Genomic DNA, 476,850 nt, shown 5'->3' on the forward strand with positions numbered 1-476,850 from the left:
AATAAGTAATCATAAACTTTCTATTTAGACAAAAATTAAACTGAACCCCCGATGCCAGACTCTGCATACAATGCAACACCACAGAAACAGAAAATGTCCTCTAGTACTGTGCAAAATATAAAGACAGCAGATGTAAATTTGAAAAAACTAACAAATACCAATCACCACTTTACAAATTAACAAATAGAAATAAAACAAATAATATCATTTTATTGGACTAATACATTTAGCTTTCAGAGGCCAAAACCTCCTTCCTCAGGTCAATTCAGTATAGTACTGTTAGTGTCCTATCCTGACCTGAGGAAGGCGGTTTTGTTCTCTGAAAGTAAAATGTATTACAATTAGTCCAATAAAAAGATTACCTTATTTACATGTTCTATTATAAACATTTATTAACACAGCTACAATACTACTTTATCCTAAAGCAAAAAAATAAAAATATATATTTACAGTTCGTTGTCTCTGGTTTCTGCTTTCCTCATCTTTTCACTGTCTTCCTTCTATCCAGCATCTGTCTTCGCTCTCTCTCTGCCATCCAGTGTCTGCCCTCTCTCTCTGCCCCTTCCATCCACTGTCTGCCCTCTCTCCCTTCCATCCACTTTGCCCCTTCCATGCACCATCTGCCCCAGTCTGCCATCTCTCTCCTCCTTCCATCAACATCTGCCCTCTATCTCTGCCCCTTCCATCCACCATTTGCCCCAGTCTGCCCTCTTTCTCTCTCCCCTTCCACCCACCATCTGCCCTTTCTCTCTGCCCCTTCAATCCGTCTGCCCTCCCTCTCCCATCTGTCCAGGGTCTGCCCTCCCTCACGTGCCCCCCTTCCATCCAGGATCTGTCCCCTCTCTCTCTGCCTCCTCTTTTCAGCCCCCAGTTCCAGTCCCCTTCATCCACCACATGCCTTGCATCCCCCCCTTTCAGCCCCAGACCCATTCCCCCACCTGCCCCAGGCATGGACCCATTTTCCCTCCTGCCCCCTTGTCAGACCCCAGTTCCAGCTTCAGACCCCTTCTCCCATCTGAGCACTCCTCCCCCCCAATCCCCTTCTCCCCTCCCCCCCAATCCCCTTTTCCCCTCCCTGAGCACCCATATGAGCTCCCCCACCCTCCCTAATCCCCTTTAAGCACCCCTCTGAGCTCCCCCACCCTTCCCCAATCCTCTTCTCCCCTCTCTGAGCTCCCCCACCCTCCCTAACCCCCTTTAAGCACCCCTCTGAGCTCCCCCACCCTTCCCCAATCCCCTTCTCCCCTCTCTGAGCTCCCCACCCTCCCTAACCCCCTTTAAGCACCCCTCTGAGCTCCCCCACCCTTCCCCAATCCCCTTCTCCCCTCTCTGAGCTCCCCACCCTCCCTAATCCCCTTTAAGCACCCCTCTGAGCTCCCCCACCCTTCCCCAATCCTCTTCTCCCCTCTCTGAGCTCCCCCACCCTTCCCCAATCCCCTTCTCCCCTCTGAGCTCCCCACCCTCCCTAATCCCCTTTAAGCACCCCTCTGAGCTCCCCCGCCCTTCCCCATTCCTCTTCTCCCCTCTCTGAGATCTCCCACCCTCCCTAACCCCCTTTAAGCACCCCTCTGAGGTCCCCTGCCCCTCCCCAATCCCCTTCTCCCCTCTCTGAGCTCCCCACCCTCCCTAATCCCCTTTAAGCACCCCTCTGAGGTCCCCCACCCTTCCCCAATCCCCTTCTCCCCTCTCTGAGCTCCCCACCCTCCCTAATCCCCTTTAAGCACCCCTCTGAGGTCCCCCACCCTTCCCCAATCCCCTTCTCCCCTCTCTGAGCTCCCCACCCTCCCTAATCCCCTTTAAGCACCCCTCTGAGCTCCCCCACCCCTCCCCAATCCCCTTATCCCCTCCTTGATGCTCTCCCACCCTCCCTAATCCCCTTTAAGCACCCCTCTGAGCGCCCCCACCCCTCCCCAATCCCCTTCTCCCCTCTGAATCCCCCCGACCCGCCCCGAGATCCGTTCTCCTACCCTGTCCTGCTTTAAAAAAAAATTTTTTTCGAAGCGCCGGAAAGTGGCAGGCAGCGCGCCTCGCATCTGCCCTGCTAGTAAAGAAGATCTCGCTGACATAGTCGTCCTTCCCACATTGAGTCCCACCCTCCTCTGAGGCAACTTCCTATTACCGCGAGGGCGGGCGGGACTCAGTGTGGGAAGGACAACGACGTCAGCGAGATCTTCTTTACTAGCAGGGCAGACGCGAGGCGCGCTGCCTGCCACTCTCCGGCGCTTCGAAAAAAAAAACATTTTAAAGGCGGAGCAGTGGGAGCAGAGCACCCCCTCACCCGATGACACCCGGGGCGGACCGCCCCCACCGCCCCGCCACTGGTCAGGAGGCCTGAAGATCCGCCAGACCTCCAGTCCCCGTGTCGCTGCCGGGGAGGGGTGTCGAGTCAGGGTTCCTGCTCCTGTGGGTGTGGCATGGGCTGCTGCATTGGGGGAGGGGGGAATGGGGGGGCCTTCTAGCATGCACTAGTAAGTGGGATGCTTTAGAAATATCCTTTGTGGATAAAGCCATGCGTGTCACCAGTGCTTCAATGTTTCGTGTTAGTGTTCCCTGAGGAAGAATTGCGAAACGGGACCATCGGAATCTACACGTAGGAACAGACTGTGACCCAGGCCATAAAGTCGAAGATAAGTAACTTTGTGGCTTTGGCACTATATATGAGTGATTTACACGCAATCTGGAATGGATAGTTCATGTATAAAGTGAAGACATTGGATTAATGACTTTTGGACACATTTTTGGATGGGATTAATTTTGGTTCTCAATGGGGGTTTTTTCAGTTTATGATGACTTGTTGTGCGTGCAACACAGTTGAAGCCTAATGTTGCCGTACTAGCTGAGACTTTTTCCCCCTTTGATTTTTTGAAGTTTTGATATAGATAGTATCACTCTGCTATTTAGGTTTTGGTAATTAATCACTGCCAACATTGCAATCCTTTGGTCAGTGCCTTTTTTTCTTCCAGTCTCAAACCTATACCCAGCAATCTCTTGGGAGCATCATAATGTTCCCAGTATGCCAGGGAAGGCAGAATATCTTATTCTTTGTATTTTCAATGAGAGAAGACCACCCCCCCCCCCCCTCTTCTCTCCACATACTAGTAGAATTTACTTAATTGCCTATTGTTTCTCTCTTCACAACATTAAAGTTTTTTTCAGTTACAGAAGAGAATTTTACTTTATTAAAAAGAATTGACATTTCTTAAAAAGAGATCTGTAGACTATAATCCTATTCTTAATTCTTTATTTGATCATATTAGATTTTACACTTTTGATGATATGTCAGCCAAAATAATCAATTTGGAATAAATGTTTTAAACAGTTACCACACAAATGGCATAAAATGAGTAGATGAGGTTGGCTCTCTCACAAAGGTTATCCAATACATTTAACAAAATAGATTAGAACATTAAACATTGGAAAGATAAGGATAAAATATTTGTTCAAGGAGCCATTATCAAACTTTCACAAAAAACTGCTGTTAATCTCCGATGTTTGTATTTGGTATTCTAATTTTATCTAGACAAGTTCTCTGGGTACCAGTTGGAATATCAGCCAGCACTCAGATAACTTCTGGCAGGCAGGCAAAATCCAGATAGCCAGGACTGGTGCCAGGATTAGGCCTGGCATTGATTATCCAGGACAAGTTCTGCCTGTGGTGGTCAGCGCTGTAAAACTCACTGGCCACCACAGGCCCATTGTTTCTAAATTTTTGATAACAGTGATAAAGAAATGTCAACCTATCTATAAGTGCTGAAAATGGGAATCGCTGAACTGATATTTACAGTTGCAATAGGGCAAAAGTGACATGAAGAGCATTATTTTCGTAACTGAAAACAGGAGCAGTTGAACATCTTTTTGGTTGGAGGGACCTATGCCTCTCCCGTTGCTAATGCAGCATTGGGCAAAATATTAGTCTGGAGAAACGAACTGTGTCTAAGCCACACAAAACTAAACAAACTACAAAGTTCTAGATAAACTGCCTCAGTTTTACTGAATTGAAAAATAGTGGAGAAAAAAATACCTCAGAACTATGTCACTTTCTCTATCCCTTTATGCACAATGTGCCCTGGGTAAGAGCTCTCCCAATCATAGGTCAGGAAAAACAAAACAAAAAAAACTCCACTAGCAAAAAATCCAAAATTAATAATATACCAGTTGTCCACCCCATTCCTCTGCCTATGACTGGTTGTGATTTTGGTAGTAGTTACACAGGAGACACTGACAGTGGATGCTGTCTAAAGATAGTGATTATGCAATCAGATATACGATTTTTCATGACTTTGCGACATTGCGATAGTGTCAAATGAGAAAAATAGCTTAAGAAACTTGCTTTAAGTCTACTGGCAGTAAAGGAGGTGCGTTCTTCGCAGAGTTGTTGGTAAACTGTTGCACAGTAGAAGTTGTTAAAGGAGGTACAGTAAGCAAAGAAGTAGCCAACAGCAGTTGTAGTAGAGCAGGTAACGGCAGAGGAGGAGAAGTAGCTTATGAAGCAGATAGTAGAGATTGAGAATCAGCAGATGGTGGTAAGGAAGGAGAATTAGTTTGTGAATCAGATGGCAGTAGGCAAGGAACAGGAGTTGACAGCAAAGAAGACAAAACAGATGGTAACGTTGATGGCAGCAGTTCACCATCACCAGCTGATACAAGGGAAGGCACAGTAGCTGGTAAAGTAGATGATAATTTAGAAGGCAAGGCAACTGGTAGGACAGATGGTGGCAAATGAGAAAGAGCAGCTGATTGGCTAAATGAAGGAGTAGATGTCACCGGATGAGGCATCGCAGATGGTGCTGAAAGAGAAAATATTTTTTGTGGAGAAGATGGTCTCTCTTTGTGTCTTCCATTTGCTGGCATCACTCCACTGGTGAAAGGCAATAGAGGTTCTGGTAATACCGTATCCGTAGTCAGACTTACTCCATTTAAAGCCTTCAAAATGTCATTCATGGCAAGCTGGTGACTTGAATGGTTGAAAACTGGTAATGCTGAATTCTTTCTGGCATTGGCTACGGAAGGACAGCAGAAGGTAGCAAACGCTGAGGGAGGCTCACTGCTTTGTCTTCTGGAGGATGATTGCTAACAGAAAAATTAAAAATCTCTTTAGGACAAAGTAAAATTCAGATGGCCAAACAAACAAGTATGTCTCTCAGTCAGTCAGTATCATTCCAAATCCAAGCAATATAACCAGTAGCAATCCATCTACCTAAATTCATAGCATTAGAATCACTGGAAGAATGTTGTGTACCAGATTCAGCAAGTAAAAATATGACCCAAAGGTCATTAGACAAAACATAAAACTCATTAACAGCTTTTACACTTACTCTTATTCTTTCCAACGCACCAGAAGTTGGTAAGAATTATAGAAAAACGGTCGAGAACATCTGTCTGTCCATTTGTCTGGGTGCAAAATAACATTTAATAGAATGGGATGAAACTTGGCATGTGGGAAAAATGAATACAGAGACACATGGGCCAAACTGGACTAGGGGTCTTAGAGAAGTAAAGATTACCCAATTCACATCTATGGGAGAAGGGGTTGTATAGTAGCTTCTGTAACATAGAAATTTATATACAGTGAAACATAGTAAACAGGAAATTCCTCCTTTCAAACTGCCTCTTTTCATTCTCTACTCACCCAGCACCACCCTCAAAACTACCCACTCCCAAGAACTATGCCCCAACAAACTATCCCACCACCCCACAACTGTACAGCACCCAAAAGTTACTCCCCAACAAAGTATGCCAGCACCTAAAAATTACCCCCAAACTGCTCCATTACCCTGCTGCCACCATCCCCCAAAATTGTCCCCAAGCAACTGCCCTCTCACCCCTAAAAAAAAACTATGCCCATATCCAGCAAACAGCTAAGACCTGTCGCTTCTTCCTCTATAATATTAGCAAAATTCGCTCATTCCTCTCTGAACAGACCACCCGAACCCTCGTCCACTCACTCGTTACCTCTCGTCTTGACTATTGCAACCTTCTCCTCGCTGGTCTCCCACTTAGCCACCTATCCCCCCTCCAATCTGTCCAAAATTCCGCCGCACATCTTATCTACCGCGTGAACCGATACTCTCATATCACCCCTCTCCTCAAGTCGCTTCACTGGCTCCCGATCCGCTACCGTATACAGTTCAAGCTTCTCCTATTGACCTTCAAGTGCACTCAATCTGCAGCCCCCCATTATCTCTATACCCTCCTCTCCCCGTATGTCCCGTAACCTCCGCTCTCAGGACAAATCACTCCTATCTGTACCCTTCTCCACCACCGCTAACTCCAGACTCTGCCCCTTCTGCCTCGCATCACCTTATGCCTGGAACAGACTTCCCGAGCCCATACGCCATGCGCCCTCCCTGCCCATTTTCAAGCCCTTACTCAAAGCCCATCTCTTCTCCCTTGCTTTTGGTGCCTAACCACCTTCCCCATTCATGATACCTACACTGACTACATAGTTTATTACCTTTAGATTGTAAGCTCTCTTGAGCAGGGACTGTCCTTCCCCTTGTTTAAAATTGTACAGCGCTGCGTAACCCTAGCAGCGCTATAGAAATGCTAAGTAGTAGTAGTAAACTGTCCTACCCCTGAAAATATCCCAACCCCTAGAAACTACCCCCACAACTGCCCCACCACTCCGCAAACTGTTCCACCTGCCAAAACTATTCTAACCGCGCATATTAAAAAAATACTCCACTACTCTGAACACTGCCCCACTCCCACAACTGTACCACCACCCTATAAACTGTGTCCTCCCCACAGTAGCAACCCCACCAGCAAACTGCCCCACAAATCCCAGCTACCCTACATAGACAACACCTGCAGGTTACACACTGAAAACAAACACATACACACACTAGCCCCACTTAGATGTATAATAATTACAAATAATTCCCTAGCTGTGATGTACTGCATTTTAAGTTATTCAAATATGTATTTATTTCCTTTGTTATTTCTACTGTGAAACTTTGACTAAATTGTCTTTCTTTCTTTTTCTTATTATGTGTACTGCCAAATATACTGTATAATTACTACTTATTTCTATAACACAGTTCTGTACACAAACATTAACATCCGTTTCCATGGGCAGGGCTAGTTTAAGATATTGAACATAACTAGGGTCTAAAAAGTAGGGAAGCCTTGCTCGATGTGCTTAGGGCTGAGGAAGTTAGGATTGGCAACTGTCTAGCTTCTTTCACGATTCTACTTATTGTTTAGAAACTATAAGGATGCCTAATTTCCTGGGTTATATCTGCAAGATCTCCGATGCTTACAATTTCCAAGTTATGTCATTTCTCTGTGGATGGTGTTACTAAGCATGGTAGCATTTGAAACAAAGTTTAATGCCTTGGAGCCCCAGGTCCACATAGTGCAAGCTGCAGGGGTGTCTGGCACCAGGGACAGTTTGGTGTCGTACCATGAATCTTCGTTTTCTGTTTACTAGTTTACTGTCCAGAAGTCACCTTGGTTTAATCAATCTTACCCTTCTTTTGAAAAAGAAATGTAGAAAACTGGAAAGAAAATGCTTCATGTACAATTTCTCATTCATAATAGATTTTGTAAATGTTAACATCCATTAGCTATCCCAGCATGTTTATGATACTGTACTATAAAATTGGATTCTTACAACAAATTACTTTCTTTACCCAAATTGCAAAGGACTTAAATGCAAAACAACTTACGCATCCAGCTTCTCCTACATAAGCGCACAACTATGGAATGGACTCCCAAAAGCTGTGAAAATAATCCATGACCATCTAAACTTCAGGAAATCACTAAAAACCACCCTCTTCAAAAAGGCTTACCCCACCGATCCAACGTAAATCCCCACACCCAGCAACACAACATAACCAATGATCGTACTGGACAATATACAATCTTCATTCCCTTCGACCCTCATGGTGCCTGATACAGACCTACCTCATTCCACCACAATATAACCTTGTATTTGTTATCAACCGACTGGCGAACGCCTTTACGGTACTATGTAAGCCACATTGAGCCTGCAAATAGGTGGGAAAATGTGGGGTACAAATGTAACAAATAAATAAAAATAACTAAATATGTATCCTATACTGTTTATTGTAAGCCACCCTGAACTCAAACTTGTTTGGGTTAATGTGGGTTATAAATGTCACAAATAAGTAAATAATTGGTTACATATTTTAAGGACGTTTTGAAGGTGCCTAATGCTGGGTCTATTTCAATTCCCAATGCTTACTGTTTTCTGGGTAACATATCCTTGGTGAACAGAGTTCAGGGCGACCCTGATAATGCTTTCTCTGCATGCAGTTTGGTGGATTTGACCTGCTTTCTGGAAACATCTCTAGCTAAATTTTCTGAAGGAGAAATCCTGTTGGTCTCGTTCACTTCAGAGAGGTTTAAGGTATTGGTTTTAAAGTCCTACTTTAGATGTAAAAATTCCTTATTTTATGGTTTCACTGTACAAATTTTTCCAGATGTTACAAGAACCACTCAGGTGCACAAAATCGTTTTAGGGATTGAAAGTCCAGACATTTGAAAGGAAATCTGAAAAAAAAGGAGGCACCAATTGCAAGAGTCTTATTACCTTTCAAGATAATTTTTACGTGTTGTTTTTGCTCTGAACAATTTAGTAAAATTTCTTTTGGAAAAAGAACAGAAGTTCAGAGCAGTGGAGAAGTATAGGGATAATATGTTTTTGAACCAGCCAAACTTGTGGATATTTTTGTCTTGTTAATTATAGTTAATGCTTCCCTCTATAACATGATCTTAGATTTATTTAGTATAGTTCTATAGGATTATATTTTTGACTGACTATTTTTTCATTCAAGTTTCTTGAAGTATTACTTGTAATGATACTGTAATAAATGACAAATAAAAAGATCTCCAATTCTGTCTCTTATAAAGGAACCTGCCCTGCCTATTTCCAAAGGTGACTATCAGTGGAAAGCAGCCAATAGGCAGGGCACTGGAAAGCAGCTCTAGCTACAAAAAGGGATGTAGTGAGTCCTAGGCTGAGGAAATCGCCATGGGCCAAACGTTGACCTGGTTGTCAGCAGTTTTAAAGCTGCTCACAGCTATGAGTTCAGTTAGATCCAGATATTCAATATCATGCCCTCTGAGCACTGGCATTGAATATTCGTGGTCTTCTGCTGACCAAGAAGTTATGTGGGTACCAATTGATATTTACTGCCAGCTTCCAAATACATAAATCAAGCAAAGATAGGACTGCTTTTTATGTGGTCCTATCTTTGCCCAGTTATGTTTGCAAGTACCGGTACTGAATATGGCCACAGCCTACATATCTTTCAGCTCCTTCCCAAATGTACCCCTAGATCGCCCTGGCATTGCCCAGACTACATCAGAGTGGTCAGAGCTGATACTCAGCACCACTACCAGTTAAGTGCTGTTGAATATGGCAGAAGACTAGCTAACTATGATTTAACCAGTGAGGGGCCTCTCCTACCCAGTTAAATCAATCAATCATGCTCAATATCATCCCCAAAGTTCCTGAATGTGGTAAGAGATGGAAGAGAAATGAAACAAGCCCCTAATAGGAAAAACAGGTCTAACGGCTGCACCATACAAGTATAAATTCACAGTAACACAGCAATTAAGGAATCATACCTTTCAAACAGTCTTCCCTTCTCCCATTCACAACCACACAGATATAAATGCACACACACACACCATATGTACTTGTCTGTAAGTCAATCTCGTGTATAAGTCGAGGGCAGTTTTAGGACTAAAAATGGCTAAAAATGCTGTGACCTGTGTATAAGTCGAGGCTGGGTCTCACAATGCTCCCTTTCTCTCCCTCCCTTCCAACTCTGGGTTCAACACTGCCTTCCATAGGCGCCCCATATAAGAGGCTTGGGGAGGGAGCCCAACCGTGACCTTCCCCTGGCTTCTGCCCCCACAAACGCAGGGCTGCCTGGCACAGCAGCGCTGCAGCCAGGCAGCTCTCGGACGGTCCTTCCGCTCTACCATCTGTAGTCCTGTCCCTATCCTTCCTCTCCCCCTGCCCTCCCCTCCTCTCCATGTCCAGCGATCTCTTCTCTCCCCTGCCTTCCCCTCCATGTCCAGCGATTCTCCCTGCCCTCCCTCAGCTCCCCAATCGACAGCCCTCCTCTCCGTTCTTCCTACACCCCCCCCCCACACGTGTTTAAACCCTTTTACTTTCAGGCGCAGTAACGGCAGTGAAGAGGACAACACAGCAGGCTCGCCTCCAGCTTCTCCCTTCCTTCACACAGTGTCCCACCTTTTGCGATGATGCATTTCCTGTTTCCACAAGGGCGGGACACTGTGTGAGGGAAGGGAGAAGCTGTGTTGTCCTCTTCACTGCCGTCGCTGCGCCTGAAAGTAAAAGGGTTAAACGCGCGTGAGGGGGAGGAGGAACGGAGAGGAGGGCTGTCGGGGAGCTGAGGGAGGGCAGGGAGAATCGCTGGACATGGAGGGGAGGGCATGGGAGAGAAGAGATTGCTGGACATGGAGAGGAGAGGAGGGGAGGGCAGGGCAGGGGGAGAGGAAGGATAGGGACAGGGCTACAGATGGTAGACAGGACGCATAAGGACACAGGAGGATGGTGGACATGGTGAGAGAAATAAATATCAAACTGAAAGACGACACTGCATAAAACAGAAGACACTGGGACCAAAGCGAATAGAAAAACTAAATGATCAAACAACAAAGGTAGAAAACAGTATTTTATTCAGAATTAATTGGAATATGTCAGCTTTTGGAAATGTGCATCTGTGATATTTTGCATGTAAGTTTCAATTTTTCTAGTATTGCTGCATGCTGAGTCTGACTTCTTGAGGTAACTTTCCAGTTCAGTATTTTGCCTTCATATCTGTTGTGTCATGTGTTTTTCATGTGTGATCAAGGTGAACTATTCTGCTAGCTTGTAGTATTTGCAGCCCATTTTGGTTTTTTCACTAGGTTGTGTACTGGTGTTTTAGAGCCCAGTGTAATTACAGTGCTGCCTTTCCACGAATAAGGTTGTAGCTCGTCCTGTCCTTGGAATTAGTGCTATTATGGTTTGGTATTATGAGTGTGTTTTTGGCACAAATTTGTGTATAGTGTTTTGCAGTGGAAAGGGAAAGGGGACTTGATATACCGCCTTTCTGTGGTTTTTGCAACTGCATTCAAAGTGGTTTACATAGTATATTCAGGTACTTAGGTAGCACCAAAACATCAGAAAGGGTGTAGAGCCTAAATCATGACACACTATCTCTTGAAGGATCTACATATGGTCGTTAATAAAAGGAGCTCATTGTGAACACTATCCAGCCTAAAAGGGTGTTTTGTGGCTCTACATGAGAATTGTGATATTATGATCCCTTGTTTCATATTGCTGACGGTCTGCATTTTCCATATGGATGGTATATTGGTGTATCCATCCAGTTCCATTTCACCAATGCTTAGTGCCTATTAGTTTTACCATATCTATCCTTATGCATATCTCAGAGGCATTCCCCACAGAAAGATATATCTTAAATTATAGGTGAGATTATTGAGGTTCCAGCATTCCTATAGGTGAGATTACTGAGGTTCCAGCATTCCTGGCAAATTTGAGATACATCTAAACAGCTAGTACCTGAAAACTATGAAATGTATCTCCTTTGTGTTTCACTTTAAGCATATGCTCCTCTCACTTGTTTAGCACTTGTGTCATCACTAGCATCAAGGTTTGGGCATAAAAAAATGCAATGAGCATGCAAAGATCACAACAGCAGCTTTTAAAATTAAAGAAGCTAAAAACCACTTGCCCATTTCTGTTTACAGCTGAATGTTCCATAGGATTCAGTATGAAAAATGGATCAATAATGCAAAAGCTCAGTAAAACAAAAAAGTATACATATATAGTGTTTGATTGAAAAAAAAAAGAACTATTTATAATGAATTACCAAGAAATCCACACTGGAATTAGAGAAGGTTCACCTGTATGGAGAAGCCCAGGAGTAAAAATGTTTCATTTCTGTTGTATATTTTGCCTTGCCCTCACTCACTTATCAGATGAGTGAGAAAGGAAAGGAGATGTAAGAGGAAATGGAATGAAGGAGATGAAAAAGAGGATAAACTGGGGTTGTCAAAGAAGATCAGTTTTAGTGAATAGGGGCCAACATGCAATAAGTGCAGACTGTAAGAAATGTGTATTAAAATGTGTGTCCAAACAATAAGAATCCAAATAGTAATTCATGTATATGACCAAGAAGTAATGAGGAAAAAGAAAACAGGACAAGCAAACATACCTGCACTGGAAGAGAAGGAGTCTTCTGATGAGGTAAGCAGCTTTCTGCGCATGGACTTCTAAAACCAGCTGCTCAAATAAGAATAAAATAATAAGGACAGTTTTATTTCCATATGAGGTTCAACCAAATAAAGCACAAGAAGCTCTCTTACTATGGATAAAACTTTGCAGGATTTACTTAACTATGATACCCAAGGACCACAATTTAATTAAACCACCAAGAATTTTAATTGCGTTGTCATGACTGGGAACGGTGTCTACTCTCAGCTGAACCAATTCACAATGGCTGACTCCCTATCTCAGGGCCACCCTGTTAAAGGAGCCTCAAGCCATGCAAAAAGTGATGCCAGAGCCAAGGCTGCCAACTGGATCCAAATTCACAGGACAGGGTTGATCCAGTCCTTAATTTACCCCATTGCATGCAGGGACTTGTAGTTCTGATCTCCCTATCGCATTCTGTAAGAAAAGCAAGACTACAAGTCTCAGCATGCACTGGGGTAAACCCAGCCCTGCAAATCTGGATCCAGTTGGCAACCTTAATCACGACCCATGCCCAAAATCTATGGTCTTCCCTATGACAGTACAGGGTTCAACCTCCACCTCCCCTCCCCCGATCAGCTTATAGTATTAAAATCCTGCCCCAGAAATTCCAACCCCTCACAGACCTTGCCCTCCCCCCCCCCCCCCCCCCCCAACCATACTACATTCCTTTGGAGCTATTTAGGGGCGGAGGCAGTCCTCACATGCTACTGCCATGATTACAACCTTGAAAATGGTGCTTGCTGGCTTGCAACTCTTCTCTACCCTTTGCATGAATAAAAGCATATGTGATCGTCTCTGGGAAAAGGTGACTAAAGTAGTGGATCCAAAATATTGAGAAAGGCCAATCTTTCATGTCACAGGTCTATATGTCTGCAAAAGTTATATAATTGAACTTCTGTAACTGTTATTATTTTCATATAAAAGGATGGTGTTTGGACTGCTGTATTACAAATTGTTTGCTCTAGCAGAATTCATTTCTGGCACCGGTATCACTCCCAAATCTTCCTCAGTGAAGACCGAAGCAAAGAATTCATTTAATCTCTCCACTATGGGTTTGTCTTCCCTGATCACCCCTTTTACCCCTCGGTCATCTAGTGGTCCAACCGATTCTTTTGCCGGCTTCCTGCTTTTAATATACCTAAAAACATTTTTACTATGTGTTTTTATCTCCAACGCAATCTTTTTTCGAAGTCCCTCTTAGCCTTCCTTATCAGCGCTTTGCATTTCACTTGACCTTCCTTATGCTATTTCTTATTATTTTCAGTCGGTTCCTTCTTCCATTTTCTGAAGGATTTTCTTTTAGCTCTAATTGCTTCCTTCACCTCACTTTTTAACCATGCCGGCTGTCATTTGGTCTTCCGTCCTTTTTTTTTTTTTTTTTTAAATATGTGGAATATATTTGGCCTGGGCTTCCAGGATGGTGTTTTTGAACAGCATCCATGCCTGATGTAAATTTTTGACCCTCGCAGCCGCTGCTCTAAGTTTTTTTTCACTGTTCTTCTCATTTTATCATAGTCTCCTTTTTTAAAGTTAAACGCTAACGTATTTGATTTCCTATGTATACTTACTTCAAAGCTAATATCAAATCCGATCATATTATGATCACTGTTATCAAGCAGCACCAACACCATTACCTCCTGCGCCAGATCATGTGCTCCACTAAGGACTAGGTCTAGAATTTTCCCTTCTCTCGTCGGCTCCTGTTCCAGCTGCTCCATAAAGCTGTCCTTGATTTCATCAAGGAATTTTACCTCCCTAGCATGCCCCGGTGTTACATTTACCCAGTCAATATCGGGGTAATTGAAATCACCCATTATTATTGTGTTGCCCAGTTTGTTTGCATCCCTAATTTCCTTCAACATTTCTGCATCCGTCTGTTCATACTGGCCAGGCAGATGGTAGTACATTCCTATCACTATCCTTTTCCCCTTTACACACACAATTTCAATCCATAGTGATTCCAAGAAGTGTTTTGTTTCCTGCAGAATTTTCAATCTATTTGATTCAAGGCTCTCCTTAATATACAATGCTACCCTTCCACCAATTCGATCCACCCTATCACTACGATATAATTTGTACCCCGGTATGACAGTGTCCCACTGGTTATCCTCCTTCCACCAGGTCTCAGAGATGCTTATTATATCTAATTTTTCATTTAGTGCAATATATTCTAACTCTCCCATCTTATTTCTTAGGCTCCTGGCATTCGCATATAGACATTTCAAACTATATTTGTTGTTCCTATTTACATCATGCTCAGTATTTGACAGTATTAATTTGCAATCTTTTGTCTGATTTTTATTTTAGGACACCTGGAGGCATATTTTCAAAGCACTTTGGGAGGCTAAGTGCTTTGAAAATATGCCTCCTGATCTACTACGGTCTCTTTTGCAACCTCATTATCAGGATACCCTATCTTCTCTGTTTTGGTGATATCTTTGAAAGATACCTTATCCTGAACCATGCGCGTTTGAGCGACTGTTAGCCTTCCCCCAGGGTTCAACTCTCTTTCCTTTCCTTTTTAATATTTTTATTAGCCCGTGGGCTACACTTATTCAATCATATCATATTCAAGTTTTCTTTTATGCAGATGATATTGTTCTTGATCCATTTCAACTCTTCCTCAAATTGCTCTCTCAATGGCTGGCTAATTATAAGCTTTTACTGACTCCAGATAAAATGGTAGCCTACTGGATAACAGGTTCATTGCCACAACCATCCTTGGTCCCAGTCTTGTTTGATCTTCCGATCATAGTAACATAGTAACATAGTAGATGACGGCAGAAAAAGACCTGCATGGTCCATCCAGTCTGCCCAACAAGATAAACTCATATGTGCTACTTTTTGTGTATACCTTACCTTGATTTGTATCTGTCATTTTCAGGGCACAGACCGTATAAGTCTGCCCAGCACTATCCTCGCCTCCCAACCACCAGCCCCGCCTCCCACCACCGGCTCTGCCACCTAATCTCAGCTAAGCTTCTGAGGATCCATTCCCTCGGAACAGGATTCCTTTATGTTTATCCCACGCATGTTTGAATTCCGTTACCGTTTTCCTCTCCACCACCTCCCGCGGGAGAGCATTCCAAGCATCCACCACTCTCTCCGTGAAAAAATACTTCCTGACATTTTTCTTGAGTCTGCCCCCCTTCAATCTCGTATCGTGCCCTCTAGTTCTACCGCCTTCCCATGTACAGATAAGGTTCGTTTGCGGGTTAATACCTTTCAGATATTTGAACGTCTGTATCATATCACCCCTATTTCTCCTTTCCTCCAGGGTATACATGTTCAGGTCAGCAAGTCTCTCCTCATATGTCTTGTAACGCAAATCCCGTACCATTCTCATAGCTTTTCTTTGCACCACTTCAATTCTTTTTACATCCTTAGCAAGATACGGCCTCCAGAACTGAACACAATACTCCAGGTGGGGCCTCACCAACGACTTATACAGGGGCATTAAAACCTCTTTTCTTCTGCTGGTCACTCCACTTTCTATACAGCCTAGCAACCTTCTACTTATGGCCACCGCCTTGTCACACTGTTTCGTCGCCTTCAGATCCTCAGATACTATCACCCCAAGATCCCTCTCCCCGTCGGTACCTATCAGACTCTCCCCGCCTAACACATACGTCTCCCGTGGATTTCTACTCCCTAAAGGCATCACTTTGCATTTTTTTGCATTGAATTTTAATTGCCAAACCTTAGACCATTCTTCTAGCTTCCGCAGATCTTTTTCATGTTTTCCACTCCCTCCCGGGTGTCCACTCTGTTTCAAATCTTAGTTATCATCCGCAAAAAGGCAAACTTTATCTTCTAACCCTTCAGCAATGTCACTCACAAATATATTGAACAGAGTCGGTCCTAGCACCGATCCCTGAGGCACTCCACTACTCACCTTTCTCTCCTCCGAGCGAATTCCATTTACCACCACCCTCTGGCATCTGTCCGTCAACCAGTTCCTAATCCAGTTCACCACTTCGGGTCCTATCTTCAGCCCATCCAGTTTGTTCAAGAGCCTCCTGTGGGGAACCGTGTCAAAAGCCTTGCTGAAATCTGGGTAGATTACGTCTATATCACATCCCTGATTTAATTCTCCAGTCACCCAGTCAAAGAATTCAATGAGATTCATTTGGCACAATTTCCCTTTGGTAAAACCATGTTGTCTCGGATCTTGCAACTTATTGCCTTCCAGGAAATTCACTATCCTTTCCTTCAGCATCGATTCCATTACTTTTCCAATAATCGAAGTGAGGCTTACCGGCCTGTAGTTTCCAGCTTCTTCCCTATCACCATTTTTCTGATGAGGGACCACATCCGCTGTTCTCCAATCCCACGGAACCTCTCCCGTTTCCAATGATTTATTAAACAAATCTTTAAGAGGACCCGCCAGAACCTCTCTGAGCTCCTTTAATATCCTGTACCTTCTTTATCATCTTGGATTCTAATATTAATTTTCAGGCACAATTCTCATCACTAGTCAGACTAGGTTTCTCTACTCTGCGTAAGTTTCAACCTCTTTGGGGTGTAATAGATTTTTCCCTTTTCATACTTTGGTTCAGGCATTTTTAATATCACACCTTGACTATTGTAGTGTTGCTGATGCTGCCATTCCTCTATGAAAAAAAATGACTTCAGACTCTTCATAACACAGCAGCGAGATTGCTGTGTTGTGCTAAAACAATTCAATCATCAAACCCCTTTGATTGTCAAAAGACATTAGTTGCCTATTCATTATCATGTGCTTTTTAAAATTCTTTGTCCGACTCAGAGCATACTATACTGGTCAGCCCTTATACCTTTTTACATTAACCATACCATATACCTCCAAGTAGAGCCTTATGATCCTTGGATACCCACTAGTTGGTCCTGCCAGGTCCAAAGCTTGCACATTATGAGACCAGAAGACGTTCAGCTTTTTATTATCTAACCCCCAAATTATGGAATGATCTGTCCCTGAATATTTGTGTAGAGCGATCACTCCCAGGTTTTAAAAAGGCCCTGAAAATTCATCTCTTCAATTTGGCCTTTGGTGGTGACTGAGTCAGGGGAACCAGCCGTGTCTGCCTGTGTGCGCATGGTACTATCCATTTCTTAGGATGAGAGATGTCCTCTTTCCTATATATTTACTGGCGTTCTTTTCTTGTGTGTTTCTTTTAGTTATTTGTAAACCGCCTTGACCCGCTTTTCGGATAGGTAGTATAACAAGTTCATAATAAACAAAATATCGCCATTAGATCCCTGTCCTATTAGTTGGATTTAAGCTGCTAGAGATGAGGTCACCTTCTTCCTGACTAAATTACTGCATCTTTCTTTATCAACAAGGCTCCTACTTGATCCTTTGAAGATCTCCAGTGTATGCCTTGTTTTGAAAGGCTCTAAGCATAATCCTTCTTTGTCCAGTTCTTGTCTAGTTCTTATCCCTTATTTATAGTCTACCATTTCTGGCCAAATTTACAGAAAAAATTGTTCTTTGGCAGTTGCAGGCCTCTTGTGATTCATACCATGTTGTAGATGATCAGCAGCACGGTTTCCAGGCCCTGGATATAACCTCACTGCAAACCACAGCCTGCAGGCCCATGGTGACTACCTGGAAGGTCTGCTTCAATAAGCTTTGATCCTATAGGTCATTTAGCGCAGCACCTCCCTCTACCAGGACAGGCATCTTTTTAGTCACCGCCATAGCTAAGAATCCACCTTAAGGACCCACAAATTTTTCAGCTCTGCAGGGGCCAGAGTTTACAGCTTAGCCATGACCCTGCCATCCTAAGACCAGACTCCAGAATGTCTCATTTATCAAAGATCAGAGTCTGCTATGAGGGCTTTTACAGCCTTTCCAGAATCAGATCCCCTGAGGATGACTCCTCTGGTACTGGGGCCTTTGAAATGCTTGGAGACTCTAATGCGTGAAGAGTCTCCAATGGGAAGCTCCCTATCCTTTTAAGCCCCAACCTAGGAGATGCACTAGGATCCGAAAAACTGATGGCCAATGCATGCTTGGAGCCCACCACCTTCTGGGCCTCCCAGTCCCCTGGCTGCTCCCTCAGTCCCTTTCCAGGTCTTGAGTCCCCAGAAGGCGGGGCAGATCCTTGAGGTCTGCAGCAAGTGTCAACGTGTAAGAAAAAAGCCTGATACATAAGGTGCATAAGCTCTGGGGGAAAAGAAGAACCCTAGGAGGAGGGGCAGATGCCCTGGCTCTTACTGTTATGCTCCATTGACTTCCTCCCTCTGCTCCCTCTAGAGCCAGCACAAGAGGGATGGATTATTGAGGGACCAGACTGACTTCTGGAAAACTGTGGGTGTTCCTGCTCTGCCAGGTGTAGGTGGGGTTCCCTAGTGAGTCAATGTAGAACCACTCACCTCCAACAAGGTACCCCTCCTTCCAGAGTCAACCTGAGCTCCCACCAAAAGCTCCTAATTTGTGGAGTGGCCTGCTGCTCCACTGCAGCAAGAACTTCACTGCCCGAATCTCCCCTGGTGGTCACTGCCACTAGAGCAGTGCTCAACACTTCCATAGGCCTCTCTCTCATGCAACTGCTGCCATGAATAAGGGTTCCCTAAGCTGCTACTGGAACTGAATAGAATCTGTTGCAGAAGAAGCTGTGATGCTCTCAGCACAGTTCTGGCACCGCTTTAAGGGCCAATACCTCCCATACCAATCCAGGGGCTGGACCAGCCTCTCTCTTTCTGCACTCCAATTTCAGAGCAGGTTTCCTACCTTCCTCCAGTCTGCTGCTGCCTCCCTACTGTTCAGCAGCCCTTACCTCTGATGTGACCTCTGAAGGAGCACCTTGCTCCTATTTTTTTTTTAAACAGAGCGCCAATGGAAGAGCAAGGGAGGCTGGACTGTGCAAGGAGATAAGATGGCATGGAAAAAAAAGGAGGGAGGGAAAGAGAGAAAAACAAGAAGGACTCAACTCTTTCAAAATTCCCTGAAGGGTCAAACAAATCCCCACATGCCTAGACTCAAACTGGATTATCAGTTCTCCAACAGGGCCCTGGAATCACATAGCTCAAAATCAGAAGTATGCTGCACAACTGTGCTTGTCTACCACCTGCAGCAGGAGACAGATAATACCAAGGTAATTGGGGCTACACGGTGCCTTATATAGGGCCAGAGCTCACAAGCTGTTGTTTTCTGTCTCTGTCTGCTGGTAGAGGGGCATAACCTATTCCTTGTGGACTAGTCTGGTAGAGAAAACAGAAATAGAAAATACTACCATATATTCTGAGACTGTGGGCTGAATTAAGCATTTTACCCAACATGTTCTACTACTACTACTACTTAACATTTCAGTACTTCCCTCCTTGCTTAAGGAATATTGGTTGGACAGCGTGAGATTAGTTGCTCTTGGGCTTCTATGTATCACAGGCCATTTTCTATTCACCACAACAGCCAACAAGAGACAAACCTACATTTCAAAGAATATGATAAGGTCACAGCATGAAACCGTTTCTTTAAATAATCCCATGAAAAAGCTTCAGCTACCTCAAGTACTACCCCTGTACTTGCTTACCATTTGGAGCTAGTGATGCTAAAGTGGAATTTGCTGTTGGCATTAGGAATGAAAATGAAAGCTGGGATTTTATCAGCAGTAGGTGTTCCTTCTCCCTGGTCAAGTTCCTGACCTGCTCTTCCAGCCTCTGGCTCTCCACTTGTAGCTGATGCAATGCCTTCAGTGCCCCTAAGACTAGAAAGAGAGATGTCTAATATTAATATTACTATTCTCAGACCTTGGAGCTGTCCCCATTTTATTACGTGTTTTCAAAAGAACTAAGGTTACTATGAGTACCAGTTGATAAAAACACATATATGTTATGTTCACAGAGTATTTCCTAAGAGTAAATGTTACCCAAGAATTGTGTGTGGTAAAAATTGGTTAAATTTAAGTCCAAAATTAATAAAATGCACTATTTTACTGCAAAAAACACTTACTGGGAGAATAGGGATGGGGGTGGAAGAAGAGATCAGGAAGGGTTATTGAAGTTGGGGGGGGAAGAGCAGGGCTTAATGTCTTTGATGTCAGAGAGTATGTGGAAGGAAGGCGGAGGGGAGTGCACTGCTGTGTCAGTTCTGTTTGCAGTGGGACTGCACCATGTTACATGAGGTGCAGTAACTGTCTGCCCTGTGTAGGAAATGCAGGGCAGATTCTGGGCATGCCCCCTGAATTTACCATACAGGCTTTGCACTTACTGTGACTGGGGGAATCGTTCCTGCTAATGTCGGCTTCAATCTCACAATGGCTGCTGAGACATCTAGCAGCAGTCTTGCTGCTGGAGGTCACAGTAATCATTTTGATAGCAGAGATACTACTACTTAACATTTCTAGAGCGCTACTAGGGTTACGCAGCGCTGTACAGTTTAACAAAGAAGGACAGTCCCTGCTCGAAGGAGCTTACAATCTAAAGGACGAAATGTCAAGTTGGGGCAGTCAAGATTTCCTGAATAGAGATGTAGTGGTTAGGTGCCGAAGGCGACACTGAAGAGGTGGGCTTTGAGCAAGGATTTGAAGATGGGCAGGAAGGGGGCCTGGTGTATGGGCTCAGGGAGTTTATTCCAAGCATTGGGTGAGGCGAGGCAGAAAGGGCGGAGCCTGGAGTTGGCGGTGGTGGAGAAGGGTACTGAGAGGAGGGATTTGTCTTGAGAGCGAAGATAGCATGGGGCAGGAGCAACTGGGGCTCACTCATGCCCAACTACAACACTAGGTCAGCAGAACTTGTAAGGTAGGTGAGGTTGGAAAGGCCAAGCTGGGTCATAGCAGGCAGAATTGGAAAAAAGCGGTTTTGCTTGCCCTTTATTCATGACCCTGAGAGAATTATAAAGAATGAAGAGGTTATGCTCACATAGGACAGACTCCATTCTGACTAATTAAAAGCTGGATGTCAGAAATTTAGATATAGTGGTAAAAACAGAAAAAAAAAACACTAGAAGGGCACTGTTCCCAAATAATTACTCTGAATCATGTAAAGGGAGAAAAGATTTTCAAGTACCAAGAAATATAGTCCAAGACCAAGAAAGTGTGGCAGAAAGATACAGAAATTTCCCATCATTTTTGTTATCACAGGATTGGTTAAACAGAATTTGGAAGCACACTTGGTTAGGCTGCCTATACATGTTGCATCGTATGAACTCCAGAAAGAAGCAAGTATTAGAGCAAGCATTAGCGCATATTTGAGAGACCAAGATCATACTCCACATACCATGACTTAGGAGTGAGGTTTATTCTGTCATCATATGCACAAAATAACTTATATGGAGAAATTGTCCCTAAGAGAAATTAGGTCTCAGCTGCTAGTTTTCTCTCCAAGTCCCTCCAGACCAGTCCAGACACTTAGGTTTGCCTTTTCCTGCCAGTGAATGGAGACCAAGAACCACTGAACCAGCTACATCATCCTTTAATTATCCTGCGGTTACTTACTAGCCAGGATTTCGATAACCAAGCAGAAAAGACATTAAATCTCCACAAATCCCAGCATTGTTATTCCATGAAGAAAAACACCAATATACTTAGGTGCTCAGTTTCAAGGCACATTGACTTACAAAGTTACACAGATGGGCATTTTCGAAAGAAACATCTAAGTTGGGATTTGGACGTCTTTGTAAAACGTCCAAATCCCGAGGCGGGGAGCTCATTTTCAAAAAACGATGGATGTCCATCTTTCGTTTCGAAAATACCAAGGACATCCTTGGATTTGGACATCTTTGACTTTCGGCGATTTTCGAAACCAAAGACGTCCAAGTCAAAAATGTCCAAATGCAAGCCATTTGGATGTGGAAGGAGCCAGCATTTGTAGTGCACTGGTCCCCCTGACATGCCAGGACACCAGTCGGGCACCCCAGGGGGCACTGCAGTGGACTTCATAAAATGCTCCAAGGTAGACCCTAGGTTCAGGGAAAGGATGCTTACATGTTGGGACATATAAGACCACGAATGTAGAGCATGAGAGGAATTCCGTATTGTATTGGGATGCAGCTAAAGCGGTTTTGCGGGGAGAAATAATAAGCTATACCCATTATACAAGGATAGAGAAATTTTAAGACTGGGGGTATTGCCGATGGGGGGGACTAGGAGAAGGTTGCTGGAATATCAAGTAGCGCTGAACATGCTTCTCCATCAGAGAGCCCACAAGTCTATAAGTATATGCTCCACCGACATGGTAGTAAAGGGGCAGGTTGATGGCAAGGCTGATCAAAACTGCAGGCGGACCACGTAGAATTCTTACTGTACAGGAAACTGTAGGGCAGAGGGTGCACTCAGATGAAGAGATATGCGAGATCTTTCAAGAATATTATCAAGGCTTACACGCGGCTCCCCAAGAGACAGGCCTCCCGGGAGAATTATATCTGAACAATGTGGTGCATCCGCGAATGGGGCAGGCAAAGAAGAACCAATTGAACGCTATAACTGAGGAGGAAGTGGCGACTGGTAATCGAGCGTAGCCCTCTTTTAAAGGCTCCAGGGGTAGATGGGTTTAGAGCTCAGTCCTATAAAATTATGGGAGAGGTGGTAGTGCCGCCGTTAACTAGAATGTTTAACAAAATAGTGGAGGAGGAGGTATTGCCTCAATCTCTAGACCTAGCTCAGATTATAGTGATACCTAAACCAGGAAGAGACCCTACGAATGTGGCTTCATATAGGCCTATTTCTCTCTTAAATTTTGAAGTTAAACTACTGGCAAAGATAATAGCGGATCGTCTATCTAGAGTGTTACCGGATCTTCTTCACGAGGCTCAAGTGGGATTTGTGGGGGGCCGTTCGGTGGTAAAGAACATGCGTAAGATATTGACAACGTTGGAATATAGGGAGCGAAGGGGGATTCAATCTATACTTACTAGTTTTGACGCCGAAAAGGCCTTCGATCGAGTAAAATGGGATTTTCTTTATGCCACCCTAAAGGCCTATGGGTTCGAAGGACATTTTATATCGGTAGTTAGGGCGCTATACTCGTCACCCAGTGCCAAGGTATTGGTCAATGGAAGAGATTCGAATACATTCCCAATACTACGAGGGACTAGGCAGGGATGCCCTCTGTTGCCGCTCCTATTCGTGTTAACACTGGACCCACTGATAAGGGAGATAATGGACAACCCAGATATTCGAAGTATCCAGTTGAGGAACCACTGTTTTAAGGTGGCGGCTTTTGCGGATGATCTGTTAGTTCATCTGGAGAAGCTGAGAGAGTCAGTGGAGGCTCTTCAGGAGTATGGGGACTACGCAGGATTTTGTATCACCTTGGAAAAATCGGAGGCGCTGCCCTCCTCCCAGCAGGTCAGGGGATTGTGGAATACTGACTTTCCATTAATATGGGCGGTTAACTCATTTAAATATCTGGGGATCAGGTTGACAATGAATGTCAGTACCTTGCATCGCAGTAATATTACGCGTCTCGTGGAGGATACTCGAGGACAGCTGGAAGGCTCTGCCACTCTCGCTGACAGGGAGGATAAATCTGATGCAGATGGTTCAGTTTCCCCGCTGGTTATATGTCCTTCAGAGCCTTTTGGTGTGTATGTTAAAAAAAAGACCTTCACATAGTAAATAGAATGTGGAGTAGATTCTGTTGGGCAGGGAAAAAGCCCAAAATTTGTTTGGTGGATATGTTGGGATCCTGGAAACAGGGGGGATTAGGGTTACCAGATTTAAAAACCTACAATCAAGCGTGCTTATTGAGACACTTGAGCGACTGGTTTGTTAATGAACAATATTACACGCCGGTGGAACTGGAAAAAACATTTTATGAGACATTTAATTTCTTCTATTTGTTGCACTGTACGAAGAGGCACTTACCTACTCATTTGAAGGGGAGTGTTGTGCTGGGCCCTCTGAGGGAAGTGTGGAAGGGGTTAGTGACTAAATTGGGCGGAAATGCATTGGTTTCAGATCAATTACCAATCAGGGGTAATGGGGACTTTGAACCAGGCCTGGACAGCCCCGTATTCAGGATTTGGGAACAGAAGGGAATAATTTTGTTGGATGATTTGTTAACAGGTGAAGGAAAGCTGCTGCCATTTGAAGCGGTACAAGAGAAAGTAGGTCCCACATGGGGTAATCGGTTTGCATACACACAAATTAAACATTATTTGTCTAATCTGGATGGAGCCTCAATGGGGCTGCGTTTGGGATCCAAGATACGAGAGTTTTTTCAACAGATGTGGGATATGGGGGTCTCGGTGTCGGGGCTTCAAAAGGCTCTTAATAGTAAAGCCCCGATTAGAGAATTCGTAGGAATCAAGAGAAGGTGGGAGGAAGATTTGGGGGAACCATTGGGAGACTGGGATGTAGTGGCTTCTATTAAGAATATCGCCTTATTGATGAAAGATGGAATATTACGGGAGTGCGGAGTAAGGGTGATGCTTAGAGAACTGGCTCATATGAAGCCGCAAGAGGGGGTACATTGTAATAAATGCAAACAATACAGACATACGTTTTTCCATGTGCTATGGGATTGTCCCCGGATTCAGCAGTTTTGGGAACAGGCCCGGGGGTTTCTGGCTGGAATATTAAAAGAGGGGATTAGGGGCTCAGTGGAACAATTTGTGTTGGATAAGCCTAAGGCATATCACCCGATGAAAAAAGGGGCAACCCTTCTGAGTGGCAAGTTGACTTTAGTAGCAAGAAAAACCATATTACAATATTGGATGGGGGAAGAACCTCCGGCATATTGGCATTGGAGGAACCAAGTGCACTTGCTGGCGACTTGGGAAGCAGGTGATGCGAGGGGATCCCCCAGGCGGAGGAAGGATTATCTAGCAATATGGAACCCGTACCTGTCCAGTCTCAGCTCCAGGGGTAGAAGTCTTATTGTCAACACCTTGTGATTTGCGAATGAGATACCTAATAGGGAAGGGGGGGTTACAGGGATAGGTGGTGGGGTGGGGGAGTGGGAAGAGACAAATGTGGAACTACAATGTGGAATCAGGAATGAAGAGGTGGATATGAGGGTAGACTGGAGGTAGGGAAGGAAGGCCAGATATTTGGATGATGTGTTTATCTACTCTCAGAGGGGTTGCTTATATATATTGGAGATGGAACCAGTTGAATGGGGACTATGATGGAATGTTACAACACTTGCTGAAATATATCTGAATTGCTATATTTTCATATTATTTGGAAGGGTTCCTCTGAATTGTCATCAATAAAAATGTTGAAATATAAAATTGTTGGAAACCAAAGGGGGTAGAAGGGGAAGGTAGGAGATAGGGGAGAAAATGTTTAAAAGTTTTTGATGATGTTCAGTAATGTGTTGGACTTATACAACATGAATCGCTAGTGAAATTTGTTCAGTGAAAGGTACTGTTATGGCTTAACATGCTGAAATATCAATAAAAAATTGTTTAAACATAAAAATGCTACAAGGTACATAGCTCCCTTACCTTGTGTGCCGAGTCCCCCAAAACCCACTACCCCCAACTGTACACCACTACCATAGCCCTTATGGGTGAAGGGGGGCACCTAGATGTGGGTACAGAGAGTTTCTGGTGGGTTTTGGAGGGCTCGCTGTTTCCTCCACGAATGTAACAGGTAGGGGGAAGGGGTTAGTGACCACTGGGGAAGTAAGGGGAGGTCATCCCCGATTCCCTCCAGTGATCATCAGGTCATTCCGGGCACCTTTTTGTGCCTTATTCGTAATAAAAACAGGTCCGGGTGAAAACGGCCAATGGACGTCTCTGCTTCTTTTGATTATGGGTCAAAGACGTCCAAGTCTTAGGAACGTCCAAGTCTTAGGAACGTCCAAGTCTTAGGAACGCCCAAGTCCCGCCTTCACCACACCTCCGATACGCCCTCTTGAAATTTGGACATCCTTGCGATGGACTTCAGTTACAGATGTCCAAAATCGAGTTTCGATTATACCGATTTGGACGTCACTGAGAGATGGACGTCCAAAAGTGCCGATTTATGTCACTGTTTGGACGTCCATCTCTTTCGAAAATGAGCCTGATAATAACCTATGTTACTTTGTAAGTCTATGTGCTTTTGAAAATCAGTATCTTACTATACATACCATGATCAAAATTGCCTTGTTGCAGTAGTAGCTCATGCCCTTCATTCCACTGTCTCTCCAAAAGTTGCTCCATACTAGACGGTTCTCCAAGTAGAGTCGTCGATGGGTGCTTCCCCGGCAGCCCAAGACACATTGGTGCATTGCCATCATTGGACCTCTGGGATTGAGGATGATCTGCTCCAATGGCCAAGTCATTTCTGTACACAAGTTGTAAGTGATACATTTTACTGGACTAGCTTTATATATTTATGACTTGCTTTTGAGAGCTACACTCCCTTCATCAGGCCAGTGCAAAATAAGTAATGGATAATGCTATCCGAACAATTAAAATGTAATCTGCACATCGGTAAAGTGGTCAAGTCTTGTTTCTTTCAGTTATGGATGATTCGGCAATTAAAACATCTTTTAGTAAATCCAATTTAGTAAAGATCGTACATACTCTTATTACTAACAGATTAGATTACTGGAACAGAACAAAATGGGCCTAGGAGGGTTGGAGTTGGATTCTAAACCCCAAATAAGTTCTGCAGCCCCGACTGCCCAAACCGACTGTCGCGTCGGCTATCCTGCTGAAGGCAGTAGTGAGATGTGAATGTGTGGACTGATGACCACGCCGCAGCCTTGCAGATCTCTTCAACAGTGACTGATCTTAGATGAGCCACCGACTCAGCCATGGCTCTAATTTTGTGAGCCGTGACATGGCCCTCTAGAGTCAGTCCAGCTTGGACAAAAACGAAGGAAATGCAATCTGCTAGCCAAGAAGAAATGGTGCGGTTTCCGACAGCAACTCCTCTCTATTGGCATTAAAAGAAATAAACAACTGGGCAGACTGTCTGAGGGGGCTCGTCCGCTCCACGTAAAAGGTGCGCAGCTTGCTTTCGTCAGGGCTTGTAAGATGAGGGAGAAAGAATGTTGGCAAGACAATTGACTGGATCAGATGGTACTCCGATACCACCGCCAGTAAGAACTTTGGCTGCATGCGGAGAACTACTCTGTTAAGATGAAAAGTAAGGTAAGGCGCTTGAGCTACCAGAGTCTGAAGCTCACCGACCTTACGAGTTGAAGGAACAGCCACCAAGGAAAACGACCTTCCAGGTCCAATACTTCAGATGGCAGGAATCCAGTGGCCCGAACTGAGCTTTCAGCAGCTGGATGAAAATGACATTGAGACCCCAAGATACTGGAGAAGGATTGATAGGGGCTTTGACCGAAGCATAAGAGCCAACTTTCAAAATTATTGGGGGTGCTAAGCCCAACAGAAATAACCCCTCCCCCCCCCCCGGACACATACAAGGAATTCTCTCAATATTGGGGGAGAAGTGAACCTCTCATGAAGTGGACAGCTAAAGGCTGACCTTCTACACGTTGATGATAAGCACTTATTGCATGAAGATGAACACTTACAGAGTTGGTCTTGAGACCAGACTCAGACAGGTGTAGAAAGAACTCAAGCAAGGTCTGTATAAGACAAGAGGCAGGATCTAGGGCCTTGCTGTCACACCAGACGGCAAACCTCTTCCATGAAAAAGAATAACACCTCTTCGTGGAATCTTTTCTGGAAGCAAGCAAGACTCGGGAGACACTCTCTGGAAGACCCAAAGTGGCGAAATCCACACTCTCAACATCCAGACCGTGTAAGCCAGAGATTGGAGGTTGGGATGTAGAAGTGCCCCCTCGTTCTGCGTAATGAGAGCTGGAAAACATTCCAACTCCAGAAGAAGAGGGAACCATATCTGACGCGGCTAGAAAGGAGCGATCAGAATCATGGCTCCACAATCTTGCTTGAGAATCAGCAAAGTCTTTTCCACCAGAGGTATGGGAGGATACGCATACAGAAAGCCTGTCCCCCAATGAAGGAGAAAGACATCCGATGCTAGCCTGCCGTGAACCTGCAGCCTGGAACAGAACTGCGGGACTTTGTGATTGGACTAAGTGGCAAAAAGATCCACTGAGGGGGTGTCTCACTCCCGGAAGATCTTTCGAGCTACAGCCATGCTCAACAACCATGACTGTAGCATTATCCTGCTCAGCCTGTCGGCCAGACTGCTGTTTACGCCAACTAGATAAGTGGCTTGGAGAAAACATGCCGCGTTGGCGGGCCCAACTCTACATCTGCATGGCATCCTGACTCAGAGGGCAAGATCCAGTACCCCTTTGTTATCGAGTACATCGCAACCCGATTGTTTGGTTGAATTAGAATAATTTGGTTGGATAGCCGACCCCAGGAGGGATGCAACCTTCGTCAGCAGCTTTTGTGGCTGAGGAAGTTGGACGGGACGCCCCAGAATCAAATTGGAGAGAATTGACCACCTCTGAAGGGAATTCCGAAAATTGGTGAACAGTTGGGTCACATCCTCTAGATACCCTGAACTTGATAGCACTGGGAAGCTAGGATCCACTGAGCGGATGTCATGTGTAAATGTGCTATGGGAGTTACGTGAACTGTGGAAGCCATGTGCCTAGAAGTCTCAATATTTACTGAGCTGTAATCTGTTGAGACGGGCAATCATCGGGATAAGGGAACACATGCACTCCCAGTCCATGAAGAGATGCTGCAACCACAGCCAGGCACTAGGAAAACATACTCTGGACGCAAACTGGGTATAAGTATCCTGTAAGTCCAGAGAGCATAGCCAATCGTTTTCCTGAAGTATGGGAAGAAGGATGCCCAGGGAAAGCATCCTGAACCAAATATCTGTTTAGGCCCCTTATGTCTATGATGGGACGCAACCCACAAGGAAGCACCTGGAATAGAATCTCAACCCTTCTTGCCCTGGTGGAACAGGCTCGACTGCATTGGCGCTGAGAAAGGCGGAGAGTTGCTCTGCAAGTACCCACTTGTGATGGAAGCTAAAGGATTAAGCTCCCAGTGAGCAATGTGGAGGGTTTGATTCCAGATTGAGAGTGTATCCTAACCGGACTATTTGAAGAACCCACTGATTGGAGGTTACAAGAAGCCACCTTTGGTGGAGAAAATTTAAACCTCCCCCCGACAGGCAGATTGGCAGGTACGGACATTTTTTCGGCGCGTTTGGAAGTAAGAGGCTGTTCATTTGACCTCAGGTTTATAACCAATTGTTTCTGCATTTCCAGACGAGCTGTTTTTTTCAGAATATAGACAATATACCTGTTTCTCCAGCAATATCTCTGGTTTGATGGTGGAATACCACTATATAGCCCCTGAAGCAGCCCAGTTGGGCGAAACACGGCCTGTGTCGGGCTATAATATGTATATGTATATGAGTTTCTGTATACATATTTTAATTTTGTTACATTAATAAAATACATTTCAGTTTATCAACGATCTGCTTTGTACAGTTTCCACTTTGGAGTTTGCAGATCGTCTGCCCCTTTGTTTTCTTGAACCTATGCTGAATTGGAGCCAGTCAAAAACCCGTCCCTGGTTTTTGCGGAGTAGCTGCAGGGGCCTGATTAGGTGCACGCCATTGACTAGAACGAGCGTGCTGTAGCATAGCCTGAACCGGCTGTCGAGAAGCAGGAGTATACGTACGACCCCTTAAGGCACAAGGAAAACTTCTCTTCCCTTTAAAGAACTTCCGAGATGAGGAAGTGTATGCACAGAATATCTACAATTTTCTGCTGAGTCCCCTCCTCCAGGTGAGAGGCACGCAGTCATGAGAGTCTGCGCATCACTATACCCAGAGCAGAAATCTAGATGTTACATTACAAGTGTCGAAAATGCCCCTGGACAGGAACCTGCGACACACCGTGTGCTACCTGACCACCTGGTGAAAAGGTTTAGCCTGCTCCGGTGGGAATGCTCGTAAAGATCAGGCAGGACTCGATTTTGGACGCGATCATGCCAGCCTGGTACGCCATTCTCCCAAAAGAGGCTAAGGATGTATGCTCTGGCCCCGGGGGCGCCGAAGCAAGTTTTTAGAACTCCTATCTGTTCTGAGAGCAGAATCCACCACCGCAGAATCATGAGGTAACTGAGGCCTAATGAGACTGGGTTCCCCGTGGATCCGATACTGGGATTCAGTCTTCTTGTATCATGTGGTAGAAGACTTAGGTGAAGATGGATAGTCCAGGACCTTGAGCATCTGGGGCCTTGGGCTAATTCACAATCTCCACTGTAATGTGTCGAGACAGATAGAAGATCTAGAGAATTCTCACCAGAGAAAACCCCATGACCTTCATGTTCATCAGATGAGCCATCACTGAATTGAGCTAACAACTCAGACAAAGCAGCTCAGATCCAAACCCGTCCGACATGGAGGCGCGGTAACCTCTACGACGGGGTCGAGAAGTTGACTCTCCAGACGACTCCAGTGAAGGAGAATCGACCCAGTAGGCTGCGAACACCAATACCGGAGGCAGCATCGGTGAAGGAGATCTAATCCCAGGTGAAAAGCTAGATGCCGCAGGAGGCGCTAACACCAATGGCACCCGATGATACCCATGGTACCGAAGCCGAGGGCAGAATCTGGAAATGCTGGGGAATCAATACCAGACTGCCAGATGACTTGCATGTCCATAACAGAGATGGGACCGATGGTACCGATAGTACCCATGGCACCGACGGTACCGATGGTACACATGGTACTGATGGTACCCATGATACCCGGTACCAATGGTACCCATGGTACTGTTGGTACCTGGTACCGATGATAGTCATGATATCTGGTATCGATGGTACCGATTATACCTGGTACCAATGATACCTGGTACCCATGGTACCGATGATACCTGGTACCGATGGTACCCATGATACCTGGTACCGATGGTACCCATGATACTGATGGTACCTGGTATCGATGATACTCATGATATCTGGTACCGATGGTACCCATGGTACCGATTATACCTGGTACCGATGATACCCATGATACCTGGTACCGATGGTACCCATGATACCTGGTACCGATGGTACCGACGTCCGATGCCAGGATACCTCCATAACAGAGGGAGCAACGCTCTCGGCACCGACCGACGTCTGATGCCAGGATACCTCCATAACAGAGGGAGCAAAGCTCTGGGCACCAATGGTACCGACGTCTGCCGATGCGCCCGAATGACCTGCAAAGCAGGAGGCGCCGAGGCAGGTGGAGACCCACTCGATGCATCACTGTACCCAGCGTGCATCGGTCTCCATCAGACTCAAAAATTGATCTCCTTTGGGCATCCCTGGCAAGTAGCATACGTCTCGTCATTTTGAGACACTACTTGCACTTCTCAGGGAGATGATCTGGCCCAAGACACGTCCGCCGATGCGCCCGAATGACCTGCAAAGCAGGAGGCGCCGAGGCGGGTGGAGACCCACTCGATGCATCACTGTACCCAGTGTGCATCGGTCTTCATCGGACTCAAAAATTGATCTCCTTTGGGCATCCCTGGCAAGTAGCGTACGTCTCGTCATTTTGAGACACTACTTGCATTTCTGAGGGAGATGATCCGGCCCAAGACACTGAATGCACCAGCTGTGCGTGTAGGTGACAGAGATCGTCCGGTTGCAGCGGGTACAAGGCTTAAAGTCAGTGGTGTGCTGGAGCAGGCTCTCACAGCTCTTGAGAGCCTTGTTAAGTTTTTAAGAATTTTGGGACTTTAAACAAATGGATCCTAAAATGTGGGCTTGGCCTCCTGAATTCTCTTTTACTTTGCTGGCGAGAGAGAGCCCACAGATAACAATTTACCAGCACACTCCTCTTTAATAAGAAAAAAGAAAAAAAGAAACATAAAAAAATACCTATAAGTTTTGATTCTCATTTCAGGCACAGCCCCTTGTGACTCTGGCAATTACTTAACCTTTCCTTGCCCCAGGTACAAAAAGTACCTGTATATGTAAGCCACAATGAGCCTGCCATGAGGAAGTACAAATGAAAAAATAAAGAACACCCAAAAGGGTAAAATAAAAAAGAGATTTAACTCCGAGGACCTGAAGAAAACACGAAGCACTAACGAACTCCGTGTCTCCTCAGACGCGGAAAAAGAAGAACTGAGGGGCGTGTCCGCATGGCGAGCGGGAAGATGTGTGCGCACATGCGCGGTGCGATCGCTCGCACGACGGAACGCCGTTAAAGAGATTTTTAGATTTTGCTTGAAAATCCTCCGGGGCCGACATGACGTCACCCACTTGTGAGAATATCAGCCTGCTTGTCTTCGGAGACCAGTAAGTAACAAAGGAGTCAAGCTTGGCTGAGAAGAGGCGGTGGTCTAGCAGGAGAATAGACTACTAGTAACAGACTTTATATAAACAAGCAGGTGTGACTGCATTATATGCGAGACTACATTACACACAATGCATTGCTCATATATCTTTGCAGTGAGGACAGCAACAGTAAAAATCCTTAGAAGTGAGTATAACAGTAAAGGTATTAAACACATTTTAGGACCCCACTAAAACCTGTGTAAGGCTGTCAGGGGACAGAACAAATCATACTCAGCCGAATACTGATTTAAATTTGAATATGAATAATCCGGGCTTCTACTGTACTAAATCTTACTGAAATAAACACTTGATCTCTGATTTCACAGTGCTTTTTTTAAAATTATTTGTTACTAGGAAAAAAGGCCCATTTCTGAGCGCAATGAAACGGGCGCTAGCAAGGTTCTGTAATGGTAATTTTGTCCCCCCCCCCCCCAGGGCCGTCGCTCACTGCCCCCCCCAGAGGCCGCCACTCACACCCCGAGGTCAATGGAGGCACCACTTTAAAGTAATGCCAGCTGAGAGGAAGCACAGTACAGCAGGCTTGTGTTCAGCTTTCCCCCTCTCTCTCTGCGAAACAGGAAATAAGGGTGGGATGCAGAGAGAGAAGGGGAAAGGTGAACACGAGGCTGCTGTACTGTGCTTCTCTTCCTCTCAGCTGGCATTACTTTAAAGCGGTGCCTCCGTCGACCTCGGGGGGGTGAGTGGTGGCCTCCGGGGGGGGGGGGCAAGTGAGCGACGGCCCTGGGGGGGGTGCGGGAGCGACTGCGCGTTGACCATGTGTTTGGATGGGTGGGAGGGGTTGCAGTTGCCGCGAGGCAGTTGTACTGTGCTTCTCTTCCTCTCAGCTGGCATTACTTTAAAGCACTGCCTCCGTCGACCTCGGGGGGGGGGGGGGGTGAGTGGCAGCCTCCGGGGGGGGGCAAGTGAGCGAGGGCCCTGGAGGGGGGTGCGGAAGCGACTGCGCGTTGACCCTGTGTTTGGGTGGGTGGGAGGGGTTGCAGTTGCCGGAGTTCTGTGAACTGTGAGGGAGTGTGGGATGCAGGTTTCGTATGTGAAATGGGCAGAGAGGGGCAGGGGGAGATCGCGTGTCCTGGAGTGTCAGTGCTCCGCCCTCGTCATCACGTAGTGACGTGAGGGCGGGGCACACAGTCATGGGCAAAAAGGATATCTCGACGCCTCACACTTCCGGTTGAGGCTTCATTTAGAACGTTGGGGTTGCGAATTATGTGCGGAAGGGGCGTGGCTGAAGGCGGGTCTATGAGTGACAGTGAGTGGTGCTGACAGCCTAGCCTACCAACAGTGCAGGACTTCAGTGTTTCCCTGCCACAGAGTGAGCTTCAGAATGCTGGAGGTGAGAATTATTTATATAGATGTTAAAGCTCAATGCCTATTATACGTATTTGGTCAAATAGTAAAATATGCTATTCGGTACAGCTCTAGATAAGAAATGCTGCAGGGGTTACACAGTCCATTAATGGCCACAGTGAAATTCTGGTATATTTCAGCTCTTCTAAACAGTTATTTGAATGGTCTAATGATAGATAACTTTTACTTGGGGTGAGAAACCTCTTTATGCTACTTATGCTGTCTACTTATGCTGTGCTAGAAACAATCTTTTCTCTACGAGGACTATATTCCTTCCTGGGCTGATGTTTCCAGCCTCAGTTCCTTCCTATCACTGAGTGAAATTTGTAGTTTGCTTCTAGTTAATGATGGGAATTTTTCCTTTGCACATGGGGGCTCCAGCTCTGGACCCAGAGCAGTTTTTATCTGCAAGGCAGGCTAAAACCTTTCCACTCCTTTCAGCATTTTGCTGAGGAAATCCTTCTGCTTGCTCCTGAATACCAGCTTCCCCACCTCTAATCTCTGACTTGGTTGGTTCCCTCACATCCCCTAAATGACTTTCTTCAGTTGCATCAGCCACATCCCAGCATTCAATCTGGCCAACTCCTCCAGTGTGCGCCATTTCCAGCACTGCAAAAATATTTCAATTTTTGTAGCACTGGAGTGTACCCAGCAGTAATTGTGGGTACCCTCAATGGATGGCGATAAGTTCTCCCTCCCGAAATGGCCATGCGGCTTCACTTGCCACTTGGTCATTTCTTGAAAAATAGACAGACCTGCCTTTTACCCGCTGTGGTAAAAGGGGGCCTCAGCGCGCGTTAAAAAAAACACGTGCCGACACCAGCGCAGGCCCCCTTTTGCCTCAGCTTCGTAAAAGGACTCCCTGAGTCTATTTTCTGTGAGTTCCACTGGCAAGATCCAAGTTTTTGCCTTTAGCTGCCTGTTGGTAGTGCTTGAAGTCCCACAGAAAGCAGCATTATCTCTTTCTGGTTTCACTACAATCAGGGAAGAAAAACTCCAGAACTCGGTAAGATTAACAATTTTTATAAGCCCAAGTTGCATGAGAACCTTCTTTTAGTGAATCTCTCATATGTACATTACTGTATTTCAGACACATAATTGTTTTGATTTGTTCCCTTTTTATTGCATAAGAAAAAAAGACTGGTTTCATGGTAAAACTTGGAATTTTTATGACAATGCTTGAGGATTACAAACTTTTTCTCAGTACTAGCAATCTAAACAAATTAATGTACATGTCTAAAATTAGGATTCTTATCTTTTAAACCCCTAAATTTAGGTACATAGTCAAAATTTAGGAACCTACATTTGGACTGACAATTCTCAGATTTAGGAAATAAATTTAAGATACTTGGATTAAGCATTGAGCTTTTTTTAAATTTTTAACCTGACCCTGTACTACTATGCAAATAGTCACTTAACTTATATAGCATATATTTACAAGGGGGCATACACAGGGGTGGAGCATGGGAAGGACGTAGGTGGGGCTCGGACATATATAACTTACAGAATATTGTAAGTTATGCACATCCCTGCTGCATTTAGCTGCTCACACTTACGTCAGCTCTATGGCTGGCACGTGTGGGTGTGTCAATACCAGATTATGCTAGTATTCTATAACAAAATCTACGCATCTACCATGTGCCCTTTGGGTGCCTAAATGGAGACCCCTTTTGTGACTAGCTTTGGGAGGTTAAAGCCTCCTCCCTTTAAAGAGGACAAACACAAAAACCATATTACTCCATACAAAAGACAGAAGGCTATGGCAGACATACGAGACACAAAAGTGATGTGCAGTGGCTAAAACAGATAATGCACAGGACTGAACTAAATTAGCACACAGATGCTTGAGTATCCCCCCCCTCCCCTCCAATATTAAGCCTCTGCTATGTCCAAGAAGGTGTTATTTGTATGGGTTTAGCACCTCCAATCATTTTGAAAATTTGGCTGCTACGAATTAGTTCTCAGGCCCACAATACTTACTCTGATGCAGGACTTGATTGCAGTTCACTTCCCTGAACCATACTACAGCCACCATCTCTGTTAGCATTCTCTGCTGTGGAAATACCAATAAAAGCTCCTAGTCTCATTATGTTTATATTAATTGATGATTTGTTTATTAAAGAATATTTTTAGTTGCCTATTTTCTGATATTCTTCTGGCTGTCTGATTGTGCACTGTGATACTAATGTCCAGATTTAGGACTCCTGATTGCAGGTTTCCAGAAGGTGCCCGAATACTTGGCCCCCTATTGAAGACTGTTACTACAATGAATGGAGGGTTGTTTTTTTAAAAAAAATCTTATAGCACCAGATCCCAGCTCTGATACCAACTGACTTTGAAGCCCAAAAGAGAAAGGAAAAAAAAAAACCTTCTGGGTCAAAAAAAAAAGAGAGAAAAAAAGAATATTAGACAAGTACAAATTGTTTCTTATCTTGTGGCTGCTGATTTCAGAAGGCCTCAATACAGAAAATCAGAGCAAGGTAGCAAAATAACATTCATGAAAATTGTGTACACACCACAATAAAACACAGTGGGAACTTTTTACAAATTTGCACACTAAAAATACAGACACGCTAAACGCTAGAGACACCCATAGGAATATATGGGTGTCACTAGAGTTTAGCACATGCTAAAACTTAGCATGTGCTAAAAACGCTAGTACGTCTTTGTAAAAGACCCCCAATATGAGGAATACAGGGATCGTGCACCAGACAAAACTGAAAGACAGTTTGTGATCATATAGGACATTTCTATAACAGAAAAAAAAAGCTTTAGGTCAGAAAAGTAGATAAAATGCTAAGGGAAGAAAATATAAGAACGGCTTTTGTCTACAGTAGTCTCAATGCCACATGATTATACTGTGCCTGTACATGGACAACAGATGATCAAAGATGCAGAAAGTAGAAGACATGGCAGAAGGCCTCGGGTGTTTTAGTTGCCAGTGGCATTATTGAAAAGTTTCCAAAAAAAGGTTCTTTAAGCATACTGGGGTCGGTATTCAGCTGGCAGCACTCAGCATTTTGCTGACCGTCGCCAGCTTTATACCTGGAAATTCAATGCCAGGCCATGTCTAGGCTCTGGCATTGAATTTCTGGGTTTATAAAGCCGGCAAAACCATAGCTGATTCAGCACTTAATTGGCTATGGCAATTGCATAAAGATAGGACTGACTTATGTGGTCCTACTTATATGGTTACCTTAGCTGGTTAAAGTTGTGGATATATCGGCACTTAGCCAAAATCCGACTCTGCCCCCAAAATAGCCAGTTTTGAGTTGGGCGCTAACTAGATATTTTCAGTGGCACTAATTGGTTAACTGCCGCAGAATACGACTGGTTAGCCTCAAACAAGCGATGTAACTGCCCAGGAGCTATTTTAGTTAAATCGACCCCACTGATTTTAGTTCCTACTGGTTTGCAGAATTCTTAAAATAGAGAAATTAGCTTTTTTTTACTGTTACTCATAGTATACTGCAGTTTGACATATTAGAGTTACTAAAAAGAAGGAAAGAGGGACCGTTTCCTCCTACTTATGGAGAAAATATATTGATTAAACTATTACATGTACTGGCCTCAATATTTTCAATCAGGTCACTTCAAACCAACAATCTTCAACTGATCAAGACCTGAGATAATATCAATTTTAGCCCACAAATACTTGTAGAACATCATACATTGACCTCTACTGTTTTACAGGACCTCAGTTGCTCACGCAGTGGCATATATATTCAACCCACCATGCTTCACATGCTTACTTTATCACGGGTCCTTACTAAGAAATTCTTTAGAAAATGCTTATAATTGGTACTCATCTATGATTTTTTTCCAATGTTGACAGCTTGGGGGATCTTGAACTTGAGACGATTCACTATATGCTTTTTCCAAGGATAACCCCTTATAAAACAAACATCAAGAGCTCCTTTTCTGTATAAATAACCTCAAAACACAATGTAGATTTAAGAAGGGTGATGTGAAATTGATAAAGGAAAACAAAATATGAGAAATGAATGAAAAAAATATATATATATATATATATAAAGAGAGAGAGAGAGAGAGAGAGAATATGAATGAATATGAGGTACAACTTAAAAATAAGGGACTTTGTCTGGAACTGAGGAAATAGCGAGCTGTTCTGATGTCGTTTGAAATTGTAACTGGCAACCGTGTTTGCTATGTGATGATTTTACTATCTTTAAGTATTCTAGCATCTTTGGCATAATTTTGTGTTATTTTAAGTATTTTATCCCTTAGTGAAAATGAATATATTTGGTACCACAACCCTGTATGCTGAAATACAGAAGATACAACTTTTCAGTGTTGATGATATTACAGTGATATTAGGGAATATGGAAGAGTGCTATACACACTGAAAAACCGCCTAACAATCACCAAGGCCTTGGTTTCTGAGGGTATTCCTGTTATCTTGTAATTTAAACATCACCTGTGTGATTGTGTTAGACTGTTTTTCAGTGTGTATAGTATTTGATTACCTACCTTTGGAATTACAGCCTGTACTGAATTTTGTATAAGAAAATATGGAAGAGTGCCTCATTATTAAGAGACATTCAAGTCTTCCCATGAAGTTCTTATACACCACTGTTAGCGTCTGATCGCGCATAAGGGTACATAAAGGCAAAACATTATTATGAGAAGTTCCTATTCAATCACAGGACTCATCACACTCAGGTAAAATACATGCAGGTTGTACATATTTTAAGTATAGAAAACTGATGCTCAGAACCTGTAGTATGCCAACAGTGCTTTACTATAAAAGACGATGGACTGAGGCAGGGTGCTGGTAATATAAAAATGCACTGTGTTGCTGCTCCCAGAAGAGTGCACTAATCATAGCATGCTGATGATATTACCAAGCACTGTTGCCCATCAAAATCAGAAGGTATTACCATACAGAGAACTACATATAGCAGGGCTTTAACACTTGCTTACCTGAACCAAGTGAAGACAGAACCATGCTTTGTACACTGCCGTCTCTGTCCACTGATGGACATTTCTGCAGTCCTGCATTCTCTGTTATGTTGGGCAGGGCAGGCATAAGCATTGGTGGATAATTCTGAAGGCTGGTACAGTCCAGGCTTCCATTCCCAGATTTTTTTTCTTCCATAGCTGCTGAAGGAAGCACCTTCAGGCTTCCTTTGTGCTTGTTTTTAGAAGATTTGGATGCAGGCACTCTTACAGACGACTTCTGCACCTTGAGCTTCTTTTTACCCACATTCTGTGAACTCCCTGGTTTCTGAACTGCTGGGCATTTTTGCAGACTGGCACCCTTTGCACTTGTGGGAGTGGTTGAAACAGAAGAAACTAGGTGTCCGCAAGTAGGCTTCTTCTTATTTTTGGTTGGCTTGGGTCTTTCTTGATTGAGGTTCTTTGGTTTACTTGTTTTGGGTTTCTTTCTTATTACTGTATCTTCCTCTGAATTAGAAGGCAGCACTCGCTTGGATTCTGGAAGTGTTAGGAACAATATTGATAAGTGCTGTTTACTCTGATTATAAACATGCATGCTGTCTAGCACACCTATCCAATTAAAACAAGGATATCTATACTCATAATTTTATGTAACACAACCCAGTTAACAAGTCATGAGCAATTTTGTTATATAAGTAACATCTTTGACATACACTCTGCCTGCACTAGAATCTCATGGAAAATCCAAGTTGCTTATCAACAGTGGGGGTTCTCTACTGAGACTAGGGTAAATCAGAAACATCCCTTAGTCCAAAGCTTAAAAAGGCAGGTATGGTTGTATCTGATTTTTTTTCTGCTTTTCAGGAGAATTTCCATTACAGGTATGCAAGGTTTGCTTTCTGCATCAACAAGCAGCATAAATCGGCCACACAAGCATGGAACCCTATAGCTGAGGGCTGTCATTTTTTTCATCTGGATTCTCCGCGCAGCCCAGACAGGGGTAAGCAGCCAGCCAGAGAGTCAGGTACTTGAAATCTCCATAACCCCACTCCAGCAGTCACTACCACTACATCTTTCATCTATCTATGCTGCCACAGGGATCACTGCTGCCACCAGTTTGGACTAGAAATTCTGCATTCTGTACTCTCTCTTGCAGTTCTGATAACTGTTGTCTGGCCCAGTAATGTGGGGTCCTGCTTGCTCCTCTGTGGCTCTGATCATTGCCATTTCTGTTACCTACATAGCTTCTGAACCTTGTGGTTTCAGTTTCTGAGCACCCTAAGGTTTTGTATTACTTCACAAACTATCTGGCAGCGGAGGGATTTTGTGTTGCTGTGACTAAGGTGACATCAGAATTTGAATATACATATTTTATACACCAAGTTGAGAAGGGGAGACATCCTAGTTTTCTTGATGTTGATAGTTTAGTGTGAACCTTGTTACCATTCATTCCCATATAGGAAAACTGGATGTAGCATATTAATTCCTGATTTCCCACTGATGAAACAAATTAAGTTAAAAAAATAAATCTTAACTACTGAATTTTTATCACTAATTTCAGTACATTTATAAAAAAAAATAAAGAAATTTATGTTAAGAATTATATTTCTTTCAAAACATTTTTAGGAAAAATAAAATACTTAGGATTTTTTGTTGTTCAGGGGTAAATTCTAGGGTTCAATGTGTCACGCACATGAATTGTCTGCAAAGTGCATCACAACGGAAAAAAGGTTAAGTTCTGCTCTAACCTTTATGTGACTTTACTATCATTCAGCTACAATCCAGCTAGGCTGTAGCAGTGGGATATACAGTCTGTTAGCGAGTCAGAAAGTTCTTTCAGCTATTACAGTTCCTAATCTATTAGGATCAAAGGAAATAAAAAGTCAGCTGGACTGGTGGTGTGAAAATTAATGTGGTTCTAGCTCAGCTCATGAAGACACCATTTGAATCTGTGAAATTAACAGAGTTGTGTTCTTTTCATATAGGGGCCCTTTTACAAAAGGACAGTAGGGGTAGAACCGGATTGACGCCTGGCAATTCGGCCCTACCGCCAGGCTCAAGGGGGGAGCCCAGTGTTAGTTCCAACTTCCTCTGCGTGCCAATTCCGACACTAGAAAATATTTTAAAATTTTCTGGCACCGGGGGGGGGGGGGGGGGGGGGGGGGGGGGGGTGTTCCCAGCAGTAATCGGGCAACGTTTCACGCTATCCAGTTACCACCAGAGCCCCTACCGCCTCCTAAATAGAACTACCAGGCCCCTGTGCTGCTTAATCCACTGAATTACTCTGCCCAACAGAGGCCATGGAGGAAATGGGACCCAGAGAGGGCCAAACCTGTACCAGCGCACCCAGACTTTCCATGCAACTGTCCCTCTTTATGCGGAAAAACTGAAGGCCCTGGGCGTAGCTTGAGGTTGACATCAAGTTCTGCGCACAAGAAGGGCAAAGGCCGCCAGACTCAAGCTCCAGATTTCTGCTGTGATAGTCTGCTTGCACGTTTTCCACACCTGTCATGTGCGCTGCAGACAGGTCTGCCAGATGACACTCCACCCAAGACATGAGGAGGGCCGCTTCCTGGGCCACCAACTGGCTCTTTATGCCCCTGGTGATTCACGTTGGCCACCACTGTAGCACTGTCCGACAACACCCGCACTGCCTTGCCATGGAGAAGATCTTGAAACAAGAGCAACGCCAACCAAAACACTCTGGTCTCCAAGATGTTGATTGGCCAGCAAGCCTCCTCAACTGACCACCAACCCCAAGCCTGCTGGTATCCAAAATGGGCCCCCCAGCCCGAGAAACTGGCATCCGTCACCGCCAAGGTCTACAGAGGGGGTCCCAGACTCTCTCCCCCCCCCCCCAACAGATGGCGCTCCACCGGCCACCACCGCAGACTGCACCTCACCAGGCTCCAAAGCAGAAGCCTAGCCTCTAAGCCCTGCAACTGAGGGGACCATCCAGAAAGAAGAGCAGACTGAAGTGTTCTCATGTAGGCCCTGGCCCATTGTACCACCTCCAGAGTCACCGCCATGGACCAAAGTACCTGAAAATACCTGAAAATGCAGATCAAACTTGAATCTGCATTTTCTGAATTGAAAACCCTACCCACTCTGGTGTCAAAGTGTACCCCCAAAATTCCAAGTTTTGAGATGGAACCAGATGACTTTGGCCAGGTTGACCACCCATCCCAATAACAGCATAACCTGCATGACTCTGGCTATGACCTTGATGCTCTCTTGAAAGGACTTCGTCTGAATGAGCCAGTCGTCCAGAAAAGGGTGAACCATGGCGCCCTCCTTGCGAATGGCCAGAGCCACCACCACCACCTTGGAAAACGTGCAGGGAGCAGTCTCCAGACCAAAAGGGAGTGCATAAAATTGATAATGTCAACTCAAAACAGCAAAGCAAAGGAACCACAGATGAGCCTGACGAATAGGGATATGCAGGTAAGCCTCCGTCAGATCCAGTGATGTGAGAATTTCTATGGGTTGCACCACCACGATAAGTGATCTCAAGATTTCCATGCAAAAAGAGGGCACACAAAGAGCACTATTCACTCCTTTCAAGTCCAGAATGGGTCGGAAGGAGCCCTCCTTTTTTTGGGATCACAAAGTAGATGGAATAATGACCCATTTGCCTCTCCTTGACCAGGTCTGGAACCACAGCCCACAGGTCGACCACCCTCTGAAAATTCTCCTGGACAGCTCTTACTTTACACCGAGCCCAACAGGAAGACTCCAGAGAGGTGTCCAACAAGAGGCAGACGAACTCCAAAGCGTACTTTTCTCAAACAACCCTGAGCACCCACAGTCTGAGGTAATCTGGGTCCACCTCTGATAGAAGCCCCACAACCTTGCATGTACCGGAATTGGAGGCTGGACCCCAATACCTTCATTGAGAAGCCTATCCCATGTCAGAAGCCAAGTAACCAGAATCCCGGCATCCCCAGTGGTTCCCCGAAAGGACTGGACTCTCTGAAAGAAACAAATATGATGACAGCCACCACCTCTTCCAACCTATACTGGCAAGCTTCACAAAACCTGTCTTTCCCGGAGGCACCATTGCCAGTTAACTTAGGAATGTCCTACAAAACAACCTTGATCTCATCCAGACTCTTAACCAGCTTATCTAGATCCTCTCCAAACAAAAAGAGAACATCTAAAAGAAAAACTTGCTAAGTTTTGATTTAGAGGCCACATCCACCAACCAGCCTCCTAGCCACAATGAGAGTCTCGCTCTTACAATGAGCATCATCGACTTAGAAGTGCAGAGAAGATTGTAAATAGCATCTGACAAGGAAGAACACATCTCAATCTTGGCAGCTTCCCAATCAACCAAACTCTAATTATCTGACTCCCTATCCAAAATACATCCCAATGAAAATAGGCCCTGGACACTAAGCCTCCTCAAATAGCCGCCTATGCAGTCAGATAAAAAAAACTCTTCTTCAGCTAAACCTCATTCCGGCAGTCCTGGGAGTCCTTCAGGGCCATGTTACTGTCCACTGGGATGGTATTCTTGTTGGTTACCGTGGAGACAGAGGCCTCAAAGGTTCCCTGGCCTGGTCCAGAATAGGATAAAGACGGATCATGGAATAGGCAATCCGGAAAGGAGCATTATTCAAATTCCACTGCACCTGTATCACGTCACTAATGTCCTGGTGCATAGGGAAGGACCAAAAGGACTTCCAAATGTCTTTTAAGTGGATTCACCATTCACAGAACCTCCTTGGGCCCTTTCTCAAACTTCAAAACAGAAGAAACCTGAGAGATAAGTTTCTTGCAGCTCTTCTCGATGAAAAATGCATTCCACTGAAGAATCCTCTCCCAGGGGCCACTCCTCCACCACTCCTTCATCCAAGCATCTTCCCCCAAAGGAAGATCCTGGTCCAGAGCCGCCTCTTTGGCCCAATCCTGATCCTGAGGGGAACCGCATTCCAGGTGGTCTTTCTCCTCTCAGTCCATCTGCCATCATTTAGGAGGAGGAGGAGAGCAGGCCTCCCCTCGTAGCATTCCCTGCTGCTGCTGCCCAGCTGTGCCATCGGCCTTTCACAGACAGAAGGTAAAATTATGTATCATACCTGATAATTTTCATTCCATTAATCATAGCTGATCAATCCATAGACTGGTGGTGGGTTGTGTCCATCTACCAGCAGGTGGAGATAGAGAGCAATCCTTTTGCCTCCCTATATGTGGTCATGTGCTGCCGGAAACTCCTCACTATGTCGATATCAAAGCTCCATCCGCAGGACTCAGCACTTAGAGAATTACACCCACAAAGGGACACTCTGCCCAGCTCACCACCGCCGAAACGGGGGAGGGGAATCCGTCCAGCTCATCCCCGCGGAGCGGGGGAGGGACACCACCCCGCCAATGTGGGGGGATCTAGCTTATCCTGCAACCGCAACCGCGGGAGGAGCTGACTGACCCTAACACCGCCGAAGCGGGAGGGGTACAAAGCTGCCCTACAGCCGCACGAAGCGGTAGGGAGCGCCGGCAGAATTTAGGTCTCAATCCAGCCCCGAAAAACGGAGGGGAGAGGAATGCAGCAGCTCACTGTAACACAAAATTGTCTCAACTCCTGAAGAATCCAATTGAAAAAACTTGAACACGAAGTCCTCCTGAACAGGAACTGAAGACTAAACTTGAACCTGAAATGCAACCAGAATAAAAACAGTACAGATATCTGGGAGGGGCTGTGGATTGATCAGCTATGATTAATGGAAAGAAAATTATCAGGTATGATACATAATTTTACCTTCCATATCATCATGCTAATCAATCCATAAACTGGTGGGATGTACCGAAGCAGTACTCACCCAGGGCGGAACATAGAAATCCATGACCGCAACACTGAAGCTCCAAACCTGGCCTCCGCCCGAGCAGCCACAGTCAAGCGGTAAAGTCTGGAGAAGGTATGAGCCGATGCCCAAGTTGCCGCCTTACAAATGTCTTCCAAGGAGACGGACCCGGCCTCTGCCATCGAGGCCGCCTGAGCTCTAGTGGAGTGAGCCTTCAGCCGGATAGGCGGCACCTTCCCCGCGGCCACATACGCCGCTGCAATGGCTTCCTTGACCCATCTTGCCACTGTAGGCTTAGCAGCCTGCAGACCCTTACGAGGACCTGCAAACAGGACAAACAGATGATCCGACTTCCGGAAATCATTGGTCACTTCCAAGTATCTGATGATGACTCGTCTCACATCTAGATATTTGAGAGCAGAGTACTCCTCTGGGTAGTCCTCCCTACGAAAGGATGGGAGACAGAGCTGCTGATTCACATGGAAGCGAGAAACAATCTTGGGCAGGAAGGAAGGCACTGTGCGAATAGACACTCCTGCCTCAGTGAACTGCAGAAAGGGCTCTCGACATGATAGCGCCTGGAGCTCGGAAACTCTTCTGGCTGAAGTGATAGCCACCAAAAAGACTGCTTTCAACGTCAGGTCTTTCAGAGATGCCCTCGACAAGGGTTCAAAAGGCGGCTTCTGCAAGGCTCTTAGCACCAGATTGAGATTCCACGCAGGTACCACTGAGTGCAGAGGAGGGCGCAGATGATTAACTCCCTTGAGAAAGCGCACCATATCTGGCTGCGAAGCCAGGGAAGCACCCTTCAGGCGGCCCCTGAAGCAAGCCAGAGCCGCTACCTGGTCTTTAAGGGAACTGAGCGACAGGTCTTTCTCCAGACCTTCTTGTAGGAACGCCAACACTGAAGAAATTGGAGCAGTGAAGGGAGAAAGTGAGCCTGCCTCACACCACGATGCAAAGGTACGCCAAACCCTGGCGTAAGCAGTAGAAATAGAGCGCTTCCTCGCTCTCAGCATAGTGGCGATGACCTTGTCTGAGAAGCCATTCTTCCTCAGACGCTGCCGCTCAATAGCCAGGCCGTAAGACCAAATGGGGAGGGATCCTCCATCACCACGGGACCCTGATGTAACAGGCCCTGCTCCACTGGCAGCCGCAGAGGATCGTCGACTGATAGCCTGATCAAGTCCGCATACCAGGGACGTCTGGGCCAGTCCGGACCCACCAGGATTACCCGGCCCGGATGCTTTGCCACCCGGTCTAACACCCTGCCCAACATGGGCCAGGGCGGGAACACATAGAGAAGCTCCTGTGTCGGCCACTGTTGGAGAAGAGCATCTACTCCCAGAGATCAAGGGTCCCGTCCTCTGCTGAAAAAACGCGGCACTTGGCAATTGGCCGATGACGCCATCAGATCTAGGCTCAGCTGGCCCCAGCGCTTCGTGATGTCCAAGAACGCCTGAGCCGATAACTGCCACTCTCCGGGATCCAAGGTATGGCGACTGAGAAAGTCCGCCTTGACATTCATGACTCCGGCAATGTGGGCCGCCGACAGCTGTTCCAGGTTCGCTTCCGCCCACTGGCATAGATTCATGGCCTCCTTGGCTAGAGGGGCGCTCTTGGTACCTCCTTGGCGATTGACATAGGCCACAGCCGTGGCATTGTCCGACAGGACCCGTACTGGCTTCAACGCCAGTACCGGGAGAAACTCCAAAAGCGCCAACCGAATGGCTCTAAGTTCCAGGAGGTTGATAGACCACTTTGCCTCTGCAGGAGACCAGAGCCCCTGCGCTGTCCTTCCCAAGCAGTGGGCTCCCCAGCCCATCAAAGAGGCGTCCGTTGTGACGACAACCCACTCTGGGGGCCAAAAGAGGCATCCCTGCGGACAACTTGTCTGTCCTCAGCCACCAGCTCAGCGCCTTGCGCACCGCTAGGTCCAAGGGAAGGCGCACAGCGTAATCCTCCGACACTGGAGTCCAGCGCTGCAGCAGAGAGAGTTGTAGTGGTCTCATATGAACCCTGGCCCAGGGCACTACTTCCATCGTGGCCATCATAGAGCCCAACAGCTGCACATAGTCCCAAGCCCGAAGAGGAGAGGCTACTAGGAACTGGCCCACCTGAGCCTGAAGCTTGACAATCCGATTGTCCGGAAGGAACAATCTGCCCACTTGGGTGTCGAAACAAACTCCCAGATATTCCAGGGACTGAGTCGGGCGCAGCTGGCTTTTCTCCCAGTTGATGATCCACCCCAGGGAGCTCAGAAGAGCAATCACCCGGTCTACAGCTCTTCCGCACTCTGCATAAGAGGGGGCTCGGATCAACCAGTCGTCCAGATAAGGATGGACTTTTACTCCTTCCTTTCGTAGGAAGGCCGCGATGACCACCATTACTTTGGAGAAGGTCCGCGGAGCAGTAGCCAACCCGAACGGGAGGGCTCTGAACTGGAAGTGTCGGCCCAGGACTGCAAAACGCAGAAAGCGTTGATGAGGAGGCCAGATGGGAATATGCAAGTAAGCTTCCTTGATGTCCAAGGATGCCAGGAACTCCCCTGCCTTCACTGCCGCTATAACAGAGCGGAGAGTCTCCATTCGGAAGTGCCGAACTTTCAAGGCCCGATTGACCCCTTTGAGGTCGAGGATAGGCCGTACAGAACCTCCTTTCTTTGGTACCACAAAGTAAATGGAGTAACGTCCCTTGCCAAGCTGAACAACCGCACCCAGGCGGATCAGATTGTCCAAAGTCTGCTGCACTGCCACAGCTTTGACCGGAGACTTGCAGGGAGAGTGCACAAACCCGTCTCTTAAGGGTCGGCAGAAATCTAGCTTGTAGCAGTCTCTGATGACTTCCAGCACCCAAGCGTCTGAAGTTACCCTGGTCCACTCGCCCAGAAACGAGGACAGGCGTCCTCCAATCTGCACTGGGCCATGGACCAGGGCCCCGTCATTGGGTATGAGACCCTGGGGAAGGACCGGAGGACGCACCTCCGGGATGGCGGTCTCTGCGAAAGGAATGCTGCTTGGGGGAGAAGTTCCTCTTGAAAGAAGAGGGGGCAGAGGAGCCCGACTTGCCCGGGCGATACCGACGGGCTTCCTGAAACCGTCCTTTGGAGGAACCAGGGCGAGCACCACTGGCCCGAGCCCTGATCTCTGGTAACCTCTTGCCCTTAGACGTGCCGAGATCGGTCACAATTTTGTCCAGCTCGACCCCAAAGAGCAGCTTGCCTTTAAAAGGCAACTTAGCCAGGCGAGACTTAGAGGCGTGGTCCGCAGACCAATGCTTCAGCCAAAGCCAACGCCGCGCAGAGACTGTCTGAGCCATACCTTTAGCTGAGGCTCTCAAGACATCATACAGCAAGTCTGCCAAATAAGCCAAGCCCGATTCCAGGGCCGGCCAATCAGCCCTCAAGGAAGGATCCGAGGGGGAAGCCTGCTGCACAATCGTCAGGCACGCCCTGGCCACATAGGAGCCGCAAACTGAGGCCTGCAAACTTAAAGCAGCCGCCTCGAAGGACGACCTTAAGGCCGCCTCCAATCTTCTGTCTTGGGCGTCCTTTAGGGCCGTGCCACCTTCCACCGGCAACGCCGTTTTCTTAGTCACCGCAGTGATTAAAGAATCCACGGTAGGCCAAAGAAAGGCCTCCCGTTCACCTTCAAGCAGAGGATAGAGGCGGGACATAGACCTAGCCACTTTGAGGCTCGCTTCTGGGACATCCCATTGAGCCGAAATCAAGGTGTGCATGGCCTCATGCACATGGAAGGTTCTAGGCGGGCGCTTCGTCCCCAGCATAATGGCGGAGCCAACAGAGGCTGAGGGAGAGACGTCCTCCGGAGAGGAAATCTTCAAAATGCTCATGGCCTGCACTAACAGGTTGGGCAAATCCTCTGAGCGAAAGATCCACGCTGCAGAGGGGTCATCCGCTCCATCCGAGCAGGAATCCGTCTCCTCCAAGGAATCCCCAAAGGACCGTTGGGAGAACTCAGATACGCTGCCCTCATCTACATCAGAGGAGACAGAGTCCTCTAGGGCCTGGAAATCCACCAGAGGGCGTTTGCTTCCGGAGGCCTCAACCCCTTTATCAGACAGGGGGGCAGGGGCAGCGTTTTGCAAAAGAAAAGCCTGATGCAGCAGCAAAATGAACTCAGGGGAGAATCCCCCTGAACTGTGTACTTCTGCAGCTTGGGCCACGGCCCTAGCCGCACCCTCAACCGGCGCTCGCAAGAGCGGGGGAGAAACGTGCTGCGCATCCAAAATGGTGTCCGGCACGAAACTCTGAGGAGCCGCGCGGGAAGAACGGCGCTTAACTTTGGCCGCTTTCTTACCGTCGCCCGAATCAAGGGCGACCATAGTATTAACGTCTCCCAGCTCGAGGGCAGCCCAAGAAGAAGCCGTCCGAGCAGAGTGGCCGGCCAACATGGAGTGGGCGAGCAGCGGGGGATGGGCGCTTATGGTGGGAAAAACCGCCGCACCGGAGGAAGAACCGGGACACTGACCAGACTCCATACTGATGCTCAACAAAGGCGATTCAGGCTTTGAAACCCCTGCATCCCTGCTAGACGCACACACGCGGTCCGGCGAGCGAATCTTCGCGCCCTCGCCCTCCGACGCCATAAGCCACTTGGAGACCGAACAGGAAACCCCCTGCCTGCTATAAAAAGGTAAAATTACCTGCTTCTCGCTCCGAGCTGTAACGAACTGGTGTCCCAGTGAGCAGCTGCAATAAACGTTGATATAAACGTTGAAATAAACGCCCTTAAAGGACGTCCAAATTTTTTTTTTTAAACGGAGCCAGCGGGAGGGGGGAGAAAAGGAGGGACCTGGCACCACCAGGTTTGCACTTGCTCAAGAAGAGCCCTCAACCCCAGGTACTCAACAAAACCTAAAGATTAGGCTTGGAGACCTAGCCAGAGCTGCTGCTGTGTGTGACCACCACCTGCTGAGATAGAGAACATACTGAGGAGTTTCCGGCAGCACATGACCACATATAGGGAGGCAAAAGGATTGCTCTCTATCTCCACCTGCTGGTAGATGGACACAACCCACCACCAGTCTATGGATTGATCAGCATGATGATATGGAAAGACTTGTACATGGCCAGCACAAAATCCAGTGGAAAATCCACCCCAGAAGGCCCAGGCAACAAATCAAACTACTTTGCTGGGACACAGGGGCAGGTATTGGTTCCAACCACAGAGGCAGATCAGGCCCAGACATGGCACTCAAAATGGCAGTGGCTCTTGCTGAAATAGGAATCGCCACCACTAACTGCAGCCCCTCAGAACTTGCTCCCACTGAGTCCCCATAAGAAGAGCGTGGCGTAGGCACAGCCACTGTGCCTGAACTCGCCACTTCAGCATTCCCTCGGTTGGCACAAAAAGAGCACTGCCATGTCAAATTGAGGCTCCATCACTAACTAACAATGCAGCGCTTCAGGCGAGAACTCATCTCCCCTTCACCACCCGCAGGAACCCCAAGGAACCCTGCCGCAAAAACAGCATGAGTCCTGATCTGTAAATAAGGGTAGCAGGAGGAAAAGCCCAGCAGATCTGCGAGAAGCAGGATGTAAGTAGGACTCAACACTTTTTTTTTTTTTTTTTTTTTTAAGGCAGACCTCTCAGGCTCTCAAGGCAGTCTAGCTGCCGTGAAGCAAAGTAGGTCAGCCAAGGCACACAGCTCCAAGGTACCCCAAGAAGGGATCTGGTAGGGGAAAGGTGGGGGGGGGGGGGGAGGAGACCCAGTCATCCAGGTGTGACACTCCCGGAGCGAAAGAGACCCCCCGTGGGCCTCAACCCTAATCCGGCAGCAAGAAATAGTGAACACAGAGTTCGTTTTTTTGTTTTTAGCACCTACACTCCAAGGAAAAAGAAAAAAAACGCCCCATACAAGGAACGGTGAACACAGAGTGGCTTCTCTTTTTTTTCTTTGTTTTTAGCGCCTATGCCTCAAGGAAAGAAAAAAAAAAAAACACCCCTACAAATCCAACTGAAGCCTAACAAACCTAAACTAATTCCCCTAGGGCCCACTCCAACCAGGACTGCACAGGTTTACTTGCTACCATCTGCTGAGACTGAGAATAGCATGATTTTCAGGGGACTGCACAGCCCACTTATAGGCTTACTTGAAACTCAGTAGTTCTCAGTCTTCATCTGCTGGTGGGAGTACATAACCCGTTTGTACCAGTCCAGAGGAACGCTATGGGAATTATAGTTATTCAACCTAGCAGGTCAAAGGGCTCCATGGAGGTGGAAACCTCAGCTAGTATGGACCACCTCTTATAATTTCAAAGTGGAATATGATAGGTCTAGCACCAAAACTGATGGTGTCCAAATCATGTAAAAGAAAAAGAAAGTTTTAGTGTCCAAGTATATTCAACATGCCCACTTAAATTGGGCTGCAATTCTAACACCATAAAAAAGCCTGATGCCTTGTTGAAAGATGCACAAGTGCTTTGGAATTCCCATGCCTGCTTAAGGGGTTGACAAATATTAGCACCGGAGTGGCACTAAAAAGATTATTATATTCACGAGCTTCCAAAAACAGTGCTACTTGGAGACCCCACCCTGGGATCCTAAAGAGTAGAGGAAGGGGAATGCAACATAAGAGTGATTAAAAAAACAACCTGCTCAGAATGTAGGACTTGGGCTGATTTGTAAAAATCAGTAAGATCTTTTTTTGTAACCTTATTATATTTCTTATTTATATTTAGTTTAAGGATACACCAAATAAAGGTGCTTTTATATTTTAAAAAATACTCTTTTGTGCAGACTTGTTTTGAGAATTTTAGTGTTTCACTTGTCATTCTAGTAAAGGCCTTGGGGTATTTCACCTCCTTGTTAACCAAGACTCCTTAAATTTTTACTTTTTCCCAATAATGTTTATGTACCTGTGGTTACCCTCACCCCGTGGTGAGAGGTCAGAGATGTTATATTACAGTAACAAGAACACAATTATAAGTTTGTTCTTTTCCCTGCTAATGAAAAGTTCAAAAGCTCAGTTTGTACCGAAAGTAATCAAATTCACGGGGAATGTAGACACCCTGTTATAAAAATTACCCCGTTAGCCCTCTCCTCAAGTCACTTCACTGGCTTCCTATCCATTTCCGCATACAGTTCAAACTCCTCTTATTGACTTACTAGTAAAAAAGGCCCGTTTCTGACACAAATGAAACGGGCGCTAGCAAGGTTTTCCTCGGAGTGTGTATGTTTGGGAGAGTGTATGTGAGAGTGACTGTGTGTGAGAGAGAGAGTGAAAGTGTGAGTGTGTGAGAGAGAGTGAGTCTGGGTGTGAGTGTGTCTGTCAGAGTGTGTGTGTGAGAATGAGAGTGTGTGCAAGTGCGTATCTGAGACACAGTGTGAGAGAGAGTGTGTGTGTGTGTGCGAGAGAGTGTGTGTGAGACACAGATTCTCTGTGAGAGTGAGTGTATGAGACCAAGCGAGTGTGTGAGTGACTGTGTGACACAGAGAGTGAGTGTGATACAGTGTGAGACAGAGTGTGTGAGAGTGAGAGTCAGAAAGACATTGTATGTCAGAGAAAGAGTGTGTGTGTGACACAGATACCTCCCTTCCTCTCTCTCTGGTGTCAGGCCCCCCCCTCTCTCTCTCTGTTGTCTGAGATTCCCGCCACTGCACCCAAGCAATTGGTGTGCTAGAGAAGGGGGAGAGAGAGAGAGTGTGTGTGTTGGGGGGGGGGTGGGGGGACGTGTTGGGGGGGTTCAGCTTGGAAGAAGAGGGGTGCGGGGGGGTTCATGAAGCGCTACCAGATGTGAGTGAGTGTGTGTGTGTGGGGGGGGGGGGGGTTCAGGAAGCGATGCCAGATGAAAGAGAAAGAGAGAGAGAGAGTGAGTGTGTGTGTGTGTGTGTGTGTGTATGGGGTTTCAGGAAGCGCTGCCAGATGAGAGAGAGTGAGTGTGTGTGTGTGTGTGTGGGGGGGGGGGGGGGGGGGGTCCAGGAAGTGCTGCTAGTTGAGAGAGAGAGTGAGTGAGTGTGTGTGTGTATGGGGTTTCAGGAAGTGCTGCCAGATGAGAGAGAGGGTGTGTGTGTTGTGTGGGTATGTTGGGGGGGTTCAGCTTGGAAGAAGAGGGGTGTGGGGGTTCTGGAAGTGCTGCCAGATGAGTGAGAGAGTGAGTGTGTATTTGGGGGGGGCGGTTTATTAAGCATTGCCAGATGAGAGTGTGTGTGTTTGGGGCGTGGGTTCAGGAAGCACTGGCAGAAGAGTGAGAGTGTGTGTGCGTGGGGGGGGGGGGGGGGGGGGGAGGGTTCAGGAAGCAGGGCCAAATGAGAGTAAGTGTGTGTGGGGGGGGGGGGTTCAGGAACGGCTGCCAGATTAGTGAGTGAGTGAGTGTGTGTGTGTGGGGGGGGGGGGGCAGGGGTTTCAGGAAGCGCTGCCAGATGAGAGAGAGTGAGTGTCTGTGTGTGTGTGTGTACGGGGTTTCAGGAAGCGCTGGCAGATGAGAAAGAGAGAGTGTGTGTGGGGGGGAGGGGGGTTCAGGAAGCGCTGCCAGATGAGAGTGAGAGAGTGTGTGTGTGTGTGTGTGTGTGTGTGTGTGTTGGAGGGGTGTGTGGGGGTGTGTGTGTGTTGGGGGTTTCAGCTTGGAAGAAGAGGGGTGTGTGGTGCTGCCAGATGAGTGAGTGTGTTTGGTGGGGGGGGGGCGTTTTATCAAGCGTTTCCGCATGAGAGTGTGTGTGTGTGGGGGGGGGGGGGTTCAGGAAGGGCTGCCAGATGAGAGAGAGTGTGTGTGTGTGGGGGGGGGGGGGGGTTCAGGAAGCGCTGCCATATGAGAGACTGAGTGTGTGTGTGTGTGTGGTGGGTGTTGCCAGATGAGTGAGTGAGTGTGTGTGTGGGGGGCAGGGATTTCAGGAAGCGCTGCCAGATGAGAGAGTGTGTATGTTGGGGGGGGGGGGGTGTTGAGGAAGTGTGGCCAAATGAGAGAGTGTGTGTGTGTGTGTGTTGGGGGGGGGGGGTTCAGTAACCACTGCCAGATGAGTGAGTGTGGGGGGGCAGGGGTTTCAGGAAGCACTGGCAGATGTGAGAGTGTGTGTGTGTTGGGGGGGGCGTTAAGGAAGTGTGGCCAAATGAGAGTGAGTAAGTGTGTTTGGGGGGGTTTAGGAAGCGCTGCCAGATGAGAGAGTGTGTATGTTGGGGGGGGGGGGGTGTTGAGGAAGTGTGGCCAAATGAGAGAGTGTGTGTGTGTGTGTGGGGGGGGGGGGTTCAGTAACCACTGCCAGATGAGTGAGTGTGGGGGGGCAGGGGTTTCAGGAAGCACTGGCAGATGTGAGAGTGTGTGTGTGTTGGGGGGGGCGTTGAGGAAGTGTGGCCAAATGAGAGTGAGTAAGTGTGTTTGGGGGGGGTTCAGGAAGCGCTGTCAGATGAGAGTGTGTGTGTGTTGTATAGTTCAGTTTTGTGGGGGGGGAATCCTGCTTTAAAGAAGAAGGAAGCGCCTCCTCAGCGCGATGCCCCCCCCCCCCGCCGCCATCCCACCCACCGCGATGCACTCGCCCACTGCCATCCCACCCACCGTCGCCATCGCACCCACTGTCGCGTAGTTTTGCTGGCGAGTGACCCAAAATCCCGCCAGCAGAAGTCCTGTGTTGTCTGCTGAGTCTCACTCCAGCGATCTTCGGCGTTGCTAGCACAGAACCCCGCCTTGCACAGGCTAGCAAGCAACGCCAAAGATCGCTGGAGTGAGACTCAGCAGACAACACAGGACTTCTGCTGGCGGGGTTTCGGGTCCCCCGCCGGCAAAGCAACGCGACGGTGGGTGGCTTGGGGGGGGGGGGTGTTGCGGGTGGATTTTGCACCTCCTACATTCTGTGGGCGGGGCTTCTTTCGAACTGCAGCTTTGGTGGGTGGCTTGGGGGGGGGGGGGGGGGGGTTGGACTTGGAACACTGGTGTCCGGAGTCATTTGTACTCCGGAGCTTTGGACGTGGTTTCCCTCCAGATTTTTTCCGCGGGTGGATCTGGAGGTTGGTGGGCTGGTTTCCTAGGCAGGGGGAGGAGTAGGTACTCCTCCACCTGCTTGGTTGCGATCCCTTCCTTTAGTTTACTGTTCTGAAGACAACGTTCTGACGTTTGACGCGTGGGTGGGGCACGGGTCAGTGGAGTGGCTTCACCACCATGAATCCACGAACCCTTCAGGGAGTGATTGAGTGACTTCAGAACGTTGTCTTCAGAACGTTGAGGGTGAGTTTTATTATAGTAACATAGTAGATGACGGCAGAAAAAGACCTGCATGGTCCATCCAGTCTGCCCAACAAGATAAACTCATATGTATTACTTTCTGTGTATACCCTACCTTGATTTGTACCTGTGCTCTTCAGGGCACAGACTGTATAAGTCTGCCCAGCACTATCCCCGCCTCCCAACCCCAGCCCCTACTCCCAACCACCGGCTCTGGCACAGACCGTATAAGTCTGCCCAGCACTATCCCCGCCTCCCAACCACCAGTCCCGCTACCCACCACCGGCTCTGGCACAGACCGTATAAGTCTGCCCAGCACTATCCCCGCCTCCCAACCACCAGCCCCTCCTCCCAACCACCGGCTCTGGCACAGACCGTATAAGTCTGCCCAGCACTATCCTCACCTCCCAACCACCAGTCCCGCTGCCCACCACCGGCTCTGGCACAGACCGTATAAGTCTGCCCAGCACTATCCCCGCCTCCCAACTCCAGCCCCTCCTCCCAACCACCGGCTCTGGCACAGACCGTATAAGTCTGCCCAGCACTATCCCCACCTCCCAACCACCAGTCCTGCTGCCCACCACCGGCTCTGGCACAGACCGTATAAGTCTGCCCAGCACTATCCCCGCCTCCCAACCACCAGCCCCTCCTCCCAACCACCGGCTCTGGCACAGACCGTATAAGTCTGCCCAGCACTATCCTCACCTCCCAACCACCAGTCCCGCTGCCCACCACCGGCTCTGGCACAGAACACTGCAGCAAAATTGATATATAGACGTAAGATCTACTATCTTCTCTACTGAGAGAATTTCATTGGTTACCGGTGAGAGCTCGGGTGGATGTTAAGGTAAAATTATGTATCATACCTGATAATTTTCTTTCCATTAATCATAGCTGATCAATCCATAGACTGGTGGGTTGTGTCCATCTACCAGCAGGTGGAGATAGAGAGCAAACTTTTGCCTCCCTATATGTGGTCATGTGCTGCCGGAAACTCCTCAGTATGTCGATATCAAAGCTCCATCCGCAGGACTCAGCACTTAGAGAATTACACCCACAAAGGGACACTCTGCCCAGCTCACCACCGCCGAAACGGGGGAGGGGAATTAACCCAGCTCATCCCCACACAAGTGGGGGAGGGGAATCCGTCCAGCTCATCCCCGCGGAGCGGGGGAGGGACACCACACCCGCCGATGCGGGGGGATCTGGCTTATCCTGCAACCGCAACCACGGGAGGAGCTGACTGACCCTAACACCGCCGAAGCGGGAGGGATACAAAGCTGCCCTACTGCCGCACGAAGCGGGAGGGAGCACTGGCAGAATTTAAGTCTCAATCCAGCCCCGTAAAACGGAGGGGAGAGGAATGCAGCAGCTCACTGTAACACAAATTCGTCTCAACTCTTGAAGAATCCATTGAAAAACTTGAACACGAAGTCCTCCTGAACAGGAACTGAAGACTAAACTTGAACCTGAAATGCAACCAGAATATAACCAATACAGATATCTGGGAGGGACTATGGATTGATCAGCTATGATTAATGGAAAGAAAATTATCAGGTATGATACATAATTTTACCTTCCATATCATCATGCTGATCAATCCATAGACTGGTGGGATGTACCGAAGCAGTACTCACCCAGGGCGGGACATTGAAATCCCTGACTGCAACACTGAAGCTCCAAACCGGGCCTCCGCCCGAGCAGCCACAGTCAAGCGGTAATGCCTGGAGAAGGTATGGGCCGAAGCCCAAGTTGCCGCCTTGCAAATCTCTTCCAAGGAGACGGACCCGGCCTCTGCCATCGAGGCCGCCTGAGCTCTAGTGGAGTGAGCCTTCAGCTGGATAGGCGGCACCTTCCCCGCGGCCACATAAGCCGCTGCAATGGCTTCCTTGACCCATCTTGCCACTGTAGGCTTAGCAGCCTGCAGACCCTTACGAGGACCTGCAAACAGGACAAACAGATGATCCGATTTCCGGAAATCATTGGTCACTTCCAAGTATCTGATGATGACACGTCTCACATCCAGATATTTGAGAGCAGAGTATTCCTCTGGGTAGTCCTCCCTACAAAAGGAAGGGAGACAGAGCTGCTGATTCACATGGAAGCGAGAAACAATCTTGGGCAGGAAGGAAGGCACTGTGCGAATAGTCACTCCTGCCTCAGTGAACTGCAGAAAAGGCTCTCGACATGAGAGTGCCTGGAGCTCGGAAACTCTTCTGGCTGAAGTGATAGCCACCAAAAAGACTGCTTTCAACGTCAGGTCTTTCAGAGATGCCCTCGACAAGGGTTCAAAAGGCGGCTTCTGCAATGCTCTTAGCACCAGGTTGAGATTCCACGCAGGCACCACTGAGTGCAGAGGAGGGCGCAGGTGATTAACTCCCTTGAGAAAGCGCACCACATCTGGCTGCGAAGCCAGGGAAACACCCTTCAGGCGGCCCCTGAAGCAAGCCAGAGCCGCTACCTGGACTTTAAGGGAACTGAGCGACAGGCCTTTCTCCAGACCTTCTTGCAGGAACGTCAACACTGAAGAAATTGGAGCAGTGAAGGGAGAAAGTGAGCCTGCTTCACACCACGCTGCAAAGATACGCCAAACCCTGGCGTAAGCAGTAGAAGTAGAGCTTCCTCGCTCTCAGCATAGTGGCGATGACCTTGTCTGAGAAGCCCTTCTTTCTCAGACGCTGCCGCTCAATAGCCAGGCCGTAAGACCAAATGGGGAGGGATCCTCCATCACCACGGGACCCTGATGTAACAGGCCCTGCTCCACTGGCAGCCGCAGAGGATCGTCGACTGATAGCCTGATCAAGTCCGCATACCAGGGACGTCTGGGCCAATCCGGACCCACCAGGATTATCCGGCCCGGATGCTTTGCCACCCAGTCTAGCACCCTGCCCAACATGGGCCAGGGCAGGAACACATAGAGAAGCTCTTGTGTCGGCCACTGTTGGAGAAGAGCATCTACTCCCAGGGATCGAGGGTCCCGTCCTCTGCTGAAAAAGCGCGGCACTTGGCAATTGGCCGATGACGCCATCAGATCTAGGCTCGGCTGGCCCCAGCGCTTCGTGATGTCCAAGAACGCCTGAGCAGATAGCTGCCACTCTCCGGGATCCAAGGTATGGCGACTGAGAAAGTCCGCCTTGACATTCATGACTCCGGCAATGTGGGCCGCTGACAGCTGTTCCAGGTTCGCTTCCGCCCACTGGCATAGATTCATGGCCTCCTTGGCTAGAGGGGCGCTCTTGGTACCTCCCTGGCGGTTGACATAGGCCACAGCTGTGGCATTGTCCGACAGGACCCGTACTGGCTTCAACACCAGTACCGGGATGAACTCCAAAAGCGCCAACCGAATGGCTCTGAGTTCCAGGAGGTTGATAGACCACTTTGCCTCTGCAGGAGACCAGAGCCCCTGCACTGTCCTTCCCAAGCAGTGGGCTCCCCAGCCCGACAAAGAGGCGTCCGTCGTGACGACAATCCATTCCGGGGTCACCAGAGGCATTCCCGCAGACAACTTGTCTGTCTGCATCCACCAGCTCAGCGCTTTGCGCACTGCTGGGTCGAAGGGAAGGCGCACAGCATAATCCTCCGACATCGGAGTCCAGCGCTGCAGCAGAGAGTGTTGTAGTGGTCTCATATGAGCCCTGGCCCAGGGCACTACTTCCATCGTGGCCGTCATAGAGCCCAACAGCTGCACATAGTCCCAAGCCCGAAGAGGAGAGGCTACTAGGAACTGGTCCACCTGAGCCTGAAGTTTGACAATCCGATTGTCTGGCAGGAACACTCTGCCCACTTGGGTGTCGAATCGAACTCCCAGATACTCCAGGGACTGAGTCGGGCGCAGCTGGCTCTCCTCCCAGTTGATGATCCACCCCAGGGAGCTCAACAGAGCAACTACCCGGTCCACAGCTTTGCCGCACTCTGCATAAGAGGGGGCTCGGATCAACCAGTCGTCCAGATAAGGATGGACTTGTACTCCTTCCCTTCGCAGGAAGGCCGCGATGACCACCATTACTTTGGAGAAGGTCCGCGGAGCAGTAGCCAACCCGAAAGGGAGGGCTCTGAACTGGAAGTGTCGTCCCAGGACTGCAAAACGCAGAAAGCGTTGATGAGGAGGCCAGATGGGAATATGCAGGTACGCTTCCTTGATGTCCAAGGAAGCCAAGAACTCTCCTGCCTTCACTGCCGCTATAACAGAGCGGAGAGTCTCCATGCGAAAGTGCCGCACTTTCAAGGCCCAATTGACCCCTTTGAGGTCGAGGATAGGCCGTACAGAACCTCCTTTCTTTGGTACCACAAAGTAAATGGAGTAACGTCCCTTGCCAAGCTGATTTTCTGGCACCGGAACGACCGCACCCAGGCGGATCAGGTTGTCCAAGGTCTGCTGCACTGCCACAGCTTTGACCGGAGACTTGCAGGGAGAGAGAACAAACCCATCTCTTAAGGGTCGGCAGAACTCTAGCTTGTAGCCGTCTCTGATGACTTCCAGCACCCAAGCGTCTGAAGTTATTGTGGTCCACTCGCCCAGAAACGAGGACAGCCGTCCACCAATCTGCACTGGGGCGTGGACCAAGGCCCCGTCATTGGGTACGAGACCCTGGGGGAGGACCGGAGGGAGCACCTCCGGGACGGCGGTCTCTGCGAAAGGAATGCTGCTTGGGGGAGAAGTTCCTCTTGAAGGAAGAGGGGGCAGAGGAGCCCGACCTGCCCGGGCGGTACCGACGGGCTTCCTGAAACCGTCCTCTGGAGGTACCGGGGCGAGTACTAGCCCGAGCCCTGACCTCTGGTAACTTCTTGCCCTTAGACGTGCCGAGATCGGTCACGATTTTGTACAGCTTGACCCCAAAGAGCAGCTTGCCTTTAAAAGGCAATCTAGCCAGGCGGGATTTAGAGGCGTGGTCAGCAGACCAATGCTTCAGCCAAAGCCACCGCCGCGCAGAGATTGTCTGAGCCATGCCCTTAGCTGAGGCCCTCAAGACATCATACAGCAAGTCTGCCAAATAGGCTAAGCCCGATTCCAGGGCCGGCCAATCAGCCCTCAAGGAATGATCCGAGGGGGAAGCCCGCTGCACCATAGTCAGGCACGCCCTGGCCACATAGGAGCCGCAAACTGAGGCCTGCAAACTTAAAGCAGCCGCCTCAAAGGACGACCTTAAGGCCGCCTCCAATCTTCTGTCTTGGGCGTCCTTTAGGGCCGTGCCACCTTCCACCGGCAATGCCGTTTTCTTAGTCACCGCAGTGATTAAAGAATCCACGGTAGGCCACAGATAGGCCTCACGTTCACTTTCAGGCAAAGGGTAGAGGCGGGACATAGCCCTAGCCACTTTAAGGCTCGCTTCCGGGACATCCCATTGAGCCGAAATTAAGGTGTGCATGGCATCATGCACGTGGAAGGTTCTAGGCGGGGGCTTCGTCCCCAGCATAATGGCAGAGCCAACAGGGGCTGAGGGAGAGACGTCCTCCGGAGAGGAAATCTTCAAAATGCCCATGGCCTGCACTAACAGGTTGGGCAAATCCTCTGAGCTAAAGAGCCGCGCTGCAGAGGGGTCATCCGCTCCATCCGAGCGGGGATCCGTCTCCTCCAAGGAATCCGCAAAGGACCGTTGGGAGAACTCAGATACGCTGCCCTCATCTACATCGGAGGAGACAAAGTCCTCCAAGGCCTGGGAATCAACCCGAGGGCGTTTACCTCCGGGGGCCTCAACCTCTTTACCAGACGAGGGAGCAGGGGCAGCGTTTTGCATAAGGAAGGCCTGATGCAGCAGCAAAACAAACTCGGGGGAGAAACCCCCCAGACTGTGCACTTCCGCAGCCTGGGCTACAGCCCTAGACGCACCCTCAACCGGCGCTCGCAAGAGCGGGGGAGAGACATGCTGCGCATCCAAGATGGCGTCCGGCGCGACACTCCGCGAAGGAGCCGCGCGGGAAGGACGGCGCTTAACTTTAGCCGCTTTTGTGCCGTCGCCCAAATTAAGGGCGTTCATGGCATTAATGTCTCCCAACCTCAAGGGCGGCCCAAGAAGAAGCCGTCCGAGCCGCGTGGCCGGCCAAGATGGCGGAGGCGAGCAGCGGGGGATGGGCGTTTATGGCGGGAAAAACCGCCACACCGGAGGAAGGACCGGGACACTCATCGGTCACGAAACTGTCACCCAACAAGGGCGAATCAGACTTCAAGACCCCCGCATCCCCTCTAGAAGCGCCCAAGCGATCCGGGGAGCGACTCTTTGCGCCCTCGCCCTCCGACGCCATAGGCCACGTGGAGATCAATCGGGGAACCCCCTGCCCGCTATAAAAAGGTAAAAATTACCTGCTTTCCGCTCCGAGCTGTAACGACCTGGTGTCCCAGTGAGTAGCTGCAATAAACGTTTAAATAAACGTCGAAATAAACGCCTTTAAGGACGTTCAAAATTTTTTTTTTTTTTAACGGAGCCAGCGGGAGGGGGGAGAAAAGGAGGGACCTGGCGCCACCAGGTTTGCACTTGCTCAAGAAGAGCCCTAAACCCCAGGCACTCAACAAAACCTAAAAATTAGGCTTGGAGGCCTAGCCAGAGCTGCTGCTGTGTGTGACCACCACCTGCTGAGATAGAGAACATACTGAGGAGTTTCCGGCAGCACATGACCACATATAGGGAGGCAAAAGTTTGCTCTCTATCTCCACCTGCTGGTAGATGGACACAACCCACCAGTCTATGGATTGATCAGCATGATGATATGGAAACTGGCCTGTTCCGTTCATAAGATCTTTGCAGGCTGCAGGGTTGCCAGGTGGAAAATATTTTTCCAGCCTAAAGGAGCCCAAAATCCAGCCCAAAACCCGCCCAAACTCAAACCCCGCCCCTGACACCCCCGCCCCCGCGTCATCACCCCCGCCCCCGCCGTCATCAACCCGCCCCCGCCGTCATCGGCCCCGCCTTCCCCGTCACTAACCCCGCCTTCCCCGTCACTAACCCCGCCTCCCACGTCACTAACCCCGCCTTCCCCGTCACTAACCCCGCCTCCCACGTCACTAACCCCGCCCAAAAATGTCACTAACCCCGCCCACCGCGGCCGAAAAAGCCACCTAAAAAAACCGCCCGAAGCACAAAAACCAGCCCAAAAAACCGCAACCCGCCGCGGGCAAAAATTTCCCGCGGCGGGTCGCGGAAAACCGCCCAATTGGGCGGTAAAACCGCCCACCTGGCAACACTGGCAGGCTGTTGCTCAGTTTCTCATGTTCAAGTGTCAACTTTTCCTTACAGAAGGATAATGACCTGTTCTAGCACTTTGTTGAGACTTGGTTTCCCTCTTTGACAAATATTTAGGTTCTGCTTAAATTGATGTAATCTTTTTTTTTTTATGTAACCCACTTTGATTCCTTGATTTAAGTAGGATATAAGCATTGGAATGGAATGGAACTCTATTCCTACGGGTATCTTATCATTTACCACCCACGCTAAATCTGTTAGCATACCTTAGTAAAAGGACCCCTATGTGACTACCCTTTGAAAATTGCACCCCCTTGGGAAAAGGGTTGTTATGGGCGGCAGGCTTAGGGTGGGTTCATGGAAGCATGCAAGGGAATTTAAGTCTAAAATTCTCTGCACGTTCTTTGCTCCTCTGTATCTACAGAGTACTCAGGGTAAAGAATTCCTGTGGCTCTGGCCCAGGGCCGCAGAGAGACTAGGCCGGGTCTGGGGCAAGGCCATCCCCCCCTGCTGCTGCTGCATTCACTTTGCAGCTCCTCAGTACCTCTCCACTCTCATCTCTCCCTACATTCCTCCCCGGGAGCTCCGTTCACTGGGTAAATCTCTCTTATCTGCACCCTTCTCCTCCACTGCTAACTCCAGACTCCGTTCCTTTTATCTTGCTGCACCATATGCCTGGAATAGACTTCCTGAGACGGTACGTCAAGCTCCATCTCTGACCTTCTTCAAATCTAAGCTAAAAGCCCACCTTTTTGATGCTGCTTTTAACTCCTAACCCTTATTCACTTGTTCAGAACCCTTATTTTATCATCCTCATTTTAATATTCCTTATTTATTATTTATAGCATTTATATCCCACAATTCCCCACCCATGGGTAGGCCAAATGTGGCTTACGACAATCTATATAAACATACATCAAGTCAGCAAACAATGAATGGCTTAGAAGCGTAAGAGAGAGAGGGTAAAAGAGAAAGAGTAGTGGTGATCAACATGACACCATGACAGAGACAGTCAGAAGTAAGAAATGCTAGGCGGGTTTTGAGCGTAAGCTTGGCCAAATAAAAAGGTCTTGAGGTGCTTTTTGAAGGTTGGGTGATCAGGAGTAAGTTTCACCAATTTAGGCAGACCATTCCACAAATGAGCACTAGTATAGGAGAAGGAGGATGCATAGGTGGTCTTGTACTTGAGGCCACTATATACTGGGTAATGAAGATTTAGGTACGACCGAGCTGATCTGTGAGAGTTCCTAGGTGGCAAGTTGATTAGGGTGTCCATGTATGCTGGGGCTTCACCGTAGATGATTTTTCTTGTTTGTCCTGTTTGCCTGTCCTAATTAGACTGTAAGCTCTGTCGAGCAGGGACTGTCTCTTCATGTTCAAGTGTACAGCGCTGCGTATGTCTAGAAATGATAAGTAGTAGTAGTATGTTAAGAGTGCATAAGCGTGGACTTTCATGAAATAGGTTCCCTGACCCTGCCCCAGCAGCATGCAAATTCAAGCACACTAATTTGTTCCTGCTCTAAAGGTGATGAAATTATAGGCACATACTCTATACATATTTTATAAATTACACACATAAGTACATAGTACGTAAGTACATAAGTATTGCCATACTGGGACAGACCAAAGGTCCATCAAGCCCAGCATCCTATTTCCAACAGTGGCCAATTCAGGTCACAAATACCCGGCAAGATCCCAAAAAAAGTACAAAACATTTTATGCTGCTTATCCCAGAAATAGTGGATTTTCCCCAAGTCCAATTTAATAATGGTCTATGGACTTTTCCTTTAGGAAGCCATCCAAACCTTTTTTAAACTCTGCTAAGCTAACCGCCTTTACCACATTCTCTGGCAACGAATTCCAGAGTTTAATTACACATTGAGTGAAGAAACATTTTCTCCGATTCGTTTTAAATTTACTACTTTGTAGCTTCATCGCACGCCCCCTAGTCCTAGCATTTTTGGAAAGTGTAAACAGACGCTTCACGTCTATCCGTTCCACTCCACTCATTATTTTATATACCTCTATCATATCTCCCCTCAGCCGTCTTTTCTCCAAGCTGAAGAGCCCCAGCCGCTTTAGCCTTTCCTCATAGGGAAGTCGTCCCACATAAATCTCAGGTCTGCCTCTGTTCCATCCACCCACAATGTTAGAACAACTACAGCACATGTGGTCCATGTAAAAGTCTATGCACATTTTTTTGGCATGCAAACTTTATGCATATATATGGCTGCACAAATTTTTAAAAAGGCCATTTCTATCTGTGGGTAACCTTTCCAAAATCGTGTGACAGTATACATGCCAATAATTATGCACAGTAACAAAACAATGCATACGTATGTGTGCGCAATATGTAGGTATTCAAGTCATGCTGTACATTCATATTTCATAACATACATATGTACATGCATAGAATACATGCACACAGGTGCACCAGTTTCAGAACAGGTGTACATTTGTACACTGGCATTTGTGCACTAGGGGCCAGAATCTATATATGGTGCTTAGAAAATCTACAAGGAAAACATTTCCATCCAAGCGTATTCTATAAGGGGTGCCTATATTTAGGCACAGTATACAGAATATGCTTAATTGATATCCCTGTGCTTAAAACTACAGGCCCTTACACCAATGAAAATGTGGTGTAAATCGTGGCAAATAGATTTAGGCGCATTGGGCCATATTCTATAACTACATGCATAAATTTTTAGAGCGACCACAAAACACCCATTTCCTCACCCAAAACCACGCCCCTTTTGCCTGTACACATTAGAATTTAGGCGCAGTGAATTACAGAATCCGTTTAGCAAGTTACGCGTGTAAATTCTAATTATTGCCAATTAGTGCTCATTATTGCTTGTTAAATGCTGTTAATGCAGACTGGCTTAAGCCAATTTAGTTATGCGCATTGTTAGATAATATGCTTGGATTTCAGAACGGAACGCTAGGTGCACCATATAGAATCCAGGGGTATGGGGGCAATTCAGTATACTGTAATGTGCCAAAAGATAGGCACCAGAATGCATGCAAAATGCTGGGCACTAAGCACTACTCTGTAATGACATCTGGGTGCCCAGTAGCGCTGTCCAATTCACTCAAAACGATCTCGATTTGATTCAATTCGATTCACTCATATGAATTGGTTTTTTGATTCGATTCAGCTTTACTGAACTACAGAGGCCCATAGCCTCAGACCTATGCTAACATTAAAACAGACAGAGTAGCACAAACAGGCAGAAGCAACTGAACATTTTAAACATTCATGAAACCATTTGCGATGACAGGTTAAACTGCACCAGCCTCTATGTCTCTAAAATGTCTACATTATCTCCACAATTATTGTTCAGTATTAAAATTAAGTTCAAATAAAACATACCCTTAGGAAAGGGCCCTTAAAAGTTTTTTAAAAGTAGTCCTGCCATGAAGCTGCTTCTTCACCCAAAAAGCAGACAAACAAGAAGAGTTCAAGGACATTTTTTCTTTTTTAATCATTAACACAGAACAAACAAAAGTGTAAGGGCTGGATAAAAGAATTAAAACAAAGTTTAAAGCAAATGCCCTCAGTATGTAATACTTGGTAGCAGCCTGAGCCAACAGATTTATTTTCCACTGAACATAATTAACTTTGTATGAGCTTGGCAGCTAATAGGAGCAAGAGCACACATGCCATCTTTTTCTTTTGATGTAGGCACAAGAAAAAAAAAAGATGTTAAATGCTCCCAGGTTTCAACCTAATTAATGGTTTGTTTGTTTGTTTGTTTGTTTTTAATTGTACTTATAAATAGTAAGTCTGATTGTTAAGCACCTGATTCTCATGTCATCTGTTTTGGTGGCCTTTTAGTAGGTTAAAATATCTCTGCACAAATACAGGGGGTCAATATAACTAGCCCCTCCAATGACTCTTACTGATGAAACCAATACTTCCTCTGTGTACATCCATATCCTGCACAAGCCAGCATGTTTAAAAATATAAATGAGATCAATTAAAACTGCTACCAACAATAAAGAACGACAACGTGGATAGAGCAGCTCATAGGTTTGCTTGCTTTGTTTTGGGTTAACGGGGATGCAACTGCGCAGAGGAGAGGGAAAGGGAGTTGTCAATCAAACCTCCTTGCATTGGTGGCTTGGAGCAGCTGCCGGTCCTGCCCACCTGATGTCCGTTCCTGTTCCGGGGCAGAGACGGCAGCCTGTGCCAATAGAGAGACCAGTGGCACGTAAGTTTATCTTCTTGTTGCTGTTGTTGCTGCTGCTGCTGAGGGAAGTAGCAGCAGCGGCTTGTGTGACAGCGGGAGAGCAGCAAGGAAGCAACAGTGGCAGCGGCAGTGGCTTGTTTGACAGCGGGAGGGAAGCAGCAGCAGCAGCTTGGGTGATAGTGGGCGCGTGAGCGGGCAGGAGGTGAGGAAATCCCGAATCGGGACTCACGATTTATTTCTGAAACGAATTGTGAATTGGACAGCACTAGTGCCTAGATGCTGTTACAGAACAGAGCATAAATTGGCATATATGCGCCAACATTCCGGCACGCACACTTACATCTGGTCTTAGTCAGGTAGAAATGCACACACCTAAATGTTACACTTTAGCGCAAAACTTATAGCATTCTATACGTTACACATGTAAATGTAAGACTCACCCATGTATATGCCCCCTTGCCAGGGGCAGACTAGCAGTGATCTGGGCCCCCGGACAATAACTAACAAAACTACTAACTACCTAACAAAAATGATTAAACTAGGTGGACCTATGGGGAAAGGGAACCCTCTATTGTTGTGGGTGCTCTGGCGCCGCCCTATTGTCCCAATGGTCAGTCCACCCCTGCCCCTTGCAAAAACAAATACACTCTACGAACATTGTGCATGCAATTTACAGAATAGTGCTCAGCGTGCACAGGAATGTTACATTCACAAATGTAAATGCTAGTATTCTGTAATCTTAGCATGCAAACAGTGTAAGATTAGTAAATAAAAAAGTGGAGTGGAGGAGTGGCCTAGTGGTTAGGGTGGTGGACTTTGGTCCTGAGGAACTGAGTTCGATTCCCGGCACAGGCAGCTCCTTGTGAACTCTGGGCAAGTCACTTAACCCTCCATTGCCTGGCGCATAGAGCCTGCCATGAGTGGGAAAGCGCGGGGTACAAATTTAACAAAAATAAAATGAGGAAGTATTAGGGCTGGTTCTGGGAACCAACTTTATAAAAGCACATAGGCACCTACGTTACCTTTAAAAAGCATACCTTTTTCAACTTCTCACATAAGTGTCATTATAAAGTCAGGCCCTTAATATCAGCAATCCTTTGGTGAATTATGCTAATAATGCATACTTGTTCCTGCTTTGAAGCTTTTTCCCTCGCAGTCTTGACCTCTCTGGCCTGCATGGAGTTCTGCATCCTTCTTTTTGCCTTTGCTCCCAGCGCTTTTACCCTTGGAAATCTCCTTTTTATTTGCTGTTTGCATGGTCTTTTTCAGAGAACCAGGGCTCACAAACTGCTTGATGGAGTTTTCAGAACCCTTCGTAGAGCTGGAGCAGCTGGAACATCCAAGAGCCTAAAGGTGTGAGGATATCAGGGATTTAAAAAAAAACAAACAAAAAAAAAAAACAGAAAACAACCGAAAAGAAAATCTGCTCCCAGTAGCCTTATACTAGTTTTTATTAAGTAGCCTTAAAATGTGTTTAATGCTTTTAATGTTATTCTCAGCTCTAATGATTTTTACTGCTGTAGTTACTTTCTGCAATGATATATGAGCAATAGTCTCACTTGTGCTGCAGCCACCCCTGCTTATTTGTGTAAAGTTTGTTTGGTTTATTCTCCTGCAAGGGCAATCTCCCTTTTTCAGCCAAGCTTGATTCCTTTGTTTACCTATTGTCACTTCCTGATTATTTCTACTATCTTTGTCCTGATGGGTCAGCTAGGGTATGACCTGTCTCTCCAATCGAGGACTGCTCTCTAGGACCTCTCCTACCTGGTCTCAAGTTCTGTACCTACTGGTCCTTCTCTCTCTCTCCCCTGGGCTTGTGGGCACTGTTCTCAACTCTCTGCCCCTTGAGCTCAGACATTCTCCATGTTATCGGATGCACAGGTTCCCCTGCAGAGATCTTGTCTTTTTACTTTGTTCATTCTCTCTCTCAAGACACTGCATGAATTGAAATCCCATCTCTGAACTACCTTCATTCACCTATCAGCTCTCCCACCTCTGCCATAAAGCTTCCTTCTCTTCAAATCTCCATCTCCACCCTTCGATACAGCTCTCAGAACTTCGAAGTCTCTTGCCTCAGGGTAGTAACTTCTGAGAATCTACTAACTCTGAAATTGGCTACATTTATTCAATAAAAGTAAATTTCAGAAAAAGAAGAGAGACTTCTGGTGTTTGCTGTTGTGCGGAGGTTATACTATCTGATTATTTTAGAACATGTCTGCTTTAAGAAGATATTACGCTTTAAGAGATCAGAAACATCTGCACTTCTTAGAAAGCGATTATTCCTGTATTTGTAGTATCGTTGACTAGGGGGAGCCAAACATTATCTATGGTCAATCTAATCTGTACAATCTATATACCTATATGTCACCTCTATCCTCATCTTTGGAGAGCCTAAATTCATTCAAACCATCTTTTAGCAGAGCCTATGATATCTGTCTAGCTGCAGAAATCTATCCACCACTCTGTTCATCCATCTGCAGGGTCTATTTCAGAAATTCTTTAAGCTGGGACAATGACCACCCAGAGCATTCATGCTGCTGCCTGAGGAGGAGTGGAAATGTAGTGAAGTCTTTTTTCAGCTATGGATGATTCAGTAGTTAAAACCATTTCTTAGCAAATCCAACTTAAGAACATAAGAATAGCCATATTGGGTCAGACCAATGGTCCATGTAGTCCAGTATCCTGCTTCTAACAGTGGCCAATCCAGGTCACAAGTACCTGGCTGAAACCCAGGGCTCCTTTTACTAACCAGTGGTAAGCCCAACACGGGCTTACCGCTCGCTATAACAAAAGTACCGCCAGGCTACCACAGCAGCCTGGTGATACTTCCCACCCTACTGCGCTGTATTTCCAGCGCTACAAAAATTTATTTTTGTAGCGCTGGACTGTACCCAGCAGTAATCACTGCCCGGTTACAGTGGGGTTAGCACAGGAGCCCTTACCACCACCTTTTCTAAAATATCTAGGGAATTGTGAATGTCTAAAAGGTAAGATAAGCCTTTAAGCTTTCAGCTGAAAATTTACCTACATTTTGGAGTTTAAAATTATGAGTCTAGGTTTAGGCCTGTCATTCATATGCCTAGATTTAAGCACTTTCAATTAAAATTGTAGTGCTAAGCTCCTTTTTCCCTGCCATAAATTTGCCCCTGTTGCCACCCATTTTTAGGCTCCTAAATTTAGGAGTTTAGTGAAATAGAGTATCAATATAAGAACTATATATTTGGGGGGATGACAACATCATCTTGCTGTCCCCCAAATATGTGTGGAAGCAGATTTTTAAAATCAATGCTCTCAAACACCACAGATCCCTGATCCCCTCACATGCCAGTCCAGACCTCCCCTAACTCATACCCAAAGCATGTAAGCCTCCTCCTAGTCTCACACCAAAATCCATAAGTAATCACTACTCCAAACCTACAATACAAATCAATAAGATACCCTACTCCAGTACTGAAGACCTCTTAAATGTTAGTACAGCGACATTGTAGACGATTCATTGATGAATTGGTGACCAATTAAATTGTTTTAGGAAAGGGGAGGTGTGGTCATAATGGTGTGCATGACAGATTAGGCAGATAGCAGTGTTTTGAAGATATTGTACTATTTTGAGTGATGACTGAGGTAAACAAGCATAAATGATATTGCCATAATCCAGACAAGAGCTAAAAGGGATAGAACAAGGGTATGGAACTGCTTTATATTAAAATAATAATGTATCACCCTTAATTTTCAAAAATTAAGAAAGCTAACCTTGGATAATTGAGAGATTTGTGGGATGAATGATAATGCAGAGTCAAAGATAATACCAAATAACGGAAAAGTAGAGACTGGAGTAATAGAAATACTGAACAATTAGATAGGAGAAGACGGGGGGAGTTAATGCGCCAGAGAAATAACAGGCGACTGCTTTTTCTTTATTAAGTATTATGTGATGATCTTTTAACCATGATGCAACTGTGTCGACACACACTAGTACAGAGACGAGTGAAGGTGATAGAGGGGAGGTGGGAAACAACAGTAGAATATAATCGGCATATACACATACTGCGATATCAAACGATTGGATCAGAGTGACAAAAGGACTAAGAAAGAGATTAAAAAGTAGAGGAGAAAGAATTGATCCTTGGGGAATACCACAGTAACTTTGTACCCTGTCTTTGTGAGAGGATATCTGAGACATGGACCTGAAAGGATCTATGTGACAGAAACAAAGAAAACCAGGGTAACACAAAACCGGAAAGACCCACTGAAGCCAGATACGACAGTAGTGGTCAATAAGGTCAAAAGCTGTCGATAGATCAAGAGAAATTACAGAAACAATTTTGTGTCGCTCGAAGTGTTAATGCAGCTCACTTAGGAGGGAAGTTATAATGGTTTTAGTACTGTGATGTTTTCTAAAACCTGATTGTCTAGGGTGAAGGGCCAGTGATTTCTCAACGAAAGAACTAAGATGATCAAAAATTATTTTTTAAAGAATTTTTGAAAAATAACAAAGATTTGAGACTGGGCAATAATGACTACAAACTGAAGGGAAGGGTCCAAAGTTGATTTTTTAAGGACAGGGCAAACTATTGCAAGTTTCCAGGATTCCGGAAACTTACCCGAAGACAGCCTCAAATTGATAATGGACAGCCAGCAGCTTCTGGCTTATCCTCTGGGAACTGCTGTGGCTTAGTTCCCTCCAGTTCTCTCACCAACTTACTGAGATCTCTCAATAGTAGAATGGAGGAGAGGCCTAATTGTTAGTGCAGTGGGTTGCAGCCCTGGAGAACCGGGTTCGATTCCTGCTGCTGCCTGTCGGCAGTGGGTTGAGATCCTGGGGAATCAGGTTCAGTTCCCTCTGCAGCGCCATGTGACCCTGGGCAAGTCACTTAGCCTTCCATTGCCCCAAGTATAATATATAAAACTTAGAATGTAAGCCCAATGCAAAGTACCTGTAATAGAAATTGTAAACCATGTGGAGGGGCATAATCAAATGGGGCACCCAAGTTTTCATGAGGACGGCCCTGTAAAGGGGCGGGGCAACCCATATTATCGAAACAAGATGGGCATCCATCTTTCGTTTCGATAATATGGTTGGGGACGCCCAAATCATGAAATTTAGGTCAACCTTAGAGATGGTTGTCCCTGATTTTCGGCGATAATGGAAACCGAGGATGCCCATCTCAAAAACTACCAAATCCAAGCCATTTGGTCGTGGGAGGAGCCAGCATTCATAGTGCATTGGTCTCCCTGACATGCCAGAACACCAACCAGGCACCCTAGGGGGCACTGTAGTGGACTTCACAAAAAGGTCCCAGGTACATAGCTCCCTTACCTTGGGTGCTGAGCCCCCCAACCCCCCCCCACCCACCCACCAAAACCTAAAACCCACAACTGTACACCACTACCATAGCCCTTAGGGATGAAGAGGGGCACTACATGTGGGTACAGTGGGCTTCTGTTACCACAAGTGTAACAGGTAGGGGGAGATAGGCCTGGGTCCACCTGCCTGAAGTGCACCGCACCCACTACAACTGCTCCAGGTACCTGCATACTGCTGCGATGAACCTGAGTATGGCATTTGAGGCTGGCATAGAGGCTGGCAAAAAAGTATTTTTAAAGGTTTTTTTTTTTTGAGGGTGGGAGGGGGTTAGTGACCACTTGGGGAGTAAGGGGAGGTCATCCCCGATTCCCTCCGGTGCTCATCTGGTCAGTTCGGGCACCTTTTTAATGCTTGGTTGTGAAAAAAAAATGGACCAAGTAAAGTCGGCCAAGTGTTCATCAGGGACGCCCTTCTTTTTTCCATTATCGGCTGAGGACGCCCATCTCCTAAGCACGCCCCAGTCCCGCCTTCGCTACACTGCCGACACGCCCCCGTGAACTTTGGTCGTCCCCGTGACAAAAAGCAGTTGAGGGCGCCCAAAATTGGCTTTTGATTATGCCGATTTGGGCAACCTTGCGAGAAGGACACTCATCTCCCGATTTGTGTCGGAAGACGGGTGCCCTTCTCTTTCGAAAATTCACCTGCTAGTCATCTCAGGGATCACTTATGGTATATCAAGTGCTGAAAATAACATTTAAAAAAAATAGCCACTTGAGTTTAACTATATGTGACTGATGCTGCAACCAGAGTTGCTGACATGCCGTGACAGCTGAAGACATACTGCGGGCTGTAATCTATAACATGTCATAAATAGCATCCGCCAAGTAGGCCAATCTCACTTACAGCTGGGTATTATGGCACCCGTCTTGTGTTGCCAACTGTTGATGCCACTTCAGGCATGCTCTTGCCATGAATGAGCTGCACACTCTCGCTTGAAGGGCCAAAGAGGCCATTTCAAAGACTTATTTCAGTGAGCCACCTAGCTTCATATCCTGTAGCTCTTTTAGGGCAATGCCCCCTTTCAATGGCAAGGTGGTCTTCTTAGTCACCACTCTAACCAGGGAGCCCACTCTGGGAAGCTGCAATTTATCTTTCTCCTCCAGAACTGGTAGAGGCAGAGCCATGAATCTTCCCACTCTCAGTGCCACATCTGGTAAGACCCATTCTGCTTTAATCAGGTCTTGAATGTCTGGATGCATCAGGAAGGGCTTAGAACGACCTCCTAAGCCTCCTCATGACTGATGACGATGGAACTCCTGACGCTAAAGCAGAAGGCTCCTCAATGGAAAGCACCGCCCAGTGCTTCAGAAATAAGATTACTGAGCTCCTCTTTATGAAACAACCTCAGCACTTTTGGATCATCCTCCTCCTCAGGATGGCTCCTTCAATAATGGCTCCTCTGAATAGACTGACGACACATCAGATAAAAGAGGGAGAAGCAGAGATAACCTCATCTGCCCACACCTGTAGGTCTAAACAAGATCTCTTAGGAGCCGGAGGGGCAGTGGGGCGAGAAACGGAAGCACCTTGCAGCAACTCTGACTGTGCCTGATTCAGTAAATAGGACTGGCGTAAGAGCAATATAAACTCCAGAGAAAGCAAAGTTCCCAAAGCAGCTGAATGCTTTTTCAGGCCCTGAGGCTGTAAAATGGTAGCTGTGCTCTACGCATGATCAGCCAGAGGATGCTCCTCATTGCCAGTCAGCCCCGACAAAATGGCATCTGTTCCCGTGCTCTCCTGTATCAAACTGCGCACCGGCCCTGCCAGACAGCCCGAAGACCCTAGCATATGTCAGATGTGCTGCACTGAATCCTAAGATGTGCTGCCACCTACTGTTTCCTCCACATTTCATGAGATTCCTGGCTTGCACACACTGCAGTGCCCCAATGCTGGCCAGCAGGTCCCACAGCAGGAACACCGTTTACGTGCCTCCGCCAGTCATCATTCACCCCAACTATCACCAGCGTAGCACAACATGTCACAAGCGGTAATTCAGGATCCCTTCCCTGTACCAAGTAGAACTTAAGTTCTCCAAGCAGTTCTAAGTCAAACTTTAGTCGGACCTACCACTGCCAGCTGTTCCCCCTCCCCCCCCCCCCCCACTAAATTCACAGTCTCCACAAGTCTCACCAGAGATGATACTCCGTCCCACGCTCTCCAGCAAACCTCTTTCCTTCTCCTTTCTTTTTTTAAGGTTACCTAAGTACATAAGTATTGCCATACTGGGAAAGACCAAAGGTCCATCAAGCCCAGCATCCTGTTTCCAACAGTGGCCAATCCAGGTCACAAATACCTGGCAAGATCCCAAAACGTACAAAACATTTTATAATGCTTATCCCAGAAATAGTGGATTTCCCCCAAGTTTTCCATTAAGAAGCCGTCCAAACCTTTTTTAAACTCCACTAAGCTAACCGCCTTTACCACATTCTCTGGCAACGAATTCCAAAGTTTAATTACACGTTGAGTGAAGAAACATTTTCTCTGATTCGTTTTAAATTTACTACATTGTAGTTTCATCGCATGCCCTCTAGTCCTACTATTTTTGGAAAGCGTAAACAGACGCTTCACATGTACCCGTTCAACTCCACTCGTTATTTTATAGATCTCTATCATATCTCCCCTCAGCCGCCTTTTCTCCAAGCTGAAGAGCCCTAGACGCTTTAGCATTTCCTCATAGGGAAGTCGTCCCATCCCCTTTATCATTTTCGTCGCCCTTCTCTGCACCTTTTCTAATTCCACAATATCTTTTTTGAGATGCAGCGGTCGCACCATGGAGCGATACAAAGGCATTATAACATCCTCATTTTTGTTTTCCATTCCTTTCCTAATAATACCTAACATTCTATTTGCTCTCTTAGCCGCAGCAGCACACTGAGCAGAAGGTTTCAACATATCATCAACGACGACACCTAGATCCTTTTCTTGGTCTGTGTCTCCTAACGTGGAACCTTGCATGACGTAGCTCTAATTCGGGTTCCTCTTTCCCACATGCATCACTTTGCACTTGCTCACATTAAACGTCATCTGCCATTTAGACGACCGAGTTTCCCAGTCTCGTAAGGTCCCGCGATTTAACGACTTTGAATAACTTTGTGTCATCAGCAAATTTAATTATCTCACTAGTTACTCCCATCTCTAGGTCATTTATAAATAGGTTGTTGTTGGAAAAGGAGGGCACCACAGAAAACAGGGGATAGGTGAAAGGAAGGAAGAAGTTGAGTGATCTGAAAACCTCCAGATATGACACCACAAACTCAAGCCACCCGCACAACTCAATTGGGGATCAGCTGACTAACTGGACCAGGAGCAAATCACTCAGAACCAGAAGCTGAAAAGTGTGCCCATCCACCTGCAGGAGATAGAAAATACTGAGCAGTTGGACTGGATGCCAGAGAAATGTCTCAGCTCAGTTTTCAGTTCTCTACCTCTACCTGCTGGTTGATGGACACAACTATCCCACAGGTTCTAGAATAGTAGGAAGCTACATAATGGAAACATTCTTTATAAATCTTATTGGGTCAACAGTCTGTATAATATAATGTTTTCCAGCAGGCCATTTCAGAGGAGATTTGGACTTCTCACACTAACCAATTTTGTGAAAATATCTGCTGTGCCTCGTCCTGTAACAGAGCAGTCCATGCAAAATGTCTCCCCCTTCCTAGATGCGTTGCAGATTTCGTTCTTACCGGACACTTGTCTTTACTCCTCTGTTGTCGGTCAGCAGCTTTTTTTCTGTTCTTGTCTCTATTAACTACAGCACTTGTATTTTTTTTCCCATCATCAGTTGAAAGTTCCTAAGAAAAAAAGAAGCTGTTGTTGCTGAACAGGCATTTGTAGTGTACCATATATCCTTATCAGTCAAATAAATTAAACAAGCTGGTACCATACTGAAAAGAAAGATACCCTGCAATCCCACCCCCAAACCCAATGTAACCCTTTCCCACCCAGCAACTTACTTTATTTATTTATTTACTTGCATACATATGCTTGATATACCGCATACGCCAATTTGGCTTCTACGCGGTTTACACAAAATATGAAATTAGCTGCTCAAGAGAAAGAAAACAAAAATCAGCGGGTAACAGGGTATGCAAGGCTAAAAAGGTGCATTTTTTTAGAACCACCTTAAACTTAACATAGGAAGGTTTAGAAGGAGGTGCACAGGAAGAGAATTACAGAGTTTGGGTCCAGCGTAACTCATAGCAGTGGCACGAGTGATATCAAGGCAGATGTTATAAGGAGCGGCAACCAAAGTAAACCAGCAGTGGAAGAGCGGCGTGACCTGGGAGGGGTGTAGGGCAGTGGTTCTCACACTGGTCCTGGAGACACCCCAGCCAGTCAAGTTTTCAGGATATCCACAATGAATATTCATGAGATAGATCTGCATGCAGTGGAGGCAGTGCATGCAAATCTCTCTCATGAATATTCATTGTGGATATCCTGAAAATTTGACTGGCTGGGGTGCCTTCAGGAACAGGTTTGAGAACCACTGCCCTTCACCCCTCCCAGGTCACACCACTATTTATGGATACACTAACCAGTTAGCGTAGCGGCAAAGTCAGCATGCTAGTTGATTAGCGCAACTTCATCCATTCTCCGCCCTGACATATCCCCTCAATGACCACACGATTAGGGCTCCTTTTACATAGCTGCGCTAGTGATTCCAGAGTGGCAAATGCAACTAAGCCCATTCAAGTCCTATGGGCTTTGTCACATTTGCTGTGCCATAACTGCTAGCGTGGCATTGTAAAAGGAACCCCTAAGCGTGCACAAATGTCAAAGTTAATGCAGAACACATTTTTGCTGCATTAAGCATGTTAGCACTGAACACAACTTTTTATAATCAAGTGTGGGCTCTACAGTACCAAGTTCCCAGACTACTCATGTACATGACCATCAGTTAGATAATAACTTGTGTTTTAAGCTCAGATCAAACAAAGGAAAGAACGGAAGGAGCCAAACCCACAAGTCAGAATGTATTCAATGGCTCAGTTTATTGACAAAATCAGTCTTAGCAAAACATGGAAAAGTCTTCTAGCAGAAAATCAAAAGAAGAGTACAGAAGGTACTTCAGATTGGAAACAACCCAAACACTGCAATGTTTCGGCAGTGAATGTGCCTTCAGTGGTCCTATTGTAAGATATACCAAATGTATGTACCCCACAATACAGTACTATGCGACTGTCACTAGAAAATGAAGAATAGTAGAAAGACTCTCAGCATATATAGCGTCAATTGCAGAAATGGCGCAAAAACTAGAGTGACAGGAAACCACTGTGTTTTATGGAAGGATTTTGTTTTCCTTTTTTCTATTAAACTCAGATCGGTTACTTTTTCAGATGTTTCTTGGACCCTAATTTGTGGTCGGATCATTATACTCTGTATTTTAATATTAATTGGTACCAACTAAATTAAAAAAAAAACTGACAACTTTTATACCAGTTATGAAGCTAAAAACAGAATTAATCTAGGGTGCTTTTGGGAAAAAGCCCTATCAGAAGATTGTTTGGATGATCCAGTGACTTTTATTGATAATTGGAATAAACATGGAGAGGCTATTTTAGATGAGCTTGTGCCAAAATTTAGGAGAACTAAAAAGGAGAGTGAGTAATGGATGGTTTAGTTCTGATCTTATTGTATTAAAACACTATTGAAAGATTTGGATTATACGGATTTTGTGGTGAGAGGAGGAGGATGTCAACGGCATAAACACATGATGTAATGGAAGTATCTTGACTAAAGACTGGTAAGGGGCCTTAAGAAAATAATAGAAAAGACAGGTGAGAGAACTAAGCCCTGGGGAACACAACACGAGAGTGGAAAGGGAGTTGACTCAAAACGAAGCCAAAGAAACACTGAAAGTGTGATCAAAGAGAAAGAAAGGACCTAAACCAGAGAAGAATTAAATCTGAGCTACCTATTTCAAACAAGTCTAGCAAGAAGCAAGGAGAGATCAATAAGGTCAAAGGTGGCACTCAAGTAAAAAGATACCACCAGGACCACGTCACCACAATCGAAAGCAAAGTGAGTGTCATTCAACACAGAAGCCAAAATGTTTTTTGTGTTGTGGCCCAGCCTAAAGCCAGACTGCTACGGGTGCAACACGTTGGAAGATTCAACATAATACAAAAGTTGAGAGTAAACAATTTTATCTTAATTTAGAAAGTGGAGATTAGAGATAGGGTGGTAGCAGGCACCAATGGAATGGAATGAACTTCCTACATTTCTGCAATTAGAATTAAGACATTTGCTTATTTCCGATCTGACAAAGAAGGGCAACCTTCGAAAGCTAATCAAGAAATGTATTAAGTTATGTCCAATAAAAAAGGTATCATCTTATTTCCTTTTCCATGTTTTATTTTGTTTGATTTCTATTGATAACCTTAAGAGTGGACTAACACGGCTACCACACTCCTCTGCAATTAGAATAAAATCACAAAATGTTTAAGGAAAAAAAAAAGTTTAAAAACATGGTTATTCAAATCAATGGAGCAGTTAACGGAGGCCTGTTTTGGTGATTAGATTGAAGGATAAAGTGTTTTATTTAGGGGTATGTTGCTGTACTAATATTTTAACTGAAAAGTTTTGACAATTTGTTTTAAAAATAAATTTGTATTTGGCTTATGACTAACATGCCTCAAACCCAAAAGTTGGATTGAAGTAGATTATAAATGCCTTTTTAAAATGTAATTAGCGTCACATTCACATAATTAAGAATACCGTGCTCACTAGAGGCACTTAAGCACAAAGACCATATTGCCAGGTTTCTCAGCTCTAGGCTAATCCGCTACCTACTTCTGATTCCAGTACAACCTTGCAGTTTGTTTGCTTCTGGTTCCTATTCCAGCCCTGTGACTTGCTCCAGGCCTACTGTCCTGGTTCACCTCCAGTACAGGCCCCAGCATTAATGCAAGGTCCAGTTCCAGTTTCCACTCCAGCGCCAGGCCTCTGCATACTCTAGACTTCCAGGCGCTGCCCAGCTTATTTATTTTATTTACTGCTTTTCCATTCCAGGTGCATATTTATGTCCATGGGTAAATATATAAAGATATCAGCCTTTTCTGTGCAGAATCCATATTTGTATGAACAGAAATAGGTGCCGATAACCAAATTGTGTGTGAAATGCGAGCATCACAATTCATACCTGTTCACTTTTTTTTAAGATTCTTTTTAGCTTGTACCATTAGAAACAAAATATTCAATATTTTGTTTTTGTGTTTTCTCACTTAAAACGTTTCCACACAGATCACATAAGAACATTTTCAAACTAGTTTTATTGCTCCTCCTCACTTTTTCAGCTTACGACAAGACCCAAATATTATTTAACTTGTTGTCAGAAGTCTTGTTTGATCTTTGTTAAAAATTAATATTTTAAGGGAAGTTATGGCTATTTTACAAAACACGTGTGTACTCTACATCTGGAGCTGAGGCCCCATAAGTAAATCAGAGTAGCAACCTGATACCAATTCACAGGAGAAATCAATATTTTTTGCACTACAATTATAAACAGTCCTTTCTTCCCCCAACATCTCAGTGCTCCTTTATTTTTACAGTCCTCACCCGCTTTTTGAAATGATTCATGCAGTAGCCGTGGTACTGAAGTTCCTGCTTCCCACTGCCCACCATTTCGCACAGAAGTCCTGCCACCTGAGCACTGTGAGAAAAACAATGCAGAGATATCAACATAACCTCACAGAAGTCCTACTTCACAACTCACTTCCAACACTGGGGATAAAATAATGACTTCAGAGAAGCCATTTTGAAAGGACTCAAATTCAAGGTTCTTCATTAAAGTAGTCCTAGTTTTTATAAATTTTCCTTCCCATCCCGTCCTCTCACAATTCCTGAGAAATCAAAACAACATTCCTTCATAAATGTAACAGTAAAGAGGGCCTCCAGGAATATTCAATCCAGGTTCATCTTCTCCCCCATTCTCATACTAAATCCACTTTGAAAAACAACATGATTGTTATAATCCAAGCATGCCTCACTGATTTTGCTCTGACTTTATACAAGGGAGTACAAAGCTGAAAGCTGTTCAGAAATGTATTAGATATGTAATTGTCCTGGGGGCCTCCAGTCAGTCAGATTTTCAGGATATCCACAATGAATATGCATGAGAGAAATCTGCATGCAATGCATGCAGTGTGTGCAAACCTCTATTCACTGCAGATACCTTGCAAATCTGACTGGCCAGGACTTGTCTGGGACAAGCTTGGGAAAAACTGCTTTACATAAGTCTATTTAAAAGTGATATCAGCAACACCTTTCCTCATTTTTACTTCCATAGGCCCAATATTCAAAAGGATTTATGCTCCTAACTTTGGAGTTATGCTCATAAATTAGCCTCTTTACAGATGTACTAGGATTGAGGACATAACTTCATACTTAAAATTTCACTAAACTTTTAAATTTAGAAGCATAAAAGTGGCTAGTAAAACAGGCAGATTTAGGGTGGGGAAAAGAAGTTCAGAGTTTAGCACCGCTTTTCAGCACTTAAATCAGCCTTGCCATTCATAAATCTACGTAAATGAATGGCATGTTTGTTTTTGTTTTGCTATTTTTAAAGGCTGACCACCACAGGCAGAATTAGCCCCAGATAGCCAGGAGGGAAGAGCAAGGAATGTGCTGTTTGCCTGTTGCCATCTGGTTGTTGCTGTTAAGCCCACAGATCATCTAAGCAGGACCTCTCTGGAGTTGGAACATCAGCAGAGACCTGCCCCAGGACTGTGCTGGCCCCACCCCTAGAGTAAAGCAAGCAAACAACAGTGGAAGAGACCAAACAACAACTCACACAAATGGTGTCCAGAAAAGTACTTTCGTCACAAAGACTCGACACAACTCATGTTTCAGCCAAAAATGATTAAATGGCTGGAAGATTTTGATGGTGATCTTGAGGATGTTATTTTGGTCACCTTAGATATAAATGCCCTTAACACAAATGTACCTCAATTAGAAGCAATTGTAGTTATTGAAAACACCTTGAGAAAAAGGATTCCTGTAAGACATATTCCTAACCATTTTATATTGACATTAGCCACAATATCACTCACACAGAATTATTTTTGTTTTTGTGATAAGTATTTTCAACAGATCAAAAGCACTGCGATGGGAGCCCCGGATATTGTTAATTTATATGTTGCAGACTTTGAAAAACAATTTTTGAAAGAGCATCCTTTTTCAGAAGAGATTAAGTTTTATAAGCGGTATATTGACGATATTTTCTTGCTATGGCAAGAGGACATTGCAAGACTTTTTGAATTCTTTAACTGGCTCAACAACTATGATCCTAATTTACATTTTAAAATGCATTATCATGATAGAGAGATTCCTTTTTTGGATATTCTTATTAGTAAACCTACATATTGTTTCAAAACAGTTTACAGGAAATTTACTGATAAAAATAATTACCTACATTTTACTAGTTTCCACAATAGAGATTTAAAAGTAATTTTACCTTAGTAACAGTTTCTAGGACTCTGTAGACTTGTACAAGTTTTGAGGAATTTCAGAATCAGGCGGTTCAAACGTCAGATTGATTCATTCATAGGGGTTATCCCCAAAGACAAACAAGGACAGAGAAGCTCTTCTCTGTGGAACCGTTGGGAGAACTAAGCCAGATTTAGTGTGCACACTGCGATTTTCACAATTTGAAGGGCGTATTCGGAGAATCACTAGGAGACACTGGTTTAACCTAGAAACTTAGGACTGTTTTAAAAGGTAAATTACCACCCCTCTATGGATAGATCAAGAGGGGGCAAAGGGGCCTCGGATAAAGGGATCCCATTGCTATGCTCAGGGTTGGAGCTTTTGGACATTTGGCGGGCTACAACCCTTCAGATCGAGATTATACACATCTTTCAAGGGCTCATGGCTCGCAATCCAGAATAGACTATTGGCTTATTTCCACTGGGTTTTTTTCACGGGTGCGGGGATAGGTCCTTACGGGGTATCGGATCATGCTTTTGTGTGGTGTGATTTGGAATATGGAGATTCGGGAGACAAACCATTTTTTTGGCGTTTCCCCCAGCAGTTATAAAGAGATCCCCTGTTTAAAGAACATTTGCTGAAGAAATGGGCGGAACATCAATTTCACAATGAGGAATTTAGGCAGCAGCCGATTTTGTATTGGGAGGCTGCTAAAGCTGTACTGCGTGGAGAGATATTGGCGTATTCTTCCTTTAAAAAGAAATCTCGAGATAGGGAGATATTAAGATTAGAGGAGCAGCTAGTTAAAGTTAGAGTCCAATATGGAAGGAATCCATCAGCCCAGGTCCGGGGTTCTTTGATAGCGCTTCAGACAACTTTGAATGAACTTTTACATGAAAGGGCTATGAAGTCAGCAAAGTATTATAAATATCAGCTCTTCTTGCATGGGAACAAATCTGGGAAGCTTATGTCTAATCTGATTAAGCAATCAGGGGGTTCGTGTATTATTGCACAAATAGAAGGGGAAGATGGTTTCTTAGTGTGCACCAACTCGGAGATAGCTGCAGTTTTCCATCAATATTACCAAAAGTTGTACGGACGCTCGCGGGAGTTGCCTATGGATGGAGATTTATATTTGGAGAATTTGGATCTGCCAAAACTGAATGTGAGGGAAAATAATAAACTTAATAGGCCCATAGCAGAAGAGGAAGTGGCTCTAGTGATTCAACAGAATGCTTTGTTTAAAGCTCCGGGACCAGATGGATTTAGAGCCGAATTTTAAAAGCTGTTATCCCCTTCAATTCTTTCAATTTTGCAGTCTTATTGTACACAATTTGTGGAGAGTGGAACTCTTCCACAGTCGCTCCAACTGGCTCAAATAGTGCTACTGCTGAAGCCTGGGAGAGACCTAGAAAAACCTTTTTCATATAGGCCTATCTCCCTTTTGAACATGGAGACTAAACTATTCGCGAAAATCTTGGCTAATCGGTTGTCTAAAATACTCCCGAAGCTGATTTCGGAGCAGCAAGTTGGGTTTGTGGCAGAGCGCACTATAACTCATAATATACGGCAGCTCTTGCTTTCCTTGGAACAAGTAGAGAAAGTAGCTACACCTTGTTAGTTAGCTTTGATGCTGAAAAAGCACTCGATCGGGTGTACTGGGAATTTCTTTTTGTGGTGTTGAGACGATATGGGTTTTCTGGTTTTTTTTGAAGGCGATCTACGCGCTTTATAACTCACCGCGGGCAAGGATCCAGGTTAATGGAGCACTATCCTTGGAAATGGAAATACACAGAGGCACTAGGCAGGGTTGCCCCTTGTCACCCATGCTTTTTGTGTTATCTACGGTCCCCTTGATTAGGGATATTATGGGGAACCCTCTTATTAAAGGTGTTAGAATCAGCCCCCAGGTATTTAAGATATCAGCATTCACAGATGACTTATTGGTACATGTGGTGGATCCTCAGGTTTCCTTGGAAACACTAATGGAGTGTTTTGTAGAACATGGGGATTTTTCGGGGTTTTGTTGAAATTTGGACAAATCAATAGCAATGCCCACTGAGTTGGCAGTGCGAGATAACTGGGTAGGTTCTTTTCCATTAAAATGGGAAACAACCTCATTTCGGTACCTGGGTATTCAGTTACCTCATCACACAGGGATGCTTCATAAGGTAAATATAACAGTTTTGCTAGATCATTGTAAATCCGTGCTCTTTAAATGGCAGCAATTCCCTCTTTCAATTCATGGTAGAATTCAGTTATTTAACATGGTGCTGTTCCCAAAATGACTGTATACACTTCAAATACTACCGCTCAGGCTATTAAAACAGGATCTTAAGGCCCTGCATAGGATGCTGTCCTTTTTTTGTTGGGGAGGTCGCAAACCAAGGATGCCTTTTAAGCAGTTACTTGGTTCTTGGAAATATGGGGGATTGGGAGTCCCCGATTTGTCCTTGTATAATTATGTATGTTTGCTCCGTCATTTAGGGGATTGGATTTTGGAGGAACAGGGTTATACCCAAGAAAATATGAGGCGGCGTTTTATTCACCTTGGCATGTTAATGCCCTCCTGCACTGCACACAAGACTCCCTCCCGAAGGGGTTGAGGAAAAGTGTGATACTGAGGTCGCTGCGTGTGACGTGGCGCTTTATGGTGTCACAATTAGGAGGCAGGGTCAATCTTTCGGACCAACTTCCGATTGGAGGAAATATGCAGTTCCCTCCTGGGAGGGAGAATGCTAGTTTCAATCGTTGGGCAACCCGGAGAGTTCTCTTGTTACAGCATGTTTTGGACTCTTGAGGGGTGGCTGATTTCCTAGGAAACCATATTAGCGAAAGGAAAAGCAGAGACGCGGGACCTGTTGGCTTATCTTCAATTACGTCATTATGTTTCCTCATTGGATCAGGAGCCTCTTGTGCCGTCTTTGGGTGACAGGTTACAGGCTTTTTTTGATAAATTCCGAGAGGGGGGCCTTTCGGTCTCTGGATTGCACAAGGCTTTGCAGATAAATTCCCCAGGAAGAATTTATGATGATATCAAAGCAAGGTGGGATCAGGATCTAGGGAAGTTCGGAATTGTAATAGAGCCTCTAAAACTGATCAAGCAGATTCCGGAGATTTCGGTAAGTGCTGAGTTGAGGGAGTGTCAATTTCGAACTTTACATAGGGCATACTTTACTCAAGACCGCTTGTTTAAGATAGGGACAGTAGAGACTCCGGTGTGCCAGAAATGTAAGCAAGGATCTAACTCTTTTTTTCATTCCTTTTGGGAATGTAGGTGCAGGTGTTTTGGAGAGCTGTCTTCAATTATCTGAGGGAAACTATTTGGTTGTGATATATCGCTCTCTCTGGCAGCTGCATTACTAGATTCCTATGGAAAAATTTCCAATATTCACAGTGGGTCACACATTTTGTTTCTTAGGAAGGCAGGGGTTTTGGCTAAGAAAGTAACATTGGGGTTTGGGTTGGGGGGGGAAGCACCATCATTCTGGACATGGAGAAATCAATTACATGCCCTGATGCTCTTAGAACGTCAGTATGCTAAGACTTACCCCTAGAAGATTAAAAAAATTTCATACAGTGTGGGATGTATATGTAGAGTCCCTTCCGCATAGGGCCAGGAGTCTGCTTTTGAATTCTCTTTAATCTGCAGTAGAAGTGAATAAGATGCTCCATTGTCGTGGGTTCTGCCAGAGGGTATGAGGAGACAGTCGTGGGGGTCCTGCCCTAGTTGGGGTCCCTCTTCTCGAGAAGTGAGGTTTTTTTTTTCTTTTTCTTCTTTTCTCTTGTTTGGTTTGTGTTGGGGAGAAATAGGAGGGTAGGGGGGATTGGGAGGGATTGGGAGGAGGGAATGTTATTGTTAAAATTAATTGATGACGGTTATAGGTGGGCATTATCCGCAGTTCTTTGATGTACGGACTGTAAGTAATCAAATGTAAAGCCTTGATATGTGCTTTTCATATAAACTGGTATTCTGTCATCAATAAAAATTGTTGAATCATAAAAAACATTCTCTCTGACCTTATTATGGTGGGGTTGGGGTTTTGTTTACGGTGAGATGCAGCAGTAATCTTACTGGGTTGGGGAGATAGCTGGGAGTGGTTTCTATGGGATGCTCCCCCTTTTTGTACAGTATTACTCTTTTTGAGGATGCTTCCCATTTAGTATTTTGTTATCAGTTTTCTGTATTTCAACATTGTGCACATGGCTTTAGCGCGCTATAGAAATGATTTATAGTAGTACCATCTACCACTGGAAACGATGTTGTATAACTTAGGAGGGGTGGTGCAGGATTCACAATGGGTAAATTTCTCTTCATTTGATGTCGGAGTATCACCTCTGGTTTTGCCTTTGTTTGTTGTCTGCTTTGATTTTTGGACCGTGCAGATTATTGGCATTATGTACCCCACTAATCACTAAAAATTGTTGAATTATATAATAGAGGGTAGGGTGTGTTTTCAGTAGGAGTTGGGGGATATAACATTGTTAAAAGTTTGATGACATTATATCATTCTGTCTTTACTATATGCATTCTGATATTTGATTTTTTGTGTATACTTAAAATGTTGATTGTGTTTACTTTGAATTGTCATCAATAAAAAATGTTGAAACATAAAAGGTAAATTACCTATTATAGCTTATTCACGCAATCGTAACCTTAGAGAACACCTTCTTCCATATGTCCTTCCAGAGATTAGGATATACCAAGAGAAATTGGCCACACAGCATGCGGAAGATGGTATGTATGTTATTAGTTTCAACAGTGGATGAGCTAAGTTGTGGGATAGATGGTAAGCATACCTACTATTTTGGACACTGGATATTTCATCAGCTTTTGACACAGTTAGCATAGAGATTCTGTTGATAAGGTTATATGATTTCTGTGTGTACATTTGGTTTACATCGTATTTGACTAGGAGGTCTATGCAGATGAAGATTGGTGAACCGGTGTATTCTATGGGATTACCACAAGGGTCTGCACTCTTTTTTTTTTTTTTTTACACATCTATATATCGCTGTTGGGGAAAGTTTTTCAGAAATTGGGAGAGGTTTTACAGGTTTTATGTGGATGATATTAAGTTTTTTTCAGCTATCAGAGTAGGGAGCGCATATCAAATAACACCTATGCAAAGGCAACCAAGTAATTCTTCTCCAACTCGATATATCAGCAGCGTTTGATGCAGTTAACCACACATTGCTACTCGAACGCCTGGATCAGACAGGAATAACAGGGACTGTGACCAAATATTTCAGTGAATTCCTTTCAAATCAAAGCTATTCTGTCAAGCAAAACAACCAACTTTCCAACTACTGGTCTCCTAACTGCAGGGTCCCATGTGGATCTCCCCTCTCACCTATCCTGTTCAATCTCTTTATGTCATCCCTTGCCTCAATACACCTTGGTCTTAATGAACTACTATTAGCCTACACAGATGACATCCTATTTCTCTTACCAGTGACAGCATCAAACAAAGGTGCAACTCAGTCTGTAGCGAATGGCATGACTGCTGTTAGCACCTGGGATCTGACCAATAAACTGAAATTGAATGCGCAAAAACCCAAGGTCCTGTGGTTTCGAAATCAGGGAGTTAAAGTCCCAAAATCAGTATCTTTGCCCAATGGTCAAAGCTTTACAGTCAAGTCTGAAACCAAAGTACTAGAGGTCTTGTTTGATTCTTCACTCACCTTCTCTTCCCATATTAACCAGCTATGGAAGAAAACACTATTCAATATGAGACAACTACGTCTAGCTAGATCATTCTTCAACCAAAATGCCTTTGCACTACTAGTCCAAATGTTAGTCCTACCTCACTTGATTACTGTGACCTTCTATTTCTTGGTATTAAATGTCAATATCAGCAAAAACTGCATATCATACAAAGTGCACTGGCTTCCCACAGCAGAAAGACCCAGGTTCAAAGCTGCTTGTTTAGTTTTTCAAATCTTACAGGGTTTCACCTCTGAACTACTAAGACCGCTTTGCTACGTTTGGTCCAGTCTAACAGACTGAAAGAACAATTGATGTTAGTGTCACCATTTTGAAAAGAGAATTCAAAATCAGAAGATTTTCAGCTCTCTATTCCCTATACTTGGAGTTAAAATATGGAACTCTCTACCTATTGCCATCTGAACAGAAAACAGCTACCTTAGCTTCAGGAAGAGGCTAAAAACCTCTCTCTTCCCAAAGACTGCTTCATAACAATCCATTGATTTCTACCGCCTAGTATCATCCATTATCCTTTCCTATAATGTTTTTGCTCTCATGCATTACACCAATGGGCTCTAATTATTCTCATACCTCACACTAACATTATCAGCTTTTGTCTCACCTAGAACTGAACCCTGTAAAGGGGATATTAGCAGTATACAAGAATTGATTTGATTTGATGTGACGAGAGGTTACAAGTCTGTTTTGATAGAATAGGTGAATGGATGGGGGATAAGAAGCTTGCATTAAATCTTGATAAAACAAAGATTCCGTTGTGCATGCAAGATCAAATAGGACAGGTGATCCATTCATCTTTTATCAACTTCATACACTTACTAAGTTGAAACCTATGCCATCAGGTTATGATTTCTGGACAGTGAATCAAGGTTTGGTGTTAAACAAGATAAATTAGATTATTGTAATGTATTGTAACTGGGGATTTCAGAAACATGTCATCAGGTCTTACAGATTATCCAGAATTCAATGCCGAGGCTGATTGCTGAGCTTCCCAAATATGCACATGACTCCAATTTTGAAACAGCTACACTGGTTGCTGATGGTAAGCAGGATTCAGTTTAAGGTGCTGACAATTGTACATCAGATTATCTGTGCTACCGTACCATACCATCTGTCACAGATACAGAAGGTGTATCAACAAGTGTGCTGCTCGAGATTGGTAGATACAAAAATGTTTGGATATTTCAAAGTTATGTCAGATGCATTATGCAGACACAAAGACTGAAGCATTTTCAGTGGCAGGCCCATTATTGTGGAATTATTTACCTGGATACTTGCACTGAAATATTTAAAAACAGTAGTTGCCAGCATGACCTCTAGTGGTAATCTTTTGGTACTACCACTGGTACTCAGGCTACAGCTAAAGGTTGCAATGGCCATTTTCAAGACGCAGGCACTAGGGGCAGGAGCAAGTGGGCTTTGCTCCTGCCTCCATCTTCCTGCTGGACTTCCAGTGAGGTCAAAGTAGGGTGTAGGGGGAGCGTGGGGGCCTATTCTGACCTGGAGGTGTAAGAGGGAGGAAAGGTTGCTGGAAACATGCCAACCACTACCGAAAGTTATGCAGGTGCCAGCCAATATTAAACGACAGCACCCTCATAGCTAAGCAGAAAAATGGAGGACTCCTTTTCATGCAGTCCTATTTGCCCAGTTAGCTATGGAGATGCCAGCACCGAATACTACTGGCACCCACATAACTCCAGGCTCCTCCCTATCTCCGCACCTGTAATGACATTGTGTGGCCCAACTCCAAAATGGCCAGTTGGTGCCAATATTCAACAGCACTATCTGGTTAAGTACCACTGAATATTGGTGTTTAGTAAGCTCCCAGCAATTTAAGCAGGCAGGAGCCTCTATTGCCCATTTAAATCACTTTCAATATTGATCCCATAAGCATAAACTTTTATATTCCTACACTAAGGTGACTTTTCAGCTGAAAATGTATGTTCCTAAGTTTGGCTGAAAATAAGACATAAATTTATGAGCTCAACTGTTTTTGAACATGGGGCCCTATACATTACTTTACAACCAAGTGCAAAAAATATCAGGACATTTCAAGGTATCCCAAATCCTGCTGCTCCTTCCCATTTGCCCCTTTCTGTAGGCACATTAGAAAGGAAACAAGACACCTCACCAAGTGGCGTGGAACGTTTTGGAACATCTAGAAGTATTACAAGTCATGCAGGCACCTTTTCCATTTCTGCCTTCTTCAACACAAATGTAGCAAACCTTATGGCATGAAAACAAAGAACAACATATTTACATAACCAAAAAAACTAAGAATGAATTGAAGGTTTATTTACAACTGTTTATATCCCACTCTCACGTCACACCCCAATTGTGGCAAATCCATTGTTTCCCCCGGGGGTGGCGGTGAGCCTCTTTACTCGTTAGGCCCAGAAGGGGTTAACTTCATGGGGCCAAGTCTATGATGAGGGGGAATTTCTTTCTTTTGAGACTCTTTTAGAGGATTATCAGCTTCGACCTTTGGACTGTTTTGCCTATGCTCAGTTACAGGATGTCTTAAAGACCCCCTTATATCAGGCCTATATTACGCGAGAGGATTCCTACTTAGAGGATTTGAATGAGGATTCTATAAGTACTCGAGGGCTTATTACTTGTCTTTATGGGTTTCTAGCTAGATGCATTAAAATATATACATTGCACAGGATTAATTGGGAGAAGGAATTGGAGGTTACAATCTCGGCTAATGATTGGTTGGTTCTGGAGAGAGCCTTATTGAAGTCCTCTTTGGCAGTTCCTTTTAAAGAATATGCGATAAAGGTTTTCTATCATTGGTACCTCACCCTGGTGAGATTACATCATATGTTTTCTAGTGTATCCTCAAATTGTTGAAGGGGTTGTCTAACGTTGGGGACTGTGGGTCATATTTGGTGGTCATGTCCTAAGGCTCAAGCTTAGAGATGGTCGACCTAAATGTTGAGATGGTCGACCTTAGAGATGGTCGCCCCCGGTTTTCGGCCATAATGGAAACCAAGGACGCCCATCTCAAAAACGACCAAATCCAAACCCTTTGGTCGTGGGAGGAGCCAGAATTCGTAGTGCACTGGTCCCCCTGACATACCAGGACATCAACCGGGCACCCTAGGGGGCACTGCCATGGATTTCACAAATTGCTCCCAGGTGCATAGCTCCCTTACCTTGGGTGCTGAGCCCCCCAAAACCCACTCCCCACAACTGCACACCACTACCATAGCCCTAAGGGGTGAAGGGGGGCACCTACATTTGGGTATAGTGGGTTTTGGAGGGCTCACATTTACCACCACAAGTGTAACAGGTAAGAGGGGGGGATGGGCCTGGGTCCGCCTGCCTGAAGTGCACTGCACCCACTAAAACTGCTCCAGGGACCTGCATACTGCTGTCATGGAGCTGACATTTCAGGCTGGCAAAAAAAACATTTTAAGTTTCTTTTTTAGGGTGGGAGGAGGTTGGTGACCACTGGGGGAGCAAGGGGAGGTCATCACCAATTCCCTCCAGTGGTCATCTGGTCAGTTCGGGCACCTTTTCACGGCTTGGTCGCAAGAAAAAATGGACCAAGTAAAGTCGGCCAAGTACTTATCAGGGCCGTCCTTCTTTTTTCCGTTATCGGCCAAGGACACCCATCCACGCCCCAGTCCTGCCTTCGCTATGGCGCTGACACGCCCCCATGAACTTTGGTTGTCCCCGCGATGGGAAGCAGTTGAGGACGCCCAAAATCGGCTTTTGATTATGCCGATTTGGGCGACCCCGAGAGAAGGACGCCCATACCTTTAAAATATTTGAACGTCTGTATCATATCACCCCTGTTCCTCCTTTTCATGTATACCCTGGAGGAAAGGAGGAACAGGGGTGATATGATACAGACGTTCAAATATTTGAAAGGTATTAATCCGCAAACGAACCTTTTCCGGAGATGGGAAGGCGGTAGAACGAGAGGGCATGAAATGAGATTGAAGGGGGACAGACTCAAGAAGAATGTCAGGAAGTATTTTTTCACGGAGAGGGTGGTGGATGCTTGGAATGCCCTCCCGCGGGAGGTGGTGGAGATGAAAACGGTAACGGAATTCAAACATGCGTGGGATAAACATAAAGGAGCTTAGCCTAGAATGGGTGGCAGAGCTGGTGGTTGGGAGGCGGGGCTAGTGCTGGGCAGACTTATACGGTCTGTGCCAGAGCTGGTGGTGGGAGGCAGGGTTGGTGGTTGGGAGGCGGGGATAGGGCTGGACAGACTTATACTGTCTGTGCCCTGAAGAGGACAGTACAAATAAAAAAGTAGCACATATGAATTTATCTTCTTGGGCAGACTGGATGGACCATGCAGGTCTTTTTCTGCCGTCATCTACTATGTTACTATCTCCCGATTTGTGTCGGAAGATGGGCACCTTTCTCTTTCAGAAATAAGCCTGATAGTAGATCACACCTTTCCAGAGATAGCTAAAAGGTTAGGCCCATTGCCCACAGGAGATAATGGCACATCTCAGCAGAGGCCACGCTCTCTTGCGTTCTGGATTGCTGCATAGCTGAAATTGCATTGTATTGTATTATACAACTTATATTCCGTCTAGCTTCACATGAGAAGGAATATACAATAAACATTACTCTTTCACACAACTTACACAGATATAATATTTAAAAAAAGATAGATATTGATCCCCCACAAACTAAATCATTTAATTTACATTTGTTGTCTTGAAAACAAGTATGTTTTGAGTGCCTTGCAAAAAAGAATTCCACATTTTAGCACTCTGATAAATGAACGTTCCCAAATGGAGTCATAACTAACATTTTTCATTAAGAGAAAAATCGAGAATTAATCTTTGAGCACTTCTCAAAGTGGAAATACTAAAAACAGGAAATCCTAAAAGGTGAATGGGCTGTGTCAGCATTAGCACACTGGCAGCAGCTAGCATGGTGTAGTAAACAGGGGGGTAAGTAAGGAATCAAAACTGCCTGAGCTATAGTCCTGAAACTTGCAGGGCCCAAAGATGATCTTATAGCTCTTAAATGTTGAAGATTAAAGAAAAATTCCTTCACGAGTTCATTAATCTGAAATTTGAAGGTCAATATGAATCCAAAATTACTCCTAAAACTCTAGATTTACTTTCAAATTCAAGAGATTCTCCTGAGGACAAGGTAATATTAAATTGAAGAAGCCTTTGACAGATCACCAGACCATAAAAGAAAGGTACCTTATTGTAGCGCTCCCTGGGAACTGCTCCCAGCAGAATGGGTTCCATGGTGATGGCGCTAGCAAAACACACTTCCGGGATATAGAGAGCACATACCACATGAGCCCACCCTGAGCAAAGAAAAGTATTAAAGTAAGAGCACTATCGTAGAACTAATTACTTCCTTGTACAACTCTGTAGGGGCAGTTCTATATAACCTACACGTGTAAATATTTAGAATACTAGCATTTATATGCATGTGCACACCTATGTGTGTACATGCTAGCATGGTGCCTAAGCACTATTCTGCAAATGTTTGCTTCACTTGAATAGTGTGTATTTCGAAGGGGGCATACACAAAGGCAGGACAGCCATAACTTACAGAATATTGTAAGTTATGCATGTTCCTGCTACACTAGGCACTTGCACCAGTTCTATGGGGTGTTGATACCAGGCTATACTAGTTTTCTATAATAGAAAGTAGGCACTTATTTTTCTTTATTTAAAAAAAAAAAGTGATCATCTTTGGAAAAGGTGACTAAAGTAGCAGATCCAAAATGTTGACAACGGCCAGTTTTTCATGTCAATGGGTCCATAAGCTATCTAAAAAAGCTACATGTTTGAACTTCTGTAACCTTTTATTTTTTCCACATAAAAGGCTGGCATTTAGTTTTACAAATAGTTTGTCTAACAGACTTCATTAGAACCTCATTTGTTTGTTCTGGAGACTTTAGTCACCTTTTCCCCAGAGATAGTCCTAACACGTGTCCAGTTATAGAACTGCCTTTCACAGGCCCATTATTTTTTTCTTTAGCATCTCATTTTTCTTTCCCCTTTGCCTTTAAAAAAAATTTGAAGAGACCATTAAAGCCCATCTAGGGCATTAAAAAAAAGGGATGTCCAAATCAGGATGTTCACAAGTTACAGCCTATTTTACAACAGGCTCGTGGACAGAGCCTTTTGTAAGAAACACAAGCACTCCTATAAGTCTTTACGCGAATTTGCCAGTATATACAGCAGAGCAGCCATTTTACAAAAAAAGAACACTTGAAAATGAAGAGAGACTTCACACACAGTATTATACATGGAAATTGACATTACTTACACATGTAGGGGCTGATTTTTAAAATTTGTACATCTAAGTGCCAGTCAGCAAACACACATCAATGGCAGATTTTTGTATAAACTACACATTGAGGAGCCAATTAAGGAGCAGAGTTCTAAATATCAAAATTTTTTATTTTTTATGAAGTGGTTTTTAAGGCCAGAGTTAAAAAGTACCCCCTCATTTACCACACTCCTTGAAACTCCAAGTCCAAACGAGCAGTTAGCTCACATTTATGCATAATTTGGACAAAGTGTAAATGTGGACAGGGAAATTTTTTGAAATGTATATTCCCTTTATAAAATGGAAAATATACCTGTGTATTTTAAAACCTGACCCACACTTTGCCCCCCACAAAATCTATAAGTGCTGCAGATATAAACACGTAAGTAGCAGCTTTTTTTGAAATCGCTTACACATGTCCATTCATGTAAGTCTTCTACATATATATAAAAGCAGGCAAACCATTCTAAAATGGCATCCTTAAAAATGATCTTTGTACAGTGCATTTCTAAAAAATGTTCTTTTTAAGAGACCATGGCGACTCCCTGCTCCTGCAGCCATTTCTTTGCAGTATCCATTAGACTAGTGGTTCTCAAACCTGATCTTGGAGGCACCCCAGCCAGTCAGGTTTTCAGGATACCCGCAATGCTTCCACTGCATACAAATCTCTCTCATGAATATTCATTGTAGGTATCCTGAAAACCTGACTGGCTAGGGTGCCTCCAGGACCAGGTTTGGGAACCATTGCATTAGACCTTTTCCTAGTAGAGACCCTCTGTAACATCCTAAATGCCCTTAAATATTAACATAACTAGAGGCTTAGAATTCAGAAAAGTGGACTCTTGGTCTTGGGAGGAGGGGAGGGAGATCACAGGAAGTTTCTTTATTTCTATGTTTCTTTACAAGGAAGCACAACTATAATAGGTAACTACTCTACACACAGAGTAGACTATATTGTCACACGACAACTGCAGTTGTAAACAATGCTTAGCCATATTCAAATGAAATGCTGCTCAGGATCCCAGTCAGGTTTTCCAGTGAGACCACAGTGGCCCGACAAGCAGAGGAAACCATACCATGTTTAGGAGAAGACCAGAAAAGGAGCAGGTAAGAGGTGGGGGAAGGGGAGCTATCACACTTTATGGTCTCTATGTTCTCTTACAAGATTCTTAGTAGTCCTGTATGTTCCTGCCCCAGAAGCATAACAAGTTAGAAACAAGAGAAGATGCAGGTGCATACCATCTGGTTATAGCATCCTCCGTCAATGGATGGTTGCATCCATTGCATAAGTCAGACAGCCTGAGGGACGGGTGTGATGTTGGTGATACAGTGATCTGAGCTGTGAGGAGTCTGATTCCTAAAGTCTGAGAGTGTGTAATGGCCCAGCACTTGGGCCTGAGTTTTGCTTTGTTATGCTTTGTATAAAGCCTCCCTTGACTCTTTTAGTTTGATTTCCAGTATGAAGCGAATGTGACAGGGCAGAGGTTTTTACCCACCCCTCTCTCCCTGCTCACAATGGAGCTATATAGTGACCCTCAATCTGACTGGACTAAGACTGAGAAGCTCAGCACTGCAGCTAGACTACAAAGGAGGTACAGTGATTCAGACTGTTCCTGACTGGAAGCATCTGTGTGCAGAAGTGAATCCCAATAAGGATACACTATGTGTGAATAAAGAATGGAATAGGCTAACGTCAGTCTCTCGGAGACCTTTCATTCTGCAAAACTATAATTTTGCATAGAGCAGAAATAGCCCAGCACCTGGACAGCCAATCATCAGACAGAATGACTGCAATTGAGGGATCACAGACATATATATAGAAGAAGTGTGGAGATTACAGTGTTACCCAATGCTGTGTAACTGCTTAAACCTTGAGTTTAGTAAAAAGAGTTGGAGCATCCCCTTCAGTCTCTGAGTTATCCTTTTCAGAAGGTCTGTGCAAGGGACTTGAAAGGCATTCCCTTCCCCTTTTGAAGAAGCTGCTCCCTTGGAGAAGAGTTTACATGCTGATAACGATTAAGGAAGAGTACCAGGAAGAAATAAATGCTCTGTGGGGCCCTGGGATGTGAATCCAGTGATGGGTCATTCTGAGACCACAACATCCCCATTTATAACATGGTTTCCTAAAACTTAGCAAGCAAGAATAATAATATATGCTTGGAATTGAAAGAAGACTGCTGCCTATGTGCAAAATCTGTGTAGCACACTCTCAAAAACAGGGAGACAACAGAGAAGCATCGCTAACAGGAAATGATACACTACAAATGATCCACAGCATACAACATTCAGATATTTTTTATTTTTATTACTTTTGTACCCCGCACTTTCCCACTCATGGCAGGCTCAATGCGGCTTACATATTATATACAGGTACTTATTTGTACCTGGGGCACTGGAGGGTTAAGTGACTTGCCCAGGGTCACAAGGAGCTGCCTGTGCCTGCAGTGGGAATCAAACCCAGTTCCCCAGGACCAAAGTCCACCACTCTAACCACTAGGCCACTCCTCCACACAAAACACAACTTGAGCTGCTAGCAGAGATTCACTGTGTAAGCCTGACATGTACAAGACACACTAGAGCAGAGTTTCCCAATCTCTGGGTCATGTGACCCCAAACAGGGTCACAATACCCGCATTTGGGATCACAACCTCAGCAGGCCCTCTATAGAGGCAATGGCCCAAACCTCTAGGAGTCACAAATTCTCTATGATCACAATAACGGGGTCCCGGTCATAAAGTGTTTGATAAGTGCTACACTAGAGCCCTTTCTGTGATTCCAGGCCTCTCCCCTGCCAGAAGTCCAAGTACAGGGTTCCAGAATAGCCTAATGCCAATACCCATTAAGATGCTAGAACTACCTCCTGCCCTATGCATTGAAACAGGAGCCCAACAGATGAACCTTGGCTGTCCTCCTGCACTTTCCCCTGAACATCCAGCTTTTCAACCTGCTTCTTATATGCTGCCAAGCAAAGAGAATAAAAGAGCCATTCTGTACTTACTGGAATTTGTAGAGAAATCCCTGGAAAATATAAAGGACTCCTACTTGCTAGGCCCATCTGTTTAGGGCACTAATGGGATCCAAGCTGTCTATCCAGGCCTGAATACAGTGTATCAGCTGAATCCATTACATCTGGATATCCTATTGTAGCAAGAATGCAGAAGAATAAACCTCTGTAGAAACACCCATGTGAAAACAAAAGCAGGGTGTTTTCTTGGTTCCTCCATCCTGCCCATCCTCACTTTTGTTTTATCCTACTGTAGCCCTGGATCAACACAACATGCATAAATGGCATGAGAATCTGCTGGAAACCCTACCTGTATATTTAAACACGCAATAGCAAGCGGCCCTATTTCCCAAGAGAGACTGTAGGTCAGTTCTGACTTTTCTGGTACATTTTGGCACCCCAATGCTGATCTCTGAGCATTGGTGAAGCTATAGCTCATGTATCACAGGTGACAATTTAAAATATTTAAAACTCTACTCCAGTGCTTCTGTCAGGGCTGGTGCTACCTCTTTTACTGCCCTATGCAAACGTCTACTATGCAGCCTCCCCCCCCCCCTCCATGCTCCACGCTAAGCAACTTTGGCATGCAAGTTATAGAACAGCACCTAGCACTTACGCAATAACTGCCAATTACTGGCGCCTCTTGGTGTGTATGCTAATTATTCTATAATACACTCATGCACTTGATGGGGCTAAATTCAGTAACGCTCAAAAATCGGCACCCAACACTATTATAAAATGAGCACCCAAAAATGAGCACCAATTATAGAACAGAATCAAATGCCCAAATTTAGGCACCAAAACATAGAAACATGACGGCAGATAAAGGCCATATGACCCATCCAGTCTGCCCATCCTCTGTAACCCCTATTTCTTCCTGTTCCTAAGCGATCCCACATGCTTATCCCATGCCTTTTTAAATTCTGGAACAGTCCTCGACTCCACCATCTCCACCGGGAGGCCATTCTACGCCTCCACCACCTTTTCTGTGAAATACTACTTCCTTAGGTTACTCCTAAGCCTATTCCCTCTTATCTTTGTCATATGCCCCCTCATTCCAGAGCTCTCCTTCATTTGAAAAAGGCTCTCTTCCTGTACATAAATGCCCTTGAGATATTTAAATGTTTCTATCATGCCTCCTCTCTCCCTCCTCTCTTCCAGCGTATACATGTTGAGGTTCATAAGGTTGGTCTAGATTACAAAATTAAAAGGTGATACTAACCTCCATTATCAGTTCTCTTGAATGCTCCATCGGTCAATGGGCATAGTTCACAACTCTAGGAATAAGAGGATAGAGGTGTAACAGGGAAAGAGGCATTCCTGTGTCAAATTTCCTCATGCAATCTATACACAACTCACCACTATGGCTGACTTCTCCAGAGTCTCACACTTCCTGCAGTACCAGGGGCCTTTGGGCACTTTAATGATGCCATAGCAGCCTGTCATTAGAACCAAAAAAAAAAAAAAAAAAAAAGACTACTATCAGCTCACTGCATAAACTAGCCATCAGCCTGCAACTTAAAGGGGTACACACATGGCATATCATAAGGCTCTCAATGTAGAGAAATCACCACCATTCCAGGTTTTACTGGGAGCTGAATGGTTGGTTACATGAAATAGATAAGAAAAACAATCCTTTGCTGTTGTATTTCCATGGAAAAAATACCTGGTGTATACACCTAAGATCAAAATCAAATCAGCTTGGCAGTCCTGTAAATTACAGAGGGTTTATTAGTCCATGTTACAATTCCTTCCTTGCCTCTGGAAGCCTGGTATAGAATCTCTGAAGGGGGGGGGGGGGGGAAGAAGAGATTAAGGGGCCCTTTTACTAAGCTACTTAAGCGTCTACGCATGCCCAATGCGTGCCAAATGGAGTTACTGCCCGGCTACCGCATGGCTCTTGAGGTAATTTCATTTTTGGCACACGTCCAAAAAATAATTTTTATTTTCGGATGTACGCCAAGTGGCATCACCCGGTTACCTCATGAGACTTTACCGCTGGGTGTTAGAGCCACAACTTTAAGTGGGCTCTCTTGTACCACATGCACTGCTTGGATGGAATTTCCACCCCTGAAGTATGCTGATTTTTTTTCCTTACTGCTTTGTACATATTCTTTTAGCAGCTACTGTTTTCCTGTTTATTATACTGGGGCTACCATCCATAATGTATGAAGGATATTTTTAAAAATGTTATACTGCTTCCCCAGACCAAAAGTAAAAAAAAAAAAAACAGACAGTACAAAGTAAATAAATCAACATATCAAAACAGCTTGGAGAAAAGAGGCTGAGAGGAGATATGATAGAGGTCTATAAAATAATGAGTGGAGTGGAACGGGTGCATCGCTTATTTACTCTTTCCAAAAATACTAGGACTAGGGGGCATGCAATTAAGTTACAAAATAGTGAATTTAAAATGAATCGGAGAAAATATTTCTACACTCAACGTGTAATTAAACTCTCGAATTTGTTGCCTGAGAATATAGTAAAAAGCAGTTAACTTAGCAGGGTTTAAAAAAGGTTTGAACAGCTTCCTAAAAGAAAAGTCCATAAGCCATTATTAAAATGGACTTGAGGAAAATCCACTGTTTATTTCTAGGCTAAGCAGCATAAAATGTATTGTACTATTTCAGGATCTTGCCAGGTACTTGTGACCTGGTCTGTTGGAAACAGGATACTGGGCTTGATGGACCTTCAGTCTGTCCCAGTATGGCAATACTTATGTAACAGAAATTATGGTGTACAGCGCTGCATATGCCTTGTAGCGCTATAGAAATAAGTAGTAGTAGTAGATCACCTTACAGGACTTTATCTGCCGTCATCTACTATGTATGTTACTATTCCCCCTGTTTACAAAGCTGCACTAGCAGCTGCCATGCGGCATTGCCGACACAGCCCATTCAAAGTGAATGGGCTGTGTTGACAGTACCGCTCAGCTTTGGAAACAGGAGCCTATGTATGTTACCTTAAAGCAGCAGAGGATGCAGAAGGTTCACATGCTCAGTTTACATTACATTAAGGGTTCTGTGCACTAAGCATTTCCCCCACAGATACAAAATCAGTACATCAGTTCCTGGTGTCCAGGGGAAAATGCTTAGTCATGGGCCCCAAAATAGCAGAAAACTGTTAATTCTTGGATCCTTTAATTAGCAGTGGCATGGGAATATATCAGACACACTGTACTACATAACAAAGCAACTTACAGTCTCACACTATCAGGACTGCCAAGCAGGGGCTTAGCCACGGGTGGGCCTGGGCCCACCCACTTTGGGCTCAGGCCCACCCAGCAACGGTGCAGAGAGACACCAAAGAATTGGGATTTGGGAAGATCTGCTGCCGGCCTTCTTTCTTTCCCTCCCTCCCCTTCGGGCAGCGCAGTCTAACACTACAGCAAAGCTGCACGGCACCGGGTCCGTCCTGCTGCTACGCTGCTGCCCTCCAGCTCCGTTGTCATCTTTGTCTGTCCTTCTTCTGCTGCTTATCTGCAGCGGATCCGCGCGCTGCCAGGGCTGTCTGTATGCTGCCTGCGACTGCTTCCTCTGCGCTGGCCCTGCCTCATCCGAAAGAATATCGTAGAAGGTGAGGCCGGCCGGAAGGAAGCAGTCGCAGCAGCATACAGACAGCCCTGACAGCGAGTGGATCCGCTGCAGATAAGCAGCAGAAGAACAGACAAAGATGACAACGGAGCCAGAGGGCAGCAGCAGCGTAGCGGCAGGATGGACCCGGTGCCATGCAGCTTTGCTCAGCTTTAGAGTTAGTCTGCGGCGCTGCCCGAAGGGGAGGGAGGGGAAAGAAGGCCTGCAGCCAGCGTGCCAGACTGTGGCTGGGGAAAGGGAGGGAAAAAACCTGCAGCACATGCTGGCGGATGGTTTGTGTGTGTGTGTGGTGGTGGGGGGTCAGGGAGAGACAGGAGCACTGTTGGGATGAGGGAGTGAGACAGGGTAGAGCTAGGTGGGGGGAGGGACGGAGAGATGCTGCAAGGGGAAAGAGAGGGAGAATTGTTGGATATGGGTGGGATGGGCAGAGGGAGGGAAAGGGCATGAGAGAAAAAACATGTTGGACATGGAAGTGGAAGGGAGAGATAAGAGGGGAAATGTTGAACATGGCAGTGAGGGAAAGGAAGGATGGAAAGATGATGGTGGTGGTGGTGGGTGTGGGGGGGGGGGGGGGGTAGAGAGAGATGTCAAACCAGGAGCTCTAGGCAGGGAGAGGGAGAAAAGTTGGACATGAAGGTGGAGAAGAGGAGAGGAAAGGAGAAATGCACAAGCGGGGGAGGGGAGAAAGAGGGAAGATAGACAATGGATGGTAGGGAAGAGAAAGGGAAAAATGCTGGACAATGGGGGAGGGGAGATGGGACAGGAAGGAGGTAAAATGGATAGGGAAATATCAGGCTTTGAGGGTGAGGAGGGTAGAAAGAGGGAACAGATGCTGGGCTGGAAGGATGGAGGGAGGGAGACACTGGGAATGGTGGAAAGCATGGGGGAGAGGCCCAGGGAGTGGAGATGGCAAGGAAAAAATGAGAGAATAGTGATCACAAGGGGTAGAAATACGGTAATGGTGTGTAGATCGAAGATGGAAGGGAATGGAAGGCTGAGAAGGAGAGAGATGGGGAATGGGAGAGCTAGTGGGTGAAAGGAGATGGAAATGTGACAGATATCTGAAAAGTAAAAAGAAGGAAAAGATTTAGAAAGAGGATGAAGTTTGAGTGTACAGAGACAGAACAGAAAAAAAAGAAAGGAAAGAGCTAAAATGGAAGTATCAATATTTCAGAGGTAGGTGTAGTGAGGAAATGAAACGACAGGAGAAAAAAAGACAAATGGACAACTGCTTGAAGAATTAGCAGAAGACAGACAGGAAAGTGGGAAAGAGAAATTGGAACCAACATGATGGAAAAATAAAATGTCCAGACAATAAAGGTTGGAAAATCATTTTACTTTGAATATTTTAAATGGAATATGTTAACTTTGGGAAATGTGCATAGCAGATGTCTTTTTACTGTGTTAAGTAGAAAAGGAAATGTGCTTTTGTTTTGTTTTGGGGTTTTGTTCTCCAGTGTTGCAGTACATGCTGAGGTTCCCTGTTCAATTTTGTCTATATATTTTTATTTCTAATTTGTGATCCCTTGTTCTGTAATTTGTGAGGGTCTGTCAGTGTGACTTTAACGGTAGATGAGGAGATTGGAGAGGATAGGGAATTGGGGGTGGGGCTTTATTTTCTGCCCTGGTCACCAGCATGGCTAACGGCAGCCCTGACCCTTGCTGTAGCTAGTGGGGATTCCCAAGCCCTACTAGCTGGGGTCTCTTCTGAAGCTGGCCAGAGATGATGCTACTACTACTACTACTACTATTTAGCATTTATATAGCGCTACAAAGCGTACGCAGCGCTGCACAAACATAGAAGAAAGATAGTCCCTGCTCAAAGAGCTTACAATCTAATAGACAAAAAATAAAGCAAGCAAATCAATTGATGTGTAGAGGAAAGAGGAGTGGAGGGTAGGTGGAAGCGAGAGGTTACAAGTGGTTACAAGTCAAAAGCAATGTTAAAGAGGTGGGCTTTCAATCTAGATTTAAAGATGGTCAAGGATGGGGCAAGACATAGGGGCTCAGGAAGTTTATTCCAGGCTTAGGGTGCAGCGAGACAGAAGGAGCGAAGTCTGGAGTTGGCAGTAGTAGAGGAGGGAACAGATAAGAAGGATTTATCCAACTATGCTGGTCACTTTTGCATTGGAGCCTGACCGCAATGCTGTTTTAAGACTTTCCTTAAGACACTTAGAAAACTTGTTTTTGGGCTCAAAGGTTCAAATTTTTCCAGACCTCTCGAGGCCTACACAAATAAGGCGCAGGGCTTTTTTGGAGCAGCGCCCTAGAGCGTTGGCATTGGGAGTAAACTTTGTATTACGTTTTCCTTGTATCTGTAATATACTGCTTGAGGGTAAACAGTTTCAGTTTGTAGACCCAAAACAGTTTAAAGAATTTCTTGATGCTAGAGCCGATGTGAATGTAGTATGCCCACCCTAACAAGCAGGCTAGGGTCGATAACCCGAGGCGGCAACCGCTAAAATATTCTTTAATTTCCTTTAGAATTTTTGAAATCTTGGAACCCAATTTCTTTGTTTGTGGACAAATAGGCAGTTAAGAACTTTTCTTTCAATTATTTAATTGTATTTTGAATTTCATTTGTAAAATAATGCCGATTGCATACTTACACTTTGTTGTGAAAATTGAATTTATTAATAAAGATTTAAAAAAAAAAAAAAAAAGAAGGATTTATCCATGGATCAGAGTGCACGGGAAGGGGAGTAGGGAAGGACGGGTGTGGCAAGACACTGGGGAGCAGCAGAGTGAATACATTTATAGGTTAGTAGAAGAAGTTTAAACAGGATGCGAAAACGGATAGGGAGCCAGTGAAGCGACCTGAGGAGAGGGGTAGTACGAGTAAAGCGACCCTGGCGGAAGACGAGACGGGCAGCAGAGTTTTGAACAGACTGGAGAGGGGAGAGGTGACTAAGTGGGAGGCCAGCAAGATGAGCTTGGCAGATGGGGGCAGCATCCTGGAGCCACTGAAAACTAAGCATGTATGGGGTGCTGGCATCAGTGGCTCGAGGAGTTGCTGCTGCTACTGGGCTTGGTGGAGAGGAGTTCTGGCCATCTTTACTTGAGGCCTTCAGTTGACAGAGATTGGGGATCCTCATCTGCTAAAGTATTTATATTTTGAATTGGGAAGTGCTGGGGGAGAGAGAAAATTTTGTGCCCACCCACTTTGTGCTCAGGCCCACCCAAAATTAGCTGTCTGGCTACCCCACTGCTGCCAAGTTACCTTGTGCAGGAAGGAGACATTTGGCTAGTCTTGGTTTTTTAATTTACATCCTAAAGCAGTGTGGTATTTGCAGTCCCTGATTCTACCCCTTGAAATCAATGCTGCCCGTCCTATGATACAACATAACGGGAATGTTAGAAATCCAGGTGTGGTCTAAAATCTATCCCCTAGAACTGGGTAATCTGGTAAATCTGCAGTATATATAACACAGAGAGTTACCTTAAAATTGAGCATTTACAGACTCAATACAGAAAAAATAATAAGGTAGAAGGGAAGGAGAAAAGGGTAACAAATGATTATACATTTCAGCAACAACCTGAAGTTGCATTGGTAGAAATAAAATTAAAGTAACTACAGATGATTGCACTCTCACTATTTTTGGAAAAGAAAGTGAAACATGTGTCCTTACCTTGATGTACTGCTATATCACACCCAGGCCCCCCATCACAGAACACTAACAGGTTCTCTACCCAGCTCCTTTCATCAGAGCAGATGCAACAGCGGCCAGATGGGACTACAAGTTCAACCCCAGTCTCCTCCATCTCCCCAGGCCCAAAGCTTGGAGCATGTGGGCTGCACCTGCAACTGTTAGTGGACCATAGAGAAGTCCTCCAGGAGGGAAGAAAGAGCTCAAAGCCAGAGATATAAAAGGGAGAGAGGTTACAACTATTAAGCTTAACAGAGTTGTCAAATTATCTAGATCTACAAAGGAGACCTTCTGGTCAGCTCTGCTTTTGAACTTACATCCAGTGTGGTGTAGTCCCTGATTCTATGCATTGAAATCAGTGCTGCAGGTCCCATAATGCACTTCTGATAGGGTTGTTACAAATCCAGCACTGACTCATAATCCCTCTTGGAACTGGGTAACCTGAAAGCTTTGGGTTTGCCTCTCTGGACTTAAGAATGCCACCTCACTCAGATCAACCCAGCCTTCATTGTTCTATGTTTGTATATGTCCCTCAAACTAGCAGTGTTACAGGAGCACATTTTCTTCCCACATTTGTATCTATATTAGCGCTGAATCAGTATCTTCGGGGATTCGGAGGGGTACTTCTATATCAGTTCAGGCATGCTTGAGGTAATTTTACACTGGGTTATTTCCCCATGTAAAACCTCTCTTACATGCATGTAAAAAGTACATGCACAGAGAGCATGGGGCTGGTTTTATATGATCTGTATATAGGCATTCCCAGGAGTCATAATTTGGGCAGATCAGAGGGACCATTGCTGTATACACAAACATTTTATAAATTATATGTGCACACAGGTAGAATGCATTCACAAATTTGCACCTTTTGAAGAAGGTATGGCATTTATATCTTTTTGAAGGTGCAAACCCCAGAATTGTACACAGTACTCTAAATGTGGTCTCACTAAAGACTTATAAATAGGCATCATTACCTCCTTTTTTCTGCTGGTCATTCCTCTATGCACACAAGCATCTTCTTGCTTTTGCCGTTGGATTGTCAGCCTGTTTTGCCACATTAAGATCACCAGAAACGGTCACCCCCAAATCCCGCTTTTTTTGTGCACAGAAGTACTTTATCCCCATTCTGTACTGCTCCCTCAAGTTTTTGCAGCCCGCAAGCATAACCCTGCATTTTCTAGCATTAAATCTTAGCTGCCAAATTCTAGACCATTCTTCAGGCTTCACTAGATCCTTCTTCATGTTATTCACATGATCAGGTGTGTCTACCCTGTTGCAGGTCTTGATATTATCTGCAAAGAGGCAAAGCTTACCAGCAGTGGCGTTCCTAGGGGGGGCAGTGGGTGCGGTCCGCCCCAGGTACACGCCGCTGGGGGGGTGCTGCGCACCTGTCTGCTCCGCTCGTTCCGTGCTCCCTCTGCCCCGGAACAGGTTACTTCCTGTTCCGGGGCAGAGGGAGCATGGAACAAGCAAAGCAGACAGGCGCGCGGCACCCCCCCCCCCCCCCCCCAGCAGGTAAAAATGCACCCCGGGGGGGGTGTCCTTTCGCCGGGGGGGAGGGCGCTGACCCCGGGGGAGGGGCGCATCGGCGATCTGCCCCAGGTGTCAGCCACCCTAGGAACGCCACTGCTTACCATTACAAAAATGTTAAAAAGAACCACTACAAGCAAAATAATAGAGACTATTATAAAGAACAAAATTACAGAGCATATACATTAGCATGGATTAATGAGACAAAGCCAAGATGGATTTAGTCAAGGGAAACCTTGCCTCACCAATCTACTTCATTTCATTGAAAGGGTGAATAAGCATGTGAATAAAGGTGAGCCGGTCGATATTGTGTATCTGGATTTTCAAAAAACCATTTGATAAATTATCTCTTGGACTCCTGAAGAAATTAGAAAGTCATGGAATAGGAGGTAATGTCTTATTGTGGATCAAAAAGTGGTTAAAAGATAGGAAACAGAGAGTAGGGTTAAATGGTCATTGTTCTCAATGGAGAAGGGTAGATAGTGGGGTTCCCCAGGGGTCTGTGCTAGTGAGGTAATTAAAATTGCTGATGACACAATGCTATTCAAATTTGTTAAATCACAAGAGGATTGTGAAAAATTGCAAGAGGACCTTACAAGACTGGGAATCCAAATGGCAGATGATGTTTAATGTGTGCAAATGCAAAGTAATACATGTGGGAAAGAGGAACCCAACCTATAGTTATATGATGCAAGGTTCCACATTAGGAGCAACCTGTCAGGAAAAGAATCTAGGTGTCATCAGGGCCGCCGAGAGACAAATCTGGGCCTGGGACAAACAATCTTCAGAGCCCTGCTGCTGACCCCCTACCACCACTACCCTCCCACAGCAACAAATGAGAGAGAGTGCTCTGCTTTCTATAGGTCCTTCTTCCTGCAGTATCCTACCTCCTGTGAAGTAACTTCCTGTTTCCGCATAGGCAGGACACGGTAGAAAGATGAACCTGTGGCCGGCACAGCAGTCTCTTTTGATCACCCCCCTCGGCGGCCCTCTGTGTCATTGTTGATGATACATTGAAATCCTCTGCTCAGTGTGCAGTGGCATCCAAGAAAGCAAATACAATATTAGGAATTATTAGGAAAGGAATGGAAAACAAAAATGAGAATGTTATAATGCCTTTGTATTGTTCCATGCTACCACACCTCAAATATTGTGTGCAATTCTGGTCATTGCATCTCAAAAAAAAAAAAAAGATTGGAATTAGAAAAGGTACAGAGAAGCAGCTAGGACTCCAGCTTGGAGAAGAGATGGCTGACAGGAGATATGATAGAGGTCTATAAAATACTGAGTGAAGGGGAACGGGTAGAAGTGAATTACTTATTTACTCTTTCCAAAAATACTAGGACTAGGGAGCACATAATGAAGCTACTAAGTAGTAAATTTATAACAAATCAGAGAAAACATTTATTCACTCAATGTGTAATTAAACTCCTGAATTTGTTGCCAGAGAATGTGGTAAAAGCAGCTAGCTTAGCAGGGTTTTAAAAAGGTTTGTATAATTTCCTAAAAGAAAAGTCCATAAGCCATTATTAAGGTGGACTTGGGAAAATCCACTGCTTAGTTCTAGGATAAGCAGCATAAAATCTATTTTACTGTTCTGAGATCTTGCCAGGCAGAGGCATAGCTAGGTGGGACACCAGGGGAGTGACCATTCCCCCAAATGGACTTCGGATGGTGCCTATCTTTCAGGCGGTCTGTTACAGCACTGTAGTACACACATGCCTACCCAGTGTGTGCCGCTCCACTTCCCCTGGCGTCACAACCTGGCTACGCTTCTGTGGCCAGGTATTTGCGACCTGAATTGGCCACTGTTGAAAATAGGATACTGGGCTTGATAGATCTTCAGTCTGTCCTAGTACAGCAACGCTTATGTTATGTTCAGATCAAGAACTGATCCTTGTGGCACACCACTGGCAATTGTCTCTTTCCTCAGAATGAACGCCATTTACTACTACCCTTGATAATCCACCTATGTGGAACTATGTCAAAAGTTTTGCTACAATCAAGTACACAAAATCTAGTGCTCTCCCTTGATCCAACTCTCTGATCACTAGCAAAACCATGCCTGCAATCCATTGGATTCCAGAAACTTCAATATCCTCTGTTTTAGAAGCATTTCCATTAATTTGCTAACCCCAGAGGTCAGACTAACCATCCTGTAGTTCCCAACTTCCTCTTCACTTCCACTTTTGTGGAGAGGGCCAACATCCACCCTTATCCAGTACTCCCAACCATGAATGCTGAAATTGCCAGCATAACTTTAAATGTTGCCAGCTACATTAGTTCTTTTCAGTACTGAACCCTATGTTTGTCTTTCTTTTAAGAAGGAGCCCCATTCAGTTCAGAAATATATTTTTTCCAGTTATCAAATGGTTGAGTGGAAGGCGACATAGGACAGTGGTAATTGGAGCTCATTATGAGGAAAAGGGTGTTACCAGTGGTGTGCCGCAGTCTTACTGAAGGGCTGTCTGGTAAGGTTTGCCTCTTTGCGGATGATACTAAAATCTGCAATAGGATAAACACCCCTGATGGTGTGGACAACATGAGGAAGGACTTGGCAAAGCTAGAGGAATGGTTTGGAATTTGGCAGCTTAAATTGAATGCTAAAAAAAATGCAGGGTCATGCATTTGGGCTGCAAACCCGAGGGAACAATAGTTTATGGGGTGAAGAACCTTTGTGCACAAAAGAGGCGCAGGACTTGTATGTGATGATCTTAAGTTGCCCAAACAAGTAGAAAAGGCGATGGCGAAAGCTAGAAGGATGCTTGGGTGCATAGGGAGATGAATGGCCAACAGGAAAAAGGAGGTGATGATGCCCTTGTATAAGACTCAGGTGCGATTTCATGTAGAATATTGTGTACAATTCTGGACACTGCACCTTCAAAAAGATATAAACAGGATGGAATCAGTCCAGAGGGTGGCTACTAAAATGGTCAGTGGTCTTCAATATAAAGCGTATAAGGCAGATTTAAAGATCTCAATATGTATTCTTTGGAAGAAAGGCAGGAGATAGGAGATATGACAGAGACATTTACATAATTGAACGGCATACATGCAGAGGAGGCAAGTCTCTTTCACTTGAAAGGAAGCTCTGTAACAAGGGTCAGAGATTGAAGGTGAAAGGGGTTAGACTCAGAAGTAACCTGAGGAAATACTTCTTCACAGAAATGGTAATGAATTCATGGAACGGCCTCCCGGTGGAAGTGGAGATGAAAACAGTATCATTCTGAATTCAAGAGAGCTTGGGACAAGTACACATGATCTCTAAGAGAGTGACAGGGAAAGTAGATGGCAAGGATGGGCAGACTGGATAGGCTGTATGATCTTTATCTGCCTACATTTTTCTGTGTTTCTTTGTAACACAAATTTTTCATCTTACATGTGGAAGGGTGCAGTCTTACAAGGGGAACCAATTAAGCAGCTGACTTCTAAACCTACTGAGGTGATTTTAAAGCCAGAATGAAAAGTATAATTGCCCGCTTACTAATTCGTTCACTCCAGGGAAAAATGCTCTTATTTGGCAGCTATGTTGATTTATTATCTTATGCTATGTATATTCCGATCTCCACTATGTTAATTTCTACTGCTGAACTGCAAACTACCCTATCTTTCTTTGATGTATATTCTATTAGAAAGTTTTAAGGTCTCCACTTCAATCATAACAATACATTATTTAGATGTGCGATAAAGACTGCAGTCTCTTTATTGAATTCTAAATATAATAATTTATAAGTCCAAGAAAATATCTAAATGAAAGTCCTGAAAACTGTTGAAGAACAAGTACTAAAATTCTATAGAAACAGGTTAGCATCTTTCAGTTTACACCATACATAAGAAGAACTTAATGGCAAATAAATTATTATCTTCTATCTTTTACTATACATACTGAATTGTGTAGCTGAAATTCCTTCGGGATTTACTGATTTTTATGCAGATAGATTGTACATTGAAATTGTTTACATTGTTTTATACAGGCATCTCATGATGATATACTGTATTTTTTTAAACCTAGCTATATTAACATAGAAGGAAAATTATATATAGAAACATGGTATATCAAATGCATTAGGCTTACCTTCCCATCCCTTTCTAATTAAGAGTTTCTATATATACATATCATAACAACTGAACTAACATATTTAGGGGAATGTTTACCAAGCAATATTAAGCAGCTAGAGCAGGTTTTATCAAGCATTAAATGCTAGCGCAAACCTGCGATAACGGCTAAAGCACATTAAAACAGCCAGAATGGTAAAAAAACCCATTCTAGATACTCAATGCTGAAAGGGGAGAATTGGCACAGTGTAGGCATGGCTGTTGATAGAGCTAGCGCACAGGTCATGACCAGGTGCTGTTATGATGCCCATACCACTGCTGCAAATACCAGAATCTCCAGAGGAGGTGGTAGGTGCAGCAGAGCTATCAGCAATCTAATAGCTGCCTCAAGCCCTTCCTCCATTTGGCCTCTCCAAACATTCCCTGCCCCCCTCCACCATCAATTTATTTATTTATTTAGATTTTGCTCACACCTTTTTCAGTAGTAGCTCAAGGTGAGTTACATTCATTTACACTGGATATTTCTCTGTCCCCGGAGGGCTCACAATCTAAGTTTTTACCTGAGGCAATGGAGGGTTAAGTGACTTACCCAAGATCACAAGGAGTAGCAGTGGGATTTGAACTGGCCACCTCTGGATTGCAAGACTGGTGCTCCAACCACTAGGCCACTCATCCACTTGATCCCCTCCTGACATTCAAAACCCCTTCCAATCACCTCCCAAAATGTAAACTCCCCTCCTGCTCCCATCTTGACCCCCTTTTGATAGTCAACCCCCCACCCTATCCCCCTGCAAAGATAGATGATCCCCCTGATTCCCTTTCAAATAAAGATGCCCCTCTCAATCTTCTTCTGACATTCAACCCCCCCCCCCCCCACACCTGATCCCCCTGCAAAGAAAGATGATCCTCCTATCCAAACAGCAAGACCCCCAACCCAGGCAGGCCCCAATGCAATCCCATCATCCATTCTCTAACCAATCCTGCCCCCACTGCCTAACCCCCCCCCCCCCCCACAGAGAACCCCCTGAACCTACCCAGAGGCCATCCACAGTGGGCTAGTAGGCCCAGGTGGGAGCAGTCCTCTTCTGCTCCTGCCAGATCTGGTTCAGGCTTCAAAATGGTGGCTGCTAATGTTGTTTCAAGATTTGAATAAAGATTCTATTGTAAGTAAACTCTTTTGGTTCACACCCCCAGTTTTGGCCTGGACTGAGTTACTGTGTGCCAATGGAGTGAACAGAGTGTGGATTATTTTTACCAACAGCCCCCCAGTACATACTGGTCCCAATTTGGACCCGTCAACCAAGCACATTTTTTGTAATTACCTCACCTAATACTGATCTGGACATAAAGAGGATACATTTTATACATCCAATATCTGGCGATCCTTACCATTTAAAACACTTTATTCATTTTAGTTTCTCATTTGTGAGCTACTTGACTGTATGTTGCCACACATAGCCCCACTTGTCAGCCATGCTTTTCAGCCCCCACTGAATTATGCAAATGAGACCCCACTATGGGTTTCTGCTCATGGCCCCACATTTGTCCACATCCTCAGTAGGCTGCTGCAAGGTCAAATACGAAAAGAACATCAGATATCTATGACTGAGCATTACTGCTGAGTAAAAAAAACAACAACTGATATGTCTTTAGTTGAATATTGTCAACAGTTTCAACACACTTTTGGTCATTTTGAACATTTTGTAATAGACCATATTCATTTGTGACTTGAGGCAAGGGAAGAAATTAGAATTTGGCCTCTCTGAAGAAGCACTGAATTTTTTGCTTAAACACTAAGTTGCAATTATTATTATTATTATTATTACAGGACTTATCATATTGAGCTAGGTTTTATATATGGCTCCTGAAAAATCAGCGCTGATCATGACCTGGCTAGGTGTGTCCCAAGGACTGGGTTGAGAACCCTGGCTCTAGTGTATACATATTCACGTCCTCCATTCTCTTCTCATACATCTTATGACAGAAACCCTATACCATTTTTGTTGCCTTCCTTTGATCTGCCTCATCATCGTCCCTATCACTGACCATCTTCATTTCTTCTCTGCCAAGTATGGTAATCTGTATGCCAGCTCATCAATTGACACAATTCAATACACAAACATGTCTCTGTTGTCCATGTTCCACCAAACCCATTACCTCTTGGATCTGGAGCACACATTATGATCCCTGCTTTGGGAAAGGGAAGCATGAAAATCTCCAAGGAACTGCATTGAGAGAATCATAATGGGCTAGAGTCAGTAAATGGCACTCAAAAATAGGCACAAAAAAAAATCAACACTCAATGCTGTTCTATAATGGGCATCCAAAGATGGGCGTCCATTATAGAATAGCATTGAGAGCCAATTTCAGGTGTAATTTCTGGCACTCAATTTGGGCGCATTCCCAGATATTCTATAACTCTATCTGCAAATTTTAGGAATACCTCTGACCTGCCCATCCATGTCCCTTGACCACGTTCCCTTCTGGGTTGTAGGGATTTCGGTGCACATTGTTATAGAATAGCGCATAGCAAGATGTACGCGGAAATTCAAATTGGGGACAATTAGCACCCGATTATTGGTACTAATTGGCTCATTAGCTAATTTAGTTGGGCACTCATCTTGGATCGGTGCCCAATTTTGGGCACCATATATAGAATATGGCAGAATACGAGTATGTTCCTAATACACTTTCATTAAGTGGAGGAGTGGCCTAGTGGTTAGAGCACTGGTCTTGCAATCCAGAGGTGGCCAGTTCAAATCACACTGCTGCTCCTTATGATCTTGGGCAAATCACTTAACCCTCATAGTATCATAGTAGATGACGGCAGAAAAAGACCTGCATGGTCCATCCAGTCTGCCCAACAAGATAAACTCATATGTGCTACTTTTTGTGTATACCTTACCTTGATTTGTACCTGTCCTTTTCAGGGCACAGACCATGTAAGTCTGCCCAGCACTATCCCCACCTCCCAACCACCAGCCCCGCCTCCCACCACCGGCTCTGGCACTGACCATATAAATCTGCCCAGCACTGTCCCCGCCTCCCGCCACCGGCTGTGCCACCCAATCTTGGCTAAGCTCCTTAGGATCTATTCCTTCTGAACAGGATTCCTTTATGTTTATCCCACGCGTGCTTGAATTCTGTTACCGTTTTATCTCCACCATCTCCCACGGGAAGGCATTCCAAGGCAGTTGCTGTTGAAGCTTGGAAGGAGGAGGAAGTGTTGCCAGAGGCTCTGCAGGCTTCCAGGGGGAAGGGAGTGAGGCCTAGCCCCTTCCCCAGAAATGAGGAAGGTCCCTGGGGAGCGGTCCTCAGGCAAGGCCCAGGATATGGGGCCTCCTGGGGCCCAGGACCAGAAGGCCTGGAAGAACGGTTCCCTCTCTGTTAAAGCCGCAGAGAGGAGGGAGAGGAGCCCGGTAGACCGGAGAGAACAGCAGCCCGAGGGCAGAAGCCAGTCCGGTACCCCCCTCACTGGCCTACAACATCCAGAAGGTGAGAGGGGGGGAGAGCTGGTGAAGGCCCAAGAAGGGAGTTTGCCGGGCAGAGAGAAGGTGGAGGAGATGGATACCTGTCAGGAGAGTCAGCCTGAATCTGAGGAGACAGGCAGTGAGGACAGCGTGTCCTCGGAAGAGGAAGATTTTTGGGAGAGAATCCAGGACCCAGAGGACCCGGCTAGTGGTTTGATTAAAGTGGTTAGGAGAATCAAGGCCGTGGAGAAAGAGGTGGTGGATCTGGGTAAACGTATCAAGATGGCTAAAACCATGATTAAAGTAGCTCCAGCAACACACAAGAACCTATATGAAAAGGAAGAAACACGTCTAAAAAAAATGCTTGGGAAGAAAGAACAGCTGCTTGGGGTTTTAAAAAAAGGCCCTGGGAACCCTTTGCGCGAGATTTATGTGAACAAGGAAAGAATGGCTTCTGGTTCTCTCGCTGGAGGCCAGGGAAGTAAACGATCAGACCCCACAGCAGAACGGAGAGGGAAGAAGACAGAGGGTTCAGTTCCTGGGTCCCTGCATTCTTCAGTGCCAGAACTGACCGGGAGCGGTACACAAGCCACATTAAAGTATATGCAGTACCTGGCAAGCCAGCCCGGTCCTCTTCCAGAGACAGCAGAGCTCAGGGACGTCAGGGCTGGTCTGGATCAGACTTCTCAGACACAGAGAAGGAGGAAAATACAGAAGCGAGAGAGTTTCAGAGACAATCATTCCAGATACTAGACACAGGGTCAGGCGCTACAGGGGAGAGCCTGTTGTCTAATGCAGTTCTGGTTGAGCCGATGCAGAAGAAAGAGGGCGGTGTACCCGGAATGGAGCAGTGGGCTGCAAGCAAGGACAAGCGGTTGCAGCCACAGGTGGTTCTTTTTCCACTGGAGGCATCGGTTTCGGGAGGTCAGCAACCTACAAGCGCAGTGCCATTACTAGTGCAGCAGGTCCGCCCACGAGGATCGAAGGGGCAGGACGTCATACCTGATCGAGAGACGGCTGATTTGCAGTGTGCAGAGGGCAGTTCGCAGCTGCAAGGGACATCACAGACAGCCGGTGGAACATCGGAGGCGAGCCAGAAGGCTGTAGCGCTAAGGGGGACAGAGGCTAATTTTCAGCAAGGAGCGGAGAGACGATACGCGGAGCTTCCGGGTTCGAGGAAGCTCTGCCCACTCACAGCAGATGAGAGGGCAGGTTTGCCCAATCGGGGCGCAGGAGGAGGGAGTTTGCACGGGTTCGACAACGGGACCGGAGCAGAGCCATCAGAGAGAAAGGAGTCAAGGCACCCAGAAGGCTGTGAGAAAGAAGGGGCAGACAGGGAGATTCTTGCAGCGCCAGCCCCGCAGCAAGTAATGGCCGCAAGGACTGCCGGTAATGCGGTACCAGACTTGGTTCAGCCGGAGGGAGGGCAGGCTGAAGGGGGTTTGTTGCGGGATTCTGGGGCTGCTGAAGGTTTGCAGTGGGAAGGTTCTTTTGGTGTAGATTTGCCTGATGCAGGGGACTCAGGTGTCTGGGCAGCAGGGGATGGAGGTATGTCGGTGGGCCAGCATCAGGGAAGAGGGGGTATGGTTCCTGAGGGGCAGGGAGGCCCCAGAGTAAAAGGAAGGGGGGGAGGCAGGGGGGAGGGGCAGCGGGAGGGGGGAGATGACATCATTACGGGTACGGGGGGGCAGGAGGTGGGGGGGAGTAGGGAAGACAGTAAGGCTGAGGGGCAGCAAGGGAGGGGGGCGGAGTTGGAGGGTAGGGCTGGCACCAGCTCAGGGGTAGGGGGGCGATGGGGGCAAGGGTCTGTGTCCTTTGCTGCAGTGGTCCAGGGAGGGGGGAGGAGGGAGGGGGGAGGACTTGCGGGGTATGAAGGGACAGGCAGGGGTTTTGGGGGAATGGGGAAAGGGGGTGGGCAGTTACCAAAAAGACGCAATGTGGTTCAGCTTAAATGGATAGGGGACGGAGCAATGCCGTCCCGGGAAAAGGTCTTGAAACAGGTGATGGGGATGGGGTTCATACCTGAGGACTTTTATGCTTGTATACACCCCGTCAACATCCCCGAATATGATGTAAGCTTTATGACCCAGAGGGGGATGGAAATTTTTTGGGAACGGTATGAGGGAGTAAGGGGGAAGGGGGAGTGGCGGGACTTCAGGGTGATTCCGATCAGCAAGCCGGACCTGGTGCAGGTTACCCTACTTGTGCGGAATGAGTCTATCTCAGGGGCAGATCTGGCTTATTGGCTCCAGCGGTATGCGGAGCTGAAGTCACCACTTACTAAGCTACCGGATCCGAGTAGGGTTTGGGCAGGAGGTTGGGGAGCCCAGGTAAAATTAAAACAGGACGGCTATGTCGTTCAGCACATCCCCTCGGCAGCTTTCATCGGCCGTGACAGGATACTGTGTTTTTACAAAGGACAGCCACGACAGTGCTTTAGGTGTGGTTCATTTTGACATTTTAGCATGTCCTGCCCTGTGGTAAAGTGTGGGAGATGTGGGGACACCCAGCACTCCACGGAGGATTGTACCTCGATTCGGTGCAATCTCTGTGGAGGGCTGGGGCATGCATTCCGGAATTGCCCTCGGGCGTCCCATAATGAGTGGGACATGTGGAGGAAGGGGTATGGCGGGGTGGTAGGGGAAGAGGAGGGGGCAGGGCACGGGGTGCTGGGCAGGGAGGAGCTGGTAGGAGAAGGGGAGGGGAGGCAGGAAGGAGCGTCAGGGGAGGAGCAGGAGGGGGATTGGGTGCGAGTTCCACAGAGGAGGAGGAAGTCTAGAAAGGGGGGGACACGGGCGGTAGGCGGGGAGGTGCCGCAGCAGGGGGCGAGGGGGGGGAATAGATATCAGGTGTTAGGAGAGGAGGATGGGGGGGCTGAGGGTGAGGAGGGCGAACAGATGGAGGGGACGAGGGTGGAGTTGATGGAGGAGGGAGCAGAGGCAGGGGGGACAGCAGAAGGCAAAAGGAAATATGAAGAGGTTCAGGTGGGAAGTACAGGGAGTCGGAAGAAGGGAGGGGAGGTTCAGGGCAGTAGGGAAGAGGGAGGGGGGAGAGAGGAGGCAGGGGGAGGGGAGGGTGGAAGGGATGGGAGAGGGAAGGGGAGTAAGAGGAAGGCCGAGGGGGTTGTGCAGGGGGCGTCGGCCCAAGTGTATGAGTGGGGGGACAGAGTGGAATTGGAGGAGGTTTTGGAGGACAGGGAGAACCTAGAGGAGGAGTTAGGGGGTGAGGTTGGGGGAAGGGGGAAAGGGAGGGTGAGGGGTAATGAAGTGGGATTGGATAGCACAAAGAAGAAGAAAGGAAGGAAGAAAGGGGGAGGGGAGGTACAGGTGGGACTGGTGGGGGGGGAAGGGGATCGGGTGGGGGAGGACGATGGCCGCACGGAAGAGGACCTGTCTCAGGGTGCGAAGGGGGAACATCAGGAGGTTCGGGTACAGAGTATAGGAGGTGTTGAGCAGCTCGGTTACTCTCCATGAGAATGGCGGGACTTGTATTAACATTTGCTACCCTTAATGTGGCCAGTATCTCCTCCCCAAAGGCGCAATGCTTGGCGTATGACAGGTTTGCGCGGGTCCGGGCGGATTGTTTCCTGATACAGGAAACCCGGCTGACGTCTCTGGAAAAGATCAGGCGGGCGAGACGGGCCTGGAGGTGGGGACCCTCGGTGTGGGGGTTGGCGGGGGACAGGTATGGGGGAGTGGGAATTTTATTTAAGACGCACCGGGTGAATATCCAGAGGGTGGTGGAGTTGGGGGTGGGGAGATGTCTAGTGGTAGATGTGATTTGGGAGGGAAGAGCGTTGAGGGTGGTCAACGTGTACGGGCCCCAGAGTAAGAGGGAAAGGGTACTCCTTTTTGGGAAAATTCGGCCCTACCTGTACACCTCACGCCAGGTAGTCTGGGGTGGGGATTTCAACACTATATTGAGGAAAATGGATAGTGGGGGACGGTTAATGCAGGTGAGCTATGATGGGGTGAGACTGGCGAGGATTATGCGGGAGGCGGGGTTGGTTGTCGCACATGTGGAGTTTTGTGAGGGGCAGGAGGGGTTCACATTCTTTAGAGGACAGTGCAAGAGCAGAATAGATCGCTTCTTGGTGAGGAAAGGGGTTGGTCTGGGGGGCCCAAAGATTGTGGATGTGGACTTTTCGGACCACCATATGGTTCTCCTTCAGGTGGGGGGAGCGGGAGCACAGAGGCCAGGGAGAGGGTTGTGGAGGCTGAACTTAAAGTGGTTAGGTAACAGGCAGGTGCGGGAGGAATTTCTTGGGTTTTTGGACGACCAGGTTACAGTACAAGGAGCATTTTCATCGATTGGTGGGTGGTGGGACACGGTGAAAAGACGCACACGGGGGTTTTTTTTGAGGCAGGCGAGAAGGGAGGGTAGGGAAAGGACGAAGCTGGGTCTGGCAGTGAAACAGAAGAGGGATAGATTAATTTCTCAGGGGGGGAGTGAGGTGGAAATAAGGGAACTCCAAGAGCTCCTGGAAAAGGTGCAGTACAATCGTTACACCTCATTGGTGTATGAACGAGATTTCGGAAAGATGGTTAGCCCGGATCCCTTCGCCTGTTGTAGGGAGAGGAGGGACCATAGGGTGGTTGAGGGAGTGCGCGACACACGAGGGATCCTTCAGGATTCCAAGGAGGGGATTTTAGGTGTAGTAGGGGATTACTTTGAAGCATTCCTCTCGGCCCAGCAGATAGATAAAGAGCAGATGGAGAGCTATGTGGAAGGGACCCCAGGGATAGGGGATTGGGGACCCCAGCTCCAGGGCCTTTTGCAACCATGGACTGTGCAGGAGGTGGAAGAAGCCATTGAGGCACTCCACAAGAAGACCTCGCCGGGGCCGGACGGGCTGCCGACCGAGTTTTATCAGGCCTTTAAGGCGCAACTGGGGCCGATCTTGTTGAAGGTATGGGAGGCAGCTCGTTCGGAGGGTTCCCTCCCCAGGTCCCTGACAGAAGCAGCTCTGATTTTGTTGAGCAAAGGGAAGGACTCATCGCTGCTGGCCAATTGGCGGCCGATAGCGCTGCTCAACACCGATCGGAAGATTTTCGCAAGAATGCTTTTTCAAAGGATGAGGCAGGTGTCTGCGGGATTGTTAGCGGCCTCCCAAGCATGCGGGGTTAAGGGCAGAGGGGTCCTGGAAGCAGCAGCATGGGTACGAGAGGGAGTTGAACACAGTAAGGAAGGTGTGAATGGTCGGTTGGTGGTGACACTTGACCAGGATAAAGCATTTGACAGAGTGCAATGGGATGTCCTGTGGAGAATTCTAGAACACTATGGGTTCCCGAAGGGGTGGGTAGAGCAGCTGCAGCTGCTGTATAGGCAGGCTGGGTGTTTCCCCTTGGTAAATGGGTGGAGGGGGAAGGGGTTTACGGTGGGGGCAGGGGTGCGGCAGGGGTGTCCGCTGAGCCCGCTGTTGTATGCATATGCCATCGACCCTTTTATAAGACGGGTGGAGAAGGGAGGGGCGCAGGGACTGCAAGGTGTGGAGGTAGGGGAAGGTAGTCAGCTGAGGGTCGTGGCATATGCAGACGACGTCACAGTGTGGGTGGCGGACCAAAGGGAGGGAGGAAGACTGCAGGAGCTGATCCAGGATTACTCGCAGGTCACAGCATCGAGGGTCAATTTTCAAAAATCGAATAGCCTGTGGGTTGGGGAAGATCAAGGGCACCAATTTGAGTTGGGTGGTCAGTTTCCAGCGCCAGGGGAGCGGCTCAGGGTTCTGGGGATTTATTTTGACCAGGGGGATTATAGGTTATACAACTGGGATAAGTGTCTCCAAGAAGCCAGGGCACGGGTAGACAGATGGAAGGGGTGGAGAATGTCGATGAGGGAGCGGGTCCAGTTGATAAAGGCTCATCTAATTCCCTTGTTTTTATTTGTTAGCTACATCTGCTTGTTGCCGGAAAGCCGCTATACAGCCCTATATAGCGTGTTTTTCCAGTTGCTCTGGGGAAACAGGATGAACCCAGTGAAGCGTAATGTTACATATCTGCCCAGGAAGGAGGGGGGGGTGGGAATGGTAAACCCGGTCCTGTTCTTCAGTGCGCTGTTCCTGCAGTTTAATTTGGGCAGGGCGGTTGGGCAGGAGCCCCCGGGGTGGGCACGGAGTGTTCTGCAATGGTGGAGCAGGTACTGGGACCTATGGCAGCAAGGGGGAAGGGTAGTAGCTCTGCGGAAGGGGGCCCCGGGGAGGGTAGGCTATTGCAAGACCCTGGTGAAGCTGGTGAGGGTGTGGGGGGTGTCAGTGGCAGAGGTGAAAGAAGGACAGCGGGGGGTTTGGATGGAGAGGGTTCGATCACAGATGTTTTCAGCGCCCCTAGCGCTGCGGGATGCGCCAGACCCAGTGTTAAAGCAGGGGTTGCGGTTGATTACATCTGACCGGATCCCTGTGAAATACACAGACATTGCGTGGCTGTCCTTTCACGGTAAACTGTATGTGAGAGCCAACTTGAAAGATCGGAAAGTGCAGGACAGGGGATGTCCAAGGGGGGAATGTGCTGGGGTCGAGGAAACAATGGAGCATTTCCTGCAGAAATGCCCATTTTCGGTCCATGTTTCTGACCGGGTTTCCTCTCTGTTGCAGATCCCCAGTTTCCGTCGGTACACCTATGCGGACTGGGTGTACGGTCCATCTGTAAAAGTAGGGCGCTTGGATCCGGAGACACGCTTTCTGATATCAGTGATACTCCGATACTGCCTCTGGATAGCGCGGTGTGGGGTCTCCCTGCACCAGGATGTCCGGTCGGCGGAAAACGTCAGCTGGGATGTGGTGAGGGCGGTGCAGGAAGCGGCAAAGTGGGAAAGGGTGGAGAAGGGGGTGGAGAAATCCGCAAGGTGGTGGAAGCATGTCAGGCTAAAACCACCATGAGGGGCTTTCAGTTGGCTGTTTGCAGGGATTTTGGGGACTCTGGGGTATTTGGTAGATAAATTTAATGTATTATCATGTGGGGGGAGGGGGGTTTGTATATAGGTAGGTTGCTTGTGTATAGGTAGGATGTTGATGGGGGATGTGAGGGGAGGGTTGGTTGTTTTTTCATGTGTGTAATTTGTTTTTAGTTTTTTTCAATAAAAAGAGTTCTCCAAGCATCCACTACTCTCTCTGTGAAAAAATACTTCCTGACATTTTTCTTGAGTCTGCCCCCCTTCAATCTCATTTCATGTCCTCTCATTCTACCTCCTTCGCATCTCCGGAAAAGGTTCGTTTGCAGATTAATACTTTTCAAATATTTGAACGTCTGTATCATATCACTCCTGTTTCTCCTTTCTTCCAGAGTATACATGTTCAGGTCATCAAGTCTCTCCTCATACGTCTTGTAACGCAAATCCCTTACCATTCTCGTAGCTTTTCTTTGCACCGCTTCAATTCTTTTTACATCCTTCGCAAGGTATGGCCTCCAAAACTGAACACAATACTCCAGGTGGGGCCTCACCAACGACTTATACAGGGGCATCAACACCCCCTTTATTCTGCTTGTCACACCTCTCTCTATACAGCCTAACAACCTTCTAGCTACGGCCACCGCCTTGTCACACTGTTTCGTCGCCTTCAGATCCTCAGATACTATCACCCCAAGATCCCTCTCCCCGTCCGTTCCTATCAGACTCTCCCCGCCTAACACGTACATCTCCCGAGGATTTCTATTCCCTAAGTGCATCACTTTGCATTTCTTCGCGTTGAATTTTAATTGCCAAACCTTAGACCATTCTTCTAGCTTCCTCAGATCCTTTTTCATGTTTTCCACTCCCTCCCGGGTGTCCACTCTGTTACAGATCTTAGTATCATCCGCAAATAGGCAAACTTTACCTTCTAACCCTTCGGCAATGTCACTCACAAATATATTGAACAGAATTGGTCCCAGCACCAATCCTTGAGGCACACCACTACTCACCTTTCCCTCCTCCGAGCGAATTCCATTCACCTCCACCCTCTGGCTTCTGTCCGTCAACCAGTTCCTAATCCAGTTCACCACTTCGGGTCCTATCTTCAGCCCATCCAGTTTATTTAAGAGCCTCCTGTGGAGAACCGTGTCAAAAGCTTTGCTGAAATCTAAGTAGATTATGTCCATAGCTCGTCCCTGATTCAATTCTCCTGTTACCCAATCAAAGAATTCAATGAGATTCGTTTGGCACGATTTCCCTTTGGTAAACCCACGTTGTCTCAGATCTTGCAACTTATTGGCTTCCAGGAAATTCACTATCCTTTCCTTCAGCATCGCTTCCATTACTTTTCCAATAACTAAAGTGAGGCTTACCGGCCTGTAGTTTCCAGCTTCTTCCCTATCACCACTTTTGTGAAGAGGGACCACCTTCGCCGTTCTCCAATCCCTCGGAACCTCTCCCGTCTGCAATGATATATTAAACAAATCTTTAAGAGGACTTGCCAGAACCTCTCTGAGCTCCCTCAATATCCTGGGGTGGATCCCATCCGGTCCCATGGCTTTGTCCACCTTTAGCTTTTCAAGTTGTTCATATACACTCTGTTCCGTGAACGGTGCTCTATCCACTTCAATCTCATTTGTACTTTTTGCACTCCACCGCGGTCCTTCTCCAGGATTTTCTTCTGTGAAAACAGAACAAAAGTATATATTTAGCAAATTAACCCTCCATTGCTTCAGGTACAAACTTAGATTGTGAGCCCTCCTAGGACATAGAAACATCGTGTACCTGAATGTAACTCACCTTGAGCTACTACTGAAAAAGGTGTGAGCAAAATCCAAATAAATAATAATAACAGAAATATGGCTGTCATTTTGTGGAGCAAAAGCACCATTTTGTGAACCCAGAATGCATTTCAGGTCAAAATTTCCCTGTGAGTTCCCATTTAAACACCCAGCAAAATCCAATTATGTTTTACCTAACTCAGATTAACCTCTCTTTATAAGCATATGTCCACATTAACAGACTTACCTTTTTTGGAATATTTAGAATTTGTGAACAATTACTAACTCGCAAACAGAAAGAAGGAAACAAACAAACACTTCCACACAGCAAGTAAACAATCAAACAAAAAGAGTGGAAGACACCAAGACAAAGTTCCAGGTTGTCCAAAAGGTTCAATTTATTCTCAAAGTCCAAAGAATATGTCCATAATACATTCTTCAAATTCAGTGTACGGGATGTACTTGACAACACCAATACTAACTTCTAGTCCAATATACAGGATGCAGTTGACAACAACACCAAACATAGGCCGTGTTTCGGCACTTCTGCCTTCATCAGAGGTCCTGTCAATGACTCAATGGACTTATAAGCCAGTAAACCATAGATATCTGTCAATTACGCAACAGTTCACTGGTTTTTAAGTCCACTGCTTTATTGACAGATTGACAGGACCCCTGATGAAGGCTGAAATGCCGAAACATGGCCTATGTTGGGTGCTGTCTAGTGCATCCTGAATATTGGACTAGAAGTTTGCATTGGGTGTTGCTGTCAAGTACATCCCTTGCATTGGATTTGAAGCGTGTATTATGGACATATTCTTTGGACTTTGTGAATAAATTGAGCCTTTTGGATAACCTGGAACTTTGTCTTGGTGCCTTCCACTCTTTTTGTTTGAACAATTACTAACTGCCATTGAGCACAGTGCTTGTTTGGGAGGCTGTGCATCTGGCAAGACTTGCTACTTACCTCATATGAACTGCTTTGTCATTTTTCTTCTCTCAGAAACACAGAGTTCCTGCACTCATGCCTATTCTCAATCCAAGATATAATGCCAGATTTCATGGCAGTATACCCTGTTCAAGTGAAAAATATTTAATACCTTGTTAAAAGTCAATACAGACACCATTTGCTTGTATAAAATGGGTGTTCTCAATCCCAATCTTTGAAGGCCCCAAAGAAATGTATTTTCCAGGGTATCCACAATGAATGTGAAAGCCAGTGGTGTAGCTATGGATGGCTGGGGTGGGCAGGGGAGAATAAAATCCTTCTCCCATAGGGCACATTGCAAACACAGCCATACTTGCAGCAGACATTACCAAATCTTGTAACTAAAAAGGCCAATCGAGGCTTCTAAATGGACAGTTATTATTTCAGAATAAAGAAACTGGGCACTAGGAGAAGAAAGCTATGAGGGTCAAATAATGTAGACGCCATAAACTGTCTGTGCACAAAGAAGTATCAGTTCCACTTCTGTAGGAGGAAGCTGGACTGTTTCCCATACACTGCCAAATAGTTTCAAATTAGTAGCCTTCCTCATGTAAATATATGCACCCTGTTTAGTCGTAGGGGGACTATAAGCATAGAAAGTAAATAAATAAATATTTGGTTAGTGTTTTTTTTCAGTGAGCAGAATTGTGTTCTCATCTTCTCTAAATGTTTCTTATACATTTAATAATAAAGTCTAGCACTGGAAATAAATTCAGACTAATATTCAAAGGGATTTATATTCTTAGCATCAGCCAGTTAAAACGTAATTTTATACAGTCAATTTTGCCTGTATGTGGCCACATACAATCAGAAAACCTAATATTTATCAAATTCTGAACGGCATAAAAATACGAGCATTGATAATGATGGCCCATATCTTGACAGTAGGAGTGTAAAGGGACAAAGTGCAGGCAAAGTTTGAAAATATATATGAGGAGTGTGGTAGCCGTGTTAGTCCACTCTTAAGTGGGTGTTTTGAGGGAGGAGGCAATATTCCAGGGAGAATCTGCTACAGTACAAGGAGAAAAAATCCACAGACAGAATCCCTCTTGTAGTGACATACAATCCAGAGCTGGAAAAACTGAGGAAAATCATAAGAGATCTACAACCTATACTCCAGGAGGATGAATTACTGAAAGAGATATTCCCATCCCCACCAGTACTAGCCTTCCGACAGCCACCCAACTTAAAACACAAGCTAATCAGAAGTAAACTTCCATCACAGACTGAAAAGGAACAGAAGGGCACACTTCCCTGTAATTTATCCAGTTGCAAACTATGCCAAAATATTTCACAGGACCCCAAAGTCATCCAGGACCAGGACACTGTACCAGGGACTTCACAGTGAGAATCCTGAAAGATAACTTTAAAACCATACAAGAACTAAGACCTTTGAAGTCAGAATGATTGAATATTTTAACACCCAACAGAAAGGACTTAACAAGGATCTGGGGTTCCTAGCCCATTATAAACCATAAAGCTGTATTTCTCTGTTGATCACCCCACCCCTCACCTATCCACACCCATCCTGTTAGAATATCAATGATATGCTTTGACGTCCCCATGCATACCTCGTACCCACCCCCATCCTCCCACCCTGTCAGACTGTCATAGTAATGCTTGAATGTTTTCACTTATATACACTGTCAGCTAGCACATTTGCTTATTTCCGATCTGACGAAGGGCAACCTTCGAAAGCTAATCAAGAAATGTATTAAGTTATGTCCAATAAAAAAGTTATCATCTTATTTTGTTTTCCATGTTTTATTTTGTTTGATTTCTACTGATAAAATATATATGTAAATTATAAAGTATGCTTATTTACACATGAACTCAATCTAAGCACGGACACAGTGACACTTCTACATGTGCATGAACTGCTGTAAACCAGGATTACTGGTAAATTCATGTGATAAGTTTTCTGGCTGTAAAGAGAGACGTAGAAGCTTGGTCACTGCTCCACAGAGATTTCCTTTTCAGGAAGTAAGAGGCATGGCTGCAGGTACAAGTGGGGAAAGCATGGAATTCCTTTACACCTCTCTGTGTGCATGTGCATTTTTGTTCTCTCTGCATGTGTGTATGGTTTTGTGTTTGAGTAATGGCTTTGTGGGTGCCTGTGACTGATGGGCCAAAGATCAGAAGCAAACACGGGTGCTAGAAGCCAATAGCACCACACTAGCACCTGTATTTGCGCCCGCCTGATGGTCAGAGCCAATGAGTGCATATAATAACGTGCTTGCCAGCTCTGAACGCTAATTGCATGCAAACGCATGCAAACAAGGGTCTCCCGCATTCATCCCTCATGATCAGCAGGAAGTGTGTCAATTAAGGGCGCTGCTACCACTGCAAACCTTATGCCAGCTAGGAGCTGGCGTTAGGGTTTGCTAGCGAGGGAGGAATGAGAGAGACCCATTGATGAGGTTTGACAAGTCCGGGATTTTCTCCCGGACCTGTCAAACCTAAGTCCCCCTCCCCCAAGACTTGGAGCTCCGGTGGACCTCCAGGCTCCCCACCCCCAAAGCACAAAAACCCTGGTGGTCCAGTGGGACCGCTAGCTTCCCCCCCACCAAACAAAAATGCCATGGTGGTCCAGTGAGACCACTATCTCCCCACCCCCTCCCTCCCGGCAGCCTACCAAGTTAAGTCCCACCCAGTGTATCCCAGGATGCACCGGGCAGGGCAGAATGCCACCATTTTGGGAAGGCGCCTGAAGAGGAGGGAGGGAGTGATAGTCCCTCCCTCTTCCCACTACCACAACCACGAGGTAGGCTGCTGGGGGGGGGGGGTGGATAGTGGTCCCACTGGACCACCAGGGCGTTTTTGTTCAGTGGGGTGTGGGTGGGAGGAGGGAAACTAGCGGTCCCACTGGATCAGCAGGGGTTTTGTGCTTTGGGGGTGGGGCGTCTGGGGGGTCCACCGGACCTCCAAATCTTGTGTTTTTTTTTGGGGGGGGGGGCTTAGGTTTAACAGGTCCGGAGGAAAACCCCGGGCCTGTCAAACAACTTCTGCAGGAGGACTGTGCCTTGGGCGCATGCCCAGGCACAATCCTCCCGCAGAAGTACCCCTATGATCAGAGCTAATAGCGCACATAAATTTGCATGCTATTAGCCTTAATCATAGGGGTGTTACAGTCCCGCTCTGTTCCGGTGCTATTTTTAGAGCGCTGTTTGGAACAGTGCGGGGGCTTCTGATCATCGGCCCATCAGTAAGTACAGAAGAGGGGAGAGACAGTCTGAAAGAAATAATTCTCTGTGGAATTCCCTTCCTGTAGCTCTCCAAGCTGAAGCATTCTATATGTGATAGGACCACCCTTATTCACATCTTTTCACATTAGCCTTTGGTAGTGACGGTCGGTAGTGGGGTTTGTAGCCTTACCTTTAGCATTCTACTACTACTACTTATCATTTCTATAGCGCTACTAGATGTACGCAGCGCTGTACACTTGAACATGAAGAGACAGCCCCTGCTCGACAGAGCTTTTCTTAATAGCTTTCTTATCACATTATTGTACTTCCTTTCTATTTGTAAACCACCTTGATTCTGTGAAGGGGCATTTTCAATAGGACATCCAGCTTATAACATCCAAAACGGACGTCCATCTCACATGCATTTTCCAATAGGAAGTACTTCAGGATTTCCTGTTCGAAAATACATGAGATGGGCATCCATGTGCCGAGGACATCCAGCATGAGCAGCCATTTTACAAACTGGAACATCTAACACATGAATGGGAAAAAAGCAGGGACAAAGAATCTGTCTGGCAGTATTCTTAGAAGAATGACCACACAGATATCCTGCAGAGCAGAGGGGCAGGACTGCCAAGAGAGAGCTGGGCCTGGGGCAGGGCAGTCGCAGGCACCGTGCCCCCACCCCACTTGGGCCTTCCCCACCCCCTTACCTTCCTGCGTCTGCTCCTCCCTTGGTCTGATGTTCTCCTGCTCCTGTGTGCTGGGACCCGGGTTATCAACCTTCTGATGCCAGACCCCCTTAGGAGGTTGGGCCCGGGGAATCCCCCCCCCCCCCAGTGGCCCTGCAGAGGGGCAGCCTACTGGTTAATGCAGTGAACTTTAAACTAAGGGATCCAGGTTTAACTCTTTTATTTTCTGATTGTGAGCCCTTCAGGAACAGAAAAATACACTGTACCTGAATGTATACCACTTCAATAGCATTCTTGCAGGTGGCTTATATAGTTAGGTACAGTAGGCATTTTTCTGTTTCTGGAGGGCTCACAATAAAAAATACAAGAATGAAAGCAGGATTTGATTCTGGGTTCCTTAGTTTCAAGTCCACTGCATTATCCACTAGGTTACTCCTCAAATTTTCTTCTTGCTTGGCCAAGAATGCTCATAATACTTGAAGCTGTCATACAGCCTGGTTTTGAGAGCAAAGGAGACAGCAACTACTGTGGGATTAAGGAGGTGTCATGCCTTAATCCCTCTGGTGGTAAACTGATCAATTTGAGCATCTTTTTGTACCCTGGATGTGACTGAAACAGGTTTAAATAAGGGCATTGTTCTTTTTAGACTTGGACATTTCTTTTCATTCAGTAATCGCCTTTGGACATCCTGATTTTGGGTCCTCCCTAGTCCCACCCAAAACATACCCCCTTGCTATTTGGTCATACTGCAGTGCTGGACATCATGTTTCTGCCTTTGCAAAATCAGGATGTGGGTGTTTCAAGCACCTGGACATCCATTTGGGCATTCTGAGACATCCATATGCTTCAAAAATAAGCTCCACGGTATGCAAAGGTGGTATAAAAAGACTGAATAAATATAAACATAACTGCCATCTATCAAAATGTCTATGCTACAGAAGTTTCACCCACATAAATGCATTGGGCCATTTCATGGGGATCTTATTTCTGTTGAACCAATCTAACCCACTTTTGAATTAGATATGTCTTTTCACTGTTTTTTTCCCCATGCAAATTTTGGTCTTGTTGTAACTTTTCAAAATGTTATTTTGCACCTAGAGAAATACTCGGCCCCTTATATTTAGTTATTTGCTTTTCCAGACCAGAGCTTGAAGCCAGCAAAATCTTTTGATTCTTTTTGAACTGAACAGATATTTGAAAGAAATTATACATAAGGGGTAAAGAGTATTTCTTTCAAATATTCGTTCAGTTCAAAAAGAATAAAAAGTTTTTACTGGCCTCAAGCTCAGGTCTGGAAATGCAAAAATCCAAGATCCACATCCAATCATGCTATGCTATAGAAACTAAAGGAATGTTTCTCTGTTTTCACTCCTTATCATACCCTCTCCTGAGAGCTTTTGGGTAACTTGGTGAAAATATAATTTCATTTGTTTCGAAGATATTTGTTTTTAGCATATACCTTCAGAGTAGAAAGGTTGTGGTAACTAACCTATGCTCTGACCTGGCCATTGCTGTCACACCTAGAAGTCCCAGCTTGCTTTGTACAAAGATGGGTTTAGTATCAATCTGCGCCTTTGAAGGCAATTATCATACAGAATACGCAGTTTATATCTTGGGTGGAAAATGGTATCACAAAACAGTATACTTAGCTTGGATCCTGGATCTTGGATAAAGGATGATTATCACAGCAGGATTTTGAGCCAGGATCTTAAATAGAGAATGGTTATTATACCGCAGTATACAGTGTCTGGATCTTGGATGGAGCATCATTATCACATAGCAGTATGCTAAACCTGGATCCTAGATTGAGAGCATGCACTGGATGTGGTCTACTTAGATTTCAGCAAAGCTTTTGATTGTGTGCAATTATCTTTGTGAGTGATATTGCCAAAGGGTTAGAAGGAAAAAAATGCCCTTTTGTGGATAACATGAAGATTTGCAACAGATTGAACACTCTAAAGGAAGCAAACAATGTGAGAAGTAATCTACGAAAATTAGAAGTGTGGGTTAATGCTTGGTTGTTAAACTTTAATGTAAAGAATTTTAGAGTGATGCAGAAATCCAATGGTGCTGTAAGTGCAAAAGATGCTAGGTTGCATAGAGGGGCATAAGCAGCAGAAAGAGCTGATAATGCCCCTGACAAGTCGTTGGTGAAGCCTCAGTTGAAGTACAGTGTTTGGTTTTGGAGGCTGAATCTTATTTTCAAAAATTGATATCCTGCTTTAAAAAAAAAAAAAAAGAAGAGTTAAAGTAGTTTAAAGGAATGTGACCGAAATGGTTATGGTATCTGTGCTAGAAAACCTATGAGATGAGACTTAAAAACAGGAGGGAAAGAGGAGACACATTACAAGTGGTTAAATACTTGAAGGATATTATTGAATAAAAATGAACCATTTCCAAAGATCAGGAAGCTATAGAACTATATAGGCCATGGAAGCAGATTATCATACAGCAGTATCCTGAACCTAAATGCTGGTTGGAAGATTATTTAAAAGAAAAAAAAATCATTTTAGATTTCATGATTATCACACAGCAGTATACTGAGCTCTTTGGCGCGAACAATAATGGGGACGGTGTAAAAACCGGATACAGCGGGATCCTCGGGATCTTCCCGGATTCGATCACAAACCTTTTCATAGTTAATTTTTTTTTCGCCAGTCGTTTACATACGGACATTTTACATGTATTACACGAATCCCGCAGATCTGGCTTTTACACCGTCCCAACAATAATGTACAGCTTAGGTCCTGGGTCAAGGATGATCTAAGATACAGCAGCATATTCAGGCTGGGCAACCACAGCGTTGTGCAAGTGAAGAGAGTATCTGAGAGTAAAAGCCCAAAAAAGGCCACCGAACCAGCCGCTCTCCTGTCAGCCGGCCTGATTCTCAACAGGAGGAGGCGCAGGCTCCTCCTTAACCACTAGCTTGGGGGCGCTCGTCTTTAGACAGCATTTAATAACGATAGGAACAGTTCCTCTTGCAGGCGTTTTCGACGGGTTCATCCAATCACAAAATACGAGTACGTCACCGCGCTGCGGAAAGACAAGATAAAGCTGCTTCATCCAACCAATCGAGGTTTGATTGAAAGAACGAGACGGCATGATGTCAAACAGTTGAAGCCACTTAGGTTAATCAAAGTTTCTCCTTGCCCGCACAGTCGTTTTGCGTACATTCAAAACAAAGTAAGCAAACATATGAGCTGTTGAATCCACGTTGTTCTTATGTTGGTTGCATTTTATCTCACTTATATTTTCAAACATGACCATAAAAATTAGCACATAAGCACTTACATCTATTTTGTAGGCAGTAAGGGCCATTTCGGAGTATGGGAGCACTTACCCACCACCCACTGAAGTGGTGGTAAGGGCTTCCGCAGTAACCGGGCAGCAATTACCACCAGGTAAGCACCGGTGCTACAAAAATAGAAATATTTTATAGCGCTGGAAATGGTGTGCACTGGGAACAACTGCTGGGCTCCTGCTCCAATCGAGTAGCGCACGGTAATGTGCCCACACTACCCGATTACTGCAGGCAGACCTACTCTCCACCCCAGACACACCTCCCATGCAAAAAAAAAATATATATATATATTTTTTTTTGTATATATTTTTATTAGCAGTGGAAGGAATACAATCAAACGAAACGAGAGAAACAATTAACAGGCAACATCACATGCTATTTCAAAAACTAATGTGGGATGCCTCAGCGCATCCCACCGTAATGCCCTTTTAGCATGTGGTAGGCCCACATTAGAGCTTCCAGGTCTTCTACCTAAGAGCCAAATTTAGGTACAAAGCTCAAATACAGAACTTCTAGGGTAGAATTTTCTGAAGTGCTCCCTGTTGCACACAGCTTTTAAAGTAGAACCTGGGGAAGGCCGACAGTCATTCAAAAACACATGGTCTGGAACAAGGTATCTTTCAAAGATATCACCAAAACAGGGAAGGTAGGGTATCCTGATAGTCTACTATGGTCTCTATTAAACCTCGCTAAGTGTCTTTAAATAAAAAGCAGACAAAAGATTGCAAATTAACACTGCCAACTGCCGAGCAAGGTATAAATAAGAACAGCATACATAGTTTGAAATGTCTAAATGTGAATGCCAGAAGCCTAAGAAATAAGATGGGAGAGTTAGAATATATTGCACTAAATTAAAAATTAGATATAATAGGCATCTCTGAAACCTGGCAGAAGGAGGATAATCATTGGGACAGTATCATACCAGGGTACAAATTATATCATAGTGATAGGGTGGATCGAATTGGTGGAGGTGTAGTATAGTATGTTAAGGAAGGCCTTGAATCAAATAGATTGAACATTTTGCAGAAAATAAAACTCATCTTGGAATCCCTATGGATTGAAATTCCACGTGTAAAGGGGAAAAGGATAGTGATAGGAGTGTACTACCGTCCACCTGGCCAGGATGAACAGACAGATGTAGAAATGTTATCAGAAATTACAGAGGCTAACAAACTGAGCAACACAATAAAAATGGGTGATTTCAATTAACCCAATATTGACTGGGTAAATGTAACATCAGGGAGGTAAAATTCCTTGATGAAATCAATGACTGCTTTATGTAGCAGCTGGTAAAGGAGCCAACAAGAGGAGGAAAAATTCTAGACCTAGTCCTTAGTGGAGCTCATGATCTGGTGCAAGAGGTAATGGTTCTGGGGCCGCTTGATAACGTGATCAGTGGTGTAGCTACGGGGGGCCTGGGCCCCCGGTTTTGCTGGTGGGGGTCTCCAACCTCTGCCAGGTGAAGCCTTGTACAGAGCCGGTCTCTGGCGCTGCCGCATTGCCTGCCCTGCTCTCTTCCCATTCACGTCCTGCACACTCCTTTTAGTGAAATTGAACATGCTCAGTTTCACTTAAAGGAGCATACATGATGTGAGGACCCCCTCCAGCCAAGATATTTGCTGCAGCAGTGGGTGGGGAGCGGCAAGGCGGCGGGAGGGGGCGGCGGCAGGGCGGCAGACTAAAGTGTGCCCCCCCCCCCCACCTTGGGCTCTGACCCCCTCCCACCCTGAGGTCTGGATACACCCCTGACAGTGATCATAATATGATCAGATTTGATATCTGCTTTGGAGTAAGTACACACAGGAAATCCAATACATTAGCATTTAGCTTTCAAAAAGGAGACCATGATAAAATGAGAACAGTGAAAAAAAAACTTAGAGGAGTGGCTGCAAAGGTCAAAATTTACATCGGGTGTGGATGCTGTTCAAAAATGCCATCCTGGAAGTCCAGGCCAAATATATTCCGTGTATTAAAAAAGGAGACAGGAAGACCAAACAACAGCCGGCAAAGTTAAAAAGTGAGGTGAAGGAAGCTATTAGAGCTAAAAGAAAATCCTTCTTAACATGGAAGAAGGAACCGACTGAAAATAATAAGAAACAGTATAAGGAATGGCAAGTCAAATGCAAAGTGCTGATAAGGAAGGCAAGGAGGGACGTCGAAAAAAAAGATTGATTTGGAGCCAAAACACATATTAAAATCTTTTTTAGGTATATTAAAAGCAAGAAGCCAGCAAAAGAATCAGTTGGACCGCTAGATGACTGAGGGGTAAAAGGGTCACCCATAGAAGACAAAGCCATAGCAGAGAGATTAAATTAATTCTTTGCTTCGGTCTTCACTAAGAAAGATTTGGGAGAGATACCGGTGTCAGAAATGGTATTCAAAGCTGACGAGTCAGATAAACTGAATGAAATCTCTATAAACCCAGAGGATGTAATGGTGCAATTTGACAAACTGATGAGTAGCAAATCGCCTAGACTGGATGGTATTCATCCAAGAGTCCTGAATGAACTTGTAATATGTAAATTATCTTTAAAATCAAGCATGGTACTGGAAGATTGGAGGGTGGCCAATGTAATGCCAATTTTTTTAAAAGGTTACAGAGGTGATCCAGGAAATTATAGATTGGTGAGCCTGACTTTGGTGCTGGGCAAAATGGTAAAAGCTATTATAAAGAACAAAATTACAGCGCATATTCAAAAGCATGGATTAATGAGACAAAGCCAACATGGATTTAGTGAAGGGAAATTTTGCTTCACCAATTACATTTCTTTGAAGGGGTGAACAAACCTGTGGATAAAGGTGAGCCGGTCGATACTATGATTCTGGATTTTCAAAAGGCATTTGACAAAGTACCTCATGAAAGACTCCAGAGGAAATTGGAGAGTCATGGGATAAGAGGCAGTGTTCTATTGTGGATTAAAAACTGATTAAAAGATAGAAAACAGGGAGTAGGGTTAAATGGTCAGTATTCTCAATGGAGAAGGGTAGTTAGTGGGGTTCTCCAGGTGTCTGTGTCTGAATCATTGCTTTTTAACATATTTATAAATGATCTAGAGATGGAAGTAACTAGTAAGGTAATTAAAGTTGCTGATGAAACAAGGTTACTCAAAAGTGTTAAATCGCAAGAGGATTGTGAAAAATTACAAGAGGACCTTGTAAGACTGTGAGACTGGGCATCCAAATGGCAGATAACATTTAATGTGAGGAAGTGCAAGGTGATGCATGTGGGAAAGAGGAGCCCAAACTATTGCTACATAATGCAAGGTTCCACATTAGGAGCTATCGACCAGGAAAGGGATCTAGGTGTCATCATTGATGATACGTTGAAACCCTCTGCTCAGTGTGCGGTGGCGGCGGCTAAGAAAGCAAATAGAATGTTAGGTATAATTAGGAAAAGAATGGAAAACAAAAATGAGGACATTATAATGCCTTTGTGTCACTCCATGGTGCGACCACATCTCAAATATTGTGTGCAATTCTGGTCACCGCATCTCAAAAAAGATATAGTGGAATTAGAAAAGGTACAGAGAAGGGTGACAAAAATGATAAAGGGGATGGGACGACTTCCCTATGAGGAAAGGCTAAAAAGTGGCTAGGGCTCTTCAGCTTGGAGAAAAGGTGGCTGATGGGAGATATGATAAGCGGTCTATAAAATAATGAGTGGGGTGGAACGGGTATTTGTGAATCGCTTATTTACTCTTTCCAAAAATATTAGGACTAGGGGGCAGGTGATGAAGCTACATAGTAGTAAATTTAAAATGAATCAGAGAAAATATTTCTTCACTCAACTTGTAATTAAAATCTGGAATTTGTTGCCAGAGAATGTAGTAAAAGCATTTAGCTTAGCAGGGTTTAAAAAAAGGTTTGGCTAGCTTCCTAAAAGAAAAGTCCATATGCCATTATTAAAATGGACTTGGGGTAAATCCACTGCTTATTTCTAGTTGTTTGGCAGTATTTCTAGGATAAGCAGCATAAAATGTATTGTACTGTTTTGGGATCTTGTCAGGTACGTGTAACCTGGATTGGCCACTGTTGGAATCAGGATGCTGGGCTTGATGAACCTTCGGTCTTTCCTAGTATGGCAATACTTATGTACTTAGTAAAAGATCCCCTAAGTCTAAAATTAACATGGCACATTTTGAAGGTTTTTTTCTTTTTATTTTCAGTTTGTGCACAGTACCTGAAAAAAATGAACGTGGGAGCACTTAGCTCCTCCTAAGTCCTCCTGCGATAACTCTACAATATCCAGTTAGTGCACACTAATCATAACACAGTAGCTGGATAACCCGGGAATGCCCACTCTCTGCCTATGAAATGCCTCCTCCTCCACAGGTTAGCACACGCAAACCTGCAAAATACCACAAAACACTTTTAACATGTTTCTGTGGTAGCCTGTTTGCGTGTGATAACTGTACATAAAGGGCTTAATACCCTTTAATAAAAGAGACCCATAATGAAGAATATTAAGGATTTTAAATGAAAATCCTATGGTAAATGTCACAGAGATACAGCGTCATGGGAGTCTAATAATAAATCTAATTGGGAAAGGGAAAGGGGAAAAGGGACTTGATATACCGCTTTTCTGAGGTTTTTGCAACTACATTCAAGGCGGTTGACATATATTCAGGTACTTATTTTGTACCAGGGGCAATGGAGAAGAAGGCTTGTTTATAAGCCTGTTGTACACTTCCAAGAGGGAGAGAGATCTTTTGGCCAGTCCTAGTTTTGGATTGATGCCCCAAAACAGCATGGTCTTTGTAATCCCTGGTTCTACCAATTGAAATCAGTGCTGCATGAGAACAAAACTGCCTAAAACCTCCCTCGTGGAACTGGATAGCTTGTCCTCGTGGGAAGAAAGTGAGATAGGTGGGGAGTTCAGATGCACACAGTGTACAAACTCATATTATGCAGTGCTGATCTTTTTAAATCTATTTGTGATTCATTCTCATGCAACAGCTGCAGAACTTGCTAACCTTACTGGAAATATCTGAGGTTGGACACACATGGTCTCAGGTTTTCATCAGCTCGTGGAAGTTGTATAGAACAGCCCTGAATTTATAAGCTGGAAACAGTCTTCAAGAGGAGAACCTCAGGCTACTTTCAGTTCCAGTAATTGTAAGGACACACTGCTTCATTATATAGAGGTGCCCTTGCTTCCTATAAAGAAATAAAAGGACCAACATTCAGACCAAAATCGGCAGCAAACCCTGAAATTCAGTGATGGGCCATATCCGGCGAATGGCATTGAATTTCTGTTTTTTTGTTCGCTATGAACATAGCCAGTTAAGACAATATTCATCAGCTGATCGGCTAAGTTATAGTAGCCAAAGATAGGCCTGCTATTCATGTGGCCCAAACTTAGCCGGCCAGCTGCTGAATATCAGCACTGACTGACTATCCTGCTTATTTTCGAACGAAAAGGCCGGCTATCTTCCGACACAAATCGGGAGATGGCCGGCCATCTCCTAAACCCGGCCAAATCGGTATAATCGAAAGCCGATTTTGGCCGGCTTCAACTGCTTTCAAAAGTTTAAGGGGGCGTGTCGGCAGGGTATGGAAGGCGGGACGGGGGCGTGGTTAAAACATGGCCGGCTTCAGCCGATAATGGAAAAAAGAAGGCCGGCTCTAATGAGCACTTGGTTGGCTTCACTTGGTCCATTTATTTTTAGGACCAAGCCTCAAAAAAGTTCCCCAATTGACCAGATGACCACCGGAGGGAATCGGGGATCACCTCCCCTTACTCCCCCAGTGGTCACCAACCCCCTCCCACGCCAAAAAAAAATTAAAAATCATTTTTTTACCAGCCTCAAATGTCATACCCAGCTCCATGACAGCAGTATGCAGGTCCCTGGAGCAGGTTTTAGTGGGTGCAGTGCACTTCAGGCAGGTGGACCCAGGCCCATCCCCCCCCACCTGTTACACTTGTGGTGATAAACGGGAGCCCTCCAAACCCCCCCACAAAACCCACTGTACCCACATGTAGGTGCCACCCTTCATCCCTAAGGGCTATGGTAGTAGTGTACAGTTGTGGGGAGTTGGTTTTGGAGGGGATTTGGGGGGCTCAGCACACAAGGTAAGGGAGGTATGCACCTGGGAGCTATTTTTGAAGTTCACTGCAGTACCCCCTAGGGTGCCCGGTTGGTGTCCTGGCATGTGAGGGGGACCAGTGCACTACAAATGCTGGCTCCTCACATGACCAAATGCCTTGGATTTGGCCGGGTTTGAGATCGCCGCCATTAGTTTCCATTATCGCTGAAAACCAATGTCGGCCATCTGTAAAGTCAGCCCAAATGTTGAGATTTGGCCGGCTCCGAACGTATTATCGAAACGAAAGATAGCCGGCTATTTTGTTTCAATAATACGGTTAGGACGCCGCTTTCCAGGGCCGGCCTTGAAGATGGCCGGCCCCATTCAATTATGCCCCTCTATCTCACATGACATAGCCTGTCATCTGGCTAGCCACTAAGCGCTGAAATTCAGCTGAGATATCTGGCTATCTCGCGTTGAATATTAGCGTTCCTGGTTGGTTAAAAGGCAGTGAATATCGGGGGAAAGTGTTTTGGTCTCTTTCAAAGAGCAGAGCTGAGGGTTGCAGTACCTCCCATATCATCTTAAATAAATATATTTAATCTATAGAATTGAGCGATAATAGCAAAGTATAACACCACACATTTTATGGTTTTATTTTAGATACTAATGATTCAGCTTTCGTAATATACATTTTTAAACATGCAGCAGATCAAACAATTCCCAGGTAACTGCCAAGCATGCCTGTTCTCTCTCTTTCTCTCTCAGTTGTGTGAATGTAAAAATAACAGACACTTCATTTTATGTCCTATTTATCCCTTTTTTTGTTGTTGTTGCTGCATCTTGTCCTGTCATTTTAGGGGGTAATATTCCACCTGTGGCAGACAGCTGTTTTTAAGCTGATGACCACCGTGGGCTGAACTGAGCCTGGATATTCAATGCCAGCTCATGTCCATGTTACAGCAGCCACCCATAAGCTAACCTTATACCGGGCAATTTTTAGACCAATGTGCGATTAGCTTGGTGGATAAAGTTAGGACAGTCTTTTTGCTGTCCTAACTTTGTGCACGTTAGCAGATTGAATATTGCTGCAACATGGTTAAGTATTGGTTCCACCCAAGCTCCATCCACAGACCACCCTGGCACACTGCCACAGCAGTCAGAGCCGATATTCTGCAGCACTGCCCGATTAAGTGCTGCTCAAGATTTGTGGCCAGGGTGCTGAGCGCCATTTAACCAGGCAAGAATCTCTCCTGCCTGGTTAAATGGCTTTGAATATTGGGCCCTTAATGTACACCGAAAGCATTTAGGTGGCAATTCTATAAAGGGACACCTCGCCCTTTGCAGCGCAGGAGCCCCTATTCCAGTGGTTCCCAAACCTGGTCCTGGAGGCACCCAGGCCAGTCAGGCTTTCAGGATATCCACAATAAATATTCATGAGAGAGATTTGCATGCAGTGGAGGCAGTGCATGCAAATCTCTCTCATGAATATTCATTGTGGGTATGCTGAAAACCTGACTGGCTAGGGTGCCTCCAGGACCAGGTTTGGGAACTACTGCCACTAGTGCAAACCTGCATCAGCACAGCTAAATGTAGGTGCATCCAAGTATGACAGGGATAACCAGACATGCCTAACTGCAGCAAGCAATGTGTGCAACTGACTCTATCCTATCATTGAGTACGCACGTGGGAGATATACCTGTGTTCCACATGTACATCCCTCCTTACACATATGCACTATGGGCTGGATTGAGTAAATTGAGACGAAAAATAGGTGCCGGGAAAAATCTATGCTCAGCGCTATTTTTTATAGAATAGCGCATAGTGTTGATTCCCGCACCCAACTTTGGGTGTGAGGACTTACACTAACTGAAACCTGATGTAAATCCTGGTGCGCAAGTTGGGCGCGCATCACCCGAATTCTATAATACTGTGCCCCTGATCCGCTGTTTCCATGGCCATGCCTCCTTTTGGGTTATGCACTATGGGGGTCTTTTACACAGGCGCAGTACCATTTTTAGCACGTACTAATGATTACTGCGTGCTAAACGCTAGATATGCCCATAGGAATATATGGGTGTCTTTAGCATTTAGCACACGCTTATTTTTAGTGCACGCTAAAAATGCTAACACACCTTTATAAAAGGACCCCTATGAAAGTTGAGCGCTGACATGTGTGCAAACCTTAATTGGTGCCAATTAACATCAGTAATTGGTTGTTAGCGCCCATTATTGAGTGCTGATGGTTTGTTAACCAATTAAGTTGCATGCAGCTCTCTGGATCATACCCACATTTCGGCAACCATTGCAGAATCTGGGGGTATAACACGTAAACCTTTATAGAATACCACCTAGGTTGTTTACATGAATAAGTGCCAATTAACTCTGCATTAACACATGCAAAGCGTGCATAAGTGCCAAGGCACAGTTTTAGAATTGACCTTTATATACATTTTTAAACTAATTAGCATGTTAACAGAAACAAAATGAAAGACAAAACAACAAATGTTGTTGCTGTTTCCCTTATTTTCCTGCCCTCTCATGCATGCCTTGACATATTTCTGCACAGTTTCTACTGCTATGCCTCTGATTTCCAGAGGGACAGTGGAAAGAATAATAAGGTGGATTTACATAGTTGTCTTGTTCAGATGTATTTTATAAACTTTCTGCTTCAGAACCATATATCCAACTTCAAGTGGATATTAACACTGAGCCACTGTGTTAAGTAAGTGCTTCTCAAAAAGAGAGATGGACCAAATGTTAATATTGTACCATTTGTTTTATAGATGACCAAATTTTGGCATGGTCAATAAAATAATTTCAGGCATACAAAATTCTGACATTTTCTTTGCACTTTATCGGAAGACTTTTTTGTATGCCTGTATTTGTTGTGGTCTCCAATCTTCCTGTTTTTGCTGGTACAGTAAAATAATTTGCCACAGGATCAGAGAGAGCCAGTGGTAGACAAATGATTCCAGAGCAGTAGCTCTCATGTCCTAGTGACTGGTTCTATTCACAAGACCCCCATTTCCCCCACTGGAATAACAACCAAGACACTGAGGACTGCCTCGGAAATCTGAACTCTATCCGGGCTGTGATACTTTTATTTGAACCAGAATCAAAGTAATCAGAAAATGTTATATTGCCACAAGACTGCTCAAGTCCCTTTTCTGTAGATGTGATCTGGGTCTTGATGGGTCTGTGCACTTCTATTTTGGGGTAATTCTTATAATTGCTCAATGAATGGTATCATTACCTGCAAATAATTCATAGTAACATATTTATTTATTTATTTATTAGATTTTGCTCACACCTTTTTCAGTGGTAGCTCAAGGTGAGTTCAGGTACACTGGATATTTCTCTGTCCCAGAGGGCTCACAATCTAAGTTTGTACCTGAGGCAATGGAGGGTTAAGTGACTTGCCCAAGATCACAAGGAGCAGCACTGGGATTTGAACCAGCCACCTCTGGATTTCAAGACCAGTGCTCTAACCACTAGGCCACTCCTCCACTCCATATAGCAAATGATGGCAGACAAAGACCAGCATGGCCCACCCAAGGAGGTTTGACAGGAGACAGTGTCACGTGACAAGGCTGAAGCCGTCTACATCCAAGGAGGTTTAATTGCTTCTCTACGCAGCCGCTATCTTGATACACTCAAAATACATTGCTTTGTATGGCGGCAAGCTCCGCCTATTGGCTTCAGTAAGTAGTATACTATGCCATACTTTGTATTGTTATTTGAATATTTTTACTGCTGTAATTGCCTATTGCTCATGTTTGATTTATTCTTACTGTTCATCTTACTGTACACTACCTTCAGTGAATTCCTTCAAAAAGGAGGTAAATAAATCCTAATAAATAAATAAAATAATGGGCCAAGCATGCTTCTGCCATCTCCTGTCAATTAAACCTCCGTTGGCCCACCCAATTTGCCCAGAAAGGCTAGAGTTGTACCTTTGATTCCATGTAGGTTACTCTCCCCCCTTGTTCTTTAGTGTTGTAACTGACATCCATTGCAGTCTACCACTCTTTACCTTTTTGTTTTTCACTCTTTAGAGTGTGAAAGTTATTTAAGTTTTACTGTGAGTGGAAATGCTCAATAATTTTATTCCATCTTCACGTCATATAGGGAACCTCTGTGTTTATTCCACACCTTTTTGTCTTCCATCACTGTTTTTGACACCACCACAAGTCTCCTTCAGGATCAATATGACTGCTAGAACTTTACACTACAAAATTGGTTAAAACATTCTTTTCTGTATTTTATAAAATTACGACATCTGATATATCAATCTGAACAATTTTATCAGAAAGATGTGGTAAGGCCTTAAGTGTTCATGATACTTTGCCTCTTTCTGGGCTTGAGTCAAGGGGCTCCCAGTCACTGTTCCCTCGGGAGTCCTCCAAATGCATTGCTGCCAGTGGGGGGGGGGGGGGGGGGGGGTGCTTTTATATTGTGTTTTCTATCACTAAGGACAGGCAGTTTCCCTGGAGTCCTGCAGAATTTGCCTGTCCCTCACTATTGAAAATGTGATATTCAAACAGCATCTCCCAGTGGCAGGAATGTAGGTGGAGAACTCCTGCTCAACATAGAGGGAACAGTGCCCCCAGTGTTCACCTGGCACAGTGCTAGCACTGCCTCAAGTGACTGATCCCCACCTCCAGATCCTACATATTCTCTTCGGTGGGTTCTCTGGTGTGTGGTAAGACCTGAGCTCTGGCCAAAGCATTTATCACACTCACTACACTTGTAGGGCTTTTCACCTGTGTGAATTCTGTGGTGTTTAATGACACTTGAGAGGTCACCGAAGCATTTTTCACAGTACGCACACTTATAAGGTCTCTCCCCAGTGTGTGTTCTTTTGTGTCGCATATAACTCGAGCTGTCACTGAATCTTTTCTTACACTCTGTGCATTTGTATGGTTTTTCCCCTGTGTGTGTCCTCTTATGCACAATGAGATGTGCACTTTTAATGAAGCCTTTTCCGCATTCAGTACATATGTACGGTCTCTCTCCTGTGTGGATTCTCTTGTGTTTAATGAACGTTGAGCTGTCAGTGAAGCTTTTCTCACACTCAAAACATTTATATGGTTTTTCTCCTGTGTGGATTCTCCTGTGCTGAACAAGGTGTGAGCTGTCGGTAAAGCTTTTCTCACAATCTGGACATTTATATGGCCTCTCTCCTGTGTGGATCCTGTGATGCAAGATAAGATGTGAACTGTCAGTGAAGCATTTCTCACATTCAGTGCATTTATATGGCTTCTCCCCGGTATGAAGTCTTCTATGTACAATTAAACTTGAGCTGTTAATAAACCTTTTCTGACATTCATTACATTGATATGGTCTTTCTCCAGTGTGTGTTCTCTTGTGTACAGTGAGAGTAGAGTGGTCACCATAGCATTTATTACAGTAATTACATTTATATGGCCTCTCCCCTGTGTGGGTTCTCTTATGCTTGCTCAACGATGAGCTGTCCCGGAAGCATTTATTACAATCAGTACATTGATATGGTCTCTCTCCTGTATGTGTTCTCCGGTGTGCTTTGAGTGCTGATCTATAATAGAAGCCTTTATCACAGTCTTCACATTCATATCGTCTCTTTGCTGTCCTTTTATCATTTGCCGTAGTCATTTTCCTTCGTCTGTATTGTCGCCTTCTTGTGTGGATTCCCAGGTGGCTAATGAGAGCTGAGGTATGCTGCAGGCTCATCTCACATTCTTGGAATTTACATTGCTCCATGTCTCTGTGGTTTGTCTGGATGTACATACTTTCAGTCCAGCTGCGTGGCTTTCGTCCCCTACGGGCTCTTGGCTCTAAACTGAGGTGTGGTAGTTGGGGGCCTCTGTGCCATCCTGTAGTTGTGTTCAGTCCTTGCTCCAAAGGGCTCTCAAGACATTCTCCCTCTATCCTGTGCCTCCATCTATGGGTTTGCCATTGAAGAGCATCCTCTTTAACTCTTCCCACCAGTGTTTCCTGTAGTTTCAGGCTCTTTGCAAATCGCTTGTGATAATTGCCCTTACTTGTGTTCCAGGATCCAGGCTCTGAGGGATTAAAGTGGGGAAATAGTAATAACAATTTATATTTTCTGTGTAAGCTAAGAAACAATCCTTCCTTAACTCCAGAGTATGAGGGGATATGTGCCTCATTCTTTTACAAACACTGAAATAAACATAGAGCGAGAAAAGGGCAATTCTAGAGTGCCTGATAGGAGCCTACACTACAAAGGAAAATAGATTTCTTATTTCTTTTATAGAATACTAGCCTAACAGTTGAAATATGAGTGTAGGATTTAGGCATGAGCAATTATGCCAGCCATAAAGCTGATGTAAATGCTCACATCTAAGTATGGGAGATACATGTGTAACTTACTGCATTCTATAAGTTATTCTTGTAAGTGTTGAGTCCCATCCAGGTTCCGCCCATCTGTATAACTTGCACTGTGTAAGTTAAGCAGATATGTACAGAATGATGCTTAGGTTAAATTTTGGCATTTATGCATATATGAGCACATATATGTGCATAAATCCCATTATTCTACCATTCAGCATGTGATAGGTGTATAACAGCATCTACTTTATAAAATTGCTCCCAAAGTGCTTAATAGCAAGCTCAGCTTAAAATAGTCAGGGACTTCTTACTACTAAGGCAGACAATAATCATTCAAATAAGAAAGAGAAGTTTCAACAACGGAGAACATTCAGGGAGTAGTTATCAAGGTGGGCTACCATTGAGACACATTATTTTACCACTACTTCATGCTATTTTAGCACAGGTTCCATTTTATTCAATAAGACCTAATTGCTAATAACTAGATTTAACAGAAAAATAACACATCTTAACGGTACGGTAGCACATGTTGATAACTCCCTCCTTAATTAAAGAAAAAAGTAATGCCACTAGACTTTGAAATCACTGCTATATGTAATGAAAGTGAGCCAAGTATAGGACAATCAAGCCATTGTGACATCAATGATGAGGTTGATTCTTAGGCACTGGTGGAATGAGGCATTATGACATCACAATTTCAGTTCTGGTTACCAGCTGGAACTGTTCACACTAAGAGGGGAGGTTATCAACACAGACTGCTGTTAAGACATGTTATTTTAGCACTAACTTGTACTATTGTAGCAAAAGTCTCATTTTATGCAATGAGACCTAATTACTTATAACTAGGGTTAACAGAAAAATAACACTTCTTAATGGTAGCCCATGTTGACAACTTTCCCCCCTCACAGAAGCACCTGTAATATCCATGACAATTATCTGAAGAGGAACTTATTCACTGACTCTCTTTCATTCAAAAGAGAGGACTAATATTCAGAAAGGAGTTGTTGGGCCGCACTCCTTAGCTCAGGCTAAAGCAATGTTTTCTGTAATTTGAGGGGTACTCAGATCAGTGGCGATCCTTAGTCGGTTGCCACCCGGGGCGGATCGCCGCTGTGCACACCCCCCCCATCGGATGCCAGCGGCATCCCCCCCCCCCCCCCCCCCCGGCTCATCAACACCCCCCTCCCGAGTGCATTCTTACCTGCTGGGAGCAGCCGTGCGGCTGTTGGTTCCACTGGTTCCCTGCTCCCTCTGCCCCCGAACAGGAAGTAACCTGTTTCGGGGCAGAGGGAGTAGGGAACCAGCGGAGCCAACAGCCACGGCTGCTTTCTGCACCCCTCCAGCGGTGTGCACCTGTGGTGGACTGCCCCCACCGCCCCGCCCTCGGTACGCCACTGGCTCAGATCCCAAGTGAAGAGAAGGGAGGTGTTTGCTGCTCCACTGGCAAAACACAGTTCATATTTTCAAATCCGGTGGTCAGCTCATAGGTTTAGAAGTCAGAAATAGTAACATTCATTTTCAACAGCCCTCACCACCGAAGGTTTCAGTCAAAATGCAGTCAAGTCAGGGGTCGACACGATAGACTTTCTGCGCTCATCTGGTCAGTGTTCCTATTGGGTTTCTTACCTGGCTGTGATTTAATTCAACCAGGCAGTAGGACTGCACAAAAAGAGACCCTAACTTTTCCCAGTTAGTTGGTATGTCATAATAAAATAGACCTGAAATAGATACCCACCAGGCCTTCGAATGTAGGCAATCTATTAATAATATTACCCTCCACATGACTATTACCGTTCAGTGAATCCAGACTGCCCCAATTTGATTGCCCCTATCGGACCGACCATTCACTTGTCTATTAGATTGTAAGCTCTTTGAGCAGGGACTGTCTCTCTTTGTTGAATTGTGCAGCGCTGCGTAACCCTAGTAGCGCTCTAGAAATGTTAAGTAGTAGTAGTAGTAGTAAATGCACACTGGAATCCCTCAATACACAGTAGGAGGCTAAGAAATGGTAATCAGTGTGTGTCTAATTCAACAAATGGGGAAAGCATATGGAGAATGGCTTAAGGAATTCTTTCCAACCCCTCTGCATGTGTGTATGTTGTTTCTGTCTGTGTTTCTATCCTGAAAGGGTGAGGGGAGAAGCAGTGTGAATGGAGCAGTACCTAAACATTGTATTGGTTTGTAAAGTGTGGTAACATGATGTCACTGTCAATAGATTTCAAAGGATGGATTTTACAGTTGACCCATGGAGTACGGCTGTGCTTCTCCACCACTAGTTGACAACTGACATATCAACCAGTAGCAAATTATAAGGTACAGTCATAAGGGGGCAATTCTACAACTGGACACTTCCATTTAGGTGTCTTAAGGCTGTGTGGTAGGAGAATATAAATGTGACCAGTAAATTCAGGGAAGATGGATGGGTTTCTTTGATTACTAGGTCTGTAGGAGTTAAAACAGATTTCAGGTGGTTCCTTATTACAAAGGAGATTTCCTCATGTTGGCTTTGGATGCCATCCCCTCTTTGTTCAACAACTGGCTGAAGTCTTCTGATCAGCTTGGGATACTGAGGAGGCTGTGTTTACAGCCCCTTGGCAAGATATAATGGAGGATGTCATGGTCATCACACAATGGCAAAAGCCCTAGTGGTGGTGAGATTTAGGGCACATGGCTAGAATACTTTTGGAGTGAGAACTTGTTATCTGAGGGATTGTGAGTAGATTGCTCTTCTCCCCCCCCCCCCCCCCCCCCCCCAAGGCTGCAGGGACTTAGTGGTGGCCAACTGTGGCCTTTTCCTCTACAAAAGGATGACCCTGACAACAGGGATTAGAGTAGCTTTTCCTGACCTCTGCTATGGCATATAATAGCCTTCCTCTTCTCTGCGTCACCAAGATCACTGGTACATGGGGCTTCCCCATCTTCAATCTTTGATACAATGACTGGCTTGATGCTGGTATGCCCTAAGAAGGGGAAATAAAGAAATTACCACATTAAACGCAAAGGGCTATGTGCTGCTATTGAAGCTAGTCCTGCTATTCAGAGACAGGGTGGCTTCATAACTGGTAAAATAGAGACAGCTTGTTGTGACTTTACCCAGTGACTCTAAAGTGACATAATTCTCCATCATCACATTCCTGTACAGCTCCTTCTGCCGTTCCTCTAATAGCTGCCACTCCTCCTCAGAGAAATACACAGCGACATCACTGAATGAGACCGATGCCTGAAACAGCAAGCGATACATGCTTAGAGCCTTCCCAATACAATGTCATTCTGGCAATCAGCTGCATTACTAATAAACTTAAACTTAAATGGCTAACCTTTCAGGGCAAGTACTGTAAATCTGAAAATTATACCAGACTGTGCTTATGGGGAAACGGAAGGGTTCAGTTAATAAGTTGGCCACTTCTACTCCTAAGGTGAGAAGGTTTATGGATAGACATCTTACTGCAGTAGCACCAACAGCGAGTACTTTCCTCCATTGCCTCAGGTACAAAAACGTAGATTGTGAGCCCACTAGGGACAGAGAAAGTACCTGCATATAATATATGTAAACTGTTTTGGTTCTACCACAGAAAAGTGGTATATTAAATCCATGATCCTTTACCATTTCAAATAATAGCCAGTCCAGGTCATACATACCTGGCAGGGACCCAAAAAGTACATACATTCCATGATGCTTATCCCCAAGTCCACCTTAAAAACAGTCTATAGACTTTTCCTCTAAAACTTGTCCAAGCCTTTTTTAAACCCAGCTATGCTAGCTGCTTTTACCACATTCTCTAACAACAAGTTCCAAAGCTTAATTATGCATTGAGTGAAAAATTATTTTCTCCAATTTGAAAGATGTTCTTTTGGCTAAAATTGCCTCTTTCACCTCACTTTTAAGCCATGCTGGTAGTGATTTAGCCTTATCACCAACTTTTTTAATGTATGGAATATATTTGGTCTGATGCAAACTGTTAACCTTTGCAGCGGCTCCTTTTAGTTTTTCTTACTATTTTCCTTCTCTTATCATAACCTTCCTTTTTGAAAGTTAAATGTCAGCCCAGTAGATTTCCTTGGTGTCCTTCCTTCAGTTATTAAATCAAATTTGATCACGTTGTGATTGCTGTAGCCAAGTGGTCCTAGCACAGATACCTCTTACACCAAATCCTGTGTTCCACTAAGAACTCGGGGGCCCTTTTACTAAGACGCGTAGATGCCTACACATGCCCAATGCATGCCAAATTGGAACCACCGCCTGGCTACCGCGTGCCCCGGGCTGTAATTCCATTTTTGACACATGTCTAAAACACACGGTAATCGGCAGTTTAAACGCACTGGGCGCTTACCGCCCAGTTAGAGCGTGAGACCTTACAGCTAAGTCAATAGGTGGCGGTAAGGTCTCAGCCTGAAAATGGACGTACGCTGGTTTTAATTTTGCTGTGCGTCCATTTTCAACCACACACAAAAAAATGCCTTTTTTCAGGCACGCTGAAAAATTGACTTCCAGTGTACCTGAATGTAACTCACCTTGAGCTACTACTGAAAAAGGTGTGAGCAAAATCTAAATAAATAAATAAACTTACATGCCTATCTCTGGAGTTTACACCAGTTCTGTGGCTTGTGTCCAATTGCATATAATCCCAGTTCTGCTAGATTCTATACAGGAAAGTGGGGGTGGGAGTCCATCTGGGGATATTCAGTGGCACCTAACTGAATACTATCGCTGACTATCTCCTCTAACCGTGCGTTCAAAACATGCGCCTACACCAGTGCAGGCCACTTTTCGGCCCGCCTTAGTAAAAGGGCCCCTCAGTGTAAAATAGATTCCCCTCTTCTTGGTTCCTGAACCAGCTGCTCCATTAAGCGGTCCTTTTTTTCATCTTTAAACATCATCTCCCTAGCATGCCTTGGTGTGACGTTTACCCAATCAACATAAGGGTAATTGAAATGATCCATTATTATCATGTTGACAAATTTGGTAGCTTCCCTAATTTCTGCTAGCATTTCACTGTTTGTCCATTCTGGCCAAGTGGATGGTAATACATCCATACTGCTATTCTCTTCCCCTTCTCACTTGGAACTTCTATCCATAAAAATTCTATGGTGCATTTTGTTTCTTGCAGAACTTTTAACTGTTTGATTCAATGCCCTCTTTCACATATAGCTCCACCCCTCCACCAATTTGATCTACACTGTCATTGTGGTATAATTTGTACCCTGGTATCACAATGTCCCATTGATTATCTTCCTTCCACCAAGTCTGTCAAATGCCAATTAAACCTACCTTTTCATTCAGTGCTATATAATTCTAAATCTCCCATCTTATTATTTAGACCTCTATCATTTGTTACAGACATTACAAAGCATGTTTTTTGTTTGCCTTTACAGCCTGCTTAGCAGTTGACAGGGATAATTTGTCATCTTTCCTCTCTTTGTGCTCTTTATTTAGAGGCACCTGAGCTACTTAAAACCCACCTCAGATCTCGATTATATTTTGATGCCATAACTAGGAAAATACTCTACTAGAACATTTCTGTCCTCAGAGTCCGTAAAGATGACATAGTGGAGGGGGCGGGGGGGGGGGGGTGAGTGCAGAAACAGGAGAGCATCTGGATACAATGAGAGAATGTTATGACCTCAAATAACTTTCATAAAAGTTAATGAAGAACCAATTCTTGACTTTGGGGACCTTTTGGTTAGGGTGGTGGACTTTGGTCCTGGGGAACTTAGGAACTGAGTTCAATTCCCACTTCAGGCACAGGCAGCTCCTTGTGACTCTGGGCAAGTCACTTAGCCCTCCATTGCCCCATGTAAGCCGCATTGAGCCTGCCATGAGTGGGAAAGTGCGAGGTACAAATGTAAAAAAAAAAAAAAAATGAGCTGAGTATGTGGAGAGTAATTCCATAACAGGATGCCTGCCATAGGTGCTTGTTATTTCACCTATAAAAAAAACAAAAACATGTAGATACAATTTTTTAAATACAGAGAATACGCGTATATCTAGCTGTGCCTACTTACACCAGTCCCATAGCAGGTATGATCATATGTGATGATCTTAAGGTGGCCAAAAAGGTAGAAAAGGCGACGGCGAAAGCTAGAAAGATGCTTGGGAGAGGAATGACCAGTAGGAAAAAAGGAGGTGATGATGCCCCTGTATAAAACTCTGGTGATACCTCATTTAGGGCCCTGTTTACTAAGGTGTGCTCGCATTTTTAGTGCGTTCTAAAAATTAGCACACACAAACTATGTAGACAACCATAGGAATATTATGGGCATCTACACAGTTAGCGCACGCTAAAAAACGCTAACACACCTCTAGCGCGGCTTAGTAAACAGGGCCCATACAATATTGTGTACAATTCTGGAGGCTGCACCTTCAAAAAGATATAAACAGGATGGAGTAGGCCCAGAGGGCGGCTACTAAAATAGTTAGTGGTCTTCGTCATAAGGCTTATGGGGACAGACTTAAAGATCTCAATATGTATACTTGGGAAGAAAGGCAGGACAGAGGAGATATGATAGAGACATTTAAATACCTATGCAGCATAAATGCACAGGAGGCGAGTTTCTTTCAATTGAAAGGAAGCTCTGGAACAAGGGGGCATAAGATGAAGGTGAAAGGGGATAGATTCAGAAGTAACCTGAGGAAATACTACTTCATGGAAAGGGTAGTGAATTCATGGAACGGCCTCCCGGTGGAAGTAGAGGAGATGAAAACGGTATCTGAATTTGCAAGATATTGGGACAAACATATAGGATCTCTAAGGGAGAGTAGATGGCATGGATGGACAGACTGGATAGGCCATATGGTCTTTATCTGCCTACATTTTTCTCTGTTTCAATAAATGTCTGCACCTAGATGTATGCAAAAATTCATGTACATTAAAATATTCTATTATTTATGCACATACCTGTATGCTCCACCCACCTTCTGCCCAAACTCTGCCCATTTATATGCCCATCAGCAAAGGATGCACCACTGAAGCAACGCACATACTTTTCTCCTTGTCATTATTCTATAAAAGGTCAGATTGGTTGCTTGTTATTTTGTGTTTGATTTAAGCTTATGACAACTGTTTTTAAAAATTATATGAGGCATAGCACTATCTTACATTTTGGATACTATAAGGATCTATATTCCACGACATTCCTTATGATCTGGACATTACTAAAATTCCAACAGTGAAACAGTACAAAAACTAGGGGACACTCAAGGAAGTTACATGGAAATACTTTTAAAACAAATAAGAGGAAATATTGTTTTCACTCAACGAATAGTTAAGCTCTGGAACTCTTTGCCAGAGGATGTGGTAAAAGCGGTTAGCATATCTGGGTTTAAAAAAGATTTGGACAAGTTCCTGGAGGAAAAGTCCATAGTCTGCTATTGAAAGACAGACATGGAGAAGCAACTGCTTGTCCTGGGATTTGTAGCATGGAATGTTCCCACAATTTGGGTTTCTGCCAGGTACTTGTGACCTGGATTGGCCACCGTTGGAAACAGGATAGTGGGCTAGATGGACCATTGGTCTGACCCAGTTTGGCTATTCTTATGTTCTTATGCTCTAACAAAAAAAAAGTAGAGGACCTGAAACAAGCCATAAATTTGAGTTCATGTAAGCCAGCAGATGAATTATATTCTTTTTGTTTTTTTAACAACAAGTATTTATTGAATTTTAACAACAAGTATTTATTGAATTTTGAAATATGAAAAACAGCACATTATGCATAGTTACAACTGTATATCATAAAGCCCACAGAGAACCTCTAAACTCCTCCCCCCTAACCCTACCTCTACCCCAGTTACACTAAACCCTGAACCCCAAGCTCCATTAACCCCTCTCTTATCTAACTTCCCCCCCAGTCCCCTGCCCCCCACCCCCCTACCTGCAGTATCTTGAACTATATTCTTATGTAAACTATTTTTTACTAGAAAAAATACACTGAGATGTTTAGTTTCACAGTGTTGCAACAAACTCAAATCCCAAGAGTGCTTAGGTTAAAAAGGGATTCTATGAAATTTTGTAACTGGTTAAAACTTGGTTATTTGAACAACATTAGGATGCTCTAATCTGATTTGCTCAATCAAATTGTCGATATGTTTACTTGGGAGGTTGAGCATTGGGTGGGATACTCTAGTCCAGCTGATCTGTTTTTGGTTAGTAAAGAAATTTTATGTATTAAACAGATGCAAGGTTCCACGTTAGGAGTCACAGACCAAGAAAGGGATCTAGGTGTCGTCGTTGATGATACGTTGAAATCTTCTATTCAGTGTGCTGCTGCGGCTAAGAAACCAAACAGAATGTTAGGTATTATTAGGAAAGAAATGGAAAACAAAAATGAGGACGTTATAATGCCTTTGTATCGCTCCATGGTGCGACTGCACCTCGAATATTGTGTTCAGTTCTGGTCGCCACATCTCAAAAAAGATATAGTGGAATTAGAAAAGATACAGAGAAGGGCGACGAAAATGATAAAGGGGATGGGACGACTTCTCTATGAGGAAAGGCTAAAGCGGCTCTTGGAGAAAAGGCGGCTGAGAGGAGATATGATAGGGGTCTATAAAATAATGAGTGGAGTGGAACGGGTAGATGTGAAGCATCTGTTTACGCTTTCCAAAAATACTAGGACTAGGGGGCATGCGATGAAGCTACAATGTAGTAAATTTAAAATGAATTGGAGAAAATGTTTCTTCACTCAATGTGTAATTAAACTCTGGAATTTGTTGCCAGAGAATATGGTAAAGGCGGTTAGCTTAGCAGAGTTTAAAAAAGGTTTGGATGGCTTCCTAAAGGAAAAGTCCACAGACCATTATTAATTGGACTTGGGGAAAATCCACTCTTTCTGGGATAAGCAGTATAAAATGTTTTGTACTTTTGGGGGATCTTGCCAGGTATTTGTGACCTGGATTGGTCACTGTTGGAAACAGGATGCTGGGCTTGATGGACCTTTGGTCTGTCCCAGTATGCCAATACTTATGTACTTATGATGTTCATGGAGAGTACACACTAGGAATGGGCACCCCAAAATTTTTCATTTTGTGTTTGTTTGTTTTTCATGTGGAAACTAATGTTGTTAAGAGCGCACTCTGTGTACAAATAGGACTCAATACTGTAATGGCATCCAAATTTGGGCACCCAAAAAAATGCGCACTAAGCGCTTTTCTATAAACACTGCTCCAAGTTGGGCACCGTTTATGGAATAACACTTAGCGCCAGGATCTGCACCCGATTTTGGGCGTGAGGATTTACACCAACTGAAGTCTGGTGTAAATCCCTGCACCTAAATTAGACACAGATCTCCCAAATTCTATAACCCTGTGCACAAATCCTAGAAACGCCCATGACCCATCTATGGCCATGTCCCCTTTCTGGATCCATGCAAACATTTACATGCACATCTTTATAGCATAGTGACGATAAAGATGAGCACATAAATTACAATTATTGGCAATTAGCGCCAAGAATTGATAGTGCCCAATTATCGGCCCTAATTGAATCATTATGTGATGAAATTGCGCTCACAATTTTGAGTGATATATATAGAATTAGGGGGATGGGGAAGATTCTATTTATGGCACCTATAAAAATTGGTGCTGAAATTGGTGCCGACTAAGCATATTCTATAATCGGATTATAGAATATGCTTAGTTGATATCTTAGTGCCTAAAACTTCATTACAGAATGCGCTTAGCGAGTTGTATGCATAAATTCTAATCAGCACTCATTAGTTTGTTAAGTCACACTCATTGTTACAGAATTTGCTTGGATTTCGGCGCGGATCTGTAGGCGTGCTATATAGAATCTGGGGGATAGTGCAACTAGAGAAGGGAAGTTAAGTTGTATTAATGTTGGAAAATCTTAAAAAATATGAGGTCAATGTTTAAGCTACTGTTAGCAGTGGACTCTGTTTGGTTCTTGCTCTGTTTTTCGGAATTGTATAGGCTGAAAATTCCTTAATTACTTTATTGTAGTTGTTGATGTACAGGGATCTTCCACAAATCAATAAAGACTTCTTACAAATTAAAAAAAAAAAATCTGAGGGATAGTGTGTGTTCTCCTTAAAGAGTGCCTGCTATTTGCACATAGTACATGCTCTTTCCCCATGGATGTGTGTGTGAACCGTTGCACGTGACGTGCAAACAACATGCACTCTAAGGAGAGTATACACTATCCCCCAGATTCTATAAAGGTCATCCAAATTTGAGTGTGATCCTGAGATGAATGTGCAACTAAATTAGCTAATGAGCCATTAACACTCAACTGTCTGCTAACAATCAATTCTTGGTATTAATTGGCACTAATTTGGAGTTGCAGAAGCACCTGGAAAGTGCAATTTTATAAAGAACTGCACTGAAATCTTCTCCAAAATGGGGCGTGGCCATGGGAGGGGCATGGGCAGGTCAGGGGCATTCCAAAAAGTTACAAGCAGTGTTACTTGAATTTGGGTGATGGGCGCCAGGGATGTTCACCAGGTTTTAGCTGGTGTAAGTCGAATTTGGGTGATGGGTGCCAGGGATGTTCACCAGGTTTTAGCTGGTGTAAGTCCTTGCACTCAGAGCTGGAAGGGGGAACCCATGCTCAGCCTGGATGGCTCTTTACAGAACAGCGCTGAGCGTGGATTATTTCTAGTGCCTGTTTTTCAGCACCAGTTACTGAATCCGGCCCTATGTACGAAGTGTATGCTCTTATCTGTGGACAACATTTGTTTCAAAAGACAGCCCATCCCTAATTCATACCTTCTTTTGACTAGATAGAAAGCTTGTTGTATTATGAGATATAATTTTGTGATTCTATTGTTCACATTGTATGCCGCTCGAACCCATTTTGGAGATAGAAGCAAGTTAGAAATTAAAAACAGCTAAATTGCAAAAGCCCAATTTTCCAGGATGGTCGGGGAATATAGACTGTGTCAGTTATGTGAGAGATTTTCACTAAAGTATTTTTTCTAGGGCTGTTTCTTCCTCTTCCCCATGTTCTCTTTGCTCCACCTTCTCTACTTCTCCCCAATAATCTCTCTCTAACTCATGCTGTCTTTCCCCCCATTCTCCATCTCCCATATTCTACCTTACCAAATTATTTTCTTCTTTTGCTATTGTTTCGTCCTTCTAGGCCAGGGCTGGGCAACCTCAGTCCTTGAGGGCCGCAACCCAGTCAGGTTTTCAGGATTTCCCCAATGAATATGCATGAGATCTATATTTGTATACAATGGGGGCAGTGCATGCAAATAGATCTCATGCATATTTATTGGGGAAATCCTGAAAACCTAATTGGGTTGCGGCCCTCGAGGACTGAGGTTGCCCACTCCTGTTCAAGGCAGTAGTTTCTGCGATCTTCCTTCACACAGACTCAATGTGGAACTACAAGGCCTTAGGGGCATGTGTGCATACCCACTACCTCCCTTGCTGAAGTCACCCCATGCATGGGAAAATTAGGTTCTTACCTTGGTAATTTTCTTTCCTTTAGTCATAGCAGATGAAGCCATTACGTATGGGTTATGTCCATCAACCAGCAGGGGAGATAGAGAGCACTCAAACTTTCACAGTGCCCTCTTGGCCAGCTAGCTCCACTGCAGTGTTGCCAGGTGGGCGGTTTTACCGCCCAATTGGGTGGTTTTCCGCGACCCGCCGCGGGAAAGTTTTGCCCGCGGCGGGTTGCGGTTTTTTGGGCTTCTTTTTGGGCTTCAGGGCGGTTTTTTGGGCGGCTTTTTGACTTTTTTTCGGCCGCGGGGGGCGGGGTTAGTGACGTTTTTGGGTGGGGTTAGTGACGTTTTGGGTGGGGCCGATGACGTCGGAGGCGGGGCCGATGACGGGGAGGCGGGGCCGATGATGTGGGAGGCGGGGCCGATGACGGGGAGGCGGGGCCGGTGACGGGGGAGGCGGGGCCGGTGACGGCGGGGGCGGGGTTGATGACGGCGGGGGCGGGGGTGATGACGCGGGGGTGGGGGTGTCAGGGGCGGGGTTTGTGTTTGGGCGGGTTTTGGGCTGTTTTTTGGGCTGGATTGGGCGAGAAAAAAATTTTCCACCTGGCAACCCTGCTCCACTGCCTCTTCAGTATTTGAAGCTTCCAAAGCAGTATGGCAAACCGCAATGGGAATCACAAGAGCTTTCCTCACAGCGAACGATGGCCCATCACAAGGGCATGAACTCATAAAGGAGGGAATGCACATCCTCCTGGAGGGAATAAACTCATCCTCCTTATTGTATAAGTGGAGGGGAACACACGCGCCTCCTGGAGGGAATCACACATCCTCCCAACACACTGGAGGGAATGAACTCATCCTCCTATTCATAGAACTGGAGGGGAACACACGCGCCTCCTGGAGGGAATGAACACATCCTCCTAAATTTAAACTGAACATGAATCCTGAAGATTGTTTTCCAACTTTCTCCCAAGGAAGGAACTTCAGGAAATTAGAACAGAACCTGAAAAACAGATTCACAGCATACAGACAATCATACAGGGAGGGCTCATGGCTTCATCTGCTATGACTAAAGGAAAGAAAATTACCAAGGTAAGAACCTAATTTTCCCTTCCTTGTCATCAAGCAGATGAAGCCATTACGTATGGGATGTAACAAAGCAATCCCTAGATAGGGTGGGAACAAGCCACACCACGCGCTAGCACTTGTGCACCAAAACGCGCATCCCTCCTGGCAGCCACATCCAGCCTGTAATGTCGAGCAAAGGAGAGCTTAGAAGCCCATGTTGCTGCACTGCATATCTCTTGAAGAGAGAGTGCTCCAGTTTCAGCCCAAGAGGAAGAAATCGCTCTAGTAGAATGTGCCTTAAAGGCTACAGGCGGAACCCTGCCGGCCAGCAGATAAGCTGAAAAGATAGTTTCTTTGAGCCAGCGGGCAATAGTGGCTTTAGACGCTGGAGACCCTCTGCGAGAACCGGATAGCAAAACAAACAGATGATCAGAAGTCCTGAAAGAGTTAGTAACTCGCAGATACTGCAGCAGAGTCCTGCACACATCCAAAAGGTGCAGCTCCCCAAAAGATTCTGGAAACTCTTCCTCTGAAAAAGAGGGCAAGAAAATAGGCTGATTTAAGTGAAAGGCTGAAACCACCTTAGGCATAAAGGAAGGCACGGTCCGAACCGTGAGTCCGGACTCTGAAAATTGCAGAAATGGGTCTCTACAGGACAGCGCCTGGAGCTCTGACACCCGTCTCGCCGAGGTAATGGCCACCAGAAAAACGGCCTTCAGTGTCAAGTCTTTCTCCGATGCTCGCCGAAGCGGCTCAAAAGGAGATGCCTGCAGGGTTTTCAAAACTAGCCCCAGGTTCCAAGCTGGACAGGGTGCTCGCACTGGAGGTCGGAGCCGAAGCACCCCTCTAAGAAACCGTGCCACATCTGGGTGAGCAGCCAAAGACACGCCTTCCACCTTACCACGAAGGGAGGCCAACGCTGCCACCTGCACCCGCAGGGAATTATAGGCCAAGCCTTTTTGTACACCTTCCTGCAAAAAGTCCAGAATCGGCGAGACAGGAGCCCGCATTGGAACAATGGCTCTGGAAGCACACCAAGACTCAAACAGGCACCAAATCCTGGCATAAGCCACGGAAGTGGACCGCTTGCGGGCTTGCAGGAGAGTGGAAATAACTTTATTGGAATAACCTTTATCCCTCAATTGCGCCCTCTCAATAGCCATGCCGTAAGACCAAAGCGGCCGGCGTCCTCCATGGCTACCGGTCCCTGAGTCAACAGGTTCGGTACCAGAGGTAACGGCAGAGGAACCTCCAGGAGCATCTGTCGGAGGTCTGCATACCAAGGTCTCCTTGGCCAATCCGGGGCGATGAGGACCACTTCTCCTGGGTGCAGCCGAATCCGCAAGAGCAGGCGCCCTATCAAGGGCCATGGGGGAAACACATAAAGTAGACCCGGAGGCCAGGGTTGAGCCAAGGCATCCAACCCCGCAGAGCGAGGATCTCTCCGTCTGCTGAAGAAGCACGGGACTTTGGTATTGGCACTTGTCGCCATTAGATCCATCACGGGCTTGCCCCATTTGGCACAGATCTGCAGGAATACTTCGTCTGCCAGATTCCATTCTGCTGGATCGATCTGATGCCTGCTCAGATAATCGGCCTGCACATTGCTCTGACCTGCAATATGAGCTGCCGACAGACACTGAAGATGCAGCTCGGCCCAGTGGCAAATCAGTTCGGCCTGCGCGGCTAGTGCTCTGCACCTTGTTCCGCCTTGTCGATTTATATAGGCCACCGTTGTCGTGTTGTCTGACATCACTCTGACAGCCAATCCTTCCAGGGTCACTTGAAAGGCCAGAAGCGCCTGAAACACCGCTTTCAACTCTAGGCGGTTGATGGACCACTCCGACTCCTCGGGTGTCCATAGACCCTGGGCATGCTTCCCCTTGCAGTGTGCGCCCCAGCCCTTCAGGCTGGCATCTGTTACCACTAGGCACCAAACGGGGAGCGTCAGCGGCATTCCTCGCCGCAGCATGCTGTCCGAGAGCCACCACTCCATGTTGAGACGGGCCGCAGGGAGCCAAGTAAGTCTGCATTGGTAATCCTGAGAAATAGGAGACCATCTCCGGAGTAGGGAATACTGTAGAGGTCTCAGGTGCGCTCTCGCCCAGGGTACCACTTCCATCGTGGCTGTCATCGATCCCAGCAGCTGGACAATGTCCCAAACTTGCGGGCGGGGCATCCTCAGGAGCAGACGGACCTGATTCTGAAGCTTGCACCGCCTTAGCTCGGGTAGGAACACATAGCCCGAGACTGTGTCGAACCTGGCCCCCAAAAACTCTAGAGATTGTGAAGGGGACAGGTGACTTTTGGCCATATTGACGACCCAGCCTAGAGATTGCAGTACTGAGACCACCCTGGCTGTAGCTTGTAAGCTCTCTGTTGCAGAGTCTGCTCTGATGAGCCAGTCGTCTAGGTACGGGTGAACCCTGATACCTTCTCGCCTGAGAAAAGCAGCTACTACCACCATTACCTTCGAAAACGTTCGGGGAGCTGTGGCGAGGCCAAAAGGCAAGGCCCTGAACTGGAAATGTTTTCCCAACACCGCAAACCTCGGAAACTTCTGGTGCGGGGGCCAAATTGGTATGTGCAAGTAAGCTTCTTTCAGGTCTAGAGACGTGAGAAACTCTCCTGGCTGAACCACCGCAATGACGGAGCGCAGGGATTCCATGTGGAAATGCCGCACTCTCAGGGACTTGATCACTTCTTTTAAGTCCAGAATAGGGCGAAAGGACCCACCTTTTCGCGGCACCACAAAGTAGATGGAGTATCGGCCGCAGCCTTGCTCGGCGGGAGGCACCGGGGTCACTGCCCCTAACTGAATCAGACCTTGTAAAGTCTCCTCCATCGCCGCCCGTTTGACGGCAGAACCGCATCGGGACTCCACAAACACGTCTCTTACTGGGGCGTTGAATTCTATTCTGTATCCATCTCTGATCAGGTCCAGAACCCACTGATCTGAGGAAATCTTGGCCCACTCCTCGACAAAGAGGGAAAGCCGTCCTCCGATGACAGGCATCGAGGAGAGGGCCGGCGCACCATCATTGAGAGGGTCGCCCCTGAACTCCTGGTCTTGAGCCACCGGCTGCAGAACGCTTGTCCAAGCGAAAGGAGTTCCTCTGCTGACCACGGGCACGTGAAGTGAACCCAGCAGAACGCCCCGGGCGGTACCTTCTAGCTTCACAGAAGCGAGGTCTGTACGAGGAGTGGACCGCCTGGCCCTTAGAGGAAGGCCTCTGCCTATCTTCGGGCAAGCGCTGGGGTTTTGGATCACCCAGGCCTTTCACAATTTAACTCCTCACCAAATAGGAGAAGTCCTTGAAAAGGCAACTTCACCAACCTTTGCTTAGAGGCCATGTCCGCTGCCCAGTGTCGTAGCCACAGACGACGGCGAGCCGCCACTGCTACTGCCATTTGTTTAGCCGAAGCTCTGACAAGGTCATAAAGGGCATCAGCCAGAAAGGACAAGGCCACCTCCATCCGCGGAGCCACATCCAAGAAGGGCTCCGCTCCATCTCCGGGCTGAGCCACTGCCTGTTGCAGCCAAGCTAGGCAGGCTCTCACAGCATAACAGCTGCATGCAGACGCCCGAACAGTGAGACCTGCAATTTCAAAGGACCGTTTCAACGCTGTTTCCAGCCTACGGTCTTGAACATCCTTCAGGGCAACACCTCCTTCAACAGGGAGGGTAGTTCTCTTTGTCACCGCAGTGACTAGGGCATCCACTGTAGGCATTTGAAAACGAGCCATATGTCCCTCACGCAGAGGGTAGAACTGCCCCATAGCCCTGGAAACTCTCAAAGGTCCCTCGGGGTCAGCCCACTGAGCCGAAACAAGCTCTAGGATGGAGTCATGCAAAGGGAAGGCCCGAGCAGCTTTCTTGGTACTAGCCATCCTGGGATTACCAGAGGAGGCCATGCCACTGTCAGGATCTTCAATCGAGAGGGCCTGCAGGGTATCTGAAATAAGCGCTGGCAGCTCATCACGGTGGAAAATCCTCACCGCGGAGGGATCATCCAGATCCTGTGGTAAATCCGCACCTGACTCTGGTTCCTCAGACCAAGAACGTCTGTCAGAGTTCTCCGAATCCTCACACCCCGACCACGGGGGGGGGGGGGGGGGGAAAGGTGCACCACAATCTGAAGGGGAATTAACCCTTCTGCGCTTATCTTTAGGCCAAGCATCCAGGAAAAAAGCCTCACTGGGCAGTCCCAGGCCAGAATCCATCGGGGGGGGGGCAATCAGAGGAGCCTCAGGCGACCCTTGAGGAAGGGCTCTTTTCATCATGTATGCTTTATGCAGCAAAAGCACAAAATCCGGGGAGAAAATCTCACCCTGGGCACCCAAATCCTGTCCGGTGCTAGCCACTCCTGAAATAACCTCATCTCGAGGTGCCCCACCCGGCTCAGGTCTCTCCATGTCCATGGAGGCCGCGCCATGCGGTGTAAGCAAAATGGCGCCCGCTGCCAGCTCAGAGCGAGAAGAAACATCGCTCGCCATGCTCGGGCCGGCTCCTACGCCAATACAGCTCGATTTACAGAGCCCTGCTGCTGATTTGCGCTTGCCACAAGTGGAACAGCGCTTTACATTGTCCGCAGCCATCGCCGAAAAACAGCGGTAAAATCCAAAATGGCGGTTTCGCGCCAAAATCGCCCCAATCACGGGCCCACCCCGGAGGAGTTGGAAAACACTCTTACCTCAAAGGATCTAGTATACAACTACGATCCTGCTGAAAATCAGGTCAAAAACCTCTGTTCCAGCGTCTCTGCGTTTAAAAACGCGACGCGACTTTTTTTTTTTTTTTTTTTTTTTAGCTGTGAGGAAAGCAGAGGTATTGAAGACTCCGGAGGCTCAGATGAGTGGGAAAGGCAGGGAAAGGGCGAACCTATATGCCTGCATCCACTGTTGGTGGGTAAGGACAGGGAAAGCAAGGCAATATGTCCACATCCACAGAGGTATGGGTAAGGCAGGGAAAGGGCTAACCTATGTGCCTTTAAAGTGAAGCTGCTATAGCCTCCAACACCCCGGTTAACAACTGGCAAGCCAGGAACCACCTCCCGGCAGATTTTTCTGGAGCTCGAACAAGCTGCAGCCACCCTGCTAAGGGAGATAGAGAATACTGAAGCAGGGTTGCCAGGTGGAAAATTTTTTTCCAGCCTAAAGGAGCCCAAAATCCAGCCCAAAACCCGCCCAAACTCAAACCCCGCCCCTGACACCCCCGCCCCCGCGTCATCACCCCCGCCCCCGCCGTCATCACCCCCGCCCCCGCCGTCATCGGCCCCGCCTCCCCGTCATCGGCCCCGCCTCCCCGTCACTAACCCCGCCTCCCCCGTCACTAACCCCGCCTCCCCCGTCACTAACCCCGCCCAGAAACGTCATTAACCCCGCCCACCGCGGCCGAAAAAGCCGGCGAAAAAACCGCAAAAGCCGGCGAAAAAACCGCCCCGAAGCCAAAAAGGAGCCCAAAAAACCGCACCCCGCCGCGGGCAAAAATTTCCCGCGGCGGGTCGCGGAAAACCGCCCAATTGGGCGGTAAAACCGCCCACCTGGCAACACTGTACTGAAGAGGCAGTGGAGCTAGCTGCCCAAGAGGGCACTGTGAAAGTTTGAGTGCTTATCTCCCCTGCTGGTTGATGGACATAACCCATACGTAATGGCTTCATCTGCTTGATGACAAGGAAACAGGCATTCATATAAAAATATCTGTGCTCTCAGATGCCACCTAGTTTTGCATTCTAGTTGGTAGAGTACCAGAAGAGGTTTTTTTTTTTTGCCATAATACCATAAGCTTCTGTATAGATTTAAATTAACAGTGGAGGAGTGGCCTAGTGGTTAGGGTGGTGGACTTTGGTCCTGAGGAACTGAGTTCAATTCCCACTTCAGGCACAGGCAGCTCCTTGTGACTCTGGGCAAGTCACTTAACCCTCCATTGCCTCATGTAAGCTGCATTGAGCCTGCCATGAGTGGGAAAGTGCAGGGTACAAACGCAACAAAAAAAAAACCCCAGCAAACTTCCAATCTCATCAACGCTACTACTACTACTATTTAGCATTTCTATAGCGCTACAAAGCATACGCAGCGCTGCTACAAAGCATACGCAGCATATCTTAAGATATCTAACCAGAAGTGAAACATGCCTGCAAATAAAGTAACCATACTGGATTCAAGGTGGCCTTAGCTATTTAAAATATGGCTGGTACAGAATGAGAAGCTTCATTTTGTTGTTAAGGACAGAGCTTAGTTTAGTTAAGAGGATTATCTGCACTGATGCATATAAGAACCATTTCAAAGTTTCAAAAATGTCTGTTTTTCTAAAATGGATAATGAAGTCCAGTACAGGCAGAGCAAAGAGCAAAGGGTCAATATTCAACCAGCAGCACTCAGCGTTTTGCTGACTGCAGCCAGCGTTTTACCCAGAAATTCAATGCTGGGGCCATGTTGGGCTCTAGCATTGAATTTCTGGGTTTATGGAGCTGGCGAAACCATAGCCGGTTAAATGCGACATTTCGCACTTAATCAGCTATGGTAAACTGCATAAAGATAGGACTGACTTTTATTCGGTCTCATTTATGCGGTTACCTTGGCCGGTTAAGTGCTGTCTCCACCCCTGGAAGATCCCTAAAATAGCTGGTTTTGAGTTGGGTGTTAACTGGACATTTTCAGTGGCACAAACCAGTTAAATGCCACTAATAGAACTGATTAGCCTCAAACACGCGATTTAACTGGCCTAGGGCCATTTCTGGCTGGTTAAATAGCTTTGAATATCTATCCCTAAGTGTTTATGATCTGAGATTTTTCTCCCTTTGTTTTATGCTTATGAGCACGGGTTAAGTTGGACAGGTTCTGTTTTATGATTGTTTGTTTAGTCTTATTATATTTGTTTGTTTTGTTTGGGGAGGAGGATTGTAGTTAGCTATCCTGTGGCCTTCTTTTGGGAGATGTGACTTATAAATCCAGAACTAAATAAATAAGAAAAGAGCCTTCATCTGAACAAAATAAGAGAAGGGGACATGACTCGATATCAGTTCCTTTCATGATCTGAATCAGTGATGGTTTCCAGGGATTTCTTTTACTCATGTAGGGCTTCATTTACTAACATGCATTAATGTGAGTTTTGCGCTTAGGGGGTCATTTATTACTATTGGTGTACGCTATCTGCCACAGGGCCTATTTTCCTATGGACCCTGTTGGATATTAGCGTGTGTTCACAATTAGTGAATGACTTTCTCTTATTTAGTAAAAAGTAACAATTGAGAATAACAGGCATTGCATTAGATACATGTGTTAATGTTAAAACACATTAGTAAATTACGCCAATGTATTACATTTTTGAGACCTGCTCTTACATAAATAACTTACCTGTGCTTCATGTCAGAGTACATCCATTAGCATTGTCAGTAAAAAGGACAAACAGTATAGCCATGACATTAAAAGTTAAAAGGGTTAGCTTTAAGTTTATACTGACTGGAATAGGCAGGGTGAGAGACATCAACAGGAAACAAATGTAAAAATTAAAAATATAATGCCTATCCAAGGGGCCAGTGAATGCTTTATCCATATATTTTTTTAAATATTGTACAGATAATGGGTCATTTAAATCACTAAGGGGTCCTTTTACTAAGTTGTGTAAGCGCCTACATGCGCCAATTCCAAGTTACCATGTGACCTGGGCGGTAATTTCATTTTTTTACGTGAGTCAGAAAATATTTTTATTCTCTGGTGCATGGGTGGTAATCGGCATTTGGGCGCACATTGATCATTCCCCTCCGGTTAATGTGTGAGACTTTATCGCTGTCAATGGCTGGCAGTAAGGTCTCAGACACAAAATGGACGTGCGCCAATTTTCATTTTGCCACACGTACATTTTCAGTTCCCCAAAAAAGGCATTTTTTACAGGTGCGCTGAAAAATGATCCTTCATGCAGCCAAAACACGCGAATACACCATCGCAGGCCATTTTTCAGCATACCTTAGTAAAAGGACCCCTAAGTGGGTCAGCTATTTCTGTATAAATATGGGCCAGACGTGGTGCTACAAATTACCCATTTAAGGGGAAATTCTACATATGGTGCCTAGAAAATCCACGCAGAAAACATTTCCGCCTAAGTGTATTCTATAAGGAACGCCTATATTTAGGTGCGGTACATAGAATATGCTTAATTGATATCCTAGCGTCTAAAAACTACGCGCCTCCATTTACACCAATGAACACATGGCATAAATCACGGCGTGTAGACAAGCGTATTGGACTATATTCTATAACAATGTGCATCAATTTTGGAGCTCCCACAAAAGGATCATTTCGCTGCCTGTAACCATGCCCCTTTTTGCCTGTGTGCATTAGAAATTAGGTGCAGTGCGATACAGAATATGCTTAGCAAGTTATGCAAGTAAATTCTATTACCAATTAGTGCTCATTATTGCTTGTTATGTGCTCTTAACACTGATTGGCTTGTTAAGCCAAGTAAGACATGCTTGGATTTCGATGCAGAACTGTAGGCATACTATACAGAATCCGGAGGTTAGGAAATAATTCTGTAATAAGCAGTGCCGTAGCGAGTGTTAATGGCACCCGGGGCGGGTCACCGCTGCGCACCCCCCCCCCCCCCGGGTGCAGCACAGCACGCCCCCCCTCTGCGGCGCAACCCCCCCCCCCCCGGACCGCATTCTTACCTGCGGGAGGGCCGATCCGCCCCGAGTGCACGTCACTCGGAGCTGCGTCGGCCCCGCTGGAGAGAGAGCAGGGAACCAGCGGGGCCGGCACCCCCCGAGCGCGTGCACCCGGGGCGGACCGCCCCTCCCGCTCCCCCTTCCTACGCCACTGGTAATAAGGTGATTAGGATATGAGGGTAGCAGGCACATATTTCAAGACTATTCTATAAAGAAAAGTAAGTACAAATGGCAGAAAATGTACTTACATTTATGGTGCAATCACTTACACCAGCCCCGTGCCTTGATGTTAGCCAGTATTCTATAATTTACACATTTGCACACTCCCCCATGCTCCACCCAAACTCTACCGATGCACCATCAAAATATGACATGTACTTTTCTGCCAGTTGGTATTCCACATGAACAGTGGTGTAGGAAGGGGGGGGGGGGCGATGGGGCGGTCTGCCCCGGGTGCACGCCGCTGGGGGGGGTGTCGGCTCCGCTGGTTCCCTGCTCCCTTTGCCCCGGAACAGGTTACTTCCTGTTCCGGGGCAGAGAGAGCAGGGAACCAGCGGAGCTGACGCAGCTCCCAGTGACATGCACTCGGGGCGGTTCGGCACTCCCGCCCGTCCCTCGCCGCTTTCCCATGTAAGTACGCGCTCCGAGGGGGGGGTGCGCTCCGGAGGGGGGAGGGTGCGCCGTGCTGAACCCGGGGGGGGGGGTGCACAGCAGCGACCCGCCCCGGGTGTCAGCTGCCCTCGCTACGGCACTGCACATGAAGCTACGTATGCATGTAAATAACTAGAATATCACCATTGACACGTGTTTCTATTGCTCAAAACTAGATGGCTTCTTATGGAATAACCCACTTAGTGGCAATAATTAGCTGCTAAAAGATAAGTTAAGTTTATGTTTATGACAACATACTAATAGACTATCAGACTGGTTTGCAGTATCAAAACACAGGAAGCAAAGAATAAGAATAACAAAGACGTACAGTCAATGTTTAAGACTGAGATAAAAGAGCCAGTTCCCTGACACCCCCCCTGTCAATTCAATTCAATTCATAAGCATAGAAAAATAGTAACCAGACGATATTCAGCCCATGGAAGGCAGGCCGGCTAAGTGCTGCGATCGGCGCACCTGGATATTTAATGCCAGGCAATTTCTGGTGACTGGCATTGAATATCCGAGTTTTTTTGGCCTTAAACAACCGGTCAAGTTAATGTTCAGCACTGGCCGGTTAAGTTAATAGCGGCCAAAGATAGAACTGCTGTTTAGGCGGTTCGTTTTGGCCGCTAAAGTTAGCCGACGAACTGAACTGCTGAATATTCGTGGCTAGCTGGTGATATCACGTGATGTGGAGGGGAATTTTTGATATGACGTCTAAGTCCAACTGTATTTTTGTCCATTTTTGAAAAAAAAAAAAAAAACATCCATGTGCAAAACGCACAAAATCAAGCCATTGGGATGTAGGAGGAGCCATCATTTTTAGTAGACTGGTCCCCCAGACATCCCAGGAAAGCAATAGGGCACCCTAGGGGGCACTGCAGTGGACTTCATAAATGCTCCCAGGTATACATCTCACCATTGCTCCCTTATCTTGTCTGCTGAGCCCCCCAAAACCCACTACCCCCAACTTTACACCACTACCATTGCCCTTATAGATGAAAGGAGCACCTATATGTGGGTACAGTGGGTTTCTGGTGAGTTTTGGAGGGCTCACAGTTTCCTCCACAAGTGTAACATGTAGGGGGAGGTATGGGCCTGGGTCCACCTGTCTGCCATGCATTGCACCCACCTCTAGACTACTCCAGGGAACCTGCATGCTATTCTAATGGACCTGAGTAAAACATCTGAGGCTGGCAAGTAATGTTTTTAATCACATTTTTTGGGGGGGGGGGGGTGAGAGGGAGTTAGTGACCACTGGGGGAGTAAGAGGAGGTCATCCCTGATTCCCTCCAGTGGTCATCTGGTCATTTAGGGCACCTTTTTGTGCCTTATTCATTATAAAAGATGCTACGAAGTCAATCCCTGAAATACTGGTGAAACGTAGGGGAGGAAACTGGATGTTCGCAGGGAACTTCTACAACATCACTTCAACCTGAAAATTGATTTAAAGGGTAGAACCGAAGGACTCAGTATAGGCTGCACCTGCAGCCCGAGCTATTATTCAGTGAGTCATACCGCTAAATGCGGCTCACCTGTACAGCTCTATACATCATAGCTTGTCCTTCAAAGGTTCACACTCCTTTTTTTTTTTTGAATTTTTTTTATAATCTCCTTACATAATGTGCAACCCCTTTAAACAATATCAAAACATAAGTTCTCCTCGAGCATCCCACTCCCCTAAGTTCACCTGGAGGAAGACCAAAATACTGAAAATAATATGAGCAGAGTCCAATAATAAGAGAAACTCTTAAAACTGCCAACAGTGGACATAAAGAAACCCGCAGGAGCAAACTTATCTGGGCTACTTGTAGTATTCACTGAGGGGTACATCCGCGTCCAACAGAAATTTCTGTTTCAAAACAAGCTCTTCCTCAGGGCCACCAGTGTGCTTCTGTATTGCTCCTCCATTTTGTGTTTCCCAAAATGGAGGAGCAATACAGGGCTGGCCTAGAGAAAACACTTTCAAGGCAAGACTCAATCCTCCTGATAGTGTTTTCCCCTGTTGGCCTATGGATATTTGACAGAAGTTTCTGTTCAGTGGCCTCTTGTAAAATAGACTGGATATTGTGAACATCCTGACTAGGATATTCTCCCCCGGACTCTATATATGGTGCTAAAAATTGTGCATGCAATTTAATTGAGTCAATTAGCATCAATGATTGGCTGCTAATAATCAATTACTGGTATTAATTGGCAACAATTTGGATTTGCATCTGCATCTTGCTATGTGTTATTCTATAAAGATGTGTGCGCAAATCTTTTAGCATGTAACTGAAAAGGAGGCATTGCCATGGAAGGGGCATGGGTGGGTCTGGGGTGTTCACTAAAGACGCAAGCAATATTATAGAATTCGGGTGATCCACGCCTAATTTACGTATGAGGATTTACTCCAGGTTTCACTTGGTGTAAATCCTCACGCGCAAGAGTTGGGCACAGATCCCAGCACCGAGCACTATTCTATAAATGGCGCCAAACTCGGCGTGGCCTGTATAGACTAGCGCTCAGCGCGTGCTTTTTCGACACAGAATCTAGTCCTCTATTTCCAACCTAGATGCTTTATGCAAAATCTGGCTTCAAAAGTCAGTAAAAGAAATGGGTTATAGGGACCCCCACCATTTCTGTTTTACATTCCATTACTCATAGGTAAAAGATATAGAACAGCTGTATTCCACCAGTAGAGAATGAACACATTATAAATCTCTTGCATCCATGAATTTGCAATCCATATGCTCAGCTCCAGCAGCACCCCTTCCCCCACTAGTAATCATCCCACTGGTAGAGACAGAGATTCACTGCACTTTCCTTACAAGAACGGAGCAGGCACTGCCTAAACCAGCACACCAGACAGCTTGGAAATCACTGCAAAATTAATGTACCTTTTGCATTCATTTAATTTTAAAATGTTCTACCCAGAGGTTTACAGTAGCAATCCAGTTCTAGGTAAGTAAGAATCCAACTAGGTAACATTTCAGAGGGTCTGAATTGAATCCATCTGAATCAGCCTGTATGTGTGGGACCTTCCTCTTTAAAGATGTTATCCATATGAATGCACATTCCTGTTTTCGTTCTTCCCCTGCTTGGGAAGGAAACCAGACAACTAGTCCAATTTAAAGCGGTTTTCCTCTTGGCCCTCTATTTTTTAAAAAGTTCCTTTCATCTAAATATGAGCTACAACTGCTTCATTTGCTATCCAAACCTCAGGATGATTCTCACCTGATCAGAATCTCGCTCAGACATTTTGCTTTCTGTTAGGCTGAGAATCCTCCAGTTTTCAGTCACAGCCGCAGCTTCCCGGGCACAGGGGGATTAATACAGACAAAGAGCTTTCTCCTCCTCTTCAGATGGCAAGAATATAAAGCTCCAGGCTGTGTACTTAGCAGATTTGTGAGGTCTGATTCAGCATCTGCTTTCTCTGAAAACAAGGGAGTCCCTCTCGCCCCACCTACCGACCAATACAATCACTAACACAGAATTCACAAAAGGGGCTTCCTGCAGCCCCATCCACTGACGGAACCCATCACATTTTAGTTTTCTGATTTTTTTTCTTGTCCTGAGGGCCAGATGCACTAAACCTAACGAGTCAATAACGAGCCATAAACGAGGAAGTAGTAAACCCTGGCATGCACTAAAAGCCATTTTATGAGGGCGGTAACAGCTAACGAAAACGGAATGCTGATGAGCAAATTGTGTAGCAACCCTATTGTAATGAGATGCACTAAGCTTTTCTGATTGCCTTAACGCAGGAAACTGTAATGAGAGGTCTGTACCTCTCGTTGGGGCTGAGCGGGATTGAAAACTGATAAAAAAAACGCTATAAAAGTCATTCTGTTCCCCCCCCCCCCCCCACCGCAATAATAAAAACAAAAGTGCAGTTGAGGCTGGCCATCGAAAAAGCCATCCGTTTTCGCCGTCATTCACCTCCTCAATAATAAAAAAACGTCTTTTTTGGCCGTGCTTCACTCAGCTGAGAGACCTGGAAGTCTCTGAGCCAAACACAGCGCGGCGTCTTCGGGCGGCACAGGGAGGCGTATTTGGCATGCGCAGAGCAGCCAGCATAACGATTTGCTGCTCTGTACATGCTTGACTGGCCGGCCGATTCCCTTTCCTTGATGCATAGCCGTTCCCTACCGATTCGCTATGGAATTCGGTACGGAATGGCTCTAACGATGACTTTAGTGCATCTTGGCCTGAGTCCTATAATGCAGAAAGGCTCAAGGTGCAATAAGGTTGTTAGATTTTTGGTGAATGAATCTGGAACACTTGTCCCTGTGGTTTGGCACTAGTACTGATGAGTGAGGAGCTCGTTTCCAGGAGAGGGGGCAGGGAAGGTAATGATCCAGGTATTGGCCACCAGAAAAGTCATAGAAATATACTCTCAAAATAGGTTATTTCTTGATACTTTACATGGGTTAATTTTTGTGGCTGCAAAATATATAGGATTCAAAGAACAAAAATTATTGTGTGTTTAGGGGATGGGACTTGATATATGGCCTTTCTGTGGTTACAATCAAAGCGATTTACATATTATATACAGGTACTTAAACTTAACGAGCCATTAACGAGCAAGTAGTAAACCTTGGCATGCACTAAAGACTTTTTGGAATGCAGATGAGCAAATTGTGTAGAAACCCTATTGTAATGAGATGCACTAACCTTTTCTGATTGCCTTAAGGCTGGAAAATCTAATGAAGAGGTCTGTACTCTCCTCGGGGCTGCGCGGGATTGAAAAACTGCTACAAAAGTAAAAAAAAACAAAAAAACGGGGAAAAAAAGTCAGTGCAATAATAAAAACATCTATTTTGGGCGTCATTCCCCCCCCCCCCCCCCCCCCCCCCCCCCCCCCAAGACACGTGCCTGCTCACCCTCTCCGATGCACCTCGATCCAGAGAAACAGTGCAGTTGAGGGCGGCCCATCCAAAAAACGCCCATTTTGGCCGCCTTTCCCCCCAAGCAATAATAAAACGTCTCTTTTTTGGCAGTGCTTCACTCAGCTGAGAGATCTGGAAGTCTCTGAGCCAATCAACAGCGCGTTTAGCTCAGCTAAACGCATTGTGATTGGCTCAGGGACTTCCAGGCTCAGCTGAGTGAAGCACTGCCAAAAAAGACGTTTTATATTAAGGGGGCCAAATAGGACTTTTTTTTTGGATGGGCACCCATTTTGGCGCTTCTCCCCCCTTGCAATAATAAAACAGTCTTTTTTGGCAGTGCTTCACTCAGCTGAGATCTGGAAGTCCCTGAGCCAATCACAACGGTGAGCAGCGCGGCGTCTTCGGGCGGCACAGGAGGCGTATTTGGCATGCGCAGAGCAGCCATCATAACGCTTTGCTGCCTCGACCGGCCAACTAGCCGACTGTTTAACGACGGTAATAGAGAATGCAAGTGAGCTACAACGAGCAGCTCATTTGCATTCCTATTCCTTGATGCATGCCCGTTCCTTACCGATTCAGGCAGGAGATATTTTAGCCTGGGCCAGAACAATCATTAGGCAGACTAGGAGGTCGCCTAGGGCATAATTTATTGGGGGCAGCAAAGAGAGCTGCAGTCAAAGCAGAACAATCGATCTTGACACTACATAAACTCAAAGAATCATCAGCACATACTTGAAACCTGTATTTGTTATAGGACGTTTGTGTGATGATCATGATTGTTGAGTTTAATTATAAAAATCATGGATGGGGCTGCAACCTAGGGGCCTGAAAGCTAATCAAGGGGGTGCAAGACTGAAAGTTCACCTAGGGCACCCACTACTTTTGGCACTGGCTCTAGTTTTTAACACTTTATTTTTTTCCTTCCTTCTATGTCTCCTTGGTTCTTTTATTTTTCTTGTCTGTTTCCTTTCCAGTTTCCTCCTGGTTGTTGTCTTCTCTTCTCCTGTGATCTCCTTCTATTCTCCTCCTCTTCGTCCACATGATTTAACCATGTTCTCACCATAAGTTATGGGCACCAGCTAGTCTTTGGGTCAGGCACCCAAAACCAGGGCTACAAACAATAGTTCTGGTTTTCTGAACCGGGCACAGGCCAGGGTTGATACCCAATAGGCCATAGGTTTGTAAGCCACATATTTTATTTCATTTGATTGTACTGAGGCAATGGAGGGTTAAGTAACTTGCCCAAGATCACAAGGAGCAGCACTGGGATTTGAATTGGGCACCTCTGATGTCAAGGCCTAGTGCTCTAACCCCTAGGCTTCTCCTTTTATTTATTCTCTTACTAGTCTCTGAGTAAATTGATGTCATTCACACTCCAATAAAACTATCCACTCCAGGTATTATATTGAACACAAAACACAACTTTACTGGAACACTACAACAGGCAGATATCCAAACTTCATACTTTCTCATAACAAACAGTTCACTTTGCTGAAGAGGTTTTTGTGCCAGTCCAAGACTTTTGGTGTAAATTCCAACTACTAAATTAATATCTCTTAAAAAATCCTAAGGTATTTACATATTTACAGTATCCACGAGTCCTCTAATACCCATCCATTTTTGGCAGAACAATCCAAGGCTGTGGCTTCCTGTTCCTTCCTTGGCAAGCTGTCCTGCTGAGCTTTACCCAGCCGCCAGACCCACTCAGGATCGGATCTCCCTGTCCGTCCTACTCCTCCAGAGGTACACTTCTTTGAGCTGCTGCCTCTGGCACCAAACAGGCTCTTCCTGCTCTGTTCCTGGGCAGTGTTGCCAGGTGGGCGGTTTTACCGCCCAATTGGGCGGTTTTCTGCGACCCGCCGCGGGAAATTTTTGCCCGCGGCGGGTTGCGGTTTTTTGGGCTGTTTTTTGGGCTTCAGGGCGGTTTTTTGTGCGGCTTTTTCGGCCCGCGGGGGGCGGGGTTAGTGAGTTTTTGGGACGGGGTAGTGACGTAGAGGTGGGCCGATGACGTAGGAGGCGGGGCCGATGACGGGGGAGGAGGGGGACGGTGACGGGGGAGGCGGGGCCGTGACGGCGGGGGGCAGGGTTGATGACGGCGGGGCGGGGTTGATGACGGCGGGGGTGATGACGCGGGGGGTGGGGTGTGTCAGGGGCGGGTTTGAGTTTGGGCGGGTTTTTGGGCGGTTTTTGTGCTGGATTGGGGTGGGAAAAAAAATTTTTCCACCTGGCAACACTGTTCCTGGTGAAGGGGGGTTAACCCTTTCTACCAATCCAGAGCTTCCTCACAGTTACCTGCTAAACCCTCTCCTTAGTTCAGGATACCCTCTCTCCATTCCTCACCAGTCCTGGTGGGGGTGAAGGCAACCAAAGACCATAGCTCTGTAATCCAAAATTTTATAACATTCAAACTCCACCCCAGCTATGACATCCCTTGTCATTATTCTCCCAATACCTCCCTCTGGGTCTGGATTCTTCACCCTCCCCTGATAATGTTATCCCCCCCACCCCTCAGTGAATCTACAGAGTTCTACACGCCATTCTAGTCATCCCTGGGCAAATTCACAAACCCAGTTTACCAGGGGATTACCACATTTTTCTTTTTAAAAATGAAAAAAAAAAAGTCAAGCCCTCCACCCTCACTCACCTTCTCACGTCTCCCCCAGATGTCTTCTGTATTTTTGGAAGGAAATATAAAAGGCCCTGCATAGGTTGGGTCTTGGGAAGTTCCCAAAAGAGAAGGGAGCTGCTCTCTCAATGGTGTAGGTCATTCAAGACAAGTTAGCTGTTTCCTCTAGGCTGGCTAGACCTAACCAAGGAAAGAAAGTGATGGAGGCTGGAACACCCAGGGAGGGACTGAGGAGCCAACTGGTATCTATATTTATATCAGCTGCGCTCTGTTCATCGTTATCTTGATCCATAATCGTTTCACTCTCTCATACTGTCACGTCTAATCACAAGACTTGTTAGTGTAACATTATTTACTCTAGGCTATACGAGCTATCACTTAAAAAGCTACAATCCCTGCAAACACAGCCATTTACCTTCTTTGCTATGCTCATCAATTTGAGCACTCCTCTCCCCTGTTAAAACAACATCATTGACTTTCTGTTGCGCAAAAAGTCCTGTTTAATCTCCTCACTCTCACTTTTAGTGCTTTTAGAATAGGCCTTCCAAGTAATCTTTCAAGTCTCAATATTCCCTATTCCCCTGCCCGCATCTTACATTCACTTAATGATCACCACTTGGTTCTTCCTGGGCCGAAAAAGGGCAGCTTGGAGTCCACATGCCGCAGTGCCTTTTTTTTTTCGCCACCCCCTTTTACTGGAACTCCCTTCCAAAAGAAATTGGATGTGAGCTATCGTATGAAAACTTTAAAGTTGCCCTGAAGACTTGGCTTTTTACGCTGGCTTTTCGGTACCACTTGATCGTTTTTTTTTTTCCTTTTTCTTTCGTCTTGACTATTTTCTTTTTTGTCCATTTCTAGGAGTACCTTACCCTATCCCTCTTTTTCTCCCCCCCCCCCCCCCCCCACTCCTCTTCCCCCTGTGTTCTGGTCCAGTCTTTCCCTATGATTTTGGCCTTTATGGATGGTTTTTATCTTTCCTATCTGAATATTGTAGTTCCTTTTCATTCTTCCGAATTTTTGATATTATGTAAACTGCTTTGATTGCTAAGTTTGTAAGCTCTTTGAGCAGGGACTGTCTCTCTTTGTTAAATTGTACAGCGCTGCGTAACCCTAGTAGCACTCTAGAAATGTTAAGTAGTAGTAAGTTGGCAAAGGCAGTATAGCAAGCGCAAAGAAACTAAACTAAACTAACTGTCAGCATTTCCACAGTACTACTTTCCTCCACCCTCTCATTCGTAAATCCGGTTATGCCCATAACTTACAGGATACAGAGTACAAGTTAGGGTCAAACAAGAATTATTCAACCCCCACCAAGAGTATTTCAGCTGAGAATGCAGACATATACAATAGCTTATTAAGCACATACATCAGTACATCAAAAAATAACTAGCAACTGCAGACTTTTATTCTGCACGTCAGAATCTCTCCCTCACTCCTTCAGTCTGTGGAATCAGTGGGAGCCTCTTTCTCTGGGAGCAGGCCAAGCCGCCACAGTTGTCTGTAAATGAGATCTCTTAAATCTCAGAGGAGGGGAGAGTAGAGATGTGAAAGGTTTGCTGAATGGATGAGGGTGCAGGAAGCCTCCACAGGAGAGACTGTGTCAGAGACTTTTATTGGTCGGTAGGTGGAACAAAGACTTGCCCTCTTGGAGCTGAATAGGAAATACTATACATCTCTGAGCTATTAAATGCAAAGGCAGCTGCTGTCTGTACATGGCTGCTTCAGTAGCAGAGGAAAAGGGCAAAACTGTGTTGCACCTTCCTTCTTCATGTGCAGCTGGGACTCAAAATCCTCATCTAAGGAAGGCAGAAAGGAAAATGTCTGAACAGGTAAGATGCTGTATCTGAGTTGTTTAATCCATTGAGAAATGCTGTATGTATTTTGCATGCGAATAGCCAATAGAACAGACTGGGTGATGCTGTATAGGGTGAATATTGAAGCTCTTAAAGTCCCGGTCCATTGAACTTCAGGGTCTTTCTTATTTGATAAAAATAACTAGGTCAGTTTTCAAAGAGACATATGTGGATTTTCAGCAGCACTATACAATAGCTATATGCATAATCCAACCGATGTTCAGTGCTATATAATTGTCCACGAAGAGCTCCTGGCCGGTTAAATAGCACTTAGCTTGCTAAGCTGTAATATTCAGTGCAAGATAGCTGGTTATCTCTGCTGAATATTAGCGCTTACCTTATAGCAGCTAACCAGCTATATCACGCGATATAACCAGCTAGCCGCGAATATTCAGTGCTTCGCCGGCTAAGTTTAGTGGCTAAATCGGACCGCTTAAATAGCAGTCCTATCTTTGGATGCTATAAACTTAACCAACCAGCACTGAATATTAAGGTGGCTGGTTAAGTTTAAGCTGACCAAAAAAAAAACCCCGGATATTCAATGCTGGTCAGCGGAAACAGCCTGGCATTGAATATCGGGGCTCAGCTTTGATCGCAGCACTTAACCGGCCTGCCTCTCACGGGCTAAATATCAGCCAGAATGGCAATATTCAGAGGCCATCTGTATAGCTAAGCCTGGGAAAATGCAGCCCTAAATATATGATGGTGAGAGCATTTTACATATCTTTCTGTAAACTGCTTAGACACCTCTTTTGTACAGATTTGTGGTATATTAAGTAATAAATGGAAATGTAAATAAATTCGGCATTGCTCCCTATCAAGATAGTGACGCTGAATATGTGTGTGTGTGTGGGGGGGGGGGGGGGGGGTTGTAATATTGTGACAGGCATTTAAAAAAAAATCTTTATTGCCCAGTCTGAATCTTGGCCCAAGTATATCCATAGCACATATCCACAGAGCATTTGATTCAGACAGTCCTGGAGATGTGAGGATAATCTCTTAGAGGGAGATCTGTAGAGACCATAAACAAAACAAAAATCTGCATTTCAAATTAAAAATTAAGTGTAAAATCCAGATCAGCAGCTTTGTGTTAATAGAGTTTATAAATTCTTGGTTTGATAGTCAAACACACTTATTTGGATAGTAGCACCCTGCTATCTGGGCAAGTAGAGAAGTGCCGCTGACTGGGGCTACTTGAATAGCGCCAATAAAAATCATTACAGAGTGCCATAGAACAGAAAAAAATTGCTGTCCTACCTTTATCCAAATTGTGAGCCAGATAGGGGTTTAAGTATTGCCTCTATCCAGGTAAGTGCTGTCTCTGGATATTCATCTCTACTCGCTTTCCAGAGAGCGGTGATTAATATCCAGATTTTATTTAAATGCCAGGGCCGGGATTTTAAAGCATCGTTGGCCATGGAGTTTAAATATTGACCTGTATGTGGTGCCCTCACTTCTGCTTACTGTCTCCTCTCTACCTCATTTTGGATGCGCATCTCTTTCAATGACTGCATATAATATACACGAAGGGCAATTTTATTACTGGGAACATGCACTTAAAGTGCCACTTGAGTGCATAAATGAACTGAGTACTAGCACTTTCATGGGTAAGTGTACACTTATGCATGTGAGTGCCAGCAGGCAACTAAGTGCTATTCTATAAGGGCATGCATAAGTGGTATATTGTGTACATGGAAGGGTATATTCATATGGGAGGGGTTTGGGTGATCCTGCCAGTTAGGTGCATTCCTGCCACTTTATGTGACCACAGTTACACCAGGTCTGTGGTGGTGTAATTACAGCTGTTTACATGTAGGCGTGCCAATGCTGGGTTATATTAGTATTCTGTAATGCAGGGGCGTTCAACCTCAGCCTTCACCAGGTCGGGTTTTCAGGATTTCCCCAATGAAATATGCATGAGATCTATTTACATACAATGGAGGCAGTGCATGCAAATAGATCTCATGCATATTAATTAAAGAAATCCTGAAAACCTGACTAGAGTGCGTCCCTCGAGCACCGAGTTTGGACAACCCTGCTATAATGGAATATAGGTGTCCACATGTTAAAATAGGTTCTCACTGCACAGCATCAGGGCACCTAAAAGGAGATGCCCACTTACAGAATTACCAGGGGCGTAACCAGACACCCAATATTGGGCAGACTTGAGCCACAAGTGGGTGTAAGTTTTATCTAGAGGAACAAGGTGATCGTGAGAAGATGTAGGGTATGAGGAGTCGAAATAAATCAGTGGCGTTTCTGAGGAACGAACCTTATGAACAAGCATCAGTAATTTAAAGGGAATCCTTGCTGATACTGGTAACCAGTGTTCTTAATGCAGCAAAGGGATGACATGATCCTTGTGACCTTTGGCTCTGATCTGGAAAAAAGTTGGAATTTTGAAATAGTATATATATATATATATTTTTTTTTTTTTAGTGTAAATCTTTTTAATGAAAACAATGCAGAACATAAGACAATGAACCATGAAAGAACAAATAAGCATGATAAGGATAAACATATTGTTCAAGATTCTTACAGTTTTTAACCAATTTATCCCCCCCATCCCCTTTGTTATTCTGAATGTTGTTATGCATTATGCTTACGTGGTGAAATCCTATCACAAATATACAACTGTCCTGTGACAAACTGAAATAAAATCGCATTGAAAATATAAAACTGAGTCTGCGAGTTTGTCTGAACCATATCATATCCCACTTTCCACCTTAAACTGTTTATAACCAGGATAAAATAGTCATTAGCTCTATATTGGGGAAAGTATTTTGGTAAGCTTAAAATTGTATTTTTCTCAAAAAAGAGTCTGTGGTCAAAAAGTTACAGTTTTCCCAGATGTCACAAGAGATACTCAGGTTCGCAGGCATGCATTTCTCCTTTTGGAACCTAGTTTTCTTGCGATTGAGGCATCTTTTTTTCCTGTAATACCCTTGTAAATGTTGTATTTCCTATCAAAATCAGAAGTATGTTTGTGCACATCTTGAGGTTTTCTTGTTAGATAATCTGCCCAATTAGTTTTTTTTTCTTTCTTTAATTGAATTAATGGAAGGGGATGTTGTGTCCTTTTGAAGTTTATTTTTTTGCCAGGTATTGAATGACTGTGGTTCTTCCCGTGATGTGGTTAAATTTTCATTTAAATTGTCTTTTGGTTATTCTTGATATTTATTTCTGCATACTTTCTCAATCTGATAAAAATAAAGTGAAAAAAAAGAAAAAGAAAGTCATTACAGGAGCATTGAACCAATGTTTTCTTTGGTGTTAAAATGGGAAATTGTGATGTGGAGAAGTCCAAGTTAGGAGTCATATTGTTGGCTTCATGGTGTTGACTGTCCCACTAATTGATTTGTCAATACTGTAGCTCAAGCCCAGCAGATAAGTGTATAAGAAAACCAGAGGTAAAGAAAAGCAGCGAGGATATGAGGAGAAGAAGTGAAGATGGAGGGATGAAAAAGGGAATAGAGAGAGATATGGAAGTCAGAGACAACGGGGGAAATGAATTCTTAGGGTTGAAGAATGGAAGAGAAGCCTAGTGGTTAGAGAAGCAGATGGAGAACCAGGGAAGCCAGGGTTGAAATACTGGATGCAGTCTTTTCATTAGCAGTAGTAGGTGGTAAATGACAGATAATTTCTGCATGCAAATGAAGTGTACAGAAAGTAGGAAGCACACACACCAAGTTTCTATTTAATGGTTAGCTTGGGTTTTGGTGGCTTGAAACTATGAGTGACAAACTATAATACAAGTAGTTAAATTGTTATTTATATGAACCAAAGTGGCAGCAGCGTTTCAATTTGCCTGTTCAGTCAAATACTCGTACACCAGCAGTGTGGATGCTATTACTGCCTGAGACTGTTTGAACAGCTTCATACACTGTGTGCGTTGATTGCACTTAACGTACTTTTGAGGCAGCATCCTTCAAGCGTTAAGAGTTGGCACCATATATACAGTGTTTATGCTTTAAAGTGTTGTTTTGTGACCCCTGAGGCAGGAGGATCTGTCCGCCGAAACACAACCCCATGTCAGGTCCCATTTTTGGTGCTTTACTCAATAAAGACTACCTTGGCATTTATCCTCTGGCTGGAAGTCATTGTGTCATCTCCTTCTTCATTTTTTGGTTTGGATACTTCATAGGGGCTGCTCCTGCTTTTGTTTTTCATGTTCTAAAAGTGAATAGACAGTTTTCTAAAAGGTTGAGGGGCCCTTTTACTAAACCGCGTAAGCATCTACGTGCGCCCAATGTGTGTCAAAATGGAGTTACCGCTTGGCTACTGCATGGGTCTTGTGGTAATTTCATTTTTGATGTGCGTCTGATATGCATGTTCGACAAATTTTCGGATGCGCTTATTGGGCACGCGCCAAGTGGCATTTGATGCACGTAGGTCATTACCGCCCGGTTACCGCGAGAGACTTTACCGCTAGATCAGTGATGGCCGGTGGTAAGGTCCTAGACCCAAAATGGACGCCCGGCAATTTTCATTTTGCCGCACGTCCATTTTTGGGAAAAAAAATTTTAAAGGCGTTTTTTACAGGTGCGCTGAAAAAGGATTCTGCGTGTGCCCAAAACATGCATCTCCACTACTGCAGGCCGTTTTTCAGGGTGCCTTTGTAAAAGGGCCCCTGAGTTTGTCTTGATATTGCTGAAGAGGAAACTGGATTAATGCACAATATGTTGGCAAAGAAGATATCTAGGGACAGCTATTTTTTGTTAAGTGGGAAGCCTTACCAGGGTGTAAAAATAGATTATATGTATTTAAGGTCCTGATACAGAGAAAATGTAGTCTTCATTGTTTGTATTGATTTCTCTTGTTTCTTTTCTTGTTTGGTTTGTAAAGACTGCCTCGCATACAATGAATAAAGATAAAGGTACAAATGCTGCTTTTTCACTAGCAGTCCTTGTGACTTTGGGCTACTCACATCACCCTGTATTGCAGGGGCATATCTGCGTGGGGCCACAGGGGTCTGGGCCCCCGCAGATTTCGCCCTGGCCCCCCTCCCGCCGCCAGCCCTCCCCCGCTGCCGTTTCTTACTTTTGCGTCCGCTTCCTCCTGCGCCTTTAAAAATATTTCTTCAGCTGGTGGGGGACCCCAACCCCCGCCAGCCAACCCGAGATGACAACTTGCAGGTTCTTCCTCCGCCGTGGAGGCGTTTTTTACAGGTGCGCTGAAAAAGGATTCTGCGTGTGCCCAAAACATGCATCTCCACTACTGCAGGCCGTTTTTCAGGGTGCCTTTGTAAAAGGGCCCCTGAGTTTGTCTTGATATTGCTGAAGAGGAAACTGGATTAATGCACGATATGTTGGCAAAGAAGATATCTAGGGACAGCTATTTTTTGTTAAGTGGGAAGCCTTACCAGGGTGTAAAAAATAGATTATATGTATTTAAGGTCCTGATACAGAGAAAATGTAGTCTTCATTGTTTGTATTTGATTTCTCTTGTTTCTTTTCTTGTTTGGTTTGTAAAGACTGCCTCGCATACAATGAATAAAGATAAAGGTACAAATGCTGCTTTTTCACTAGCAGTCCTTGTGACTTTGGGCTACTCACATCACCCTGTATTGCAGGGGCATATCTGCGTGGGGCCACAGGGGTCTGGGCCCCCGCAGATTTTCGCCCTGGCCCCCCTCCCGCCGCCAGCCCTCCCCCGCTGCCGTTTCTTACTTTTGCGTCCGCTTCCTCCTGCGCCTTTAAAATATTTCTTCAGCTGGTGGGGGACCCCAACCCCCGCCAGCCAACCCGAGATGACAACTTGCAGGTTCTTCCTCCGCCGTGGAGGCGTTTTTTACAGGTGCGCTGAAAAAGGATTCTGCGTGTGCCCAAAACATGCATCTCCACTACTGCAGGCCGTTTTTCAGGGTGCCTTTGTAAAAGGGCCCCTGAGTTTGTCTTGATATTGCTGAAGAGGAAACTGGATTAATGCACGATATGTTGGCAAAGAAGATATCTAGGGACAGCTATTTTTTGTTAAGTGGGAAGCCTTACCAGGGTGTAAAAAATAGATTATATGTATTTAAGGTCCTGATACAGAGAAAATGTAGTCTTCATTGTTTGTATTTGATTTCTCTTGTTTCTTTTCTTGTTTGGTTTGTAAAGACTGCCTCGCATACAATGAATAAAGATAAAGGTACAAATGCTGCTTTTTCACTAGCAGTCCTTGTGACTTTGGGCTACTCACATCACCCTGTATTGCAGGGGCATATCTGCGTGGGGCCACAGGGGTCTGGGCCCCCGCAGATTTCGCCCTGGCCCCCCTCCCGCCGCCAGCCCTCCCCCGCTGCCGTTTCTTACTTTTGCGTCCGCTTCCTCCTGCGCCTTTAAAAATATTTCTTCAGCTGGTGGGGGACCCCAACCCCCGCCAGCCAACCCGAGATGACAACTTGCAGGTTCTTCCTCCGCCGTGGATTCAGACGCTCAACTCCAGCATGTTGGCCACGGCGGAGGAAGAACCTGCAAGTTGTCATCTCGGGTTGGCTGGCGGGGGTTGGGGTCCCCCACCAGCTGAAGAAATATTTTTAAAGGCGCAGGAGGAAGCGGACGCAAAAGTAAGAAACGGCAGCGGGGGAGGGCTGGCGGCGGGAGGGGGGTGAAGAGAGTCGTTGGTGGCGGTGGGGGGTCGGGTAATAGCGGAGGGGGGGTCGGTGGCGGCGGGGGGGTAAAATGTGCCCCTTCCCTCTGGCTCTGGCCCCCTACCGCCGGAGGCCAGATACGCCCCTGCTGTATTGTGTCACGTACAAACTTAGGGTTCATTTTGTTAAGCTATGGTAAGCACTATTATGTGCTTACCGCAGTTTAAAAGTGCTTACTGTGGGACGCGCTGAGGCATCCCAGAGTAAGTTCTGAATGTATGTGCGCAAACCACATGCTAAAAATTAGTTTGTAATTTTTCTGGGAGGCGGCATGTCTGAGGATGGAGAGTGGGCATTTCTGCACTAATCAGTTAGTACATCTACATTGCCACATGCTAAATGATTAGCACAGGATTAGCACATGAGCCATTACTGCCTATAAGTGGAGTGGAGGAGTGGCCTAGTGGTTAGAGCACTGGGCTTGCAATCCAGAGGTGGTTGGTTCAAATCCCACTACTGCTCCTTGTGATCTTGGGCAAGTCACTTCCCTCCATTTTCTCAGGTACAAATTTAGATTGTGAGTCCTCCTGGGACAGAAAAATATCCAGAGTACCTGAATGTAACTCCCCTTGAGCTACTACTGAAAAAGGTGTGAGCAAGATCTAAATAAATAAATAAAGTAAGGGGTTATACACTAATTTTTGGTAAAGGCCGTGCGCTAATGGCAATCTTAGCCCATGACCATTAATTCAGAAAATGGAAAAACTGGCCATTTTCCAACTGCGGTAAAAACGGGCTTAGTGCGTGGGAAAAACCTGTGTAAGGGAACGCTAAGGTCACTCTCTACTGCAGCTTTGTACAAGGACCCCTTAGATTGTATGCCTTCTGAACTACTGTACCTCTAAAAGGTATGAATTAAAAAAAACACCTAGAGTAGAGAAAGATTATGACAGTTTATGAAGAAAAGTGTGACAATATAAATTTTGCAGGTTGCATTTAGGGCCTAACATTCTAAATATTTTCTCCATACACACTACTACTAATCATTTCTATAGTGCTACCAGACATATGCAGCACTGCACTGCACACATTATGGGCCAGATTCTAGATAAGGTGCGTAAAAAATCCACATGGAAAACATTTTCGCTTAAGTGTATTCTACAAGCAGCGCCTAAATTTAGGCGTGGTATATAGAAAACGCTTCATTGATATCCCAGCGCCTAAAACTACATGCCTCCATTTACACCAACGAAAATGTGGCGTAAATTCTTGCGTGTAAATTTACACGCACTGTTCCATGTTGTACAACTACACATGTAAATTTTGGAACACCTATTTCCCACCCATAGCCATGCCTCTTTTGAACTGCATGCATTAGAATTTAGGCACAGTTCATTACAGAATACGCTTGGCAAGTTTTGCGTGTAAATTCTAATTATTGCCAATTAGTGCTTTTTAAGTGCTATTATCAACACTGACTAGCTTGCTAAACCAATTAAGTTATGCAAGTTATTGTATAATACACCTGGATTTCAGCACAGATCTCTAGGCACCCTATACAGAATCCAGCAGCATATGCAGGTACTTTCTCTGTCCCTAGAGGGCTCACAATCTATTTTTGTACCTTTGGAAATGGAGGGTTAAGTGACTTGGCCAAGGTCGCATGAAACTGCCCTGGGAATCAAACCCAAGTCACCAGAATCAAAACCGCTACACTAACCATTAGGCTACTCCTCCACTTGAAAAGCCTGTAGTACATCTGGCATTAATGGGGTAATTCTATAAAGTAGGTGCTAACATTTACATGCCTGATACACACGTAAATGATACCGGCATATCTCTCTATATAAAAGGCAAAACCAACGTTCTATGAAGCCTCCAGCCAGAAGTGTGAAGGGGGCGAGATATCCGGTTTCCCTATGAGTGTCTGCCCCGCCCTCTCTGTAACACAGTCAGTGAAGGAAAACAGCAGAGCACGAAATCAAATCGCTGGCTCTGTAACAGTGAAGGACTCAGAGGGGGGAGGGGAGAGAGGCCAGAGGGCAGGGACACACACACTCCCACATGCACACAGAAGAAAACATTGGTAGCCCCCGTTTCATTTGCATCAGAAACGGGGCTTTTTTACTAGTATATGCATAAGTGCACACATACACACGGAAATGCTGAATACACACCTATGCGATATTCTATAAATATGGGCATCTTACATAGCATGTATTTGTTGTAAGATGGGCATACACGGGCAGAGCCTGGGTGGGACTCAAACTATGGTGCGTACAAGTTGCACACACATCTTTGGTAACTAGTTACACACACACCAGTTCTATGACTGACGTACATGCTTGCACCTAAGCTCATGCACGTTGATATGCCCAATTACGCTCCTATTTTATAGAAGAAAGTAGGCATCTACTTTCCTATATAGAATATAAGCTAATCAGGCTCCTTCTGACTGCCTAATTATAGGTATCCACTTATACAATTACCCCCCCCCCCCCCCCCCGATATTCAGCTGGTAGCGGTCAGTGTTTTTTTAAACACTGATTGTCGCTGGCTAAGTTATCCCCTGATATTCAGTGCCAGGCCATGTCCAGACATTGGCACCAGTACTGAATATTGGGGGCTAATTTCAGGTGGGAGGGGCTCCGGAGCTTATGCGGGCTCGGCTGAATATCAGGGCTGGGCCCACATAAGAGTTATGGAGTGCCATCTGAATATCGGGCTGGGGCCCACATAACTTTTTTTTTTTTTAATGAGACCCTGATCCCTCTTCCACCCCCGACAATATCCTCTCTTTCCCTCTCCCCACCCCCAGCCTGTGGAAAGAACTTCCCTGCTGCCCTCCAGCTGTCTAGGTAGGCCCTCCTCATGAACCTGTCTGTATCTTTGATGGTCCAGCAGGGTCGTTGGGGGCAGGAGTGCAGCCCCCTCACTCCTTCCTCTTGCGGTGCCTGTCCAAAGCTTATTGTACTTTGTGTAGTACCAAAAGCTGCTGCGAGAGATCACAACAGCCATTTTTGGATGAGCACCGCAAGGGGCAGGAGGGAGGGTGCTGCCTCACTCCTGCCCCCAACAACCCCGTTGGACCAGCAGGGATACAGTTAGGCCTGTGACGGGGGTGGGGAGGATACTCATATCACCCCTCTCCTCAGGTCACTTCACTGGCTTCCGATCAGATACCGCATTCAATTCAAGCTTCTCCTTCTTACCTACAAATGCACTCAGTCTGCTGCCCCTCACTACCTCTCTACCCTCATCTCCCCTTACGTTCCCGCCCGTAACCTCCGTTCACAGGATAAATCCCTCCTCTCAGTACCCTTCTCCACCACCGCCAACTCCAGGCTCCGCTCATTCTGCCTCGCCTCACCCTATGCTTGGAACAACCTTCCTGAACCCTTACGCCAAGCCCCCTCCCTGCCCATCTTCAAGTCTTTGCTTAAAGCCCACCTCTTCAATGCTGCGTTCGGCACCTAACCCTTACCGTTCAGTGAATCCAGACTGCCCCAATTTGACTGCCCCGATCGGACCGACCGTTCACTTGTCTATTAGATTGTAAGCTCTTTGAGCAGGGACTGTCTCTCTTTGTTAAATTGTACAGCGCTGCGTAACCCTAGTAGCGCTCTAGAAATGTTAAGTAGTAGTAGTAGTAGTACCTGGATGGGAGGTGGGTCTTCTGGGGGGGGGGGGTTCTTGCTGCAGGCTAGAGGGAGGGAGAGGGAAAGAGGGGGCTAGGGGGCTCTTTTGGAAAAACAAAAGTTACGCGGCCTGATATTTAGTGCTGGCACCTGCATAGCTAGGTGGGCTTCTCCCACCCCGACCTGCCCATTTTTATTTCGGTGGTCTTTGGGGATATTCAGTGGCACTCTCCGGTTAAGAGCCACTGAATATCCCCACATAGGTGGCGGGAAGCGATTTAAGCAAAATTGCTTTGAATATCTGGCCCATTAATGTTTAGAATGCTATCAGATACACATATATGTATGAACAAAGAAGGGAGATGGTGCCGATAGAGGGGGGGGGGAGGGAGAGATGTTGGACCCCGGGGGGGGGGGGGGGGGAGGGAGAGAGTAAATATGGATATTTGCAAGGCATGTTCACAGGGGCAGAGATCCCACTTACATGTGTAACATAGGTTCTTCAAGGACAAGCAGGCTTCTGTATTCTCAAAAATGTGTGACACTGATCCATGTTTCCACAAACATACTGGCCAATATTCAGTGCTATTTAATCGGCCAGGAATGGCTCCTAGCTGGTTAAATAGCACTTAGCTAAGTGCTAATATTCATCGTGAGATAGCCAGATATCTCTACTGAATATTAGTGCTTAGCGGCTAACTGGCTATATTGCGAGATATAACCAGCTAGCTGCAAATATTCAGCACATCGCCAGCTAAGTTTAGCAGCCAAATAGGACCACCTAAATGGCAGTCCTATCTTTGGGCACTATAAACTTAACCGGCCAGCACTGAATATTGACTTGGCCAGTTACATTTAAACTGCCCCCCCCCCCCCCCCCCCCCCGAGTATTCAGTACTGGTCACCAGAAACAGCTCAGCATTGAATATCCAGGCTCAGCACCATTCGCGGACTTAGCCGGCCTGCCTCCTGCAGGCTGAATATTGACTGGATATATAAACCCAGTTAAACTAGTTTTCTATAAAGGAAAGTAGGTACCTATTTTCTTTTAGAGAATAATCTCCTACCAGGTAGCCTGTTCATAAATAAATGCGACCTCTAAGTCCTGTTTTGGTTCCGTTATGTTTGTTGGCTACCAAGAGTTCAAAGACTATCACACACAGCCATATTTTTGTTTCTGCTTTCAGGTTTCATTTGCATTTCATGATGTCGCCGTCTATTTTTCTGAGGAGGAGTGGCAGCTGTTAGAAGAATGGCAGAAGGAACTGTACAAGAGTGTCATGAAGGAAAACTACACAACTCTAATATCTCTGGGTAAAGTCAAGATCAGTATTTGCTTTCAGTAGTTATGGTACATTTGTAGAATGATGTGAGGGCCTCATAACTTTTTTTTTAAATATTATAGGAGGGTCTTTTTGGCCTTATGGAATGTCTATCATTGAAACTGAATGCGAAAGTCCTTTCAAAGCAGAATATTGCATAATGACTAGTACACTCACCAAGGGTTTAGGATGGGAACAGTGCCTGAAACTATGGATAAATTATAGGGCTGCAGGAAGATGATAAATTTTACTCGTAATTAATCATGCAATTAAAATTTTTAATCGTGGTTAAGCATGCAATTAAAAGATGCCTTCCACCATCTTATTTCTGCCTCTCCCTCCCTCTTCTCTCTCTCCCCCCCATCAGTTCAACATCTCTCCCTCTCTCCTGCCCCCCTCTGTGGGCACCATCTCCCTTCTTTGTTCTATCCCCTGTTAAAACAAATATGTTACCTATAAAACCAATATGCAACAGCGTCTGCCCTCTCTTTTTCTGCCCTTTTTCTGCTCTCCCACCTGTCTACCCTCTCCTTTTCTGCACTCTCTCCCCCCCTTCCAATTCCATCCAATGTCTACCCTCTCCTTCTCTCCACTCTCTCCCCCACTTCCATCTATGTCTACCCTCTCTCTTCCCCTGAAGTTAACCCCTCCCCCCCCAAAAAAAATAAAGGAGGGCTCACCTGTTGGAAAGGAGCAGACAGACAGCTGCAGCAGTCTGAGGCTTCCCTGGGGTGAGTTCTCCATGCTGGGAGACCCAGGGGTGAAGAAAGGTTGCAGGAGCTGGCATCAAGGCAGCCACGGGGCTGCCTTGATGCCAGCTGCATCTTCCTGTTTTGGAAAGGACAGAAGCCAGCTGCAGGGAAAGCAGAAAAAGCTGAAGAAAACCAAACCGCACTAGATGCAGTGAGGGAGCCATGAACATAAGAACATAAGAATAGCTAAACGGGGTCAGACCAGTGATCCATCTAGCCCAGTGTCCAGCTTCCAGCAGTGGCCAATCCAGGCCACAAGTACCTGGCAGGAACCCAATTAATAGCAACCTTCTATGCTACTAATCCCAGGACAAGCAGTGGCTTCCCCCATGTTAATCTCAATAACAGACTATGGACTTTTCCTCTAGGAACTTATCCAAACCTTTTTTAAACCCAGATATGTTAAGCGTCATTACCACATTCTCCGGCAACAAGTTCCAGAGCTTAACTATTCTTTGAGTGAAAAAATATTTCCTCCTGTTTGTCTTAAAATATTCCCATGCAGTTTCATTCAGTGTCTCCTGGTCATTGTACTTTTTGAATGAGTGAAAAATCGATTCACCTCCACCTGCTTCACACCACTCAGAATATTGTAGACCTCAATCATAATCCCCTCCCCCCCCAGCAGCAGCTGTCTCTTTTCCAAGCTGAAGAGCCCTAACCTCTTCCTCAACCTCATATGGGAGGAGTTCCATCCCCTTTGTCATTTTGGTCGCTCTTATTTGAACCTTTTCTAATTCAGATATATCTTTATGACATACGGCGTCTTGAACTGAACACAATACTCAAGGTGAGATCGCACTGTAGAGCGATACAGAGGCATTATAATATTTTGGGCCTTATTTTGAATCCCTCTCCTAATAATTCCTAGCATCCTGTTTGCTTTTTTGGCCACCACCACCGTACGCTGGGCAGAAGATTTCAACGTATTGTCTACAATGACACCTAGGGCTTTTTCTTGAGTGCTGACTCCTAAAGTGGACCCTAGCATTAAATAACTATAATTCGGATTATTCTTCCCAATGTGCATCACTTTGCATTTGTCTATATTAAACTTCATCTGCCATTTGGATGCCCAGTCTTCCAGTTTCCTAAGGTCTTCCTGCAATTTGTTTCCTCACGGCGATAGAAAAAGACTGATAGTCCTGCGCTCTTGCAGCAGGCAGGAATGCACTTGCGCACGTGCAATGGGGATGCTGACATGTTTTGAAAGCTGTAGTATGCTTTTTAAGCGTTCCGTGTTGGGCAATGTGGATGACGTCACCCACACGTGAGAATGAATGGCCTGCTGTCCTCGGAGAATACCTGCTACCGGTAAGTATCCTTGCTATACCCATTTATCCCCTCATTCTATATAGTGTGCCACAACTTAGGCACAAATTCACTGACTACTGCCGGTTGAATATTAACCCCTAAGACAATATGAAACTGAGCAACCTAAGCTTGGGACTCACCCACTTGTGCGCCTGACTGAATCCTGCTTGTTCACAGAAAAAACAGTGTTGCTTACCTGTAACAGATGTTTTCTGTAGACAGCAGGATTAATAAGACACAAATTCCACCCATCTTCTGTTTTTCTTTCCATAGTTTAGAACTAACTGAGGGAGTCTTTTACTAAGCGGCGGTAAGCCCAAGCTCACTAATCCAGAACTGCCACCACATGTCATTTCCAGTGCTACAAAAATATTTTTTTTAAATTGTTGTAGTACTGGTGTTTACCTGGTGGTAATCAGGCAGTGCCATGCACTGCTTGGGAGCCCTTACCGCCACCTCAATGGATGGCGGTAAGTGCTCCCCCCCCAAAGAAAATGGCCACTTCAAGTAGTTCACTTATTGCATGGACATTTATTAGAAAAAAAAAGACAGCCTTTTACCCACTGTGGTAAAAGGAGGCCTGAAAAACACATACTGATGCCAGCGCAGGCCCCCTTTTACTGCAGCTGTGCATTGGAAAAGCCACACATGCGTTATACTAACGTTCCAAACTCTGGGAGAGCAAGTCTGACATCACGAACTTCTGTGCCTTATCAATCCTACTCTCTACAAAAGACATCTATTACAGGTGAGTAACATTGCTTTTCTGTCTATTAAAAAGTCCTGGACTATTTTAGATTTTATCATAACCTCTCTGTCAGGATATTCCAATGTTTCCAAAAGTCGGTCCTGGAGTACGCCCTTGCCAGTCAGGTTTTTAGGATATCTGCAGTGAATATGCATGAGATTGATTTGCATATACTGACTCCATTGTATGCGAAACTCATTCATGTGTATTCATTGCGGATATCCTGAAAACCTGAATGGAAAGGGGGCACTCCAGGATCGACTTGGGAAACACTGGGATATTCTAACCTGCATTTAATCAGTATTTCTTAAAGAGGCCTTACCCCAAACCACTCCTGAGCGACTGTTGGCTTCCCCCCCCCCCCCCCCCCCTAAGTTCTAGTTTAAAAGCTGCTCTGTTTTCTTTTCAGAGGTTAGCACCAGCAACCTAACCTGGCAGGCCTTTTTCAGTAGGAAGGAGGATCTAAAATGAAAATCATGGGAGAAAGATGAGGAGTAATCTGAGGAAAAACTGCTTTGCAGAAAAAGTGGTGGAGACAAGGACAATATCAGAAATCAAGAAAGTCTTACAGAGGACAAAGGATCTCTGAAGGAAAGAAAGGCTTTCTAAAGCTGGACAGGAGATGCAGATAGGCAAACTGCATGTGCTGTACAGTCTTGATCTGCTTGCATGCTCTCTGTTTCTGTGTTCCTAAGAAGAGGATGGTACTGTATAGAAGGGAAGGTCTTTTTCTTCTTTAGCAAAAGTACTTTCCTTCAAAAAGGGCTGTACATCACATCCTCCAAATTCAAGAAAGCATGATATAAGTGCACAAGATCCCTAGTTGCAAAGAAATGAGGAGAAAGCTAGTGATTGACTGGAGTCTATTGCACGCAGCAGGGGGTAACTAGAATGGGCAGACTAGATGGATCTAATGGTACTTATCCCTCTAATATTCTGTGTAGTGCAAGAACTGATGAAGCAAAGAGGAGCTTGGCTGGTAAAATATCTGGAAAATAACTGATGTGTTGATCTGATCACCTGTATATGTCCCCTTATGCACAGGATATGCAGCCATCAAACCTGACATTATATCTTGGATTGAACAAGAAGAACCACCAGGGCTCAGCGATCCTTGGGACTTGAATAGAAGCAATGTTATTAAACATTCCATCCGAGGTGAGGAACAGTTACTGACGTGAGTGCAGATCCAGTGCAGCCTCAACAGAAGAAAGTTTAGTAATAATCTTTAGGTAGGTTCACAGCAAAAAATGTTTAATCCATACTTTTATAAAAGTATGTGGTATCTTCTTGATGAGGACTGAAATTTAACATATGGCGGGGTGTATACAGTAAAACTTGCACAAACCAATTTTTGTTTGCACTTGCAAACAAATTGAACAGGATTTTTGAAAAGCCAAGATGATTTAGCATGATAGCATGCTTGTTTAATTTTAATGGATGGAAACTCCAATATGTATTGATTAAATAACAAACATGTTCTTTAGTAGGTCACATTAAGTAATGTGAGCACACCAAGAGGGGCATTTTCAATATGACGTCTAAATCCGATTTTGGATGTTTTCTGAAAACATCCAAATACCAAGTGGCAAACAGAAATTGCTGAACCTGAAAAATGTCTGGCCTTTTACTAGATGTTGTGTGCTCAGCGCATCTATCTTTTTATATCATTAAAAAAAAAAAAAAAGGGAAAAATGCACAAAAAAAAAGCCATGGAGATGTATGGAGGGCAAGTGTTCTTAGTAGACTGGCCACACAGACATCCCAACAGAGCAATGGGGCACTGCAGTGGACTTCACATAAAAGGTCCAAGGTACACATCTCACTGTTACCCCTTTATATTGTATGGTGAGCCCTCCAAAACCTACCAGAAACCTACTGTACACCACTACAGTAGCCCTTATACCTGCAGGTGTCACCTATATATGGGTACAGTAGATTATTTTGTGGGTTTTGGAGGGCTCATACTTTCCACCACAAATGTAACAGTTAGAGTGGGATATGAACCTGGGTCCCTTTCTCTACAGTGCACTGCACCGACTACTAGACTACTCTAGGGACCTGCTTACTGCTCTAATAGGACTGGCTACCTCCAACACACCCCAACATGCCACCTTGTTGGACACAGTTCAGACCAACTGTCTAGAAAAACGTCTTAAAAATGGGTTTTGAAAATAGCGATTTGGACGTTTTGGCAAAAAAAAAAAAAAGTCCTCCTGCTGCTTTGTGCTGCTTTTTGGATGTTTCTGTGTTTCGAAAATGAGCCCCATAATTTAATATCCAGATGTTCTAAATGGCTTGCAGTGCTACATACATAATAAGAAACAAAATATACATTTCTGTTTAACCTCCTTAAAAAACAATACCGATAATTATTAAAATCTTATCAGAGATCTGCTTCAAATTTCATAGGTAAAACTATTTACCTCAGTGCTGCAAATGCTTGAGTAAGCAAAATACTTTTCCATTGCTTTCTAAATTGCAAATAATTCTGCTCCATTCATGAAGAGACTTGTAGAGAATTCCAGAAGATAGGTCTCTGTACATTAAAAGTAACAGATTGCATTTTACTGGACCTCACTTCTGCAACTGAAGGAGCTGCACATCTTTATTTCCATTTGATCAAAGGTTTATCACGGGAGACGGAGGGGACGGCAGGGCAGAGGAGAATCACTGCACATGGAGGGGAGGTCAGAATTGCGGGACACGGAGGGGATGGGAGGGGAGGGAAGAATCGCTGGACATGGAGGGGAGGGCAGGGGAGAGAGGAGAAATCGCTTCGACGAGAGCCTTAAAAACATAATCATCATTACAAGGTAGCCTTGCTAGCACCCGTTTCATTTGTTTGAGAAACGGGCCTTTTTTACTAGTATTCTATAAAGTAGTCCGCGTAAATTCTACTGCGCAGATCTCAAAAGGAGGCGTGGCCATGGGAGGAGCATGTGGGTGTTCCTAAAATTTACGCTCAGTGTTATAGAATAACCTATTTCGCGCCTAGAGTTAGGCAAGGGCATTTACACCAGGTTTTCATTGATGTAAATGACTGCACCTAAATTTTAGTTGCATAGACGGTGTTTCATGTATTCTATAAACTGCACCTAAAGTTAGGCGCAGTTTATAGAATACACGTAGTTGCGTTTTCTATCCATCCCTTGCTTTTGCTGGGGAGCCGCGGGGGCCTTAGTTGCACGCTGTTGACGGGAACGAGCATGCTGGGACTGAGCCTGGACAGGCTGCCGAGAAGCAGGAGTGCACCCACGCCTATTATAGGAATAGAGAGCACTCCTCTTCCCTCCAAAAAACCTCCTAGATGAGGAGGCAGTAGCAGAAGACACCCGACGGGAGAGAGAATCCATAGCATCATGGTGCTTCTTGATCTGATCGACCATGTCCTCTACTTTTTTGCCAAAAAGATTATCCCCCCAGCAAGGAACATCCGCCATTCACTGCTGGGTCTTATGATCCAGGTCACAGACACGCAGCCATGAGAGTCTGCGCATCACAATACCTTGAGCAGCTACTCGGGATGTCACATCAAAAGTGTTGTACGTACCCCTGGCCAGGAATTTGCGACATGCCTTCTGCTGCCTGACCACCTGATAAAAAGGTTCGGCGAGCTCCAGAGGAAGTGCTTCGACCAAACTGGACAGTTGCCTCACCAAGTTCCGCAAGTGGAAGCTCGTGTAGAGCTGATATGTTTGGATCTTGGCTGTGAGCATAGCAGCCTGATACGTCTTTCTCCCAAAAGAATCCAAGGCCCTAGACTCTCTGCCTGGGGGCGCCAAGGCATAGTCTCTATTTTATTTATTTATTTATCGCATTTGTATCCCACATTTTCCCACCTTTTTGCGGGCTCAGTGTGGCTTACAATATGAAATGAGTGATGGAAATACAATTTGTTACAAATTGGTTATGGATTACATTGTGCAGAGTTATGCGAGACAATCGAAGTGTCGTTAAGGAATGTAACAATGGAACACAAACATTGAGACATTGGAAGGAGACAATGGGAGCTTAGAGGGCAATATTAAGGCATAAAAACATATGGTATAAATATTTCTGTGAGTAAAGGTATGGGTGATGTGAGTACTCTAGTACTCTTGGCTCTTCTGAGAGCAGAGTCCACCACCATGGAATCCTGAGGTAGTTGGGCCTTCACCATTACTGGCTGTCCATGGACTCTGTACTGGGACTCAGCTTTTTTGGGGACCACTGGATTAGATAGAGGGAATGACCAGTTTCGGATAAGAACTTCCCTGAGTGTATTATGCAAGGGGGCCGTTGCAACCTCTGTGGGTGGAGAAGGATAGACCAAGACCTCGAGCATCTCAGCCCTGGGCTCATCCACAACCTCCATAGGGAAGGGAATATCCTTAGACATTTCCCAAACAAAGGAGGAAAAAGAAAGACTCTCAAGGGGAGACATCCTTCTTTCGATTGGCGGAGTAGGATCAGAGGGGACCCCATAGGACTCTTCTTCAGAAAAGTATCTGGGATCTTCCTCTTCCTCCCACGAGCACTCATCATCGGTATCGGACAAAAGCTCTCTAAGAGCAGCCTGAACCCGAGCCTGTCTCGACATCGAGGAACGACAACCTCAAGGGGGATGTTGAGAAGTCGACCCCTGTCTGGACTGTGGCGAAGCTTTCTCTGCCGACGTCGAGGGAGAATTGACCCGGGTGGCGGCCGACGCTGATGCTGCAAGTGGAACCGAGGACGGGGACCTCACCACAGGCGAAGGCCCAGATGCCGCTTCCACAGTCGATGCAGAAGGCACAAGCACCCCTGGCACAGAAGCAGACTAGTGCAGCAATCTCTCCAGAAGCTCTGGAAGAAGGGCCCTGATGCGCTTGTTGAGAGCCTCCATCGGAAAAGGCTGCGGGGCCGGTGCAGGAGCCGGTGGCAGAATCTGAAGGGGCTCGAGAGCCAGTACCAAGCTGCCAGAAGACCGACGCATCGGCACCTCCTATATAGAGGGTGAGCGGTCCTCCAGGCGCCGACGCTACTCGGGTACCGAATCCCTCGGCTCCCCTCCCAGGGGGCCTGCATAGCAGTAGGCCTCAAGACAGATGGAGACCCACTCGATGCCTCGCTGCTCCCGGTGCGATGTGGTTGTTCGGCAGCCATTACCTGCGCTCTTGAAGTCGATGCTTCCCTTGACGTCGCCGACCTCGGTACTGATGTCGATGCCAACGTCAAAGGACCGGACCGATCAGCAAAATGTTTTTCACGTTGAGCCTCCCGAGACACTTGGGTCCGCTTTTTCATTAAAGAGTACAGCTTACAAGCAGCTGGCAAATGGTCGGGCCCAAGGCACTGGAGACACCACGCATGGGAGTCAGTACCCGAGATGGTCCGGTTGCAGCAAGTACAACGCCAATGGGAGTCCTCGATGACATGGACGGAAAAACGGCAGCTGCGAAATTAAAGGACTCGATCGTGCCAATTAAAAAGTCACAAAAAAGGATAAGAAAACCCGGCCGAGCAGCCTAAAAGCTGGCTGCGACGAAAAAAGAAGGAAACTTAAACAAGTATATTAAAAACTAAGAAAATAAGGGAAAAACTAACTTTTAAAAAAAATATTTGTAATAAAATAGAAAAACAAAGAAGAAAAAAGGGGAGCGGTAAACACCGAGCACAGCGAAAAAACATGTCACTCAAGACGTGGATAAAAAAAACTGAGGAGGGCATGCTCGCGCCGCGGGCAGGAAGCCGTTCACGCATGCGCGGTTTGCTCTGCCTGCGTGCCAGTGCGTTCTAGAAGTTTTTTGTTTTCTTAGGGATTTGCCGGTCTCCTGGGCCGTCGTGGACGACGACCCAATCGTGAGAACAAGCAGCCTGCTTGTCCTCAGAGAATAAACAATTACAGCAGTACAAATATTCAGATAACAATGAAAGGTATGGCATAGTTTACTACATTCCAATGTCAACCTGTATACAATAAAACATTTTAATAGGCAGCACAGGGTTTAAGCAAAGATGGAACATTAAGGGCCCCTTTTACTATGTGCGCCCAAAGCGCACCAAATTGGAGTTACCACTCGGTTACCGCATGGCCCTTGTGGTAATTTCAATTTTGGCGCGCGTCCGTTACACACGTCTGAAATTTTTTTTTTCTGGCATGTGTAGCAGACGCACACCAAGTGGCATCTGACGCGTGTAGGTCATTACCGCCCAAATTCTTTACCACTAGGTCTATGGCTGGCGGTAAGGTTTCAGACCCAAAATGGACGCGCGGCAATTTTGATTTTGCCACATGTCCATTTTTGGGAAAAAAGAGGCCTTTTTTACAGGTGCACTGAAAAATGATTCTGCGCCTGCCCAAAACCTGCGTCTACACTACCGCAAGCCATTTTTCAGTGCGCCTTTGTAAAAGAATTCCATAGATAGGTAAGATATCGTTAACAGGGTTAGAAAATAAGTGGACTAATTTAAAGAAAGTTGCATGTGAAGTCACAAAGTTGCATGAATATTAGGTAGCATAGGAATACATAAACGTGTCTTGCTACAGTATATACAGCCTGTGTCACTCCTTGTGTGTTTATGACTTAAATATGCAACCTCTTAGACAAAAGAAATCTGATTTTCTATCATCCATTTTGGATGTGATGCATTAAAAGTGTGTGTGTGTGTGTCTTGGAAAGGTGGTAGAGAAAGTCCACAATAAACAAACAATAATAATAATAATAACATCATTATAATATTTTTGCCTTTGCTGCTTATTACCTACTGTAGGTACCACTGGCTCACTTACAGTCAACTACAATGCTCTGTTAACATATTCCTATAGAGAAAGATAAAATATTAAGACCTCTGGAGGCCAGGAAAGCAATTCCAGATGGTCTAAGAATCATGTAAAGAGTGGCTGATCAAGTGGTTTCGTGGACTGAGGTGAAAACCTTCAAAGAAAAGGCTGATCAGATCCTCTCTGTGGCAGCAATGATAGCTGGAGCCAGAACAAATAGTGGACAACTCCCAAGTTGTTCTTTCAGCTTGTCTGACTTATATTTCCATAAAATAATCAATGTTGTATCAAAGGTACAGTCTCAGTATATGCAGTTCTAGGATTTTCTGTACTGAACCAGTGGGTTATACTAAGTTCCAGTACAGAGATCAAAAGATTTACATCACTAAACATGTTGCTTCTCACAGCCTTCCCGAGATGGTAAATTTTAAAATTCACTACAGGCTTCTTCCTACTAATGGTTTATATCCTACTCTAACTACAGATATGCTACTCAGAGCAAACTCTAGGGCCCTTTTACTAAGCCGCAGTAGGCTCTACACGCGTGCAGCATGCGCCAAAATGAAACTACCGCCAGGCCAGCATGCCCTCCTGGCAGTAATTTTAGATCTGATGCACACTCATAATGCCTGGATGAATTATTTATTTATTTCCTCCTACGCGCGCTGGTTCTGGCTGTAATTGGCACTTGGCGTGTGCCAACCGGTCACCACGCATAAGCCTTTACCGCTAGATCAATGGGTGGTGTTAAGGGCTCAGGTCAGTTTTGGACACGCTCTGATTTCTTTTTTACTGCAGACCCTTTTCCCATCCCATTACAAAAAAACCCATTTTTTGTAGATGCCTTAAAAACTGGCCTGGCGCGCACCCAATACACATGCCTACACTACTGCAGGCCACTTTTGCCGCGACTTAGTAAAAGGACCCCTCTGTGATTTTAAAACGTGGATTCTTTCTAACTTACTCAAGAAAAGGATCTTCTGACTCATATTGACACAGTAACAAAGTAAATGATGGCACTCGGCCCTAGTAAAATTTCAAAGAGGCCAATTTAGGAGCATAACTCTCAAAGTTTGAATATCAGGCCCAGGGTTTTTTTTAACACCTTTTTATGATATATCATGTGGCACAGGTGCTATACATGGATGTACATGATGAGGGATACTACTATAGGTTAGCAAAAATGTACAACATCTGTTCACCCCTTATCAGCAGGAGCAATATTCTTTTCCTATATAAGGGCTTCTTTTACAAAGCTGCGCTAGTGAATAAGAGGAAGCCCATAGGAATTGAATGGGCTTCCTCTCATTTGCTGCACTGGGACTCGCTAGCGTGGTTTAGTAAAAGAGGCCCTAAGAGTTTTATTGAGGAATATGAGGAAAATGCATTGTAGATATATCCTATATAATAATTTGCACCTCCAACGTTCCATGTCTGGCTGCCTGGGTTCATAACATCTCCTGACATCAGCCAGCCTCCAGCATTCCATTCCCCCTCACTGTCCCGCCCTCGCGTCAAGATGTAATGACGTCAGAGGGCGGAACACTGAGAGGGAAGGAAACGCTGGAGGTGAGCTGACGTCAGGAGGGATGTTACGAACGGAACGGAAGCCAGCGCCAGCCAGCCAGAGAACGTTCAGGTACAAATTGAGGGGAGGAGAGAATCGCGGGACATCGAGGGGAGGGAGGGAGGAAGGGAAAAGGAGGGGAGGGCAGGGCAGAGGAGAATTGATGGACATGGAGGGGAAGGGAGGACAGTAGAGGAGAGAATCGCAGGACACAGATGGGAGGGCAGGGAAGAGGAGTATCACTGGACATGGAGGGGAGGGGAGGGAAGAATCGCTGGACATGGAGGGGAGGGCAGGTGAGAGAGAAAAAAAAGCTTACTTGACAGCCTTCCTAGGGCCCATTTCATTGTTGAATTGGCATGCGGCAGGAGCCTGGCAGTAGGACCAGATCGCTGCACATCAAGCCAGCACTACACCTACCACCCTTTTGTAAAAGGGCACCTTAATAACTTATGGCTGGAATTTAATCTTAACAAACAAGAACTGTACAAATTCATACAATTCAGACTATGAACCTGTCTTATTCCAATGAAAAAAACAAATCTAAGACAATTTTTAGATACATTTCTCAGAGACTTGAGGGTCTAAAACTAAAGCTATCTTGAGGGGACATGAAATGTTACTAAAGAGAAAAATTATAGAGCATGTTTCCCTATAATAATATTTTTAAATTTTGGTGGACCATTAGAAAGTGGGTGTATTCCAAGTGAGCGTGGATGAGAACACTCGCACACCAACACTTAGGGCTCTGTTTACTAAGGTGTGCTAGCGTTTTTAGTGCTTGCTAACGCTAGAGACACGCATAGGAATATATGGGTGTCTCTAGAGTTAGTGTGTGCTAAAACTGCTAGCGCGTCTACAGTGTGGCTTAGTAAACAGGCCAGGCCCATATATTCCTCACCGTTCCTTTTTTAAAAGAAATTTTGTTAAATATTATGAAGAAATTCTTTTCACAATATCACACTGTTTATCAAAAAGTGCTTGAAACTGCAAATTCTCTTAATCCAATTGCCCTGCTTGGCACCCCCTAGCGTTGGCCCTGGATTCTATATATGGCGCTCAAAAATTGGTGTCCAAATAAATTGAATAATGAGCACCAGAACATCAATAATTGAAATATGGATTAAAATCCATTCTTTGAAACTTAATAAGGACAAAACTAAGTTCTTTTTTCTAGGTCAATTAAATGATATATACAATGACAAAATCTTTTGAAATTGAGTGGCCAGCATTTTTCTTTTGAGGAAAATATTAAGGATCTAGGAGTCACAATATCTGGCTGTCTAACGTTGGAATCACAAGTGAATTCACTTATTAAGAAATCTTTCCTTCTGAAGAAAAAACTCAGAAATCGTAATTTGTTTGAGAACCACACATTTCAACTGGTTGTCCAAAGTTTACTTTTGTCAGTTCTGGACTTTAGTAACAGCATATGTGCAGGCTGTCAAAAGAATCTTTTGAAGAAAATTCAAGCCATTCAAAATACGGCAGCATGCTTAATTTTTTCAGCCCATAAAAATGATGAGTTTGCTGTTGGGCCTTTATTAGTTACCGGTGGAGGCATGTGTTCAATTTAAGATTTGTACAATGGTCCATATGATTCTCTTCAGATTAGCTCCAGCCTTTTTGTCAAATTGGGTCCAGACTACTAGTAAAAATAGAAGTCTTTGTGATAATCTACAGTTCCATTATCCTAACCCCAGCAGGTTGAAACATAAGACTATTTTTTCCACTAGTCTCATATATCAAGCACCAGCAATATGGATTTCAATTCTATGACATTTGAGAAAAACCCCAAGCTATCTTGAATTTAGAAAATCATTACAAAATTTTCTTTTAAAAATATTTTTTATGTTAATGATGAGTTTGGCTAGTTTTTATGCTGATATTGATTTAAATTTGGATTATGCATTGTTTGCTTGTTGTTAGTTCATAGAGTTTGCCTGTTTGCTCTTTCTTGTGATCCGCAGTGAACTCTATGGGTAGTGGCGGAATTTAAGAAGTAGTGTAATGTAATGTAATGTTAAGCGTGGCATGAAGACACATGGAACCAAAAGAGAGGCAGCGGGCCCTAAGAGTGGCATCGACTCCTGAGAGTGGCATCAACTCCTGAGAGGAACAAAGTGGTACAGAGTGGAGGGAAGACCCCAGTGCAGAGAACCAGAGCTAAAGCAGCAACAGTATAGGCCGGAAGACCCCAAAATATTTGAACAGAGTGAAACAACAGCAAGATTTCCAAAACACCAGGAAAGAGGTAAAGTGGCCCTGACATTGGAATGAAGATCCCAAATTCTGTGGGTATGGAGAATAGAAGCACCAAGAGGATCCAGTCAGGGTCCTAGTGTTCTGGGGAAATGAGCCCCTTTGAGGAATACAAGAAGGAATAACCAAGTGTCTCCACTGACAGGTTTACCAGGGAGATTTTGACAGAAAGACTACTTTCTTTCAGACTTCCATAAAGATCAAATGAAAGGACTTAAGGCCCCTGTTTGAAAGGAAGATTGGAATGCAGTCTAAATATTCATCTACCTTAAAAGAGCTACTATTGACTGCTCCCCAACATAACTTCTGGAACAAATACAAGAAAGTGTCAGGAAGACTCCAAGGCGTAGGTGAAATGTTATGTAGCACCAACATTGGCATAAAACCTCAAGCTATTGAGAGAGGGGCAAAGCAACCACATTGGCACTGAGACCTCAAGGCATAATCATTGTGAGTATCCTGAAAAACTGACTAGCCAGGTATGTCCCGAGGCAAGGTTGAGAATCCCTGCTATAGAGGGAGAAACCCCAAGGCATTAGAACAATGCTAAAGCAGTAAACCTAAAGAAGGAAAAGGTTTTGGGGGGTTTCAATCTTTTTTTAAAACATTTTTGGGAGACAAAATGCTCTGGTAGAGTGCATATTTTCTAGTGGAAAAGGTGCCAGTACTCAAATGCCAGGCCACCCTTCAGGGGGTGGGGTGATCACTAAGGAACCCACCCCACAATAGCCAGGCCCCCTGCAACCAGTCACAGAATCTATGACAAGGCAGAATTGGTGTATAGAGCTTGAGCTCTTTCATTAAAACTTGGGGACCATGGGTCAATTTTAACAGACAATGGAAAAGGTGCCAGTACTCAGTACCCCCTCAAAAAAAGCCCTGGAAGAGTGTCAGGGCAGGTGATTGCGCTGGCCAACAGGAGCACTAGCAGCAATAAACAGAGCAGGCTGGGCACTGACACAGGTGGCAGCAGTAATACAAGCAGTGCTGCATCTAAGAGCAGTGGAAATGGAGATTTTTCTTTTTTTTTATTTTGAATGGGGAGATAAAGGTGTCCATTGGGAAAAAAATACAAACACTATCCTGCCTTATGGACGAACCATCTAAGGGTCTTGCAGTTTAATAAAAAGAATGGGTTAGGAGTGCAGATCTAACACAAGACAGATAGTGTGGGAAAGGGGGGGCAGAACTCCAATAAAGATAGGAAATATGGGGAGGGAGCAAACAAAAGGTAAGCAGGCCAGACAGTGGGAGGGCAGGGCAGGCAATGATATAGGTGGAAACAGCCAGGGCCATACCATGGGGGCACCAAAATTTCTTCTTGGCTGTGGCATAGGGTTTGCGCCAGGGACACCAGGCGGCAAGCTGCACAGAGTGTGGTTATTGCTTGGCATGGTCCTGGAAGCAGTAACACAGGGCAGCAGCTAAAGTGACACTAACAACAATACAGCAGAGCAATGGAGCAAGGTGGACAGCAATAGGGCAGGCATTGGAAAGAGTTAGAGGAGGAGGAGGAGGTCTTAGCAGGCAGTATCGACTGCACTGGAAACTGGCAAAAACAGCAGGATACTGAGGGCATAGAGTGTGGGCAACTAGGCATGCAAATTGAAGGGGAGCCAAGCAAAGAAAAGTCTGTCTTTAGAAACACCCCAGCCGATATTCAGCTGGCGGCAGACAGCAGTTTTTTGTCCGCTGCCAGCGCTAAAACCGAAAATTCAATGCCAGGCCCTGTGCAGGCTTCAGCATTGAATTTCCGTTTTTTTTTTTAAACCTGGCTAGTGCATGCCTGGTTAATCCAATATTCAGACTTAACTGGCCATGAGCTGGCACATAAAGATAGACCGCTGTTTATGCCCTAAATATGGCCAGTTAGCTCTGAATATTGAGAGCTAACCAGATTCCGCCCCTGAAATGCTCCCAACATAGCTGGCTTCCACTTTGGCACTAACTAGTCATTTTCAGTGGCACTAACTAATCAAGTGTCACTGAAAATGACTGGATAACTACATACAAGCAAGTTAATGGTCAGCATCCGTTCCTAGCCAGTTAACTCTCTTTGAATATTGGCCTGACCAGCTTTTCCACCAAGTCAGGTACTAGCCATGAACAATGTAGACTCACTATATTCACTGCCATAGAAAAAATAGATTCACTGGGCATGCTGGTTGGTGGGTAGCACAGGAAATGCTGAGTGACCTTGGCCAGGTCTAGCCAGACGTGTGGACTTGTGTACCCAGTATAATAAGGAGTCTGTAGCCATGGCCTCAATGGGCTTTGCAGGGTAGTGTGTCACAAAATTTCATGCAGGGATCTTGCAGCAGAGGCTGATACCGATCTCTGCTGCTTATCAATATAGTTAGGAATTCTATCACCAAAGATTTTTCTGTGCCGGGGCTCATAGGGAACTGATGCATAAAAATAGGAAGGGTGGCAGTTGGAAGCAATAGCTGTCAGTAAAGATTTTCAAAAGAACTAGCAACAGGAAAATACCTTCCAAGCCAGAACTGCTGTAGTGGCTCAAGCCTCTGAGTGCCTGTAGGGTTCAGTGGACAGACTAACCACTGCAGTGACCAGGGGCGTAGATACTATGGGGTCACAGGGGCCTGGGCCCCCATAGATTTGGCCCTGGACCCCCTGCTGACGACCCTCTCAACCCCCCCTTCCGCCGCCAATCCGCCATCACCATCTGCTACCTTTGCTGGAGGGGGACCCCAACCCCCGCCAGCCAAAGTCTTCTTCCTTCGTTAGGTTTCCGAGTCTGACGTCCTGCACGTACAACGTGCAGGACGTCAGACTCGGAAACCAAACGAAGGAAGAAGGAAGAAGATTTCGGCTAGTGGGGGTTGGGGTCCCCCGCCAGCAAAGGTAGGCGATGGCAGGGGCGGGCAAGGGGGGGGTTCAAAGTTGTTCATGGCGGTGCTGGCGGCGGCGGGGGGTGTCGGCAATGGCAGTGGGGGGGGGTCGGCAGTGCCGGGGGGGGCTAAAATGTGCCCCCTCACCTCGGTCTCTGGACCCCCCTCCCACCGAAGTCTGGTTATGCCCCTGGCAGTGACAGACTTCAGCCCCTCCCCTGATATTCAGCTGGCAGCACTGTGACTGCCCACTGCCCGCATTCAACCCAGATATTCAATGCCGGGCTGTTTCCGGCGACCAGCATTGAATATCTGGTTTTATTTTCAACTGCGGCAACTTAACCGGTTAAGCTGATATTCAGCACTAACCGGTTAAGTGCTAAGGCGCCCTTTTACTAAGGCATGTAGGCACCTATGCGCATGCAACACGCATCAAATTAGAACTACCACCCGGCTACCGCGTGCCCCGGGTAGTAATTCTAATTTTTACATGCGGCCGATATGCGCGCTGGAAAATATTTTTTAATTTTCTGGCACATGGCGCTAACTGGGCAGTAATCAGCAGTGTATGCACGCTGACGATTACCGCACATTTAACGCATGAGACCTTGCCGCTAAGTCAATGTGTGGCGGTAAGGTCTCAGACCCACAATGGACACACACCAATTTTTATTTTGCCGCACGTCCATTTTCGGCAAAAAAGGCCTTTTTTGCAGGCTTGCTGAAAAATGGACCTGCGCGTGTCCAAAAAACGTGCCTACACTAGCACAGGCCATTTTTCAGTGCACCTTAGTAAAAGGACCCTTTAGTGATTAAAGATAGGCCTGCTATTTATGCAGTCTATTTTAACTGCTAAACATTGCTAGTTTGACACTGAATATCCGCACCTAACTGGCTATGGTGCGTGATATTTTAACCCGCTATGTCCCACTGAATATTCTCAGTTAAGTGCTAAAATGCTATTTAACTGGCCAGCAGCCATTCTTGGCTGGTTAAATAGTTTTGAACATCGGCATTTGAACATTGAGATTCCTGGTTGTTGACTGCCAAAAAAGGGTGTGCGGCAAAATGGAAATTCTTGTGCGTCCATTTTGGGTCTGAGACCATTGACCTAGCGGTAAGGTCTCATGTGGTAACCAGGCGGTAATGGTCTATGTGCGTCAAATGCCACTTGACGCGTGCAGCTGCCGCATGCCACAAAATTAAAAAAACATTTCAGATGCACGTAGCGGATGCACGCCACAATTGAAATTACCACAAGGGCCACGTGGTAACTGGGCGGTAACTGGACAGTAACTCCAATTTGGCGTGCGTAGGCGCCTATGTGGCTTAGTAAAGGGGCCCCTTAGTTTGGTTTCAACCAGGGAAGGGTCTCCTTGTCGATCTGTTAGGCTTGCATGACTATGCTGGATGAAATATGTTGTGGTATGGTTGGAAACTATAAAAAAAGTGTGTGGATTAGGTATGCATAAGGTAAAGGAATACTTACCTAGAAGCCATCCTATGATGTAATGGTCCTTCTTAGACTGCTCAAAGAAGGCTGTGTAGCACAGAACAATGAACTGCCCACCACATTAGGAATTTTTACTGTCTCTGCTCTTAAAGCACCCTTTCCTTTTCATGAGGTGGTGTACGCAGGCTTAGTGCATAGGCTAAGCTTTAGTTCAGAGACCCCTTAATCCTGGAGTAGATCTACAGTCTGAAAAGAACAAGTGGTGAAACTGGACTAAGCCACGGCTGAATATTGTAGTTAATAATGCAGGAATAGAAGGGTCTGTGTCTGAAAAACTGCATACTAGAAGATCTGTCCCAATACATTGAGCTTTCCTAACATTTATTTATTTATTTGATTTATATTCGGCCTAAAAAATCTAAGCAGAGTGCAATAAAGCATACATAAAAATCCATAAATCAAAAACAAACATCAAAACAGCACATATCAAAAAAATAATAAATGAGTGCGCTATACATATCTCATGGCCATACTCTGCTTCAACCCCCAGGATATGCCAGCAAAATCAAGTGGGTCTTTAAAAGTTTTGTAAATTGCCCTAAATCCTTACACAGATGAAGGTATCCAGGCAAATGGTTCCATAGATGCGGCTCTGCAGTCGAAAAGGCACTTGCCCTTCAGTCTGCATTTCGTATCCTTCCCAAAGGAATCTCCTCTAGACATTTTGTATTTGCGGACCACAATGAGTGCAGTAGTTTCTACACTTTCAAAATCTGCCCAAAGTACCAAGGTGTTGTACCATAGACAGCTTGATGAGTTAGTACCCTAAAATACTAAGCAATCAGCTACACACCTATCTCTAATCACTAATGTATCTGAGGTTGTTTTATCTATGCTTACTCTGGACAATCCCGGCAGCTAAACATGTTTTGTTGTTTCTGGATGATTCTAATAATATGTTTATCGAAAATTAGCACTTGACATGAATACTAACTGTTATCCTTTAATTCAACAGAGGATAGCGCCATGAACACCAACAAGGTAAAAAATCACAAACAATGTTCAAAAAATCTGAAATTTAAGAGAAAATGTAAAAGGAACGTTGCACTCTGTTCAGAGCAGGGAAAGACCTGCAAACAGCTATACAACTCAAGGAGGCATCAAGAGCAACCTGCAGAATGCAAGCTGAAGAAAGCCAGTGACTACCAAAGGGAAGCCATAAAACAATCCATGCCCACTGTGCAACTGGGAATCTGCAGAGATGAAACTCCAGACACAGATATAGAAAGATTCACCTTTCAGAGGCACCTGAATAAAAGTGGAAAATATGACTGTGCCGAGTGTGAGAGAACCTTTTGTCACAGCTCCACATTTCTCAATCATCAGAGAGCTCATGCCCAGAAACGACAACAGGAGCGTGAGAATGCTAAAAACAGCTCCATTAAAAGCCCACATTGGATTTTTGACAGGAGAAAACATACTGGAGAGAGACCATTTCATTGTAAAGACTGTGATAAGAGCTTCTGTCACAAATCAAGCTTGATTACCCATTACAGGATCCATACAGGAGAGAGACCATACCAGTGTACAGAATGTGAAAAAACCTTTGGCCACAAATCATGTCTTATTACACACCAAAGAACACACACGGGGGAAAGACCATATAAATGTACAGAGTGTATGAAAAGCTTCAGTGACAGTTCACATTTCATCTTGCATAAGAGAACACACACTGGGGAGAGACCATACAAGTGCCCAGACTGTGAAAAATGCTTCCGTAGAAGCTCACATCTTAATGAACACAAGAGAACCCACACGGGTGAAAGGCCATACAAATGTGCATATTGTGAAAAGAGCTTTGGCGACAGCTCAACTCTCATTAAGCACAAGAGAACCCACACAGGGGAGAGACCATATAAATGCACTTACTGTGAAAAGGGCTTCATTAAAAGTTCGCACCTTACTGTACACATGAGAACACACACAGAAGAGAAACCATATAAGTGTTCTGATTGTGAGAAATGTTTCAGTGACAGCTCAAGCTTCATCAGACACAAAAGAACACACACTGGGGAGAGACCATACAGATGTGTGTACTGTGAGAAAAGCTTCAGGGATCTATCCAGTGTTATTAAGCACCAGCGAATCCATACGGGAGAGAAACCATACAAGTGTCAAGACTGTGAGAAATGCTTCAATCAGAGCTCTGCACTTATTAAACACCAAAGGATCCACAGGCGATAATGATCAAGAGAAGGCAGCAAGACTTAGCCGTTGCAAAATGAAATCCAGTACTAACTGTCCTGTTTCCACAGTCATTTTGCTTTGTGCATTAAATGAGATCTAAGTTTGAAATCTGATCTAGTGCTAATGCCCACACAATGAGAAAAGGAATATTTCTGGGCCAAGAGGAATGGAGCTATCCAGATACCACAGTAACGTTTGAAAACTGAAAATAAAAATTTAAGTACCAACTCAGAAAATAAAAAACAAAGAAGATAAAAGGGGAAGGAAGAGAAATTAGAGCCATAGTGAGATATTAGCTTATTGGTGTTAATTATTTAAAATGTAATTGAATAAGGTTTCATCTGCTATTCAGTATTTTACCTTATCCAGCTTAGCATTCAGGCTTAACAAGTTCAAGGCAACACATCTTTGGATCTAATGCATTGTTAATTCGAATGTGTGTGATGAAATACAAGTGAAATTGGACCAGAAATGAGCAAAATTTGCTTTGTGTCAATTTTGAATTAACAATTTATATTCATATACTCCAGAAACAGGCATACTAAATTGAAAAGTCTGGCTATCAACTTTGATGCCTGTCCTCTACAACTGCCTCAAAGTCCTCTATAACTACTTAATAAAGTGAGGCGTGGTGCGCTACAGGGATAGGGTGACATCCCTTAATTTCTGCAGTTCTATTCCTGTCCAAACCACAGGAGCCCAAAGTAAAACGATAACAGATCAGATTCACTGGCTTGCTGGCTGTCTCATCATGTACCTACCCTGATACATTGGGGTGCAGTAGAGGTCTCCGGAGAAAGTTGGAGCGAAACGGGTCTGTCGGGACCTCGCTGTTTTGACATTGACCCTGTCAGCACTGAGCGACTGAAAGTGGACTAGCACGATTGAAGATAATTGTCTTTTCTTGTTTTTTGTCAAATGTACATCGAAGTTTTGTGACAAAAGAACACTGAACTTTAAATCAGATTTTAAAGGGAGGATTTTTCAACCGATGATTACTTTTTTACTGTGTGCTCTAGAATTTGCTGATTTTTGCAGATCGGTTTCACAGACTGTGGTTGGCCACAGTAGTATGAGGTTTTTTTCCTCCCCGCTTTTTCATTTTAATTTGTGTAGCAGTGCCAGCTTTTTGATTCACGGTGTGTTGTGGGTGCAAACCACAGGACCACTCAAAAGCACACAAGACCTGGATATCACTAATGTAGGCCACAATCCAGAGAACATTACAAGGGATACAAATGTGGTGTTTCCATGTGGCATCCCTATACATTATGTTATCAAGGATTTATCTCTCGCTAATTCTCAATATTAGATTCAAGGTGAGTTACAATCAGTAATGAACAAAGAGACTGACACAAAATGTTAGGAATTTACAAATCCAAAAAAAAAACATATTCCAACTTTGAAATTAAAAAAAAACATTTAAAAAAAAATGAAAACTCCTTCAATCTAATAAGTTTTTAAAGCTTTACAAAATAACAAATAACGCTCCATCAGACGTAATTCAAGCAGAAGATCATTCCAATAATGAACCCCTAAGAAGAAAAATGATACTTGATACTCTATACTGTATAGTAAGACCATGATTTTAAAAAACACATTAAGACTTTGGTAATAGAAGTATCAATGCTAAATTTATTTATTTATTTGTTGCATTTGTATCCCACATTTTCCCACCTATTTGCAGGCTCAATGTGGCTTACACAGAACCGTGATGGTGATCGCCAGTTCCGGTGTGAGAAATACAGAGTGGTATTGCATTAGAGTTCATGAGTGACGTGAGTAAATTAGGAAAACAGGGAGGGAGAGTTAAGTTTTGTCCAGTTCTGGTATAGGCTTCTTTGTGTTGCAGGGTTCAGGATGTTTAAGTTGGATCGTTAAGGTATGCCTTTTTGAACAAGTTGGTTTTTATGATTTCCAGAAGTTTGTTAGGTCGTGCATTGTTTTCATGATGTTTGGTATTACATTCCATAGTTGCGTGCTTATGTAGGAGAAGCTGGATGCATAGGTTGATTCATATTTTAGTCCTTTGCAGCTTGGGTAGTGGAGATTTAGGTATGTGCGTGATGAACTTTTTGTGTTTCTGGTTGGTAAGTCTATGAGATCTGTCGTGTACACCAGGGCCTCACCGTGAATGATTTTATGAACCAGGGTGCAGATTTTGAATGCAATTCGTTCTTTGATTGGGAGCCAATGCAGTTTTTCTCATAAGGGTTTGGCGCTTTCGAATCTCGTTTTTCCAAATATGAGTCTGGCTGCGGTGTTTTGGGCAGTTTGGAGTTTCTTAATGATTTGTTCTTTGCATCCGGCATAGATTGCATTGCAGTAGTCTAGGTGACTTAGTACCATTGGTTGTATCAGGCTGCGGAATATTTCCCTCGGGAAGAAAGGTTTTACTCGTTTGAGTTTCCACATTGAGTGAAACATTTTCTTTGTTGTAGTTTTCGCTTGACTTTCTAGCATGAGATTTCGGTCAATTGTTACTCCGAGAATTTTCAAGCTATCTGAAACTGGAAGGGTGTAATCTGGGATGTTTATATTGGTGGGTTTGTTCGTGTTGTATTGGGATAAGAGGATGAGACAGTGTGTTTTTTCTGCGTTGAGTTCTAGTTGAAATGCGTCCGCCCATGAGTTCATGATTTGGAAGCTGAGTTTGATTTCTTTTGTGATTTCTGTTAGGTCGTGTTTGAATGGGATGTATATCGTGACATCATCTTCGTAGATGTATGGGTTAAGGCCTTGATTGGATAGGGATTTGGCTAGTGGGGTCATCATTAGGTTGAAAAGGGTCGGTGATAATGGTGATCCTTGGGGTACTCCACTTTCTGGTTTCCATGGTGATGATATGTTCGAGTTTGATATCGCTTGGTATGTTCTTGTAGTTAGGAAGCCCTTGATCCAACTAAGTACACTACCACCGATCCCGAAGTATTCTAGGATATTTAGTAGTATTTTATGGTTTACCATGTCGAACGCACTAGACATGTCGAATTGTAGGAGAAGTATGCTTTTGCCAATTGCAATTTCTTGTTTGAATTTGGTTAGGAGAGTAATGAGTACTGTTTCAGTGCTGTGGTTGGCGTGAAATCCTGATTGTAATTCATGTAGTATTGAGAATTTGTTTAAGTAGTCAGTAAGTTGCTTGGTTACCATGCTTTCCAGCAGTATGACTGCCAGGGGGATAGATGCTACCAGGTGGTAGTTGGTGATTTAATTTGCTTTTTTCGTTGTGTCTTTAGGTATTGGGGTGAGTAGTATGTTGCCTTTGTCCTTAGGAAAGAAGCCATGTTGCAGCATGTAGTTTAGGTGTGATGTGAGGTCTGCTATGAAGCGTTGAGGGGCAGATTTTATTAGGTGGTTGGGGCATGTGTCCAGTTTACAGTGGGTCTTGGTGAACTTGTTAATCACTTGGGTGACGATTTCATCGGTAAGGAGGGCGAAGTTTGTCCAGATTTGGTCTGCTGGGTATTCACCTGGGATTGGGTCCAGTCAGTCAATGAATGTATCGATGTCAGTGGTGTTCTGTGATAACGTGCTGCGTAGGTTTAATATTTTCTCATTGAAGTATTTAGCAAGTTTGTCTGCAGATGGGGTGTCTGTGTTGGTTGTGGTAACCAGTGTGGCATCTAGTAATTTGTTCACAAGTTGATATAGTTTGTTCATGTCGTTGTAGTCTGGACCTATTTTGGTTTTGTAATAAGACCTTTTGGTTTGTCTTATTGCATATTTGTATTTTCTTTGCATTTGTTTCCATTCATTGAGTGTGTGTACATCTTTTTTTTTTTTCCATGTTCGTTCAAGCCTCCTAGCTTGCGTTTTTAGTTTTTTCAGTTCTTCATTATACCATAGTATCGAGTTGTGTCTTCGTGAGGTTCTTGTTTGTAGTGGTGCTATAGCTGAACAAATATCAGAAGATACAATTGACAGAACTACAACAATAATAATTTATGAATTAGAACTGGTGCTCTTGTACCAGAATCTGAGAATTCTAGGATTATATAAATGATAAAGATATTAGCAGACTTATTCTACCAGTTTAAAGCTTCCTTATTGCTCTGACTTACGGCAATGAGCCAGAAGGTAAATGAAGACAGAGAGTGAAGCATTGTCCACATAGGTACAACATCGAAAAGGTCTTCCAGTACTGCAGCACCTCAGAAGGAATCTACCTCTTCCCCTCTCCCCACCAATTTTCCTGTCTTGAATACTTCTAGTTTGTGATGTCCGGAAGACCATGACATATGAACATTCATAAGAACTATCATATAAGTGTTCTTTTGACATATTTTGAGATGTATTTTTGTTTTCAAATATGCAGAGAGGGGCTATGATGAAGTGAAGCTGCTTCAGTGTGTTGAAGAAGCTGTGAGAGGTGGCTCACTGGCAGGCCATTGTATATGAACCCCACTTTGTATCGTCTTCTAATAAATGATATGGTATTGGGATGCTACTTAAAAGAGAAGATCACGGGCTCAACAAAGATAAGAATGAAATGAGTTAACAAATGATAGGATAAAGTATGTATAAATGCAAAATTGAATCAAGCCCTATTGAGACATGGTTTAAATATACAAAAATTATTTAACATAGTTATTGTTTGGAACTTTTTGATGTGTGCATTCTTTAGTTTCTTTAATGCTTCTACCTCATTTGGAATGCATGGTTGGCACTGAGAACCCTTGCTAGTACCAAGGGCTGAAAGAAAACTTCCTTTAAGATGATTTTTCAGAGAAGAACCCTAAGTTTACTACTAAGAAGCTATAATGCAGTGACTTAAGCTGTGAGACTGGCTCTAAGGAACCTTTTTTTATCATAATATTAGATCAAATTTGTCCTTTTCAGACTCCTTCATGAACATGCATCTCTATAGGATCCACACTCTAAACTCTGTCTTAACAATTTCCTGGCTCAAGCCATCAGCCCATTATTTTTTTTCTCAGTCTGTTTTCTTGGGTTTTCCAACCCACTTATTACTTTCTGCCTTTGTGGCCTAACCCTTATCCTCTCTATTTATTTATTTATTTTATTTATTTATGAACATTTATACCCCACTTTTTTCCACGTTAAGCAGACCCAAAGTGGCTTACAATGTGCAATCATGGTCTTTATTCACTCTTCTAAGTAATGTCTTTTCACAAACAGCCCACCATTAGTCGAAGGCACTTCCTTTTCTTACTGATGCCTTCTGTGTCTGGAATGAGCTAACTGGGTCACCTTACCTCCCCAGCTCTCTCACTAACCTTTATCTCAACACTCTCTTCTCTGGAACTTGTTGCTGAAGGATGTGGTAAAAGCAGTTAGCATAGCTGGGTTTAAAAAAAAAGGACACATTCCTGGTAGAAAAGTTCATAAACCATTATTAAGGTAGACCTGATGAAAGCCACTGCTTATATCTGGAGGTATGCAGATGGAATCTTGCTACATTTTGGGATCTTTCCAGATACATTTGGTGTGAGCCAGTATAGCAGGTCTTAAGTTTTTCTTTGCATCTGCTAATTCTTGACTGATGTGTACAAGTGTGTTGATGTATTTTATCATTTTTTGTATGTAGCCTGTATGTGATTGTGAAACCATCTGTATGACATGTATAAATGACACCTTAATGAAGTGGAACACTGTTATGATTATCTTGTAACCTTGAATCCCATTTGTGTTTAGGTCTATCTACAATTCCTATTTATTAGTCAGCAAGTGCTATCTTTGTATATGGTATTGCACAAGATAATCCCCAGGTATATAGTTTCTTTCATGCAGTGAGTGGTAGAGAGGGACTGGAAGTGGGGTTTCCAGACTCATAGCCCTGTGTTCTAAGTACATAATTTTTTTTGTGTGTTGTTGGTTTTCTTGAATGCAAATGTGTGCTGTATTATACTACAATGAATGTTTGGCTATACAGTGTATATATCTGTGATGTAAACAATAAAATATAAATTATTACATGACCCAATCAGAATATCATAGTTAAAATCATGAAAAGTCAGCACAATGGGGATTATTCTATAAAGATGGTATTGGGATGGCAGGGGAGCATTTAAATGGTAGTATTCTATGCACGTAAGTGGCCTCTTATAGATTACTGACTAACAGAAGACTATGCTCCATCCCCCATGATTCTATAATGGTTGTAAAAATTTGCATATGCAAATGTAGGCACGGTCCCTATTAGGTAATGAGCCAATTAGTGCCAATAGTTGGCTTTTTAACAAGCAGTTATTGGCACTAATTAGATTTATTTGGGTGTTAGTAAAGTTAGGTGCAGGATCCACATCTAAAATTTACACACGGCCCAAAAAAAGTGGGTGAGAAAATGGAATAGTCATGGGCATTTTGGGCTGAAAGGCAGCATGGTTTTGAGCTACATGTGTAATTACAGAATAAGGGTATCCCACATGTAAATTTAGGTGCAGGTATTTGCACCACATTTTCGTTGGTGCAAATGGTCATGCCTAAATTTAGGCACAAACATAACCAGGGCTACCGAGAGACACAGCCGGGCCCGGGGGAAAGGACTGGACCACTGTGCGAGCCCCGCTGCACTACGCCACCACTCCTCCACACTTGGGTCACTGCCCCGCTCCTTTCTGTCTGCTCCCTTGCTCTGTCCTCTCCTGCACTGCTCCTGTACGTGCCGAGAGTTGGAACCTGGACGATTGCATTAACGTGATATCGCGTTAATGTAATCATCTGGGTCCTGGGCGGCACGCAGGAGCAGGGGAGGACAGACCTGGAAGCAGGCAGGAAAAAGCTTGCTGGCACTAGGCCTGAGCCCAGGCTCCCCCTCGGAGGCTGGGCCTCAGAAATTTTACCCCCCCCCCCCTCTCGGCAGCCCTGACCATAACACTTGAGCGCTATTCTATAAACCATGCTGAACTTTAGGCGCAGCTTATAGAATACCTCTTGTGGGGGGTTTTCAGCGCCAATTTTTTAGGCGCCATTTACTGAATCTAACCGCATGTTTTGATGCCGCATAGATTGCTGGTGGGCATTGCATGAGTGGAATTTGGGTGGAGTATGGGCACATCACATGTTTACATGCCTAAATAACAGTATTAGGGGCCTTTTTACTAAACAGCAGTAAAAAGTGGCCTTAGTGTACCCTTACACGGGTCTTTACCCTGCGCTAAGACAATTTTTACTACCAAAGTAAAATGGCCAAATTTTCTATTTTTCTTTATTAATGGCCATGTGCTAATTTTGCTATTAGGCAGTAAGGGCTCATGTGCTAAGCAAGTGCTAATCAGTTAGCATGCGGAAATGTGTCTGCGCTAACCAATTAGTGCAGAACATGCCCACTCTCTGCCCCCAGACCCAAATCCAGTGCTAAAAAAATTAAATAAATTTTATTTTTTAGCATGTGGGTAGTCTACACACGTCCCAAAATTACTGTAGAATGCCTCAGTGCACCCTATGGTAAGTCATTTTTTGCTGCAGTAAACACGCGTTAGTAAAAAGGGCCCTTTAGCCTGGAATAGCCTCCCAGGGGAGGCAGTAGAGACAAAAGTAGTGACGGAATTTGAAAATGTATGGGACAGGGCCTACCGAGAGGGGAGACAGGGGTGGGAGCAAAATTCCCCAGACCCGGCCTTGGGCCTGATGCCAGCAAACTTCTTCCTACCTGCTTCTGGGTCTGTCCTCACCTGCTCCTGCTTGGCACATGTGCCGTTCAGGACCCAGATTATTACATCAATGCAATATCACGTTAATGCAATCATCTGGGTCCCGACTCCTGGAACACAGGAGCACTGGAGCAGGAGAGGACAGAACGAGGGAGCAGCACAGAAGTGATTCAAAGACAGAAAGGAGTATGCAGTGGTGTCCTGGCTGTGTCTCTCGGCGGCCCTGGTATGGGATAGACATAAAGGATCTCTATATGGAAACAGGATGTTATCAAAATAAAACAGTGGTGCCTAGACAGGAACAGTAATTGGAAAGTAAGGCCAGTGCTGGGCTACCAGTACAATACAGAACCAAATTTAAAACTATGTTTGACCTTCAAGGCCCTTAAAGGAAATGGCCCAGATTACTTGAAGAACAGGATCTCTCTCTACACATCTTCAAGGTCACTAAGGTCCTCCCAAGGAGTTTCCCTAACCTTACTCTCTCCAAAGGACATCACAAGATGTGATACCTGCAAGCGAGCCTTCTCCGGAGTAGCCCCCACGCTCTGGAATGCACTCCCTGAAAGGCTTCGCTTAAGACAAGATTATCTTTACTTCAGGAAGCAGGTGAAAGCTTGGCTCTTCAACCAGGCCTTTAATGGAAGAAGTAAATGACACCGGCTGCACTTACTATAGCAGGATATATCTACCCAGTCCTACCCTAGCCAAGATAATGTTCAAGCAACTATCTTTGAACTAGTCCCTTATTTTTTTACTCCTGTTAATCTAACTTAGCTATCTATATGTTCCCTCTTTGCTTACACCCTATGCTATCTATTATCTTAAAGAATGGCAGCAATTTCAATTTGCAGGAGAACGTCCTGCGAATTGAAATTGCTGCCATTCTTTAAGATAAGTGTGGAGCCACTATGCACATTTATGATATCTATTTTACTGCACCAGAAAGTATCTTTGCTAAAGAGAAAAACACTTATATTTACATTTTAAAAAAATGTGAAGGGTGATCCGATAAAGATTTGCACCACAACCATTTTTTCTTTCTCAACTGAAAAAGGAACAGAAAGTTCCCTATGGTGTGAGTTGCTATAACATCTGATGGTCCCCATAAAAAAATGTTAAGTACTTGGTTACAGTGAGTATTATAACAACTAATGAAGAATAATCAATTATCAGCACTAATTAGCCTTAATTGAAATTTATGTGCGCATTTGTAGTCACATGGATCCATGCATAAATTTTGTGCGCAACTGTTAAAAAGGGAAATGGCCATGGGAGGATCATGGGCGGATCGGGGCATTCCTAGAATTTATGCACAATGTGATAGAATAAGGGGGAATATGTGCCTAATTTAGAAGCGAAGATTTACATCAGGGTTTACTTGGAATAAATCCTCGCATGTAAAGTTAGGCACTAAGGACTAGAGTTTATATATCATGCCTAAAAATTCAGCGCCAAAATGAAATTCACTTAGGCATATTCTATAAAGTATACTTTAATATAGGCATATTTATAGAATAAGCCTAAATTTCTGCGTGGTTTATAAGCCAAGCGCTGGTCCACCTGACTAAATTTAGTTGCGGTCAATTACGCCAAGTAAAAGCTAGTGTAAATCCTGATGCCTAAATTAGGTGCAGAGCGGGTGTATTCTATAACAATACACATAGATTTTAGAAACACCCATGACCTGACCCACCCCTTCCACACCCATAACCATGCTCACATTTCAACTATGCGACATATTTACACGCACCACGTTACAGGATACATTTAGCAAGTAATGTGCGTAAATTCTAATTAATGCCAATTTGGGCTGATAATTGGCTGTTAACATCCAATTGTCAGCACTGATTAGCTTGTTAATAGTTATGCACATTGTCACATTGTTATGGAATACACTTTGTTTTCCGTACAGAAATTTCAGTGCAATATATAGAATCCCAGGGTAAGTGTATTCTATAAATGGTGCCTAACTTTCAGCGTTGTTTATAGAATAGTGGTTTAGCATGTAATTTTTTTGGCACTGATTTTTTTGGTGCTATTTATAGAATTTGGTTCCATATGTTGTCTTAGCCTTCCGAGGCTGGAGTCATGATCATTGCGGCTTTCCAGGTTGTGCTGCATCCAGGTAAGTGAAAATGATGCTGTGGCTTTCTTCATGTTGGTGTGAAGCAGTGGCATAGCTACGTGGGGCCAGGGGGGCCTGGGCCCCCGTAGATTTGGCCCTGGACCCCCCGGCCGCCAACCCTCCCCCGCCGTTGCCATGGGCTACCTTTGCTGGCGGGGGACCCCAATCCCCGCCAGCCGAGGAGGTCCTCGTCTTCCCGCGAAGACTTTGTTCTGTTTCTGACGTCCTGCACGAGGGGGTCGAGAGGGTCGTCAAAGTTGGCGATGGGGAGGTCGGCAATGGCGGAGGGGCCGGCGTCAGCGGTGGGGGAGGGGTCGATAATGGTACAGGGGGGGTCGACGGCGCCAGGGGGGCTAAAATGTACCCCTTCACCTCGGGCTCTGGACCCCCCTCCTGCCGAAGTTTGGCTATGCCCCTAGTGTGAAGTCTGCAAGGTTGTCTTTATATAGTGGGTCCTCAAACTTGACTGGCTGGGGCTTAAGATGGGCAGTTTCATTGGAGAGTGAAGATTCATTGTTACAGTTTAAACTCTAAAGGGTGTGAAATTTTCTGCAGGAAACTGAGGTGGGAAAGTTCATTGGACACAAATTCAAATTTTGGCAGGAACCTTTTATTAAAGGGTTGGCTTGTAGCAATAGGCTTGCTGCGTGCCAATCCGGAACTACCACTGGGCTATCACAGCAGCCCAGAACGCACCATTTCCGGTGCTACAGAAATGTATTTCCATATGTTTACCACAGGATTAGTACAGGAGCCCTTACCGCCATTTCAATGGGTGGAGGTAAGTGTTCCCCCCTGAAATAGCCACATGGCAAGTGCAAACTTACCACACGGCCATTTCTTTTTTCAGGGGCCCTTTTACTAAGCCACATAAGCGTCTACACATGCCCAATGCGCAGCAAAATGGGGTTACCGCCCGACTACTGTGTGACTCTTGTGGTAATTTCATTTTTGGCTTGTGGCCAAAAAATAATTTTTATTTTTGGGACATGCATATCGGCCGTGTGCCAAGTGGCATTTGACGTGCGTAGGTCATTACTGCCCGGTTACTGTGTGAGACTTTACCGCTAGGTCAATGGCTGGCAGTAAGGTCGCAGACCCAAAATGGATGCGTGGCAATTTTGATTTTGCCACACATTTTTGGCAAAATTTTTAAAAAAGGCCTTTTTTTACAGGCGCGCTGAAAAATAGATCGGCGCATGCCCAAAACTGGTGCCTACACTACCGCAAGCCATTTTTCAGCGCACCTTAGTAAAAGGACCCCTCAGCCTTTTACCTTCTGTGGTAAAACGGGCCTCGGAGTGTGGCAAGAATACACGCTGCTGCTGGCACAGGGCCTCTTTTATCTCAGCTTGGTAAAAGGGCCCCTTAATTTGTTTTATATTCTTAAGTTTGTAAAATATCTTCTGTATCAATGCACTAACATATTTTTCCATACTGAAGGCAGAATCAATAGCTACCTCAAAAATCTTAATTATTATTTTCAGTAGTAGCACAAGAGAGTCTTTTTACTAAGCTACATTAAGCACTAATGCCTAATGTGAGATGCGCTCAGGGCCATGCCAACAAGGTAAGCGGGGTAAGCACCGCAGGGGGGCGCCGACCTCTGGAGGGCGCCGCCACGCCATGCTTACCCTCGCCGCTTACCGCAGCTCCCGGACCCCGACAGCAGCCCTTTTATTTAAATTTACCTCCGACGTCGTAGCAGCTGAGCAGCGTCAGTGAAAGCGCTGCCGACGTCTCCAGCCTTCCCTTCGCGCTCGTTCATTCCCTCAGTGTCCCGCCCTCGCAAGGAAATGACGTCAGAAGAAGGCGGGACACTGAGGGAACGAACGAGCGCGAAGGGAAGGCTGGAGATGTCGGCAGCGCTTTCACTGATGCTGCGCAGCTGCTGCCATGATGGAGGTAAATTTAAATTAAATACAAGAAACCAGACTCAGAGGGCGGGCAGGTGGACATGGGAGGGCAGGGGAGAGAGGAAAATTGCTGGATAAGGAGGCATGGAGGAGGGAAGGGCAGAGAGGGACAAGGATGGACATGGATGGGAGGACAGGGCCCAGGGAGAGAGGAGAAATTGCTGGAAATGGAGGGGAGGGGAGAGAGGAGAATTGCTGGATATGGATGGAGGAGGGAAGGGCAGAGAGGGACATGGATGGACATGGATGGGAGGGCAGAGCCCAGGGAGAGAGGAGAAATTGCTGGAAATGGAGGGGAGGGGAGAGAGGAGAATTGCTGGATATGGATGGAGGAGGAAAGGGCAGAGAGGGACAAGGATGGACATGGATAGGAGGCCAGGCCCAGGGAGAGAGGAGAAATTGCTGGATATGGAGGGGAGGAGAGAGAGGAGAATTGCTGGATATGGATGGAGGAGGAAAGGGCAGAGAGGGACAAGGATGGACATGGATGGAGGGAAAGGGAGAAATGCTGGGCATGGATGGAGGGGAGGGAAGAGAGAGGAAGGAGATGAGATGAGGGAAAAGGGAGAAAACCTGCATATGGATGGAGAAAATAGGCAGAAGCTGGATCCACTGGACAGTCTGCAGAGGACCCAGCTTTTACTTATGGATGTAAGGCAAGAAATGAAGAAGAAGAAAGGAGGAAAGTAAAGAAATAAATGGAAAGGAAGCTCTGGAAATGGAGTTAAGAGGACAAATAGCAGCAGAATCAGGTGCTGGGCCAGCATGATCAAGTCACCAGACAACAAAGGTAGAAAAAAATCATTTTATTTTCTTTTTAGTGTTTGGAATATGTCCACTTTGAGAATTTACATCTGCTATCTTATTTTGCAATGTATAGCAATTTGTTTCTAAGAATATTGCTGACAATTCCTGTCAGTGTAGCAAGTGGTGAGCAATCATTTTCATGGTTAAAAATCATAAAAAATTATTTGCGATCAAGTATTTCACAAGAAAGGCTTGTAAGCCTTGCCATGATTGCTATTGAGAATGATATATGTGCCCAGTTAGATATCAAAGATTTAATTACTAATTTCGTGAACATGAAAGCACGAAAAGCTAAGTGGTTGTAAACCCTCTATTTGTTCAGCAATCCCACAAAGATGCACTCCATCTTTTAGCTCCTATTTCCTTAGCATCTTGTGCCACACCGGGGGGGGGGGGGGGGGGTGCCAACTGATAGTCTGCAGGGGGGCACCAGAGACCCTAGGCACGGCCCTGGATGCGCTAAAGCATTTCGTGTTAGTTTTGGCATACGTGTCCATACACTAACTGTGCAGTAATTTTTTTTTGAGAGGGCATATCAAGGGCAGAGAGTGGCATTCCTGTGTTAACCTGTTAGCACATCTTCATTACCGTATGTTAACTGATTAGTGCATAGTTAATGTGGAAGTCCTTACCACTACTACTACAAATCATTTCTATAGCGCTACCAGTCTGACTCCTAAATAGGTGGCAGTAAGTGCTCCCATAGCAATTTTTTAATATGGCCACATGCTAATGGCAACATTAGCACATGCTAACAAGGGAAAAAGAATCCAAAAAATGTCTAACCATATAAATAAAAAAAGATTCTTAAATATACGTAAGCAGTGAGATTGATTATAGAAAGGAAGGAAAAAGCCTCAAGACGCTTCCAGCTAATAGCTGAAAGAGCAGGGCTTCATCATTGGCCAAAAACCTCCCTTGTAAATCTAGTTGCAAATTGTGAAATCATGAAATTCAAACAGACAAAAGCTTATTTAAAAAAAAAAAAAAGCTCTAAATACTTAGCTATTGAATCTCACAGTCACGGTCTGATTTATGGTAGTGTGGACGTGTAAAATTGGTGCGCACTGGGCTATTTTTTTACCGTGGCTGGGAAAAGGGGCTTTTTAAAAATAGGGGCAGTAAATGGATGTACGGTAAAATTAAAAGTAGTGCGTGGCTATTTACTGCCTGAGCCCTTATCATCACCCATTGACCTAGCAGTAAGGGCTCACACGCTACTCGTGCGGTAATCAGGCAGTGTGTGCCACTCTGGCCAAGCTGCCTATTACCACCAGGAACGCCTCTGTGGTAGAAAATTATTTTCTACCACGGGAAACAGCGTATACCAACTTTTGAATTACTGCTGGGTGCCCATGCTACCCCAGCGGTAGTGCCGATTTGGCGCACGCTACCCATGCTTAGTAAGAGGGCTCCTGTGTGCCTAGCTTGCAGCCTTGTCTTTGAACTCCCTATACTTCCCCCAGAAAATGTGCTCTGCGGCTAAGAGTGCCCATCTTTTCAAAATATGCACACTAAAAATGTATTTAGGGGGAAAGGGGATGGGATTTGATATATCGCCTTTCTATGGTTATAATCAAAGCAATTTACATATTATATATAGGGAAATATTTTGTACCTGGGGCAACAGAGGGTTCAGTGACTTGCCCAGAGTCACAAGGAGATGCAGTGGAATTCAGGTATAGCTATTTTAAGTGTGTTAGTTCTTTTGGTACAGGGACCTAAACTTTGGTAAGTGGGGAAGAAGAGGCAGTGGGCTCAAGCCCTCTAAGGATTTCTCAGAGAGGCTAGTGCCCCCCTCAACGTTGCTAGTAGGATCAGCAAACCTGCAAACTGCCTTAATCAGTCAGTTGTTTGGCCATAGGAAACAAACATCTAGGCAGTCAGAGTTAACTGACAGGTGGCTGTGTCTATTTTTGTTATAGCTATATCCAGTGCCTAGATTTTGATTAAAATTAGCTGTAAAAATTTCCCCCTCTTGTTTTAGGGGATTGGGGTGGCTGCCATTTAATTGTTACTGTCAGTAGCCTCTTTCCTCATCTCCGCTTCTTCAAATCGGCCATGTACAGTCACCTCTCCTCTCTTACATCTGCCATTCCCACATTCCCAGGGCTCTGTCTGGATAAAGCATTGTCTCTCATTTTAATGAGCACAGTAAATCTCAGAGCAGGAGGGGCAAGAGACAAGGCTCTTTGGTTGGAGGAGGCTGCAGGAAGCTCCCACAGGAGGGACCATGTCCAGGACTTTTATTGGCGGGCGGGTCACTGAAGGGAGATCAGGGGGCTGGCCCATCTCTGTCTTGTCTGCTGTGGGTCGGGGCGGGTGCTACGACGCTGCATAGGAGCAGAACGCAGAGGGAGAGGGACATTCTTTCTCGCTGTCTTTGTTTCCTGATTGCTGCCAGAGATCCTACACTGAGAGTATTGTAAAAGAAGCCAGAAAGGAAGATGTCTGATAGGGTGAGCAGTGCCCTGTGTCTGTATGTGTGGAATGTGCAGGGTTAGTGCAGCAGACAGAGACTAAACAATAGTGTGCTGGGCAAACGGGGGAAGGAAAGAACAGCCATGTCGCGCCAGATCAGTCTTTAAGTAGCATTTAATCTGCCTTTACTATATACGAACAGCATATTTTAGATCAGAAAGCATGGAAGCAGCTGAGTCTGAGACAATGAGGTATAATCCCAGTGGTATTCCTCGCTGGGGTGGAAATGAGACTGCCGCAGTCAGCCTCTCTAGATAAAGCACTTTGAATTAAGACGGGACATCATTTGTGATGAATGAATGTAAGCACAATGGATCTTTGGATCGGCATATTCAGAAGAAGCTGAAGTCAGATGATAAATATTTTGCAGTTCAGTCTGAATAATATTCTATAATGCTACGGATATGAATTCTGCTGCTTTAACAGATCAGCAAAGGTGTTGCAGTCTTTCAAGCCTCTAGCCAGCACATTTAGTAATGAACTCTATTCTAAGACTTCAGCAAAATGTACCAATCTGAGTTCCTGAGATTGTCCAGCAGATTGCTGATAGATGGCAAGTAGCTTTGAGAATGGGCCTAATATATCCACTCCAGTGGGTGTTATATTTAAGAGTGGGCCAAATATATCCATATTAAAATGGAAGGTAATTTGACCAGCAGGACCATACTGCGCTATAGTTACCCCCTGTGAGATTATACTGATTCCCTCACACCCTCGTGACTCAATCACCACCACCAATGAGAGGAAATGGTGGACTGGGTGGGAGCAGTTTTTGCCCCCCTCTATATTTCTGTCCTGTGCAGTTGTACTGCTTACTTAGCCCTTGGTACAGGCTGTTGAGCAGTGATGTTTTCTGTTGTATTCAAATTTAAGGTTTACTTGAAATAATCTGGTGCTTCTGTGAAAATCTGTTATATATTAATATAAAGTGGGGCTCTAAGGAGGTCATTGTAGAAGCATCTACACATGTAAACAGTGGCATTTATATGTGTTAAGTTGGCTACGCATGTAATTGGAGGTTTCACAAAACCAGTACCCCCTAATAGCACTCAAAACTGTGCATGAAAATTTGGGCATGCACCTCAGTTTGTGTATGCAATTTAATTTCTAATGGGTCCTTTCACAAAGGTGAGGGAGGACTAATGCGTGGGTAGCGCGCGCCCAATTGGTAATTTTCTCCAATTTAAAACGAATCGGAGAAATTCTTTCTTCACAGAATGTGTAATTAAACTCTGGAATTCGTTGCCAGAGAATGTGGTAAAGGCGGTTAGCTTAGCGGAGTTTAAAAAAGGTTTGGATGGCTTCTTAAAGGAAAAGTCCATAGACCATTATTAAATGGACTTGAGGAAAATCCACTATTTCTGGGATAAGCAGTATAAAATGTTTTGTACTTTTTTGGGATCTTGCCAGGTATTTGTGACCTGGATTGGCCACAGTTGGAAAGAGGATGCTGGGCTTGATGGACCTTTGGTCTTTCCCAGTATTGCAATACTTATGTACTTACTAGTAAAAAAAAAAGCCCGTTTCTCGTTGAAATGAAATGGGCGCTAGCAAGGTAATCACCTTCTGCCATTAATGTTTTTAAGGGAAGTCCAGCGTCCCCCCCTCCCTCCCAATTCCAGGGTCCCTCTCTCCCTTCCTCCCTCCCTCCCTCCCAGTTCCAGGGTCCCCCCTCCCTTCTTCCCACTTCCAGGGTCGTTGTCCCTCCCTCCCTCTCTTCCAGTTCCAGGCCCCCTCCCTCCAAATTTTAAAAGTCATCCTGACTTACCTCGTCGGGGTTACGGCGGCCGGCAGCAGTGGTAAAAAGCGTGCAGGCTCGGCACTTACTTCAGTTTTCCCTTCTCTGTCTCTCAGCTCTGGTCCCACCCTCATTTCCTGTTTCCGCAAGGTCAGGACCAGAGCCGAGAGACAGAGAAGGGAAAACTGAAGTAAGTGCCGAGCCTGCATGCTTTTTCCCGCGTGAGGTAAGTCAGGATGACTTTTAAAATTCGGAGGGAGGGGGCCTGGAACTGGAAGGGAGAGAGGGAGGGAGGGACGATGACCCTGGAACTGGGAGGGAGGGGGACCCTGGAATTGGGAGGGAGGGGGGATGGACGACAACCCTGGAACTCGGAGGGAGGGAGCGAACTTCCAGTGAGTGAATATTATATGCAGCTTTCCCTTCCCTCCGAGGGCGGGGCACTGAGAGCGAGTGCGAGGCCTGTGGTTGGTCCCTTCTCTTTCTGACGTCGCGTTTCTTTCCCTGGCAACTATACAGAGTTCCCTCGAGGGCGGGGCGATTACGAACCCTATGAACACTACACGGCTTCACTGCCACGGAGTCAGCTTCAGAACGTTGGAGGTGCGACTAGTAAAAAAGGTCCGTTTCTGACACAAATGAAACGGGCGCTAGCAAGGTTTTCCTCAGAGTGTGTATGTTTGAGAGAGTGTGTGTGTGTGAGAGTGACTGTGTGAGAGAGAGTGAATGTGCAAGTGTGTATGTGTGACAGAGAGAGTGAGACTGCGTGCAAGTGTGTCTGTAAGAGAGAGAGTGTGTGTGATTCTCCTCTCTCCCCTGCCCCCCCTTCAGCCACCCAGCGATTCTCCTCTCTCCCCTGCCCCCCTCCAGCCACCCAGCGAGTCTCCTCTCTCCCCTGCCCCCCCTCCAGCCACCCAGCGATTGTCCTCGCTCCCTTGATTACCTCCGTCAAAGCGGCTGCGTTATTGAAAGCCCTGCCCACCTCTAGCCTTCCCTTCGAGTTCGTTCCCTCAGAGTCCCGCCCTCATGGAAAGAGGAAATGACGTCGGAAGGCGGGACTCTGAGGGAACAAACTCAAAGGGAAGGCTGGAGACGGGCAGGGCTTTCAATGACGCGGCCGCTTCGATGGAGGTAATCAGGGGAGCGAGGAGAATCACTGGGTGGCAGGGGAGAGAGGAGAATCGCTGGGTGGCTGGAGGGGGGGGGGCAGAGCAGGGAGGAGAATCGCTGGGAGGCTTGGGAGAGACCTGTGAAATGACGCATGCGCAGAACAGTCTCTGATACATCCCTCATGCTGGTGATGTCGCGTTCCTTTGCCTAGCAACTCTGCAGCGTTCCCTTCCCTCTCACTGTATCGCCCTCGACGTCATCATGTTTTGACACGAGGGCGGGACAGAGAGAGATGGTTACAGAGTTACGAACCCTTCACTGCAGTCTGCCACGGAGTCAGCTTCAGAACGTTGGAGGTGCAAATTGTTATAGTAGATCTGTACTTATGTAACGGCTCTGGCCATAAATAGGTGCATGCTTTAAAAAAAATAGCCTTTTTCCCAGCTGCGGTAAAAAATGGCCCAGCGTGTGCCTAAAAGATGTGCCCAAACTGCCGCAGGCCACTTTTTACTGCCACTTTGTAAAAGGACCCCTTAATGAGCCAGTTAGCACTGATAATTGGGCTCTAACAATTATTGGAGCTAATTGGCAATAATTGGAAATTTAGGTGCAGATCTTTATAATCGCTATTCTATAAAGATGTGCACATTAATGTTTCCATGTGGATCTGAAAAGAGGGCATGGCCATGGGAGGGGCATGGGAAGGTCAGGGACATTTCTAGGATTTGCATACAGTGTTATAGAATTCGGGGGATCCGCCTAATTTAGGCATGAGGATATACACCAGGGTTTAGTTGGATCCCAGTACTAAGCGCTATTCTATAAACGGCACCCAACCTGGAGCATCATTTATAGAATAACACTTAGTGCACATATTTTTCAGTATCCAAATTTGGGCGCCATTTACATAATTGAATCCTACATGTGTAGGTGGTTAGGATGCAGAGATTCCAAAGGAGCCTGGTTTGGGAGTGACAACAATTTATACTTTTATTTTTCATTTTACAATGGGAAATACACGTGTTTTTTAAAAAGATGCCCCCTCAGCCTTTGCACCAGCTCAGAGGCATGCATAGATTTTACACAGGGGTTAAGGGGGGAAGTTATCAGGGTGTGGTAAAAGACAGACTTTTACCTCACCACGATTTACCATGGGGGTCACCAACCTGTGGTATCGTGTCTCAGCAATGCAGATTGCTGACTCCCATGGTAGAAAAATAATGATGCTTGCAAGCCACCTCTCAAGCAGTGTTATTGTTACTCTTCAGAGCATCAGGCTGCTAAACCATAGCTGGATGCTCTCGGGCTGTCTCTTAAAGGGTCCAGCACCCATCCCCAATAGAGGTGGCTAGAGCAACCCCCACACAGGCTGAAAGCTCTTCTTAGGTTCCACAAAGAGAAGGGCCCCCCCCTTGTTCTGCTGCAAGCAGACCCCTCCCAACCCAAAGAGCCACCCAGCAGCCAACTCCCCTACCTGCAAGTTTCACCTCCCCCCAACTGAATTCTCCCAACCCAGGCAGTGATACCTCTCCCAGGCTTCCCTGGGCCTACCTTACTTGCTTTTAAACCACTATTGGGGATGGATTCTGGCTCCTTTAAGAGACAGCCCAGGAGCGATGGGCCATGGCTTGGTTAAATTACTAGCTATATTGCAGCCTGCAAGGGCCCCCCCCCCCACTGAAGCCCCCTAACGCAGGCAGTGATCCCTCCCCCAAGGCTTCTCCACCCTCCCCAAGGCCCCCCCTGGGCCTACCTTACTTGATATCTCTGGTGTCTAGTGGTGTGGGCAGAAGTGATCCCCAGTTCCTTACCAGTGCCTTTTTCCAAAATGGTGCCAGCGACCCCTGGCAGTAACCTCATGGTACAACTGCTGGGGGGGGGTCATGTTTCCATATTGCCCTTCACTTGGGGGAGGCAAAATTTGCAGGTAAGGGGGTCAGCCACTAGGCTGTGCCCTTTGGGATGGGGGGTTCTGGATTGGATGGCACAAGGAGGGGTCGTTTGGGAGGAAGCCTGAGAGTAGCTTTCAGCCGAGAGTGGGGGTAGGGGAGTCTTGCTTTTGGGAATGGATGCCGGCTCCTTTAAGAGATAGTCCAGGAGCGTAAGAGGCCATGGCTTGGTTAATTTACCAACTATATCGCAGTCTGCAATGTCAAGCTGAAGTATAGCATTTACACGATAAACAGCTGCTTTACATGCATTTGCATGTTTTGCATCTCCTTACTATGTAATGCAGGGTGACCTAATTATCACTGCTTTAGGTCACTGCGAACAGCATTAGTACCCTTTAGCAGACATTATGGAGCAAATAACACGAGTTAGCGCCCTAACACGGCCGATAACTATTCCCCTAAGGGAATAATTCTTCTTAATCCCCCATATTTTAATTTATATGTAAGTATTACAAATAAAACCTTTGACATCTTTGCAATCATTTGCTGTCACCTATATGTGCACTTTTTTGAGATTGGGTAAATATCAGGCTTATTTTCGAAAGGGATCGCTGGCAATCTTCCGATACAAATCGGGAGATCGCTGGCGATATCTCAATCCCGGCCAAATTGGTATTATCAAAAGCCGATTTTGGCCGGCTTCAACTGCTGTTTCGTCGTGGCGCCGGCCAACCTTCAAGGGGGCATGTTGGTAGGGTAGCGAAGGCGGGAAGGGGGGCGGGGTTATGAGATGGCCGGCTTCACCTTATTATGAAAAAAAAAAAGGCCGGCTCGAATGAGCATTTCGCTGGCTGGACTTGGTCCATGTATTTTTAGGACCAAGTCCCAAAAAAGAGCCCCAACTGACCACATGACCACCAGAGGGAAGCAGGGATCACCTCCCCTTACTCCCCCAGTGGTCACCAACCCCCTCCCACACAAAAAAACCCCCAAAACATTTTTTGCCAGCCTCAAATGTCATACCCAGCTCCCTGACAGTAGTATGCAGGTCCCTGGAGAAGTTTTTAGTGGGTGCACTGCACTTCAGGCAGGTGGACCCAGGCCCACCCCCCCTACCTGTTCCACTTGTGGTGGTTAATGTTGAGCCCTCCAAAAAAACCCCAAAACCCACTGTACCCACATGTAGATGCCCCCTTTCACCCCTTAGGGCTATGGTAATGGTGTAGACTTGTGGGCAGTGGGTTTTGCATTTCGCCGGGTTTGAGATGGCTGGGTCCGGTTTCCATTATGGCTGAAAATCGGAGCCGGCCATCTCATCTAAACCCGGTGATCCTATTCTAAACCCGGCGAGCGATTTGGCCGGTGCCAAGCGTATTTTGAAAATACACTTGGCTCCACCCGCTTACGGTGCTGGCCCCGAAGATGGCCGGCCATCGATTTCGCCAGCGCTGTTCCATTATGCCCCTCTGTGTGCAACAGCTAGCACCTACACATGAAGGGGCCCTTTTACCAAACTGTGGTAAAAAGTGGCCTTAGCAAGTCCTTATGCAGGTCATTACCACATGCTAAGGTCAACGTTTTTGGGTGTAATATTGGATTCAAGATTATCTTTTGATAAACATATTACAGTTCTTGTAAAAAAAAATTATTTTCCTTTACGCCAACTGACAGCAATTCGGTCTAGCCTGAGTGTGGAAAGCTTTAGGGGTTTGGCCCAGGCTATCCTCCTACCGTATTTAGATTGCTGTAACTCCCTGTATGGGGGGATTACATTGAAGCTTTTGAGAAGATTACAACTCCTTCAGAATACAGCTGCTCAACTGATTTTTAGAGTTAGTAGATTTGAGAGAGTGTCTCCTCTTATTAAAAGACTGCATTGGCTACCGGTTCATTCATGTATCAAATTTTAAAAGCTTGTATGGTTTTTAAAACCTTAGTATGTCAAAATTCGGCTTGTTTATCTAAATATTTAATTATGTTATTTAGAGGGTGGTATTTCCACTCTATACGTTCCTATACCTTACTGTTTCCAAGTTTTTGGGGAGTTAGGTTAAAATGTTGAGTAAATCATTTTGGTATCTAGCTGACAGACCTGCTATTTACGTGGGTCTATCTGGCTGCTAAACTTAGCCAGTCAGTCAATGAATATTGGCGCTAACTGGCTGTGTCAAACGACAAAGACGGTGACGAGGCTAACCGCTAAGCATTAATATTCAGCCGAGATAGCCGGCTATCTCGCACTGAATATTAGCACTAAGCCGGCTTAAGGCTATTTAACTGCTCAGGAGCTGTTCCTGGCCAGTTAAATAGATTTAAACGTCGGCTGGATTGTATCGTCAGCTGATTTAATGAGATTATACAGGACTTAATGATTATGAAACCCTGTGCTTTCCAGGTGAAATTTACATTCAGTGATGTCGCTGTCTATTTCTCTGAAGAGGAGTGGCAATTGTTAGAGGAACAGCAGAAGGAGCTGTACAGGAATGTGATGAAGGAGAATTACACAACTCTAACGTCTCTGGGTAAAGTCACAACGTTTTCTATTTCACTAGTGGTTTCACCATTTCTGACAAGTCTGAATGAATTTCAGTAGAGTAGCTTAATAGTTAATGGCAGATAGGACCATCTGAACCATTCAGTCTGCTGCTGTACAGAATGGATGTATCTCAGCTAGGAGCTAAGGAGGCTTGACCGCTTACAAGATATCACTCCTAATTCAAGTTACTTTTTGTAATCCCTTGATTATTCTGTTTTTCTCAATCCTTTTTTCATTTTTGTCACCCAGTAGCAGCACACCTATGACAGGGCGGAGTACTTCTGCCCACCTATCTTGGGCCTAGGCCCATCCAAAATTGGGTGTCTGGCTACACCCCCTGCTTCCAGTTCAAATAAAATTGGGGCTAGCATCCAACTACACAGGGATGCTTAGTTAACACAGCAATAGTCCTCAACCTAGGAGCCAAACACCAGAAATCCTTTCAGGGTTGTACAGTCATAGAACTAAGTATGACCACTAGGAGGTGTATTTTCAAAGCACTTAGGCTTGCAATATTAGGTGTAACCTGTGGAACTTTGTAAGTCTAAGTGCTTTGAAAATGAGCCCCTAGGTGTCAGTATTGCACAATGACTGGGTCTCCCTCCTCTCGGAGGCTGTGAATACCACCACCACTGCAGATCTTTAGCTAGCACTGGCCCAGGAAAAGGAGAAGCTGACTCCAGAATCAAACCCATTTCTTCCATGTGGCAGTGCACAGGGTTGTCACTAACACCAAGGAATTCCACAACTTTGCATTCCATTGCTCAACCATTTGCTATCCCAGTTTATAACTTTCTGGCCTACTCCCATACTAGTCAGTTTAGTTACCAATCTACTGTACAAAACAGTGTCAGAAGTAGAGCTCTGCATGGGAAAGGGGATCACAGGAATCGTATAGAACCTGCAACATTACCGCGGGGATGGAAGAATTGCCAAGGCATTCTGCGGGGGATGGAAGAAGTTGCTATAGGAGTCCCGTGGGAGTGTAGTCAAAATCTCTGGTGAAGCCAGAATGAGGCTTGGAATACCCAGAAAGACGACCAGAACACCAGACAGAGGCTTGAAACACTCATTGGCTGAATAGTTAATACCGTCCAAAAAACCATAGAAGGATGGTGGGGTTGGGAGGAAATGGAGGACAGTAAGTAATACTGTCAACTCCTGTGGGTATGGTGGAGATGGATGAGATTAATTGCAGTGATAGGTGGGGATGGAATGGATTAAAGCAGGTACAAGTGGATATGGGATAGATTCCATTGCAGGTGGAGATAGGCAGGTATGGGTCAAATTTCTGTCCCAGTGCAACTTTAGTCAGAAGCTTTACTAAAGTACAGCTAGGCAATAGCTATTGCAACCTCCCAATTTGCTATGTTTGTTTGCTCTTTGAAGAACTAATTACATTTTGTCTGACAAGATCCTTCCTTTGTGAAACCACAAGGTCTGGTGTTTGTAATCTACTTGTTTCAAGGTGATACACTAGCTTTAGAATTATTTCCATTGTTTTACTCACTAGCTCAGGTGCCATTGATCAAAAGTAAACGCAGGCGCTGGAGGCCATTAACGCCAGACTAGCACCTGCATTTACTGGCACACAATGCTCAGAGCCGACAAACATGTGAAACAACAAGCTTGCTGGTTTTGAGTGCAAGTAGCATGCAAATGCAAGCTAAACAGGGGAATTAATATTCCTCCCCAATGCTCAGTGGGCAGGGTGCCAAACAAGGGTGTTGCTCCCACGGCAAACCCTATACCAGCTCGAAGCTGGCATTAAAGTTTGCCAGGGCATTGGAGAGGAATGGGGACACCCTGTCCAGCATGCATTTGCATGCTTCCAGGCTCCCCCCCCCCTCCAAAACACAAGGGTCTGGAGGTCCAGCAGACCTCCAGAACCCCTATCCCACCAAGAACAGGGACCTGGAGGTCCGGTGGACCTTCAGACCCCCCATACCCCTCCCAAGCACAGTGGCATGGAGGACCTCCAGACCACCTACCCCCAAAACCATATTTCCAAAACACCTGGTGGTTCAGTGGTACCCTTAACAGACCCCCCCCCCCACCTCTACCCCCTCGCCTAGCCATGGGCTAGCCAAACCCTCCATACAGGGAGGGTGGAGGAACAGACTAGTGCTTCCTTCCTCCTCTTGCGTGCACCTCTTCAAAATGGTGGCACCCTGCCCTGCTCAGTGTATCCTGGGATACACTGGGTGGGTCTTAACTTCCATATAAGGGAGTTTTGGAAATGTGGTAGAGAAGGGCTTATTGTTTTGGGGGGCTTGGGGGTCTGAAGGTCCACCGGACCACCAGCCTTCAGATTTGACAGGTCCAGGCTTTCTTTTTTTGATAGACCGGACCTGTCAAAGCAGTTCTGTGGGAGGATTGTGCCTGAGCATATGCCCGGGCACAGTCCTCCCGCAGAAGTCCCCCTATGATCAGTGCTAATAGTGCACATAAATTTGCATGCTATTAGTGCTGATCACTGGGAAGTTAATTTCCTGCGCTGTTCCAGTGGTATTTTTCCCTAAGCTATTCGGAACGTGCGGGGAACTGATCATCAGCACCTAAGTTAGACTAACAAGTGTTTACTTCTCTGCCTTCTCTTTGCTCCTGCTTATGGGTAGTGGGATTACTTCAGCTCTCGTTCACTCTCTGGGAAGTTGAACAGAGGTGCGAGGGATGCAATCAGCACATTCTTGAGCTATTTAGTATCCTGGAGTGTCCACTATCAGGTCCCATTTTTATTAGAATTTCAAGTACCCACCAGAAAAGTTTGGGGTGCCTCTCTCCCAACTATTGCTGAATTGGTCCCTATCCCCACACTCCCTATAAGTGTACATAAGTACATAAGTAATGCCACACTGGGAAAAGACCAAGGGTCCATCGAACCCAGCATCCTGTCCACTTAGCCTTCCAAAGTTCCATAGGTTTCCAATATGCCTTATTGTGGCCTGTCTCCATGATTATGGAATAAAATAAAGAATTTAAGCAGCAGTGAGGAAACTGGGTCCTATTTCATGGAAGAACACTGAAATTGAAGTACATAAGTAATGCCACACTGAGAAAAGACCAAGGGTCCATCGAGCCCAGCATCCTGTCCACGACAGCGGCCAATCCAGGTCAAGGGCACCTGGCAAGCTTCCCAAACATACAAACACTCTACACATGTTATTCCTGGAATTGTGGATTCTTCCCAAGTCCATTTAGTAGCGGTTTATGGACTTGTCCTTTAGGAAACCGTCTAACCCCTTTTTAAACTCCGCCAAGCTAACCGCCTTCACCATGTTCTCCGGCAATGAATTCCAGAGCTTAATTACGGGTTGGGTGAAGAAAACTTTTCTCCGATTTGTTTTAAATTTACTACACTGTAGTTTCATCGCATGCCCCCTAGTCCTAGTATTTTTGGAAAGCGTGAACAGATGCTTCACATCCACCTGTTCCACTCCACTCATTATTTTATATACCACTATCATGTCTCCCCTCAGCCGTCTCTTCTCCAAGCTGAAAAGCCCTAGCCTCCTTAGTCTTTCTTCATAGGGAAGTCGTCCCAACCCCGCTATCATTTTAGTCGCCCTTCGCTGCACCATTTCCAATTCCACTATATCTTTCTTGAGATGCGGCGACCAGAATTGAACACAATACTCAAGGTGCGGTCACACCATGGAGCGATATAACGGCATTATAACATCCTCACACCTGTTTTCCATACCTTTCCTAATAATACCCAACATTCTATTCGCTTTCCGAGCCGCAGCAGCACACTGAGCAGATGGTTTATTATCAACGACGACACCCAGATCCCTGTCTTGGTCCGTAACTCCTAACGTGGAACCTTGCATGACGTAGCTATAATTCTGGTTCTTTTTTCCCACATGCATCACCTTGCACTTGCTCACATTAAACATCATCTGCCATTTAGCCACCCAGTCTCACCATCTCGTAAGGTCCTTCTGTAATTTTTCACAATCCTGTCGCGAGTTAACGACTTTGAATAACTTTGTGTCATCAGCAAATTTAATTACCTCGCTAGTTACTCCCATCTCGAAATCATTTATAAATATATTAAAAAGCAGCAGTCCTAGCACAGACCCCTGAGGAACCCCACTAACTACCCTTCTCCATTGTGAATACTGCCCATTTAACCCCACTCTCTGTTTCCTATCCTTCAACCAGTTTTTAATCCACAACAGGACTTTTCCTCCTATCCCATGACCCTCCAATTTCCTCTGTAGCCTTTCATGAGGTACCTTGTCAAACGCCTTTTGAAAATCCAGATACACAATATCAACCGGCTCCCCTTTGTCCACATGTTTGTTTACTCCTTCAAAGAATTGAAGTAAATTGGTCAGGCAAGATTTCCCCACACAAAAGCCATGCTGACTTGGTCTCAGTAATCCATGTCCTCGGATGTGCTCTGTAATTTTGTTTTTATTTATTTTTTATTACATTTGTACCCCGCGCTTTCCCACTCATGGCAGGCTCAATGCGGCTCACATATTATATACAGGTGCTTATTTGTATCTGGGGCAATGGAGGGTTAAGTGACTTGCCCAGAGTCACAAGGAGCTGCCTGTGCCTGCAGTGGGAATCAAACCCAGTTCCCCAGGACCAAAGTCCACCACTCTAACCACTAGGCCACTCCTCCACTTTTTAATAATAGCCTCTACTATTTTCCCCAGCACCAACGTCAGACTCACCAGTCTATAATTTCCCGGATCTCCCCTGGAACCTTTTTTAAAAATGGGCGTTACATTGGTCACCCTCCAATCTTCCGGTACCATGCTCGATTTTAAAGATAAATTGCATATCACTATCAGTAGCTCCGCAAGCTCATTTTTCAGTTCTATCAGTACTCTAGGATGAATACCATCCGTTCCAGGAGATTTGCTACTCTTCAGTTTGCTGAACTGCCCCATTATGTCCTCCACGTTTACCGTGAAGTCAGTAAGTTTCTCCGACCCGTCCGCTTGAAATATCATTTCTGACACCGGTATCCCACCCAAATCTTCCTCGGTGAAGACCGAAGCACAGAATTCATTCAATCTCTCCGCTAAGTCTTTGTTTTCCTTGATCGCCCCTTTTACCCCTCGGTCATCCAGCAGCCCAACCGATTCTTTTGCCAGCTTCCTGCTTTTAATATAACGAAAATGTTTTTTACTATGTCTTCCTTACTGTTTGCTCCTCCTCTCAAATATAAAAAGGCAAACTAATCTTTTGCAAGTAACCTTCTGTAAATGGATTTGTAATATTTTCCCCTTTATTAATGGCATTTCCTGTATTAGATCCATTGCCTTTCCCTTTTTAAAACAGTGAACAAAAGGACTTATGTAAGGCTTTTGCTTTACACAGTGCTGATAAAAAGTTTGGGAATCTTCTAGGATGGTCTTCCATTTTAACACAACTGATACTCAAAACACAATTAGATAATCTAAACCCTGCTAAAAGATAAAGATAACTCCACTGACAGTATGATCCATGGATATTGATATTTGGCATCTTTCCTTACATTAATTTTTCATTGAATGCAGGATATACCACTGTAAAACCTGATGTTATATCAAAGATTGAGCAAGGGAAACAGCCTTCGGTCAGCAGTCCCTCTGGCTCAAAAGGAAGAAGAGCTGTTGGACGCCCCACCAAAGGTAAGTCACTGAGGGCCAATTAAAACCTGGTATAAATGCTCACACCTAACTTAGGCGCAGATCGGGCATCTTCTGTAATAGTGCACATAATTTTTACGAACACTCACAGCCTGCCCATGCCCCTCTCGTGGCTATGCCCCCTTTCGAGATCCGCGGATTAGAATGTACGCGTTCCATTTTACAGAATAGTTGCTAATGTAAATTCTAATTGGTGCCAATTAGTGCCAATAGTTGTTTGTTATTGGCCAATTATCGGCGCCAATTGACTTGTTCATCAATGAAGTTGCCATATATAGCATTTGGGGGTGATAAGAGTAGAAACTAATAGATAATTCTATAACACGGGTGCTAACATTTAGGTGACGATTACCTGTGTAAATGTTTAGAATAATAAAATACACCGTCCACCTTAAGAAATTCAATAAGGGAGCTAGTTCAAAAATGTACCTTATCAGGAGCATAATCGAAAGAGAAGGGCGCCCATCTTTCGACATAAATCGGGAGATGGGCGTCCTTCTCTCAGGGTCGCCCAAATCAGCATAACCGAAAGCCGATTTTGGGCGTCCTCAACTGCTTTCCATTGCGGGGATGACCAAAGTTCACGGGGGCGTGCCGGCAGCGTACCGAAGGTGGGACGGGGGTGTGGTTAAGAGATGGGCGTCCTCGGCCGATAATGGAAAAAAGAAGGGCGTCCCTGACGAGCATTTGGCCGACTTTACTTTGTCCCTTTTTGTTTCACGACCAAGCCTCGAAAAGGTACCCAAACTGACCAGATGACCACCGGAGGGAATCGGGGATGACCTCCCCTTACTCCCCCAGTGGTCACCAACCCCCTCCCACCCAAAAAAAAAAAATTAAAAACATTTTTTGCCAGTCTCTATGCCAGCCTCAAATGTCATACCCAGCTCCATCACAGCAGGATGCAGGTCCCTGGAGCAGTTTTTAGTGGGTGCAGTGCACTTCAGACAGGCGGACTCAGGCCCATCCCCCCCACCTGTTACACTTGTGGTGGTAAATGTGAGCCCTCCGAAACCCACTGTAGACACATTTAGGTGCCCCCCTTTATCCCTAAGGGTTATGGTAGTGGTGTACAGTTGTGGGGAGTGGGTTTTGGGGGGCTCAGCACCGAAGGTAAGGGAGCTATGCACCTGGCAGCTGCACCTGGGAGCAATTTGTGAAGTCCACTGCAGTGCCCCCTAGGGTGCCCAGTTGGTGTCCTGGCATGTGAGGGGGACCAGTGCACTACGAATGCTGGCTCCTCTCACGACCAAATGCCTTGGATTTGGTAGTTTTTGAGATGGGCGTCCTCGGTTTCCATTATCGGCGAAAACCGAGGACGCCCATTTCTAAGGACGACCATCTCAACATTTAGGTCGACCATCTCTAAGGTCGACCTAAATGTTGAGATTTGGGCGTCCCCGACCGTATTATCGAAACGAAAGAAGTACGCCTATCTTGTTTCGATAAAACAGGATGCCCTGTCCATTCGCCAGGTCATCCTTAGAGATGGGCGCCCTTAGAGATGGTCATCCCCGTTCGATTATGCCCCTCCACATCACCCAACACTAGAAACTCAATTTCTCACAACAACATACCATGAAACAATCTTGTGGACATCAGTAGCAACGTTTTTCATATGGCAGTTAGGCACTAATACTTACACCAGCAATATGGCTGGCATTAAGACCTGTTGTCTAACTTTTACTCACATATTTAAGTGTTAAAGCTAGTAACGTGGAGGGGCATTTTTCGAAAACACGTATAAATGTGAATTTGGACGTTTTACAAAGACGTCCAAATTCCGAACCGGGAGGAAGGTCATTTTTGAAAAAGATGGATGTCCATCTTTTGTGTTCGAAAATACCATGGTTGTCCTGCGATTTGGACGTTTTGCGATTTGGTCATCTTTGATTTTCGGCCATTTTCGAAAACAAAAACGTCCAAGACTAAAACATCCAAACTGAAGCCATTGGGACGTGAGAGGAGCCAGCATTTGTAGTAGACTGGTCCCCATGACATCCCAGGATAGCAATCGGGCACCCTAGGGGGGCACTGCAATGGACTTCATAAAAAGCTCCCAGGTACACATCTGACCATTGCTCCCTTACCTTGTGTGCTGAGCCCCCCAACCCCCCCCCCCCAAAAAAAAAAAACCCACTACCCCCAACTGTACACCATAGCCAAGGGTGAAGGGGGCACCTATATGTAGGTACAGTGGGTTTCTGGTGGGTTTTGGAGGGCTCGCAGTTTCGTCCACAAGTGTAACAGGTAGTGGGGGTATGGGCCTGGGTCCACCTGTCTGAAGTGCACTGCACCTACTACTAAACTACTCCAGGGACCTGCATGCTGCTGTAATGGACCTGAGTATGACATCTGAGGCTGGCAAGCAATTTTATGGGTTGGGAGGGGGTTAGTGACCACTGGGGGAGTAAGGGGAGGTCATCCCTGATTCCCTCCAGTGGTCATCTGGTCATTTGGGGCACATTTTTGTGCCTTAGTTATTCATAAAAAAACAGGTCTAGCTGAAAACGTCTAAGTTTTAGTGCTGGACGTATTTGCTTTGTTCCATCATGGCTCAAAGACGTCCAAGTCTTAGGAACACCCAAGTCCCACCTCAAACACGCCCCTGGCACGCCCCCTCGAGATTTGGACATCTTTCTGACGGATTTCAGAGAAAGACGTCCAAAATCGGGTTTTGATTATACCGATTTGGACGTTTCTGTGAGATGGACGTCCAAATGCCGATTTATGTCACTTTTTGGACAGCCATCTCTTTCAAAAATGAGCCTGATAGTAACATAGCAGATGACGGCAGATAAAGACCTATACAGTCCATCCATTCTGCCCAGTAAAATGTATTCTAGTATTCATAGTATTCTATGAAGGAAAGTAGGCGCCTACTTTCCTTTATAGAATGGGTTTCCAACAGGTTCCTAATTATAGGCACCCTTTATAGAATTGACCTCCACATCTTGGAGAATCTTAGGGGTTTATTATGGTTCAGTAGAGATCATTTTGAGGGCACAGTACATTGAATTTGCTTATTTTTTTGGTTTGTTTTATTCTCCTTGCCATTTTGAGTACAATTTTGGAACAAAAAATGAGACAGGCTTTTTTTTATTGCAACTTTACCAAATAAGCTGATAGCACCCAGATACACCAATAACCTGCGCCTGACCTGAAGTTGGCACTATGAGATATGTAATAAAAATCCCAGGGCCCATTTTATTTGCATACAAGTGTGGTGCTTCTTTGAAGCAGCCCAAGCACATGACCCTAAAGTGGGTGGGACTAAGCTCTAGGCAGTTGTTTATGTTGCCTATTAATCCAGGCCTGAGTAGTGGATGATTCCATGTCATAATTAAATAACATAGATACTGACCTTGCTCTCATTTGAATCCAGCAGAACTTAGATCGAGGACCATAAACAAGGTCAAGCTTCACCAAAGGCAAAAAGTGAAACCCAAAAGGCAGGAGATGTTCTCAGAGAAACTCAAAATGAAAGTCCATCGTTGTTTACTCCAGGCCAATATCAATGGAAACAAGCAAAAGCAGAAAAAGCATCAAGGAAATTCTATGGGAGAAAGTCTGGATAGATCCATAAAGCATGAAAGAAATTCCTGGAAAGGAAAAAAAGCTACTGTTCTGCAGGAAACAATCTACAACAGAGCCCAAAATAGGATGCCTCACCCAAGCCGCAGAGGAGTGAAACCCTATGAATGTGCTCAATGTAAGAAAAGCTTCAAAAAGAATTCAACTCTCATGAAGCACCAAAGAACCCATGAAAGGGAGAAACCATTTAAATGTACTGTTTGTAATAAAAGCTTTTGCTACAAACTGAGGCTTATTAAACACCAGAAAACACACCCAAAGATACAACATAAATGTAAAGACTGTGTGAAAAGTTTCAATACTAAAGCAAGACTTACTGCACACCAGAAAAAGCACAAATTAAAGAAATGGCATACGTGTAAAGACTGTAAGAAAAGCTTCAGTCAAAAATCCGGACTCACATCACACCTGATAACCCATACAAAAGAGAGACCATACACTTGTAAGGAATGTAAAAAACCTTTGGTCATAAATCAAGCCTTACAACACACCAGAGAACTCACACGGGAGAAAGACCATATAAATGTGACTGCTGTGAGAAAAGCTATGGTGATGGTTCAAGTCTCATAGTACACAAAAGAACACACACGGGGGAGAGACCATATAAATGCACTTATTGTGAGAAAAGCTTCAGTAACAGCTCAAGTTTCATTGTGCACAAAAGAACCCACACAGGAGAGAGACCATATAAGTGTAATGACTGTGAGAAAAGCTTCAGTGACAGCTCCCACCTTATTCTGCACAAGAGAATACACACTGGAGAGAGACCTTATAAGTGTACTGATTGTGCTAAATGCTTTAGTAGAAGCTCACATCTCATTGAACATAAGAGAATTCACACAGGGGATAGACCATATAAATGTACACACTGTGAGAAAAGTTTTAGTGACAGCTCAACCCTCAGTAAGCATAAAAGAACACATACAGGTGAGAGGCCATACAAATGCATGGAGTGTGAGAAAGCCTTCAGTGAAAGCTCTCATCTCATTGTGCATAAGAGAATTCACACTGAAGAAAAGCCATATAATTGTGCTGTGTGTGATAAAAGGTTTAGTGATGGCTCGAGTCTCATTAGGCACAAGAGAATCCACACAGGTGAAAGGCCATATAAATGTGCCTATTGTAGAAAATGTTTCAGTGACCTTTCAACAGTCATCAAGCACCAGAGAACCCATACTGGAGAAAGACCATATCACTGCCAGGACTGTGGTAAAAGCTTCAGTCAGAGCTCTGGTCTTAATAAACACAAAAAGATTCATGAACCAAAGTACCAAGACTTCCACTGGAAGCTCATGAAACACTAAAGCATCCCCATGCCAGAACAGCACCAGGAATCTTATTTTCAACTGAGATGTAGTTCATAGCCGACTTTTAAAATAAAAATGCACCCCTTTTTTGGGGGAATGTAGTACAAATAGTGAGAATTCTGGTATTGGTTTAAGCAAATATCTTCCACATTTGCTAGATATGTAAAATAAAATTGTGCAAGGAAAGAAAATTCAAAGTGAAATACCTCATTTTGAACTATGGCATATCCAAGTGGAGGGATATTCCAGGGATATTTCATCATTGCTCCTATTTAAACCTGGCACTAATCCCTCAGAGCTGTTTCACTACCTTTTTACTGCTGAGTTTAGTCTTGGTTGCAGAAACACAGAAGCATCACAGGTAACATCTCATTTGCTGGCTTTGGATGATATTTAAAGTGCTCCAGCTGCTATCATCAATGGAAACTGTCTTTGACATCAAGACACCTTTTGATCTAGACAAACTTAACCAAGCACCTGGTAACAAAGGAAAATTAACCCATAATCAGAACATCTGGCTGCTTCAGAATTGCAACATGACGTATAAACATGGGTGTACAATGCTGCATTAATCTAATATTAAAACAATGAAAGAAAAGTTTAGCAAAGAGCACTATAGAAGACTGAAACCAATATATGCTTGTGCTTTTTTTAAACAGAAGAAGCCAGTTCCCACAACTTTGGAATGACAGACATCAGAATTGACTTAGACTGAGTACATGATTATCAATTGATGTGTAACAGCCAGTTCATGATTGTATATTGGCTTAGGTACAGCTCTTGTAGAAATAGAATAGGCATACATGGTTACATCTTCAGAAAATCTAAATGTTCAAAACATTTTACAGTTTGAATGAAAAAAAAGGCCTCAAGCAACATCCATCATCATGCTTGGACAAGCTTTCAAAAAACAAAATCATAGACGAATGATAACTTGCTAGCACACGTGTTTAAAAAAAACCCTGAATTTGCAAAGCATCGAAAGATATGAAATAGATCAATAAAAATTGCAAATACAAAAGTAAGTGCAAAACTCTACTGCTTCAGTCAAATATAGACTAAGACCTGACTCCAAACAGCTAAAGAAAGAGTGCAGTGCAAGAAGTCATAACATGAAAAATACAACCCCACAGAGTAGAACTAATGAAGTTTCCTGAGTCACAGCACCTCACTTTTTTCCTTCCTATATTAAAAAAGCCTTTATTCAGACATGGAGAAAGCAGCCAGTTGGTGGTGAAACCATTACCAAGCCATGCAGAACAGCTAGGGATTTACTGAACTTAAACACAGAAGACAAGGGTTACCAGAGCAGAGAACAACTTTTAACCTGGTTCTATCTGAACTTTGTTATTTAGAAAGCCCAGGACAAGGCCTGTGTTCTTACTGTGTTTTCATTTTTGTTCTGGCCATTATTGGGAAAAGTCAGTTCAGAGCAAGTCAAGGTTTCTCACTGTCCTGTGTGACTTTAGAATTTGGTATTCTACCATTCCCTGGTCAATACCACTGCTGGAGATGCCTCCTCCCCATAATCCCTGTTGATGGTGTCCAGTGTACCTACCTCCACCTGTTCCCTGGCTGATAATTCCTTCCAGACCTCTCACTACTAACAAATCTGCTTATCTCCTCAAATGTGCATCGGACAGTCACCACAGCCTAAATGTGGGGACTGTGAATTGCCTTGTTCTCCCAGTTCCTGTGGCCATGTAGTCCTGCCTAGTCCTATTTATTGGAAGCATACACAGCAGGGGGAGAAAGCATCACAGAGATTGTGAGCATAACACAGCCCTCAGCTTGTTCTATGACCACCCAAGATGGCAATGTGGAGCTAGGGAGTGCCATAGAAAGGGGCGAGAAAGAGAGGGAAGGGGGCATAATAATTTCATTTTTCCACCCCTTCCAGCCTGCCACATCAGACAGCATAGGTTTGGACTGTGGATTTCAGGAAGATGGGTGAGGGGTACAGAAGAGAGAAGAAAGTTAAAGTGTGCAGAACAACAGACCTCCTACCTAAAATTACAGGACATAGAGGTAACAAGAATAGAACACCACCATTGTCAGATATTACAATTAGAATTTATTTAATTAGTTTGATTAGTCACTTCACTGGACACTGCCGAAGGTGAGTAACAATAATTTTAAAATAAATACACTAATAATCCCTCTCAATCCATCCTCTAAGAAAAACAAACCTAAGGGTATCTTTTACTAAAGCGTGCTAAGCAGTTATCACATGAATTATTGCACGGTAACTGTTATCATGCTGGCCTTAGAGCACACACTAATTGCCATGCCATGCGGATTCTGTAACTGCGCACAAGGTAGGAGCTTGTCCTGTGAAGGAACATAGCACCTACTATCCTTTACAGATTACCAGTGTAACAGTGAAAATATACACCTAGAATTTAGGAGTGAGCACTTATGCCAGCCACAGAACTAACTTTAATCTGTGTGCCTAAGTGCCAGAGACACATGAGTAACTTATAGAATTCTTTAAAATATGCATGTGTGAGTCCCACCCCTGATGCACCCAGACTCTACTTAGGTGTATGCCTACCTGTAAAATACACGCTATCCCCCTAATTCTATAAAAGTTGTCAAAAATTGTGCATGCAAATTTGGGCACTTGCCGAATTTGCGCATGTAATTTAATAGAATAATGAACTAGTTAGCATCAATAATTAGCTTGTTAACGAGAAATTATTGACACTAATTACATTTAATTGGAATATACATGCGTAAATTTAGACACGAGTAAAAGATAGGCACATAAATGTGAGGGTGATGGGCAGAATGGGGGCATTGCTAGCATTTATTTGCATTTTTTATAGAATAATGGGGATACACACCTAATTTAGGTGTATAGATTTGCACTACATTTAAGTTGGTGCAAATGGCTTTAGGCACAATTCCTGGGTATAAGTGTTATACCCAGGAATCGTGCCTAAAGCCAGTCTCTCCCCTTTTCTTTTCTTTTCTCTTCTCCCTCCCCATATGTCCAGCACTGCTCCCTTACCTTTCTCACTCCCCCGCAGTCCTGTAAAGTTTATGTTGGTCACTGGGTCTTCCCTCTGACATGTCTAGTCTCCTCTGATGCAATTTCCAGTGGGTAGGACATGGCAGAGGGAAAACCCAGGGACTGGCCAAAGGCAGCCTGTCATGCTGTTGTTGCTGCTGCTGCTGCTTTCACCAGTGACCCAGGGAATGAGAAAGGTAAGGGGGCAGTGCTGGACCTATGGGGAGGGAGAACAGAAAAGGGGAGAGACCAGACCGGGAGGAGGGGGATGAAAAAACTTAACCTGTAGACCAGGTGAGATCAGAGGCTGGGTGTGCTGGCACCCTTAGTTGTCGGTGCCCTGGGACAGAGCCTCACCTGGTTCAGTGGTTAAGCCGGCCCTGCATATACGTACACATACCAAATTTCTGTCTAAGTGCTATTTCGTAAATATGTGTGTATCTCATATAGGACTAGATTCAATATATATCACCCTTGCCCCCCCCCCCATCACATCGCTCCTGGCTGTCTTTCTATCCCCCCCCCCATGGGTTTGGCATCTCTCCCTCTCTTTGACTGGCATCTCTCCCCCCCTCCTGTCTCTCTTTCCCCTTCCTCTGTCCTTCCCGCCGGGAGTGGGGAAGATGCCAGCTCAAGGGAGGGAGAGATATCAAAAACCCATGGGGGAGGGAGGGAAAGGAAGCTGGAAGTGATGTAATGATGGAGGCACCACCAAACCAAATTGGCCAAGGGCACCACTATCCCTTGAGCGAGCCCTGCCTGTATGTGTACATAGAAACATGTATATCCCGTTATTCTAATGACATATCTGCATAATTGATACTGTTTATGTACATGTTATAGAATTGCCCTGCATAGCAGTAATTCTATACCGTAGACGCTAACATTTTCGCACCAATTATACATGTAAACATTTAGGGGTCAATATTTAACATTATTTAACCAGCCAGAAATGACTCCTGCCTGGTTAAATTACCTGTTTAGGCCTAACCAGTCATTTTCAGTGTCACTTAACTAGTTAGCACCAAACTGAAAATCAGCTATTTTGGGGGCGTTCCGGGGGTGGAGTCAGCAATTGGCCAGTTAAGTACCGATATTCAGCACAACTGGTCAGGTTAACTGCATAAATAGGATCGAATAAAATTCAGTCTTATCTTTACGCAGTAACCCATAGCTGGTTAAGTTCTGAATATCGCTATGTGTTAGCCAGCTGTGCAAACCTGGACATTCAGTGCCGGTGCCCGGACATGGCCTAGCACTGAATCTCCAGGTTTAGCTGCCAGCTGAATTTCGAGCCCTTAGAATATGTGCACATACACACATAAATGCCAAAAATGTGCCTAAAAGTTATTATGTAAATATATGCATATCTTACAGAGTGTGCATTTTACAGGTAGGCGTACACGAGTGAAGTCTGGGCAGAGCATCGGCAGGACTCTGACTTAAGCACATTGGTTATAGAATACTTGAGGCATCCTCTTTTATTGGAAGCACGCACAGCAGGGGGAGGAAGCATCGCAGAGATTGTGAGCATGACACAGCCCTTAGCTTGTTCCATGACTGCCCAAGGTGGCAGAGTGGAGCAAGGGGGGGTGCAGCTAGATGTGGACACACCTGCTCTATGCCTAAACACATACACACATATATACCCAGTTAAGCTAGGTATTGCTCCATAGCAAATAAATGCCTGGGTATACAATAATAAAACTTGGCTCACAAATAGGCCTATGATGGAGCAACAAATATGTTGTGTGATATTTATTCTTTGCAAACTTCATATAATAAAGGTACTTTGAAACATCATGGGCCAGATTCTATATATGGTGCCGAAAAAAACCCTGCACATAGCGTTATTCTATAAACCTCGCCTAAAGTTAGGCATGGTTTATAGAATATATGTAGCACCTGTCCCTGTGACTAAAATTTAGGTGCGACCGCCAATTAAATCTGGTGTAAAAGCCCTTGCCTAACTTAAGCGTAGATTGGGCTTATTCTATAACAGTGCACACCATATTTAGGAATGCCCATGCCCCTCCCATGGCCATGCCCTCTTTTAAGATCTGCAAATTAGAATTTACAAGCACCACTTTACAGAATAAATTGCCAATTAGTGCAGATAATTGCTTGTTATTGGTGAATTATTGGTGCCAGTTGGCTTGTTAACTAATCTGCACTGCCAAATTTCTACATGCAATTTTAGATACCATGTATAGAATCCAGGCCCACGTGGACCAATGAAAGCAATAAATGCGAACACTAAGGACATTCCCCTGGATTCTATAAATGGTGCCGGAATATTGGCGATGAAATTTCAGCGCAGATCCAAAATGTGCATGCAACTAAATTAATTAATGAGATGTGGTTAGTGCAGCGGACTTTGATCCTAGGGAACTGGGTTTGATTCCTACTGTGGCTCCTTGTGACTCTGGGCAAGTCACTTAACCCTTCATAGCCCCAAGTACAAATAAATACCATGTAAACTGCTTTGAATGTGGTTGCAAAAAACACAGAAAGGTGATATAGCAAGTTCCAATTCCCTTAATTAATTAATTAATTTATTTAGATTTTGCTCACACCTTTTTCAATAGTAGCTCAAGGTGAGTTACATTCAGGTACTCTGGATATTTCTCTGTCCCAGGAGGGCTCACAATCTAAGTTTGTACCTGAGGTAATGGAGGGTTAAGTGACTTGCCCAAGATCACAAGGAGCAGCAGTGGGATTTAAACCGGCCACCTCTGGATTGCAAGACCAGTTCTCTAACCACTAGGCCACTCCTCCACTCCAATTAGCACCAATAATAGGGTCTTAATCAATTATTGGTGTTAGTTTGCATCAATTAAAATTTATGTATGGCTCCAAAAAAGGGGTGCAGCCATGGAAGGGTCATCGGCAAATTGGGGCATTCCCACTGTTATAGAATTGTCCTTTGCATGAGTCAAGTACATTAAAGTTGAAATGCCTAAATCAGAAAAAAATAAATAAAAGCCATAGTGAAAAGCACGAATTACTACAGATAGATGCTACAAACTGCCTCCTTTGTATGCAAATTTATATCATGCATATTTATTGTATCATGAAAATGTAACTGGCTGGGTGTGCCCCCAGAATTGGGTTGAGAACCACCAATTTAAAGCACTTTGACAGCTCCTTGAGTTTATATGACTCTCAGGGCTAGTTGCTTTGCTGTGAGCTGCTGCTCTTTGCCATCCCTCAGATATATATGCAGAGACATAAGAATATCATACATTGATAGATGCAATTGCATAAAAAGTGAATGTCACAGAAAGACAAAGAGATAAGCCCTGCAGTTTTGGGTGCCACTTGTATCCATAACTCCTGATCAGCTTCAGGAGAAACAGTGCTAGCACTCAAGAATCGGTCATGGTGCTGCACATTGCTATATAACTGATCTGGGTTTGATTTCTGAGTCTGGTTCATGGAGTGGAGGAGTAGCCTAGTGGTTAGTGCAGTGGACTTTGATCCTGGGGAACTGAGTTCAATTCCCACTGCAGCTCCTTGTGACTCTGGGCAAGTCACTTAACCCTCCATTGCCCCTGGTACAAAATAAGTACCTGAATATATGTAAACCACTTTTAATGTAGTTGCAAAAACCTCAGAAAGGTGGTGTATCAAGTCCCATTTCCCTTTCCCTAAAGACAACATTCACAGTACAGTAGGAAAATGATTCCCAAGCATTGTACAAACATGAAACTTGCTGGTTGGAATTAGGGTGTGTGAAAACTGGACTCCAGAAGGTATGTGGCACATAGTTGAGGATTTTCACTGCAGTAACTGGGCTATATGGGACAGGTTAAAAATAAGAAGGAAACCAAAGGAGAAGAGGACTGACCTCGACAAGACAAGGAAGTGCAGAGGGGCAGCCCTTCGGTCTTTGCAGCATTCAACACTCTTTTGACATTACCAGGGTGCAGGCCCTAATGTAATCTAATATTGACATTGCTAGACCACCTTTAATCAACAAAATTGAACCCAAAGCAGTTTACAATGGTGAAACAGATGGATTAAAAGATAAACATTTTCAAGTGCTAAGTCAAGATTTAGTTAAGAACTGTTCTATAAAATCATGAGCTTGCCTTGGAACGCCTGAAGGAGAAGAGTACTGACCTGGTTCTAGGTCAGTTGTGCATTTACATGATTAAAAAAACAAACAAACAAGAAAACCCCAGAAAGACAGTCCTTGGGGTCTTTCCAGCATGTGATGCTTTTCTGATGTCAGCAGAATAACAGCCCTGTTCTACAATTTTGAGCTTGTCATGGAATGCCTGAAGAAGGAGAAGTCTTATCTGGATGAGCCAAAAGAGTGCAGAGGGACAGCCCTCGGTGTCTTCTTGGCATATGATGCTCTTCTGATGTCACCGGTGCACCAGCCTCGTTCTATAAAATCTGAGCTTGCTGCAGAAGGCCTGAAGAAGGGGAAGACTGACCTGAACAAGTGCAGAGGAGCAACCCTTGGGGTCTTTGTGGTGTGCAGCACTTTCCTGACATCACCAGAGCGCCAGCTCTGCTCTATGAAATCTTGAGCTTGCTACAGAATGTGGGCTGTGTTTGCATGCCCGTGGGTGCATGACCCAAGAAGCATGACCAAACAGGCATGCCTGCTCACTTTGCAGCCAACAGAGGAGCCACCTGAGTAGTTATTTGGTGACTGAAGTACTGTGGTTGAGATTTCAAGTAAATTTCTGCTTTTTCCTGCTTTTTATTTCTGTTGATAGGGAAATGGAAGATTAAGTCCACAGTTCTTCCCTCAATTTCATTTGAGGGTAAGATTGGCCCCATAGACTCTTTAATTGTTTTTAAGAGCCCTATGGAAGAGGGATTGAGTGGCTTTGATGATCTTAATATAAATTCCACCACTGAGGATGGTTTCTCCTTCAGCCCTAACCCCTGCTCACCGGCTTTGCAGCCAGCTAGTATATTTGATACTGTAATTCAGTAGTTTCCTCAGGACCTGTGTTGGATTCTGGAGGGAATGATCAGAATGTGATGACATCATCATTGGACTCGGGGACTAATGGTGGTACTGGCCCCGAGTTCCATCGGTCACTGTGATTTGTAAGGGTAATGAGGAAACACCTTCCACTGATTTGAGTAATACTGGTACTGTCTCTGTACAATCAAGTCTAAAGCCTCTAACCTTTCTTAGTAGCATGAGTCATGGAGGTTTGATACTGCTGTCTCCCGCTAAAGAAATTACTTGAATTATGGAGATTGATTGCTAACATGATAAGAGGAACATGAGGAAATCTGCAAACTTTATATGAATCTAAAAGTACGGACTTGCAGATCAAAGATCTAGAAAACTGTTTGAGAAGACACAACATTTGAATAACAGGAATCCCAAAAGCAGCTCAATATACAGACTGTATTGCTGTGGTGAAGGATATTGCCGAAATCGTACTAGGATCGTGGGGCCCCAGAGATGGCAGTTTGGATGGAGTGAAAATGGACAGGGTTTATAGGGCCTTTGGCCCCAGACAAGAAAACTGCAACAGAGACATTGTGGCCTGTCTCCATGATTATGGAATGAAATAAAGAATTTAAGCAACAGTGAGGAAACTGGGTCCTATTCCATGGAAGAACACTGAAATTGAAACTTTTCAAGATGTCTCTCCTATTACTCTACAGAGGGGAAGTTGGATTTTGGGGAGTAACACTATTTCTCCATTCTGAGAATATTAGATACAAGAGGAGCTTTCCATCTGGACTAATTTTCACAACAAATGGTGTGACAAAAAGAATGCAGTCATCAGAGGATACATGAAGGGCTTTACTATAACTCAAAGTGAATAATATACCTGAAGAAGTGAAGCGCTCCCTAGCCAAATGCTGTCCACCACAAGTGACTCTGAGATGGAGTCGGGTAGTAAAAGATAAAAGGCTCATGCAGATTTCAGACTGCTGTACTAATACAGCAGATACCGAGCAGTCAACTTCAGCAACCTAACTCCATAACACAAATCCTACAACATTATTTTCAGTTTTGCTTAGTAAGATAGATTTTCTAGTAGCTGTTTAAAATGTTTGAATGCTAGAAACAAGAGTTGTATTGAAATGCTATATATGTTGATAAGTCTGTGTAATAGAGGGGGAGAACACAGGAAAGGTGGTGGAGGACGCTCCTTTTATGTTAGGCGTTCTCTGGGGTTTACCTCCATAAGCGACTTGGGAGTTGGCATACTTACTAAGAGTTAGGACCAAGTAGGATACTTACAAAATGACTACAGAAATATAATCTCACCAACCTCTGGAGAGTGCAGTATCCTCAAGGGCAGGAATATAGCCTCTCTTCCTCTGTTCATGATAGTTACTCTTGTATTGATGTGACATTTGGGGATGGTTTTTGGTTCCCTAATCTACAAGATATCAACATACAATCTCCTACTTAGTCAGACCATGCTCTGGTATGAGGAACCTTCATCTGGGGTCAACAGAAAAAGAGGTGTTCCTTTGGGTACCCGAATGAGGGGCTTTTAAATGATGAGAATGTGTGAGAAGAGGTTCAATGAGAAACTTTTAATTATTTAGGGCCCTGTTAACTATGCTGTGCTAGCGTTTTTAGCACACGCTAAACGCTAGAGTCACCCATATGTTTCTATGGATGACTTAGTGTTGAGCACGTGCTAATCATTAGCATGCGCTAAAAACACTAGTGCGCCCTTAGCGAGGCTTAGTAAACAGGGCCCTTAAAATGAAATGGGACAAGGGAAGTGCCAAAACAAGCATTATGAGAAGGGCTAAATGTAGTCGTATGTGGTGTTTTAATTAAGTGAACAGAATGAAAGGAAATGAGTAATTTGCAAAAGAAACTATGCTATACCACAAGATTAAACTTTTAGATGGGGAATGCCAATGCAGAAAAACTAAGGCATTATGAAGGGAGTTAGCTAAATCTAAGAAAGAACTACATAACTTACAACATGATATAGTCGGGGGATAAACCCAGCATTATTGGCCAAAAAACTGAAGAAAAACAACTAAGAACTAACATTTTGAAAATACGGCATGAAACAGGGAACTTACTTATAAGGGAAGAGCAAATTCAACAAAGATTTCTTTTTTATATATTTATTTATTTAAATTTTTGTGCAAAATACAAATTACAAATTGTCTTACTTCAATATACAATGATCTCCCCTCCCTCCCTCCCATCTCCCATCCCCCTATTCTGTGAATACATTGAAGGCTAATCATGTTTAAACAACCAGTCCATGAATAGTCTGTAATAGTGTAGCTTAGGTATCTAACTAATCGATTAACAATCTTTATCCATCATCCTGGTTCTTCCAACCTTGGTAGATATCCTACATCTTGTGGAATTTGACTAGGTGGCCTTGTCTCAAAGTAGTGAGTTGAGTCATGTGGTATACATGAATTTCTGCAATACTTTGCCTATTGGAAGTACAGAACAATCTTGACTATACAACCTTTGCTAATCCGACCATCCGGCATATCCGACAGACACCCTAGTGATGACATTATGTTTTAGAACAATTTTTGAAAATTTGGAACTCTATGCCTTTGGTTATATGGAGGCATATTTTCAAAGCACTTAGCCTTCCAAAGTTCCATAGGTTTCTATGGAACTTTGGAAGGCTAAGTGCTTTGAAAATATGCCTCATATTGTTTGAGGAGTTTATAAAGTGTTTTCCATATTTTCTGACTTTTCACTTATCTGGCAACAGGCTGGTCCCATTTACGTTGGATAATTGAGACTGTACTGTAGTGTTGACTGCTTCCAGGCTGAAACCATAGTCAGCTTGCTAGATGTAAATAAGCAGAAGGCCAGTTTATGAATATCTGGCTTTAAGACAATAGGCCTAAAATGCAGCAAGCAATGATCAGCCCATTTGGGATATATTACTTTTGTTATATATTGCACAATCCAGAGTATGGCCTCCCAAAAGGACTGAGCATTTGGGCATGCCCACCAAATATGATACATATCACCCAAGGACCCAAACTCCCTCCAACAGACAACTATACCACTGTTAAACATTTTTAACAATCTCATTGATGTATAGTACCATCTATATTTATTTATTTATTTATTTATTATTACATTTGTACCCCGCATTTTCCCACTCAAAGCAGGTTCAATGCGGCTTACATAATAATATGGATTACAGAGTATTGATAGAGAAATTATAAGTTAATTATAGCAGAGTAATAAAAGCGATAGGTAGGTAGAGATGGGGAAGGGTGAAGGGAGTATGAGAGGTATGAGTAAGGGGTAGATGAGTATTGGGGGAGGGGTAGATAAGATTTTATAATCATATTCTATCAAATTACTAGCAATAGATACTTTTAGTAAGTACTGAAAAGCTTTCTCCCAGATCTGCACTTCCCACAAAGTGCCGAGGTCAGCTTCCCATCTAGCAATGTATTTCTGTATTGGGGTCTTTTGTACCAGGAGTGCATTGTATATGCAGGCAATGCATCCCCTCCCACTCCCTCCCCACAATGCCTACTCTAATAGTATTTCCTTCAATCACAGTTCCCCATTTGCCCTACATAGAACATGGAGGGGCATAATCGCAAGGGGTGCCCAAGTTTTCCTGAGGATGTCCTCGCAGGATGTCCCGGCGAAGGGGCGTGGAAACCCGTATTATCAAAACGAGGGACGTCCATCTTTCGTTTCGATAATATGGATGGGGATGGCCAAATCTTGACATTTAGGTCATCTCTAGAAATGGTCGTCCTTAGACTTCGTCGTTTCTGATTTTTGGCAATAATGGAAACTAAGGACGCCCATCTCAGAAACGACCAAATGCAAGGCCTTTAGTCGTGGGAGGAGCCAGCATTTGTAGTGCACTGGTCCCCCTGACATGCCAGGACACCAGCCGGGCATCCTAGGGGGCACAGCAATGGACTTCAGAAAAAGCTTCCAGGTACATAGCTCCCTTACCTTGTGTGCTAAGCCCCCCAAAACCTCCCCAAAGCCCACTACCCACAACTGTACACCACTACCATAGCCCTAAGGGGTGAAGGGGAGGACCCACATGTGGATACAGTGGGTTTGTGGTGGGTTTTGGAGGGCTCATATTTACCACCACAAGTGTAACAGGTGGGGTGGGGGGGATGGGCCTGCCTGCCTGCCTGAAGTGCACTGCACCCACTAAAACTGCTCAAGGGGCCTGCATACTGCTGCGATGGACCTGAGTATGACATTTGAGGCTGGCACAAAAGATTTTTAAACAATTTTTTTGAGGGTGGGAGGGGGTTAGGGACCACTGGGGGCACCTTTTCGTGGCTCGGTCGTAACATAAAATAGACCAAGTAAAGTTGTCCAAGTGCTCGTCAGAGTTGCCCTTTTTTTTGATTATGGGTCGAGGACGCCCATGTGTTAGGCACGCCCAAGTCCCGCCTTCGCTATGCCTCCGACGCCCCCAGGAACTTTGGTCATCCCCCGCGATGGAAAGAAGTTAGGGAAGTCCAAAATCGGCTTTCGATTATGCTGATTTGTGCAGCCCTGGGAGAAGGACGTCCATCTTCCGATTTGTGTCAAAGATGGGCGTCCTTCTCTTTCGAAAATAAGCCTGATAGTCTCTTATTTACCTATATTGAAATTTGTCTTGATGGTGGATCCCATAAGTACATAAGTAATGCCATACTGGGAAAAGACCAAGGGTCCATCAAGCCCAGCATCTTGTCCACGACAGCGGCCAATCCAGGCCAAGGGCACCTGGCAAGCTTCCCAAACGTACAAACATTCTATACATGTTATTCCTGGGATTTTGGATTTTTCCAAGTCCGTTTAGTAGTGGTTTATGGACTTGTCCTTTAGGAAACCGTCCAACCCCTTTTTAAACTCTGCTAAGCTAACCGCCTTCACCACATTTTCCGGCAATGAATTCCAGAGTTTAATTACACGTTGGGTGAAGAAATATTTTCTCCGATTTGTTTTAAATTTACTACACTGTTGTTTAATCGCATGCCCCCTAGTCCTAGTAATTTTGGAAAGCATGAACAGACACTTCACATCGACCTGTTTCACTCCACTCATTATTTTATATGCCTCTATCATGTCTTCCCTCAGCCGTCTCTTCTCCAAGCTGAATAGCCCTAGACTCCTTAGTCTTTCTTCATAGGGAAGTCGTCCCATCCCCGCTATCATTTTAGTCGCCCTTCGCTGCACCTTTTCCAATTCTACTATATCTTTCTTGAGATGCGGCGACCAGAATTGAACACAATACTCAAGGTGCGGTCGCACCATGGAGCGATACAACGGCATTATAACATCCTCACACCTGTTTTCCATACCTTTCCTAATAATACCCAACATTCTATTCGCTTTCCTAGCCGCAGCAGCACACTGAGCAGAAGGTTTCAGTGTGTTATCGACGACGACACCCAGATCCCTTTCTTGGTCCGTAACTCCTAACGTGGAACCTTGCATGACGTAGCTATAATTCTGGTTCTTTTTTCCCACATGCATCACCTTACACTTGCTCACATTAAACGTCATCTGCCATTTAGCCGCCATATTCCTTCTCTAATTCTGTAAAGGGTAGGATCTCTCCATCCTTCCAAATTTAGCCCAGGACACAAAGCCCCTGGGCTCTAACTGGCAAAAGGTTGGGTACACTCTCCCTGGCTGAAAGCCAGGAACCCAGTGGAGAGCTGTTTGTGTGAAGTTTTGTCTGTCCAGATAAACTTTGTGATGGATTGTATACAAAGTCAATAAAGGAAACCTCATTCTTCTTGAGACCTTTTCTTGCTATCCAAATGAAACAATGATTTCTTGACTTCTATAGTAAATTGTATGCCATAGACCGTATTATTCAAAAACTGTCCATGGGGGTAAATTGTCCAAATTAACCAAAGAATTGGTGCAATGATTAGATGCTGACAGTACTCCCTTGGAAATACAATCAGTGATCAAAATTTTACCATCTGGAAAATCTCCCAGTCTAGATGGCTACCCTAAACGCTTTTTTTCCCTTTTACCAATTTTGGCCAAGGTTTTTAATGCCTTCTGAGATACCCAGATGATCCCAGTTAATATGAACACAGTGGGAATTACTATACTATGAAAGCCAGGTATAGATAATGCATGCCGTGGTTCATACCATCCTATGCCACATATCAATGTAGCTTAAAAGATTCTGGTGAAAATCCTGGCCACTAGGCTAGCTCTATTTCTTTCTAGCCTAATTCATCTTGATAAAGTGAGATATAACCCAGGATGACACATTTTGATAACATAAAAAGAGTGTTAAACCTGATATAGGTACAGTGGTGGAAATAAGTATTTGATCCCTTGCTGATTTTGTAAGTTTGCCCACTGACAAAGACATGAGCAGCCCATAATTGAAGGGTAGGTTATTGGTAACAGTGAGAGATAGCACATCACAAATTAAATCCGGAAAATCACATTGTGGAAAGTATATGAATTTATTTGCATTCTGCAGAGGGAAATAAGTATTTGATCCCCCACCAACCAGTAAGAGATCTGGCCCCTACAGACCAGGTAGATGCTCCAAATCAACTCGTTACCTGCATGACAGACAGCTGTCGGCAATGGTCACCTGTATGAAAGACACCTGTCCACAGACTCAGTGAATCAGTCAGACTCTAACCTCTACAAAATGGCCAAGAGCAAGGAGCTGTCTAAGGATGTCAGGGACAAGATCATACACCTGCACAAGGCTGGAATGGGCTACAAAACCATCAGTAAGACGCTGGGCGAGAAGGAGACAACTGTTGGTGCCATAGTAAGAAAATGGAAGAAGTATAAAATGACTGTCAATTGACAAAGATCTGGGGCTCCACGCAAAATCTCACCTCGTGGGGTATCCTTGATCATGAGGAAGGTTAGAAATCAGCCTACAACTACAAGGGGGGAACTTGTCAATGATCTCAAGGCAGCTGGGACCACTGTCACCACGAAAACCATTGGTAACACATTACGACATAACGGATTGCAATCCTGCAGTGCCCGCAAGGTCCCCCTGCTCCGGAAGGCACATGTGACGGCCCGTCTGAAGTTTGCCAGTGAACACCTGGATGATGCCGAGAGTGATTGGGAGAAGGTGCTGTGGTCAGATGAGACAAAAATTGAGCTCTTTGGCATGAACTCAACTCGCCGTGTTTGGAGGAAGAGAAATGCTGCCTATGACCCAAAGAACACCGTCCCCACTGTCAAGCATGGAGGTGGAAATGTTATGTTTTGGGGGTGTTTCTCTGCTAAGGGCACAGGACTACTTCACCGCATCAATGGGAGAATGGATGGGGCCATGTACCGTACAATTCTGAGTGACAACCTCCTTCCCTCCGCCAGGGCCTTAAAAATGGGTCGTGGCTGGGTCTTCCAGCACGACAATGACCCAAAACATACAGCCAAGGCAACAAAGGAGTGGCTCAGGAAGAAGCACATTAGGGTCATGGAGTGGCCTAGCCAGTCACCAGACCTTAATCCCATTGAAAACTTATGGAGGGAGCTGAAGCTGCGAGTTGCCAAGCGACAGCCCAGAACTCTTAATGATTTAGAGATGATCTGCAAAGAGGAGTGGACCAAAATTCCTCCTGACATGTGTGCAAACCTCATCATCAACTACAGAAGACGTCTGACCGCTGTGCTTGCCAACAAGGGTTTTGCCACCAAGTATTAGGTCTTGTTTGCCAGAGGGATTAAATACTTATTTCCCTCTGCAGAATGCAAATAAATTCATATACTTTCCACAATGTGATTTTCCGGATTTAATTTGTGATGTGCTATCTCTCACTGTTACCAATAACCTACCCTTCAATTATGGGCTGCTCATGTCTTTGTCAGTGGGCAAACTTACAAAATCAGCAAGAGATCAAATACTTATTTCCACCACTGTAGCTTGTCATGAGAAAATACTGACTATGCTTCTGGCAGTTGATGCCAAAAAGACATTCGACAGAGTACATTGGAACTTTATGTTTGCAGTCCTAGGGAATATTGGAATGGGACAGAATTTCTGCAGGTGGATCTCAGTGCTTTATGCAAACCGAGTAGCCTGTATAAAAATAAACAGCATGTATACAAATAGCTTTCAGCTTGCTAGAGGTACCAGACAAGCATGCCTGCTCTCACCACTTCTTTTTGTCCTGGTTATGAAATCATTTGCCCAGAAAATAAGAAACACTGCAGATATTAGAGGGGTGTCCATAGGAGATCATGCACATAAAATATCCTTATTTGTGGATGATGTTTTCCTCAATAATACAGCCTCATGTATCTCACTACCTGTTGCTTTCCAAGAGATGAAGGCATATGGAGAAGTGTCTGGGTTTAAAATCAATCTAGACAAAACAGAAGCTCTCAATATCAGTTTAGAGGGAGATGAGTAGAATAGAACTAAAGCTAACTTTCATTTTAAATGGATCCTCGCTCAATTAAAATACTTAGGAATTAAAGTGACCAAAGATACAGATTCATTATTTTAGGCCGTTATCCAGCTCATTTTCGAAAGTGATCGTCGGCCATCTTCCGACACAAATCGGGAGATGGCCGGCGATCTCCTGAACCTGGCCAAATCGGTATTGTCGAAAGCCGATTTTGGCCAGGTTCAACTGCTTTCCGTTGCGGAGCCGGCGAAACATCAAGGGGGTGTATCAGTAGGGTGGTGAAGGCGGGAAGGGGGCGTGCTCATGAGATGGCCGGCTTCGCCCGATAACGGGAAAAAAAAAGCCAGGCTTGACGAGCATTTCGCCGGCTTTACTTGGTCCCTTTTTTCTCACGACCAAGCTTCAAAAAAGTGCGCCAACTGACCAGATGACCACCGGAGGGAATCGGGGATGACCTCCCCTTACTCCCCCAGTGGTCACCAACCCCCTCCCACCCAAAAATAAAACAAAAAAAAACTTTTTTCCCAGCCTCTATACCAGCCTCAAATGTCATACCCAGCTCCCTGATAGCAGTATGCAAGTCCCTGGAGCAGTTTTTAGTGGGTGCAGTGCACTTCAGACAGGTGGACCCAGGCCCATCCCCCACCCCACACCTGTTACACTTGTGGTGGTAAATGTTGAGCCCTCCAAAAAACCCCAAAACCCACTGTACCCACATCTAGGTGCCCCCCTTCACCCCTTAGGGCTATGGTAATGGTGTAGAGTTGTGGGGAGTGGGTTTTGGGGGGTTCAGCATACAAGGTAAGGGAGCTATGCACCTGGGAGCTATTTTTTTTTTATTTTTAGAAGTGCCCCCTAGGGTGCCCAGTTGGTGTCCTGGCATGTCAGGGGGGGGGCCAGTGCACTACAAATGCTGGCTCCTCCTATGACCAAATGCCTTGCATTTTGCCGGGTTTGAGATCGCCGGCATTTTTTTCCATTATGGCTGAAAAACAATGTTGGCCATCTCAAACCCGGTGAACTCTGACATTTGACCGGGCCCAACCGTATTAGCGAAGAAAAAGATGGTTGGCCATCTTTTTCGAAAATATGGTTGGCTCTGCCTGCTTGCGGTGCCGGAGATGGCCACCCATAGAGATGGGCGGCGCCTTTCGATTATGCCCCTCCACGCTCCCTTGCTTAAAAATATACAAGGTGAGCTAAGGGATGGGGAAAAGGCGAGTTTTCTTGGTTAGATAGAATTGCCATAGTGAAAAGGAATATACTACTTCACTTACTTTAGCTATTTCAAACTCAGCCAATGCATATAAAGTCAGGAATATTGAATAGTTGGCAAATAAATTCATCTGGGAGAGGGGAGGCAAAAACCCTCAAATAGTCAACTCCACTTTGATGATGCACAGAGAGTTAGGGGCCTAAGGGTCTCAGACTTAAAAGGGTATTATGTGGTGACACAAATTAGACATGTGTGGAACTGGACAGCCACCTTACAATGTAAGCCTTACACTCAAATTGAGCAATATTATACCCCATTGATCAAGTTACCATTCCTTCCATGGGAAGGCACATGCAATAAGCCAACCTGTACAACTCACCCATTTGTATACCACATCATGAGCTTCTGGCAACAAAAGTCTCATCACAGTGAGAATCAAGTGGTTTATTCATGGCTGGTGCCTATAGCTAATACAGCAGGGGAGGGTTATAAACTCTATCAAAGATGGGACAAAAAGGAACTATATGTCCAACTGTATCAAGTGGGACATCTCAAAACATTTGGGGACTTAACACAGGAGTACTACCTTGAAACCTCAGATTTGTATTTCTACTTACAAGTCAGGCATGGCCTGACAAGGGATAACTTTAGAGAATTATGAAGAGGAACCTGCAATGGTATTTGATGCCCATACAAGTTAAGAAAATCATCTTAAAGTGTTTCTGCGATGGTATTTGACGCCCATACAAGTTAAGAAAATCAACTCAAGCTACTCTTCTAGGTTTTGGAGAGGATGTGGAGAACAGGGATCTTGTTTTCATATGTGGTGGTCATGTGTCATAGTACAGTCCTTTTGGGATCAGCGCTCTAGAAATGTTAAGTAGTAGTAGTAGTAGTAGCATCTGCTATAGGTACTATCATAGGACAGCCAGTACAGTTGACATCAGGTCTATATATATTCAGTGTGGCTAGAGCTATGCTGACTATGGTCTTTTGCAAAAAAAAAAGAAACCCCACAGCTCAAAATGTTTTGGCAAGTTCTTTCATTGTGGTGAGGTGTGCAATAGCCTGTGACTGGAAAATTTAAATCCACCTCCCTTGGAACAATGGCACCAAAGGTTAAGATACATACTACTTATGGAGAAACTTTCATTGCTAAGAGCTGGGCATTTGTATAAATATGAGAAATGTTAGGGCCTTATTCAGAACTATTTTTGTCTTATTGACAAAGTTTGAATAGATAGGTAGTGGTTACTTAGTCTTGAGAAGAAGCCATTACTAATGTAGTATCCTTGCAAGTGCTGTCAATCTAGGTGTTACGAGAGATCTATAAATTTACATGTACTGTGTATAAACCTTGGATTGGTTGCTCATTTCACTGTTATAGTATCGTACGAAAAACTAATAAAAATGTAAGTTACAAAAAAAATGTTGTAGCAGCCTGTTATGGAATGAGTGGGATTATGTCCCGGTTATATTAAGAACTTGGGTGGTGATGCCTCTGAACAATCTATGGAGAGTAATCTGACTGAAATTGTAGAGACTTCTGCTGGGATTATTGTGGTTACTTTTCAGAATCTCAAGGAGTGGGACTTCTTTTTTTTGTTTTTTAAAGAAAGTATGTGGTTCCATTTTATGGGCATAAGATCTTTGTTTACCCTGATTTAGCTCCTAGGACACAAGAGCTATGGAGGGAATTTTTGTAATTACTCCTCCATGCTCTGGCCTTGGCAGTGACTTTTTATCTTTGTTTTCTCAGGAAATGTTTGATTAGATTTGCTGGAAAAGGTAATGTCTTTTGTTTTTACCCTACATTTTGATTCAATATCAAGAAGAATTAGCAGTTAAGTCAGTTACCCCTGAATTCCACAGAGAAGTGGCCATCTGGCCAGTAATTAGGCAGTTACTATAAATGATTAGGTCTAATGAGATTATGATGGGCTATAATGTGTACTAATCTTTGTTTGGATATAGTTCTGTCCTGGACTCCTCTCCTTTTAAATATGTTTGATGCTAGGGATTCTTAATGATCATTTCCTCTGTATTATTCATTATGATTATGTAATATTCCTTGTGATCTCTATTGCTGACAGATTAAAGTCTTTTTCTTATGTGGTTTTTCTTTGATAAATCAATAAAAATTAATTAAAAAAATTAAGGGAAAACTCAGAATGAAGTTTCATGGTACTGTAGTTGCATTTTATTGGTTCTGGATGTATCTTCTACATTTACAAATAAAATTATGCTCAAACAGAACAAAGCATGGCTTGATCCTAGAGTGGGATGCATGAGAACAGATCCCTTTAGAGACGCCAGTCCCAAAAGAACCAGTCTTTGGTAGACATCTAACATTAAAAGACTGACGTTCAGTCCATTCATGGTAGTTACAAAACCTGACCAAAGCAGAGGCAACATCTTTCAGCAGGAAATGCACTTTCTTCATGTGCTTCAGTAATCTGTCATGGAAACGCTTGCATTCAATATTTTTGTAAGTGATGTGGCAGAAAGGTTAGTTGGAAGAGTTTGTTGTCCTGTACCTCAGTATGCATCTTGTTCAAATTGTTTCTGATCTCCTTGTGGCCTTCACTTCCTTCCATTACCTTGATCTGATTCCAGGTATGATGTGGACATGGCCTGCTCTTCCTACCTTTACTCTCTTTCCCCAGCCCAGGGTTGGCAGCAAAGATAGCACAACAGCACTTAATAGTTTATCATCCACATTGCTGTGCAGGGCTAATCTCACAGATTAAGCTATGAGTATAAATCTCTCTGCCAGTTAATTCATTTTTAGAAAATACCTTTATTATTTATTTGCTTACAAAACCTAATACCTTAACATATCATTCCTTCATACACACTCATGCACACTCACTTACAAATGTACTCTCATACACATTTCACAATAAAACCTTAATGGAGCAAACCCACTAATACATGTTATATCCTAACTGTTCAAAATGCCCAGTAACCTCAGCAGGATATTTGTTCAAAAAGTTCCTCTGATGCTAGTACTGCGCTGCCCCCACGGGGTGTGCCTGTTGCTTTAATCTTCCATAATGGTCACAGCACTGCAAGTTCAAAAAGTTCATCTAATTTTAGTGCAGCACTACCCCCTAGGGTGTGCTTGTTGCTTTAAACTCCCATCATAGTCACAGCACTACACAAAACCCAATCCTTTTCATGTGTGCTGGGTCCCAGGAATTCCAAACGAAAATGCAAACATTTGCTTAGAGTTCTCCACTCCTGTGGTCAATCCACTTCCACTCATGCGATGTGCTTGAAACTCTTACAGTCATCCGATATACCCCAGACTCTACACAGCCTGTGTTTCGCTACATCCGCGTCATCAGGAGTCGGGTCTGTGTAAACTTGTAAATCCCTTATGGCTGCAAGACGGTGGGGATTCTACTTCCACCTCACATCTGCCTACCAAATAGATTAAGCTATGAGATTTGGCTTATACCACGAGAATGGCTATGCTTAGCACTGGGAGGATGATGTGCTACTATTCACTGCAGTCTTCTCAGACATGATTTGCAGGTCTGTCATTGTGCTGGGGAGATGTGGAGAAGGATGAAAGTGACAGAGGCAGAGACAATGGGAGCAGCTGTGAGGAACTGTAATGAGAGATACATACATAAATTCCTGCAGCTGTAACACTGATATTTTTTATAGAGGGACTGACACCCACTGGGGTTGTGGGGAGGGGGGCAACACATTTATGGGGTGACACTTGCTGCCCTATAGTGACATCTGTGTTCAGTGTTGTCTCTAGTTAGAAGTATATGGAGTGGCAACAAGGGGGCATGCCAGGTATTCAGGGGGGAAGTCAAACTCACATGCCCACACATCGCTTCCCCCGCCCTCCCACCTACATTTTACACTAGTTATAAAGACATTACAAGAAAAAAATCCCAAGGGCCTTCTATACAATAAAGAAACCTCTGAGCAGTCTGAGAGGCATATTTTCAAAGCACTTTGGGAGGCTAAGTTCCATATGTTTCTATGGAACTTTGGGAGGCTAAGTGCTTTGAAAATAAGCCTCTGAGTCAACCAATAAAACTATTATTACAATTATTCAGCAGCATAAATTAACTAATTCTTCCGTATGGGAGTGGTATGGAGTTTATACAGGATGGAATAGAACCTCTAGTGCTGTAATATGGCCAACTTAACCTGCTATCTGGCATTATTCAGTGGGAGTTAGACAGCTATCTCCCGCTGAATATTACTGGTTAGCGTTTAGTGGATAGCCGGTTATATTATGTAATATAACCGGCTATCCGCCGATATTCAGTGCATTGCTGACTAAGTTTGGCGACCAAATTAGGCCGATGAAATAGCAGGTCTATCTTTGGCCAGTTTCAACTTAACTGGCCAGTGCTGAATATTGGCTTGGCCGGTTAAGTTGAAACTGGACAAAAAACACCCGGATATTCAATGCTGGTCACTGGAAACAGCCTGGCATTGAATATTTGGGCTCAGCACCAACTTGGGAGGCAGCCTGGCTACCTCCCATGGTCTAAATATCAGCACCACTATGTAAAGCACAAAAGCGCTGCCATACTGGAACAGACTTAAAGTCCACTAAGCCCAGTATCCTGTTTCTAACAGTGGCCAATCCAGGTCACAAGTACCTGGCAACATCCCAGAACAGTAAAACAAATTTTATGCTGCTTATCCTAGAAATAAGTGGTGGATTTTCCCAAGTCCATCTTAATAATGGCTTATGGACTTTTAGGAAATTATACAAACCTTTTTTAAACCTTGCTGAGCTAACTGCTTTTACCACATTCTCTGGCAACAAATTCCAGAGTTTAATTACTCGTTGAGTGAAGAAATATTTTCTCTAATTTGTTTTAAATTACTACTTAGTAGCTTTATTGCTTGCCCCCTAGACCTAGTATTTTTGAAAAGAGTAAACAAGCAATTATTGTCTACCCGTTCCACTCCATTCAGTATTTTATAGACCTCTATTGAATCTCCCTTCAGCCATCTCTTCTCCAAGCAGAACAGCCCTAGCCATCTTAGCCTTTCCTCATAGGGAAGTTGTCCCATTCCCTTTATCATTTCTGTTGCCCTTCTCTGTACTTTTTCTAATTTCCCTATCTTTTTTGAGATGCACAGTATTCTAAGTGCGGAATGATACAAAGGCGTTATAACATTCTCATTTTTGCTTTCCATTCCTTTCATAATAATTTGAACATACTATTTGCTTTTCTTAACTGCTGCTGCACAATGAGCAGAGGGTTTCAACCAGAGGCATTGGGTTTACCGCCGCTTTGTAAAAGACCTCCAAAGTTAGGTGTAGGATGATGCGTGCTAAACGTGAATTCTATAATGGCAGTTGTGTGCACAACTGCCATTATAGAATAATAGCGTAAGTCTGCATTTATGCTCCTAACTATAAGCATGAGCAATTAGACACATTAACGGTAGTATTCTATAACCTCACACATAATTTCCTGACATGCCCATGACCCGTCCATGCCACTCGCAGATCCACACCCCCCTTGGAGTTTGCACCCTGGAATTTGAACACATAACTTGAAGAATACTGACTAAGGGCAGTTGCATGAGTAAGTGCCAATTAGCACCAGTTAACACCAATTATAGCCAATAATTGGTTGTTAAGGCCAATTAGAATCTAATTAATCTATTAAGTTACGCACACAACTGACCTTATACTATAAGTTGTACATGTAAAGTTGCAAACTAGACAGAAATTTGGGCAAGCAACTTTCTAGAATTGAATGGTAAGTGTATGCTTACCTATAATAGCCAACCTTTTAAAATGATTGGGGGTGCTAAACCCAATGGAAATTATACCATTCCTGGGCATAGTCAAGGAGGTTGCTCAATAATGGGGGTACTTGAGCACCCACATAGCTGTCTCCTATGTGCTTACCTGTGAAAGTGCCAGCGGGGTACCTAAATGCTATTCTGTAATGGCGTGCCTAATTTATATAGCATGTAAATGCAAGACGGCGTACAAGAGCGAGGCTCCTAGTTATGTATGTAATTTATGCATGTTCCTTTCCATATCATAAAAACATCATCAGCATAGCGCTTCCCCAGAAAATGTGTTTCTCAAATTCATGTTTACTCAAAAGCTGTCTTTCAACCTTTGCAATGTAAAGGTTAGCTATGGAAGGAACCATGGTTGCTCCCATGGCTGTACCCTTAATCTGTTCATAAAATACATTTTGAAAACAGAAAATGTTTTGTGTCGAGGCAATTGTGGCCAGCTCTACCATGAACTGAGTTGGAACTGTTACTGAAAAGTCTCTGTGATATTGTCTCTGCAATGATTTCCAATGCTTTTTTTTTTTAAACAGAAAAAGGATCCAAATGAAAAAAAAAACAACCCAAAAACCTAGAAACAACAAAAAGTGCTGGCAACTTAGAAGTAAAGCACTGATAAGGAAGGCAAAGAGAAAATTTAAAAGAAGCTTACTAAAAAAATTATAATACAGACTATGAAGAAAGTGTGGAGACTATGAAACTGTGGGCCTGCAAGCACATATTCAAACGGAAATAGCCATCCCTTTGAAAACTTGAGGCTGGTTGGCACTCTGGATGCAGCAAGTGGACAGTCCCATTATTTTACTGCTAGTGCTGCTACTACTACTATTATTTCTATATTGTTACTAGATGTATATAGTGCTATACAGGTACACATAAGAGATGGTCCCTGTTCCATGAAGCTTTCAATCTATTCAAGGCACACAAACAGGCAACTAAGACAATCCTGGAGTTTAATTTATTATGAAAATGGGTAAAAACATAGATATGAACAGCATAAGGAGTTAAGATGGAAAAGCAGCTTCAAAAAGATGGGCTTTTAGGTTGCATTTAAATAGGGCCATAGAAGGGGCATGATGCACTGATTCAGGAAGTTTATTCCAGGTATACAGTGCAGGAAGGTGGAAGGAATGACTCTGGCGTGAACAGTGGAGGACGGCACAGATATGGGTGACATCAATATATGATGTTCCCCCAGGAAGGTTGTAGGGAGAGATAAGGGAAGAGGCAATGAAGAGCTGCAAATATTATCCCATTGCTCTGTAATTTTCTTAGTCACTTAATTCACCCCATATTTTCAAATTGTTTTTCAGTCTGCCTTATGGTTTTATACTTGTCAGTTTACTGTCCTTTCCATTTTACTCATTTGGGGATCCTTAAGCTAAAGCTTAGTGCACATACTATTAGGCATGCCAGAATTTTATAACAGACCATTTTTACATGACAATAGCTTATAAGATTACTCTCATTATGGCCTAACAATTTCTTTCCTGTGCCCTGGGCTTCCATTGTCATCAGAAGTGGCTTCTGTTGGCAAGAACCTTAATTTGTAAATTCCTATTTTATACCCCCCCCCCCCCCTTCTAATCAACTTGTTGGATTAACAGTTTCAAGAACCTGGGCCCTAAATTCAGCCACTACCTATTGCCATTCACTGATGACCAAGATGAAAAAGTCTGTTTCCACAACATCCCAATCTCTGGCCAACTGAGTCCAGGAAATTAACATAGGTCTTCTGGATGGCAGTATATGGCATTAGCCACCCAGACAAGCCAGTCTTTGTGTCTTGTTTTCAAAATGATGCCATTTGTTCTCTAATAGCTTCCTTCTTTTTTTTAAACTTTGGTATTTATTACTTTGGACTACTTCCTGTGTTTTTTTTTTTATTTTGGTGGTATAAATTTAAATTATTTCCTCTTCTTATGTAGTTCCCCTTTTTAAAGTTATGTATTTTTGTGGATGAATTTTTTTCTCGTATATTTTGTTGTGGTCTGACAACATCTTGGTAACCTATCTCAGCGTCTCAGTTATCTCCAAAATCAGACCCTGGGCTTCTCAGAAGCAAATTGTTTTACTTACTACTGCCTTCTTGATAAAAAAAAAAAAAAAAAAAAAGAGCAGTCGTTTATACTGTGCACAAATATTATCTTTTTCTCATACTCTGAAAATATGTTTACATTCCACATTTAATATACCACTTTTCTTCCAGGAAGGATAGACAACCGAGTCTGCGTCAGAATAACTGGTCATCCATTGTTTGTTGTTACTTCTTTTTCTTGATCTCCCCCAACCTTAATCCGATCAGATGGCCAATAATATAGCTCTGATACTATATTCTTTCCTTGATTCTATGACATCATGTACTTATTCTCAGTCCTTTGTCATAATATTTTGAGCTGGAGACCACTATTAGTTAGGACTTAGGCAGAAGCAAGGTGTTGGTGTAGAGTCCCCGGGTGTTAATTAACTAGGGTACCCGTACCCTAGCAGTGGACGGGAACCGAACCTTCATAATACTCGAAGAAAACGGTCCTCCCTTTGTATAGCGTCTGGTAACAAGCAAATTTAATATTTTGCAAAACCCCCTACCTTCGCTCACTCACTCTCAGCCCACCACCAGACCAGAACCCAGTCGGTCTATTAAGAGAAATACAATGTTAGCGCCGCTCTGATTGGACAAGACTGCAGGAAGCGTCCCCGCCAGACATTGTCTCGAATAGTTTTATTCGTCGATGGGTGAAGGGGCGGGTTTTCTAGCTGGAAGAATGTAGTTACAGTATAGGGTGACTGACTGACTGACTGTGGACAGCTCCGAGTCCTTCCTAGCCCGCTGTGCCGTGGAAGCTGAAAGGGGGAAGGGAAGGACGGGGGTTGGTGCTAAACAGGTTTGCTTCTTGGTTGGTGGCATCTCTTTGCTAAGGTCAAGTCAAGAGGCATCGCTTGGTGAGGACAGAAGCGAAGGTGTAGCCGCTTTCTTGCTTTGCCGCACAAAGCATTGTGGGGCAAGAGGGAGATAGCTGCCCTCCTCCTGCACTGTGTGAGCCTTGGGGAAAGGTGCCTGCCTTCTCTTGTTACACTGAGCACTGCATAGGGACAGCTTCTTCCCTGCTACACTGTGCATTGCAGCAGAAGAAGCTGATCGTTTTCTTATTACACTGCCTCTTGCAGGGGGACACGACAGCTCTGCGCCTCAATGTTCTTGTGGCCGATGCTAAGTGACCGGATGTCTGAATCGGATTCCGATCAGGTAAAAAAAAAAAAAATGTTCGCTATGTTTCGCCCGCAAGTAAACACTGTACAGTCGGTATCCTAGTTGAGCCCTGCGTAGTAACATGATTGTGTGTGTCGTTTACCAAAGCACATCTCTGAATTTCAGGGGAGATTGTGGCAATATGGCATAGATCGCTTTTCAAAATGATTGTTTTACCTTTAGGAGGACATAGTCCCCCTTCAGTCCCACTCTGTTGCCAATATTTAATACAGCCTTGTTATTGGCAGCGGCTACAAGGCATACCGGAGAGCCCCAAAATCTCCTTGTCTCGTCATTCAGAAACACCGCAGAACGGTCATCATTGAATCATATTTCCATTATCTTCCATTTTGAAATCAAAATATTTCCGTCAGCCAATCAGCTTGTAAGCTCCAGTATGTCTTGCCTCCCAGTAGAAGCCCACTGGTATTTGCAGCTGCTTAAGAAAATGTCCGTTTTCAGAAATGATTTGTCTAAAATTGGCCGCAGGGACTCGGCACGAAACCTGCTGCTAAGAACGTCGCCTATAGCTCAGACTGTTTAACAATGACATCTTGCCATAAAGCCTGTTTTAAGGGGTGAGACTATTACTTAAACATCAATGAATATTGCTAGAGCTTGAGTTGCTGGATTTGATGCGCTTGCGTAGACGTTTGTTTTGTCTGGCTTTCTTAAAGGCATACATTAATAAGGCCTTTCTCCCATTCTATAACTGGGGAAAACAAAGCTTAGTAAAGCAGGCCCATGGACTTGAAGTTTGAATAGTGCCTTTACGACCTCATTCAGAAAGCCTTACAGGTTGATACTCAGCAGGGTGGCCTCTTTTTAACTTTTAAACGTATAAATTGGTCTTTAAAAGTTATGTGGCTAGTTAGACTTAAAGGAATAATACCAACTGTTTACCTGTTGCCATTTTGACAGATAAATGATATGTTTAGTGGAAATGATTTGGATTTAGTCACATCTTTTTGCAGTAGTAGTTCAAGGTGAGTGATATTCAAGTACTGTAGGTGGCTGAATTTTTCATCTTACTGCAAATCGTGCCTTTTCTGGACAGGTAAACCTAACCATTCTATGAAAAAATTGGCCAAATTTATCTGTAGAAGTGCTGCAAATTAAAATAAAAAAATATGTACTGTCAGATCCACCACCATATGTATAAATGCTTTTAAATATCCTAAGTGCCTAATGTAGGGGCTTTATACTAAAGCTTAGCACTTGCTAGCAAAAATAGCATGTGTGAAATGCTAAGAAGCTCATAGGTATACACTAAGCTTTAGTCAGGGCAGCCGAGGGACATGGCCGGGCCCAGGGCAGAACTGGACCACTGCAAGACCCCCCCCCCCCCCACTTGCACCGCCACTCCTGTCCGTCTCCTTACCCTTCTGTCTTTGCCTTCAGGGGGGGGGGGGCTGGGGCCAGGTGTTGGAAAGCTGCTTCCTGTGTGCCTGCTCCCACGGTCTGTCCTCTCCTGCTCCTGTCTGTATCGAGAGTCAGGATCTGGATGATTGCATTAATGCGATATTGTGCTAATGCAATCATCTGGGTCCTGGGCGGCATGCAGGAGCAGGGGACAGACCTGGAAGTAGGCAGCAAGAAGAAGCTTGCTGGACCTGGGTCCCCCCTTGGAGGCCAGGCCTGGGGAATTTTGCCCCCCCCCCCCCCTCGGCGGCCTTGGCTTTGGTAAAAGGGCCCCTTAAGGACTTAAATCTGACAAATTGAAATCAAGTTCCTAAATTTAGATGCCTAGTCTTACTGGGAACCTAATTTAGGGGCCTTTTCATTAAGGACATTATGCCCTTAACATACAGTTAGTGCACGCTAACAGGCTACTTCAGAACACATTAAAGTGTTTTACAGTATTTTGCTTGTTTCCTCACAGTAATCTGCGCGTTATCTATTTTAAAAAAAATATTTCTAGGAAGAGTAGGAGAGTGGGGATTCCCACATGATCAAACTAGTGTGTTCTGGATAACGGAGGGTTAATGCAGGAGCACTTAGCGCCTCCTAAATAGAAGGCAGTAAATGCATCTGCATTAATGTTTTCCAGGTACCCGTGCACTCATGGGAACATTAGCGCACAACCTGCAAAAACAAAACAAAAAAAATTTGAAGCCTTACACAAATGCCCCAATAAATCTAGGCTTTGTACATGTGAAAGTTCTGCGTTAGAACATGCTAAGCCCAGATTTTACTGCATTTTAATAAAAGGGCCCTTTACAGATGTTTAAAAAGTAGGCAGGGGAAGGGCCAGGTTAGGAGACACATTAAGTACTCAGTGCTAGGCATTCAAAGTTGAGCAAGTGAAGAGCAGGCCTACATTTAAGTGCCTACTTAAAGGGAACCTTTAGATTGATTTTCAGAGTGTTTACGAACCCTATCTTTTGGAGTTTAGAACCTAAATTGGCCCCTTTGAAAACTGACTAGGCTTCAATAGCTGAATGTATGACCCTAGTTTCACTAGGCTTCTGAAAAAAAAAAGGGGGGGTTGGACCAATTTTGTGCATGGGAAATAGAAGTTTAACTTGTATTTTCAGCAAAGGGTAGGCACCATATACTCATACAAGAAGCTGTATGTGATTTTAGACAAGCTGCTACTTACATAGTAACGTATTATAGTAACCTATGGAACTTTGTAAGTCTAAGGGGGGGATGCACTAAAGTCGTCGTTACAGCCGTTCCATACCGAATTCCATAGCGAATCGGTAGGGAACGGCAATGCATGAAGGAAAGGGAATGCAAATGAGCTGCTCATTGCAGCTCACTTGCATTCTCTAATCCTTCGTAAAACCGTCGGATAATCGGCCGGTAGAGAATGCGCAGAGCAGCCAAGCGTTATGCTGGCTGCTCTGCGCATGCGAAGGATGTAAAAAAAAAAACACGTCCTTTATGGACAGCCTTGCCCCCCCCCCCACCCGAGGTTGCCGCCGCTCCCCCTCCCCCCTGCATTGAAATCAGAACTTTACGCAGCCCCGGCCCCCCTCCCTCCCTTCCTTCCTTGAAATGACAGCTTCCTCGCCATCCTCTGCCCCCCCCCCCCGTGGCCCTGCCCATGCGGCCCCCCTCGTCTGACGTAAGGGCGGGCCAGGGAGGAAAGGAGGGAAGTCCGGAGAGGTGATCAGCTGTTGTTGCCGGTGCAGTGCCTTCACACGGAGGTGAGAGGCGCTGTGAGGGCCCGGTGGCAGACGGAGGGGGCGGGTGGAGGGATGGGGGGCGGAGGATGGCGGGGAAGCTGTCATTTCAAGGAAGGGAGGGGGGCCGGGGCTGCGTAACGTTCTGATTTCAATCAGAACGTTACGCAGCCCCGGCCCCCCTCCCTTCCTTGAAATGACAGCTTCCCCGCCATCCTCTGCCCCCCATCCCAGGAAGCATTTCAATGCAGTGGGGAGCGGCGGCGACCTCGGGGGGGGGGGGGCAAGGACGTCCATAAAGGACGCTCTGACGTGCACTTGGTCGTTTTTGCCCCATTCCGATTTTTTTTACATTTTATAAGTTTTCCAAGCCCCCGCAGCCCCAATGAGAGGTACAGACTTCTCGTTAGATTTCCCAGCGTTTTCCAGCATTAGGGCAAGCGGAAAAGCTTAGTGCATCTCATTTCAGCTGAAAAGCCTCCTAAATTTAGGATCTTAAAATTTAGGTTTCTAAAAGGCATATTTTCAAAGACTTACAAAGTTCCATAGTAACCTATGGAACTTTGTATGCCTAAGTGCTTTTAAAATGATCCCCTAAGTTTTGGAGTGCTGTTGATTTACTTAGATCAGTGATTCCCAAACTAGGTTCCTTGAATTCAAGAAATTTAAATTATAGAATCTGTGTGAACATATAATACATAAATTGAGGGTTCCTCAGGGTATGAAGAAAAATATTTTAGGGGTTCCACCATAATAAAAAATTTGAAAATCACTGGCCTATTTGTAAAAGCTGATTTTGCAGTAGGATTTGGGATGTCCAAGTGGGGATGTGCACAGTTCCTAAGTATTTTACAACAGATTTCCTGAGTTCAGAGCCTTTTCTAAGATTAATATAAGAATGCTGGGAAATACATGTTCTTGGTAGCACATCTATGAACAGCCATTTTAGTACGCAACACTTGGCATTTTGAATGTGTATATACCAGCACTTACACATTTAGGTGCCGATTTTGCAACCTACACATGTAAATCCAGGAAGAGCTAATTTTTTTTTTTTTTTGGGGGGGGGGGGGTTATTAAAGTTAGCTTGAGTTATCTGCAGCAGGCCCCATAGGAATAAAATGGGCCCTGCTGCAGATAACTCGAGCTAAGCTTTAGTAAAAGACCTCCTGAATTTATGAGCTGGTTTAAAACTGCAGAGAGGTAATTACAATTGCCTGCTCAATTAATGGTGGAAACCCAAGGTCCAAATGAATAGTTTGCTGATTCTTATGCCAGCCTTGGAGCAGGTATATATGGAAATGTCTAAGTGTGAATCTATTGCCATTGCAAAAGTGGAAATACACACATACATTGCTGGCCTGCCCAGGCCATGCTCATAACACAGCCCCTTCCAAGCTGTTCATCTGTGGCATCCCTTTAGTCTCCAGCTCCTGGGGTCCAAAGCTTGCCTTTGTGGCACTCCATATACAAACACTGCCTTTGCCCTCTTGCCCTCCCACCAGGTTGTCCAGTCCCAGCTGATATCAGGAGAGCACAGCTGGGGGTACATTGGGCTAGTGTTTCTCTAATCTGCTCTTTTGCCAGTGCCTTTTCTGTCTATGTGGTTCACAGCTCAGATTTCTGTTGTATACCAGGAGAGACAAATCTTTCCTTTCTTTCTTCTACCCCCCCCCCTCCCAATTGGTCGAACATCACCCCTTTTTTCATCTGCCCTCATCCATTATCTCCCCTTTCTTTCATCTCTCCACCCCCTTCCTCACCCTGAGCCAGCATCTTCCTTTCATTTATCTCTGCTCTCCTTCCCCCCCCCCCCCCCTTCAATTCAGTCTCACCAGTACACCATTTCCGTGGAGGTCGACGTGTTTGCTAAAAATGCTTCTCCAACCACTGCTTCAATAATGAGACATAACTTTTGAGTAGGATGAAGAATAATATATGTGTCCTATCATCAAATTGGCGAAGGGCCTCTCTACGATAAATCTGCTAACAGCAGTTAGCGTAACTGGATTTAAAAAAGGTTTGTACAAGTTCCTGGAGGAAAAGTTCATAGTTTGTTATTGAGATAAACATGGGGGAAGCCAACCGTGGGATTAGAAGCATGGCATATTGCTACTGTTTGGGTTTCTGCCAGATACTTGTGACCTGGATTGGCCACTGCTGGAAACATGGTACTGGGCTAGATGGACCATCAGTATGGCTATTCTTATGTTCTTATGAACTGGTTGTATCATAGTGGCCCCACCCTTGTCCGCTTTAAGGATTAGCAAATCATGATTGTCACACAATTCCAGTAGAGCTTGGTACTGTGCCTGATCCATATTCCTGGCTCTATTATGGGAGTACAGTGTATTTTCTAAGTTTGCCAGAGCTCAAAGGATCAATTTCTGATAAACCTGTAGTGAGTTGTCCTTCGGAACTGTAGGTATCTAAATCGATTTCACACGAATAATAGACAGATCCATATAAGTGCTACTGTGTTCAAAGAACTTCCTTATCTGTAATTTGTGAAAAAATTTGTATAATGCAATGTGCATCGTAAATGGGTCATAATATATTGTGGGAACAAAACCCAGTCCCAGCTCCAAAACGTCCAACTGGGATTAGGTAAACTGACAATTAACAACAGTTATCACAGTCGATCCTGGGAGAACCAGGCTCTGGTCCTGGGTCCCCAGTACACCCCACTTTGTTGTTGCTGATCCAGTAATCTGGCCTCATGGCTCCAACCTCTGGGACGTCTGCTGGATGGAAAACCCTGATCCGCTTTCGGAGGATGTTGTTCATATCCTTCCCCATTCGAATCAGAGTCACTTGATGTATCATAGAAAGCTGTTTCACGGTAGGTTTCTGTTCTATTTGAAGACTGTAGCTCCCGCGGGACTTAATTTAGAATGTGATTGGCCATCACTGATGTGAAACACTTTTTGGGATTGGCTCAGGGGGCCATATGCACATTATATATAAGAGGGTTCCTGCGCGGGTTGCCATTTTATGGAACTAGAAGACAGACATTATCAACACGCAGTTGGTGAATTGATGCAGTGCTTTTAGCATTTATATGTGGATTTATAGTGTTGTATACTTGTATATTTTGACAGTCAATAGGAAAATAAAGGGCCCCATATTCAAAGCAATTTAAATAGCTAGTAGACGCTCTTGGCCATTTAAATCACTTGTGCGGAGCTATCCGGGGAAATTCAGCAGCACTTAACCAGACAGTACCTCTGAATATCCTCTCTAAACGGCCTTTCCCTAACCGTCAAGGTTGGGGGGGGGGGGGGCTGGAGCAGAGTTAGGGCGGAGTGGTGACCTAGCCTCTTAGCAGTGATATTCAGTCCGCTAACCGGCAATGTAACTGCATAAAGTTAGGACAGCAAAAAGGCTGTCCTAACTTTAAGTGGCGAGGTTAACTGGGTACCAGTCTGAATCTGGCACCCAGCACCTAAACAATTAGACCTGAATATTCAATGACCAGTATCCGGACATGGTCTGAAATTGAATATCTGCAGTTAATTCTACTTTTGGCAGTCAGTGTGTAAAAAACAAAATGTTGACTGCTGTGGCCTGAATCTGGAGTGTATTTGTTTTCATTAAAGAGATTTCTAAGATTACAAAGAAGTATGGGTTCTGCATGCTGGGAGGATACACAGTACCTGCAGTGTTTGGAAACGGTATGTGTGCAGCAGTGCAGAGAACATATGGAGAGCTGTGCGTTACATTTCTCTATTCTTTTTTCGGTGCTAAGTCTACTATCTTTCCTGCCCTGTTTTCTCTTCTTTCTTCTCTTAATAAGGATGTCTTCAGGATTTGTTTTTTTTTTGTGTGTATGTGTTATTCACACACTGTACTATGTTCTAACATTATATATGGATCAGCAGACCTCTTGTGAACAGGCTGTAAATCAGTTTTGGATCTGAAGGTACTTAACAGGGACTTCATTCAGTCAGTTTTGACTTTAATTTTGTTCCTTTTCTAAAATCTGATTTTTTTTCAAGATTGTTTGTTTCAAATGTATGCAGATGTTCACAGATTCACATTATTTGAAGTAGAGTTTATCAAAATTTCTATAGCTGTGACCCCATTGTCACCGCCACAGAAAACCTACCTTCCATCCATGCTTCTGGTTTTGGCCTTGCTACAGCATTGCAGTCGATGCTGTCTTCATTTCCATGGACCCTACACTGGCCTAATTATAATGTGGGCTTGTTGGGAAACACAGGCCAAAAAGGTTGTTTTGGCCTTCCCAGGCCATTTGGACCTACAGTTTGGGAATCCTGATTTGAAGCATTCAAACATAGCACAGATCTTCAAATGTTTTTTCTTTTTTTTTTTTTAACTATAATGTTATTGAGAGTTTGTCAAATTAAATACAGTCCGTGATTCATACTTGGCATTTTCTGTACAAATATTCAGTAATGAAAATGATGCTCTACTTGGTCACTGGAGTTAGAACAGGAATACCTTACCTGCCATAGGGGCCCTTTTACAAAGGTACGGCAAGCAAACCGCAAACCAATCTGGCACTATTGTTGGGCTACTGCAGGAGCTTGTGGTAGTTCTTGCTCCCCCACCCTCCCACCCACTGTGCACCATTTCCAGTGCTTAAAACATATTTTTCTTTTTTTAGTGCCAGGTTAGCATGGGAGCCCTTACTGCCTCCTAAATAGGTGGTGGTAAGGGTTCTCTCAGGAAATGGCCGTATGCTGTGTAGAGAGTTTCATAGGGACAGAAATTTCACCCCTGCCCTGCCCATCCCCACTAGACTCCAACCCATCCCCGCTAAGATCCATTCCATCCACCTATCCCCGCCAGTAATCTCCTCCATCCCCACAACCTTCAAATGCAGTTACTTTTTTTTTTCACTTTGTATTTTTATTAAAACTCGGTAAAAACTAAACAGAGAAACATTAAATGCCATTCAGGGTCCATATGTGTCCAGGGCTTTATCAATTTATAATTTATGTATTTAAAATTTGGATTTTTGATTCAAATCTATGAACAACATACCAGACCAAAAACTCAATAACCAACCAAAAGAAAAAATCTACGCATACGAACACCACCAACAAAAAGAGAAAAACAACAACAATAACAAATCCAATCACCGAAAAAACAGACAACTAATAAAACTAAACACATCAAACCCTCCCACAGAACCACACCGCTTAATCCAACTAGGATACATCAACGCAAGATCAGCAGTAAGCAACTCAGTAGACATACTAGACTGGATTACCACAGATAATTTAGACCTTCTTTTCATCACAGAAACCTGGTTCCACAGCTCTACAGACCCCGCCATATTAGAGACATGCCCACCAGAATACAAAATCACCCACTGGACAAGAAATGGAAAAAGAGGGGGCGGAATAGCCATAATTTACAAACCCGAATTCACCATCACAACCACGGGTGAATCCACCTCTCCACATCTTGAAATTGCCTCGACAAGAATCACTCACCCAAACCTAGTAGGACACCTCAACACAATCCTATTTTACAGGCCACCAGGAAAATGGCAAGACTCCCAAATGCAACTCATGGACTTCATCTCGAACACATGTGTCTCTGCCTCAAACATCCTAATAATAGGAGACATCAACCTACACCTCAAAGACGACACCTCTACAGGCACACGAGAATGCAAAGAATTCTTAAAACTTTGGGATCTGCACGTACCTAACACGCAACCAACACACACAAAAGGACATACTCTAGACATCATTACACACAAATTTGACCCAGACTCAAATATCCTACTTACTGACACAAGATGGACACCTACACTATGGTCAGACCACCATAAAGCACATGTCTCTCTCAACTGGCGAAAAACACACATAAACGCAATCAACAAACATGAACGAACAACATACACCACGAGAGGAAAAATAGACCCCACAACATTCTGGCAACAGATCTACCAGAACGAATGGTCAACAAATGCTGACACCTTCCAATTCCTCCAAGAATGGGACGATATATGCACAACAACATTAGACAGAATCGCTCCAATCCAAACCAGAACATCACATAGGAAAAAATCAAATCCATGGTTCACCGAAGAGCTGAAAAAACTTAAAACACAAGTCAGGAAATTAGAACGCGCATGGAACAAAAAGAAAGATGAACAAACACTAAATGCCTGGAAACTACTTCGGAGGAAATACAAATATACCATCAAGCAGACTAAAAGACTACACTACAAAACAATGATAGGACCCAACTACAAAGACACACACAAACTCTTCTACCTTGTGAATAAATTGCTAGACACCACACCAGTTACAAACAACAGCAAAGATATACCAGATGTCGACAACCTTGCGAAATACTTTAAGGAGAAAATTATACAACTACGACTCAAAATACCCGCCAGCACTACTGAATACGCCACACTTCTAGACTGTCTAGACCCAGAAGACGGAATATACCCAGCAGACAGAACTTGGACAGAATTCGAATTACTATCAGATGACCTCATCGCTGAATCACTCAAAAGATTCGCTAAATCCTACTGCAAACTAGACATATGCCCAAACAATCTCATGAAATCAGCTCCTCAACAATTTGTAATAGACCTAACGAACCACGTAAACTTCATGCTACAAAACGGACTCTTCCCAAAGGAAAAAGGAAAAATCTTACTCACCCCAATACCCAAAGATACAAAGAAAAGCGCAAGCGTAATAACCAATTACAGACCAGTAGCATCCATACCACTAATAACCAAAATAACCGAAGGGATGGTAACAAAACAACTCACAAATTATCTAAACAAGTTCTCAATACTGCATGATGCCCAATCAGGATTCCGATCGAACCACAGCACAGAAACAGTACTAATTACCCTAATGACTAAATTCAAACAAATGATCGCAACCGGCAACAATATACTCCTCCTACAATTCGACATGTCAAGTGCCTTTGATATGGTTGACCACGGAATCCTATTGCACATACTTGAATATTTTAGCATTGGAGGAAATGTCCTAAACTGGTTCAAGGGGTTCCTAACCCTGCGCTCATATCAAGTCACATCAAACTCAACTACATCAGCTTCATGGACATCTGAATGTGGAGTACCACAAGGGTCACCCCTCTCACCAACCATCTTCAACATAATGATGATCCCATTGGCAAAACTCCTATCAAATCATAACCTCAACCCATATATATACGCCGACGATGTAACAATATACATCCCTTTCAAACAAGACATCAAAGAAATATCCAATGAAATTAACCAAAGTCTACACATCATGAACACCTGGGCAGATGCATTTCGATTGAAACTAAACGCGGAAAAAACTCAATGCCTAATACCTCCCAATACAACATGAATGAATTTACCGCCTTAAACACACCAAAACTAAACCTTCCAATCTCAGAAAATTTAAAAATCCTTGGAGTCACTATCGACCGCCATCTAACACTCGAAACCCATGCAAACAACACAACCAAGAAGATGTTCTACTGCATGTGGAAACTGAAAAGAATAAGACCATTCTTCCCAAGATCCATCTTCCGCAACCTAGTGCAATCCCTCGTACTTAGCCATCTGGATTACTACAATTCACTATACGCAGGTTGTAAAGAGCAAATACTGAGGAAACTTCAAACAGCCCAGAACACAGCAGCCAGACTCATCTTTGGAAAACCAAAATACGAAAGTGCAAAACCCTTACGAGAGAAGCTACACTGGCTTCCACTTAAGGAATGCATTACTTTTAAAGTATGCACATTAGTCCACAAAATTATCCACGTGTCTGACTTAATAGACCTACCACCCAGAAACGCTAAAAGATCATCTCGAACTTTCCTTAGCCTCCACTTCCCTAATTGCAAAGGCATAAAATACAAAGCAATGCACGCATCAACCTTTTCTTACATAAGCACGCAATTCTGGAATATACTACCACGCAACTTGAAAATGATCCACGAACTAATCAACTTCCGCAAACTACTGAAGACTCATCTGTTTGATAAAATCTATTAAGGATCAATACACATGAAACCCACACTCACTGTTTCAGAAATACACCAATACATTCTCTCCTGAACACCCATCCCCCGTAATCTTATCACATTTATACCTTCACTCACAGAAAATGTTATACCGAATGTTCTTTTGCTAATGTTCTATTACCCTATCAATTTCCCGTTGTGTCTTTCCACTGTTCCATTGTTCTTTTCCTTGTCCTATTCCCCAACGATACTTTGACTTTGTCTTCGCTTAACTTATCACAATGTAATCCATAACTGATTTGTAACAAATTGTATTTCCATTATTCACAATGTATCGTAAGCCACACTGAGCCCGCAAATAGGTGGGAAAATGTGGGATACAAATGCAATAAAATAAGTAAATGGTAGAAATCTTCCAGTGTAACTTGTGAATTTAAATTCCAGTGCCACAGTAGATTCAAAAACCACACAGTCAGAATATATAAACCGGGATAAGAAGCTACTTGAGCAGAGAAGAGGTTGCTGTAGGCTCTTCCTATGTGTGCAGGCGAGTGAGCACTTTCATTGCAGCACTAACCTCCTACAGTCAGTGCATGTGGAACTTCTGGAAGATTCATCAAGGTTGAATCTTGGCCTGGATTGGCCGCTGTTGTGGCCTGGGTGCTGGGCTCAATGGACCCTTGGTCTTTTCCCAGTATGGCATTACTTATGTACTTATGTTGCTTCACCACATGCACATGCCAGTAAATCAGATGACCTGCTGCTGGCCCATGCATCTGTTAGACAGTGCGGCTGTGCTGATTCAAGCAAAGGAAGCGGTGGCACTCAAAGTGGACCCTTAGTTCCTGGATGGATAGTAGGTGAGGCTGGTGCTGCGTTCACTTCCATGGGAATCCCTGTAGGAACTGCTTCCGTCTCCATGGAGTCCCACGGACCTGGCGGGGGGGGGGGGGGGGGATTCCCACAAACCCCGTTCTCATGCAACTCTCTAATCCTGTGACCAGATGTCTTCTTGTTTGCAGAACAAAATGAATTCTGATTTGGTTAATCAGTTGGATGTTGATAAGGGGGTGCTGGAGATGCAGCAACCATTATGGGATGCTTTTCAGCTTGTTACTTCCCATTATCTTTTGTCATTGTATCTCAAGTACTACTAGTGTTTTTGACCTTTGTCTGGTTGGGGTCCCTAAAGATCTGAAAGATCACATTGAATATTTCACCAAGAAAGTTAATTTGTCTTTTACACAGATATAGTGGGCCATTTTCGATATGACATCTTAAGTCCGATTTTGGACATTTTGTGAAAAACTCCAGAAATCCAGTAGTGAATGTGGCCATTTTTAAACCAGGAAAACATCCAACTTTTTGTTTTGAAAATGGCCATTTGCTAAATGTTTTTGTTCTCAGTATGTCTATCTTTTTGGACCATTAAAAAAAACAAACCTGTTCTAGGGAAAGTTGCAGAAAAACAAGCCTTTGGGATGTATGGGGGACCAGCATTACTACTATTACTACTTATAATTTCTAAAGCGCTACTAGACGTACGCAGCGCTGTACACTTGAACATGAAGAGACAGTCCCTGCTCGACAGAGCTTACAATCTAATTAGGACAGACAAGCAGGACAAACGAGATAAGTGAAGATGATAAAATAAGGGTTCTGAACAAGTGAATAAGGGTTAGGAGTTAAAAGCAGCATCAAAAAGGTGGGCTTTTAGCTTAGATTTGAAGACGGCCAGAGATGGAGCTTGACGTACCGGCTCAGGAAGTCTATTCCAGGCATATGGTGCAGCAAGATAAAAGGAACGGAGTCTGGAGTTAGCGGTGGAGGAGAAGGGTGCAGATACTACTACTTAACATTTCTAGAGTGCTACTAGGGTTACGCAGCGCTGTACAGTTTAACAAAGAAGGACAGTCCCTGCTCAAAGGAGCTTACAATCTAAAGGACGAAATGTCAAGTTGGGGCAGTCTAGATTTCCTGAATAGAGGTATGGTGGTTAGGTGCTGAAGGCGACATTGAAGAGATGGGCTTTGAGCAAGGATTTGAAGATGGGCAGGGAGGGGGCCTGGCGAGAGAGATAAGAGAGATTTACCCAGTGAGCGGAGTTCCCGGGGAGGAATGTAGGGAGAGATGAGAGTGGAGAGGTACTGAGGAGCTGCAGAGTGAATGCACTTATAAGTCAATAAGAGGAGTTTGAACTGTATGCGGAAATGGATAGGAGGCCAGTGAAGTGACTTGAGGAGAGGGCTAACATGGGGTAATTTTTATAACAGGGTGTCTACATTCCCCGTGAATTTGATTACTTTCAGGACAAACTGAGCTTTTTAATAGACTGGCCACACAGACATCCCAGCAGAGCAGTGGGGCACCCTAGGGGGGCACTGTAGTGGACTTCACTTGAAAATTCCCAGGTATGCATCTCACCGTTACCCCCTTATATTGTATGATGAGCACCCCAAAACGCAACAGAAACCTACTGTACCCAACTGTACACCACTACAATAACCCTTAAGGCTGCAGGTGTCACCTATATGTAGGTACAGTAGATTTTAGGTGGGTTTTGGAGGGCTCATACTTTCCACCATAAATCTACAGTTAGAGTGGGATATGGACCTGGGTCCCCTTCTCTACAGTTTACTGCACCGACCACTAGGCTACTCCAGGGACCAGCTTGCTGCATAGCATCTGAATACAGGTTGGTGTTTACTGGTTTTTTTCATATCCTTGGGGAGCTGGGAGGTGGAATCATTGACCACTGGAGGAGTAGCCTAATAGTTAGTGCAGTGGGCTGAGACCCTGGGGAACTGGGTTCAATTCCCACTGCAGCTCCCTGTAACCCTGGGCAAGTCACTTAACCCTCCATTGTTCTGGGTACAAAACTTAGATTGTGAGCCCACTAGTGAAAGGGGGTGGGACTTGATATTATATACAGGTCAGTGGCGTTCCTAGGGTGGCTGACACCAGGGGCAGATCGCCGATGCGCCTCCCCCCCCCGGGTGCAGCGCGACCCCCCCCCCCCCGGCGAAAGGACACCCCCTCCCAGGTGCATTTTTACCTGGGGGGGGGGGGGTGCCGCGCGCCTGTCGGCGTCACTCGTTCCATGCTCCCTCTGCTCCAGAACAGGAAGCAACCTGTTCCGGGGCAGAGGGAGCACGGAACGAGTGGAGGCGACAGGCGCGCAGCACCCCCCCAGCGGCGTGCACCTGGGGCGGACTGCACCCACCGCCCCCCCCCTTGGTACGTCACTGATACAGGTACTTATTACAGATAAATTACCTGCATATAATATATGTAAACTGCTTTGGTTGTACCCACAGAGGGGTGGCATATGAAATCCATGAACCTTTTATTGGGGGGGGGGGGGGGGGGAGGGTGTCGATCATGCCTTAATCCCTCCAGTGGTCATCTTGTCATTTAGAGAACCTTTTTGTGACTTAGGCATAATTGAAACAGGTCTAGACCAAAATGTCTAACTTTTAGCCTAGGGCATTTTTAAATTTTCTCCCATTGTGACAGAAAAACATCCAAGTTTTGGGAATGCACAGATCCCACCTCCAACACGCCCCCTTGTGATGTGGACGCACTGCAGAGAAAAACATCTCAAATCTCAGTTTTGAAAATCACGATTTGGACTTTTTTTTTTAGAAAAACATCTAAATACCACTTTATGTTATTTTTGAGATGTTTTTCTCTTTTGAAAATGAGCCTCACAATGTCTGTTTTTTGAAAAGATAAGCTGCAAGGCCTGTTTTGACTTCTAACCCTAGAAATTGTTCCAGCCTTTCTTTTCTTGCCAAAGTAAATAAGAGGGTGGTATTGAACCAACTTCAAAACTTTGTTGATAAAAGTAATTTGCTTGATGATTATCAGTTTGGGTTTGGGAGGAATTACAGTACCAAGTTGCTATTAGCCACTACAATTGATAGCTGGTTGATTCATCTGGAGGCAGTAAGTCCAGTGGTAGTTGCCTTTCTGGACATCTCTTCAGCATTTAATTCAGTGAGTCATTCGCGGCTGATTAAGCAACTGGAATATTTGGATTTAGATTTGGTTCTGTTAGCATGGTTTACCTCTTATTTGAATAATCAAGTAAAGTACATCTGTGTTAACAGTGAAACGTCAGCTCTGCTCATGTTGCCGGGGGGTGGGGGGGTTCCACAGGGGTCCACCCTGTCTGCATTGCAGTTTAATTTATACTTATCCATTGTGTGACTTCATATGTTGGGTTTGGATTATCAGATATATGCAGATGATGTCATGTTATTCCTTCCTTCGAAGGGTGATGTTACTTTATAGTTATGTAGGTTATTAACTGTGGCATATTTGAGGGATCTCATTGGCAAGCTGAGTCTCAAACCTAAGCTTTTGATTCTGAATATTCACTCTGTAATGGGTGAAGATTAAGGCTCTTATACTTGTAGTATATGAAGAAGTACGATAGCTGGGAGTTGAGATTGATTCCTCTGTGACACACCAAGCATGGTTAGCTGGATGGTCAGGGGAAAATATCCAGCAGCACGCAGGGCAGAAACTCAGGTAAAACAGGAAGAAGTTCAGCAGGTAGTTTAACACTGCAGTGTCCCAGAAAAATCACTTTAAACATTCAGATCATTGGAGAACAATAAAGCTTCAGTTCACAATGTTAGCCCTCACTCAAAGGACAGCAGGCTTCACAAACCCAAGCAGACCAAAATAAGCATATATTCCAGTTTAAAACAGTCCCCAAAACCATGCTCACATTCTTAACCACCAAAAGGAAAACAGCCCCTAATATAAACCTCTTGTCCCTCTTGGGGCAAAACAAAAATTAGGGACAAGAGGAAGGAGGTCTCCGCCTAATCCTTTACTTGCAGGACCCTCCCCAAGACCGCCTGGCAGCAACAAACAAAAGCAAAACTCAGCAGGTCCAAATCGTGCCTCCTTAAAAAGAAAAAAAAACCCACAGCCCACAATACAGCACAGGCTGTCCTCGCTGCTACCTCCAAAAGAAATAAACTCAGACCAGTGTCCGAACTCAGGCTGTTCTCAGTTCTTGTTCTCTGTACAAATAATGTCCCTACTAGTTCAAAACTAAAGCAGTCAGAGCTATTGCCTTTCTGGTGCGAGAGTTCAAAATCAGGCAAACAGAGCAATCCAGGGCTTTGCCCTGTCCTATGGAGTTTGGGAAAGGGGCCAGGTGGGAATACTTGCATCCGGCCTCGCCCAGCTATGGATCTCCTTCCCTCGGACCCAAACAGCCACCAAGGAGTCCAACCCAGTGGGCTACCTCCCCAGTCCAACAGCAATGGTAGCAGAAAAAAAATATCTTCTCAAGAGGGGCACATCACCCCAATGTGGTTGCCTGAAACAGCAGCTGGCTGGGCCTCCTCCTTCCCGTCTCCCTTCTCTGTTAAAGCTCTGCTGGCTAGCGCCCGGAAGCAGACAGAAGCTCTGCAGCCAGAGTGTACCCTAGTTGAGCTCCCAGGGAAACTGACTGGGACTTCCCTCCCCTGCGGATCCTGGAAATCCAGCCCAGACGTTTGGTTTAGCCCGTCCAGGACCTGAATTTCCTCTCTGGCTTCTGCCAGGGTCAGAACAGCTCCTGCTGCCTTGCTTACAAAAATAAGAGTGGACTGTTTTGAAAGGGGTTTTCCACTGTAAATAAGGCAAGTATCAGGGAAGGCTAACTGTTTCACAGGGTCCCCCTTTCCTGCCACATCCTCATTATCTTTCTTTTTTTCTATATATATTTTTTATTGGTTTTAAAGTGAACAAGCATGAGTTATAAAGTAACAACAACATATTTCAAACAGATGTAAAGAAAAGTACAGTTGAGCTACTAAGAAGATATTGATGAAGGCAAGTAAGAGTCCAAAGTTTTCACTTTCAAAGTCTAGCTGGAGTGAGTGGCAAGTTAAAATCTACCACATGTATATGGATAGATGAGAATTATCCTTCCACACTTAAAATTAATAATAAAAACTACTTTCTTTAAATTGACGATGCTTAAAGAGTTGAAATTCTACCTTTGATGATGGTTTTTGTACTGTTTTGCAACAGCTTATATTGTTTTCTTTTGACTACTGTAACATATTTATCTAGGTCTGCCAAGAACTCTTAAGGTGTTGCAGTTGGTCCAGATGTGGCTGATTTGCCTAGTTTCCTGGTTGAGGTGTGGAGATTACATTTTGCCTATACTACACCAGTTGCTTTGGCTACCTATTGAGTTTGCTTTAAGATTCTTTGGATGGTTTGTGTGCATTTGCATTTGAAAGTGCCTTTGTTGTCATCTATCTATATGTTTCTATCAACCAGTGAGGTATTTATGATCTCAAGACTATCATTTAATTAGGTCCCTGTCTCTTGTCTATTGCTAAATTGACCAGAACAAGGAACATGGCTTTATCCTATGCTGGTTCTAGTTTTTACAACTCACTTTTGGTTGAACTTAGGGTTTGACCGATATGTGGGATTTTAGATGGCATATTAAAGCATCCCTTTTTACATTAGCTTTTATGTGATCAGCTTCTTAGTTTTATATGGTTTATTTATGTACTGTATATTCTTCAATTGTGGGATGGTGTTTTTGTTAGTCCTTGTTTTATGTATGTTTTGATTGTAAACTGCTGAAAATTTGGGATCAGCAGGCAGTTTTAAATAAATAATGGAAACTGGAATGACTTCTTTCTAGAATACCAAGCTCTTTGATTTGATTTGCATTTTTGAAAACTTGCATCTGAATGAGGTGATATAGATCAGATCAGATCACAAATAGAAATTTAAATCCAGCCATATAAAAATCTTATTTATCAGATCGATTTGTGGTATGTTCATGTTTGACTTTGACTTTATCTGTCATTCACGCCTAACATTAGGTTGTTGTACTGCATGTTTTATATCCTGTGTAATGAATCGTCTTTCACTGTGTTTTGTAGCAGGTTAGAAAGAAACTGGAGCCAGATAACCGAACCGAGACCGAGGACAGTAAAGTGGAGCCAAAATTACTGCTGAAAAGCCAAACTAAGACCAAAAGACAAGAGACAAAGCCAAGATTAGAGTTGCAAGGAAGAAATAAGATCAAAGGGAAGAGGATAAAACAAGAATTAGAGGAAGGACACAGCGATGAGCCCAAAAGACAAAGAAAAAAACCAAGATTAAAAGCAGGAAAGAATGAGGCGGATGAAGAGCAAGGATATAAGAAAGGATTAGAACCAGGAAGCAAATTGGAGACAAGAAAGGAAGAAAAAAGTGAAGACTTAGAGGCTCAAAGCAGAAATGACATAAGAGGGCAAGTATGGAGAATGCCATCAAGAGAAGAAGCTTGGACAGATGGAGGAGGAAATCAACAACAGCTAGAATCCGGAACCAGATCTACAGTCAGAGAACAAGGGATGGAATGGAAATTAGAGGCAGAAAACAAAGTCAGAGTGAGGGGCCGAAGAAGGAGTCCAAGATTAAAGCTGGTAAGTAATGCTGAGGAGCAGGAATGAAATAATAACTGTGTATTCTTAGAAGCAGTCTTGAGGAAAAGACTAGAGAGTATCCGATTATCTGAACTCCAATTATCCGGATTGCTTCTGTTCCTTATTTTTTCCATTTTTTAAATCATAATCTCTGTAGCACAGTTATCACATTATACCTGATATACAGTAAAAAAAAATGTTATAACATCACAAATAGCTTTATATTTTTTACCATTTATAATTGAAAACAAAAATAATGCTCAACATGTAACTCTCAAAGTATATTCTCTTTTCAAAAAGGAATGTCCAATTATCTGGATTTATGATTATCCGGACCACCCCCTGCAGAGGATAGTCCGGATAATTGGCATTTTACTGTAGATCATAATGAAAATATAGCTATGTAACCAATACCATAAAAAAAGAATAATATCTTACAATGATGCTGAAAGTGAAGAATTGATATTATTCTGCTATTATTTATTTATGTTATCTACCCCGCCTATAAACCTGAGCACCTCCCAATAAAAAACAACTTCACAATTAAAATGCCACAGTCCTGAATACATCATTATCAGTGATTTTTCCCTGCTTGGAAAGCCTGCACAAAAAAAGATGTGTTTTTAAATTGTGAAAGAGAAGAACAAAATTGTAGAGGCCCCGGAAGAGCATTCCATAGCAGCGGACCTGCAGTAGAAAAGGCACTTTTCACAGCCACCTTCCTAGACAAATCAGATCTCAATGGTCTATTAGCTTGATAAAGCTGTACAACATTATGCAAATAAACGGGAGAGGTACAAAGCAGACTCTGATACATCAGTAGCAAAACTTTATATTGAATCTAATACCTTACAGGCAACAGTGCAAGTGCTTCAGTGCTGGCAAAACATGCTCAAACTTTACACACAGCAACATTGTGGATAGCCTGGAAGACATGGACTCTAGACTGCGGCAATCCCAAATAAAGGGCATTGCAAAAATCCAACATATTAAAACCAAATACTGAACTACAATCCAGAAATCATATGCTGTGTAAGCATTGGTTTCAGCCTCATAACCAATTGCAAATAGTAAAAGCATGTTTGAACCACTTTGCACACTTGAGGCCCTGTTTACTAAGCAGTGCTTAGGGCGCGTTAGTGTTTTTAGTGTGCGCTAATAATTAGGACACACTAAACGCTAAGTTGCCCATAGGAACATATGGGTGACTCTAGCATTTAGCGCACGCTAAAAATGCTGGCACAACTTAGTAAACAGGTGCCCTTGCTCTTTAAAACACAAAGAAAACTTCAACAATACACCTAAATTTATCCTAGATGATGTGGAGGGGCATTTTCGAAAGAGACGTCCAAGTTGCGATTTGGATGTCCTTGCAAAACGGCGAAATCCAGGGGCGGGGAAACCCGTATTTTCAAAACAAGATGGACGTCCATCTTTCGCTTCGAAAATACAGTCAGAGACGTCCAAATCCTTACATTTGGATGTCCCTAGACATGGACATTGCTGACTTTTGGCGATTTTCGAAACTAAAGACGTCCATATAAAAAACGGCCAAATGCAAGCCATTTGGTTGTGGGAGGAGCCAGCATTTGTAGTGCACTGGTCCTCCTGACATGCCAGGACAGCAACTGGGCACCCTAGGGGGCACTGCAGTGGACTTCATAAATTGCTCCCAGGAACATAGCTCCCTTACCTTGTGTGCTGAGCCCCCCAAAAACCCACTACCCACAACTGTACAACATTACCACAGCCTTTATGGGTGAATGGGGGCACCTATATATGGGTACAATGGGTTTGTGGTGGGTTTTGGAGAGCTTGCTGTTCCCTCCACAAATGTAACGGGGGGGGGGGGGGGGGGGTATGGACCTGGGTCTGCCTGTCTGAAATGCACTGCAGTACCCACTAAAACTGCTCCAGGGACCTGCATGTGCTGTCATGGACCTGAGTATGACATCTGAGGCTGGCACGACATTTTTAAATATGTTTTTTGAGGATGGGAGGGGGTTAGTGACCACTGGGGGAGTAACGGGAGTGTCAGGATTGCTGACAATGATTGCTGACAGGGAGGTCATCACCGAATCTCTCCGGTGGTCATCTGGTCATTTGGGGCACCTTTTTGTTCCTTAGTCGTAAGAAAAACAGGTCCGGGTGAAAACGTCCAAGTGTTCGTCAGAGGCGTCCTTGTGTTTTTCGATTATGGGTCAAAGATGTCCAAGTGTTAGGCACGCCTAAGTCCCGCCTTTGCTATGCCTCCGACATGCCCCCTTGAACTTTGGCCGTCTTTGCGAAGGAGTGCAGTTGGAGACTTCCTAAATCGGGTTTCGATTATACCGATTTGGATGTCACTGGAAGAAGGATGTCCACCTTCCGATTTATGTTGAAAGATGGACGTCCTTCTCTTTCGAAAATGAGCTCGTTAACTTCCATTAGAACATCCTGTAACATCAACCTGGAGATAGGGACAAAATCTGTGTTGATGCTAATCTTTAAGACATCGGTATTCACTAGAGCTGCAATCAAAGGAAAAGCCAGACTGAACACTTGAAGGAAAGCTAGAGGCACTGAGAGGTAGGAAAAGTGATGTTTGAAAGTATTTACAGTATTTAGTTGTATATTTGATTCATGGCTGCAACAAAATTCTGCCCTGATGAATGACTATATACAATAGATATTAGAGAGATGCATGTGTTAGTATGTGTTCACTTAAACAATTTTAGTGAGTGCAAAGTAAATTTAATATGCACTAACGTATGAGTTAATTCACATACAATTGACTTATGCACATTAAAAAGTTCTGTTTGAAAAGCTATTAAAAGAAAAATGTGAAATAAACTGGGTAAAAAGGCTAAACAAGCCAAAAAGTTTGGACTTGTGCATATCCTATTTAGACATAGCTAAGATACTCAGCTGGAATCAGGGGAGTACACAGAGCTTGGAGACTCGATGGGCATGTGAGCCCAGTCATCTGCATCAACTCATACAAACCTCCTTCAGTTAACAGGATATATCCTGAAGGGCCTAGAAGAAATAGAAAAGGACTGCACAAATTGGTTGTGTGACCTGACCATGGTAGATCAATGTCTTTACCTCCATAGGTTTTAGAAAATCGTGAAAACCAGGCACCAGTATGAAGGCACATTGCCAGGGCTTGTTTTGAGGGGTTACTGAGTACCGGCACCTTTACCATTGTCTGCTAAAATTGACCCATGGACCCCAAGTTTTAATGAAAGAGCTCAGGTTCTACGCACCAATTCTGCCTTGTCATAGATTCTGTGACAGGTTGCAGGGGGCCTGGCTATTGTGGGGTGGGTCCTTCAGTGATCACCCCACCCTTGTGAAGGGTGGCCTAGCATTTGAGTACCGGCACCTTTTTTTGCTAGAAAAAAACACACTGTACATTGCATTCAGTTAAAAATGGTATGAAAATTTTCAACTTTTTAAAATACAAAAAGTAGAAGTGTTTCTGCAAATAAGCCTGTTAATTTATGTAAAGCATCTCCATACTTAAACCAGTATCAAGTACACATATTAAAACAATAATAGGGGTTAATTTCATATTCCTTAGCGTCCCTCCGGACTGGCCCAGAATGTGACTGATGGGTTGTGCACGCCTTTCAGCAGGTGGAGACTGAAACCTCTGACTCTAGAGAGAGCCAATAAGAGCCCTGGCTAACTGGAACTAGACTCGGTATTCTCAGTCTCCAGCAGGTGGAAGGTGGTGAGTCTCTCTGTCTCTACTCCTTTCTTTTCTTCTTTTTATTTTTTTTACTAAATATATAATAGTTTGTTTGGGGTAGGGAGTATTTTGGCCTTTATTTGTAGTTTTATTTATTCTGTTCCCTGGTGCCTCTTGCAGTTTCTGGAGGCTGAGGCCCGTGGGGGTCTTCCTAAGCCTCGGGGATGTCAAACTCTGGTGGCTGGGTCCTTCCCCCACTCCTACCTTGGTCTCCCTGCACAGCTCTGCGCTGCTGCGGGTTAGTAGCTGGCCTCTACCTCTTCAAGAGAAGAGAGTTTTCAGGCTTCAGGAGAGGCAGCTGCTATTTAAAAAAAAAAAAAAAAAAAGTCTCCTTACATTTACAGTCAGGTGTGAGCGAGCAGGGCAGCTCTGTGTCCGCCTGTGTCTGTGGCGATTTGCTTGGTTTCTTTGATAGTTTCGGTTGGCAAAGTTTGGAAAAAAAAAAAAAGGCCTCGCCAGTGCCTTACAGCAGCGCCATGGCAGAGAAACTCCGCAGGTGTTCGGTTTGTCTGTGGCGGGGACTCATGGCTAGCGGGGTGTGCAAGTACTGCACCACCATAGATAACGAGCCTTTGCTTGTAGCCTAGAAGCTTATGTGAGATTTCACTTGTTTTAGCGCACGGAGCGCTTTATGTGTTGTTCATTTTTTCCATACTGATCATAGACATCATTCCAAGTGGACATTTCAGTGCAGTTTAAGAGGCTCCTGATGCAGGCCTTGTTGGCCAAAACACAGCTGGGTTAGTCTCATTTGCTTCATAATAAACATTTAGACCATCTGAAGCATCGTCTGCCTTTTTTTGAGTCATCTTCAGTGTTACAAAATATGCTTCCAGAACTAGGCTCAGTAGTTCATAAATTCTCTTGCATAAATTTACACTTGCTCTGCGGCATGTGCAAATAGGTGCATGTATGCTATACATGTATGTGCGTGTTTTTAAAAAAAAAAAATTATTTTTATTCATTTCAAATTCTTACAATCAAGCAAAGCTTGTACAGAAAAGTAAGTTATTGCTATTACTTACATAAAATAATAATGAAAGAAATTAAACTTGCTAATAACTATCCTCAAGTCCACCATTTAAGATTCAAGATTGCAGAAGTGGAATTATTATATATCAACATAATTGTAGGAAATATAACCCGAGCAGTCCTAAAGAGCCTTATTACATTCATAGAGTTGCGTTAACATAAACATATAATGATAAACATTGATATTAACTTATCCCTCCAGATCTCCTGGTTACAAGAAATTCAGGAAGTTGTAAGAGCTCAAAAAACATGTATTTAATTGACTGATACTGGACTACACATTTGCATGGGTAGCGTAGGAAAAAAGTAGCACCAGTTTGGAGAACCCCTGGTTTAAGCATTAAGAACTGACGTCGTCTTTTTTGAGTCTCTTTTGATACATCTGGGAATATCCATATTTTAAGTCCTATAAAATCTTTATCCTTATTCTTGAGGAACATTTTCATCAACCATATTTTGTCCGGCGCTAACGCCTGTGCGTGTTTTATAAAGTACATGTGTACATCACACCTTTACCTCTGCCCAAACTATGCCCACATTTCATACAAGTAGATGTGTTTCTCTGTACCTACTTTTTAGGATTTAGCTAATGGCTTCTCAAAAGTAGTTCCAAGAAAGTTATATTCAAGTACAGAAGATATTCTTCTGTCTTCAGAGGACTGTCTGCTCCAGACTATTCCCAGCGAGTGGGTATATGCCCTCCTACCATCAGATGGGGAGACTAAGAACTTACTGAAAGATTACTGTATATAGTCCTGTGCAGCCCTGAGCACCCCTCAGTTTCTCAGTCACCTCAGCAGATGGTAAGTAGGTGCCTGTGCAGCCTGGGTCTCTCTTTCTGCCTAGATACTTCAGATTCTTGGGAAAAAAATGCATAACTATATATAAAAGTACTCATAAAGACTTGGATCTAAATGGAGGGGTTTTCCCTTCTCCTTGTACGGGGCAACAGTATTTGGAAGCTATTCTCTGAGAATTGATTAAAAACAAACAAACTGAAAGCACCAGAGAAGAGAAAGCACAGATGTAGCTTAATTGCAGGGTCTTTTGCCCTGTGCATAGCTTCCTTACCAGAGTGCTTGGCTGCTTGTTATTGTGGAGCCCCCATTTGGTGTCTTTGTTGGTAGCACCCCGGGGGTGCATACTCCGCTCTGCGGGTCCCACCCCTCTAGATCCCCCCTCCTCATCCCATATGGTCATGATGTATCTTGGCCCCCTCTCCCAGAGAGGGGTCTTTTAGGCTTCCTGGGGTGGGAACGGAGCAACCACTAGTGCTTTAAAGAAAAAAAAAAAGGAAACAAACAAATAACACAAACCACGCAAAGTGTGCAGCACTGCTGGTGGTGCAAGTTTGCCAGTGATCTTTCTAAACTCCAGTTCCCGCTCAGGGTGCTGGATTCAGCTGCATTTGTTACTGAAGGGGTTGTTCAGTTCCTGCGCTTTGCCACGTTGCTGCTCCTGCTTCCAAGGTGCACCACTATGTGGCCTGTCAGCACCAGCACGTGTTCTCTGCCACGTCTGTAACGAGGCTTCTGCGGAGGATGCTTTGACCGAAGGGGGTCCTTCTGCCATTGCTGCACTGTCATTGAGGAGACTTGAGGAGGAATCCGAGGCTGCTCAGGGGACCTTTGATGGGGTTTTCCCTGGCAGCATGGAGATGTGGGTGGCAGCGCACTGGCCAGTCCTCTACAGGGAGCCCCTCTGTCCTGTGCCATCAGGAGGCCTCAGAACCGCCTGTGCTCCTTCACCAAGCTTATTACTTAAAGATACGGCCCTAGGATTCCATGGAGTCTCAGGCCCTGGATATTCCCTTAGCCCCTAAGCGCCCGCAGGCATCATTGCTTGGGGTTCCAGGATCTCACTGTGGCTTCCTCTCCCCCTCTTTATGAAGGAGGAGTTTCTGGAGGAGGAGGAGGACTGGGGCACGGCAGACCTAGAGTTGGAGTTTCTGCTGGGTAAGGATCCATTTGTGGTTTGGCTCTTCCGCCGCCAGGAGTTGCCCTGGTTGACCACTCAAGACCTTCAACGCTTGGGTCTTGATGATAATCAACCTGTGGTTCCTTGTAAAGGGGACCCACTATTGAAAGGTTTGGGTAAGCTGCTGTGGGTTTTCCCCCTTGAGGACCTCAAGGAACTAGATGACACACAGTGGCAGCAACTCGATGCTTCACTATGGACAGCAAGAGCCATGGCTCGCTTATGTCAGCGTCCTGCCTGCCACTGACATGGAGTGTTTTCGGTTGCCTAAGGTGGACGCCTTAGTCACGGTTCCGGTTGAGATCGGAGCTGCCCTCAAGGATCCTCAGGATCACTGCACAGAGGCTCTTCTCAAGCGCTCATTTGAGGTTGCAGCCTTTGCTATGCAGGCCGCCATTTGCAGCAGATATGTGGTGCCTGCTTTTGTTGGGCGGAGAAACTTTGGATAGTCCGGGAGATGTCCTGGCTAATTTGGAGGTGGGGATCGCCTTCTTGGTGGACACCCTGTATGATTTAATCCGCGCATCAACAAGATGCACCTAAGTCAGTTGCTCTTCCAGGGCACTTGTTTGGAGAGGATCTGGAGAAGTTAGTGAAGGACTTAGGGGAGTCCAAGGGGTCGTGGTTGCCAGAGAACAGAGTGCGTTCCGGGTCCTGGGGCTCTTTTCGGAGCCGGTGCTGCAGCCAGGTGTTTTCACCAGAGTTGATTTGTAGGGTCCTTTCTGGGTCGGTTCTGGTCCAGATCTCAGACCTTGCCTGCCTTTCGAGGCAGTCGCCAGGGGGACCAGGACGGAGCTGAAGGACCTGCCACCCCCACTTGCTCAGTGCAATGAAGCTGTGGGCGTCCAGGCTCTGGACCTTTCCATAGGAAAGCGCTTACAGCTCTTCTTCCTGAACTAGACTCATATCATGTCCGACTGTTGGGTGCTGGACATCATTCAGTTTGGTTATCTTCTGGAGTTTCGCCATCCTATGCAGGATCGGTTTGTTCTCTTGCTGTTCGTAATGGCTTCAAATACAGCCTGTGTTCGGCAGACCTTGGACAGATTACTTCTGTTGCAGGTGAAAGAGTTCTGGTTCCTCAGGCAGAACGAAGTTATGGCAGGTATTCTTACCTATTTTGTGGTCCCCAAAAAGGAGGATTCTTTTTGATCCATTTTAGACCTCAAAGGGGTCTACAGAGCGCTTTGAGTTTCACCCTTTCGTATGGAAACCCTCCATTTGGTCATTGTGGCAGTGACTGGGGGGGGGGGGGGGGGGGGAGTTTCTGACAGCTTTGGATCTGTCTGAGACCTACTTACAAATTCCTAACCATCTGGATCATCACTGGTATCTGCGGTTCACCATCCTGGGAGATCATTATCAGTTTTGGGCCCTACCTTTCGGGTTGTCCACGGCACCCTGGACATTTTCCAAAGCGATGGTCATGGTGGCAGCCCACCTCTGCAAGGAGAGTCTGCTGGTTCATCCGTACCTGGACGACTGGTTGATCAGTGCCCTCGACGACAGCTGCCAGGCCACATCCCAGGTGGCCGAGTTCTTAACACATCTTGGCTGAATGGTTAGTGCTGTCAAGAGCAAGTTTCAGCCCACACAGACCCTGGAGTACTTGGGGGTCAGGTTCCATACCTCTCTAGGCCGGGTGTACTGCCATACCACCGGATTGAGAAACTTCATTCTTAAATCTGCCGACTGCTTTGTTCAGGTCCTCCTATGGCTTGGGATGCAAGTGCTTGGCTCTATGGCAGCCGGGGTAGAGGTGGTTTCGCGGGCCAGAGTGTGTATGCATCTTCTTCTGCTCACCTTGCAGTCCCAGAGGTCTCCCTTGTCGGGCAACCTCTAGGTCACCTTCCTTTCACCTGCCCAATGCATACCAGACTTCAGTGGTCGCTGGATTCAGTCCCCAGAGTGGACAGTGGTCTCAACGGATGCCAGCCTCTCCAGTTGGGGGGCACATTGTTTAGGACAGGTGGCACAGGGGTGCTGGTCTGAGAAGGAAGCTCAGTGGTCCATCAAATCCTTGTTGAAAGGGAACCAAGTTGGTTGAGGTTCAGGCTGGTGCTCTGGGCCATTCTTCCAGTTCCCCAGGTTGAACAAGGACAAGGCACATACTCCATCTACTTCATTGTCCAAAAGAAGGCAGGCACCTTTCGTCCAGTCTTAGATCTCAGAAGCTCTAAACCGCTGCCTCTGAGTGTCTCGCTTTTGCATGGAGACACTAATCCCCGGATTCTATATAGTGCGACTGAAATTGCGCACGCAAATCCGGTTGTATTCTGGATTTGTTCATGCAATTTAATTACTTAACAAGCCAATCAGTGCTGATAATTACCACTTAAGAAACAATTATTGGCACTAATTGGCATTAATTAGAATTTACGTTCACAACTTGCTAGGCATATTCTGTAAAGTGGTGCCCATAAATTCTAATGTGTCCCACCAAAAAGAGGGCGTGGCCATTGTCATAAATAGATGTGCCTAGAGTTAGGCGCAGGCAAGGCTTTCATGTGTATTCTATAAACTGCATCTAAATCTAGGCACGATTTACAGAATATGCCTAGGTAGACATATTTTTGACATCAATTTTTCAGGTGCCATATATAGAATCTAGTCCTAAATGCAGTTATAGTCTCAGTTGAAGCAGGATAACTTCTCACTGCCCTCTATCTCAAGGAGGCATACTTGCATAAACCCGTATGGCTGCCGCATTAGAGGTTTCTACGTTTTGCGGTGCTAGGCTGTCACTTTCAGTTCAGGGCTTTGCCCTTCAGTCTTGCCATGGCTCCAAGAATGTTTACCAAGGTTATGGTGGTGGTAGCATCCTTCCTTCGACACCAGGGAATTGGGTTTCACTCATATTTCAATGACTGGCTCAATTGTGTATTATCCTATTCGGACTGCATGGCAACGAAAGAAAAAGTTGTCTTCTTCTGCAGTTGGGTTGGGTGATCAATTTTGAGAAGAGCAGATTAACTCCATTGCAGAGGTATCTGGGCATTCTATTCGACATAGCACAGGAGAGGATCTTCCTCACGGAGCACAGGAGGTTGAAGCTGGTTAAACAGATTCATCTCCTCAATCAAGGCAGGCCCAGGGTCTGAGTTTACATCCAGGTTGTCAGTGATGGTGGCGATGGAGGTGGTGCCATGATGGTGGCGATGGAGGTGGTGCCATGGGCAAGAACTCATATGAGGCCATTAAAGGATTCTCTTCTCAGCTACTGGTCTCCGGTGTCCCAGAAGTACGACCTTCATCTTCCTTGGACGCTGGTTGCCAGATTATGCAGTGGTGGTTGTTGCCCAGGAATTTGACCAGCGGAGCTCCCTTTCTGATAACACAATGGGAGGTGGTGACAATAGATGCCCCCTCCCTGCCCATCTTCAAATCACTGCTTAAAGCCCACCTCTTCAATGTCGCCTTCGGCACCTAACCACCACACCTCTACCCAGGAAATCTAGACTGCCCCAACTTGACATTTCGACTGCCCCAACTTGACATTTCATTCTTTAGATTGTAAGCTCCTTTGAGTAGGGACCGTCCGTCTTTGTTTAATTTGTACAGCGCTGCGTAACCCTAGTAGCGCTCTAGAAATGTTAAGTAGTAGTAGTAGTAGCAAATCAGGTTGGGGAGATGATTACAGGTTCCATCTCACACAGGGCACCTTGATGGAAAAGCCGTCTCAGTGGTTATAAGTCGCTTGGAGCTCAGGGCAATGCAGAATGCCTTATGCAACTTCGCTTCCTTTCTGGCGGAGGCCCTGGTCCAAGTTTTCTCTGACAGTGTGATGGCGGTGGCTTATATCAACAAGCAAGGTGGGAACTGCAGTTGCCTGATAGCGGTAGACGTGATCTCCCTCATGAGTTGGGTGGAGAAAAATCTTCTCTGCTTGTCAGCAACTCACATCGTGGAGTTCTTGAATGTAGAGATGGACTTTCTCAGTAGGCACTCCTTGGACCCAGGGGAATGGGAACTATCTAGCCAGGGGTTTCATTGAATAGTGGACCAATGGGGTTCTCCACCTTGGCCAATTAAGTTGAAACCGGCCAGAGATAGGCCTATTATTGTGGTGGTCCAATTTGACCACCAAACTTAGCCAGTGATGTGCTGAATATTCGCAGGTAGCTGGCTATATCGCGCAATATAGCCTGTTATCCACGCTAACTGGGAATATTCTGTGGAGATAACCAGCTATTCCTTGATTGCCGGTTAAGCACTATTTAACTGGCCAGAAGCCGTTCCTGGCCGGTTAAATAGTGCTGAATATTAGGGGTGAAGTGCCTAAGTTCTTCACCGTTGGAAAGAACCAGGCTTGATGGGGATCGATGCCCTCCTGTATATCTTCCCTCCTTGGCCAATGGTAGGCCACGTGTTGATATGGATCTCATTGCACCGGAGTGGAATAATTCTCGTAGCCTCAGATTGGCTGTAGAGGTCGTGATACATGGACTTGATTCGACTGCTGGATGGGGGTCCTCTCCATCTTCCGCAGGTACACGGCCTACTGAAACAAGGTCCGGTACTCATGGAGGATCCATTCCCCTTTGGTCTTACGGCTTGGCCATTGAAAGGGCTCGGTTAAGACGAAAAGGTTATTCTGATTCAGTCGTTGCTACCTTGGTTCAGGCTTGGAAATGCTCTACATCCGTGGCGTATTTGAGGATGTGGAGGCCGTTCGAGGGCTGGAGTTCTGAGCGCGGACTTACTCCCTTCTCTGCTCAGATTGCGGACGTCCTAGTGTTTCTCCAAGCAGGTTTTCAGAAAGGATTGGCATTGGGTTCTCTAAAAGTTCAGGGTGCGGCTTTAGTCTGGTTCAGGGGCTTACTAAAGAAGACATCTCTTGCGGCTCACCTGGATATTGTTCGATGCTGGCGAGAAGTGGGCCGCTTGCAGATTCCTTTTCATATGCCATGTCCAGAGTGGAACCTTAATTTAGTACTTATGGGCTCTTCAGAAGCCTCCTTTTGAGCCACTCCAGAAGGCCTCCTTGAAAGGTATTACACTAAAGACAGCATTCTTGGTGGTTGTTGCGTCGGCACGTTGGGTTTTGGAGCTTCAGGCTCTCTCTTGTCAGGATCTCTTTCTTCACTTTTTGGAGGTGAGAGTCTCCCTGTGCACAGTTCCTTCCTTTCTTCCGAAAGTGATATCAGCATTTCATCTCAACCAATCTGTGGAGCTTTCTTCTCGCAGAGAGAACAAAGAGGCTCAGTATTCTTCCTTGAAGCTTTTCGATGTGCATAGAGAACTCATTAGATATTTGGAAGTCATGAATGAGTTTTGCAAATCGGACAGACTGTTTGTGCTTTTTGGTAAACAGAGGCTTGGCCTCATGGCTTCCAAGCCCACGATTGCTAGTTTGCTGAAGGAGACTATCGTGTCCACTTATTTGCATTCGGGGAAGCAGGCTCCTCAAGCTTTGTGGCCTCATAGGCAGCGACATGATTGATACTGCATACTTTTGCCAAGCACTACAGGGTGAACGTTTTGTCACACTCGGAAGCCAGTTTTGGGGCTTCGGTCCTCAGAGCGGTGACACCAGGATTAGAGATCTGCACGGGGACGGAAGCAGTTCTGCGGGTTTCCCTTGGGGACGGAAGCAGTTCCTGTGGGTTTCCCGTGGGGACGGAAGCAGTTCCTTAGGGGTTCTCATGGAAGTGTATTCTGCACTTGCGCCAGCCTGTCACCTACCACCAAGTTCTTTGAGTGCTGTCTCCTCCTTGCTTTAACAGCACAGATGCGGAAAGTCTCCATTAAGGAGGTGGTAGAGACACAAATGGTGATGAAATTCAAAAAGGCGTGGGATGAACACAGAGGATCTCTAATTAGAAAATGGAAGTTATAAAAAACCTAAACTTAAATGGCTGCACGTGTGTGGATGTGTTGAGTGACGCTTAGATGGTGACTCTGGCTGTGATGAACTAGGGCAGATACCAGGCAGACTTGTACGGTCTGTGTCTCATATATGGTAGTCTGGTTTAGGATGGGCTGAAATGGGCTTAGACAGCAGCTTTAGTGGCTGGAACATGAGGACAGTGCTGGACAGACTTTTACTGTCTGTCCTGCAAATGAGAAGATGAATAGGCTGGAGTGGGCTTCGAGGGAACTCCAGCAGTTGGAACATAAGGTTAGGTCCAGGCAGACTTCTATGGTATATGTCCCAGAAACGCCACAGAAAGACCATAATCAAGTATATAATATCACATTCATTGTTGATTTAATCATGTATTGATAATGAGTGTGACTATTGGGCAGACTGGATGGACTGTTCCGGTTTTTATCTGCTGTCATTTACTATGCGCAGACCTCGGCTCTGATACAGGCACGAACATCAGGCATCACCTTACCTACTGGCGCGTGCATGTGGCGACCTCTTAGCACACAGTGCCAGTGAATCAGAGACCAGTCGTACATGTGCACATCAGAGTGTTTCAAGTTCCGTCTTCCGTTCCTTCCTTGCCTGTGGCGCTGCAGCTCAAACCCAGAGAGAGAGACAGAGAGCGGACCAGAATTTTTTTTAATGTATCGTTAAATTCTTGTGGGACTGGATGGGGACGGGTTAAATTCTTGCGGGGATGGGTAAGATTCCAGTGGGGACGGGTAAGATTTATGTCCCCGTGCAACACTCTAACCAGGCTCCCACCCACTCTAGGGATTGCTTTTGAACATCGCACAGGTTCTGGAATAGTGGGAAGCTACGTAATGGAATGAGAAATTAGGTCTTACTTGATAATTTTCTTTTCCTTAGTCCTTCCCACTATTCTAGAGGCCCACCCAGAAATTATGAGATGTTTGGTCGGTGCAAAGTAATGAGTTAAATAATGCCTGTCACCTTGCGTGGTGCTTCCTGCATATCTCTTGCTCTCTGGAAGTTGGCCAGAGATGAGAGAGGTCCACATGTGTTTGCTTGTCTGGGTAGTGTTAGGTTAGCAAGTTGTTAAGGTTGTTGTGTTTATTCTGAGTTTCTCCTTACTGCTTGTCTACATAAATACTGAAGAGCTGGTCTGGATGCCAAGATAGAGATCTCAGCTCAGTTTTCAGTTCTCTATCTCCACCTGCTGGTGGATGGACACAACTATCCCACAGGTTCTAGAATATATGTAAAGAAAATTATCAGGTAAGACCTAATTTCTCCTTTGAGCTGCTAAATTCCTGTCATCTTCAGTACCTGACCTGGAAGGTCTGTTTTTGGTGGTGGTTGCTTGAGCTTGGGGAGTTGGTGAGCTTCAGGCTCTAGTGACATATCTGCCTTAGGTGAAGGTTCATCACAACAGCGTAGTTCTTTGTACTCACCCTAAGTTCCTTCCTAAGGTGCTGTTGGACTTCCGTCTTAATTAGTTATTTGTCTTACCAACACTCTGTCCCAGACCTTACGCCCATCCCGTTGAGAGCACCCTTCATGCCTTGGGCTGCTAGCAAGCCTTGACGTTTTACCTGGAGAGGACTAAAGCCTTTTGGAAGTCAACCAAATTTTTTGTCACTTTTAATCCAATCAGATCAGGGACAGCCATTAATAAATCAATGTTGTCCAACTGGCTTGTGCACTGTGTTTCTTTTGCTTCTGCCCAGGATGAGCTGACTCGAGAGTCATATCATGTCTCACATTGTCAGAGCCAAAGCTGAGTCGGTATCCCCATTGAGGTCAAATAGATCAGATTTACAGGGCTGCAGTGTAGGCTTCTGTCTACACATGCCTATCTCACATCTGCCTTGAGCAGAGTTACCAGTGTGACAGACAGTTTGACAGACAGTTCTGCAGTCTAGTTCTGTCTAGAATCCAACTCCACTCCCCTAAGCCCATTGTCTTCTGTTCCAGGCAGCACCTTCAATGCATTTTGGGTTATATGCTTTTCCAGAGACTTGTATTCGCAAGTTTCTCTTGGCCTAATGTTGTTGCTTTCAGTGAGGGTAACTAGGAACTCAGTTATGTGAGAAACAATATCCTGCTTGTCCTTGGAGAAAACAAAGTTATTTACCTGTAGCAAGTGTTCTCCGAGGACAGCAGGACATGTATTCTTGCATCTCTTCCCACCTCCCCCTGGTATTGTATAGCACTGTATTCTCCGAGGACAAGCAGGCTGCTTGTTCTCACTGATGGGTGACGTCCACGGCAGCCCCTCCAATCGGAAACTTCACTAGCAAAGTCCTTTGCTAGCCCTCGCGCGCCCGCGCGCACCGCGCATGCGCGGCCGTCTTCCCGCCCGAAACCGGCTCGAGCCGGCCAGTCTTCTTTTGTCCGCACTCGGTACGGTCGTGTTTTCGCCGTGTCGAGCCCCGGAAAGTCGACCTCGCGCGTCCAATTTGTTTTGAACGTGTTTTTTTCCTTCGGGAAAGCTTTGTCCTAGTCGGGAAGTGCTCCGGAAACCCCTCGCCGGGTTTCGTGTAATCCTCCCCGTACTTCTAGCTTTTTTGCCCCGGTAAGTTTTCTTTCGTCGTCGGGGTAGGCCTCTTTTCGGCCTCGGTCGAGATTTTTTTCTCCCTCTAAATTTTGGTGCTCCAAATTTCGCCATTTCGGCTTTTGATTTCGCCGGCGTGATTTTTCCGCCCATGACATCGAAGCCTTCCAGCGGCTTCAAGAAGTGCACCCAGTGCGCCCGGGTTATCTCGCTCACTGATCGACACTCGTCGTGTCTTCAGTGTCTGGGGGCCGAGCACCGCCCTCAGAACTGTAGTCTGTGTTCCCTGCTTCAAAGGCGGACTCAGGTAGCGAGACTAGCCCAGTGGAACGTGTTGTTCTCGGGCTCTTCGTCGGCATCGGCACCGGGATCTTCGAGTGCATCGACGTCGTCAGCGTCCAGACCATCTTCCTCGGCCGCCCCTGCATCGAGTGCATCGAGGCATCGGGCCTCTGCATCGGCGCCGAGACATCGGATAGCTGCATCGACGTCGGTGGTACCAGGACCTCGTCTGCTGATGTCGTCGGACGGTGGTGCATCGGGTGGAGTGCAGGTGAGGGCTGTCCATTCCCCTGCTGGTGGCGGTGAGCCCTCGGGTGGGTCTCCTCCTACCCTGAGGGCTCCTGCGGTACAGCCCCCCCGAGATCGACCTTCTTCAGTCTCGGCCCCGAGGAAGCGACGGATGGATTCGACGTCCTCCTCGTCGGTGCCGGGGAGCTCCGGTGACATGCTTCGGAAGAAATCGAAGAAGCATCGACACCGGTCTCCTCCCCGTGTCGGCACCGAGAGCTCTGGGTCGCCGAGGGATTCGGCACCCAGCAGGCATCGGCACCGAGAGGACCGCTCACCCTCTGTTCAGGAGGTGTCGATGCGCTCCGCTCTGGACAGCCCGGAACAGCCTCCACGCCCGGAACAGGTTCTGACGTCGACGCCTGCATCGACCTCTCAGCCTTTCTCCGCAGCCACTCTAAACGAGAGCCTCCGGGCCGTTCTCCCAGAGATTCTGGGAGAGCTGTTGCGCCCTACCCCTCCGGTACCGGCGGTGCTTGCGCCTCCGGTACCGTCGAGCGTGGCGCCGGCTGGCCCATCGCCCAGGTTGAGGTCCCCGACGTCGGTACCGCGTGCGGTGCCGACCGCGGCCACCTCCCAGGAAGGCTCCCCGACTACGTCGGCGGAGGGAGCTTCGCCGATGCGGGCCAGGGAGTCTACCTCTCGACGCCCCCATCGTGGACGTGGCTCCACAGAGTCGAGCAGGGCGAGGTTGCAGACACAGGTCCGTGAACTTGTGTCTGACACCGAGGGTGAGGCCTCGTGGGAGGAAGAGGAAGATCCCAGATATTTCTCTGACGAGGAGTCTGAGGGTCTTCCGTCTGATCCCACTCCCTCTCCTGAGAGACAGCTTTCTCCTCCCGAGAGTCTGTCTTTTGCCTCCTTTGTCCGGGAGATGTCTACGGCCATCCCCTTCCCGGTGGTTGTGGAGGACGAGCCCAGGGCTGAAATGTTTGAGCTCCTGGACTATCCTTCTCCACCTAAGGAAGCGTCCACTGTTCCCTTGCACCATGTCCTGAAAAAGACATTGCTTGCGAACTGGACCAAGCCATTAAGTAATCCCCACATCCCCAAGAAGATCGAGTCCCAGTACCGGATCCATGGGGACCCAGAGCTGATGCGCACGCAGTTGCCTCATGATTCTGGAGTTGTGGATCTGGCCCTAAAGAAGGCTAAGAGTTCTAGGGAACATGCTTCGGCGCCCCCGGGCAAAGACGCTAGAACCTTAGACTCCTTTGGGAGGAAGGCCTACCATTCCTCTATGCTCGTGTCCAAGATCCAGTCTTACCAGCTCTACACGAGCATCCACATGCGGAACAATGTGCGGCAGTTGGCGGGCTTGGTTGATGCTCTTCCCCCCGAGCAAGCCAAGCCTTTTCAGGAGGTGGTCAGGCAGCTGAAGGCGTGCAGAAAATTCCTGGCCAGAGGAGTTTATGACACTTTTGATGTTGCGTCCAGGGCCGCTGCTCAAGGTGTGGTGATGCGCAGGCTCTCATGGCTGCGTGCCGCCGACATGGAGAATAGACTCCAGCAGCGGATTGCGGACTCGCCTTGCCGTGCGGACAACATTTTTGGCGAAAAAGTCGAACAGGTGGTAGAGTCTCTCCACCAGCGGGACACCGCATTCGACAAGTTCGCCCGCCGGCAGCCTTCAGCTTCTACCTCTACAGGTAGACGATTTTTCGGGGGAAGGAAGACTGTTCCCTATACTTCTGGCAAGCGTAGGTACAATCCTCCTTCCCGACAGCCTGTGGCCCAGGCTAAGCCCCAGCGCGCTCGCTCTCGTCAGCAGCGTGCGCCTCAGCAAGGCCCCGCGGCTCCCCAGCAAAAGCAAGGGGCGAGCTTTTGACTGGCTCCAGCAGAGCATAGCCGACATCCAAGTGTCCGTGCCGGGCGACCTGCCAGTCGGGGGGAGGTTGAAAGCTTTTCACCAAAGGTGGCCTCTCATAACCTCCGATCAGTGGGTTCTGCAAATAGTCCGGCAGGGATACACCCTCAATTTGGCCTTAAAACCTCCAAATTGTCCACCGGGAGCTCAGTCTTACAGCTTCCAGCACAAGAAGGTACTTGCAGAGGAACTCTCCGCCCTTCTCAGCGCCAATGCGGTCGAGCCCGTGCCATCCGGGCAAGAAGGGCTGGGATTCTATTCCAGGTACTTCCTTGTGGAAAAGAAAACAGGGGGGATGCGTCCCATCCTAGACCTAAGGGCCCTGAACAAATATCTCGTAAAAGAAAAGTTCAGGATGCTTTCCCTGGGCACCCTTCTCCCCATGATTCAGCAAAACGATTGGCTATGCTCTCTGGACTTGAAGGATGCCTACACACACATCCCGATACTGCCAGCTCACAGACAGTATCTGCGATTTCAGCTGGGCACACGCCACTTCCAGTACTGTGTGCTACCCTTTGGGCTCGCCTCTGCGCCCAGGGTGTTCACAAAGTGCCTAGCTGTGGTAGCAGCGGCGCTTCGCAGGCTGGGGGTGCACGTGTTCCCATATCTCGACGATTGGCTGGTGAAGAACACATCCGAGGCAGGAGCCCTGCAGTCCATGCAGATGACTATTCGCCTCCTGGAGCTACTGGGGTTTGTGATAAATTACCCAAAGTCCCATCTTCTCCCAGTGCAGAAACTCGAATTCATCGGAGCCCTGCTGGATTCTCGGACGGCTCGCGCCTATCTCCCAGAGGCGAGAGCCAACAACTTGTTGTCCCTCGTCTCGCGGGTGCGAGCGTCCCAGCAGATCACAGCTCGGCAGATGTTGAGATTGCTGGGCCACATGGCCTCCACAGTTCATGTGACTCCCATGGCCCGCCTTCACATGAGATCTGCTCAATGGACCCTAGCCTCCCAGTGGTATCAGGCCGCTGGGGGTCTAGAGGACGTGATCCACCTGTCCACGAGTTTTCTCGAATCCCTGTATTGGTGGACGATTTGCTCCAATTTGACTCTGGGACGTCCCTTCCAAATTCCTCAGCCACAAAAAGTGCTGGCCACGGATGCGTCTCTCCTGGGATGGGGAGCTCATGTCGATGGGCTTCACACCCAAGGAAGGTGGTCCCTCCAAGAAAGCGATCTACAGATCAATCTTCTGGAGTTGCGAGCGATCTGGAACGCTCTGAAGGCTTTCAGAGATCGGCTGTCCCACCAAATTATCCAAATTCAGACAGACAATCAGGTTGCCATGTACTATGTCAACAAGCAGGGGGGGGCACCGGATCTCGCCCCCTGTGTCAGGAAGCCGTCAGCATGTGGCTCTGGGCTCGCCGTCAAGGCATGGTGCTCCAAGCCACATATCTGGCAGGCGTAAACAACAGTCTGGCCGACAGGTTGAGCAGGATTATGCAACCTCACGAGTGGTCGCTCAATTCCCGTGTAGTGCGACAGATCTTCCAGGCGTGGGGCACCCCCCTGGTGGATCTCTTCGCATCTCAAGTGAACCACAAGGTCCCTCAGTTCTGTTCCAGGCTTCAGGCCCACGGCAGACTGGCGTCGGATGCCTTCCTCCTGGATTGGGGGGAGGGCCTCCTGTATGCTTATCCTCCCATCCCTCTGGTGGGGAAGACTTTGTTGAAACTCAAGCAAGACCGAGGCACCATGATTCTGATTGCTCCTTTTTGGCCGCGTCAGATCTGGTTCCCCCTTCTTCTGGAGTTATCCTCCGAAGAACCGTGGAGATTGGAGTGTTTTCCGACCCTCATCACGCAGGACGAAGGGGCTCTTCTGCATCCCAACCTCCAGTCCCTGGCTCTCACGGCCTGGATGTTGAGGGCGTAGACTTTGCCTCTTTGGGTCTGCCAGAGGGTGTCTCCCGCATCTTGCTTGCTTCCAGGAAAGACTCCACCAAGAGAAGTTACTTCTTTCATTGGAGGAGGTTTGCCGTCTGGTGTGACAGCAAGGCCCTAGATCCTCGCTCTTGTCCTACACAGACCCTGCTTGAATACCTTCTGCACTTGTCTGAGTCTGGTCTGAAGACCAACTCCGTAAGAGTTCACCTTAGTGCAATCAGTGCATACCATTACCAAGTGGAAGGTAAGCCGATCTCAGGACAGCCTTTAGTTGTTCGCTTCATGAGAGGTTTGCTTTTGTCAAAGCCCCCTGTCAAGCCTCCTACAGTGTCATGGGATCTCAATGTCGTTCTCACCCAGCTGATGAAACCTCCTTTTGAGCCACTGGATTCATGCCATCCGAAGTACTTGACCTGGAAGGTCATTTTCTTGGTGGCAGTTACTTCGGCTCGTAGAGTCAGTGAGCTTCAGGCCCTGGTAGCCCAGGCCCCTTACACTAAATTTCATCACAACAGAGTAGTCCTCCGCACTCACCCTAAGTTCCTGCCAAAGGTCGTGTCGGAGTTCCATCTGAACCAGTCAATTGTCTTGCCAACATTCTTTCCCCGTCCTCATTCCTGCCCGGCTGAACGTCAGCTGCACACATTGGACTGCAAGAGAGCATTGGCCTTCTACCTGGAGCGGACACAGCCCCACAGACAGTCCGCCCAATTGTTTGTTTCTTTTGATCCCAATAGGAGGGGAGTGGCTGTAGGGAAACGCACCATATCCAATTGGCTAGCAGATTGCATTTCCTTCACTTACGCCCAGGCGGGGCTGGCTCTTGAGGGTCATGTCACGGCTCATAATGTTAGAGCCATGGCTGCGTCGGTAGCCCACTTGAAGTCAGCCTCCATTGAAGAAATTTGCAAAGCTGCGACGTGGGCTTCTGTCCACACATTCACATCCCATTACTGCCTGCAGCAGGATACCCGACGCGACAGTCGGTTCGGGCAGTCAGTTCTTCAGAACCTGTTTGGGCTTTAGGATCCAACTCCACCCCCCGAGGGCCCTGTTTGTTCTGTTCAAGGCTACACTCTCAGTTAGTTGGTAAATTTTTTAGGTCAATCTCAGTTATGGCCTCGCCGTTGCGAGGCCCAATTGACCAATGTTGTTGTTTTGAGTGAGCCTGGGGGCTAGGGATACCCCATCAGTGAGAACAAGCAGCCTGCTTGTCCTCGGAGAAAGCGAATGCTACATACCTGTAGAAGGTATTCTCCGAGGACAGCAGGCTGATTGTTCTCACCAACCCGCCCGCCTCCCCTTTGGAGTTGTGTCTTCCCTTGAAGTGTATTGTCTTGCTACATACTGGACTGGCCGGCTCGAGCCGGTTTCGGGCGGGAAGACGGCCGCGCATGCGCGGTGCGCGCGGGCGCGCGAGGGCTAGCAAAGGACTTTGCTAGTGAAGTTTCCGATTGGAGGGGCTGCCGTGGACGTCACCCATCAGTGAGAACAATCAGCCTGCTGTCCTCGGAGAATACCTTCTACAGGTATGTAGCATTCGCTCTACTGGTCCCACACTCGTGCGTCAGGCGGGAAGGCACCTGCGCATGTGCAGTGGGACACTGCCAAAGGCCTCTTAAAGAGATATTATGCTGGGCAGTGTCCTCCTTTGGATGATATCACCCATTTGTGAGAATATATGTCCTGCTGTCCTCGGAGAACACCTGCTACATAACTTTGCTTTATTTATCCCACAACTTTTAGTAACCTTACATAGAGAGGATAGTCCTATAATAATGTGCCTATGTGTAGGCACCTATGTGGCAGCTTTTTCATGAGAAAGTAAGTGTATACTTTCCTTTATAGAATAGTGGCATAACAGATAAAATACACGCTATAATTTAGGAATGAGCAGGTACACCAGATGTAGAGCTGGAGTAAGTGCTCACGTCTAAATGCCAGAGAAACTCAACAATAGTATTCTGTAAATTAAGCACATACTTGTGAGTGCCGCCCAGACACTATCCATGTATATACTCACCTATTAAGTACACATAGGTTTATTTACAGAATAGCACTTAAGTCGGGGATGGGCAACCTGCGACCTGCAGGCCAAATGCAGCCTGCCATTGAATTCTATTCAGCCCACGAGACCATGGAATGTATACACAGAAAATGTCAATAACCAGAGTTTTTGCGATATTAAATACTGTATTTTGCAAATATTTTCAGAATAGCCACTCAGCAGTTTGTTTCCATCATTTTAAGTTAAATCTTTATTTATTTATTTTATCACAGTAGGTATGTGGCGCTCTGTGCAATTCTGGTTCAAACATTATGTAATGTTGCAGCCCACTAGGGGTATTACTGACATTCATGATGACCCTCTGTGTATAAAGGTTGTCCATCCCTGACTTAAGCAGATTTTTGGCAATTATGTATGTATGTCTACACATACACGCTTATCAACTGGTATTCTAATCATTTACAAGCATATTCAGCATGTAAGTGTTATCTCTTTATTTATGGAATTACTCCCAAAGATGGTAATTTTATGGAGGTATTTTTGCATGTATATGCCAATATACATGCGTAAAATATCTCTTCCATATCATCAAGCTGATCAATCCATAGACTGGTGGGTTGTGTCCATCTACCAGCAGGTGGAGATAGAGAACAAACTTTTGCCTCCCTATATGTGGTCATGTGCTGCCGGAAACTCCTCAGTATGTTCTCTATCTCAGCAGGTGGTGGTCACACACAGCAGCAGCTCTGGCTAGGCCTCCAAGCCTAATCCTTAGGTTTTGTTGAGGCCTGGGGTTGAGGGCTCTTTTGAGCAAGTGCAAACCTGGTGGTGCCAGGTCCCTCCTTTTCTCCCCCCTCCCGCTGGCTCCGTTAAAAAAAAAAAAAAAAATTTTAAACGTCTTTAAAGGCGTTTATTTTGACGTTTATTTAAACGTTCATTGCAGCTACTCACTGGGACACCAGTTCGTTACAGCTCGGAGCGGCAAGCAGGTAATTTTACCTTTTTATAGCGGGCAGGGGGTTCCCCGATTCTTCTCCTCGTGGCATATGGCGTCGGAGGGCGAGGGCGCAAAGGGTCGCTCCCCGGATCGCTGGAGCGCTTCTAGAGGGGATGCGGGGGTTTTACAGCCTGATTCGCCCTTGATGGGTGACAGTTTAGTGACCGATGAATGTCCCGGTCCTTCCTCCGGCGTGGCGGTTTTTCCCGCCATAAACGCCCATCCCCCGCTCCTCGCCTCCGCCATCTCGGCCGGCCACGCGGCTCGGACGGCTTCTTCGGGGGCCGCCCTTGAGGTTGGAGACATTAATGCCATGAACGCCCTTAATTTGGGCGACGGCACAAAACCGGCTAATGTTAAGAGCCGTTCTTCCCGCGCGGCTCCTTCGCGGAGTTTCGCGCCGGACGCCATTTTGGATGCGCAGCATGTCTCTCCCCCGCTATTTCGAGCGCTGGTTGAGAGTGCGTCTAGGGCTGTTGCCCAGGCTGCGGAAGTGCACAGTCTGGGGGGTTTCTCCCCCGAGTTTGTTTTGCTGCTGCATCAGGCCTTCCTCATGCACAACGCTGCCCCTGCTCCCTCGTCTGGTAAAGAGGTTGAGGTTCCCAGAGGCAAACGCCCTCGGGTTGATTCCCAGGCCTTGGAGGAATTTGTCTCCTCCGATGTAGATGAGGGCAGCGTGTCTGAGGTCTCCCAACGGTCCTTTGCGGATTCCTTGGAGGAGACGGATCCCCGCTCGGTTGGAGCGGATGACCCCTCTGCAGCGCGGCTTTTTAGCCCAGAGGATTTGCCCAACCTGTTGTTACAGGCCATGGACACTTTGAAGATTTCCTCTCCGGAGGACGTCTCTCCCTCAGCCCCTGTTGGCTCTGCCATTATGCTGGGGACGAAGCGCCCGCCTAGAACCTTCCACGTGCATGATGCCATGCACACCTTAATTTCGGCTCAATGGGATGCCCCAGAAGCGAGCCTTAAAGTGGCTAGGGCTATGTCCCGCCTCTATCCTTTGGCTGTGAGTGAGCGTGAGGCCTATCTGTGGCCTACCGTGGATTCTTTAATCACTGCGGTGACTAAGAAAACGGCGTTGCCGGTGGAAGGTGGCACGGCCCTAAAGGACGCCCAAGACAGAAGATTGGAGGCGGCCTTAAGGTCGTCCTTTGAGGCGGCTGCTTTAAGTTTGCAGGCCTCAGTTTGCGGCTCCTATGTGGCCAGGGCGTGCCTGACTATGGTGCAGCGGGCTTCCCCCTCGGATCATTCCTTGAGGGCTGATTGGCCGGCCCTGGAATCGGGCTTAGCCTATTTGGCAGACTTGCTGTATGATGTCTTGAGAGCCTCAGCTAAAGGCATGGCTCAGACAGTCTCTGCGCGGCGGTGGCTTTGGCTGAAACATTGGTCTGCTGACCACGCCTCTAAATCCCGCCTGGCTAGATTGCCTTTTAAAGGCAAGCTGCTCTTTGGGGTCGAGCTGGACAAAATCGTGACCGATCTCGGCACGTCTAAGGGCAAGAAGTTACCAGAGGTCAGGGCTCGGGCTAGTGCTCGTCCCGGTACCTCCAGAGGACGGTTTCAGGAAGCCCGTCGGTACCGCCCGGGCAGGTCGGGTTCTTCTGCCCCCTCTTCCTTTAAGAGGAATTTCTCCCCCAAGCAGCATTCCTTTCGCAGAGACCGCCGTCCCGGAGGTGCTCCCTCCGGTCCTCCCCCAGGGTCTCGTACCCAATGACGGGGTCTTGGTCCACGCCCCAGTGCAGATTGGAGGACGGCTGTCCTCGTTTCTGGGCGAGTGGACCACAATAACTTCAGACGCTTGGGTGCTGGAAGTCATCAGAGACGGCTACAAGCTAGAGTTCTGCCGACCCTTAAGAGACGGGTTTGTACTCTCTCCCTGCAAGTCTCCGGTCAAAGCTGTGGCAGTGCAGCAGACTTTGGACAATCTGATCCGCCTGGGTGCGGTCGTTCCGGTGCCAGAAAGTCAGCTTGGCAAGGGGCGTTACTCCATTTACTTTGTGGTACCAAAGAAAGGAGGTTCTGTCCGGCCTATCCTCGACCTCAAAGGGGTCAATCGGGCCTTGAAAGTGCGGCACTTTCGCATGGAGACTCTCCGCTCTGTTATAGCGGCAGTGAAGGCAGGGGAGTACCTGGCATCCTTGGACATCAAGGAAGCACACTTGCATATTCCCATCTGGCCTTCTCATCAACGCTTTCTGCGTTTTGCAGTCCTGGGCCGACACTTCCAGTTCAGAGCCCTCCCTTTCGGGTTGGCTACTGCTCCGCGGACCTTTTCCAAAGTAATGGTGGTCATAGCGGCCTTCCTGCGAAAGGAAGGAGTACAAGTCCATCCTTATCTGGACGACTGGTTGATCCGAGCCCCCTCTTATGCAGAGTGCGGCAAAGCTGTGGACCGGGTAGTTGCTCTTTTGAGCTCCCTGGGATGGATCATCAACTGGGAGAAGAGCCAGCTGCGCCCGACTCAGTCCCTGGAGTATCTGGGAGTTCGATTCGACACCCAAGTGGGCAGAGTGTTCCTGCCAGACAATCGGATTGTCAAACTTCAGGCTCAGGTGGACCAGTTCCTAGTAGCCTCTCCTCTTCGGGCTTGGGACTATGTGCAGCTGTTGGGCTCTATGACGGCCACGATGGAAGTAGTGCCCTGGGCCAGGGCTCATATGAGACCACTTCAACACTCTCTGCTGCAGCGCTGGACTCCGATGTCGGAGGATTATGCTGTGCGCTGAGCTGGTGGATGCAGACTGACAAGTTGTCTGCGGGAATGCCTCTGGTGACCCCAGAGTGGATTGTCGTCACGACGGACGCCTCTTTGTCGGGCTTGGGAGCCCACTGTTTGGGAAGGACAGCGCAGGGGCTCTGGTCTCCTGCAGAGGCAAAGTGGTCTATCAACCTCCTGGAACTCAGAGCCATTCGGTTGGCGCTTTTGGAGTTCATCCCGGTACTGGTGTTGAAGCCTGTACGGGTCCTGTCGGACAATGCCACGGCTGTGGCCTATGTCAACCGCCAGGGAGGTACCAAGAGCGCCCCTCTAGCCAAGGAGGCTATGAGTCTATGCCAGTGGGCAGAAGCGAACCTGGAACAGCTGTCAGCGGCCCACATTGCCGGAGTCATGAATGTCAAGGCGGACTTTCTCAGTCGCCATACCTTGGAGCCCGGAGAGTGGCAGCTATCTGCTCAGGCGTTCTTGGACATCACGAAGCGCTGGGGCCAGCCGAGCCTAGATCTGATGGCGTCATCGGCCAATTGCCAAGTGCCGCGCTTTTTCAGCAGAGGACGGGACCCTCGATCCCTGGGAGTAGATGCTCTTCTCCAACAGTGGCCGACACAAGAGCTTCTCTATGTGTTCCCGCCCTGGCCCATGTTGGGCAGGGTGCTAGACCGGGTGGCAAAGCATCCCGGCAGGGTAATCCTGGTGGGTCCGGATTGGCCCAGACGTCCCTGGTATGCGGACTTGATCAGGCTCTCAGTCGACGATCCTCTGCGGCTGCCAGTGGAGCAGGGCCTGTTACATCAGGGTCCCGTGGTGATGGAGGATCCCTCCCCCTTTGGTCTTACGGCCTGGCTATTGAGCGGCAGCGTCTGAGGAAGAAGGGCTTCTCAGACAAGGTCATCGCCACTATGCTAAGAGCGAGGAAGCGCTCTACTTCTACTGCTTACGCCAGGGTTTGGCGTATCTTTGCAGCGTGGTGTGAAGCAGGCTCACTTTCTCCTTTCACTGCTCCAATTTCTTCAGTGTTGGCGTTCCTGCAAGAAGGTCTGGACAAAGGCCTGTCGCTCAGTTCCCTTAAAGTCCAGGTAGCGGCTCTGGCTTGCTTCAGGGGCCGCCTGAAGGGTGCTTCCCTGGCTTCGCAGCCAGATGTGGTGCGCTTTCTCAAGGGAGTTAATCACCTGCGCCCTCCTCTGCACTCAGTGGTGCCTGCGTGGAATCTCAACCTGGTGCTAAGAGCATTGCAGAAGCCGCCGTTTGAACCCTTGTCAAGGGCATCTCTGAAAGACCTGACGTTGAAAGCAGTCTTTTTGGTGGCTATCACTTCAGCCAGAAGAGTTTCCGAGCTCCAGGCGCTCTCATGTCGAGAGCCTTTTCTGCAGTTCACTGAGGCAGGAGTGACTATTCGCAGTGCCTTCCTTTCTGCCCAAGATTGTTTCTCGCTTCCATGTGAATCAGCAGCTCTGTCTCCCTTCCTTTCGTAGGGAGGACTACCCAGAGGAGTACTCTGCTCTTAAATATCTGGATGTGAGACGAGTCATCATCAGATACTTGGAAGTGACCAATGATTTCCGGAAATCGGATCATCTGTTTGTCCTGTATGCAGGTCCTCGTAGGGGTCTGCAGGCTGCTAAGCCTACAGTGGCAAGATGGGTCAAGGAAGCCATTGCAGCGGCTTATGTGGCCGCGGGGAAGGTGCCGCCTATCCAGCTGAAGGCTCACTCCACAAGAGCTCAGGCGGCCTCGATGGCAGAGGCCGGTTCCGTCTCCTTGGAAGAGATATGCAAGGCGGCAACTTGGGCTTCGGCCCATACATTCTCCAAGCATTACCGCTTGACTGTGGCTGCTCGGGCGGAGGCCCGGTTTGGAGCTTCAGTGTTGCGGTCAGGGATTTCTATGTCCCGCCCTGGGTGAGTACTGCTTCGGTACATCCCACCAGTCTATGGATTGATCAGCTTGATGATATGGAAGGTAAAATTATGTATAATCATACCTGATAATTTTCTTTCCATTAATCATAGCTGATCAATCCATAGCCCCTCCCAGATATCTGTACTGTTTTTATTCTGGTTGCATTTCAGGTTCAAGTTCAGTCTTCAGTTACTTCAGAAAGACTTCGTGTTCAAGTTTTTTCACTTGGATTCTTCAAGAGTTAAGACGAGTTTGTGTTACAGTGAGCTGCTGCATTCCTCTCCCCTCCGTTTTACGGGGCTGGATTGAGACTTAAAATTCTGCCGGCACTCCCTCCCGCTTCGTGCGGCTGTAGGGCAGTTTTGTACCCCTCCCGCTTCGGCGGTGTTAGGGTCAGTCAGCTCCTCCCGCGGTTGCGGTTGCAGGATAAGCCAGATCCCCCCGCATCGGCGGGTGTGGTGTCCCTCCCCCGCTCCGCGGGGATGAGCTGGACGGATTCCCCTCCCCCACTTGTGTGGGGATGAGCTGGGTTAATTCCCCTCCCCCGTTTCGGCGGTGGTGAGCTGGGCAGAGTGTCCCTTCGTGGGTGTAATTCTCTAAGTGCTGAGTCCTGCGGATGGAGCTTTGATATCGACATACTGAGGAGTTTCCGGCAGCACATGACCACATATAGGGAGGCAAAAGTTTGCTCTCTATCTCCACCTGCTGGTAGATGGACACAACCCACCAGTCTATGGATTGATCAGCTATGATTAATGGAAAGAAAATTATCAGGTATGATTATACATAATTTTACCTTATAAAGTTATCCTGCGAGTATAAGTAGATGTGTACTTGTATGTGACTTTTTGGTGTAGGCATGTTTTGGAGTGAGTAGAGTTTGGACAGAGCCCAGGCAGCGTCACAATTTACGTATGAACTGTACCTGAGTAAATGTACACGGGTGTGTTTCAGCTGCAATTTCTGCAGGATTGTGCTACTAATTTATAAAGAGACAGGGGTGCCAATATTTAGACTTCGGGAGTTATCTGAGCTGACTCCCGCGGTTGGTGCTGAGCCCGGATATTCAATGCCGGGCCGGTTCCAGTGACCGGCATTGAATATCCGGTTTATTTTTGGTCGGTTAAAACATAACCAGCCAAATTGATATTCAGTGCTGGCCAGTTACGTTTAAACCGGCCAAAGATAGGCCTTCTGTTTCGGTGGCCTTATTTGGCTGCCAAACTTAGCCGGTGATGCACTGACCAGCAGTATTCAGTGGGAGATATCTGGCTATCTCCCATTGAAATATTGCCCGGTAGCCGGTTAAATTGTTTTAAATATTGGGGAGAACATGTGTTTATGTGACCTTGTAAAATAGTCTTCAATTAGGTGCCAAAATGCCCTACACACATAGGTATCTTTTTATGAAATTACCCTAAAAGGGAATACTAAGGGAAAGTGCTAAGTGTTATGTGAAATCTCTTTATTTTTCAGAAACCAGTTACATTCCACGATGTTGCAGTCTACTTCTCTGAGGAAGAGTGGCAGCTGTTAGGAAAACAGCAGAAAGAACTGTACAGGAGCGTTATGAAGGAGAACTATGAAAATTTAATATCACTAGGTAAAATTAAGCTGCATTTCCTCTTTTAGTAGTGATGTTGTGAGCTCTGGAATAGTCCTGGCTTCCAGGCAGGAGTATTGGCTGTGACTGAGGCTGCCAGAGCCTGTCTTTGAAGCTCTGGAACTGGTCACATTAATTGTCACAATACGGATCTATGAAGACTCAACTATTTTTTTTGTTTGTTTGGTTCAGTTTATTTAATTAGAAGTTTAGAAAAAGTATATTCATACTTTCATATAGGACTAGATTCAGTAAATGGTGGCCAAATTTGGGCACTGAAAAAAATTCACACAGAGCACTATTCTGTAAATTGTGCTGAGTTACGTCAAACTTTGAGCACAAGGATTTACACCAACTGATACCTGGTGTGTATCCTGGCGTGCAAGTTAGATACGGATCTCCAGTATTAAGTAATACTGTGTGTATCTGTTGTGAACTTCCCTGACCTACCCAGACCCCTCCCATAGCCACACCCCCTTTTCAATTTCAGATCTTTACAGAGTAGCATGTAGCAAGAAGTGTGCGCAAATCCAAATTGTTGCCAGTTAATGCCAATAATTCATTGTTATCACCCAGTTATTGGTGCTAGTTGGCTCCTTAGCCAATTTAGTTTTGCACACTTCTCGTATAATATGCAGTTCTGCACGTGCAAATTTGCACATCATTTATAGAATCTGGGGGATAATATTTAACAAAATTCTAATCAATTTTCATAAATTATTAGTTATGGTTCCCTTTTATTAAAGTGTGTTAATGCAGTTAAATGGCAATTCTGTAATCTAAGCACCCATATTTACACAACCTTTGCGCACATAAATGTATGGAATACTAGCACTTACACCTACTAATGAAAATGCCAGCAGGATGCCTAAACACTATTCTGTAATGACGCACGTAGGTGACAGTGGGTGTAAATACAAATGGGCATATACCTGGGCGGAACGTGTGGAGGGCTCCCATTACATTTGTAATTTACAGAATTGTGTAAGTTACACGCTCACCTTCCGCATGTACACACTCACAGTTACACCAGGTCTGTGGCTGGTGTACCTGTACCTGTGGACATTGTTCCCTCTAAGCTTAGCAGTCCGCCACGTACAGTCCTACCAGTAGGGGTTGCTGTTTCACTATCACATTTTCAGTAGAGAGGGACAGGCAAACTCTCAGGTCTCCAGGGAACCTGCCTGTCCCTACTGATAGAAACCCCTCCCCCCATTGGCAACAGTGCAGTTGGAGGAGTCCTGCTCAGCTTACAAGGAACAGTGCCTGTGGGACTGTAAATGTTAGGCACGCCAATGCTGCATTACACTACTGTTCCATAACAGAACCTAGATGCCCAGGTGCTATTATAATAAGCTGTTGCGTGTGTTCTCAGGACACCTAAATGGCGGCACCCAGTTGAAGAATTGCCCCATATATATGTGATGTTACTACACAACCATGGTGACTGTCACTGGGGTGGCATGCTCTAATTCACATGTGGAACAATCTCCCAGGGGAGACAAACACTATAACAGAAATCAAGATACAATGGAAAAAGCACAGCAGATCTTTAGTTGCAAAGATGTGAGGAGAAAGCTAGAGACCAACTGAGGTCTGAGGAATTAAACTGTACAGACTTGGTAAACCCAATGGGGCCGATATTCAGACTGCGGGAGTTAGCCCGGCTGCCTCCCGGGGTCGACGCTGAGCCTGGATATTCAGTGTCGGGCTGTTTCCTTTGATTGGCACTGAATATCCAGGTGTTTATTTAGCCAGTTTTTAAATTTAACCAGCCAAACTGATATTCAGCACTGGATGGTTAAGTTTAAACCAGCCAAAGATATTCCTGCTATTTTGGCGGCCTAATTTGGCCATCAAACTTAGCTGGCGATGCGCTGAATATTAGTAGGTAGCCAGTTATATCATGCAATATAACTGGTTATCTGTTAAGTTCTAACCGGCAATATTCAGAGGGAGATAACCAGCTATCTCCTGCTGAACATTGCTGGATAGCCAGTTAAGTGCCATTTAACTGGCCAGGAGCCATTCCTGGCCGGTTAATTGGCTTTAAATATCTGGGGGGGGGGGGGGGATGGCTTTTTTCTGCTTAGGAACCAGCTGCAATACAGGGCTTGTGTGAACGAATTACCTTGTAAATTCTGATAATATCCTTTTTTTTTTTTACTCTGTTTGATGACAGATACTATTTTCACATGTGATTAACGCCTGATAGTGACCTCACGCTTCCAACTTCTTGGTTTTTTTGTCCTTTTCTATAATGGTGTTTGTAGTTCCTTTTTGTTTTCCAATATTTTAACTATTGTAAACCGCTTTGGTGCATTCATTGAAAGGCAGTATATCAAACATGAAATAAAGATAAGCATGTAATTTCTATTACCAACAGAGCAAAAGGAGCACAGAGGTAAAGGTGGAAGGTACATAACTCTGTATTTTCTGCATTTTTCGAGGTCCTTGTAAAACTATGTAAAAGATTTCCTAATGGGTACGTCATGTTCATCTATCTGTCTTAACCTTCTCACAGGAGATATTACGGCAGTTACAGTGTTGGAGTTTATACTGTTTAATTGTAGAGGTGTAGCCTAGGAATTAGAGTAGCAGGCTGAGAACCACAGAAGCCAGTTCAAATCCCATTATGGCTTCTTGTGGTCTTGAGCAAGTCATTTAACCTTCCATTGCCTCAGGTGCAAACTTAAAGGGCAATTCTATTAATTGGCACCTCAGTCTAGGTGTCCCATTGCTTTGTGCTTATTGCCAATTCTATAATCGCATCCTGGCACCAAGATTTCATTATAGAATACTAGTGTAAGGTCAGCATTGACACACCCATCTGTAGGCATGACCTCTTTTCCATGTCAATGGCAGGCATAAGTTGGTGTGCCTGAGTGCGCCAGGTGACATGCATAGGCTACAGTATTCTGTAAACTTCACACCTAATTGGGAGACAGGCCCATGGCCCTCCATGCTCTGCCTCTTGCAGTTAGGCACTATGGCACTTAGGTGGTACTTTATAGAATAGCGCCTAGTACACAGAGGTGCCTGTCAGTTTGATGGTGCCTTTGATGCATGTAAGTGGTGTCTACTTCCTGTGGGCTTGCTTATAAGTATTTTATAGAAAGTAGCAGCCACACGTCTGTTGGCTATATCTGCCTACATATTTCTCACAATTTGGTAGAATAATCATGGATTCTTTCCCAAAGGAGCAATTGGAGATATCACCTCCTCTTGGATACTTAGCACCCCTCCTACCTACCACCACACCCCTATCAAATGAGTCACTAGGGCTCAAATGTAAGATCTTTCATATTGCTTGTAACTCACATGGCAATGTGAGCAACAAGGGGAGGAAGAAGCTCACTACCTGTGCCTCCTCCAGCGAGACTCAACTCATCACATCTGCTTCCTAAACCAAATCTTTTTTCGCACCAACCTTGAAGCCCAGAATTGTATCTTCAAGTTAGGTAATCTTATCACCCCTCCTCCTCGCTCCTACACAAAACACTGAACCCACTTCTAGGACTTATGCCATATAATGCTTGACAGCCTCCCATTTAGTGTTCAAAAATCTGATCTGGGGAGGAGCGGAGAAGATGCTGGAACAGATGAAGTAACAGAGGCAGGATAGTCATCTGTATTAAATTTATCCTCCCTCCTCATGTGTTAAGAATTGGGGATGTAGTTACCCTTATAGAGATCCCATAACCTGGAAGGGATAACAATCCCTGAATATATAATGTCTAAGAGGATAACACCTGCCAAGCCCCTAATATATAAATCTCAGATTTATCAACATTAAGGGGCACTTCTGCTAAAGGGCATTAGATTTTGGGCTTTACGCACTAATAACATGAGATTTTAATGTATGGCAAGCCCAAAGGGTAGCTGCATCAGAAAGGGGCGTTCCCACCATTTTTTATTGCAGTCACATGTTAATATTCGGATTAATGCATGGAACCAGCTCCTGATTAATGCAGAAGCAGTTAATGCTTCGTGTTTAGGAGGTAGGAAATGGGCAGTTAGCACACAGTAAGTTTATCTCATTAACTGACAAATGCCTTCTACACCCTCTCTGCCCATGCCACAATCCCTGACTGAAAAATTAAAAATAAGTAACTGTAGTTTAACATGTGGTAACCGGCAAACTACTACAAAACCCCTTAACACAATTGTGCGAAAGCCTGTATCTATGCATTTAACCGCACATTATGTGCTTAATGCCCTTTCCAAAAATCATCCATCAGCGTCATCAGGTCCACTCCAGAAGTGTCAAGCCAGATCAAGACTAGTAAAACATATATGGATATTTTGTGTTCTGCACTCTGTACCTTATCCTACAGGATTCCCAGATACTTTGAGGTAGAGGCTCAATAGCGCCATAACATTTTTTTGATGTAGTCTTTATAAAGTATTTTCTACAGCTTTATTTTAGAATACTATGGATTTGATTCATCCAAAATCAAGAGGTAGTTGGTGAATAAAACTATTTGCCTACTATATTTTTAAAATATAAGTCAAAAAGGGTGTATATATCAGAAAGGACCCCACCATCCTTTCCCCTGCAAATTCATGGAGCTTTGTATCCCTTCACGTTTCACCCTTATCCCAGAGGTCATCTTTAGAAGTGTGCCTCTGCTGAACTCATAGGGGCATCTTCAAGAAAGAGTGCCAAAATGTAGGCGCCGGGATAATGCACTCTAAAAGTAAAAATTCTATAACGCCAGTTCCATGTGGAACTGCCATTATAGCATACTAGCTTAAGTTCACAGTTTCATGACTAGGCTGCGAGCACTTACGCCACGTCAAAGGCGTGCTCGCACGTTAGGTGCGAGCACGCCTTTGACGTGGCGTAAGTGCTCGCGGCCTAAACTGTTAGGCACAGTCAGGCATATTACTCCTATATTCTATAACCTGCATGCTTAACTTCTAGGCATGCCCCTGACCCGCCCACACAGCCCTCCCACATTTGCGCCCCCTAGAAGTTAGGCACGATATTCACTGTTCTAGAAGTTGCACACACAAATCCAAAGGGTAGTTGGGTACACAACTGTTAATTGGTGCCAATTAGCACCAATTTAAGCACAATAATTGGCTGTTAACTCCACTTAGCCAATTATTGAATTGAGTTGCCTGCATAACTGACCTTTTGTCTATAAATTGTGTGTGCAAATTTGCTTGCTAGGCATAAATTTGGGTGCGCACGTTTATAGAATTAGGGGGATAGTGGACCTTTCCCAAGTACCCCTATCTGTCTCCAGAACACTGTTCTCCACCTTGCTCTGACAGATTGAACTTCAGCTCATGTCTTGCTCTTCACAAAGTCAGGCTCACAATCTAAGTATTTGTACCTGGGGCAATGGAGGGTTAAGTGACTTACCCCGAGTGACAAGGAGCTGCAGTGTGCCCAGTGTGTACTGGGCAGGTGAGTGAAGTGTGTATGCTGGCTAGTACAATCTACGCACTAACCTGTTTTTAAAACTGGAGCTGTTTTTAACGCAAATGTTAAAGTGAAACTTAAGTCCCAATGTTCTAAGCTAATGAAATGTACAATGTAGCTACGGTAACACGTCAACGTTAAGAGAGTTACATCCCTGTTACAGCAATTATTTTGGGCAGTTCCATTTTCCATGTGCTAACTGGCCCATAGTGAATGGGTTGGTTAGTGCAGGGAATACTCCACCCCCTCCCCCCTCTTTGAAGCTGAAAGTGGTCTGTCTGGGCCTAACCCCTCTACACTTCCTAAAATAGAAAGTGGCCTGACCTTGTTAGAGAAACTGGAACTAGAAATCCAGAGATGCTAGGAGGAAATATCAAAATGAGGATTAGCCTATCAGGGCTGATATGGGTTCTAACTTCCTGGGTTGAAATCATGAAGGGAAAATTTGGGGAGACAACATTGTTTAAATCTCTCATGTCTTACATATTTAATAAATATTCTGTCAGACCTTGTATTTTTCTTTCCCTATGCACAGGTTTCACTACTACAAAACCTAATATTATAAGAAGGATGGAGCAGGGGCGACCACTGTGGGTCTCAACCAGACGAAAAGATATTAAACATTCTTTCAGAGGTGAGCAAATATTATGGATCAGGGCACAGACCCCTAGGAGAGCAATCTCCTAAAAGTTTTTTTGATATTTATTTGCTATTATTATTATTATCATTTCTGTAGTGCTACTGTGCAGATAACACATAAGAAACAGTTCCTGCTGTGTGAATCTTATAGTCTAATTTAGATATAGACAAGAGGAAGTGTGTTTGCTACAGTAAACATGGTTAACATTGGCAAAAGTATGATGAGGAATAGCCAGGGTTTAAGATTTAAGAACAGCCTTATCAATAGAAATCAAACAAAATAAAACATGGAAAAGAAAATAAGATGATACCTTTTTTATTGGACATAACTTAATACATTTCTTGATTAGCTTTCGAAGGTTGCCCTTCTTCGTCAGATCGGAAATAAGCAAATGTGCTAGCTGACAGTGTATATAAGTGAAAACATTCAAGCATTACTATGACAGTCTGACAGGGTGGGAGGATGGGGGTGGGTAGGAAGTATGCATGGGGACATCAAAGCATATGATTGATATTCTAACAGGATGGGTGTGGATAGGTGAGGGGTGGGGTGATCAACAGAGACATACAGCTTTATGGTTTATAATGGGCTACGAACCCCAGATCCTTGTTAAGTCCTTTCTGTTGGGTGTTAAAATATTCAATCATTCTGACTTCAAAGGTCTTACGTTCTTATATGGTTTTAAAGTTACCTTTCAGTATTCTCACTGTGAAATCACTGGTACAGTGTCCTGGTTCTGTGAAGTGCTGTCCCACCGGGGTGGGGGCCCTACTGGCTGTATTGTTCATGTGATGTCTATGTAAATTGAATCTTGTCTTAAGCATCTGGCCTGTTTCTCCAATATAGCATCCTTCGTTACATTTTTTACACTGAATGATATATACCACATTGGAAGATGAGCAAGTGAAAGATCCCTTTATGTTGAATATCTTTCCTTTGTGGACAACTGTGGGGTCCTGTGAAGTATTTTGGCATAGTTTGCAACTGGATAAATTACAGGGACCAGGCAGACTTCTATATATCATTCAGTGTAAAAAATGTAACGAAGGATGGGGGCAGTAAGGGATATTGGCATTCCAGGGCTGTTCCCAACTATTCTTTCGCACACTTTGTAGAATGGTTGCATGTCCGCCACCCATAGACATGGTGTTAGGTGGTCATGCCTAAACGTCAGTGTACGCTCGTATTCTATAACAGATTTGACACGCTGTTATAGAATACTAGCTTATTGCCCAGTTTTTTTGCACCTAGCTTTTAGTGACCTATGTAGAATTTACCTCTATAGTTGTAATAATTGTGGATTTCATCTTGAATCAATTCTATTTTCCTGCAGAGAGGAAACCGGTGGACACAGACAAGCCAACAGATTGGCAAGAATATGCAGGCAATTTATTAAGACTGAAGGTATCAGAGGAGGACAATAAGACCATTATCCAGGATTCAGAGCTGTGGAACCTCTATGGAAGGAAGCCAAAGGCAGAGAATCTTCAAGGAAACCCATGTGGGGAAAATACGGAGGAACTTCTAGATTCTCAAGTTGGTTCACTGAAACCAACAAATACTGACGCGCCATACCTGCATATAATTGTGAAACCTGAACCGTATGATACAGCGTTTGGAAGTGAGTGGCACCATAGTACAGGCAGTGAGTGGCACCGTGGTACAGGCAGTGAGTGGCACTGTGATACAGGGAGACCATACCAATGTTCTGAATGTGAGAAAGCCTTCAAAAAGATATCAACTCTGATTAACCATCAAAGGACCCACAAAAAGAAGAGAAAGTATAATAGATGCCTGACAAAGAGTACAACAACACAGCTTATTGTTCATAAAAGACAGCGCATATTAGCAAGGCCTTACAAATGTACAGACTGCGAGAAACACTTCTGCCATAAGTCTAGTCTCAGCACTCATCGGAGGATCCACACAGGAGAGAAACCATATGAGTGTTCTGACTGTGGAAAATGCTTTAGTAACTTGTCAAGTCTCATTAAACATATAAGAATCCACACGGGAGAAAAACCATACAGTTGCGGTATATGTGGAAAAAGTTTCAATGTGAGTTCAAGTCTCATTAAACATACACGAATACATACTGGAGAGAAACCATATAAATGTCCAGTTTGTGAGAAATGCTTTAATGATAGCTCACATCTCACTCTACATATAAGAATTCACACAGGAGAGAGGCCATATAAATGTACAGACTGTGGGAAATGCTTCATTAGAAGTACAAAGCTTGTTGAACATATGCGAACACACACAGGAGAGAGACCCTACAGATGTACAGACTGTGAAAAGTGCTTTGCTGACAGCTCATCTCTCAAAAAACATAGAAGAATACACACAGGTGAGAGACCTTATAAATGTACAGACTGTGAGAAAAGATTCACAAAAAGCTCGCATCTCATTGTTCATAAAAGGACCCATACAGAAGAGAAACCATATAAATGCACAGAGTGTGATAAATGTTTCAGTGATAGTTCAAGTTTTGGTAGACACAAGAGAATTCATACTGGAGAGAGACCGTACCAATGTGCATACTGTGAGAAAAGCTTCACTGACCTTTCAACTGTCATCAAACACCAGAGAACACATACAGGAGAGAGACCATATAAATGTACAGTATGTGAACGAAGCTTCAGTCAGAGCTCTGGTCTTATTAAGCACCAACAAACTCACCTTGGACTGGAAGATAAAAACAGTGCCATAGCCTATCTTCTGGAAACTCTGAAAACGGAGTAACAGCCCACTGCCAGGTATACAGTACCACTAAGTGGGGCTATACAGACTAAAAACGGGAGTAGAAGGGACATGAGGTCTGATGGGCAGAGAATAATTGAAGTGAAAAACATTCTCTTGCCAAGTCTTGCTGAGTACCTTCATGTGGTGACCTCGTTGTATAACATCTATTACCAAACCTCAGCAAGACGACCACTTCTATTTAAATATGAAAATATAAAAAAAAGATCAAGCCCATACTGATTGCCCATTGACCAGAATGAGAAGTTGCCCACTCTTAGCTACAGCACTAGTGCTAAAGATGGCAGAGCAACAGTGCACATTCTTTAGCTGAAAATAGCACCCAAGCCACAGTTATAGGTCAGGATGAAGCATCCATATATCCACTGCTAATGGAAACAGACCACAACAGTTAATGGAAAACTTAAAGAGGACTAAATATAATTTCATGGTCTCCCGAAGATAAAAATGAGATAACTTACTGCCACTTTTATACAATAAACCCAGTATTTGAACCTAGAGAATACACAAAGACATCCTGCCAAAATAAAATGAAGGAGTGAGTATTGGAGAAAAAGCTGCAAAATGTAACTATGACGATAAAACAGAAAACTATATAAGTGATGCTGTCTTAAAGTAACTATGTGATGCTCCAGGAAGAGAAATGGAGAGAAAGTGAAGGAGCAATGAAAGAAGAGGCTGGAGCAGCCAAAGTAACCAGAAGAGGTAACTGAACCATAAATCATGTGGCACCAATAAATGAGAATGCTATGAAGACAGGACCAAGGAGCAGAGTCAAGAAGGAAAGCAAGGAAAGGAGCAGGGGATAGAAGAAATAGTAGATTAATTCCTAAATCAAGGAGATTGAAACCAATATTGTAAAAAAAAAAATGTTTTAACAGAATATAATGATACAAGTTCTCAATGCCACTTTCGTACTTCTATCTGTGGAGTCATAGGTTGGCCAGACAGACATGAAAGAGTTAGATATAAAACAAAAAACTCATGGAGCCAGCATATGCTAAGATTGTATATTTCAATAGATGAAGGAGGTATGACTCTTAGAGAAATAGATTACATATAGACAACTAGTATAGAGTACTGTCAGCAGATCCAAATGCTTGAAGGCTGCTAAAGTACGAAAGTAAACAGCCGCAGACAGTTTCCATCATCAAACTTGGACAAACATTCTGATGAACAGAAGAAATGAGTGGGAACCTAACAGCACTTGTAGAGAGAGAAGCAGCAGTATTTGCAAAAAGACAGGTGATAGTTTCAGTGGTTGGAGAACAAGGCCAGAACCAGGCAGACTTCTACAGTCTGTGCCCTGAAAATGGCAAGGGCAAATCAAGATCAAGTATGCATATGTAGTATCGCATCATACCTTCTGCTAGGGGTTCTCAACCCAGTTCTTGGGACACACATAGCTGGTCAGGTTTTCAGGATACCCTCAATGAATATGCATGAGATAAATTTGCATACAATGGAGGTAGTGTGTGCAAACCTCTCATGCATATTCATTGTGGATATCATGAAAACCTGACTGGCAAGGTATGTCCTGAGGACTGGGTTGAGAATCCCTGCCTCATATCTTGTTGGGCAGACTGAATGGACCATACAGTTTTTTTTTAATCTGTCGTCATCTACTATGTTACTATTAAAAGGCTTTTTAAAGGACCACATAAGGAAGAAAAGCAAACAGTAAAAGCAAAACTATTACAGGGAAAAGGTCAAATCCTAATTATAATGGGGATAAATATATTTTTAATTATTCTCCCTGTGGATTACATATATACTGTATAAAAGGAGAAAATACATTGTCAGATCAATTTAGATGCAAATTTTTTTATATATATAAATAAACATGAAGGTGCTCAGGGGTAAGAACATGGCAGGTTTGCCTCCTAGCTGCAAGAATAAGGAATGAAAGTTATTTTAACTGGTGTCCTACAGATGCTATATGTGAAACATAGGACTATTTTGAGCTCAGCAAACGAGTGACGCAATGGAATGAACGTATTTGTCAAATATTGTAGTGTGTCACGATCACAATAAGTAATTTGAAGATATATCTGATTCAGTGTGAAGTTTGAAGGAACCGGCAGCCAGTACCTGGATTTGAGCATCTTAAGTACATAAGTACATAGTAATGCCATACTGGGAAAAGACCAAGGGTCCATCGAGCCCAGCATCTTGTCCACGACAGCGGCCAATCCAGGCCAAGGGCACCTGGCAAGCTTCCCAAACGTACAAACATTCTATACATGTTATTCCTGGGATTTTGGATTTTTCCAAGTCCATTTAGTAGCGGTTTATGGACTTGTCCTTTAGAAAACCGTCGAACCCCTTTTTAAACTCTGCTAAGCTAACCGCCTTCACCACATTTTCCGGCAATGAATTCCAGAGTTTAATTACACGTTGGGGTGAAGAAAAATTTTCTCCGATTTGTTTTAAATTTACTACACTGTAGTTTAATCGCATGCCCCCTAGTCCTAGTATTTTTGGAAAGCGTGAACAGACGCTTCACATCCACCTGTTCCACTCCACTCATTATTTTATATACCTCTATCATGTCTCCCCTCAGCCGTCTCTTCTCCAAGCTGAATAGCCCTAGCCTCCTTAGTCTTTCTTCATAGGGAAGTCGTCCCATCCCCACTATCATTTTAGTCGCCCTTCGCTGCACCTTTTCCAATTCTACTATATCTTTCTTGAGATGCGGCGACCAGAATTGAACACAATACTCAAGGTGCGGTCGCACCATGGAGCGATACAACGGCATTATAACATCCTCACACCTGTTTTCCATACCTTTCCTAATAATACCCAACATTCTATTCGCTTTCCTAGCCGCAGCAGCACACTGAGCAGAAGGTTTGTGTGTTATCGACGACGACACCCAGATCCCTTTCTTGGTCCGTAACTCCTAACGTGGAACCTTGCATGACGTAGCTATAATTCGGGTTCTTTTTTCCTACATGCATCACCTTGCACTTGCTCACATTAAACGTCATCTGCCATTTAGCCGCCCAGTCGCCCAGTCTCCCAGTCTCGTAAGGTCCTCTTGTAATTTTTCACAATCCTGTCGCGAGTTAACGACTTTGAATAACTTTGTGTCATCAGCAAATTTAATACCTCGCTAGTTACTCCCATCTCTAAATCATTTATAAATATATTAAAAAGCAGCGGTCCTAGCACAGACCCCTGAGGAACCCCACTAACTACCCTTCTCCATTGTGAATACTGCCCATTTAACCCCACTCTCTGTTTCCTATCCTTCAACCAGTTTTTAATCCACAATAGGACATTTCCTCCTATCCCATGACCCTCCAATTTCCTCTGTAGCCTTTCATGAGGTACCTTGTCAAACGCCTTTTGAAAATCCAGATACACAATATCAACCGGCTCCCCTTTGTCCACATGTTTGTTTACTCCTTCAAAGAATTGAAGTAAATTGGTCAGGCAAGATTTCCCCACACAAAAGCCGTGCTGACTCGGTCTCAGTAATCCATGTCCTCGGATGTGCTCTGTAATTTTGTTTTTAATAATAGCCTCTACCATTTTCCCCTGCACTGACGTCAGACTCACCGGTCTATAATTTCCCGGATCTCCCCTGGAGCCTTTTTTAAAAATGGGCGTTACATTGGCCACCCTCCAATCTTCCGGTACCACGCTCGATTTTAAGGATAAGTTGCATATCACTAGCAGTAGCTCCGCAAGCTCATTTTTCAGTTCTATCAGTACTCTAGGATGAATACCATCCGGTCCAGGAGATTTGCTACTCTTCAGTTTGCCGAACTGCCCCATTACGTCCTCCAGGTTTACCGTGAAGTCAGTAAGTTTCTCCGACTCGTCTGCTTGAAATACCATTTCCGACACCGGTATCCCACCCAAATCTTCCTCGGTGAAGACCGAAGCAAAGAATTCATTCAGTCTCTCTGCTACGTCTTTGTCTTCCTTGATCGCCCATTTTACCCCTCGGTCATCCAGCGGCCCAACCGATTCTTTTGCCGGCTTCCTGCTTTTAATATACCGAAAAAAAATTTTTACTAGGTTTTTTTTTGCCTCTAATGCTATCTTTTTTTCGTAATCCCTCTTGGCCTTCTTTATCTGCGCCTTGCATTTTGACACTCCTTATGCTGCTTCTTGTTATTTTCAGACGGTTCCTTCTTCCATTTTCTGAAGGCGTTTCTTTTAGCCCTAATAGCTTCCTTCACCTCACTTTTCAACCAGGCCGGCTGTCTTTTGGAATTCCGTCTTTCTTTTCTAATTCGCGGAATATGTATGGCCTGGGCCTCCAGGATGGTATTTTTGAACAGTGTCCACGCCTGTTGTACAGTTTTTACTCTCTCAGTTGCCCCCCTAAGTTTTTTTTTTACCGTTCTTCTCATTTTATCATAGTCTCCTTTTTTAAAGTTAAACGCTAACGTATTTGACTTTCTGTGTACAGTTACTTCAAGGTCGATATCAAGTTAAGTGTAATTGTTTATAACCATGTATGAATTGACATCTAAAATATTCACGGGCCCAGGGCAATGATTGAAATCTTGGTTTTCAGTTAGTAGTTGAAACAGATGTAAGATTTTGAGCACCTTCACTTTTTTTGTATCTAAATTGATCTGATTCTGTATTTTTTTTCCTTTTATATAGTATAGGAAAAAGAAATTGTCCGTTACTTCAGTAGCCACATGTAAATCAAAATCTGATGCAAGAATGGTTAGCTGCAAACTATGCATAGGATGGTTGGCAGCTAGCATAGAAAAACTAAAAGTGTGCAAATTATGTAGCACAAATCTGGTGATGGTTTCTCATCTCATGATTGGCTACAGTGTGCTATTGTCAGAAGTCTTGCACCAGGAAGGCACAATAAGATGATACAGCTCATCTCCCCAAAATTGTGTAAACACTGGAGAAACACAGAGATCACAGCCTTAATGGAATTGCAGAGAAGGAAGAATGTATGATCATATTGTGATCATATGGGTGGTTCTAGTCCAGCAGAGAGCCCAGGGCTTCTGACTCATTCCCCTTACCTCCCCCATCCCCTTTGAGTGCTTGCCCCATCAGCAGTAAGTCATTACATTGCTTTTCATAGGGCCAGATGCAGTAAAAATTTACCGATTTAGAAACGAGGGAGTCACTAAGAAAATTGCATGCAAATGAGCTGCTCATTGCTTTTGCGACCCAGCTCATTTGCATGCGATATGGGGGAAGCAAGTCGGTGAGCTGAGCATGCGCAGAACAATCAATCGCTATGCGTGGCTGCTCTGTGCATGCTACAGACAGCTCTCATACACGCAGACAAGCTGGGTCTATGATAGCAGTAGATTTACCCTTTTTTTTTTGGCAGACACAAAAGCACTTTTTTTTGGATGGGCATACCTATATTGCAGCTCCCTGCCTCCGGCTGCTGGGAAAAAGTGAGAAAAACCTCGCTCTACTGCTCTCCGCTCCTCTGTGAGGAATCAGCAGCATCAGGGCTTGGTTCCACCCCCAGCTGTTCCTGCTGCTTCCTTCTATTGGCTGGCTGACATCCTAGAACGCCCATCTCCCTGAAGATGGACTCTCTTTGGCTGGCTGCTGTCCTAACTCCTCCTTCCTGTAGGACTTCCCTGATGACATCACTTTAGAGCTGTGAACTGATTGGATCTGAACTTCCTGGTGTCCCCCTCCAGTAATGAGTAGGCGGGACATCCCAGGCTGATGCTGTCCAATTGGTTTAGCCCCTCTGTGGGAGGGGGGGGGGGGGTTGGAAACGATAGTGCATCGCATTCACATTATAATAAAAATTAGCTCATTTGCATTCTGTTTTCGTTAGCTGCTACCATGACAGGAAAATGGCTCGGAGATCCCTTTTGTGCATGTCCCGGTTTACTACTTGTGCGCTAAACTGGCTAGAACCAGTTGAAAAACCACTTTGCTGGCTCGTTACATTTAGTGCATCTGGCCCCTAGTAAGCAGACAGCATGACACCCTCTGACTGCCTTCTAAGTATCTGGGAGCACTCCAGCTATCTCATAGTTCAAACCATGTGTGGGCTCAGCAGATCCTGGGAAGCTATAGGGCTCTGTGGTAGGTCAAACCACAAAATGGCTGGAGCGGCAGCAGCTAGTTTGAAGGGGGGCTGAATTGCCTGCACAGTTTAGCAGGAATACTGTTTCTTGTATATATTACACCTTATTAACACTGAAAGAAACAATCTTTGCCACAATGCAAATATTAGGAAGAGTAGTAGCAATAAATTTGAAAGACAGAGATTATACCCTATCTTACAACTGACTCTCGTTCTTATCTTGATATACACAAAACAAACATGTAGAAACTCAAAAGAGGAGAGAAAGAGACCATATAAGTTCATGGCAAATGAGTGATCTTTCAGTCAAAACTCTTAAGGGCCCGTTTATTAAGGTACATTAGCGTTTTAACGCTCCTACAACTAGCATGTGCGTTAACCATGTAGGTCCCTCTAAGGATATAGTAGGTGCATACAGAGTTAATGCGCGTACATGGTTAACATGTGTTAAAGACACGTGCCTATAACGCTGCTTAGTAAACAGGGCCCTAAATCACCAATAGCCAGGGTGGAATATTGTAAGCCACATTGAGCCTGCAAATAGGTGGGAAAATGTGGGATACAAATGCAACAAATAAATAAATAACCTCCTAATGGACAGGAAGCAAGAAGTTACGATCTTTCCACTATAGTCACTGAAACAAAAGCAACGTTCCACATTGTTGCTAGCTGTGTGGGACTGCACAGAATAAAAGCGTTCCTGTGCGATAAGTTGGGATCATATGATGCATACTTACACCAGTTGAGAAAAAAATTGGGGGAAGAACCCACGTATTGAAAAGACAGAGGAACGTTTGATAATGGCTGATCTCTCTTCAAACAGTGAACACTGAAACTGTCCTTGAGAAGCAAAGTAGATGGCAGAGGCAGCTGCAATTGGAAAATTATGAAGTGTGGAATTTGTAACATTACTTGAAGTCTAAATACTATGTAGAATCCTGCAGACACATCCTTAGCTAATCAGAAATCTTATGTGGTATGCTCAGGTTAAATTCACCCCTAATTTACAGTATTCAGCTTTCATCTCCTTTCTTGAATTGTAGGATTTTAGCTTTGGAGAGGGTGTGATTGAGTGGGAGAGAGAAGCCAGATCAAGGGCATTGGAGTGTTTAAAATAGGTTAATATGTGGTGTTTTGTGACATAAATTTGAGGGACTCCAAATTGTAAAATAAAGATACTCTCCCTCACAAGCTGAAGTTGTGATACAAATCTGCTGCTGTCATAACATCTGGAGACATCTAGCCTGAGAGTGTGTAATAAAATACACACTACTTTATCCAAATTTCAGTTGTGAATGGTTAGAATAGACTTTCCTTGTTGCATGGAATATGTTTTTTTGTCAAACAGATTATACTGTGAATACTGAAGAAGAAATATTTCAAAAGTTACTCATAAATTTAAGGAATGTTTTTCAGAAGTTCAGGTTATCAAGTGTTTCACCCCATTCTGTGTTGGGGAGCTTGAGTGTACAGAAAAGCCACATTCTGATAAAGATTGTCTTTTAAGTTACACCTTCTATCGTGTTCCAGTACCTGCCTTTCTTATGGGACATCACTCAGCAAATGTATTGTGGAGTACATTTTCAGTAAGGGATTTATTCATGTATGTGAAAGCCTGCACACAGCAAGGCAATTTTCAACAACAATGTACCCGTGTAAACTGAGCTTAAAAACTGGACACCACCAGGTCAAATTTCAAGCTTTGTGGTTGACATTTCTCTTAAATACAAGCCTCAGGGGGCCTTTTACAAAACCGTGCTAGCGTTTACCACCAGCTAAAAACGCCAGTGTGGTTTTGTAAAAGTCTCCCTCTGTGTTTAAAGGTACAGTGGGGGAAATAAGTATTTGATCCCTTGCTGATTTTGTAAGTTTGCCCACTGACAAAGACATGAGCAGCCCATAATTGAAGGGTAGGTTATTGGTAACAGTGAGAGATAGCACATCACAAATTAAATCCGGAAAATCACATTGTGGAAAGTATATGAATTTATTTGCATTCTGCAGAGGGAAATAAGTATTTGATCCCCCACCAACCAGTAAGAGATCTGGCCCCTACAGACCAGGTAGATGCTCCAAATCAACTCGTTACCTGCATGACAGACAGCTGTCGGCAATGGTCACCTGTATGAAAGACACCTGTCCACAGACTCAGTGAATCAGTCAGACTCTAACCTCTACAAAATGGCCAAGAGCAAGGAGCTGTCTAAGGATGTCAGGGACAAGATCATACACCTGCACAAGGCTGGAATGGGCTACAAAACCATCAGTAAGACGCTGGGCGAGAAGGAGACAACTGTTGGTGCCATAGTAAGAAAATGGAAGAAGTACAAAATGACTGTCAATCGACAAAGATCTGGGGCTCCACGCAAATCTCACCTCGTGGGGTATCCTTGATCATGAGGAAGGTTAGAAATCAGCCTACAACTACAAGGGGGGAACTTGTCAATGATCTCAAGGCAGCTGGGACCACTGTCACCACGAAAACCATTGGTAACACATTACGACATAACGGATTGCAATCCTGCAGTGCCCGCAAGGTCCCCCCTGCTCCGGAAGGCACATGTGACGGCCCGTCTGAAGTTTGCCAGTGAACACCTGGATGATGCCGAGAGTGATTGGGAGAAGGTGCTGTGGTCAGATAAGACAAAAATTGAGCTCTTTGGCATGAACTCAACTCGCCGTGTTTGGAGGAAGAGAAATGCTGCCTATGACCCAAAGAACACCGTCCCCACTGTCAAGCATGGAGGTGGAAATGTTATGTTTTGGGGGTGTTTCTCTGCTAAGGGCACAGGACTACTTCACCGCATCAATGGGAGAATGGATGGGGCCATGTACCGTACAATTCTGAGTGACAACCTCCTTCCCTCCGCCAGGGCCTTAAAAATGGGTCGTGGCTGGGTCTTCCAGCACGACAATGACCCAAAACATACAGCCAAGGCAACAAAGGAGTGGCTCAGGAAGAAGCACATTAGGGTCATGGAGTGGCCTAGCCAGTCACCAGACCTTAATCCCATTGAAAACTTATGGAGGGAGCTGAAGCTGCGAGTTGCCAAGCGACAGCCCAGAACTCTTAATGATTTAGAGATGATCTGCAAAGAGGAGTGGACCAAAATTCCTCCTGACATGTGTGCAAACCTCATCATCAACTACAGAAGACGTCTGACCGCTGTGCTTGCCAACAAGGGTTTTGCCACCAAGTATTAGGTCTTGTTTGCCAGAGGGATTAAATACTTATTTCCCTCTGCAGAATGCAAATAAATTCATATACTTTCCACAATGTGATTTTCCGGATTTAATTTGTGATGTGCTATCTCTCACTGTTACCAATAACCTACCCTTCAATTATGGGCTGCTCATGTCTTTGTCAGTGGGCAAACTTACAAAATCAGCAAGGGATCAAATACTTATTTCCCCCACTGTATATCTGAATTTCCAGTGCCAGCCACCATCTGGATCTTGCTACTGAAAATGCGGGTACAGAGATGCTTGCCTGGGTATCCAGGTTCCATTATAGAATACAAGCATACCTCGGTATTGGCGTGCCTAACAGGGTTCTGCAGTTAAACAGCTGTAGAGCTGGCATAAATGACATGGACGTGCGTAACTTCTACACATATGTGGTAGCCCTGCTTATGTCCTGCCCTTGCGCCACCTGTGTATATGTCTCCTTGCAAATATGCATTGTGAAAATTAAGCGGGTATTGGCAGAATAGCTGTTAGGTGCCTTGCTAATATTTTTATGGGTATGTGTGCACATATGCACAGAAGTGCTAGCATTGTAGACATTTGTGCAAGGAAATATCAATGCCTAAATTATAGAGTTGTTCTTTTAGAGAGTAATTTTATAACAGAGCACCTGGTTGAAGGGCACAAGTAGGCACCTAGTTAGGCATTGATTTATAAAACACATAGAGGGGCATTTTTGAAAGTCAGAATAGGGATGTCCAAGTCAGAACATCCCAAATGGACATGCATCTCACATATATTATCGAAATGGGTACAGCCTGTTTGAAAGTGCACGAGATGGACTTTCATGCACTGGAAACGTCCAGCATGAACATCTATTTCAGAAACAAACATCCAAATTTTGAAAGGGAGAAAACAAGGAACATGGATGTCTGTATAGCAGCATTCTTAGAAAATGGCCACACACTTGTCCCTGCAGAGCATAGGGTCAACCTAGTGGTTAGTGCAGTGGACAGTAAACCAAGGGACCCAGGCTCCAATCCCAGTTTAACTCTTTGTTTTTGTGAGCCCTCCAGGAACAGAAAAATACTGTACCTGAATGTACACCACTTCAATAGCCTTCATGCTTGCAAGTGTCTTACACATTTAGGTACAGTAGGTATTTTAATGTTTCTGAGGAGCCCCCCCCCCCCCAAAAAAAAAAGTTGCGGTGGGATTTCAACCTGGGGTCATTGACTTCCAATCCACTGCTCTAACTACTGGGCTGCTCCTCAGAGCTGCGTCTTGCACTTTTAAAAAAGCTCATAATACCTGGAGCTGTCATAGAACTTCCGGTTTCACTTTCAGGGGAGAGGGAGAGGGACAGCAACCACTGGGGGGGGGGGGGGGGGGGGGGATTAAGGAGGTGTCATGCCTTAATCCCTCCAGTGGACAACTACTCAATCAGCACCTTTTTGATACCTGGATGTTCCCAAAACAGGTCTAAATATGGACTTCCTACTTTTTAGACATGGATGTTTCTTCCCCTTCAGTAATTGCTGTTGGATGTCCAGATTTCAGGCCCCTCTCTCGTCCCTGTAAAACACGTCCTCTTGCTATTTGGACATACTGCAGTGTTGGATGGCCCTGTTCTGCGTTTGCAAAATTGGGATTTGGACGTTTCAAGCACATGGACCTCCATTTTGGCCTTTTGAGGCATCCATATGCTTTGTAAATGAGCTCCATAGGCTCCTATATGTCTTTATAAAATATTAGTGTATGTAGCAGACATAGGACTTACTTTGCAGGTGCAGACATTTACATCTGCTCTAGAGCTGGTATGTGCACACCTAGATTATGCAAATATGTTTATAAATTAGCATATTTTATAATCTATGTGTATATTTGTGAACTCTGCCAGTGCTCCATTCAAAGTCCGCCTATTTCCATGCCTACTAGCAAAGTACATGCTATCATGGTATTGTGCACACTTTTATGCTGGCCGTATATGTGCAAAATTTACTTTGTTAAAATTACCTCCTTAAGTCTGATTTTGCAGGGGGGATAATGGAGGAAAATTTATTGAAAGACATGACACAGACTGTGTTTCAGCCAACTGCCTGCATCAGGGGTCTACAATACAAGTTTTATATGTAAAATAACTTAAATATAAATCAAAAACAATATTAAAAAGACATTACTTAAAAGCTCAAACTTTAACATATGAAATGATAACTTTTTAGAGGACATGAAAAATATAAAAGACAAAAAAGACACAATACCATTCACTAATGGCGTTATCAAGATTCTTCAAAGGTAAAATGACAGGGAAGTCATATAAACCTATCCAACTGCAGAAGAACACCAAAGAAACCGCATAAAATCTCATTACTCACAGTGTGCTAATGTTTAAACCAGATCAGCTTATCTAACTAAAGAAAACCAAAGAACAACATGAAAGACTTAAGTAATCATCCAGCTAGCATATTTTTCAATATAAACTTCCAAACTAATATTAATGCCCTAAAAACAAGCCAATTATAAAAATAATATAAAATTTTTTAATCAAAAGCATAATTAAGAGAAGACAAAACTTAAATGTTTTTTCATCATGCCTTTAATAATAGCTTTCAAAAACATCATCTATAAATCTATTGGCAGTCTTTACGTTAACTTAATTTTGTGCATTTAAAGCAATATTTTATTTTTAAAAAGCTAGTGTTTATCAGTGTGCAAAACATGTTGGCTAAGAACTATAGCAGCTGACTAGCTTTGTATTTAAAACAATGGGCCTGATATTCAGCCGGCGATGGTGAGTGTTTTGCTCACTGCCAAATTATGCCCGGATCCTCAGAGCCTGGCCCTGTCCGGGCCAGGCTAACACATAGCTGGTTAAGTCAATATTCAGCACTTAAGGGGCCATGGGTTAGCGCTTAAAGATAGGACAGACTTTTATTTGGTTCCATTTATGCACTAAATCTGGCCGCTTAGAGATAGGTTCTATATATTGTGCCTAAAAAATCGATGCTGAACAAAACGCTAGTCTATAAGCCACATTTAAAGGGCTCCGCTTACTAAGCCATGCTGTAGCCGCACAGACCTTTTAGTGTGCACTATAGAGACATCCATTATACTCCTGTGGGTGATTAGCGTGTGCTAATTTTTAGTGCGCGCTAAAAAGTGTAAGCACCTACATACAGCTTAGTAAACAGAGCCCAAACTTAGGCGTGGCTTATAGTTCTTATGCCCAGGAGTTGCATTTAACTTTAGGTGCGGCCATTAAATGCCTACGTTAGGTGTGTATCCTCATTCTATAACAATATGTGTTTAATTTAGGAACGCCCACATTACACCCATTACCCTCCCATTTCTGTGGGCACTTTTTCAGATCGCACATAAATACCAATTAAATCTAGTGCCAATAGTTGCTTGTTAAAAAGCCAGTTATTGGCACTAATTGGCTCGTTATTCAAGTAAATTGCACATGCCCACATTTGCATGCACAGTTTTTTGACAGCTTTAGGATTAGGGGATTAAGGGCTGAATATCAGTGGCCAAGTGCTGATTCTGTCCCTGGAACACCCCCAACATTGCCAGCTTTGAGTTAGGCACTGCTGTTGCCGTGTGCCAATCCGGAACCATTGCCGTAGTACACGCCATTTCCAGTGCTACAAAAATATTTTCTATTTTTTAGCGCCGGTGCTTACCCGGCAGTAACGGGGCAGCATCGCATGCATCCCGGTTAGCGCGGGAGCCCTTGCCACCACCTCAGTGGGTGGCGGTAAGAACCCCCCCCCCCCCCCCCCCCAAATGGCCATGTGGCAAGTGGTTCACTTACAGCATGATCATTTCTTTTCCAGAAAAAAGCCAGCCTTTTTCCTGCTATAGTAAAAGGGCCTCAGCATGCGTAAAAACAAGCACTGATGCTAGAGCAGGCCTCCTTTTACTGCAGCTTAGTAAAGGGACCTCTTACCACAAATTTCAGCGGCACTTAGCTAGTGAAGTGCTGCTGAAAATTAGCGGCTAGCCCCACCTGATGTAACCAATCAGCGGCCAGCTAAATCGGTTTGAATATCAGCTGTAATATATGCAAAAAAGAAAATTTAAACCGTGTGCTGCCATTTCAGCAGCATGAATTTAAAACTCAAGTACAGTACCGTCTCTTGAATTAATATCTCCTTTAAGACATACATTGCCATGGTACTATAAAGGTTCTGTTGGCTAAGTTATTACATGCCTAGTGCAATTCTTAAATTCTTTTCAAAATTAAATTTGGATTTCATTAGGATTTTTAATGATGTAAAAGATAATACATTTACACAGAATTTAATCTCTCCCATTTGTAAGTACCACAAAAAAATCAATAAGCAATATTTTGTACATCTTGTTATGTTTGACAAGAATTATAAGGGCAACTCAAGGCATTTTTTAAAATGTCAATATCTGTCACCCCAGGGGGCTGATTATAAGAAAGAGCTGGAACTGACATTCCCATATCAGATTACCAGGTGGTGGAATGAATTACCCTTATATACACGTAGTCAAACTAGTTATCTGTTGTTTCAAAAATTACCGAAAACATGACTACTCTGTAAATTTACCTAAATTGTGTATTGTGTTCCTCTAGGAACTGTTTTGTTTTTTCTTCATATTACCATTTTCAATCTGTATTGTGTTTTTTTCTAGGAAATTGTCCTATTTTTTTTTTTTACTATAAGCCGCTTTGATCTACTTATGGCTTGAGTGACATATAAATAATGTAATGTAAAAAAAATTACATTCAAAGTTAAAATATATAATTACCAATTTGATTTGCATATGGGCAATCAGACTTGCACAGCCCGAATGTATTGGAAGAAACACCACACGTGCATCTGATACAATGGTAAGAAAGATAAACATAAACCTACCACTAATTGTTATTCATCATAAAAGATCACTAAAACAGCTAAACTGGCTATTGGGGTACACTAAACAATGAGGGGTCCTCTTATCAAGCTGTGTTAAAAAGGGCCCTGTGGTTAAAAAGTTCCTAAAACAAAAATGGTCATGCGATAAGATTACTCTTACCACATGGCCATGCGGCAAGGAGCACTTACTGTCACCCATTGTGGCAGTAAGGGCTTCCACGGTAACTGGACTGTGCATGGCGCTGCCCAATTACCACTGTGGTAAAAATTACAATATTTTTCATTGCACCGGAAATGGTGCACCTTCAAGGCAGAACTGATGCCAGAGGCCACATTGGGCTGGCGGTAGTTCTGGGTTTCCACGCAGCAACCTTTTAGTAAAAGGGCCCCTGAGTGTTTAGCTTAACACAGTATTTGCCAGGATATTTGATGTGTGTTTCACAAATTGGTGTTTATAATTGTATTTGTGAAAGCTTTCCTTGTAAGGACAGACGTATTGGTACACAAAGGTACATCCCTGTGTATCAAAAATACATGAAGCATGCTCTTGTTATATTAATAAACTTATGTATTCTACATAATAAAATTTTTTCTTACAAAAAAAAACTCTTCAGTCGCTATTCAGCCTGCAGCGGCCAGTGTTTTTTCAAACTTTGCCATGGGAAGAATTAGCCTTTGATATTCCGTACCAGGCACTGGCAATGATTATCCAGTGCTACTAGGATTGCGGCAGCCATTTTGTGCCTGGACCCACACTGGACAGGAATGACTGGACATCACCCCTGTCCATAGAACCCCTACTAGAGCACCATAGACTTTGAGGTAGGCCTACAGGAGTGGAAGTGGGGGGGTTGAGGGGCTTGGTGCAGGATATTTTTGAGGGGAGGGAGGAGGATCAGGAAGTACTGATTCTGTTACTACTAGTTAACTGGGCACTGGCCAATAGTCATACCGGTGCCCAGTTAGTGTTCTGAATATGGCCACTAAACACTTAAGTCCTGGCTCCTCCCAGTCCCCACTCAAGCTCAGTCCATGAACCACCCTGTTATTACTCAAGACAGTGCAGGGGACATCTGTAGTGATATTCAGTGACACTGTCCAGTGAAGTGGTGCTGAACATTAGCGCATAGGTGACTAGAGGAGCCTCTTCTGCCTGGTTAAATCCTTTTGAATATCAGGTGGTCTATTTCTGGCAAGTAATTTTGGGCTCTTTGCTCAATAAATGCATATCTCAAAAAACAAGACCAATATCATGATCCATTAAAAACTCTAACCTTAGCGTTTTTGGACACAGAAACTTTATTTTAAAAAATTAAATATATCTTAAAGTTTCTTTAAAACTGCTTTCTTATATATATAGCATCAAAATATATGCTTTTTAGACCTCTGAACTGTCATCAATAAAAAATGTTGAAACATAAAAGATCTAACATAGACAGTGTTTCAGCCATCTGCCTGTGTCAAAGTAAATACCTCCAGATAATATAAGTATACAAAGAATCAAATGAGAAAATATACACAGCAAAGACAAAATTATAGTCCATCATCAAGCTTTTAACAATTTTCTCCCCGCTCCACCCCTACCCTCTATGTTATGTTTATGTTTCAACAGTTGTTTAATTGATGATGCGTATCATATAGTGTGCTTCCATTAACACTTCTTACCAAACAATAGTTCAATTGCAAACCTTGGCAAACCAGATAACCATATTTAAGAGTAAACGTCATCAGTGTTTTGTGCAATTGCACTCCTACACCCCTCCCACCCTCCTCCCTGACCCCTATTGCCCTAAAAAAAAGGGGGGAGGAAGGGGGGAGGAGGAGACAAAGAGGTTGAACAGTCAAGTGATAGAAGTTCGCATTGGTATAGATCGTGTATCATGTTAATATTTACTATTTAAGCTGGATGTTTGTGGTAGGCCTTCTTGAAGAGGTCTGATGTTAACCTTCTGATGTTAGTCTTGCTTGGCAGCCTTCTAAGGTGCTTGTTTCTTTCACTGCCTCTTCTGAGGTCCAAGTATTCTCCATCGACCTTCTGCACTGATATTCAGCCCTATAATTTTGTATTGTAAACTGCCTAGTCTTCTAATAGGTGGTATATCAAATTAAACTGAAACACGATATACCAGACACACTTTCATATAGGTTTACAGCTAGGGGATGGACTCATGAGGAAAAGAAGACTTAGCATGTTTATTTAGCATACACATATGCTATCAACCTAAAAATGCTATAGTTTTATTGTAATATACATTGCTAATTGTGATTGCTTTGAAGTAATTATTGTTGTAAGCTAAAAGTGATGCATAGGCCCGGTGGAGGTAATTCTATCTAGGGGCATCTATTCTTAGGCACCAAGAATGCATCTATTTGGAGCCTATTCTATGAAGAAAAGTAAGTGGCCACTTTATTTTTTATAGAATACTAGTGTAACAGGTCAAATACGGGCCTTCATTGTAGACACAATCACTTATACTAGCCACAGAGCTGGTGTAAATGGTCACACTTAGGTCCCACTGATCAGTTTCCCCATGCTTTTCCGAACAGCACTATAAAATTAGCACTGGAACAGCATGGAGAAGAAATGCCCCAATGATCAAAACTAATAGCATGCAAATTTATGTATGTTATTACTTTTTAATCATCGGGCTACTTCTGCGGGAGGATTGTGCCTGGGCGTGCGCACCCAGGACACAATCCTCTGACAGAAAGTTGTTTCCTCAGTGCGGGATGTAAAAAAAAGCCTGGACCTGTCAAACATTGATGCAAGCTGGAGGTCTAGTGGACCTCCAGACCACCCAATTCCTCCTCCTCCCCCCAGAGAGAGGCCCTGGTGGTCTAGTGCCCCCCTAAACCCCAACCTGACCCAACCCACCCCATTTCCCCCAACGGAAAACCTCTCTCCCCCCCGACAGATCCAAACCCTCCCCCCAAAGGCCCTGGTGGTCTAGCGCCCCCCCTCGAACCCTGACCTTACCCGACCCCCACCCCCAGTGGTCTAGTGGCCCCAAACCCCCTGTACCTTGAGATGACAGAGGAGGGAGTAGCACTTCCTCCTCCTTCCAGAGCCGCCTCCAAAATGGCAGCACCCTGCCCAACGCATCCTGGGATGCGCTGGGCAGGGCTTCCATACCATGTAAGGGAGAAATTTCCTCATATTAAATAAGCTTTGCGGTATTCCCTGGCACACTCAGGCCAGACCCCTCCGATCATCGCTGGTAAATGCAGGTGCTAGTCTGGCGCTAGTGGCCTCTAGTACCCACATTTACCTTTGATCATCAGGGCCTTAGATTGTTAAAGAATGCTCCTAGATTCTAAATTCTTATAATCTTTGCAAGTACGTAAGCACCTCCACTCAGACGCCACCTATGTGAATGACCACTTGTGAAAAACACGCCATAATGCCTAGGCACATACTTACAGAACAGTGCTTAATCGGAAAATGGCCAGTTGTGAATACAGACGTATAACTAGCCATTTTCTGATAAGCACTATTAAGTATGTGCCTAGGCATAAATGACTAGAATACGGGCATGTATGTGTGTTCTTGCCAACTTAAATCTAGGCAGCTTTATATACAATTATCCCCCTTGGGGGGAGGGGTAATTCCATATCTGTGCTCCTATGTGCACCTACTTTTCTTTATAGCAGTGCAAGGCCCAGGGGCCAATGCTGCCCCTGGAGACCTCTGGGGTAGCCCCTATCATCATTCTGTTTGTTTTTTAAACTACTCTGCCTCTTTACCCAAGCTTGTGACAGAAAGGGGAAAGTGGATGGAGGGAAGAGATACATGCTTGAAGGACAAGGCATTTCTCAGTAGAAGAGAAAGCAATTGGAAATACCCTCAATGAAAAGTTTGAAGGTGAGCTACAAGGGATGGATGTCACTGGTCAGCTGTGTCAATGCCTCACATGGAAATTAATTTGGAAAGGGGACTTGATATACTGCCTTTCTGGGATTACAAGCAAAGTTGTTTACATATTATATATAGATACTTATTTTCTACCTGGAGCAATGGAGGGTTAAGTGACTTGACCAGAGTCACAAGGAGCAGCAATGGGAATTGAAACCACTTCTGAGATTTTCAGGCTGCTGCAGTAACCACTAGGCTACTCCAGTAAGCTTGGCAACTCTTCTTCGCCTCATTTAGATGCAGAGTGGCTCTAAGTTAATAATTATTGAAGACCACTGCTTTATAGAGTTATAAAGTGCTTGCATAACTGAGTATATACGTGCCTATGCACTTAGACAGGGCTGGTTTTAGATATGCTGGGGCAGGGAAGAAATTAAAGAGGGACCCCGATCCCCTTTCCTCCCTCCCCCAATCTCCCCACTTGCATTGCTACTAAGTGGTCCGTGCATCTCTTACATATATAACTGATACATAAATGGACCTCCAAGCCCCCCAAATCCTCCCAGAGGCCCTGGTGGTCTAGCACCCCCTCCTCGGAACCCTGACCCGACCCACACTCCCCGACAGAAGAGAGGCCCGGAGGTACAGTGGACCTCCAGCCCCCACCTAGTGGTCTAGTGGCCCCGAACCCCCCCCCCCCCATACCTTGAGTTGAGGGAGTAGCACTCCCTCCTCTTTCCAGCACCACCTCCAAAATGGTGGCACACTGCCCTGCCCAGTGGGACTTCCACATCATATAAGAGAGAAACTTATATGGTAGGGAAGCCTCACCCAGCGCATCCCAGGATGCACTGGGCAGGGCAGGGCACTGCCATTTTGGATGTGGTGCTGGAAGGAGGAGGGAGGGCTACTCCCTCCTCCTTCATCTCAAGGTACAGGTGGAAGATCAGGGCTGCTAGACCACCAGGTGGGGGCTGGGGGGGGGGGGGGGGGTCAGGTCAGGGTTCAGGGGTGACAAACCACCAGGGCCTCTGTCCTTGGGGGCAGGGTTGTGCGGTCTGGAGATCCACTGAACCTCCAGCTTACAGCTTCATGTTTGACAGGTCTGGGCTTTTTTTTTTTTTGACAACCCAGACCTGTCAAACAATTTCTGTGTGAGGATTGTGCCTTGGGCGCACAGCCAGGCACAATCCTCTTGCAGAAGTAGCTCGATGATCAAAATTAAGATCAAGTTTTGATCTTTGGAGCATTGTTTCTCCATGCTTTTCTGGTGCTAATTTTACAGTGCTGTTTGGAACTGCGTGGGGAAACTGATCATGAGGACCAATGTCATTTGTGCCAGAAGGCACACCTTTTTTTACCATTTTAAGCTTATTTTTGCCATGTTTATGATCACTGGTTTTGTTATGCTATGGCAAAGAAATAAACCATGGTTCAATACTTTTGCTTTTGTGTATGGCTACAGCGTCTTTTGACTTGGCATTGATCTTTGTTTTTTTTCAGTCTTGCTAGCACATAAATTGAGTCACGACTTACTTTTATACCTTCAGGTCCAAAAGCAATAAGATAAAAATGCTTATGCTTAAAAACTATGGAGCGCCTTTTGAAATTCAAATCCCAATTTAGCTTAATGGTTTCTGCAATAGGCTAGGAACCCAGCAGTGGCAGGTTTGAATCCCTTCTCTGGCAGTAAGGTATACAAGGTATGGATATGGTAAGCATTCCCTTTAGACACAGCCAGTAGCCCCTAGCTCCCAACTCTAGATCTGCATTTTCTTTTTCCCCAGGGATGTGCAATTACTCTTTTGTACAAAGCTGTTTTAAACTTGTATTTCATGTCATCCTAGAACCTTTGAAAGAATTGGAGGCAAAGACTTTTGTATGGAACAATATATAAAATTTAACTTGTATTTATAACAAAATAAGTAAACTCTGAAAATATAAACTGAATTGCAGCCATTATTGGGCCACTTCACTGCTGGTGCTGCTCCCGGTAGGAGACTTACCTCCACCATCAGCTGTAGGAGTGTGGTATGGATTACAGAGTTTGGAACATGCATTTTGGCCACATATGGGGCCTGTATGGGGGGGAGGGGGGGACTCAGCTGCCAGCATGGCTGCTGCATCCTCCTTCTCCTCCCCATGCTGGGTGGGACCCTATGCTGAGGTGAGTGGCAAGTCCCTGATATGTGGGGTTCACCTCCACCACAGTTAGATCCATGTCTACAGCCACCTTTTCTGCTGCCACTGCTGGTGGCTCTGCTGGCACCTGGGCTGCTGCTTGAGTGTGGACTGTGTGTGTGAAGATAGTTCACAGTTCAGTTCACAAAATCCAATTTTGCTAGCATAGTGGGGCAGCTGTGCAGCGTAAAGCAGGTCCCAGGCTAGGTGGGAACTGTGTGTTGTCACCTGGGGGATAGCTATGATCTCTATGACAAAGTTGTTGACATGGTAGGGCACTCCAGACCAGCAAGAGTGCTTCCAGTTCTTCCCACCTGAGAGGTGTGCAGGTTCCCATGCCTAGGGGGCCACCATCTGACTGTGAGTTGGCAGGGCACCCAGTTTGTCCTTCCATGCCTCTGGCCACCTTCTAGCGCCCTCTATGCCGCGATCACTGTACTACCTGCTAAGTGGGGAAACATATGTTTGGGGTGGGGGATGTAGCTGTTGTCATAATGGTAACCTAGTGACATCCTGCAGTGCCTCCACACCACCCTGACTCAACTGCATGCTCTTTGAGGGACTAAGGGGAGGGGGTGCGATGGCTGCAGCAGTGGCGCTATTGGTCAGTGCTGCACACATAACTTTGGCGTGCCATAGCCATTGTGTGTGCACTCTGGGGCATAAGGGCCTGCTTTTTGGGTGGCAGCTGATGCAGTAACAGGCTTCTATAGTCACTGTGCTATCTTTTCCACTTGCTCCACTGCCACGCATGTATGCTGAGTGATGTGTTAGGAGTGTGGGTGATGTACAGGGTGGGCATGGGTTCAATTCCCACAGATGCTTTTTCAGATAGCTGCTGTTTTTTTCCGACTGTAACACCTGCTTCAATGTGCAAGGCAACTTTATGTGGCGTAACGCATGCTTTGATTTAGTGCACTGAGGTGTGTAGTTCGATAGCACCCCCCCCCCCCCCCCCTTGCTATGGCATCTCATTGTTTTCTGTTTCAATGCAAAACATTGTTGTGGGTCTGGTGGTTGTGGGCACACTGTGATGATGGTATCTGCATGCTCTGACCTTACTAAAAAAAAAAAAAACATGGCCGTTATGGAGGTGTAATGGTACTCACATTGGTCCCTGAGGCGCTCTCCCATGTGGAAGATTAGGTCCAGATCTTCCCACAGTATTTGGTGATCCCGGCGCCAGAGCGCTTCCAGGTCCCAAGGATCCCAAAGCACCTATAACACACAATGGGATGGGGACAGGGTTCAGGTGATGGCTCCTTTTGCCTTGACAGACCAGCTTTCCCATTGATACGTTTATTGCTCCACACATAGGCAGTGACAGCAAGGGGGGCACTTCCTAGAAGGTGGAGGGTGTATACATTGGGGCATGACAGGTATCACTTTGGTTTGGGCACCTCTAAATTTGAGAGCTGCTGCTAACACTCCCCTTGCGCAGGTGCAGTATGCTGGGGGGAGGGGGACAGACATGTGCATCCCCTCATTTCTGCATGTTATGGTCGGGGGGGGGGGGGGGTGCATATTCAGGGCTGTTCAACAGATGTGGCACATAGGCAGAGGGGAGGGGGCCTGATGCTCTTCCCTGCAATTGTCACTGTATCTGACCCTGCCTATGTATGGTACTTGCACATGCCTGATGTTGAAGGCCTTGGGACACTGCTTCACACTCACCATTCCAGGGCCCTCCTTATACTTCTCTATGCTCTCATGGAGACACTGTGGAGCAGCAGGTAGTGGTCCACATAAGAACATAGGAGTAGCCATACTGGGTCAGACCAATGGTCCAGTATCCTGTTTTCCAAACAGTGGCCAAGCCAAGTCACAAGTACCTGGCAAACCCAAATCATGGCAACACTCCATACTACAAATCCCAGGGAAAGTCCCATGTCTGTCTCAACAGCAGACTATGGACTTTTCCTCCAGGAATTTGTCCAAACCTTTTTTAAACCCAAATACGCTGACCGCTGTTACTACATCCTCCGCCAAAGAGTTCCAGAACTTAACTATTCGTTGAGTGAAAAAATATTTTCTCCTATTTGTTTTAAAAGTATTTCCATGTAACTTCCTCAAGTGTTTAGTCTTTCTACTTTTGGAATGAGTAAAAAAATTGATTTACTTCTACTCATTCTACACCACTCAGGCTTTTGTAGACCTCAATCATATCTCCCCCTCATTCGTCTCATTTCCAAGCTGAAGAGCCCATCCCCTTTATCATTTTGGTCACTCTTCTTTGAACCTTTTCTAATTCTGCTATATCTTTTTTGAGATAGGGTGACCAGAACTGAACGCAATACTCAAGGTGCGGACGCACCATGGAGCGATACAAAGGCATTATTTATTTATTTCGGTCTTATTCACTATCCCTTTCCTAATTTCTAGCATCCTAACATAGTAGATGACGGCAGAAAAAGACCTGCACGGGCCACCCAGTCTGCCCAAGTCTGTTTGCTTTTTTGGCCGCCGCTGCAAACTGAGCAGAAGATTTCAGCATATTATCTACGACACCCAGATCTTTTTCTTGAGCACTGACTCCCCCCCCCCCCCCCCCCCCAAGGTGGACCCTAGCATCAGGTAACTATGATTCAGATTATTCTCTCCAATGTGCATCATCTTGCATTTGTCCACATTAAATTTCACCTGCCATTTGGATGCCCAGACTTCCAATTTCCTAAGGTCTTCCTGCAATATTTCACAGTCCGCACGTGTTTTAACAACTTTGAATAGGTTTGTATCATCTGCAAATTTGATCTCATCACTCATCATTCCGAGTTCCATATCATTTATAAATATGTTAAATAGTACCAGTCCCAGTACACATCCCTGTGGCACTCCACTGTTCACCCTCCTCCACTGACAGAAATGACCATTTAACCCTACACCCTGTTTTCTGTCCAATAACAATTCCTAATCCACACCAGAACCTTGCTGCCTATCCCATGACTCTAATTTTCTCAGGAGTCTTTCATGAGGAACTTTATCAAAATCTAGATACATTATACCAACTGGCTCACCTTTATCCACGTTTATTCACGCCTTCAAAGAAATTAAGTAATGGTGAGGCAAGACTTCCCTCGGCTGAACCCATGCTGATTCTGTCCCATTAAACCATGTTTGCCCATGTGTTCTGTAATTTTATTCTTTATAATAGTTTCCACTATTTTGTCCAGCACCAACATCAGGCTTACCGGTCTATAATTTCCAAGATCACTCCTAGAACCCTTTAAAAAATTGTCATTGCATTGGCCACCCTCCAAGCTTCAGGTACTACAGCAGATTTTAACGACAGGCTACATATTACTAACAGCAGATCAGCAATTTCATGCTCGAGTTCTTTGAGTACCCTTAGATATATGCCATCCGGTCCAGGTGATTTACTACTCTTTGTCACTATGGCTCAGTACATTTTCCAGGTTCACCAAGATTTCTTTCAGTTCCTCCGCATCATCACCCTTGAAAACCATTTCTGGTATTGCCAGATCTCTTACATCTTCTGTAAAGACAGAAGCAAAGAATTCACTCAGTTTCTCCGCTATGACCTAGTCCTCCTTGAGCACCCCTTTTGCTCCTTTGGTATCTAACGGTCCCACGGATTCCCTTGCAGGCTTTCTGCTTCTGATGTACCTAAAAAAGTTGTTACTGTGAGTTTTGGCCTCTGCGGCAAGTTTCTCCTCATATTCTCTTTTAGCCTTCTTTATTAATACTTTGCATCTGATTTGCCAGTGCTTATGTTGCTTCTTTTCTTCATTTTGGTCCTTCTATAAATTTGTAAATAAAATAACATTAGGCATACATATTGATTTACTAACACCCCTGCTCCCTGCTAAAATTGCTTCCGCAGACAATTCACACATGCGGTGCCTGATGTTCAATAGCTCTCAACCCTGGAGAAACCAATGAGCAGCAGCAGCTTTGTTGTTCAATATCAAGAGGATCAGGTTCCTCACCAGACAAGTGAAATCTTGGCGTACTGGTGTTAGCCTCAAAAGGAGAAAGCATACTTTAGTTATTAAGACTGAGACTGATATAAAAGGAATGACATTTAATTTTTCAAGAACGAAATACAGTGAATAATGACTTACTTGTGCCGTTTGCTGTCACATCAGAGACATACACAAATATATCATCCGTATCCATTCTCAATGCCAGAGACCTAGAATTGTTTCCCCAGTTCAGCTTTTGTTCACAGGGGCATGACGAGGAGCAGCAGCAGTGTTCACAGCTTCAAGAATGAGGAAATGTCAACTAATGCATAACACCATCAACTATACCTGGCATTAAGACACGTGAATTGAGGGGTCCTTTTACAAAGGCGCGCTAGCGATTTTAGCACATGCTAAGAAATGCACTAAACGTTAGAGATGCTCATATATTTCTATGGATGTCTCTAGCGTTTAGCATACACTAATCATTAGCGTACATTAAAAACGCTAGCATGCCTTTGTAAAAGGACACCTGAGTTACCAAGGGAGTTGCAGGCCAAGAACCCAACTGAGGGCTCTTGCTGAAAAAGCTGGATTACAGAGGAGAGCAGGCATCCTCCTCTAGCTTATACCTCAGGACAAAATCTGCCTCAGCGTCAACTGTGTTGTAACTTTCTGCTGCCGAGGTAGATTTTACATAAATAGCATATAGATGACAGTAAAGACCTGAAAGGTCCATCCAGTCTGCCCAACAGTCACATTCATTATCAATTCCTGATTAAACCAACAACGTTACTCACTACAGTTCAGTTTTAAGATGTATTCTCCTTTCCCAATGAGACACAGAACACCTACACTCATAAGCTTATGACATGAATATAGTAATACAGGCATATTTGATCCTGATCTGTTTTTGTCATTTTCAGGGCAGACCTACCAGCACAAGGGAAGGAAACTACTATGAAAAATTTTATATAATTTTTTTTGTATATCATCATTTTAGTCTTAAAAGCTAGAGGCTGTTAACGCCCCATGATCAGAGCCCTCGAGCGTGTGAAACTCCCTTATATAGTGTATAGCCCCGCCCAGTGCGAGGGGGGGGTGATTGGTCGCCCACCTGGGGGAGGGGGGGATCGTCAGGGGGACCGGAGTCCCCATTGCTTGGGGCAGGGGTAGTTGGGGCCTGGTGGTCCCATGGACCTCTAGCCCCTGTGTTTGACAGGTTTGGGCTTTTGATAGCCCAGACCTGTCAAAGAAGTGCGGGAGGATTGTGCTGAGCGCATGCTCAGGCACAATTCTCTCGCACTTCTACCCCATGATCAGAGATAATTGCATGCTTAAATTTGCTTACAATTATCTCTGATCCTCAGTGCAGTAAAGCCCCGCACTGTTCCAGTGCTATTTTAGAGGGCTTTTTGCAACAGCGCAGGGCTTTTGATCATCTGCTTGTGAGTCTATAATAAAATCTGCCATTATCCAATCTTTTTCTAATACTGTGTGGCAGACTTGACTATAGTATTGTCACTGCCTGTAATTCTTTCTTAAGCAGGTGTGATCTCTGGTGTCCTAAAAGGTGATGATTTTCAGTAAAGCATTTCCCACATTCAGTACATTTATAAGGTTTCTCCCCTGAATGAATTCTTTGGTGTCGAGTAAGTGATTCCTTACGATTGAAACTTTTAAAACAATTACTACACTTGTATGGCCTCTCTTCTGTGTGGATTCGTTGATGGCCTACAAGATGATGGCTCTGAGTAAAGCTTTTCCCACACACAGTACACTTATATGGCTTTTCTCCAGTGTGAATTCGATGATGCTCTTTTAGATGCAGTTGTCTCAGGAAACGTTTACCACACTCATTACACTTAAAAGGTTTATCGCCTGTGTGGGTTTTGATGTGTTCTGTTAAGATTTGCTTCCTATAAAAGTTTTTATGACATACAGCACATGTAAAAGGTCTCTCCCCCGTATGGATTCTCTGATGGAGTTTGAGATATGCACTGCAACTGAAGGACTTCACACACTGGGAACATTTATAGGGTCTTTCCCTTGTATGAGTTCTATTATGCCTTATTAAATTATTCTTCTGACTAAATACCTTTCCACATTCAGTACATACATATAGCCTGCCTTTATTGTGTGTTTTCTGGTGAAGTTTAAGTGTCTGAGGGCTTCGGAAGCTTTTTACACATTCATTACATTTATATGGCCTCTCGTATAATTGGATGCTGCGCTGTACATTCAGAAATAAATGTTGAAAAATACTATCATGTTCCTTGAGTTGCCATGTCCTTCCTGCTCTGTGATTCTTCTGCAGTTCCTCACCTTCTGAGGAACAGAACAGTTCTGTGATGTTTGCTCTCTCTTCCTGTCCAGCGTTGGCTTCCTTTTTGAAACTTCTTCCGCTTGTAGTAAGTCTATCCTGCTTGTATCTTGGGAACTGTTTTAATTGCTCTGTTAACTGATTTATCTCGACATTTCTCTCTCTACTGAGGTTGTGTAGAATATGTTCATCAGTGGCTTCTGATATTGCAGCACCCTCACTACATTCAGTGTGTGTTGCCAGATTCGTCTCTGCCTTACAACAAATCAATTCTCCTTCTGTTAAATTTAAATTTCTCTCTCTACTGAGATTGTGTAGAAGATGTTCATCAGTGGCTTCTGATATTGCAGCACCCTCACTGCATTCAGTGTGTGTTGCCAGATTCGTCTCTGCCTTACAACAAATCAATTCTCCTTCTGTTAAATTTAAATTTCTCTCTCTACGGAAGTTGTGTAGAAGATGTTCATCAGTGGCTTCTGATATTGCAGCACCCTCACTGCATTCAGTGTGTGTTGCCAGATTCGTCTCTGCCTTACAACAAATCAATTCTCCTTCTGTTAAATTTAAATAGAAAAAGTTAATTTACCTTGCATGGAATCAGAAACACAAAAGAAGGTTTGAAATAAACAAGCAGCAGCAACAAGCAGGAGCCCTGAGAAACTATGCCGTGGACCAGTGGTTCCCAACTTTTTCAGTTCACGGCACCCTTAGTGTCAGAGCATTTTTTCATGGCACTGCCTCCCACCCCGGTCACACAGGTCTCCACCCCCCTCCACATTTTCCCCCCTGGAGCAGCCCTATGGGGGGGGGGGGGGGCTTCTCTGCCCCCTCTGTCTCCATTTCCCCCTTTTCCTGTCCCAATCCTCCTTGCCCAGCATCTTGCCTTTGTCCTTGTCTCTCCCCATATTCAGCTTCTCCCTTCTTTTTTCCCTTCTTCCCATACTATCCTGCCCTGCCCACCCTACCCCACTTGAGTACCACGTCTTTTCCTCTCTCTTCCGGGCCTGCACCCCCCCCCCCCCCCGAACAGTCTGACATCTCTACCCTTCAACCTTCCACCTCCAAATCAAATCTCTCTTCCCCCTCCCCCTGCATCTCTCTCTCTAGCCCACTCTCCTCCGTAGCCCCAGGCCCCTGTACCTCTCCAGCAGCAGCGATGATTGAGAAAGTTTTCCGCCAGTATTGGGGCCTCTTCTCAGGCGCCTCCCGCCTACATGGACAACAGGAAGCTCTCCAAACTAACAAGGACTACTTCTTCACCTATGTTTGCATGTTCATCTCCGGATACTTTATGATCTGTTTCTACCTGTCTAGTCCCTTGCACTCACTTTACCTAACCCAGTGATTCCCAAACTGTGGGTAGGGACCCCAAATGAGATTACATCATGCATGAATGGAGTCATAAACACAGGGCTGCTCCCCCTCTCAATGGGTCTCCACTGACCTAAAACCAGTAGTGGCAGTCAACATGGGGCCTGTGAACCAATGAATGTTCACAGGCCCTGCCCCTCTTCCTATGTGGGCTTCATGATGAATACTGGAATCTGAGTTAGAAAGTTGCACGGGGACAGAAATCTTACCCATCCCCACCCATCCCTACTGGAATCTTACCCATCCCCACAAGAATTTAACCCATCCCAACCCGTCCCCGCAAGAATAGGCGGGGCTGGTGTTTGGGTGGTGGGGCTAGTTCTGGGCAAGACTTCTACGGTCTGTGTCCTGAAAATGGCAGATACAAATCAAGGTAAGGTATACACAAGAAGTAGCACATATGAGTTTATCTTGTTGGGCAGACTAGATGGATCATGCAGGTCTTTTTCTGCCGTCATCTACTATGTTACTATGTATGTTACACCCGTCCCCGCAAGAATTTAACCCGTCCCCACCCATCCCCGCAAGAATTTAATGGAACATAAAAGAAAATTCTGGTCAGTTCTCTCTCTCTCTCTTTGGATCTGAGCCACTGTACTGCAAGGAAGGAACGTGCTCTGGAACTTGGAACACTCTGGTGCACACATGTAAGACTTGTCTCTGATTCACTGTCACTCTATGCTGAGAGGTCACCATATGTACGCGCCAGTAGGTCAGGTGACATCTGATACTCGTGCCTGTGTCAGAGCTGAGGTCTGCGCATCAGCCTGAGAGCAAAGAGGATTAATAGTAACATAGTAAATGACGGCAAATAAAGGCCTGAATGGTCTTTCTTTGGTGTTTCTGGTACATAGACCATAGAAGTCTGTCCAGCCCTACTCTTATGTTCCAGCTGCTGGAGTTGCTGTCGAAGCCCACTCCAATATAATATATTTGTCTTCTCATTTGTGGGACACAGACTGTAAAAATCTGTCCAGAACTGTCCTCATGTTCCAGCCACTGAAGTTGCTAAGACCTTTCCAGCCCACCTAAACCAGATTGCCATATATGAGACACAGACGCCATATATGAGACCAGACAATACAAGTCTGCTTGGTATCGGCCCTAGTTCATCACAGCCAGAGTCATCATCTAAGCGTCAACACATCCACACACATACAGCCATATAAGTTTCATTTTTTTATAACTTCCATTTTCTAATTAGAGATCCTCTGTGTTCAGCCCATGTCTTTTTGAATTCTGTCTTCATTTGTGTCTCTACCACCTCCTTAATGGAAGACATTCCGCATTTGTGCTGTTAAAGCAAGGAGGAGGAGACAGCACTCAAAGAACTTGGTACTCAGTAGATGAGAGGCTGGTGCAGGTGCAGCTTACACTTCCACGGGAACCCCACAAGAACTGTTCCCATCCCCATGGGAATCCCGCAGGAACTGATTCCATCCCCGCTCCCGTGCAGGTCTCTAATCTGAATACACCCTGAAATACTGAGTCCTGTGCTGATTGCTGCTATAGTTGCCACTACTTCTGCCTTAACACTTTGGATAAGTGTGTGGGGTGGGGGTGGGGAGAGGAGGAAGAAGTGGACAATGAAGGGGAGGGGAACAGGTCTACATTTTTTTTCCATCATCATCCGGGCACACAGAAAAATTGTATAAAATGCTGCTTATGTATGATGGGTAAGAAAGCACCTATTTTACAAAGGCTCAGACCCTTTGTGTCTTCATAAAATGCTAGCACAAATCACAGGTAAAATGAACTTGTGTATGTTTTACATCAGTTATGTATAACACACGTATAATCATTCATATTTTAGAAAGCATGTGCATATATTGGGACTTGGTCCATGCTCTGCTGAAACTCCACCCCTGAACATGCCTACACCAAAGTTTCAAATAAATGCACACAACTGTATATTCATGTTTTTAGGTCTTTTATGTGTGTATACTGGCATATATGCATGAAAAAACCCACAGGACCTGAATGTAATTCACCGTGAGGTATTACTAGAAAAGGCCATCAGCTAAATCCAAAGTTCTTCCCTCTCTTTATAAAAAATTACTTTCATGAGGGCCTAAGCCAAATCAGAAGCCATTCTATATGAGGTAATTTTGACACTGCACCAGATATGGTTTTTCCAAGGGACTTAGAAGTTATTGCAGAGGAGCAGCAGCAGCATAATTTCTTTAAGAACGATTTAAAAGTAAAATGCCATATTGATGAAGGGTCTTAGGAGACCGATACCTTTTAGAAGGCCAAAAAAAAAAAGAAAAAAGAGATGTTACAGAAACATGAGCGCTTGAAACCACATAGGTCCTTTCTTCAGATGTGCCCATTATTTACATTTTGACCTATTACTTCACATCTGCACTTCAAACTCATGTACAACTTTTGTTGGTCCTTTAAAAAGTATCAGCTTAAGATTCTAGTTGTTTCCACAAATTACACCTACTAGAACTGCACTTGGTATGGGGAGTATTGCTGTCCATTTGCACTTCTGAGATGCTGCATTGGATAAGGCAGGTACTCATTTTAAGATGAGTAAGAAATTTAAAGTAGAAAATGTACTCACTTGCTGGGAAATTCATACTTTCTGCTTTTCCCAAGAGGTGCTCAGCACAATATGGCACTTGCTCTTCTTTAATGTTTAAGGCAACACTGGAAGTGAAAAATGGATGGTCTGAAAATTAAACACAAAAAATACTTGTTTAAAACATCCATAATCCAAGAACATTTTGAATGCAGTTGCCAAAAAGCTTCAGGTACATGTTTACAAAATGTTTGATTACTGCCTCAATACATTTGGGAGTTTAGTTTAAAAGTAGTTTGTAAAAAAGAAGTTAGAATTCATAACCTCCAGTGGCTAGCACATACAGATTTTTTAGCAAGCTTTACTGAGTCAGGATCTGAGAAACCCAAGCTTTTACACTTGCTAACAAACCCTCAATTCTATTTTATTCCCTTTAGGAGTTAGGTTACCCTCCCTCCTTCTTAATGTAAAAGCAGAGTCTCCTCTTACAACACTCAGGCCCCGATGCTCAGAAGCAAATGTGGGCGTTAGAGGCCATTAGTGCTGGATTAGCGCTGAATGCTGACAGCCAACGAGCATGTGAACCAAGCTCACCGGCTCACAGCGCAATAAGCATGCAAATGCATGCTGAAGAGGTCATTCCAATGCTCACTAGACAGTGCCAAACAAAGGCATCAACCCTACACCAGCTCCGCGTTAGGTTTGTGCCGAGCCATGGTCTGTCTGCTGAGGAATAGGTAAGGCTGTAAAAGGTGAAACAGACTTTCCTTAGGAACTAGTGAAGGGGCACAGTATCTCTCTTCAGGGATCCATCTTACCTCATGGAGAAGTTTTAAAATTAAGATTCTGGAGAGCCCTCTAAGCCAGCAGTTCTCAACCAGTGTGTCGTGAGGCCAGCACAGAGAGTGTTTTTTTTTTTTCCTGTATTTAATTCCCTGTTTTTTCTTCTCTTCCTGATGCAGATCCTGCGCCACATCCTTCCCTACCCGTGAGTCCAGTGACACCCCCCCCCCCCTCCACAGTCTGTCACTTTCATATCCTTCCATCCACAAAAACCTTATTTCTTTACTGGCATTGGCAACAGGCTGTCTGGGACAAATCTGGTCCTTCCCTTTGCAGCGTTCTGCCTCTCTGACGTAAATTCTTGTTTATGTGTGGGTGGGACGCTGCAGAGAGGACTGGGTCGGCCCAGACAGCTTGTTGCCACTTCTGGCACAGTGAAGAAATCAGGATTTTGTGGATGGGGAGCGCTGAGGGAGGACAAGGAAGAACCAGACATGGCAGGGGGGTGAGGTGGAGGAGGTACTGCACTTACCAGGAGGGAAGGAAGAAGTGGAGGAAGGTGAAGGGAGAGGTTGATTGAGGGACCAGCGGAGAGAGGAGGGACATGTCAGACCAAGTGGGGAGGGGAGGCGGGAGTGGGGAGAGGAGGACATCAAATTGTGGAGAGTGGGGGTTGGGCAGGGAGGAAAGGAGAGATATTGGAGTCATGGAAAGGAGATGGGGGAAGCCAGAGGTGCTGCTCATCGGGAGGAGATAGAGGAAGGCAGAGAAAGAAGGGAAAGATGCTGGACCCATGAGGAAGAGATGGAGGAAAGCAGAGGAATAAGTATTGGATGTGTGAGACAGGAGATATGCCAGATCTTGGCTGAGGGAACAGGGGAGAGAGAAGGGACATGTCCCCCACCCCACCCCATGGTCTGAATTGTTTAAATTTAATTCATAACTGCCATACTGTATCAGAATAAAGGTTCGAGAGGGTCATGTATGAAGTATGTCACATATGCGAGCATTGTCCATCAGGTGTGTTCCAACTGGAAAAAGGTTTTCTTCAAGACGCACTTTGCCACATTGCCTGTCATGTTCAGTCTCTGTTTTCACTTCCATGCACTTCTTCTTTCTGCTGACTCTCCTGTCCCCTAATTTCTGTTTTATTTTCCTTCCCTGCCTTCTGCTTCTTTTCTATGTGAAGCTGCTTTTCCCAATAGAGCCCAAGGTGGACTTCCTGGCACAGAAGAGAGGGTGGAGGTCCTTCAGCTTCCATCTCTGGTCAGCAACTCTTGCTCCTCTTTCCCTCGTCCCTTCTGGCATTCTGGGCACGTGATAAAGAGCTGTGCCTAACACACATCTCTTGAGCGCATGCACCAGGCACCCCCCCTAACTTCCAAAACAACTTCCTAATGCTCAATGCTATGAGTGCACCTATATATGATAGACGTTCAAATATTTGAAAGGTATTAATCCGCAAACGAACCTTTTCCGGAGATGGGAAGGCGGTAGAACTAGAGGGCATGAAATGAGATTGAAGGGGGACAGACTCAAGAAAAATGTCAGGAAGTATTTTTTCACGGAGAGAGTAGTGGATGCTTGGAATGCCCTCCCGCAGGAGGTGGTGGAAAAGAAAACGGTAACGGAATTCAAACATGCGTGGGATAAACAAAGGAATCCTGATCAGAAGGAATGGATCCTCAGGAGCTTAGCCGAGATTGGGTGGCAGAGCCGGTGGTGGGAGGTGGGGCTGGTGGTTGGGAGGCAGGAATAGTGCTGGGCAGACTTATACGGTCTGTGCCAGAGCCGGTGGTGGGAGGCGGGACTGGTGGTTGGGAGGCGGGGATAGTGCTGGGCAGACTTATACGGTCTGTGCCCTGAAGAGGACAGGTACAAATCAAGGTAGGGTATATACAAAAAGTAGCACATATGAGTTTATCTTGTTGGGCAGACTGGATGGCCCGTGCAGGTCTTTTTCTGCCGTCATCTACTATGTTACTATATTTACATCTCATTAGCGTTGAGCATTAGGGAGCTGTTCTGATGCGCTGATTCAGCACCAGAGAGTCTTGAACATTGGGCCCTGACTCAGAAGAAGATGCTCAAAACCCCGGCGCTGTACTGAACAGCACAGAAGAAAAACTCCCTAATGTTCAATGCTAATGAGATGCAAATATAAGTACACTCATACCTTGGAGCATTAGGGAGTTTGACAGGAGGATAGTGTCTGGTGCATGCACTCAAGAGTTGTGTGCTAAGCACAGCTCTTGAGCACATCCCCTGAGGAGGAAGAGTTCTTCCGTTGTCTGTTCTTCCCCTCCACGTTGCATTGGTTCTCCTTGATGTTTGCTCACGATCTCCTTGGGGACAGCTGCAGCCTCCATTTCTGCCAGTGCGCCCACAGCAAAACTTCCACTTGGTTAGCCCGCCAGTGAGCGGAGCTGCAAGGGCTAGCAGCATTTTCTCAGGGCAGTCTAGCTGATGTCAGTGGGAGTGTGAAGGACAGCCAGGTGTCCAGCAGTACAGAATAAAAGCACCTCTCCCCTCCTCTTTTTCTTGTCCGGGTCTGAATCCTCTTCAAAAGCCCTAACGCCAGCTCCGAGCTGCCATAGGGTTTACAGTGGGAACAGTGCCTTTGTTTGGCGCACTGGCTGCTGAACACAGGGGAGAAATAGGGCATGACCTCATCAGTGTGCATTTGCATGGTCATTGCGTCATGAGCTGGTGAGCTCATTGGTTCACACACTCATTGGCTCTCAGCATTCTGTACTAGCAAATGTGGACGCTAGTTCAGCTCTAATGGCCTCTAGGTCCGCATCTGCTTCTGAGCATCGGGGCTCAGGCATAACTCTAAACATTCTTAAGACAGAAAGAGGGGGCGTGTGTGTATTGTGAAGATCCTCAAACCTCATGTACACTGGCATGGAAAGCTGCTCATGGCTATGTAATAACTGAAGTTACACTGCCACATTAATAGTATTTCTGATTGGACCCATGTCCTTTATAATGGTCTTTAGGCCAAGAATGTTACTAAATTATTTAATTCTGTGAACTTCAACAAAGCTAAACAGAATATTTATTCACCTGTACTACCCTTTGGTCCTCCAGTGGTTTTACAATCACTCCTGTAACATGGCATCTCCTCTTTAACTTTCCACAGAATGTCAGGACTGGCAGGGGGATAAGCTGATATTTAAGACATGAAAACAAACAAATCACCATGAAGCGGTCATACTGCCTCAGCAAAAAGGGGGTAATTTTATAACAAGTCACCTAGGTAGGGGGTGAACTAAGTGTCTTATTTTGGGCTTATGTTATAAAAAGACATAGGTGCCTGTGTGTCTTTATAGAACACCAGCATAGTACCTGTAGAAATCAAGAGTAAAAGTACCCATATACATTTCTGCCTATTCATGAGTAGCTGTCAACGCATGTTTGTAAATGATGCCCACGCTATGCCCTTGAACATAAAAGTAGGCGCTTTGTCACTGTGTGTACTTTCATACAGGGTATGATTTTATAACCATATTGGACTAGATTCTATAAAATGATGCCAAACAATTTGACACTGAAAATTGTAAGTGCTAAGTGCTACTCTATAAAGGATCCACATCCTTTATAGAACAGCGTAAGTACATAAAAGACGCCTAATTGAGTCTATTCTGTAACAATGTGTGATATTCTGGGAATGCCCCTGGAAATTATGCGCTATAGGAGTCTGCACATAGCATTATACAATGTGTGCGTTAACTCTCAATTAATGCCAATAATTGGTTAGCACCCAATTGTTGGCGCTGATTGGCTCATTAATCAAGTTGTGTGTGTAAAACGGCTATGCGTGCTGATTTGCATGCACAACTTTAGTTGCTATATAAAGAATCCAGGGGATTGTGTACATAAGGAGGAATTTAGGTAAGAAAAAGTCTTTACAAATTACCCCCTTACATGCTCAGGTAGGATCTTATAAAATTGCCAACCTGTACGTGTACATACCCCAGGCAAACTGAAAATCATTTTGTGTACTTTGAAGTGATATATAAGCATGCGCTCCTGAGGCAATGAACGAGCTGAGTGGATTAGGATTGGAACTATGCATGGAGCAGATGTAAATGTATGCGCCTATTTTCCAGTGGAGTAATTTTACAAAAAAGCACACCGGTGCGCATTGCCTTTATAAAACAGATGCAACATATGGAAGTGTGCACCTTGACAGCCTAAGTGCCTTGTTATAAAAATTACCCTTTTAAAGACTTCACCTTAAGAAAATAATTTCCTTAATCCTATTTGATATTCTACTTTTCCATACTCTGTACAAAATGAATTGCCAAATAAATTAAATATCAGAATCAAAAACAAATACAATGTCCATAAAAATTTAAAAGACAGTAGCATATTATGCTTATGTGGATTTTTGGTTAATCCCCAATTCATGGCAAAGCCAAATCTAAGCAATTTACATAATTTAAAAATCACAGAAAAGTTTAAACATACATAGAAAAGAAACGCCATTTCAGATAGTAAAGAGAAGAATAAAAAGCTAAAAACATAGCTACAAAACATATACAAACAGAGATACATAGCTAAGACTTACTGATTGCTGTCACTGCCCAAAAAGACTGCACTAATTCAAATCAAAAGCCAGGGTAAAGAGGTGCGTTTTTAAATTAATTTTAAATTATACAGCAGGGGTTCTCAACCCAGTCCTCAGGACACATCAAGCCAGTCTGGTTTTCAAGATATCCACAGTTAATATGCATGGGTGTAATATACATGCACTGCCCTCCATTGTATACAATCTCTCTCATGCATATTCATGGTGGGCGTGCTATAAATCTGACTGGGTGTGTCCCGAGGAGTGGGTTGAGAACCACTGCTATAGAGTATCAATTATTGTAAACAAGAAAACACAACCAGCTCCACAAATTCACATTCCAGGAATAACATGTATAGAAGGTTTGTACGTTTGGGAAGCTCGCTGCCTGGATTGGCCGCTGTCGTGGACAGAATGCTGGGCTCGATGGACCTTTGGTCTTTTCCCAGTGTGGCATTACTTATGTACTAGTAATCATTTCTATAGCGATACTAGACTTACGCAGTGCTGAACATATTATAGGCAGGTACCTTCTCTGTCCCTATTGGACTCACAATCTGAATTTTGTACCTGGGGCAATGGAGGGTTAAGTGACTTGCCCAAGGTCACAAGGAGCTGCAGTGGAAATTCAACACAGTTCACCAGGATCAAAGCCTGTCTATAGACACACAACAGTTTTGCAGTTTATCTGGGTTCCATTAGCATCTGTGGATTTTTTTTTTCAGGATCATAGACCCTCAACATAACAAGGGCACTATCACAGATGGAAGTTTAATATTCACAGACTCTGTTCCTGTCTACGTTTACTTACCTATTGAGGAACAAGTAACATCTCCTTTTCCCTCAGGGTCCAGTAAGTCGCTAAAGGGTGGCTCAAACTCTTGCTTAACCCGTAACAGAATGTCAGGATTGAGAACTGGATAATCTATTACACAAAGCAGATTCTTCTTTGGACTATTATGCAAAGTAAGTGCAGTTTTTCATACATAATTTCTCATGATCAAGGCTTCTGCCAACACTGGATCACACTAGATAACTCTGTAACATAATAGATCATGGTAGAAAAAGACCAACCCACCCATCCAGTCTGCACATTTACTCCAAATCACACTACAAAAATAATTCCCAACTGCCAGCTGTAGAAGCTAGAGTACTTGTAGGCTATCACAACTCATCTAAGTGAATTTGATTTCTTTCTCATTGGTTCTCAACTATCCTGGGAAGACATGTTAATCCATTACCAGGCCCTACCCCACCATATCCATACTCCCCTATCCCAGAGCTGGATGTATTCAATAGGTATCATACATTTCTATTCATAAGTCCTGGATAACCAATAAAGTAATCATTTTGCACAAAGTTTTTCATTACTGATTCAAAGACCAACTGTAAGCGCTATTGAAAACAATGAAATACCTCAGATTACAGTGCCCCATTGGGAAACCAAGTAAGCAAAGAAAAAATGTAGTTAAAAATATCAGGACCCTTTTTCACATAAACATTTACATTGTGGGAAACTCTGGAGAATATTTCTTGCAGCTGCCACATGACGCAAAAATTATGGTTATCTACTAGAATCTCTGACGCACATAGTGAAGGCAAATACAGACTTTATATTACTAAGCAACAAAAGCATCACTGACAAAAATAAAAACATTAAAGATGATAGCCAAGATGCCCCTTCCCCAGCAAAACTAACAAACTACTTAGAAACTCACTCTGTTAACTCACCTGGGACAGTAGCACCAATGCTTGCCTTTCCTTCCAACTCACAGTGGCCCCCAAAGAAAGGGCCCTTATCTCTTCTGAATCTGAATAAAATCTCTGAATTCACAATGACATGGCCTGGTTCAGAAACAAGAGACATGCAATTATTTTATGGCATTCACAAGCAGGGCCAGCTTGGAAGCTTCTGAAAGAAACAAAAGTCAATTTGTCTCAGTTGCCTCACGTCTTTAGAGCAGAAGTCCCTACTAGGGATTTTTAACACAATGATTACACCTGGAAGGTCTCATTCCAAAGGTGAAACACTGTGTGACATGAATTTCTGCACGGGACAATTCAAAATAACTTGAATTGGTGGAATCTATGGACAGAATATAATTGAGAAAAGACTAAAGACAAACTATTTACAGATAAGAAGATATAGTCTAGTCTAACCACAGATCCAAATAGACATCTTCCAAGTTCAGGCTTATTTGATATTCTGCCCTATCATGCATTCAAAGTGATGTACAAAAAAAGGAACAAAATACAGATACATTAATTGATGAGAGGAATTATACATAGTAACATAGTAGATGACGGCAGAAAAAGACCTGCACGGTCCATCTAGTCTGCCCACAATAAACTCATATGTGTATACCTTACCTTGATTTGTACCTGTCTTTTTCAGGGCACAGACCGTATAAGTCTGTGCAGCAGTATTTCCCGCCTCCCAACCACCAGTCCCGCCTCCCATCACCGGCTCCGGCACAGACCCCGTATAAGTCTGCCCTCCCCCATCCTAGCCTCTCAACCACCAACCCCTCTTCCCCCCGCCACCCAATTTCAGCTAAGCTTCTGTGGATCTATTCCTTCTGCACAGAATTCCTTTATGCCTGTCCCACGCATGTTTGAATTCCGTTACCGTTTTCATCTCCACCACCTCCCGCGGGAGGGCATTCCAAGCGTTCACCACCCTCTCTGTGAAGAAATACTTCCTGACATCTTTCCTGAGTCTGCCCCCCTTCAATCTCATTTCATGTCCTCTCGTTCTACCGCCTTCCCATCTCCGGAAAAGATTTGTTTGCGGATTAATACCTTTCAAATATTTGAACGTCTGTATCATATCACCCCTGTTCCTCTTTTCCTCCAGAGAATACATGTTCAGGTCAGCAAGTCTCTCTTCATACGTCTTGGAACGCAACTCCCATACCATCCTCGTAGCTTTTCTTTGTACCGCTTCCATTTTTTAAACATCCTTCGCAAGGGTACGGCCTCCAAAACTGAACACAATACTCCAGGTGGGGCCTCACCAACGTCTTATACAGGGGCATTAAAACCTCCTTTTTTCTGCTGGTCACACCTCTCTCTATACAGCCTAGCAACCTTCTCGCTACGGCCACCGCCTTGTCGCACTGTTTCATCGCCTTCAGGTCCTCAGATACTATCACCCCAAGATCCCTCTCCCCATCCGTGTCTATCAGGCTCTCCCCACCTAACACATACGCCTCCCTTGGATTTCTACTCCCTAAGTGCATCACTTTGCATTTCTTCGCATTGAATTTTAATTGCCAAACGTTAGACCATTTTTCCAGCTTCTTCAGATCTTTTTTCATGTTTTCCACTCCCTCCGAGGTGTCCACTCTGTTGCAAACCTTGGTGTCATCCGCAAAAAGGCAAACTTTACCTTGTAACCCTTCAGCAATGTCACTCACAAATATATTGAACAGAATGGGCCCCAGCACCGATCGCTGAGGCACTCCACTACTCACCTTTCCCTCCTCCGAGCGAACTCCATTCACTACCACCCTCTGGCGTCTGCCTGTCAACCAGTTCCTAATCCAGTTCACCACTTCGGGTCCTATCTTCAGCCCTTCTAGTTTATTCAAGAGCCTCCTGTGGGGAACCGTGTCAAAAGCCTTGCTGAAATCTAAGTAGATGACGTCCATAGCATGTCCTTGATTTAATTCTCCCGTCACCCAGTCAAAGAATTCAATGAGATTCGTTTGGCACGACTTCCCTTTGGTGAAACCATGTTGTCTCGGATCTTGCAACTTATTGGCTTGCAGGAAATTCACTATCCTTTCCTTCAGCATGGCTTCCATTACTTTTCCAATAACCGAAGTGAGGCTTACCGGCCTGTAGTTTCCAGCTTCTTCCCTATCACCACTTTTGTGAAGAGGGACCACCTCTGCCATTCTCCAATCCCTCGGAACCTCTCCCGTCTTCAAGGATTTATTAAACAAATCTTTAAGAGGACCTGCCAGAACCTCTCCGAGTTCCCTCAGTATTCTGGGGTGGATCCCGTCCGGCCCCATGGCTTTGTCCACCTTTAGCTTTCCAAGTTGTTCATACACACTCTCTTCCGTGAACGGTGCTCTATCCACTTCGTTTTCAGGTGTACTTTTGCCAGTCCCTCTCGGTCCTTCCCCAGGATTTTCTTCAGTAAAAACAGAACAAAAGTATCTACATAGCGTTTTGCTGTATCTTTTAGTCTCACAATCCCCTTTTTAGTCTTTCTCCTTTCACTAATATACCTGAAGAAGTTTTTGTCTCCCCTCCGTACATTTCTAGCCATTTGTTCTTCCGCTTGCGCCTTCGCCAGACGTACCTCTCTCTTGGCTTCTTTCAGTTTCATCCGGTATTCCTCCCTGTGTTCCTCTACTTGAGATTTTTTGTATTTCTGGAACGCTAACTCTTTAGCCTTTATTTTCTCAGCCACTTTCTTTGAAAACCATATCGGTTTCCTTTTTCTCTTGCTTTTATTTACCCTCCTTACATAAAGGTCTGTGGCCCTGTTTATTACTTCTTTCAGCTTGGACCACTGTCCTTCCACGTGTTGTGCGTTCTTGCAGCCCATCAGCTCCTTCCTCAGGTATTCCCCCATTTTGTTAAAGTCAGTTTGCTTGAAGTCCAGGACTTTGAGTTTAGAGTGGCCGCTAACCACATGAGCTGTTATATCAAAACAAACCGTTTGATGGTCACTGCTTCCCAGGTGCGCAGCCACTCGGACATTTGACACACTATCCCCATTTGTGAGCACCAGATCCAGCGTCGCTCCCTCCCTCGTGGGTTCCGTCACCATTTGTCTGAGCAGAGCACTTTGGAAAGCATCCACAATCTCTCTACTTCTTTCCGATTTTGCAGAAGGAACCTTCCAATCTACATCCGGCAGATTAAAATCTCCCAACAACAGAACCTCTCTTTTCTTCCCCAACTTCTGAATATCAGCGATCAGATCTTTATCCAGTTCCTCCAATTGTGTCGGGGGTCTGTAGACAACACGCACGTGGACAAAGGTTCTATCCTCTCTTTTTAAGGTGATCCATATCGCTTCTTCCTTTCCCCACTTTCCTGTCATTTCAGTTGCTGCGATATCATCTCTCACATACAGAGCTACTCCTCCACCTTTACGTCCCTCTCTATCCTTCCTAAAAAGATTATAGCCTGGTATGTTTACATCCCATTCATAGGAACCATGGAGCCATGTCTCTGTGACTGCAACTATGTCCAAGTCAGTCTCCAACATCAGGGCTTGAAGGTCATGAATTTTATTGCTTAGACTGTGAGCATTTGTGGTCATTGCTTTCCAACTACATTTCCTAGTATGTGTTTTGGGTTTAGTGATTTGTGAGTGTCTTTTCTCTTTGGGTACCTTCTCCTCTTTTTGTTCCCTCTTCCTTGCTTTTTCTTTTTTTTCTGCTTCAATTTTAGTTTCAGGAACATCACAGTGCTGTAGTGGAGCAAAAGAATTTTGTAGTGGCAACACTTGTGTGGGCGGATGCTTCTGTGTCACATGACGAATTCTGCCTGAGCCTACTGTGAGCCATCTGTTCCTTTGTGGTTTTATTCTCTGAGGCAGTGGTGAGAAGTTATGATTCTGCACAGTCCTATAAGTTGCTTTAATTGTATCTAATTCTTGCATTACTTTATAGAGCTCTTTTTTTAAAGTAGATAGCTGAAGACAGATAGGACAAGCTTTAAGTTTCCAGATGATTTGCCTTGAAACTAAAGCAGCACAATTATTGCAGAGAATAAAAGTCATCCTGATTGGTTGAAATGGGTATGAACAGGTGTACTATGTTGGAGTATCAGCCTGCAAGACTGCCTGTGTATGACTGAGGAGTAAAGTTAATGAGGTTTGGTTTGTCTATAAATGAGTGGACAACCCTGGGGTGGGTGGGATTATAAGTCCCAAAGTGTCAGCTAAGTGCTGCTATCAAGGGAATTCTCTAGCTTAATGGACCCAAATGGTAGTGTCTGATCAAGGACCTTACAGTTTATTTAACTTTTAAAACTGCCCTAGATATTAATAACTTTCCTTTTAAATAAATCTAGATATTGCCAATAATTCTAGCAGTTTCAGCTAAGTAAAAATGCCCCTCCCCTTTATCAGAGCTTGGCAGGAACAGAAAGAAAGAAAGAAAAAGACAGAAAGAGAGGTTTCCCAGTGCTAATTAAATTGATTAAGCAACAAGCCTTAAAAATTTAGGACAAAATATCAGGTAGTTTCTCACCTAAGCCAGTCAATTTGAGAAGTAAGGGATTTAGGGGTCAGAATAAACCTGTCCTTTTTGCAGGAGCTTGGTTCAGTAGTCCCAGCACCTGGAAGTTAGAAGTAAAAGTAGTATGTCTTTTAGTTTGAGGCCAACCCTGCTTGCCCCCAGCTGTGGGGGTGCTTAAGTCCCAAAATGTCAGCTAAGTGCTGCTATCAAGGGAATTCTCTAGCTTAATGGACCCAAATGGTAGTGTCTGATCAAGGACCTTACAGTTTATTTAACTTTTAAAACTGCCCTAGATATTAATAACTTTCCTTTTAAATAAATCTAGATATTGCCAATAATTCTAGCAGTTTCAGCTAAGTAAAAATGCCCCTCCCCTTTATCAGAGCTTGGCAGGAACAGAAAGAAAGAAAGAAAAAGACAGAAAGAGAGGTTTCCCAGTGCTAATTAAATTGATTAAGCAACAAGCCTTAAAAATTTAGGACAAAATATCAGGTAGTTTCTCACCTAAGCCAGTCAATTTGAGAAGTAAGGGATTTAGGGGTCAGAATAAACCTGTCCTTTTTGCAGGAACTTGGTTCAGTAGTCCCAGCACCTAAGCCAGTCAATTTGAGATGTAAGGGATTTAGGGGTCAGAATAAACCTGTCCTTTTTGCAGGAGCTTGGTTCAGTAGTCCCAGCACCTGGAAGTTAGAATTAAAACATGTTAAACAGAAGTTTGAGCAATCTTACAGACTGGACTACATGGTATGTATCTAAAAATGCCCAGTGCCACTAATTTTACAGATCTTACATAACTGGTCTGATTTGATATTGCAATAAATGTTAGCAGGAAACTTATTATGAGAAACATGATCGATAGTTCATACAACACCCTAGGAAACTACTACCACTACTAATCATTTCTATAGTACTACTAGATGTACTCAGTACTGTACACATTATCCCCTACATTCTATATAGCATACCTAGCGGTCCAGGCCGAAATCCAAGTGTACACTATAACAATGCGTGTAACTTAATTGCCTTAACAAGCCAATCAGCATTGTCAACAGCACTTACGCAATAATGAGCACTAATGGGAAAAAATTAGAATTTACACGCACAACTCCCTAAGTGTATTCTATAACGCACTGCACCTACATTTTAATGCACACAGGCAAAAAGGGGTATGGTTATGGGTGGGGAAATGGGCATTTCATGGGTGTTCCATAATTTACATGTGTTGTTATAGAATATGGCCCTCTGCGCCTAAATCTACACACCGGAATTTAAGCCATGTTTTTGTTGGTGTAAATGGATGCATGTAATTTTAAGCACTAGGATATCGACTAAGTGGGACTGGCCATAACATCTGAAGCTGTCATAGAGGCTGGTATGTACTGTTTCTTTCACATCTTTGTGGAGTAGAAGGGGATCATTGACCACTGGGGAGTAAGGGGGGGGGGGGGGGGGGGGTCATTCAGGGCACCTTTTTGTGAGTTAGGAGTGACAAACAGGTCTACACCAAAATGCCTAACTTTTAGCCCTGGGCAATTTTGCTTTGCTCCATTACTGCAGAAAAACACTTAAGTTTTGGAAATGCCTATATCCCGATCCCAACATGTCCCCTTGTGATTTGGATGCACTGCATAGAAAATTGTCTTAAAAATGGGTTTCGAAAATAGCGATTTGGACACTTTGGCAAAAAAATCCATCTGCCGCTTTGTGCTGCTTTTTGGACATTTTCCTGTTTTGAAAATGAGCCCCATAGAAGTGTATTTTCAAAGCACTTAGACTTACAAAGTTACATAGAGGAGCATTGTCGATATGATGTCTAAGTACAATTTTGAAAGTTTTACACAAAATGTCCAAAATCTGAATAGGCAAGAAGGTAATTTTCGAATACGAAAAACGTCTTTTTATTTTGAAAATACTATTTTTTGTTTTTTGGTCCATTTTCAGAAAAAAAACAAAAACGAATAAGTGCAAAGCGTAGATATTCATGCCTTTGGGATGTAGGAGGAGCCAACATTTTTTAGTAGACTGGTCCCAGGAGAGCAATGGGCCATTATGGCTGTAAAATGTCCAAGTATTAGGCACGCCCTAATCCCGCCTTCAAAACACCCTCAATACTTCCTTTTGTGATTTGAACACACTGCAGATATGCTTCGTCAAAGTCCTCCAAAGGGTATTTTCCTGAGAGATAACTTCCTATTCACCCTTTGCTGTTTGTTCCAGGAGCATCCTGCTTGTTAATGCTTGGAATAAACTTCCTATTCACCCTTTGCTGTTTGTTCCAGGAGCATCCTGCTTGTTAATGCTTGGAATAAACTTCCTAAGCCCATTCGCCAAGCCCCCTCCCTACCCATCTTCAAATCTTTGCTCAAAGCCCACCTCTTCAATGTCGCCTTCGGCACCTAACCTTTATGGCTCTATTCAGGAAATCTAGACTGGCCCAATTTTGACTGACTGTACATTTGTCCTTTAGATTGTAAGCTCCTTGAGCAGGGACTGTCCTTCTCTGTTAAACTATACAGCGCTGCGTAACCCTAGTAGCGCTCTAGAAATGTTAAGTAGTAGTAGAAGAAGAGAGTATTGGAGGCTCTGAGTATGTAACTGATTTATACAGCTGTTGACTAAGAATCTCCAATACTGATAAGCAACTGCACGCTCTCCATTAACAAGCAGGATAAAAGTCTGTTGCACAAGGGAGAATTCCTGACCTATGGGTTGCAGTGAACCCCTGTTACAAGTACGAAACTATGCCAGCCAGTTCAGTTTTGACTCACATGAGAAGAGTACCTAGAAAAGGCAGCTATAATGATCATTTGCAAAATACAGCAGTGCAAATTAACAGGTCTAGACATAAGTACTATGGAGCATGTATGAAACAGCAAATAAAGTCTAAGTACTTCATAACAAAATTTGAAATGGATACAGTAGGTTTTGAGTTTGATGCTACAAATAAAAAGTCATTCCAATGCTGGCTTTATTCTGGTTCTGAAGCCAACGTGTATACCATCAGTTTTTATTTTTTAGTCAAACCCTAATTCTGAATTGTTAACATGAATGTTTTCTCTAGTTGTACGCCAGTTCAGCAGTCTAAGAATGGTTTAGGTTCTGTTCTAGTTCTGTAAAATAAAAGTTTGGTTTTTGAGTCAAGGTCTGGTTTGGTTTCACTCCTGGCTTCTTCACCTCCGAGGAAAATGAAGTGTCTGCTCTGTGCCTTTCTAACCATTTTTGCCCCCACTATATCCACTGACAATGTATCTAACTCCCTTTCTAAAATTTTTGGGAATAACCCCAGAGTAGATTCAAACAAGTGCAAAGAATACTTACCCAGAGAAATTAAAGCATGATGGATTTCCCTCATCACATTCCTGTAGAGCTCCTTCTGCCAATCATTTAATACATTCCATTCCTCCTCTGTGAAACACATGGCAACATCGTTGAATGTGACTGCAGCCTGAAATGAAGACAGCTCGATTACATTCTTGTGAACAGGATGTGCTAAGATGAAAACTGCACTTTCTTTGTAGTTTGTGAATTCCAAGGATAAAGTGAAAGTTATGCTGCAATTGTGTGTCTGTGATAAATGCTCCTAAGAAACAGGTAGTACGGTAAGTATCCAGTAAGGTGCTTATCTACTTGTCAACAACTGATTATCTGGATTAACAGCAGCAGGTCTCTATTTTCAAAACAAAACAATTCAGGTAGAAAGGGATAAGAAACCTACCAGTAGCATGGAGTTTTGACTAGTCTCCAGGCAAAGAAAGAATAAATTGATAATTGCCATATAGTTAATGGGAGTAGCATATTTGAAAAGAAACCAGAGTGTAGCCAGAAGTGTCTTCACAAGCCCTGCTACTAGAGCTTAATACTATAGTTTCTGCACTGGTTGCAGTTCCTATAACAGCAGCAGCAAAGAGCTCGAGTATTATGTAGACCTTTTCAGCGCTTTAAGGCAATTGCATTTTTTACCTCACACAAGCACATTGGGCTTTGTTGTTTGCAGCCGAAACACAGCCTGTGCCGCATCCATAATATGTGACTGCACAAGCTCATCAAGAGATTTTGTACCCTTTATCATGTTCATGTGAACCGATGCAAATAAAAACTTCTTTTGTGAACTTCTGGCTGCACTCTAGTTTCTTTTGGCCATCTCCACCATTTTCCTGTTGTATTTTGAGGTGTGGAGTTTTGTTCCTCTCTCTTTTTTTTTTCGTTAGTAGCATATTTGAAACATCTGTCCGATGATAAATTCCACCATGTGATCTGAAATTTTATAGCTGAACAGTGAAAAACACAGTCCACTAAATTAAACTAATTTATTTTGTGTTGTAAAGGAATTACATTTTACCTGATCAGAAAGCTGCTGAAACATTGTTTTCAGTATTATTAGAAGTTTTCAAATGCAGATTTATTGGGCAGCTGGGACGAAAACCAAACCAGGGATACAGGAGTTTATAGACTGGAAGATGCCTGTGAAGAAAAGAAAAGAGCTATGTGCTTGTTTCACTGCTGGTGCTTTTGCACAGATCATCAGGGACTGTCACTGGAAATCTCTCCCCTGACCAGCAGTTGTTCTATAGGTTCAGAACCTGGGTTAACAGAGAATGACCACCACCCCCCACGACCACCATTCAATCAAGAGAATCATAGTTAAACCGTTCACTTTTAGTCACTGCTTCAAACCCAGATCAGGTTGCTGAAACACAGAAAAAGTGGATTATTTGAAATGAATTGGTTGTCTCAGTTAAATCCTGGGTACTATACTAGAAGCATTTCCATCATAGCCCCTGTCACATTGCGAAGCTGATTTGTAACAATGACATGAGGAAAAAAGTTTTCAGCTTTCAAAGCAAGTGACATTATACCTGGGTACCTTACTTTGGAGTTATTTAGATGAAAAAAAAAGTATAATCTGCTTTTTTGCTCTCTAAAGTATATGTTTTTTTTTTATTGGTTACATAATTTTAGATTACAATTTAAAGTAGAACAATAAAAAACACCAATGTCTTCATACATTGCAGTGAGTAACTTCATCATATAAACTTGAATGACAGGAGGCAACAAAAGATTCAAATAGTCACATTTTTTATAGATGTTACAAGTGTAAATAATTAGATGTAGGTTTTACATACTATTCCATAAGATAGGAGTTATTCATTGTGGTTATTAAAGACAAAGCAAAGAACTATTACTCACGGGTACTGCAAGGCAGAGCAGAGATGTGGCTGTTGGTGACAGCTACCATGTGGATTAGTCTTTCTCCAGTTCCCCCCTTTCCGATAGTGTTAATTATGGAATTCTGCACAATTTTTTGAAAATTCTACACTGATTTGTGGTGATTTTGCACAGAATTTCTTCATCCTAAGGCCAGAAATCCTTTTTTGCCTTTTCCCTTCTCAGGCTTCCTCGTTTCATCTCTCCCTTCAACTCCCAGCAACACACCTAATTCTGTCTGCGAATATTCTTCCACCTCTCATTCTTCCAGGCACACACCCCCCTACCTCTCATTATTTCACCTCCTCTTCCTAGCCACCATAGTATCTCACCTCCACCCTCCCCCATGGCATACCCTCTTGATCTCTCCCCATACCAGTGAGACACACAACTTTTGCTGCTCCTTCCAAACCCCAGGGCACACTCCCACATTGCTCTGCTCTTTCCTCTCCGTGGAATACTCTCACTATGATCTGTCCCACCCCCACGGCACACTCTCACCTTGCTCTGCCCCACCCCCATGGCACACTCGCCATCAGCTGCTCTCTCTCCCCCCCCCCTCCACACAGAGATCATGTGACAGGAGGAGGAAGAGGAGAAGTGAACCACTGCACATCAAGTCATATCCTCCTCCTCTGCCAGCTTAGGACAACTGTGTATGTGAACCATGCAGAGCTCAGTACAGCCCTACGTCTCACATACACAGAGGGTCTAAACCAGCAGGGGAGGAGGAAGTGACCCAATGTGCAGGGTTCACTTCCTCTTCCTCCTGACGCTCGAGCTCTGTGTCTATGGAACAGGGGGCGAGAAACTAAGGACAGACTCGATAGCAGCTCTCTCAGAATTCTGCAAAAGAAGTGCACAATTCTGTGCAAATTCTGCATTCACAGTTGTGCAGAACTCCCCCAGGAGTAAAGTGTTTAACAGCCAATACTAGGTGGTTAGCAGAACCGAAGAAGACTAGGTGGTTAGCAGAACCGAAGAAGATGCAAAAGCAATACAAAGTGCTTCTGGGAACACTGTAGCTTCTCCTGCCTTCTACAGTCTATCTATTGTGAGCAGAATAGATCAATGAATAGTGAGAAAAGTACTACTGCACAGAGAAATGGTTCTTTTTAATTCCTCGGGCAATGGATTTCTGCTACTTGCCATATCATCTCTTCTTAAACCACCAGAAAGACAAGAGAGGAGATAAGCAAAGATGCCAACTTACTCACTTCCAGGAGCAATTGTTTTTGGCTGATCCTCGTTGTGAACTTGCATCACAAAACAGTGTGGGATTGATAGCTTTTGATTCTACCCATTGACATCCATGCTGCAGGCTCCATAATTCGTTCAACTATTTATTTCAGAGGCTTTAATATATTTTCAAACGTTTTCAATCATAAGCTAGGTTTACCACTAAGTGGTTTAAATTTAAATGTTAAAAAATAAAGATAAGAGGCACAAAGATACCCCCTCCCCCCCCCCCCCCCGAAAAAAAACCCATTCAAGAGAGGGCCTAAAAGTTTATGTGAAAACAAAATAATAAATCTGTCAAAGCCCACCCCCAAAATGCCCCCTTGTGATATGGATGCATTGCAGGCAAATTACCTGCAAAATAGGTTTTGAAAATACTGATTTGGACATTTTAAGAATAAATATGTCCAAATGCTGCTGTATGACATTTTTTGTCTGTTTTTCTCTTTCGAAAATGAGCCGCATAGTAACCTATGTAACCTTGTAATTCTATGTGCTTTGAAAATGCGCCTCTGAATGTTCAGCTATAAAGGCCTCTTTATACTTATCTAGGTACTAATGATATTCAGACTAGTATGGATAACTACTCAGATAATTAGCACAACTTTTTTGCTTTCCTAACTTTGAGGCCCTTTTACTAAGCTGCGATAAGTATGTGCACAGGCGTCCTTTGGTAATTTTTTAAATTGTGCACAAACTACACACCAAAAAACGCTCTTATTTTTAGCACAGAGGAGGCGTGTCTGGGGGGGCATAGAGTGGGCATCTCTGAGATAGTGTATCTGATTAGCACAGTATTAGCGTTTGAGCCCTTACCACCTATAAAATAGGTGGTAAGTACACACACAGTAATATTTTTTAATGGCCACTAATTAAGAAAATAGAAAACCAGCCATTTTCCAACTACAATAAAAAATGGCCTTAGCATGTGGGAAAGACCATATAAGGGGCATGCTAAATGCCATTTTTCTCTACAGTGGAAGGGCCGCTTTACTGCGTAGTTACTTGTCGAGCAAACTAAATATCACTGCTAACCAGGTAAGTCTCAGCATCTCCTTAGCTTTGCCCCAAGAGTACTCAGACAATACCCAGATGGTAATATCAAGGTGGTCTGTCCGAATGTTTGGTGGCATTAACAGTATATCAAATCTAGTAAACATAAACAAAAGGCCCTAGTGAATGGGCCTTATCTGGATAAGAAAGGCCCCTATCTGGGTAAGGCCCCTTGAATACTGACTGCATAAATTAAAGTATTTTGATATAAAAACTTAAAATACCACAGGGTACGACCAAATGATTTCCAGATAACAGTTAATACGTATCTGACAAATAAATACAGCAAAAGAAAAAAAGTTGCTATATTAACATAATTGCTACAACGTGTAAAAAAAATCTTTCATGCAGTTTAATGATCAGTTTCTAAAAAGTATATCACATTCCACGAAACGTGAACAAGAAAGGACTGGAGGTGAAGGAAGGAAAGCGAGAAGCAGAAAACAGCAGACAGGAAGCCCACTACCTGCGTAGACTAGACCAAGGAGGTTAAACTGCCCCTCACAGTACGTCTGGTGCTTTCCTAGCAGGGCCTCCTACTTCTGTCTCTTGCTGTCCTTCCTAGGGATGCCAACTCCGCATCCTGAAGCTTCCAACAAGGAGGTTTAATTAGACATTTCTTTACACCAGCTACAAAAATGCATCTGCAGGCTGTCGCCATTAAACATCTTTTACGAACGCGCCGCTCTGGCTTCTGATGTCACAACCTTCCAGGAAGGATCAGCGGAGCCTTGCCATGTACCGAGAATAAGGGAGAACTAAGAAGGGCAGCAGTTGGTTTTTAGAGATGTTTTTGCTATGTCTTCTCGCAGAGAAGGCCGCCATTTTATTTAAAACCTACAGTTGGTACAACCCAGATCCATAAAGCGCAGGCAGCAGGCTAGGCTTCCTATTTTGATGCCTGAGATACTGTGGTGGAAGCTCATTGGTTGTCGTCTTGGTGAATAAAGTTTGTTTGGCTATGACGCTTATTGGCTCTGATTTTCGTAATGTCTAATTAGATATTACCATGGTGACCAGGGCAGTAGTGGGCAGTGTTAATTGTAAATGTAGATTACGAAAGGAGAGATGATAAGCTGTGAGTTTTTACTTTTATATGGTAGACCCAAGATCGTGAAGTACAGAATGTATTAAGTATTCATCAATCCATAGTAGATGTGTTTTTTTGCGGTACAGAGAATATAATAGGCAATGTCTATTCCGGGAAGGTTATACATTATGCAAGAAAGGATACGCAAAAAAAAAAAAAAAAAGAAAAGGACATCTGAACTAAAAACTGCAAGGTCATAAACTCTTAAGAGTTAAAGGTAGGTAGTTACGTGTGGGATAGAATGGATTCTCATAGTATCAGGACATGTGATGTAGGGGATGGTAAAAGTTAAACAATGGATACTGCGGGATCCTCCGGATCCTTTAGTAAACTTTAACTTTTTTGTACCAGGATCTTTGCCTGGCTGGGTCCGGTGCAATGAGTTGTTAATTTGCAGCTACTAAGAGATTTTACACTACTGCTACTTATTTCTGTAGCGCTATTAGACGTACATAGTTCTGTACGTGAACATGTAAGAGACTCCCTGCTCGACAGAGCTTGCAATCAAATCAAACAGGACAAATAAAGGAATTACTTAAGGAGGAAATGATAATGAATAGGAGTTAGGCGTTTAAAGCAACCTCAAAAAGGTGTGCTTTTAGCCTAGATTTGAAGACGGCTAGAGCTGGAGCTTGAGTACTGATTCAGGAAGTCTATCCCAGGTGTATGGTGTAGCAAGATAAAAGGAACAGAGTCTAGAGTTATGAGAGATTTACCCAATGAATGGAGTTGAGTGTAAGGAGAGGTAAGAGTGGAGAGGTACTGAGGAGCTGCAGAGTGAAGGCCCTTTTTTAATGCAATATTTAGGGATTCTGATACTAGGTGTTTATTATTGGAATTCTAGGTTTGTATTTTTTTGTTTGTTTCAAGCCAATTAGATGCTTTTCCAATGTTGAAAAAATAGAGGTTTTAAAGGGTGTTTTCCCTTCATGAATTAAAAAAACATTCGTCAGCATTGAATATGATTTTTGGCACTGGTATCTCTCCCACATCTTTCTCGGTGAAGACTGAAGCAAAGAATTCATTTAATCTCTCCGCTATGGCCTTGCCTTCTAGCGGTCCAACTGATTCTTTTGCTGGCTTCTTGCTTTTAATATACCTAAAAAAATTTTTACTATATGTTTTTGCCTTGAACACAATTTCTTTTCAAATTCTCTCTTTGCCTTCCTCGTCAGCGCTTTGCATTTAACTTTTCCTTCCTTATGTTGTTTCCTATTTACAATCAGATCCTTCTTCCATATTCTGAAGGATTTTCTTTTAGCTCTAATAGCTTCCTTCACCCTTACTTTTTAATCATGCTAGCTGGGATTTGGTCTTCTTTCCTTTTTTTAATATATGGAATGCATTTGGCCTGGGCTTCCAGGATGGTATTTTTGAACAGCATCCATGCCTGATGTAAATTTTTGATCCTTGCAGCTGCTGCTGCTCTGTTTTTATTTTTCACCTTTCTTCTCATTGTATCATACAGGGGCATAATCAAACGGCGCCGGCGAAATCGATCGCCAGCGATCTATTTTGGCGGCGCCGCAACAGCTGGCCGGAACCATATTATCGAAAAAGATGGCCGGCCAACTTTTGTTTCGATAATACGGTTGGGGCCGGCCAAATGCCACAGATCGCCGGGTTTGAGATGGCCGACTGTTTTTCAGCGATAATGGAAACTGGAACCGGCCATCTCAAACCCGGCCAAATCCAAGGCATTTGGCCATGGGAGGGGCCAGCATTCGTAGTGCACTGGTACTTCTGGATATTTAGATCTTGCCGATCAGTTATGTTATGACTTACTTGTTCAGGAGTGCTGTATTTTGTGATACTGTTTTGAGAAATGTTCAAGAAAGACTTCATACAAATTAAAAAAGTCCCTGCCGTGCATTTTCCCTTGATGGCCGTCCCTGACGTGCACTTCCCTTAATAGCCGCCTTTCTCTTGATGGCCATCTTTCTCCCTGAACAGGGAAATCAAAAGTTTTTGCACACTGCTTTTTTTGTAGTAACAGTGGGATTTGAACCAGCCACCTCTGCATTACAAGACCAGTGATGTAACCACTTGGCCATTACATAAGTAATATCAAACTATTTTGTTTCAACTGGGCTGAAATAGAAAACTTAATAGCAGCTTGAATAATAGCTTCCCATTGAGCATCAGTAAAGGAGTTGCCCAGGCCCTTCTCCCACTTGAGCATATAGTTCAACTTAACAAACCTATATTTCCCAATGATTTTATATAACTGTAATAGGCCCTCTAGTCAAAGGCTGCAAAATCCATAACTCTTCAATGGAAGGAACATTAAGATAGTTCAAATGATCATATCCCTCTCCGGTTAAACAGTGTCGTGACTGCAAATATTTAAAAGAAGTCGTTTTTACCCAGATTATAGTCCTTTTGTAATTCAGAAAAAGGACTTAATTGACATACTTTCATATACGTGATACACTGTTCACAAACCTACCTTTGCTCAAGGATCAAACCTCAGGTCAAAAATAGGAGTGGCTTTCCCAATAAGCAAAGTCAATGATATACATCTTGATAACCACTGGTTACCCCATAATTGTAATAATACCCTTTGCCATAGCTGCAAGATGTGCTTAATGAAGGGGTTGGCTTTTACCCCATCCCTTAATCACCGCTGCTGTCCATGAAGAGCTCCAACACCTCCACTGAACCCCCTCCAGTGTAACCTTCTGCAGATAATATTGTTCAACTAGTAAAAAAATGCCCGTTTCTTAAGGGAAAGAAACAGGCAATAGCAAGGCCAAAGGCCATCCCTCTGTTCCAGACTCTGCCCTCCCTGCGTTACGGATCCTCCGTTTTCACCTCCCCCCCGCCCGCCCGCCCGCGTTACGGACCCCTGTGCCCCACTTTTCGACGAAAACTGTCCCCCGCCGCCGTGGAGTACCTGTGCTGACGGGGGGCCCCAACCCCCGTCAGTCGAAGTCCGTCCTGTGCTGGCCTTCTCACGGCGTTGCTTCCTCAATGGTCTTGTTCTGTTAGTTCCTCTGCGTGCGTCTGACGTCGGAAGACGGACGCAGAGCCGGAACTTCAACAGAAGATCACTGAAGAAGCAAAAGCAACGCCGCGAATGCGCGAAGGCCAGCACAGGACTGGCTGCGGCTGACGGGGGGTTGGGGTCCCTCGTCAGCCCAGGTACTGGACGGCGGCGGGGGATGGTTTTCGGCGGGAAGGGGGGGTCGCGGAGAGGACAGAATGTGCCATCTTGGGTCTACGCCCTCTCCAAATAAACTGTGTAAAATCGCTGCCACTGGGATAGCATTTTCCTAGGAATCAAAATCGGCAAAGCTTGAAAAAAATATATAGTAATCTAGGTAAAACACTTTTCTTAATGATAGCTGTTCAGCTAACCAAGAGTGGTTGCTTCTGTTCCATTCCTACAATTCTCTTTGCAACTGTGTAATCATCAAAGGTCTATAATTCGCCTTATACAAGTCCTCATGATTAGGAGTGATCCTAACCCCTAATTTGATTTGATTTTTCACCCACTCTTATATGGTATCCCACTCTTCCTGCGTTAAGTTCAGAGTGAGGCTCTGTTTTGTCAGTATTTGCTTCAAAGCATGAAATCATCCCATATGTCTTCATCTCCTGCAATATCACTGGAAGCAATACCCTGGGATAAATTAAGGACAAAATGACATAATCCGCAAACAGATTTTATGAGTCGAGTCAACCAATTGAATCCCCTTAACATCTAGATTTTCTCTAACTCTCTGGACAAAAGGCTCCATCACTAATGCAAACAGGAGTGGTAAAAGGGGACACCCCTATCTCATGCCCTTCCCCAGATTAAAAATTAAAAGAGGCATAACCTCCATTGACCTTAATGCAAGCCATTGGAGAGTTATACAATGCTGTGAGCCAAGATGTAAATCACAAACCTGTCCAGAACGGCAAACATGAGTGGCCAGTGGCCTTGGTCAAAAGCTTTTTCCGTGTCCACCGCCAACAGCATGGCTGAGAGATTTTCATGTGCCACCCACCCAGGTAAGCTGAATGATCCGCTTTATATTGTCTAATGTCTTCCATCTCGGTACATAAGAACAGCCATACTGGGTTAGACTAACGGTCCATCTAGCCCAGTATCCTGTTTCCAACAGAAGCCAAGTCACAAGTACTTGGCAGAATCCCAAATAGTGGCAACATTCCATTCTACCAATCCCAGAGCAAGCAGTAGCTTCCCCATGTCTGTCTCAGTATAGCAGACTATGGACTTTCCTCCAGGAACTTGTCAAACCTTTTTTAAACCCAGATACGCTAATCGCTGTTACTGCATCCTCCAGTAAAGAGTTCAGCTGTTACTACATCCTCCGGCAAAGAGTTCCAGAGCTTAACTATTCATTGAGCGAAACAATATTTTCTCCTATTTGTTTTAAATGTATTTCCATTTAACTTCTTGAGTGTTCCTTAGCTTTTGTACATTTGGAACGAGTAAAAAAATCAATTCACTTCTACTTATTCTACACCACTCAGGATTTTGTAGACCTTGATCATATCTCCCTTCAGCTTTAACCAGAGAAGGTAACAAACCTTCCAGCCTATTGGCCAACAGTTTAGCCAGAATTTTTAGATCCACATTTATTAATGATATTGGCCTGTAAGAGCCACATTGTGCTGTCCCAGGTTTACACAATATTGTAATTCCTGATGTGTTGTCCTGTTGGGTGAGAGATTGTCCCTCCCCTCAAGAGTTAAAAAATCTAGTCAGAACCGGAGATCCATGAGTGGTAAAAAAAAAATCTAGTCAGAACTGGAGATCCAAGAGTGATATATATTTTGTAAAAAAAAAAAAAAAGAAATCTAGTCTCAGGGACTTATCCCTCAGAAGTAAACGAATCCCTTCACTCACTTCATCCACTGTTATCTCTTTTTCCAAGGTTTGCATTTCTTCGTCACCAAATCTAGGCAGGCTGATACTATCTAGATATCTAACAATATTGTCTGGGCGAATAGTCGAATCTTGAGAGTATAATTGTGTATAAAATTCCCAAAAAGTAGTTTTGAATTTGTTGTTCCTTAAATAATAGGTCCTCTTTATTATCTCTAATTTTCAGAATTTGGGTTTGAGACTGTCTCTTTTGTAAGTTTCAGGCTAATAGTCTGCCTGCCTTGAACCCAAACTTAAAGTAAATTTGTTGTATCCATTTTAATTGAGATTCTAGTGTGTGGAGATGCCAAGTATGTAAGTCATTACGCAACGTATCCAAATACCATTTATCCCCTTTCAATGGGTCAATAAAGAGCACTCCCATTCCACCCTCTCCCGCATTATCCTAGCTCCCCATTTTATCAGGGATCCCCTTATCAGCACCTTGAGACCTTCCCCATAATGTTGTATCAGATATTTCCCCCATATCATTTGTCTCTAAATAAATGCACAAGACTTGTGTAATAAGCTACTCTGGTATCTTTCATTAAGGTGCCAATAAGTCCTGCTGTGCCTCTTCTCTGGTAAATTTATACTTCACCCGAACCAGTGCTCGACTATCTATCTAAAGCAAAATGTCCAGTCAAGCATAACTATCATGAACAGCTGAATAAAAAATATATTGCCTACCCCTAGGGTGTGCTGTCCTCCAGAATTCAGTCAGCTTTGTCTCGCACTAGAGTAGTAAGACTCTTTGTAGGACTCCCCTGCCCACATACAGCAGTGGGCGATCTGTCCAGTTTAGGATTAAATTAAAAATTAAAATCAGCACCTAAGATGATATTCCCCTGACCTTTTTCTTCCAAAAACTCATGAACAGCCCACCAAAATAGACTCTTGTTGGTCGCTAGGAGGATAAATATTGACAATCCAGAGTACCTGAATGTAACTCACGTTGAGCTACTACTGAAAAAGGTGTGAGCAAAATCTAAATAAATAAATAAATGTAAATCAAAACCCCTTTGTTCTTTTTGAAAGAGTGAAAAAATTGATTCACTTCTCATTCTGCACCACTCAAGATTTTGTAGACCTCAATCATATTTCCCCTCAGCTATCTCTTTTCCAAGCTGAAGAGCCTTTTCCAATCTCTTCATATCAGAGGAGTTCCTCCCCTTTATCATTTTGGTTGCTGTTTGAAACTTTTCTAATTCTGCTATATCTTTTTTGAGATAAGGCAATCAGAATTGAACACAGTACTCCGTGAGGTCACACCATGGAGCAATACAGAAGCTTAGTCTTATTTACCATCCCTTTCCTAATAATTCCTAGCATCTTGTTTGCTATTTTGGCCGCCGCTGCAAACTGAAGTGGACCAAGGCCATTGGGTGCTGGATATTATCAGAGAAGGCGACAGTTTAGAGTTCTCCTCTCAGGTTGCATATTTTAATTCTGGGAGTACAACAAGCAGCGCTTTCCACTCTGCAAAACTTGCAGGAGTTGGGGGTGGTTGTTCCCATGCCTACTCATGAAAAGGGGCAGGGTCGTTACTCCATCTATTTTGTAGTGCCAAAAAAAGGGGGATCCTTTCAACTAGTTCTTGATCTCAAACAGGTCAACAGGTTTCTTCAGGCCAAAGATTTCCGCATGGAGACAGTTCGTTCTGTTATAGAGGTATCCAGGTGAATTCCTCACATCCCTGGATCTAAAAGAGGCTTACTTCACATCTTTATTTGGCTTCCGCATCAACGGTTTCTTTGGTTCACAGTATTTGAAAGGCACTTTCAATTTCAGGCCATGCCATTCAGCCTTTCTACAGTACCGAGGAATTTTTCCAGTGTCAGGATCACTGGGCACCGCCCATTTCTGTCCATTTTCTCCTTTTCCATCCTCCATTCCTTTAGTGGCCTGAATGTTGCTGCAAGCACAGCATCATCAACTGACCTGGAAGACCTAATTTATGAATCAAACTGGGGACTTTTTATATGGTAGCACGATTAGTAAGCTACTATGCCAGCCCAGCTCTCTCTACCTTTTTATTGTGCAAATGGGATGATCATTTTATGTCTGGCAAATTAAAATCTACAATTAAGTAACACCTCCCATTTCATTACAGCTTTATATATATGTGTGTGTATATATATATATATATATATATATATATATATATATATATATATATATATTCTATATAATAATACTCACCTCCAACATTCTAACCTGCCTGGGACCGTGGATTCCTCAGAGGTGGTCTGCTAGGCAGCTTAGAACACACTGACGTCAGTAACGTCACTGACAGCTGATTCCCAGGCAAGGGAATCAGCTGTCAGTGCGCCGCTCCCTGCCACTTCTGAGCAAGTGACAGGGAGCGGGACAACACAGAACCCCCCCCCCAGCGCATAACCAAAGCACCCCCCCCCCACACCCGAAGAACATCAACACCCCCGCCCCCCCCCCACACACACACGTCACTCCCTCCCATCCCGTTCAAGGTCCCCTCATGCCCCTCCCACCGAGTTCAAGACTCCCCCTCCCTCCGATTTCAACACCCCCCCTCCGCGTAACTGACCCCTGGACCCCCCTGCTGCGACCTTCTCGATCCCCCTTTCTGCCGAAAACCCTCCCCTGTCGCCTTCACGTTCCTGTGCTGATGACAACCAAACTTCTCGGCTGCGCCGGGGCGTTGCTTGATGAATGATCATCTGTTCAAGTTTCTGTGCTTGCGTCTGACATCAGATGCACGCACAGAAACTTCAACAGATGATCATTCAACAAGCATCACCGGCGCAGACGAGAAGAGAACTTTGGCTGTCTTCAGCACAGTTATGCGATGGCGGCAGGGGAGGGTTTTCTGCTGGAAGGGGGGGTCGAGAGTGTCACGGCACGGGGGTCCAGGGGTCAGTAACGCGGAGGGGGGTGTTGAAATCGGAGGGAGGGGGGAGTCTGGAACTCGGTGGGAGGGGCGTGAGGGGGCCTTGAACTGGGAGGGAGGGAGGGAGGGGGGGTCTGGAACTCAGACGGAAGGAAAGGAAGGGAGGGGAGGGAGGGAGGGGTCTGGAACTCGAAAGGGAGGGAGGGAGGGGAGGTCTGGAACTCGGAAGGGAGGGAGGGGGGGTCTGGCACTCGGGAGGGAGGGGGGATTACCTTGCTAGCACCCATTTCATTGCCTACAGAAACGGGCCTTTTATACCAGTATATATATATATATCTTTGACTAGATCTCTATTTAATCTGTACACTACTCTGGTATAGAAAGTATCATCTCTTCTTTCCAGTGCACTTGTTGCATCCCTCCTTTCCCCTGCATTTGTGGATTTAATATTGTTTACATATGGGCTTGGATTTAGTAAATGGTGCTGAAAAGATCCTTGCTAAACTAGTATTCTGCAAAGGGCACTCGCAAGGATCTTGCAGTTGACTTTGGGTGATGGCTTTATGCCTACTGAAACCTGCTGGAATGACGGCACCTGATTTAGGCACGGAAACAACATAACATGGCACCCACATCCTGGGAATGCCCTTGACTAGCCCATACCCCTCCCATTGGCCATGCCCCCTTTGAATTGCGTGGTATAAAATTTAGGTGCATATATTATAGAGCAGGGTGCAGGGCAGATCTGCATGTAACTCCAAATGAGTGCCAATTAACACCAATTAATTGTTAATGACTCATTAATTAGTTTGCATGCAGATCTGGGAACTGTGCCTAACTTTGGGCAACCTATAAATAATCCAGGGGAAAGTACTTCTCCTCCCACTTTTGTGCTTTCGTTACTCCTTCTGAAAATATAGTTGGTATGTTCATATCCTGGTCATATGAGTCGCTGAGCCATGTGTTTGTGGTGACAAAAATATCTAGATCTGCCTTCACCATTAGGGCTAGAAGTCTGGACCTTTAGGGGGCAATAATGAAACAGCTTATAGAGAGCTTCCCACAGTTTACCTTTGAACATTTTGGCAGCCACACTAAAGTGGGTGCTTTGTTCCCGTACATTTTAGCATCTGCTTTTGAAGCATGTGCAAAACTAGCAGCTGGAAAGGTAATTGTAAGACATTTTCACAAGTCCTTTACTTCCCTGACCTATCACCACTCTTTGCTGTGAGTACACTATATTGTGAACAGGGAGACTTGGAAAGATTGATGGTCCAAAGTACAGGCAGATCATGGAGCAAAACGTGTTTCAATCTGCCAGAGACTTGAGGAGACGATTCATTATTGAGCAAGACAATGATCCCAAGTAAAAGCAAAAATAATACTGGAGTTCCTCAGCAAAAAGACAGTGAATGTCCTTGAGGGATCTAGTGAAAGCCCAGACCTGAATTCAATAGAACATCTAGAGATGATCCTCGGCCAACTTGAAGGACCTTGAGCTAGCAAGAAGAATAGACAAAGTTGGTAAACAATTATCCTAAATGACTCATGGCTGCCTATTGCTGCAAAAGAGGCTTTTGCTAAGTATTGAGTCAAGAAGTGTGAAGATTTGTGCAGTCAAGACTCTTTGGTTTCTTATTCATAATTACTTTTTGAATACTTCTATCATTGAAAGTGTAGAATCTGTTGTGTAGATCGATGAACTATTTTCTCCGATTCGTTTTAAATTTACTACTTTGTAGCTTCATCGCATGCCCTCCTAGTCCTAGTATTTTTGGAAAGCGTAAACAGACGCTTCACGTCTACCCGTTCAACTCCACTCATTATTTTATAGACCTCTATCATTTCTCCCCTTAGCCGCCTTTTCTCCAAGCTGAAGAGCCCTAGCCGCTTTAGCCTTTCCTCATAGGGAAGTCGTCCCATCCCCTTTATTATTATTATTATTATTTTTTGTTACATTTGTACCCCGCACTTTCCCACTCATGGCAGTCTCAATGCGGCTTACATGGAGCAATGGAGGGTTAAATGACTTGCCCAGAGTCACAAGGAGCTGCCTGTGCCTGAAGTGGGAATCGAACTCAGTTCCTCAGTTCCCCAGGACCAAAGTCCACCACCCTAACCACTAGGCCATTCCTCCACTTTTGTCACCCTTCTCTGCATCATTTCTAATTCCACTATGAGGCATATTTTCAAAGCACTTAGACTTACAAAGTTACATAGTAAGCTATGGAACTTTATAAGTCTAAGTGCTTTGAAAATGAGCCTCTATATCTTTTTTGAGATGCGGCGACCAGAATTGAACACAATATTCGAGGTGCGGTCGCACCATGGAGCCTTTTAACATCTGAGACTGTTATGGAGCCTGGTAAGTCATATGTTTATTCACATTTTTTTGGGGGGGGGGGGGGGGAGGGGGTAAGTTACCACTGGGGGGGTATTGGGGGGTCACTCTTGATTCCCTCCAGTGGTCATCTGGTCATTTAGGGCACCTTTTTGTGTCTTATTTGTTCTGAAAAATGTCTTAGTTTTAGTCCTCTATTTTTCCATTGTGGCTGTAAAACGTCCAAGTGCTAGGCACGCCCTGACACGCCCCCTTGTGATTTGGACACACTGCAGTTGAATTGCATAGATAAACGTCTGCAAAATAGGTTTCAAAAATACCAATTTGGACAATTTTAGAAGAAAAACATCCAAATGGTGCTTTATGACACTTTTTGGACGTTTTTCTCTTTTGAAAATGAGCTCCATGATGTTCTAACTCCTCCCCAAGCACAGCTACTATAAAAGTTCACACTAGCTTGCACTGCATGGCCTAATTTTGTAAGAGCCCATTTATGTGCCTAGAACAGCATTGTAGGTGCAAAAATGGTTTATTAAAATTACCCTCCTCTACTTATACATTTCTAAGTTTTTCTAATTCTATTTAGGATTTTAAACTGTTGAATTAAGCTGCTTTTATTTAATTTTTTGAAACGATTGTAGTTAGGCTCCCTTCCCCACTTCTGCTGTCTTGTCTTAACAGTGAATGCCCCAACAGTGACAAATGACATTTTAATGAACATAAAGCCAGAGGAGGAGCAACTTGTGATTGATTGATTGCTTGATGAATGAAGGAAGAGTATATGAAAATTTTTCCACTGAATGTGAGTACTATACAGGAGCACTTAGTCATTCTACTGGAGTGGCGGAGTAGCCTAGTGTTTAGAGCACTTCTGTGACACCCTTTCATTTATTTTCAGTGTTAAAATGAAGATAAGAATTTTCTTGTCACGCTCTGTCTGTCCCCTCCAGGTTCCTCATACTTCCTTCTTCATTTCCATTTTTTCTCTTCTACTGCTCTCTTAAGTTCTTCTTACCCTATTTATCTTTCCATATTTCTTTTTCATTCTAGCTTTTCTTCCATTTTCAAATTCTTATTCTCTCACTATTCTGAAGTGTTAAGGTTTCGTCTACTGCTATGGTTAGAGCTGACAGCTTTTGGGATGAGATTCAGTGAATTTCTTCTCTGGTCCTAAACTGGAAGGGGGCCATTTAGAGATGGTTAGAATGTGCTAACCATCAGTAAGTGATCCCCAATATGCATTATAGGGCATAGAGCAGCCAGAAGGACCAGGAAGCACTGTGCACTTCCTCCTCCTTCCCTGCATGCTCCAGTCACAGATGCCTAGAACCTTTTGGTCAGTTGTGAACCATAATTTCATAACTTATAAGTATTTGGTTATAAATTAAATTATATTTTAAATTTTAATTTTCTTTTAACACCAGGCTCTGCAACATTTGATCCAGAGCTTTCATTATGGGTTATGAAAGTAGAACCATGTTTCAGTGATCTTGTGGACACTGTCTACAGTGCTGATGGATGTGAGTATGCAGAATTTCCCCTTTCTGCCACATGCTTTTCATGTATGTAGGAGATTACTTACTTGAAGTCCTGAGTCCTACAGGTGTGCATCAGACTTTGGGCTCCAGGAGAAAAATTCAAAGAAATTCTGTTGAACAAGATCTAGTGCATGGAAATTGCTGAAACTGGGCTGTAAAGCAAAATCAGGTTGTTTTGATACAAATGCACTCCATGATGTCAGATCTCTGTTACAAGGGCAGAGAAGATCCATAGCAGAGGATTAGGGGAGAGACCTGAAGGGTGTAGAGTAAGATAATTTATCTATATTCCTGTCCATTTATTATATTTGAGAATTTTCTGCCTTATATTGTTATTTCATGATGTAAATTTTGGATGTTATAATGTGAAGGAGGGGGACCACGTGATGTGTTGAGGAGAGCAGACGTGCGCTGCTAATCCTCCCGGGCCCTGACCCTCCTGCTCGATCTAAGCAGACGGAATTAAAAACGAAGCAGCAATAACAAGCCCCAGCAATCATTATCAACTTGCATGGAAGCTTTTGTTACGAGAGCTGGAACGGCTGTGCCTGGAAAAGGGGTAAAAAAAGAAGCAGAAAAAACCCGCGGAGTCAGCGATTCCAAAATGGCGGTGAGCCCGGCTCAGGCCCAGCCTTCGGCAAGATTCTCGGAAGCGCAGTTAGACCAACTTACAATGGCGGTGAAAGCGGCGATTGAACCGCAATTTACACAGTTATCGGAACAAATGACTCTTTTAGAGGCTTACCTGGAAGATATTCAAAAGCGCACGAGTGAACTTGAGCTGAGAGTCTCCACAATTGAGGATAAAGACGGCAGTATGGTGACTCAGCTATGGTGACTCAGCTAAAAGACATGGAAAAAACTATAGCAATGCAGGCGCAGCAAATTGATGAGCTGGAGAATCGCTCACGAAGAGATAATTTAAGGATCATCGGATTACCGGAGACGATCCCGGACTCGTCCCTGCAATGCTTACTAGAGAAGTGGTTAAAAACGGAGTTTTCCCTATCAGACAGTATTGAACCTCTGTGCTTAGAAAGAGCTCACAGAGTGGGACGTAAGGGCGAAAGGGCTAACCGCCCAAGAATAGTCATCCTTAAAGTCCATAATTTTATTCATAAAATGGAGATACTTTGTGGCGCCAGGATGAAGAGAGAACAGCTGAAGTATGAAGGATCACCGGTACAAATTTTTCAATATTTCTCTAAAGCGCTACAAGAAAAGAGAAGAGCATTTAACCCGATTTGCCAAACCCTAGCGACGGTGAAGAAGAGATTCATGCTTATATATCCCGCAACATTCAAGATTTTGCATGAAGGAGTTTGGCATGCTTTCAGAACACCAGAAGCAGTGCAAGTGTTTATAAGAGACCGGAAAATCCTGACCTGAGAGGCGCAGATAAGTCATAGTAACATAGTAGATGACGGCAGAAAAAGACCTGCACGGTCCATCCAGTCTGCCCAAGAAGATAAATTCATATGTGCTACTTTTTTTTATTTGTACTGTCCTCTTCAGTGCACAGACCGTATAAGTCTGGCCAGCCCTATCCCCGCCTCCCAACCACCAACCCCGCCTCCCAACCACCAGCTCTGGCACAGACCGTATAAGTCTGCCCAGCACTATCCCTGCCACCCACCACCGGCTCTGGCACAGACCGTATAAGTCTGCCCAGCACTATCCCCGCCTCCCAACCACCAACCCCGCCTCCCAACCACCAGCTCTGGCACAGACCGTATAAGTCTGCCCAGCACTATCCCTTCCACCCACCACCAGCTCTGGCACAGACCGTATAAGTCTGCCCAGCACTATCCCCGCCGCCCAACCACCAGCCCCAGCACAGACAGTATATGTCTGCCCACACTAGCCCCGCCTCCCAACCACCAGCTCTGCCACCCATTCTAGGCTAAGCTCCTGAGGATCCCTTTCTTCTGCACAAGATTCCTTTATGTTTATCCCACGCATGTTTGAATTCCGTTACCGTTTTCATCTCCACCACCTCCCGCGGGAGGGCATTCCAAGCATCCACCACCCTCTCCGTGAAAAAATACTTCCTGACATTCTTCTTGAGTCTGCCCCCCTTCAATCTCATTTCATGCCCTCTCGTTCTACCACCTTCCCATCTCCGGAAAAGGTTCGTTTGCGGATTAATACCTTTCAAATATTTGAACGTCTGTATCATATCACCCCTGTTCCTCCTTTCCTCCAGGGTATACATGTTCAGGTCCGCAAGTCTCTCCTCATACGTCTTGTAACGCAAATCCCATACCATCCTCGTAGCTTTTCTTTGCACCGCTTCAATTCTTTTTACATCCTTAGCAAGATATGGCCTCCAAAACTGAACACAATACTCCAGGTGGGGCCTCACCAACGACTTGTACAGGGGCATCAACACCTCTTTTCTTCTGCTGGTCACACCTCTCTCTATACAGCCTAGTAACCTTCTAGCTACGGCCACCGCCTTGTCACACTGTTTCATCGCCTTCAGATCCTCAGATACTATCACCCCAAGATCCCTCTCCCCATCCGTACCTAGCAGACTCTCACCGCCTAACACATACGCCTCTCTTGGATTTCTACTCCCTAAGTGCATCACTTTGCATTTCTTCGCATTGAATTTTAATTGCCAAACAGACCATTCTTCTAGCTTTTTCAGATCCTTTTCCATGTTTTCCACTCCCTCCGGGGTGTCCACTGTGTTACAAATCTTAGTATCATCCGCAAATAGGCAAACTTTACCTTCTAACCCTTCGGCAATGTCACTCACAAATATATTGAACAGAATCGGCCCCAGCACCGATCCCTGAGGCACTCCACTACTCACCTTTCCCTCCTCCGAGCGAACTCCATTCACCACCACCCTCTGGCGCCTGTCCGTCAACCAGTTCCTAATCCAGTTCACCACTTTGGGTCCTATCTTCAGCCCATCCAGTTTATTTAAGAGCCTCCTGTGGGGAACCGTGTCAAAAGCCTTGCTGAAATCTAAGTAGATTACGTCTATAGCACTTCCACGGTTCAATTCTTCGGTCACCCAATCAAAGAATTCAATGAGATTCGTTTGGCACGATTTCCCTTTGGTAAAACCATGTTGTCTCGGATCTTGCAACTCATTTTCTTCCAGGAAATTCACTATCCTTTCCTTCAGCATCGCTTCCATTACTTTTCCAATAATCGAAGTGAGGCTTACCGGCCTGTAGTTTCCAGCTTCTTCCCTATCACCACTTTTGTGAAGAGGGACCACCTCCGCCGTTCTCCAATCCCTCGGAACCTCTCCCATTTCTAAGGATTTATTAAACAAATCTTTAAGAGGACCCGCCAGAACCTCTCTGAGCTCCCTCAATATCCTGGGGTGAATCCCATCCAGTCCCATGGCTTTGTCCACCTTTAGTTTTTCTAGTTGTTGATACACACTCTCTTCTGTGAACGGTGCTGTATCCACTCCATTCTCAAATGAACTTTTGCCAGTCCATCGTGGTCCTTCTCCCGGATTTTCTTCAGTAAAAACAGAACAAAAGTATCTATTTAGCAAATTTGCCTTTTCTTCATCATTATCTACATAGCGGTTTGCAGTATCTTTTAGTCTCACAATTCCCTTTTTAGTCATTCTCCTTTCACTAATATACCTGAAGAAATTTTTGTCACCCCTCCTTGCCTTTCTAGCCATTTGTTCTTCCGCTTGCGCTTTCGCCAGACGTACCTCTCTCTTGGCTTCTTTCAGTTTCCTCCGGTATTCCTCCCCGTGTTCCTCGTCTTGAGTTTTTTTGTATTTCTGGAATGCGAACTCTTTAGCCTTTATTTTCTCAAAGTCACTACAAACAGTTTAAGAAAGCTTTATGTTGTTAATAGGAGGGAGTTAATTGGTTACTGATTAGTCCCATATCCTAGAACAGTATATGTTTAATAAGACTGAGAAATGAAAGATGATTGTGCTTAGGATAACGAGATGGGTGGGGGGAGGGGCCCTACACGTTAGGAAGCCCAATTCTTTCTCTCATACTGGAGAGAAGAACGAGGGTACATGTGGGAAGGGGAAGGGGACCACAATGGGAGGGGAGGGGAAGTGTCTCGATGGGAACGGAGGAAGCATGGGCATAAAGATATAGTTGAGGGAAGGTGGGCAAGAGATAGGACTAATGAAGGGAATCAGGAGCAGAACAATTGCTGGCCCTGGGGTGAAGCTGGGCACCTGGAGGGCAGCCTGAGGATAAATGAGCAGTTGGAATATAATGAGGATGCACAGGATGGGTAAAACCTTAAGAATGGGAACATGGAATGTGGGGGGGATTGTCACTCCAGTGAAACGGACTAAGATCTTAACAGGTCTGAAAAGACATAATATTGATATTGCCTGCTTGCAGGAGACCAGATTATCTGAGGAGGAACATCAGAAATTGAAAAGAATGTGGGTGGGAGAGGTGTTTTCTGCCTCCTCATCAGAGCGGAGGGGAGGAGTAGCAATTTTAATAAAAAAAGGATTAGCGGCTAAAGTAGAACTTGTGTCGAAAGATGCACAGGGACGCTATGTTATAGTGCACTTATGGGTGCAAAATAGAGAATACTTGCTGGTTAATATTTATGGGCCAAACAATTACGATGCCAAATTTTATCAGATGATTGAGCAGAAGTGTCAGCCCTATCGATCCCTTAAATTAATCCTAATGGGAGACTTCAATTTAGTATCAGACCCTAGCTTGGATTGCACGGAGCCGGGAACTGCCTATAGAGGGGGGGCTAGAGCTCGAGTGCTGCCATCCCTTATGAGATCACTACACTTGGTGGACGTATGGCGAGCACTGCACCCAGGGGAGCGGGATTTCACGCACACATCGCGAGCACACGGCACATCTTCCCGTCTAGATTACATTTTATTAGATGCCAGAGCCTTTCCCTGGGTGGCTGAGGCCTGTGTGGGGCCCGGAAGAAGTCTTGGACCACTCCATGGTGTGGATGGACCTGGAGGTGCCAGAGTTTTATCAAAATCAGTCAGGATGGAGATTCCCAGCTTACATGTACAATAATACAGATTTTCAAACCTACATACAGGAGAAATGGGAGGAGTTCCAGCGGCATAATGACGTGCATAGAGACCACCCCATTCTGTATTGGTCAACGGCAAAAGTAGTGTTGCGAGGGGAAATTATAGCGTACATGAGCCGAAGTCATAAAAAACAGTCAGCAGCTATATTAAGCTTAGAAGCACAGTTAAGAAAACTAAAGAACCGATATAATGAAGAGCCCACAATAAGAAACAGGGAGAACTTAACAGTAACACAAACAACACTTAATACACTGCTGCATGAACGTGCGACAAGATCGATTTATTACCATAAATATAAACTACAGCGGTTCGGTGCCCATTCGGGACCGCTGCTGATGAGACTGATTAAACCATGGGAGCCACGTAGAGTGATTACAGGGATGAGAGATGATATGGGAGGCCTTAAACATAAAAGTGAAGAAATTGCGGGAATATTAAAATTTTTTTTTACCACACTATACAACCCACGAAGACCAATAAACTTGCAGGACTTGCGCGCGTATCTGATGAAAATAGGGATGCCCCAGCTGTCAGAGCGGGAACAACAAGAACTAGCCCAACCCCTAGAAGGCAAAGAAGTACAAGATGTTATTCGTAAATTAGGCCTTTACACAGCACCAGGACCGGATGGACTATCAGGGGAATTCTATAAAATGCTTCCTCATACCAGCCTGAAGCCGTTGATCGAGTATTATGATCAGGTAGTAAGGGAGGGTTCCCAATACATGCTAATTTAGCACTGATCTCACTGATACCAAAACCGGGTAAAGCTCCAGACCAGGCAAATTCATATCGCCCAATTTCCCCGATAAACGTGGAAGTTAAGATTCTGGCGAAGGTGATAGCTAACAGGCTAGGGCCTATTTTACCACAATTTATTGGGAAAGAGCAAGCGGGGTTCATACAAGGTCGGCAGTCTGTGAGGAACATCCGGAGACTCTTACTGGCGATAGCACATTGTCAGTTCACTAAGACCCCGGCAGTGTTATATAGTTTGGATGCAGAAAAAGCATTCGACACAGTGGCCTGGGATTACCTATTTAACACACTAGAATTTGTGGGGCTTCATGGGTGGGGTTTTGAGGCTATAGGAAGAATATACAACAGCCCAGCCTTGTTGTTGATTAATGGGGTCAGAACGGAACCCTTTAAGATTGGGCGTGGAACAAGGCAGGGATGCCCCCTATCCCCGCTATTATTCGCGATAGCGATTGAACCACTCCTAAGAGCAATTAAGCAATCTGAGGGAGTAACTGGAGTGACAATAGAGAAGGAAATAATAAAAGCATTAGCATTTGCAGACGACTTAGCATTCATCACTCAAGACCCTGATAGTTCCCTAGCAGAGGTTTTACAGCTATTGTCTGAGTTTGGGGGGGTTCTCAGGATTCATGCTAAATATGCAAAAATCACAAGGACTGGAAGTACAACAAGGAACTAGCGAGACATGGAAGAGACAGTTCCCCCTGACTTGGGCAGAGGAGAGCATTAGATACTTAGGAATTAATCTACCCAAAGATTTGACACAGCTCGATACTAGAAATGTTACAGAACTGATGAAAGTCACCTGCAAAAAAAATTAAAAGCTTGGAAGGACATCCCTATATCATTACTTTGACGTATAACTCTATGGAATACGATTCTTATATCAAAATGGTTATACACATTTCAGTCTTTGGCATTGTACTTGAGGACAAAAGATTAGAAAAAAATGAACAGGCATTTACAACATTTCTTATGGCATGGGGAAAAGGCTAGGCTTCCACTACAGGTAATGCAAGTGCCAGTGGAACATGGAGGCCTGGGACTTTTAAGTGTGAGACATTTAACAGTGGCAAGTGGAATGAGACATATAACGGACTGGTACCACAATAAGGAGTATTTTTCTGACACCAACTTAGAAATGAGTTTGGTGGGAAAGACTCACTTCAGCTGTTTATTGCATACAGGAGGAGGGCGAGTCCCCCAAGAATTGAAAGTTACATTAATACTACCAACTGCCAAAGCAGTGTGGCGCTGGCTATGCAGACACCATCAATTCTCTGCAAAGACGACACTATTTTTGGCAATATGCGATAACCCTGCCTTTCCTCTAGGAAGTTTATATGCTGCTTTCCAAAGATGGAAAAATCAGGGTTTGATATATTTGGTGCATGTACTGACAGAGGAAGGGAAGATCAAAACATTTGACCAACTACAGCAAGAATTCAAGCTTCGAGAAGGAGACCAGTTTTATTACCAGCAGTTAAAGCATTATGTAGATAGTTTACCATGGAAGGATTTGACGGAGGATATACAAGAAGAATTGTCTTCGGCATATTCCTTAGAGGCACAGCAAAAAGTGTCGCTCTCGTCGCACCATCAACATATCAGAGATTCCAATTCTGAACCAAATTTCAGGAAGCTAGCAACGAGCCAGACAGCTGAATTAGGGACACTTATAACGAGTGACACACTAAAAACACATGTGATAGCGTTTTTTGAGGACAGCGTCCTGTCTGATTGAACGTACACTCGGTGTGAGCTAGTAAGTTCTTTTGTTTCACTCTTTCCTTTATGTACCAGCCAGTACTTTGACTTACGAAGGAATTTTAATTGCTTTGAACGTATCTGGACACTGCAAGCGCTGCATACATTTAAAGAGTGTGTTCTTTAATTTAGGAAAGTACACACACTTTTACTTTATGTGGATGAGCTGTTTTATTACTTATATATTTATTAATGTGGTGGGCACATACAGTCACACGACGTTCGCAATTTAATATTATTTGTTCCCTCCATTTCAATCTTTAATGCTGTTTATTATTTTGTCGGCGGTTTGTTGGCTCACTTAGTAATTAATGTGAACGTCCCTGAGGGTACAGGGATGGTTGAATCCAACGGATACCCAGCTTTAGCTTTCACCACTTAATGTAAACCTAACAGACTACTTTATTTGGAACTAGGTGACTTCACACGTTTGATTACTGCTGCCTATATCATACGGAGACTTTGGCTGGAGATTTGAAACGTTTGTCTGATTACTGCTGCTTATACAATACGAAGACCTTGGTTGACCCCTGAGCAGGCGCTTGTGCGCCGAAACACGGCCCGTGTCGGATCTTTGTAACAATAAAGGATGGCTGTTATCTCTTTCTTGAAGGCCCAGTGTTGCTTTTTTCTGTATGTTCTGTATGCTGCAAAACCCTCTCTTTTGTGCCTGAGCAATAAGGAAAAGCATCAAGTTTTCCGCATATTGGGAATTACAGTACAAGTTTGCTATGAGAATATACATACCACCAACGTGAGCTTTTTACATGGGAGTATCACCAGATGGAGAATGCAATAAGTGCAGGTCGCAAGGAGCTTTGTTGGGACATATGTTCTGGCGGTGTCCTAAGATAGAGAACCTTTGGACGAATTTACTAAGAACAGTATCACGAATGTGGAAAACGGGATGGCATTATGAAGTACGATTGTTATTTGGGCAACCAACCTTGAGCAGCCCGCAACCCGCAGGCTATCGGGCATTTGTGGCAAGAGCGGTGATTATGGCTAAGAAGGTGATACTACTGAATTGGTTGTCAAAAAGCGCCCCAACTTTGCAACAGTGGAGAGTTAATAAGATACAGCTAATGAGGATGGAGCGGATGGCAGTGAACTCAGCACCAGCAGCACTGGAGAAAGCGTTTGAGGATAGATGGTCCCCTTTCTGGGCTACCCTGACGCCAACAGCAAGAAGTAGACTGCTCAATGTAGAACTCCATTCATTGAACAAGATAAGAGTACTAAATATAGGCAGGATTCCCTGGACAATAACCCAAAGAGACAAGGGGGGAGGGGGGGCGGGAGGGGATGGAGATAGAGGGGGGAAGGGAGGGAGAGGGTGGCTGGGGAGGGATTTAAGGATGGACGAAGAGAAGGGAGGGGAGAGGAACTACCAAGGGAAAATAAGTAGTGGAGTTACGATTAATAAAGAAAATGTTACTTGATGTGTTGAACTATGCGAAGAACAATTTAAGAATTAATAAATGATGACACATTGTGATGTATAATTTGGGTCTTTCCAATAAAAACGATTTGATTATAATGTGAAGGATGCTGGGGTACAGTTGTTGACAACTATAATTCAACAATTCATGACTCATCATACAGTGACAGGCTTGCTGGGAAGACTGACCAGTGAGGACAAACTGCACATGTAGAGAGGAAGTATGTGTTGTGTGCGGGGGGGGGGGGGGGGGGGGGGGGGGGGGGTTGGAACAGGGGAAGAAGGAAGACAAATATTGGGCTAAGTGATAATTTGACAGTTCATGGAGCCTAAGAGGAACTCTGAGCTGCCAGTAGCACTGACTTCTTGAATCTTCTGTCATCTTTGACAACAACCACTGTATTATTGCAAGTATTGGCAGCTGCAAGAATTAGCCATTTTCAGAAGTCTTCGATCTCTGCTGATATGATAAAATGAAATCCTGAAAAACCATAATCTTTACTTATGGTCCATTATTATAATACTCGGTGGGAAATTCTACTCTAAATCCTGCATATTTAAGAAATAGCACTTTTGCATTTATGACCTAGACATTTGGGCTGATATTAAACCCGCTGGGGCTGCCTAACCCCCCCCCCCCCCCCCCCCCCGATATTCAGTGGCACTAAACCAGGCAGGTCTGCTGAATATTGCCTCTGACCGATCACAAAAAAGTGTGTGGGTCAAGGGCCGGCATTAGGGAGGAGCCCGGGGTTATGTGGGTGCCAGCAATATTCAGTGCCTGCACCCGCATAGCTAAGCAGCCTAATTCAGGACAGCTTGTTTTAAGCCCCCCCTCCAAGCCCCTTTCAGAGCCCCCTCCTTCCCTCTCCCATCTCCTCACCCAGCGGTATAAGCAGCCCCCCCCCCCAGGCCTACCTTATGTCCCTGGTGGTCCATGGTGTTGTTGGGGGAAGGAGTGAAGGCCACTCGCTCCTGTCCCTTGCGACCACTAGACAAAAATGGCTGCTGCAACCTCTAGTGGCAGGTTGTAGTACTTTGTGTAGTATCAGGAGACTCCTGCCCCCAATGACCCCATGGACCACCAGGGACATAAGGAAAGCCTGGAGAGGCAGGGTCTACCTATACTGTAGAAGGGGTGGGAGAACGGTTGGTCATTGTGGTGGGCTGGGGAGAGGGAAAGAAGGGGTTTTGTAAGGGGCTTAAAACAAAAAGAAAAGTTATGTGGGTCCCCACAAATATTCTGCCAGGGTCCGCATAATTGTTTTATGTGAGCCTGGCTGAATATCAGCTGGGACCTGCATAAGCTCGGGTAGCCTGCCTGCCCACATTTGGCCCTCAGTATTCATTTCCCAAGCCCGGACATAGCCCGGCACTGAATATTGGGGGTTAATTCAACTAGCGACGGTTTGCATTTCAAAAGACACTGATCACCACCGGCTGAATATCAGGGGGATTAATTATACTGTACTGTGCTATCGCGACAAATAAGAGTTTCAGAATTTTAAAATACGCACATAATTTAAAATTGTTTTTATGCAGAATTGCCCTAGAACTACCATACTTTGTGGCATATTCATAGGATGAATAATGCAAACTCTTATTTTGTCTCTGTGTATAATCGGCATCATGGAATTTTCTACCTGTCCTCTTATAGTATCACTAGATCTTTATCAGCATATAAAGGCTATTAATGAATTCACTGACTTGTTAGTGTATTTTAATTTAGAGTGGAATCTATATCCTGCCTTTTTCTGTCAGGAAGTTCATGGTGGGTTACAAAAGCAGTACAAACTGTTACAAGAATCAAATATCAAAATACAGAATAAAGTTATAATACAAATACATATGATAAATATACCTAACTAGACAATAATCGTCTAATTATACCCATAGCAATTTACTTCATAGGACCCAAAACTATCCACTGAAAGGAACTATAAGGCAATCAAACTCTAGACTAATCATTCTAACCCAACCCATCTGCCTATCACTGGGTTTTTGCATATGCATTAGTTTGTATCACTGATGTTGGAATGTAGTTACTTGGCCATGTTTAAAAAATAAGAAAGTTGTTGACTATGTGTTCCTTTCATAACAAAATTGTAATGGAGTGTTTGAATTGAATGGTACAGCAGCAGTGTGGCATGTGCGCAGCTGTGTCCACTCCCTCCACATCATGGCTTACCCTTGCGCCGAAGGGAGGCGTCAGGACTGGCCTCTGCAGGGTTTCAGGTCAGCTCCCTGAGATGGTGGGCTGCCCGCGCTGTGGCTCCCAGCACACCAGAACACTCCCGCCAGTTGGGCAGGCTGTTTCTTCCTGATCTCCTGCTCCTGGTGCACATAGGTGGATGCACACTTCAGGCCCACTTTTAAATGGCCTGCAGCGGGGAGACCTGAGCACCTGCTGAAAACATCATTTCATGTTTGGGGGCAATTTAAGAAAGTCCCTGTCTCCCTACTGGTGACTTTTTAATAGGTCTTTTGAGTGTCTTACTCCAGCCTGCCTTGCCTCCAGACCAACTTGCCTTGCCTGTCTCCAGTCCGGCTTGCCCTACCTTGCCTCAGCTCCTGCCGAGTCTTCAGCTCCAGTTGTGCCTGGTTCTCTGTCTTGTGCCCCATCCAGGTGACTTGCCCTACTCCAGTTGGAGCCCAGCTAACCCTCTGATTGACTGGGTAGTACCAACCCAGCTTCATCCCAAGGGCTTATTCTTCCTGAAACGTGATAGATTGCAAAGACCATGATCTCAGACGGGTCACCCACGATACAGCTACTCCAGCAACTGACTCTCCGGGTCCAGCAGCTTGCTGACTCAGTCCAAGACCTATCTGCTTGCATGGCCCACTACCAGTCATTGCTGGCACAATAGGCTCTGGCTCCTCCAGGTCCAGCCCCAGCCCCAGTGGCTGCTTCCATAACTCCAGGTATTTGACTCGTGGCTCCATCGAGATACGACGAGAACCCCCCAAAGACTGCAAAGGGTTCATCTATCAGTGTCAGATAATTTTAAACTCCAAGCTAGAGATTTCACTTCAGATAGGGTCTGGGTGACCTACATTATATCCTTGCTGTCTGGCCAAACTTTGGCATGCTGGTCACCACTCTAGGAACAGAATGACCCAGTGCTCCAAGACCTTCACAGTTTTCTGGAGCAGTTCAGAAGAGTCTTTGAGGAGCCTGGGAAGGTCACGTCAGCAGCTTCCGAGCTTCTTAGATTGAAGCAGGGAATGTGGACCCTTGGGAATTATGCCATACAGTTCTGCACCTTAGCTTTGGAACTTGGAATAATGAGTCTGGTTGCAGCCTTCTGGCAGGGGTTGGCACCTCAAATCAAAGATGAGCTGGGCAGGATGGGACCTCCCTACCGCTCTGGATGATCTAATTGGTCTCTGTAATCTGGTTGATATCCAGTTCCAAGAGCAAATCCGGGAGCAGCAGTCGTCTGGGAAGATAGTCTGCTGGGCACCTAGTTATCAGCAAAATCCTTGCATCCCCAGCCGGGGGGGGGGGGGGGGGGGGGTCTACCCCATGATCTTGAGGAACCCATTCAGGTGGAATGCTCTCTTATTTCTGTTCAGGAGAAGCAGAGGCGTCTGACTTTGAATTTATGCCTCTATTGTGGTGAGAAAGGACACTATGCACTTAAATGCTCTGACAAGTCTGGACCTTCAAGCCTTGTTCTGGCCGGAGGTGTACTGCTGGATCCGCCCCCGGGGCTCCTTGTACCCAATTCCTAGTCCCAGAAGTGCTCGATTCAAATTGAGAGATAAAAAAGTTTTGAGATTTTCTTGGAGCAGGTGGGAACTTCATAGATGAAGCTCATTTGACATTTCAAAATTCCTTCCCAGGATTTGTCTAAGGCCATTCTGGTCTCCTCATTGTATGTAATACTGAAGTAAACAGTATGAAGCAGACCGTATATGAAAATAGGAATTTATTGTACAAATACCTGGCCCAAGGGCTTACAGTTTCTGAATCATGACACAATGTTGTGCTTAAGAGAACCAATTTTAATTCCTAAACATCTTCTCTTCAGCCATCAGGTAATGGAGATACCGTAGGACAGTGTTTCCCAAGTCTGTCCTGGAGTACTTTCTTGCCAGTTAGGTTTTTAGAATATCCACTATGAATATGCATGAAAGATTTGCATACAATGGAGACAGTGTATGCAAATCAATCTCATGGATATTCATAGTGGATATCCTGAAAACCTGACTGTAAGGGGGTACTCCAGGACCAACTTGGGAAATGCTGCTGTACAGATAGGTTTCCTATTCCATATTAGCGACACGTACTAGGTTGCTAAAAATATATATATTAGTACTGCATTCCAGGGGCGAACTACAGTCTGCACTCTTTAGCGAATGGAATGGAGAGAAGAGAAGATTAATAAAATCATATACATTTTAAATAAAATGTAAGGAAATAGAAGGGAATTGAATAGCAAACTCAACTGGTTAAAGAATAATTAAGGATCTCTTTTTTATTTTTATCTAACAGAAAGTGAAGCTATCAATGAACATGACGAGAAGTATCTTGGAGAAGGACATGAAAATCTCAAAACATTAGCAACTGAAACAACATATGAACAGCAGAGCATCAACATGGTAAGAATAAGTGATGAGCAATATAGCCATGACTTGGGAGCACAGATATCAAATAAGGAGGGCAAAAATCTGGCTGCATGGTTGAGGCTAGATATTCTCCATTCCTTAATACTAAGATGGTTGGATGAGTTTAGGGGCAAGAGTGACATTCACTAAGGAGGAGAAAGAGGATATTGAAAGGTGGCACTTGTAGCCTGAGCTGGATTGTTAACCAAGCTCCGTGACATCTGTTATAGTCCTGATTTACCCTAAAGCTTTCTGAGGTTCATTTCACAGGAAGTTGTTGTAATCTGTTCTGTAAACTTGATGAAAGTATCTGTACTGGAAAATTATTTTTCTAGCAAGTTGTGTACAATTGTCTTCAACTGCAATCTTTCCAAAATGTATCTTATGTGTTATTATAAATGATTGTGTTCAACATACATTGCTTCATAAGTAATGTATGCCAAAATTCAAATAATGGTAGAAAGAATATTTGCCCAGAAATAAGATGAGACATATTATAAAACAGATAAAAAGATGAATTAGGGAAAGAAATAACAGATCAGTATATGGTTAGAATCTTTGACCAGTTATATAAAATGACAAAATGTAAGATACAACGCAAACCTCTGTATAGAATACAGTACAATCTCAATTATCTGACCTTTGCTGATCTAACCATCCAACGGGCCACTTTTTACCGTGGCTTACTAAAAGGGCCCCTAAGTTGCACAAAGCTTTAGTAAGGGGCCCCTAAATGAATAAAAGATTTGATTTGTTGCCTTTAAACTGTGGTTTGGCTGTTTGCTAAAACAGGGCTTCTCAATCCAGTCCTTGGGGTATACCAAGTCCTATAAGATTTTCAGGATATCCACCATGATTATGCATGAGATAGCTTTGCATACCAAGGAGGAAGTGCATGACAATCTCATGCATATTCATGGTAGATATCCTGAAAACTCGATGGCACTTGGTGTGCCCAGAGGACTGAGTTGAGAAGGCCTGGCCTAAGGCTGAAATTCTTGCTTACACTATTACAATGGACTATTGCACAAAAACTTTATTGTTGATTTTTATGGTAGAGTCCAAAGTCACATAGAAATATCACAATATAGAAAACCAACCAGAAGATAAATCCACCTTCACAGTTTTTATCCCTCACATTAACATTTTTTGCAAATTTGAATAAATCAGCTTCAAAATTGTAGTGATGCAAACGATGGCAAGCAGTTAACTAGTCATGTTACTGCACTTAGTTTACATATATTCTAAATCATTAACTTGATTTAGAATATATGTAAACTGCATTAAAGAGTGGCCTGTGCTATCACTAGCGTAGGGCTTTCCCATGTGCACTTAAGCGTGGCTGTAAAATGGCCGCATTTTCCATTTTCTCTATTAGTGGCAATGTGCTAATTTCCCCATTATTGCGTGGCTACTGGCACATGAACCCTTACTGCCACCTGTTTTCTAGGTGGTAAGGGTTCCTGCACTAACATGCATGCAGCGATGTACCTTTGCTAAACGATTAGTGCGGAACATTTCTACTGTCTTTCCCAAACACGCGTAGTGCTAAAAAATAAAAAAATATTTTTTTAGTATATGAGAAGTGCGCACTGATCCAAAAACTCCTGCAGGATGCCTGAGCATACCCTGTGGTAGTGGTTTTCACGCATTAGTGCTTACTGCAGCTTAGGAAAAGGACCCCTTTGTGTTTGCTTGAATACATTATTTCTATACTAGTAAAAAAGGCCTGTTTCGGTAGGCAATGAAATGGGCGCTAGCAAGGTAATCCCCCACCCTCCCTCACTGTCTCGCTCTGTCCCCTCCGAGACCCACGCCTCCCTCCCTTCCGAGTTCCAGACCCCCCTCCCTCCCTCCCGTTGCGTACCTGTACTGACGGGGACCCCAACCCCCGACAGCCGAAGTCCTCTTCTCGTCTGCGCCAGTATTGCTTGCTGAATGGTCTGATCAAGTTTCTGTGCGTGCGTCTGATGTCAGATGCACGCACAGAAACTTGATCAGATCATTCAGCAAGCAACGCCGCGGCAGCCAAGAAGAGGATATCGGCTGTCGGGGGTTGGGGTGCCCCGTCAGTACAGGTACGCGACGGAGTTGGCTCGCGCTGCTATGTTGTGATTGGGCACTGTCGCTGCTGACGCACCCGGAAGTGGGAGACGTAATCATTTCGGGAGATGGATACAGAAGCACAAATGCCTCAAGGCTTATGTCCACGCAGTCAGCTTCAGAACGTTGGAGGTGCGTTTTATTATATAGGATTATTTATCTTTCATCTACCTTTGACTGACTATTGTTTTTGTAGTGTAAATTCTATTTCTTTTTCAACATTTTTATACAAGATTCAGTGATGTCTGTAATTGATGTTTTATATTTTGTTGAATCATTTTGTATCCATTATTCAACAGAAATAGTCTCTAAAACAACTTGTTAGTCTTTTTCCCAATTAAGTGCTCTTTTGTGTTGATATCAGGCCTCAGCAGAATAATGTAGCACTTGGGAATAAATATACAGCCCAGCAGTCCAGCACTGGAAGCCAAGATAGCAAATATCTCTACAGCCACCATGTATTTGCCTTTGGTGCTCAGGTATGCTGGGATGAAGGCCACCCAAACACTGCAGAACACCAACATGCTAAAAGTGATTAGCTGGGTCTCATTAAAACTGTCAGGTAAGCTCCTAGCTAGAAAAGCAACAGTGAAACTCAAAAGAGCCAAAAATCCCATGTAACCAACTACAATGTAGAATGCAATTACAGATCCTTCGTTACACTGTAATATCATCTTCCCTAATTCAGACTGTGCGTCTTTGTCAGGGAATGGTGGAGAATGGATCAGCCAAATCATGCATATCATAACTTCAACCAGTGAACACAGCAAGACTATAGAACCGGATACCCTTGTCCCCATCCAGTTCTTTAAATTGCTACCAGGTTTTGTGGCATTAAAGGCAATGACAACCGTGATGGTTTTTGCTAAAACTGAAGAAACAGCAACTACAAAAGTAATTCCAAAAGCAGCTTGTCGGAGAAGACAGGTCACGTTCGATGGATGACCAATGAATATCAAAGAGCAGAGGAAAGATAATATCAGGGAAAGAAGGAGAATGTAACTCAGTTCTCGGTTATTGGCTTTCACTATTGGCGTGTCCTTGTATTTAAGAAATATTCCCAGCACTCCAGAGGTGATTATAGAAAAGATAACAGCCACAGAAGCCAAAGTCACACCCAAAGGCTCCTCATAGGAAAGAAATTCTATGGTTCTTGGGATACACTTATCTCTCTTTTCATTGGACCATTGATCTTCTGGACATTTTTCACAGCTTTCCATATCTATTGGAAAAGAAATATTTTTATGTTTAAATCTTTTTATTAATAGTAACAGAGCTGATACAGAGTATGCTTTGAAAAGAGACCATTACAAATTATCAATGCCATAACTCCAGTCACTTTACAAATTTTCCATTTTATCCCCCCTCCCCTCCTCCCTCCCCCCCACCCACCCCTCCCCCTCTAATTACGTTTCAACAAGTGTTATTGGTGATGTAACAAAAAAATGCTTCCCACAAGTTCAGTATACAGTGGATCGAAAACCTTAAACAAAGCAGTCTAAACAAGAGCTGACTTTTACCTCATTGATAAGCTTTGTGACATGTATGAACAGACCCTCCCCCTTCCCCCTCCCAATACTTTAATTGTTAATGATTTTTATTGATGATTCATCATGTCAAACATAAACCAATAAATTCACTCACTGTGTAAACATTCAGTCACAACACAAGTGTACATCTGCATCAAATCTTACATCATCTTCCTTATTTCACAGTTTCCCCTCCTACCCCCACCCCCCTCCTCATTTGACCCTTTATCTATGGCTACTAATTTCATGGTATTGATACTATCAATGTCTATTACAGGTATTAACCAGTCCAAAGTCCAAAGCCCGCATCTGCTTAATGTTGCACTGTCTAGGGCGGTCCCAAGGAAAAGAAATATTTTTAAACGGCATTATAACGTTTTCTTAACATCTGTTCTTTTAAAAATGCACTAAACATTTTGAATAAGACCTTCAAAATACCTGTGAGTGTGTAGATGTACACAAGTCTTGCCCAAGGTCACAAGGAGTGCACCCGGGAGAAGCAGGCTTTGAATCCTAATTTGCTTAGGTCTTGGGGTGAGATGGGAGGGAGGGAGGAAGGCAGGGCTAATGCAATGTCATTGGTGTCCTAGGTAGACCTTCAACCTTCCCCCCAATTAACTTTCAAGCCCCTAATCTATTCCCTCCTAAGACATCTGTTTTGAGTGTGTTTGTATATCACACTCACACAAATAATAAGGGCAATTTTCAAAAGTCATTTACCCAGGTAAATAAATTTGGTGCCTTTTTACTAAGCCGCATAGGTGCCTAGGCATGCAAAATTGGAGTTACCACCTGGTTACTACTAATACTACTACTATTTAGCATTTCTATAGCGCTACAAAGCATACGCAGTGCTGCACAAACATAGAAGAAAGACAGTCCCTGCTCAAAGAGCTTACAATCTAATAGACAAAAAATAAATAAAGTAAGCAAATCAAATCAATTAATGTGAACGGGAAGGAAGAGAGGAGGGTAGGTGGAGGCGAGTGGTTACAAGTGATTACGAGTCAAAAGCAATGTTAAAGAGGTGGGCTTTCAGTCTAGATTTAAAGTGGCCAAGGATGGGGCAAGACGTAGGGTCTCAGGAAGTTTATTCCAGGCGTAGGGTGCAGCGAGACAAAAGGCGCGAAGTCTGGAGTTGGCAGTAGTGGAGAAGGGAACAGATAAGAAGGATTTATCCATGGAGCGGAGTGCACGGGAAGGGGTGTAGGGATGGACGAGTGTGGAGAGATACTGGGGAGCAGCAGAGTGAGTACATTTATAGGTTAGTAGAAGAAGTTTGAACAGGATGCGAAAACGGATAGGGAGCCAGTGAAGGGTCTTACCTCGTGGCCCTTGTAATTTCAACTTTGGCGCATGTCCGCTACACACGTCTGAAAAATATTTTTTATTTTCTGGCACGTGTAATGGACGCACGTAGGTCATTACCGCCCAGATTCTCTACCGCTAGGTCAATGGCTGGCAGTAAAGTCTCAGACTCAAAATGGACACGTGGCAATTTTGATTTTGCTGCATGTCCATTTTCGGCAAAAAAAGAGGCCTTTTTTACAGGCACGCTAACAAATGGATCGGTGCACGCCCCAAACCCGTGCCTACACTACAGCCATTTTTCAGCATGCCTGTGTAAAAGGACCCCCTTGAAAACTGTCTACTCTTCCTGCAGATAAAAGTATGCATTCCTAGTTCTTTGAGTTTATATACCATTTTTGAAGATAAAGCAACATTTTAAGTGAAAAATAGCAGGGTAGATGTTCAGCCAGTGTGATATTTAGGACTTAACAACCTAAGTGACACCGCATAAAGATTGGACTGACTTTTATGCGATCCAATTTAACCACAAAACTTAGGCGGTTAAGTGCTGAATATTGGCATAAGTGCTGTCTCCACCCCTGGACCAATTCCAACAACAGATGCTCTGCTACTGTGCTAGATAATCTAATTATATATATAGCAGAGATTTTATTGCAAATGAGGGAAAAGTCTCAACTACTACGGCTATTTTCACACATAGGTGTTCATTGTATAGCTCGTAGAAAAAGTCATCACTGACTCAAAAACCCTCAATTATTATATTTTTTTCTCTTTTTTATTTTCAAAATATAAATGTCTATTTCAGACTTAAAAACTGTTAACCATATCAAAAAAATCAGAACTGGTTCACTTATCTTGCCCAGTATTGCCGAATGTTTTTTTCAATGCTGTGCCAATTTTTTCTTAAAGAGGCGCTAGATCCAATTAAACATGGGTAATGCACTGGTTCCTACGGCCGAGAATATTTTCAGAAGATCCGATCTTCTTCAGAAGACTGAAGATCCAGATTGTTGATAAAGCGGTCACGGCGCAGTGTTCCAGGTGCAAGCAGGTTCCCCGTAGGAACCAGTGCATTACCCATGTTTAATTGGATCTAGCGCCTCTTTAAGAAAAAATTGGCACAGCATTGAAAAAAACATTCGGCAACACTGGGCAAGATAAGTGATTTTTTGATATGGTTAACAGTTTTTAAGTCTGAAATAGACATTTATATTTTGAAAATAAAAAAGAGAAAAAAATATAATAATTGAGGGGTTTTGAGTCAGTAATGACTTTTTCTACGAGCTATACAATGAACACCTATGTGTGAAAATAGCCGTAGTAGTTGAGACTTTTCCCTCATTTGCAATAAAATCTCTGCTATACAGTGGGGGAAATAAGTATTTGATCCCTTGCTGATTTTGTAAGTTTGCCCACTGACAAAGACATGAGCAGCCCATAATTGAAGGGTAGGTTATTGGTAACAGTGAGAGATAGCACATCACAAATTAAATCCGGAAAATCATATTGTGGAAAGTATATGAATTTATTTGCATTCTGCAGAGGGAAATAAGTATTTGATCCCTCTGGCAAACAAGACCTAATACTTGGTGGCAAAACCCTTGTTGGCAAGCACAGCGGTCAGACGTCTTCTGTAGTTGATGATGAGGTTTGCACACATGTCAGGAGGAATTTTGGTCCACTCCTCTTTGCAGATCATCTCTAAATCATTAAGAGTTCTGGGCTGTCGCTTGGCAACTCGCAGCTTCAGCTCCCTCCATAAGTTTTCAATGGGATTAAGGTCTGGTGACTGGCTAGGCCACTCCATGACCCTAATGTGCTTCTTCCTGAGCCACTCCTTTGTTGCCTTGGCTGTATGTTTTGGGTCATTGTCGTGCTGGAAGACCCAGCCACGACCCATTTTTAAGGCCCTGGCGGAGGGAAGGAGGTTGTCACTCAGAATTGTACGGTACATGGCCCCATCCATTCTCCCATTGATGCGGTGAAGTAGTCCTGTGCCCTTAGCAGAGAAACACCCCCAAAACATAACATTTCCACCTCCATGCTTGACAGTGGGGACGGTGTTCTTTGGGTCATAGGCAGCATTTCTCTTCCTCCAAACACGGCGAGTTGAGTTCATGCCAAAGAGCTCAATTTTTGTCTCATCTGACCACAGCACCTTCTCCCAATCACTCTCGGCATCATCCAGGTGTTCACTGGCAAACTTCAGACGGGCCGTCACATGTGCCTTTCGGAGCAGGGGGACCTTGCGGGCACTGCAGGATTGCAATCCGTTATGTCGTAATGTGTTACCAATGGTTTTCGTGGTGACAGTGGTCCCAGCTGCCTTGAGATCATTGACAAGTTCCCCCCTTGTAGTTGTAGGCTGATTTCTAACCTTCCTCATGATCAAGGATACCCCACGAGGTGAGATTTTGCGTGGAGCCCCAGATCTTTGTCGATTGACAGTCATTTTGTACTTCTTCCATTTTCTTACTATGGCACCAACAGTTGTCTCCTTCTCGCCCAGCGTCTTACTGATGGTTTTGTAGCCCATTCCAGCCTTGTGCAGGTGTATGATCTTGTCCCTGACATCCTTAGACAGCTCCTTGCTCTTGGCCATTTTGTAGAGGTTAGAGTCTGACTGATTCACTGAGTCTGTGGACAGGTGTCTTTCATACAGGTGACCATTGCCGACAGCTGTCTGTCATGCAGGTAACGAGTTGATTTGGAGCATCTACCTGGTCTGTAGGGGCCAGATCTCTTACTGGTTGGTGGGGGATCAAATACTTATTTCCCTCTGCAGAATGCAAATAATTCATATACTTTCCACAATGTGATTTTCCGGATTTAATTTGTGATGTGCTATCTCTCACTGTTACCAATAACCTACCCTTCAATTATGGGCTGCTCATGTCTTTGTCAGTGGGCAAACTTACAAAATCAGCAAGGGATCAAATACTTATTTCCCCCACTGTATATGTAATTAGATTATCCACCCCTGGACCACCCAAAAAATAGTCAGCTTTGAGTTTAGTGATCTAAGATGATATTCAGCGGCACTTACCAAAACTAACTTGCCAGGAGCTGTTTCTGGTCTGTTAAATCAATTTGAATATTGACCCTAGTATTTATAAAATTAGCTGGGCTATATACTAGTACTACTATTACTACTACTTGACATTTCTAAAGCGCTACTAGGGTTACGCAGTGCTGTACAATTTAACATAGAAGGACAGTCCCTGCTCAAAGGAGCTTACAATCTAAAGGACAAATGTACAGTCAGTCAAATAGGGGCAGTCTAGATTTCCTGAAAGGTATAAAGGTTAGGTGCCGAAAGCAACATTGAAGAGGTGGGCTTTGAGTAAGGATTTGAAGATGGGTAGGGAGGGGGCTTGGTGTAAAGGCTCAGGAAGTTTATTCCAAGCATAGGGTGAGGCGAGGCAGAATGAGCGGAGCCTGGAGTTGGCGGTGGTGGAGAAGGGTACTGAGAGGAGGGATTTGTCCTGTGAGCGGAGGTTACGGGCGTGAACGTAAGGGGAAATGAGGGTAGAGAGGTAATGAGGGGCTGCAGACTGAGTGCATTTGTAGGTAAGAAGGAGAAGCTTGAACTGTATGCGGTATCTGACTGGAAGCCAGTGAAGTGACCTGAGAAGAGGGGTGATATGAGTATATCGGTTCAGGCGGAATATAAAACGTGCAGCAGAGTTCTGAATAGATTGAAGGGGGGATAGATGGCTAAGTGGGAGGCCAGTAAGGAGTAGGTTGCAGTAGTCAAGGCGAGAGGTAATGAGAGCGTGGACGAGAGTACGTGTGGTGTGCTCAGAGAGGAAAGGGCGAATTTTGCTGATTAGTTAAAGAGAAAGAAGCGACAGGTCTTGGCTATCTGCTGGATATGCACAGAGAAGGAGAGGGAGGAGTCGAAGATGACTCCGAGGTTGCGGGCAGATGAAACGGGGAGGATGAGGGTGCCATCAAGTGAGATAGAGAGTGGAGGAAGAGGAGAAGTGGGTTTTGGTGGAAAGACGATAAGCTCGGTCTTGGACATGTTCAGTTTCAGGTGGCGGTTGGACATCCATGCAGCAATGTCAGATAAGCAGGCCGATACCTGGCCTGGGTCTCCGCGGTGATGTCTGGCGTGGAGAGATATAGCTGGGTGTCATCAGCATAAAGATGATACTGGAAACCATGAGATGAGATCAGTGAGCCCAGGGAAGAGGTGTAGATTGAAAAAAGAAGGGGTCCAAGGACAGATCCCTGGGGAACTCCAACAGAGAGCGGGATGGGGGTGGAGGAAGATCCATGAGAGTGTACTTTGAAGGTGCGGTGGGAGAGATAGGAGGAGAACCAGGAGAGGACAGAACCCTGGAACCCAAATGAGGACAGTGTGGCAAGAAGTAAATCATGATTGACAGTATCAAAAGCAGCGGATAGATCAAGGAGGATGAGGATGGAGTAGTGGCCTCTGGATTTGGCAAGGAACAGGTCATTACAGACTTTAGAGAGTGCCGTTTCTGTCGAGTGTAGAGGACGAAAACCAGATTGAAGCGGATCGAGGATGGCATGAGAGGAGAGAAAATCAAGGCAGCGGTTGTGAACAGCACGCTCAAGTATTTTGGAGAGGAAGGGTAGGAGGGAGATGGGGCGGTAGTTGGAGGGACTGGTAGGGTCAAGTGATGTTTTTTTGAGGAGAGGTGTGACTACGGCGTGCTTGAAGGTGTCAGGGACAGTTGCAGTGGAGAGAGAGAGGTTGAGGATATGACAGATGGAGGGGGTGACAGTATGAGAGATGGTGTTAAGTAAGTTGGTGGGGATGGGATCAGAGGAACAAGTGGTGCATTTCGAGGAGGAAAGAAGGCGGGCGGTTTCCTCCTCGGTGATATCAGGAAAGGAGGAGAAAGAGGCCTGGGTTGGTTGGTTGAGGGAAAGGGTTGAAGGGTGAAGAGGAAGAGGTGCCTTGGTAGTGAACTCAAGGTTGATCTTTTGCACCTTGTCGTGGAAATAGTCAGCCAGTAATTGAGGTGAGAGTGAGGGGGGGGGGGGGGGGGTGGGAGCGGAGGGCACTTTGAGGAGGGAGTTAAGGGTGGCGAAGAGACGACGAGGGATGATGGGTAAATGTTTATGCTAACCGCTTCTTAGTACATATTCTTACCTAGGATGAGCAGAGGTGTTCTCCATGTCATAGGATAATGCAGACACAGATGGGTAGGCTTCTTTGTAAGCCGCATAATTGGACATGATCTCCCTAGCTTGATTACAGAATAGCAACAGCCAGTCGGGAATGTCCCTGGTGTTTGTTGCTGTCTTTGTATGCATTTTACAAAAGGCTTCATGTTGAGCAGATCCTTTTCTAAAATACTCAGGAAATGTGAATATACTGACCCAGAGTCACCATTTTCCATGTTCAATTAACTAGAGGTGGCAATGTATCAGCACTGCTAAGAAAAGAGCAGAAGTTTATCTTTCGATGGCAAACAGTGACCTCTAGAGATCTTAAAAAGGTAATAGAGTGGCTGCTTAAAGAGAGCATATGAACTGCCAAAAGCAAGGTAGATATAAGAGCACATATGTCAGCATTTCAACTGTGGTTGGTAGTTTAAGGCAAGCAGATCTCACAGCAGGTCAGTCAAAAATAAATGTAACAAGTATATGTATATGAATATTAATTGTTCTCATTACACTAACCAGCTCATTTTCGATAGAGATCCCCGGCCATCTTCTGACACAAATCGGGAGATGGCCGGCAATCTCCTGAACCAGGCCAAATTGGTATTATCGAAAGCCGATTTTGGCCGGGATCAACTGCTTTCCGTCACGGAGCCGGCGAAACATCAAGGGGGCGTGTCGGTAGGGTAGTGAAGGTGGGACGGGGCGGGACTGGGGCGTGCTCACGAGATGGCCAGTTTCACCCAATAATGAAAAAACAGCCAGCCTTGTAGAGCATTTCGCCGGCTGTACTTGGTCCCTTTTTTTTCACGACCAAGCTTCAAAAAGGAGCCCCAACTCACCAAATGACCACCGGAGGGAATCGGAGATGACCTCCCCTTACTCCCCCAGTGGTCACTAACCCCCTCCCACCCTAAAAAACCTTTTTAAATATTTTTTGCCAGCCTCAAATGTCATACTCAGCTCCATGACAGCAGTATGCAGGTCCCTGGAGCACTTTTTAGTGGGTGCAGTGCACTTCAGACAGGTGGACCCAGGCCCCCCCCCCCCCACCTGTTACACTTGTGGTGGTAAATGGGAGCCCTCTAAAAAACCCCAAAATCCACTGTACCCACATGTAGGTGCCCCCCTTCACCCATAAGGGCTATGATAATGGTGTAGATCTGTGGGGAGTGGGTTTGGGGGGGGGATTTTGGGGCTCAACACCTAAGGTAAGGGAGCTATGCACCTGGGAGCTATTTAAAAAATTTTTTTTTAATTTTTAGAAGTGCCCCCTAGGGTGCCGGGTTGGTGTCCTGGCATGTCAGGGGAACCAGTGCACTACAAATGCTGGCTCCTCCCACGACCAAATGCCTTAGATTTCACCGGGTTTGAGATCGCCAGCATTATTTTCCATTATGGCCGAAAACCAATGCCAGCCATCTCAAACCCGGCGAAATCTGACATTTGGTCGGGCCCAACTGTATTAGCAAAGAAAAAGATGGCCGGCCATCTTTTTCGAAAATACGGTTGGCTCTGCCTACTTGCGGCGCCGGCTCCGGAGATGGCCGCCCATAGAGATGGCCGGCGCCGTTCGATTATGCCCCTCTAAGTTATAATTAACATTGTGATAGAGACACATCCAGGATAGTTGGGTTAAGGCAGTTTCAGTCTGAAATACAAGTCCCAGAAGGCATTGCAGGCAAGGAGCCAGGGGCTGAGATGAAGAACCCAGACTGGACACCTAGTTGCAATAAGGGAAGACATGGGTGTAAGCTGGCAGGACGTGTAGATCGGCTGCCACTAGGGGGAAAGAGAGATAGGAAACCCTGTGTGCAGGAGTTCATCGTTAGTCTAATGTTCAACTCAGCTGGTATGGGTGTGGGGGAAGCTAATGGAAGGAGAATGATTGGTTGTGGTAGCAGAAGCCAGGGATTGATTAGGCAGGTGGGAAGGAGTCCAAGGAGAGGGGAGAGAAGAGGGTAGAGTGAAGCAGATGCAGGTTGAAAACCCTTGGGTAAGAGAAGTCCCTAAAGTATTGTCTACCAGTGAAGCAGATGCAGGGTGGAATCCCTTGGGTATGAAAAGTCCCTAAAGTATGGAACCTATTATGAAGGTAAAGAGAGTAGAAGGTAGAAACCTCTGCTTTGTGATTTAACTGTGATGTTGAACTGAATGAACTGCTTTTATTTGGAATTGAACTACTGTTACTGTGCACTGGATAAAGAGCCCAGACTGGAGCTGTGAGCCTGTATTGAATCCTGATATGTACTGGTAGCCTACTGCTTAAAGGGGACTATTTGCCACATACTTTCAGGTGGCTTACATGTGCTTAAGATGCAAGGTGAATGCTGCTGTTGGAACTGTGTATCAGGTCTACTAGAAACCTACATGGAATAAAGTCCTTAAGAGTGAAGTTGATGGTGGACATTTATTTCTTGACTGTACCGGGAGCCTGTGGCTGGAGGAGATTGTTCTATCCTTGGCTGCACTTAGAGGTACCTGGTTACAATATTCTTAAACATATTTCTTCCTGAGGGGGGCGCTGCTGAGCAGGAAGAGTGATGGCAGCTTGGTAACTGAGCTCCTGCTGATTCGCTGAATATAATCAAGCATCCAACGACATCGCATCATAATCCTTCTTTTTAATATCAAATTCAGAAAGTGCTAACTTGCATGTATTATGTTGGCGAACAAGTCAGGGAAAACACACAGAATACAGGCATCATCACCAAAAAAAGATCAAGCCAAAAAAACAGAAGGTGAGGCCTCTGAAACACTACTAAAAGAAATTCGCTCCTTAAAGGAAATGCTACTAGAAAATAAACAAGACTTACAGGAGATAAAAGAAGACATATCTTCAATAAATCTGAATTATCTCAATTCAGATCTTGTATTGAAATCTTGGAAAATAAACAAGATGCTGCACACAATAATATCAAACAATTACAAAGACAATACAAACGTATTGGGATCCTTGAAAGAGAGATTGAAGATATGAATAACTGTGCGAGAAAAAATAACACCAGAATTTTGGGAATACCAGAAGTGGCTGAAGGTAATCTCTATATGTAAAATGCACCTCCAACGTTCTGTGAGGCAAAGTTATCCAGCATTCCAAGTTAAGTTGGTCATGGTGTAGATCAGTTCTCCACCATGAGTGCCTGCCCCGCCCTCACATCACAACGTGATGATGTAGAGGGCGGAGCACATACAGTCGGCCGGCCACGCCCCCCCCAAAGTCACCGCCCCTCACACCTATACCCCCCAAGTTCCCACCACTAACACGCCATGCCCCCCAAATCACCACCCCTAAACCCCCCCAAGTTGCCACCACTACCACCCTCCACCCCCCCAAACATGTTGCCACCGCTCCCCACCTCCACCCCCCCAGGGTCACAACACCCACTGCTCCACCCCCCCAAAGACGCACCACCCACTGCTCCACCCCCCAAACAGGTTGCTGCCGCACATCCCCCCCCCCCGCTCCAGCATCAGCTGAGCGCCGCTCCACCCCTCTCTCCGTCCCATAGAAAAACAAAAATAAAAATTTAACCTGCACAAATGACTTTACGAAGGAAGCGGGGCCCTGCAGCCTGCCATCGCTTCTCAGCTGTCCATCCGCTCTTCCTCTCACGTCACTGCGCACAGCGCTCCTACGGGGTTCACCTCCAGGGGCACTGACGTCGAAGGTGAGAAGAGGGGCAGATGCACAGCTCAGAACCAATGCCTGGCTGCAGGGCCCCGCTTCCTTCGTAAAAACAATTTTGCAGGTTAACTTTTTTATTTTTATTTTTCTAACATACGGAGAGGGGGAGGGGAGCGGCGCTCAGCTGATGTAGGACAGAAGCGGGGGGAGCGCCAGCGACCTCTTTGGGGGGGGGGGGGAAGGGTGGAGCACTGGCTGGGGCGACCTGGGGGGGGGGGGAGGGTGCAGCACTGGTTGCTGTGACCTCGGGGGGGGGGGGGTGGTGGACAGGGGGAGCGGTGGCCACATGTGTGGGGGGGGGAGGGTGGTAGTGGTGGCAACTTGGGGGGGCTGTAGGGGTTAGGGGCAACGACTTTGGGGGCGCAGAGGGGGGAGGGAGGAGGGGGAGGGGTAGTGACACCAAACAGGGAAGAGGGGGTCCTGAGACCTCAGAGGAGGGGGTGAGGAGGACCAGAGGGGGGGGGGGGCGGGTCCTGCAACCACACAGAGGGAGCTGGGGAGCTCCAACACACACTCTATGTCTCACACTATGTCACATTCACACACTCCCACACACTCTCATTCTCACACTACTACTACTACTACTATTTAGCATTTCTATAGCGCTACAAGGCATACGCAGCGCTGCACAAACATAGAAGAAAGACAGTCCCTGCTCAAAGAGCTTACAATCTAATAGACAAAAAATAAATAAAGTAAGCAAATCAAATCAATTAATGTGAACGGGAAGGAAGAGAGGAGGGTAGGTGGAGGCGAGTGGTTACGAGTCAAAAGCAATGTTAAAGAGGTGGGCTTTCAGTCTAGATTTAAAGGTGGCCAAGGATGGGGCAAGACGTAGGGGCTCAGGAAGTTTATTCCAGGCGTAGGGTGCAGCGAGACAGAAGGCGCGAAGTCTGGAGTTGGCAGTAGTGGAGAAGGGAACAGATAAGAAGGATTTATCCATGGAGCGGAGTGCACGGGAAGGGGTGTAGGGAAGGACGAGTGTGGAGAGATACTGGGGAGCAGCAGAGTGAATACATTTATAGGTTAGTAGAAGAAGTTTGAACAGGATGCGAAAACGGATAGGGAGCCAGTGAAGGTTCTTGAGGAGAGGGGTAGTATGAGTAAAGCGACCCTGGCGGAAGATGAGACGGGCAGCAGAGTTTTGAACCGACTGGAGAGGGGAGAGGTGACTAAGTGGGAGGCCAGCAAGAAGCAGATTGCAGTAGTCTAAACGAGAGGTGACAAGGGTGTGGACGAGGGTTTTGGTAGAGTGCTCGGAAAGAAAGGGGCGGATTTTACGAATGTTGTAAAGAAGAAACGACAGGTCTTGGCGGTCTGCTGGATATGAGCAGAGAAGGAGAGAGAAGAGTCAAAGATGACCCCAAGGTTTCGAGCTGAGGAGACAGGGAGAATGAGAGAGCCATCAACAGAAATAGAAAACGGGGGGAGCGGGGAGGTGGGTTTGGGGGGGAAAATGAGAAGCTCGGTTTTGGTCATATTTAATTTCAGGTGGCGTTGAGACATCCAGGCAGCAATGTCAGACAAGCACGCTGAAACTTTGGTTTGGATGCAAGGTGAGATATCAGGGGTAGAAAGGTAGATTTGGGAATCATCAGCATAGAGATGGTAGGAAAAGCCATGGGATGAGATTAATGAACCAAGGGAAGAAGTGTAGATAGAAAAGAGGAGGGGACCAAGAACAGAACCCTGAGGTACGCCGACAGGCAGAGGGATAGAAGTAGAAGAGGATCCACCAGAGTGAACACTAAAGGTGCGGAGGGAGAGGTAGGAAGAGAACCAGGAAAGGACAGAGCCCTGGAATCCAAGTGAGGACAGGGTATCGAGAAGTATGCTGTGATCGACAGTGTCAAAAGCAGCGGAAAGATCAAGAAGAATGAGGATGGAATATTGACCTCTGGATTTAGCCAGTAATAGGTCATTGGAGACTTTAGTAAGCGCAGTTTCGGTTGAGTGGAGAGGGCGAAAACCAGATTGTAATGGGTCAAGAATAGCATGTGAGGAGAGAAAATCAAGGCAGCGGCGGTGAACAGCACGGTCAAGTAATTTGGAGAGAAAAGGAAGGAGGGAGATGGGTCGGTAATTAGAGGGACAAGTAGGGTCAAGTGAAGGCTTCTTAAGGAGAGGTGTGACCACAGCATGTTTAAAGGCAGCAGGGACAGTCGCAGTGGAAAGTGAGAGGTTGAGAATGTGACAGATAAAAGGAATAAGAGTAGGAGAGATGGCATTAAGAAGGTGGGTGGGAATGGGATCAGAGGAACAGGTGGTACATTTTGAGGAAGAAAGGAGAAGTGTAGTTTCCTCAATAGTAACTTCAGGAAAGGAGGAAAGGGAATGAGGGGAAGGAGAGAGAGGGGAACGGACTAGTGGAGGGAGAGGTGGTGAGGTAGAGAAAGCAAGGTTTATCTTTTGAACCTTGTTGTGAAAGAATTCAGCAAGGGTCTGAGGAGATAATGAAGGGGGAGCTGGGGGAGGGGGCACCTTGAGGAGAGAGTTCAATGTGGTGAAGAGAAGTCGAGGATTAGAGCCAAGAGAGTTGGTCAGTTGGATATAATAATCCTGTTTGGCACGTAAAAGAGCAGATTGGAAGGAGGTCAGCATGAACTTAAAGTGTAAGAAATCAGCAAGGGCCCGAGATTTCCGCCAGAGGCGTTCGGCGGAGCGGGTACAGGAACGTAGGTAGCGGATATTAGAAGTCAGCCAAGGTTGGGGTTTTGTACGCCTTACAGGGCGGGTCATCAAAGGTGCAAGAGTGTCTAAGGCAGAGGATAGAGTATTGTTGTAAGAAGAAACAGCCTCGTTGACAGACGTGGATGGTGCCACAGTAGAGAGGAGGTTTGAAACATGGGAGCATAGAGATGAAGGGTCAATATCGTGAAGATTCCTAGATAAATTAGATAGGATAGGACGGGACTGGGAGGGAGGAGATTTAAGTGTGAAAGTTATAAGATGGTGATCAGAGGAGGGATGATCAGAGGCAAGGAAACTAGAAGGTGAACAGTTGGAGGAGAAGATGAGATCAAGACAGTGACCATTTTGATGAGTGGGGGAGGTGGAGCATAGTTGGAGATTAAAGGACGACGTTAAAGCGAGTAACTTGGAAATATAAGAGTTGGAAGGATCATTAGCAGGAATATTAAAGTCACCAAGGATGAGAGAGGGGGAGGAAGGATCATGGAAGAAGGCAAGCCAGGCGTCAAAGTCACTGAGAAAGGATGAAAGGGACTTATCAGGGGGACGATAAATGACCGCTATTCGAAGAGGCAGAGGAGAGAAAGGCGGATAGAGTGGACTTCAAAGGAGGAAAAACAGTGAGATTGAGGTGGAAGAAGGGGTTGAAATCTGGAGGAGGGAGAGAGAAGTAGTCCAACACCGCCCCCACGGCCAGCAGGGCGAGGAGTATGTGAAAATATATAACCGCCATGGCACAGGGCTGCGACTGAAGCAGAGTCATCAGGGCAGAGCCAGGTTTCTGTTATGGCGAGCAGATGGAGGTGACACGAGATAAAGAGGTCCTGGATATAGGGGAGTTTGTTACAGATAGAGCGGGCATTCCATAGGGCGCAAGAGAAGGGCAGAGAAGAGGAGGGGAGTAGAGGAATAGAGATGAGGTTAGAGAGGTCACGGTGAGATCTGTAGAGTTTGGATAATAGTTGGTGAGGAGGGCCAGGATTGGGATTGATGTCACCAGCTGAGAGTAAGAGAAGGAGTAAAAGAGAGCGGAGGAGAGTAGGAGAGGTGTGGCCACGAAGGCGTCGAAGGCGAGAGGTATTTAGGTGGAATGGGGAAGGCAAAATGGAGGGAAGAAAGAGACGGAGATTAAAAGCCAAGAGGGAGGAAGAGGGTAGGAGAGAAGGTGAGGTGATGAAGTCAATGGATGGGAAGTGAGTTCCTGTAGCGGGGAGAGGTAGGGGGTGAGGGAAAAGATTAGGAAGGGACAGAGCTAGGAAGAGAATGTGAATAGGGGCCATAAACGATTAAGGTACTTTAGCAACTGGAAAAAGATTAGATACAAAGAGAAAAAGCAGAGGCCCTGAGTGGATCGGGGTGGACCTGGGTGTCACCCCGGAGAAGGCTGTAAGGATATGCAGATGAGCTGCAAGTCCTCCACAGCACCTGAAAGGCAGCCGGTGGTAGAGGTGGGCACCTCTCAGCTGAGGAAAGGCTTACCAGGGGTTAGGCCGAAGCCAGCATTCCTCCCCCTGAGGGTCGCCTGATCCTAGCCAAAAAGCACCTGGAAACTCTGTGCACTTGGAGAGAAGGCCCTGGGAAGATCGGGGTGGAACTGGAGTCACCCCGGATACAGTTGTGAGGAAATGCAGAAGGGCTGCAAGTCCTCCACAGCACCTGGTGGGAGCGCTGGGCATCTAGAGCGGAGGCCCTGAGTGGATCAGGGTGGACCTGGGTGTCACCCCGGAGAAGGCTGTAAGGATATGCAGATGAGCTGCAAGTCCTCCACAGCACCTGAAAGGCAGCCAGTGGTAGAGGTGGGCACCTCTCAGCTGAGGAAAGGCTTACCAGGGGTTAGGCCGAAGCCAGCATTCCTCCCCCTGAGGAGACACACTCGCACCTACACTCACTCTCTCTCTGTCACACACACACATTCACTCTCTCACTGACACACACTCTCACACACACATACGCCGAGGAAAACCTTGCTAGCGCTCATTTCATTTGTGTCAGAAACGGGCCTTTTTTACTAGTAATATTACTAAATATTTGGAATCCTTCATACCTTTGCTACTGGATTTACAATTTGAACGGTGCTTTGAAATAGAAAGAGCTCATTGGATCCCATCAAGGCCTATACCACAAAACAAATACCCCAGGCCTATCGTTATGAGAGTGCTCTGATACCAACACGTGGTTAACATCATGCAGCTCTCTCAGATATGTGCTCCGATTAAAAAAGATGGATCAACGATTCAATTCTTACCAGACCTTCACAAGAAAACAATGAAAATTTGTAAACAATTTTTGGAATTAAGCCCCAAACTTAAATAACTAAGGGCCCTTTTTACTAAGCCGCATAGACGCCTACGCACGCCCAACGCGTGCCAAATTGGAGTTACCGCCCAGTTACCATGTGGCCCTTACAGTAATTTCAATTTTGGTGTGTGTGTGCTACGCGCGTCTAAAAAATATTTTTTATTTTCTGATGTGCGTAGTGGACACGCGCCAAGTGGCATCTGACGCGCATCGGTCATTACCGCCCAAATTCTTTACCGCTAGGTTTATGGCTTGTGGTAAGGTCTGAGACCCAAAATGGATGCGCAGCAATTTTGATTTTGCTGCACGTCCATTTTTTGGGGGGGAGGGAGAGGCCTTTTTTACAGGTGCGCTGAAAAATGATTTGCGCGCCCCAAACCCACACCTACACTACCGCAAGCCATTTTTCAGCGTGCCTTTGTAAAAGGACCCCTAAATGCACGATTTGGTCTATTATATTCTGCACGTATGCGCCTCACCATCAACCACACTAAGGATTTCACAGATCCAAGCGCCATGGCGTCGTTTATTGAAGATCTCTCTCCCACTGCGATCGATGTGGTATGAACATTTGTCTGTAACTACATCATGATGGATGTTAATATTAATTCTGTCTATATATTGTTGTGAATGATATGCCTAATACAGCTAATGGCATTTCAACAGGAAAGCTAATATAAGATTCTATATTGATATATCTTTTCCCTCTTTCCTAATCTTACGAATCTAATAATAAGTGAATTCTTCTTTAACACAGAAGGTATAATAAAGAATCATTTATCGCTAATGGCAGTATTTTAAACAGTAATATCTAATGTATGCAGGCCCGCTGAGAAACTGGGCTGGGCCCGGGGCAAGGCTGCCCCCAGGCCCCCACCCCAAGATCATTGTCGCTGCCACCCCCCTCCGTCCACCACCGGGCCGGGCCCCCCTGAATTCAAATCATAGTGCCTCACCTCGACCTCGCTCCGTGTGAAAGCAGCGCAGCAGCGGCAGTCTGCAGATCACCTCCCTTCGGGCCTTCCCTCCATGTGTCCCACCCTCGTCTGACGCAACTTGCGCAAAAGCGGGACACAGGGAGGGAAGGCCCGAAGGGAGGCGATCTGCAGACTGCCGCTGTTGCGCTTCTTTCACATGGAGCAATGTCGAGGTGAGGCGCTATGATTTGAATTCAGGGGAGCCCGGCCCGGTGGTGGACGGAGGGGGGGCGGGTGAAGGGGACTTTTGGTTGCTATATTATGTATAATTGTTTCTATACTACTCTTTTATAATGAAGTATAGAAGCATATACTATGGAGAAATTAGACCTTACCTGCTAATTTGCTTTCCTTTAATCCCTCCGGACCGGCCCAGGGTTGGACTGATGGGTTGTGCTCGCCTACCAGCAGGTGGAGACTGAGAAAAAACTCTGACTCTAGCGAGCCAATAGGAGCCCTGGTCATGTGACCGTAGCCTCAGTATTTGAATAACAAAGCAGAAAGGAAAAAAGGAGAGAACCATATTCTGTGCCATGAGAAATACAAGCAGCTAGAAAGCACCAAGATAAAAAAGTGCTTATACTACGGCTGAGCCGTAACACTGGACTCACCTACAACTCGCTTCAGAGCTGAGGTATGGTCAACTATGTACAGACTTATGTATTTGCTTCAATTTGAACATATATAATTTCTGAACTTGCAGAACATTTGAAATATAACAGAACTTCAAGTATTATCTTACTACTGTCTGAGCAACAGAACAGGACTGAAGATGACAGATAAAAGCCTGTACATAGTAACGGAGACTATCTCTTGAAATATAACCTGACAGCTGAATAAAGACGATTCTGTGTCGATTCTGTGTACTGGAATATCCCGGGTGGGCCCTGGGCAGGTCCGGAGGGATTAAAGGAAAGCAAATTAGCAGGTGAGGTCTAATTTCTCCTTCCTTAGCATCCCTCCGGACCGGCCCAGGATTGGACTGATGGGACGTAACAAAGCAGTAGTCCTAAGGGAGGGGTCCCAGTAATCCCGCTGTGAGAACCCGTGATGCGAAGATGGCTTCCCGATGACACTGAACATCCAGTCTGTAATGCTTAGAGAAAGAATGAAGAGAGGACCATGTCGCTGCCTTACAGATCTCCGCCGGTGGCACCAAGGAGCACTCTGCCTACGGTGCTGCCTGTCCACGCGTTGAATGAGCTTTCACTGCCTCCGGAATTGGCCTGCCGGACAACAGGTAAGCCGATGCTATCATGTCCTTGATCAAACGCGATAAAGTGGGCTTAGAAGCCAACAGACCTTTGCGGGGCCCCGCAAAGAGAATAAAGAGACGATCCGAGCGACGAAATTCTGCAGTAACCGCAAGATATCTTTTAAGTACTCTCTTAACATCCAGTGTACGCAACTTCTGTTGCTCCTGAGTTCCTGAGGCCGATCCCAGAACTGGGAGAAACACAGACTGAGCCAAATAGAAACGCGATAGCACCTTAGGCAAAAAGGATGGGACTGGCCGAAGTACCACTTGTTCTTTAGAAAATTCCAGGAATGGGGATCTACAGGAAAAAGCTTGCAACTCCAAAACTCTCCTAGCTGACGCAATGGCCACCAAGAACACTGCCTTAAGTGTCAAATCCTTCAAGGAACAGGCTTGTAAAGGTTCGAACGGAGGTTTCGATAAAGCCGTAAGAACCAAATTGAGATCCCAAGCTGGAAAGGACGCTCTAACTGGAGGGCGCAGAAGACTCACCCCCTTCAAAAACCGGACAACATCGGGGACACTAGCCACTGACTTACCCCGAATCCGACCTCTGAAGCAGGCCAGAGCTGCCGTCTGCACCTTGAGTGAAGAAAGAGAAAGTCCCTTATCAAAACCGCATTGTAGAAACTCTAACATCTGAGGCACTGTCGCCTGCAAAGGAACAATGCCCGCATCTGAACACCAAGCCTCAAAAATTCTCCAAGTACGAATATAGTTCAGCGAGGTGGAACGACGACGCGACCGAAGCATGGTGGAAATCACAGGAGCCGAAAAACCCCTCTTAGCTAGACGAGCTCGTTCCAGAGCCAAGCCGTAAGACAAAATCGAGCCGGATCTGGGTGACGAATTGGGCCCTGTACCAACAAGTCCTCGAGAACTGGAAGACGAAGAGGCGTCCCCACCGCTAGACGTTGTAGATCTGCGTACCAAGGCCGGCGAGGCCAGTCTGGAGCCACCAAGATGACCGGTCCCTTGTGCTCCTCGATCCTCTGTAGGAGACGCCCTATTAGTGGCCAAGGAGGAAAAGCGTAAAGCAGTCCGGCGGGCCACTGCTGCAACAGGGCGTCTACCCCTGCTTCCCTGGCATCTCTTCGGCGACTGAAGAAACGGAGTTTGGAGTTGAGACTGGAGGCGAACAGATCTAGAACTGGAAGACCCCAGCGCTGCACGATTAACTGAAATGTCCGATCGCAGAGGGACCGCTCCCCGGGATCGAGCGTGTGGCGACTGAGAAAATCTGCCTGCACATTGTCTATTCCTGCCACATGCGAGGCTGATATGGCTGTGAGGTGAACCTCCGCCCAGCTGAGGAGACTCTCTGCCTCTCGATACAAGAGATGACATCTCGTCCCTCCCTGGCGATTGACATAGGCCACAGCCGAGATGTTGTCTGAGAGGACTCGCACCGCCTTGCCCTCCAGGAGTTGACCGAAGTGTTGGAGAGCTAGCCGAATCGCCCTGGTCTCCAAGAAGTTGATGGATTGCGTTGCTTCCAGCGGAGACCAGAGCCCCTGGGTGTACTTGTCCAGACAGTGAGCTCCCCAGCCTCGGAGACTGGCATCTGTCGTTAACGGTATCCAGCGAGGAGGCTCCAACGGCATTCCCGCCGAGAGATTCTTTATCCGCAGCCACCAGGCCAGAGAGTTGCGTTCCGGATGACAGAGGAATAACTTCATTGTGAGGGGATCTTTCTGAGAGTACCAGCGGGAAAGCAGAGACCACTGAAGAGACCTTATGTGAAGCCTGGCCCAGGGTACTACCTCTATCATTGCTGCCATCGAACCTAGAACTTTCAGATAATCCCTCGCGGCCGGAGCCTTCTGCTGGAGGAACCCCAGAATCTGCGACCGGAGCTTCACAATCCGTCCCTGCGGGAGAAAGACTCGACCCTTTTGTTTGTCGAATGTGACTCCCAAATACTGTAGCGACTGAGAGGGAACCAACCTGCTCTTGGCTACATTCATGACCCACCCTAGGGACTGCTAGAAGTCTACCACTCGTTGAGTAACCTGGCAACTTTCCTGATAAGACTTCGCCCTGATCAACCAATCGTCTAGATAAGGATGAACTAGAATTCCCTGTTTCCTGAGAGTCGCTGCCACCACTACCATAACCTTGGTAAATGTTCGCTGAGCCGTCGCCAGACCAAAGGGCAGAGCACGAAACTGGAAATGCTGCCCTAGAATGGCAAAACGTAAGAACTTGTGGTGAGCCGGACATATCGGAATATGCAAGTAAGCTTCCATGAGATCCAATGCTGTTAAAAACTCCCCTTTGCGAACTGCTACTATGACAGAGCGAAGGGTCTCCATACGAAAGCTTGTGACCTTGAGAGCTCAATTGACGGCCTTGAGATCTAAAATGGGACGAAAAGCGTCTTCTTTCTTTGGGACAATAAAATAAATGGAATAGCGCCCCCGCTTTTGCTCCGACAGAGGGACTGGACAAATTGCTTGGAGATCCAGGAGCCTCTGTAGAGTATCCCGAATCGCTGCCGCCTTGAGGCGAGAGCGACAGGGAGACTCCAGAAAGGCTTCTGAAATAGGCCTTGCGAACTCTAAAGTGTAACCGTCCCGAATAACTTCTAAGACCCACTGATCTGAAGTAATGTGGACCCACCTCTGATAAAACTGTGAAAGACGAGCTCCCACAGGGACCAGAGGAGAGCCCTTCGCACCTTCATTGGGAAGCACGCGACGCGGAGCGAAAATTCGCAGAAGAAAATCTACCCCCTCTGGGGTAACCTCGAAAGGACTGAGTTCTGTTAAAAAAATGAGACCTCTGCGTTTGAGGGCCCCTATCAGATAGAAACCTACGGAAAGGGCGAAAGGTACGCCGACCAAACAGCGCCCCTCGACTAGCCAGCCGAGGCTTATCTTCCGGAAGATGAGGAACTTTAGCCACACCTAGATAATTTACCAACTTATCCAAATCTTCTCCAAATAAGAAGGAACCCCGAAAAGGGAATTTACTTAGCTTAGATTTGGAGGCCGCATCCGCCGACCACCCCTTCAACCAGAGGGAGCGACGAGCTGCGACCCCCAAGGCCAAGGACTTAGAAGACGCCCTCAACAGATCATATAAAGCATCAGCCAAAAAGGCGGATCCCATCTCAATCTTGGCCACTTCCACATCAATTGCACCCATATCATCCGAAGATCTATCCAAAACCTTTTCCGCCCAACGAAAACAAGCCCTGGCCACCAGGGAACCACAGATGGCTGCCTGCACCGCGAGAGAAGAAACATGAAAACTGTTTTATAGAAGAGTGTCTAACCTCCTATCCTGAGTATCCTGCAGTGCCGTACCTCCATCCACAGGGACTGTATTTCGCTTAGTAACAGCCGAAACCATGGCATCCACCACAGGAATGTTAAGTAGCGCTCTATCAGCTTCCGGGACAGGATAAAGACGAGACATGGCTCTGGAGGGACAAAAGCCCGCATCCGGGGCCTCCCATTGAGCTTTAATAACCTCCCAAATATCCTGGTGCATAGGGAAAGTCTTAGCGGAAGCCCTAGACCCCTTAATCAATACATCAATCTTCTGGACCTCAGAGACAGGGCGCGGATCCTCAAAATGCAAAGTAGAGGCTACCATAGAGATGAGGTCCTGTAAATCCTCTTTATGGAACACCCTAGCTACGGAGGGGTCTTCCCCCTGCGGCAAAGGCACAGAGTCTGGGACTAAGGAAGCCAAATCCTCCCAAGAGTGATCTGCCAAATCCTGCAGGCCCTCTTCTTCCTCAAACAAGGGCATCTCATGATCCTGGGGGGAAAAAACTTCCAATTGAGAGTCACCCTCCCTAGGTCTTTTAGGAGGGAGACCAGAGCGAACAGGCTCCCCTGGCACTGTAGTCCCTGCAGTGTCATTTTGCATAAGAAAGGCGCGATACATCTGCAGGACAAACTCAGGAGGAAACCCCCCTCCCTGAGTGCCTGCAGCCTGTATCAAGGACCCCGAGTCAGTACCAGCCAAAGACAGAGAACCGCAGGCCCCAGCCGCCACTGCTGAAGGAGAACTCGGAGAAGGCAACAAAATGGCCGGCGTTCGCGCCAAATTCACCGCGCCACCCCCTGAAACCGCGCCTGAGGCCTCCGCACTCGGCGCCAACGTTAGCAAGGGGGAAGAAAGGCCAGCCGCCGCACCGTTCCCAGAAACCGTCGGAGGGGCTGAAGCCTCGTGTGCGGTGCAGTATTTACACACGCCGGAGGAATTAACCCCCCGACGCTGACAAACCGCGCATCTCTTCAACTTCTCCGACATGTCGGAGGCTAAACTCGTGTACACGCTGGCGCGGTTCGCGCGTCTTTTTTTTTTTTCTCTTTCCTTGCTAAATAAATTAGTCAACAGAAATCGAATTAAATTCAAAATTCTGCAAGTTCTGGTCAAATCTGAGTGCCCCTTCCTTCAGTTTGCTGTAGGTTTTAATTAATTAATTTATTTATTTTACAGCTACTACCAACAGAGCTGAATGCTCGTTAGGTCTGTGGGGAACAGAACTTTTTCTTTTCCTTTTGCTCAACAATACTGGCTGCCTCTCCCAAAGGTGAACACCTTTCCTCAGAAAGGGTGGCCCTTCCCTCTGCGCCTCTATATATATATGTATATATATATTTTCCTCTTTTTTTTTTTTTAAACAATTAATTTTGCCATAAATACTTCACCAGAGGGAGATGGGGAGGAATGGGGGAGGGACCCGGATCCTCCTAGTGTAACACCCCAGAGGCTGCAAACAATGCACAGAATTTCTGAAAAGCCTCTAACAAATAATTCTCAGGCACAGAAAAGAAGACAGATCACAGATAAGAATCATATAAAAAAAGAGAGACTAATGGGCTCACTTCCTACCTGCTGGGAAACTGAGAAAATACTGAGGCTACGGTCACATGACCAGGGCTCCTATTGGCTCGCTAGAGTCAGAGTTTTTTCTCAGTCTCCACCTGCTGGTAGGCGAGCACAACCCATCAGTCCAACCCTGAGCCGGTCCGGAAGGGATGCTAAGGAAACCACAGTTAGTCTACAGTTCAACAATTGTGTTAACTGAATACAAGGTTATCATATATGATCATAAATATATAATTCTAATTACTGTTATACATATAGGCTGCTACTAACTATACTAAATGAAGCTATATAACATCAGTGAATCAGCTGAGGTGAGAAGCGCATCAGCTTACTCAGTAACCGTATTTTTTCTTTACCATCATGCAATTGTTAGTTAAATTCAGCATGATGGTAAGTTATGTTAACACATTTGTGTCTAGAGGTGTTTTCATCTGGTATACTGTGCATATTACCATTTTGCTCAGGGTATTTATAAATGCAATCTCAACATCACTACAGCCAACTGATCATAACATTACTACATGTAAAGATGACCTTAAAGATTATTTCTCTAAATGTTAAAGGTTTTAACAGTTCAATCAAGAGGAGGAAAATATTAACCAGCTTAAATACAGATTTACCTTGACATCACCGCAGGCCTCACTTTACAAGATGGTTGATGGAATAAATATGTGCAGCTTGGTTGGCACAGACTAGCTTTATAAAAGGTAATAAGAAACGTGAAGGTTGCACTGAAAAAATATTTTTATTTGTGTTGGTTATGAATTTTTGTTTAGTTAATAAAGCTGTGGCCAAAATTATTTCTCCAATTTATAAGGTTGTCATAGTATTCTTTGTTCAAATGTGAGTCAGGAACAGATGTGATGCAAGTGCCAATGTTATGTTTCCTATTAATGTATATTAAAAAATTGAGCAAATTCTAGCGAAATTCTTATGGGCTAACAAGACTCCTCGAACCAGGGGCGTAGCTACGGGTGGGCCTGGGTGGGCCCAGGCCCACCCAATTTCAGTCCAGGCCCGCCCAGCGCCAGCCCCAGCACCCATTGCCGGCCACTGCTGCTTTTCCTATTGAGCAGCAGGGCCGGCGCTACAAAAAGAAGAAGCGCTAACGGCGCTAAGGAGTAAGGACGAGAAATGTTTAAAAAAAAAAAAAAAAAGCGCGGCACCGGCAGGCACTGTCTCGGCAGCCTTGAGGCATTGGCTGCTGGCTCGCAGGCTCCTCCCGCAGACGGGAGGAGCCTGCGAGCCAGCAGCCAATGCCTCAAGGCTGCCGAGACAGTGCCTGCCGGTGCCGTGCTTTTTTTTTTTTAAACATTTCTCGTCCTTAGCGCCGTTAGCGCTTCTTCTTTTTTGTAGCGCCGGCCCTGCTGCTCAACAGGAAAAGCAGCAGTGGCCGGCAATGGGGGCTGGCGCTGGCATGCAGGGCGGGCCTCGTCGAAGAAAAGAGTGAAAACATGGAAGGATGGGGAGAAAAAGAGGGAAAACAGATGGAAGGATGGGGAGAAAGAGGGAAAACATGGAAGGATGGGGAGAAAGAGGGAAAACATGGAAGGATGGGGAGAAAAGAGGGAAAACAGATGGAAGGATGGGGAGAAAGGGAAAACATGGAAGGATGGGGAGAAAGAGGGAAAACATGGAAGGATGGGGAGAAAAGAGGGAAAACAGATGGAAGGATGGCAGAGAATGAGGGAAAACATGGAAGGATGGGGAGAAAGAGGGAAACATGGAAGGATGGGGAGAATGAGGGAAAACAGATGGAAGGATGGCAGAGAATGAGGGAAAACATGGAAGGATGGGGAGAAAGAGGGAAACATGGAAGGATGGGGAGAATGAGGGAAAACAGATGGAAGGATGGCAGAGAATGAGGGAAAACATGGAAGGATGGGGAGAAAGAGGGAAACATGGAAGGATGGGGAGAATGAGGGAAAACATGGACGGATGGGGAGAAAGAGGGAAAACAGATGGAAGGATGGCAGAGAATGAGGGAAAACATGGAAGGATGGGGAGAAAGAGGGAAAACATGGAAGGATGGGGAGAAAAGAGGGAAAACAGATGGAAGGATGGGGAGAAAGAGGGAAAACATGGAAGGATGGGGAGAAAGAGGGAAAACATGGAAGGATGGGGAGAAAAAGAGGGAAAAACAGATGGAAGGATGGCAGAGAATGAGGGAAAACATGGAAGGATGGGGAGAAAGAGGGAAACATGGAAGGATGGGGAGAATGAGGGAAAACATGGACGGATGGGGAGAAAGAGGGAAAACAGATGGAGGATGGCAGAGAATGAGGGAAAACATGGAAGGATGGGAGAAAGAGGGAAAACATGGAAGGATGGGAAAAAAGAGGGAAAACAGATGGAAGGATGGCAGAGAATGAGGGAAAACATGGAAGGATGGGGAGAAAGAGGGAAACATGGAAGGATGGGGAGAATGAGGGAAAACAGATGGAAGGATGGCAGAGAATGAGGGAAAACATGGAAGGATGGGGAGAAAGAGGGAAACATGGAAGGATGGGGAGAATGAGGGAAAACAGATGGAAGGATGGCAGAGAATGAGGGAAAACATGGAAGGATGGGGAGAAAGAGGGAAACATGGAAGGATGGGGAGAATGAGGGAAAACATGGACGGATGGGGAGAAAGAGGGAAAACAGATGGAAGGATGGCAGAGAATGAGGGAAAACATGGAAGGATGGGGAGAGAGAGGGAAAACATGGAAGGATGGGGAGAAAAGAGGGAAAACAGATGGAAGGATGGGGAGAAAGAGGGAAAACATGGAAGGATGGGGAGAAAGAGGGAAAACATGGAAGGATGGGGAGAAAAAGAGGGAAAACAGATGGAAGGATGGCAGAGAATGAGGGAAAACATGGAAGGATGGGGAGAAAGAGGGAAACATGGAAGGATGGGGAGAATGAGGGAAAACATGGACGATGGGGAGAAAGAGGGAAAACAGATGGAAGGATGGCAGAGAATGAGGGAAAACATGGAAGGATGGGGAGAAAGAGGGAAAACATGGAAGGATGGGGAGAAAAGAGGGAAAACAGATGGAAGGATGGCAGAGAATGAGGGAAACATGGAAGGATGGGGAGAAAGAGGGAAAACAGATGGAAGGATGGCAGAGAATGAGGGAAAACATGGAAGGATGGGGAGAAAGAGGGAAAACATGGAAGGATGGGGAGAAAAGATAGAAAACAGATGGAAGGATGGGGAGAGAAAGAGGGAAAACGGATGGATGGAGAGAGAGACTCTGGATGGAAGGATGGGGAGAGAAAGGGGAGAGACTGGAAGGATGCAGAGAAAGCTGAGAGACTGGAAGGATGTGGAGAGAGAAGGGACACTGAACAGAAAAGGGTAGAGTGATACAGAGACACTGGTTAGAAAGAGGGAGAGAGACATTAGATGGAAGGATCAGGAGAGAGGATAGATGGATGGAAGGATGGGGAGAGAAAGAGGGAAGACGCTGGATGGAAGGGTAGGGAGAAAGAGGTGACACTGGACGGAAGGATGCAGAAAGAAAGAGGGGAGACTACTGGAAGGATGGGGAGAGAGAGGGGAGACTGGAAGGATGGGGAGAGAAAGAAGAGAGCTGCTGGATGGAAAAGGAGAGTAGTGAAAGACTGGAGAATAAGAGGAAGGGGCATGGGGAGAACAAGGGTGAGAAAAAGATGAAAAGCCATAAGTAGATGAATGAAATTAAAGAATGGATAGTAAGAATGAATTAAATCAGGACAGAGAGAGAGAGGCAGAAAAATATTGAAGAAAGCAAAGAAAAAGGAGAGAAAAATGAAAAATGGCCAGGAAACCGTGGCAGAAGAGTTAAGCGAAAACGAAGGAAAGCAGAATCTAGAGACTGGGAGCGACACAATGAGAAAAAGTAAATGGCCATACAAGAAAGGTAAAGAAAATAATTTTATTTTTAATTTAGGATAAAGTAATATGGTACCTGTGTTAATGAAGTTTCAGAGACCAATACTTCCTTCCTTAGGTCAGGCGAGGATACCGTAACAGCATTATACTGACCTGAGGCAGGAGGTTTTGGCCTCTGAAAGCTCATTGAAAAGGGTGTTAGGCTATTAAATAAATTTTCTGAAATCTGATGCACTGAAAAGCAGCACTTTACCCTGTGTGACAAATGCATCTGATTAGCGTGACTAAATTTTGTTGGGGGAGGGGGGTAGAGAGAAAATTTTGTGCCCACCCACTTTGGGTTCAGGCCCATCCAAAATTGGCAGTCTGGCTACGCCACTGCCTCGAACAGCTTTAAAAAAGCTTAAAGCTCCTAGGAATTATGGAGGAGTGAATTTTCCCAGCTTCCAGGACTACCATCATGCATTTATAATGAGACAATCTGCATTATGGATTTAAGAAAATTTTTGAACTGAGAAAAAGATATTTCTTCCCTTTCCATTTTTAATGTATGTTTCATCACAGCACTTTTTTTCATCACACCTTTTTATCACAGCATTTTAACTTCATCACTGTGTTTCTTAGTTTATCACATCACTTCTTTATGAATATCATGTCCCCCAGTGCAGTTGGGTTGCTACATTTTACTTCAGATTATCATATACTCCATATATGAAAACTCCATAGAATTTCATGATGCACACTCCTATGTCACTTTTTTCCTACTGTTTATTTTGGTGCAATTTTTGGTTCATCTAATTCTTGGAGAGTTGACTGTGGGGCATATTTTCAAAGCACTTTGGGAGGCTAAGTTCCATATGTTTCTATGGAACTTTGGGAGGCTAAGTGCTTTGAAAATAAGCCTCTGTGTGTCATGCCACACAAGTAGTTTTTTCTATTTCCTTTGTGCATTTTCAGGTTTGCTGATAGTGTTATCTTGGAGTATTTTTAGCCTTTCAACATTTGCAGGGGCACCCAGAGCACATTTTATTTTATACTTTGTAAAATGGTAAACTGTCGTAAATACTAGACTGCTTGTGAAATTCACCATCACTTACACTGTTGTGTTGTAATACATTTTATACCTCATATTTTTAGAAACACACTTATTTATAAATCTTTATATGCTGGCTGAGGTGGTGCCATAACCAGTGCGGTGTCAGCTTTTTAAGCTCTTTTATATTATTATTATTTATGCTAATGTTTTTTCCTCACTAGTTGCTTATAATGTTCAGTTTGTTTAGTTTATCTTATGATACACACTCAGAAGAATGAGAACTCTCTGGTTCTTTCATGTGTCAATTTGTTTCATTGACGGAGATTTTCTTTTTATCTTGTGCATAGTATAAGCCAATATTCAATAGACTATAGAACAATATGCTTCACCCATGTCTCTACAAGCTGAGCGCCACTTTTTAATTACTGCCTCTTTTCCACTTCAGTAGTGTAAATCTAGAATATGTGCTTTTAAATCCTTGACATGATTACGTCAACACTTAATTCATAATACTAGGCACAGGTTTATTATATGTCCACTTGGTTAATGTATTCTGATAACAACAGGGTCCTTTTACCAAGCTGCAAGAAAAAGGGCCCTGGGCTAGCAGCGTGGGCCAATTTTCCCACACACCAGGGTCCTTTTTACCGCAGTGGGTAAAAAGACCCTAGGCACACATGGCCATGCGATAAGGTGGCGATAAGGGCTCCCATGCTAACCTGGCGGTAACCAGGCAGCATGCAGCAATGCCCTATTACCGCTGGGTTACCGTCATGCAAGCCATTTCTGGGGTTTTCTTTTTCCCTGGAAAAGGCATGCGCTCAGGGTGGGACTACTGCCGGTGGCCACGTCGGATTGGCAGTAGTCCTGGAAGAGTGAGTGGTAAGCCCACGTTGGGCTTTCTACCACTCTAAAATGTCCCCTATGTTTCAGCATATCTTTTATTCATTCATTTTGCATTCACTTACTACCTTCTGCACAAATTTTTGAATATCTCCAGTAATCCCATATGTACGGTGTCATATATTTTCAAGCCATCAGTATTTGCGTTTTTTATTGTAGTGTAGATCGCTCCAGTGCTCCAATGGTTCTTTCTATTTATAAACTCTCTGAAACCAACTAATCTGGACTGCTACGGTATGTGTGACATATTTAATATTTCTTTTGGCCTTTTTATGTTGTCCTTCACTTTTTTCACAATTATAAATGTTTCAATATACACCAAATGTTCATGGTCATACTATTCCTTGTCACCACTCACCATCATTGTGTATTATTAATAACTAGTAAAAAAAAGGCCCGTTTCTGACACAAAACGGGCGCTAGCAAGGTTTTCCTCAGAGTGTGTATGTTTTGGAGAGTGTATGTGAGAGTGACTGTGTGTGAGAGAGAGTGAAAGTGTGTGTGTGTGTGTGAGAGAGAGAGTGAGTCTGGGTGTGAGTGTGTCTGTGAAAGAGTGTGTGTGTGAGAATGAGAGTGTGTGCAAGTGCGTATGTGAGACACAGTGTGAGAGAGAGAGTGTGTTTCACACAGATACAGTGTGTGCGAGAGAAAGAGTGTGTGTGACACACAGATTCTCTGTGAGACTGAGTGTATGAGACCAAGCGAGTGTGTGACTGTGTGACACATAGAGAGTGAATGTGATACACTGTGAGACATAGAGTGTGTGAGAGTGAGAGACAGAAAGACATTGTCTGTGAGAGAGTGTGTGTGAGAGAGAGAGAGAGAGAGAGAGAGAGAGAGAGAGAGAGAGAGTGTGTGTGACAGAGATACCTCCCTCCCCCTCTCTCTCTGGTGTCTGAGATTGCCGCCACTGCACCTAAGCAATTGGTGTGCTGGAGGAGGGGGAGAGAGAGTGTGTGTGTGGGGGGGAGTGGGGGGGATGTGTTGGAGGGGTTCAGCTTGGAAGAAGAGGGTTGTGGGGGGTTCAGGAAGCAATGCCAGATAAGAGAGAGAGTGAGTGTGTGTGTGTGTGTGTATGGGGTTTCAGGAAGCGCTGCCAGATGAGAGAGAGAGAGAGAGTGTGTGTGTGTGTGTGGGGGGGGGGGGGGGGGTAGGGGGGTTCAGGAAGCGCTGCCAGATGAGAGATAGAGTGAGTGTGTGTGTGTGTTGCGGGGGGGGGGGGGTGTTGGCGGGTTCAGCTTGGAAGAAGAGGGGTGTGGGGGGGTTCAGGAAGCGCTGCCAGATGAGTGAGTTTGTGTGTGGGGGGGGCGGTTTATCAAGCATTGCCAGATGAGAGTGAGTGTTTGGGGTGTGAGTTCAGGAAGCACTGGCAGATGAGAGAGTGAGTGTGTGTGTGGGGGGAGGGGGGTTGAGGAAGCGGGGCCAAATGAGAGTGAGTGTGTGTGTGTGGGGGGGGGGGGGGGTTCAGGAACGGCTGCCAGATTAGTGAGTGACTGTGTGTGTGGGGGGGGGGGGCAGGGGTTTCAGGAAGCGCTGCCAGATGAGAGTGAGTGAGTGTGTGTGGGGGGAGGGGGGTTCAGGAAGCGCTGCCAGATGAGAGTGAGAGAGAGAGTGTGTGTGTGTGTGTGTTAGAGGGGTGTGGGGGTGTGTGTTGGGGAGTTCAGCTTGGAAGAAGAGGGGTGTGGGGGGTCTGGAAGCTCTGCCAGATCAGTGAGTGTGTGTGTGTGGGGGTGGTGGTTTATCAAGCATTTCCAGATGAGAGTGAGTTTGTGTGTGTGTGGGGGGGGGGGGGGGGGGGGGTTCAAGAAGTGCTGCCAGATGAGAGAGTGAGTGTGTGTGTGGTGGTGGTGGTGGTGGTGGGGTTCAGGAAGTGTGGCCAAATGAGAGTGAGTGAGTAAGTGTGTATGTGTGTGTGTGGGGGGTCAGGAACCGCTGCCAGATGAGTGAATGAGTTTGTGGGGGGGGGGGGCAGGGGTTTCAGGAAGCGCTGCCAGATGAGAGAGTGAGTGTGTGTGTGTGTGTGTGTGTGTGGTGGGGGGGAGGGGGGTTGCCAGATGAGTGAGTGTGTGGGGGGGGGGCAGGGATTTCAGGAAGCACTGCCAGATGAGAGAGTGTGTGTGTGTGTGGGGTGGGGGGGGGGTTAGGAAGTGTGGCCAAATGAGAGTGAGTAAGTGTGTGTGTGTGTGTGGGGGGTTCAGGAATGGCTGCCAGATTAGTGAGTGACTGTGTGTGTTTGGGGGGGGGGGGGGGGCAGGGGTTTCAGGAAGCGCTGCCAGATGAGAGAGTGAGTGTGTGTGTGTGTGTGTGTGTGTGTGTGTGTATACGGGGTTTCAGGAAGCGCTGCCAGATGAGACAGAGTGAGTGTGGGGGGGGGGGGGGGGGAGGAGGGTTCAGGAAGCGCTTCCAGATGAGATTTTGAGAGAGAGAGAGAGTGTGTGTGTTGGGGGGTTCAGTTTGGAAGAAGAGGGGTGTGGGGGGGGGGGTCTGGAAGCGCTGCCAGATGAGTGAGTGTGTGTTGGGGGGTGGCGGTTTATCAAGCATTTCCAGATGAGAGAGTTTGTGTGTGTGTGTGTGGGGGGGGGGGGGGGGGGGGGTTCAGGAAGCACTGCCAGATGAGAGAGTGTGTGTGTATGTGTGGTGGTGGTGGTGGGGTTCAGAAAGTGTGGCCAAATGAGAGTGAGTGAGTAAGTGTATGTGTGAGGGGGGGGGGGGGGGGTTCAGGAACCGCTGCCAGATGAGTGAGTGAGTGTGTGTGGGGGGGGGAGGGGTTTCAGGAAGCGCTGCCAGATGAGAGAGTGAGTGTGTGTGTGTGTGTGTGGGGCAGGGATTTCAGGAACCGCTGCCAGATGAGTGAGTGTGTGTGTGTGGTGGGGGGGGGGGGGTGTTTAGGAAGTGTAGCCAAATGAGAGTGAGTAAGTGTGTGTGTTTGGGGGGGGGGGGGGTTCAGGAACTGCTGCCGAGTGAGTGAGTGAGTGTGTGTGGGGGGGGGGGGTAGGGGTTTCTGGAAGCAGTGCTTTGAAGATGAGGGAAGGAAGCGCTGCCAGATTGCAGGGGTGTGTTTGATGAGTGCCGTCACCGCCCCTCCGCGCGACGCACCCCCCCCTCCGCCACCAACCCACCGTCGCGTTGTTTTGCTGGCGGGGGACCCAGAATCCTGCCAGCAGAAGTCCTGTGTTGTCTGCTGTCTCCGGCGTGATCTTCGGCATTGCTAGCCTGTGCAGGGCGGGGTTATTTGCGTCTGACGTCCTGCACGTGCAGGACGTCAGATGCACAGAAGCCCTGCCTGCAGAGGCCTGCAGAGGCTAGCAATGCCGAAGATCATGCCGTAGTCAGAAGACAGGACTTGTGCTGGCGGGGTTTCGGGTCCCCCGCCAGCAAAGCTACGCGACGGTGGGTGGCTTGGGGGGGGGGGCGGCGCGGGAGGTGGGTGTTGCACCTCCAGCTTTCTGTGGGCTGGGCTTCTTTTGAACTACTGAGCTTTGGTGGGTGGTTTAGGGGGGTGGCGCAGGGGGGGTGGGTTTTGGTCCTTGGACATTCTGTGGGCGTGGCTTCATTTGAACTCCAGAGCTTTAGAAGTGATTTCCCTGCAGAGTTTGTCCGCGGGTGAGTTGTGAGGTTGGTGGCCAGCATTTCCTAGGCAGGGGGAGGAGTAGGGAAACATGTTTCCCTACTCCTCCCCCTGCCTGGGTGCGATCCCTTCTTTCAGTTTTCTTTAGGTTTTCCGCCCTCGACGTCATGACATTTGACGCGAGGGCGGGGCAGCGAGTCATGGTCAGTGGCTTCACCACCATGAATTTACGAACCATTCTGGGAGTCTGAGTGACTTCAGAACGTTGTCTTCAGAACATTGAGGGTGAGTTTTATTATGATTGATGAATAATTCTTTTCACCTCACTGGGACCATACATTGGAATAACCTATTTCCTTTACTTCTTTTATTACTGTCACTATTCATATTTATATTCATATTTTCTGCACTAGTATTCATTATACCATCATTTATCACACTATTATTTTTATTTTTATTTATTGTACATTATTACTATTATGTATTATTATTTATTATGCTGTGTTTTTATTCAAATGTTTATGTTTTTAGACCCGCGAGGAAGGCGTTTTATCCGAAACATGACCTGTGTAGGGTCTCCTTGGGTCAGCTGACTTTTGCTAATAAATTCCTGGATACTCTTACTTCTTGTTTGCCTTGGTTATTTGCAACTCTCCTCATTTTCACTTGTGTTTTGCTTGCTGTGTATTGATACACAAGCTGCGGGATACTTATTGGCGAGCAATACATTGGCACATTCAGCAGTGCATTCTTGTGCTTATACATAATTTTGAAGTGGTACTAGAAAAGATGGCTTAGAGTATCTGAAATATAACACATTATGAATCAGTGTTTTACATATGCTGATCGTGAAGTGGATTACCGGTAATAAGTGTAGACAATTGGGCTAATTTTCGAAAGAGGACGTCCATCTTTCGACATAAATCGGAAGATGGACGTCCTCCCACGGATGTCCAAATCGGTATAATTGAAACCTGATTTAGGACGTCTCCAACTGCACTCCGTCGCAAGGACGGCCAAAGTTCAAGGGGGTGTAGCAAAGGCGGGACTTGGGCGTGCCTAACACTTGGACGCCCTTGACCCATAATCGAAAAAAACAAGGACGTCCCTGACAAACACTTGGACGTTTTCACCTGGACGTGTTTTTATTATGACTAAGGCACAAAAAGGTGCCCAAAATGACCAGATGACCACAGAAGAGAATCGAGGATGACCTCCCGTTACTCCCCCCAGTGGTCACTAACCCCCTCCCACCCTCAAAAAACATCTTTAAAAACATTTCGTGCCAGCCTCTATGCCAGCCTCAGTTGTTATACTCAGGTCCATGACAGCGCATGCAGGTCCCTGGAGCAGTTTTAGTGGGTACTGCAGTGCACTTCAGACAGGCGGACCCAGGCCCATACCCCCCCTACCTGTTACATTTGTGGAGGAAACAGCGAGCCCTCCAAAACCCACCACAAACCCACTGAACCCACATATAGGTGCCCCCCTTCACTCGTAAGGGCTATGGTAGTGGTGTACAGTTGGGGGTAGTGGTTTTTTTTTTGGGGGGGGGGGGTTCGGGGGCTCCACACACAAGGTAAGGGAGCTATGTTCCTGGGAGCATTTTATGAAGTCCACTGCAGTGCCCCCCAGGGTGCCCGGTTGGTGTCCTGGCATGTCAGGGGGACCACTGCTCTACAAATGCTGGCTCCTCCCATGCCCAAATGGCTTGCATTAGGACCTTTATGACATGGACGTCTTTGGTTTCGAAAATCGCCGAAAGTCAGAAATGTCCATGTCTAGGGACGTCCAAATTTAAGGATTTGGATGTCCCTGACGGTATTTTCAAAACAAAAGATGGACGTCCATCTTGTTTCGAAAATACGGGTTTCCCCACCCCTGGATTTCACTGTTTGGCAAGGACGTCCAAATCGCAACTTGGACGTCCCTTTCGAAAATGCCCCTCAATGTTACTAGCAATTTGATTTTACACTCTCTTCAGCCAAAAATAATGCAAACGTGAGATTGGAAAACTTTTGTTTTGATTGTGGGGTGAGATAGACATATGGGAAAGTCTTACAGCACAGACAGGTTTGATATGAGTCATTCAATATCTGGTGTATTTTACTGGTAGTGATCGATTCTTTATTCTTTCACTGTTTTATGTGGATAGTTAATCATGGTTTTTGAAGAATTCCATTTATTTAAGTAATACATGACTCATGTAAAGGGTCTTTTGATATACTTTTTCTGCATGTTTTTTTTTGTCTTTGGATAGGTCCATATTGATTACAATATTTGGCAAGTTTTATGTTCTATAGTATGTGTGGTGAAGTTATAAGATGTGTATTTAAGTTATTTTTAAAGTGGAGTTAGGTAAATGTTTCCTATCTTTACATCTTGTTTGATGAATGCTTAAAAAGTAGATCAGAGGTTAAAAGGAGGTGACAAGAGATCATTTACTAATACTGAGGCCTTTGATGTGGCATCTAATCACAGATTTGCGTGCGTATCTTGATATGCGCTATTAACAATGGGGGGTCTTTTACTAAGGCGCACTAGCATTTTTATCTCACGCTAAAAATCAGCTGGTGCTAAATATAGAATCTGAGGGAATACTACTCTAATGGATGCTCATCTTTGAGTGTGCATTATAGGCCTTTAATAGTTGTATATTAAGTGGTCCCTACCTTCTTGAGAGGCCCTTTTACTAAGGCATGCCCAAGGTGTAGGCGCATGTTTTGGACGTGCGCAGGTCCATTTTTCAGCGTGCCTTCAAAAAAGGCCTTTTTTGTGGCCAAAAATGGATGTGCGGCAAAATTAAAACCAGCGCGTGTCCATTTTCAGTATCAGAACTTATCGCCACCCATTGACTTAGTGGTAAGGTTTCACGTGTTAACTGAGCGGTAATCATCAGTGCACGTACACTGCCAATTACCGCCAGGTAAGTGCCACATGGTAGAAAATTTCTACCACGTGTTTTGGACATGTGTCAAAAATTGAATTACTGCCTGAGGCACGCAGTAGCTGGCCAGTAGTTCCAATTTGACGCGGGTTATACACGCGTAGGCCCCTATGCACCTTAGTAAAAGAGCCCCTTAGGGATTATAGAGATTGTAGTATTATGGAAAGAGGCAGGCAATATATGTTGCTTAACACAATATCATTACACACAGTGCCCTTACTTGGTCCTTAGCATGGTTATATAATTCATCTGGAAGATGATCAGGTCCTAAAATTTGAATACAGTGTTATAGAATGAAGGGGATGTGTGCCTAAATTGGGTGCCGGGAATTACACCTGGTTTCAGCAGATATAACTCCTAGCACCCAAATTTGGGCATTGAAATAGGCACTTAATGCTAATTCTATGTTGGGCGCTCACCTGTGAGTGCCCTTTACAGAACAGCATTGAGCATTATTTTTTTTCAGTGCCAGTTTTTAAGGGCTATTTACTGAATCTAGTCCTTTCTGGGTAAAAATGACACTCAGATGTTCAAAGTTTCAAAAGTATGCAATGCTGTGTAAATTCCTTCCCAAACCTGCCTTCAGGAGTGCCTGTTCAAACAGCATATGCAATGTACATAAGCTATATGCACTGTTTAACCATATATTGGCTGAGAAATTTTGTAACAGGTCATTGCAGAAATGTCTTTGAAAATGATACTTTCTACAAAATAATTATAGAGTGAGATTATCAAATAATAAAAATAGCAAGGCACAGAGGCTAGAAGTGGATTAGCTGAACAGTGAAAAAAAAAAGAATGACAAAATCCATAAAAGTGAAAATCTCTAATGGGAAATTTAATACTACACAATCCGGGCCAGCGTTAGAAATGCTGGGACCCAGGGTAACAATTTGGGAGGGAGACCAAAGCCAGATGGCAGGCATCACTTCTACTTTGGGTAGGTTTGGGACATCCTATGGCACGAAGGCTCAGAAAAATTTCCCTGTTGCACCCCCCCCCCCCTAATGCTGGTCCTGCACGTGCATGCACACACACACACACACTCTTCAAATAAGAAAGTCTGCAGGATGACTGAACTGCTTTGCTGATCACAGATATGGTATTAAAAAAATGAGCATATTATTAGAATTAGACTACAATTATCATGATTTTTATTGGGGGCAGCATTTCCAAGTGGGTTAGTTTTGTGCATACCGTGATAGTAATGAACCTCACTGCTAAGTCTGGATATGGTAGGTATGATTACAGCCTCTCAAATTTATTGCTAGTAATCAATGATGGAATTCTAATGTTTGCAGTCATATATAATCAAGTGGTACGTTCCACTTTGAATTCATGGTTCACATTTTCTTTTCAGGTTTGGCATCTGCAGCAAGTCAAACTTGAGCCTATTTTACCTCAGGCAGTATACTCAGGTCATTTCTCAAAACATAAGTAAATGGTCAGAAGTAAGTTTAGCTATGACTCACCAGTCTTGCTGGAAATTTCTCCTGCTGGACACTGGATGCAGTCATAGCAACATATGGGCTTTCCATTAATAGGAACTTTCCTGTACCCTGCTAGGCAACTTTCACTGCACACAGAACGGGGAGTCTGAGGAAAAAAAGCAGAATAATAAAGTGAGTGATATCTGGTAAGGTAACATGTTAATCTATGGATACGATTTTAACTTGAATTTTATTAAATTTTTCAAATACACAATAATGATCCTATAGGGGTCATCATTAGACAAGAACTACAATTACAATAAAATTTATATTCTGCTACAAACCATTTCTGGATCTGCATGGATTACAATATATTAAAGAGCTAGGCCAACTCTAGGAGCTTACAGCATCCCAAAGAAACATCCAATGTACCAAAATAAAATACTTCAGACGTTATCCCAAATATAGAGAAAATAAATAAAGGATGAGAGTTAGACCAGCTAACTCCCGTGGTCGGTGCTAAGCCCAGATATTCAGTGCTGGGCTGTTTTTGGTGACCGGCATTGAATATCTAGTTTATTTTTGGCCAGTTTGAAGATAACCAGCAATGTTGATATTCAGACATATGAGGAAAGGCTAAAGAGGTTATCTTCAGACTGGCCAAAGATATTCCAGGGTTTGACACAACCAAATACGGCCACTAAACCCAGTTTAAAAATCAGTGGATAAAGGCTATATCGCGATATAACCACCTATCCTCTAGCCACTAACTAGGGATATTCAGTGGGGAATAGCTGGTTGTCCTCCACTAAATATCGGCAGATAGCAGGTTAATTGCTATTTAGCCGGTCAGCATCTGTTCTGACTAGTTAAATAGCACAAACTCCTAGAGCTCCCTTTCACTTAAAAGGAAAAGGAATGTTTTCCTGTGAGGTCCATTCTTTGACAGATGAGAAATTTAAATTTCATGATGTATCACTTTTGTAGTCCTGCACTTTTAATATTATTACTTTAATAATTTGTTTTCTACTGTAGTATACAAGGAGAGAGGGTTTTTATCATCAAAATATAACCAATGAGAGAAAGAAATATATAAAAAGCAGTTTCATTCACTTACTGTTGTATACGTTGGATGCCAAAGAATGGTGCTATCATTGATGAGAAGTTGCTGGTCCTCAGGAGCAGTGGGGTCATAACTTCCTACTGGGATAGTACCAAGAATCTTATTAGGAAATAAAATCCAGCTTAAAATGTCAAATCGACCTACTAAATCTCCCTTATTGTCAAAAGAAATCTTGTCACTGGAAATTGTTTGAAAATGAAGATTTTTGAGGTAATGTTGAAGCTAAGGGATCAAAATAAAATATCCAATTAATTTATACACTCAAATCTTTTTGCATAGTTGTATTTCTGTAGTGGTGATAACAATAGGTATTTATGTTAAGGTTTCAGTTAAACAGATATTGAATTTTCAGACTTTACAGCATAAACATGAGCTTTATGTGGCTGGACCATGTTGGTAGCTAATTACATTACTGAATTATAAGACAGGCTTAAAAGGAGGAAAAATGAATTCTTTGCTTGGGTCTTCACCGAGGAAGATTTGGAAGGTGCCAGAAAAGATATTCAAAGCTGATGAGTCAGAGAAACTGAATGAAATCTCTATAAATCTGGAAGATGCAATGGCACAATTTGACAAACTGAAGAGTAGCAAATCACCTGGACCGGATGGTATCCATCCCAGAGTACTGACAGAATTGAAGAATGAACTTGCAGAACTGTTGTTAGTAATATCTAATTTATCTTTAAAATCAAGCATGGTACCCATGTGGGTACAGTGGGTTTTGTTTTTTTTTTTTGGGGGGGGGGGTTGGAGGGCTCAACACTTAGCACCACAAGTGTAACAGGTAGTGGGGGATGGGCCTGGGTCTGCCTGCCTGAAGTGCACTGCACCCATTAAAAACTGCTCCAATTTCTGGTTTCAAAAGGGAAAAAAAATGAAATCAGGTGTATTACTTTCACTAATATTGGACAATAAGTATGTTTCCAATGAAATTGATGGACTATGCACTGTTATGGTCTTGAAGAAACCAACCAGATGATCAATGTGGAATAATGATTTAGATAAATAATAACTGGGGATAATCAGGTTAATACCACATTTTCTTTGTTTGCTGTTGTTTAAATTGATCTCCTTGTCTTGTTTCACTCTCCCTATTTATTTTGTGGTCTAAGAAAGAGAAAGATTGTATAAAATCCATTTATCTTGTTGAGATTGTTTTCTTCTAATATTGTTTTAATGTACAATCAGATGTTTTGCAAGTGATCCTTGTAAAATGAAAAAATTATAAATAAATGATTAAAAAAAAAACTGCTCCAGGGACTTGCATACTGCTGTCAGGGAGCTGGGTATGACATTTGAGGCTGGCAAAAAAGGTTTTTATTTGTATTTTGTTAGTGTGGGAGGGAGTTGGTGACCACTGGGGGACTATGGGGGAGGTCATCCCCCATTCTCTCCAGTGGTCATCTGATCAGTTGGGGCACCTTTTTGAGACTTGGTTGTGAAAATAAAAGGACCAAGTAAACCCGGCGAAATACTGCTTAACGCCGCTTTTTTTTTGTTCCATTATCCGCGAAAGCCGGCCATCTGGTAGCCACGCCCATGTCCGCCCATGTCCCGCCTTCGCTAAGCCGCCGAAATGCCCCCTTGAACTTTCGCTGGCGAGGCAACAGGAAAGTGGCGATGCTGTCAAAAACGCCGCTTTCTATTATACCGATTTCGCTGCTTTTGAGAGATCGCCGGCCATCTCCCAATTTATGTCGGGAAATGGCCGGCAATCACTTTCGAAAATAAGCCTGAAAGTCAACATGGATTAGTGAAGGGAAATCTTGCCTCACCAATCTATTACATTTCTTTGAAGGGGTGAACAAACATGTGGACAAAGGTGAGCCAGTTGATTTTGTGTATCTGGATTTTCAAAAGGCGTCTGACAAAGTACATCATGAAAGACTCCAGAGGAAATTGTAGAGTCATAGGATAGGAGGTAGTGTACTATTGTGGATTAAAAACTGGTTAAAAGATAGAAAACAGAGAGTAGGGTTAAATGGTCAGTATTTTCAATGGAGAGGGGTAGATAGTGGGGTTCCCCAGGGGTTTGTGCAGGTACCATTGCTTTTAAACATATTTATAAATGATCTGGAGATGGGAGTAACTAGTGAGTTAATTAAATTTGCTGATGACACAAAGTTATTCAAAGTTGTTAAATCACAATAAGTTTGTGAAAAATTACAAATGACAGATAACGTTTAATGTAAGTGCAAAGTGATGCATGTGGGAAAGAGGAACCCAAACTATAGCTATGTAATGCAAGGTTCCACATTAGGAGTCACCGACCAGGAAAGGGTAGGTGTTATCGTTGATGATACATTGAAACCCTCTGCTCAGTGTGCGGTGGCAGCTAAGAAAGTAAATAGAATATTAGGCATTATTAGGAAAGGAATCAAATGATGAAAATGATAAAGGGGATGGGACGACTTCCCTATGAGGAAAGGCTAAAGTGGCTAGGGCTCTTCAGCTTAGAGAAGAGATGGCTGATGGAAGATATAATAGAGGTCTATAAGATAATGAATGGAATGGATGGATGTGAATTGCTTGTTACTCTTTCCAAAACTACTAGGACTAGGGTGCACACAATGAAGCTACAAAATAGTAATTTTAAAACAAATCGGAGAAAATATTTCTTCACTCAACGTGTAATTAAATTCTGGAATTCGTTGCCAGAGACTGTGGTAAAAGCAGTTAGCTTAGCAGGGTTTAAAAAAGGTTTGGATAGCTTCCTAAAAGAAAAGTCCATAAGCCATTATTAAAATAAACTTGGGGAAAATCCATTTCTTATTTCTAGGATAAGCAGCATAAAATGTATTGTACTGTTCTGGGATCTTGCCCGGTACTTGTGACCTGGATTGGTCACTGTTGGAAACAGGATGCTGGGCTTGATGGATCTTCAGTCTGTCCCAGTATGGCAATATTTATATACTTGTCACGAAATGCCTAGCACCTACCAGGGGCTAACACTGCGGCCACCTAAAGAGTCTGTCCCAGCACTGCTCAGGCCCACCTGCACCTGGGCACATGCTCTACACTGGCTAATCCTTCCCCCCACCGCACTCGGTTACGCTTGCCTCTGAGCGAATTTCCCACCTGCAAGTTAATTCCCTGGTGGTTTCTAAGGACACTGGGGCCAAAATAACAGGGATTCGACAGTACATAGAAAACACCCACAGACTCAAAACACAAACCATCAGGATTCTTAGTTAGTCCAGGACAACAGAGCTAATAAACTAATAGGTTTATTTTCAAAACAAGATAGAACAGTGAACGGAGGAATAGGGTGTAAGTAGTAAACAATAACAGGTAAATTAAACAGGGATCAATATAAAACTAAATAAACAGTTATTTACTACCTGAGTAGTTCCCAGGGAGTTCAGGAAAATATAACTGCTTACGGGTTTGAACAGGGTCTCAGTGTACAGGCTCTAACTCTCCACACTCCCTCTCTGAGACTAAGGATTTCCTTCAGATTCTTGCTGGATTTTGAATCTCAGAGACAATCAGAGCCCAGAGCATTAACACTGGCCTCTGGCCAACAGCAGTACAGGTTACTTTTCCTCAGTGCTTAGGCGAGAAGAAATGGTCACTTCTGCAACAGCTTTACAAATAGAGGACAGACACCAGATGCTGGCCAAACAGGTGAAATGCACTGGGGAACAAATATGTCATACATTCACATAAGAAATCACAGACATAAGTCTCCTGTTTTGCCACACCACTATAAAAAATACCTACAGCCACTGTTCCCTCTAAGCTGAGCAGGAATCCTCCAACCGCATTGCTGCCAGTAGGTAGTGGTGCTTCAATATTGTGCTTCCAATTGCTAGGGAGAGGCAGAGTCCTGCAGAGCTTGCTTGTCCCTCACTATTGAAAATGTGATAGTGAAACAGCACCACCCACTGGTAGGATTGTAGGTGGAAGACTCCCACTCATCTTAGAGGGAACAATGCCTACAGCATTCTTAGATAATCTCACACTTAGCAGTAACAAAGGGAAAGAAGAGACCAGAATAAAAGCTCTAAAAGTAGACAATCTAAAAATTGATGGAAGCCCACGAGCACAAATACTAATTGTCTAGGCAAAACAATTCCTGATCTGGAAGTCTTAATGGTGGAAATGGACATTGTGGCCATTACAGAGTCATGGTTTAATAACCCTTTATGAATGAGACAAGCAAAAAAGCCTGTTTTGTGAAAAATGAAACGGGCCCTAGCAAGGCTATCGTCTAATTGCAATTATGTTTTAAATCTCTCTTCCCTGCCTTCTCTTCCATCCATATCCAACAATTCTCCTCTCTCTCCTGCCCTCCCCTCCATGTCCAGCGATTTCTCATCTCCCCTCTCATCTATGTCCAGCAATTCTCCTGTGTGCCCTCCCCTCCTATCCATGTCCAGCGATTTCTCATCTATCCTCCCCTCCCATCCATGTCCAGTGATTATCCCCTGCCCTCCCCTCCCATCCATGTCCAGCGATGTCTCCTTTCCCCTGCCCTCCCCTCCATGTCCAGCGATTCTCCCCTCCCCTTGCATTCATGTCTAGTGATTCTCCCCTCCCTCGCATCCATATCTAGCGATTATCCCCTCCCCTCCATGTCCAGTGACTCAACTCAGCCCCCACCTGCCCCCCTTTTAAGCACCCGAGATCCAGTTGAACCCCAGCCTTCATCTGCCCGCCCTCTTCTCCCACAACAGCCTCCTTTCCTTCCTCCCATTCTGCCTTAAAAACGTTTATTTTACCTCAAGTCGCAGTGGCGGCAGGCTCGGCTCGCCTCCAGCCTTCCCTTTCCTTCCCTCTCACTGTCCCGCCCTCCTCTGATGTAATTTCCTCTTTCCGTGAGGGTGGGACGCTGAGAAGGAATGAAAGGGAAGACTGGAGGTGAGCCGATTATGTAGTAGCTCATTTGCATACGGTTATGAACCTAGTCAGCCAGCCGTCCAGGGACGCAGATTGAGAATTATTATATAGAGGATATTACTATACCTGGCTATGATTTATTCAAGAAACATAGAGATGGTGAAAAAGAGGAAGGAGTAGCTCTTTATATCAAAACAACATTAAAGTAGCTGACATACAAGAGGGCATGGGGAGAAGAGAGAAAGGGGGAGAAACTGTAATTCAGGGACACATAAGGGTGATGTTAGATACACGGGATGGATGGAGACATTGAGAGAGCAGATGCTGAATATGGGGGGGACAGGGCCACAAAGCGGAGACGCTGGAAAGGACTGATAAGGATGCAGAGGGAATGGATAGCGGATATATAGAGAGAAGAAATATCAAATGGACAAAACCCGCCTGGAAAGAGCAGAATATGGATGAGATTCAGTGGTGGGGAACGGGAACAAAGTAAAAGATAGATGGGTTTCAGGGGTGGGAGGGGAAAGGGGAACAGATCAGAAGATGGCTGAGCTCAAATCTGTATGTGGGGGGCAAAGGGAAGAGAGCAGAAGATGGATGGGCCTGGGAGATAGAAGGGAAACAGAGCAGAAATTACTTGGAGTCGGGGGGGGGGGGTAGGGAGAACAGAGCAGAAGCTGATGGTGAATGATGGAAGGCAGAAAAGGTAATTATAATGGGAGTGATGGAGCAGGAACTGAGGGGATAGTAAGGACTTAACAACTGATAAGTGTAAGTGGAGGTGTGTTGATGGATTTGGGAAATGAGTGAAGGTGTGAAATAGGAGTAAGAGAAAGAGGATGAAGTCATGGAAAGGCGAGCAGTAGTGTGAATGACCTGGAAGATTGCAGAGAGGATGAGAGGCTTTGAAAAGGAGTGAGAGTACTGTGGAGGGGTATGAGAGGAAGGGGATGAGTTTCTGAAGGGGTTTAGTGATGGTGGAAATGGGGTTGAAATGATGGTAAAAGAGAGGCAAGAGAGATGGGGTAGAGGGTAAGAGATAGAAGAATGGCCTGAAGACAAGAGAAGGAAAAAGTACATAAGTACATAAGTACATAAGTAGTGCCATACTGGGAAAGACCAAAGGTCCATCTAGCCCAGCATCCTGTCACCGACAGTGGCCAATCCAGGTCAAGGGCACCTGGCACGCTCCCCAAACGTAAAAACATTCCAGACAAGTTATACCTAAAAATGAGGAATTTTTCCAGTCCATTTAATAGCGGTCTATGGACTTGTCCTTTAGGAATCTATCTAACCCCTTTTTAAACTCCGTCAAGCTAACCGCCCGTACCACGTTCTCCGGCAATGAATTCCAGAGTCTAATTACACGTTGGGTGAAGAAAAATTTTCTCCGATTCGTTTTAAATTTACCACACTGTAGCTTCAACTCATGCCCTCTAGTCCTAGTATTTTTGGATAGCGTGAACAGTCGCTTCACATCCACCCGATCCATTCCACTCATTATTTTATACACTTCTATCATATCTCCCCTCAGCCGTCTCTTCTCCAAGCTGAAAAGCCCTAGCCTTCTCAGCCTCTCTTCATAGGAAAGTCGTCCCATCCCCACTATCATTTTCGTCGCCCTTCGCTGTACCTTTTCCAATTCTACTATATCTTTTTTGAGATACGGAGACCAGTACTGAACACAATACTCCAGGTGCGGTCGCACCATGGAGCGATACAACGGCATTATAACATCCGCACACCTGGACTCCATACCCTTCCTAATAACACCCAACATTCTATTCGCTTTCCTAGCCGCAGCAGCACACTGAGCAGAAGGTTTCAGCGTATCATCGACGACGACACCCAGATCCCTTTCTTGATCCGTAACTCCTAACGCGGAACCTTGCAAGACGTAGCTATAATTCGGGTTCCTCTTACCCACATGCATCACTTTGCACTTGTCAACATTGAACTTCATCTGCCACTTGCACGCCCATTCTCCCAGTCTCGCAAGGTCCTCCTGTAATCGTTCACATTCCTCCTGCGACTTGACGACCCTGAATAATTTTGTGTCATCGGCGAATTTAATTACCTCACTAGTTATTCCCATCTCTAGGTCATTTATAAATACATTAAAAAGCAACGGACCCAGCACAGACCCCTGCGGGACCCCACTAACTACCCTCCTCCACTGAGAATACTGGCCACGCAATCCTACTCTCTGCTTCCTATCTTTCAACCAGTTCTTAATCCATAATAATACCCTACCTCCGATTCCATGACTCTGCAATTTCTTCAGGAGTCTTTCGTGCGGCACTTTGTCAAACGCCTTCTGAAAATCCAGATATACAATATCAACCGGCTCCCCATTGTCCACATGTTTGCTTACCCCCTCAAAAAAATGCATTAGATTGGTGAGGCAAGACTTCCCTTCACTAAATCCGTGCTGACTTTGTCTCATCAGGGATGGAGCTGAGTGAGAGGCAATGGAGGGTAGGTGAGAACTGAGAGGGTGAGGAAAGAGGATGAAAATGGGGACTAGGGAGTGGGTAAAAGATAGAGGGGGGGGGGGGGGATAGGAGACAGGGAAAGGAGACAGAGGGAAGAATGAGCATGCTGAAGAGGGGATGAGAGGGAGATGGAAAAGGCCAATAGGTATATGAGAGATGAATGAAAGGTGAAAAGGAGACTAAGGATGAGAGAAAGGGAGAATGAGGGTAAAATCAAACAGATGGCTATAAAAGCAGGAAGAGAAAAGTGAGAAAAAATTATAAAAAGAACAGGAGATCCAAGATAATCACTGCAACATGAAGCCCGTTAAGCTACTGAACTTTTCCTGTGTTCTTTTCTGCAATGGTCAAAATGAAGGGCAAGGTGAGGGTTTTTCCCTCTGAGCTCCCTTACCATCTGGAGTGACAATGAATTCATGTTGTACATTTTAGGCATCTACTTCTAACGGTATAAGTAGAGATCCTAGCTCCACACTCCATAATCTCTCTTGTTGAAATAAATGCAGTAAACGGAGAAACATTTTTAAAATATATATTTATGAGATCTAAATGTTACTATACACTTGCAGGGAAACTTCAAGAAAAATACCATTCCCAGTTGTAAAACTGTTTTCCTCTGTGTTACTCTTGCTTTTATCCACCTGTAGCTAGATTTAATCCCTCCCCCTTTCCCTCTACCCACACATTCCTCAGTCTCCCTTCTTCACCTACTTACCACCTGTTTACTCTTACCTTCCTAGTTCTCTTATTGCTATCTGTCTTATTCTTCTCCCAGTTTCCTATTTTTCACCCACTTTCTAGTCTCCCATTTCCACTCTTTTTATTCATTGCTTCCCCATCTTATGTGTCTCTGCCTCTCATCCCCTTACCAACCCCCGTTACTTCCCTGTCACTCATCCCCTCTCCAGCTCCAGTCCCTTTTATGTCTTACTTCCATATTTAGGCTCCCATTTTTCCTTTTACCTTCCCTATTTCCACCCTTTCTCATTTCCTTCAAAGATCTGTTCCCTTCATTGTTCTTCACCCTCTTCATTGCCTTCCCTTTTTTCCCCCTTTCCACATTATCCTTTGCCCCGCCTCTTCTTCCAAACTTCCTTATCCCCTTCTCCAGCATCTGTCTGCCTAATTCCTTCTCCAGTATTCATTTATTCTCTCTCTCCTCCACCTTAACCCCAGTACTCATTCCTCCGCCCCTCCATCTTCACTTTCCTTTGCATATGTTATGTTACATTGGACTTCTATTCCACAGGTACCTTAACAGTTCTCTGCAGATTACACAAATTCAAGAAGACTGGATAAACCAAACACTCCAGGACTTACAATACATTTGTCAAATACAATCAAATTTCCTAGTAATACATATTTATGAAATAAAAATGTTTTCAAGGTTTTCCTAACCACTAAATAATCAGGAAGTAATTCAATCAAAAGTGGTGGTGAGATCTAGACCAAAGCTGCTTCGTACTTAAGGAATTAAGCATCTTACATAGTTTGATCCTGTTTATTGATGAAAAACACAGTAACATTTGGTTATGAGTTCAATGAAAATGACATTTTGAAGTAATGTGATCCAATCACATAAATAATCAGGAGCGTCACCACTCATAATTTTAGTACACAATTAAATTGCGTCCATGGTTTCAACTGAGAGCCAATGCAGCTCCACTAACAGTGGGGTAACAGAATCAAATTTGCAGGCTGTGTATATCAACCATATCACTGTATTCTGTATAACCTGTACCTGTCTGTTTAAGGTCTTAGAACATCCTACATAGCTAATATTACAGTAATCTATCCCAGACAGAATTAAAGTCAAGTCTGGACTAACAATTTAAATTTTGCTGGTTCAAAATATTTATGGATTGCTCTCAGTTTTTTCAACATAGGAAAGGATTTACATATGAGATGTAAATGACAGAGCTATCTGTCTCCATTCCCAAAATCATAGCTATAAACTCAAAGGTTAAAGTGTTTGTTTTGATAGCAAAACTCTGAGGAAACCCACACTTACCAAATGAACCTAATTACAGAAACCTGGTTTTGTCTCGGTTTAGTTTAAGCCATTGGGCCGAGATCCAATCTTCAATCAACTGAACATACTCTGAGATTTTGATCAATGCTAAGCTAACTGCTTTTATCACATTCTCTGGCAATCAATTCCAGAGTTTAATTACACTTTGAGTGAAGAAATAGTGTTTTTGGAAAGAGTAAACAAGTGATTCATGTCTACCCGTTCCACTCCATATGTCATGTTAATTTTTATACGTCTAATTATTTTTTTCTTTGAGTCTAAATAGCTGTTAGATTTTCTTCTACTTCAGGAGGGTGGTTCGTGTTTTTGGTGGTTCCCTTTGAGTAATGCATGTAATCTGACTGCCAGTGCCTCTGATTCATATGCCTCTTGGTAATTCTTTTTTCCTCTCTTGGCAGGAAATTAGTTCATTTTATTTCTGACAGGAATTTATTTTCTCTTGATTCCCATCATCTTGTGGACTAAAAGTTGATTTATTATCTATTTTAGGGATCCTTTTTGTAAGCTGAGCTAAGGCCATTTTTACTGCAGCTGCAAAAACACCTTTTCTCAATTATTTTCATTAACGGCCATGTGTGAATGTTGCCATTAGCGTTCGGCCATTTTCAAAAATTACAGTGTGAACACTTATTAGGCGGTAAGGGCTCATGCGTTGTCCGTGCACTAGCCAGTTAGTGTGCTAATGCAGATGCCCTAACTGGTTAGTGCCGGAACTTTTCGCATTTGACACCCGCCTCAAAAAATATTTTAAAATATTTAGCGCATGTATAGCACATGCACATTCAGAAACTACCAAATGATGCTTTCAGCATACCCTGTGGCAGTCCATTTTTGCTGCATTAGGCATGTGTTACTGCCTACCGCAGCTTAGTTAAAGGGCCCCTTAGTAAGATTTGGTTCTTTATTTCCTGTTTTGTTATTTCTGTTTTCCTATTTTCAAGTTTGTATGCCTGAATGTAACTTTTGAAATTTGAATAAAAGTAAAGAAAAAAGAAAATAAATCTTTGACATCAGGGCAAGTTTATATGTGATGGATAGTTAACAGTTGTATGTAAGCCACATTGAGCCTGCAAAGAGATGGGAAAATGTGGGATACAAATGTAACAAATAAAAATAAAATAAATAGTGGGAGAAACAGTAGTTCAGTTTATCAAATAATTAAAATCGTTTACCTGCCATGGCTGAAAGTCTTTTGTCAGAGGTGTTCCAACTGCAAGCTGACCAGTTTGGATTTTATGAGAATACATTTCATGTAAAGCATGAGCAAATGCATACACAGCAGTGAAAACATTATAGGTATATCGAAAATTGTAGACATCAAGTACATTCAGACTAAGACTTTCTAATGTTTCGTTCCCTATACAATTTATGAATGGGAATTGAAAGGGAAAAGTCCCATCAGAATTTGGTAATACACAATGAAAATGAGACTTCCAGAGATTTTTAAGTATCATATCATCTGGATACTTGGAAGGTTTTGTACCATAGATAAAATCTTTCAAACCAGGAATCTCTCCTCTGTGGACAGAAAATGCTAACGTGCCATTAAGTGGAATAAAATGTGATGACAACGAATATCGCAAATGTGGAACATCTGTCAAGGTGACTGAGGTAATCCAAACCTTATTTACTGGAAAAGAGAATTCAAATAAAAATACATCAAAGGCAGGTAAACTGCTGTACAGTATTACCACATTTGCTGAGGAAGTCTCAACAGTTTTAGAAATGCTGTTAAACTTGTCCGTATAGTATCCACTTACATAAGGTAATATTTCTGAAAATGCAATGCAGATACCATTGCGGATTATCTCTTTCATCAGTTCTTGGCTGCCTCCTACACTGGTGTCATCATCTGAAACAAGAATTCCAACCCAATTCCAACCAAAATGTTTCAGCAATTGAACAACACCAGCGTTCTGAGAGAGCTCATTTGGAATGGTCCGGTAGAAAGCTGGAAATTGAATCCTGTCATTGAAGTTTGAATCTGTGGAGCCGTAACTGATCTGAAGAAACACAAACATAAAAATGTCAATTTCTATTTTTTCAAATAGTTAAATAGTTTTCCATTTTTTTTCTTTTCAATATATGACAGTTCCACAAACAATACCTGGGGAGGATAAATTTATAACTAGCTGCTTAACCTGTGTGGCAAATATAAGTGTTTAAATTATATCAATTTTATAATAAAAAGATTGCACATTTCCTCCTGCACTGTAGAAAATATAAAGATAGCATTTGTAAATTCCAAAAACTGACATATTGCAGTCATTAAAACTGAAAATAAAATTCTTTTTCTACTTTTGGGATACTTTTACTAAGCTGCGGTAAAAAGTGGCTTTAGCATGCTCTTCTGCAGGTTTTTCCCTACAAACCAAGGCCATTTTTATTGCAGCTGTTAAAATGGCCTTTTTCTATTTTTTGTTTTACTGGCCATATAGCCATTAAATAAATTAGCCCATGTGCACTTACTCCACCCATTTTGTTGGTGGTAAGGACTCATGCACTAATCCTGTACTAAGCAGTTAGCATGTGGTAATATAATTGTGGTAATTGATTAGCTCAGGAATGCCCACTCTCTGCTCCCAGGCGGAAAACGTTTTAAAAATACCCTTTAGCATGTGGTCACTAATTTGGCAATTACAGTAGAATAAGGACAATGAAAAATCAGACCATTCCCTATCTCCCACTGGAAAACTTAAGCTATGTGGGTTTCAGCAAGTTCCCAAGTTATAGTATAAAGAATTTGAATTCTGGCTCATACCTGTGGGTACTGATAAATCATTGTAAGTCTGGCTACAGTCCTGGATATGTCAGATACTTTTTCTCCAAGGAAACCAGTCAAAATGCCCTTTCTTTTGCAGCTGTAGTTTGGAACAGGTTCACCCTCTTGTCGTGCAGATAAAATGCTCATAGCACCATGCAAGGCTCTGAATGCATTGCTGTTCGAATCACAAATATGGAAGCCCAGGGTAGTGTTAGGTAAAAGGTTAGGGTTATTGTTGATCTCCTCAATGGCAAAAATGAAGGCCAAATAGTCTTTATAAGTTTGAAAAGATTCCCTATGAGAAAATGAACATTTATTCAGCTTATTTGCTGAACATTTTTATTTTCTGTTAAAACTTTACGATAAGGATGGATAAAAATTACTTGTATATACAAGCCTGTGTTATTCCATAACAAAATAAGACACTGGTGAGCTCAATGTAGAAGACTTGCATGGCTTTACATGTATAAATAGCTGCATTTAAAGGTATGTTTCAAACCACTTCAAAAAATTTAAAAAACAAAAAAAGTAATTTTGTTCAGCTCCATAATTGGCTGTTTCTGGATGTCCAGTTTTGAAAAATCTGACACTTTTGCATGTAAGTGCTGAAATTCACATGTTTAAAACCCCAATGGGTCTGTTTACTAAGGCACGCTAGCGGCTTCCACGCGGCATTGCCGACATAGCCCATTCAAAGTGAATGGGCTATGTCGGCACTAGCGCACAGCCAGCCGCGCTACCAGCTTAGTAAACCTCAGCGCAAATGTTGCTGCTCTTTCCAACCCAACACATAGTTTAAATAAATTATAACGAATGTGGTAATCAGATTTGCTTACAACACAATAGTTATTCAAAGTTGTTAAATCACAAGATGATTGTGAAAAATTGCAAGAGGACCTTATAAGACTGGGAGACTGGAAGTCCAAATGGCAAATGACATTTAATGTGAGCAAGTACAAAGTGATGCAGGTAAGGAAAGAAAACCCAAACTATAGCTATATGATGCAAGGTTCCACAATAGGACTTAAACGTCATAATTGATGACAAGTTGAAACCCTCAGCTCAGTGTCCAGTGGCGGCTAAGAAAACAAATAGAATGTTAGGAGTTATTAGGAAAGGAATGGAGAACAAAACAGAGAATATTATTATGACTTCGTATTGATCCATGGTGGACTGTACCTAGAATATTGTGTGTAATTTTGGTCACTGCATCTCAGGAAAGATATAGCGGAATTAGAAAAGGTACAGAGAAGGGCAACAAAAATGATTAAGGGGATGGGATACCTTCCCTATAAGGAAAGGCTTTAGAGGCTAGGGCTGTTCAGGTTGACGAAGATATGGCTGAGGTGAGACATGATAGAGGTCTTTAAAATACTAAGTGGAGTGGAATGGGTAGACATGAATCAGTTGTTTACTCTTTACTCTTTTAAAACAAATCAGAGAAAATTCCATTCTCGGCATTTCTATCCTGCTTATATCCAATATTGAATCAAAGTGGGTTACACAAAGTACAAGTACATTCCAAGACTATATAATTCAGAAATATTTACTAAAGTTTTCAACATCTGTCAGAATTTCAGATACATTTCATTTTTGAACAGGGATAGAATTCCACAATTTAATAGCTAAATAGTTAAAGGAACTGTTGTGATAAAGTTTAAAGTGGATCTTATTTACAGATGGGAAACCTAAATTTAACAAATAATTAGAACGAGTCAACAAGTGAAATGTCAGATAAGTTATCAAAGACAGGTAACTGAAATATGGATCAATTATAACAGTAACTAAACATCTATATACTGTCTAAACGGTACCTGGGAAGATCAGGACATATAATTCACCAAGCCTCAGCAAAGAGATCTGTCTCTCTTCCTGGCTAAGACTGAAGGCAAAATCAGTACACTCTAAAGCAAATGAGCTCCTGGACCATTCAGAGCCCAGTCAACAAGATTTGAAAGTATGCTGCTGCTGCTTGCTTCCTGCTTGTGTTAAAGAAAAAGAACATTCAGATCCCTGTAACAGCTTTACAGCAAAGAAACACCACCTGCTGGCGAAATAAGAGAAATACACTTCAGGACATAATTACAGCAGGAAAATATCTAATACATTTTACAGGCTCAAAACACACTGTTTCTTCACAAGGATTCACTATCCTGCACCAACTAAGACCAGGGAAGCAGAATGGAGGAGTAGCAGTCCTGATCCAAGAGGCAATCAAACTGCGCAGAGTTTCCATGCCCCATCTGTCTGAGTCAGAATGCCTCCTAATCCAGGATAAGGAACCAGTGTGGCTGCTTGTGCAAGAACTGCTGAATCTGGTGACTGAGGTAACTCTGAGCTACCCTAGGTTCTTGATCATGGAAGACTTTACCCTACACATTGAAACTCCAGACACCACTACTGCTGCTTTCCTTGGTACGATAGCAGCTCTAGGATTCATTCAGGTGATCATATCTCCAACTCATGAAAAGGGCCATATGCTAGATCTGATGTTCAGCAAAGTGCTTGACATCTTTGAACACAAGGCTGGTAGCATTAAAATAACACCCCTATCATGGACTGATCATTTTCTAATCAAATTTTCTATTAAGAACTACATGAATCAGATGGGTCCAATCAAAGTTTGGAAGGAAATCCATGACGTAAGAAATCTGACTGCTGATAAATGCCTGGAGGCCTTGTCCTACCCCCATGTGGATGAAAAGATGACGACAGTGTCAGAACAGGTTGATATCTGGAATGCATGCTTAGCAATGGCATTAGAAAAATCAGTTCTGTTCAGCAACAGCACATCATTACCTTGGACACTGAACTGTGGGGTGCCACAGGGATCCATATTGTCTCCCATTTTATTTACTATCTACCTAAAGCCTCTGGCTGAGTTGCTTCTGTCAATGGACACAAAATTCTACATCTATAACGATGATGTGTAACTGCTCATATCCATTGAACCAGATCTACCCATAGCTCTGAGTAAACTGTCTGCCTGCCTAAACACAACTCAGGAAAGGGCAAACAATAACAAACTCTGCCTGAACCCAAACAAAACAGAGATTCTTTGGGTACCTAACACAAGTGGACAAATACCTGACTTCAAAATACCTTTTGGGAAGTAGGAACTTCCCCTAAAATCACAGGTCAGGAATCTTGGGATACTGCTAAACTTATCACTCACTCTGATCCTGCAAATTCAAACAACCTTTAAAAATTGTCTCTATCACATACGGCAGCTATGAAATCTCTCTCCACATATTGAAAAGATGAGTCTGACCACACTGGTCCATGCCATGATAACATCATGACTAGACTATTGTAATGTCCTGTACACTGGTCAAACCAAAAAGAGTTTGCATCAGCTCTAACTAATTCAAAATGCTGCAGCATGACTGATAGAAGGCTGCAAGCTGCGTGACCACATCACACCCTTCCTGCAAAACTACACTGGCTACCAGTGCCTTACAGGGCTAAATTTAAAACTGTTTGATTTTCAAGGCCCTCAGACAAAATGGGCCAGAGTACTTAAAGAATAAGGGCCCTGTTTACTAAGGTGCGCTAGCATTTTTAGCACGTGCTAAAAATTAATGCATGCTAAAACTAGACACCCATATATTCCTATGGGTGTCTCTAGCGTTAATGCACGCTAATTTTTAGCATATGTTAAAAACGTTAATACACCTATAACATGACTTAGTAAATAGGGCCCTAAGTTAGCCATTTACATACCTTTGAGACCTCTAAGATCCTCTAAAAGGAGCATCACTATCTGTTCCCTCATCAAAAGAAATTGTACAATGTGATACCCACCAGCGAACCTTCTCAGGAGTAGCCCCCACACTCTGAAATTTACTCCCAGAAGGGCTACGTATAACTCAAAACTACCTCTACTTCAGGAAGCAGGTAAAAGCCTTGCTCTTCTCCCAAGCCTTTAATACATAGGGTGACTGACTATACATCCATTCTGCACCTGGATCAGCTTGCTTCACACAATGTTACTTAGATTAATTCCTTATTTCTTGTTTAACTGTACAAAGAACTTGCCTTTAGTTTAGCCACCCATCTATTTATTCCATCTGATTCTGTACCACCCATCTTGACCCCATCTATATATCTGCACTTGGCCCCTCAGCTATATGGTAAGCTGCATTGGAGAAAAGCATGAGTGTCATAGCAATGTTATCTGAATGTGCTTATTAGATATTTTATTAGTATTAAGCTGACATCATATTATATCTTTGTTATTTGAATTTCGGTGCTGTTAAATATGTACATTTTGATCCTGTTTCATGGTAGTCCTGTTAGGTTTCAATTTGCTGTTTTCAAGTTTACCTCATTCATTGTATTTATGCTTATACCTGGTCATTTTAAAATTGTTATGCAGTTAACAAAATTGTAAGTTTTATGTTAAACTGAACCTGCCGTACACCACCTAAGGTGAATCTCTTCGTAAAGGCAGTTAATAAATCCCAATAAATAAGTAAAAGAAAAATAACTCTCCAAAAATTTAACAGAATGAGATCAAATTTGGTGAGAGGGAAAAACTGGTGAAAAGGCACATCATCGAGTTTGAAACTGAGCCAGATTAGACTTGAGGGGCTCCAAAAAAACAAATAAGCACTTCTAAAGGAGAAGCAGTTCCAGCTTCTGAAACATAGAACATATGATAGAGTGAAACATAGCAGTTAGGGAATATTTCCTTTCAAACTTCCCACACATATTGAATACGCACAAATACAGATACACAGACATGAGCTCACACTCACATATATGGATATAGAAAGATATACAGGTATACATACTACACAAAAGACACACATACACACACACACATAAGAATGACAGACCAATAGGAAGAGAGATGGACACAGAGATTGGAAAAGATTCCATGAGGCCTGGTCTATATGTTTCCCCTAGCATGCATTTGCCCTGTCCTGCCACACCCCTATCCCTGATGGGCTGCCTCATAATGATACGGATGTGTATTTCATTTTCTTTGTTGTAAACTGTATTGAGAAATCTAATGAATGAACTATGTAACATTCTTAATGGCTGCTGTTTGTACTGCCAACTAATACCTGTTTCAGAGGGACAGTGATTGAAATTTGTTGACAGTGACATCTCATTGTTTCATATATTATTACACTTGGGGAACCTTTTACTAAATCATGGTACAATTTGTAGTTGCTGCAGCTTAACGCAGGAATATATCACACAGTAGCTGCAAATTTTATGCGGCAAACAGTGGGGGCAGAACCCACATTTTCTAATACTTGTCTCATGTTAAAATGGAAATTAGTATGGTGCCTGGTGTCAGACCTGTGAGTTCTTGTACCAAGTAGAGCACTGCCGAGCCCGGTACTCAGACCAGGTTCTGCTTTGCGGCTGGACAACCCCGGGTTTCACCTGCTCTGACTGCTGTTCCCCAGCTCCTAGGTGCGGGCGGCCTGCAGGGCTTACGAGATGGAGCAAGAAGCGGGGTGATGACAGGCAAGAGAGTGATCCAGGTACAGGCAGAGTCAGTAGGCAGGCAGCAGACATGAGAGTAAGCCAGGTACAGGCAAGGTCAGGAGGCAGGCAGCAGACAAGAGAGTAATCCAGGTACAGGCAGTAAGTAACGAAGAACAAAGTACAGGAGAAGCACACTACTGAGCAAGTAACACCTACCAAAGTAGAAGCTGAAGCAAGGAGTCTAGGGAGAGCTCAGCTGATAAAGTGCTGGCGTCTGACATCAGCAGGGAGAAGGGGCACAGCCATAGGACAACAGCAGGGGAAGGAGGAACTGGAAGACCAATAGGAGAGAAGCAAGGGAAGCCAGGCAGAGGAAGAGCAGACCCAGGTGGGTGGAAGCAAAGCAATCAAGGAGCCTGCAGTCAGAGAAGAACTACACACACATGGCTCAGGGCTGTGCCAGTCAAGTGTGCATGTCGACGGGACCCTGCACAGACTGAGGATGCCGCTTGTGTTGAGGTACGCGACATGACACCTGGTCATAGCGAATGCAGGAACACTTACCACATGCTCCCGCGTTACATGTGTGCTAGTCAACTAGCATGAGGAAAGTGTAATGCACTAGCTGGCTAATGCTTCCATGTCTACTCTCTGTCCATGCCATGCCCCCTGACAGCAAAATTCAGTAGTGTGTGGTTTAATGTGTGGAAATAGGCAAAATACCACAAAACTCCTTAATGTAGTCAGTCTGTCACAAAACACGTAGCCACCTGCTTGGAGTTACCCCACGGCCACTTAGAGGGTCTATCCCCAGCACAGCTCAGGTCCACCTGCACCTATCACTCATGCTCTATACTTGCACCCTCCTCCCACTGACTGGGTCACAACCGCCACTGGGTGAGTTTCCTGCTCTCAAATTATCCACAGTGATTTCTAGGTTACTGGGGCCACACTCCCAATGGTCCCACAGTTCCCAGAAAGCACTCACAGACCCAACACACAAACCACCAGGATTCTTTATCTGTCCAGACAAACAAGGAGAACAAACAATTATGTTTATTCTCCTAAAAAATATTGAACAGTGGAACTACTACTACTACTACTACTATTTAACATTTCTAGAGCGCTACAAAGTGTACGCAGCGCTGTACAAACACAGAAGAAAGACAGTCCCTGCTCAAAGAGCTTACAATCTAATAGACAAAAAGTAAAGCATTTAAATTTAAAATATTTAAGCAGTCAAGCACAAGAGAACAGTCACAGAAGGACAGAAGATGTTGAAGGGTGGTCAGTGTGATTAGGTGTAACTCTGGTTGGAGTAGTGGGAGAAGGTGATAGAAGAATAGAAATGGGTGAGGTAAAGTAATGAGTGGGTTGATAGGGAGGTTATATAAGACATGTCACTCTAGGGGTGGGTGGGTGGAAGCAGGAGAAGGTATTCTCTGCAGCCTATCTGTGAGATGGAAAATGCTCTCTGAAGCTGCTGCTATAAGTTGTTAGTTTTCTCTCCCTGAAAGAGATCCAAGCCACACCCACGAAGTTCAAACTGTCAGTGGGGAGGGTGAGGGGAGGAAATGGCAGTGCTTGATGAAAAAGAGAGCTCAGTTTGATAGGAGATATACTATAGGATGTCATTCTGAGGCCAGGCTAAGTCTAAAGCAGGAGAAGGTATTCTCTGCAGCCTATCTGTGAGATGGAAAATGCTCTCTGAAGCTGCTGCTATAAGTTGTTAGTTTTCTCTCCCTGAAAGAGATCCAAGCCACACCCACGAAGTTCAAACTGTCAGTGGGGAGGGTGAGGGGAGGAAATGGCAGTGCTTGATGAAAAAGAGAGCTCAGTTTGATAGGAGATATACTATAGGATGTCATTCTGAGGCCAGGCTAAGTCTAAAGAAGGAGAAGGTATCAAACTGTCAGTGGGGAGGGTGAGGGGAGGAAATGGCAGTGCTTGATGAAAAAGAGAGCTCAGTTTGATAGGAGATATACTATAGGATGTCATTCTGAGGCCAGGCTAAGTCTAAAGCAGGAGAAGGTATTCTCTGCAGCCTATCTGTGAGATGGAAAATGCTCTCTGAAGCTGCTGCTATAAGTTGTTAGTTTTCTCTCCCTGAAAGAGATCCAAGCCACACCCACGGTTCAAACTGTCAGTGGGGAGGGTGAGGGGAGGAAATGGCAGTGCTTGATGAAAAAGAGAGCTCAGTTTGATAGGAGATATACTATAGGATGTCATTCTGAGGCCAGGCTAAGTCTAAAGCAGGAGAAGGTATTCTCTGCAGCCTATCTGTGAGATGGAAAATGCTCTCTGAAGCTGCTGCTATAAGTTGTTAGTTTTCTCTCCCTGAAAGAGATCCAAGCCACACCCACGAAGTTCAAACTGTCAGTGGGGAGGGTGAGGGGAGGAAATGGCAGTGCTTGATGAAAAAGAGAGCTCAGTTTGATAGGAGATATACTATAGGATGTCATTCTGAGGCCAGGCTAAGTCTAAAGCAGGAGAAGGTATTCTCTGCAGCCTATCTGTGAGATGGAAAATGCTCTCTGAAGCTGCTGCTATAAGTTGTTAGTTTTCTCTCCCTGAAAGAGATCCAAGCCACACCCACGAAGTTCAAACTGTCAGTGGGGAGGGTGAGGGGAGGAAATGGCAGTGCTTGATGAAAAAGAGAGCTCAGTTTGATAGGAGATATACTATAGGATGTCATTCTGAGGCCAGGCTAAGTCTAAAGCAGGAGAAGGTATTCTCTGCAGCCTATCTGTGAGATGGAAAATGCTCTCTGAAGCTGCTGCTATAAGTTGTTAGTTTTCTCTCCCTGAAAGAGATCCAAGCCACACCCACGAAGTTCAAACTGTCAGTGGGGAGGGTGAGGGGAGGAAATGGCAGTGCTTGATGAAAAAGAGAGCTCAGTTTGATAGGAGATATACTATAGGATGTCATTCTGAGGCCAGGCTAAGTCTAAAGCAGGAGAAGGTATTCTCTGCAGCCTATCTGTGAGATGGAAAATGCTTTCAGTGCAATTGGCAAACAATAACAGGTAACTGAAATATGGATCAATTATAACACTAACTAAACACTTGTATACTTCCTAGAAAGACCTGGGGAGATTAGGGCATATATCTGTTTGCAGAGCTTCAGCAAAGAGATCTCTCTCTCCTTCTCCCAGGCCGAAACTGAAGCAACAGCCAGACACTGCTGGGTAATTTCAAAACTCCAGGCCAATCAGAGACCAGAACAGTCAAGTTTCAAATAAAAACTGGTTACATCACTACATACACTTCCTATTATCTGTGAGTCAAATAAAAGCAAGAAAAGTCAGTCCTCTGTAACAGCTTTAAGCATAAACATGCACCATCTGCTAGCCAAACAGGAGAAATACACTTCAGACATATGCTCGAGCTAATCTTTAATAAAAGACCTCCACTGTTTCTTCACACAAGGTAGCCTATTTTCATGCATTAACTGCAATTTAAGTGCTTAACGCACTTTAGTAAAAAGTGCCCTTAGGCTTAATTAACAGAATGTGGGTATACTGCTCCATTCATACCACCTTTCCCCCTCCAGGTCAAAGATACACACACAAATGCACACAGGGTTTAGAAAGAAATCCAGGGGGGTGATCATGTGACTTCAACTGGTATGGACGCATAGAGCTGTCTCTCCTGCCAGCTATCCTTTAATATTGTTTTACAGCAACTCAGCCTTGTTTTTTTCTTTTGGTCTTGGGAAAGACATTTAGCAGGATGACATCAAAATCCGCTAGAAATGATGGCTCTCCTTCATTACATTCTACCTCTAAGAGAAATAAAACGGATTTCTCCGCATCTGAGAAGGCCCTGCAGTCACCATTACCACGTGATAAGGTAGAGCTTATCGCAAATAATATCAAAGTGCTGCGCATTTTAAATCAACAAAACCTCAACGCCACCGCTGAAATTAAGTCAGACTTAGCTTCTATTGCCACTCAGCTAACTCAGTTCAATGCCAGAATTAGTTTCCTGGAAGATCACATGTCTGCCCACGATGAATTTCATCAGGAGATGTGCCGTAAAGTGAATAACATTATTTTATGCAGCGGGAACTTGAAGACCTATCTAACCAGCTGAGAAGGAATAACATCCGTATATTAGGGGTACAGTCTGAACAGTCTGAAGGGAAGGACATGGTTCAATTTTTGAATTCGTTCTTTGTAAAAATCGCTGCCTTACCAACCGACACCAGCTTTGTAATTGAACGCGCTCACCGTGTCGTGCTGAAGCTGGCTCCTGGAAAAAAACTATTCATGACCCATAATTACTAAATGTTTTAGACACGATCAGTTAATGTTCCTAATGAATGCTGTTCACTGGAGCGAAAATTTTATTAGTGCCAGACTTCTCTAAGAAAACTGCTAAGAAAAGGAAAATGTTTCTTGATATGCGCCCTAAGCTCAAAGCTCTTGGCACTCAATATGGTCTCCTATACCATGCAGTCATGAGGGTAACATTTCAAAATAATACAGTGAATGATACATACCTGTAGCAGGTGTTCTCCGAGGACAGCTTCTTTCACAGCATTAACGCTTCTGGACCGAATGCTCTTAATTGTCACACTATTATCGGAGGTGACTTCAACTTTCCAATTGATCCTTGCCTGGACAGATCTTCTAACTGCAGACCCGCTAAACTTAAAGTTCGGAACTCACTGAATAGCCTTATGCAATCCAATGGATGGTCTGACTTATGGAGTCTAATATACCCAACATCTAGAGATTACTTTTTCTTCTCCACCCCGCACCATACTTATTCAAGAATTGACTATCTACTGGGCACCAAAGACTTTATCCCTATGCTGAATGCTGTGCAGATACATGAAATATCAATCTTTGACCATGTAGCTATATCTTGTGACTTTAATTGGTCCCTTGGTAAAGCAAAATCTTCCTTTTGGAGGCTTAATACTTCTTTGCTCTCGGACTCAACATTTTTGCAGCACATCACTCAAAAGTCGACTGAATTCTTTGCTGTTAACAAAGACTCTGTGTCATCATAAGCAACAATATGGGAGGCCGAGAGGTGAAGTAATTAGCTACGCATCTCATCAATAATGCTAATGCTGCTAAACTTGAAGATGAAATCCATCAACTTGAAATGTCTTTATATACATCTTCATCCAAGTCTATGCTTCAAAACCTCAGGCTTCTTAAAATGCAATATAATTTGATCTTGTCCAACATTGCCAATATCATCACCTTTAAACAAAGCGCTACGTACTATGCAGAATCCAACAAGCTGGTAAATTAGTGGCATCCTATCTTAAAGGCAAAAGAATGAAGCAGCGCATAGCCACAATTGTGTCATCTACTGAAGCGCCCCTGACTTTGTCTTCTCAAATATTAGAAGCTTTTGAATCATTCTATACGTTATTATACTCCTCTGAATGTGTGGCTTCTGATTCTGAAATCTCTAATTTTCTCTCCTCACTAAATCTTCCCTGCCTCTCTAAACAACAAATATGTCAGCTCAATCAATCCATTTCTCATAGTGAGATACTTTCTGCAATCAAGATGCTGCCCTTGTCAAAAGCACCTGGCCCTGATGGTCCCCCAGTTGAGTTCTATAAGACATTCCTGGCCTTCATTTCAACTCCTTTGATGTTTTATTATCAAGATCTACTAAACTCAGCTTCTACAGGTCATTTTCTTGATGCTAACATTGTAGTGCTTCCGAAAACTAATAGAGATTGCACACTTGTGCATAACTACAGGCCAATTTCACTGTTGAACGCAGATTACAAAATCTTTGCAGAACTATTATGCTGCAGATTGGACACCATGTCCAATCTCTTATTCATAGAGATCAAGCTGGTTTTGTTAAGTCTAGATATGGTGCTGACAATACTAGATTACTGTGTCACCTTATCCACTCCACTCAGTCTATGGCTCAACCTATCCTGTCTGTTTCCCTAGATGCTGAAAAAGCCTTTGACCGGGTGGAGTGGAAATATCTATTTATTGTGGTTAAGCATTTTGGTTTTCCTGACCTTTTTGTACGCAAGTTGCACCTCTTGTATTCTTCACCAACTGCGCGTATTGCCGCTAATGGTGAGCTTTCTGCCCCATTTATATTGAACAGAGGCACTAGGCAAGGTTGTCCTATGTTTCTTTTGCTATTTAATTTAGCGCTTGAGCCCTTTCTGATAGCTATACGAAATTCAAATGAGGTTGTTGGTATTCACGTAGGCAACAACGAGTTCAAGCTTTCAGCATATGCTGATGATATCATGTTATACCTTGCTAAGCCACAGGCCTCCATGAATGCATTTATTAAACTAGTCTCCCATTTTTCAAAACTATCTGGCTATAAAGTTAACTGGGACAAAACTGAACTGATGCCCTTAAATGATGCCTGCATCCCTTTCTCCATTCCAGGTTATCTCCTCAAATGGGTAGTTTCCTCCATCAAATATTTGGGTGTTTTATTTTGACAGGGATCTCCCTACCACCATCAAAATTAACTCTGACAAAGTCAGAAAATTCTCTCTCATCTTGGTCCTCACTTAACCTAACTTGATGAGGCAGACTTGATACTATCAAAATGATGATAGTACCTAAAATCACATATGCTTTAAGCATGATTCTTCTCCTTTTTTCTGGTATTTTTTACAAAAAGTTGGAAAAATTGCTCTCTAACTTCCTGTGGAACTCTAAGTCGCCTATAATTTCCTTAGGTAAGCTAAAAATATCTAAATTGCAGGGTGGGGTAAGATTTCCTGATCTTTTATCTTATCATAAAGCATTTATTATTCATCAAGGATTGGAATGGATTGCTACTTCTAATACTGCTTCTTTGTCTAGGTGAATGCTACTGGAACAATCCATTATTGACCTATTGATACACCCCTATTTAATTGGTATGCATCTCCCTAAGTATATTGCCTCTAATCCCATTATTAACACCACTCATAAAATGTTGTCTTCTCTTGACAAACAATTAAACATTCCTTGGTCCTCTACTACACATATGCCAATATGGAATAACCCTATGTTTTTAATTAACAAAAAACAGGTCTCTTGGTCACATTGGCAATGCATAAGTATATGGGATCTTAGCAATTTTATTGATCTGGGTAGCCACAGTTGGAAAATGTTTTCTGACATAAAAACTGAATTTTCTTTAATGGACACTCAGTTCTTCCAATGGTTACAACTTAGTTCAATGTTAAAAAAAAGCAACATGCAAGTCCATAATATACATCATATCCCCGATATCCTTGATTTAGCTAAGAAGCTTCAATCTGCAGAGCATGCCGCATCTCATATCTATACTTTCCTCATAAGCAAATCTTCTGTTAAATGTGTAGGCCTGCACAGATGCTGGGAAGAAGATATCCAGCAAGCTATCACAGATAAAAGTTGGGAACAATTATGGTGTTCAATATTTAAGTGTTCTAACTCTTCTTCGACAACACAATCTCTTTATTTCATCACACACAGGTCTCTTTGGACACCTCTCAGGTCGCAGGTAATTGACCCTCACATCTCCAGTTTATGCTGGTCTTGTCAGATGCAGAAAGGTACCCTTAAGCATTTCATTTTTGATTGTATGTGTATTCAAGAATTCTGGAGAGACATATGGCTTACTTTGACACATGTTTTTCATTTCACTGGTCCAATGTTATATAAATATCTGTTGCTCAAGGGTCAATGTTTTAGTAATATGTTAAATTCCGATGAGTGTATGCTTGTTAACACCCATGTTTTCTTTAGCTTTGAAGGTAGTTTTTGCACATTGGAAAGCTCTGCACCTAACTACTCATCAAGAATGGTGGAATTTATTATTTCAAGCTTATAAATTTGAAATGTACCTTGCTAAAAAATCACCTCGCTTTATCTTATATAAGAAAAAATGGTCTCCACTATTGTTCTACTTTTCAGTAGCAAGTAGCGTTTCTACTGCAGATTATCTTGTATTTGTGACATATGCATGAAGCATTCTTTGTGTTAAATCCTCATGTGTATTTTTTCTCTTTTTCTCCTATAAGCTCCTGCTATTGAATCTGAAGATTTGTATTTCACTACACATTCTATCAGATAAACATTGTTATTCGTTGTTATTTTCTCTTTTCATAACAAAACCAATAAAAATATTTAGACCAGAAAGAAATCCATGGTCTTTGCTCTGCATGCTTTTCCTACTTGTTTTGAATGTGTGTGTGTGTTTTTTGTGGTTTTTTTTTAACTAAAGTGGCTTGGAAGTGTTAGTACTTGCATGTGTATTTTCTGGCATTCTTATGGGCATTTCACAAAAACCTCTGCATTCAGTGAATCTTTTATAAAATATCTATGGAATTATGCAGTCCCTGACCTGCATATTCCACTTCTTACTTAGAGACCCAGGCAAAATCAAGCTTTAGGGAATTAACTTACTATTGAACAACATACATATAATAAGTACATAAGTACATAAGCACCACCATACTGGGAAAAGACCAAGGGTTCATCAAGTCCAGCATCCTGTCTCCGACAGTGGCAAATCCAGGTTTCAAGAACCCGGCAAACACCATCTCCCCCCCCCCAAAAAAAAAAAAAATTAATAATGTTCAATGGACTTTTCTCTCAGGAATCTGTCCAAACCCCCTTTAAATTCCGTAAGGCCATACAATTTATTCAACTACCACCTTTCCTTATAGGGAGGGCACAGCAAGACACCACCTTTCATTTTTTTTGTAACAATATAATTAGTAGGAGTAAAAATGTTCATTTTATTTAGTTTTCTGTGTGTTTACAGGATTTGTTATGACTATTATTATTATTATTTTTTTTTTTTTTTAATTTTGGGGGAAAGTGCAATCATGCAGTGTTTCTTAGCCCAGGCCTTGGGGCACACCCAGCCAGTCAAGTTTTCAGGATATCGACAATGAACATGCATGATAGATTTGCACACCAATGGTAAAATTATGTATCATACCTGATAATTTTCTTTCCATTAATCATAGCTGATCAATCCATAGACTGGTGGGTTGTGTCCATCTACCAGCAGGTGGAGATAGAGAGCAATCCTTTTGCCTCCCTATATGTGGTCATGTGCTGCCGGAAACTCCTCAGTATGTCGATATCCAAGCTCCATCCGCAGGACTCAGCACTTAGAGAATTACACCCACAAAGGGACACTCTGCCCAGCTCACCACTGTCGAAACGGGGGAGGGGAATTAACCCAGCTCATCCCCACACAAGTGGGGGAGGGGAATCCGTCCAGCTCATCCCCGCGGAGCGGGGGAGGGACACCACACCCGCCGATGCGGGGGGATCTGGCTTATCCTGCAACCGCAACCGCGGGAGGAGCTGACTGACCCTAACACCGCCGAAGCGGGAGGGGTACAAAGCTGCCCAACTGCCGCACGAAACGGGAGGGAGCGCCGGCAGAATTTAAGTCTCAATCCAGCCCCGTAAAACGGAGGGGAGAGGAATGCAGCAGCTCACTGTAACACAAATTCGTCTCAACTCTTGAAGAATCCATTGAAAAACTTGAACACGAAGTCCTCCTGAACAGGAACTGAAGACTAAACTTGAACCTGAAATGCAACCAGAATATAAACAATACAGATATCTGGGAGGGGCTATGGATTGATCAGCTATGATTAATGGAAAGAAAATTATCAGGTATGATACATAATTTTACCTTCCATATCATCATGCTGATCAATCCATAGACTGGTGGGATGTACCGAAGCAGTACTCACCCAGGGCGGGACATTGAAATCCCTGACCGCAACACTGAAGCTCCAAACCGGGCCTCCGCCTGAGCAGCCACAGTCAAGCGGTAATGCCTGGAGAAGGTATGGGCCGATGCCCAAGTTGCCGCCTTGCAAATCTCTTCCAAGGAGACGGACCCGGCCTCTGCCATCGAGGCCGCCTGAGCTCTAGTGGAGTGAGCCTTCAGCTGGATAGGCGGCACCTTCCCCGCGGCCACATAAGCCGCTGCAATGGCTTCCTTGACCCATCTTGCCACTGTAGGCTTAGCAGCCTGCAGACCCTTACGAGGACCTGCAAACAGGACAAACAGATGATCCGATTTCCGGAAATCATTGGTCACTTCCAAATATCTGATGATGACTCGTCTCACATCCAGATACTTGAGAGCAGAGTATTCCTCTGGGTAGTCCTCCCTACGAAAGGAAGGGAGACAGAGCTGCTGATTCACATGGAAGCGAGAAACAATCTTGGGCAGGAAGGAAGGCACTGTGCGAATAGTCACTCCTGCCTCAGTGAACTGCAGAAAAGGCTCTCGACATGAGAGCGCCTGGAGCTCGGAAACTCTTCTGGCTGAAGTGATAGCCACCAAAAAGACTGCTTTCAACGTCAGGTCTTTCAGAGATGCCCTCGACAAGGGTTCAAAAGGTGGCTTCTGCAAGGCTCTTAGCACCAGGTTGAGATTCCACGCAGGCACCACTGAGCGCAGAGGAGGGAGCAGGTGATTAACTCCCTTGAGAAAACGTACCACATCTGGCTGCGAAGCCAGGGAAGCACCCCTCAGGCGGCCCCTGAAGCAAGCCAGAGCCGCTACCTGGACTTTAAGGGAACTGAGCGACAGGCCTTTCTCCAGACCTTCTTGCAGGAACGCCAACACTGAAGAAATTGGAGCAGTGAAGGGAGAAAGTGAGCCTGCTTCACACCACGCTGCAAAGGTACGCCAAACCCTGGCGTAAGCAGTAGAAGTAGAGCGCTTCCTCGCTCTCAGCATAGTGGCGATGACCTTGTCTGAGAAGCCCTTCTTTCTCAGACGCTGCCGCTCAATAGCCAGGCTGTAAGACCAAAGGGGGAGGGATCCTCCATCACCACGGGACCCTGATGCAACAGGCCCTGCTCCACTGGCAGCCGCAGAGGAACGTCCACTGAGAGCCTGATCAAGTCCGCATACCAGGGACGTCTGGGCCAGTCCGGACCCACCAGGATTATCCGGCCCGGATGCTTTGCCACCCGGTCTAGCACCCTGCCCAACATGGGCCAGGGCGGGAACACATAGAGAAGCTCCTGTGTCGGCCACTGTTGGAGAAGAGCATCTACTCCCAGGGATCGAGGGTCCCGTCCTCTGCTGAAAAAGCACTGCACTTGGCAATTGGCCGATGACGCCTTCAGATCTAGGCTCGGCTGGCCCCAGCGCTTCGTGATGTCCAAGAACGCCTGACCAGATAGCTGCCACTCACCGGGATCCAAGGTATGGCGACTGAGAAAGTCCGCCTTGACATTCATGACTCCAGCAATGTGGGCCGCTGACAGCTGTTCCAGGTTCGCTTCCGCCCACTGGCATAGATTCATGGCCTCCTTGGCTAGAGGGGCGCTCTTGGTACCTCCCTGGCGGTTGACATAGGCCACAGCCGTGGCATTGTCCGACAGGACCCGTACTGGCTTCAACGCCAGTACCGGGATGAACTCCAAAAGCGCCAACCGAATGGCTCTGAGTTCCAGGAGGTTGATAGACCACTTTGCCTCTGCAGGAGACCAGAGCCCCTGCGCTGTCCTTCCCAAGCAGTGGGCTCCCCAGCCCGACAAAGAGGCGTCCGTCGTGACGACAATCCACTCCGGGGTCACCAGAGGCATTCCTGCAGACAACTTGTCTGTCTGCAGCCACCAGCTCAGCGCCTTGCGCACTGCTGGGTCCAAGGGAAGGCGCACAGCATAATCCTCCAACACCGGAGTCCAGCGCTGCAGCAGAGAGTGTTGTAGTGGTCTCATATGAGCCCTGGCCCAGGGCACTACTTCCATCGTGGCCGTCATAGAGCCCAACAGCTGCACATAGTCCCAAGCCCGAAGAGGAGAGGCTACTAGGAACTGGTCCACCTGAGCCTGAAGTTTGACAATCCGATTGTCCGGCAGGAACACTCTGCCCACTTGGGTGTCGAATCGAACTCCCAGATACTCCAGGGACTGAGTCGGGCGCAGCTGGCTCTTCTCCCAGTTGATGATCCACCCCAGGGAGCTCAAAAGAGCAATCACCCGGTCCACAGCTTTGCCGCACTCTGCATAAGAGGGGGCTCAGATCAACCAGTCGTCCAGATAAGGATGGACTTGTACTCCTTCCTTTCGCAGGAAGGCCGCGATGACCACCATTACTTTGGAGAAGGACCGCGGAGCAGTTGCCAACCCGAACGGGAGGGCTCTGAACTGGAAGTGTCGGCCCAGGACTGCAAAACGCAGAAAGCGTTGATGAGGAGGCCAGATGGGAATATGCAAGTACGCTTCCTTGATGTCCAAGGATGCCAGGAACTCCCCTGCCTTCACTGCCGCTATAACAGAGCGGAGAGTCTCCATGCGAAAGTGCCGAACTTTCAAGGCCCGATTGACCCCTTTGAGGTCGAGGATAGGCCGTACAGAACCTCCTTTCTTTGGTACCACAAAGTAAATGGAGTAACGTCCCTTGCCAAGCTGATTTTCTGGCACCGGAACGACCGCACCCAGGCGGATCAGATTGTCCAAGGTCTGCTGCACTGCCACAGCTTTGACCGGAGACTTGCAGGGAGAGAGTACAAACCCGTCTCTTAAGGGTCGGCAGAACTCTAACTTGTAGCCGTCTCTGATGACTTCCAGCACCCAAGTGTCTGAAGTGACTCTGGTCCACTCGCCCAGAAACGAGGAAGAAACGAGGACAGGCGTCCTCCAATCTGCACTGGGCCATGGACCAGGACCCCGTCATTGGGTACGAGACCCTGGGGGAGGACCGGAGGGCGCACCTCCGGGACGGCGGTCTCTGCGAAAGGAATGCTGCTTGGGGGAGAAGTTCCTCTTGAAGGAAGAGGGGGCAGAGGAGCCCGACTTGCCCGGGCGGTACCGACGGGCTTCCTGAAACCGTCCTCTGGAGATACCGGGGCGAGCACTGGCCCGAGCCCTGACCTCTGGTAACCTCTTGCCCTTAGACGTGCCGAGATCGGTCACGATTTTGTCCAGCTCGACCCCAAAGAGCAGCTTGCCTTTAAAAGGCAACTTAGCCAGGCGGGACTTAGAGGCGTGGTCCGCAGACCAATGTTTCAGCCAAAGCCAGCGCCGCGCAGAGACTGTCTGAGCCATACCTTTAGCCGAGGCTCTCAAGACATCATACAGTAAGTCTGCCAAATAAGCCAAGCCCGATTCCAGGGCCGGCCAATCAGCCCTCAAGGAAGGATCCGAAGGGGAAGCCCGCTGCACCATCATCAGGCACGCCCTGGCCACATAGGAGCCGCAAACTGAGGCCTGTAAACTTAAGGCAGCCGCCTCGAAGGACGACCTTAAAGCCGCTTCCAATCTTCTGTCTTGGGCGTCCTTTAGGGCCGTGCCACCTTCCACCGGCAATGCCGTTTTCTTAGTCACCGCAGTGATTAAAGAATCCACGGTAGGCCAAATAAAGGCCTCACGTTCAGTTTCAGGCAAAGGATAGAGGCGGGACATAGCCCTAGCCACTTTGAGGCTCGCTTCCGGGACATTCCATTGAGCCGAAATTAAGGTGTGCATAGCATCATGCACGTGGAAGGTTCTAGGCGGGTGCTTCGTCCCCAGCATAATGGCAGAGCCAACAGGGGCTGAGAGAGAGACGTCCTCTGGCGAGGAAATCTTCAAAATGCTCATGGCCTGCAGTAACAGGTTGGGCAAATCCTCTGAGCGAAAGATCCGCGCTGCAGAGGGGTCATCCGCTCCATCCGAGCGGGAATCCGTCTCCTCCAAGGAATCCCCAAAGGACCGTTGGGAGAACTCAGATACGCTGCCCTCATCTACATCAGAGGAAACAGCGTCCTCTAAGGCCTGGGAATCCACCCGAGGGCGTTTACTTCCGGGGGCCTCAACCCCGTTATCGGACAAGGGAGAAGGGGCAGCGTTTTGCATAAGGAAGGCCTGATGCAGCAGCAAAATAAACTCGGGGGAGAAACCCCCCAGACTGTGTATTTCAGCGGCCTGGGCCACAGCCCTAGACGCACCCTCAACCGGCGCTCGCAAGAGCAGGGGAGGAACATGCTGCGCATCCAAGATGGCGTCCGGCGCGACACTCCGCGAAGGAGCCGCACGGGAAGAACGGCGCTTAACTTTAGCCGCTTTTTTGCCGTCGCCCAAATCAAGGGCGGCCATGGCATTAACGTCTCCCAGCTCAAGGGCGGCCCAAGAAGAAGCCGTCCGAGCAGAGTGGCCGGCCAAGATGGCGGAGGCGAGCAGCGGGGGATGGGCGTTTATGGTGGGAAAAACCGCCGCACCGGAGGAAGACCCGGGACACTGACCGGCCTCTGAACTGACACCCAACAAGGGCGAATCAGACTTTAAGACCCCCGCATCCCCGCTAGAAGCGCACACGCGGTCCGGGGAGCGATTCTTCGCGCCCTCGCCCTCCGACGCCATAGGCCACGTGGAGATCGATCGGGGAACCCCCTGCCCGCTATAAAAAGGTAAAAATTACCTGCTTCTCGCTCCGAGCTGTAACGACCTATTGTCCCAGTGAGTGGCTGCAATAAACGTTTAAATAAACGTCGAAATAAACGCCTTTAAGGACGTCCAAAAATTTTTTTTTTTTTTTTTTTTAACGGAGCCAGCGGGAGGGGGGAGAAAAGGAGGGACCTGGCGCCACCAGGTTTGCACTTGCTCAAGAAGAGCCCTCAACCCCAGGTACTCAACAAAACCTAAAAATTAGGCTTGGAGACCTAGCCAGAGCTGCTGCTGTGTGTGACCACCACCTGCTGAGATAGAGAACATACTGAGGAGTTTCCGGCAGCACATGACCACATATAGGGAGGCAAAAGGATTGCTCTCTATCTCCACCTGCTGGTAGATGGACACAACCCACCAGTCTATGGATTGATCAGCATGATGATATGGAAGTGGCAGTTCATACAAACCTATCTCATGCGTATTCTTTGTGGATATTCTGAAAACCTGATTGGCTGAGTGTGCCCTGAGGACTGGATTGAGAAGAACTGCTGATGTTAACAAGAATCTATATGAAACTGACAGCCCCCCTCCCCCCAGCTCAGAAGGGAATATCAAGAGTTAAGCATTAAAATGTGAAAATAGAGATAATTTGAAGACATAGTAGGCAGATGCATTTAATTTACCTCAAAGAAATGCTAAATATGAGGCAAGAAACTATCTCAGACTACACCTCCCAAATTGCAAATAAGTGATCTACAAAACTGTCTACTCTGCAGACTTCACTTACCTAGGAACCAAATGGTGGAACTCCTTACCAACCAAAATTAAAAATATACAGGAATATACTAGATTTCGTAAAATCCTCAAATCGTTCCTATTCAAGCAAAGCCTCACAAAGAACAACCATATCTCAAAACACTAATTATTACCTGAATTGATTATTATTCTATTTACCATTAATTTTCTCTTTGCTTCATGTACAATTTTTCATTCATAATAGATTTTCTAAATGTTAAACATCCATAGCTATCCCAGTATGTTTATGATACTGTGTTGTAAAATTGGATTCGTACAACAAATTACTTTCTTATATATTCTATACTGTTTATTGTAAGCCACATTGAACTCAAATTTGTTTGGGATGTGGAATATAAGTATCACAAATAAATAAATAAAACCTTGTTACAGTCTGCTGACAGTGCTGAGCTGACAATTTAAGCTTGCTTAAGTAATATATGTCATGTCCAGATGCTGAGAAGTGTCACTAAGAACACACATATTCTGTAAGTAAGGAAAGTACAAGGGAACCAAAAATAATGTACCCTTGTATTTTGCATATTTGAGAATACAGATGTAGACAGAAAATATACATGCTTGTTGCTTAAGAGTTCTTTTTTCCGAATACAGTAATGATCTTTAGCAACTGTCCAACCTTTACCCTCAAACTCCTTTTAGAATGCTGAGAGAGGCTGATCTTAACCAATAAGTATCTATTTTTTGTATCCTGTGATTTGTGATGAAAACCTGCTGACCTGTGACCCATGACTAAATCCTTTTTGCCAATAAAATGAAGCAGAGAGCCTGAAGGATTTGAGACAGTTTTGAGCGAATGATCTGTCATTAGGTGTGACCCAAACTCTCTCCATAGTTTGCAAATAAAATTGACTAATTGGCATACAACAGATACCTTTGCATTTCATAGATGATAGTGTATGCCATAATGAGCTTGGGTCGTACAGACCTATGGTGCTTATTTTAAAATCTCTATTTGTGTTTTGGATGTCTGAAAACTGGCATTTAGGCATCCATATTGCATGGACATCCAAATACCAATTTTATAAGTCCAGAATATGGCTATTTAACACTGCTGTATGTCCATATAGCAAGAGAGAGTGGTCTGGGTATGTTATGGACAGGACTAGGGAGGGACTAAAAGATAAATCCAGCTCCGATTGCAGAAAGGGAAGGAATGTCCATGTTCAAAAAGATGGACGGCCGTATTTAGACCTGATACTTGGCATGTCAAGGGTATAGAAAGGTGCTCTGATTGAGCAGTTTTAGCACATGTGAAAACCGCTAGTGCATCTTTGTAAAAGGGGCCCCGAAACAGCCACGAAAAGCCTGGCTATAGAGAGCTGAATGCAATAAATAAGTGTCCCAGAATTTTACTATTAACCTATACTATATCAGGAATGTACACCTACACAGAGGTTCCTCACATACCACAGATCTCAATGAATTTAAAGCCATAACTATATTAAAGTGAATATTTCTACTGCTGCAGGAGAAGTACAACACTGGAAATCCTTCTATTTCCTGTGCTTGTACACAAAAGTGAAAAAGGATGAATGTCATTTCTACCATGTATTGTGGAATTCTGAGACTGTCTCCCAAACAAAACTGTTTTACTACAACTACTATTTAGCATTTCTATAGCGCTACAAGGCGTACGCAGCACTGCACATAGAAGAAAGACAGTCCCTGCTCAAAGAGCTTACAATCTAATAGACAAAAAATAAAGTAATCAAATCAATTAATGTGTACAGGAAGGAGGAGAGGAGGGTAGGTGGAGGCGAGTGGTTACAAGCGGTTACGAGTCAAAAGCAATGTTAAAGAGGTGGGCTTTCAGTCTAGATTTAAAGGTGGCCAAGGATGGGGCAAGACGTAGGGGCTCAGGAAGTTTATTCCAGGCGTAGGGTGCAGCGAGACAGAAGGCATGAAGTCTGGAGTTGGCAGTAGTGGAGAAGGGAACAGATAAGAAGGATTTATCCATGGAGCGGAGTGCACGGGAAGGGGTGTAGGGAAGGACGAGTGTGGAGAGATACTGGGGAGCAGCAGAGTGAGTACATTTATAGGTTAGTAGAAGAAGTTTGAACAGGATGTGAAAACGGATAGGGAGCCAGTGAAGCGACTTGAGGAGAGGGGTAGTATGAGTAAAGCGACCCTGGCGGAAGACGAGACGGGCAGCAGAGTTTTGAACTGATTGGAGAGGGGAGAGGTGACTAAGTGGGAGGCCAGCAAGAAGCAGATTGCAGTAGTCTAAACGAGAGATGACAAGCGTGTGGACGAGGGTTTTGGTAGAGTGCTCGGAAAGAAAGGGGCGGATTTTACGGATTTGTAAAGAAAGAAACGACAGGTCTTGGCGATCTGCTGGATATGAGCAGAGAAGGAGAGAGAAGAGTCAAAGATGACCCCCAAGGTTTCGAGCTGAGGAGACAGGGAGAATGAGAGAGCCATCAACAGAAATAGAAAATGGGGGGAGTGGGGAGGTAGGTTTGGGGGGAAAAATGAGAAGCTCGGTTTTGGTCATGTTTAATTTCAGGTGGCGTTGAGACATCCAGACAGCAATGTCAGACAAGCACGCTGAAACTTTGGTTTGGATGCAAGGTGAGATATCAGGGGTAGAAAGGTAGATTTGGGAGTCATCAGCATAGAGATGGTAGGAAAAGCCATGGGATGAGATTAATGAACCAAGGGAAGAAGTGTAAATAGAAAAGAGGAGGGGACCAAGAACAGAACCCTGAGGTACGCCGACAGGCAGAGGGATAGAAGTAGAAGAGGATCCACCAGAGTGAACACTAAAGGTGCGGAGGGAGAGGTAGGAAGAGAACCAGGAAAGGACAGAGCCCTGGAATCCAAGTGAGGACAGGATATCGAGGAGTATGCTGTGATCAACAGTGTCAAAAGCAGCAGAAAGATCAAGAAGGATGAGGATGGAATAGAGACCTCTGGATTTAGCCAGTAATAGGTCATTGGAGACTTTAGTAAGCGCAGTTTCGGTTGAGTGGAGAGGGCAAAAACCAGATTGTAGTGGGTCAAGAATAGCATGTGAGGAGAGAAAATCAAGGCAGCGGTGGTGAACAGCACGCTCAAGTAATTTGGAGAGAAAAGGGAGGAGGGAGATGGGTCGGTAATTAGAGGGACAAGTAGGGTCGAGTGAAGGCTTCTTAAGGAGAGGTTTGACCACAGCATGTTTAAAGGCAGTAGGGACAGTTGCAGTGGAAAGTGAGAGGTTGAGAATGTGACAGATAAAAGGAATAACAGCAGGTGAGATGGCATTAAGAAGGTGGGTGGGAATGGGATCAGAAGAACAGGTGGTACATTTTGAGGAAGAAAGGAGAAGTGTAGTTTCCTCTATAGTAACTTCAGGAAAGGAGGAAAAGGAATAAGGGGAAGGAGAGAGAGAGGAACGGACTAGTGGAGGGAGAGGTGGCGAGGTAGAGAATTCAAGGTTTATCTTTTGAACCTTGTCATGAAAGAATTCAGCAAGGGTCTGAGGAGATAATGAAGGGGGAGTTGGGGGAGGTTGAGGAGAGAGTTCAATGTGGTGAAGAGAAGACGAGGGTTAGAGCCAAGAGAGTTGGTCAGTTGGATATAATAATCCTGTTTGGCATGTAGAAGAGCAGATTGGAAGGAGGTCAGCATGAACTTAAAGTGTAAGAAATCAGCATGGGCCCAAGATTTCCACCAGAGGCATTCGGCGGAGCGAGTACAGGAACGTAGGTAGCGGATATTAGAAGTCAGCCAAGGTTGGGGTTTTGTACGCCTTATAGGGCGGGTCATCAAAGGTGCAAGAGTGTCTAAGGCAGAGGATAGAGTATTGTTGTAAGAAGAAACAGCCTCGTTGACAGACGTGGATGGTGCCACACTAGAGAGGAGGTTTGAAACATGGGAGGATAGAGATGAAGGGTCAATATCGTGAAGATTCCTAGATAAATTAGATAAGATAGGACGGGACTGGGAGGGAGGAGATTTAAGTGTGAAAGTTATAAGATGGTGATCAGAGAGGGGAAGATCAGAGGCAAGGAAACTAGAGGGTGAACAGTTGGAGGAGAAGATGAGATAAAGAAAGTGACCATTTTGATGAGTGGGGGAGGTGGAGCATAGTTGGAGATTAAAGGAGGATGTTAAAGCGAGTAACTTGGAAATATAAGAGTTGGAAGGATCATTAGCAGGAATATTAAAGTCACCAAGGATAAGAGAGGGGGAGGAAGGATCATGGAAGAAGGCAAGCCAGGCATCAAAGTCACTGAGAAAGGATGAAAGGGACTTATCAGGGGGACGATAAATGACCGCTATTCGAAGAGGCAGAGGAGAGAAAAGGCGGATAGAGTGGACTTCAAAGGAGGAAAAACAGTGAGATTGAGGTGGAAGAAGGGGTTGAAATCTGGAGGAGGGAGAGAGAAGTAGTCCAACACCGCCCCCGCGACCAGCAGGGTGAGGAGTATGTGAAAAAAGATAACCGCCATGGCAGAGGGCTGCGACTGAAGCAGAGTCATCAGGGCAGAGCTAGGTTTCTGTTATGGCGAGCAGATGGAGGTGACAGAATTTTACAGGGCTTAAGGAAAGAGGGTGACATACTAGAAAAAAAAGAAAAGAAAAATTAAAGGCACAATATTCAGCCCAGGCAATCACTGTAGAAAGTTTAACTTTTGATATGTATATTTTTATTGGTGCCAACTGTTTAATTTTAGGTTTGCTCCTCACTTAAGCCAGCTCCTTATTATTCAGATAATATCTGGTTGGTTGGTTGTGAGTTAAATAGCCCAATATGTTTATTGCTACCTACTGATCTTTGAAAATCAGATTCTACACTTTTCCCCCATAGAAAATAATAATATTCACAGGTCAAGGGACAGCAGTAATACTATAATACATCAGAATAGTTCATGCAAAGTTAAGCCAGATGCATAAGTAAAGTTCTGATGATTTCTGTTGCTGAGTAAATGTTGTGTATTGAGATAGGTGAATAGCCACATGAGGGTGATGTTAGAGGAAGTGTAGAAACTAAAAATGGACTAAAAAGGTAGGCACTGTCTCAAATGCACACCGAATATTTTTCTTTGAACCCCTCCAAATACTGGTTTACGTGTTACAAAACATACTGAGTAGTAGTCGAATCTCCTTCAACAACAGTAGACATTTTGGAAAATTTGACATTTGGCTGTAATTCACTTAAGTAAGGGCCAAACTTCCAATGTTGATTTGAACCTTAGATACTTGGGGGCCCTTTTACAACGCTGCATAAGTGTCTACACGTGCCCAACACATGACAAAATGGAGTTACCAAATGGCTACCACGTGGCTCTTGTGGTAATTTCATTTTTGCCGTGCGTCCGATATGTGCGGCCCGAGAAATAATTTTTATTTTCTGCCGTGTTTATCGGATGTACGCCAAGTGGCATTTGGCGCGTGTAGGTCATTACTGCCTGGTCACCATGTGAGACTTTACCGCTAGGTCAATGGCTGGCGGTAAGGTATCAGACCCAATTTGCCGCATGTCCATTTTCGGCAAAAATAAAAAAAGGCCTTTTTTACAGGTGTGCTGAAAAATTATTCTGCGTGTGCCCAAAATCCGCGCCTACACTACTGCAGGCCAATATTCTGCACACCGTAGTAAAAGGACCCCTTAGAAACTATACAGCATCCATTAACAATCTCATTCTATATGCAATAGAATGAGATTGGTAACAATGATATGTATTACACAAAGTAGAATGTAAATTTGCAGTAGTCTGTAATTCAGATGTTCAAAGCATTTTTCATGTAGAGAAACCTCTTGCTGTTGTTAGTATTTTGATGAAGACGCTGTCATTACGGTGTTATCAGTACAGAAGTAATGTTGCTTACAATATTTATAAAAGCAGGCACATGTAAGAAGTAATACTTACCAGCCTTGATAGACAGGATTAGGCTTCTCAGTGAATATGGATTTCGCAATCCCACTGCTCTGGAGGAGCTGTAACACACCACCCAGGATTAAATCCCCTTCACTGAAGTGACTGAAGTGACGACCACTGCTTAAAAAACTGCTTAAGAAACATCCAGAGTCCGAAATCCCCTCATTTCCTACAGATGAAGGCAATATCACTAAAAACAAAGTGAAGTAAATCTGCATTGGAATCAGAGCAACTTTGAGTTCTGGATGTGGAGGTTAACTACGTTATCAACTAATTGAACTTTACTACCCTTATTAAATATCTGATTGACCAAGGTCTAACATTGAGTTTCAGAAAGTAAAAAGAATTTATAGCCTGAATATCAGATTCAGACCACTTTCTGTGGAATGGCAGGGAAAGTGGCTCTGGATTCTGGAACCAGCTTCACATTGTTCATTATTGTCACTTTATAAAGCCTAAGTAGTTTAACCCACTATAATTTTCATAAATCTGAAATACTATAATCAATGCACCTATTAATTTTCTGATCCTTGGGCTCTCCTATGAAAATTACTAGTATGATGAAATATGAAAGAGTTATTTTACGATAGTAACACTTGGTGAACACATGATTTACCAGTAGCCACATACTAAATTAGAAATCTCAGGGGTCATACTACATTCTGCTTGTCAGAAAATCAAAATAAGACGTATCAATATGCGCACAGTAACTAAGGGGCTCTTTTACTGAGGTGCGCTAGCGTTTTCAGCTTCTTCTAAAAATCAGCCGGCACTAAACGCTGAGACACCCATAGGAATATAATGGGATTAGCAGCATAGAATGTTTTGTACTTTTTTGGGATCTTGCTAGGTATTTGTGACCTGGATTGGCCACTGTTGGAAACAGGATGCTGGGCTTGATGGACCTTTGGTCTTTCCCAGTATGGCAATACTTATGTACTTATTTACCTCCGATTCTATATAACGCGCCCAGAGATCCGTGCCGAAATCCAAGCGTATTATGTAACAACGTGCATAACTTAATTGGCTTAACAAGCCAATCAGCATTGTTAACAGCACTTAACAAGCAATAATGAGCACTAATTGGCAATAATTAGAATTTACATGCATAAATCACTAATGGGCTCATTTTTGAAAGAGAAGGGCGCCCATCTTTCGAAACAAATCAGGAGATGGGCATCCTTCTCCCAGGGTCACCCAAATCGACATAATTGAAAGCCAATTTTGGGCGCCCTCAACTGCTTTCCGTCACAGGGACAACCAAAGTTCCCGGGGGGGGGGGGGGGGGGGGGGGGGGGGGGGGGTGTCGGAAGCATAGCGAAGGCGGGACTGGGGTGTGCTTAACACATGGGCATCTTCGGCCGATAATGGAAAAAAGAAGGGTGTCCCTGACGAGCACTTGGCCGACTTTACTTGGTCCATTTTTTTTTTGCGACCAAGCCACAAAAAGGTGCCCAAAATGACAACATGACCACCGGAGGGAATTGGGGATGACCTCCCCTTACTCCCCCAGTGGTCACTAACCCCCTCCTACCCTCAAAAAAGCTTTTTAAATATTTTTGCCAGCCTCTATGCCAGCCTCAAATGTCATACCCAGCTCTCTGACAGCAGTATGCAGGTCCCTGGAGCAGTTTTAGTGGGTGCAGTGCACTTCAGGCAGGCGGACCCAGGCCCACCCCCCTACCTTACACTTGTGGTGGTGGTAAATGTGAGCCCTTCAAAACCCACTGTACCCACAAGTAGGTGCCCCTTCACCCCTTAGGGCTATGGTAGTGTTGTACAGTTGTGGGTAGTGGGTTTTGGGGGGGCTCAGCACCCAAGGTAAGGGAGCTATGCAGCTGGGAGCAATTTATGAAGTCCACTGCAGTGCCCCCTAGGGTGACCGGTTGGTGTCCTGGCATGTGAGGGAGACCAGTGCACTACAAATGCTGGCTCCTCCCATGACCAAAGGGCTTGGAGTTGGTTGTTTCTGAGATGGGCGTCCTCAGTTTCCATTATTGCTGAAAACCACGAACGACCATCTCTAAGGTCGACCTAAATGTTGAGATTGGGGCGTCCCCAACCGTATTATCGAACCAAAAGATGCCCGCCCATCTTGTTTTCGATAATATGGGTTTCGCTGCTCCTTCGCCGGGACGTCCTCAGGAAAACCTGGGCGCCCGGTTCGATTATGCCCCTCCACGTGTATGCTGTAATTCAATGTGCCTAAATTCTAATGCGCACATCCAAAAAGGAGTGTGGTTATAGGCAGGGAAATAGGCATTTCGTAGGCATTCCCAAATTTACGTGCATTGTTATAGAATATGACCCAGTCCATGTAAATCTATGTGCAGGGATTTACATCACATTTTCACTGGTGTAAATGGATGCTGGGATATAAAT

The 476,850-nt window shown here is 44.8% G+C and overlaps 4 protein-coding genes and 1 long non-coding RNA gene across 5 annotated transcripts; 2 read left to right on the forward strand and 3 right to left on the reverse strand.

Annotated features, from left to right (window-relative positions):
• Positions 1–3,244: 3,244 nt before the first annotated feature.
• On the reverse strand, positions 3,245–103,391 carry LOC115474051 (protein AF-10-like). Its single transcript, XM_030209347.1, has 14 exons — positions 103,082–103,391; positions 97,219–97,298; positions 97,082–97,136; positions 91,769–91,878; positions 88,714–88,808; positions 78,989–79,082; positions 75,115–75,222; positions 67,188–67,410; positions 38,745–39,257; positions 35,781–35,853; positions 26,267–26,463; positions 19,780–19,953; positions 12,225–12,292; positions 3,245–5,070 (listed from the first exon to the last, which is right to left on the reverse strand). Exons 1-14 carry the CDS (start codon positions 103,212–103,214, stop codon positions 4,483–4,485), a joined length of 2,511 nt encoding a protein of 836 aa, XP_030065207.1. The 5' UTR covers positions 103,215–103,391; the 3' UTR covers positions 3,245–4,482.
• Positions 103,392–138,999: 35,608 nt separating this feature from the next.
• Positions 139,000–369,411, reverse strand: LOC115475172 (zinc finger protein 271-like). The gene is made up of 9 exons (XM_030210932.1): positions 369,271–369,411; positions 365,647–365,768; positions 364,626–364,752; positions 356,830–356,943; positions 355,910–356,023; positions 353,592–353,693; positions 349,782–349,889; positions 345,066–346,395; positions 139,000–140,625 (listed from the first exon to the last, which is right to left on the reverse strand). The coding sequence occupies exons 2-9, from the start codon at positions 365,668–365,670 to the stop codon at positions 139,554–139,556; spliced, it is 2,991 nt and encodes a 996-aa protein (XP_030066792.1). The 5' UTR covers positions 365,671–365,768; positions 369,271–369,411; the 3' UTR covers positions 139,000–139,553.
• On the forward strand, positions 218,805–319,963 carry LOC115475175 (zinc finger protein 271-like). Its single transcript, XM_030210939.1, is given in 6 exon segments — positions 218,805–218,882; positions 226,040–226,166; positions 231,703–231,816; positions 235,220–235,879; positions 235,882–236,695; positions 318,528–319,963. Coding segments are annotated over 6 exon segments (2,619 nt in total). The 5' UTR covers positions 218,805–218,870; the 3' UTR covers positions 319,420–319,963.
• A 3,713-nt stretch (positions 369,412–373,124) lies between the features above and the next one.
• On the forward strand, positions 373,125–381,497 carry LOC115475176. The gene is made up of 3 exons (XR_003942962.1): positions 373,125–373,893; positions 380,665–380,785; positions 381,408–381,497. It is a non-coding gene; the product is annotated as an uncharacterized LOC115475176 (long non-coding RNA).
• A 16,054-nt stretch (positions 381,498–397,551) lies between these two features.
• On the reverse strand, positions 397,552–454,007 carry LOC115475055 (vomeronasal type-2 receptor 26-like). The gene is made up of 6 exons (XM_030210792.1): positions 454,003–454,007; positions 447,991–448,288; positions 446,990–447,232; positions 435,852–436,079; positions 434,777–434,900; positions 397,552–398,465 (listed from the first exon to the last, which is right to left on the reverse strand). The coding sequence occupies exons 1-6, from the start codon at positions 454,005–454,007 to the stop codon at positions 397,552–397,554; spliced, it is 1,812 nt and encodes a 603-aa protein (XP_030066652.1).
• Positions 454,008–476,850: the final 22,843 nt, after the last annotated feature.

Source organism: Microcaecilia unicolor, chromosome 7 (genome assembly GCF_901765095.1).
Source record: "Microcaecilia unicolor chromosome 7, aMicUni1.1, whole genome shotgun sequence".
NCBI classification, from domain to species: Eukaryota; Metazoa; Chordata; class Amphibia; order Gymnophiona; family Siphonopidae; genus Microcaecilia; species Microcaecilia unicolor.

Coding starts and splice junctions, on each gene's coding strand:
- LOC115475055 (XM_030210792.1), bottom strand. Junction 436,080..446,989: donor TTTCAGAAATATTACCTTAT/GTAAGTGGATAC, acceptor TTGATCCCTTAG/CTTCAACATTACCTCAAAAA. Junction 434,901..435,851: donor GGCATCCAACGTATACAACA/GTAAGTGAATGA, acceptor TTTTTTCCTCAG/ACTCCCCGTTCTGTGTGCAG.
- LOC115475172 (XM_030210932.1), bottom strand. CDS start 365,670: ATGTTTCAGCAGCTTTCTGATCAG. Junction 356,944..364,625: donor TCATGCTTTAATTTCTCTGG/GTAAGTATTCTT, acceptor TTTCTGAACCAG/GCCATGTCATTGTGAATTCA. Junction 356,024..356,829: donor CATTGGTGCTACTGTCCCAG/GTGAGTTAACAG, acceptor TTTGTGTAATAG/ATTATCCAGTTCTCAATCCT.
- LOC115474051 (XM_030209347.1), bottom strand. CDS start 103,214: ATGGAGGAGACTGGGGTTGAACTTGTAGTCCCATCTGGCCGCTGTTGC. Junction 91,879..97,081: donor CAAGAGAACTGATAATGGAG/GTTAGTATCACC, acceptor TTCTTTGCTCAG/GGTGGGCTCATGTGGTATGT. Junction 19,954..26,266: donor ACAAGGCAATTTTGATCATG/GTATGTATAGTA, acceptor CTCTCTTTCTAG/TCTTAGGGGCACTGAAGGCA.